Raw genomic sequence first — 576,716 nt, 5'->3', positions numbered from 1 at the left:
TCCATTTTGGCTTATTGTACAACTGCAATATTGTAGCTGATTGTCAAACCTCTGGTTTTATTATGAGATAACATTTTGGTCACATAGTCTGATATGCTGCTGTCATGAAAAACAAATAAAAATGAGCTTTTTTGGAGCCGACCTTTATAAAGCACCCAAGAGGGCATTTTAGCAAACCTGTCCACCTAGAGATGGAAAAAAACCTACCATAAAGGCATCCATGAGGGCACTTTTGCTGTCCTTTAAAGGGGACATGTTATGCAAAAATCACCTTTTCAGGCTTTTCTAACAAAAATATGTACCCCTGGCATGTCCACAATCCCCTCAAGTACCAAAAAAATTTGACAGGAAACATCAATAAATGCAGCTTTGAGGAAATTGTTTGTATCTGAGGGATATAAAATAGATGTTACAGACTAAATAATGACATTTTAGCTCAATCACCACTCACTTCTTACCACTTCCATTGTACGTATTTAGCCTCATTTGTCTTTACCTCAATCTATAGAAAAGTATCATAGTGGTATCAATAATGACTCGGATCAATAAGGAGTGTTGATAACAGGATCAGTTTCATACTCATAACACTTTACTTTAGGCTCATTCACCTGACAAATCTAGATAGACATCTTATTTTCAGATTTTTCAATAAATTCCAGACTTGTCAGTGGCTTTTAAATACATACGAGGATTTAATTTTTACAAGAAGTTAATTAAAAAAGAAATTAAGATTTGAGATTTTGCATGTTGTGCTTTGGCAGACACCTTGTTTATATCTGTCAGATTTATTAAAAAGAAAACTAAAATTGAAGAGAGAACACTCTTTAACCGTTCAACCTTGGCATGCTTTTTTAAATTGATTTTTATGGTCCTGGTCTTGGTCTCGGTCTTGACTCAGTCTCAGTTCCCAAAAGTCTTGGTCTTGTCTTGGTCTCAGTGCACTCTGGTCTCGGGCAAGTCTTGGTCTCGGATAGTGTGGTCTTGAGTACAACACTAGAACAGACCTTTCTGAACAGGATTCAAACCAGGAGAACCATCTTGCTGTGGGGAGACAGTGCTAACCACCATATAGCTCACTAAAAACCCAAATAAGTACGTTTATACATGAAGACAGTAGTCTGGGAGTTTAGTTACTCTTTCATTGTTCTTCTTCTGTCTGAAGTAGAGGTGTGTTTTACTGTCAGAGCCAAGTCTAGGTGAATAAAATCCCATGAAGACAAATCCTGAAGTGTCTGTGATCTGACATCAGTGTCAGATGAGGATAGAAAAAAGATTTGGACAATGTGAAAGGATTTCATTTTCAGGTAAGGTTCAAATGGCAATATTAATTCAGACACTGTATCTCCAACTGTTTTCAGTTTAATCTGACAATCTTTGACAAAATTTAAAACAAGACCTTTTATTACTTTAACTGAGCTTTTCTGTCAGTCTTATATGCACAACACTTGGGGACCTTTTCTTCACCTCAAAACTTACAGCATGACTTTTAAGGAAAGCGTTCTGAAGCGAACTACAGACAAACTGTTCAGAAACCCCGTCAGCAGGTCTGTATTTGATGAGAACTTATTCTTATACACTGAACTTCGAATGAACATTGTTTTACTATATTTGTAACAGAACTGAGGATCTAACAGGAGAAGTTAGTGTTGAAACTTGAACGCACCCTGACAGTGCTGACAGCTCATTTCAAGTCTTCTTCCTCAGCACTCAATCTCTGCAGCTCTTGGCCTGAATCCAGCATCAATCCCCCGTCCCGGCTCAGGCTCCCACATTGAGGTCTTGCACTCTAGCACATCTCCACTCCTCACATCGAAGTTTCTGATCAGTCGTCCTCTTTACTCACAGAAACTCTGCACTCTCACAGGTTTCTCCTCCAGTCCCCAATTTCATCTTGAGACCTCACCCTAACCTCTGGCCCTCCACTGAAAGCACTCTGCAGGGACTCATCCCTGTAGTCCGCACCGCTAACGCTCTGTTTTTATTTTCCCCTCTCTGAAGCACAACACAATCTTTTCCATTGACCCTTGTCATGGCGGGTCAAACACAGAGAAGATGGTACATGGAGTGCTTTTTATTTGTCCCTGAACTATGAAACTGTGTTTTTTGTTCTTTTAAGTTTAACAAAAGCTGATGTTATAACCCATTTTTGTCAGTACACAACCAATCTCTCCAGAATCTGAAGAGCCCAGATGCTTTTACTTTGTAAATTACACGTTACTCAGTTTTCCATCTATGCACTCGTCCCAATTTAAGAGTGCACTCAGCCAAGTTCAGATTTGTAGAGTGAGGAGGCATGTGGTTGAGGATCAGGAGTGAAGGACAGTGTGGTTGCCAGGCAGACTTTAAAGGTTTTAATGTTGATTACAGAGCTGTCCAATCAGAGTGGTCTTATTTTAAACTGAGGCATCTGCAGACTACCCATCCATCCATTCGTCCCTAATCTATAGGGAGAAAAAAAAAAGTGAAGCGCTTTGAATACTTTCTGGATGCACAGAATGATTTTAAAATGCTTTGAGATTCTTATATTCACAAACCACCCAAGAAAACCCAAAGAGATGCTCTCCTTATCTCTGGCGGTGAGATCATGAGTCAGCACAGAATGCTGCAGCTCAGGTGTTTATGTAAACTTGCCACACCTGTGCCTCATCAGAGACAATCAGCTCACACACACCTGGTGCTGAACTGACCAGCTCAGGCCCTGTCAACATGAAGGTGGGTATTTTCAGAAAAGGAGGTTTCTCTTTGCATTTAGACCTTCTGTACACATGCAAAATGGCGTTTCAGGTCACTGAAAAAAACTTTTTTGAAAACTCCTTTCAGAATGGAGATTTTTGGAAACTGTTTTCTGCGTTTCCGTGTCTACGAGAAACAGAGAATTCAGCCTGAAACATCACAGTGTGTGCCGGTTTCTTCTCTGTTTGACTGAGAAAGCACTAGTGTGCGATGTTTGTTTCTTTTCCATGGCAACGTCAGACATAGCTGATTTTGCTAGCTGGACTTGCCACAGAACCTTCTCCCTGCTTACACAAACACTTCATCAGAAGTTTGGATCAGACCTGGTCAGATTAACGAGACAGAGGACAGACAACTGTTTGCATGATTTTCAGCAGTGCGTTTCACGTCTCTGTGTGGACATAGATGTTCCTACAACGCTGAGTGCGGATTAGATTTTTTTTTAATACGGATGAGGAAAAATGTTTGGTTTCAAAAAGGTGGACAAGGTCTCCCAATCAGCAAGTGACCAGTCTGAATTCCCTCACAGGAAAAAGAGGGGATGCCAAAAAATAGAAGCAGGGAAAGAATATTTAGAGATAAGAAAATGCAGATATAGAAAAGAGGGGAATGCAGACAAAGAAGGAGATGGAGAGTCAGAGAAGAGGTAGCTGCAGTAAGGGTGAAGAATAAAGAAGAAAATGTAGAAAGAGAAGAAAAAAGAGAAAATGCAGAGGTAAACTCACAGAGATAGAAGGGGAATGCAGAAAGAGGGCGATGGAGAATAAGAGAAGGGGGAGGTAGAGGAAGAGGAAATAAAGAAGAGGAAGGTGCAGAAAAAGGAAGAGGGTGATTCAGAAAATAGGACAAGGGAAGTGAAGGAAAGTAGGAGGGAGATAGAGTCTAATAGAAGAGGGAGGATCAAGAGGAAAGTTGAATAAAGACAGGAAGATGTACAAAAGAAGAGAGGGAGATTTATAGAGGGGGAAAATAAGCAGAACAACAATGAATAAGATCAATTATGGCCATCCTGGCAAAAAAGCTAAATCTAACTTATTTTTCATGGATATGGCTTTAATGCCAGTCACGATGGAAACAATATATCATTAATGAACTGTAATATTTGATAGAAGACTGAACATTTCAATGTTAGCATTAGAAACTAGCTCGATAATGAAATGGAGAAGTCTGATAGTTGCAGTGGAGCATCTCTTACATTTGTTTTAACATTTCTTATATTGATCACGGTGCTAAAGCTGATGTTGATGATGGTAAAACAGACAAGCAAAAAAAATAGTACGCTGATGAAGCCAGTCAAGCTTACATTTCAGTGTTACCATCATATTCATCTCTCTATTCTTTCAAAACAGGATCAGAAAGAGTTGCTGACACATGATCCCTCCAGTAGTGGTGGGACAGGTTAACTGACGGTGGTCCAGAGTTGACTGGACATGAGAAAACGATACCGGCTGGGCTTTGTGGACTGTTAGCAGGTTCAATGTCGGGGCAGGCTGAATCTTTTAGTTTACTGTGATGGACGGGTGTGTCAGGAGGCCTCAGGGAGGACTGAGTCTGTTTTTATAGATTTAACTCCACTGAAGAAAGACAGTGGAGACAGATCTGGGCTAGACAGATGGACAGAGAGTTTAGCTATGGTGGGTTTAGTAAGAAAACAAGTATTACGCTGTTTTAGTGGACTTTAGTCAGCCTTTATTCATCAACTTTTGTCTTTCCTTCTGTTTAGTGATTCAGAAGATGAACTAATGAATGAATAACCTGTGTTTAGAATGAAACAAAAATGAAATTCAATCTGAGCAACCTAAACTGAACCTGCTCTCATGGTTACTGTGTGCTTAACTGCACATATTAAACAGCAGTTTTGCAATTCAGAGAATCCTAAGGGAAATAAGGCCTGTCAAGGATGATATTAAATCCACACTGGAGAAAGACCACGGCGTTGGTTAAACATTGGGGATTCCAGTTTAACAGAGATCTGGACCCTGGAAGAGACCTGGAGCTACAGTGCGAAAGGGAGCATAGCAAAGGTTTTGCTAACATATCAAATCCAAACACAGAGGATCAAAGATGGAGGCCAAGCAAACAGAATCTGATCTCTGAACAATTCATTCTCAATTTTGATTCAGTGTTTACCTCTCAAATACAGCCAGGGGCCGGGTGGCCATCAGGAGGTTCGGGACCACTCCTGAACGGCAGACCCATTCCAGGCTAACCCGGCTGGTAGAACGTAAAGACTGGTATGGTCATCATGCGAGCCGGTCTGGCCCAGCGCAGACAGCGGTGGGGAGATAAAAGCGGCTCCTCCTTACTTGGACTGATCCCTGTTTTTGTTGAATCTGATTGGTTCAAGATAGCTCATCGTGGCACAAGATGAAAGTGTTTGCAGGTGAAGTTGTGAAACTTCAATGTGTGAAATGGACCGACATTTACCACAGCGGGGAAGCTCAGTCTCTCTGTGACCACGGTGCAGGCTGTTTCTAAAGAGAGCAGGAGAGACAGACAGGTAGATCCACTGTGTACAAACCAAGAGAAACCACACAGTTGTTCATCTCCTATACCTTACTCCTTAGATTCTATGTATACATAGTGCAACATTAATTTAGACATAAGCACACTTACACCCATTCAAAGTAGAAGAAAGTCTCACTTTCTCACATATACAGACCTACACAATTGACAGTTTGATCTGAATTTTTTTTTTTAAATGAGACAAATTATGACTAACTGTGACCACATGCTGTCTCTCGAGTTGCACATGTGTCATAGGAACAAACCTCTCAGCTGGTTTCTACATCAGATCTTTTGCTGTACTATGATGTTGATAATCCCATCCTACCTCTCCTCCTCAGACCTCTTTCATTCTCCAGTGCTCTTATGTTTTCCTCTTTCCAACCCTTCTCTCTCAACACCCACACATCCCTGACTTAAAGCTGTGATATGGTTATTCCTGCAGATATTTTACGTTGCATTAAATATTGCACAATTCATATTGTTCGTTCTGTAAGGGTTATAGGATTTTCAATACCCACCACAATTCACTTTAATGAAAGCACAGGCCTTTGCTTTAGACTCAGCCTCCCACTTCTTCTTACCATCGTAGTGAGAATAATGAAAACCCTGTAATTACAACATAATACAATCCTACTCATAGATTATTATGTAAAAGCGTATAGCGCATTCTCTTGCACGACTCGTTTTATATTTATATGATCATTGTGTAATGGACAAAACAGCGGGTTATTCATGTGAATTCAACGCTATTGTCCTTGCTGATATGAATTGCAAAGCTGTCCAACTCCAGCTTTTCAGCATTCATCTCATTCGGTTCTGTTCCTGTAGAAAATCTCAGCTCAAACCCACTAGACATGAATCACAGCTACAGAACAGCAGAGATATAGACACGTTTGTTTCTGGTTTGTACACAGCTCTAAAAGGACAATAAGGATACTGCTGTTGGGCCAGATAGTGGTAAAGTCAATAAAAGCGTGCTTGGAATATTTGTGAGACAACCTTTAAAGCTTCAGGGATTTTGGGGGACAGACTTGGTTTGACAGGAGACGCATTTTTATTGGGTTTATGTCTTAATTTCAGCCTGTAGCCAGGGGGTTAGGAGGGTTCAAAAGAAGCCCTCTTATAGCCAAAGGGCCAATATTAAAGTGATTTTCTAAATAGATAAAGATAGCCCCTTTGGAAATATTGATGCAAAATGTTTCTAAACCAAACACTTGTTGAGGCACCACTTCTGTGAATCTCTTTTCGTTATGATAAACTAAGAACTCACAAATGAGACACAGCATACAGAACAGAAGCACATAGAGGCTATGCACTCAGGGTTGAAATTATGGGGGGGGGGTCATGGGAGCAAACGTCAAGTCTCCTCTGAGATGTTTTGCGGGAGCAAAAAAAAATCTCCTCTTTAGGATTATATTTAGTGAGCTGTGCAGTAAGGTTCCTGAAATTACAAATTGTATAAACACTACACTGTGTCTTCAGAAGGGAAATACATGCTAAAACCATTAAAATAGTATCAAATTACAACTCTGTTTACTCTGTTTAAGGTTAGGGCAAGGGTTAAGGTAAAGGTTATGATACCAAAAGTTAAGTGTCAAAATCCTGACCAGCAAAACATGATTATAAAACATTAAATAAAGCCGAGAAAACAGTCTGCTTACAGGAAAGAAGCTTGTCCCCCATGAAAACATTCTAACACAGCAGGTGCAGGGTATGTAGCTCTGTTAGCAATGTAGCAAAATGGCTAAAGCTACGTAAGCTAAATATCCTTGTTATCTCATCAACTTTAGCTACATTTGCTAAAGCTCACATTGCTAAAGATCATGTTGCTAAAGCTAATGGAGTTACATAAATTATTATCGTAGCTGCGTAGCTACAGTAGCTTAAACTGCACTCACAAAGCAGCTATGCAAGATACATAGATATGTTATCTATGTGACTATTAGCTTTAGCTATGTATGCTAAAGATCATGTTACTAAAGCTAATGGAGTTACATAAATTATTACTGTTGCTACGTAGCTACAGTAGCTTAAACTGCACTCACAAAGCAGCTATGCAAGATACATAGATATGTTATCTACATGACTTTTAGCTTTAGCTGTGTGTGCTAAAGATCATGTTGCTAAAGCTAATGGAGTTACATAAATTATTACTGTTGCTAAGTAGCTACAGTAGCTTAAACTGCACTCACAAAGCAGCTATGCAAGATACATAGATACGTTATCTACATGACTTTTAGCTTTAGCTGTGTTTGCTAAAGATCATGTTTTGCTAAAGCTAATGGAGTTACATAAATTATTACTGTTGCTATGTAGCTACAGTAGCTTAAACTGCACTCACAAAGCAGCTATGCAAGATACATAGATACATTATCTATGTGACTATTAGCTTTAGCCATGTATGCTAAAGATCATGTTGCTAAAGCTACTGGAGCTAAATAAATTACTATTGTAGCTATGTTGCTAAGGAAGCTAAAACTAAACTCACAAAGCAGCTATGTAAGATATATAGATACGTTTTCTATGTATACGTTTTCTATGTATACTGTTAGCTTTTGCTATGCCAATAATGGTTTGATAAAGCTCATGTTTCTAAATCTAATGGAGCTACATAAACTAGTTGTGTAGCCATGTAGCTAATGTAGCTAAAGCTAAACTTCCAAAGCAGCAATGTAAGATACATGGACTATCTATGTGACTGTTAGCTTTTGTTATGTTTGCTAAAACTCATGTTGCCAAAGGTAACTTAGCTACATTTACTTATGCAGTAGCTCCAATATTTAGTTTCATAAATAGCATAGCTATTAGCTTTAGCTAAAGCTATCCAATCTCCTCTGTTTTATTTATCAAATGTTTGTTAGTCAGTCATGTTTGTAATGTGGTCATTTCATGAATGTAACTGCCAGACTTTGTTTATAAATAAAGTTGAATTAAAAAAACTAACTAACTGGGAAATATGTTTACAGCACTTCTGTTCTGAGATATACGTGTGTCTCACATGAACATTCTGTGAGAGTGGCAGTCAGAGATGTACAGTTTGCAGCCAGACCCCTCTCAATAAGCCGGAGCTAAGTAAAAGAAACAGTTTTTTTTTAATAGCATTTGCGGTCTGTGGGTAGTTCTTAGCAATTGTATACCAGAGGGATATAACCCTCAGAACCTCTTGTTTCCTAAAATGTTTCTTGGTTAGCTAAGAATTTATTGTATCTGTTATCTATTATATACATTGTATCTTAGAGTAATGACTGTGTGTTGATGTGAGTGGCAAACGGTCTACAGGAGTCTCCAAGGTCTTGTCAGCGCCATGACTCCTCTGACACCTATCCTCTTTGCCAAGCTTAAATCATTCAACTCTGGACTCAGCAGGGAGATGGAGGATGAGGAATAAGAATCCCAGAATGGAAGAAATCTACATAATGAAGTCTAAGCAGTCATTCTGAAGCAGAAGGACACCTTTGACCCCCTCTCTCCCTCGTGGGTTTCAGAGGAAAAGAGCCAAAGATGAGAAGACCAGTCAGCAGCTGTCAAGGTGAAAGAGAGACACTTCAAACTTGGTCCTTTTCCAACCCTTAGAGCTTCCAAGTTCTTTTTCTTTTCAAACCACTGCACTAGTTTAAAAGTAGAAGAAGAGTTTCACGGCTGAAATAATCAGTATGGTGTTGATGTATAACACACACATTTGGCGAAAGTCACCTTATTATAAATATGTTAAAAATTGGGAGAAACATTAGTCTTCACTGCAACGACTGCCTTCAGTGTTTCACCCTCACATCTGCTATATTCAGAAAAAAATCAGGGCACCCACTACAAAAAAGCACCCACTCTAACAAACACTGATGTAAAAGCACAACAACGTTATCAAGGTTTGGGTGCGCCTCTCTATCAGCAGAATCCAGGGAATAGTTTCCAGCACCAAGTGACTCCTCCAGCCTCTATCTCCTCATTTTGTTTCATTAGTCACACACTGTACAGTTCACTCCTATGGGGCTGTTAGATAAGGCTGCATGTGACTGATGATTTATTTTCATTAAAGTAGATGAGTTAAAAAGCTATTTGGCTGCAGTGTGTGGACTTAAATTCTGTTGATTAGTAAGGTCAAATAAGTCAAAATGGATGGCCAGAGTGTGAGCATGTTTATGAGTTATTATATTCTACTTTTTATAATTAGCTTTCATAAAACTACCATGTGTTAATGTTTTTTTTTTACAAATGAAGTAAAAAAGGCTTCCAGCCCTCTTCGCATGGCAACTTTAGTTCAGCAGAGAGAGCACAAGTATTCACATGTATTTTTATTCTAAGAAGTCTTCATTAACCTATTCAAGCCTCACCTCTGATGGCACTGTTAATGGGACAAGCTTTACAAACAGAGATGTGCCCTTGTTCCATTTGCATTCAAGTAAATGAAGGAATATTCAAAAAATAGGCACAAAATTGATCTCCTCATACAGTGATGTGAAAATGTTTGTCACACTTAGATGTTTCAGATCATCAAATAAATTTTAATATTAGACAAAGATAACCCAAGTATATACAAAATGTAGTATTTGTCCCCTCTGTGATTAACCATATCTTTCGTAAACCTGAGTTCAATTTCACCAGCCACACCCAGGACTACTGCCAGACCTGTTGAATCAAGAAATCCATTTAATAGAACCTGTCTGACAAAATGAAGTAGGCTAAGATCTCCAAAACCAACACATCATAAAGACATTCAAGAACAGATGAAAAACAAAGTCACTGACATCTATCAGTCTGGAAGAGTTGCAAAGCCATTTCCAAGGCTTTGGGACTCTAGTGAACCAGAGTGAGAGCCATTTTCCACAAAAGGAGAAAACTTGGAACAGTGGTGAACCTTCCCAGGAGTGGCCGGCCTACCAATATAACTCCAAGAGTGCATCCATCACTCATCCAACAAGGTAACAAAAGAATCCAGAAAATCTAAAGACCTGTAGGCCTCATTTGACTTAGTTAAGGTCAGTGTTCAGGATTCAACAATAAGAAATAGACTGGACAAAAACAACATCCATAGGAGAATTTACCACGTTTTTTGGAAAGATGATTTCAATTTTACTAGCCACACTCAGGCCTGATTTCTACCAGACCTACAGTGTACATTTTAGGACATCCTCATGTCTCAGAGTGAGGTGTAAGGGGTTATATGAAAAAGCACCAGGTACAAGGAAAAAAAAGGCGTCAGGAAAAAGGCGTCAGGTCTCAGGAAAAGAGGCATCAAGAAAAAAGGTGCCAGGTCTCAGGAAAAAAAGGCATCTCAGGAAAATAAGCATCAGGAAAAAAAGGCATCAGGAAGAAAGGTGTCAAGTCTCAGGACAAAAGGTGTCAGGAGAAAAGGTGTCAGGTCTCAGGAAAGTAGACATCAGGAAAAAGGAATCAGGAAAAAAGGTGTCAAGAAACAAAGGCCTCAGTTCTCATGAAGGTCGAAATCCCTGTTTTTATAGTTTGAGTGTGGGGGAAAAAATCTTTTGATTTGTGTTTTGATTGCATGTACTCCAAAGTGTGCTGTGTGGCAGCTCTGATTATTTCCCTGGTATCTTGGCATCTTAGAGGACCTGGGGATTTGTTTTGGTGATGTTTTCCTGAGACCTGAGGCTTTTTTTCCTTAGACCTGACATCTTTTTTTCTGGCACCTTTTTTTTTCTTGAGACCTGACTCTTTTTTTTTTTTTTTCCAGACGCCTCTTTTCCTGAGGCCTGATGCTTTTTCATATGACACCTGACACCTCACTCCGAGACCTGAAGATGTCCTGAGATGACTGTAGAGACCCTTTGAATCAAGAAATCCCTTAAATTGAACCTGTCTGACAAAGTGAAGTGGGGAAAAAGATCTCAAAAAGGAAGCGCACCATGCCACGACTTCAAGAAATTCAAGAAAATATGAGAAACAAAGTCACTGACATCTTTCAGTCTGGGAAGAGTTACAAAGCCATTTCTGAGGTTTTGGGACTCCAGGGAACCACAGTGAGAGCCATTGTCCACAAGAAAACTTGGAACAATGGTGAACCTTCCCAGGAGTGGCCGGCCTACCAGTATTACTCCAAGAGTGCATCCATCACTCATCCAGGAGTCAACAAAAGAATCCAGAATATCTAAAAACCTGCAGGCCTCAGTCAGTGTTCATGATTCAACAATAAGAAAGACATGGGTAAAAAATGTCATCCAGGGGCGAGTTCGAGATAAAAACCACTGCTGACCAAAAAGAACACAAAGGTTCATCTCACGTTTCACAACAAAACATCTTGATGATCCTCAGGACTTTTCAGAAAAAATTCTGTTGACTGATGAGACAAAAGCTGAACTTTTTAGGTGTGCATCCCATCACATCTGGAGTAAAACTAACACAGAATTTAATAGAAAGAAGATCATACCAAGGGTCAAACATGTTGTGGCCTAGCTGCCTTAGGACTTGGACCACTTGTTGTAATTGATGGGATGCCTGGCCATCATTTTGTGACCTCAAGCTCAACTGTTGCAGAGCTTTTCTGATTAAACATTTTTGGATTGAACACTTGCCAGATGGATGAAGCTGAAATGTTCCTTGTCATTGATATGTAAAACTGTTTATTCGGCATGTCAAGTTACACGCCTGTTGCCTGGATCAAAAACACTGATCTGATCAATGGAACCAGCAATGTCATGTTTCTTTGATTTGTGCTCTTGGGTGAAATAAACGAAACATCTTTACACCATTCTTTTAATTTGGGCCTTTTCAGCATAGACAAGCCTGTCAAACAGCATATCAAGCCAAATTTAGCAGGAAAGGAAAACACTGACAGAGGTTCTGCCAAGTACCAACTTCGCCTCAGGACTGAAGAGGGTCAGGACTTGAAGGTGAAGTGGATCGTTTCTGTTCTTTGTCATGCAATTCTGTGCCTCTTATAGTAAATCTCAGTGTGGAGATAATTTTATACTTGAAATAACAGGCTTCTGCATCCTTGCCACATGATTTGTTTTCCTCACATCTAGGGACAGATTATTAAAAAACACAATCTTCTGTGACAACAAGTCAAATGTGCTTTAAAGGTTTAATTATGTATTTGGCTTTCATCAAGTATATGCTCTTATAGGGTTAGCAAACATCTATTGTCAAGCTTTGGGCCTGAAGGTTGGCCTGAGACAAGTCTACAGCTAATAGAGAGAAATAATGATCACCTTAACTTCACCATGAACCCTGACAAGAGACTCTTCAGTGACACAGCTAAGTTTGTATAAGTCAGCTACAGACAAGTTTGAAAATTCAGTCTGACTATGACATGATGCTGAACACAGTGTTTCTGAGTGGAGAGTATCTGTGAGCATCTGGGACCAGAAAGTGAGACGGAAAAATGATGTAAGCTTTTAGCCAGGGGCTCAGTGGTGTCAGACAAACATTCAGCGCTAAAATGTTTCTTTGTTCCAGATTCCAGTTGGTAAACGATAAACCAAAGGACCAAAGAGACTGCCTGCTGAGGACAGGACAAACTGTCTGATGGCTAAGTTATGAATTCATGTGTGAACAGAGTCAATATTAATATTTGATAATGACAACAAGTGTGAGATCAGTGTCGTCATTTATAATACATGAGCACAGAAACATGACAGAAAGTTGACAGTATTTCAAAGTTAGAAAAAGGGAACACACCAACTAAGCACAAGGCCGTCCAGCTTTCTGGGGCCAAACCAAACTGGGGACACATAGAAGCTGGAAAAAGCATGGTCCATTGTAAAGTTAATTTGTGATAACTATATATATGTACATATATGTATAACCTGTATAATGACTACTCTTATCAAAGAAAAATGTAAACCCATTGCCTTAAAACAGAATTAAAATGGGTTTGAAATGTGCAAAAATTGGAGACAAAAATGATCAAAAGGGGCTAAAATGTGGCTAAATTGGCCAAAAGTAGCACAAATGGGTAAAAAGAGACAACAACTGATGAAAGCTGTCAAAAAATAGCACCAATAATGGTTGGATAAAGGGCTTCCTGGGGGTTAAAAAAATGACACAGATAAATGAAGTAACTGTTAGCCAGGATGCTAGCACCAATGCTACTGATCCAACACACGTGTTGATAATATCAAAAAATCACGACTGGAGAGGGCCCACTCTCTGAGATTGTCAGGGGCACGGCCAACTCTGGGGGCAAGCCTGGCAGTGCTGATAAAACAAACAGAAATGTTGTAATGTATTGTAAAATACCTGCGTAGGAAATAATAAAGTCATTGCAGTGAAAAAATAGTATTAAGGCCATTCAGTTAATTTCTACTTCTGATTTATTTTATGAATAAAAATGCTGGTTCAGAAATTCTGTTGAAAACAATGCATTAGCTCCTTTTGATACCTGTAAGACTTGTAATTTGTGATTAGAGAGAATCCTGCTATTTGGACCAATCTGGCCCCCTAGCATTGAGACTAAAATTAATTTAGCCCTCTTTTTAACTTCAGTCGCTCATCCCTGGTCTGGAAACGCCAAACCCCTTTGTGTTTTACCAAATCAAGCTCTCCATCGAGGCAGCAGAACCCAGAGGAACACCGAAGAGTGCAAACTCAGGTCAAACCCCCGAGACTACAACCGCAAATAACAAATCTAAACCGCAGCGAGGGTACAAACCACAGAGGGAGATGTCAGAGGCGGAGGAAACAAGCTCCTTTATTTAGTACGAGCATTCAGCTGAACCATGGCTGAACAACAAGCCCAAAGCAAAAACAACTTTCCTTTCAAGTTCAAGGTAGAAGCCAGAAGATCTCCCATGGCAGTCTATTCAGTCAAAGTCAGCTCAGCAGCTGATTATTATTGTGAGTCAAATGCAGCACAAACATGAATCAGTGAGGATTCTGAGATGCAACGAGGCTGAGTGATCAGTAGTAAATGAGAGACACTGCAAACAAAAACAGTCATGGATGAACTCTTGAAGCTCGGAGCTCATGAAAAGCTCAACAGTGTGAACAAAAAGGATTACAAGTTTCACAGCTTCATATTAGTAGTTTAAACAAGTGAAAAACACTTGTTTTAATTAAGTTAGGGAATTTTAAAAAACTGATAAGTTGCCCATAGTGTTGGGAAAGTGCTCAGATTACGGTCTTTCTCTGGTAGACACACTGAGACCATATGTGAGAAAAGCAGCCTTTAACATGGGGCCTTTTTGATTTGTTGAAATGTGTCACTGTCTCCGCGAGTTCAAAGCCTTGGAAACTATTAATCCATCACCAGCTTGGCTCCCCGGCCCCCTCTGCTCTGACCTTGGGCCATAAGCAGCATTACTGATGTGTTACAGACGCAGAGACTGAATAATTACACGGAGGAGTTGAGGGAATTTGATGCACAGCACAACAGCCAGGATGTTGCCAGCTTGGAGGAGGATAAATACCGGATGTCATTTGAATCTAGATACGCCTACAAATCTGATTGTGTGTGGGGAGAAATCACAGCGTGGGTGGTGGATATCATGAGTCTGCAGCAAAGAAATATAGAAGGTTAAGAATCTATACAAATCACACAAAAAGACAAACACTGACTGAGTGGGTTTTGTGGGCTGTAAAACTGATTTGTTGAAGGATTCTATAAAATATAAAACTGGTTTATCTGAGGCCATCTGAACTGAGACTGACCTAAAGACTTTGAAATTGTTTTTATGTTTGATACCTTATATGAACTTTAATTCAATACATTGATTTCAACCCTTCAAAGGAAAAAAAAACACAGCTACTACATACTATAATTGCATAGCATGCTTTTTGGATAAATCCACCCATTGCATTGGTTGACTAAGGGTTGTTGCTGTTGCAGTGCAACACTGTGTCCTCACAGCATGTCAGTGTCAGAACTGAGTGATACACACACGCTGTCCACACTGCATTCATCAAAAACAAATGCTCTATCCTGCAAATATCAAGCTCCCCTTTTAAGCACATACAAACACTGTATTGCCAAAAGTATTCAGTCACCCATTCAAATAATTGAAATCAGGTGTTCCACTCACTTCCATGGCCACAGGTGTATAAAATCAAGCACCTAGGCATGCAGACTATTTCTACAAACATTTGTGACAGAATGGGTCGCTCTCAGAAGCTCAGTGAATTCCAGCGTGGTACTGTGATAGGATGCCACCTGTGCAACAAGTCCAGTCGTAAAATTTCCTCGTTCCTAAATATTCCACAGTCAACTGTCAGTGGTATTATAACAAAGTGGAAGCCATTGGGAATGACAGCAACACAGCTCCGAAGTGGTAGGCCACGTAAAATGATGCAGTAGGGTCAGCAGATGCTGAAGTGCATAGTGCACAGAGGTCGCCGACTTTCTGCAGAGTTAATGGCTACAGACCTCCAAACTCCTTGTGGCCTTCAGATTAAAAATTCCCATAAACACTCCTAAGCCTTGTGGAAAGCCTTCCCAGAAGAGTTAAAGTTGTTATAGCTGCAAAGGGTGGACCGACATATGAAACCCTTTGGATTAAGAATGGAATGTCACTTAAGTTCATATGCGAGTCAAGACAGGTGAGCGAATACTTTTGGCAATATAGTGTATATCTCAGAATCAAAATTCACACTAAAACTTTGAAATAAAACTGGATAAAACTTTTGTTAAGAGTTAAGGTAAGAGTTAGAAAACCAAAAGTTAAAAACCTGACCTGGAAAACCGATTTACAAAATGTTTAGTAAAGCTGAGTGAACAGTCTGCTTGTGGGGAAAAAATCATCCTCCAAGAGTAGCTTATGTAGCACCATTAAGTGCAAAGGCTATGTAGATTATGCTTACATAGCTTAGATAAAATCACAAAGCAGCTATGTTAGCTACTTATCTAGGTAATCTATTTAGCTAGGTTAGCTTTAGCTATGTTTGCTAAAACACCTGTTACTAATGCTAACCTAGCTAAATATAATGTAGCCACATAGCCATGTAGCTAGTGTAGCTACATAGCTAATATGGCTAACGATAAGCTCACAAAGCAGCTATGTAAGCTACTTATCTACGTAATCTATATAGCAAGGTTAGCTTTAGCTATGTTTGCCAAAACTCCTGTTGCTAAAACTAACTTAGCTAGATATAATGTAGCTACATATCTATGTAGCTAGTGTAACTACATAGCTAATATGGCTAAAGATAAGCTCACAAAGCAGCTATGTAAGCTACATGGATATGTTACCTACGTAGCAACTTTAGCTTTAGCTACATTTGCTAAAGATCATATTTCTAAAGCTCACTTAGCTACATTGGCTCATGTACAGTAGTACATTAATTGTATACCCAGAGTAGCTATATTAGCTTTAGCTAAAGCAGACCATGCTTAAGCATGCCACAGTTTGGAGAACTACATCTAAAACAGGTCAATGTATGATTTAATCCTAGGTTAGACCTCTGTTCTTTTTCTGTTTTATTAATGAAATGCTGCTTGGTCTGTTATGTTTGAAATGTGGTTATATCATGAATGTAACTGCCAGACTTTGTTTATGAATATAAATCAAGTAGAATTTTATTTTTTTGAAATGGAAATATGTTGCACTGATTGACACTTCCTCTCTGAGATATTAGATGATGAACGTTCTGTAAGAGTGGCCATCAGAGATGTATGACCCCTCTCGAAAATTGTAAGTGTTGTGCTTGATAGTGATGAGCCTTTTACAATGTTGAGCCCAATAGTTTTGTCTCAGTGTTGACACAAGTCAGAGCATCACATTACAAACATAGAATTAGTCATTAAAGAGAGGGGAAAGCCGCCACCCGAGCCATGCAGCGCTGTGCTGTTTCACAAGGAGGAAGAGAAGAAAGAGACAACAAGTGGCTGGAGCAGCTTGTTTCTCTCTAAACTTCACAAACTCACTGTTTGTACACAGAAGTCATCAACCATTCGTAACTATGTTCAAAGTCACGTTCAGTTATTATGATCAGCCCTGGCAGTTCAACTCATAATTAAGTGATAACACTGATAATGTTAAACATGACTATTTTGTGGGGGGTTTCTTTACATAAATACAGTAAGCCTCACAATAAAACTTTGATAGTAACACTGAGGCTTGTTTGCGGGTGATGGCCAACACAATCAGATTCTGCAGGAATAGAGAAGCGTCACAGTTGTTGTGGATGTGCACTACTTCAGCTAGATTTGTAATCAAAGGCAGAGTCTTCTGTTGCTTGTGGTGATTGATTCGTCCCTCATTGTTTTCATTAGCAGCACAACAGGTGTTTTGTTTGTCTGTGTGCACAAGGAAACACTGAAGTGTGGAGTTTCCGCATACATATTGATGTGACCTTCTTCTCCGTGTACAGAGTGAAGGAGCGGTATTTACTGCAGCAGCAGTTCAATCTGTCTGATGGTGAAATTAAACAGTATTGTTCAGCTCCACCTGGATCAGCCTGTTTCTCCAGCTGTGACTTATGTCTGAACAAATGAGCCAACCAAACTCCCCCATACTTCTAGATTAATTCATACTTATCCTCTGACATATGCTCCTATGATGCTGGAGCTTCACAAAGATCAGAGGAGACGGGAATAAAGAAAAGTTGACATTAATATGGAGAAATTCAAGATTAGGCTTTAAAAGCACATGAAAGCAACCAACTGACTTTGATTTTTTCCCCTGTATTAAGTCTTATCAAAACCAACGTTAACAAACTTTAATTTAATTTGGATGAAATTCTGCTGAGAGAATCTAATACTTCTATTAAAAAGTTTGAAAATTAGACCATTTTTGACCCAATTTGACCCAAATCTGACTTCAAAGTACCTCTGTGATTACATCTGCTGATTTTTAGCCGACTGAGTTTTTGAGATTTTACCGGCAATCATCAAAGTGATCCTGTATTTCTGATGGTGAAAACTGTACGATACCAACCCAGAACCACAGTAAACCTCCTCATCTTTAATCTCTGAGTCAAATGTAATTTATGCTGACCTCTTTCTTGAAACGTATCAAAAGAAAGCAGTTTTATCAAGGATTGTACATTAAACACTGATCTCAAAGCAGAATGGAAATGTTGCTTGATTTTACAGCCGTGGCGATTTTAGAATTAAAACTTTGCTGCTGGATGCTCAGTTCCTAAAGAGAGTGTGACATGTAGACATGCTTGCAAGTGTTCAGTACTCCCTCCAAAACACTGATTTGGGAAGAGCTGTGGAAATCAGAGCCACTCAGATTCAAGTCTTTGGTCCTGTTAGTATATGATGTCCTCCCAGGACCTCCTAATCTGTTCACCTGGGGGCTGGTGGACTCGCCTTCCTGTTAACTCTTCCAGAAGAGGGGAACGTTGGAGCACAATTGGAGCTGCTTTCCTAAGGCCTTGGCAAAGGGGTGTAAAAGGTGTCCAGGTTCTGCAAGCAGTGGCAGATACCATCCATACTGCCATCAGTTCCAGCAAGTGGCAACATCCAACATCTTTGTTTGTTTGTATACCGCCAAATTCAAAACTGAAGTTATCTCAAGACACTTGATAAAGAGGGCAGGTCTAGACCATATTCTCTGTTGTGGCCTATTATAATACACCAGTGTTATTCATTATTATGATAAAGACTATACCCTATTGTAATAAAGACCAGTTTTAATCACCATGAGCACAGCTCTAGCAGTATTTAACCCTGTTACAGTGGAGACATCTTTTTAGTTCGTGCTGGATAGAAGCCTTATCCCTGATCAAAGGCCCAAAGCGGTTTTCTCTCAACAGTAAGAGACTGGCAGTTCCTGGTTGATGAGGAAAGCAGCTGTAGTTCTCCGGACACCAGGAACATCCTGAAAGCTGCTGAAAAACCAGCTCTGGATTAAAAGAGTTGACAAATAGCATAGTTAGCTACCTTGAAACAAGCCAGGGGCCTGATCACCCTGGGACGGGTCACCTTGAAGAGAGTGTCTGATGATAAGACCCAATGACCTCGGACCCATCACAAACAACACTTCAAGGTTGCACTACAAGGTGTATCAGGTGGAACCATTATTTTTGCTATTTATTAAGGAGAGATAGGGAGAGTTCCTCTGCATCCTGATTTGGAATATCAATAAAAATCGTGTTTCTTTCTTGTTTTAAAACATATCTAAATTTCTTAGTCCATTGTCACAAGTTCACTCAGGTCTGAGCTTCCTAACCATATAAAACCAGATTTTACCTTATGAAAGCTAACTATCATTAGCCTACTCTTCCTAGAGCAAAACCACCCTAGTGATGGGAGCCACCAAGCGATAGTTCTGGTTTTTGAGAGGGGTCTGGCTGCATCTGGCTCTCATCTGAGACGCCTTATAACTCAGAATGGTGCCAGAATGGTGCCAGTACAATGTATTTCTAGTTCAAGAAGACTTTTTATTCAACTTTATTCAAAAACATAGACTGGCAGCTATATTTATGCTTTAACCACATTATAAACATTTCAGACTTAAATATATTTATTAAAAAAAAGAGAAAAAGGTTGGAGAGCTAATCCAGGATTATATTATGTGCAGACTGTTTCGGATACATGAACGGTGGCTGGCTTTAGCCTCATTAGATTTAGCCAAAGCTAACATAGCTATGCTAGCTATGTAATCAAAAAAACGACATACATTAATTTAGCTAAGTTAGCTTTAGCAAGTGAGCTTTAGGAAATGTAGCTATGTAGGTAACATATCTACATAGCTACTTTATGATCTTAGCTTTAGCTACATTAGCTAGCGATATGTAGCTTCACTTTTTTCAGAGTTAGCTTAAGCAACATGAGCTTTAGACAAGTAGCTAAAGTTCATATAGCTACATAGATTATGTGGCTGTTTTGTTAGCTTAACTTTAGCTACAGTATGTTAGCAATGTTATTTTTGAAGCTAACAGAGCTACATAAGCTATGCTTCCTGCGTTAGAGTGTGTTCATGAAGGACAAGCTTTTATCCTGTAAGCAGACTGTTCACTCTGCTTTGTTGAATGGTTTGTAAACAGGTTTTGCCGGTTTTAACTTTTATTCCTTACCTTTACCCTAATAATAACTTTAATGCAATTTTATTTTGAAAGCTTTATCATGTATTTCCTTTCTGAGATAAAAAGTGTCTCAGATGAATGGTCTGTGAGAAGGGCCATCAGAGATGAACAGTCTGTGGCAGGACTGTCTTCAGTTTTTTGGTTGGTTGGGTTGTTTTTTTTTTTTTTTTATTGACACAGCTTTTCTGCTTGTGCATCTGATTTTAGCCCATAATTTCTTGCAAAACCCCTCTACAGAGAGCGTGGTGTAGTGAAGCAAAATGTGGCTAAATGAACTAAGGTACTGATGCACAAGACTATCCACAAGTACCGTCAGTCTAAATGGTTCTGAATGTTTTATGTCACCTTCGGGTCTTAAAGAGAAATCAACAACCAGCCTTATTTTTCACCTTTGAGGCTGAGAGTTATGATAACTTTCTACAAACCCTCAGTCTTTTCTCTGCATTGATCCACCCAATAGAGTTGTCCTTGAAAACCACTGATCTATGCTGGTTCAGGCAAAACGATCAGGTGTAGATATAAAAACAAAAAATCTATAACGGCAAGGCCAACAACTACAAAGAAAGATGTTTAGTACATGGAATCAGCTCCGTATCTACTCTTTACCATCTGTCTCAGTGTTTCAGACTTTAGTTACTCTCAAGGGTTTGCTGTGCCTCATAAAAACTGTCCTTTGTTTATCTATTTCTCTGTTATGGCCTCACCCAGCATGAGAGGGGGGCTCACGCAGAGAACAAAAAAGAAAACAGAGCCTGGACTTTAATATTTCTGCTTGATACATGACTTTGCTTTGGATAGTTGGAGTGCAAAAGCCTCAGACTGTGTTGAACTTTTCTCCTAATGAGTCATCCTCTATGTGGGTTACATTCAAGGTGCACCTGTTTGTGATCCAGACTTTGATTTAATACACCTAAAGCCAATTACCAGCAGGTCAATTTTTTAAAACACAATAGAACCATAAGTTATAATAACACACAAATACTTGTACCACAAGTTGTACACAAGAGCTGTGTCCCAATTCAGGGGTCACATAGGACCTAACCTGCATAGATCACTCAGATCAAACAAAAATTAGCTGGTCTGGTATAAGAAGGATCCCATTTGAATCTTCAACTGTCCCCATCCTTATCCCGTTTGGTGCCAAGTGTTATTCCAGTCAACTAGCAACCTTAACAGCTGCAAAAGAATTAGCTTACATAGGTAATGAGTTAAAACCATTACATTTGAAAATGTAATCATTAGCCGATTGATATTACTATCGCATTGTAATGGCATCCTTTGTGCCCTGGAGAGTACCTGGGAAAAGTACAGTGGATTTGACCACCAAGAGCCTTCAGCTGTTATGATGACACAATAGTCTTCAAATGCACCTGTGAGTGATGAAGCCCCTGAGTTGAGACAAAGCTAGGGAAAGGGACTCATTTCTTAAGTGATGAGTATTTACAGAAAGTGTGTCTTATGAATTTCTGCCTTCAAGAATGTAACATTTGAAGTTGCCAGTTACTTTGAAATTGGTTTAAGTTTTGATCTCTGGATACATAATTTTACCCCATATGATGCATTCACTAAACAGTGTGCCAGTGTTTTCATTTCCTGGAGAAATTTCTCATAATAAGGGGGGTAAGCTGTTAAGTGTCAAAATATGTCATTTCAGGCAAATAAATGTTAAAGTGTATTATATAAATGTGTTTGAATGTCGTTCTGCCACAATCAGCTGCAAGGGATATTATTGGAAAGTGGAAGCATTTAGGAATAACAGCAACTCAGCTATGAAGCTAAAGACCACGCCAAACCACAGAGCAGGGTCAATGGCTGTTAAGGCACCAACACTCTGCTGATTCCATAGATGAAGAGTTCTTAACTCTGGCATTAATGTAAGCACAAAAACTGTGCAGCAGGAGCTTCATGGAACTGGTTTCCATGGCCAAGCAGCCGCATGTGGGCATCACACCCCCAAGTCCAATGCTAAGCATTGGCTTGAGTTGTGTAAAGCACACTGACACTGGACTGTGAAGCAGTAGAAAAGTGTTGTGTGGAGAGAATCATGCTTCTCTATTTGGCAGTCAGATTGACGAGTCTGGGATTGGCAGATGCCAGGAGAACATTACCTTCCTGACTGCATTGTGCCAAGCGTGGAGTTTGGTGGAGGAGGGATAATGATATGGGCTGTTTTTCAGGGTTTGGTTTAGGCCTCTTATCTCCAGTGAAGGTCAATCTTAAAGCTTCAGCATACCAAGACATTTTGGACAATGCTTTGCTTCCAACTTTGTGGTTGCAAAGCATTGTCCATGACTGTGCCCCAGTGCACAAAGCAAGGACTATAGAGACATTTGATCAGTCGAGTTTTGAGGGACTGGACTTTCCCAAAGAGCCCTGACCTCAACCCCACCTAGCACCTCTGGGATAAACTGAAGATAACGAGCCAGGCCTTCTCGTCCAATATCAGTGCCTGACCTCATAAATGCTCTACAGAATGAATGACCACAAATTACCCCAAAAAAAATTCTTAAATCTTGTGGAAAGCTTTCCGTGAAGCGTGGAGGCTGTCAAAGATGCTAAAAGGCGGGCCAACTCAGTATTAAAGTACATGTATTTGAATACAATGTTATTACAGTCTCTGGTGCTGGTGTAATGGTCCGTGGTTGAACCCTTTTGCCAATAAAGTGTGATTCAAAAAATTTTAGTTGCAGTAGTATGTTTCATCCTGAAACCAGCCCAAAAATGTTGTCCCACCTGCAGATGCTGTATTGCATATGTTAGTATATCCTGTAATACCAAAACAACCATGAGGAATAATTCATAAATGCATTTCCATCTGAAAGCATCTTGAAACAGCTGGTTTAGGATCAGCATGGTGGTTGCACGTGTGTTTTCGCTGATTCAGATTGAACGTTGCCTCCTTGTGTCTGTAAATAACTTGTAAACAACCTCCAGCAGCTATCTCACACATGTACTGATTGTTACACCTTCCACCCATCAAGCTGCAGGATGCCGAGGTGAGGCTGACCTCCCTTTGACATCATGTGAGATGAACCAAAGCAGCGAACAGTCGAAACAATGATCTCCAACTGTTTGCATGCAGCATATCAATAAAACATGAGGTGTTACAGCCTCTGTGTCCGCCCAGATTGATTTATTTATGGAGCTTCTTTTGCATAATGCTGCTGAAGATGTAATCAGTGGAGCAGCAAAGCCCAGTGATCTATGTGTGTGCTCTTATCTGATCACTGAAGAGGTGAACCTTGGATGGTACTGTGGGACAAGGTGTCGCTATGTGTCCTTAATTAATAGTCTACAGTGAGTAGAGTCAAAGACCAGCCATTTCTCCCACCCTCAGCCCTGTGAAAGCCTTCTTCCTCACACTCATCTACCATGGAGGGTGATAAGAGGCTTTGGTGATGTTGAAAAATGTTCAAGAGAACTTAATTTATCATCAAACCTTGAAGCCCCAAGGTGGCTTTGCTGCAATAATTGATCTGTATCTGGAGAAAGATGAAATCCTCCTGTGGGGGCATGAAGGGAAGAGACTATAAAGGGGCTGAGGAGGAGGGTAATCTTCAAACCCCCCTTCTCCTCTCATATCCAGACTCCTTCAGTACATGAATATTGATATATATCCAAATTATGAAGACGTCAAAAAATAGCAGAGTCATAGACAACCAAACATAACCTCTTGATGATACCCTCAGTCTGGCACTTCTGAAAATAAACACCCTGGCACAATGAGTGGTGAGGGGTCCTGCAAAAGTCACTCTACTAAAGGATGGAGTTTGAAATCTTTTCAAGTAAGTGGGTGTTTTCACAGTAAGAGTCTGTCACAGAAAAGTCTATCTTTAAATCTCAGTTTATCAAGCCAGTAAAGTCCCTTATTTAAGTCTATTAATACTTCAACTTGATGTTACTAAAAAGGCACAATCATCCTTGCTTGTTGCTTTTGGCACCAACAGTATTTGGATGTGGAGGTGGCTAAGTCACAGATGTTAAAGACGTAGACGTGTTCATTCCTTACATCGCCCACAACATGATTCTTTTTTAAAATAGTCATTTTGGGGCTTTCATTGCTGATTTAGCAGTGGAGAGATGGGGAACAGGCCTTTGCACATCCCTGGAGGATTGCCAATAGGAGGCCAGTGCACTAGGACCAAGGTTGACATAGTCTAGTGCTGAACCAGTATATGCTCCCATACCTGACCTGACCTGATAGAAGGTGTAAAATATCGGTAACACTTTATTTTAGTGGAGCCTAATTACATAGTAACTATCCAGTCATTTTAGAGTTATTATCTAGCAATTTTGTAATCTTCAATTTCGCAAGAATACGGTTGTAATTATTTCTAACTTGGGGAATGTTACAAGGAATACCTCAGATATCTGGTAATGTGGAGGACGTATTTACCTTGTGATTACCTCCGCCAAGGAAGTTATGTGATCGGGTGGGTTTGTTAGTTTGTTAGTTTGTTCATTTGTTTGCTAACAACATAACTCAAAAAGTTGTGGACGGATTTTCATGAAATTTTCAGAAAATGTCAGAAATGGCATTTGTTAGAAATGATTAGATTTTGGGAGTGATCCGGATCACCGTCTGGATCCAGGAATTTTTTAAAAGGATTCTTTACTATTGGGAGATAGGGCTAATGGCGGAGGTCTGCGCTGTTACCACTTCACACCAGGAGATGGCGGACATGAGTAACTTCAATCCCAGCAGCATTTTGGGTGTGTTTCTATTCAAGGTTTTGGAGTTTATAGAGTTTGAAAGACACACGCCTGGTGAGGAGACGAGTTGGAGCGTAACAGAGAGAAAGACAGTGAATTGTAGCAAGAATACTCACAATGCTGGGAGGAATAGAGGAATATTCACCCTCTGCCATGACTTCCAGTAGTCTGGTGAGACCATGGGTGAGACTGTCAGTGCATCTGTTGGCACCAGCAGGCAATGCTTCTGTCATAATAGTCCACCTGTAGTGAAGCCAATGCTTTGCCTCACTGTGTTTCCACCCCACCGGGGAGTGAGTAATCAGCTAATGCCGTGGTGGGGGACACATGGGGACAGATCCAGGAATTTTTTAAAGGATTCTTCATTATTGGGAGATAGGGCTAGTGGCAGAAGTCTGCGCTGTCTGAGTTCTTTGCTAGTTATGTATTAGTTTTCTCTCATAATTTATGGAAATTCTCTGGTAAGTTAGTGGTATTTTACCCTATCCCTCATCCTTCTAACCCTTACCCTAACCCTCGTACTATTGTGGCAGTTCTCTGGCAATTAGGTGGTGTTTTTTAAAGTAATTTCTTAGAAATAAGATGATAATTTCACTGTATAAGTTACTTGTAAATAAGTAAGTTACTTTTACTGGGTGATTCACAAAGTTGGCCATGCCCCCCTTGAAAATTGTAAAAAATCAACCCCTGCACCACTTTTATCCTAGGATTTTGAAATTTGGTATGCATATTTATCATGCAAGGACCTACAATAAAAGCAATTTAGACCCATATTGTAAAATTAATGGGAAATCTGCCATTTTGAATTTTTGTACAGATATTGGTCACAGTAGTCATCTCCAGGGGTCATTCTAGCATCATCTCCACTGAGGAATTCATTAAATCAGCTCCATCTTTGGAGTAAAATAAGAAGAGCTCTGAGGATTAAAAGTCAGCAAAATGTTGTACCAAAGGGTGCAGCTTTGGTGAGTTATCAAATTTAGATGTCTCATCATGTCATAAAAGTAGCTGGTCTTTTACAAAAATAAATCCATTCTTTACAAGGTTGGCCAAATCCAGCTGAAATAAACCAAGGCAATTCCCAAGATGTTTACCTTACACATAATTGAAAGTCAAAAGTCTATGTGTAATAATTCTAGGCAGGTCCTCAGATTTTGTCCTTGCTCAAATGTAAAGGTGAAAAGTCTTTATTTAAAAAGTCGAGGCCATGAAAATATTTCATTCTCTATGTAACAGGGGTCCGAGGTCATGATGGGGGGCATGGCAAGTCAAGGCTAAGCGACACAAGCTGATGACTTCAGCATTGCATAACAGGAGCAGTTCAATGATATCACCTCAGCTTTAACAATGTCACTGAGAGCCTTGGCCACACTCTTTCCTACCTGTGTGAAACAAAAAAGCAAATCAAAGCTGGAAATTGAAAATGAACTGAGACAGTCTCACAGCTGCACTCAAGACTCAAGAGATCTGTGGCACCAAATAAGTCCACAGTATAGTCACCGAAATTACTGCAGGACTTAAAAATCTTAAAGATGTTCATTAAGTTTTTATTTTCAGGAAATGTTCATCTTCAGAGACTCAGAATTTTGAAACAAAAAAGGAAAGGTTTTATGCTGTGGTAAATTCTAAAGAAAAAAACAAAGGAATTTATGTGGAAAAGTTGAGAATGTTGGTGTGTTTGTTGTACAAACAACTATGACTAATTATGATGATTATACACATTACTACAAAATAACTCTGTTACTACTCTAAAATGACTTGGTGATTACTAACTGGAGCCCTCTAAAATAAAGTGTTACCAAAATATTTTCCAGCAAAGTAACTGGTGGGTGATGAATATCTTGGGAAAAAAGAGAATTCTGAATCTTGGGTTTGTTGTTTTCTGCACTGTGTTCACACAATGTATGTTTACATTATGCATTTCTGCAGTTAGAAAAAGTTTCTTCAGCTACCTTTGGATAGGCTTGCAAACTTGTTAGCACTGTGCACCAAAGAAGGTTCAATAGTAACTATGTGAAAGCAGGCATGCTGCCACCTACTGTAGCAGAGTCAGATGCACATCTATCATGGGGTCTTGTGATGCTTATGTACTCAGACAAGATCCAATCTTCCTTAAAAGGGCAATTGGACTTGCTAGAGGTTCTTGAAGACCTTTCGCCTCTCTTCTGAAAGGCTTCTTCAGTTCTAATGTGACTCAAAGGTCAAAGGTAGTCTTGAGCCTGGAGGGACAGTTCAGGGCCTGTGCCCTTTTCTGTCCATGGTAGGGTTGAGATTCTGGCTGAAGAATGTGACTAATGTGACTGGGGCCAAAGTTGGAATTTAAGCCCTTGTTGGTCATCCAGCTGTAAAAGGGGCGGGTGGTCACCTGAGAGTCATTCACAGCTGGGTCACCTGAGAGTCGTTAGCAGGGTCGTTGACCTGGTTTCACCTGGGGTAGACCTAGTTTCCCCTGGGGCAGTGTCCTCCTGGGTTTCTTCAGGTTTGCCATGCTTGCATGATGTTGGTGCCTGTGATCCAGCACCAAAGCGTTGTTTCAATTGTTTTTGAAGGAATCCAAAGCTGAATTGTAGATGGGGGATAAGAAGTGTCTGAGTCCACCGCCTCTGTTCAAGGATGGTTTCTCCAGTTTAACAAAGATGGCCTCCTTGACACCTCTTTCAAACCAACGGTCTTCCCTGGCCAGTATCCTAACATTGCTTTCCTCAAAGGAGTGTCCTGTATCCTTCAGATGTAAGTGAATAGCTGAGTCCTGGCCAGAAGAGTTGACTCTCCTGTGCTGGGCCATGTGAAGAAACTTAGACAAGAGTGTTTAGCCCTGTTAAACACCCCAGCTGACTTAACTGTGCATGTAAACATACTGACTGAAAGGATGAAACATCCTTTAGTTTGTTCATGCTTCACACAGAGGCTCTCATGAACATTTCATACTTTTTTTTCAGCTGAACCCTCCCTCTCCAACTGTCAGCTTTGTCATGATGAGGAGGAAGAGAGATGGTCCCGCCCCCTCAGAGACATTATACATAGTGGCAGGATGGAGTTTAATTCAAGGAGAACCAATGGAAGGAGCCACTGAAAAGCTTTGTTTTTGTCTGACACCTACTCACATCTGCTCGGAGATTTGAATATTTTACCTTTAAAATGTCAATATGGTCTTGCCTTTTATCAGTATTAGTCTCCGGCCTTACAGTTGGAACTGGAGTCAACTAATGTTACTGAAGAATTGGTTTTAAAAGGTGTTGTAGTTTTTGGGCCACTTTTCAGGCCACATTTGTATGCCAGACACAATCAGTTATGATGGATTCAAACTGACAACAGAGGGCTGTGACATCGTTTATAATCAGGTGGGTGGCTGTGCTGCGTCTACTTATAACTCTGCAGTCTCATCAGATCACTAATCAGAGAGAAGGCCGCTGGTAATTATCCATCCCACCTCCAGAATGCAGCAGGAAACCGCATTCCTTTCCTCCTGCCTCCCTTCATACAGAGGATGTTTGGCCCGCCTGAAGAAGCATTAATCAGCGCTCTTCATTCAGGTGAAAACTCATTTGTACATAACACTTGACACCAACCTTGAGTGAGCAGTGACTTAAATTTAATTATCATTCCGGTGAGCCAGAGAATGCTTCAGCCCACATGTTACATCAGAGACAAGCAAGACGCCCTAATGGTATTTAGCTAATTTTGAATCACGTAAGCATGTAGTGATTCTGATACAAAATGATTATTCAGAGATGACAGCAGATTTTCAGAGAAGCTCTGAGGGAATTTAAAATAATCTGCATGTAAATTGAAAGGCTGAAGTTGGTGAAGCCGAACCCCCAGGATCGTCCTGTTAGAGTGATCAAATGGAAATGAACTTTGAGCGTTTAAATGGCTGCATATGGGGAATGAAAGAGAGCAGTGACATGCATTGAATACTCAGAGGTCCCCTTCTCAAACTTCAAAGTAGTAATCCTAAAGCCTCTCTTCATTTCAAGTAGACAGGGATTAATTTGTAGATGGATTATCAGATGGAAAGTCCCAGGGAGTCCAACAGCAGCAGCCTCAGAGTCCCCCTGCTATTAACTTTCAGCCCACTTTCTATATTCCTGTGCCTCTTAAGTAGCTTCTTCTCCTTACAAAACCTCAGAAATAGTCATTAAAAGAAAACAATTTTCCTCTATATATCCCTTATCATTCCAACAGGTCACTCTCTATTTTCTATATCAGACAGACATCTAGAAGTAATAAAAATGGAAACCTTCCTTTGACTCTCTTAAACTCGCTCTTTAGGTTCTCAGAATTTTATTCTGGGTTCAAGATACATGACAGCGTTCCAAATGATAAAACAGTTATGAACCACGAAGCAGATCATCTCTGCTGATATCTGTGTTGCAACATTATTTGATAATGTAAGCTACACTATGTGTCCAAAAGTATTTGGCCAAACTGACACAGGACTGTGGAGCAGTGGAAATGTATCCTGTGGAGAGATGAACCCCGCTTCACAAAAACACTCCATGCCTTCTAAAAGCCTTCCAAGATAAGTGGAAGATGTTACAGCGGCAAATGTGGGGCCTAAAGTTCATGGACTTGATTACAAGGTCATTACAGTCCCCGTTGGTGTGATGGTCATGCTGCTGAACACTTTCATCCATATGTTGTATTTTGTTGTATGGTAGCATAAAGATAGAGGAATTTCAATTTCTGATGGCTTTGTTTGGAAGGTAAAAGCCTGAAGTGTATCACTTTTAAGCTGTTGTTAGTTGACGACCGTACCATTTTTGGTTGTTCTTTATGTATTCATACAGTTTAGGCAGATAAGACCCTTGATTATATTGGTGACAATAGCTGGACGCTCACTGATTTTGCCCATTGCCAGATAAGTATAAGAACCAGGTGAAACAGCCGGTCACATTTGCTGCGAGTTAATCCTCCACACTCTGCATGATAACCGTGCTGATTTTCGTCCTGATTGTCCCCATCCAACCAAAGTTGGCAAAGAGGTTGATTATCAGATGGTGGCAAAGACTGTCAACTTCTATGTAGTGAACAGCAGCAGGAAGCCTTTCTTGCCTGCTAGGAAGTGGTATCATGATTGTGATGTCTTATGAAAGCCTTAAATACCCCAGGAAGTGGCACTGTATTTGGTAACGCTGAGTAACCCCTTTTATTTGGCATGAGGTTGGTTTGGTAGTCTTTCTGGTGTTAACCAAAGTCCAGTACTCAAATATCTGGGGGTGGGGGGCAGATGGCCTAGTGGTTAGGTCGTACCCCATGTACACAGGTGTCCCGGTTTCAGATGCAGCCTGTGGGTCCCTTCCTTTATGCCTCTTCCCCATCACTCATCCCTGGTTCTGACTCTATCCACCGTCCTGCTCTCTATAATGAAGGCATAAAAAGCCCCAAAATATGTCTTTTAAAAACCTTTGGGCATATTGAGGGTAATATTTGCAGTATTTACTTAATATTTATAAGTATAATTATACAAGAAGAAGAAAAAGGAAAAATGTAAACTTGATGTTTGCCTAAAAAAAAAGAAAAAAGAAAAGAAAAAAAAGATCCTCCAATCTCATAGATGTTTTAGTTCCAGTCATTTTGTCAGCCACTTTTATCTGAACCCTGCAGACAGAAGTGTGTTAATACCCATCAATAACGTCATGTAGTGCAAAAAAGAAGCATCCCCTGCAAAGTTTAGAGGGAACAACAATCTGTGATGTAAATTTATGTTAATTTGATTTGCTCTAGAGAGGCAAAGTGTTGCTGCATTTCAGCTTCATTTAACAGGGAAACAAAAGACCTCAGCTGCCTCTAAACATGTTTTCCACCACATTTTCTGCTGCAATAATTATTCTATTTTTCCTTATAACTGGATTTGACCTACAAGGAATCCATGAAAGTTGACTTTAAAGCCATCAGGGTGGTAATGGGTGAACTAAACATTAACTTAGACATGATGAAAAAAGAAATTACAGTTACTTATTTCAGTAGATGTGCTTTTGCATCATCCTTATTTAAAAAAATTGTACGAAGAAGATCACTCAAGGAGGGTAACTGACAAGTAAGGACGTTTTATTATAGACATCAAAGTCAGCTCCAGCAGTCAGAAAGACTTTCACTTGCAGAGTGATGAAGATGAAAGCAGCACATCATCACAATCTAATCATTGACTAAGACTGCACAAACATGGAGAGATAAAGAGGGAGCAGTTTAGTGTCTGTTGTGTCTTTTTGAAGGAGGAGTTGCTAATAACAATTGATTTCTTTAGGTGGACTCATGAGGGAGTTTACTACCTTGAACCTTTTTAACCTCCGCATAAAACACTCAGCAGACTTCCGACTCCCCATTTCTCCAATAAAGTCTTCTATGAATCCTTGCTAGGTATAACAACCATGCAGATTAGCAAATATCACTGTAGAAACTTGTAGATTTTTTTTTTTTTTTTTTGGGGGGGGGGGGGGGGGGCCTGGCCCTAAAATTTCAGTTGCCCTCATCAAAAACTGTAACAAGGGTTTATTTTACTATTTCAGTTAATTTGCATATATGTCATTGTTTTTTTTACTTTATTTGTCGGGCAGCTTGCTCTTAGTAGACTCATTGACTCTGAATGGTCTGCTTGCCCACCAATCAGAGCCTCCTCTCATAAAATGTGAACCTACACCTTATCCCTGATCAAGTGTAGCCACTTTGGTATTATTGATAATGATGAAGTCTGCACATAAACATATCAAATTTTTCAATGCATAATGTGTATGCTCATATAAAGGTACAACTCCTTCCTCATGGCTGTTTGTTTAATTCTCATCAATCTGCAGAGTATGATGACTGGATGATCGATAGCATGATAAAACCAGGCTGATGAGGCAGGCTGTGGGAGCATTGATGTGCTCCAGCTGCTGTCCATGGTGCTGATCAGAGGCTGGCTTGAATGACACAGCTGCTGTCCATGGTGCTGATCAGAGGCTGGCTTGAATGACACAGCTGCTGTCCATGGTGCTGATCAGAGGCTGGCTTGAATGACACAGCTGCTGTCCATGGTGCTGATAAGAGGCTGGCTTGGAAGTGCTCCAGCTGCTGTCCATGGTACTGATCAGAAGCTTTAGTGAAATGATGATTTAACAATGATGCATAATGTAAAAAAATGGTACAAAACTCATATTATAATTACTGGCCGATAATGTTATAAAATGCTGTTGTTACCTGATGAGTCTGTTGTTACATTATTATGTTAATTATTGAGTGAGTCCATTATTTATGGATTAACATGGTAATGCTTCACAATAGAATGCAGTCTGTACTAAAAGCACTCTTTGAATAGTTTTTACTTTAATTCAAGGCTCAAAATGACCAGCCTTTAGTTAACTATGCTGCTATAGGCTTAAAACTTTCCTGTTTAATAAAGCTTCTAGATAGGACTGGCTGAGGTCTGGACTGGCCCTAAGTCAGTTATGCTGCTAAAGGCTTAAAACTTTGACTAGTCCAGACCTGGACCAGCCCTAACTATAGTATTATATATAGCCTTTCACAAAATGTTGTATTGTTAGTATCAGTTCACGTGTGCATGAGTGAACACACAGATAGAGGCAGACAGGCCCAGGAGGGTGGGGGGTAGTTTATGCATGAACATTTAAGCCTAAAATTAACACACTATTAGGAGAAAAATATTTGCCTGCTTCATAATGTAACAACAGACACAAAATGTGACAGCAAGCATTTTTGTTACATTATCGACCAGTTGTTACATTATTAATATTTATTACCATTTTTTTGTTATAATATGTGTTGTTACATTATCAGCTCTTACAAGGCTGGTTTGGACAACACAGCTACTGTCTGTGGCGCTGATCAGAGGCTGGTTCGGACAATGGATCATTGACATTGATTGTGAGTTGTAGAATTGTCTTTAATTGTCCTTTGTGTCTGCACATGTTTTGGGTAAGGGCAGAACACTTAAACAAGATATTTGCTCTAGGTCCAGAGCAAACTTGCTTACAATGTGACTTTGAGCAAGTTAAATCCCTTTAAGCACAACTCACACCACAGGAAACTCTGTCGAGATACTCCAGACAAAAACAGGGACTTTATTTACTGTTGCTGGAAGGAGGAAATCAAGCTTGTTTATTGTGTATTGTGTCAGCCCTAAAACAAAAATCACAGGTTGGGTTTAAAACAGATCAGTATTGTTTGAGCCACATTTATGACACTCATGTTTGCAGACATCTTCTCCACTAAGCAGCGTTGCTCTGGTGATTTTGCACAACATTACCTGTCAATCAAACTGTCTCATGGGCTGCAGCATCTTTTTCCTTCACGTTCCTCAGCCTGGCTTTGTTGTGCTCCATTCATTATCATGCACAGTGCCAATCTTGGCTCCTGTTAACTACTCGGGAAATATTAGATGCATCACTTTATTTGCACCACAGGGATTTCAGAGAAAGAGCTACCAGGCAGCAGGTGTTTAGAAGTGCAAATGCAAATGCTTCCATCAAGTGTATAATTATCGTATGGGGTTATTCTGAGCTAAGGAGTATCAAAGAGACATTTGTTTATGAGAAATTGTTGTACAATATTACATAAATGCTAAAAAAAATGTCTCATGCATGGAGCAATATGAGGGAAACAAGGAACCAAAACCTCAACTCAGCAATAATGAGGTGAAATCGTTGATCATGAAACCATACCGAGGCAGAAAAATAAACATTTTCAGTTGTTAGCCTAAAAAAGACCAAAGTACTGCAGAGACAGTGAAGTATAAATATCCAGTACTGATATTTGACTGTTTCATATTCATTTGATCATTTCTCCTCAATGTTAGTTTCTTCACCATTGTTTCCGTTACCCCTCTGATTATCTTTTAGTCAACCTGTCAAGCAAACACAGAGTAATGCCTCAGTAAAAACACATAAAACATCTGCAGGAAGTGACAGTCAAGGTTTTAAAGTCTACTCTGCTTTAAGCTTCACCTTTGAAAGCTGCTTTGAAAGTGTGGGTGACAGCTGCCCACAGCAGGCGGCACAGGAGGAATTAAAGTTTTTAAAATATCTGGGCCTCATTGCACAGCTTTTGTTTTTCTCACACAGCAGGTTATAAAAAGACCTTATGACTAGGGCTGTAGTCACACTGCAGGTAAAAATGACCTAAATCTGGCTGGTGTACTCAGATCTGTCTTTTTTATGAGTGTGGACAGCACAGGTTATGTAGAATCAGTCTTTTCAGGTCAGATTTGGGCCACTTTCTTATGTAGATCTGAATCAGATTCAGGTTGGGTGTTTTGCGATCCAACACCAGTGTGAACAGCCGGATCTGAATGCAGATGACTTTGACATTTCTATCACAGGTCTGCCCTGGTGGTACTTCAGGGAGAGGGGAGCTAACAAGACAATCAGTCCTGGACAGCAGAGAAAATTTGGTCCTTGCATTTTTGGCTCAAACCAAATGAACCCCACAAACCTTTACTAAGCTGGGATGTGTATACTATAATGGTGTGTATTCGCTTTCACTGACTCCTTTGTGGTCATAGGTGAGGATGAGATGAAGAGTGGGGATGGACTCATGTAGGAGTGATTGGGTGAACCAACTGTCATTATAAAGAAACAAACAATGACCCTCAGCCCCTGCTCTGTGGACAATAATCAGAAAATTGAAGATAAATACTACTGACCCCAAAGTGTCTTGCCTCCAGGAAAATGACTGGTACAGCAGATTGAAAACTAGACACCAGCAGACCATCATATTATACAAACTCAGACTAAACTGTGATGTTTAAATGATATAAAGAAATAAATTGTTTTCTTGCTCGTGTTGAGTCTATTTTTACAGCTGCAGCTCAGACATGGACAGAACTGAAAAAATATAAAAACTGAAAAAGGCTATTCTTTATTTAAGATCTTATACATCCAAAAAGGAGACCACTTCTGTGAATTGATTAGTTTCTGTTGTAGTTCTGGGCTTGTTCAGGTAGACATAGACTGGGCTGATTTCACACATGACATGTGTCCTTATCCAATCACGTGACGTCTTTCAAACTGGCAGTCTATAGCTGAAGAGACAGGAAATATAGGGAGAGAGTGGAAGCAACATGCACCCAACAGCACTGAAACCAGGAATCAATCCTGCAACCAGTGCCTCTACATGCTCTGTATATGAGCGCCTGCTCTGCCAACTGAGCAAAACTGGCAACCAGGTGTGGTAAATCTGGTTCCTCTTTCTGCTCTGACACTGCCAGCTCTGCCTAGCATCAGTACTGCACTCTTCATTTCATCTCCCTAGTATCAACCTTTAAGCAGTGACCAAAAGTTTAAAATTCTGTCATCACTCCTCAAATTCCGCACGTTAAATAAATCTGTGAGGAGTGATGAGGTCAGAGCCTAGCACAGAACTATTTTCTACTGCTTCTTTGTCTGCTGTTCTTAAATTTAGTCTTAAAATAAACCGTTTTGACCATTTTAGTCACATTTTAGTAATTTCTACTCTGTATAGTTCTGGTGGACAGTAACTCAAGAACATTTTAGTCCAGTTTTAGTCATAAAATGTGATTAGATTTCAGTCTTCACTTTTAGTCAAACATTTATTCTGGTGCCAAATCATACTAATGTGTTCTCTTTCCAACCTGGGATCCCTCATTTCTACAGCGACAGAAGAAGAGCTACAGAGGCATTTTGTTTTGATGGATTTAGCCACTGTGAGAAAATATCATGGATTTTGGATGTCACGAAAACTAAATTGCATTTTGGTCTTGTTGTAGTTTCCCTGGCAAAAAAATAAACCTTTTTTTCTTTGACAGAGTTTTAGTATCAAAGATCTAATTTTGTTTTGTCTTAGTCTCATCTTTCTCATGGAGAAAAGACTGTTCACTAACATTTTTATTCTCACTTTCAGTGGACAAAATAAACATTGTTCTGTTGCAGCAGAAAAACACAATTCAAACTATGATGAAGTTGTCTAAATGAAATTTCTGCTTTCTCCATGTGCTTCCCTCCTTTTCTCTAATAACCATGAGATCTGATTAGTCAAATTATGAATTTCATACAGGTTGATTTAAGAAACAAATAAATATAAAGGTAGTCATTTTATAGTAATTATAGAGTAATTTCTCAAGAACAGGGTGGTAGTTACATATAAATAAGTTAGTATTTAACTAAGTAATAACTTAATATATTAGAAAGTATTGACCCTGTAATGTATAGATCAAGTAATTCCTTGTTATAATTGTGGCAATTCTCTGGTAAAAATGTGGTACGTTTCCCTAACTCTTTAACCCTAACCTTTACTATATTGTGGCAATTCTCTGGTAATTATGTGATATTTTACCCTACTCTTTAACAGTAACCCTTGTAATATTGTGGCAATTTTCTGGTTATTAGGCAGTGCTCGACCAAGTTATTTCTCTGAAATAATTTTGGTAATTTTGGCAAATTCCAGGTATTTCTTTTTTGGTCCAATTGATAAAAACAAGTCCTTCTTGAATACTTGTAGATTTTTAGGGTTAAGGTTGGTGTAAGGTGGTTAAGGTTAAGGTAAATTTGGTCAGGAAGTACCTACTTTGATTTTAAAGAGCCAAAGTAAAAAAAAAAAAAAACGCCTTGGGATTATCAAGCACTTTCCAGAGAAAATTATCTTCTTATTTCTAAGAAATTACTTGTTAAAAACCACCTAATTATCAGAGTACTGCCAAAATATTAAAAGGGTTAGGGTGAGGGGATAAATAATACCTTAATAATGTTATATTTCTGAGTCTTTACTTGGTAATATGCCAGCTTATTAGCTGGAATATAATATAAGGCAATTGCCACTTTCTTTTTTTTAGAAATAACAAGATAGCTTCCATTTATCACTATAAAATTACTAGGTTATTAGGGCCTACTAAAACCCAAAAAACATGAACCTTAACACATCAGCATTTGATCCATCAGGATAGACAAGTGACTGATTTGAAAAAAAAAAAAGAAAAAAAAAATATATACACACATATAAATTGTCTTCATTATAATAAAGATTTAATACTAAATTTCTTTCAAAGAGTCTTTGTTGCTTGAACTCCACTAGGCGATCGAAGGGTGTCTGCTCTGGGCAGTGAGATTTATTCCACAGTAGAGTCCAGATGGTGGTGGAGCTACTGGCTGATGTCGTCTGAGGCTGGTGATGTCATCTGAGGCTGAGACGAAAGCTGATCAACTGAGACGACCAGGGGAGTTCACCAAATGATGTCTGAAGTGATCATTTGAGGATCAAGGAGTTAAGGGTTACCTCCAATTTCCACATACAGCCAACGCAACGCGAACTGCCGGTGAATCGTACTGCGGAGCACATCGCTTCCTCTCTAGTCTATCAGAGCATTTCCACAGCCGGCACCCCAGACCGGCAGCGGCGCGTGCCTGGACCGACACGTTGCTCTGCTTCGTTCGAGATATGCTGCAGGTCTATTTCCATTGCCGGCTGCTGCCAAACCGTGTCAATACCCCTCGATCAGAAAGCTCCAGAAGAGGAAGTCACAAGCGTAGAATATCCGGTTCTTTTCAAAATACGACACAATGCACAGATTCCCAATCACAAATCATCACTATATCAACATTACATCTCATCCTGCAGCGAGAGCAAAGGGTCACCGAGAGGTCAGTAGGTCACAGAGCTACAACGGCGCCATTGATGAGGAAAAGTTGACTTTTGGGGATATTTAGCCAAAGAATTTTGCATAAAACCACAGATCCTTTAAGTAAACATTAATCTAAGTTCTACTCCACGTAGAACTGCATGACATGAACCATGGCGACTAGACATGTCAGTACACAACTTTTGTTGTTTATGAAAAGAAAACAACTCAATGCTGTTCTTTGTTCTTCTTTTAACAATGAAATGTCATCAAGTTCTGATAAAACTGGTGCTTTAGCAGCATCTACGCTAACGTCTTCCACCATAATTGCACTGGCCTCTTGTTGCTGCTTGCTTACGTCACGACTCCGCCGCGCCCAAAAGTATTGCCCCTCATCGCTGATTGGTCCTGTCACTTTCAAAAACGGTTCAGACAGGACCTTTGCAAGATGGATTCGCCAGTGAGAAACAAGGAAACGGGTGTATCCATTTGCTTTGCAAGGTTAGATAGCAGCAATATAATGGGCTAATGGTGAGGGAGTGGAGAAGTGCTCTTGAATAGGTGTGATCATATGATGCTGATGACTACATACAAATGAATAAACATGCAAGGGGGGCAGCATGAAACAATGCAGGAATGAATCATTGGACCAATATGCAGAGTACAGCCTTCCTGACTGAACTTCAGTTAACCCCTGAGGACCTTGTTAGCTGTAAAGGTTGCAGATTGTTTTAGATGATCATTTCTGCCCATTATGATACAATATCCCTTCATTTTGTAATGCATGTGGCGTCTTGTTGTTCTTTTGTGCAGGTTGGACCAGGACTGTGTCCAGTCCTGGAGTCTGATACAGTTTCAGAGTAAAGTGTAAACAGCCAAGAAAAAACATAAGGAAAGCAAAAATCAGAGCTGAGTATCAAGGTATGAGCCCAGTCTTACCTCAGAAAAAGTGTAGCAGTAAAGATTTTAGGTTGTCTTTATTTTAGTGTAAATATGTACAGCAGTGTTAAACTGATGTTCAGAAAGAAGGGAAGGGTTTTGATGATTCTGGGAAAGTTTTTTAGCTGATGGGTAGAAATCAAACCTCCGTTTGGTTCAGTCTTCGCATAACTCAGAACACATTTCAAGGCTCTGACATCTCCACACTCACAGGTTGGCATCCTTGTAGAAAAAGTGTGTTTTTTAATAAATTAACATGAGGTCCAAAAGTGTAGTTTAACTGCAACAAACATGTGTTTGATCATCACATCTATTTCCTTTTAATAAATTATTTTAAATATTTCAACATGGCAGGTCAACATCATTGTAAGCGCACAAATAACCATTTACACTTTTCTCATATTTACATCCTCAAAATGGCAGCAGAAAGAAGGTAAAATCATAAATTGTTCAGTTTTGGACGTCACATCTTGTCGACCCACGGGTTTAAGCAGCTGAGGGGCTCGGAGTGTCTCTCAAAGCACTGAGCTCCTGTTAAATCACCTCAGTCTGTCCTGTCAGCTCGGTGGGAGATCAGTGTGTCCTGCTAAATGAAATACTCCTTCTGGTTTTCACAGGGAGCGCTATGAGAGTCCGCCTGGCTGCTGAAGGGTAACTCGTGGATGTCTTCAGGCTGTGATGCTTTTACATCCTGGTTCCGATACGTCTCCTTCCTGCTGCAGACAAATCTGGCGAGTATTGCCAATGCAGACACGCTGATGAAGATTACCACAGCGATCACTCCTAAACACAGAAATATATCGTCACTTGTGCTTAAAAGACACAAATTGACATAAGTAATCAGACAAGATTTTCTACAAAGTTACGTAGTGTTAACAGAAAAGTCTCTTTTCTCCTGCCTTGGACAGACAACTTACTGTGGAGGAATTTTGGCCCACTCTACTATGAAGAATTATTTAAAGGGGACATATTTTACCCTTTTATTACAAGGTTATATTGTTCTCAGAGGTCAACAAAAGATGCCTGTGAAGTCTGTTGCTGAAAAAAACTTTAGTATTGTATTTTTGCATGTCTAAAAACCCCTCTGTTTCAGCCCTGCTCAGAACGAGCCGTTTCTGTGTCTGTGGCTTTAATTGTTAATGAGCTGTCTGACTCCGCCCCTGACCACAATCCTCTCAGGAAATGGATGTGGCTCTCCTGATGTTACAGACACTTTCATCCAAAGTTTAGGACCTGACTGGGATTTGAACCATCAACCTCCCAGACCATAGTCAGCAGGGTAACCCACTAAGATATCCAGCATCTCAGCTGGTATCGGGGGGGGGGGGTCTGGTACTTGAGGGGATTGTGGACAGGCCAGAGGCACATATTTTTGTTAGAAAAGCCTGAAAAAATGATTTCTGCATAATATGTCCCCTTTAAGCCACTCAGAGGTGGACTTGCTGGTGTGTTTCAGATCACTGGCCTGCTTCATAACCCAGGTGCGCTTGAGCTTGAGGTCATGAACTGATGGCCGTACATTCCCCTTTATAATTTTCTGGAAGTGTGCAGGATTCATGGTTCCATCAATTACAACAAGTTTTCCAGGTCCTAAAGCAGCAAACCACCACCATGTTTGAAATGCTGTGTCAGTTTTACTCAAGGTGTAACTGGATGCACACCTTCCAAAAAGATTAAAACAAAAAAGTCTTGCAATGTTTCACTGTTATATATGGAAATTTAACATTCTAAAGTAAATAACAGGGAAAAAATGAATATGTTTTTATATGCAAATTTTTGAGCTGCACCTGTAGACCAATGGCAGCTGTAGACCGTAACCTATCCCAGTCAAAGAAAGACTCTTCAGTGTTGTGGCATTATCCAAAATAGAGCACAACATATCTAAAATTATGAACCAAGACCCAAAAATGATCATCAAAAGTTGAGGAAAAAAAAAACCTGCTACAAAATAAAATGATTTAAATTATAAAGGATTACAAATTTGTTTTGCAAATCTCTCAGAGCAGAAGATCATATATTTCGCGTGCTGCTTTGACCTCAAACTTTGCAGTGTAACAGTTATTATACAAGAAAAGTGTGTTGCATCTTGTAGGTATGTAGGAGACAAATACTGCCTGAATCTGTATTAAAGTGGGTTTTAAAATAGAAATGCAAGTCTTTAATCCTTTTGTCAGTGACATTTTCATGCATTTTGAGATTTCCCACCAAAAAATCTCATCATTAAGAGACAAATCTTTCTCGTCTCCTCGCTGCCTCCTCAGTCTCCTAGATCAAAATGATTTGTTCCTCACTTGCATCCTGCTTGGAAACAACTCTTGCTTCTTCTGCGTGAAATGTCAAGCTATTTGCATTTGCACTATTGATAACATCCCACTGTTTGGATGCTTTAATGACTTATTTCTGCTGGAATGGCTCTCATTACCTCCAATTAGAGCTGAGTCACTCCTGATGGCGTTGACTAAAGGTTGACCTGGATCCACTGAACCGGGCTGATCTGAACAAAGTGAGACAGAGAAGAGGAAAAAGTTTCACAAACAAAATAAGAGTCACAGATACACTGTGAAGATGAGAGGAGGGGAGAAAAGAAGACAACGTGACATAGAGAAGAAAGGAGGTAAGGTAAAGAAGATGAGGGAAGGCAGAGTCAATGTGAATCCATCAGTCAGAGTAGACAGAGCTTGTTAAAAGCTTCAGCACAGACTTCACTAAAGTTGTCTGACTAATCTCATCTGCCTGTATCATCACTTTCTCTGCTCACTGAGGAAGATGGTTAATGAGCCCATAAAAATGTATAATGAACTGCCCTGAGAATAATATTAAAGAAAAACCAGTGTGCCCTGTTGTTCATAAGTAATATGCTCTGATTAAAGCCTTCAGACTGATCAGAACCTAAAGCAGGTTATTAAAAGAGAAAAAAAGAAAATGAAATAAGATCAAGTATTACAATTCTGGTCATTAACATAACAGAAATCTTCAGTCTGTCAGAGATCTTTATAGGGTTGGGTAGGGATGCAGGAAATCATGTTTGCTGGTAGCAAATGTGCTGACATTTTTAAACTCATTTTAGTCCATACATTTATGTACACAGCTTTTGCTATTGTAGAAAAAACATCAAGTGTCCCTTGTGCAAAGAAAGGTGCTGAGCTGAATAAGGAGTCTGGAAGTAGACAGTCTGGTAGTTATTTTACGCTCGAGGCTTCATTCAAAATGTTCAGGGCTCACAGTGGGCACCTTTGAGTGCGTGGTACCCACCTATACCTCGTTAATGATCAAATGTATATTTATTTAAGGCTGTTACATCATTGATACTGCCAATATTTATGGCAGGTACACAGTGTGGACAAAAGGACTTGGCCAAACCTGTTTTATCATAGCATCTAGCCATGCAGTCACCTTATGCATTTGTGATACAGAACGTGTCGTTCTGAAGAGCTCACTGACATCAAGCATGGTATGGATGCCACTTTTGCAGTAAGTTGGTTTGTGAAATTTCATCCCAGCTGGATATTCCACTGTCAACTTTATGTGATATTAGAAAATGGAAGTGTTTAGAAACAACAGCAACTCATCCACAAAGTGGAAGTCCACGTAAAATCACAGAGCTGGGTCAACGACTGCTAAGGTAATCCTTGATAAAGACTCACCTATTTGCACTGGCTTTTAATACAAGTTGAGCTTGACATTTTGATATGTATTCTTTTTAATATTACTATTTCATTAGGTTTTTGTGAGTCATTTGTTGCGCTTTTATTTTTTTGTCAAAGCCTGTAATGCACTTTGGTCAACTAAGGTTGTTTTCAAATGTGCTATATAAATAAACTTTGATTGATTTGACTAAGGTGCATGGTTGGGTGAAGTTGCCAACACTCTGCTGATTCCATACTGGCATTATGTAAGCACAAACACTGTGTGGCAGGAGCTTCATGGAGTGGGTTTCCAAGGCTGAGCAGCTGCATGCAAGCCTCACATGAAGTCCAGTGCTAAGTGTTGGATGGAGTGGAGTCCGACACTGGACCGTGGAACAATGTCAGAAACTTGTTCTGTGGAGTGAAGAATCACACTTCTCTGTTTGCCAGTCAGATGGCAAAGTCTGGGTTTGGTGGATGACAGGAGAACATTATCTGCCTGACTGCTTGATCCTAACTGTGCAGTTTGGTGGAGGAGGGATAACTGTATGAGTGTCAGGATGAAGGGTTCAAGGTTCTTTATCAGTACCCAAAAGGGTAAATTTGTTGTGCAGACAGGAGTTCAGCACCCAAGAGACAAAAACAACAGTGGTTCGCAATTCAAGACACCATCCATAAAATACATTACAAACTCACATTAAAATGCAAAAACAAACATTAATGATTAAAACCAAGTTAAGATAACCACTTTTCATTGTTATCCTAACCACTGAAATCGCAAACAATCGTTCAGGACAGGAAGTATAATAAAAAAACAACAACAAATGTTAGTAAGTGATAACCCTAAAGCTCCCATTCTAAACATAACAGAAGAGCTAAACCACTGCTGACAATAAACTACAAAAACCTGGGAGACTGAGAAAACTCAAAAATGAAATGCAAAGGCCACCAGGCTGGTGTGACAATGGAAACCAAACATGGCTTGTTAAAATACTCAGCACGGACAATCAATAATCTTCAGGTGACAGGTAAAGATAAATGGCTGAAAGTCTGAAAGAAATGTTTTTGCAAACTCTTTTCCTCAAACATGGAAATGAAAACCCAGAGAGATGCTCTCAGTGTCTCTGAAGGTGAGATAATGAGTCAGCATAGAGGGCTGCAGCCCAGGTGTTTATATCAGCTTGCCACACCTGGCCCTAATCAGGTGCAATCAGCTGACACACACCTGGCCCTGCACTGATGAGCTCACACAGCTAGTGACCAGGCTGACTTCTCTCACAATGAGGCTGTTTCTTAGGGTTTGGGCTAGGCCCCTTATCTCCAGTAAAGGCCAATCTTAATGCTTCAGCGTCCTAAGACAGTTTAGACAATGTTATGATTCCAACTTTGTGACAACAGTTTGGAGATGGCCCTTTTCTATTCTAACATGACTGTGTCCAAGTACACAAAGTAGGGACTACAATGACATGGTTTGATGAGTTTGGTGTGGAAGAGCTTGACTGGCCTGTACTGAGCCCTGACCTCAACCCCATGGAGCACCTCTGGGATGAACTGGAACGGAGATTGCTAGTCAGGCCTTTTTGTGTAACACAAAGTACCTCACAAATTCTCTACAGAATGAATGGGCCCCATGTGGGCTTCAAATATGGGGTTGTCTGCAGGTTCCATGGTGGCCCCACCTGTGACTGCCTATGTTGAATGCGACGTGTAGGTGGTACAGGATGCAGCAAATTTTCAAGGTGCATCTTATAACAGATCAGGTAAACATTAGGGATTTAAAAAGAAATGATTTTCCCACCTAAAATGTTCAATCAAATAGCCTTGGCATCAAACAATAAATATCTCATTTAAAGCTGATGTGAGTATTTCTTATTTTGTGCTGACTTTGGTGCAACTTATAGACTAAAATCTCCTTTGAAACAGGGGTAATCCAGATACTGTAAGTCTTGAAAAGTCTATACCTACATAGGGTTAATCCTACCCAACTTTAAACTTACAACCTGGGACAAAAAGGCTGGATGAACTGATCCTGGAGAGCAAAAACACAGTTTCCAAATACAGATCAGTCTTATCCAAACTAAGCAACCAGGCTTAGGATACACATTTGAAGATGTTCCCTACAGATTACTATATTGGGAAATAAGGGCTGTTTGCTCCTTGTACCTGTTAGGGAGTGTGTGGTTTCTGCTGTGTATGGATTATCTGCAGTGGAGGAAGCACAGCTCGATGAGACCAGTGGTTCGGTGACAATAACACGGCTGTCAGGGTGCAGCAGAGCAGCTTTTAGAGGAGTGATGGAGTTAAAGCGAACACCTGACAGACAGCCTGTGAACCCGAGAGAGGCCAGCCCTGCCAGCTCTGAATCCAGCTCATCAGAATCTGAACAAAGAGACACAGAGAGAAGAGACACTGAGTGAGAAGACAGATTTGTTATCAGCAAGTTCCAATTACAGACTTGAAACACAGCCACCACAAACATTATCTTGATGAGACTGCGGTTACGAAGATAAGTGGGATCTATCTATGGCTTCATCATGTTAATACCCTCTTTGATGTTACAAAAAACCTCCTGGGAGAGATTTTTACTAACTCATGTGTCCAATAGAACTGATAGTAGATGATTTTACACTGCCATTAACGTCAAAGTTGTAGACGTGAAAGGCTTCAGAGGAATTATTCCTTCAATATTTGAGCGTGCTAACTGCAGAGGCAGCTGAAACTCTCGGAAAAGGTTAGAGAAAAACATTTTATGTTCACATAAGCGGGAGAGAAATGGTTTTTCTGGGATAGGATGTACAACCCGAATTCCAAAAAAGATGGGGCACTGTGTCAAATGTAAATATAAACACAAAGCAGTGATTTGCATATCTCAAAAACTCAGATTTTATTTTATTATTGGGCCTTCTTTGCTGGATGTTTTTCCTTTAATCATGTCTCAGATGTTTTCGATTAGTGAAAGGTCTGGACTGCAGGTAGGCCAGCTAAGCACTAAGACTCTATGACTGTGAAGCCATGCTGTTGTGATAGATGTGGTATGTGGTTTGTTTTGCTGAAACACAAGACCTTCCATGAAACAGACATCTGGGTGTGAGCATATGTTATTTCAAAACGTCTATATACTTTTCAGCATTGATAGTGCCTTTTCAGACGTGTAAGCTGCCCACGCCATGGGCACTAATGCAACCCCATAACATCAGAGATGCAGGCTTTTGAACTGTGTGTGAAAACAAGCTGGGTGGTCCCTCTTCTCTTATAGTCTGGACGATGCAGCATCTGTGGTTTCCAAAAAGAATTCCAAATTTGGATTCATCTGACCACAGAACAGTTTTCCATTTTGCCTCAGTCCATTTTAAATGAACTTTGACCCTGAGAAGATGTTAGCAGTTCTGGATCATGTTAACATATGTATTTTTTTTGTATGATACAGTTCCAATTTATATTTGTGGGTGGCACGGATAACTTTGGCCCAGGTGAAGAAGTTAAAGTATCTCTGGGTCTTGGCCAAGCGTGAGGACAGAATGGACTGTGAGATTGAAACTTGGATTGGTGCAGCATTGTTTAGAGTCGTGATGAACCTTCACCTATGGTCATGAACTCTGTGCAATGACCTAAAGAATAAGATTGATGAGTTTCCTCAGAAGGGTGTCTGGGCTCAGCCTTAGAGACAGGGGGAGGAGCTCTGACATCAGAGAGATCTCGCAGTAGAGCCACTGCTCTTTCAAAAGGAGCCACATTAGGTGATTTAGGTATCTGATCAGAATGAGCCTCCTGGTTGCCTCCCTGTGGAGGTCTTCCAGGCATGTCCAACTGGAAGGAGACCCCAAGATAGACCCAGGACTTGTTGGAGGGATTATATATCTCGTCTACCCTGAACATTCCTCAGAGACACAGAGGATGAGCTGGAAAATGTTGCCGGGGTTAGGGATGTCTCAGTGGACTTTCTTAGCCTGCTATCACCTCGAACCAGCCCTGGATAAGAAAACTGATAAATAGATGGATGGATGGATGGATGGATGGATGGATGGATGGACGATGGTCGGATGGATGGATGGTTGGCAAACTGTGTGGAAAGACAATAATTTCTGGATGTGTTCTTGAGACCATGCAGTCACTTAAGTGCCATATGAGGACCAAAAAGCATGAAAGTCACATATTGGCCTTGTCCCTTGCCAACAAAGATTTCTCCAAATTCTCTGAATTTTTTGACAATATTATGTACTAGGGGTGTAAATCACCAGTTTAATCCTGATATGATACAATATCGATATTTTGGACAATGATACGATATTTTCTGATATCACAAAATCAACCGCAATACGATTTCGATTTGATTCAACATGGGGCCGAGGATTGATATCAGGCAAATTTATGCAAAAATTTTGTATAGTTACAGAAAAAAAGCATTTCTGCAATTAGATTATAGACAGGTCTCTGTATTTAATAAAAATATCTCTGTAACAAAAACAACAGAGACCTGATTACCTTTAAATTAGGAACACAACTATGAACATTTGTGTTTAAACATGTTGATTTAAAACAGCAAACATTTTCAGTGCCAAACGTTTTTTCACATCCTCAAATCACTCTAAAGCACAAATATGGACTTTTTCTGCAACCCTTTATAATAATGATCAAAGTATTTGGCCTGTGTTCCCATTTTAGATTTTATTTTCTTAAACTTAAACATGTGGACTTCAACAGATATTTCTGCTCTATATCAGCCCTTCATACTTTACACAGGGGCCTATTAATGTGGCAGATAGTTCATTTTTGTAGTTCATTCACCTTATGAGATTTAAATAAGGTTAAGTATGGGGCATATGATGCTATAGTGATGGATTTTTATTATTTTTTATTTATTGCTACCTTAATTTTAATAAATTGAGAGTTTAGACTGGAGGAAAATTTTATTATAAAAGACGCTCTTGTCATGAGCAGCCTCATAACAAGAGTGAAGGGGTGGGGAGTACGAAGGGAGCAGCTGCCCTGCTTGAACCACATTAAGTTTGGACAGCTTATATTTTCATTATAAATTTGACGTGAGATGGTGAAATAAAATCAGTGTATCAAAGGAGACATGCAGCAGCGGACTTTTCCCTCTCTGTATATCTGCGGTCTGCTGCAGACAGCACTTGCACTACCTCATCCATCACGAGTGATATTTTATCTGTGAACTTATACGGCGGTTATAGATGTAGACAGATAAAGATGTAGACGTAGTCGACAAACTGGGGGAGACCCGTCCTGCTGCAGTGTCTGTCTGAAATATGTCCACACAGTGGAGAGAGGAGAGGATATCCTGTTTCTCTCAGCCACAAAACTTCTGCTAGTTATGTAGCTTACTGCTTGTTAAGGACGCCGCTTGGGGCGGAAACTGTCAACAGACGTGGGGGGTGGGGGGTGTTCAGAATAAAAGCTGTTTTGACTTTTCATTGATCTGATTGGATCATCAATCAACCAATCAATATATCGATATACATTGATGAACCGTTACACCTCTATTATGTACTGTAAATGGTGGGATATTCAAAGTCTTCCCAATTTCATGTTGAGGAACCTTTTTCTTTAATTGATCCACAATTTTTAGACACAGTTTTTCACAGACTGGTAAGCCTTTGCCTATTTCAACTTCTGAGACACTTTGCATCTGTAAAATGCTCCTTTTATACCCATTCATGTTACTGACTTGATGCCAATTATCATTTACAAAATGCTCCATCTCATTATTGCCACTTATTTTTCCAGCCTGTTGCTGCCCCATCCCTACTTTCTAAAATGTGTTGCTGCCATCAAATCAAAAATGAGCTAATGCTTTTTCATGAAATGTTAAAATGTCCAAGCTTCTTCTAACATGCTATTTCTGCCCTATTGTGAATAAAAGGGTATTAGATATTTGCAAATTGTTGCATTCTGTTATTATTTTCACTTCACACAGCACCCCTACTTTTTTTGGACTTAAGGTTGTAAATTTTGGCATCCTCAAACACATTAAATTCTGTGCCAGTGCTGTTTTGTCATGCTACAGTACATAAAAGGTCGCACTATTTCTGCTGCTGCTCTTGGTTGGCACTGGCCATAAATCATTTGCTGCAGAATCATCCAATATAAAAAGTATTTACATGATTCTGTACAAGGAGAATTACCTCTGAGTGAAACCTTACAAAGAGATTTTCACTGCTGTGAATGTCTGCGCCAACAGATCAGAACCTCCTCTTTCTTAGTGGGAGTACAAAACCAAAAACTATGTTAAAACAAAAATGCCAGAGGCTGTCAGTGGGTGCTTGTTTTTTCAGATGCTGCTGTGACAGAAAATCTTGTCTGGGTAAGAGATTTAGAAGTTTGAATGCTCATCAGGTGCCAAAACTCCTGTTAAAATGTAATTCTACTATGAGGAAGGATCTCCTAACACAGAGAAGTAAAAAGCTGGGAAACTTTTTATTAATTGGCATTGCTGAGATAAGGAGAGGTCATGGGTCATCTCACCACTAGGACATTTTCTGCCGTTACTATGAGTATCGTCAGAAAGGCCAAACTGGTTTTAGGATCTGTTTCCAGTGTAAAAGAGTTGAAAGTGTGACCTGATGTTTGTGCAAGGAAATGCAATAACACTTTCTTCAAAAGAGTAAAATTCAGTCTTCATATGATTATTATCCTCTGTCTGGCTACATCAGACACCATATCTAAATGGTAACACTTTGAATGAGAACAAAGAATCGTCTTGACCTCCTTTAGAAACGCACCTTTTCATAACTATTAATAACAGCAGTCGCTAAATAAAATCTTCAGAGGCTATAAATGTCTGTGCGAACTGCAATTATTCCTGCAGGACGTTTCGATCACACAGGACATCACAATCTGTCATCTAAATTAGGGGAATGACAATTTTTAAAACAAATAAATGGGTCAGTGAGAAGTGATGTGGCTGGAGAGAGCTGTTTGTCATCTTTATTTATTTGATCTCACTTTGATTTAGTTTTAAATTAAATGTGATCCTCTGAGCGGGGAGAATAATTTAAATTTGATTTATAAATGCAAAAATACATGTATTAAACAGTCAGCAGGATAAATGATTGAGAAGGTGGACAAACATTAAACAGCTAAAGAATAGGAACTATTCTATTAGTCTGAAGTAGGTTGTAGATGTGGTGAGTAAGCTGCCAGGTAGGGTAGGGAGTGCTGGCACAATCCCGCATAGTGCCAGGGCCATGGGAATATAATCCTTTGGAAAAAAACGAGAAATTCCATATCTTTAGGAAGGAGAAAGGGATGAATGTGGTGAGTAAGTGTAGCCTAGGGTTCTGTCCAGGCGGGTAGTAGGGTTGACACGCGACCCTGGTAATGCTTTGGATGCCTCACAGCCAGTCTCTGGGTGTATCATCGGGTGTGAAACGGCCCAGACAAAGAGATGCCATTGAGCTTGACCTTGGCTGCCAAGTGACACACGTATGTGTCCACATGTGTTGCTGCCATCCCACCCTCTCCCCAGCCTCAGGTTATTGCATGGATGGATGGATGGATGGATGGATGGATGGATTGATGGATGGATGGATGGATGGATGGATGGATGGATGGATGGATGGATGGATGGATGGATGGATGGATGGATGGATTGATGGATGGATGGATGGATGGATGGATGGATGGATGGATGGATTGATGGATGGATGGATGGATGGATGGATGGATGGATGGATGGATGGATTGATGGATGGATGGATGGATTGATGGATGGATGGATGGATGGATGGATGGATGGATGGATTGATGGATGGATGGATCGATGGATGGATTGATGGATGGATGGATAGATGGATGAACACACATTCTGAATTTGATGCATGCAACACATTGCTAGCATGCTGGTACAGGAAGAAGCGCAGGCTGGTAAAGTTGTGAAATGTTCAAAGAACACCTGGAACATTATGCATTATTGGTGACAGGTTAAAGTGCCATGATTAAAGAAGCACTCCTGAATGGCCCAGGGGTTCACAAACAACAATGGTATGAGGTTATTCACTTTCTGAATGACTACATGGGCAATAGTTAAACAGTCTATGAATAATGCTGATACATTCTCCAAAGATTTAAAGTTTTTACCATCTACAGTTCCTAATATCACCAAAAGATTCATAAAGTCTGGAGAAATCTCTGCACTTAAGGGGCAAGGCTAGATACCATAAACGTCCATAGGTGGGAAGTAACAAGTACAAATACTTTGTTACTGTAGTAAAGTCGGTTTTCAGGTATCTGTACTTCACTTGAGTGACTTTTTACATCTGAACACAAATATCTGTACTTTCTATACCTTACATTGTGAAAAAAGGCTTGTTGCTTGTTTAAACCTAAATGGATGATGGCATGATGTAAAAGATGTAGCTACACAGAGAAGGAAAGTCAGCTGTAAAGGGAAGGAAGAGAAGGAAATGCAGCAGTGACATGGAGGAAGAAAGTGAACCAGGGGACATTGAGGATGACGATGGAACAGATTCAGAAAAGCAAGACATTCTCCACCTGTGGTTTTTGACAGTATCAAAGCTGTTAGATGATCCAGGTCATGCAGAACCTCAGGTCAGTTCAGTCTTGATTATTCTGTTTGAAAATTGCCTGGCAGTGAACTAGACCGTGTCTAAAAATGTTTTAGTCTGTACCGGTGCTGCGAGGGTTGTTAACAAAAGAGGAAAACTATATTTGTGTGCAAAGAACTTCTCATTTTACAGAAATATCAAAATCATCGATCACTGTGACCTTTGATCTCTCAGGGAGCGTTGCATTAAAAACTGGCATCATCCCGTGGTGGATATTACAATGTGAACTCAGGAACACTCCAAAAAATTAATGTCAGTTAACACGTTACATCACTGCATCTGCATATTTAAAGTTAGACTAAAGTGAAATATCAGAAACATTCAGAAGCATTGTTGACTTCTCTGGGCCCAAGCTTATCTGACACGGACTGACTCAAAGTAGAAAAGTGTGCTTTGGTTTAACAAGTCCATGTTGTTTGAAAATAATGGCCCCAAAGCCAAAGATGAAAAAGACTGTCCAGACTGTTGTCAATGTAAAGCTCAAAAGGCAGCATCTGTGATGCTATGGGGATGTATTAGTGCTTCTAGCATGGGTACCTTACACATCTGTGTAGGCACGATTAATGCTGAGAGGTACATACAGGTTTTAGGGCAACATTTGTTCATTCTGGTGAGGTCTTTTTCAGGGATGTCCCTGTTTATTTCAGTGCCCCAATGTTTTTAGGTTGTTGTGAGAAGAAAAGGTGATATAACACAGTGGTAAAAATGCTTTTGTCCCAACTTTTTGGAAAGTGTTACAGGCATCAAATTCGTTAATGTGTATATATTTCCTATAAAAACTTTAAATTATCACTTGGATTGGTAAATATCTTGTCTTTGTGCTGCATTCATCTGAACATGGATTTAAAAAAGATTTATTACAGACTAATGAAAATAGTGTGCTAAGGTAGTAGCTGCCCCATTGTTTAAAGGATATATCAATTACCAGTATTAATAATAAAACACTGTGCCTTTACTGCAGATGGTGCTTGCTGTCAAACCACCTCTGGCAGCACCTGCCCTGTAGCCACAAACTGACGATTACTGTCCACCTCCACTGAGCTGCTGCTCTTTACCTCCACCTCTCTGTGTCCTACCATCACACTCTCACTCTCGCTTCATTATCACTTTCTCCTTCTCTCTCTCTGTGGGCATGTCAGTCCCTCCAGTCCTTCCTGGTCCATTAGTTAGGCTGATGGATGACAGCGCTGGCAGGGAGTGACAGTATATCAACTATCTTACTGCCACTCTGATACTGATATGACTGCAAGAGCCCCGAGGATCAGTAGAGAGAAGGCTGGGTCACATAATAACACGGCCTGGGTCAACAACACACATAAAATCCAAGCTGCTCGAAGTAAGAAATAGCCCTAGCATCAATTTGTTCTTGTTTGTTACTACAGCTCACCATGGATCACTATGGGCTGTTTAAATGTGCTTTTCTTTTAGATACTCATTTAAAGGCACAAAATGTAGATTGTTTTAACTGAAATTTTTCTACATTGATTTAAAAATGACTAGCCATCTATTATCTATATTTCATTTGAGTACTTTTATTATGCTAAATTTTGCTAACAGTTTTCAAAGCCAGAGAAATCCTTCAGTTTGATGATTTCATGTTGACAGAGAGAAACAGTGTATTGTTGCTGGATGAGACTTATGTGGGAAGTGAGAACTGCAAGCTGCCTCCTGTTGCTGCATCTCATTCATGTTTCTGCTGTTTACTTTTGATGGATCATGATCATTCTCTGCCACTGGCTGCATATTTTGTCTTCAGAAATTCCCCCATAAGTAACTCCATCCCTCCACCCCTGACTCCTAAAATTTTGAGGCATAGCAAACCTAGAATACTAGTAGCTAGTAGAACAACTCTGAAGACAGCTTTTAACAGCTTTTCTCCATGGCTTTCTAACCATGAGTTCTCAATTCAGTCCAAAAAGTAAGCAATAGAGGTGGATGAAAGTTGGCAGAGCTCAGCACTGTGTGCATTTTTATGCTTCCTCTTTTATTATTCTTTAGACATACTGTGTGTTTAAAACCAATCAGTGGAACTGCTCCGATTGACGAGAGAGGGAGTGATTTGCTAAGCAGTATGATTTGCCCGGGGATTACAGCGCAGCTGATCTATGTTTACATTGGGCATCATCATCTGCACAGAGTCCTATTTTACCATTTTTATAGACGCAACAACATTCCTGATATAAACTGAAAAAGGCAATGCCCACGGCTAATCCTTGTAGTAAACCTTTCTAACCATTCTTGGAAAAAAATGGAGCTGCTTTGGTTTAAGTTTAGTACTGGTTTGAAGCTGAAAAGTGCATTATCAAAGTTTTTTTTTATTAAAAACAGTGTTGTGTTTTTCCTGCGCTGTACAGGACCTAGAACTGATCACTGAGGGGCACCTTTGTGAAAGGATATTTCTTGACTTGAAACACTTAAAGCTTTCAGCATGGTTAAGCATTTGAATTTGAAACCGCACATATGGTATAGAGGTACTAGACTGAAAGTTTGTGCGCTGATAAACTAAAACATCTTAGTTTTTGGGTTTTGTTAAAGTTAAGTACAAGTTTAAGGCTAATTAGTCTATTTTCAATAGTACAGAAAGGAAGTTTCGGGTTTCCACAAAAAGCGGTTAAAAACTATAGAAAGATGTCATCAGCATAGAGATGTAATCTTCAGCCTGTCTTGAAGAAACAATTTTATTTATGTGAATTGGAAAGAAGACAGGTCCTAGGACTTAATTCTTGTAGGACATCTTTTGGATTGCCCAGTAACAAAAACCATTGGCTGGGCTTTGTTGGAAATAAGTACAAGTTAAGAAATTATTGTTTGATTCTTAAGAGTACACAAACAATAGATTAGGTTTTCTACACAAACTTCTATGGGGCCAGCAACACAATAAAAATAATATCATCTGCATAAAGATAAATATTTTTCAGTCTTTACTGTGGAAAAGTTGTTGCTGGTATAAATGGACCCAGCACTGATCCTTGGGATAGACTTTTTATTAGACCATGCACAAGCACTGGAATTACAAAATAAAAACCAGGCAAGGCTGCTAAAACTAATACCTTACTCTAGAAAAGGAAGGACTCAGACTTATTGGTTTATTTCAGCCTAACGACTGAGTCAAGGGGAGCGGGCTGCAACTTTAGCAAGACTCACATGATTTTACTCCGACTTTGGAATTTTGTTTGCGACTCTGAAATCAGAGGAAAAGTCGTAAGGTGTAAGGCTGCCTTAAGGCTAATCATTGCATGCTTGGGTGTCATTCAGATTCATCAAAACAATTAAGAATAGCATCATCAGCATATGTATAGATTTTAAAGACAAAATACTGATATAAAAGAAATGGGGTCCAGAACTGATCATTATGGGACATTTTTTTCCTGAAAAAACACTGATTCAGTATGTCTCTATGAACACTGAAGTTTTCAGTTAGGTTATTTTAAACCACGCACAAACACTGCCATTCTTTTAGAAATATACATCTTTGATACTTAAGGTAAAAGAAAAAAAAAAGGCTGCTGATACATATTTGAGACTTTGTAGGTAACTTCATGTTTGGAGTTAACTACATGTTAGGGAAAATATAAATTTACCAGTTAAAAATATAAAAGTAAATATGTCCAGAAGCACCCTGCAAATTTACACATGCGAGTATAAATGTAACAACAGGGAATTGCATTAACAGGGATAAAATACATGTAACTGCCTGCTATCAGATCTCTATTAAAGCCTTTCATTACACTGTCTCCTCACCATATCAAGCAGGTCTAGGTGTTTTTTGTTCCAAGTTATGATGCTAGCCTCTGTAAGCACCAGGATCAAATCCAAAATCCAAATAAGAGGGATAAATAAAAAAACTAACATATGAATTAAAAAGGACAATACAAATGAACCATACTTACAACAGTGACAAATGTAACAGCAGCAAAGTTCTGTGTTAGAGTCTTGATATTTTAGAGAAAATACTGTAAGCTACTTATATGCAAGGGACACATGCATATTTGCAACACAGAGAAGCTGTAGTGGACATTTTTTCTATTTTTAGATGTCAACAAAGGTACAGCTTTGGTATAAAGTTCCTCATCTTTCATAGAAGCCTATTGAGGATAGATTAGTCCTGTAGAGGACAACTGGAGTGATGTGAAAATGAAATGTTCTGATCTGCACTGTCTGACTTCCTGGTTTAGTTTGACCCCACCCACAGCGGCTCAGACTTATTGGTTGTTATGCTGAATCGCAGGGTGCTGACTCCAATCTTCTAAGTAATTTGTTCTTTTCAATCTCTCCTCATTACCATACAAAGTGAAAGACCTTTTCTAAAGTTATTACCATTACAGCTGTCTGAAGGCCCGCTCTGCGAGACAGACATAAAGAATGTATTACTCACGGCTTCTATAAAGCAGATAAAAGTTCACAATGGTACACTGTATTTCCTGAACTATTGCATTTGTGAAAAAAACACAACCATTTACACAATACTTTACCCAGCCATATGGCTCCAAAATGCCACATAACAGCAACTTAAGAGGGTGGCGCCACCTTTTATTTTGCACCCCCACAATAAGTGATGTGTTTGTGACTGTTTGAACATGAACGCCAATTTGTCTGTCTTTTAAAAGCTCCACACCTGTTCAAACTGCAGCTTTCCCTCCAGACCACCCAACCTGATGAATAGAAAACAGCAGAAAGCTCCAGAGCAGTGTTTTTTCACACGGGGCCAAACATCTCAGTGCTGTTATTCAAATGAGAGTGTCTAAGTGCTGAGAAGAGCCCCACTTACCCTGCACTCTGCCCAGAAAGAACGTTTTGATGCTGTTGAATTCACCGTCAGACGTCAAGTTGAAGTCCTCTCTGGTATTCTGGTCAATCTATAAGATAACACGTGTCACATCTCCAAAGTGAAAAGCTTAACAGGAAGGAGGTAGCGGCTGATAACAGAGACAAACTGTTGAAGACTAAGCAGCAAATGTCTGCAGAGATGCAAGATAGTAAGCTCAGAGAGGTTCAACCTGTTTGTTCTGCACTTTTAAAAGGATTCAACCCCCAAAATGGAAACCAGTACACTTTTGCGATGCTGTGTTGCAGCAGAGAAATGTAAGTGGAGCAGGTTTTGAGGTGCTGAATGCTTCACAGAGAGACACCTTTTGTAATGAAACAAAGAGGGCGTGATATATTGCTTGCAAACACAGAGATTTAGGCTATAGAGAATCATTTATCAATATGACGTTTGCTAATGTTAATTATCCTGAGACTAAACTTGAGCCACAGAAACAGAAATAGCTCAAAAAGAGGAGGAAATACTGCATTGATGAGGTTTTATTCTACTTATTTTTGGTGGTTGAGGCTGTTCTAAAACATTTCAGTTCCCCTTAGACAAGATACCCACTGGCACGCCTGAGGGGATTGATCGGTTTGTTTTTTCCCTTTTGTTATTATCTACTAATTTGGAGATTATTGCTTGCTGATGATCTCTGTCAAATCAATTATTAAAACTGCTGGCTGCTGTGTTTTGTGGCTCTGAAGGTCATACTCGTGTGCTGCGGTCTGTGATTTAACAGGGCGTATTAGGATGTTTTTGACAGTTAACGAACAAAGCAGATAAATTTGAAATAGCTTTTTAACAAGCTCAGGGCATTTTTACTTTCATTTCCATTTCAGAGAACAAACTATTCTTTGTGTTGTTACTCAGATTTAAAACACACCTTTTCACAGTCTAAAGTTTCATGTCTATGAGTCTTATAAAAGATCAGATCATATTATGATACCACTGCATGGAACATAAGCTGGATATTTATAACCCTGTATGTATGCATGTCTTGTTGACAGTGCACAAATGACCTAGAAAGTACCAAAATAAGCTCAGCCAGCAGCATTAATTAGTAATATGACATGAGCCTCATAATGTCACAGCAGTCTGTCTGCACCTTTCTCTTATTCTTCGGTGTTTGCAGTGATACAGTGCCTATAAAAAGTATACCTTGGATGTTTTACCTTTTTTTTTTGATTTTATAAATAAGTCATGATCAATATGATTTGGCTTTTTTGACAAAACAACTCTTTAATGTCAAAGTGAAAACATTTCTATAACATAATGTCAATAAAATAAAAATTTGTAATGTAAAATAAGTGACTGCTTAAATATTCACCCCCTTATGTCAGTATTTAGTAGATGCATCTTTGGCTGCAATCACCGCACTGAGTCTGTGTGGATAGGTGTCAATCATGCTTGCACATCTGGAGACTGAAATTTTAGTCTTTGCAAAACTACTTGAGCGCTGTCAGATCACATGGGGATCAGGTGTGAACAGCCCTTTTCAAGTCCAGCCAACAATTTTCTAATGGATTGAGGTCTGAGCTTTGACTCAGCCACTCCAGAACATTCCTCTCGTTGTCTTCAAACCATTTCTGTGTAGCTTTCTCTGTATGCTTCAGTTTATTGTCTAGGGTATAAATCTTATCCCAAGCTTTAGTTATCTTATAGACCGAGTATGATTGTCCAACAAGATTCATTTTACCCTCTATCTTTCAAGCCCTCCAGGCCAAGAAGCATCCCCACAGTATGATGCTGCCACCACCATGCTACCTGAACTCTGGGGGGATGTTCAGTGCATTGTATGTTTTTTTTTTTGTTTCCATCCCCTGACTTATACTTGTCAATAACATTTTCTATTTGTTCTATTTGTCTGACATTAATTTGTAGAAATCTGTCTTCACTTTGACATTGAAAAGGCTTTTTGTATTTTTTGTCAGAAAAGCCAGATTATATAGACCATGATTGTTCTATAAAATCAATACAAGGCTGAAACATCCAAGGGGTAAATAATTTTTATAGGCGCTGCATGGCCTTAGCCTCAGCTTTGGTTTGTTGTTCTTGTCTCTGTTTACAGCCTTTGGCCCAAGAACTTATTCCCAATTTGCAACTTATTTACATTTTCCTCAGGGTCTCAAACAGGTTTCATTAACATTTTTGTATTGTGTTTGAACCCCTTCCTCTCTGCGGTTATCCCTGCTTTCATGTGGGGGGAGAAGGGATGGCCTCTCCCACTCATTGACGTTGTTTCATGGCAGTGCTCTTGCAAGAGTACAACTTAAGGAAACCTAAAAGACAATCCAAACAAAAAAGATATTTTGCGCCAAAATAAATAGATGACAACCTTAAGTCAGATCTCACATAGGTGTGTGTTCTCTGCCTGTCAGTTCATCCAGTGCTGATATGTAAGGTTACAAAAACACCGCAGACACTGACTGTGTATGCAGCTGTTTAAATAATTACAAGTGATGTCACAACATGTGCAACCTCTGACTCTGACCTCTCTACCTGTCTCTTTAACTTTTTTTTTCCCCTTTGAATGATTAATAAGTCTGTTTTACTGACATGTATTGATCAGTTAGGCCCATGGATCTTTTCCCTTTCCTGTAGAAAATCAATCCTTATATCATATAGGCCAATGCTGAATCTTGAGGTGGCTCAGTTTTTGCAATGAACTTGCACAACATGTCAATAAAAACAATAATAATAACAGTAATATGACTACTGTTTAATCTATTTTGTCTTAATATCAAAACTAACTGTGTGTGACAAGATGGATAATTTTTCATGTGTTTACCTGAACAGAGACGGTATCTACCAGTCTCTTGACAGTCACTGTGTGCAGATGTCCATCTGCCATGTTGGAGCCTCTGCTCCTGAGCACCTCCACATCTCTGCTGCTCTGCAACCTGTACCTCAGTTCCAGCTCATCTGTGCAAACACAAAAAGATATTATAGCCACAATCTGTGACTAAAACAGACACACCTACGTTTCTTTTCTTTTCTTTTTCTTTCTTTTCATTTGTTGTCTTTCCTTTTCTCTTCTGCAGATGTGTCTTAACTAATGAAACCTTTTTTTATGTTAATGCTCCTAAAGCCAATGCCTTTTACTCCACTCCCATGAAATAACAGTGTTGTCTGAATATCCGATAAATGTTGTCTTTGTGTTCACGTTTTATCAAGTGAAAGAGTCATCATGATCTAAACATTTATATCACTAAAAACCTCAGATATAGAGACGAACAGAAGTACTTGAGATAAAGACTTAGGTACGAAAACTGTGAGCTATGCCCACGAGAGCTACTGTTGATTGAGGATAGTGGCTCAAAGACGTCTGCAGCCTGCATCACTCTGCATCCAGAGTCCCCTGACTTACTGAACACTGGTGTTTCATGGACCTACCTCAACTTTCTGAAAATAAATTGGAGACAACAACCCTGACTAGAGGACCTTAATGGAAATATCAACCAAATAAGTTTATGACTGTCACTTTATTCTTCAAATGGCTGATAATTAGACAAGCTACAGGCAGTATAATATGTTTGTCTGATGAAAACAATGTGTCAGCTTTAAATGGAAAATGGAGCTTTAAAAACTAGTTTTAGTTTTTGCTTGTTGTTGTTGCTTCTGGACTCATTTTGGCACACTCAGGACAAAAGGGAAGAGGACAAATCTCTAACGCTGAGACGGCTGAGCATGAAGCCAAAGACTGCACTGCAAAATAATGCCAAACACATAGGCTTTCTGGGTAACAAATAAAATACTTAATTTTTTTTTTTAACATAGACTACAGTTAAGACAACATTGTTTTTTGTCCTGTTTTTACCTAAAACTTGCTAAATTATGCAGATAAACTATACCCATCTGTAACACTGAACAGCCTAGCTTCGCCAAGCTAGGTTTGGGGTAATGCTAACTGAAATCTCGCCAAGTACCTTTAACCAGTGTTTTTAGCTGTTCTAGATTTAAGACCAACCAACACCTCCTTGGTGACAAATAGCGACCCGATTTTCTTAAAGGTGCATTGTGTAGAATTTAGAATTTTAGCTGCATCTAGTGTTCAGATTTTAGAATGAGCCAATCTGTTACCAAAACATCACATCACTAAGTGACGAGAGCCTGTGAAGACCAAAAAGGATCATGAGCCAGACATCACTTACAGCAGTGACGAGGTGAGGGTTTATCCATTCATTTTTGCAACCATTATTTTTATAGATTATACGTCAGTCTTCTTCTCCACCTGCCTTCCAGGTAGCTTTCAGGACCGGCAGGCAGGTTCGTATTTAAAAATCGCGTTTTGTTCTTTCTGTCCCCAAAACGTTGCCGTAAACAACACGGCGGTTCGTTATGTCAGCCTCCATGAGGGCAACCTGCAGTAATGTAAATTTAAAAAGCTTTTTTCTAATTTTGTAAAAAGAAAACAAAAGTTTAAAGGGGATGATTGTGCATTTATTTTAACATACTTCACATAAACATATAAACATTATATCCCATTTACACCGTTTCTGTTTGGCAAAATGCAGCCAAATTCTACACACTGTACCTTTAAATTTGCAATCAAATTTGGACTTGAGATAGAACAAAAATACGATGGCACAAACTAATTTCGGTTTCAGGCGTACAACTGCAACCCCCTGAAAATGGCTTTGTGACCCACTTTTGGGTCCCGACCCACCAGTTGAGAACCAAGGCCTTAAACAAACAACTTCAAAAATACCAAAATATCCCTTTAAGTGAGTGTATTCTCACTATCAGCTGCACCACGTCCACCACTATCAGCAGTAGCCTGGCACAATGTAAATGATACACAGGAACATGGTTTCTGTTTAACATGGTCTATTACTTGAGCTATAAAACACATCTTATAGAGGCTATTTAGAAAAAACCCCATAAAGAAACCAGATAAAATACCTATTCATACACAATTGTTATTGTGACCCACAGTTAAGGCTTTCCCCTTGAAAATGAACAAAGTTCAATATAATTTTTACAACATAGCTGATACAAAAATAACCAAAGATCAAATAAATGTCTTTGATTATTAATGAGGCATGTGTTCTATTTTAACCAAACATTTCCACAGTTCTTACTCCAAGAAGAGATCTATTCATCCATTCAAAGAAAGATAAACTCCAGATAGCTGCTGGTTCAAGTAACTAACTGCTGGATTAAGAATCTACAAACCGTTTTACGCAGCAAGTATTAATATCGTATCTCCCTGAATAACACTTCATGGTTTAAATTAATTTCTGACAGTGTTTTTCTCAATTATATCTCATGCTGAGATAATGTGAAAGCTCTTCCATGTCTGCAGACTGTTCAGATGAGCAGTAATGATAGGAATAAGCAATTGTAATGATCAAAACTTAAAACACTCTCTCTAATTTTTCTAATGATGTGTCACAATACTTCTTTCTGTCAGAGACACACTAATAAGGGGCAGTTTCTCTATCATAAGACCACAACTTTATAATTAAAGCAGTCTCACAGAGGGCATGAAGGTGTTTCAGGCTGTCAGGAGTCATAAAGTCTCTGAAAGCAGCAGCGAAAGAAGAAAAACCTGAGAAAAGAGTTTTTAGAAGGCATCAAAAATGAACCTGTCTCAGGGATTAAATTAGATACTTCAGGAAGAGAGCAGACACCTGATGACAGCTTGATCAACTATTCAACACCTGCCATCGCTCTGCTTTCTCTCAGTTAAAAAAGCTGAAAGCCATTTCAAACAACTGAATTTGTTAAAGTTTTATTCATAACAGAGATATAAAAAGAGCATGCGCTCAGAGGGTTTAAGGTTACCCAGATATCTATTCATGAAAGGCTCCAGCAGCCTTTTTTTACCCACCATAATGAAGTTACAGCGACGGATAATTGTAAATCCGATTACATGCAGGAATTCTGGCATTGCTCTCCTGCCAACTGAAGCTATGCAAAGCTCTACAGTGAAGCCAGTGATGAAAACTGAAGACAATAAATAATCACAATGGAAAGGAGAAGAGGAGAAAAGAACCCACACTGAAAACAGAATGATCATTTAATCGTAGCTGCACCGACTGTTTTCTTTAAATCTGACACTGTGAACATCAATCAGGATAAAAGACTCAATCCACTGTGGGAAAATATGAGGAGAAGAAGAGACAAAAGAAAGCCAGAACACAAACAAAGATGAAAACGTCATTTTCAGTGCCCTCACCGTGTTTGTTGATGAGCAGAGCCAGGTACTCCTGGTACAAAGAGTTGATATACAGCAACAGAGCAGGACTCTGACTGGTTCTGAAGCTCAGCGAGATATTTTCTCCTCTTAGAGTCATGTCAGAGTAGATGAAGGAAGGCACAGCACTGCTGTTCCTGCTCAGTTCAAAGGGCTCCTGGAGGTTGTAGGCGATGGAAGTAGTTGACTTAAAGCTGGCTGAAACCTCTGAAAGGCACAAAGACACAACATTGAGGCAGATCTTCCCCAAAGTGGCTCCGACTCTGACTTATTTGCTGCTGACCTTTGTCCCTGACTAATCAATCAATCATATAATCTTTGTTTTATAGAACTCATTTATTACAAATGTTATCTCAAAGGGGTATACTTAGGTTGTGCATAATGTATGTAGGCTTTACACCTGAAAGCAGTCTGCACAGGCTCAAGTGGCTCCTTTCTTTCATGTCAAACCCAAATCTGTCACCATGGTTTCTATCCACTGTCCAAATATGGGAAATGCCAAAAAATAAATCTTAAACCAAAAAAACACAAAAAACTTAGATTATGACTTAAAACAAAAACAGGTGCCTTTAACCATAGTCAGGTTAAAGGCACCAAAAGGCAAACTTAGTTGGCATGTGTTTATTTAATCCAAGCTGGATATTGATTTTCGGTTGCACAGTGGGACTAATCTTGGACAGGGTGAGTTGAAGGTGACGTTGCCATGTTCTTTTAGAAGTATCAGCGAGGCAGGATGAGATCTGAGCTGAGACAGTCGTGTCATCTGGTGGAAAGGATAGGAAAAGCTGTGTATCGTCTGCATAGCAGTGATAAGAAAAGCCATGTGACAGATGACTGCACCAAGTGAGGTGGTGTATACTGAGAAAGGGATGGGACCATGCACTGACCCTTGAGGCACCCCTTTTGATAAGCCGTGCGGTTTGGACACTCCTCTCCTCCATGATACTCCTCCATGTAAAAGATTGGAAAAATTTTCCCAATCTACTGAGTCCTACTGCAAGCAATCCCAGTAGCCTGAGGTGCAAACAAAGAGGGTCACATCTAAAAGCTTTTCTCCATCATTATTCAATAAATGGAAAAGATGGTTTATGGTTTAGAAAATACATCTAACATAGCACAGTTTTTATTAATTAGAGTCCCCAGTCCAAAGAAAGAAGTCAGCAAAACAGGTGGGTGGAACAGTCTCTATGTTAAAGCTAACCAACAGCTGACGCTGAGTGGGTAGATAAAAGAATAGTTTTCCCCCCTGCTCTGGGCAAGAAAGTTTGAACATTTATTTTCAAGTTAACGGGTGGTTGAACTGTTGAACTTTTACTTTAACAACACAGCAAGGCATATTTTTTCTGTCAACAAGCCCTTAATGCATACTGGGCAGACAGAAGTCCTTAAATGTAATCCTAACACTCGGCCTTCAGGAAAGCATGGACTCATTATGACCCACTCAGGACCAATGTGAAGAGGACAGGCTGAACAAACAGGAAATAACACAGACAGTCAGGGTCAGTCTATCTGCAGAGTGAAGGATCCGCCTTAGAAAAATGTCTGATCTCTGCTCTCTCCTCCTCATTAAAGTAGCAGAGCCTCAGAGGTCAAAATCATCCTGTAGGTAAAAAAAAATCCAACTTGTTGCCAGATAACAAATAGACAGACTCTCTGAATTTCAATTTGATCCTTTTGTGTGGATTTTATTTGTGTTGTTTGTTTAAAAGAGGTGAAAGTAAAAGTGCCTCATTGTTATCTGCCACTTACTCATTTTGTGAGCACCAGGATTATGTTAGAAATAAAAGGACAAACATCCTACATGATCTCTGTGTCAATCAGTAACTGAATAAGATAAATATAAGTGTGTAAAGGAGGCAGGTGTTGGCAAACAGTATTCTTTGATTCTAAAATGTTAGCTAAACAACAGAACTGTCAGCTAGATCAAATCATATAAATCAGAAATATCAATCACAAAGACACTTTGTGAACTGAAACCTTGACAAACTGTTCCACTGCAGTAAATTTGACAAATATATCATTATCACTGGGGCTGTCATTTTAAACTGCAGACAGATCTTTGTCTGGAAAGCTTCTGAATACGACCCACAGACTGAGCTGGAAGGATAAAATGCAATGAAAACTGGTCTGCTCTGCTCATAATAAGGTCACAAAACTCATGTTTTCCTGTTACATTTGAAAAAACATATACCCTGTCTGATGAGATGCTATTACAACTGTTAAAATCAAACATATTCATTTCAATTCAATTCAAACCTTTATTTATTCTTGAAAGGACATTGAGGTATCCCTCATTTCCAATGTCGTCGAGATTACAAGCACATTAAAACAAGCAAGAAAAATACTTCGATGGCTGGCATGTTGTCTGGTAATGGGACTGATGCTAATATGCTGTGTAGAAATGAGTGAAAAACCTAAGCAGGAATTTTGCCCTCCAAAAACATCTGAGGCCAAAATTTCCACAGAAAATGTGAATTTTTATCATGAATGAACTGATAAATACATGTTTAACATGAATATAAATGCTACTAACAGCTGGTTAGGTGTTTCTGAAAAACAGATGAATCATAAAGTAATTCCAGATGAAAATGTTTCAGTTGTTTTTGGAGTTGTTTAATAGCTGTAGAGAGTTTAAAAAACAGGATACCTGAAATACCACAATGTTTGTTTCCTCTGCACATCGTCTGAATTTGATCAAGATTCTAGAGGCCAAACGGGAAGATGTGCCACATCAGGCAAGGCCAACTAGTTTTACAAGTTCTGATCTCAACTGAGGAATTTGTAAAAATACCATTTTCAGTGGCATGTATAAAAATGGAAGTTATAAGAATATTACACAGTGCATATTTGAAATACAGTTTTAGCATAAATGTTATCTACCAATCTTACATTGCTCATTATTATTAATGCTATTCTTTCATTAATCCATGAATGATGAGGTCTGGACCACTTCCATATGGTACATTTCACTTCTTCATTTGGATAAAAACCTAGAATGAATTTAATGCTAAATTAGCCTATCAATGCTTACACAAGAGGAAATGAGACTTCTATAGAAAAGAATGTTTTGTCTAGAGGAAGACTCAGGTTTAGTCATCTGGTTTGTCCATTTGTCTATCAAATAAGACTGAATCTGTATCGAGGCTGGAGGATATTAAAATGAGCAATGGATCTAAAATTTTGCATATCCATAGTAATGACCTATTAATATGATAAAAGTTTCTGATTTTAGTAGATAGAAAGTTTGAATGTTTGTACCTTGATGACAGAAAGGTCCGGCGTAAGCAGACTGACTGCAGTCACAGAAGAAACCGTTTTCTCTCTCCACACAGCGGCCGTGGTTCTGGCACAGTGAGCCGTAGCTGCTGCAGTGACCCGGGCACCCAGGACGGACCCCAGGGGTGATCTTTGCCCTCTCCTCCAAGTCCAGAGTGACACCGTTTAACTGCAGAGAGCGGATGCATCCTAGGAAGCCTTTCTGTCTTGAAGCGGTGCCTCCTACCAGAAAAAAAGAAAAAGAAACATGTTTATACACTCCTACTACCTTCTGGTTTCTTCACAAGGTTTAACAGCAAGCTGCAAGCAGCCAAGCAGTCCAATCAGAGCTATTCCTCAACAGTCATCATATGTTCATCGTGCATCTTGTCTTTCGCTTTTGAACATATAATTTTCTTGTGAGACTTGACATAAATGCAACATATATTCTATCAAACCAGTACTACAGTTCTGTAACTAGTGTGCAAGTCTTAGGACTGTGCAGGGAGTTTTAGAAGAGTCACTTTATCACTACAACTACTACTACTCCAGGAAGAAGCCAAAATCTGTTTAAACAAAGGACTGCACATATTTAAACATACTGCTTGAACCTGATGTGTCTTCGAAGACACTGAGACAAGGCATTACTCTTCGCCAATAAATGGGTGGCTTTTACGATGCTGGGCAGAGAAGTTCCTCACCAGGACCACTGCTTTTTCAAACCCATAAGCCAGTGCCCCCAGTATGTTCTTCTTAAAGGGTCCATGCAAATCTCTGGAGGAACACAACCATTACTGTTGTAAGTAATTTATAGGTACCAACTTCAAAAATACCAAAACATCCCTAATATATGATATATATGATTTATGGTATATTTTTTCAACTACTGAAGCCAAAGTGGACAATAATTTGTGCAATAATCCAACCAAGTAACTGAACTGTGCAATATCTTTAAAGTTTAATAATGTGCAATATTTCAAACATGCAATGCCCTTAATAAAATATTCTGATACCCACTTATTTAGGATAAGTGGGACCTGATAAGTTTCAAAGCCTCGTCTTTGAACAGGAATTGGTATTTACCAAAAATTATGACTGAATATCTCCCAAAGGTCCTATTTCTGCAGAGAATACAGCACTGGATTGGCTCTGGAGTGTCAGTATTAGCTATGTGTTAGCCAGTCTTACAGTTGCTGGGGTTTTCAGTCAGTCAGTCAGAAATGGTGTCATTGAAAGAGAGATGGTGGAGGCAGTTTGATGATGGACTTGTAGGGCATCAACAAAATTTCCACTAAAAGTTCTGAGTTTCTTGGAAACTTTCCTTGCAAAATTCAATACAATTCCCTACAAATTTCAAATAAACTACTTAAAACGTTCTTAAACATATTTCTAAGTATCCAGTAGTTTCCCCCAAATTTCTTCAAATGTTCCTAAAATATTTCAGTGAAGCTTAATGGTAAAGCCTAAACAGTTCAATAGAAAATGACCAAGTCCTGAAAACTTCAAGGCAATTCAACAAAACTCTGAAGCAAATCCCCCCTAAAACTTCTTAGCAGACTCCGCAAATTCATACAGTCCCCCAATTTCCATGTAATTGAGGGAAATTTCCCTAAACAACCAAACAGATTTCCCCAATTTTCCATGAAGTTTGTTTTTGAAAGATTTCAAATGATACCACCCCCCAAATTTACAAATAACTTTCTCAAATTTCCACAAAAATATCCAAAATTTCAAATCAGGTTCCCAAATGTAAAACTACATTTCCCAAATTTCCATGAAAATTCCTGAAGATTTCCAAAAAATTCCCCCAAACATCCAAATAAATGAACAAACTCCCATGAAAATGCCAAAAATGTCAGAAGCCAATTTCCTCCCAGAATGTCAAATAAAACTCCACAATATATAAACATATCACCAAAATTTCCATGAAGATACTTGAAAATTTACAAAAAACTTCCCTAGAGTATCCAAAAAAATTCCCCAAAATATCCATGAAAATCCCTTAGAAGTCAAGAGAAATTCTCCCAACATTTCAAGCAAATTACGTAAACTCCAATAGGCTTTCTGGACAATTACCTAAAAAGATCTAACCGCAGAATTTATTCCTGTGTTATAAGAGAGCAAGCACCCGTGCATGCATGGGTTCTCTCCAGGTACTCCGGCTTCCTCCCACCACTAAAAACATGCTCGTTAGGTTGTTTGATCACTATAAATTGTCCGTATGTGTGAATGTGAGCGTGCCTGGTTGTCTGCCTCTATATGTCAGCCCTGCGATTGACTGGCGACCAGTCCAGGGTGTACCCCGCCACTCTCCCAATGACAGCTGGGATAGGCTCCAGCCCCCATGTGACCATGAAAGGGAGAAGCGGTATAGAAAGTGGATGGATGGATGATTCACACCTGACATGCATCAAATCAGATCACATAACTCACATCCTCCTAATTCAGTCATCTATTTAAGCTGCAAGATTTCTCTCTCTTCTCTTCCTCTGCTTGCTATTGGCCTGCTGCCCTGGATCAGCACTGTGCTCTCGCTTCAACCTCCACCCCAGCATTAACCTGTTGGCTCCAACTGGGGGGTTTACGATGTTATCTCATCACATCTTAATTCTAACCTCGCAAAGCAGACTGATTCACCCGTTTCCATGTTTCTAACAGGCAAATCCATCTTGCAAAGCTCCCATCTGAACAGTTTGGGTCCAGTTAGAAAGTGACAGGACCAATCAGCGTCGAGGGGTGGTACTTTCAGGCATGGCAGAGTCATGACGTAGGCAAGCAGTGACAAGAGGCCAGTGCAAGTTTTATCAGAACATGACAACATTTCTTTGTTAAAAGAAGAACAAAGAACAGGAGTGCGTTGTTTTCTTTTCATAAACAACAAAAGTCGTGTAATGACATGTCTGTGTCTGCCATGGTTCGTGTTATGCAGTTCTCTATGGAGTTTAATCCTCCGTTTTGGCAAACCACTACGTCGCATTTTTTGTGTTGCTCTGAATGGCCCGTAAAGATGTGACAGACATTATGATAATCCTATTACCCTCCAAGTTTTTTTTCAAAGGCTCTGCCCTTTCCCAAACGTTGGCTATGGAAGGTTTTCCAAATGGATGTGTGAAACATCCATCTGGCGTGCCAGGTTATCTCAATTCTACACATACGATAAGTTGTCAAGGAGTGATGAAGTTGGAGCTTGATGCCAAACTATGCTATGCTATGCTACCTAAATAAATGCTTGAAAAATTGCAAACGTGAAATGACTGACTGAAATGCAGTACACAGAGTTTTTTGACCTTTTCAATTTTTGCTTCTTTTTCCTCTTTCCATCTGTTCTATTATTGCCTCACTATTTATTTCCTATAATTCTGCACACAAATTCACTCAAAGAATCACTGCAAAGGTAAAAGTCACATTTTATCATTGTCTATTATTATTATTAAAAATTTAAACTGTACTTGCATAATAAAACATTTGGAGTGCAAATCCCGAGAGACAGAGGCAGCCCACACCTGAAATGTTAAAAATGACCTTAAATAAACTCAAACATTGTGAGGAATAAAAAATTGAAAATGTGAGTATTCATTCCAATGAACACATTTAACTATTAACAAGGAGATAATGACTGAATGATAATAATCTACTCTAATTGCAGCAGTGAAAGCTGTTCTGAATGGAGAGGTGAAAGAGCAAATTGGTTGGAATTAATGTAAGCTGTAAAAAGGATAAATATAAATTCCCTCAAGCTCCTAAAATAGAAGTTTTCCCTCCTGATAAAATAGAAAGCAGCCATGTTTGACAGAAACAGCTACAGTTAGTGAGAACTTCACTCTAAAGCTGATCATTTTCTGTCTTCTCTGCAGTAAATTAGGATTTACAGCTACATGTTGTACCAGCAGCCCAAGACAGCAGGTCAGTCAGATACTGTCACCTATGATATATCAGTGCCCTGGCTGCTGATTGGCTTTGTTTGGCTCTGATACACAAACTGGAGTCTGATATTCATCCATCCTTTTTATTAACAGGCTAAAAGAGCAACCTCTACTTCCTTTCCCCTGACAACAATCCTCGTAACTACTGCAGGAATCTCACTGTTTACAGAGCTGAAACTCAGTGAAATTAAATTCTTCCAAGCTTTCAACATCTTATTTCACATCTACATGTCACAGCTGATGTCTGCCACACTCTGGAGCTGGCAGACTGTTCCTCTCACAGTTTGAGTCAGGAGAAGTCTCAAATGTTCAGCCGACAGCCTCTCAGACCGCTACATCACAAACCTCTGTGAGGCTCTCGTCTCAGTCTGCAGCATCAGTTATAAACCTCAGACAACACATTAAAGGAGCACAGACTGTGAAATTTAATTAGAGAATCTCGAAACGACTCAATCAGGAAAAGTTTGATTCAACTAAATGACATGCACACACAAAAAACTCTGCTAAATGTTGGTTTAGGCAGCCAGAATTCGAGGAAGAAGCAGGTTTTGACTAAAAAAAGGATCATATCTTGAGCGCACTTTTAAAAGGAGAAAACTTTTAGACTGAGGAACACCGTTAGTATTCTATTTCAATTAATGCCATTCTTTAAACAAGCAGAACAACGTCACAATGAAATCCTCTTCTGGAAGACACAGCTGACAGCCTGTGTACAAGTGATGATCCTCCAGAGACCATCAGGCGTTGGGGGGCGTGGTCAGCCTGATAGACCTGGGAAGAACAGCATATAAAAACACATCACAGAGGTCTGGTGACGCTTCTGAGGAAGACTGTAGATGACTGTCGAGACATGTCAAGGTAAAAAACCATCAACTACAATTAATTGTCTGAAAAATGAAACACAAGATAAATATTTAAAATAAGAAGGAATGTAGCAAGGTTCAAAATAAGAAATTCATGTTTTTACAATGTAGTGAAGTACAAGTAAAATGCCCCCCCCCAAAAAACAAAACAAAAACAAAAACAAAAAAACAACAACAACAACAACAAAAGAACAGATATTCAACTAGAAAAGCACTCAGATGGTGGATCCAGATAGGATGAATATTCCTCTATTCCTCCCAGCATTGTGAGTATTCTCGCAACAGTTCGCTGTCTCTCTCATTGTTACGCTCTGACTCGTCTCCTCAACTGGGTGTGCGTCTTTCAAACTCTATAAACTCCAAAATTTTGAATAGAAACACACCACAAACATGCTGCTGGGATTGAAGTTACTCATGTCCGCAATCTCCTGGTGTAAAGTGGTAAAAGCGCAGACCTCTGCCATTAGCCCTATCTCCCAATAGTAAAGAATCCTTTAAAAAAAAACCTGGATCCAGATGGTTTTTCATGAAAATCCATCCATGACTTTTTGAGTTCTGTTGCTAACAAACTAACAAACAAACAAACAAACCCACCTGATCACATAACCTCCTTGGCAGAGGTAAAAATGTACTGAAGAACTAAGCTCAGGTCGGTTACTGCCCACTAAGAATTCAATCAGAAATGATGTTTTCTTGCTTTCTACAGCATCTTTCTGCATCTCCCTCGTCTTCTTTTGCATCTACCTCTTCTCTCTCTCTGCATCTCACTCTCCTTATGCTTGTATCACCCTATTTTTCTCTCTCTTTGCGTTTCCCTCTTCACCATTTCTGCACCCCTTCTCTCTCTGCATCTTCTTCCTTTCTGTATCTGCCTCTATATCGTTCTGTATCTTGTTCTTCTTTCTGAATCTCCCTCTTCATTTCTTCATCTCAATCTTCTTTCTTTTTGCATCTTCCATTTCATACATATTATTTCTTCTTTCTGATTCTCCATCTTCTTTTTTTCAGCATTCCCCTTTCTTTAGTCTGTATCTCTCTGTTACTGGTATATTCCTCTTCTTCCTTCTTTTTGCACCCCCCTTTTCACTATTTCTCCCTTCTTTTCTCTCTGCATTTTCTTCTTCTCTCTTCCTGAACCTTCTTTTTTTGTTTTTCTGCATCTTCCTTCTTTTTCTTTGTGTATCTTGTTCGTCTTCCTGAATCTCCCTACTCTTTCTGTCTGCAAACTCCCTTTCATTCTTTCTTTCTTCCCATCTTCCTTTTTGTTTTTCTGCATTCCCCTTTCTCTCTTCCTGTATTTCCCTTTTTTCTCCTTCTGCATCTCCCTCTTCTTTCTTTCTGCATTTCCTCTATTATTGTATATGTTTCTTTCATTTTTGCTTCCCCGTTTTCTCTCTTTCTGCAGCTCCCTCTTCTTATTTACGATCCAAACACAGCTTTTTCTCTGCCTCTTTGCCTCTGTTACTTTGGTAAGTGTCGCTTGGTGCTGAGCTCTTGCTGGGTTAATGTTTGTCTTTACAAATAATATAAGAATGTCTGCTGTCTCTAGAATCTGTGAGGTGTCGAGATCATGTTGGCTATGAATTGGTGCTATTATAAGTCACAGAGAGACATCAGTACTAATGTCAGTCTGTTTCATAGCCTTATAAAAACTGATCAAATGAGCTTTAAAAAATATAGAATGAATAGTAACACAGAAAGGACATTATTTATCAAATATTTTATATCTTAGCATGTGTTTTCCCAAAAACTAAGAGGCAGACTTTAGTCAGGACAGGCATTATAACGCCACCAGCTGATTAATCTGAATTATTTTACGTACAGCTTGTGTTAATACGTGAGTTACAGTGTGTGCTCAAAATTTTCCTTCCACTGGCAGTAAATGAAGCTGAACAAGAATAACTCTGTGTCACATTAATTCACCCAAGGGGAAATTATGTTTTATTAATTCAGACCTTTGAATATCCTCCTTTATTCAGTTATACAAGGCACTTTTATACTTTACAAATGGGACACGTTACTCATAGCAGTATATGTGTCTTTGCAGTCCACTGAGTTATGCTTCATGGAGGAGAGGCTGCTAACATTACGGATTAACAATAAAAACCCCAAAATGAAAGAGTGAGGGGACCAAAATGCATTCTGCTATGCTGTAAATCAAATCTTTGTCCAAGGCAAACAGCCTCTCCCACAGCAGTCCATTTCATTATCCAATCACATTTCCATTCAAATATATATGAATCCCTCTGCATCTCCAGTAAACACTGAGCAAACCCCTGCAGCAAATACACAGAGACTGAGTCCTGGTCATTTCTTTGAGGCTGCTCAGAGGGGATTATGAGTTTAACACAGCCGCCCAGTCAAAGCTCACCTCCATTTCTCTGCATCTCCCCAATCTCAACGTTTATTTGCTGCTTGATTTTCTCTGCAAAAATATTTGTTTACAAATGAATATATGCTCTCAATATTTGCAGAAAGATAAAGCCTCAAAATAGAAGATTGGATTTGATTAGCCCTTAACACAGTTTTGCTGATAAGACGGGAGCTTTAACAGAGAGTCTCATGAAGTCTGTAGAAGAGATAAAGATGAAAATATGAATTGATGAACTTTAAAGATTAAAAAGTTTTTAAAAAGTTGTTTATAAAGTTTTTAAAATGGCCAAAAATGTCTTCTTTTACTATCAAATGGCCAGCTTAGATTTGAGGCAGTTTAAAGGTTATCTTGACTTTGAAGAAGCAGGTTGCATTCAATCTTATTCTGAATGGCAACAAATCCCACAAGGAAAACCTGAATGAACAACAAACTCCTCCAAAAAGCATGAGCTAAAGAGGGAAAGCTGTAAAAAGCTCAGTCATTTGTTGATACTATAGATTATATCGTGCCAGTCCAGCTTTCACTGCCCTGCTATAACAATATTTTAAAGATTTATTTAACTATTTATTGGAAGATCTATTCATTAATTTATTGCCTGTATTCCAAGGGGACAGGACAGTGGATAACCTTGGTGGATTCAGAGGCTGGTTTTCAAGGCTCAGGCTCCAAATGTCTTTTCAAAAGTTTTGAATATTTCTGGTCTGTTAAAAATATAAGACAGGATGATAGAAGTGTTGTGAACTGCAAGTCTATTTTCAAGTGACCCTTCAGTAAACCCCCCTGCCCCCTTAGGTTAATGTTGCTATATCTGTCAAGCCTTTACACCCGCCATATTGAATATGGAGCTTCCCGCTGTACAGGTCAGGTGAGGTATGAGAGCACATGCCAGTTCAGTACTTCACCACATCAACCCTGGGCCTGTACTGCACTGGCCTCCTGATGGCCATAGTCCAATCCTGTATAAGGCCCATGCCAAAACTCTTCAGGTATCCTCCCAGGTGCTCCCCTCCACGATGCACGCAGTCGCCCCCAAGCGTCTGGACCAGCCCACCTAGGCGTCTGGTATGAGGTGAGCTGGATCAGGCCCCGAAAAACGCAGTTCAGGCAACACCTCTGGCCATCAGTCAATAATCAGGCCTCACAAGAGTATAGTAAAACCAGAAGGACTCTGACTTTCTTCCGCATGCTCATACCGGGAATGCCACAGCATTTTGCTCAGGGAACCCGTCGCCTAATGTGCGAGTCCAAGTCTGCGGTTGATCTCAGCTTCGCAGCCACTGGATCGATGGATTATGCTGCAAAGGTAGGTGAACAGTTCCACAACTTCTACGCCCTAACTAGTCACAGACGCAGATTTGTCAGATTTGTCTGCGTCTGTGAATGCATCTGTGGACATGGTCTCACAGCCATGCCCAGTCTCAGAATGCTGTAGCAGTCATGGCAACCATCCTCTGATAGCTGCTTTATATCTCTGGATACAGATGGGAATTTCTTCATGCTTCCATTTTGAGTTAAACGACTTTCTTTTCCCTGGAGCATTTATGTCTGCAATGTAGACAGCTTTTTTTCCTCCATATTATACCAGAGTAGCGCTGTTTATCTAAAGGCTGGAATTATATATAGGTTACGGAGGCTTCACCTTTGCTAGACTTCAGAGGTATGAGTCTGAAAAAGACAGCAACTGGATGTGATTTTCTCACAATAAAGGGGAATGACGTATTCTGAAACAGCATGATAATGCAGATTCATTAAAGTCAAGCTGTGTCAGATCTCTTAAAGAGGAGATGAAGACTTTAAAATGCCATGTTGTTATATGTGCCATGTGAGGCTGTCTTTTCAACTTAGGACACTGTGTGCTGAAACACCGGGCTACATTGGCCTTCAGAGTAAAATGAGTGGTGTAAGGGAAAAAAATTTGTGACTGTAGACACTGATGCTAATGCTACCAAAGTCAGTGTATAAACAGATGCGACACTGTCATACTTTTTTCTGCAGCAGCGACAGTAGATCAGACTGAAGGACCTTGGTTTGAGAACTGAAGGGTCCCCTGTTCGTGTCCCAGTAAGTGGTAAATGGACCTTAGCTTGTGTAATACCTTATCTAGTTTTGAATACCCAATTCATGTTTATCACCAAAGGTCACATTCACCCATTCACACACTGATGCAGAGCCTGCTATGTTGAGTGACCATCAATGTTTACCAATCCCATCCATACACGATCACACCACTGGGGCAATGACAGCACACTCAGACATATATCTGCAGGAGCTGAAGACTGAACACTCGACCTTACAGTTGAGAGCCAACCGACTCCACCACTGAGTCACAGCTATCCCAAAGTCACCCAAAAAGGTCCAACTAGTGCATGGAAATTGGTCTGGATGCCAGTTCACACCCTGAGTACTTCCAAAATGCAGAAACTAAAACCCTAATTGCTTACGGTACTCTCCGTGTGATGCCCAAAATCTCCTCATCAGTGCATGACCACACTATCCTGTTTTTGCATACGTGTATTTTAAGTTTATGTATATGATTTGGGACAGGAGATGGAAACTAGCAAAAGCTATAATCTCTTTATGTGAAACATCAGTTACTTTTAGCTTGTTTGTAACAAGCAGAAGTTGCACTATGTAATTTGCATTGTCCCTATCAAATAAACTTAATTAAAAAAAACAAATAAATGAGTAAACTTCTCTAAATAACAGATCACAAACTTGAGCTTCCTGTGGGGATTAATAAAGTTTGAAATTAGGTTAAATCAAAATTCTAAAAGGGGGTGCAATGCTGCATGTCTAAATCAAAGCTTCACATTATTTGGATAAGTTGGTAAAACTTCAGCTCCAAATGAGCATTTCTGAAAAACAAAACAAAACAAAACAAAAAAACATGTCTGTTTCGGTAAAACATTTAGTCTCAGACTCTAGCCGTCTTTGCTATCACCACTAACTAGTTTCAGAGCTCCTCAGGCGCTTAGGTTATAAAAGACTCTGAGGACAAGGTTCCCCATAATAAGATACATTCAGCTTCAACAGCTGCTCATGTGGGACCTCATGTGGTACAGAGCACAGATTTTATCCCTGAGTGTTGTCTTATATGAACTTAAAGGCAAAGAGGGCAGAACTTGCAGAATTCCCTGTTTATGAAAGTCCACTGAGGTTTAATTTCTCTGAATGGCTGTCTACTTCAGGATGAGACTAAAAGACTCTAATCTTCTACTTTCCTTTGCTGCTTATAAACGTGTTTTTCTCTGTGGGTCTGTGCATGTCTGGACACTGTTGTTAGGTGGGTGTATGTTTTCAAGAGACTGAGAAGAAAAGAGGAGAAGTGACATCAATTACAGGGATTACAGAAGAGAAAATACTTAGGCTTAAGAGCCTCAACATGTAAAACAAGGAGATGCTCACATTTTCCCTTGTAACTCTAAAAGGTGGATGCAATCTATGAATAGAAACATAAATTAGATTTATTCTTTTAAATGTAGGGCTGCAGACAGGTTAGGGATGTCTTTAGAGAGTTCCAGTAACAGCTCTAGGTCCTTATTAAAACATGCAAACCCAGAGATGTCATCATTTTATAGCTAAATGGGTTTCCACTGCAAAAACTTCCATTTTACTTTTATCAGTACTCTAAGTTTTCCCCACCTCCAAGCAAAAAAAAAACTCTTGTGCATTTTTTAAATTTGCAGCCTTTCTTGTCAGATTTTTAAGTGCAAATTAAAATGTAGGGTGTAGGATACGACAAGATAAAGATTTTGATTTGCACATCAAAATGTTACAGAAATAGAAAACTACGCCATATAAAACTAGCTGGCAGTAAGAACTGATATTTGCTTTTCAAGCTTATGCTCCTGTCTTCAGCTTAAGTCTCTGAGAAAAAAACTGTTTTTGCCAGCATCACCTGCAGCAGCCAACATCTGTGACTGGCTTGTAACCCGATGTGGCTGACAGCTGCATTAAAACCAACAACTCAAACCTTAGCCAGCGACTTTAGCTGCTATTCATAATGTTTTCATCAGCTGTCTAGAGTTACATGAAAATACCTGTTCCTGTGACCACATCACCCCTGTCCTCCAAAACCTCCATTGACTCCCTGTCCCCTACCGCATCCAATTCAAAATTCTCCTCCTCACCCATAAAGCCCTGAACCAACAGGCCCCTCCTTATCTTACTGACCTCCTACACCTTCACACCCCCTACCGTAATCTCCGCTCTTCAAACCTCAATCTCCTCTCCCCACCCATAAGAACCAAGCACCAAACCTGGGGGGACAGAGCCTGCTCCATAGCTGCCCCCTCCCTCTGGAACTCCCTCCCCAAACATATCCAAGACTGTACCGACTCTTCCACATTCAAATCCCTGCTCAAAACTCACCTTTTTAAACTGGCTTTTAATGTTTGACTCTTTTGTCTTGTCTTTTGCTGTCTGATTATCTGCTTGCTGTCTGCGTGTTGTCTGTTTAGCTGTTATAGTGTCTTTTGATTTCTTTGGCATATAATGTGTTTTTTAACTTTGTACAGTGTCTTTGAGTTCTTGAAAAGCGCTTTATAGATAAAATGTATTATTATTATCATTATTATTATTATTATTATTGTACAACCCCCAATTCCAGAATATTTGGGACGCTATATATAATGTGAATAAAAACAGCCTTGCACACAAAAATTTCTCCAGATTCTCTAAGTCTTTTGATATTAAGTTCTGTAGATGGTGGGATATTTAAAGTCTTCACAATTTTTCATTGAGGAACATTTTCACAAAATTGTTCTGCAGTTTTTCACATTTTGGTGAACACTGATCATCTTTACTACTGAAGGAGACTCTGCCTTACTGCAATGCTCCTTTTATGCCCAGTTATGTGACTGACCTGTTGGCAGTTGATCTAATTAATTGCAAAATGCTTCTCCAGTTGTATTACATTACTACCACTTACTTTTCCAGCCTTTTGTTTCCCTGTCTCTATTTTTTTGACACGTGCTGGCATCATGACTTTATATTTGTCATGAAAAGGTTGAATGTCTGAGTTTAAACATCTGATATGTTGTTCATGTTTTATTGTGAACAAAACACGGGTTTCTGAGAATTGCAAATCATTGCTTTTTTAATTCACATTTTACACAGTGTACCAACTTTTTTGGAATTGTGGTTGTTGTGGAGACATTCTTCCTCTTGCCCAGTAATTGCATCCTGAGATTTTCATAATTGAAAACAGTGCAGGCTGGGTGTCGTCCTGCTCCACAGACAGTAAAGGCCGTATATAAGAACGTCAAGAGAGCTAGTGCTTCTTCCGTTAGCAGCTACAGTTATGAGGCAGGACTGAAAAATGAGTCATCAGTGGGTGCATGGTAGGAAACGATAGTAGTAGGTCTGTCATGCTCAAACTTGCTGCTGCTGAAAATAAATCAATTCAGAATTGCAAAAGTAAATATCTGCAATTCTGAAGTGAACTGATTGTTTCCAGCACCTCTACCAGAAACCATCAGCCACTAATTCTACCTGCACAATATAAAGACAGGATCCACTGTTTCTATCTCAGTCTAGTGCTAGGATCTGCATCCACATCCACATGCAGTTGATGGTTTAGCGCTGCCAACTATGACTCATACTCCAATATCTGACAAACATCATCAGTCAACGTCTGCAGCTGCACTTTCTGCAACTCCTCAGCATCCTCCAACATCAATCAATAATCTTTATTGGGAGTTGAAGCTTCTTCCTCTATCTTTGGCTTCAGCTGACAATCTGCAGCTTGCTCTAACTTTGTACCCAAACAGAAACCATGACCCTCAGTCTCCACCAACATGAAGGACAGCTGCCTTCAACTCAGTCCTATGCAAACTAGCTGGCTTTACCTGCTATATCTGCCAATGACCTAAAGTAACTGCCTCCATCAGCAAGCACTGCTAGAAACCATCAGCCTGTACTTCCCAATATGAAAGACAGCTGCTTCTAATGTCTGCAAGCATTCGCCAGCAACCTGCAGCAGCCTCCATCTGCAGACTGTGGCTGACAGTAGCATCCTATTTCTCTCTGAAGTGCCTGCCAAACATCAGTTTCTTCCTCTGATTGTGTAACATAAAAGGAAGGCTGCTTTCCAGAGTCTTTAATAAAGCTACATTCATCTCCATCTTCAGTTTATGATTTACAGCTGCAGCCCTTTCTTTAACTCTGATCTCTGTCGAACACCAGCAGCCACTGCCTCCATCTACATCTTCTCTCACACGTGTGGAGACAGCTGCTGCCTCCTGATGCCACCCCTGCCAAAACCATCCCCCTTTTTATTTCTGGAATATTAAAGAAGTTCCCTCCCATTCCTTGAATTGAATCCTCCAACAGCAACCTTAACCTTCTGAGACCTGAGCTTTAGTTTGGAATGCATTTTAAGTTTCTCCTGCTTATTTGGGATTAGTCAGACCAGATAAGTTTACAAGTTCAGCCTTGACTTTGAACAGGAAGTAGTTCTGCCTAAAATGATGTTGACACATTTTCTCTTCCAAAATCCACAAAAATTCGCTTAAATGTCAGAGAAATTTTCTACTGTTTCTGTGAGAATTCTTACACAGAGTTTTAACATAACACACGAAAAAGTACCCCAAAATGTAAGTTTTTGTGTTCAGACATGTTCAGACACCACAAACTCATCAAATCTTTTCATTTTCTAAGAGCTTGATTTTCATTTTCTTTGAGCTTGATTTATCAAGACAAATCTGAATGTATTACCAAGATCAAAAACAATCCAAAGCTTTGAAATCTTTTTTTTTTATTCTTTTCTTGAAGAAAATTGATTGAAAATTGATTTTTTCACTTGTTGATAATTTTTAGAAATTCACTGACAAACATTGTCACGCTCTTACCTATGAATAACTGGCTGTTGAGCTGTAAATGAATGTGTCCATCAGCGGGCGCCTCCTGCGTGGCTGCTGGGCACTGGTCGACTCTCAGCGATGCCTCCTTCACGTTTCTCTCGGCTCGTACGCTGTGCCATCGGTTGTCATTCAGAGGGACGCTCGTCTCCACTCGTACCTCCAGCGGCCCGTTTCCAACGTCAAAAGAGAAGACGACCTCTGTGGAGGCTGAAGCAGATTTGTGATCAGAAAAGTTTGGTGGAGAAAACATCAGGACAAAAGACATGGATGTACACACGGCTTTAGAGGAAAGATTTGATGACTTGTTGACTGTCAGTCAAGCAGAGTGAGTTTGTCTTGTTTCCACTCAGCTCTAACCTGCTGATTAGCAAACTCTCCCTGACACTCAGAGATAATTGTGTCCTCTGATGAGCGAGGCACTGCTAATCCCTAATGTTCCGAATCCATCTTTGCACAGACGGAAACTTGAAACAATCCTATATTACACTGTTCATGGTTATGTTGATGCTCTTAAAGCTGCAGTACAGAAACTAAGTTTACCTTCACTTTATATTTCATACTGAAACTTCAAGTGACATTTATGATATGCATACAACCAATGATGCAGTTCACTATTATGGCCAACTTTGTTATCAATTTTTAGACTTAAAAAAAAAAAAAAAAAAACATTCCAAAACATCTGAAAAAAAAAAGCCGTTTAGAGCTCCTATGAGAAACTCTTGGTTTGGGTTTATTCAGGGCTGCATAAGTTCACCTTGAATGAGCCCTTTTGTCTCTCTCAGCTACTTTATGCAGCCCCACCACATGACTAGCCCCTGCCAGCCCCACGCCTTTTAAATCTGAATGCCTTCTGGCTTTTAACGTAGGAACCATTGCTTGTAGACATTCCCCCCTAATTTCGCCGAGCTGAACACGCCAGTTTTGGTCCCATGTCTTTACAACCTTACATAAGATATGGGCAACTTTAAAAGCCGCCCAAGATATAGTAGGAGTAGGACTTAGTTCCATCCTGCTAGCACTTACACTTCAAGAGTTATTCAAGAAAAAGCGGGTGAGACCAGTCTCATGGTTCTTGTATACAAATTAGGATCAAGTTGCTGAGAGTAATTTGCCATAATCACCCTTTAACCCCAACCCAACCCAGCCCTAACCCCGGCCCAAAGTTCCTTATCCTAGGTGGAGACATATTCTGTCAGATGCTGCTACAATCTGTGGACTAAAGCCATTTCTGACAAGAGGTCATGTGACAAAAGGGCCTGTATGCAAATGAGGGTTAAGCTGATGAGAGTCATCTGCCATAATAACCCCTTGGACCTACCCCATACAGACCTAAACCGATCCCCAACCCTAACCCCAGCTGGGACTGGCTGGGGGTTGGCAGCCCCAGCTAATGAGTGAGACCCTAAGCAGACTTTGGTATGAGGCCCCACTAGACTGCATGAAGCCCTCTACACCAAATAAGTGATTCTGACTGAACCAACAAATAACCCCAAACAAACTCACAGAAGCTTGAAGAAAAACCAAAATCTCAAGAAATCTCCATGTGTAATTTGCCCATTTTTGATTTGCTTCCCTCTGAAAAAATGTCTAGTGTTTTTAGTTATTTTAAGCGCCTCTTTAACCACAAGTCTCACTAAAATTTCAGTTTCTTTCTCGGGGGAGACCTGACCAAACAGCTCACCATTACACAGGTACAAAACTTAGTCTTCTTGTTGGATCTCTCCCTGAGTTTGGCCCCAGACTGTGCCATCTTTCACTGATCTCATTAGTCTGTTGTGCTGCTCCATCATCATACACTGGCAGGAGGGTGAATTGGCTTCCTCCTTCTGTCCATCTGTTAACAGGATGGACATACAGCTGTACCACGTCTGAGATGATTCAGGGATCAGCACAGGGCAGAAAAGATTACATGTGTGATTATTTGAGTGGGTAATTAGGCTTTAATTTGCAAATTTTGCTCGTTTGTATTTTGCAACTCTGAAAATGTTAGCATCTACAGCTCAGATGGAATCGGATGAAATTAAGTACAGATATCTTCAGTGTCTTTCCCGACAGGCTAATCATTACATCAACAATTCGTGCCAGTAAACAGTTTTGTTTCCTGCTAATACCATATGAAAGATATCCAATAAGCCTGACTGTGGCTATTAAGCTATAATAATGAGAAACATGTTAAACTGTACATTAGAGTTTTCAACGGAAAAGAAAAATCACTTACAATATAATTAGTTAAAGACCCTGCTGAGCTTAGTTATGTTTAGTCTCTAAAAACTCACTTTAGCATCAAGATTGAAAGGAGAACAAGGCAAAGAAATACATAAAAAGCTTTGAATTTATCTCTAAATGGTGTTTCTGTTTCCAACTTGAACAGCGTTCTTAATAGACTCATTTAAAGCAAAGCAAAACTGCTTATACAGTAGTTATATTATTAAAACCGGTGTCCCCTTATCTTTATAGTAATAAACTGATTTGAGAACAAGCAACATGACTACTGTTAGCAAGTTTATGTTTGCTCAGCTCAATAACTACACATACAGTGCTGGGAGAAAGTATTTGCCCCCTCCCTGATTCTTTTTTTTCTGCATATTTGTCACACTTACATGTTTAAGATCATCACTAGACAAAGATAACTCGAGTAAATACAAAACGCAGTTTTTAAATGATGATTTCATGTATTAAGAGAAAAAACATAGAAACCTATCTGGTCCTGTGCAAAAAAGTAATCCCCCTCAACCTAATAACTACTTGTGCCACCCTTGGCAGCAACGACTGCAAGCAACTGTTTGTGACAATAAGTCTTTCAAGTCATTGTGGAGCAATTCTGGCAATCTCTCCTTTGCAAAATTGTTTTTATTTAGCTAAAAACCTTCATTTTGTTTTTTAAAGCCATTCAGAGGTGGAATTGCTGGTGTATTTTGGCTCATTATCCTGCTACATAACACAAGTATGCTTAAGCTTGAGGTAATGAACTAATGGCCAGACATTTCCCTTAAGGATTTTCTGATGGATATCATAATTCATGGTTCCATCAATTACGACAAGTTGTCCAGGTCCTAAAGGAGCAAAGAAGCCCCAGACCATCACACTACAACCACCGTGTTTGACTGTTGTTATGATGCTCTTTTTATGAAATGCTGTGATAGTTTTATTTCAGATGTAATGGGACGCACACCTTCCAAAAGTCCAACTTATGTTTCATCAGTCCATAGAATATTTCCCCAAAAGTCTTGGGGATCATCAAGATGTTTTTGGAAAATGTGAGACGAGCCTTTGTGTTCTGAGTCTTTGTGAGGCCTGCAGATCTTTAGATGTTGTTCTAGGCTCTCTAGTGACCTTCTGGATCAGCTGTCGATCAGTGTACATTTTTTTGACTAAAACTATGACTTAAAGTATTTGTCCACTACCCTTTTTCCCTGAGAAAGACTAGACTAAGACTATGGATCTTTGATGACTAAAACTGACTAAAATTAATTTCATTTCTCGTCAAGATGACTTAACCTTTTAAAGGGATACTTCAACATTTTGGCAATTTTGCCCACTGCCATAATTCTCATAGTCTTAGTAATAGATTTGTTTCCTTTAGTTGTCGGTGCAAGCTGTTTCTAGATCTGGGGGGACTGATATACCAGTTGCATAGCTAACGCTATGGAAGCAGATGGAATTTTTTGCTTTCCCTCATCAAACTCATCAAATACACAATCCAACAACTCCAAAACGCTCTTGTGGACCAGTTGTGACCTGCACATTCACCACGCTATGAAATAATAACGTATAATCATGTAATATTACGACACATGAAGCAAATACTCAGAACTATTTCTTGAGTAAACCACTGGGCGGAGTGACACAGTGCAGCAGCCTTGCCTGGAGTGTAGTCCTGGCTTTGCATTTAACTTTAAAACGTCTCCGTCTTGTAATGTTCGATGATTATTTCATAGCTTGGTGAATGTACAGGTCACGACCTGTCCACGAGGATGGACCTGTCCGTTTGCTTCCATAGCGTTAGCTGTGTAGCTGGTATATCAGTTCCCCCAGATCTAGAAACAGCTTGCACTGACAACTAAAGGAAACGAACCTATTACCTATTATAGGTAATATAAATTTGGATTTTTTAAAATTTCAGTAGAAAGTTAAATGAACTTTTCAGTTCCAGAATTTTTTTGGCTATTATTTGTGTTCTGAGGCTTTAAGGTTAAACTAGAATAAAATGTAACATAGTTTTCATCAGACATTCAAAATCCATGATATTTTTCCATTTTTATGGACTTAAACTAGACTAAAACCTTTTGGAGTTTTCGTTGACTAAAACTAGACTGAAACTAAAAAGGGTAGAAATGACTAAAATGTGACTAAAACTAAAATTCAAAAGAAAAAGACTAAAATTAAAATTTGCTGTCAAAACAAACACTGTTGTTCCCAGTCCTGGGAAGGTTCACTACTGTTCCAAGTTTTCTCCATTTGTAGATAATGGCTCTAACTGTGGTTCACTGGAGCCCCAAAGCCTTAGAAATGGCTTCGTCACTCTTTCCAGACTGATAGATGCTATGGAATTTGAATTTCTTCAGATTGTAGCATAATGTGTTGCTTTTTCAGATCGTTTAGCCTACTTCACCCTGTCAGACGAGTTCTTTTAAGGGATTTCTTGATTCAACAGGTCTGGCAGTAATCAGACCTGGTTGTGGCCAGATAAATTTATCTCAGCTGTCCAAAAAATGTGGTTAATCCCAGTTAATTCATGACTGAAGAAGAGGGGCAATTACTTTTTCAGGTAGGAGCAGGTAGGTTTGGATAGCTTGTTTGACGATGTTAAACATTTAGGTGTGACAAATGTACAAAAAAAGAAAAACAAAAGAGAAAGAAATGAGGGACGGGGCAAATACTTTTTCACATTACTGTAAGCAAGTGTGTCCTTTAAACTTTAAACTTGGATGCTGCTGGATTTTAGTTCCTTCTTCACTTTGTCTTTTCATCAGATAGATTGAGAACAGTCAACTTTAAAGGCAGCAGGAATTTAAAGACATAATAATGCATTCCAAGTCATCTGATACCCAAATTTAATGCAAAACTGTCTTTTTCAGCCTATTTGTTTGTCCCTTGGTGATCCCTGAGGGTACCCCCACAGCTAATCTACGTCAGCATACTAAAGATAGTAGCCTTCACAGTGATCACACTGCTATGTAAGGTTAAAGTACTTAACCTATCATAAAGGGAGGTGAGCTGAAGGCCACAGAGACTCCTCACATCCATCATAACAACTGCCAGCGTGCCCACGCTAGGGTAGAAGTTAGCAGAGCGGTGACATCTGTGCTAGCACACATCATCATCTCTCCTGGGCAAGACTGACAGAGGAGGGAGAGCTGTGCCGCTGTGGGACTGTGGAACTATTTGATAGAAAAACCCAGAGGCATAACTTCATTAAGAGACTGCTCTCTGGCCCGGCTCCAGTCATGTTAACAGCAGTAATAATGATACACAGTCATCTCAACACCAGCTGTCATAATAACAGCAGTAATAGTGCTGCAGCGAGATAAGAGGCGCGCTCTGCTGTAACAATGATGGGGTTTCCCCAGGGAGGAGGGCTGCCATTTGTCCTCTGGGTTTGTGTGAACGTCAGTGTTTGGTTGTTTGTGAGAGATTAAGAGAAAGAAAGACAGGAGTGGTATTAAACAGAGATTACATTTCAGCTCAGAGATCATCTCTCAAACAATGTGGCCAGTACTGAAACATGTATCATACTTCATGCTGAAGGTTTCTCCTCCAGAAAACAAACAATTAAGCCTCACTTTACAGAAGTGCAGACCTATCCAAAACTAACATTAGATACACTATTATTAATTAAAAAAAATAAAGGTATCTTAACATGCAGGACTCCTGTTTAAATAAAACTCAGAACATTAAGACATGCAACAAGTTTAAGAAAAAAAAACGAACATACCACCCTTTAAATATGAATGTTTAAGGCTTACATTTGAATTATATTGTTTAATAATGGCTCAGTGCAATACTGTGCTGCAAAATACTGATGTTTGTGCAGTGTTGTGATGCACAGTGCCACAATAAACAAATGGCACTTTGATCAAATTGTTGTCATTACTCTTAATAGGACAAAATTAAATGTCATTTGAAAAGCACAGTAAAATGGTTCATGCATGCCACAAATGGCTCTGGTAAAAAATCAGGAAAGCACCTGGTTCGGTGCTGATGAGTTTGTAGTTTTAGAAAACATCCAGCAAACACATTTGGACCCAATCCAGCTCAAAGCTGACACAATATGGCCCAGATCTGGCTCAAAGCCAGAACAGGCTGTGCCAGTTTTGAGCTGGATCTTGGCCAAATATCTGTGCTATCAGAGATATAGCAAAGACATCTGGCCCAGATCTGTCGCAAAGCTGGCACTGTTCAATCCAGATCTCACTCAAAGCTGGCACTGTTCAATCCAGATCTCACTCAAAGCTGGCACTGTTCAATCCAGATCTTACTCAAAGCTGGCACTGTTCAATCCAGATCTCACTCAAAGCTGGCACTGTTCAATCCAGATCTTACTCAAAGCTGGCACTGTTTAGTCCAGATCTGCTCAAAACTGGCACAGGCTGTGCCGGTTTTGAGCTGGACTGGGCCAAATGTTGTTACTATCCGAGAAATAGCAAAGACATCTGGCCCAGATCTGTTGCAAAACTGGCACTGTTTGGTCTGGATTTGACTCAAAGCTGTGCCAGTTTTGCACCAGATTTCAGACAGAATTTAACCTGGTTTCCATTTATCTGGACCTACTCTGGTCCAAAACTGTTACAGAGCCATCACATGACTCCACACCAGACCAGGACTATAGTGCAAAAAGACACTAGGGCAGACCTCTTTTCCCAATTTGGACCCAAAATTGGAGTACAACTGGTCCATGTCTTGTCTAGTCCAATTTTGCTACCTGGGTCCTCTGTCCTCCGTCAGAGCCCTAATGCCCATGGCCTGTTTAATTCAATGGTCAGTAAATACATGGTATTGTCCGTTTATCATCAGATTGAAATGTTCACTTCAGCATTTGTGTCTGTGACAGACAGACAGAGAGCAGAAACATCAGTTAATAAACGCTGCAGGCGGTCTGACATACGCTCATAAATGACACAAGGCTGGAATAAAAGATCTTGTTAATGGTTATAAATGAATACAAACAATTGTCTCAGGATATTTTCTATATGATGCCAAAGAGTTATGGTGCCATGATCATGTAAACTGTATGATTAAAGGCAGGTTCACGCTGACGTTTCTGAGTCAGCTCTTATTTTAGTACAACAGAATGTAGATACAAGAACTTAATAATGCTTCATAAAGCTTGTGTTCATTTTTAAGATCATTCAGACTGTGGATTAAGCTGATTTTTAGGTGTTCTTTTTTTTTTATTTGCACGACCAATTGACTGGTCGGTGTATGGGTCAACCATGATTTTTTTTGGTTGACTAAAGCCCTTATATAAACATACAAAGTGACACGTCTCTGAACAAAAATAGCAGCCACCGAATTCTTCTTTAATGAATAAAGATATATTTACTTTTCCATGAAGACTTTGATACTCCACATTGCTGGACAGATTTTCAATTTAGCACCCTTAGAGGAGATTTTTCTTGCCTCATTGGAAGTACATCCTGCGCGTCTCTGCCATTAGTGTTCCCAAATCATGCATGGCGTCCACACTAGAAATGCTGCTGGAAAAATCTTGTTTGCATAAATATCTCATTTACACAGAACCAACAGGAGCATAAAAGCCTCTAGTGTCAACCCAAGAATAATCAACAGGATTTCATGGAACAGGGGACTTCATCAGCCTGTCTCTGCTTCTACCAGTTACTCTGAACAATGTTTAAGTAATGAAGCAGAACTTTGCTGAGTTTTTACTCACAGCTGAGCTCAATCCGGATGAAGTCCTTGATGCCCAGGTTTTCCAGGAAGACCCCGGAGGAGGAGGTTGTTTTAAACAGGAAAGTGATGTCTGCATTCAGCTCCCCGTGGAAGGTGGGAAAGTGGAGATAAGACGTCTCTTTGTCAAAAAAAGCTGCGTTCCAGAAGTTCTCTAAGAGACAAACAAACACTTCTTAATGCTTTGCGTCTTTTATTTCTTTTGTTTTCTGACATACAGAGATATAAACCCTTTTTAAATATCACTCTGGAACAAAACTTATGAAAAAAAATCTCATTACGATGGCTGCATAATGAAAATTATGTAGTAAACAAATGAGCCAACTGTTCAGCTAATTAGCTAAGAACCATGACAGAACTCCAGCTATGCTATCTCATTTATGTTGATTTATCTCTCAGGCCATTTATTTATCTGCTCATTAAACTGAAGGCTGAAATTAGGAGCAATTAAAGCAGGTAAAATATATTGCCCTTATGTTCATTTATTATACAGAGTATCTTTTCATTAGAAGCAGTTATTAAAGAGCACAAAAGCTGTCATATTTTAGCTACTGGTCTGCTAATTAGCTAATTATCCGAAGACTATTTATCCATTAACAAATTAAAAAGCAGAGAGAGAATGAATAGAGGAAATCCTTTACATCAGTTTCATTTGTTACTGAGTGATAAACAACACTGCATTAAAAACAGACTCATAATGTAAAATAATTTAGAAATGTCCATATGGAGGCGTGGGAATGGTGTCAGACAGAGATAAGGCTTACTTACTGTCTCCATGACATAGCAGAGGGCCAACTCTGTAGGAAGCCTCAGACCCCGGACGCTGGACATCACCAAGAACCAGAGACTTGACCGGGAGGGTCTCCTTATGGGTGAGGAGTCCGGAGTCATGAGTCCTGAAGAGAGGGAGGGAAAGGATGGAGAAGAAAGAAGAGGAAGAAGAGGTAAGAGAGGAAAAAGACAAAAGAAAGAAAACTTGTTGTCAACAGGTGTCAGAGAAGGAAAGACAAAAACAGATGATGGAAAAAGGGAGAAGAATGATGGTAGCCATAAGTTTGTTGAGGAAATGAATATAAGAAGAAGAAAGGAAACAAGATGGAACTGTAGAAGGAATCATGAGATGAACAAGGAAGTATAGTGAAGGTTTCCATCCATCTATTTTCTACACTGCTTATCCCATTCGGGGTTGCAGGGGGCTGGAGCCTATCCCAGCTGTCACTGGGCGAGAGGCGGTGTAACCTGGACTTGTCACCTGCCAGTAGCAGGGCTGACATACAGAGACAGACAACCAGCTCAAGGAAGCCGCAGCACCCGGAGAGAACCCACGCATGCATGGGGAGAGAAACGCCATTCAGAAAGGCCCTGACCAGGAAGTGAACTACCTTCTAACTGTGAGGCAACAGCGCTAACCCCTGTGCCACCGTGCAGCCCTTAGTGATAGCTTAAGGACTGAAAAAGGTGGAGAGGTAAAGGGAGACAAGGGATATGAGTGGGAGGGATAAAAGAGGAATAATCAGCATAGGAAAAGGTATAGGAGGACATCAGGAAGAGGAGGTGAAGTGAGTGGAAAATGGAAATAAGAATGACAAATGAGTAATAAAAGAAACAGGGAACAGAGGGTGGGGGAGAACAATATTGAAGAAAAAAAGATCAGGAAGTGTATGTGAAGTTGAAGAAGATAAAAGTTCAGGAGAAGGAGAAGGATGGGAGGAAGACTGAGAGACAAATATGAAGACGGGGGGGAGGATAGGCAGATGAAATGAGGAGTATGAAAAGTAAAAAGAAGCACAAAAATGGGATTGAATTAGGAGATAAGAGAAGTTAAGGAGAATGAGAAGACAAAAGAGGAGGAGGATAAGGATTAAAAGATGAAAAGAAGAAAGTGGAGGAAGTACAAGGAGAGTAAGAGTTACTATGGTGATTCATTAAGAACTAAAGAGGAGGATATTGAAAAGAGGATTCAGAGGATGAGCATAAGAAGCAGTGGTGCACCCAGGATGTTTGAGGGGTAAGGGGTGAAAATAAGAAAAGAAAAGCTGCTGGGGCCATAAGCACACAAAAAGTTATCGTACATTTAAAGCTTGACCGTTAGATACCCTGTAAAATTCTTTCATTATGTGATTATACTACAAAAGACAATGAATTATGAACAGTCAGTAATTTAATTAATAGAGATACACAAGTCAGGTCGTTAGTGAGAATGTACTTCATACCAAGGAACTTAGGGTAGGAGGGTCATCAGAGAGTGGAAGTTTTCTTTAAGCCAGACATTTTGGGGAGCTTGGTCCAGGTAGGGAAGGGCACTTCCCACATTTAATGCATTGGAAGATCACACTTAGGAGCACTTGAACATGTTTTGTCAACTAGAAAATAATCCTCAAGGGTAGTTTACCATGTTTTGTCCACTGGGAGGGAATCCTGGATGTTTTATTGACCCAAAGAACACCCTTGAAGGCACCATGACTAGTATTGTCCTCTGTAAGGGCACCCAAGAAGATGCATTACCATGTATTGACTGACTGAAAGACATTCATGGTGTCTTGCCATACTTTGCCCACTGAAGGGGACCTTGGGGATCAGTTTACCATGATTTGTTCACTGGAAAGGCACCATACCATGCTCTGAAGCCTGAAAGGACACCCTTAAGGCAGTTTACAACATTTTCTCCACTGCAAGGGCACCCCAGAGGCTTTACTAGAAGGGCACCTTAGAACACCCTCTACAATGTCTTCTCAACTGGAAGGGCCTCCTTAAAGGCACATTTGCAATGCTTTGTCTACCAGAAAGGAACCCTATAAGTCATTTTGCCATTTTGTTGACCAGAAAGGCACACTAGAAGGCACTTTACCATGTTTTGTCCACTAGAGGGGCACCATAGAAGGTACCTTACAATGTTTCATCCAATGGAAGGGCAGCCAGGGCACTTAATTATGTCTTGCCGTTTAAGGGAGCACCAGGGAGCCTAGTCATTCTCTGTCCACTTGAAGGGCACCCCAGAAAGCACCTTAATATGTTTCTTCAACTGCAAGCCACCCTGAATAGTAAATTACCATGTTTTGTGCAACTGAAAGAAATCTCACCTTACCATGTTGCTTCATTGAAAGGGCACCCAGGAGGCACTTTCTCATGTTTATCCAATAGTGGGTTACCCTAATAGGCACTTTACTATGTTGTAGAAGGCACCACTTTATTACATTTGTGGACTGGAAGGATACCCTAGCAGAACTTTTGCTGCCTCTTTTTCCCACATAACAGCAGTCAAGCTATTGTGTGGTAACCTTGCAAAGCAGATGGACACCCCCATTTCCGTGTTTCTCACTGGCGAATCCATCTTGCAAAGCTCCCATCTGAACCGTTTGGGCCTGGTTAGAAAGTGACAGGACCAATCAGCGTCGGGGAGCAGTGCTTTCGGGCGCGGCGGAGTCGTGATGTAAACAAGCAGCAGCAAGAGGCCGGTGCAATTATGGCGGAAGACATTAGCATGGATGCTGCTAAAGAGCCAATTTTATCAGAACTTGACAACTTTTCTTCGTTAAAAGAAGAACAAAGAACAGCACTGAGTTGTTTTCTTTTCAAAAACGACAAAAGTTGTGTACTGACATGTCTACAGTCGCCATGGTTTGCGTTATGTAGTTCTATATGGAGTTTACTCTTTCGGTAGGGTTGCAGCTTCATAACGGCTACGTTAAGTGTTTTGTTGCTCTGATGGGCCAGTAAAGATGTGACAGACAGAACATTCATCTAATCACCCTCTGAGTTCTTTTTTTCAAAGGTTCTGCCCTTTCCCAAACACTGTCTATGAGTGGTACACCAGATGGATGTGTGAAACACATCCATCTGGTGTACCAGGTTAATTATGTGGAGGCTTTTTCCAAATGGACACTCAATGACATATTCATCCAGACATCCAACCCACATGGTCTGCTCTGTGGTGTTTTAACTCCAACAATAATCTTGGATTGGTGCACACACAAGCAGAAATGATGAATGTGATTAAATATCTACAGCAAGAGAAGTTATATAAAAATAGAAAAGGAATTAAAGAGATTTAGGCAGTGAGATAAGAAATAAGACCCTTTGGTGATGTAGACTGAAGATGGATTGGTCACAATATGGGAAAATGGGTAGAACTTGTCTCAGGATTGAGGAAGGCAACCCAATACTGCTGGGACAAAAGGAGTTAAAAGAAAGGATTGGATATGACATGAGGAGGGATGTATGAATTTCTAGGGATTAGTCCCAGATGTCTCATGGTTCTCTGTTCAGTATGAAAAGATGTGACATTAAACTCTGCATCATATTAATGTCTTCATAAAAGTAGTAAGACACATCTCAGTGAGACTACATTAAAGTATCAACAGAGAGCAGTTGTCTTTTCAAAAGAAACCTTAAACCCTCAGAGAGATGTCTGCATTTCTAAAGCTGCTTTAAGGCTCCTCTTTAGTTCCCTTTAGTTTGTTTGGTGCCCCCCACTGGATCAGAGGAAGATTTTATAGTCGTCTTCTAATGGAAACCAATATCCTGCTTTCTACATGCAGTCATATGTATGGTAATAGTCAGGGAAAGGGTTTAACCAAGCAGGCGCCACATGTGCAGAAGCTACAGACCTTGTCACCTCAATCACTGCTACTCCCAGTCCTGACAGAATTTGGTCCAAGTCATCCCTGTGGACTGTATGCATAGCCTTCATTTAACACAACATACTCAATGAACTGCCCCCTAGTGGTCAAGAACAGCTTCCCGCTGCAGTAGAGAAGTTAGTGGTCTGGGTTGCTACCGCTGTGTTTGAACCAGTTTTATTTCTAGTTTATTGAAGGAAAGAAAGTGTCTCAAGTGAACAGCTTCCAATCAAAATAGACAATGTTGGCTAATAAGTACTCAAATATGCATGAACACTGAAGAATTTTTTGCCATTAATTTCCAAAAAAAGCAGCATTGTTGCTTTCAACACACCAAAATGCATAAAACCTCATGTCCATACTACTGTAGATTTAATCCTGAGAGCTGTGTAAGAGGGATTCTTCACTGCAGCAGACAAACCTATATGTTAGTATGTCACCAGATCTGAGTTCTTGCTGGTACTTTTCTTTTATAGCATTTTTTTTCTACCAGTTACATTTGAAATACAGTAAAACCCAACTACTACCAAAAATATTCAGACAGTCTGGCTGCAGACCTTTAAATTCTGGCGGGCACTGTCACAGACCGTTCATCTGACATGCCGTATATCTCAGAATGGAAATACACTCACACTTTCAATACATAAAATCAAATTAAACTTCCGTTTAGGGTTAGTGTCAGGGTTGAGGTAATGGTTGGGACACTAAAAGTTAAAGTTCAAATCTGACCTGCAAAACCTGATTTAAAAAACTGTTAATAAACAGTCTGCTTACAGGAAGCTCATTCTCCATGAAAACATTCAAACACAGCTCGTGTGTCTTATGTAGCTGTAAGCTATATAAGCTGCATTTAGCTGTAGCAGCTATGTAAGTATGTCATCTACATAACTCTGTTAGCTTGAGCTACATTTGCTTAAGCTTCTGTCACTAAAGCTGACTTGGCTACATTTGCTTATGTAATAACATTAATTATGCAGCTAGGGTAGCTATGTTAGCTTTAGCTAAAGCTAACCAAGCTAAAGCAAGCCATCGTTTGTGTAACCAGTTCTAAAATGGTTCTATGCATAACTAAATCCCACATTAGACCTCTGACCTTTTCTCTGTTTTATTTCTGAACTTTTTCTGCAATGTTTGCAATAAGGTTAGTTCATGAATGTAACTGCCAGACATGGATTATGGAGGGCATGGTTTAAAGCACTTTGCTTCTTTCTGAGATATATGGCATCTAAGATAAACGGTCTGTGAGAGGCCCTGTCAGAGATGAACAGTCTGAAGCCAGACCCCTCACAATAATAGCCTACTGCCAAAATCACTACTACTACTGAAGTTTTACAGATATTCTGGTAGATATCATGGTTCATTCATATTTCTGTGTTCTCCAGGGCTTTAATGCATTCGAAACCAAAGAACAACTACATAAAAAACAGTACCATTGATCGTTGTCAGCGTCACAGTTGCAGTAGTGGTTTGAATCCACACAGTTGTCCTGCAGACCACATGCACACTGTCTGGTGCCTGGCAGAGCACCGCCCCAGTACGTCTGGATCTGGCCTGGACCAGGGCCTCCTACCCACCAGCTGAACGGAGAACCCTCTGAAACACAAATACACACAATTAAATCCTTGTTTGCACGGCATGGATTAATTATGCTGCAAAGCAGAGGTGAATTTTCCATGAATCAACACAATGTTGAAACATTAATCCTCATAACAAACAACTGAATGGAGAAGCTCTACACAGAGAATTTGACAGCTGACTAGAAAATATTTCTCACTCATCTACATCTTCACCAAAACACATTTAGTATATATTTTGTTTTTCTGTTTAAGTCAGCATGCATATTAAATGAGACAGGGGAAGATCTTTTTGTCTCGCTCGATCCCCCTGCTATTTGCCTTTTCTGTCTTCCTGTCTAACAAACCCGCTCCCAAAGGATTTCAAAACAAGACAGCACTTTCCAGTTGCTGCTTTTTATTAAACACTTACAGCTCTACTTTTAGCATGCATCATTTCCTCTCTGTTTCCCCATAAGAGATGGTCAAAAATGAGCGCTGACTCTCCCTGATGAAGCGGCCATAAGAGGGCCTTAAAGTACACAGAGATTCAAATGCGAAGGTTTAGATTTCTGGAGAAAATCTAAAGGTGAAAATACATTTGTTAAAGTCTATCATGAGACTAGCAATTGAAATTATTTTTGGAGAGCTGAAAACAGCCAAGAATTAAAGCAGCTGATAATTTGTTTTTGAAATCAAGTTGTGTTAAAAATCAGAGCGTCTGTTGAGAATTGAAAAGGAGAGAATGCACAACAGATGTGTAATTTATGTTTTAATTAGTTACTTCACTGACTAAATCTCCAACTCATCTCTTTTTTCAAACACAGATCCCTCAGATGAATTAAAGTCTACTTTGTAAAGTGTGCCACTCAACCACAATACTCTCTCCTATTTCAAATGATGAAAATGTATCATCTCTCTACTCCATCCACTAAAATCCAATCAATGTCTATTCTGCAATCATTTGGTGGTAGAATGATTATAACTGAGTGTAAAACCTTCACAACTGGCCTATTGGGCCAAAATAAAAGCTTAAGAATCTGAGAACATTTTTGAACATGACTTGCTGGGTAGATGTCATGTAATACAGAAACATGGAAGACTGAATTAGGCTTGGTTAATCCCCATTTACAGACTCCATAGACATGAGGAATCACTAGATCCTCTCTTTTTTTAAATACAGACCCCAGACTCTACATAGACATCAGTTTACAGAGGTCTTGATTTTCACTATGTAAAGTATCATATTTGTAGTCCAAGTTGCATCAACCAATCATGTACCAGCAGGCTTTGGTGCAGATAAAGCCAGCACTAAACAGGCAGAACTTTGTCAATGCTAATGACAAACCAGCTCCCATCCACAGTTCCCTCTCTTGATTGATTCATCTTGGTAAACAGATATCTGCATCCAAGTACAACACACAGTCCATTATAGATGAAACAATTCATCTAGAGCCATAAATCTGTTTGACACTGTTTATGACGCCAATCAGCAGTTATCATTAATGACTCCATAAAAAATGTGAATTAAATCTATTCCACCATTAAGGCTGGGTATGGTTTGGGTTTTTTTCCGATACTGGTGCTAAATTGATACTTGTAAAACAGCAGTGATACTTTTAGATGGAAAAAAATTAAAATACTTTTTTATTGCAAAGGCATTTGCAATCATAAATTCCACTTTAAACTAACTAATACAATTAATTAATACAATATTACCCAACTCCATTAAATTGTCCTTTTTTCTTACAACTCCACCCTTTACAATTTTGAATTACAGAATTTTTAAGAGTCTGTCAGATATTAGTTTAAACAGAACTTGCAAATATTACTTGAACATTTTGACTACCTTTTTGTTAATACAACTTTGTTCTCAGTGACTCTCAGTGTTTTCCAGACAGTCTACTGTGAAAACTGAGACTAATTGAATAAGCAGTGCTAGTCCAGGGTTAGAAGAACTGAAGGCCGTTACATCATAGATGTAAACGCCACACAGAAAAGGAAATCTTGCCTTGTCATTTAAAGTCATTTAATGATAATTGCTTGGTTCATAGAGCTAAAAAGAATTCACCTCAATTCCCAGAGGCATAAAGTGTCTACTAGAGACTATAACATGAAAAGATCAATAGATTACGAGATTGGGTTTGGTTAATGCTAATTTATTTTTGCACTCAAATGATAATAATAATAAACACAGGCTATCCTTAAAAGGAAAATGAAGGTAACTTTACTTCATACTATTTTAAAGTAAGACAAAAAAATTTTAACATGTAAAATGATGTTACTGCTATTCCCACAGAGTTCCCTCCTTTCCGACTTTCAACACTTGGTAACTTTAGCAGCAGGCTGTGGTTCCTTTAGCTAAACAGAAGCCCCTAGCCCATCTTAGCACTGTCTGATTCAACGAATGAGACTAAAAGATGTCAAAGGATGGTAACAGATGGCATGAAGAAAAGTTAAAGGGACTGACTGAGCAAGAGGCCACTAGTGAATACTGAACAGTTTTATACATGTTAGTGGGAGCTTTGTAAAGCATGGGCTTTAAGTACCTATGCCTACCCGGCTATGCTGACGCTGGATGGGAGAGTAATATGCATACTCTTGTGGTGTTTTACTTTGTTTAGTCGTTTTATTTTTGTGGAACTTCCGGTTTCCGGAGGCTGTGACTGGCTGCTAACCTTACTGTGTTCTCCCTGAGGCTTCCTCCCCTTCCCTGTGCTGTGGAGAGTTCACACCTGCAGCATATCACTCATCAGGAGCGCTACTTAAGACCTGCTGCGGCTCTCTACAGCGCCTGAGTCTCGTCTTACCTACCTCACGGTAATCGTCAGCTCCAGGCTCCTTCTCTCACGAGATTCCTCCAGAGAAGTTCACCAGTGTTTCTACCATTGAGATTTTTGAGTATTTTCTAGTGTTTGTCATCCTCTTGTTCACCTCTAACGTGCCTCTCCATTTCCTTCCAGTGCCTCCTGCCCAGATCACCGCAGCCAGCTCCAGCACTCTCTCTCCTTCTCGGACTCTTGGATTCACCCCTCCTGTTTCCACTTACCTGTACAATAAACCTGTTCAAAACTGCTATCCGTCTCCGCATCCTGGGTTCAGCCATTACCAACACATAACAGAAGACTCAGGCCAGAAAATGGACTCAGCGGACTCGGACACCCTCAAAACAGCAATCACTCATCAAGGACAGCGACTTGGCCAGCACGAATCTATTCTCAAAGGTATCATGCAATCTCTACAGACTCTCAATACACAGGTCTCCAACATCTCAGAACAGCTACTCTCAGCCACTCAGCCTCACCACCCCTCTCCAGAGCCTCCACCTGTTAACAATCAGCCACCCTCAGTAGATCCTTCACCTCCTCCTCCCATCCCCCACTTTAGGGAGCCTCAAGTCCCTCACCCTGAGTTCTTTTCAGGGGAGATAGGTAACGCCAGAGGTTTTTTGTTACGTTGTTCTTTAGTGTTCGACCAGCAACCCTCGAGTTACCCCACTGACAGAGCTAAAATAGCCTTTGTTATGAATCTGTTACGCGGGAAAGCCTCCCGCTGGGCCACTGCTGTGTGGCATAGTGAGTCCCCAGTGTTAGCCTCTTATTCGGTATTTTCTAGTGAATTGTGTCGCATCTTTGATCATCCTCTTCAGGGTCAAGAGTCAGCAAAACGCTTATTTTCCCTCTCCCAGGGTTCTCAGTCTGTGGCAGACTTTTCCATTGATTTCCGCATTGTTGCTTCTGAGAGCGGGTGGGGGGAGGCCGAACTTAAGGGTGTGTTTTTGAAAAGTCTGTCAGAGGAACTTAAGGATGAATTAGCTTCTCGGGATGAGCCCGATTCCCTTGAGGGCCTTATCTCTTTAGCTATTCGTATAGACAATCGTTTGAGGGAGAGGCGGAGGGAGCGGAGTCAGTATAGGTCGTTCAGGTCCCGTACCATAGCTCCCCCTTCTGGTCAACCCACTCCTTCTTCCCCTGTTAGACCTAGACCTTCCAGTGAGTCCTCCTCTACCCCTGTTGACGAGCCCATGCAGTTAGGTCGTGCTAGGTTAACCCCCAGTGAACGCCAAAGACGCCTTAGTCTCAGATTATGCATTTATTGTGGTCAGGCGGGCCACTTCCTGGTAAATTGTCCCCAGACCTCCTCCTCTAGCCCTCCCCTGCGCGTAGTTGTTCCCTCCAGTGTCCTCTGGGGGCGCGATTCCGTCCCCATAAAAGCACTCATTGATTCCGGAGCAGATGATAATTTCATTCAAGACGACCTTGTCCAACAGCTCCAAATTCCCCTCGAATCTTTATCTGCTCCCAAGAACGTCACCGCTTTAGATGGCAGACTCATTGCTAAAGTCACTCACCGGACGGTGCCCATAACCCTTATTATTTCTGGCAATCACCGTGAAAACCTCCAACTTTTCGTTATCCCGTCTCCTCATGCTCCCCTTGTTTTAGGTCTCCCTTGGCTCCGGTTACACAGCCCACAGATCAATTGGAAAACCGCCACTATTACCAACTGGAGCGTCCATTGCCACTCCCACTGTCTCCGTTCAGCCATTCCCTCAGTCAGTCGCCCCCCGGTCGCTCCCAATCCTCCCGATCTGTCTAATGTTCCCCCTGAGTACCATGACCTAGCACAGGTATTTAGCAAGGAGCTAGCTGTCTCTCTTCCTCCTCATCGCCCGTACGATTGTGCTATTGATTTACTCCCCGGTGCACCCCTGCCTAGCAGTCGGCTCTATAACCTCTCAGCCCCTGAGAAGTCTGCCATGGAGACTTACATTCATGACTCGCTAGCTTCAGGTCTCATACGCCTCCTCGTCTCCACTAGGGGCTGGGTTCTTTTGTAAAAAGAAGGACTCCTCCGTCCTTGCATTGATTTCAGAGGCCTGAATGACATCACTGTTAAAAATAAATACTCTCTGCCCTTGATTGACCCTCTTTGAACCCCTCTGTTCCGCTCAGGTTTTTCGAAGCTAGATCTTAGGAACGCTTATCATCTCATCAGGATCAGGGAGGGGATGAGTGGAAGACCGCCTTTAAGACCCCATCGGCCACTTTGAATACCTGGTCATGCCTTTCGGTCTCACTAATGCTCCAGCCGTCTTTCAGGCCCTTATCAATGATGTGCTCAGGGACATGTTAAACCGTTTAGTGTTCGTCTATCTAGATGATATATTGATCTTTTCCGTTCGCTCCAGGAGCACCAGCAACATGTTAGGTTAGTTCTCCAGAGACTCCTAGAAAACAAGTTATATGTCAAACCCGAGAAGTGTGAGTTTCACACCCCATCTGTGAGTTTTCTAGGGTTTATTATCGCCCAAGGCCAGCTCCAGCCAGACCCAGCCAAGATCAGGGCAGTGACAGAATGGCCCATCCTAGCAACCGCAAAGAGCTCCAGCGATTTCTAGGTTTTGCCAACTTTTATAGAAGGTTCATTAGGGACTATAGTAGAGTGGCTGCTCCTCACTAGGCTCACCTCTCCCAGCTCCCCTATCGGTGGTCCCCTGAAGCTGCTGAGGCTTTCTCCCGCCTTAAGACTCTGTTTACCTCGGCCCCTGTCCTGAAACACCCTGACTCTTCCCTCCAGTTTGTGGTCGAGGTGGATGCCTCTGAGACCGGAGCTGGGGCGGTACTGTCCCAAAGAGACCCTAAGACCCAGAAGCTCCACCCGTGTGCCTTCTTCTCTCGCCGGCTGTCCCCGTCTGAGAAGAATTACGACGTTGGAAATAGAGAGTTGCTGGCTGTGGTGTGGGCGTTACAGGAGTGGAGGCACTGGCTGGAGGGCACGCAGCACCCCTTCATCATTTGGACGGACCATAAGAACCTCGCCTACCTACGTACAGCACGCCGGTTGAACTCTCGGCAGGCCCGGTGGGCGCTCTTCCTCAGCCGTTTCAACTTCACCCTCTCATACCGACCAGGCTCTCGCAACACTAAGCCTGATGCCCTCTCTCGTGTTGACTCGTCATCCCAAGAGGATACGGAGCCTGACCTGATTCTTCCCCCGTCCTGTGTAGTAGGAGCTGCTACATGGGACATAGTACAGACTGTTAAGGACGCCCAGACTATCCAGCCAGATCCCGGTACCGGACCCCCAGATCGTCTCTTCGTTCCAGACTCAGTTCGCTCTCCAGTGCTCCAGTGGGCTCATTCGTCCAAGCTTACTTGTCACCCAGGTTTTCAGAGGACCCTAAGTTTCCTCCAGCAAAGTTTCTGGTGGCCTGGAATGACCAAAGACACCCGGGAGTTCGTGGCGGCTTGTCCCATCTGTGCCCGAGGGAAATCCTCCCACCAGCCTCCTGCTGGGTTGCTGCGCCCCCTGTCTACCCCTGGTCGTCCCTGGTCACACATCGCCGTGGATTTCATCACCGGTCTACCGCCCTCTGCTGGAAACACGGTCATCCTCACTGTGGTGGATCGGTTTTCCAAGGGAGTCCATTATATCCCTCTCCCCAAGCTCCCTTCTGCCCTAGAGACTGCTCAACTCCTTGTTCTCCATGTTTTCAGGCTTCACGGCATCCCCAGTGACATTGTGTCGGACCGCGGTCCACAGTTTGTTTCTCGTGTTTGGAGGGAATTCTGCAACGAATTGGGAGCCACGGTCAGCCTGTCCTCCGGTTATCACCCGCAGAGTAACGGTCAGACTGAGAGAGCCAATCAGAGTTTAGAAGCTGCTCTTCGTTGTGTTGCTGCCCATCACCCCACCGCCTGGAGCTCTCACCTTCCTTGGGTCGAATATGCACACAACTCGCTCACCTGTTCAGCTACCGGCATGTCTCCATTCATGTGTTCCCTGGGTTATCAGCCCCCCCTGTTTCCAGAGCAACAAGCCTCCGCATCGGTACCCTCTGTGCAGCAACACCTTCAGCGGATCAGAGAGGTGCTGCGCTCTCGCGCACGGAGGAGCGCAATCGCAGATCGGCTGACGCACATCGCACTCCTGCCCCTGAATATCGTCCTGGCCAGAAGGTTTGGCTCTCCTCCAAGGACCTTCCTCTCGCAACGGAATCCAGAAAACTTACCCCCCGCTTCATTGGACCATTCGAGATCACCAAAATCATCAACCCCTCTGCTGTGCAGCTCAAACTCCCCGAGTCTATGAAGATCCACCCCACGTTCCACGTATCTCTGTTGAAACCTGTATCTACCAGTGACCTGAGCCCTCCGACCGTCGCCCCTCCACCCCCCCGGATCATCGATGACCATCCTGCCTTTACTGTCTCCAGAATCCTGGATGTGCGACCCCGAGGCCGGGGATACCAGTTCCTCGTTGACTGGGAGGGGTATGGTCCGGAGGAACGATCCTGGATCTCCAGGAGATTGATTTTGGATAATAATTTGTTACGAGACTTCTACAGGGAGCACCCGGACAAGCCTGGCAGGACGCTAGGAGGCGTCCGTTGAGAGGGGGGTACTGTGGTGTTTTACTTTGTTTAGTCGTTTTATTTTTGTGGAACTTCCGGTTTCCGGAGGCTGTGACTGGCTGCTAACCTTACTGTGTTCTCCCTGAGGCTTCCTCCCCTTCCCTGTGCTGTGGAGAGTTCACACCTGCAGCATATCACTCATCAGGAGCGCTACTTAAGACCTGCTGCGGCTCTCTACAGCGCCTGAGTCTCGTCTTACCTACCTCACGGTAATCGTCAGCTCCAGGCTCCTTCTCTCACGAGATTCCTCCAGAGAAGTTCACCAGTGTTTCTACCATTGAGATTTTTGAGTATTTTCTAGTGTTTGTCATCCTCTTGTTCACCTCTAACGTGCCTCTCCATTTCCTTCCAGTGCCTCCTGCCCAGATCACCGCAGCCAGCTCCAGCACTCTCTCTCCTTCTCGGACTCTTGGATTCACCCCTCCTGTTTCCACTTACCTGTACAATAAACCTGTTCAAAACTGCTATCCGTCTCCGCATCCTGGGTTCAGCCATTACCAACACATAACAACTCTGCATCCAAACAGTTTGCTAACAACTTGCTGTAGGTCCTAGCAGAGTCATATTTGCACAAAATACAGCACTATTACTGCATCCTGTCAGTTGACATGGTTCTTTGGCCTCTTCACACACTCTTTCAACAAATGTACATTAACAGCTCTATGTGTGCTTTATGGCAGTAAAGTCAAACTCACATACGTCCACAATATTGCTTTAAAGCCCATTAAAACTCAGGAGTTAGAAGAAGGCGTCCCAGTTTGGGAAACAGGAGTTTTACCAGAGCCCCATTAGATAAAACAGAGGACATCAAAAGCTGTCATCCCACCTGGTGTGTTGAGTAGGCGGGACTTCCTACAGTGGTAGGACAGCTCCTGCTCGCAGTGCTCTGATTGGCTGATGATGGCTGCTAACTGTTCCTCCTCAGCAATGTAGTCAAAGTGTGCTGAATGTTGGATTCTCTCAGGGGATGAATGCACTCTGGTCAGTTCTGTGTTATTGTGCTGGATCACCATCCATGCTGTGTCCTCTGGTGCAGAAGGTAAGACATAAAAGTTAATGAAAGCATTAGATCCTTTTTCCCAAAAAGTCTGAACAAAAATATATTCAGGAGTTAATCAGTAATCATCTTATTTACCAATGACTATGTGAATCTTTCATGGTTCCTGTGGATCCTAGTTCTGATTTTTTTAAATGATTTTTATTCAAAGTTTTGTAGACCATCACAGCACTCATGGAAGAATTAACAGCAGTGTATTATATACTGTATGTGCACATACAAAAGCTGAAAACAGAAGAGAGATGGAGAGGAAGACGGGAAAAGCAAGATGAAAAATACATGGAATGGTTGGCAGGGTCGTAAAAGAATTATGATGCACCTTGCAAGACATGTGATAGAAACTTTAATACTTGGAACAACGGGAATCAAAGCTGCTGAGTCTGATCATCTGAAAAGCACTGATGATACCTGATGCAAATCTAAAAAGGTCAAAAGTCTTGAATCCAGATCCAAAATGTGCACACAAACATGGGTTTAGCACGTGTTTGTTACCTGTCATGTTACAGTAGATGAGCTGGGGTTTGATCGGTCCGCTGCCGTCCACATCTATGTAGTAGTGCCCTGATATGTTGCCTTTGTGTTTGTACGCCTCACATGACTGTTCATACATAGCTGTGGAAAAAAAGGAGAGTAAGGATTATCTCCGATTTAAAAACATCAAAAATCACATGATCCAATGAGCAGGTCAGAAACATTAACATGTGAAATGAAAGGTAGGTCATTTCATTTTTTGACAGGTCCAAGTAGATCACAGAACCTACAAAAAGTATTCACCTCCTTGAATATTTTACTCTTTTAATGATTAAATAAATCAAACATGGTCAACATAATTTGGCTGGAAAAAAAAAATAAACCTTTAATGTCAAAGTGAAAACAGATTTCAGATTAACAGCAGTGTTGATTTTGGCAGCGATTTTTAATTTTAGTCTTTAGATGAAATATCTTTTAGTCTTAGTCACATTTTAGTCATTTCTACCCATTTAGTTTTAGTCTAGTTTTAGTTGACCAAAACTCAAGAACATTTTAGTCTAGTTTTAGTCCATAAAAAGTCCTCACATATTAGTCTTAACTTTTAGTCCAAGCATTTGTTTTCTTGCCTTAATTTGGTACCAAATCATGGTTGTTTGCTTTATGCACCCTGCTAAACTTGGAATCCCTGCTTTCTACAGCTGAGAGGCAGAATAGCTATAGATACATTGTTTTTTGACAGATTTACCCACAGTGGAGAAATATTATCGATTTTGAATGTCCGATGAAAACTCCACAACATTTTAATCTAGTTTTAGTCATCTTGACTAAAACTAAACTTAGTTGTTGTCAGTTTTAGTCATCACAGATCTATTTTTGTTAGTCTTAGTCTAATTTTAGTCAGGAAAAAAAAGGCTGTCGCAAACATTTTTAGTCATAGTTTTAGTCGACAAAATTAACACTGCTTCAAAGTAATGCCAATTAAATAAAAATATATAAAGTAAAAAAAAATGACTGCAAAAATATTCACCCCCCTTAAAGTGACTGACCTAATCCAACAGAGGTCCAAACAATTGGTGCTAGCAGTCTCACAATTAGTGAGTGCAGTGAATGGGTCTCAAGTGATGGTAGCCTAATATAAAAACACCTGTATCTGGAAGGTCAAGTCACTGGTTAATTAGTATTCCTGGCTACCATTACACCATTGAGACAAAAGAACACTCCAAGAAAATCAGAGAAAAAGGTTATTGAAAAGAATAAGGGTCTGAACATCCCCCCGGAGTTCAGTTAAATCCATCATCAAAAAAATTAAGGAATATGACACATGTGTTAATCTGCCTAGATCAGGCTGTCCTCACAATCTGGGTGACTGTGCAAGTATGAGACTAGTGAGAGAGGCCATAAGGACACTTATGACTACTCTGTAGGAGTTACAAGTTCCTGCAGCTGAGGTGGGACTGAATCTGCATACAACAACTGTTGCCTGGTTCCTGACCAGTCAAAGCTTTATGGGAGGGTGACAAAAAGAAAGCTGCTGTTGAAGAAAACTCAGATTAAATCTTTGCTAGAGTTTGCCAAAAGGCATATGGGAGACTCCATGGTCAAGTGGAACAAAATTCTTTGGTCCGATGAGACCTATGTTTGGCAGACACCAAACACTGGACATCACCAAAAACACACCATCCCCACTATGAAGCAAGATGGTGGCAGCATCATGCTGTGGGGATGCTTCTCTGCAGAGGCCCTGGAAGGCTTGTTAAGGTAGAGGGTGAAATGAATGCAACAAAATATAGGAAAACCCTGGAGGACAATCTTATTCAGTCTGCAAGAGAACTATGGCTTGGCAGAAGATTTATTTTCCAGCAAGACAATGACCTAAAGCATACAGTGAAAGCTACACAGAAATGGTTTAAAGACAACAAGGAGAATGTTCTGGGTTGACCAAGTCAAAGCCCAGATCTCAATTCATTTGAGAATTTGTGGCAGGACTTGACAAGGGCTGTTCACACCTAATCCCCATGCAACCTGACAGAGCTTGAGCAGTTTTGCAAAGAAGAATGGAGTAAATTTGCTGCTTCACTGATTGTACTGTGCTACTACTGACAACGCTTCACCACAACCTCTCCAGCCACCTCCTGTCTAGCCCAAAGCCCTTGCTGCATCTTCATATTCTCTTCTAGCAGTTGAATGTCATTGCATCTGATGTGTTTTTGTTGTAATTCATTTATGGGAGTTTCTAGCAGTGTGCCTTCTGAAAGTCAAAGCATGCTGCTTAACTAACTAAGGGAGCGTCTTATGAGCACGCCAACTTCCACGCCAAGCAAAACTGTTTATCCATTCTGATGTTCAAATCTCTGACGAGAGCATTCTTGATTGAAACACTTTCTCGTCTCAGTTCACGACAACTGCAGTTGGATAGCTTTCAAGATGAGAAGAAGTAATGGACAGAGGAATCTGGGGTTTTTGAGAAAAGTTTCCAAATGAAGTCCTAAAAGACACGTTTGGCTTTCTATGCGGCTTTCTAGATTGTTGGATTTGTTTCAGTCAAACATAAGTCAAAGGATTTTACATTTTATGCCAAACATTATACTGTTAAATTTGGTGGAAAATGTGTTTTCTTTGAGGGGGCTCCCAAAAATCTTGGCAGCATTTAAGAGTCTTCTTGGAGAAGTTCTGCTTAACCAGGGTGGGATTGGCTTGGGGAGATTGACAGTGGAGATGAGATTAACAACCAAAAAAGTGCATGAATCTACTAAACATGGTTATGCAACAATAAAACCCACGACTACTGAAATGTAAAAAGTTATCTACAACCCTTAGGCTACATATATAAGCCAACACTACACAGTGGAGTCAATCTATGAACTGAGGAGGAAGGTTTCCCACCCCCTGTACTTATGTTTCTCTTCTCCCCTCATGTCAGTCAAAACTTTCCGAAGATGTTCCCATGATACAGCTCAAGAAAGATTCTGACCCAAATATAACAATCATCCACAGAGAAGAGTGTGTGTTTATGTGTGTGTGGAGCTAAGTTTGCCTTGATCCAGCCTGCAGCTGATCACCACCAGCAGAGCGTAGAAAGATTCAATCAATGCTTGGCAGTGTAATCAAAGGCTGAATCTCTTTAAACCCTAATTTGACTCACCTAAAATACTGCAGGCAGTCCCTGAGTTTAAAATCCATTTATGTAGAGAGAACAGTGTGCCTGAGGACTCACTCTCTGCCTCTGACACGCTTTCTGCCTCCATCTCTTCTGCTGTTTGCTCCCATCATTGCTTTCTTTATCTGTCTTCTCCATGGCTTCTCCCAGTCCTCGCTGCTTCCTCTTTTGGTTCTTCATCTTTACATCTCTCTACACTTCCCCGCTTTTCATTTTTATAATTTTTTCCCCTTATAATGCAGAGCAGGAAGCTCAAACAAGAGAGGAAACAGGGCAGGGAGCTGAGCAAGTAGTCTTAGATTTATTTTAGTTCAAATTTTCTGGCATATTTAGCTTAACTTCTAGCAGATGTGAGCAAAGTATAGGACAAAAAAAAAAGCATTTCATTCAAATTCTGAGCCATGAAAAGTATTAGATAGATAGATAGATAGATAGATAGATAGATAGATAGATACATAGATAGATATTGTCATTGCATTGTAAAAACAAAACAAAATAATGTTTGGCAGTTTTCTCTGTAGCAGCAAACACAGTTGTCCAAGTGGTGGTTAGAATGCTCAGTATAACAGGTTTGTGTGGGGCCGCTCTTAGCCCAGCCTGCAGCCTGGCTTGTTTGCCCTGCATCCGCCTTCTCACACAGTGACGTCTCTGCCTCCTCCCCACCCGTCTGTAGGTGTCATGCTGCTCTTCATTCTCCTCCTTTCAGTGTCCGAGCGCCCCATTCTCCGGATAATCTCCGTCGGGAAAGATGTAAACTCCGTGGGCATGCTGTCAGTTGTGCTGTAAGTGTAGAGCTTTGTTTTGCTGCTAGTGATGGAGCGCTGAGCCGCTGCGTTTGTAGGCGCTGCTCCATGCTACCTCAATAGGTCACATTCAGTGGTCTGTTCATCAGGCGTGGCAGTTACTGGCAGTTGTTAGCTTTTAAGCTAGCCAGGAGTTGAAGTTGAGATTGAGGTCTTCGTTTTTATCTTTTTCCGGGTTTTTCTTGATGGAAATGTCCTGTTCTTTCTCACAGAGGTGTCCTGGACCATTCATCTTCGTTGTTTTCATAGGTTTCAACTTATGTTGTCAACTTCAAAAAAAACACATTTAAGTCCAAGATATAAGTCAAGAGTGCATCTTTCTTGCTGCCAACTGCTCTGGTTACCTGGCAATATTATCCTCCTTCCTGTTTGTGTTTTTTTTTTTTTTGCATTTTTGTCACTTAAATGTTATAGATCATCAAACAATTTTTAACAGTGGACAAAGAAAACCTGAGAAAATACTAAATGCAGTTTTAAAATTATGATGATGCAATCAAAACCTACCTGGTTCTATGTGAAAAAGTAATTCCCCCCAAACCCTGTTTGCAATAACTGGCAGTGAATCGTTGACGTCGCTGTGGAGGAATTTTGGCCCACTCGTCTTTGCAGAATTGTTTTAATTTAGCCACACTGTAGGCTTTTGCAGCATGAATGACCTCTTCCCTCCACTGAGCCTCAATCGGATTTAAGTCCAGACTTTGACTAGGACACTCCAAAACCTTTGTTTTGTGTTTTTAAGCCATTCAGAGGTGGACATGCTGGTATGTTTCAGATCGTCCTGCTGCCTAACCCAAGTGGGCTTGAGCTTGAGGTCATGAACTGATGGCTGGACATTCTCCTTCAGAATTCATGGTTCCATCAATCATGGCAAGTCTTCTAGGTCTTGTTGGCATGACAATCGTTTTATTAAATGCTGTGTTAGTTTTAAACCAGATGTTATAGGAAGCACATTTTCCAAAGTCCAACTTTTGTCTCATCACTCCACAGAATATTTTCACATAGGTCTTAGAGATTATCCAGATGTTTCTGGCAAACATGAGAGCCTCTGCGTTCTTTTTGGTCAGCAGTGGTCTTGAAACTCTCCCATGGATGGCACTTTTGTCCAGTCTCGTTCTTATGGTTGCCATGAACATTGACCCTAACTGAGGCACAGGAGGCCTGCTGGTCTTTAGATGTTGTTCTGGGTCTTTTTGTGACCTCCTGGATTAGTCTTTGATGCCTTCTTGGAGTAATTTTGGTAGGCCAGCCCCTTCTTGGAAGGTCCACCACTGTTATGAGTTTTCTCCATTTGAAGGTAATGGCTCTCACTGTGGTTCTCTGAAGTCCTAAAGCCTCAGAAATGACTTTTTTTATCTTTCTTGTCTGAAAGATGTCAGTGACTTTATTTCTCATCTGTTCTTGGATTTCTTTAGATCGATCAGCTATCATGTGTTGTTTTTTTTAGATTAATCACTGTGTTTAATCATAGTAACTTTATGATTTAACAATGTTGGCAGTTACTTTTTCACATAGGGCCAGGTGTGGATGACTTTTAGCCCTTGATAAATGAAACTGTCACTTAAAACTGCATTCAGTATTTACACAAGTTATATTGTCTAAAAATGTAATTTTTTTTGATCATCTTAAGCATTTAACTGTAAAAAATGTACAAAAAATTTAAAAAAAAATCTAGAACTGGGCTAATACTTTTTCACTGCACTACAACATTGTCTCATTGACATCCCTCATAGAGGTGTTATGAGGCCAAACTTGGTGATCACCAAGTGGAAAAAACTCACACAGCTTTCTGGTTGCTTCAGACGACTGCAAAGAGATGAAGTTCATGCATATGAATATAAACCTTCTTGCTGAAAGACATCTGCTCATCATCTAGCTAGCAGATTCAAAATGATGTAAACAATACAAACAAAGCTGGAAAATAAAGCCCAGTAATAATGGAAGATGCTGAAGAGAAGCCTAGCTTCCTGGCAAACAGCTGCAACAAACCCAGCTACCACTCATACCGTTTTACACCTAATTCTACATAACACCTTATCTCAATATAATCAACAACAAAGGTAGTTTATGTATACCAACGCTTGTTCAGTTTTTACCAGAACAATAAAGACCAAATCTGATAACAAACAGGTCCATTATTGCTGTAAAAAAATGATTTAGCTTTATTCTTCATCAGTATTTCTTGTTGTTGCGTAAATAAAACTCATCTTAGGAGAATGGTGACAGCTAAGACTGGAGAAATGTGCTGCGAAAATAATCAATAAGAAAATAGGATAGTCCTTGAAAAGTAAATACAATGTTGTATAGAAAAGAAAATCCAATATTTATTAAATGTTATGGATACTTAAGTGTTGATGTGCTTCTGTAGTCAACACAATGATAGCTGTTAAACCTCTTTTCTCTTGCATTTTGCCAGTACATCTGCCTGGAATTGAATAATACTTTAGCGCAGGGGTGTCTGTACTTTTGACACTGAGGGCAACATACAGAAAAATACAAGGATAAGTGGGCCCCTTTGATATACCTCACTTTTAGCATATAACAGTTAGTAAAAGCAGTCCAGTGTAGATTATGATGTGCTTTGTAATTTGATATGCTTCAAAACAGCCTGAACCACATCTTTCATCAAACGTCTGACAGGGCAAATAACCAATCATCTTTAAGGATGTTCAGCCGTTCAGAGTTCAGGGGGGTCATGGTTGGCCCACTGGATCTTCCCCTATTCAGGATGAGAACAATGATCTGTGCAGCAGAGAGAGGAAACGCTGACGGCTCATCTCCACATTCAGACACAAAAAAGAGAAAACTGTAGAGAGCTGCCAAACTTTATAGGAGCGTTGGTGCTAAAAGATGATTAGAGCGATATGCTTTGTAAATTGGACTTTGAGGCAGAGCAGATAGTGGAGGAAATTACAGTGATTACAATCACTGCCAAAATCCCTTTGTCTTTTTTTTATCAGGATATTATGAAATCGAGAAATGGTCATTATATGGGCTGTCAGTATGTTTGCTATTTACGTATGTTTCAATCTCATTCTTGTTATGGAAAAGAACATCAACAAATTCTTCTCTTTTAAATGGTTGTTTACAGAATCAACACAAAAACAAAGAATTACAACACAGTTAAGCTCAAGCTTCTTGATTTATACTGCCTATAATAAACTTTTATTCGTAGAATCTGATGCAGGACTTTTGGACCACAGGCTGCAGTTGGCACTTGTGTCAAAGCTTAAACACTCCTGCTCTAATGTGTCAGTTTAAAGTGAAAATAAATCTGTATTTAGGTTTGTTGTATGATAGGTCACTGTGTTATGAACCCCTTGTTCAATCAGTCAAATAAAACATCTCTAAGTTTATAGAATTAAGCTTCAAAACCCTGAAAAATGAGGCAGTAAAATGTGCTCCAGGATGGTGTGGGCGTGTCTGGTGAATGAGCTGAAGCCACGTCCACTCAGGACAAATAGGATCCTCTCAAATTTAAAAAATGTTACAGTCTGAATAGACACAAATTTTGGATTTCACTTGACAGGGTCTTTAAAAAGAAGGGTCAACAGGCAGCACAACGTATGTGTGATAGTGAAGGAATGGCTCGAAGAGTTCATACTTACCAAATAAGTCAAACAGTGTCGACTAATATATTCTAAGTTTCATTCATTTGTCTGTTTTGGTGGATGTGTGTGTATTTATATCATGTGATCTATTATTATTGGATTTTTTTATTGATGTAACTCATGATAAAGCAGTGTAAAATACCAAAAGGATTCCCTAGATATTCCCTGGAGGTTCTTTCTAATAAACTTCTTAAAATATTTTGTATGAATCTTTTCAGGAGGCCATATATAACCTAGAAGGAATGCAGAACTGCTTGTTTAGACAGCAAATCAGTGTGTGTTTCTTTTTAACTATCTTTCAGCTGCCTCTTTCTATGCTAACCTCTCCTAATGAGCCACCTGGAAACATCAAACTAAAACCTAAATATTCAGTGAGCAGAGAGGTTCACTTCGTTTGCTCTGAAGTTTGTGGTTGATGTTTGCTGTTTGAAGTTTCAAGTGGGTGAAATTTGTAGCTTTCATCTCAATCAGAATCAAAGATTGCTTTGTTCTTTGTTCAGTTAACTCTCTGTGGATAAAGTGACATAATGTTTTTGCATCATTATTACCAACCAGGGTGCCTTTAGGTACAGCATGTCCAATCCGTCTGAAACTTATCCAGAAATCATGCAGCTTATGCATGTGTTGAAGTAAAAGCAAGCATTTTTCTTTAAAGGATTATGTAGGACTTTAAAAACTTTTGCCTCACTATCATGTGTCCTCTGCAACACTAACCTGGCACGCCAAATGGATTTGTTTCACACATCCATCTGGTAAACCACTCATAGACAGCATTTGGGAAAGGGCAGAGCCTTTGAAAAAAAAAAAAGTCGTAGGGTGATTGGATGATGGCCAATCAGAGCAACAAAACACGTGACGTAGCCACTACCGAGCTGTGTCCCTACCGAAGGAGTAAACTCCATAGAGAACTACATAACGCCAACCATGGTTAATGTAGACATGTCAGTATATGACTTTTGTCATTTTTGAAAAGAAAACAACTCACTGCTGTTCATTGTTACCTCCGCCAAGGAGTTAATGTGATTGGGTGGGTTTGTTCATTTGATAGTTTGTTAGCAACATAACTCAAAAGGTTATGGACGGATTTTCATGAAATTTTCATGAAATGTCAGAAATGGCATAAGGAAGAACTGATTAGATTTTGGGACTGATCCGGATCACCATCTGGATCCATGAATTTTTTAAAGGATTCTTTACTATTGGGAGATAAGGCTAATGGCAGAGGTCTGCGCTGTTACCACTTTACACCAGGAGATGGCAGACATGAGCAACTTTAATTCCAGCAGCATTTTTTTGGTGTGTTTCTATTCAACGTTTTGGAGTTTATAGAGTTTGAAAGATGAACGCCCGGTCGAGGAGACGAGTCAGAGCGTAACAGAGAGAAAGACAGCGAATTGTAGCGAGAATACTCACAATGCTGGGAGGAATAGAGGAATATTCACCCTCTGCCATGACTTCCAGTCGTCCGGTGAGACCAGGGGTGTTTCTGCCATGACAGTCCACACGTAGCGAAGCCAGTGCTTTGCCTCACCGTGTCTTCACCCCACCGGGGAGGAAGTAATTGGTGAATTAGATTTTGGGAGAGATCCAGATCACCGTCTGGATCCAGGAATGTTTTTAAAGGATTCTTCACACTTGGGAGATAGGGCTAATGGCAGAGGTCTGCACTCTCTGAGTGCTGTTCTAGTTCTTCTTTTAACAAAGAAATGTCGTCAAGTTCAAGATAAAACTGGCGCTTTTATCAGCACCCACGCTAATATCTTCCACTATAATCACACCGGCCTCTTGTTGCTGCTTGATTACGTCACAACTCCGCCGCGCCCGAAAGCACTGCCCCTCATCATGATTGGTCCTGTCACTTCCCCAAACGGTTAAGACGGGAGCTTTGCAAGATGGATTTGCCAGTGAGAAACACGAAAATGGTTGTATCCATCTGCTTTGCAAGGTAAATGCAACATTATGAATGAAACGCTTTCAACATTTTTTCTGCATTTACACGGCAGCATGACCCATGTGGAGGTCTGTGAGTGCAATGAATGTGTCTAAAGTGATTGTACTATAAAGACACCTGTATCTGGAAGGTCCAGTCACTGATTAATCAGTTTTCCTGGCTACCATAACACCTTGGTGACAAAAGAACACTCCAAGCAGCTCAGAAGGTTGTTGAAAAGTATAACTCAGGGAATGGATACAAAACAAATCCAAGACACTTGACTAGGGAGGCACACGGTTAGACAGTAAAATTCGTTTATCAAATTAGGCAGCGCAAGATTACTGAGTTGGTTAAACTAATTACCTATCATTTTTTATAAACACAGGCTTGAAATCCCAGTCTTTAATACTCTTTTAAACTGTAATGATCCACCTGCCACTAGAGGCCACTGTAGCTTCAGTTAATGGCTGCTGCCTTCCTGTCTTAGCTCTCCCATGGCACTTCACGTAACGTAAATATGAGAAGCTCAGACGAAAATTAAATGAGCATTTAGCTGAATAGGGAAATAGATGCTTAGACTAGACTCCCCTAGAATAGACTAGAATAGACTCCCCCAGAGTTCAGTTACACCATCAAGGAATAGAAAGAATATGGCATATGAGTAAATCTGCCTAGATCAGGTTGCCTCACAAACTGTGACCATGAATATTGCTTGTTAGAAGTCATTTCTCCTAACACTGGCAGATACTGATCCAATTTCTGAAGTGTTTTTCTGTCTGTGAAAAAGTAAAAGCTAATTCAGGCAGACAGCTTTAGCTGTACTGATTTTATTATAGGCATGCTTCATTATCCAATCAGCTATAGCAACCCCCCAATTGGCGGTCTATTCAAGCTCTCCCCCCATGCCCTGCTATTGTCAGCTCAGCCTTGATATTTAGTATATCACTCCTCAGGTTCTCCATATAAAATTCTTCATGAGGGGTGATGAGGTTGGAGTTAAGACACCAAACAAACCATGTTGAAAGAATATGAGTTTTCTGACTGAAATACGGCTGAATAGAGAACTGTTTGACTTCAGCTAAAGCCACTGGGATTTTCTTTAAAAGCTGTCATATCACTTTCTCACACCCATGCACATAAACACATACAGAATTAAAAAAAAAATGCACACAAATAAAAAATGAAATCAAAAGAGTAATCGAGCCATACGCAGGGATCAGAAAGCTCAAAATAAAACTCCTGCAGACTTGAAAATTAAATGAAAGTCTAAATTACTCAGCATAATAAAGTACCACCAATCTGTTTAGTCTATTCCCGATTGAACACGGTTAATTAAAGTCCTGAAACAATGAATAGGGAAATAACACAACAGGAGATTAAGTGTTAGGGGGCATTGGGTCTCACTGTTATTAACGCTGATCTAATGAGAGCGTGTCTAGAATAATCCTGATCCCCTTACTATAAGGCTTCATTCACAGTTTGTTTTTCAAAATATTTGATCAGAAGATGAATGATAAGTTTTTGAGCTCAGAGACAAAAGGAAGATAGGAAAAGCTTTGGTTCTTTGTAACTCAATTACGTAGTTTTCTATGGATATTTTATATGTACAATCACATAAATCAACTATATTCTTTTACTCATTTCAAAGAGGGGGAAATGAGTCATTTATGCATAAACCTTTCAGTCATACTAACAGCACTGCAACATCTCATTAAACTAAACATAACAGCTGCAGAACTGCCTTAACCTTACAAGCAAAAATAAACTACTTTATCCACACAACTTATTTATTTCTACCAACAACCTATAACACAATGTCAGTTTAAAATAGCAGGTCCTCTCAATGAGCTATTTAACTGGAGATGAGAAAATAAACATTGTTTTCTTAAGATTTGTTAAAAGGCAGACTTGTATTATATATAAGGTTAGGCTAGGTTTAGGCTTAAATGAAAAGTATGTAAACTTAACACCTATGTTATTTAGAGTCACCAATTAACCAAACAAACGTGTCTTTGGTGGTGGGAGGCGTCAAGATTAGACTAAGACTAGCCAAAAATACTCTAATGACTAGGAGGAAGCCGGAGTACCCGGAGAGAACCCATGCATGCAAAGAAAGAGAACATGCAAACTCCGTTTAGAAAAGCCCTAATCAGGAAGCGAACCAGGAAACCTCCTGCTGTGAGGCAACAGTGTTATACACAGTAAGGGAGAAGCTTGTGAACATGGGGTGCATGGGACGCATTGTGGCTATGCCCCATGTACCCGGCAGCCCTGTTTCCAACTATCCACAGCCCTCTATAAATGAAATCCCCCAAAATATACAAACCTTCCAGAGACAAAAAAAGAGCTTGTGATCATGTTCAGCATACACTGACTACTGAGCTACATTTACCCATGAGGTGGTAGAGATTAAAACAGAGCTAGATGTGAGAAAATGTTGGGCTTTAACTCACAAGGCAGCCAGATAGAGAACTTTAAGTTTAGCTTAATTCTCAATTAGAGCAAAGTCATTTCATGCACAGAGATTAATATTTTCTAAATTTTTACATACCAGTGCTCTGTAACAGCTTCTTTTACCCCAAAGTGGTAAAAAAAAAAAAAAAAAAAAGAACTAAATGGGACCTATCAGTAAAAATGTAATTTGGCAACAACACTATGTTACTCCCAAAGAGTTCTTAAAGTTCTGACCACGTTTCAACACTTTAATAATCTACTTTCATCATGATGTTTTATAGACCTGCGGCGCCCTGTCGCTGGTTGCTTACAGCTGTGGCAGGTGGCTCCTCTGTAGCCGCTGTTAGAGCAGTTACAGTGGAAGGTGCTCCATGACTGAGTGCATCTCCCTCCATGTTCACAGTGACTGGGGGAGCACCTGGGAGACAGACACAGAGAGAACAATTCATTGTCAGTCAAAAGTTTTGTTAAAGTTTCTCAAGTATGCTGGAATGAAAGAAGCCTCGGCACACCTGACTGCTCTGATGAGGATCAGGTGTGTAGGAGGGAATAAAAGCAGTCGTATAAAAAAAACGTCCTAATCCATTTGAAGATGCTTCCTCCAGTCTTTAGAGGCATGTTGGAGAAGGAGCTGGTTGGAAACGGCTTCCATTGTTCTCTCAGACTGAATCAGCCAGAGACAAAACTTTTTAAGTGATAAACCATCTCTTAAGGAAGAAAGTCACGATTTATAAAGCACTGTTGGGGTTTTTCTGAGACATGAAGGGAACACTTTTTGCAAGACTTTGAAACACCTCCCTATCCATTATTTCCCATCTGCTGAGTTGCTGCTAAAATGTACACAGAGTGCAGATTTCAGATCAAACTGCTACCTGATGTGGAAGGAGGAAAGTATAATCCAGACCTAGGTTTTTCATAATTTCTGCTAGAATTTTCTTTTGCAGTGCACCAACTTTACAACAATGACTGGCTGCTGTTATTACTCACTTTGTTCTGTTTGATCTCATTTGTGGTCATTCCCAATAATACCAGCTCTTTCTTTGAATAAGTAAAAGCATAAACCCATTCTTTTTCTGTTATCGAGGTTGGAGGAGGTCTTTCATTTTTAAGGCCTTTACTTTAAAGAAGTCAGCTGAAACAAAGTTAAATGCACCCTTTGTTTGACTGAATGTAGTCAAACTTCTATACATTTGCAGTGTGTGGGCAAATGAACACACCAACAATAAACAATTAAATTAGACATGAGTACTTGTAAAAAACAATGAGCCGTACTACATGCTTTTATTATGTAAGACTAGGAACAAGTACAAGATTTTCTTTAGTGGGATTTTTATATATTTCAATGGAACTCCTGCCTGCTTCACTGAAAGTACAATGGCTAGAGTGTTTTCTGTGGTACAAATATCATAAGCAAGGGCTGACCATGAGGCCTGGTACCTTTGACCTCCAAAATCTAAATCCTTGACTACAAGTGAACACAATAAAAGATGTCTTCAGCCAGGTGTACACTGTGCAATTTTCCTGCGATTCAGCCATGAATTCGGAGTCGCTTGACTACTCTCAGTTGAATCAAGCGACGTTTGTCATGCTGTGTCCAGGGGCATACGACAGCCGACCACAGCCCGTCGTATGACCGTACGACCTGCTCCCAACTGGTGGTGAGGATTTCTGGCATGTTTGATATTTTGGTCGTACGACTCCAGACACTTCACAGTGAGAGCAGAAACGCAAACAGAATAAACAACTTGTTTTCCTTCGTTAACTGTAACCTGTTGTCACAACAGCTAGAATGACTTTCTGATGCCCCTCCACCCCTGGTATGATAAAGGAAATAAACGAGCAGGAAATAATCCTATCTGCGGACCTGCAGCTGACACAGACACGGTGCTTTTTGTGTGTGTGAGACAGAGAGAGGTAGCAGGAGAGGGAGAGAGAGAGAGCGAGAGAGAGAGAGAAAGCAGAAGAGATAGAGGGGGGAGAGAGAGAGTATGACTGGAAACACTTCACCCTCAGACCCTGAGACTTTTTAAAAAGGAAACTCTGTGGGTTTCCATCACAGTCCATCCTGTGAGCACTCAGGTTGTGCACGACCATTGGATTGTACAGTGTGAGCACACCACATGCGCAATGGTCATGCGTTGTAAACGATTCAGTCACACAGTATGAGATGACATTCTGCCATGACTGTCGTACAGTCGCCTTGAAATTGCACAGTGTACAACCGGCTTAAAAGTGCAAAGTTTGAGGAAAAATAACTCCAAAGCATTTTTGAGATGTTGTGTTCCCACGACAAAGATGCCCATGAGCCAAATGGACTTGCAAACTGCATATTTTTAACAATTTTTAAGGAAATCCCTTAAACAAAAGTGAGATGTGTGCACAAGCAAGGACAATTAGCCTCATCAGCTATCACCAGTGCAGAGAATAATAACAATAAACGGTTATTTAAAAAATATATTAATTCATTAAAAATGAAGACAAAGCTGAGGAATATAAATAAAAAAATCAACAACATACTTTAGAAAATATACATTCTAAATGGGGAGTTTGGCTTTCATTGGTTGTTATATTCCAGGCAGTCTGACCTAGATTTGTAAATATCAAACATGTTCGTAGGATGCTGTTGTCCATGCATTTTAGCTAATGTGAGTGTTGCAGGTTCATAAAAATTACATTTCAATCCTACAGCTTTACCTTAACCCTGACACATTAGTCCTCTGTCACAGGGTCTGAACTTCCAATGATCCTCACAGTTAAAGGTAAACCCAGAATGCTTAGACACGCTTCAACCAAATCTTCCTCTAGCACAGCTGTAGGAGGTATACAGATGATTAAGGAATGGGGAAGTGTGACTGGTGTAGGATGGAGAAGGAAAAGAAGCAGAAGGTAGGCGGGATGAGGTGAGACAGAGGGCGCAGGGTGAAGACAGCAGCTCACAGCTGGAGGCAGTGACTGGATATCAACTGTGTTTGGACAGAAAACATGAGGAATTGAGGTCAGCAGACTGTAGATTGAGACTCACATGGAGGCTGATGTGTTCAAAGTGGAGGAATGAGGCTGGCTGGAATCATGACAGTATGTACTATAGTTTTTGGATAAACAATTTCAAACAGGCAGAATGAAACAGATAAAAAAGAGTGGAACTATTGTTTCCTGTTTCATGGTTTCCAGTCTCATTTTTCAAAAAGCCCTGCTCAGCTCCAGAGTATTTTTACAAAACTGATTGTCAAGATGCTTGTTTTTCAAAGCCAAGTCTTTACACAGGAGTTACTTTTGGATTATGCCAAAGTCAGACTACGACTCTAAAAAAACTGCTTCAAGTGGTGACAAGCAGTTGAATTAAATTTAATTTGACAAACTACAAACCAAGTTAACTTCACTTTCTGGGTATTATTTAGCCCAGTCACTCCTCTATCCAACATCATCACATTATGTGATGATTAGTGGGTTTACTTTAATGGTGAAGTCACGCCACATATGTATGACTCTGTACTCACCTGATCTGACACAGTTACCATGGTAACGGACAAAAACACGATGTAGTCTGACCTCGTCACATGAAAACAAACCTTCTGTGAGCTGCTTTAGAAAATGACTGTTCACGTAATCATCCTTAAATGTGATTAAATTGAAAAAGGATGATGGCTAGAGCGTTTTATTTGTGATGAAAAGCTTAGGTTTCAGTCTTTCAAAGAAACCTTTTGTTCATGCTCATGCCTCTCAGAAATGTTTGGGATCAATACATTTGCAACTCAAAGCCAGAAGATGTTGTTATTTCATGATAAAAAAACTGAAAGTAAGACTTTTGACAGTGTGAGCTACAGAAATGAAGAAACAGAGCATCAAAGAAAAGACTAATGATTTGTACTGTAGGCATGTTGTTGGTATTTCAGCCTGCCAAAGGGAAGATGTCAGACCAGGTGTTTAAAGCAAACTTCTGAAAGCTTCAGACATGTACATTCAGCACTACCTCCGGCTTTCCTTTTTTTAAACAAAAAAATTCTATAATTGTTTATGTCATTAAAGCTTTAATGTTGAGAGTTTTCCACTGAAATGTCTCTTTCATATCAAGAGTGATTTCTCCTATGTTCTTTTTAAAATTAAAGCCTGACATAATCTCAAATATTTCCAACAGTTTTCAAAACCAGAGAAAATCTTAATGTTTCTAACTGTAACAGGACGTGCCTTCTTACCTAGGCTGTCAGGACAGGGCCGCCGTGGCGGACATGTCTTGTTAATCGTTGCCATGGAAACCCTGGATCTATACCCTGTAGAGGGAATGCTACTGGAAGCTTCCTTTCTGTTGCTGTATCTCGCTTATGTTTTGTCATTTGTGGGTACAATGGCCCAGGATTGCAGCATTACCCTCTCTAGTGATGCTGCAGCCCAAATTGACCTTTCCAGGTCAAGTAGAGACCCGGCCAACCCCTGCAGCTTATTCCCTGTTTTGACCTGAAAACCCTGTTCATTAAAAAAAAAAGTGATTTAATTGAACAATACGTAGTTTGGTCTAGTGTTATTAAGAACTGTCAGGGATGGTTAGTTCAGACTGTGACGTCTTAACCATGAGACAAAAAAGAGGAAAACAAAATGTGCAAAACGGAAAGCAATCCAGAAAACAGCCCAATATCTATTGGTTTACAAAAGTAAAATAAATGCATTTTAAAATTAAAATAGTGCTTTTTAGAGCAATGTCTCATATTTATAATTTATGAAGAGTGCTGTAACACTGTTTTGAATTTTAAAAAAGCAAGTGCAGTGATTCCTCGTGCAAAATTCTGACTTTTGTTTGTCAGTGAAGTATCCCAAACTAGTTCATGTACCAGTCTGAGCAGAGCTTAAATACACATTTGCAGTCGGTGTCCTCTACTTCTACTGGTCAGTGTATAGTCTTGAAAATGTTTTAGCAATGGAAATATCTTTAACCCTCTCTGCTTTTACATCCTGAGGTTTTTTTAAAAACAGTGCTGAGATGAGGAGAGGAAGAAAAGGGCAGCAGATCTCACTGCTCTGCCACTCTTGCAGCAGAAGCCGAGAGCAGACTTTTCTTCTTCATGTGTTTTAATATGCGGGCTACTTCCTCTTCTTCGTTGGTGGTTTAGTAGCGATTAGACACTAAACTTACCAAGATTGGCGTATAAATACCCTCACATTTGTTTTGTTTTTTTCTATTTTATTTTTCAATGGTTCAGATGTATTCGTAGTGGGACTATGTGCACCAAACTGTGATGGTTTGGGATGAATACAAAAACTGTTACACCCCTGCTGAGAAGCATAGTGTGCATGCAAGCACATCCACGCAACTCTAGCAAGCCTGAGTAGCTTTTCCTGTTATTATTGTTATGACTTCACACATGACAGCTGCATATTTATAATGTGTTTATAGTTTTCAATTTGAAAACTGCATTTCAGTTGTTGAAAAAAATCAAAAATCAATAATTAATCAACAAATGTTATACTAAGGAAAGTTTATTATCTCTCCCATCATTCAGGGTGGGCCTGTTAGACCAGTGAGTGGGCCCAGGTCTGCCAGACCCATCCTTAACATCACGTCTGCTCAGGAGTCTGGCTGTTTTTTTCTCGGTGCTAAAAATTAGCAAACCAGTATTAATTTCATAAATTAAAACTATGACTACAAATGTCAGTGGAAAATCTTTTGCCTTTTGAAAGATGAAACTAAGACTAGCTAGGAATAGATCTTTGATGACAGAAACGTTCAGTCACAGAGACGACAATGAGACTAATTGTTATTCAAAATCCTTGATATTTCTCTGCGGTGGATAAATCTGTCAAAACACAACATATTTGTAGCTTTTCTGCCTCGCAGCTGTATAAAGTAGGGATGTTAGATTTTTCATGATGCAAAGAACACACTAATATGACTCTGGACCAGATTCAGGCAAAGAGAATACATTTATGGAATCAAGGTGCTGACTAAAACTTAATCTCAAATTACCGTCTAGAACTGTATTATTTTATAGCATCTCATCAACTAAAACTAGACCCAAACAATAAAAGGTAGAAATGTTGAAAATGTGCCAAAAAAAAAAGGAGCATTTAATGCGTAAGACTAAAACTAAGATGAACAATAGCTGTCAGAATTAATACTGTAGCCGACCAGTTAATATCCAGTAAGTATTTTAGTGTACCTCTGCAAAGAAACCATATCTCACTTGTTTGGTTTCAGCTTCACTTTATTTAAAAATTCAATAAAACTGTGAATATAAGCAGTTATAATTATTCATAAAAACATTTGTGAAATGGGACTCCCCAGAAGCTATGTGGAGCTTGTAGATATGGGCCCAGACATCATTATACACTCACAGATTTGTCTAATCCTGTTTAATTGTTGATTGAAAAGGCTATTATTACAGTTCTGCAGCTCCATACTGACTAAAACAGTTCGAAAATGTATTTATATTATACATTTTCATTGGTTAGTAAAGATATTTAAGTTTTTCCCAAAATAATTCTATTTACCACATAGAACTTTTTCTCCCCTATAGCAGGGGAAGTTGGAAACCCTCGTTAACTGCTATATCTTCAGACAAACAGACAAATATGTGTGCATGGAGCCATTCAGATTGGGTTTCCAACACTTTGTCCCTCCTCCCACTGCATTCTGCAGAAGTTTGGGAAATTTAACTTTTCTTGGCATGAGCCATCTGCAGCCACAGTGGGCTACTCTTTCCAGCAGTGTTGGCAGACTTTCTTGTCATTGTCTCCACATTTTGTTTACCGTCGGCAGCGAGCTGCCACATGAAGGAACATGAAGAAAGAAACTACAGAGAGACTTAGAAACATGAGCCTGTGTTGAACAGTGAAGTATAGCCTGTTATACTGCATCTACAATTGGTCTTTAGAGGACTAAAACTTGTAAGTTTTTGCAAACTCTCTGCCCTATATAAATCTTTAGAGGACTCCTAGCTTGACTCAGAATTTGGAGTGCATCCTGACAGTGTACGGGGCCACCGCTCAGATCACAGGAATCCTAGTTTAACTGAGCAAAGAGACTTTGAAGCTTATCTAAAAGTTCCCAGCTCGGTGTGAAAGTGTCCCATAACGAAGCTTGGATCACAGGACGTGCATCCAATCTCCCTGGTTTCTACCAGCGCCTCAGGCTAAAGCAACACGGTGCAGCGTCTCCCCTGATCTGCACATCCATTACTGGAGAGGCAGCAGCGATGTCCTACAAAGACTTCAAATATCTGCAGACTGCAGAGGGAGGGAAGGTGAGTAATTTTATCCTGTTAGTCCACTCTGCACCTGCTCCTGGATTATCTGCCTTTACACACACACAGGATGGAGTTTGGGAATAGCACAGCAGTGCTGAGTGTGGTCAAGCAAACAGCAGACATGTCATTAAGTTGCAGGCTCACTGAGATACACAGACAGACAGTAAGAAAACAACACCGGACCACCTGATGACCTGTGCTCTATTTATTTGTGGATGTGTGTTTTGACATGATGTATTATTAAGTTGTCAGAAGCAAAGAGGTCAGAATAACATCTGTCTGACAGCTTAATCTATCCCCCTTCAAAACATGAACTCTCACACACTCCTGCAGTGTGGGGAGAGAAAAGAGGGAAAGGTAAGTTCAGGGAATTCACAGCCTTGGAAAGCAGGCGCATCCAATAGATGTTCATATGCTTGAAATAAAATGCAGCTAAAATCCCCCTACCTTCAAATTTCTCATGCCAGGTTTTTGGGTTGTGCCTGATCATTTTTGTAAAGTTAAAATTCAACATCACTGAAAATTCTGTTATAAGAAGTTTCTCAGGGGTGCTACCCATGCAGGCTCCAGAGTTTATAACCCCAATTCCAAAGAAGTTGGGGTGCTGTGTAAAATAAAGCCATAATTTATTCACATCAGAAATAAACAACATAGCAGATGTTGAAATAGAGACAATAAAAAAAATAAAAGCTCATTTTGAATTTTTTTGGAAGCAACACTTCTTTAAAAAGTAGTGACAGGGTAAGAAAAGTTTGAAAAAGTAAGTGGTACTTATGAAAAACAGAACGGAACATTTTTCAACTTATTACCCTATTTTCCGGACTATAAGTTGCTCAGGAGTATAAGTCGCATCAGACCAAATATGCATCATGAAGAGGAAAAAAACATATATAATTCGCACTGGACTATAAGCCGCATTTATTTAGAAACTGACACACCATTGTCTGTGCTCTGATAGAGAGGCGGCTGTGTTGCATGAAGCGGTAACACCAAGAAGGCCCGTCTGCAAAGTCATTTATATTCATCTCCTTGGCAACTACCAGGGTGTGGAGACGTAACTACACCGTTGACAAGCTTCTCCCGGCATCACATTGTTCAAGCACCCATCTGTAAAATACGGTAAGTTAATTGGCAACAGATCAGCAACTAACTGGGTATAAAAGGAGCATTTTAAAGAGGCAGAGTCTCTCAGAAGTAAAGATGGGCAGAGGTTTGATAACTGACCAACTGTCAGTGACATCATGTTTCCTGATGAGGGAATTCACAATAAAAGCACTCAAGCAAAGTAACAACCATGGACTTCAATTGCAAAGAACTTGTCAGAAATAGCGTATTTATTGTTAATTCAAATAAGCTTTAGCGGTGCCAGTGACTTTACACAGTTACCGTGTTTACAGCTGCATCTCCAACCTTATTGAAAGCCACAGTCTGCTTCTTAAATCTTAAAAAAAGTGAGCCATGAGTTCAAACACAACTGTAAACAGTTGTTTAAGTGTATGAATCACTGTGGTGCTGTAGGGCCCGAGAGCAGTGGTTCCAAATGGTTTTTAATTTGATGCCCGTAGTTGTATAAAAGAATGACCCCCCCCCCCCAGTTACAAGAAAAAAGTATGTGAACCCTTTGGGATTTCTTGGATTTTTGCATAAATTGGTCATAAAATGTGTTCTGATCTTTATCTAAGTCACAACAATAGACAAACACAGTCTGCTTAAACTAATGCCGCACAAAAAAAGGTATGTTTTCATGTTTTTATTGAACAAAACATGTAAACATTCACAGTGCAGGGTGGAAAAAGTATGTGAACCCCTAGGCTAATGACTTCCTCTTCTTGACCTAAGATCAAGGATTGTTGACTCTCATGAAGCTGGAAAGGATTACAAAAGTATCTCTAAAAGCCTTGATGTTCACGTGTCCACGGTAAGACAGACTGTCTACAAATGGAGAAGGTTCAGCACTGTTGCTACTCTCCCTAGGCGTGGTTGTCCTTTAAAGATGACTGCAAGAGCACAGCGCAGAACACTCAGTGAGGTGAAGAAGAATCCTTGAGTGTCAGCTAAAGACTTAAAGAAATCTCTGGCACATGCTAACATTTGTGTTGACAAATTTACAATAAGTAAAACATTAAACAAGAATGGAGTTCATAGGAGGACACCACGGAGGAAGCCACTGCTGTCCAAAAAAAACATTGCTGCACATTTGAAGTTTGCAAAAGAGCACCTGGATGTTCCACAGCACTACTGGCAAAATATTCTGTGGACAGATGAAACCAAAATTGAGTTGTTTGGAAGGAACACACAACGCCATGTATGGAGAAAAAAAGGCACAGCACACCAACATCAAAACCTCATCCCAACTGTGAAATATGGTGGAGGGGCCATCATGGTTTGGGGCTGCTTTGCTGCCTCAACCCGATTGAGATGCTGTGGCATGACCTCAAGAGAGGGATTCACACCAGACATCCTGAGAATATTGCTGAACTGAAACAGTTTTGGAATGAGGAATGGTCCAAAATTCCTTCTGACGGTTGTGCAGGTCTGATCTGCAACTACAGGAAGCATTTGGTTGAGGTTATTGCTGCCAAAGGAGGGTCAACCAGTTATTAGCCTAGGGGTTCACATACTTTTTCCACCCTGCACTGTGAATGTTTACATGGTTTGTTCAATAAAAACATGAAAACATATCATTTTTGTGCAGTATTAGACGACGATCAGAACACATTTTATGACCAATTTATGCAGAAATCCAAGAAATCCCAAAGGGTTCACATACTTTTTCTTGCAACTGTATTTTGGTCAATAACTATCATACATATTGATTCTTTTAATTGTTTAAATCCAAGTGAAATCCAAGTGAAATAAGACAAAAACTAAAGACTATTGGGTCCCAGACCCCAAGGCCGTAGAGGTTCTGAAGTGTTGAGGAATGGACGTTTTTCATTTATAAAAAGTTTCATGTCATCTGTTTCATCATCCTCTCATTATCAAAGAGACCCTCCTTGTAAGGATCCACACTAGGACAGTAAAGTAATCTTAACTTTTTTTGCCTGGTATCTTTCAAAAGCTTTGTTTGAAACACACAGAAACATATTTCCACCAAAATACCTTTCCCTCTGTCTGCCTCAAGTTTGAATTCTAGTGGAATTTAGACCAATGAAACACTGTAAATCTACTGAGCTACTACTATAAAAAAGAAGTAGAATGCCTATTTTATATCTGCTTTGATGCTTTACATAAGTCAGTACTGTTTATGAAGAGCCTGCCTGAACTTATTATGGCTTTCTGTGAAAACAGTGTTCTTAAGCCCTAACAAAAATGAACCACAATGCCACAATTTCATATAAATATGACTTATCGGCAATCTACTCAGATTCAAGCTTTAACTGTGTTCGCAAGGATGTGACGACTCACTCACTGCTAACTTTTGTCCAAACCCATGCTTCTGAATCAGCAGATGCATTTTACTTTTATTATCAACACATTACTATTTCTGTAGCACGCTGTAAGTCTTTTCTTCAATTACAGACCCACGGGCAGCATTTATACGTATTAAAATGGACTAAAACAAAGTCAAACTTGTCACAGATGATCTTGTTTGCTTAGGTAGCCATAAATATTCATTTAAGTCTATTTCATAATCAGCAAAAACCTTCTCAGAGGGGATATCAATTACAGGGAACATTTGGGAAACCCCAATATTCATGATCTTACAGTTCTGGTCTATTTAGGTATTCTTAGAGTCCAATCAATTTATAACACTTCAGGAAAGGCTTGAGTCCCCTTTATGGCTTTAATAATCACTTTAAGTGAATGAGAAGATGAAAACATTTGCCTCTTAGCCTTCCTTAATCCACTTAACAGCACCAGCGGTAAATCTAACTGTGCCTCCTCAGAACTGCAGTGTGGTGCAACCAGGGTGTGAAGTAGCTAAAATCAGGAGTTCTCTGCATTAATAAACAGTTGTGGCCGCTCTTTTCTCAATCCCTGATTTATCTCATGCCTATGGGAGGGATTTTTCAAAATGATCTTCTTCATTCTGTGTTATAAACAAGTGATTTAGCCACCCTAGAGAGATGGTTCAGATTTGGAAACTTACATAACAGTGTGTGGAGTGTGGATTATGATATTATCCTCCCCTCCAACTATTCCTTGAGTGTAAAGCCCCTGTGAGCGGCCTGTCAAACAGTATTTTCTGACATCTTTATTCCTCTTTGCACTCTGTTAATAATATGTTAGGGGACACCCAGCACATGAAATATTCTCCAGTCAACTTTTTTTGACCCTTCAACTTTAGGAGGGACTTTAGTATTGATGTCTATCTTTGCATCAGTCTGAGCACAGAAAGGAACAGTTTGGAACAACTGATTAGAATGCAGAACGAATCATATTCTAAATCTGGAACATTAAAATATTTAAAATGGAAACAAATGTGCCGACAGATGCAGTGAACGCCGAACGAAGAGAGCCCAGTCAGCACACAGCAGCACTCTCCAAGGTCCTGATCCTGCAGTCAGCAGTAAAGGAGCTGTCCAGGGTACCAGAGCCTGTCCTGACCCAGAGCCTTGGGACGCTCAAGCCGGTGTGACATGTCTAATATTGATTTCATCTGTCTGGCAGGTTGAATTTGCTCTGTGCTTGCTTTATCCTGCTCGCTGAGTCCTTAAAATGCCTCTTTGTTTACTCCCTTGTCTTTCAGAGTCACTCAAACACCTCAGTGAAAGAATAAGTTTGCCAAGTTCCTTATTGTTTTTCTATCCCTGTCCTTAACCCAGGGGTGTCAAACTTTTTTTTTCAGTGAGTGCCACATGCAGACAAAATATCAGGATGACTGGGCAACTTAATATACCCCACCTTAAGGGTAATAAAGTTAGTGAAACCAATCCAGTGTGGGTGAACATATGCTTTGCAAGTAAATGTTCTAAAAGAAGAAACTGCCTGCTTTACAGTTATTCATCCTTATGGTTTTCCTATTTAATCATATTGCATTGCATAAATCTTATCATATGAATGCATTGTATCCATCGGATCACATCATATCGTACTGTACCTCACTGTATCAGTGTTAATTTCGTCGACTAAAACTATGACTAAAAATGTTTGTCGACAGTCTTTTTTCCATGACAAAAACTAGACTAAGACTAATAAAAATAGATCTGTGATGACTAAAACTGAAGTAAGTAAACTAAAGTAAGTTTATTTTTCGTCAAGATGACTAAAACTAGATTAAAATGTAATGCAGTTTTTTGTCTGACACTCAAAACCTGTGATATTTCTCTACTGGTGGTTAATCTGTCAAAAAAAATAATGCAGCTGTAGCTCTTCTGTCTCTCAGCTTTAAAAAGCAGGGACAACAGATTTTGCAGAGTGCATAGAACACACTACCATGATTTGGTACCAGATTTAGGCAAGAAAATAAATGCTTAGACTAAAAGTTAAGACTAAAATTGAGGACTTTTATTGACTGAAACTAGACTAAAATGTTCTTGAGTTTTGGTCGACTAAAACTAGACTAAAACTACAAAGGGTAGAAAAGACTAAAATGTGACTAAAACTAAAAGACATTTCATCTAAAGACTAAAACTAAGACTAAAATTTAAAAAAGCTGCCAAAATCAACGTTGCACTGTATCATACGATATACCACACTGAACCATATCAACTCAACTCCTAAGGACCCACCAATATTTTTGATGACAAATTGCGACCCAAATTCCAAAAATTGTCAACAATTTAATTAAATAAAAATGTTGCACTTAAAATTTTAGATGGTATTTATGACAGGAAGAAGAGACAGGACAAAACCCATGCTTTACACCCCCCTTTACCCATGATAACGTAAATTTTAGCCAATTTTCCAGAGATCTTGAGAAATTACTTCAATGGCATGGTAAAAGCAGCTCTTTTATTGCACGAACAGGGGATAATATGTTGAAATTTCAATTAAAAAAATTAAATTTACAAATTATCACAATAAAACAGAGCAAAATAAACAGTACTGTTGCATGTTCTTCATAGACTTTTGCCACCATTTATTTTTTCCAGACACACATTCGTGACCCACTGAAAACTGCTCTGCTACCCACTTTTGGTTTGGTTTAGTTCAGTTTAGTTTGGTTTGGTTTGGTTTGGTTTAGTTTAGTTTAGTTTAGTTTAGTTTAGTTTAGTTTAGTTCGGTTTGGTTCGCTTTGGTTTGGTGTGGTTTGGTTTGGTTTGGTTTGGTTCTCTTTGCTTTGCTATGCTTTGGTTTGCTTTGGTTTGGTTTAGTTTAGTTTAGTTTAGTTTAGTTTAGTTTAGTTTAGTTCGCTTTGGTTTAGTTTAGTTTAGTTTGGTTTGGTTTGGTTTGGTTTGGTTTGGTTTGGTTCGCTTCGGTTTGGTTCGCTTCGGTTCAGTTCAGTTCAGTTTAGTTTAGTTTAGTTTAGTTTAGTTTAGTTCGGTTTGGTTCGCTTTGGTTTAGTTTGGTTTGGTTTGGTTTGGTTTGGTTCGGTTCTCTTTGCTTTGTTATGCTTTGGTTTGCTTTGGTTTGCTTTGGTTTGGTTTAGTTTAGTTTAGTTTAGTTTAGTTTAGTTTAGTTTAGTTTGCTTTGGTTTAGTTTAGTTTAGTTTAGTTTAGTTTGGTTTGATTTGGTTTGGTTTGGTTTGGTTTGGTTTGGTTTGGTTCGGTTCTCTTTGCTTTGCTATGCTCTGGTTTGCTTTGGTTTGCTTTGGTTTAGTTTAGTTTAGTTTAGTTTAGTTTAGTTCGCTTTGGTTTAGTTTAGTTTAGTTTAGTTTGGTTTGGTTTGGTTTGGTTTGGTTCGGTTCGGTTCGGTTCTCTTTGCTTTGGTTTGCTTTGGTTTGGTTTGGTTTGGTTTAGTTTAGTTTAGTTTAGTTTAGTTTAGTTTAGTTTAGTTTAGTTTAGTTTAGTTTAGTTTAGTTTAGTTTAGTTTAGTTTAGTTCGGTTCGGTTCGGTTCGGTTCGGTTCGGTTTGGTTTAGTTTAGTTTAGTTTAGTTTAGATAGATTCCCATTAGCTTTTGCATTGCAGCAGCTATTCTTCCAGGGATCCACTCAATCCCAATGTGAAAACACATACTAACAGATAAACATAGAACATACAAACATAGATAAAGAGACAACTTCCTAACACAGTACTATAAGAAAGCACCAACACATCACCACATCCTAACTACAACATAAAACAAACATGTCTACGGAGGTCTGTGCTTATATAATCTACTCTATTATTGGAGTTTGTCTGCTATGGTTAGAGTAACTTATGGACAATAACAATTCAATGACAAAGAGCGATGTGTATGACAGGCTTTGGATCTGCAATCAGTACTTTTAGGATGAATTAGTTGTTTGTTTGTGTCTGTGTAATAGAAGTTAAAGATAATTAAAAACAGACATCACTGAGTTTTTAAATGTTTCTCTTTTGTCATTATTTTTCTATTGTCTATTGTTTGTGAGTCACAAAGCAGTCAAGGACTAAGTCTGACTCCTACTTCCTATCAGGTTCTTTGTTCATCAGTGACTTAAAGAGACAGAACTAATTAAATAAAACTTTTCATCATTGCCTCTTGCACAATTAAAGGAGAAAACAGATCAATGTCAACAAATTTATAATTTGAATTTTAAAACATGTCAAAACAAGAAGAAAGGAAACAAATAAATCATCATCTGAGTGTTTCTTCTCATCAGTGTTTTCTTACGTAGATGACTGTGGAGATCTTTTTAACCAAAGTGAGTGGATTGGCCACACAAAATTAAAAACTCTGGTTTACATTATCAAACAAGTTAAAAAGCAGTTGAAAAAAAAGGGTGAAATGTAGACTCACCTGTCGATGATGCCACACATATCTATCTGTAAGTGGCTGTAGTTTCCCAGCAGTCTTTGCTGAACCTTGATCAGGTCAACAGGTTGGTTATCCAAAGCCAAGAGACGCATGCAGCCCTGAAACACTCTGAAATAGTTCACACACTCCTCATTACTCTCCTCAGCTGGGCAGCCTATGAAGGAAAACACATGATGGTTCATTATTGGTTGGGCAACACGTTTAGGTTTTCATCAATAACCATGGAGTGGAGGTGCACAGATTTGATCCTGGTACTGTGCATCTGTCCAAAACTGACTCAAATAGCTAAGCTGGGTATCTGAGACAATGAGCCACCCATGAGGCTGATCAGTACCACCCGATTCTTTGCTATTCTGTGTTAATGACAAGCATGTGATTGTGCCATGTCACTGTTTTCAGTAGCTGCGTGTTTCTCTGTTCAAGTTTAAGGTATGTCATGCTTGTTTCATGCTTGCAACTCAGAAAACTTCCCAGTCATGGACTGAATGTGACCATGGTTCAGTTTTCTATTATGTTTTTTTTTTCTTTTTTGAGAAAAGTCTGAAAGAACATTTAAGAAAATTTATCACAGAATTCATGGATGGTAAAGCTTTAAACTTCACTACAGATACCTGGAGCTCTGGCATTACCACACTTATCCCTGTTCCACTAAGCCAGTTCCAGTACTGGTGTGGGGCACGAGCTGGAGCTGGTTCATAATTGGTTTAATCTAAGAACCATCATAGAAAGAGGCTGGAGCATGCACAGGAGTCAAATCATTGTGTCACTGTAAACATCAGCAAGAGCCTCCAACAACAGCAGCACTCCCTCCAGCTTTCTCTGTGCTTAGTCCAAGGCCCACATTGCCAGGAGATGGCTCATCTCCTCTTTGGATCACTCCTGCTTTCCTTTTACATCCATGTTTTTTTTTTTTTGCACCACTGCCTTGCTGTCTCATTTAAAGCTCTTTTGATTCTAAATAGTGCTCGTCCTGGTTTTTGCACATTGCAATCCTGCCACTGGCCATGGATGTACACACAGCCCCCCAACTGGTTTATGTCAGGGCATGATGGCCCCAACATGAACCAGTTCTTCTCTCTTGGACCAACAAGGAGTTGACTAAGAGCAAGTTATTTAGCAATAAATGCAATAAAAAGGGTCTGCAGGTAGATGAAGCTTTGAACCGGCCCTGGAACTGGCCTGGTAACAAAGGGGTGAGTGTGGTGCTTAAGGCTGAAAACTCACAGGATCAAATGCCAATAGGTTTATTTCAACTGCCATCAAGGAAATGGGCATTTTTTTGATAGCATTACATTTAGAGAGACAATACCTGCAACATGAAAAAGCCATGAATACCGAGAGAAAGCACAGCTTTGGCTGCTCTGCACATGTATGCAGTTTAAAGTCAATGAGGGCTCACTGTGACAGCAGAGGGTGAGTGATGCTATCGAAAGTGATACACAAACTGTGGGGCAGGCAGTAAGACTAATTTATTCAGCTGATTTGTGTTAATTTGAAGGGACCCTAGAGAGTTAAGAAAACCAAATGCTGCCTTAGACATTATTGATGCAGTCTCATCATCAGAGTAAAGATTATACACTGAAAAATTGGATTCTTTTGCAGAACTACTCTGTAACACCAAACAGTAAAAGGTTATTAAAAATTTAAACCCAAAACAGCTTTTTCAGCTCAGTTTTTTGAGTTGGTGTACCCCACCTCTCGCCCAATGACAGCTGGGGTAGGCTCCAGCCCTCCCACGACCCCGAACAGGATAAGCAGTGTAGAAAATGGATGGCTAAAGCTATGGATAGAAGTCTTTATTAGTTTTAGGTGAACTGGACTCGATCTCTCTGAGTACGTTTTTGTTACTGTACTGAAATTATTTGACAATCGTCTCTTAATCTGCAGAGTTTTCCCAGAATGCCATTGGGCATTACACACTTTTGCACCATGAGTGAGGTTATCCACTCAGTTAGAGAAGTCCCAAATGTGGGGGAACAACTTCAACATAGCAAGGATGAATTACTGAAATCTGTGAAAGACCACTTTCTGGGTCAAAGCGCTCCTTTGAGTCTTTGTTACTTGGAGTCAGTCAAACTAGTTTACTTGGCATGCAGGATTGTTAGAAATTAAAATATTTCAAGACATAAGGGAAAATTGCAGTGGCTGAGAAACATGTAAATTACATATTTTAACTTGAATCATACTCAAAAAATGTATTTCCACTACTTAAAAATTTATTTAATCAAACAACAAATATTTTCAACTTGTTTGCTTTTACAGTGTAGGATGACTTGGAATAACTGTGTGGATTTCTTCATCTTTTGTTCCTGCAAGCCAGTTCCTGTATAGCTTCTGTTAATTCAATTTTACTGGCTTATGGAGGTAGAAACATCATGGTTCCATGGTTTATGCATGCCGACTATTACATGTGTAATAGTTAGAATAATTAGTATGATTTATTTAGTTGAAACACTTTTTGTGGTTCCTTCAGCAGGTAGAGGAAAGTTTATAGTGTCCTAGTTTTTTCTATCACTTCAGAAAATCCTTTTTTAAATAAGGTCTGAACCTGTGATAGACCTCAGAGCTCATAGTCTCACATGAACAGCTGTTAAAAAGGATAATAATTAGTTTATAAATTTGAAGTGTCAGATCAGGCTGTAAAAAACGCTGAATATTTTCCCACTCAGGTGCAAGTTGTGAACAGTTGCTATAAAAATCACACTGTGCCAGACTGAAACGGTCAACAGATACTGTGATTTCACTCATAACAAAGAAAATTAGAAAACAAACTGTAAACTGCGGACCGTTCCTTTGCCTTTTATTTTGTAAGAAGTCACTAGTTAGCTCTGTGTATTTATTCCCTATGGTGGTTGGGGATGTTTGTTTCCCTCTGCAACATTGCATTTCTGAATTTGTTTTCATTTATTAAAGCATTGGTTATTTGGAAAAATATGACAAATAAGTGCAAATTAAAATTCAGAATTTAAATACATTTTGAAAACAAGCTATGCTGTGTCACTCAGCATGCATACAGTTCAACTATTGGATGGACTAAAGTTGTAATGGAAAAAAAAAGTTTTTTATTTTACAGATCCATGAGAAAAATGCTGCAAACAGGTACTAGCATAATGAAAATATTATCCCATAATCGAGCAATGTTACTGCACCCTGACTATTTTTCTCTTGTGTAAATGAAGCCCAACCAAATAAACATGAAAGGGAAGGCATGAATCCAACATATTCATAGGAATGCAAAACAATAAAAAAATATATGCTTGTTTATAATAGATTGGTCTTGCTGGTCTGTTTTTTGATTATTTAAGTGCATATGGCATTTACCTTCATTTTAAATCTCAGAATAGAAGGGTCATCATGACAACTTTGGGTAATAGGGCTACTGTAGAGTATGGTGGTCAACATATAATGCATAAAATAATTATTTTTGACCTCCAAATTTGAATTTGTTCACCCTTAAGTAAGAGAGTTGGTCTGTGCAAAACTTGACCAAAACAATCCCTCAACACATTCTTCCAATCTTGTGCTTGCATATTCTGCCAAAGTGGTCATACACACTGATTTAAATATGGCTCTCCGTTTAGCATTTTCCTGTCTATTTTGGCTGAGAGATGTGCAGCTTTGATTTGTTAACATGCACACTGAAATTAAAATCAAGCCTTCATTCAGATGTTACGCAACCACCACGCACCCGGTATAATAATAAACTTGCCATAGAAAAATCATGCTCATGAACTCTTTGTTTCATCCATCAGTAATTCATGCCTGAAGCTGATCCTGGATGGTGACATTCTGCTGCCTAAACAACGCTACTGCTCCAGCCTGTGCACAGCTCTAATTACAGTCATCCTGTCAGGCGCACAGTTCAACACCTCCCAGCAGCAGAGGGGGAAGGAAGATGAGTCACTGTTTGTGTCACATCAAATTTTTAGGAGTTCAAAAGAAGATTTTGTTGGAGCTTTTTTTTTCAATTTTTGAAGTGACAATGATGCATGAGGAAAGTTTTAAAAACAGTCAGTTATAACCCTGGAGTTTCATCTGTAACAGCCATTTCTCTTTGATGCTTAAAAATAGCTCTAAATCACATTTGGAGTCAAATTTAAAGCGTTATTCATCTTAAAGAGGCCCTTTCAGGTTAACTACCATGCGGCTACAGCTAATTAGGAATTCAAACAGTGGAATTTAAAGTATGTGTATACAACAGCATATGCCTTTGTTTGACTGCCTGGATGGTGATCATTCACGAGTGCTGCAGAGTGAGGGGAGGGGAACATGAAGGGCAGGAGACCTTGAGAAGGTGATTGCAGGGGGAGGAATGTATTGAATGAGGAAGAGCAAAAGAGAAAAGGGGTAAGAGGAAAAAAAAAGATCACTTGAAGGAAAGAGGAGGAGGGAGAGACTGAGCAGCTTTACGACTTCATCCCTCAGTGGGTGGCACTAAACCTCCAAAGGAGTTGTGGAGATGATAATTATTACCTGAGTACCTCCATGAATTTTAAACAGTCTTTAATGTCCATATCAGCAAAATACTGGAGCTACAAAATTTAAATATTTGCCAAGAGAAGGCTTTCAGGTGAAGATGCAGAGTGTTTGGCAGCAGTCCTCAGCACCAGTTAGAGTTTCTTTTCTCGACTTCACATGAAAAACAGACAGAAGCAGTACGCAGGATTCACATATGTTTTTGTCTCCTTACCACCGAAGAAGAGCTGACTGTCTTCATTTAGAGGAAGTGGGATGCTGGTGTGAGCGGTGGCTCCTTCGTCTCTGTCCACTGTGATGCTCAGCTGATCGTGTCTGGAGTTCATCTCTACAGAGTGCCACTGACCGTCATTCAGACCTGAACCTGCACCCACAAAGACACAAACACAGCAGCAATCAGTTAAAGTAACTTAACCTTTATGTAGTTCAGGGGTCAAATTTCACCAGTTTTCCAAAGATTGGATCATACATATGCATTTCTTTGATCTAATTGCCTAAAAATAATGTGGATGGCTACCACACCCTTTGAAAATACCCTGCATGATCAAAACTTGTAATGATTTGGGGGTGTTTTATATAAATGCAGGGCATATGTTATCTTGGTGGGTGAAATATGAACAAAGAGTTGTATGATCGTAACTATGGCCAAATTTATTCATGATAATTTGCTGCCATTTGTCAAAAATACATGGTTTGGTTGTGAGCATCTTTCATTAATTAATGATCCTGATCATTATTGACGTCACTGAAATTAATGCACCTTGTCCAAACATGATCTATTATTGACTTTATATTCTTTGCTGCTTAGTTTCTAATCTTGATGTTGTCTAACTTATAATCCTCTAGGTTATTAACACCTTTATGGTGGTGTTTTTGAAATTCCTATTGTATATACACTATATGGACTAAAGAATTCTGCCACCTGACTATTACACCAACAGGAACTGTAATGACTTTGTATTCAAATACATGTTCTTACTATGGATTTTGCCACCTGTTGCAGCTATAACAGCCTCCACTCTTCTTGGAGGGATTTCCACAAGATTTTGTGTTTCTGTGAGAATTTATGCCCATTCATTCTGTAGAGCATTTGTGAGGTCAGGCACTGATGTTGGACCAGAAGGCCTGGCTCACAATCTTGAATCTAGTTCATCCCAAAAGTGCTTGATGGAAATTGTGGTCAGTGCTATGTCTTTATAGTCCCTACCATTATCCCTTCTCCACCAAACTTTACAGGCACGTAACATTCACCCAGCATCCAGCAAACCTAGATTCATCCATCTGAATGCCAAACAGAGAAGCATGATTCATCACTCCTCAGAACATGTTTCCACTGCTCCACAGTCCAGTGTCAGTGTGCACATTACACCACTCCATCCGATGCTTTGCATTGGACTTGGTGATGTAAGGCTTGCATGCAGCTGTGAGGCCGTGAAACCATTTCCATAAAGCTCCAGCTGCATAGCTTTTGTGCTTACATTGATGCCAGTGGAAGCTACAGAATCAACAGAACTTTGGCAACTTTTATGCACCATACACCTTAGCAGTCATCAACCCTACTCTGTGATTTTTCCTCCACTATGTGGCTCAGTTGCTGTTATTCCTAGACACTTAAACTTTCTAATAATATCACTTATAGTTGTAAAATCCGGAAAGGATGAAATTTCACCAACAGTCTTATTGCAAAGGTGGCATCCATCACAGTACCACGCTTTACGTCACTGAGCTGCCCAGAACGACCCATTTTGTATCACAAATGTTTGTAACGCAAATGGAGAGAGCATCGCTAGGCGCTTAATTTTATACACCTGTGGGAACGGGTCTGATTGAAACACCTGAATTCAATAAGTAACAGGTGTGGCCAAATACTTTTGTCCATATTGAGTATATACTGTTAAAGTTCATAAATTATTCAAGTATAAAGAAGTGCCTTGAAAATTGTTTCGCCAAATCAACATTTTGCTTATTCCAAGGTATCCTAATTACTGCTGATAAATTCTTACTGGAGCTTTCAACTACATCTCAAGGTATTCTAATAAATCTGTTTCAACTTCTCTATGGCCACTAGCTATCTCTTTTCTGCTGTTCTACTTCGGCTCTATTTTTTTAACCCCAGAGGTTGCTACTTGGTTATTATATTTGTCCTTGCGAAGTAAGAAAAGTAAAAAATGTACAATATAAAATACTGAACTGACCTGCGCTGAGCTCCAGCTGTGCCCGTCCAGTTCTGCTGACCTGTAGGCGGAGCCTGGCTTCGCTGAGGTACATCCACACCATGCCCTCCTGGAGCGGGAGCACAAAGGTCAACAGAAGCCCCGCCTTGTTCCACGTCCTGAACTGCAGTGCCACAGAAATAACCCCTGACGACCACGACCACAGTCCAGGCAGCTGCAAGAAGCTCTGGGAGTAGGGGAACGTCACAGCGACCGAAACGGGCTCGGAGCAGGAAAAGGTCACGTTGCCCTGAGTGAGACAGAGAGAGAGAGAGAGGGAGAGAGAAATGATTATGAAAGAGATAATAAAAGATGAATATTCATGGTGTGCGGAGGCTGACTCAGTTTGACTCGATGTCACAGAGGTCCCATCAGCAGCTCTCTGAAAAAGGACACCTACCATATTACCATACTGATAAACGCTGAGAGGCTTAAATAAGACAGACAACCTGAGGCATCAGGGTCACACAGCATTAACACCTATTATTCATTATTTGTCTCACTAATCATCAGCATGGCAGCAATACATTCTGAACGATGCAGGACACTTAAATGTTACCATGCAGATCTACTATGAATAATAGATAAAGATTGTTTCCAGAAAGGTGGATCCAAAGTTTTAAAGTCTGACTGAAAGTTCTGTACCGCATCAAAAAACCCAAATAACCTTTGGAGTTAAACAAGGTGCTTAGCATAATGGGTACATATGATACGGTTAGCATTTTGTAATGTATTCAAGGTTATCTCCTACACAGCACAAAGTGAGGCACAAATTGTACACTCCTATTATCATGCAAAATAAAAATCACATCACATAAAGTTTTCTGTGATGGCAATCATGCATAACAGAGTGTTCCTTTCGGCCTCCTTCTTTTTTTCACGTCCACTCATTTCCATTCTCCACCTTCTTTCCTCCACCTCTTATTCATTTATTTATCAAAGTCTGCACTTCTACTATTTAGTATTTTTTCCTGCTTTGGGCTATGTGACTCCAAAATGTGTGTGATGACACTCATGATGGTAATGAAGGAGATTATGGTGATGCTAGTGGCGATGGTGATGATGATAAAGATGGTGATGACGGGCATTAAAGCAAAGATAATGGTGAAAATAATGATAATAGTGATAATAATCACAAGAGTGACCGTTAGCATAATAGTGACATTAATGCAGAGAAGAGCAGAGGAGATAAAAGTGAGGAAGAGCACAGAAAGTGCCGTTAAAATTCCTCTTTATCTCGCAGCCTCAACCTTGAATAATCTCTTAGATGATGTTAGAATTTTGACCACCTTTGAATTTAAGCTAAAAAATTACCTCTTTCCCACTGCCTACCCACTAGTGACATTTTAAACTCTACTTAAAGCTTTTCTTTCTGCTTTGCAACTCCTCCAATTAATTATTTTAATGGTTTTAGATATTTCACTCCTGTACTTCTGTGGTTCCTGGATAAACAAAATAATTAATTACAAAAATTAAAGGCTTGATTTATCCTTGCTGACATTAGGAAATGGACGACACAGAATGAACTGCACTTGATGGTATAAAGTCAGAAAGTCTGTGTGATTAACATTAGGGCAGATATTCATCTGTATTTACAACTGCCCCGACTATGAGTCACATTGCTGGAATCAGTTTGAGTACTCAGATTACTTTTTTGCAAAACAAAAAGTGATGGTTTGCAGAGATGAGCTACAGCACCTCCAAGTCTTAGGCCATAGTTCTGGTGGATTGCTTCCTTTAAAAGTCACACACTGAGGTTAAAGTCAGATCTGTTGTCTTCTCTTCATACTCAAAATAACTACAAACAGCCCAAAGTAGTTCTCCCCACTAAAAGCATCACCAGCAAACACAACAAGCAGCTCAATATTAAAAAATATTCTGTGTCAGCTGGAGATCTGCAGGTGATCCTGCTGTTTTCATGTTAACGATGCCCAAGTTTACAAAGGAAATATGCCCCAAAGTAGACTGTTTTTCTAGTGGTAACGCCCTCACTGTTGGGGTGTGTGCTAAAATATTAAACATGCCAGAAATCAGCAGTGGTTGGTCATCCTGTCTCCAACTGCACAACAAAGAACACAATCAGGCTGAAAGTCGGCCTGACTTCCAAACTTGTGTCTACTTCACCTGAAAATCACACAGTGTACACCTGGCTTTACTTTGTATGCCTCTTCTGTTAGTGATGTTATCAGATTGCGATTAAGTTTCAGATTACGGGCCCTAACTATGACCTGGCCTGCCTACAGATTCCACTGGACCCCTGACAAACCCAGAACATGGGCCCTCCCCAGTTGTGATTTACTGATAGTATTATAGTGTGTGTGTTGGAGCAGTAGTATTGGTGCTAATCTTGGTGTCACTTTTCATCCATTTTGTACACTGTTTTTTTAATTGCCTGTTTTTGCTGCTTTTAATCAATTTTGCCACTTTCTGCCTAGTTTTTTGCCACTTTTAACCTATTTCTGCTTCTTTATCCAGTTTTGGCACTATGCACATTTTGCAAACTTTTATTCCACCACCTCTTCTGCCCAATTTTGCCATTCTAAATCCATTTTTGCCACTTGTAAACACTGATTACCACCTTTTCTGTCCTTATTTTTGACCAATTTGTGCCACTTTCTGCCCTGTTTTGCCCCTGCTGACCCGATTTCACCTCTTTAAATCCTATTTCAACATCTTCTCTCCCCTTTTCTGCCTTGTTAAATCAGTTTTTGCAACTTGTAATCCCTTTTCACAACTCGCCTTCCCTGTTTTTTGACATTTTTTACCCATTTTGCCATTTTCTACCTTTTTTTTTGGCCTCTGTTAACCTATTTACTATCTTTAATGTGTTTTTGGCACTATTCACCCATTTTAGCCACTTTGTACTCCTATTTTTCCACCTTCTCTCCCCTTTTTAACATTTTAAATCCTATTTTGCCACTTACAACCACTGCTTACCACCTTTTCTGTCCTTCATTGACATTTTTAACCAATTTGTACCCCTTGCTGCCTGTTGTCCCTTGTTGACCCATTCTCACCTCTTAAGATCCTTTTTTACCATCGTCACTACCCTGATTTGCAACTTAAGATCCATTTTTGCCATTTGTTACCCCTATTTACCACCTTGTCTGCCCTTTGTTGTCACTATCCATCTATTTTTTGCCTCTGTTATCCCATTTGAACTATGTTTAAAAAAAAAACGATTTTACATTTTGAGGAAGGCCTTATACTATGGCATGAATAAATGAGAAAATGATTTCTTGCCTTGAAACGAGAGTGGTTATTATTCAGGTTAAAGAAAATAAAATATGGTCATAACAGCTTAATTTTATAATTGACGATGATTTTGCTGATCTCCATGGACCCCCAGTTTAGATGGGCCCCAGAAAGCTCTCCCCTTTGTCCCCCCCTTAATCGCAGCCCTGACTATGACTACAAAATTCAAATGGTACAGTGAGAATTTTCCCTTTCTGATGCTTAGCTTGAATGTCAGAATATCTTTTTGACCACACCTTGCTGCTCCCTGTGATTGGGTGATTAGATATTTGCGCAGGTATACCCAATGGAGTGAATTCTGAGTTTACGTTATGATAATGCAAATGGTTTCCTTGGGAAAACTGAAGGTATTTTGCAGGTTTGCTGTGATGCTTGCAGTTGTATGTGACCATTTTGTTGAACAACATGCGATCAGTCATTGCACATTTGATTAATACAGATAATAACATGCTCACAATCAGTAACTCACCATCTTAGAGACCTGGTGGTTGTTCTTTTTAGCCAACTCTATCAGGTTGAGGTCGTTGTAAAGAAGATTTTCCAGACAGCCATAGAAGTTTCTGTTTGACAGGATGGGTTTCTGCAGACCGTGACCCTGGACTGCTCCAAGACTGAGCTGCACGACAAAAAACACATATATGAAAAGAAAGTAGTGACCCCCGTAAGGCTTCCCAGGTCACAATAAAAGTTTCTTTTTTTGTCATTCACAGCAGCTCTGGTGATCTTGTGCCTTTAAGGCATTACAGGCTATATTTCTTAGCTTTCTACAGGCCATGAGAGCTGGGAGGCTGGAGCCTGGTGTAAGGTTTATTTGGTGAGTAGAAAGCTCATTAAAGCCAGTAATGAGAACAGTGTTTGGGAACCTATCAGTAAGTTACAAATGGGAAACTTCAGCCCAGTAAACAAACTGTTAGCAGCTGGAGGACTCAGCAATGTTACAGGAGGTTTGATAAGTGACCAGTCAGGCGGTTCATGTTTGACACTAACAATGTCCTTTAATAAAAAGGAGGAGGACTTTTAAAAGCCGGTCTTTCTCTGTTCTCTTCATGCTGTGGGTTTTCTCTCACCTGGTGGATGTCCCAGCTGCTGAGCTCTGCTGGGATGTGAACCTGCCGAGTGGTTTTATCCACGGTGAGGTTGAGGTGAGCATTGAGCCGCTCCAGCTTTACATAATGCCAGTGCTGGTCATCGAGGAGACTTCCAAGTGCGACGAGGAGCTGACCGCTGGAGGAGGAACTCACACCTGAAGCCAAAAGAGAGAATAAATCAAATAAATAATTGGGACATCTAATGTTTGTCTGCGTAGTTTATACTTTTTTCAGTTTCAAATCAAACTTTGATAACAGCGGCCTAGTAAGGTCTACTTTCTCAGTGATGAACTTCTAGTTGGCATCAACTTTTTTTAATGCAAAGTGAGCCTGCTGATTAAACAATCATTAACTATTAATGTGTAGAAAACACTTCAACAAAGAAACCAGGATGTCAACTGTAAGTATGAAGCCAGCAGGATGTTGGCATGGAGACTGTATGGAGGAGGAAACAGCTGGTCTGACTCTCTCCAAAGTTCAGAAATACACCAAACAACACCTCTAAGGTTGCTAATGAGCATGCTGTGGCAATTTTTTGTTCTGTGCACAAACAGGAAGGTGGAAACAACTATTCAGCAACAAAGAGCACAAACTACAGCTCCTTCATAAAAACTTTTTAACTTGGGATGACTTCCACTGGCATTAATGTAAACACAAAAACTGTGTGGTGGGAGCAGCTGCATGCAAGCCTCACATCACAGATTCAAGTGCCAAGTGTTACAGAAAGTGGTGGAAAGCACAATGACACTGGACTGTGGAGCAGTGGAAACATGTAGTGTGGAGTCAGGCCCACACCTCCCTAAACGCAGTGTGTAGTCCCTCATCATATGTGAGGGGCCTCAATTTGAGTGCTTTTTATCACTCTCTCTGCACATCAGGTTGGTGCTTATATGATGAATATGATCAAGGTAATGAACGTAAATTGTTGGCCAGACTTTAACTTCAACTGGGCATCACACATTTAGTAAATCAAGATTTGGAGAACGGTGCAAAATGTGAGCAATTAATAAGTGCACAGCATCAGCTTGCTCTACCTCTTTCTTTCTCTCCTGCTTGCTGACACACATTCACTTCCTGCAAAAAAACTCTCATCAAGTTTCCCCTGTATTTCAAGTCACTGTTGTGCATCCTCTCCTCTTAAACGTCAACTATTGCCATTGTTTGGTTTGTGAATTTTTAGAACTCCTTAAAGTTTCCATGCACAAACCAGCTGTTAAAGAACCAGATTGCTAGTGAAAATAAATAATGACAACTTATTTTTGAAGGTGATTTAATAAAATAATGTGAGGAAGAGAAAGAAGCAAAACAGATTTCCAATGCCAAAACAGAGGCATCAAAAGTGCACCTTGTAATAAAAAAAAAAAACATTTCTCCTTGTGTTTTTTTTTTTTTGCTACAATATATCACCTGCAATTTCAAGCTCCACATCCAAAGACATAATGTTGATAACATTGTGCCCTAAAATATCTTTATCATATTACTTTTTTCATATTACTTTTCAAGCAGTGACATATTTGGTTACAGCTTGAGTAAGAGGAAAAAGAAAGGACCGATCAATACAAAAAGTCCAAAGGCAAACAATTACTGAGCACTTAACTTTCATTCATAAAAGTCTCTGTGTCTTTCTTACTCTCTGTCGCTCTGAATTTCCTTCATTCTCTGTCCCTGAATGTCTGCGAGGACGCTGTGAGGTAATAATTACTCCATCTATCCTTTCTGAGCAGACTAATATTGAACGTTCCTGTCGACCAGCTGTGGAGTCTCGCTGAATATTTTACTTCCCACTCTTCAGGAGTCTACTGTTGCAGACGGCTCCCTGGGGCAATATCACCTTATCATTCTCTGTCTGCTCCTCCATTACGGCTCTCAGCTCCAGCTCTAAATCTGTTTATGAAGGACGACAATGACAGGTCTTATCTGGAGACAGACAGTTATAATTGTTTCAGCGCTTCGGCGTCATTCAGTGCTACGATTAAAAAAAAACAGCCTCATCTTAAGAAATTTATAATTTACTTCCCTGGAACCAATTCTCAGCTTTAGTCATGGTTGGGGACTGAATTTATCATAATTAAACAAACTGAAGAGAGAAGGAACAGCAGAGAAATATTTATGGCTAAAATGTGGCTGCTGTGTCAGGTCTATTTCTGTCGATTCAATTTAATGAGGTTTTATTTGCATCCTTATGGTCAGTTAATAGAAAATAGTGTACATAAAACTATGGTCATTAATTTAATTTAAATTCTAACTACTGTAACTTAAAAAGATCCATTAATAGAAATATATAGAGCACTCTTTATCATGACCCCCAAGGAGGGGGTAGGGGGGATCTCCAGCCCCCTCTTTGAGTCCATGAGTGCTTTGAAGTAGATCTGTAGTTTTGTCCTACAATGAAAATAAACATTTGTGCAGGATTTGATATAAAAATGTCAAACTTTCAGTGTTGATAGCAGTCAACAGTTCAAACTTTGCCCACCAAGACATACCAGCTCCTGCTGATGGTGTTCTGATGATTAAACTCTGTAAATGCATAGCTCAATAAAAAGTTCAGCAAACGATACCTTACAAATCATAGAACAAAAATCAACACTGTAAATAAAGTCAAAAGATGTTTATGCTCTTCTTCTTCTGCTTCTACATAAGTTTAAATTACCGACTGGCTCTACTGAGAGTGAACAACGATTGCAGCTGCAAGTCGTCACGTTTTATCCCACTGGTTGGACTGGAATGAATGAGACAGACAGAACATTTGTCCACTCACCCTTCATGATTTTTTTGAAAGGTTTTGCCCTTTCCAATTAAAATCTGTGCACTGTTGCCTAGACGGATGTGACAAATATCGACAAAGAAAATGGCCCTTTATGCCTGGTTTGTCTTCCGTGTAATAGGTCTACCTAATGGTTCCCTCAGACTGTTAAAAAGCTAAGACATAAATGCCATAGACAAATAAAATGTCATATATTCATTCTGTTTTCAGTGACTCTCTTGATGTTAACTGATAATGCGGTAGAGACAATACCTTTATTGTCGTAGAAGTATGTAAGAAGTTAGTTGGGGTGACTGTGGCTCAGTAGGTAGAGTCGGTTGTCTCGTAATCAGATCCCCAGCTCCAGCAATCATATGTCGGTGTGTCCTTGGGCAAGACACTTAACCTCAATTTGCTCCCACTGCTGCTGCAGTGGCATCTAAATGGGTATGGATGCATATGAATGAGATTAGCTAATACTGATGGCTACTTCTCCATAGCAACCTCTGCTATCAGAGAATGAATGTGTGACTGAAGGGGTGTGAATGGGTAGGTACCTGCCAGATTACCAGTCCAGCCTTGACCACACCTGTTAATTATTGAATTTTGGTGTTTCAATCAGATCCATTGCCACAGTTGTTTAAAATCAAACACCTAGCCACGCAGTCTCCCGTTGCAAACATTTGTGATACCAAATGAGTCGTTCTGAAGTGCTCAGTGACTTCAAGCGTGGTACGGTTCATGAAATTTGATCCCTGCTGGATATTCCACAGTCAACTGTAAGTGATATCATCAGAAAGTGGAAGAGTCGAGGAAAAACAGCAGCTTAGCGATGGAGTGGAAGACCACACAAAATCATTGAGCAGGGTCAAAGTCACCATGAGCCTGACTGCCCCCTATCTCCAGTGAAGGCCAATCTTATTACTTTAACACCATACACACTCTGGACAATGCTATGCTTCCAACTTTGTGGCAACAGTTTGGGGAAGCCGTTTTCTATTCTAACATGACTGTGTCTCAGTGCACAAACCAAGGACTACAAAGACATGGTCTGATGAGTTAACTATAGAAGAAATTGACTGGCCCTCACAGAGCCCTGACCTCAGCCACATCACCTTTGGGATGAACTGGAACAGAGATTGAGAGCCAGGCTTACTGTCCAACCTCATAAATGCTCCACAGAATCAATGGGCACAAATTCCCACAGAAACCCTCCAAAATCTTGTGGAATGCCTTCCAAGAAGAGTGGAGACTGTTACAGCTGCAACTCCCTATTAAAGTACATACAGTGCTTAACAAATTTATTAGACCACCACTCAAAGTAAAGTTTATGCCACAGATGCCCTAAATTAACAGCATTGGTAATTACCAAAATCATTTTTTATGTTTCTGCAATGGTTAATACACCAGTATGTAGAAGCTCTTTAACCCAAATGATATTTTTAATGCTAAAATATAATTATTATTGTTATCCATGAATTTTCAAATTTACTGATTTACAAAAAAACAGAAAAAACAGTAAAGCACATTATTATTTCTTGATTAAATTATAGTTATTTATTTGCATTCTGAACAGAAAAATGAGTTTTAGTGGTTGAATGTTATGCTTGATTCATGTCTTACTTCTCAGAGAAGCCCAGCGAGCCGGCTCAAATTTGGGTACAAAAAAGTGAATTCAGTTTGAAATTCCTCATTCCTGTTCAAAATGGTAAAATGTGGAGAGCTCACTGAAAACGAAAGAGTCCGCATTAAAGCAATTCATGACACAGCTGTGGCAAAAATCTTACTTTGGGTGGTGGTCTAATAAATTTGTTAAGCACAGTAAATTTGAATGCAATGCCATTAGAGTCTCTTTTGCTGACTGAATACTGTTGTACATATAATGAAAATCACATGCAAAGGAAACAGTTGCAGAGCTGCATCCTTTCAGATTCCCGTCCCTCGGAACGGGTTTCAAAACTTTGCTTTCCAGGCTCAAAAATACTGTTGACATGAAAACAGTCAAAATGCAGTAAAAGATTTTTTTTTCTGAAATTGTGGCCAAGTACAGTAAACAGGGTCTAAAAATGCATTTTTCTCTTTTTCTCTCAGTGCTTTGTCGAAGGAAGGCAGAGGGGCCAATCGTTTATATTTCCCTCTTGACTTTGTGTGCATCTCATCATCTTTTAATTTTGAGATACAAACTGTATTTCTGCTTCAGGGATGGTGATGAGCAACTTGTTATACAGCAGAGCAGAGTGTTACATTAAGAGTCCCAGGAGTATCTTTGCAGATTCAGGCTGCTGACTGAAACTCTTCTGAGGCTGTTTACAACACAAACTCCTGGAGGCTTGAGTGTAAATCACTGAGGAAAAATTCAACATTAATCATCACAGTTTATTGTCTTGTATTGTCTTTTCTCACACCCTATTCAGAGCAATCCGGTTCTTTCTCACATCGCTCCGCAGAAACATGCTTGTTTCTCGGCACGCTGCTGTTAAAATCTGCACTATTATATGTTTAAGCTCTAACAGCATGTCCTTACTATGAAGTCTTCAGAGAAATGACAGGCTTTAACTTAACATGCAGCGTTGCCCTGCATGCCTCTCTGCAGCCATCCTGATTTAGTCAGCGATACTTAACACCATTCGTCCAGGACGCACTGGAGCGGCACACACTCGCCCTCTGTGTGTTTACTGCTGTGTATTACAGCCTCCCGTGGACGGTTCAGAATTGAGCTGAATTATGAAGCAGTGAGCTACATTATAGCGAGCTGACATTTTGATAAATGTAAAGCAGAGAGGAAATGAGATGGTTTCGGATAGCTGGCATAAATCTTAATGAGCCAGCCAATTTATTTCAACTGCTTGGACAGCCACGGGCGGATAGCATGGTTGTCTGAATGTTTATCTGTTTGTTTGCCAGTCTGTCTGTCTTTCTGTTTTCATTCATCATTAATTTATGCTAATGGCTGTAACAGTGTGTCTAACAAAAATACATCTGCTCTGGCTTGTTCTTGTGTGTTTTATAAGCCGTACATATCCCCGATGCCCAGTGTTAGCCATCATTAACTCTCCTGTGTCTCAGCCAGCTTGTATCCTCCTCCTGATGCGACATGTATCAGCACTAAAGAGACGACGGGGATCCAAAACGGGAGCGATAAGTATGAAGAGCCTCAGAGAACGGCTCTCAGTCTGCAGCTGTGAAGATAGTTGATCTAAATCTCCAGCTTTTTATTTCTGAGTCTGAACTTTTCTTTTCTTCTCTTGAGCCAACAGCTGACTGTGGAGGAGCATGCCTTGGCTCAGGGTGGATGCTCCAAGCTATTGATCTAAATTACACTGTCTGCCGACTGCAAGCTCCTGGGAGCATCAGGGGGAGGGAGAGGGGAGGGGGAAGTGTGAAAGACAGACAGAAAAAGATGAGGGAAAAAACAAAGAACATGCGACTGAAAAAGGCAGATAATCACCTCTGGAAAAAGATCTAGCAGGGGCAGAAGTGGGGCGACGAGAACGCCGCAATAAATAACAATAGAGTAGAGGAAGGAGACGTAGAGAAGAAAATCAACCAGGCAGGAGAAGAAAGGGTAAGAGGGCAGCCAAACAGAGCAAGCCAGAGAGAGAAACATGCAGTGACAGTGCTGTGATTGAGCCAGAAGATGTTTTTATTTGTGCTGTATTGGCTGTTTTACTGCATTATCACATCTCAATCTTATCTCTGCATCCATCCAAAAATAGTGTTTATTTTTTTTCCCCTACTACCCAGAAAGCTTTGTGCAGTTTGTTGATAATCAGCTCAGCGGGTCTCGCTGTGAGATGTGACAGGCGTCACTCAGGAAGCTGATGTCAGACTGATGGCTCTCGCAGATAACACAGCTCCACCGCTGACAAATAGACAATACCAGCAGGGAATTAATGTTCTTCACCCCCGTGGAAAACACAGGAGAATGAGCATTATTCTGTTTTTATTGTTGGACTGCAGAGACAGGGAGACAAGGGTGAGCAAGGCTATTGTGGAGGCAGAAAGGACATCAAAACTGAATGCATCTAGTCAGTGATTCCATCCTGATGTATTCTGACCAACTTTACATTTTTTCTCCTGCCATCTCTTATGTCAGCAACATCCCAAAAAGTACTAACCCTGCAAAGCTTATGGACTGGCCAGATTCCATGTCTGTCATCAGGCAGATTTATCCTGCAAAGATCCAATCTTAAACGTTTGTTCCAGATTAAGAAAGGACGGAACAACCAGCACCATCTGAGGAGAATGAGGGTGTAGCTATGGGATTGGTTTAGTTGCACTGCAAGCCAGTAAACAATGGCAGCTGCCAGTGAAGCAAACCCTGGATGTCGCTATGGTGGCAATTTTATCATAACTGGGTATTTCTTGCACAGAACTGTACTGAGAGCTCTTCTTAGAGGAAAAGATATTTTCGCTCTTTTCCAGACCGTCCTCCGCATGAGTTTAGGGTAGCTACAGGCGAGGTTTTGTTGTACTGCAAGCTGGTGAGCAATGGCTGCCAATGATGAGTTTGGATGTAGTGGAAAACATTTGTTTATTAAAAGAAAAACAAAGAACCAAACTGAAAACTTTTGTCCGCATAGCATGGGGCACAAAGGATGTAACTTCAATCAGGCATGCTGCAGCCATTCACAAGGAGGCTATGGTCCGGTTAACATGTTGCATTACACCGTTTCCTTAAAAACTGCACGCAAGGATCCTCTTGCTATTAGTGTAATATTAATTACGTTTATTTTGAATGCACACAGACAGATGTCTGGTGCTTTGTATTGGCCTTACACACCTTTGATCCAAAAAGTTTTGTCTCTGTGTTGACACAAGTCAGAGCATAATACATTTTGAACATTGATATGGGCATTTCTAATGGGTAACTACAGCATTTGGAAAAATGTATTCAGGCGCCTTACCATTACCACAACAGGGACTGTAATGGCAATGTATTAAATTGCATGCATAAATATGAGACTAGCCACTTGTTGCAACCAGCCCCCCACTCTTCTTTAAATGCTTTCCACAAGAAACAGCTCCATACCATTATCTCTACACCAACAAACTTCCCATTTGGCTCAATGCAGTCATGCAGGTAACATTATCCAAGCATCCACCAAACCCAGACTTGCCCATCTGTCTTTAAGAACTTCAGAACTGAGATGTGTAGTTTTGTCTTATTGCAAAGATGGCATCCTATCACAGTACCACTCTTGAAGTCTGAGCTCTTCAGAACGACCCATTTAGTATGACAAATGTTTGCAAATGGAGACTGCATGGCTAGGTGCTTGATTTTATACACCTGTATTAGCAGGTCTGATTGAAACACCTGAATCCAAAAATTGACAGTTGTGGCCAAACACTTTTGTCCATACAGGGTATCTCCAGTTTGCAAAACCACATATCAAGGGCTATTGAGCAAGGAAAGTAAAAAAAAAAATCAAGGAAATATCAGCATCAGACACCCCTGGTGCATTGTCATCTACCTCTTTCCTTGTTCCTCACCTATCTCAACCCAGGCAACAGAGAGGAAATATCATAATGATAATATCAAATAATATAATACTGCGCTGCATAGCTTACATGCTGTCATAAATTACAATAGGTATCAACATAATGGGGCTGATTTTGCTGTTGTCACTCACTCACTTGTGTTAGTAATGTGTTCAGATAGCAAGTGACCACACTTTAGATACTAAGACCCATGTTATGCATTAACAATGTGGGTTTTTTAAAATCTTGTCCAGCTGTTATTTAAACAACATCATTTCCTTGGCTCCCTAACTGGGGCTTAGTACCCATAAATGCTGTGAATCTAGCAGTGAAAATGATCAGGAACAAAAAAGCCATGAGCTAAGAGGCTGGTGGTGCATCTTTAACAGCTTTTCCCTCTCATGTTGTCATAAAGGTACCTTTAAAGGGCACAGCAACTTACTATTTACAGAAATAAATTTTGTGGGGTACTAGCTGGACCAAATGAAAACTAAATTAAAGACAAGTTAACAGAGATTCCCTTATTTTTTTAAAGTTGTTTTAATTGTTTGAAAGGTATAACAAGCAATTTGGGAGCCCAAAGACCATCTCTTATTACTGAGCTGAGCGATAAAGGGTTGGATATATCGTCACATCCCTACTTATCCACTCCATCCTTGTTCCTGCCCTCCTAATAAAGGCATAAAAGACAAAAAAGAACCTCTTGAGAAAACCTCAAGGCTTCAAAATTCCTCTTTAATCACCAATTCTTGTGTTCAACTTTTTGGGTCTTTTCCTGGAAACTAGTTACGCATTCCAAAGATGTGATCATTAATCATTTAGAAAATGACTGATGAAGGTGGGGAAGGAATGGTTGGAGAGCAGAGACAGATGGCATGTTTAATGAGAGCTTTGCCATATGGTTGGAATATGACGGCCTGGCAGCCCGACAACACCTAAAGCTTAACCTCATTTTCTACAGCATCAACAAGAACCCACATTTCCTCCCTGCAGCTGCCACCGTGCTCCACTCTGCAGGTGCAGGCCATGGATCATGCAACGCTGTGCTAGCCCGCTGTGCTCTGCAGAGTTCATCCTTAACTTGTGTCCCTAACATCCATCATTGATTAAAACAGACTGAGACTACAAGAGATGAGGTCAAGCTGGAGGATGAAGACTGGAAATAAGAGAAGTACAGTGATGGAGAGAAGAAGATGAAACTTAAGAGTCCTCCATTACCACAGATCAACAAGATGCGTTTTCATATACTGACCTGTAATAACTGTATGAGTGCAATGTTTAACCACAACAATCCCCCAAGTTTCTTCAGTCTGTATGGTTTTGTCATAAATTGCTGGAGACATATGGATGAACAAATAAACTCTGTATTGAGCTAATCAGAAGAAGCAGGAATACGAAGGAATCCCCAGAGTTTTCTCAAAATTGGATCAGTGGTTTCTTAGAAATCACATCTGACAAACACGCAAACAAACCGGCAGATGGACAGAGACCAACTTTAAGCTTCCTAGTTTTCAATGAAGGAACAAAAACATGCAAGACATTAAATTCCTAATATGGAGACAGGACGGCTGCCTCTCTGGAGGCTGAGAGCGTAATAACAGAGCGTTATAAGCGTCAGACAGACGGATTCTCAGTGTGGTGAAAAATACATGAACAGATAGATATAGCTGGAGGCTTGGCAGAAAAATATCAAAGTCTAATTTTCAAAAGTTTAAGCCACTTTTCTACACAGACTTTCCCTCCTCCTCAGGATGCTTAAGTTTTTAGCTGTTTTTTGTCGAGCTAAAAACTTAAGTTAGCTCAGCGTTTCTCTTTAAAATACTCCATGGTTGTACACCAGGTCAGGTTTTAAATCTGTAAGGACCTGAGTCCTGAGTTGGCGCCGGCAACTTTAGTTTTTGAGCATTCACTACCGGCGTTTATTGGTTACAAAAGTGAACTTTTTGCTTTTCTTCGTAGCATCTGTAATATATTTTTTAAATGACAGCAGCTGTATTCCTGGAAACTTTTACCTTGTGAAGACAAGTTGGATCTGTTTCTCTGAAGTCTCAACCATTCACAATTTTCACTGGCGACTGAGAAAGAAGTGACATTGAGGAACGCAGTGCTGTTCTAAAAGTTCAACTGTTTCTGAGTTTTTCAACTCACATTGCTGAGAGCTGAAAAGACGAGGACTACCAACACAAAAAAGACTGTGAACAGGCTCTTATTCTCCATCTTATCTAAACCCCTATATATACAGTCATGTGCTTAACCCTTTGGGCACCACAGGTTTTTCAAGAAAATATTCAATTTTGATATCAAGATTTCAAAAGGCAGAAGCTTGAAAGTGGTTAGAGATAAAGGCAGACTGTAAATGAGAAAAATCTTCAGTATGACCCAAAGTTTGTGATGGACGTAAATTCATTCACCTCACTTTGAGTCTTACTTCAGCCTATATTTTTGTCCCAAAAAGTCTAAAACTCATGTACAGTACACTTGAGATTACATAGTGTTTTTTAGTTGTCTGGCAATTCAAGCACAAGTCACATCTACTTCTTCACTCTGCATTCACACACTAATGATGAAGGTTGCTACAGAGAGGACATTGGTATTAGCTAATCCTATTTATACACGTCCCTACATATTCACACGGCACATACACAGCAGGGGGCAAATTGGGACACACTGATGTAGAAGACTGACTCTACCTACAGAGCTGCAGTTGCCCCAAGCGGAACACCCCTCAGTCACCTCTTCAATGCGTTTATGCATTTCTATGTGTACAGGAAAGGCAGAAAAAGGGAGCTGTTGTACTAATGCACCAGATGTTGTTTTCATTCTAATGAAGCATTTCCAAGTAGTGTGCCTGAGTGGCAGTGGTGCAAGAGAAAATCTTGACTTTCATCTTTCAAACTCTAGATCTACAAAATCTAGATTTTTCCTAGGCCTACTAGCTTGCTAACTGTCTTTGCCTTGGTATCATCACAACATATGCTAACTGATGCTAACAGGGCTGACTGTTACATGACTTTTGAATAATGTGGTAGTGATAGTTTCTTAGAACAACAGTGCACAGTATGAAAGTGATGAAGCACTGTTCGAGGAAGGACATTCATCAATGAGTACTCAAGTGCTCATACCTGTTATACTACTTTTATTCCCTTCCTGTAAACTCTTTAATGTTGGATCATTGAATAAAAACCAAGCAGCTGACAATTTCCTTTGCCATCAGAGGCACTATGACCAAAAATAGACACTGGAAAAGGTGCTCAACACATGCACAGATAGAGATTTACAGTCCTTGCAGAAAAATCTTTGTCACAAGCTTTAAATTTACATTTTTCTATTGCTATTGTAAAGCTTATGTCAGCAGTGCTCTAATGGAGCATCAGCTGATGCATTTTGGATATATTTCAAGTCTGTTTGGGCTTTAAATAAGAAAATGTCTTAGGATTTACATGATGAAAGTTTGATGAAACTGAAATAAATTTGACACCAGTATCCTGTGAAATACTGATGACCTGCCAAATGCAAAATACTGAAGTTGTGTAACATGCACACTCTGAAATAGTTATGATTAAACACTCAAATATAAAACTCATTATTAATGTAAAGGCATTTTTTATGCTCCATTAAAACATGTTTGCATCCAACTAATTTGATTTCTGAGTGTGGTATTTTATGTTATTATGGATATATGCCATATATAATGAATAACATGATAAATATTGATTGAGTATTGACCTTGTTGGTGGTAGAGCAGCAGCCGTCCTTTCTCCAGCACCAGAGTGAGGCTGTGATCTCTCTGTCCCTCTGCATGCAGCAGTGTCCCAGAATTCCTCAGCGTCTTAAACTTCAGAGAGATGACCTCCATCTCCGTCCAGCTCGGCCTCACACTCAGCCTGTAGAGCAGGCTGCTGCTGCCATCAAAGTTAGCCACGTCAGAGGCTGCAAAACAACACAGAGGAGGAGAAACAGATTCATTTTACAAACTGAGGAAATAAAATAATCGGTGCAAAGAATTTAGCTATTCAAATTGAAAAAATGTTAACACTTCAGTGTTAAATTATACCTTAAAGGCTAAAGCACTAAGGTTCAAAAAGAGACAATATCAGTACAAAAATCTGCACAAGCAGTTTCACCCCAGGGATGCTTTTGTGATTCCGAGCTCCAGGAAAAGACTGATATGAGGCCGTTAGCTGAAAACAGTCACAGCAAGGGAGAAAATATTTCAAAGCATGTTTTTCAGGCAACAAAGCCACACAACAGGACATACATGGATCTTTAAAAATGCGTAACAGTAACTGATACACCAGGAACTTACAAGAAACAAACATATACACTATCTGGACTAAAGTATTCTGCTGCCTGACCATTAAATCAAAAGGGACTGTGACAGTTATAATAATCATTATAACTTTATTCATATACAGTAGCACCTGTAAAAGCAGAGGTTGAGGATGTACTTCTAATTCTAAAAAAGGTCTTTGACCTTCCTGGCTGAGTTGCTGCTGTTTTTAAACGCTTCCACTTACACTATGGAATATCCAGCAGGGATGACATTTCCCAAACAGTCTTATTGCAAAGGTGGCATTCATCACAGCACCACTGTTGAAGTCACGACTCTTCAAGCCTTTTTAGAGCAGGCAGGCAATAGCCAACATTTACCCAATGGCAAACAGCTCACATTTCTACCATACCTCCATGAATGAAAAGTATCACTCCATCTCATCTGATCCATCTATAAGTTTACATCAAGGTTTCATCAATCAATCATGCTGTGAATCCAAAGTGGATTTGATCGCTGTTGAAATGCTCTAAAATATCAAACATGCATTATCATCTAACTGCATAAAATCTAGTGATGAAAATGAGCCTGAGCAGAAAAATATTGAATCAATTTACATTAACCCTCATTCAAACAAGTCAAGTGTGTACTCACTATATCGACATCCATATATCTCCAGTCTGAGTCCAATCCTCCCAGTGGGGTTCCAGTCCAGAGGAATCAGGCGCAGGTATCGAGCTATCACAGGCTGTTCAAGTTTATACTGAACCACAGAGTCGGCATTACTGTTACCTGGAAAAGCCTGAAACAGAACAAAATTTCTAATCAGAAGTTGCCACAAAAATCCAAGTTTTAATGTTTACCTCAGCAGGGAAGATCAGTCTAATCACTTGGGGTAATGAGTTTCTCAAAAAAGAACAAGAGTTGTCTCTTTTTTTTTCTACACTGATGTTCATAAAGCAGCTTCCAGCAAATAAAATGATCTGCAGCTGAAGTTTTGCAGTCATCAAAAAAAAAAAAAAAAAAAAAAAAAAAAAAAAAAATAAACAGTGCCTATAAAAGTGCTTACCCCCTTGGGTGTTTTACCCTTTTATTGAACATGGTCAGTAATATTATTATTTATTTGTTTATTTTTTACAAAAAATAAATACATTAAAAACCCACTTTAATGTCAAAGTGAAAACAGATTTCTACATAGTTATCTGAAAAAAAATTAAAATATGTAAAATAAAATACTTGATTGTATAAACATTCACTCCCTTTAAAGTGACTGACCTAATTTAACAGAGGTGTAGCCACCTGGTGCTAGTAGTCTCATAGTTAGTGAAATGGGGATCACCTAAATGCAGTGAATGTGTCCCAATTGACTGTAATATAAAGACACCTGTGTCTGAAGGTCCAGTCTCTAGTTAATCAGTATTCCTGGCTACCATTGCACCATAAAGACAAAAGAACACTCCAAGAAATAGTGGTTAAAAAGTATAAGTCAGGGGGTGGATACAAATATATTCCAGGGCACTGAATATCCCAGAGTTCAGTTAAATTCATCATCAAGAAATAAAAGGGATATGGCACATGTGTAAATCTGCCTAGATCAGGTCGTCCTCATAAACTGAGTGATTGTGCAAGAAGGAGTGGCAGAGGCCACCAAGACACCTATGACTACTGTGAAGGAGTTACAAGTTTCAGCAGCTGAGATGGGAGAGACCGTGCATACATGTGTTGCCTGGTTTCTTCACCAGTCAAAACTTTCTGAGAGAGTGGCAAAGAGAAAGCCACTGTTGAAGAAAACTCAGATTTAATCTTTGCTAGAGTTTGTGAAAGCCGTATGGGAGACTCCATGGTCAAGTGGAAGAAAGTTCTTTGGTCTGATGAGACCTGTCCAGACTTTTACTAAGCTACCTGCTATAGCTTAACAAACTCCCCTCTGGAAGGGTTATCAGAACAGGTACGGCGGATACAACTCAGATCTCTCCTTTTACGTTTATTGCACACACATACAACAAACGCCCGCGCATTTGCTTGATGGTTACAAAAGTAGTTAGACCTTAGTTAGGTTGTAAACCTGCAATGTAAACACAAACAAAAACCAGAATTAACCAAGGTAAGTTTACAATTGCTCATGTGGCATTAATCCCTGTTTGAGACACTAGCAATACTAGCATATAGTCACTCACCGACGAGGCGTACCAGTCCTGATGAACAATAAAGTGAAAATGAAACCTAAGGATTAAATTTACTTTTGTAGCAAACCCTGTCCACTTCACACACAGTTGGGAGATCGGGAAACTCTAATCAAAACAAACCTCAAAGCAAATGAGAAATAATATAATGACCTTCGTTACAGTAATCTGGTTTGATAAACATATATAAAATAAAATACACCTACCACTTAAGGTAATGTAAACAGAACAACTTTAACTGCTGGAAAGTTATACAAGACCAAAAAGGGCTTTTCGGCCATCAGACGAGATGTTATATTTGGTGGACATCACCACAAACACAATATCCCCACTGTGACGCATGGTGGTGGCAGCATCATGCTGTGGGGATGCTTCTCGGCAGTCGACCCTGGAAGGCTTTTAAATCCTGGAGGACAACGTTATTCATTTAGAAAGATAACTACGGCTGGGGAGAAGATCTATTTTCCAGCAAGACAAAAACCTGAAGCATACAGCAAAAACTGCACAGAAATGATTTAAAGACAACAAGGTGAATGTTCTGGAGTGGCCGAGTCAAAGCCAAGACCTCAATCAAAAAGAGAACTTGTGGCTGGACTTAAAAAGGGCTGTTTTCGGCAGATCCCTGTGCAACCTGACAGAGCTTGAGCAGTTTTACAAAGAAGAGTGGAGTAAAAAAGCAGTGTCGGTCTGATTGAGACCTATCAACACAGACTCAGAGCTGTGATTGCAGCCAAAGGTGCATCATTTAAATACTGACTTGAAGGGGTGAATTATGCTGCCACTTGTTTTACATTACATATTTTTATTTAATTTTTATTACTTTGTAGTAATCAGTCTTCATTTTGACATTAAAGAGGGTTTTTTTGTGAAAAAAAAAAAACAAAAAAACAAATCATATTGACTATGAGAGATTTATAGAATCAATAAAAGTGTAAAACATCCAAGGGCGTGGCACTTTCTTAGGAAGAGTAAATTCATGCACAAGTACCAACTCTTTTCATTGTCAAGAATTTGTATATCTCACGAAAGCAAATTAACACCAGGCTAAATTCAGTTGTAACTAACTTTTCTTCTTTAACTCATATAAACTAGCCTGACACGTCAGATGGATGTGTTTCATACATCCATCTGGGAAAGCTTCAACAGGAAATGTTTGAGAAAAGGCAGAGGCTTTGAAAAATCCTCAGAGTATGATTGGGTGAACGTTCTGTCTGTCACATCTCTACGGGCCAATCAGAGCAACGGAGCACATGACGTAGCTGCTAGCAAGCTGCGCATGCGCAGCTACTGAGGAATAACACGAAACACGGTGACTATAGACATGTAAGTACTCGACTTTTGTTGTTTTTGAAAAGAAAACAACTCACTGCTGTTCTTTGTTCCTATTTTAATGAAGAAATGTCATCAAGTTCTGATAAAACTGGCGCTTTAGCAGCATCCACGCTAATGTCTTCCTCCATAACTGCACCAGCTCTTGCTGCTGCTTGTTTGCGTCACGATTCCACCGCACCTGAAAGTACTGCCCCTTGTAGCTGATTGGTCCTGTCACTTTCTAACTGGGCCCAAACGGTTCAGATGGGAGCTTTGCAAGATGGATTTGCCAGTGAAAAAACAAGGAAATGGGCGTATCCATCTGCTTTGCAAGGTTACATATAAACTAGATTAAAAAAAATGTCAAGAATAATATATAGAGACTGGATACTTCCTGCTGCACTCCTTACTAATACTGGCCTTCTTTTCCTCTCCTTGTCGTATCTGTCTTTCTCTCTCCTTGACTGAGGTCTTGTCAGAGACGGCTCACATTTCAAAACATGCATGCAGAGGTAAATGAGATGCCTTCCTCTCCTCAGCCTCCTCAGCAGGAAACAGAGCCGTTTGTCGGGCTCAACGCTCCACTGCCCAGCCTGCTCAGCCCTTCAAAGCACTGAAGACGGTGCTGAGATCACAATTATGCTGCACCAGGGAAGCCAATTTCACTCACACAGCCTCATCAGTACTCACTCAGCGGACAGATACGCACTTAGAATGACATACACTCTCAAGAAACTGGGACAGACGTCAGCAAAGCATGCAGCCTGACTTATAAACCACAAATGTAGCTTTTTTTTCCTCATAAAGATGCATGTGATGCTCTGTGCGCTCTTTGTGTATCAAGCACATGACTCCCACTGGCAGCTGATTGGGAAAATAGAGGCCATTAGTCTCTTTAAGAGAGGCTTGGTACGGAGACAGAATAGGTCCCAGAGTTATTGATCACCGGACAGAGAGAGGCAGAGATGTTATTAGCAGCTAGGATCAATGGTCTCGGTGAGCTCAAAGTTCGAAATGCACCAGACCAGAGGGGTTAGATGGAGTTTTTCTCTTCACTCCACCTGCATCTTTTTCTTTAAGAGTTACTCTCACCAACAAAACATGATTTTGAACAGTGTAAGAAGGTGTACTTCAGATTTGTGAGCAGGGATTGATTTGATCAAGAATGAAGAAGTCCAGTGGGAAAGGATGAAGGGGGTTGGTTGCAGTTGTGATTTTGCTGTATGTGCATAGAACTGTGGGGTTTAGACTCAGGTTTTGGCATGTCTTAATGAGCTTTGCAGCTTCCCCCCTGTGGCTACTGTGTTAAGAGAGAAGGAGAGCTAAGAGGAGGAGAATAGGGGCGTGAGAACACATACAAACAGAAGGCAAGTGGTGGAAACATGGGCTGTAAATAATGGAGAGGGCTCTGGCTGTGAGAAAACCATCAGCCCAGAATCGAGGTACAACATGTAGGCCAACATGGCAATGTCAGCTTAAAAAATTGTAGCTAAAGCTAATGTAGCTACGTAAGCATCATAAGCAGTGGGTGGGTATTAATGTGTTACATGTACTCCGTTACATTTACTTGAGTAGTTTTTTTTAAAAATCCTACTTCTGAAAGTAGTATTTTAGCAGAGTACTTTTAACTCCAACTCTGTTACATTTTTGATGAAAAAACGATACTTCTACTCCGTTAGATATACACTGGTCGCTACTTTTACTTGTCTATATTTTATTTTCGTTAAGTATTTTTTTACACTCAGTTGAGCTCTCACAGCAGCGTGAGGATAAATCTTCAGCACCACAGAGTAAACAGAGGAGTGACCCTCCCCCTTTACTATCAACACTTGGAGATAATGGCTGAAGATGTAATACCTGCGTCTCCTTCAGAGGAGCATGTTCATCCCTGGTCCAGCCACGTAATGCACTGCCTACTGTGTCTACCTAAAACGGTGGAAATCTCTAGCTTCAAAAGTAGCGCGTCAAATCTAAGAAAGCACCTCATGGTAAGTAAGCTAAACAAGCTAACAACCGCACTGCTAGTTAGCTAAACGTAGAAGTTCAAATCTCTGTTTTAACTTGCAGACTGCAAGACACAGTTGTGTCAGTGATTAATGATGTAATGTGTCCAACCAGCTGTGCAATTCACACAAATATAATTTTACACGCCATTTAACGTAACGTCGTTGGTGATACTGTTGTCGTGCTGGTGGCGTATCTCTTATATCAGTGATTATACCTAACGTGGTTGTGACGTGGGGCTAGTGGGCCAAAGTTGTCTTTGGTTTTAATAAGTTTCAGTTGGCCAAATTTGTAGAGTAACCAGGATAAAAAATCATAAGTTGGAGCTAAAAAGTAAAAATTAAATAAAAAAGGCCAAAAAGTCAGAAATGAGGCCAGTTCAAAAGATTAATTTCATAAATATAAGCCACAAATCATTAACACATGATAAAATAAATACAGTGTGATTTAAAAGGAAGAACTGCAAGGTACAAATTTATGTATGTGAGATTAAAATCATCATGTAGAAATAAGATACCAGTTATAAGAGAAAGAGTTTTCTCATTATATTGAATTTTTCATCCTATAATTGTGATTTACAAACATATCTCGACTGTTGCTTTATGTATTAAGTTTTTTATTTCTTTTACTTTTGGCAGGTTTTTTATGACAATGTACAGTTTACAGCACTACCCCTGAATAATATGTTATAATGCAATATGTTTTAATAAATGGCGCAAAATGAAGTTACTCGCTACTTGAGTAGTATTGTATTAAGGTACTGTTTTACTCTTACTCAAGGACTTATTCTTATGAGTACTTTTACTTCTACTTCAGTAATTATTATTGTTAATAACAGTACTTGTACTTGAGTACTGTAACTGTGTACTCTACCCACCACTGAACATAAGTAATAAAGGTACACTGGCCTTTGCAACATTAGCTTTAGCAATGTAAGCTAATGTAGCCCTGTTAGCTTTAGCTATATAAGCTGTATTACTGTGACAAGCTTATTTTCTGTAAGCAGACTGTTTAGTCATCTATAAAATGTTTTGTAATTAGGTTTTGCAGGCCAGAAATCTTATCAAACTAAACATAATCCTGACCAAAAGTTATAATCATTTTTATTTTGAAAGGTGGACTCATAGGGGGCACAGCGGGGACTATCGACCCCTTGGCATCCTTTGAAATAGACACAGCAATTATTTTGACCAATATCATATATAATATAATATATAAAACGACATTTTTTTCATTGCTTTTTTGTCATTTCTAAATGCTTATATCTGGTTACTAACCTCCTTCCACGGCTAGACTGAGACATAAATTCTGCTCTAGTATTTTAGCCTTTAGCATCTGCGTAAAACTGAGCCAAATATGACCTAGCAACAGCCCCTGATGCACCAGCTGCTCCACTAGAGTACAATGACTGCTCTGGGGAGTAATTTAGTTTTTGATCATTAAACTAAAAGTTTTTCTGAGCATACTTTTTTTTTTTGCTTTACTTTTATTTGTCTTACACACTTTACATTTTATGTCTTTTCAACTGTCTTACATTTAGTACACTTAACTTCCAGTTTGGGAAATAGTCTTATTTAGAAAGACAAATGTACTGTCCTTGCTATGAGTATCTGATGTTTAAAGCTAGACAGTCGAAATCCTCTGAGAACGGCAAGGCGTAACTTTTCTTGTCATTTGTTGAAGAACTACTTTTGATGACATGTATTCTTATCTGTGTCTTGTAGAATAGCAATAAAGCATGCATCAAGCAGTGCATTCAGAATAATAAATACAGAAAATAAGGCACAATAAAAAACAAACAAACAACAAAAAAAAACATATCAATTCAAAATGCTTTGTCATGCCACTAGCTTACAGCTCTGCTAGGTAAAACTCTGCTAACCACAAATATACAGCCAAAAATATGAAGCACAAACTTAAACATGACCCTCTGCCTCTATCTCGATCATAAAGCACAGAAAATAACAAACTCACGGAAAAATAGTGTCCCAGGCAACAATGTAAAAGATAATCCTGCAGGTGAATCAACTGCTGTCTGCACTCCAAGCCTCTCACATGACAGTTAACTAGCACATGGTCACTGGTCTCTTTTCAACCAGGAGAGGGCAGTGTAAAAACTAAACCTAATTCAGACTGCATACAAAGACTTCACAGACAGGGGGCAGTGTAATGGTTAAACTTAACTGACATTACAAAGGACAGAACAAGAAAAGAACTTCCAATTCATCGCCAGGTTAGTTGCAACTACGGTGAAACAGCAAGAAACAAAACAACAAAAACCGTTCAATCTCATTCACATAAAGTTACAGTTGACAATATAATACTGACATAACACGATGTGATATATATAACCATGATAACCAGATGAGAATTAAACAGGATACATTTAAAAATAATTAAGAGTTTTCAAGTTTCATACTGATTAATTGCACAGCTCTACTTTTGGATGACTTTTTGGTAGATAACCATGATAAACTGCCCTCTTGGGTACCACAGAAAGTTTGACAAATTGACCTGTTTATTGCCCTCTAAATGAACAAAATTTAACAAAGGTCTTCCTTTGGTGCCTTGAAATGAGCAAAGTTTGAAAACGTTATTGCCCTATAGGCTACATGTACAAAATCTAACAGAGTGCTCTCTTTGGTTCCCTCTAAATTTTCAAAACTTGATAAAAGCCCTTCTTTGGTGACCTGTAATAGACAAAATTGACCAATTTGAGAAAGTAAGTAAGGGTAAGTCTGACAAATTGTTCTATAGGATTTCTTTAAAACTAATACAATTCAGCAAAAACTTTTCATTAAGAATTTCTAGACTTTTAAAATACAGTGATGTAGTAGTTTTTATCACATAATAAGAAATGTTAAATCTTAACCACAGTTTCTTTATATGCCACTGTAAATGTATTACAACCATTGTGCACTGGTGCCTCTGCATACAGCGGGTGCCCTTTTTTATGATTTTCGCCCCTACGCCTCAAACATCTGGAGTCCACCACTGGTTTTGCATGTTTTTCCATCCGGACATTGATGATGTCCAACAGCAGTGCAGAGCACAGGCGTCTGAGTGGGGTCTGAATTCTTGGAGCTAATAACGTGTATGGAGATCAGAATTGGTATATAGAACAATGACCTTTGACCTCCAGAGTTCAATAAGTTTAATCTCAATGCAAGAGAAGGATGGATAATCAAACCTCATGAGCACTCTCACAGTCATTCAAATATAAACATCAGATTTAGTCTAAGGCTGTTTTGATACCAAACCTGTTTAGTTCAAGTGATACAAAATCAAGAACGTTTGCTGATGTTTCTTTTACGCTGGTGTCAAAGCAAACAATCAAAGTCTGGTGCAGACCAAGCAACTGGACTGAGACTGCTTGAAAAAGTGGGTCTCAGACCACTTTATTACACTAGTGTGGTTCATTTGTAGAGGGAACATAGATCAACTTTGATCTGACCTAACTGCAGGAAGCATTGCCCTTATTGGATTAAGCCAGCCATCAAAGCCAGATGGATCTGAGATATAAACTACAGACAGACCTGAAGGAGATTTAGAGGGAACTGCACAAGATATTTTTCTTCCACTCATCAGGCTTCTGTCTGTTTAAGAAAAATGACAAAGATGATAAACATCCAGGTTTTACCACATGATAACTTTACCTGTGTTACATCTAGGTATGCTATGAATGGTGAATTTTTGATTTATTTTGGGAGAAATAACACGATCCAAGATCAGTTAACACTTAAACTCCCTTTGCTGTGCCCCTGAATATGACAAATACATGCTTGTATTAATTCATTTTATCTATATTATCTATTCAAAATGTATTTGTGTCTCAGAAATAGCACTTTTCTATGTGTTTATGTCAGGTTGAAGTGACAAAGTTGCATACCTGCATACTTTGTGAATGTCTTTAAAAACCACATGAAATTTCTACCAATAAAGAGCATTTTCACTGCACATCAAACATTTTGGTCTGCTTGTAACTGCCCCCATGTGAACAAAGAACAAACTGTAAGTAATTATGTAACAGTGTAACAAACTGGTCCATGAATCAAACCAGATCAAGTGAACTGCAGGTGTGAAAAAGACCAAAGTCATTTAAATAATACAGCTTTATTAAGTGGGATATTGCTAAAGTGTAATCCTACTCAGTCTAAGAGGGATCCTGACAGACGACTGTATACCATCAAGTCTCAAACAAACAGAGGAACGTACATTTTATAAATAAATTATTAATAGATGTTTACTTAGATGTTAAAACTTTAAATGCCTCAGAGTATAGATTTAGTATGTCCAGCTAATGGGGATGTGAATGAGGTCTGAAAAAGAGCCCAGTGTAGTGTACTGTAACTGGACTCCCAGTAGGTGACAGAAGCTTGTTCAGAGGTCAGACAGCATGGATCATATTTACACACCAATGGATTCAGTTTCAGTGTGTTGAAGTTCAGGATGTTAAAGTTTTCTATTTGTTCAAGTTCAGTCGTGAACATTGTGTTACAAGGTTTTTGTCTAGACTGTCTAATCAATAGATGAATAACTTTCTGCAACAGTTGCCAAAAAGTAGATTATTTCTTTGGCTCCAATCACTCAGGATTGACTAATGTACTGTTAAAACCAGCTTCATTTTAAAAATCATTGAAATAATGACTCTATGAATATGCACAACAGTTTTTATGCTCCTTTTTGGAAACATTTGGCTGAAAACTTGGTGAGTAAAATGTCACAAATGTAGATTCTTTACTAATGAGACATGGAGATTTATGCACATAAATCAACTTGTGCTAACTTTTATGGCCTGCTGACAACTACTTAAGGATGGGAACTGGTAAGATTTTATTTATATCAAAGCTGTTATCAGTTCTTCTTATCGGTTCAATTCTTTATCGATTCCCTTATCCATTCCTTCCTGTGAATTTTCTCTGTGGAAAAATAAGACTATATTGGTTTTTACTGTCAACTCCAGTGTTCTCTTTCTCTCTGAACACTGAAAAAGATGTATGCCAGCTTCAGTCAGGGACAAGCTCACTTCAGTTACTGCTATAATACCCAGGTCTGATAACCAAAAATGTTCAACATTTAAACCCTCTTCTTTTGTTGTAAATCTCTCATTTAAAACAAACTGCTCTCTGGATCCTCAATCTCTGAACTTGAATTAGATTACAATACTACTGACAAAACAACTCATATTCTGTACTAAAGAAGTACAGATATTTGTGTGAGAAAATACTGTGGTAAAAGAAGATGTAATGATTGAACTGTTTTACTTAGGTAAAAGTATAAAGTACGGGCTCTGAAATGTACTTGAGTAAAAAATAAAAGAGAATTTTCACCATCAGTGATACACAGTAGAAGCCTTCAGCTTCTGTGCAGCGTCTGCTTAAAGCTAACTCCCTGCAGAGCACTTTAGAAACAAAGGACTCCTTTCTTTGGGTCATCTCAGACCATTCATTCATAATTCTTATCCTCTGATTGCACCTGTTTTAAATTATTTTGTTTTTGACTGACTTTATGTCTTTCTTACTTTTATATGTTGTGGAAAATGTTTGAAATACTTTACATATTTATTATTTATCATGCATTTTATTATTTATCTGCTCAGTATGTGGGTCGCCCTCAATGATGTTTTAGTCTAAATAAAGATTATTATTATTATTATTATTATTATTATTATTATTATTATTATTAAAGCCCCTTTTGGTTATTCTGAAAATTATTTTTAAAAATATATATATATTTTTAATAGCTTTGATTTCTCTGTACCAAGAAGTCCTCAAATTAAATTTAACCGTCTGTTTGTCTCACCTATAAACAGAGGTGGATTCAGTTATATGAGTTTAGGCAGCTTTTATAAAAAGTTATATTTTACACTAAACTTACATGCACAGGAGGAGAACTTACGTTGCATGAATAGAAACAGCAGAGATGGAGGATGTGAAGGAGAAGCTCTTATATGAGTTGATATCTCTCATAGTCCTAGATTTCTTTAAGCATTTACATAGAGTAGAAACGAACATGAAGAATGGATCCAGAAAAAAGAAAACAGCACAATTTGCAAGTAGGACAAATGCAGAAAAATTTCAGAATAACAGCATAACAGCATCATGTTAAAATGGCGGTAGTCTCACCACAGAAACAAACTGATGGGGCTTTTACTTTGAAAAACAAATCAGAAGACGACCATACCTGCCATGTCAGCCTGAAATTGGCAAAGTTGTGCAGAGACTGGACTGCAGTGCAGACAGCTTAACGCATGTCTTCGGGTTATAAACAGATGTTCATCGTCTTCCGACTGAGCTACGCTCACGCTTTCGTTCTTCTGTTCATATTGAAACAAGTGACAAGCCTGTTCTGCCAATGTAAGAAGTAGAAAGTACAGATATTTGTGTTCAAATGTAGGGAGTAAAAGTAAAAAGTCATCAGAAAATCAATTATTCAAGTGAAGAACAGACACCTGAAAATCTACTTAAGTACAGTCACAGTATTTACATTTTGTTAGTTCCCATCTCTCACTCATTTTCTTTAAAAGACAAAATATTAAAATAAAAATAAATGTAGTGTCTGGATCCTAGACCTCTTGACGTATAATCATAGATCGTAATTTAAATTGAAATTTTGTACAAATTAACAGTTCTCATATAAACAGATGCATGCCTTACATGAAATCACTGTGCAGACGTTGCACGTCCTGCTGTTTGCATAATTTTTTGGCTACGTTCACACTGCAGTTAAAAGCAACCTGAACCAGATTTTTTCGCTCACATGTGAGTCGTATCTGATTTTTATTTTCTGACAATGTGAACAGCACAAGTCACATTGAATCTGAACTTTTTAGATTCAGGCCACTTTGGTATGTGGTTCCAAATCAGATGTGGATCTGATCTTTTGGAAGCTGACTGCAGTGTGAACAGGCAAACAAAAAATCAGATCTGAGAAAAGATCGGATGAGCATTAAGGCCTGCAGTGTGAACATGGAAATGGAGCCACACTTTTGAACCGCTTTCATGTTTACTTCCTGGGCTTATCCATTCTTGTTGGTGCTGACTGCCTCTCACGTGCCGTGTTTTTCAAGACACGTGGAAGTAAGGCATCAATAACAGAATCATTGAGATTATATGTAAATGATGTTGATGGATTTAATCAAGTAGTGAAAGCTACTGATTTAGAAAACAACAATGCTAGCTTTGTGGTAGCATTCAGTATAATCCAGCAACCTGAAAAATGTAGTAAAATGACTAATGCTGCTATTTCTTGTGCCGTTGCTGCCCTACTCTGAGTATAAAGTAGCATCAAGTGGACCTGCTCAGGAGAAGCTGCTCAAAAATGTACTTCATTACATAAACAAGTTTATTTATTACGAGCACACCTAAGTTGAGAAGATGGTGAGAAGCTATGACTGAGGCTGACAGCTGTTTCTTCAATCAAATCCCCTCCTTAACCCTCTCTCTAAGCTGGCCTGACTAATATATGGAGCTTTAAAAACACTCCGAGAGCTGATCTGGGTTTATCACCTCTCATGCTGAGTGTCAGATCAACAAGTTTTTAAGCCGCGAGAAGTCCCTGCTTCCTCTTTAAAGTGATGACTCCCTGGCTTCACAGAGTTTGTATCCTTCACTGAGAGAAAATCGCATCCTGTCAAATCGAAATCAAAAAGCTACTGTAACAAGGCGGGCATACTGTCTCCCATAAAGAGGACGCCTGACTGCCTCTGAATCACATCTATTGTTGTTCAATCATCAGGCCTGCACGTCTTCCTGTCAGCGTGACACACGGTAGTTTTCTCCGTGGCGATCAGTCACTCTGCTGTCGAGTATTCTCTGTCTTTACTGACATGTGGATGAGGACGTACTTTTAAAAACATGCTTTGAAAATCTGGAAAATAAGGAATTTTAGACAGAGAGAGAAAACTGGAGACGTGCCAAAGCAGAGGAAAAGGCATCATATCTGAATACTTCACAGTTCACAGTAGGCCATTTCATACATGAGCTGCACTTAAGAATATGTATTTATCCACCACATGCATGTTTTAGTCAAATTTCTCTCTCATTTGCATTTTAGACCCTGCACGGACACTCTTGTTGAGTCTAGCTCCCAATGCCGGAGAGGGCGTGCACTCCATCAGCCTGTTGATGGACACGTGTGCCAAAGCAAGAATCAAAGCGGCGGCTTCTTGAGCACCAAGCAGCTCTTTCTAACAACAGCCCCGGCCCTCTGTCAGCAGAGGTTTAACTGTTTGACAGCAGCTCCGTGCAGCTGACAGAGCCCTGCCCAGGTTCCTTTCATTGTTCCATCCATTATTAATAAAGAGTGAAAGGCTCCTGGTGAGCCAGCACGGCGCTGCAGGCAGTACCAGTCCCCACAGAAATGTAAATTATGTCTGTGACAGTGAGGCCAAATGTGTTTTAACTTCAATCAGCCCGCGCTTTGAGCTTGGCTCCCTCCCAAGCTGTTTGCAGAGCGGTTACAATAAATGCTGATTTAAATGTGTATTTCTTATTCAAATGCTGCGTTACTGAAGGCCATTTCAGAGAGCCAACAGAGGAGAAGTTTTTAGACTTAACTTGGTGGTTTTTGGAGGCTTAAAACTGTTAAAACTGCATGAAAGAATCTTTTGAAGAAGAAATCTCGTGGTCTTGTTTATCATTTGGCATTTTTGATTATCATTTTGCAACACAGTTACTTTGTCATCACAGAAACATTTCAGAATCAGACAACCTTGGAGCATTGAAAGATACTCAAAGAGCAAAATTAATGAAATGACAGCAGAAAAATTAAAAACATCTGCAGCATGGTCACTGCGATCCCCTCACAGCAACACTCACTAGGTTGAATCTCCCATCAGAAGGCTCATTGAGCTTGTATGTTCTCACCATACATATATCACCAGTGGGTGGTAATACGGTAATACTGGGTCATGGGGTCATTTTAAAAGCCACAGTGTTGCATCAATTACCATCATAAAGATGTTGCTGTGTAATGAGTGCATATTTCTAAGAAATAATTAATTTTGATGATTATGATTAAACCCCAGAATTCAGTATCTCAGAAAATTTGAATGTTGTGGAAAAAGTTCAGTCCTGGAGACACAAGGTGTCACACTCTGAGCTCATTAAGTCAAAACACCTACAAAGGTTTCCTGAGCCTTGGCCTCTCAGTCTTGATCAGTAGACTACATCAGTGGTTCTCAACATGGGGGTCAGGACCCCCTTAGGGGTCACAAGACACTGAGAGGGGGTTGCCAGATGCCTTAAAAAACTGAAGAATATGTTTTAAATGATTTTAAATTGTATATTTTATAGGTATGAAATTAGTTAAATGTTACATAAAAGCATGTGGTCAGAACTGAACCACATGTTCTTTAAAACAAGTACTAAGAGTCACAGAAAGCTTGACTTGGCAGAAAAGATGTTTATCCCGACCGGCTTTGGCGTAAATTTCCTTTACAGAGGAGCTCTGCTATTTACAACTACAGCAGCGATAGCCTGTCAGCTCAGGAACAGTGCATGTGTACGTCTTGCCACCCTGATTGGCCCGTCATGAATGTGACAGACAGAAAACTCCTCCAATCACATTCTGAAATCTTTTTGAAAAGTCCTGACCTTCCTTAAATGCTTTCTATTGGAGCTTTCCCAGATGAATGTGAAATAAACCCATGCAGTAGATATATGAAACAATCTATTTGGCATGTCAGGTTAGCACATGTACACTTATAGTCTGAATTCTAAGCACTGTTTTTATTATGAGAGCCCAGGTCTTTGCTAACTTAATCACCAATGAATCTTCTTAAACTGTTTCACTGATCTTTGATACATAATTGCACACGCCCAGGACCAACACCATACTATCACAACTGTATGTGATAAGTAGATCAATCTAATTGGTAGTTGTTTTTTACCAGCAAAATTTCCCAACTTTCCTGGGGGATCCCAGAAGACAAAATTTAGTTGTTATCTCTTGTTATCCCAAGAGGATGAGATATATAAGTCAAGATCTCAAGAAAAAGAGCAAAACATGCTATTTATTGTAGCAAAACAGAGTAAATGAAATAAATTCAGGATTTCTATACATCACAGACTCTGCCACCACCTACTATCCATGCACACATTCACGACCCTCTGAAAAAAGCTCTGCAGTCCACTCTAAGATCACAACCCATCATTTTAGAATCAGTGCCAGAGAATATATGCAGTTTTCCACATCTTTGTAGACCAATTTTATGCACAAAAGAGTGTATGTAATTTTTCCATTTATTTTCAATCTAGCCCCCCATGCTGTCTTTCTGTGTTCTTTGAGTTTTGCATCTTAGTTTCTTCTCTCTTCAGAAGACAGGGAGGAAATGATAGCTTTGGTTCAACAGGCACCTTTCCAGACCAAATTTAGCCAATCATACATCCCGCCACAGCCCAAAGGCTTATTTTCTTTTCATATTTTCAGCGAGGAGCTGCTGTGGTTGTTGATTGGGTTTTAAAAGCAGCCCTCTCTTCCTGATAATGTGTACCGCTCTTCCTCGTTTATCTAGATGCCTTTTACCGGCACATCAACAGGTTGAATTTCATCTGTGTTGCAAAAGTTTGCAATTTAATTTTCTTGAAACAAGCTGACCTCTAACTGCAACATCGTCCAATTCCCAACAGTTTAATATTTAATTGGATTTCATTTTAAATTGTTGTGCAGTTTTCTAATATCCCTGCACATTAATTTATGCAACCCTGTCTCCTAGAAATTATGCTGATACACAATTAATATGTTTTCCAAATTAGGTCCAGCAGAATATAATTGCTACGTGAATTATTTTCACTGGCTATGCTTCTTCTCATGAACAAGTGCTGCATTTACACACAGTAGTCACAGTGTGGTGGTTGGGTGGATGCTGGACGCTGGATTTGGAAGAAAACCATTTTAGTTTTAATTCATTGTCACTGCATTTGATGCTATGTTTGTGTTTCTCATCATTCATAGTATAAATAAGCAACAGTCTGAGTATTAATGAAGCAAAAAGTTATGTTAATATATTCAACACTGTGAAGTAATGACTTCTTAAAGTAAGAGTAAAGTCGAAGTCACTCTGGGTTTGTTGTTCTCAGCTCTTTCTTCACACGGTCAGGATATGCTTCCTTCATCTGTTTACCCCTCAGCAGCTCTCTACTTCAGAACTTAATTCACCCTTGAAACAAAAGTTCACTGAATCAAACATGAACCTTTTCATGGCTGATGTTCTGACATCTTTCCTTGGAAAGCTGAATGTTAGTTATATAAGCTCATTAGCCAATTAGCGAGCTTTCTTGCTCAGGCTCAGGGGTGAGAGACTTGGCAATGACTCACCATCTTCTGTCACTTAGGATTTATCAGTTTATTAGCAGGTTCAGGCTGAGACTGATGGGGGATGACAGAGTAATAGTGCTGTTTATAACCTGACTTCACCCTCAAGTTACTGTTGTGAGAAACCTCAGAAATACAACATCTAATAAAACGGCCTCATTTTGAAACTTAGCTGCTTCAAATTAGCTGTGGTTTTCCTATTCTTTGACAATTTCAGGATTCAGTGGTACAGGAGAGTTACCCCTAAGCTGTCTTCCTGCCGGTGCTGCCTCCAGTTGTGTCCTGTGTCGCTGAACATCAGCAGGTACGCCGTCAGCCAATCAGAGCTGCCGTAGCGTCCCTGCGTTGCCACAGCTGTGATCTTGGTCCGCCTTCCCAGATCCACCTCCAACCACTGGTATCTGTCTGAGATGAGAGGAGACCAACCACCAGCTCCTGCACAAAGAAAGAGACAAAGAGTGTGTTTAAACCTCCGGAGCTTATGGTATGAATGCATCTTTAGTTTCTCCCACTTATTTTGGAGAAGTAGGACACAAAGTAGTTTAAAGCTCAGCCTCGTCTTTGAACACAAACTAGTTTCCACCAAAAAGATGTCCACAGATGTGGAGAAAATACAGCAATGGTTTTGGGTGTGCATGGCCAGTTGGTCAGTTGTTGGGAGTCTTCAGTCAGTCAGGAATGTGTCAGTCATTTGGAGATTTAAAATGTCCAGTGTGTGTGATTTTTAGTCCTAAATATGTGTATTTATGCATGTGGTCTACGTCTGTGGATCCCAAAGTAAACCTCTGTTGGTTTCCCTGACCTCTGGATTAATTTTGGAAGATCAGAATTTTAGTTTTGTCTAGTTTTAGTTTTCGTCCAGGCCTGACAGAAATAGGTACAAGTGCTCCATGTGATTTGGCAAGGTAAAAACATAACAAAAAACAATGATGGCTCATTTGTACACTGTATTGAAAATATTTGAAGTGTTTAATTTCTCACACAGAAAACCTCTGAGTTTGGCACTATTTTGCAGTGCCATCTTTAGCTATCTGTTACATGCTTTTCCGCCTCAGTGTATCTGATTACCTGTAAAAGTCTGCAGGCTTCATCAGAGAAAATAGCTTCCCCAAGGGTGTCCTGTATAAAGGGGCAATACTGGAGTGCAGTCACTGGAGACTAATGCCAATACTATTGCCAAGTACCATACACAGCAGAACTTTAAAAACACCAAAATATCTTTCTGAGAAGTCTGTTTTGCACTCCTAAATCTCCCTAAAGGAACAGTGAAGCATCTAACAACATTAATCTTCTCTTCCTTCCTCTCTGGGTTTTCTCTGACAGCACTCTGTAGAAGTATAATCTGGATTTTTTTTCCAAATCAGGTGCAATCAAAATTATCCAACCCCCCACTGCAAATCAAACAAAAGGCCATATAACGTATAACCACTTCTCCAGTTTCAAAATTATCCAACCCCCCATTGCAAATCAAACAAAACTAATGCTTCAAGTGGTCTCCCCAAACTTATAACGACTTCTCCAGTCTCAAAATTATTAAACCCCTAAATCCCTCACAACAGCTCAAGCACACCTGATACAACTAGTCAGCCGCTTCATTTGTTGCACAAGGTTTGCTAGAACACATGAAATACCTGAACTGCGAGGGGTTTGTTGAGAGTCACGTTTGACTGCAGGTTAGAAATATGGCGAAGTCAAAAGAATGGTCCAGAACATTAACAGGGTTTCCGCTACATGCAGTTGATCGTGGCGCACCACCACGCCAAAATAAAAGGGGGGTGTATAGGCAAAGTCCTCCCTGCTGAACTAGAAATGCTCATTCACGCCTTCATTTCATCACCGTTTGATTATTGTAATTCACTCTTCACCTCCCTCAATACAACCACACTAAATCGCCTCCAGTCAGTCCAAAACGCTGCAGCCAGAGTACTGACAAGGTCACACAAATTCTCCCACATCACTCTTGTACTTAAATCCCTTCACTGGCTCCCTGTTACATTCAGAATCAAGTTCAAGATCCTCACACTCACTTACAGATCCCTGCATGGCCAAGCCCCAGATTATCTATCAGAAGTCATCCACCCCTACCAGACATCCCGCCCCCTTAGAGCAAACCCACAAGAATATCTCTATGTCCCACGCACCCATCTAAAGACTCAGGGTGATAGAGCTTTTGAAGCCATTGGCCCTAAAATGTGGAATGAGCTTTGCACTCGGCAAGCTCTGTTAATGATTTTAAAAGTCAGTTAAAGACTCACCTATTTAGACAGGCTTTTGGTTGACTGATTTTTCTTTAACGTAATGTGAACAGTTTTACTGTGTTCTATAACTGCTGTGAATATTGGGTCATGTGGGGATCTAAAAATCATCACTTTTATTCGCTGTATTTGTTTTTTGTCTGTGTAAAGCACTTTGTGACTGCTGTCTGAAAAGTGCTATATAAATAAACTTTACTTACTACTACTTACTTACTCCCCTACAGTTTAAAAAAATCCTGGAGGAAACCCTGATTAAGAGAAGAGATCATTACCCTTTGCAAACAAGGAACAAGATACAAAAAGCTTCTGAATATTCCTTGAGACACAACTAGAAGCAGAGTTCATAAGTCCAAAGTTACAGGAGCAGTGGTTACACTACCGGGACGAGGCAGAAAAAAAAGCTATCAGTGGCCGCAACCAGATATCTGAGAAGACAAAGTGACTGTCAAAGACCTCCAGCAAAACTTGGTGGCAACAGGGACATAGGTTTCAGTGAGTACATTAAGAGGCGTACGGAATGTAGATGATTTTCATGCCAGCAATCCAAGATGTACACCCCAAAGGCACAAGAAAAGTAGGCTCCAGTATGCTCAAAATCATATAAATAAGCCAGAGAGGTTTTGGGGAAAAAACCTGGAACTTTTTGGCACAATGGATCAGCGGTATGTCTGGAGGAAGGAGAATGAATCATACACCAGGAAAGAACACTGTGCCCACAGTAAAGCATGGCGGTGGCTCAGTGATGCTCTGGGGCTGCTTTGCATCATCTGGCACTGGAAACCTGCAGCGTGTGGAAGGCAAGATGGGTTTATTGAAGTATCAGGAAATCCTAGGAGGAAACCTCATACCTTCTGTGAGGAAACTGAAGCTTGGGTGTCATTGGACCTTCAAACAGGACAATGATCCCAAGCATACCTCAGATTTCACCAAGACTTGGTTGCAGAAGAAGTCCTGGAAGATTCTACAATGGCAATCAAAGTCACCTAACTTGAACCCCATAGAAAATCTATGGTGGGATTTGAAGGAGATGCTTGCAGCATACAGACCCAAGAATATTGCTGAACTGGAGGCCATTGCACATGAGGAATGGGCAAGGTTGCTCAGGAGCACTGCCAGAAACTGGTGACTGGCAATGCATCATGCAGTAGGTCATACAAGCAAATGGGTGCTCTACTAAGGATGCTTGCCATGTAGAGGTTGAATAATTTTGGGACTGGAGAAGTCAGTATAATTTGCATTTTCAGTTGAGTTTTGAGAAACCACTAGTGTAGTTGAGTTGAGCTATTTAAATTTCTTTTCCTTGATTTTTTCATTGCAAACAGCTGAAACTCTGTAGATTTTCACAATAAACCTGATTCACAATAGGGTTTGAATGAGTTTGATAGCAACTTTAGGTGTCCACCAAGATCGCCAACTTCTCTGTAGTAAATAGCAGTCAGAAGCCTTTCTTTCCCGGTGATTCCATCACTGTGTGGCGCCACGTGAAAGCTTTGAATAGGGGTCTCCAGGCTCTGATAGTGTGATTTCAGGGCCTCAGGCTGAAAAGTTTGGGAGCCCCTGTCATAACGGATGTTTTATGGTGCGTATGTGAGATTGAGAGACAGAAGCTGGGAGAGATGACAGAAAAGAGGGCGCGGGCTGAGAGACAAATTGTAGAAGTGAAATGTGATTCATTACATTTTAATCTAGCTGAAATGAAAGTCTTAAACTGTGAATTTATAGTCGGGAGTTGGCGCAGCGTGCTCAGATTTTTAAAGCTGGACGATAATAAATCTGGCAGCATATGAATGCAAACTACTCATCCATATATTTAATGTGATGTCCAGTGATGAGAGGTGAGGAATTTGTAGATGACAGGAATGCCAAAGAGAAGGGTTAGGATGATGGGAATGAGCTAATGCTGCATTTCATGAACCAGCACATTTAGAGGAAACGTTGAAATGCTGCAAAACTTCATATTAAACAACTTTAATCCACTTCTAGGTTTAAGCCTACTTACAGATTAATAACCTTATATGTCAGACACTTCCTCTGCTCTCATGATGATAAATAATAAATCCTCATAATTAAAGACATTAAATTGGATTTATTTGGGTCACAAACACTTGAAGGAAATGGATTTGACTGTGAAGCACCAGGGTGGTATTTAAAGCAGTTTGATGACTCTCCACAGCGAAGTGTCAGGATGTGTTCTGACATTTAATGTATCAGCGCTGCTTTTTATGGCACATTCAGGGTGAGCGAGAAATGCTGAGCAGCATCCTTTCCATTTACATTTCCACACAGGTTTGTGCTAAATCACTGAGCTCAAGTGTTTTTGTTTTCAAAAGTGATTTGCAAAGGTGACATCCCTCCTGTGTTTCTTAGGGAAACCTGCTCCCTTTGTGTCTGGGTGACAGCTGCTGTAGCAGCTGGAGCTGACAACCAGGAGAGTATGAGATTAACTCACCCTGTGTTCACATTAGGGTCTAAAAAAGTAATCCCATCACAAGAGTACAACACAGGTTTAATGTCACTGCAACGGCAAACAAATATGCCAAAGCAAACACGACTAGACTCGCATGTTTTATGATCATACTGTAGAACAGTGGGAACTTTTACATGCAGTTAGAAAGTTTTATTTTTGTGATTCTGATTCAATCTGTATCTACCCAAAACACACCCAGATAATGTGGTTGATGGTCACTTTACTGATGTCAGTATAAAAACCTCCGTCAGACCCAAACTGGACTGAGCATTCCGCACATGTACCACAGCTCCCATGGTTGGTTTTAACTCAGAAGTCCATCCACCTTTATATGTACTGCTTGTCCCATCCTGGGGTGGCAGTGGGCTGGAGCCTATCCCAGCTGCAACTGGACTGGTCACCAATAAATCACACAGTTAAAAGAGACAAACAACCAGGCACACTCAACACCCAGGAGCAATTTAGAGTCACAAGGCAACCTAACAAGCATGTTTTTTGGCCTGATGGAGAAGCTGAAGGACCAATGGGGAGAATATGCAAACTTCCACAGAAAAACCCAAGATTGGAACTAGGAACCTTCTTGTTGTAAGGCATCAGCACAAACCACTGCACCACCATGCAGCCTGACCCACAAACAAACAGCAAAAAATGCGTAGGATAGCAGGGGTCACAATGTCGCCCTCCTTCACATACAGTGATAAGCTGGAGGGTGAGTGTGTATGTTAAAATCTAATAAGTTCTAAAGTTCTCCATGTTTTTGCTATTGGACTTAAAACTGCTTGCAAGCTTGTTTGGCAAGTCAAATGAAAAATGTACATCTGCAACTTGCAGAAACGGGGCTATTTGCCCCTTCAAGGTTTCAACTTAAATGCAGTTTTAAGTTGCAGGGAATGTTGATTTCATCTGTTATGGGGAAAAGCCATCTATAAATAACTGCCCCTATGTAAAGAAAAAAAAAGCAACCTCCCGTGTTAAATTGTGAATTAACTGTGAGGAACTACATTTTTTGGAGTTCAACCACACCCAGGCCTGATTATTCCAAGGCTGACACAAGAAATCAGTTAAATAGAAGCTATCTGACAAAGTGAAACAAAACATTAATACCATGTAGTCTGGCGAGAGTTACAAAGCCATTTGTAAAGCTTTGTGACTCCAGAGAACCATGATGAGAGCCATTATCCACAAATGGAGAAAACTTGGAACCGTGGTGAACCTTCCCAGGAGTGGATGGCATACCAAAATCCTGCATAGACAACTCATCCAGGTCACAAAAGAACCCAGAACGACATCTAAAGACCTGCAGGCCTCACTTGAGTCAGTTAAAGTCAGTGATCATGACTCAACAATAAGAAAGAGACTGAGAAATAATGGTATCGATGGAAGAGTACCAAGACCAAAACCACTGCTGACACAAAAAGAACACAAAGGCTTACCTCACATTTGACGAAAAAACATCCTGATCATCCCCAAGACTTATGGAAAAATGTTTTGTGGACTGGTGAGGAAAAAGTTGAGCTAACAAACACAGCATTTCATCAAAAGAACATCACAGCAACAGTCAAATATGGTGGTGTTAGCGTGACGGTCTGGGACTGCTTTGCTGCTTCAGGACTTGGGTGACTTAATTGATAGAAAATGAAGGTTTTGGAGTGGCTTAGTCAAAGCTGGTAATAAAAACCCTCCAATGTGTCTGAATTAAAACATTCTGCTAAGAAGAGTGGGCCACAAAAACAGATCAGGATTTGTACAAGCAAATTCTTATGCCCAATGAAAAACCATTTCTAATCAGCAGTTGGATGTGCTTGATACCTACATTAGATCAATACAATACAGCACTCAAAAATCTGCTACTTAAATCCATCTATGCCACAGTATTTGCCAGTGTGCTGCTACTGGTGACATTTGTGCATTTCTACTCTCAACATCTCTTGTCCCATCAAGAACCCATTGTATCTTTGCAGCACTGGCTTATTTCATCCTCTGAGCCAACAGTGGATGTGGACTCCATTAACAGCACGGAATACAAACATGTGTCACCCAGTTGAGTCATTGCCATGGTAGCCTCTTCTTCATTCTTCTCTTTGGGAGATTTACAAACCAACTACAGCCAAAGCATACCAAAACCTACTGTATCAGACTGTACGCAGATTCAAGTGTGCTTGAGGACAGAACGATGCAACTAACATGAAAGAAGACGTTCAAGGGAGAGGAGAAGAGGGGAGATATCATGCTCAAAATCAATACAGCACAAGTGTGTCTCACTTGAAAGCGCCCTGCATCACAACAACCCACCTTCAACAAAGACAGTTTCTGTTTATGCAAGTCACAACGGCAGAGAAGATTTTGGATTTTAAATATTTGATAAGATCCATCTGTAAGTGTTTTTAAACTTTAAACTGTTTCTTTTCATTTGATCTCACCTGAGATGTTTGTTCTTAGAAATAAACCTTCAAGAAGTCACAGTTTGGAGTTTAGATAACTCTGAGTTAAGAAACAGTTGTTAAACTTTTGTTACATGAAAGAGGGAAATTACCCGTAATCTAAATGTAATTATGAAAATGGCAATGTCAGGAGAGACATCAGCAGAAAAGCACATGAACAGTAAAAGAAGTGTCTCTACATTTTTCTAAGTGAAAATTAAGTCAGATAGAATCATGCATTTTGAAAAAAAAACATGGTCAAATACGCGTTCTTGTGTCCAGTTAATATAAGCTCAAATGAATCCTCTGGCATCGTCATCATTTTAAAAAGAGAAATAAATGTGCGTGGTATTTCAAAGTGATGGCTCAGCAAAAAGCTGGCGAGTAATAAAGGCCTCAGTTAAAAAAAAAGACGAGGTCTCGGCTCTGAATTAACCTCTCTGAGGAGTCTGCTTCCAAAATAGGAAACTAATCAGAATCCTATATGACTTTTATCATTCTGGACTGGGACGGACCAGACTCTGCATTCATGGGATGTGTTTTTATTCTGAACGTCTCACTTGTTGCAGAAAGTCGGCGGGTCAGAAGAGGTGAGGAGGAGAGTTAGAGACAGCGGAGGACGGGGAGACAGAGTGCGAGTTTAAACAGTATCTAACTTTCCAGAGAGGCAGCGGCCGAATCCACCCAACTTCAATTTTATTTCTACTTTGGATGCTGCTGGCAGAGCCTATTCAAAGCATGGTGTGAGTGAGTTAGTGAGGGAGAGAAAGAGAGAGAGCCAGCTATGACAGAACAGATTATTAAGAAACATTGGAGGTGATGGAAAAGGCCGCTACAAGATAACAACACTTTGAATACTGAGAGGGGTTTCTGTCTGTGTGAGTGTTAAGAAAAAGTGCTGAGTCAGAAAAAGCAAATCCATGGCGCCTGAGAGCAGATGGAGGGATTTCTCTCCCATAGAGTGAGTGCAGCTACTCTCACGCATGATAAGACCGCTAGCAGAAAGAGCTCCCCAGACTGTGTTGCCAAGGTGATGTCATGCTGACACAAGGCCAATACAAATCAATATGGCAACTTTTCAGACACAAAGACTGAAGAGGCTCGTCATTTATGTCATAAGGCTACTTTACACTTAAATAGAGAGATATCAACACAAGACAGTCACGACATTCCTGTAGGCTGTAACTGTGGAAGTGGGCTGTGATGTCAGCCAGCTGAAAAATAGTGAAGTATCTCAAAAGATGTTTTAAAGAGTGAATATTATAAAGTACTGTACAAATCTGTCATTTTACTCTCATTTCTATTGCAGTCTGTATAGAGGGCATGCACTGATGTCACATTCATTTCACATGCATGCTCAACAGGGCCGAGTGGCAAAACATTCTGAAACACGGCTATTCGCTAAGTGTGGAATGGACAAAGATTAGTAAAACAGACCTATCCACCTACATTAGGAATATCTGGACTCAACAGTAATCCATACTTTTTTACCAGAGCAGCCCGGATATAAGCCGTATAAGTGCCTCCTTAGGGCCCTGTCACAACCAGGGTTCTCAAGAGTGAGGAATGGATGTTCACGAGCAGCACACCAGCAAACTATAACAAGATCAGACAAGTTGTAAGTCAGGGGATGAAAGTACTGGGAGTAAATGCTGTGAAGGGACAGTGGCCCCTCTTAGATTTAAGGTTTAAAGTTGATGTTTTGTACAGGGGAATTTGTAGGAAGCTGTTTTGGTACATTGCTGTGAAAAAGTATTTGCCCTCTTGCTGATTCCTGATTTTTTGTGCATATTGATCACACTTGTATGTTTCTGATTATCAAACCAATTTCAATATCTCACAAAGACAACCCAAGTAAATGATCATTTTATTCATTAAGGGGAAAAAAATCCAAACCTATCTGGCCCTGTGTGAAAAAGTAATTGCCCCCTAAACCTAAAAACTGGTTGTGCCACCCTTGGCAGCAATGGCTGAAATCAAGTGTTTGTGTTAACTGCTGATGCGTTTTAGGTCACCAAAAAGAAGTCAGGTGAGGTAATCCATTCAACTCACCTGCAGAGTCAGGTGTGTGTCTGATTATGACCAGGTGTGGGGAGCTTATATATATATACTCTTGTGCTCTTTGCTGACTCATTGTTTCACCACCAGAGATAAGGAGGGCACCTCTCTGTGTTTCTCTTGTTGTTTATGAATTAGTGTCTGCTTGGGCTTTTCCAGAACTCCTCTGTGTGAACATTTGAAGAATTACCAGAAGACCCTCTGAGATAATTGTTTGCCAGTGCTGTGTGTTTTTACACAGCCATTATCCTTATCAAATTAGCCTGTTGGCTTTTGTATTTGATTTCAAGAGTTTTCTCAAATCTCCCATTAATGTTTAGTTTGTTTTCAGCTGCAGAGCAACAGTGGTTTTGTTTCTGAGATGACATTTACAACAGGAACTTTTGGGTTGTTTCATATTGACTTTATCTTTTGACTTTTCCGCTCTCCCTTGTAATCATTTGTGATTTTAGCTTAACTTTAAAGTGGGGGTATTATGCCTTTTTTCAAGGCTTTACACCATCTCTCTGATACACACGTAGTAGCTTTACATGGTTTACAGCTCAAAAAACTCCTCATGTTTCTCACACTGGCGTCCTGAAAAGCCCTTATTTTAACCTCCGTCTGAAACGCTTCGTTTTCGCTGCTGTCTCTTTAACTCCCCCCGCTCCACGGACTTGCTTTCCTCCGATTGGCCGATTTTCCGGAGGCTGGCTGGCGACAGGACTCAATGTTTTGTGTCCGCCCCCTCCGATGTGGCTATATTGCTAGGCTAGTACTAAATAAATCCAGCAGCAGCGCAGGACGTTTCTGTTTGGTAAGTGTTTAACTACTGTGTTGCTAAATGCTAAATGCTAAAAGGCCTTGTGGGGGCGGTCTGTTCTGCTTTGCCGGCAGCATGGGCAGACCACAAACCGGTCAGGAGATCCTATTATGATGACCTCATCAGTTCGCTCCATCGAAATCTCGTCTCGGGAGAACACTGGAAGAATCTCAGAGAGATTTTCAACGAATCGTTTTCATCAGTTTACCTGCTAATTCCAAGATTACTGCTGCATATGTTTATCTTGTGGTTTGAAAATTTGCATACGTGAAGTATGGACATCCAACATTGTGACTTGATATTTATGTTTTAAAAACCGGAAAAGTATAATACCCCCTCTTTAAGGCCTTTGCACAATGAGTCCATTTTATTCATCAGAATGTTTTGCACTTAAAAAAAAGAAAATCAAACTCATGTTGTTCTAATCATCTCTGCACACTGATGTGGAAATTTTCATCCATCATTATTTTTTTTATTTTTTATTTTTTTTTGGAACAGGTTCAATTTTATGCTTATTTTCATATCAGTCCAAGTCATTTCAATGGGTGATCGCCCAACCCCTCTCCTCTTTCTCTCTCTCTCTCTCTCTCGCACTGAAACGTCACTTTAAACACCGTTGTTTGCTGGTGTATTAATCAGATATCAACCGTGGAAATACAAGATAAAGATATAAGTTTGTTCTCACAGCCACCTTACAAAGGCTGAATTAAGAATTGCTCTACATCTCTCCAACCTCGCACAGCTGGGACACTTGAGCAGGTGCTGTATGAAGCTCTCTGTCAGGATGGATGGATCCAGAGTGACTGTAAAGGAGCAACAGATCCACAAGCTCATCTTCCCTACTTACTTTTGTCACAGGACGAAACAATTTGCCACAATCTACAAATTTTTGCAGTAAATAGTTGCTGCGTAAATTGTTATCGTGTGCCTTTGATTCATATAGACTACATATCTTGTATCATGCTATCTGTGTATTACTGGGGTTTTTTTTGTCTGTCTGGAACGCTGTTCGCTGTTGCTGTCTTGGCCAGGGCACTCTTGAAAAAGAGATTTTTAATCTAAATGAGGTTTTCTCCTGCTTAAATAAAGGTTAAATAAACTAAAAAATATATAAAGAGCAACAGACTCAGTGTGCAAGGTTCGAGTGGGTGACGTTTTTTTTTAGATAACGGAACCAGAAACAACTATCCGAAACTAAAGGACTCGTGTGCAAAGGCCATAAAGGGGACATAATATGCAAAAACCACTTTTTCAGGCTTTTTTAACAAAAATATGTGCCCCTGGCCTGTCCACAATGCAAAAATCCAGTACTGGAGCGTTTTTTTTTTTCAGCAACAGACTTCACAGGCATGTTTTGGGGACCTCTGAGACCAATATAAACTTGTCTTAAAAGAGTAAAATATGTCCCCTTTAAGAAGCTTGCCCTTGGTCTGCAATAGTGTCCCTCTTATCCTGCCCTGAGGGATACAGCTTTACTTTATATTCGTGGATGGTGTGGTGAACTGTGTTGGCAATGATTTCTGGAGTGATTTCCAGTACAGCCATGCCTCAAAATGAGCAAATATTTCTAATGAAATGGTAAAATGTCTCTGTTTCAACATCAGTATTGTTGTGTATGTTTTATATGGGATAACGTGGGATTATGAGATCTGAAAACCATTGCATTGTGTTTTAATTTGCATTTCATACAGTACCCTAACTTTTCTGGAAGTGGGGTTGTATTTAACTATATGGTTGATGTACTGAAATTAAAGGGCTCTGTTTTTTTTCTTCAAGGTAAAAAAGGCAGGAGCAAAAAGAGATTCTATTCATCACCTCCACCATCACGAGTGCTTGTGGTATACTGGGTTCATCTTATGGCATTATTAACAGAAGTTTACCCCTCCAAACATTCATGTAAACATATTTCCTCAGCTTAGGATCTTTACTGCCTGTGGTGAATATCGTTTAGATGTAATTATTAAAGACGTCACTTTTCAGCTGACATAAAGTGGTTTACTGCTCCCCACCGATTCCTGTCACCAGACTGAGCTTTCTGCCACTCAGTGGCTAAAACTGCAGTGACTCATGTTGACTTTGATGTCAAATGCATACCGTTCATAACAGAATTTAAAAATGGCTTAAAAATCTTAATTATGGATTAATTTGTCTCAGCTTTTTGTACACATGAGGATTTAGTCTGTCAGATTTAGGAGTAAATTAAATATCTGGAGATCTGGATTATCTTGAGCTCAACACAAGTTAACATTCTGTTGTCTGGATGATGATGCTCTGACATAAACAGTCAGGGGCACACTATGCCATTGATGAATAAGAAAAGAAAGTTTAAACTAAAACATAAATAAGAGCTTTAAGAGCATATTATTTGGTAGAAAAGCTCTCTTTTGTTGTTTCTGAATGTCATATTGTCATCTTGACTGTTAAGAAATCATTTTTCATGTCATTGCGACTTTTACAGTGGCATTTTTTCTCTGTATTTTGCCTCATTTATCAACCACAAAAGTTGTGATGTCGACAAGAACTACAAAATAAGAACCCAAATCTTGATAAATAACCAGCTCGACCTGATTGGTTACTAAATTCATTTTAAATCAGATTTATGATAATAAATAGATGCTTAGGTCATCTTATTTCCTTATTTCCCTTCTGTATGTTTCTCCTCCAGCAGCTGTGTCAGAGCCGTGCTGTCTGCTCGTTAGGACAGCAGCTAAAGGCCACAGCTAATAAGTACCTCCATAACAGACAAGAGCACTGACAGCACAACAGGAGAGAGCTGACACACTGACCTTTACTCATTACAGCCAAACCCGAGGGAAAAGAACGGAGAAGAAAGAAAGATTGACAGAAAGAGGGAGCGAGAGGCAGGTGAACTGACATCTACAGGGTGGCAGAGGAGAAATTAGGAAGTGAGGAGGAAGAGGACAAACAAAGAGAGGAAGGCAGATGGAGAGGAAAGTGGAAAGAGCCTAAATGATGGAGGGAGAATTGTACACACTGAAATCAGTGGAGAAAAAGTTTCCAAGTCCATCATGTTTCCTGGCAAAAAAACGAAAGTTTCTGTCATGTCTGTCACTCCTGATCGAGTAGGCCAAATCTTCCTCTGCTTCAAATTGTCTGTAATGACACCAAAGCTCTCCTGACTGAGGACTGTAAATGGGGTTAAAACAGGTCAGGCACATTTCATCGCTGCTCTGCTGGACATTCAAATTAGCACATTACCAAAATGACTTAGTCAATAACAAGAGCCCAACTTCAGCCACATCAGAAGCCCAATCGACCGAACACCTCTGAGGGCAGGAGTGGTCAGGGCCCCACAAAGTGGGCTGGAGGGTCATCAATAACTGTGTGAGATTAATTATCCTGCTCATACTTAGTGTAAACCATCTAATTAGAGGAGAGACTCTTCTCCTAACCATGAGGAGCTGTTTACTGTCAGACCACATTAATGAACAAGATCATTAGCTTAATGTAAACACTTCAGTGTCGTAACATGTAAAACAGTTCACTCTACAGGCCTTATAAAAAACTTCCATAATCACATTTGAGACCTTCATAGACCTGAACTGAGAAAAATGGATGCAGTTTTCTCCACAGCAAATGATCAGAAATGAGAGATAAGGTTTCTAAGTACGTGCACCGTAAGACTGAACAGTAGAGGGCTGTTTCAAATATGAGTTGTGTTAACTTAAAAATCCAATACAGCTACTTCAGCTGCTACATAGCTAACACAGGTACAGTTAAACTCACAAAGTGGCTAAGTAGGCTACGTAGCTACATAATTACAAAAGACTTGATAAAGCTGAGTCTATGGTCTGCTTACAGGAAATAAAGATTGTCCTTCAAAAAAAACATTCAATTGTAGCTTACGTAGCTCATGTAGCTCATATAGCTCCATAGGCTGTGTAAGTTACGTAGCTACAGCTAGGCTCAAATAGCAGCAAAGCAAGCTATTTAGCTACATAATTAGAAAACATTTAATGAAGCTGAGTAAACTGCTTACGGGAAATAAAGGGTGTAACATTTATAGCTCATGTAGCTTACACAGCTTCATTAGCTGTGTAAGCTACATAGGTAGCATAGCTGTGTAGCTTACATAGCTACAGCTTAGCTCAAAAAGAAGCTTAGTAAGCTACATATCTACGTAGCTTAAGCTATGTAGCTCTGCTATCTTTGCTATATAGATAATTTTGTTACATAGCTACAGCTAAGCTCAAAAAAGCAGCTATGTAAGCTACATAGCTACAAAGCTATGTTGCTACACTAGCTTGAGTTATGTTTACTAAAGCTAACTTAGCTACTTGGCTTATGTGGTAACATTTACTCAGCCAGAGTAGCTATGTTAGCTTTAGCTAACAAAGCTAGCGAGCCACCCCTCATGTAGCTACTTCTATAATGGGTCTATATATATTTTAATTCTGGGTTAAACCTTTGACAGCGGCTGCCTGTCTAGCTTCTGTTATGTAGTTTACTTCTCAGGGGTGGCCCACAGCTACTCCATCATATTAATCCATATAAGTTCATACTATCTTCACAAACTTTTTCCTTGTGTTTTCTTATATTACATACAAGTAGAGTTTCTTGTTACTTTGACATGTTTTGACTGCCAACTTCCTGTATTCTTCCTTAGAAGAGTCACATGTTGTTGCTCTGGCATGTCTCATCAGATGATGGTTTGCAGGTTTGTCTTGATTTACAGGACCCTGCTGTCTGCTAGTGTCTTGAGGACAGCTTCCCAGGTGTGGGGCAACATATCAGCCCCTTTTCCCTGGTTCATAGTGCTCTGGGCCCACTCGAAAAAAAAAGATAGCTGAACAGGAAACTTAAAGTTAGCCATATCAGAACGCTACAAAAGGAAAAATCCAGAGAGCAACAAGTACCACTGATGGATCAGGGAAGCTATCGTGATTCAGAAACAGGCCCATAGGACTAAGACAGGGATAAGGGAGGACTGCATGAATTTAGCAGTCAAAACATGTCAAAGGAACAAAAAACTCTACTCATCTGTCAATACAAAGCACAGGAAGGACAGCTACATCATATGTTTTGCTGTTCTGATTGGCGTGTAATTGATGTAATGGACAAAAAAGTTTGCCAATCACCTAAATATTATTTTTATGGTTCCGTCCTTCCCAAACAGCATCTATGGGTTCTTAACTTGATGGATGTGAAATAAATCACTTGCCATATGTGATACATTCTGTCTAGAGCATCAGATTAGTAATTTGGACCCCAAATGTGCAGATTGGAGCTGGCTGGTTGATGCCACAACCCTTCTGCTGCCCAGAGCGTGCATACCAACAAAATGTGAAAGATGCCATTGGCTCGTACAGTTCTGAGCAGAATAGATCGTTTAGTCAATTTTAAGCAGACTCAATTTTCTGAAAATTTTAGTGACTGCATTGTTAGTCTTCATTGTCTTCTCTCTCTTCCCCTCCTTTACTCTGCTAATCTGATGAAGAATGTGGCATTTGTTTGGAGCTATCAATCATCCCACTACATCCACTAATACTTTACAACAAAACTACTGAGAAGGATGAGCTCTTGGCAATATATCAGCATATCTATTTACTGTCTTTTTTCTCATGGTTGTCACACCTAAATGTTTCAGATCATCAAAGAAGTTTCAACAGTTGGCAAAGATGAACAGAATGCATATGAAATGCAGTTTTTAAGTGATGATATATTTTTAATGGCCTGCTTTGTCTACACTACTTTTTGATTCTGTAAATTTTGGACTTTCCCCTTTTGGGACTAATAAAGGAATATCTCATCTTAACTTAAGTCATCCAAACCTACCTGGCCGTGTGTGAAAAAACAATTTCTCTAACTGTGTTTAACCACACTTTTTGGAAAGCCTAATTCAATTTCAGTCATCATACCCAGGCCTGATTACTACCAGACCCACTGTATCAACAAACTCCTTAAATAGAACCTGTCTGATAAAGTGAAGTAGGCTAAAAGATCTCAAAAAAGCAGATCATCATGCAACTATCTAAAGAAATTTAAGAACATATGAGAAACAAAGTCACTGACATCTATCAGTCTGGAAAGGGTTTAAAAGTCATTTCTAATTCTTTGGGACTCCAGCTAACCACAGTGAGAGCCATTATCCACAAATAGAGAAAACTTGGAACAGCAGTGGACCTTCCTAGGAGTGGCCAGCCTACCAAAATTACTCCAAGTGTGCATGGATGGCTCACCCAGGAGGTCACTAAAGAACCCATAACAACATTTAAAGACCTGCAGGCCTCACTTGAGGTCAGTGTTCATGATCCAACAGTAAGAAAGAGACTAAGCAAAAACAGCATCCATGGGAGAGTTCCAAGGCCAAAACCACTGCTGACAAAAAAAAAAACAACAACACAAAATCTCGTCTCGCATTTGACAAAAAACATCTTGATGATCCCCAAGACTTTTTGGCGAACATTCTGTGGACCGAGAGACAAAAGTCAAACCTTTTGGAAGATGTGTGTCCTGTTACATCTGGAGTAAAACTAAAACAGTATTTCTCAGACTTGGTGGTGGTAGTGGGCAGTGTGACGGGCTTGGGCTGCTTTGTTGTGTCAGGATCTGGACAACTTGCTGTAATTGATGGAACCATGAATTCTGCTCTCTACCGGAAAATCCTGAAGGAGAATGTCTTGACCATCACTTTGTGGTGAGCTCAACGTTCAAGTTCATTTGACTACTCTTAAGGAGGTACAAGCTTCAGCAGCTGAGATGGGAGAGACTCTGCATACAGCAACTTCTGACCAGGTTCCTCACCAGTCAAAGCTTTATGAGAGAAAGCCACTGTTGATGAAAACTGGTTAAATCTCCACTACAGCACCAAAAGGTGTGCAGGGGACTCCATGGTCAAGTGGAAGAAAGTTCTTTAGTCTGATGAGACCAAAATGGTGCTTTTTCGCACTACGCATCACCACAAACACACCATCCCCACTGTGAAACACAGTGGTGGCAGCATCACACTGTGGGGATGCTTTTAAAGGTAGACGGTAAAATTAATGCAGCAAAATACAGGAAGGACAATCTTAGGACAATCTTATTCAGTCTGCAAGAGAACTATGGCTTGGGAGAAGATTTATTTTCCAGCGAGACAAAGACCAGAAGCTTCAGAGAAATGATTTAAAGATAACAAGGTGAATGTTCCGTAGAGGCCGAGTCAAAGCCCAGACCTCAATCCAAAAGAAAATTTGTGGCTGGACTTGAAAAGGGCTGTTCATGCCTGATCCCCATGCAACCTGGCAGAGCTTGAGCAGTTTAGCTAAAAGAAGGATGGAGGAAAAACTGCAGTGTCCAGATGTGTAAGCTTATGGAGACCTATCCACACAGACTTAGTCCTGTGATTGCAGCCAAAGGTGCATCTATTAAAACTAACTTAAAGGAGGAATGGGGGGGGGGGGGGCAGTGTATAGACACTGTAAATGCAATGATTTAGTGATTAAGCCTTAAAAAAAAACAAATTGAAAGCCTCCCTTTTTGATTCAGCAGCATTACATTCTGCACTTGCAACACCCTTAATCACAGCCTGGAAGCACCATGACATTCTGCACAGAGTAAAAATTGCTTTCTTAGAAAAATCCTTCTTTAATACATTTTGTTCTTGCAAAATTAGCCGACTGTGGGCCAAATCTTCCCACATAGCAGATCAATACAGACTTTTTATTACAGGGCAATCTGTTATGATAGTACAGGAAAACAGCTGAAAATCAGCAAAAGCTATGGCCTGTAGCTAAAGCTATGGTCTGTAGCAGACACTGACTGTCTGGAGTGGAAAAAAAACCTCTTTAGGGAAAATTTACAACCATCCGTCAGTTAAACCTTACTGGATCCTCAAAGTTACGCTATTGTCCATTACATTCTCTTTTACACAGGAAACAAAATAAACTGAGGGTTTTCAAATGTTCTACTACAAAAGTCTTATTTTCAACATAATTTTTCCTTTGGGAAACATGCAATTAAAAATGGACTGATAGAATAAAAGCAGAAGAAGAGTTAGTCATCTGACCACTTTTTCATTCTGTGTCTCTAAAAATTCCTCATTTAGAGGCAAAGATGCACAGCCTTGATATTAATCCTGATTTAAAAAAAAGAAACTATGCCAAATTAAATGTTGCTTGTTTTGAAATATGGGACCAATTTCATAGTTAAAGGTCTCTCTAACAACACGCTTTGGAGTGTGACCTTCTTGTTTTCTGAGGATGTGTATTTGCTACTGGATGGGAGATTGTGCAGCAAAATCAATACAAATTTGATTAGTACATGGTTGCTCACAGAAGCAGACTTTTAAATAAACCTAGAGAAATTGCAGCATCGAGTGCAGAATGTTTAATTATTGAAATGAATTCATCCATAGTCCAATAAAAACATTTTCCACTAAAAGGTCAATACTGTGATAAACAACTGCATTTGCATGATGGGACTTTAGTGTCCAGGTTCATATTTCCTTCCAAACATTCCCCAATAAATACTAGTGCATTCACCCACATAATTAAATATGTGTCGTTGCTGCAAGTCAAACATGGATTTTGGGTTAGCTTGAACGCATCAAAGGGAATGTTATTTTGGATGCCTCCTCCCGGCTCTGTGTACGGAAGCAGGCCAAGGACATGTAGCATCAAGGCTGGATTATGACTTTTTATGATGACAGGGCTGGGAGATAACAGAAACTCAACAAGTTCAGCTCCCACAGCAGGGAGATCCATCAATGTCCATCAGAAGCCACAAGTGTTTGAAAGCTGGCCTTGATTTTCAGAGGATAAGACCACAAGCTGAGAGGCTAACCTCATCTGGATTCACATAGGAAGCTGCTCCAGCTAGGAAACCTCCATATGCCACCAGGATATGTTTAAATGTGGGAGAATATTTCAGTGGAACAGATCAACATGTCTCTAAATAAATTATGTAAAAGAGAAAAAATAACCTCTCGTCTTATCCAGATGTACTGCACGTGTATAAATCTATATTTGGCCAGCCTCTCCTATGATGTGCACTGATATACAGTCATTTTAAAGGCTGCAGAAGGACTGTGCAATCCTCCTATATAGAGGAGGATTAGAGGGGAAAAAGAAAAAAAATATGTGGAAGTAATTTTTGCAGTAAGCATCACTACAGTGACTTCCTGTCAAAGTATATCAATTTGAATGAGATGGAAACTTGGACACTATTCCAAGTAATCACCATTATATTGTTTTTGCTTTTTGTTTTTGCTTAAAGTGACCAAATTCACATGGTGGATACGAATAAATCATTTTGGTGTTTTTTCACAGTTATGAAGGGTTTGTTGGCAGAGCTCAACCAGCAGATAGTTCGCTTAGCTGACATTACTAGCCAATTCACATCAGAAGATTACAGACCATCTGGACAGCTTCTTCAAATCTTTTAATATTTTAGTAGCAAAGAACAAGTCGTCTTAAGGCCTTAACAACTTTTCCTCCGATTTCAAAGTTGGCAACAAAATTCCAGTCGGAGTAAAATCTCGACTCGATCTGAGCAGTTTTAAAGGCGGTCTTTCCTCAGTGTTGGTGTTACAGTAATATCAAACACGTCTGATAATGTCATTCAAAACATGAACAGATCAATAGTAGATCATTCTAGAGCTGCTGAATGTCCACTGAGAACTCAAGAGATTGAAGAAATTCTCTGCTCAGAGCTGCAGTCAGGTCGCTGTGTGCCTTGTCTGTGTGCCTTGTCTGTCAGTTCATTCCAGGCTGACATGAGAGGTACAGTAAACCTCCACTGGGATTTTCAAAGTAAAAGCCCAGTCTGTTTCTGTGGTGAGACAACTCGTATTTTCATGCAGGGCTTTTATTCTTAAGTGTTTCCAGGATAGTAGTTGCAGTAACATGCAAAGTTGCTTCTGTGTTTAACTTTCCTTTTGTTTCTACTGAACGTAAAAGATTTTAAAACATTGGATTATAAGAGATATTAACTCAAACGCGATCTCCATCTCCTTCTACATCTTGTTCTCTCCCCCAAAATTGCTGTTGTAAATTCCCAAAAGAATTGTATTATAGTCTTGTAGTTAGTGATCCACTGTCTTCGCAAAATCTTTGTCTGAGACCAAATATTCAGTGACTTGCTGACAAATTGTCTTTAGATGTGAGAGGGTCTCAGTCTTTTTACAGTCTTTGAAGAGTTTTAGCAAAGTCCTCTGGTGTAAGGCCGTCTTTAGTCGTAATTTCCACATACACGTCTCAGTACGATGGTTTTGCTCTGACAGAAGGTGAAGTTCATGCAGGAATAGTACGAAAGAAGTCGATTGTTGTGCCTTTCTGGGGTTGATTTTATTTCAACATGATTCAATGACTTTATTGCTTCCACCGTGGCTGAGTACAATATAAAGTTAAAATGTCAATGTTTTCTACAAAGGATGTGTTGCTCCATGTAAAATTCTGTGGTTTTCCACCACAGAAATTAGCTTTTCCTTGTCAGCGTTCCCATGGTAGCTCTGTGACCCACTGACGTCCCATTGACCTTTTGCTTGTGCTGCAAGATGAGACTTAATGTTGATGATTTCTGATCAGGAGTCTGTGCGCTATGTTGTATTTTAAAGTTGACTGGATATTTGCAGATTTTTCCAGCTGTTTGGATCTATCGGCTCTGTGTGGATTGACGCGGTTTGGCTGCTGCTGAAAATAGACCTAGCGCTTTGAAGCATAACAAGCAGTGTTGTAGTGCTCGAGTCCAGGACTTGAGTCGTGATTTGGAGGACTCGTGACTCGACTCGGACTCGAGCACTGATGACTAATCTGTGTTAACATCGGCAAGATAACGCTGGTTGTTGAGCTAAACAAGGTGACATGGTAAAATTATGATGTGTTTAATGACAACTCAGACTTTGGAGTATCGAAGGGGGGACAAAGTTAAGACCTTTTTATGATGTGTTCAAATGTCCCACAGAGAAAATTGGAATTTTAGTTTTTAGTGAGAAATCAGAAAAATCCAGTCATTTTAAAAGAGGAATATTTGGTATAAGATATATTTAAAGCATGAGTTCAGTTAAAAAAAACATGTCTCATTTTTCCACCCTAAATACACAAATAATCCTGTTAATATAACTAATATTACAGATGAAGAGTCTAACAGCTCCTCTAGCCCTTTAGAATAGAAAGTTGAAGAAATTCCTACATTAATGAAACACATCAAGGTAACCCACCTGGAAAGCTGGAATGGCTTGAAAATAATTGATAATTTAATTTGATTTGGCTCTAGGTTTTAGGAACTTGGGACTCTTCTACGACTCCAACACAGGTAATGGGGACTCGACTTGGACTGGGACTCAGGTAAAGAGGACTCGACTTGGATTTTTCTTTGGTGACTCGGACTTGAACACTAGGGACTCGGGACTCGACTTGGACTTGAGGTTTGGTGACTCGACTACAACACTGGTAACAAGGTTGCATTGCTGGGACATGCAGGAGCCAGACCAGTGCATGGACAGTGAAACTGCTCCCTTTTAACTAGAGAGGGAGCGATTCGCTCTGCGGTGCATTTCGCTGGCGGATCACAATGCAGCTGTTGTTTGTGGCAGTTGGAGGGTACAGTGGCAAACTAACAGAAAAGTCTTAACGTGCACATTCAAGCTAAGGTGGGGAGATGCTGAGCTGAAAGGAATAACACAGAGTGAACAGAAAAACATCTCACACATTGCAGGGCTCCAGAAGTCCAAACGATTTATTGCGAGACATTTTTCGGTTCACTCAGTAGCAAGCTAAGCCTTAGCAAGGGGAGTTTTCCTGATAGAAATCACTGTCAGCTCAATGAGTCAGTGAGATATTCATCATTACATTTTTATTACTTTCAGCCTGCATACAAAACACATTACTCATGATGTTACTAAAGCCAAAGTAAACAGCATCCTCTGTTTAAATTGGTTATACATTTTCTGTATTTTCATTGTGCCCTTTTTTAAATTGTATCACTTAGTATTCCTTCCTGGCTGAATGCCATCGTAAGAACTTGTCTATTATAAGTAGACACCCTTAAAGCATACTGTGCTCTTTTCATCCATTTTACTTTAAATAGGACTGTAATTTGGAAAATTATGATCATGCCAGATAGGTTAGTTGTACTGCATCTTGATTTGAAACTAAAGGTGACATTCACTTCTTCTTTACAGTCTTTGAATACCACACACAAACCTAGCGATGGATTTCTGACTCTCCTGAACAGTTAAATCCACTTTTCTCCAGCTGCAGAGTTATCAGTGAGTTATGGAGGCAAGTCCATGGAGAAGCCTGTTAAGCTTGTATAACTGCACACCCACAACCAGAAGACTGAGAATCAACTTCATCCTTTGTGTCTTTTAATAAGACAGTAACAAAACACACCATCCACTGTTTGTGAGCTCTCTGTTCAAATTATAATCTCCAGCCTGTTTGTGTCGCCTGGGAAATAGAGGCTGATACGATGCTTGTCAGGGCAACAAGGAGCAGATGTGTGCAGCAAATAAAAATAAAGACTGAATACACTGATGCAATGTTTTTCCACTCAGTGCTGGTGAAAGAGAGATGAAACAGTAAAGGGGACAAGGAGAGGTAAGGATGCAGACAATAACAGGAAGAAAAGTTGGCCAAAATCAGAGTGTGCCTCTCTCTTTGTTGGTTTGCCCATCCTTGATCCTCAGCTGACCCTAAAATTGTTCCTCCTCTGCCATAATGAAGGATCTTCCAATTCCCTAGAAGCACCTGAAGGAGATGAGGATAGAGGAGGCTTCTGGTACACATTCTCTGCACAGTTAAATCAAACAGAGCTGATCTGTGTTAAATAAAACAAAACAGTAGTGATGGTGGTGATACTGATGCACATTTAGACTTTTTACAGGCTAATTTAAAATCAAAGATCATAAACAAACAGAGCTCCATGGAGCATTATTGTGCTGATTACAAGAATACAAATGAAATTCACTGCCTCAGTTATCAAATTTATTAGCATTGATCAGAACATGGAGAGGTTTCAGAGGAAGATTAAATGTTTAAAGAGAAAAAAACGAGGTATTTCCCCTGATAGATGCACACTACTATCACGACGTTCGACCATCTTTACATTTCAGGGTCACTTATGACTGATGTTTGCCATAGTTGGGGTAAGTTCCTGCAATCTCAGCTGTTTAAAGTGGTTATGAAACTCATACAGAGTTTCAAGTTGTACATTATACCCATTTTATGTAAATATATATAAAATATATATTAAATTAGTTAAATGTGAAATTAAATATGGTCAATTAGAGGGATTTATTGTGAAATCAAAGTCATATTTGAAAAATCTAAGTAGGTCAGTAAGTCAGCACACAGTCCTGCCCCCAGATTTGGCTGGGCCCCTGACAAACGAGTGGTCCCTCCCCAGTTGTGATTAACTGGTGATATCAGTGCATATGTGTTTTATCAGTAACATTGATGTTAGCATTCTGGTTAACAGCTACTTCATTTGGAGGTGAAAAGTGTGTCAAACTATTTATTAATTTTCCAACTAACATTTGCCACTTTTCGTCAATTTTTGCACAGTTTGCACCCATCTTTGCCTCATTGTATCCACCTTACATCAATTTTGCCACATATAAACCTGTTTTCATTGCCCCCCCCCTCCCAATTTGCCAATGTTAACACATTTTTGTCACTTTTAAACCCTTTCTACCACTTTCTCTGACCATTTTTGCCACTTCTAAACAAATTATTGCCTCTTTCTGCTAATTGTTGCCTCAGTTAACCATTTTTTGCCAGTTTTAACCAATTTTTCCAACTTTTAAATCCAATTTCACCACCTTTTAAACCCATTTCTACCACTTTTATCCAATCTTTGCCATTTACCCATTTCTGCTACTTTCAAAATCCTATTTAACCACTTTTTAAGCCATTTTATACCCATTTTAATTCTGTTTTTAAGAAAAGGGCTTTACATGTTTTAAGATGGCTATATACTATGTCACAAATGATTTAAAAAATCATTGTTTCAAGGAGTGGTTAATATTCAGGAAAAAAATAAAGGTATGGATATCACAGCTTAACTTTACAATGGACCATGATTTTGCTGACCTCCATGGGTCCCCGGTTTGGCTGGGCCAAAGAAAGCTCTGCCCTTTCTCCCCCTTATGGATGGCCCTGTCTGCACATGACTATTCTTGAATGTGTATGGCTGTGTTTAACCACGTTCAGGTACAGTGGAGGTCTCCGGTCTCTGGCACCTCTTTTTTGGGGGTTGCAGGTCAGGTACCAGTTAAAGACATAACATGTTGATCAATGCAACAATACAACAATGTCAACATGGCTCTTTCACTGTCTGTTGTAGTCACATGTCTGCTCGAGGTCTGTACCTCAGTAGCTAGCTAGCCATGGCATACTGATCAGGAAATCTCTGCTCCTCACTGGGGATGTGGGCATTAGACTGCTGGTGGCTATGCTGTAACCAGCTAGCTACAGCATACTCGCCGAGACTTCTCCACTTTTCACTGGGGTATAAAATGAATCATTATTCTCTGGATTTCAAGGGCCACAGCAATTTCTGCCCACCTCTTTTCCTTCTCCACTCTATCCTGGTACAATGGGGAGGACATGTCTAAGAGGCTGTCTTGCTTTCTAAACAACTCTAGCAGTTTCTCCTCTTTTCTGGTCGTCTGCTCAAAAGCTGTAGCGGTAAAATCTCCACCAAGTTCATGATGGAAAAAATATTTCTGAAATAAAGTGCAGTTCCCTGAACATTTGTACTTGAGGGTTTGACAGGTGAATCAGCTGCAGCTCATTATCAACGTCTGACATCCATCAAACTGACGCTGTGAAATCAAGATGGTGTCTCTTCCTCACTTTTTTCATTTCCTCACCAGAAGGAGTAAAGAAACACCCGGAGACAGTCAAGCCGGTGAGAAAGACATTATCACAGGGTCAAGAGTTTTTAATGGTTCTATGTGAGCGTCAGGGGATTTGTAAGGGTTTAAAGCTGATTTTAGCTGGAAGCCGTATAATTGCAGAGGATTTAGGTAAAGCTTAACATGTTATTCTGATGACAGAGGAGAAAATTAGCGACTAAAAATATGAAAATTGACTCAGCAGCAGAGCAAACAGCCTTTTTTAGCATTCTCCAAGAGGAGCAGAAATACTTCATCGTAGGAAACAAGTCCTACGAGAAGCTGGTTTTCACATAACAGGGCACTAGATCATGTGTGTGAGGTAATGTAAGGTAAAGTAATGACTCCAGTCTTTGGGGTCTCAGCCAACATCAGCAGAGTTAAATTAGGGCAGGTCCCTGGAGACGATGGCTATAGAGAATTGCAACTAAATGGGGTGGGCAGGTGCAGGATGTAGTGAAAGGATCGCTAAGTAATGAGAGTCAGACTAACAGCAAGTTTATAAGGAACACAAATCAATGAAGGTTGCACTTGGTGGAGTGAGTATTTACAAGTCCTTCATGCATCAGGGCTAATGGTGGAACCATGCAAAAGCAACAAGTAACAACAAAGTAGAAAACAGCAGGAGAGTTTCTGCCACATATATACAATACATAGTGTCATATTAAAGTATGACAGTGCCTTCTATCCACCACCCTTTTTAGTTGTGAAATGGATAAATGCGTTAAATGAAAAGCAAGAAAAAGCCCTGTGCAAAGTGAATGTGGCAGACAGAAAATCCGAACATTTTCAAGTCTGACAAAAAAAGATCTATTCACTGCTGATCCCTCAGTAGTTTCAATTCAACAGAGCAAAATGGGAGAACATTTACAACAGTATTTCTAGTGAAAATCAGAAAAGCTACATGAACTCTTTTACTCACCACTTCTTTCAATTAAGAAGCTAAGATTGAAACTTCTTTTACATCATATTTATTATACTGCAGAAAGCACAAGTCAACATGGTTTATAGTGATGAATCTATCCCTTAGATCTGCCCTTCCCCTGGCTTTGATTTACTCTCACCACTTTAATCCTGTCATTTTCAGCCTCAGCCAGTGGCAAAGAGGCTCTTAAAAACCAGGGTGCACTTCCTGTTTGAACCACTGTGGATGAAAAACACAATTAGTGACACGCTGGTGAAGCTACGGGGAAGTTGCATCCCTCAGGAGTTGGTAGAGACCAAAAACAGAGCTAAAAGGCAGGAAATGTTAGGCTTACATTCATCAGGAGCCAAGAATCAAGACTCCAAGCTAATAGCACCAGACTGTATATAAATAAGCCAGTGGTGGTAATATAATGAGTGTTTCCTATCAGTTTATCTTATTTTGTTCATAACTTGCCTTTATTGTCTTCAAATGGCCAAAGACTCTTTTTTTAATATACTGAAAGCGAAATTCTTAACTTAAGGTAACTAAAGCTAACTTGTTGGGAAAGAAGAGATGGTGATAGGGATAATTTTGCATTTAAAACATATCGTTTCATTTTGTACTGTCTTGAATTTAGGATAACTGACTTTCTGTTTGGAAACTAAGGGTAAACCGATTATCCTGAACCGAGGCTGATATTTGGCATTTGGCCAATTAAGTACCAGCATTTCATTTTACAGATAAAGTAAATTAATTAAAAAGTGCATCACTTTGGCTCCACTGCAAGATAAGTCTTCCCATCTGGTTTTTTTACACCCCACAGTCTAGCCAAATGTCCTGATTACAACACAGTCTGTCTAGATGCCATACACATACAAGCCAATCAGCAATTTCACCTGGGTTCCACTGACACAACAGTGATGGCATTACTTCCCGTTTTTCTGCTGTAACCATGTTGCTCTGAGCCGTTTCCCATGTTAATAGAGCTAGGGCTAAATCGTTTATTTGTCTTTATTTTCAGTACCCACTTCTAAATAGAGCACACCCACTTCTAAAGAGTATACAAATTAAGATAATTCTGCACACACTACTACATCACTGGTTAGGGTAAAAATGAAAACTAAAGCTCTACTGCTGTCACTAGTAGGACTTCACAACTTTTGTTTGGAACATTTGTGATCAGAGGATAGCAGCTCACACATGCCTGCAGCCTGCATCACACCCCATCCGGAGTTCCATGTCTTACTGAATGTTGCTTTTTAGTGGGAACTTCTTCAACTTTCTGTAGACAAATTGGAAAAACTGATCCCAACAAGAACAGCTCCAAGGAAGAAGAAGTTGAAAAATGAGCAGAAATAACTAGTTTAAGTTTAGTTTTTTGTTGTTGTCTCTGACAAAACACGGAGACCCAAACAGCGGACCAGGAGCAAGCGATGCACTGAGGCGAAAAAAAACGCAAAGCCAAATGTTGCACTGCAAAATAATGTAAACACAGAGGTTTTCAGGGTAAACAATGAAACACAAAAAAATGTCAGTAGATTGTACATTTGTGCCAACATTGTTTCTTGGCCTATTTTTACATAAAACTTATTCACCTATGTGGAGAAACTGTGCTCTTCTGTTACAATATGTAACCTAGCTTCCTTGCAGGTATGACCAGTGAGCAGTGGTGTGCACGGGAGGGGGGCAGGGGGGCAGTTTTGGGAGGCAAAACGCTTGTAAAAGTCCCCTCTTGGGAGGCAAAACGCGCGCTAAAGTGCCCTCTTGGGGGGCAAAACGCGCACTAAAGTGCCCTCTTGGGAGGCAAAACGCACGCTAAAGTGCCCTCTTGGGAGGCAAAACGCTTGTGAAAGTGCCCTCTTGGGCAGCAAAGCACGCACTAAAGTGCCCTCTTGGGGGGCAAAACGCGCGCTAAAGTGCCCTCTTGGGGGGCAAAACGCAAACTAAAGTGCCCTCTTGGGGGGCAAAACGCGAACTAAAGTGCCCTCTTGGGGGGCAAAACGCACGCTAAAGTGCCCTCTTGGGAGGCAAAACGCACGCTAAAGTGCCCTCTTGGGAGGCAAAACGCTTGTAAAAGTGCCCTCTTGGGCAGCAAAGCACGCACTAAAGTGCCCTCTTGGGAGGCAAAACGCTTGTAAAAATGTCCTCTTGGGCGGCAAAAAAACGTGCAAAATTCCCCCCCAGAGTTAAAACGCGTGCTAAAGTGCCCTCCTGGTTGGCATAACACACTTAACTGCCCTTTTGGGTGGAAAAAACACACTAAACTCCAGAAGACCATTGGAACCAAAAAATACTATGAAACATTACTGTTGCAATGACTTCTATGTTTGAGCCTTTCTTGATCTAGATTGAGCCAGAACTATATCTCACAGAACCAGTTTGGATTATCTGGTGCTAATATGGTGCTGAAATGCAGTAGAATACAGGAAATGGCATCTACTTAATTGAAAATGTAGATATTTGTGTTAATGAGTAGTTGAATAGCTTTACCAAATAAACTGGTTGAAAAGTGCACAGAGATAAAAGTTATAAATTTCACATATTTGAGGTGTTCGTGATGCAAGTAGACTAGAGGAAATACAGTAGAAAGCAAAGCACATTGTCATGAAATCTGGCCATATTTGCCCCCTACTTTTAGAATTATGTGTAGAGTAACTATCACAGACTTAAGAGGGTTTGAGCAGAGGTGCCACAGAATTTACAATCAGGTGTTTAAGAGAAGCTTTAAAGGGGCATCAGGAGAGGCAGAGGTGGCACATAAACATCACACAGATCAATACCTCATTCTTTGGTCCCCTCTACATATAATTTCAACCCTCAGTCCCCTGTTAATGTTTCAATCACCATTTTAAATCCAAATGAGCAATTTCCAGAAAATGATTACTAGGGGATTGATGAAGTGTTTCAAGCCTATTTCAGCCTAATTACAGTGCTTCTAATGTGCAATTAGCAGTATGGCCCAGTGAAAAACAAAGACCTTTGAGATGTTAAATACTGCCGTTAACATTTGCCAGTAAATGTTAAATGCTGTCATTAACATTTGGCTATAAGATGGAATGAAGTTAACTCAGTGTTTTCTTGGCAGCTCACATGAGGCTGAGTTAAACCTACATTTACAGCACAGGCAGAGTACAAAGGCAGCATGGGACTGACAGGTGAAGATTGTGCAAGGATGGTGAAAGTAGAGGTGTGGATGTTGCACAGCTAGAAAGAGTCAAGGTGGGAGTAGAAGAAGGGACCAGGGTTAAAATGTCAAGGTTTAGGAAAGATGAAAACACTCTGTCAGTATGAGCAGTCTCTCCTCTCAATAACCAATGAGATCAAGCAGATTGGGAGGCAGTGTTGATTCTGTTGACTAAAGCGATGACCAAAAATGTTCATTGGCTATTTTTTTTTTTGTTAACGAGGAAGACTGGGCTAAGACTAGCCAAAAAAATTTTTGGTGGTAAAAACTCTGATTAAAGTAAGTGAAGTTGTTGTCAAGGAGACTTAAACATTAGTGCTGATCTGTTGAACATTCAAAATCCATGATATTTCTAAACTGTGCATAAAATCAGTCTAAGTAATTATAGTATAGTATTGACAGTGCATTAATCTGAGTGTTTAACATTTATATTAACTGCTCAGCTGATTTTAACGAAAAGTAATAACTAAAATGTGAGGACTTTGCATGTACTAAAACTGGACTTAAGTGTTTTTGAGTTTTTGTTGACTCAAATTGAATAATTTCAAAAATAACCAAAATGTGACTAAAATTAAGAAGCAACTTCATAGAAAGATTAGGACTAGATAAACAATGGCTTCCATCATTAACACTGCCAAGAAGCATCACCAACTGGATTTCTCACAAACACCAACACAACCAGTTGGCCAGGATTTCGGCCATTGTCTTTCTAGTCTCTAGTTGGTTTTTTTTCTGTTTGTTTGGTTGTTTTTTTTTAAGGTTTATTTTTGGGCATTTTTGTGCCTGTGTTTGATAGAGGAGGTCAGTTGATAGAGTCGGGAAAAGGGACAAGAGCAGGGGAAAGACATGCGGTAAAGGGCCTCAGGCCGGGTTCAAACCCGGCCCTGTGCGTACATTGGGCGCGCCTTAACCACTCAGCTACCTGCGCCCCTAGTCTTTAGTTTTTTACTGTTGTAACCAGGACAGCCAGCTAAAGATGTTAATCATCCTCCAGGTGTGTGGTCTCAAGCTCTGCCTAAATGGTCTGGTGTGTGTGTTTGAAAGGGATCTGGCTGTAGACCACAGTTCTCAGATGTCCCTTTTGCAGACCACTAATGTAAGCTAGATCACCCCCATATCGGTGGAAGTGACGCAATATGCTGCAGTTTATTTCCCCTTTTACCTCGATGTCCTATTTGCTGTGATGTAGGTATGCTAGATACATAGTTAACATTTAACCTGGCTCGTCAGATGGATCTGGGACAAGAGTGGTTTTCAAGACATCCATCTGGAAAACCACTCATAGACAGCGATTGGGAAAGGGCAGAGCCTTTGACAAAACTTGGAGGGTGATTGGATGAACGTTCTGTCTGTCACATCTTTACGGGCCAATCAGAGCAACAAAATGCATGACGTGGTTGCTAGCAAGCTGCACTCCTACCGAAGGAGTAAACTCCGTAGAGAACAGCATAACACACACAATGGCGACTGTAGACATGTCAGTACATGACTTTTGTTGTTTTTGAAGAGAACAACTCACTGCTGTTTTTTCTTCTTCTTTCAACAAAGAATTGTCTCTTTCTGATTAAAGTGACACTTAAGCAGCATCACGCTAATGTCTTGCGCCATATCTGCACTGACCTCTTGTTGCTGCTTGCTTACGTCATGACTCTGCCGGGCCAAAAAGAACTGCTTCTCATCACTGATTGGTCATGTCACTTTCTAACCGGGCCCAAACGGTTCAGACGGCATCTTTTTAAGATGGATTTGCCAGTGAGAAACACGAAAATGGGCGTATCCATCTGCTTTGCAAGGTTAGTTAAGATTACCATGTAAGCCAATGTAGCTACGTTAGCTTCAAAGGTCTCTAACTAATTAACTATGTAGCTAGCATAGCTATGTTAGCTTTAGCTACATAAGCTATGTAAGTTACGTTAGCGTGTTTTTATGGAGGGCAAGCTTTTTCTAAGTTAGCAGACTTCCCATGTGGTTACAATTAACACTCTGTTCTTAGATTTTGCAGGTCAGGTTTTTTTTTTAACTTTTGGTGTCCTAACCCTAACCAGAAGTTCAACCCAGTTTTATTTTGGTTGTTTTTGTGGTCTGCAGAGCAGACGTCTGAGAAAGGGTCTCTGCAGCTAGACTGTCTTGGTGTGTTCAGAGGGGTAGAATGTTAACAGGATTAGGTTAAAACCTTGCATATGGAAAGCTTTTAGTGTTGTTTTATTCTGTATTTCATACAAAAACATGGTCCAGTTCTAGTAAAACTAACACTATGCTAAAGCTACATCTGAGGTAATCACCTCTGCAGGCAGAAATTACAGATGGCTTTGAGTACAACTAAACTCTGCTCATAGCGCAACTCTGTACGGCCCTGAAAGTAGAGTCACTCAGTCAGTCAGGCACATACAGACGCATGTGTAATGTGGTCAGGCAAAAATCTGTTGAAACTTTCTTTTTGTGAAAAAAGATGTGCCTCAAGGGTGTACCATGGAGCTCCTTTTTAAGCTGTTATCTGTTGTTACTTTTATATGCATGTGTTAGATTGGATTCTTTATCCAGACAAAGACTCAAAAACTGGTTTATTCAAATTACAAGTCTATTTTAGGTCTACCTCTATTCTACCTTCAGATCTTCATTAGTCAGAACAGTGCAGGAACTTATAATCTTTGGTCCCATGATCTTTTACTTACTGTCTGTTCAAAAGCTCAGTGATAAACTGGGGGAAAGGCTTTAAATTTGCTGCTTGGGAAAATGATATTAAAAAGCGTAAACTTAATGAGCTGGTCTCTTTGGATGCTTTTAAGTGGAAGTTAAATGATTTTGAGGCAGTCACATCTAGCAGTAGATGTTTTCCTGATACACTTTTAACTTTGCTCAATTCAGATAAATATTTCTTATTTGTAATGGCACACTTATGGATCCATAAATCCTAACAAGCACTGTATGTCCAATTACGCGTAGCAGTGATGTTAAGACAAAAAAAAAAATATTCACTTGGATAATTGCTCACCAGAGGCAACATCACATCTTTAAGTGTTGTGACAAATAATGAACCCATGTGTGTAAACAGGCTTTCTAAAATGAATTAAAAATACTGCTAGTGCTCATCTCACTCTCATTTAGGGTGGAAACAGCAGCTGCCTCTGACCACGCTCCCAGGCCCTCGTCTCACCTCCACTGCAGAAACCCTGCTGCTGCTTGAGCCCAAGCACACTTAGAAAATACAGTAGAGAACACTGATGAACTCGGTAAATGCTCTTGTGTTGGTTGAGAAGAAGCTGTGAAACCCTCTTGAATGCTCCTCGGCTTGAGAAAACATCACAAGTGCCCTGCTCACTTGGAGAATGTGCAAGAAAACTCGATGAAGTGCTCTTAACTGTGACTTTGTGTTGAAGAAAATTGCTTAAGTGCATGAATTGATTTCCTTAGAATGAAAAAAATGTCACGCATGCCACTCTAGAGTTACTTTCCAGTGAAGAAAGTTTATATCGGCTGCTCTACATGCTGGAGAATTAGCCAGCGATGGCACTCTTTGTTATCTTAGCAGCATATTTTCATCATAGAGGTTTTACTATTACATCTTCCAGCATTTGGCACACTTTCACTTTAAGAGAACAACACAATCTGGTGCTGTATTCCACATAGAGAGTTCCTCAGACAGACAGTCCACCTTTGATAAAGGGCACTTGTTGCTGATCCATTAACATACTGTGTCCTTTAGAGCTTTAAAACCAGGTTGTCATTGAACAGGAGATTTTCTTTTAGCATGAATGACCTCATTATTTAGTATTTTAAGGAGTGGCACAGTTAAGGCACCAGAAATAGGGGAGGTGACCGTTATAATGACAGCCATTGAGTGCATGGTACCACACTCTATAAAAGAAATGCCTCTTCTGCCTTGGTATTAGTTCTGGAGACAAATATTGATGTAAAGTAGAGGCCATTAAATGAAGCTATTTCTTGGCTTAAGATTCATGACATTCAAAATTCAGCAAAGCCTATGTAAATAAACTCACCAAGCACTTTATTAGGTACACTTGTTCATCTCTTCATTAGCACATACACTATATTGCCAAAAGTATTCACTCATCCATCCAAATAATTGAAATCAGGTGTTCCAATCACTTCCATGGCCACAGGTGTATAAAATCAAGCACCTAGGCATGCTGACTGTTTCTACAAACATTAGTGAAAGAATGGGTCTCTCTCAGGAGCTCAGTGAATTCCAGCGTGGTACTGTGATAGGATGCCAACTGTGCAACAAGTCCAGTCGTGAAATTTCACTGCTCCTAAATAGTCCACAGTCAACTGTCAGTGGTATTTTAACAAAGTGGAAGCAACTGGGAACAACAGCAACTCAGCCACCAAGTGGTAGGCCACGTAAAATGACAGAGCGGGGTCAGCAGATGTTGAGACACATAGTGCACAGAGGTGGCCAACTTTCCTCAGAGTCAATGGCTACAGACCTCCAACCTTCATGTGGCCTTCAGATTAGCTCAAGAACAGTACGTAGAGAGCTTCATGGAATGGGTTTCCATGGCTGAGCAGCTGCATCCAAGTGCAATGCAAAGTGTCGGATGCAGCAGTGTAAAGCACGCCACCACTGGACTCTAGAGCAGTGGAGACATGTTCTCTGGAGTGACAAATTGCGCTTCTCCATCTGGCAATCTGATGGACGGGTCTGGGTTTGGCGGTTGCCAGGAGAACAGTGCTTGTCTGACTGCATTGTGCCAAGTGTAAAGTTAGGTGGAGGGGGGATTATGGTGTGGGGTTGTTTTTCAGGAGCTGGGCTTGGCCCCTTAGTTCCAGTGAAAGGAACTCTAAATGCTTCAGCATACCAACAGCATAGCAAGGACCATAAAGACATGAATGAGAGAGTTTGGTGTGGATGAACTTGACTGGCCTGCACAGAGTTCTGACCTCAACCCGAATGAATTAGAGCGGAGACTGAGAGCCAGGCCTTTTCATCCAACATCAATGTGTGACCTCACAAGTGCGCTTCTGGAAGAATGGTAAAAAATTCCCATAAACACACTCCTAAACCTTGTGGAAAGCCTTCCCAGAAGAGTTGAAGCTGTTATAGCTGCAAAGGGTGGACCGACGACATGGATTAAGAATGGGATGTCACTTAAGTTCATATGCGAGTTAAGGCAGGTGAGCAAATACTTTTGGCAATTAAGTATATATCTAACTAACCAACCAATTACAACCAATACATCTGGGCATGCAGGCATGGTCAAGATGATGTGCTCGATTTTAAACTGAGCATCAGAATGGGAAAGAAGGATGATTTAAGCGACTTTGAATGTGCCATGGTAGTTGGCAGTCTGGTAGATCTTTACGGTGTTTATGCCAAATTTTAACCATTTGATTCAAATTGTAGCAGAAATAAAGACTCATTAGACCAGGCAACATTTTCCAACCATCTTTTTTCCAATTCTGGACAGCAAGTCTGAGTTTTAGCATCAGTTTTCTTTTCTTAGTGACAGGAGTGGGTACCTCAATCTTGCAGGGTGGTTATTTGAGTTATTCTGCCTCTCTGGCTTGATCCAGTCAGGTCATTCTCCTCTAACGTCTTTGTCAAACAAAGCATTTTGGCCCAAAGAACTGCCGCTCACTGGATATTTTCTCTTTCTGGTTGTGCATCACAACCCCCGTAGATCAGCAGTTTCTGAAATACTCAGGCCAGCCCTTCTATATCACCTTTCTTCCCCATATTTTTAATTTTAAATATATTTAACCAGGAAAAAGTCTCATTGAGATTAAGAATCTCATTTACAAGAGTGTCCTAGCCAAGACAGGCAGCAGCACAGTTGACAAAGACATCGACATGCTCGGTTTCATCTTCCGCAGATAATCTTGACCATGTCTGTATCATGTAGAAAAGACGATCTTATTGGAGGTTTTTCCTTCACAACGCACATTGCTCATACAGTGGAATTAAGGGGCTGGAAAGGGGGGGGGTGCAGATTCAACCTTGACACATGTCAACACTCAAGTGTCACTCAGCAGCCAAGCTCAAGCTCAACAACTCTGTTCACTTTTTCACCCCTGGTGATGCGTCCAGACACTGCCAGCGCTTTTCAGACCCTTGGGACATCCACAGTATGACCAGGGGCTCATGGTAACCTTACCAGCCACCCAGATGGTCCCCTAGGCCAGGGGCTCATGTACATTTCAGCCTACAACCCTCAAAATAAAGGTAGAGAGATAGGGGACCCCCACTGTATATGAAGGTGGCTGTAGCATACTTAAACTACCATGCACATGTAAGAACAGATGTGCAGACTTACATTTTAAGGATTTTTTATACAATACTTAGATTTCAGCATAAACCTCACCAAATGACAATGTTTTAATTTATACATTTAAGTAATTAAATGCATATATTTTTATAAAATTACAATGCTATTTAAAACAAAATATTTTTTGTTCTTTTAAAGGCATCTGGCGACCCCCTCTCACTGTCTCATGACCTCCACGTTGACTGTCCTAGGCTGTAATTACTCCCCACATCCATCCCTTACTCTGCTCTGAAGGAGGGGACTTTTTAAAATTTTCAACAGAGTATTTTCCAATGCCCCAGGTTAATGCATGGACATCCAGAGCTCAGCCTGGATTGTGTCAATCCTCCTTCCTATCCGATGGCGCCATCTGATGACTTTTTTTGCCACAGCTATGTCTTATGTCCACCTTTTGTGGTCTAAACATGTCTTAAAGTTCAGGACAGTACTGTATATTCCCTAATGAAATGGCTGATGAGTGTATATTATGGAGCAGAGACTCATGAGTTTTTTTCTCACCTCTGAATTAACACTGACAGAATTGCGCTCCCTTCACTATGATTGGCTGAAGGGTCACACTTGTGTCATACATTTTTTAGTGTTGACCCCTTCCTGTCTTACAGTTGACCCTGCCACAATGTGTGAGGAAGAGAGAAAGGGGAGATGAAAGAGTGAGAGCAGTTGATTTGGTTTTAAAAAATCTGCTTTAAAGATCAATTAGTAAGCCTTAAAATGAATAAATGACGAATACAATCTCCATCTCTATGCTCAGGTTCTTCAGAGAAGAAATCTGATTGTGAGTCATTCTGTTAGAAGATGCGTGATTGCTGAAAATCACTTGGGTTAACTCAGTCAACCTTGTTTTTTACCCACAATCTGCTTTTACATTCAAGTGAGATCTTACAGGAATAAATGCTCAATTTTGTATCGTCTTCTGCTTTTGTATTCTATCTGTTCAGGCAGTGTAGTTTTCATGCTCATTCTCTCCCTTGTTGTCATAAATAATCATCGTTGCCTCAGAGCCATGTCCTCCCTGGCCTCTAAAACAGAGCCGTCTGGCGGAGTAACACTGCCAAACTCAGTGTCGAGGCCCGTATCTCTGGCCTCCCCCCAAATTCATGACATGCTAATAGTCCACTTTGCACATTGTGGGAGTAATGAGATTAACTAGCAGTGGTGCCCGGCCATAGGAGGGCACGACATTGGAACTGAAGGCAGCACAGTGATAGGATTAAACCACAGTGTGTGAACAGCATGAGCTGCTGCCAGCCACTAACTGGCAGGAGCAAAGAGCAAGAAGGCATGGGGGAGTTCTGTAACCTCTACACACCAGCTGGCCTCTGATAGATTTTCTGGGTTGTTAGTGATGGACAGGAGTCTTTAGACAGCTTGTTTCTTCGGTGTTTCTTTTTCTGCCGCTGATCTGCCATGCGTGAGAGTCGATGTTGGTGAATACCAGGAGAGCAAAAGTCACCGGTGCAGATTCCATGAAATTCACGAGCGGAGAAAAATAAGACTAAACAGAGAATGCTATTTCTGTAGCTCCTGCAGACAGCACGTCGAAATATTTGATCGTTCCTCAGAAATATGGAGCTCTGTCTGTCAGGAAACCCCAAATGCTCACACTATACCTTATAATGACACAGTGGGACGGATGCATCAAAAAAGGGTGCTTATGTCAGGGTCTAATACAGTCTACTTTTACAAGGAGGCTGCTAGTTATTATTTGACATTCATTTCTATCAAAGAGCTCAAGACAATGCAGCTTTTATCTGTTGCATTTTAAATCGGCTGATTTCAATACAGTAAAGAGAAAAAAATAAAATAAATATAGATTTATCTCTGCTAACTTTCAAAACACTTTAAAGGTGACATGACCTTACAATCAGTCCACAGGTGTTTTGAGGACTTACGTTTGTGTCCCAAGGGGGATCATGTTAGGGGACTATGGGAATATAAGTTTCCGGGGTCACTGCGGTAAGCCATCAGATCCCCATATAACCAAAGTGAGAGCTGAGTCCGCATTTGCAACGTAAAGTTGGACATGATCCAGGTGCATGTTGGCCCTCTGCCCCTTATCTGCAACTCTGTTTGTGATTTTCATGGACAGAATCTGGAGGCATGGCTTGGGGGAAGAGGGTTTCCAGTTCGAGGACTTCAGAATTCCACCTCTGCTTTTCACAGATGATGTGGTTCTGTTGGCTTCCTTAGCTAGGGGCCTCCAGCAGGCTTTGGGGTGGTTTGCAGCTAAGTGTGAAGCAGTTGGGATGAGGGTCAACACCACCAAGGCCATGGTCCTCTGCTAGAAAAGGGTGGATTGCTCCCTCTGAGTGAGTCTCTGCCTCAGGTGAAGGAGTTTAAGTGTCTCAGGGTCTTGTTCATGAGGGGGCGTGAGATTGACAGGTGGATTGGTGTAACATCAGCATTACTGCAGGCATTGCGCCAGACTGTTGTGGTGAAGAGGGAGCTGAGCCAAAAGGCAAAGCTTTCAGTCTCCCTTCCAACCCTCACTTATGAACTCTGGGTTATGACCGAAAGAATAAAATCGCAGATACAAGCAGCAGAAATGAGGTTTCACTTTTCACTCTATGGTGTCTGGGCTCAGCCTTAGAGATAGGGTGAGGAGCTCAGACGTCTGGATGGAGCTCAAAGTCAGGATAATCCTCTTTTGCATCGAAAGGAGCCAGTTGAGGTGGTTTGGTATCTAATTAGGAAGCCTCCTGGGTGCCTCCCTTTGGAGGTCTTCCAGGCATGTTCAGCTGGGAGGAGACCTTGGGGAAGACCCATCATGCTCTAGGGGGAGTTAAATATCCTCTCTGGTCTGGGAACGCCTCTGGATCCCCCAGAAGCAGTTGGTGCAGAAGCAGTGATGGATGGATGGATGGATGGATGGATAACCCTTTCCACCTATGAAACCAGCTCTAAACAGTCTTTTTTTTTTTTTTTTTCATTTTGAGAATATTGAGTTTTATTTTTGTACTCTTCATGATAAGTTCCCTTTATTAGTGGGGATGCTGAGCATCCACACTATTGATATTTATGTATAAAATTTTTGGGCTTAAGCAATCTTATTATTCATCAAGAACTTGCTGGTGAAAAAAGGTGATCATATTCTTAGAGCCTTCACTGTTGATGGCACAGTGGGAGCCCAGATCTTTGAAGTAAAATGGACAAAAGTGTTATTTCATGTCCGTTCAGAACTGGCTATAAGATCAGAGAAGTGGTGCTGTGTGTTGTAAGAAGTTGTTGGATACTGTTCCACTTATTTTAACTCTGGTAGATGGCACATGATGTAAGCTGGGGAGTTTAACTCTTCCCTGAAGTTCTTCACTTTCATTTAGCAGACTCTGCATATTGAATATGACAGGACAAGCTTCATATTGAGGCTCCCTGCTGTTCTGTTGCAGTGGACTGCTCCTGTGCCCAGGTGCAAGGCCACCCCTAAGAGGGGATAAAGGAGAGAGCTTCCTGTGGCCCAGTCAAACCAGGGCCAGTGGAGGTCAGCAAAATCAAGGTCCATTGTAAAGAAAAGCTGTGAAAATCATACTTTACTTTCTACTATAACTATTTTTATCAAAGCAACAAACAGAATTGTTTTTTACTTATAGCAAAGGATACAGCCTTCCTCAAAAAGTACATCCCTTTTTTAAAAACTGAATTAAATGGATTAAAAGAGGCAAAAAAATGTGTTTCATTTGGCATACATGGGTAAATAGAGGCAAACATAGGCAAGAAGTGGAAAAACTGGTCATGAATTTGGTTGAAAAGTGTCAAAATGGATAAATGAGGCAAAAATAAACAGAAAGGTGATGAAATAGGATTAAGAAGGGGAAAAAACGAGGTCAAAAGAGCCAAATTTAAAAAATAGGTGGAAAGTTGCAAAAATTGGGTTTAGAAGAAAAAAATTGCAAAAAAGGTGGTAAAACAGAATTAAAAGCAACTAAAGTGGTTCAAAAGAAGCAAAAAAAAAAATAAAAAAATAAAAAAATAGTCAGAAACTGGCGGAACTGGTAAAAATGGCTAACAAGTAGCCAAAATGATTATAACACAGCAATAAAGGCAGCTAATTGATGATAAAGGTACAAAACTAGGCATGAAAAGTGGTGAAAATGGGTTTATAGTTCTTAAGATTGGTTAACAGTCTTAGGATAGCGGCAAAAATGGGTTCAAATTGGCCAAAAATGGCATATAAAGTGTAGAAAAGGGGTTACAAGTGACAAAATGCTGATACAAAGTGGCAAAATGGGTAGAAATAGGACTAAAAAGTGGTGAAAATATGGATTAACTGAGGAAAAAATAGCCACAAAGTGGCAAAAACATTTTTTAATGGCATAAATGGGTACAGAGGCAAAATAAGAAGATGGGTTTAGAGTGGCGAAATTGGGCAGAAAGGGTAGTGGAATTGGATGGAGCTAAAATGGGCAGTTAATGTGGTTAAATAGGATTAAAGTGACAAAAATGGGTCTAATGAGGCAAAATGGCTTAGCACTTGGTGGGCAGTGGCAAAATGGATTAAAATTGGCAAAAACTGGCACAAAAAGTGGTTAAAAGGGGTTACAAGTGGCAAAATATCGATTTAAAGTGGCAAAATGGTCAGTAAAGCAGGTTAAATAGGATTAAAAAGTGGCAAAAATGGATCTAAAAAAACAGCAAACACTGGCAGAAAATGTGTGTAAAATTGATGAAAAGTGGCACCAAGACTGGAATCCCTGCTGCTGAATCAACACATACAGTGATGATATCAGTCAATCAGAACTGCTTAGGGCCCAACCTCTGTCAGTGCCCCGGCAAAGTCTGTGGGCAGGCCTGCCTAGCTGAGCTAACATCATAAATATATTTGTACTTTCCAGTGACTAACATGGAATATTTATGGAATATTTCCTCCTGAGTGATGTTCTGCCATTAAAAATTATTCCTCGTCTTGTGTTTTGCTTCTCTGGCTGAAACTGTTTGCTACATTCCTCAACAATCCCCCCATAATCACCACTGGTTTCACTGTGTGTGATCTGTCTCTGTTAGCTTTGAGATAATGTGCAGATAAGTTTACCAGATGAGCAGAGTATGGACAGAAAGCTTTGTCCATATCTGTATGCGTTTTGAATGTAAAGCATAAATGAGCCTGTAGAATCCTAAGTTTATCTCAATGTGAGGGGATCCGCTGAACGTCTGGACAATACAAGCATGTTAGCATGTCAGACGCAGACATTCATTAAAGACACTTAGAGCTAGATAATAGTCGCAGTATGACTGATGGGTCAGGACAGAAAGCAAAGCAACAAGCTCTAACAGGCTGCTGGTGAAAATTTTACTAAGATTAAAGGAAAAACATTTTGAAAGATATGAGATATTAATTGTAATTCTGATGTGAATGGATTTTTTTCCACACCTCTAGTTGCTTAGGGCCTTTAAATAAAATGAAATACCTATAAAACTGAGAGATTTTACACTTTTACAGATGGTGAAATGATGGAAAATCTCTGTGAAATATATAACCAGAAGCCAGCCTTTTCCTCTGGAATTAAATTTTGCAAAAACAGTAGATTTAATTATTCCAGCAGCTGTTAAACTTTACATACTTTTAAACGTCATAATACGGCATTAAAAAACAACCATGTTTTTGTCATTGCTTTTAAAATAACCAGTGTTGTTGTGGATGATTTGTTTAATTCAGTAGCCTGATTGCTCTAGTATTATAGTCTATGTTTGCTCTGTTTTTGAGTGACAGAAGAGAAGGGAATTTAAAGACGAGGAGTCAAAGGGGGTGTGGGTTAGAGTTATGTTGTTGTCATGACCAGAGCATCTGTGCTCAGAGAAAGAGCGATCAGCAGCTGTAAGAAACACCAGGATGATTGTTCATCTAAGCTGTGAGCAAAAATAAACACCCCAGCCTCCTCCAGACTCAAACAGCACTCCTGTGTCTTGCTGGTTGCTGAAGAGTTGAAGTGACAGAGGTTAGCCTGAAGTTCAGCTCCAGTGCAGAAAAATAGGCTTACTGACTCTGGAGCAAGGAGAACACTTTTATCTGAAGAGTCAAGGGTTAAATGCTCCCAAAGGTTAGAAGCTATTAAGCTGTGTTATATTGACCTATCATTTCCCAGTTACAAACTCAATACTAGTGCATAACTTGCCGCTACCATCTAAGTCTAACACCACTTTTTGTGCATTAACATCTAGGAGTAGGGGGTCCTGATTTTGGTTGGGATTGAGAGGCAGATGGAGAGGTTAAGTTTTTCCAAAGCATTATGGTCCTTTTGATCTCGAGCAAGGATTTAAAAAAATCCAGTGTTCAGTAGAGTTGTCGCTTCTGTTCATATAAATGCTGTGAATGTCTGCAGACAACATATCAGGAACTTAAATGGTTGTGCCATTTGGTGGGGACAATTTCTCCACTACCCCACCCTCTGTTTCAAGGGGCAAGTGGGGACTTGAATGTGAGTGGTAGGGGTAAAAAGTTTTAAATGGGACTAAGCCCCTGTGTAGTATACAAGGATGTGAGACACCTCACTCCTCTGATCTTAGCTTGAGAAAATGGATTAATGTCTGCAAACAGCATTAAAAACACGGTGAAGTCACAAACAAATCACTAATTAGTGTCTGCAATGACATTTTATCAGGTTTTGTCAACCACTTTGACAAATAATTGCACCTTTATCATTTTACCCACCACACGTTTCCAACTATTACATAGCTGTGCTGTTACGGCAATGGGAAACGGTGAGTCTTCATGTGCTAACCCATTTCAAAAAAGTCGGGACATTGTGAATAAAAACACAATGCAGTGATGTGCAGTTCTTTTTTCAATCTAAGATTAATTGAAACAGCACAAAGGCATATCCTTAATGTTGAAACTGATTAGTGTAACTGGTTTTCAGGAATTACACGCAAATTCTGGATTTGATAGCTGCAACACACTCCAATAAAGTTGGGACAAGAGCATGTTTTTCTCTGTGTTACATCACCTTTTCTTCACATCACCTCTGTGAAACACCAGGGGACTAAAGACACTAATTGTTGAAGTATTGATAGTGGATTTCTTTCCCAATCTTGCTTGGTGCGCATCTTAACTTATTAAAAAGGGCAGCTTTTCCTGTCATGTTTTGTGATTCATAATGCACCAAAAAAAAAAAAATCAATCAATCAATCGTAGACAGATCTGGACTGCAGGCCAGCCTGTACCCTCATTATTTTACTGTGAAGCCATGTTGTTGTAACCTGTGCAGTACATTTGACATTGCCTTACTGAAATAAGTATGCACCTCCCTGGAAAAGATGTTTCTGGATGGAGGCATAGGCTGCTTCAAAGCCTGCATGTAGCCGTTAGCACTGATGGTGCCTTTACTGATGTGTAAGTTACCCATGCCATGGGCACTAATACTCCCTACACCATAATAGATGCTGTTTTTAATAACAATCTGGACTATCCTCTTCCTCTTTGGCTCAGAGGATATGAAACGTTGACTCTATAGACCAAAGCACTTTTTCCTACTTTAGGTCAGTCCATCTCAGGTAAGCCCAGGCCCGTAGAAGTCATTGCTTGATGATTTATTGGTTTTGCAGCGCATGGTAGAGTCTTAAATTATATTTGTACACTCAACGACTTAATGTGTTAACTGGCAATTGTTTTTTGAGGCCCGCATTGCAAAATCCATCAAAGAATTGTGCTAGTTTAAAATTCAGTGCTGCCTTTATCATCGAAGATCCCGGGCATTCACTTTAAGTCTTCAGCCTTGCCTCTCATGTGCAGAGATTTCTCTAGATTCACTGAATCTTGTGAAGATTCAGTGAGAATTCTCTTAATTCCTGCAACTGCATGATGAGAAACTTTGTTCAAATACTGTTGGACTATTTGCCCACACAGTCTTTCACAAAGTGGAGAACCTTGCATCATCATTAATAGTGCATGACTGAGTCATCCAGGAGGGCTCCTTTTATACCCAATCATGGCACTATCACCTGTTGCAGGCATCAATCTCAGTAAGTGTGTATATTTTCAAAAGACAATTTTTAAAAATCTGGCCTTTTTTGCCTTGTTCCATTGAATATCAGTTGAAAATGTTTTTCTAATCCCTGCACACAACATCTTTTTTTTCACTATCTGGGTTTCTAATTAGATGAGGCATAAATACATGTTCAAATATGACATGGTGATATCTATCTTGCTCTATTCTGTTCCGTGTGATGTTAATAAGCTCAAAAAGAAACATTTCTACCATTGCCTGTATTTGAGATGTGAATAAAACCCTTTGCTCGAGGCAGCGGGTGGACCTGGTCCAACTGTATGATTGGCTTTTGTTTCAAGCGTGCATACAGAGCCAAGAAATTAGGACAACAATTTCTCTCTCATATTAACTTCCTGTAGTCTGCTGAAAGGTGTTTACAGGGAAAAATGGAAGTGAAACTTTCTCAGAAAACAACTTTCTGCTTTGCTTATCTTCAATTTGTCTCCAAGTTGGTCAAATTATTCTTAAAGTGGGAGAAAAAGAGAAAGAAATCCCAAAGCCCCTGATGTTTCTGAGCTCTGGTACCACGGCGAGGCACTGAGCTCTTTAAACGGAGAAATCTGCAAACTGTTTTCCACCAAAGACTCCACTATGAGCCATGATAGCCCGTCACAAAGCCCCACATCAGCATCCAGCAGAGAGCACCCTCTTGAATTTTTATTATAGTGGGTGAAACACAACTTGGATTTATACCCCTGTTGAGAGGAGGTGGCCCTGTGGAGACTTTTGATGTACTAGTCTAATATAATCGCAATGCATTCTAATATACAATACAGATAGGCAGCAGTAACCGCTGCCATTTCATCCATCCATCTATCTTTATCTCTCTCTCCGTCTCTCCCAAGTCACCACAGAGGTTTCTCCCAGCCTGTGTGGATCCATCTGAGGTTTATCTTTTAGTTTTTTTGCTCCACGTCCTGTAGAGAAGCAAAGACTTTCTCCTGCATTAAGGGGGGGAAATGCAGCAGTGCAGCCCACAGAGCAGAACAGAAAGCACCTCAGTAAAAAGATGGAGATGCAGCAGAGGGACATTGCCTTTCTCCATCTGTTCCTACCATTTCCAGAGAGCCGGTGCCAACAAATGACCGGAAAGTTTAAAGCTGCATGAGGCAAAACTTTCCAGGGATAACCAGCACCCCACACCCGCCTCTGTTCATGCTTTGAAACAGCTGTGAGAAAATGAATCAGGTCACAGCTGCAAGAGAGGAAAGAGAGGAGTGCAACCGTGAAGTTGGAGCTGAGGGCGCTCTCATCAATGAAATACTTCCAGAAAGTGTGAAATCAGGAACAAACCTTAAAACATTGGCTTTTCACATAAGAATTTCTCTGCAATACTGTGACGATAAGGCAAATGACACAAATGATGAAATACAAAACACACTGAGGCATTTCAAATTCCATTTTTACTGCTATGTTCACAACAAAAGCCACCCTGAGCATACCTGGTGTTTAACTTGGAAGCAATCTCCAAACCTGCTGGAAATCATCGTCTATCTCTGTCTGACAGCAGCTTTATATTTCTGGGAAAGGAGGTGAATTTTTCCTTAGTTCTTGTAAAGCTAGCTGTTAGTGATTAACAACTGTCAGGCAAGATTTCCTTTTCCATATGGCATCTATGTCTAATCCTTGGAGTAGCACCGTTCATCTGAGGAGTCTCTGTTCCAAAGCAGATTATAGGTAAAATACTCCGCCTTATTTGTCCACACTTCAGCTTGGTAAGACCAAAAGAGACACAAATTCTAATGTGATTTCTTGCTAATAAAGCTTAGCTTCAAGTTTAAGCAGGGAGGCTGTTCTATATCACAACATCCTTTCACTGATTAAGAGTCTCCTACTCATGTCCCTCTCTGTCTCCCACTGCCTCTGTTTTCCTCTGCTGGTAGATTCCCTTAAAAAAAACTAAGAATATTTTTTAAATTACACTGTTGCCACTTTACACCAATTTTAACCCATTTTCATCAATTTTCCCATCAATTTTAACACACTTTTGCCATTTAACACATTTTTTGTCAGTTTAAACTCTTTTCACCACTTTTTTTCTGCCTGTTTTTGCCACTTTTAAACCAATTCCTGCCACTTAAGATTAATGTTCCCTCTGTTGACCCATAATTGCCACTATTAACCCATTTTTACCACTTTTTTACACCTAATTTTCCCCATCTTACCCACATTTCACTATCAGATATGCCAACTTTTGCAAGTTAAACCAATATCTGTAAATATCTGCCTATTTTCTCTTTCTTGGTTAACACTTTGTTGTCAGTTTATATCAATTTTTCAATTCAATTCAATATTTTCACCAAATTTCCACACATTTTAGCCAATTTAAAGCCATTTCAGCCTCTTTTGAATCCCTTTAACTACTATTTAGGTCAATTTTTTCCACTTTAACCCATTTTTGCTTCTTTTAAAATCCAATTTCACCACTTTTCCACTTTTTTGGCCATTTTAAGCAATTTTAGCAATTTTTAACCCATTTCAATTCTTTTTTTTCCAACAAAAGGGATTCACATTTTTAAGAAGGCTGTTTACTACACAAATGATTTAAAAGATTTTTATTTCTTTTTTTTTTTTTAAAGATTTATTTTTGGCCTTTTTGCCTTTATTTGATAGTATAGGACAGGGGATAGAGTCGGAAACAGGGGAGAGAGCGGGGAGAGACATGCAGGAAATAGTGCCACGGGCCGGATTCGAACCCGGTTCGCCTGTGTATATGGCATGCGCCTTAACCACTCGACTACCGGCGCGCCAGATTTTTATTTCTTTGATAAGAGTGGTAATTTTATCAGGTTAGAAATATGGATCATGATTTTGCTGATGTCAATGGGCCCCCAGTTTGGCTGGGCACCAAAAAGCGCTCCCATTTACCCCCCTTATGTGTGACCATGTCTGCAGATGACTATCTTGAAAGTGCATGGCCGTGTTGATCCACCTTCAGTTACAGTGGGGGTCCTCAGTCTGTGGTACCTTTTTGAAAGGTTGAGAACCCCTGCCTTAGAGGGCATGAAGAAATCACCATGGAAACTATTTGCCAAAGATACACTATATGGACAAAAAGTATTCGACCATCAGACCATTACACCAACAGGGACAATAATGACTTTGTATTCAAATACATGTACTTTAATACAGAGTTGGTCCCCTGTTTGCAGCTCTAACAACCTCCACTCTTCTAGGAAAGCTTTCCACAAGATTTTGGAGTGTTTCTGTGGGAATTTATGCCCATTATGAGGTCAAGCACTGATGTTGGATGAGACAGCCTGGCTCACAATCTCTGTTCCAGTTCATCCCAAAGATGCTTGATGGGGTTGAGGTCAGGGCTCTGTCAAGTTCCTGTCAAGTTCTTCCACATTGAATTCATCAAACCATGTCTTATAGTCCTTGCTTTGTGCACTGGGGCACAGTCATTCATTCCACAGTGCTGGAATAGAAAAGGGCCTTCGACAAACTGTTGTCACAAAGTTGGAAGCATAGCATTGTCCAAAATGTCTCAGTAAGATTGTCCTTCACTGGAGATAAGGGGCCTAGTGCAAACCCTGAAAAACAGCCCCTTACCGCTATCCCTCCAACTGATTGCAAAACAGAAATGCGTGGTTCGTCACTCTACAGAACACGTTTCCACTGCTCCACAGTCCAGTATTGATGTTTCATACCTCTGCATCTGGCACTTTGCTCTGGACTTGGTGATGTGGGGCTTGCATGCAGTCACTCAGCCATGGAAGACCATTCTATAAAGCTCCCTCCACAAATTGTTTGTGCTTACATTAATGCTGCTGGAAGTTCAGAACTCTTCAGCTATGAAATCAGGAGAGCGCTGGCAGCTTTTACTCACCATACACCTTAGCAGTCGTCGACCCTGCTCTGTGATATTACGTGCTCTTGTTGCTGTTGTTCCTAAACACTTCCACTTTCTTATGATAAACAGTATCTTACAGTGATTCATTGCAATGTTAGAAAACAAGGAAGGTTTACTTCTGCCAATAAATGGTATTTCAGTCAGACAGCTAAGGATCTAAATGAATTGAAAGTTTTTTTGCAGCAACAGGAAATGGTTTAAGCCTTGTATCACGACTCTGACCTCATCGCTCCTCACAGACTTATTTCACGTGTAGAAATGTAAGGAGTGATGAGATACAGACTAGAGTGTATGAAACACTGACACACTCTGGTCTGTGGTCATGCACTATAGTCTGGATCAGCTCAGTTATCTGGACAATGGACAAAATCACAAATCATTTCTTACCTTCTCTTCTGTTGACCTTGGCATACACTGGCCCATGGCTACTGGTCAGCTGGGAGGAACTCCTGAACGATGATGTAGGCAGATTGGTCACCAGTGGACTGTCACACACCTCTTTTGCCCAATAAAGCAGAGAAAAAAAATGTTAGCAATGTTAAAGAATAATGAAATATGTTCAATATTTAAAGTAGATTGTCTTATAAGAATTTCAGTGAAGCAGACTGAAGGAAGTTTGGAAGTTTACTTCTGACTGAAAGGTTAAACTTGAAGCTCTCTTGAGTACCCAGGACAGATAATTGTGGGCCAGGGTAGATAATGGGTCGCACAGAGGAACACGGATCAGACGACGTGGTGTCAGAGGGAGAGGAAAGTCAATAGAGACCTTTTCATGCCTCATACGCTTTCATGTTTTAAAATGTCAGGGATAAGAACTCAGGCTCTAAGTTTGGCCTAAATTGACTCTGAATTAGTGACCTCTGAGCAGTCACTACCTGCATAACAATTTCTCTGTAGCATCAGAAAGGATGCTTCCTCAGGTTGTTGACTGATATAATGCATGTTCATGGAACAAATGATACATCCTTATGTTATAACCAGGGGCTTTTTTTAGAATCAGAGCCTCAGGGATGCTCAGCTCCTACAAAGACAGTGTGACACCCACCAAAACATCAGTGTCCCTGAAGTAATTTTTTTCCTACAGGATTAACAACGATAAAACTAAGAAGCATGAGTTTTACAGAACTAATTTTAATAAAATATGCTGTTTGGGCTCATTGAATTCTACATCACCATCATTATCATATAAAAGCCATCACCACTAGGACTTTCACCTATGTTTACCTGCCTGATCACATCCTCTTCTCCTCCTCTGACAAATCTGAAACAGTCATTTAGAAAGTGAAAACACTTTAAAAATAAATAAATAAATACATGAAAACTTTACCTCTAATGAAAGTCCAGTCTTACATTACTGCAGACCTTTGATAAAAAATATTTTAATCCTTATTTTCTGCCGGCTTTATATCTCAAAACATCTCACACAGATCTGTTTTAGATTTTACTCTACTACACCAATCTGATAACATTAGGCTATTTTCTCCCCACATTCAGGCTGAGAGTACAAAATATCAAAACAAGAGAAAAATATTCAAATTCAGATGGGATTGTTCAGCGAGAAAGAGACTGTTCAGAAATTCAGCTTTATCTTTATCCACTGTTTACTGAAGTGAATAACAAATCAAAGTATCAATAGGCCACAATTTAATACAGTAAAATGCAACTCTTCTGTAATGAACCATTCAGCATAACAGAAACTTTTACTCATCATTTGAACATACGCTGTTACAAATATTTTCATTTTATTATGTCTTAAGTTTTTACATTTTTATTGTAGTTTTAGGCTTAGTCTTTTGATTACATGTTTAGCTTTAGTCTAGTTTTAGTCCAAAAAAAGTCCCACATTTTAGTCTTTATTTTTAGTCCAAGCGGTTATTCTCTTGCCAAAATCTGGTACCAAACCATGGAAGAGTGTTCTCTGCACTCTGCCGAACCTGGTGTCCCTGCTTTCTACAGCTGAGAGGCAGAATAGATACAGTTACATTGTATTTAAACAGATTTACCCACAGTGGAGAAATATGATGGATTTTGAATGTCCGACAAAAATTAAATTATGTTTTAGTTCAGTTTTAGTCATCTTGATGAAAACTAAACTTACTTCTGGCAGTTTTAGTCATCAAAGATCTATTCTGGCTTTTCTTAGTCTAGTTTTTGTCATGGAAAAAAAGCTGTCAACAAAAATTTTTAGTCATAGTTTTAGTCGACAAAATTAACACTGCTCTGGGGTGTCCACCAGTAGACAAAACAAAGTCCTATCAAAGTTGGACCTTTCAGAGTTTTTCAGTGTTATAAAGTGTTATAAAGTGATCTCAGGGAATGTTCTCTATTGGACAAAATTGGTAGCGTGCCTTCCAGTGGGCCAAAGTTGATAAGTGTCCGCCAGGATTCTCTCTCAAAGGTTGAAACATGGTAAACCGCCCTTACCTACCCCGACCAAGCTCCTTGAAAACTGTTTATGCCCTCTAATAACTGCTCCAGTAGAGTGGCTGTCCTCTATACTGAAGCTGATAATACCCAGCTCAGGATCAGGTGTGGGGAAGACAGGCTCTCGGATCATTTGCTGCTATTCATTGAGAGGGACATCCCTGCTGACCCATACAAGATCAGTGATACCTTCAAACACATGGTCAAAAGAAGAATTGTACTCTGATTACAGCACCCTGACTACCCCTGCCCTGACGAAGCTGGACAAAGCTCAATCATGTGACCGGAGATGTAAACAGCAGACTACGGCTCCTGCTGTCACAATCCCTTCAAGTCAGTAGGAACCCCACACTGCTGGTCCCATATTTGATCACGGTGCTTGTCTCTAGTTTCATCTCACAGCCACAAAGCTCTTCATTTACACTCCTTTATCATTTGAGCCCACGACTAATCAAGCTGCTACAACTGAGGCCACAAGTGGGATGCCATCAGTACAATCTAATCCTATTCACATTCACACACGGAAAGTGTGTTTGAGTACACAGGCAACCGAGAGGAGAGACAACAATATTAATATTTTGTAGGTTTGTTGGAGACAGCATTATCAACAGAGATGACAGCACTGAGGTTGTGCCTACACCAGAACTTATATACAAATGTAGATGACGTCATGCAACAGAAAAGAAAATGGTCAAACCTTATGATGCATACAAGGTAATGGTTGAAAAAGAAAACCCTGCTCTTTATTTATTAGTTTTTTTTTTTTTTTGAAAACACACACAAGAAAGGAAAACAAATACCTGTTGGTGTTTCGTTCACCTGATCCAACAAGGTAAAAGTTAAAGGTCACTTATTATTTAAAATACACTTTTTCAGGCTTTTCAAACAAAAGTAGGTGCCCCTGGCCTGTCCACAATCCCTTCAAGAATCAGAAAAATCTATTCCCCCACCCCCTCTGTCTCCACCTTTCTGAAAATGTGTGCTGAAACAAGCAGTTCTCAGATTTTCCCCTCATGATGTCATGTGGGGAGTTAGCCTCTCCCTGTCCGGTTGGCCCTCCCCGCTTGAAAGAACGTTCTGCTTCCTCTCCTGATGATCTGGCAAGCCACATCCATTAAGCCACATCCGTTTCCTGAGAGGGGCGTGGTCAGGGGCGGAGTCAGACAGCTCATTAACTTTTAAAGCCACAAACAGAACTTCTTGAAAGAAATTTATTTTTGTTCCTACAATCTAAGGAGCCTTAGAGATGCCGGCTGAACTCACTCAGCTCCTTCATCTGATCAGAGCTTACTCGCCGGGCATCGAACCTCTGACCTTTAGGTTGAGAGGTGACCAGCTCTACCTGCTCAGCCACTGTCACTCTGACCTGCAATTTCCATATAGGACAACTGCTGCGCACACCAAAGCACCGCAGGTTTGGTCCGAACGAAGGCGAGCAACTTCGCCCACTGGAAGTGCGTGTAGAGCGCTGCGCTGCGGCCCTGATCAGCAGGAAGAGATCACCGGAGAACGGTGAGTTCACGCAGGAATAGTATGGCAGCAGCGGACTATTTGACCTTTGGGGCTTAATTTATCCTTTCCAGTGTAAGTCCATGATATTACTGCTTCCACCATTGAGTGAGTACATTAGGAGGTTAAAAGGTTAATGTTTGCTTAAAGGATCTGTGGTTTTATGTAAAATTCTTCGGCTAAATGTCCACAAAAGTTAACTTTTCCTGGTCAATGGTGCTGTTGTAGCTCTGTGACCCACTGACCTTTCTGTGACCCTTTGTTCTCGCTGCAGGATGAGACGTAATGATGATGTACGATCAGCAGTCTGTACATTGTGTTGTTTTTTTTTACAGAACCAGATATTCTATGCTTGTGACTTCCTCTTCTGGAGTTTTCTGATCGACGGGTATTGATGCGGTTTGGCAGTGGCCGGCGCTGAAAAGAGACTTACAGCAAATCTCCAACGATGTGGAGTGAAGTGTCGGTCCAGGTACTGCCGGTCTGGAGCGCCGACTGTGGAAATGCTCTGATAGACTGGAGAGGGAGCGATGTGCTCCGCAGTATGATTTGCCGGCGCATTCGCTGTATGTGGAAATTGGAGGTAAATGTGCACTTCATGAACAGTTTTGTCTGCGTAAATATGCTGACTACACTGTTTCACTGTCTTGCAGTATTATTAGCATATATTTAATTGAAAATCACCAATATTCTTCTGCAGGCTGATTTGTACAAACCTTGACTCTGACTTGAGAATCAAGGCTTCGCTCAGACTTTCACATTTGAATGTTAATAAAAACAGAGATTATGTCTGAATGCATCAGCGTTAAGCCATTTCCACTCTGTTGTTTTGTATTTCTTTGTCTCTGTGACTTTTTTTCTTTCATCCAAACACACAGAGGACACAGAAAATAAACTGAACACTGTTTTTGTCTTTGCTAAGGGCCACTACTCTTCTAGTTTACATGAGAAAATACAGAGTACACAGAGAGGAAGCTAAATTGAACATAATTACTGTCGTTTGGTAGCTGACAAAAGCGCTTATGAAACAGGAGCTGTAACTTAAATCGTCATTTATCCGCGGAGAAGCTGTTCCCTGGAATACCTTCAACTCATATCAAGTGTTCATTGTTTTCATGATTACTGCATAACCGTAATCTAAAATCTCTCTTTTTTTAATGGATGTTGTTTTCCACCACTGAGAAGAAAGCCAGAGCAAATTACTCACAATTCATTCAGAGACGCCCGGTCCTGTCTGCTCACTCTGACAACAAGACTTCAGCTGAGATTACTTTGTCAACATTATTGAACTTCATTTCCAACACAGAGGGATTTTTATTATCTAAGACTGTAAACCACAAGCTGCTGACACATTTGAATAGCCTGTCAGATCCTCCTAAGTCTACATAACCTAAGCCCTCGCCTCTCTGCGCGGAAAGTTTGTCTGGGAATTTCTGTTCAGGCTTAAGTCATGTACTAATCTTTGGCGGGAATACCGAGGAAACTAGTGGCTTTTCATGTGGGAACTCTTGTTTGAGCTGGCATGTTTTGATATCTGCAGTCAAATCTTTTTCCCCCACTCGTAGCATGTTTGTGAGTTGGAATTAAAATATTTCTCATTTGTTGCACTAAATGTTCTAAAAGACCTCGGTTCAAAGTCAGAGGTGGGCAAAGGTAATAAAAAAATCAATGTCTGTTGACACTAACTTTTAGTGCAATTAATGGTCTGATAGGGGTAAAAATCACAACAACTAGTGTTAACATCCCTAAAGAGTTTCTCAGGACTTAGAGCAGGGTTTCTCAAACTTTTCGGACCACAACCCCCAAAATAGAGGTGCAAGAGACCTGGGACCCCCACTGTACCTGAAGGTGGTGGTGGGGGGCTTTCTGGAGCCCAGCCAAACAGGGGGCCCATGGAGGTCAGCAAAATCAACGTCCACTGTAAAGTTAAGCTGTGATAGCCATATTTGTATTTTCTTACAATAACCATTCTTATCAAAGCAACAAATATCTTTTTTTTCCAATTCATCTGTGCCGTAGTATAAAGCCATCTTAAAAATGTAAAGCCATTTTTTTAAAAGAACAGAATTAAAATGGGCAAAAAATGGTTAAAACTGTGAAAGAGGTTGTGAAAGAGGATTTTGAAAGCAGCAGAAATGGGTGAAAGGTGGTAAAATTGGATAAGAGTGGCAAAATGTAGACAAAAAGTGGCATTAAAGTGGCAAGAATGGGTGGAAAAGGTGATGAAATTGGATTTAAAAGTGGAGAAATTTGGTTAAGACTGGCAAAAATTGGTTAACTGAGGCAGAAAAACAGGCAGAAAGTTGCAGACATCGGTGAAACTGGCAAAAATGGGCATTACAAACAGTGAAATGTGGTTGGAATGGGCGAAATGGGCATAGAAAGTCATTAAAACTGGTTAATAGTGGCAATAATGAGTAGTAATAGTGCTCAGTGATTTTTTTTCTCTCTCCCCTTTTGGAGTCACTTCAACAAAAGATTGTAAAACTCAAATTTATTCAAAATTTATGACCAGTAATCCTGTTGTGAGCACCAAGGACAGCTGAGCAGACAGAAACATCAAACGGAGCAATAGCCATTCAGGAAGCAAGCTGACCGAAGGAGGAAGCGAAAATACAGCCATGGCAATGATAGTAAATATGAAGCATAAAGTCAATGGATGTCAGGCTTTAGTCTTACTATTAGGGTTAAAATGGCTTTTAGGCACTTTCTAGTCATTTTCACTCTGGAAAGTTTTAAAGTAATTTAATTTGAAAGGTCCTTTCATTCTAGTCTCTCTAATTTGATTAACCATAGTAATATAAATGTAAAACACATATCTATGCACTATCAATAGTTTAATCACTTTAAATATAGTGAGTAATACTTTCTAAATGTTCAGAGGTGAATTATAGATTTTTATACTTCTAATATTTCCGTCACATTGAATTGCTCTAAATACCTTACCTTCTGTCATTGACTATATTCTCAAAATTAAATGGGCTGAAAAGTAGAACTTGATTTGTTAAGTGTAGAAAACTGATGTTTTCCAGTTGTATGTTAGCAACTGTGCATTAGCAAAGTCATTTCTCTTGTATTTTCCTCAGCCTGTTTCACTTTGACAATGGCATTTTTAACCTCTAATTTTTGCATTAGTAATACTTGAAACTGTGGCGTCATGCTCTAAGAAAAGGCAGCTAGCGACTTGTTTACTTATTTAATCATTTTTTAAATTTGTTCATTTAAGAAAACCTCATCAAGAATCAGAAACCCAACACTGTCCTGGTGCTAAGCTAGCTAGCAATCCTCTGTTTTCGGCAGTTTTATCTATTGCTAGCAGCAAGGAGCTAAAAGCTAATTTTACCGCCATGAGTCCACCTCAGCTCACCTTTTTCAACATATAAGCTGATAGTCACAACTGCTCTGTCACCTGCACTAGCCTCACTAGCTAGCGTTTGGTTCTATAATATTTTTGTCTTGAGGGAGTCTTTTCTGACCTGACCGAGCCGAAATCTCTAGGACTTTGCCCAACAGCCCTAATCTTTCTAACTTGGAGTTTTGCTCAGATTAGCAAAAAAAACGTGGATCTGGGTCGCAGCTTTAGCTTTTGAGTCAAAAGCCCCAAAATGAATATTATTTTCCATTCAAAACAACAACAATGCTTCTAAAATCTTGAACTAATTGCCACTGGCCTTGATGATACAGCTAGTTTTAGCTAGTTTTGATAGCTCACTCATGCTAACTGTCGTGTTATCAACAGAAAACTGCCGTTTGAACCATTTCTGAAACTCAAATGTTTATTTCTTTCAACACATTTCACTCCAAACTCTTTAAGTGATGAAAATGATGTGTTATACTCCACAAGCATTTGGTAGGATCCAATGTTGCTAAGCTGTTTTTTTAATGAATACAATTTTCCATGACAATCTCACAAAGTTTCAAAACTGTGTGAAACTTAAGATTTTTGTTCTTGTAATGGGCTATCTGGATGTATTGATGAACCAAATGTTAATTCTTATCAGCTTGTTTTTCTTTGACTTAAATTGTTTGAAGACAACAACCAGTTCAGAGGTTGATTGATTGTAATACCACTTTAAATTCTGCATGTCTTTATTTCCATTCAGCTAGGCCTTAATCTGGCAGGAGAAAGAAGTAGATAATAGCAGAGCACTGACTGCAAAAATACAGTGAATTAGTGTGGAGAGGCGAAAAGAGTGCTGTAAAAACCTGGGTGGATAATCTGTCATGAGAGCACGGCCTTGGCCAGGGAAAGCTGGATAGAAGAAGCAGAGGTGTTTGAACAGGCGAGGCTGATTTTCCTCGGAGGAGTTATGACATTTAAAAAGTGACAGAAAAAAAAAGCACAAATACTGAAAGCTTAGAGAAAAATGAAGTTGAAAGGCTCCTGAACTGCCAACCACTGACCAGGGCTTTCTCAGACACGGATACATGCACTACAAGGCATTTCAAAAAACAGAGCTACAAAGAAAGCTCAGTATCTTTGTACTGTGTCTTGACACCAAGCCAGACCTACAGCACTGGGAAGTAATTCTGCTGCAACCATCAGCAGTGTATGTAATATTTTGCCTTGTGCTTTTTAAAAGTTACTTAAATTCAACTTTTTAAAAGCTGTTTATAACAGATCTCTGTGTGTGTGAATAGGATAGACTTCTCCAAATGGTTATATAAACATGGTTTTCTAGTTTTTAAAAGATTATTTCTTGGCCTTTATGCCTTTATGAATGGGATATCTATAGAGAGACAGGAAATTTGGGATTGGAGGTGGCATGCACCAAATGGTCACTGAGAACTAGAGCTTTTATGGGCATCTGCTCTACCCACTGAGCCAAACTGGCAACCCCAGATTGCTTCTTTAAACCAATGTACTGTCATAACCCATACAAATCTTCATTAATTATAAAGAAAGGCAGAGAAAAACAGCAGGAACTACTGTTAAAGAGCCTGAACCAGCACATTTTTGACATTATTTTGAAATATCTTTATTTTCTGGTGGTTTTCCAACCCTTGCAGATTTATTCTCTTACTTGTAGACCTTGAAGGAAAAATTCCAGTTGCTCTGTTTGGGTAATAGATGAGCTGTTTGTATTTATTTACTCGGATTAACCACAGTTCCTGAAAAGCTGAGCTCAGTTTCACTAACCACACCCAGGCCTGATTACATCCAGACCTGTTCAATCAAGGAATCCCTTTAATAGACGCAACGGAGTTATTCAGCGGCACAATGATCCCAAACACACAATCAAGTCCACCTCTGATTGGCTTAAAAAAATCATAAAAATTTTTTAAAAATGTTAAAAAGGCTGGACTGAAATCTTATTGAGATGATGTGGCATGAACTTAAACAGGCTGTTTATACTCAAAACATCTCTACTGTGGCTTAATTTAAAAAAATGACTCAGGACCACTTTGTCAAGACTCACACATGGTTCATGGTTATAAATATTTCTTTATTAGCACTTATTAATTAGCACTTATGCTGTCATTTATTTTTGGTGGTGTGTCTGTTCTAGGATCCCCCTGCTCATCCACAAGCCTAAATGAAAAGCAACAACCAGGAATAGCACAGCTTTTCATTTGCAGATAAGGATAGCCTGAGGCAGGGAGAGAAGCAACAAAAGCCCCAGAGAAAAGCAGACATCAGTGACAACAAAATGACACTGATTAAGTCAGAAGCAGAACAAAGGAGGAGCTGGGGTGGAGGAGGGTTGCAAGAGCAGCTTGCAGAGAGAGCAGCAGAGCATAGCCAGGCAATAGCAGTGTGAGAGATTAGCCAATGGTGTGCTAAGAGCAAATCAGGCGAACGTCGCCTGATGAGGGCTACGTGAGATCAGCTGATCTTAGGCCTTGTCCACACGGAGACGAAAACGGTATATTGCTGTTTAGTTTTGGAAAAGTTTTCTGTAAAGACGGGGTTGTTTCAGGAACCACTGAAACGACTGAAAACGCTGTAGTACATATGCCAAGCCTGTAAGTGGTGCTGTAACGCTGCCACGGAAATGCACCAAAGTAGAAGAAGAACATCACAGAAAACTAACACAAACGTTCTTTTAGTTGCCCTTCTGGTTGTTCTCCGCGTTGGATCTAAGAATATATGGTTTATGCATTTCGCAGTGGTGGTAAAGGAGCATCAGATTTTGCTGTAAAAGCCTTAACAAGCTGAGTAGCTTCTGCAGCATGAACACAACCCTGTAGTCAGCCATTATTGTTTTGGCTGGACCCGCGCAGGTGCCTTAAGAGAGCTACGCTCTGTGTGACATAATCGTTTCAAGAAAGATGCGGATGGGCGTCCATACGGAGACGAAACAGTAGTTGTCTACGGATTTATGCACTCTGGGACCCAGTTTCAAAAAAGTATCGTTTACAGTCATCCGAAACGCCGTTTACATGTGGATGAAACACCGATCCAACAAAAAACTTTTGTGTATACTCCTGAATTCGTTTCAGCCCGTTAATTATGGCAGCTCTTGACTTCGTGGCCTTCATCAAAATTCCTCCACAGGAACAAGAAAGGCTCATTACCAGTTATTGCAAATGCTTGTTTGCTTACTTACATCTATGTAGTAGGTTTAGGGGGGGATTGCTTTTTCAGGTAGGTCTGGATGGCTTTTTCTCTTGATAAACAAAATTATCCTTTAAAAATGCATTTTGTATTTATTTTTTTTAGGTTGTTGATCTGAAACATTTATGTGTGACAAATAGGCAAAAAAAAAAAGAAATTACTTCGTTTTTACATTTTGTAAATGTCCTTATTTGTCTTGTTTTCATTTAATATTGTCACATTTTGTTTGATTTTTAGAACTTTTTGCCCAGGTAGCACAATGGGTCTGCTCTGACCAAGCAGTGATGTTCTGCAGGGTCCCAGACAGATAAACTGATGAACTAAACGTATTAATCTTACACAAATGACAAACCCAGGGATGCAGATGTTTGTTTTTCTCTTAAGCTTATGGCAAACAGATGCTTGTGGAAGTGACAAGAAAAGCAGACGAATGTTAATCCTTCTGCAGTGCATCTTCTGGTTTACTTTCATAGTGAAAAACTGACTGCCCAGAGGGATGGCATGAGACAAAAGATGCTGAATGCTGATGAGACCCATCCATCACTTCAGCAAACACAAAAAGCTAAAAGAGTTAAGGGCTGTACAGGTGTCCCAGACAGTCTCAGTCGACGAGAGGATCAGTGATTTTCTCGCTGTCTCTCTCAGAGTAACAACCAGCTCCATGTGAAAAACTGTGAGTGTTCCTCGTCTGCTCGTCTGTCTCTCTACAAACTTTTCACCTTTTAAGAGAGAGTTGCCCGTAGATTGTGGAGGTTTAACTGCTATATTACTCTTTTAGAGTAGAAACAGTGCTGAAAAGTCTTGGGAACAAGAGATAAAAAAAATCAAAGCAATCATAGAGCATTTTCATTTTAGATATTATTGTTTTGTTCCATGCCTGAGAACGACTGCTCCCCCTCTCCCCTGTCTGCTTTCACAATAGTAGCATTATTCCTTTCCAGAAATCACTTGCATAATTGTAAAGTCTAACAGAGCAGTCATTCCCAACCTCGGGATCTGGACCCCCATGCTGATCATGGCACTGGAACGTTGTAGAGAAAAAATAAAATTATCCTGTAAAAATAATTTCACATATTTTTGAGCGGGGCTTGTTTGTCGCATACATCTGTACTGGTGATACATTTAGTCTCATAGGGCTGTTAGGAGACTGTTTTACATTGGCAGTGGCAGGCTGCATGATGGCTCAGCACAGGCTCTCATGGCGGCCAGTGGTGCCACATGCTGCCTGTTTGAAGGATGCCACTGCTGTCAGCTCTGTTTCTCTATATTACCAAAGGAAGACCATAAAGTAAATCTTATTAACATTTCTTGGCTTCATAAATCTCATAAGAATCAATTCAAAAAGGGTAAAGCGTTATGCTACAGTATGTTAGAAGGTTACTTTCAATAAACTATGCATATTAATACTTTACACTTAACAGGAAGTATGCCATACATTGATTTACATGAGTGGTCTCGAGGGTCTCGCATTTAAAAATGACCTCACATTAAAAAGTAGACCTTAATTTCCATCTAAAAACACCTACTCCCAGAGAGACGAGGGAGAAGAGAAATAGAGCTCTCACTGCAATAAATTATCTCCTGTGACCTGTTATTACTAATTATTAAAATTATGCAGCCAATTAAAGCCTCCATGAACTTGTTTGGTGTGTTTTTGTCATGTCTGGGATGATTATTTGGGTTCTGAAGTCTGCTGGGTTTGGGCTTTTCCTAAGCAATGTTGCAGTCTACATAAAAAATGGTTATTAGAGAGCAAAGCAGTTAAGGTCAGGACTTAAAGAAGACAGATACAGATACATAGTTGGTTTGCAAATCCACCAAGTAAAGAAAGTAGAAGAAGCAGGAAAAGTTACAGGAATAGTTGTCCTTTGGTGTTTGAGGTAGCACTTGATGTCACAGTAGGTGGGAATATTACAAGGCAAGATGCTAATTCATAGAAGTGATCTGGGCAGGACTGATATTTATCATGTAAAATTAAAAGAAGATGGGACATTTTATGTTTGAGGTGTTACTGGTCTCTTACAGTGGCACTGCATGAAAACAATGACACTAACATTTAAATGTCCAAAGGGGCAGACCTTCATCATACATGTGAAATTTGAAACAAATAAGATGTTTCGTATGAGAGTAACGGCAACTTCCTGCCAAATGGTGAGATACTGAAACGCTCACCGTTGCCAATGAGGCGTCAATAAATTAAACCTGTAAGTGTTGTGGAAATGTTGCTGTCATGCAATCATATTTTTAAAAACACAGAATAATGTTTACAAGAGTTACCACATGTTAAAGTCATTTGGCGCTATTAAAAAAGTCTTATTTTGAAATTAGTATGAATCTGGTGGACTTCCTGTTGGGGTTTGAGCAAGGGTCCAAGAGGCTTTTTTGTAGGTATACAGATGATCCATAAGCTGACCAAAAATCATAAGGCAAGGTTGAATGGTTTGCAGGGGCTGACTGGTTTAAGTTTTTGTTTGTTTGGAGGAAAGAAATAATCATTTTTAGATTGAGAAATTTTTAACCGGCAGAAGGGGGCGCTGTGACAAAGTAATGATATTGATGTATGTATTCAGGCTCAATGTGTGATCATCCCTGTGTTTGTTGGTGACTGACATAAGCAGTATAGAGTTAAAAGGTATTTTGGTGTACGTACACTGCAAAAATGGTATAAAAAAAAAGTCCAAATTTGGGCCTCAATCACTTCCCAACCCTAAGGTGAAAATTCAAAGTTTGCACAGGTTTTTATCTCCAGCTTGTCTAGAACATAAAAACAAAAGTCTGGAGCCAATCAGATAAAATCCCTTGGATGTGTTTGTTAAAATGTGAAGCCCGTCCATTGCCAAAATGTGAAAATTTCTCCTTTAGTTGTTCATAGTGTGATTCCTGTACATTTTAGAGGATGGGCACAATAGGCTCTTTTGTTCATCTCATCATGATACACATGTGTACCAGTTTTCATGCCTGTAGGTTTTATCCAGTCCCCTGACTGATTTCTGGCCCCCCCATGGGGACCCTGTGTGATGGACTTAAATGGGGAACAATTTTCTGTAAGGTTTGGTGAGTTTTTGATCAAGTTAAGGCCACGAAAGTAGTTATTTATTTGCCGAAATAATAATAAGAATGCCTATATGTAGTTTGAGGATCCTTGCTCTGAGGTTGGTGCCCAGGCCCTGACAAGAAATAGAGAACCCAATCAATTCTTTTTTGTATCGACCCAATTCAAAACCACCTCAAGACACTTTACAAAGATGGCAGGTCTAGACTGTACACTTTGTTATATTGTTTTTTAGTATAGACCAAACATTAATTTACCATGAGCAGCATTAAGCTGGTAAAAACTTTCCTTTAACGGGCAGAGATGTCGAGCTGCCAAAGCTGTGTTGAGTTTTAAAGGGGTAGAGAGAAAAGCGGAGAAAGGGAAGAGAAGGATGCAAAAAGAAAGACGGAGAGGAGAAAGAGAGAGAGAAAGATGAAGGAACAGTGAAGATAAAAATGTAGAAAAAGAAAAGGGTGTGGTGCAGAAAGATGAAAGATGGAGATACAGAAAAGCAGTTGCAGAAAGAGAGAATTAGATTCAAAAATATTCCTGGAAAAATCCCTGAGCGCCACGTGCTTAAGAAAGCATACCTTATATCCTTAAAGGGATACTTCAACATTTTGGCAAATCTGCCCATTGCCATAATCCCTATAGTCTTAGTAATAGGTTTGTTACATTAAGTTACATTAAGTTAGCCTGGTGAATGTGCAGGTCACAGCTTGTCCACGAGAGCGTTTTGGAGTTGTTGGATTGTGTATTTGATGAGTTTGATGAGGCAAAGCCGGAATTACCATAAGACTCTATTGTGTTGGCAGAGCAGCTCCCATCTCAGACCCGCCAATCTAAAAACAGCTTGCACCGACAACTTAATGTAACAAACCTATTACTAAGACTATAGGGAATATGGCAATGGGCGGATTTGACAAAATGTTGAAGTATCCCTTTAAACGATGGCCCTGTCTGTTTAAAAAGAGCAAACTGTCAGATTTTTTCCAACCGGTCACTTTTGACTGACTTCCTGTAAAATTGGCTATTGTGTTGAGTCATTCATAATAATCATTACACTGTGGCTGTGTTATAGTCTGCCTGTTTAAGCTCTTCAGCTTAGACTGTGAATCTTGTGCCCTGTTCAGCTCCACACTGGTGCCCGACAGTCTGACAGCTTAACCGAGCCGCTCCGCTGCCGTGCTGACGGCGAACAATGAGAGAATATTTGTTCCTCATTTCCAGTCCATCATCGGTCTGTGACAGCAGGCAGGCTGCTAATTCTGCTGACACTCACCATCCAAGACCTCCCTGGTTCAAAAATGACATTACATTTATATTATACTTGTAGATAAACTTTCCTCTGCTACATAATTATCGACTTTTCTCTGTGAAATGGTATGAAAACAATGCTGTAATTCCTTCAGCTCTAAAGACATTAATACACGACTCTACAGGAGGCAGAAGTAATCAGCAGAATTAAATGATCAGAAGAAGAAACGGCACAGCAACAAAGCAGCAATTAAAAACATTTATCTGGAGTCTGCAAGGTTTTACCCTCATCGCATTAGCACACATGCTGAGTGCTGAGACAAGCAGTAAGAAAAAAAAGAATGCAAACACAATAGTAATGAGTGGGATGAGTCAAAATGATTCACAATAAAGTATATCAGTCTTATGCAGATTGGGAAGAATTGCTGCAAGTTACATCACTTCTACTAATAGTCCTGGGAGGGGGTGGAAGATGAGTGGAGTATGTGATGAGCATTTCATTAATGGATCATATTTGCATTTTAAAATAGGGAGGAGAAATTGAATGGCAGACGCTTTCATTGTGAGGACATTAAGTCCCTAAAAGAAAAAAGCTCCACAATTTGTCGTGCTTTTCCTTCCAACTTTTTGCCTCAGGCACTTTGTGTTTTCTTTCCCTTTGGGTGTGCAGAAATTTTTTTTGATAATCAGACACAATAAAGCTCTCTTTGCTGAGTAAAATTAAAATGTATTCACACTTTAAACCTCAAACTATTACAAACTTTGTAAGTAAAATGCAATGAACTGAACAAAAGATAATTATTTACCAACTAGACGCATATTCTTATTCATTGTCAGGATGATTTGTCTGTACTTTCCACAGCTGTAACAACTCAATTGAGAATGGAAAAATTCTCATAATGTTTTTAATGATCTGGCCAAATTATGGTTAATTCAAATTTAGGTAAGGCAAAATAAAATTTGTCACTTTCAGGAAAATATTCCTCAAAGTAAAGTTGCAAAGACTTTGAATATCTCACCATCTAGAGCTGTGGGGCCTCAGGATTCATCATTAACTTCTGAATGAAAACTTGCTATTCAAATTTCTGAAATTTTTCGACCAGTTAGAATTATTAAATCACAAAATAGTACAATTTTGACCTCATACAGTAGGAAACATGAAAAATCAAAAAGAAAGAAAAAAAACGGACTAAACAAGCATGTTTCATAAGTTTCATACAATTTTTTGTGCATTTTTCCTGCAGGAATACCTTCAGGACCTACTGTAAAGGGCTCCACAACCCACTTTTTGCCCCCGATACTCCAGTTAAAAACCACTGATTTAGAGTACATAATATCATCAAAAGATTCAGAGAATCTGGAGAAATCTCTGCAGGTCAGTATGTTTGTGATCTGCAGGCCATCATGCACCACAGCATTACAAACAGGAAAGCTCTGTACTGGAAATAACAGCATGGCCTCAGGAATACTCTTGGGAATCATTATCTGTCAACACAATTTGTTGTCCCACCTACTTATGCAAGTTAAAGCTGTATCATGCAAAGAAGAAGCCATATGTGAACACAACCCAGAAATGCTGCAGTCTTCCCCGAGCAAAGCTCATTTCTGATGGAGTGAGGCAAAGTGGAAAACTGTTCTGTGGTCATATGAATCCAAATATGGTCAGCTTACACATCTGGAAAGGCATTATCAACTCTGATAAGTATGTGGAGGTTTTAGAGCAACATATGCTCCCAATCAGACAATGTCTCTGTCAGGGAATATTTCAGTAAGACAATGCTAAACCACATGTGACATCCATCACAACACCATGGCTTCACAGTAGAAGAGTCTGGGTGCTGAACTGGCCTGTCTGCAGTCCAGACCTTTCACCAATAAAAAACATTTGGCAGATCATAAAACAAAAAAATCCAGCAAAGAAGACCCAGGACTGCTGAACAGCTCGACTCCTACATCAGCTATGAATGGGACAACATTCCTCTCCCAAAACTCAAACAACTGGTCTCCTAAACTCTCAGACATTTACAGACTGTTGTTAAAGAAGAAGGGATGCTGCACAATAGTAAACTTGGGCTTGTCCCTACTTTTTTTTAGATGTGTTGTTGCCATTAAATCCCAAATGATCTAGTATTTCTCCTGAAGTGGTCGGATTTGTGAAGAAAAATACGGGTTTCTGAGTTTTTCAAATCATCACATTCTGTTTAAATTTACATTTTACACAGCGCCCTAGTTTTTTGGAATCAGGGCTGTAGGAAAAATGTGTCCCTCTGGTGTTCCTCAGTGGGGGATCTAACTCAGAGGGATGGTTACTAAAAAGCTTTTGTTTCATCAGGGCGACAGACACATAGAAACAGACATGATTCAGTTATTGATGTTTTAATGTTCCGTTCTTTGCCCAGATCTTCCCATTTTTAAACTTCATGTCTCTATAAGTGACTCTGAGTCCATCTCTATTAACAGCAGACAAGAGTCGTAAATACCTGAGCCGCTAGAGTGCTTAAAAGTTCTCTATACAGGTTACTTTGGGGTCTCTGCTTCAGTAGCAGATGCTGTAATTTCAAATTTTTTAATGTTTTCTTAAGCAAACAAACATGGATGTAATTCTCTCTGTTTAAAGTGTTTTATTTTTTCTTCACTCTCCTGGTTTATATTCATGGTGTTGGCTGATTTGTGATAAAGGCCAGAGTTTCCATGAACATTATTCTACCTCAGGAAAACCACTCACTTCGCCAAGGCTTCTTGAAAAGCCCTAAACTCTTAAATTATAGCCCTCTCTAATGAAAAAACTTTTATAAAATTGACATTTCAGGGTTTCTTTCAAACCTTGATGTCATTGTTATGCTTTTGCCTGTGTCTCTTATCAAAATAAGATACCTGGTCATGAACTAAATGTGCTTTCATAACCTGTATGATTGCCTGCACGGTTGCCCAGAGACAAAATACAATCAACAGAAAATGGGGTGATGACCAGAACTACAGAAATAAGCGAATAAAATTGATGGTTTCTGGTTTAGGGTTAGCAGAGGGTCAGTGTCATAAAATAGAAGTTATCCAGAGAGAAAGATGGAGGTCAGAGTAGAATCAGAGTCCTGATTGTTATAATTATTAGTTATTTCAAGAGCCTCTTCCAAGACCTGCTCCCACTGCAGCACTTCAAAACTGAACACAGTATATTTGAAAGGTTCCATTCATTTGGAAAAGGGGCAAGGTCAGCGAAGCAGCAGGTTATGTTAATATGAATCCTATTTACTACTGATGATACATTAAATCTCTATGTAATCAGAAATAACAAAAGGAATAAGGAGGTTTTTCAGACATCTGGTGCTGTACTGTATGTGAGAAAAGCTGAGTTCTTCTACAACAACAAATTCATCAGTATTATTACCCTAACACATTAGGTTTATTTTAATCAATATTAATTACTGGTCTATGTCTTCAGTGTCTTATTTTGACAGCTTCATTTCCATATTTTTACCACAGGACATTTGCTTCAGATGTTCCTACATCTGAAAGCAGCTTTGCAGGACAAGTTTAGCTCCACACATTTTTATTATGTTTTCTGACCATGTTTAAATATCCATGTGTGTTGGATTTACTGCAGACTCAACAATTGTGTATACACTTCAAATCAGCAGGCTAAATCTTGTGTGTTATGTGATTAAATGTGAATCATCAAAATCCATGTGACTAGTACAATTTCAATATTGAGGGTCAATATTTATTCTGGATAAACTAACTAGTGCAGAAACCCTTTAGTAGATCTATTTACATATAAGATCAGTGAAGGGTCTAAACCACTGGTCATCAACTGGTGGCCCAGGGGCCATATCAGGCCCCCAAAAGCTTCCTGTCCGGCCCAAAAAGATCATTAAATTCAGGAAAGGAGAGAAAGAAGATGTTGTGGTTTTAAGGGTATCCTTTTCCTTAAAATGCCTGCAGCTGTTAAATTCATCCCACAAACAATTAACATTTAAATAGTTTTAGAATGACTTAACACTTGAGCTGTTTTTGCAGAAATTTACTGTCAAAATTAGTTGACATTTAAAAAATGGTTAAGGTTGGCATAAGTGTTGCAAAAATTGGCAGAAAAAGTTGTGAAAAGAGGTTAAAATGTATCCAAAAAAAAGGTAGAAGAGGAAAAAAGGGGCCAAAGGTATCAAATATTGGTTACAAATGACAAAAAATAGTGCAAGAAAGTAATGACAGGGTTAAAAAGTGGCAAAAATAGAAGAAAAGTGGCAAAAGTTGATAATAGAGTGGAACAAAGGGGATAAAACATCTTTCAATCTTTCAAAAATTGGGTTAAAGAGGCAAAAAGGGGCAAAAAGTATCAACAATGGGTTAAAATTTGGAAAATTTGGTTTTAAAGTTGAAAAAATTGTTGAAAAATGTAATGAAAAGGGGTTAAAAATAACAAAACTAGAAGAAACTTGGTAAAGATGGATAAAAGAGTGGCACAGAGAGGATAAAACATGCAGGAAAAGTGGTTCAACAGGGGTTAAAATCATGCAAAAATTTAACCTTGCAAAGCAGATGGATACGCCCTTTTCCTTGTTTTTCACTGGTGAATCCATCTTGTTAAGCTCCCATCTGAACCGTTTAGGCCTGGTTAGGAAGTGACAGGACCAATCAGCGACGAGGGGCAGTAGTTTCAGGCGCAGCAGAGTTGTGGTGCAAGAAAGCAGCAGCAAGAGGTCGGTGTGATTGGCTGAAGAGCTTAGCATGGATGCTGCTAAAGCACCAGTTTTATCAGAACTTGACAACATTTCTTCATTAAAAGAAGAACAAAGAACAGCAGTGAGTTGTTTCTTTTCGAAAACGACAAAAGTTGAGTACCGACATGTCTATAGGCGCAAGCGCAGCTCAATAGCGGCTACGTCATGTAGTGTTTTGTTGCTCTTACTGGCCCGTAGAGATGTGACAGACAGAACGTTCATCCAATCACACTCCAAGTTTTTTTCAAAGCCCCTGCCTTTTCTCAAACATTTCATATTGAAGCGTTCCCAGATGGATGTGTTTCACACATCCATCTGACATGTCAGGTTAGCAAAAATTGGGTGAAAGAGCCAAAAAAATATCATAAAAGTGTTAAAACTGTCAAGAATGGGTTAATATTGGTGCTACATGACAACTGGGGAGGGCCCATTCTCTTGGATTTTCAGGGGTCCAGCCAATTCTGTTGTCAGGTCTGTCTCCTTGTGGCCAGCTGTGTTATAGATAAAAGGGATAGATCTCACTGGTAATGACTAAAGATGTCCCGTGGTTTGAAAGAAAATAGAAATAATACTTCAATAATATTTCAATCAGACCAAGATGTTAATTTTATTCTTGTGTATTTGAAAGTCCGGCCCCCAGAGTTTCTGTTGAGACTAAATCTGGCCCTTGTGCAGATGTACTTGATGATCCCTGGTCTAAACTCATGGAAGAAATGGATAGATGGATGGATGGATACACAAATGTTGGATGGATGGAAGAATGGAGGAATGGATGGAAGGATGTATAGTCAGATAGATGGATGAATTTTGGATGGATGGATAGTTAGATGGATGGGAGAGCTCTGAGCTCCTCACCCTATTTAAGTCTGAACCCAGCTTCCTACTTACAGAATTACAAATTAGCTGCTTGTATTTGCAATTTTATTTACTGGGTCACAACCTAAAGCTCATGATCATAGTTGAACCTTGTAACGTAGATTGAAACATTGGATGGCTCCCTCCATGTGAGGAGTGGGTCTCTGTATCAAGTAAGATTAGTATCTTGGGGTCTTGTTAATGAGCGGGAGCATTTGGAGCGTGACCTTGACAGATGAATTTGTGCATCAGCAGTAATGCAGGTGTTGTGCCAGAGTGAAGCTGAGCTAAAAGGCAAAACTTTGATTTACCGGTACATTCCAACCATTACCTATGGTTACCTATGGTGACACTATGTTAGTTAATATGCCATTTTTTCAGTTCTACCAGGTTATCTGCTTCTTTCTGTATAAGAAACAATGAGACTGAAACTAAGCATATAAGGTTGGAGCTGTGGCTTGTAAGTATTGAATGCCAGTTAATTTTATTGCAATTATTGCAGGAAAGAAAAGACGAGAGAAACCAGAGGAGAAAGAAATTATGGCCTCTGAAATTGGCTTGGGCAGGGGACGGGGGAAATTTTTCCAACACATTACATATCTTGTAAATGCAGGACCAGTCACAAGGCTTGTGGTCTGGGTTGTCTCGATATGATGTCACATTTTTCAGAAGGTGCACATCAGTCTATGTATGGAGCCTCCTTCACTGGTTAAGGGCAAAAGCATATAGTAAAGATTCAATGCAGAGGTATCAGGCTTAACAGTTTATTTAGCAAGAAACCTGAGCTAGAGGTAGAGGTAGGAGAACTCAAACAGAAACTATCATACATTTTCCTATGGATTTAGTTCTGCTCACAGATTTTGACTATAGTCATAGAAAACTGGCTATACCTGTAAATAAATATATCACTTAGTCTCCTTTGCAGCAGGAGAGCTTTTTGAAGACTCATAGCTGTGTTGAAAAAAACATGATTATCCAAACTCCCCCTCTAAGATTGCGTTACTGAGCAGAAGTTTATGACTGAGCACCCTGGAGCTGCAGCCGTGTGAAGGTGAGGTGAGAAGAGTCAGGAGAAAGAGTCTGACATCACGCACACACACAAGGAAAAAAAAGAAAACCCAGTGATGGGTGAAATGAGAGAAGGAGTTGGGAGTGTCACTGCACGGCTTAAAGATGGAGGGCGACCACAATGAATGTCCGAACAGAGCACTGAACCAAACCCCTCCACTTCATCTTCTTTTTTATTCAGTCTTCATTTCTTTTTCTACCTACTCCTGCTGCTCTGGTTTATCTTTTTCTATTTTCTCCCCCATAATCACCCAGATGATAACAAATACCCTGATTTGCATCCTCTGTCTCTATTATGTAAATGTATATGTATGGCTTTGAAACAGCTTTGTCCACATTGTTAACACCTGTTTCCTTAATAGTGAACATATTACGGGCCATCTGTTCTTTACAACTTCTCTGAAGGATCACAGTGATGCCCTTCAATCAAAGGAGGAGAAAGAGGGTCCACTAATACTAATACTAATACTAATTTTGAATGTTAAGCATCTTTTCACAACCAACCAACGGTAAATATAGTTTGGCTTACAAAAAACAGAATTCTATAAAGAAGTTTAATCAGATAAAAACATGTGAGGTAAATAAGTGAGTGCATAAATATTCTCCCCCTTTTAAGTGACTGACCTAATTCAACAGAGGTCCAGCCAATTAGTGCTAGTAGACTCACAATTAATAAGATGTGGATCACCTGAGTGCACTGAATGTGTCTCAAGTGATCGTAGTATAAAAACACCTGTGTCTGGAAGGTGCAGTCACTGGTTAATCAGTAAGAACACGCCTAAGCATCTCAGAGAAAAGGTTATTTAAAAGTATATATTAGGAGAGGGATACTAAAAAAATCCAAGACACTGAACATCCCCAGAGTTCAGCTAAATCCATCATCAAAAAATGGAAGGAATACGGCACATGTGTATATCTGCCTAGATCAGACTGTCACAAAAACTGAGGCCACCAAGACACCTATGATTTCTGAGTAGGAGTAATAAGCTTCAGCAGCTGAGATGGGAGAGACTCTGTATACAACTGTTGCCCTGGTTCTTCACCAGTCAAAGCTTTATGGAAGGGTGGCAAAGAGAAAGCCACCGTTGAAGAAAACTTAAATCCCAACTAGAGGAGAACAGAGAGAGAGAGAAAACAAACTAACAACAACAACAAAAAAAAACATAGGTAAGACTTATTGAGTGACTGACAGAGATTGAGTGAGTAAGTTGCCTTAAAAGTAAGTGTATATATAAGTATATATATATATTTTTTTTTTTTTTTTTTTTTTTTTTTTCTGTTGGTGTGAAAGTTGTGTGTATAGCTATATAGGTGATAGATAGGTAAGTTAACGACAAAAGAAGGGCAATGGACCTGACAATTGCAAAGGACGTGATTAATTACAAACTCCACGAGACATTTCAAGTCATGGTTGATTATTTCACCAAATGGGCTGAGGCCTACCCACTAAAAAGTAAAACAGGAAGAGGTCACCAGCTGTATCCTTGATTTCTTTAACAAATTTGGTGCACCTAAGAGACTGCTAACAGACCAGGGCTCGGAGTTCCCAAACAAAGTACAGTCATGAAGATCGAGTGGCTTTGAATGTATTGCATCTACCACGGCGACTTTTTCTTTTTACCCAACAATGATTTCTAGGTAAACTTCAAACTATGCGAGCAACTGGGAATAAAAAGAAGCATGTGCGCCCCATACCACCCACAAACAAATGGTCTTGTGGAAAAAATGAATTCGACAATACGAAGGTAAATTTTGGATAATTTGATATGCACTGTCCTGAGATCTGAAAATGTATGTCTATCTGGAAAACACATAGCTCTTCTGTCTAATACTTGATTTTTGCTTGTACATTTTAAGGTCCCTCAACAAAATGGTGGCCGACCACCCAAAGATGTTCGGCATCTGAACGTAAAAACAACTAACAACTAAATACAGCCCTTACTTTTTGATGTTTGGGCGAGAACACTATCCTTCCTAAATACCAACTGAATATGAAGTTAGTTATGACTCATGTATTTTTACAATTAACTAGTTATAATGTTTTTATGTCTGTACCACACACTCTGACTGTGATTCTTTGTTTGTTTTTTTCCCCAGATAACAGAGGACAAGGTACACAATCTCATACAAAATGAAGACATAATAGAAAACCTCAAACTTGAACAACAAATATGCAGATGTACAATACAACCTAAAGAAATGCCAGGAGAAGACCAGGAGGTGGAAACTTGAAAGGGGCCACACTGACAACTTAAGTCGGGGACCTCGTGCTGAGGAAAAACATCCAAAAAGAACAAAGGAAAGGGGGGAAACTTGGGAGGGGCATGCTGGTGCCATTCAAAATTGTCCAGTTAGAGGGGAAAAGTGTGTCCCTCTTGGGTGAAAATGGTAAAATGTTACCTGAAATCAGCATTGATCACTTAATTCATTATGTCCAGCCAGAAGAGAGGATCCCAAGAAAGCTACAAAAACTGGATCCCTCTCCTCTGGCTGCCCTCTCTCCTCTGGCTGGCCCCAATATGGACACCTCCCCCCCGTGGCATCGCCCTCTGCATTGGCCAGTGGAGGAAGAGAACGTTCCAAAGATACAGAAAATTGTGAGTGAAGTTTCACACTTGTTGTATATTGCATTGATAGAAAGGATTTAATTGTTTCTCTCTCTTTTGGCAGTGATCAGAGCGGTATGGTCAGGGCTCCACCAAAAGGTGCTTTGGGCAAAATTGGGGCCTTACAAAATTAGGTCGGACAGTTGAAAAAGTCTTGCCCCGATCAGGAACTCAACAGTGAGGTGCTTTTTTAAATTAAATTCATCTGTTTTTGTAACTCAAGATTTCTGTTAACTTGGAACTGCTGGTCTTTTTTGCACATAGACAGTTGAGGCATTTTTTCACTTGTGGGTAGGAGTACAAATACATTAATTCTAGAGTATGCCTTCTGATAAAGTGATGTGTAGAAATTTAAAGGTATGTTTAATAAAATGTAGCCTGCTTTTTGCCTTTTAGCTAAATCTGGGTGACCATGAGGTGGCAGCTGGAGCCATATGCAACAACAGGCCTGGAGGCTAGCTGTAAGTATGAATTTCAGATGAATATTAATGCAACAAGATGCATTTTGCAAATGAAAGTTAGGCTAAAAATGTACTTGCAATACCATAGATTTTATACTTGAAAGAAGGATCATGCATCTACGTCAATCCATTTGGGGCCAGTCCAGAGGACATAGACCACTGCAGAGAAGTAACAAGGTAAGTGAAGTATCTGCTTTATGAGTTGTGACACATTGGCACGTTGGATCACACTGAGAGGGTGCTAAGAAAATGTGATTATATTCCATAATTAAGTGTCCCATGTAAATTACTTTTGATGCATGCCTTAATGTTATCCTGTTTACATAATAGCCAAACTGAAACTTAAATCTTATATGTTTAGAGCACTCGTACGCAGTGCACCACAATTGCACATCCTATTCAGAGGGATGCAACATCATGTGGCATCTTTGTATGCAAGGTAACAATGTCGATCTCTCTGTTGCCAGTCATGATTGGAAAAGTATCTTCTAATATGTCCCTTTGTTTACTTCACAGTTGGCAGAGTGAATTCTGGGCCACAGCACGATACAGCACGCTGTACACAAGGAGGCAGTGGCAGCAATGTGTCTGAAGATTGCAGTATCTATGCTGAAAAACACAGGTATTTAGTTACAGGTAAAAATACAATCTTTTCGATGTCTTGCGTTAGGCTGCAGCTATGTTTGGTGTTTACAGATGACCTATCCCAGTTCTGTCGGGCCTGTGGTAGTGAAAGTTCTGGGGCTAGTATTGATAATTAAGAAAATAATTTAATCTTTGCCTGGTGCAGGGTTTAAAGTCTGGGATTTGCTGTGGGTGTGTAGCCTTATATCACTGAGTGAACTCTTACAATCCCAACGTTTAAGAACTGATGGTTTAATTGATCGATCTTGTGTTATGTTTCCCCCACAAGAAATTTTTGTAACATAGGTCGCTAAAGGGGAAACTAACAAAAAAAACCTGCATGAACAAAGGAAAATGGATCTTCGGTTTCTAAAAGGTGGCAGGGGATTACTTCTCCACACTGCCACCCACTAAGTCTATAAAAATGATAGAAGAACTGAAAATTTGCCCCCAAAAAAGGTCGTGGGAGTCACTGGAGTAAAGCTAATTGAAATAAAATATTTTGGATTTTCTCCCCCACACACAAGCAAAAAGGCACTCAAATTATTTTTTCCTTAAACTGATGGTGTTGACCCTCACACACTCACAACCCACTGAACTGAGCAGCAACCTGCTCCCTATAGCTCCCTTGCCCTGCTGATTACCAACAGCTCTCAGCTGGGAGCAGCCACCTCAGGTGCACCAAGTTTCCCTAAATGAGCAGGGTGAATTTTCGCTGGGTTTTTGTGGGGAAGATCAAGTACAAATCTAACTATTCATAACACTTGCATGTCTTTTTCACATTCTAGAGACACTGGTGAAACTCAAATAACAGACAGGATAAGAGATAAGATTACCACCTTGCACCTGTCATGGTCTCTTAATATGTGACCTAATACATGTTATGTTTTGTTTGAGGTGCAGCGGCTGACAAGATCCAGGGACCACTAGGGCCCAGTGTGTTTCCTGGGACTATAAAAGGCTGCCTTCCGCCGCAGCCGCAGCCTCGTTCTCTCAGACTCCATCCTCCAGCCGGCCACATAGCAGCCACCACACTTTTCTTTTGTGCGCTCTACACACACTTCAGCACTTTACATTTCACCACAAACATTTTCATCCTGATTCTTGTTCGCACACACACACCGACAGCGCACAGTTTATGAATACTGACAACAGAAATATAATTGCTATTATTGTTTTAAAAAATAAACGCCCCAAAGAAAGGGCTTAAACATTGCTGTTTATGTCCTCCCCTTCTTTTGTTGCTGTCTTATGAGCCAGGCCATAACACACCTGACACACATTGATGTTGTTAAAAATAACTTTTGCATTGCTTTGTTGTTTGTATATACATGGGTAATGTGTGCTTGGAAAAACATGTTAAAAACACAAATTAATTTAAATATCTTGTTTTTCAGATTGAGGGCACAGGCTGCAGGTGGTGGTACCTCACCACTTGTGTCAATAACCCTTCCTCTGTGGAGTTTGCATTGTAACCTTCAATAATGTAGATGTGTAAAGAACACTTTTGCATACTCACAGTCTCAAAGATGCTGCAGCAACCTTCTCAAATGTGTATTTTTCTTTTTCTGCCCCACCAAACACCCAATGTTATTTAGATGTGGGTTTTTTTCAGGCTAAATCTAGTGGGTCCGTCATAGCCTTCATTTAGTCAAAAGACAGTTGTATAAAATTGGGCTATGTTTTGTCCGTCCAATTCGGTCCAGATTTAGCCCAATAGTAGTCAGTTAAAATATGATCATATTACAGTGACTTCTTTAAAGAGACATCTTTTCAATGACCTGATAATGAAGGCTTTTCACCTTTCACTTTTCAATTAAATCTAGATGTTGTTTAAATGTACATAGAGATGTTTTTAAATGTCTTTACAACTACTTTTTTCTGGGTGGGGCACGTTAAATTTGATATATTTATGATGTGTAATGTTTACCTTGTATATTTAGTCCTACCTTCACATAAACACCATACACATTATGTGTGTGAGTTAATATAACCTGCTCTTAGTCCTTCCACAAGCACAGGTTTACACATATAAATAGTATTGTTAGGGTTAAAATTATTGCTAATTTGGTTATTGTATTGGAACTATTGTTTGCACATTTATTCTCTTACTTTGTCTTCCTCCTGTTTAAAATAAAAGTTTCTTATCCATCCTTTAACATTATAATATTTTGTGGAGTGTGCATTTAAGCTACAATCGGACAATAAACTCCATGACCAATCAGTGGGTTGTCTTGTTTAAGTTCTTGATCATTGAACCTCTCCCATTTAAAACACAACACATTCAGGTATATTCATCATTCAGTAGGCTACCTTTACTAGCCTTTATCATGGCCTTGGGACCTTAAAATCATGCTGGATGTAGACATGATGAATCACAAGTACACCAAAGTATCCCACAGTTTTAATTTGTAGACTGTATGTAGCATATATAAACATACAACAGACCTGGTACAAATGATGAGAACAAAGCCAACGTTTTAATAGTTTACTGAAGTTAGCATTGCTTAAGGCGGGTTGGCACAGCTATGCCGTCCCTTCTCATGACTATCATCACCATATAGGTATTCCCATAGGCTACTATTGCTTTCCCATCTTGTACACGACAAATGAAGTGATGACATATCCATCAAACGTGAATAGGCTACACAGTGGCTGATATTACGTGATGGTATACATACAATGGTTGAAGATGAGCGAGTATGCTCGCGACTGCATCACAATTGACAGAGAGAACAAATGAAAGTAAAAGCTTTCACTAAAGCAGCATTTTCTCCAAGACAGCAAAACTGGGTGGAAATAATGGACTTACTAGAACATTCGTTTTCAAACACGACGTTCTGTTGTTTGAGTTATTTTGCACAGGCATTTGTCCAGCCACCTAAACATTTCTTTAATGGCAATTTTCACTTAACTTACACTTGGACTCCGTTAACTCTCTTCTTCAAGCGGCGACGTCCGAAAAAGACACAAATATTTCCGTAAAATCATTAAACACGCAAAAAGACTGTGTATTTCACATCATTTTATTTGTAAACAAAGGTCCTCTGAGGCCGCGCTACTTCAACATCTGTCTCACGCTCAACGGTTAATTCAACACCAGTTAATCTGTGACACTGGCCCTTGATGGCTTGTAAAGGTAGAGGGTAAAATGAAAGCAGAAGTGTCAGCACTCAAAATGTCCTTTCTGGTAGTTTATTCAAGGCAGAGTGCTGACACTTCTCCTTTCTTAGTAAGTCTTTTTTCTCGGGCACCTTAAAAAAGTTTTTTTGTTTGGAGGGTGTTCCTTCTAGTGCTTTTTCTGTAAAATGAAAGCAGAAAAATGTAAGAAAATCCTGGAGGACAATCATATTAAGTCTGCATGAGAACTATGGCTTGAGCGAAGGTATATTTTCCAGAAAGACAATGACCCAAAGTATACGGTGAAAGCTACACAGAAATGGTTCAAAGATGACAAGGTGAATGTTCTGGAGTGGCTGAGTCAAAGCCCAGACCTCAATCCAAAAGGAGAATTTATGCCTCCAAAAAGGGTGTCTACACACAACCTGACAGAGGGAGTTTTGCAAAGAAGAATGGAGTAAGATCGCAGCGTCCAGATCTATATACACAGACTCAGAGCTGTGATAAGAACATAAAGTACTTCTACTAAATACTGACTTGAAGGCACTGAATATTTATACAGTCACTTATTACCTCCGCCAAGGAGGTTATGTGATCGGGTGGGGTTGTTCGTTTGTTTGTTCGTTTGTTAGCAACATAACTCAAAAAGTCATGGACGGATTTTCAGGAAATTTTCAGGAAATGTCAGAAATGGCATAAGGAAGAGCTGATTAGATTAGATCACCGTCTCGATCCAGGAAGTTTTTAAAGGATTCTGTACTATTGGGAGATAGGGCTGCGCTGTTACCACTTTACACCAGGAGATGGCGGACATGAGTAACTTATCCAAAGTTTTGGAGTTTATAGAGTTTGAAAGATGCAAGCCCAGTCGAGGAGACGAGTGGGAGCATAACAGAGAGCGAATTGTAAGAAAGACAGCGGATTGTAGCGACAATACTCACAATGCTGGGAGGAATAGAGGAATATTCACCCTCTGCCATGACTTTCACGCTTAGCAAAGCCAATGCTTTGCCTCACCGTGTCTCCACCCCACCGGGGAGGGAGTAATTGGCGAATTAGATTTTGGGAGTGATCCAGATCACCGTCTGGATCCAGGAATGTTTTTAAAGGATTCTTCACTATTGGAAGATGGGGCTAATGGCAGAGGTCTGTGCTCTCTGAGTGCTTTTCTAGTTTTATATTGCATATTTTTATTTAATTGGCATCACTTTGTAGAAATCTGATTGCACTTTGATATTAAAGAGGGTTGTATTGTCAAAAAAGCTAAATTTATCAAATAAATTAATGATAAATCATCCAAGGGGATGAATATTTATAGTTTTCAGATTAATAATACAGCAGTTGTCTAAGGATAAACTACAGAACATACACAATCCGTTGAGTATTGATGTGCAAGTTTATCACATAGCTCTTCTTCCTCCATTGAATTGATTAGCATTTTAAAGATTTTTTTTCGAAATTTTCATACTATTTGATTTTGAAAGAATGTATTAAACAGGCAGAACTGAAAGCAATCATGCAGTGCATGAGAATTTACCATGACCACACATGTAGGAGCAGCCTATGTAACTGTCAAGCAGCCAGCACACTGTCAGCTTAAACAGCATCCTAACAGCCCTCTATAAGAGACCTGTGACACAAATTAATTCCCTAGTAAAGATGATTTAATGTTAAGGCCAACCCCAGTCATCAGACTGTGCTTTTTATTTTGTATTTCATTTTATTTTTGCCCACAAACATCTGGCAGCCCCCAGAAAGTATCTCACTACCCCCAACCCAGTTGTTGAGAATCACACAATCTTGGCCATATGATGACTAGCCACATGCATAAGCATCATAGGTGTAATCCTATACCAATCAAAGTAAAACACCTGATGTTATGGTAAAGTCTGCTAAATCAGGGTGTTAACTTCTTAGAATTACAGCAGGTCCAATCTGTCAAAAATGCCTGTTCAGGAACACCTAAATTAAATTGAGCGCTGTGTTTGAACCATTTGGAGTACAAGCACAAACAAGGTGTCTTTAGAAAGGTAACACTCTGAAATTTCTCCTTGAACTTCCAGAGTCACTGTGGATGCTACTACTACTGAGTAATACAGCAAAACATTTTTCCTTACTGAATTCGTAATGTGAAACAGAGGTCTCTACATGACTGTAGCAGAGATGTATAAGCTGGAAAACTCAGCTGGACCAAACTATGAAGCCTTGGGCAGTTCAGGCTCAAAGTTGATAAGAATAGAAGAGAAAATGAGGATTTTTCAGCAGGCGTTTTAAAACTGAAGACTTAAAACAGGTCAGGGTTGGCAGACATTTTTCCATATATCATTGCTAATTGCCTGAAAGATTATTACAGCAAATAAAGTGAACTATTGAGAACAAAAAGTGAAAAACTAAAAGTATACAAAACCAGTCCATGGATCTTTGTGGATGTATTCCTGTTTTTGGACCGAAAAAATGACCAGATTTAGATTGTGGGGACTCTTTCTGATGCAGTAGAACTGTTTTTGATTTAATATTATGATCAGGGGAGTACAGGGGAGCTTCTTGTGGTGAGCTATGCCAAATTTATTGTTTATTTGTTTGTTTGCAGCCCAGCGATTGCATTTAGAGTTTAAGAGTATCTGCAAAAGTTTCTTTATTGTAAAGGAAAACCGACTTTCTGGGCGCTTTCAGTGACATTGGTGTGAGAAATCTGTGTGTGATAATCTAACCCTAGTATGAGCAGATAAATCTGGAGTTTTGGTCGTGTTATTGACGTTTCAGTCACACAGCGAATGCTGACGTTAGACCACCACTGTTAAAGATTTTAATGTATTCAGTCCAAGTAGAGGGAGGAAACAAACGTGTCCCAACTGTCTAATTTACCTGGGGATGATAATTTATCATCACGGGGAGGATATCAGAAGCCGAAAGGGGGAAAACCCCACAACCCCTCTCAGCAATACACACCCTGGGCATTCTTAGGAACAGTGATTTTGTAAATAAATGAACAGTTAAAAATAAAGCTCAGCCCACTGGTGGTCCCTTGTTTTTTTTTTGTTTTTTTTTTAGATATTTTAAATGCTTCTGGAAGCTGCCGTTCTGATGTTGTATTTCATTCGTGTTTTTAACTGCTTGCTTGTGATGCTCCACAGTCATTCTAAAAGGACACCGCTGTTACGTCATACTATTGTGCCCCCAATGGATACTACCAAATCCAGTAAGAAGGCACTGCTCATCTACATCCACCTCTGTTGTTTACTTGTTATTTTGAATTGACGAACAAAAACTGCACTCCATAAAACCAAAAAGTAAACATCCATTTCATGGATGACTTTCACATAGCTGTTAAAGCTGATAAAAGTGGACGGAAATGCTCCCAGTGATCCCAAATGGGTTTGCAAGTTGGCGGCAAAGTTTTGGTGTCCTATGGTTTAACTGAATCCTTTAATTGAAAACTTTAATTTGACCTGTAGCACTGACTATGAGTCCACAAGGCGTCTGATGAGTAACATAATAAGAAAGCATACTGATGTACCAAGGTAAAAGTGAGAGTAATCATTTGAAGTCAACAAATTTTTTGTCCTGCTGACCTCAGACTGCTGAGATTTGTTACAGCAATATTTCTTTGAGAATAAAGCAGAGTGACTGTGTCAGAGACAAAATGTTTTTATAAATCCTTTTTTGGTTCATATTCTTCCTGACCTTTCAGTATTTTAGAATCAATCTAACAGTAATGTCAATTTCACAGCTATTGAGAAACCTAAACTCATATTGTGTCTTTATCAGTTAGTTGATTTCAGATGAAATGGGTTCTTTTTGAACTTGGATTTATTTCTACCAACATGAAGAAAAATAAAAACTTAGAAAAGTGGAAAAGGTAAAACTGGCAACAAAAAGTAAAAAGGCAGCTGAACAAAATCCCAAACTATTAAAGCTAACAAAACACCACATAAACAGATCTGGTTGTGACATTATGTTCCAGCAGTTTTATCATGTTTGATATAACTACTCACTTTTTAGTAGTCTTTATCTTTTGTATGCATTCTATAAGCTCTATAAGTACTGTTAGCTCAGCCGTTTCAAGGCCGGGTCAGACCATACAAATTCTGCATATCGCAGCTCATTGTCAAACGCCCGGCCTGAATGTGAGCATCTGAAACAACAAACGCTTTTGTTGTGTGACATAACCAACACACACATCCAAGACTTCCCTCGACCACCATTCAACAAGACTAGCACACCAGAATTTTTCTTGCATCATCGTCTATTTTGGACGCCCTGACCTGACGTCAATGATGTGAATCCTGACACCAATGGGAGAGCAGTTGCTTCTGGTCTTTCAAACATAGTTTACCAGAGTGACATTATACTAGGCTAACCTCACACGCTAACCTCCCATAGACAGTGTTTGGGAAAGGGCAGAGGCTTTGAAAAAAAAAAACTTGGAGGGTGATTGGATGTACGTTCTGTGTGTCACATCTTTACAGGCCAATCAGAGCAACAAAACACGTGACGTGCGTAACACAAACTATGGTGACTATAGACGTGTCAGTACATGACTTTTGTCGTTTCTGAAAAGAAAACAACTCACTGCTGTTCTTTGCCTTTCTTTTAACAAAGAAATATCGTCAAGTTATGATAAAAATGGCGCTTTAGCAGCATCCACGCTAATCTCTTCAGCCGTAACTGCACTGGCCTCTTGTTGCTGCTTGCTTACATCACGACTCTGCCGTGCCCAAATGTACTGCCTCTCACTCCTGATTGGTCCTGTCACTTTCTTACAGGGCCCAGTCTGTCCAGATGGAAGCTTTGCAAGATGGATTTGCCAGTGAGAAACACAGGAACGGGCAAATCCACCTGCTTTGCAAGGTTAATACAAGCCCCCTTCCACAGTGTACCTGTATGTATTTGCAAGGTCAACTGGGCTAATTTTCTTGGCGTCATCACATAAACCTGGAGTTCTATTTGAAGGAGAGCCAGTCCACATTCTCCTCCTGATATGTCGGGACAAGACCACAACTGTTTCTTGTTTTTTTCTTTTTTATTCTCTTGAGGGCAAAACACCACTAGAATCACACAGAGTGCTTCTGCTGTAGCTATGATTCACCCTCTATGACCTTTGCCCACAATGACCTGTGAACTCCGTGGTGAAGTCAGCATACGATGAGCGGTCAGGATCCCACTTGTATTGTGGCCAAGCTGTCGGCCAAGAAGTGTCAAGGTTTTAGTTGCACAGTCTGACGTGGTGCTCTCGTTAATAACTGTAGTCTGAGCTGGCCATAGGTCTGTCTTGACACTGTCTACCACTTCAACTGTTTCCCCCTAAAATTTAATCCTGTGCTGTTATCTCTTCAACCTTAAATCCTAGCTTTTATGTAGCATGGTCAGAAAGAAACAAAATCTTCACTAAAACCCCACTGTTCCCTACTGCTTTTAAGGTACTTGCAAATTTCATGTCTGTGCTACTGTCATATAATACTCTGTAAATCAAAACATTTAAATATTATATTCTTGACTCAACAATCACTGCCACTTTTCTTATTTCAAATTTTTTCACATGAAACTTAAGACAGTACAGTATAAGTTATTATTTTAATGTCAATTCAGGAACAGGACCACGGCCCTCTCTTACAAATTCCATCCTCTGTGTATGTCTTTTTTTCAAGTACCTTGACCCAACTTTCATCCCAGCCTACCTGGGCCTTTAAAACATATTCTAAATAAACTGTGTGGTCTTGTTATCAAGCCTGCAAAAGAAGTTTGGCTGGGCCCCTAACAAACAGAGAACGGGCCCTTCCCAGTTGTGATTTATTGATATTATCATTGTATTTGTGTTGGATCAGCGGCATTGGTAGTGTGACACCCACAAATGTGTTGTCATAATTGTAGAATTTATGTTAATTTATGTGTAATGGTCAAATTTTAGCTCATTTTTGTGATTCATATGACTTAGATGTAGTTACCAGTTTGCACCACTGGAGGGAGTGCCCCCAAAAATGAGCGCTAGTTGTCGGAGAAATGCCCGTTTTCTGACGAGTAATGTCTCATGCCCTCGTTTTTCCTGCCTTAAACAGGTAAGTACGGTGGTTAATGATTCCAAAAACATTTCTAATGGGCTTCTAAAACTTTTCTGACTTTGTACTGACAAAGTTTAATGTCAAAGGATGTGTTTTGTCCATGGTAACTTAGAGGCTGAGGGTCAATTTTTTGTTTTACTTTAGCTCCTGAATATAATTATTTTGCTGTAGTGTTAAGATGTCCGAACAGTTAATATAGAATATTGTGTTATCGTAGCAATTAGTGCGTTTCAGAGAAATAAGCCAAGCTAATTTAGCGAACAAGTTGCAGTTATATTTTGAGAATCAAGAAGGGCCCAAATGTAACCTTATTGTAAATGTTTTGTTGTTAACATTTTGTTTATGAGTTAAGGTAAGCACAGAAAGAACCAGGCCAACAACAGTGTGAATATACTGTTTTGACACCGTTTTAGCTGATGAGCAGCGGTTAAAGGTTGTAATTCAAGTTACAAAGACCAAATCTTGTGCTCAAATTTTACAGTACTGAAGACGTATTCATAGAAGACTCTTATGTTGTATTTTTGAAGGCAAGAGACACATGTTGATGCCAAAAATACATTGTTGAAGAGACTGTGACCAGAGAATGGCATTTTATTTGACATAATATTTTGTTTTATTAAGAAACGGAGAATTGCCTGCTTGACATGACTTATATTTTATGTCCTTGTTTTTCCTGTCTTTAAATAGGACACACACATCAACATTATATATGTTTCACGCTATCATTTGGTTCTGATGCTGAAGTTATTTATTTCTGCCACTTTTAACCTTTTTAACCACTTTTTCTGCCAATTTTTGGCCACTTTTATTTGCTATTTTTCATCAGTTTTGCACACTTTTTCACCATTTTTTGCAACATTTTATTAACCCCTTTTCATCATTTTTTCCCATTTTAAACCAATTTTATTTCTATTTTAAGAAAAGCATTTACATTATGAAGAAGACTAAAAAGTATTGCACAAATTAAAAAGAAAAATGAGACATGTAGTCTTCCATCTCTTTAACACAGGATTTAAAGACCCTGTAAAGTCAAAAATGGTTCTGTATTTAGGTTTGTTGCTGGTCACTGTTATGAAATCATATTTCAGTCGACTAAAATGTCTCCAAATTTATGAAATCAAGCTTCAAAATCATGAAAAATGAGGCAGGAAAATCTGGTGTGGGCATGTCTGTTGAATAAGCTGAAGCCACGCCCACTCAGGAAAAATACGATCCTCTCAGATTTAAAAAAAATGTTATAATCTGAATGTTGACCTCATGATCAGAGTGCAGCTTCCTGGCTCTGTGCCAGAAAGCGAAAAAGTCTGAGTCTGTTTTCTGGCTCAAATCTCTGTTATAATGCTTTAAATGATCCATAGACCACTGTGGCTGATAGATTTGGCAGATTTACCACACAATGAACAAAAAACAGCATTTAACTGACTGTTTTCTTACAATAAAGGCAGTGACATCAGCTAACAACAGACTGTAGGGTGATGAACTGCTCTGTGATTTTACATTGTAGTGTTGGGGGGGGGGGGGGTATCCCTACTGTGGACTCATGGCATCATGAGCCCACATTCTGGCCCCGCCCACATGAAACCAAGCCTGGAAAGAGGTGAAAAACTTTCTAACAGTCCAAATCCAGAATTCAGTCACATGTAGATCTCAGTGTTTTCACATGTTTACAGCAACCATATTCCAACATTTCTAGTGTGTTAAGACAAAAACTTTGGATTTCACTTTACAGGGTCTTTAATTACTGTCATTCAGTTATCAACAAAACTGAAGGAGAGATGTTCTCATTTTATTGTATTACTGAACCTTAAAGTGAATAAAAATCAATGATGAAAGCTTTTTCCAAAGTCAGATGTAAGTTTAGATTTAATATCTGTGTTATATTATTTAGAATAGGCATCAAAATGACACTTTAACTTATCCCCACAAAAGTCCATTTTCACCTGGGGGACCAATTAAGTTAATGATTTTAGTTGTAACACTTCAAGTGAAAGAGCAGACTAGCTATTTCTATGACTAATACCTCCAACTGTGAGTGCAAGTGTGAAAACTGCTACAGTCAAGTTTTTATGGATTGGGGATCAGCTGTCACTGAATTTTTGAGTCGATAAAGCTCTGACAGATTGACACAAAGAAGTGATGAGTCCATATTTGTAAGCTGATGCCCACAGTTTCCACTTTCCTGCAGCAGTGAAGAGTGACAGTGAGTAGTGACCTCAGCACAATGTGGCTGATTCTTGGACCGATAACAACTCATCTGATATAATGACAGGGCCGTGTGATGAATGAGTCTGTTTTTAGGGAGGCAGACACTCACTGGGGAGCTGGCCTTCGCCAAACACAAAATCCCACAGGTCACAAAGGCAGATGGATGGACTGCAGTTCTCTGTCACTTTTATCGCTAAACTACTCGTCCCTGGATTAATAAATCTGGAGTCATGAGTGGCAGCTTCAGGCACACACAGCCAACCTCTGCTGCTGTAACCTTGACTTAATCAGAGCCTCTTTATGACTGCTCTTCTGCTGAGCACATTTTCATAAACGACAGTAAAGAAAAAGAGAAAGAGCCATTTATCCTCCACTTGTTTGCTCTTTCCTCATGGTGGTTTAAGACTCTGGCGCCTCGTGGAGCATAAAGGGCGGCGAGGTTTGCAGAGAAAATGTCTCACACATTCACACCAAATTGATTTTATTCAGAGGTTTATGTTCTCTTGGTGCAAACCAGCAGCTCATTGAAAAGTAATAAATTGTGATGAGACTTGGCTGTTCGCATATGAAGCTGGGGAGCTATAGGCCCAAATTTAAATCAACTCCTCTCCCACTATATTTTCCACCAACTAATTTTCTGTCTGGCTGTGGACTGAAGGAGATGAATTTTCAGCAGACTGAGGGAATAACAGCACCTTAATGTTCCCGCTCAGCCTCAGCTAGTTAAATAATCAAACACATCCACCCATACACAGTCTCAGCCAGCGCAGAGATGAAAACACTCCTGAAGTTACCCCTGCTGCTTCTACTGGTGCAATAATCAAAAAACAAGACAAAATTCTGTTTCCTATTTGGAGAAATATGCGGAAAACAAACTTGTAACCTTTGTGGAGTGGCAGCAAGAGTGGCGAAGGTGGAAGAAAGTAAGGAGTGGACGGCGATGGGCACAGCAAGGTAAAGATTAAAGGAGGGAGACAGTGATAAACCTTTTTTTTCTGAGTTTCTGCCTAATAGATAATGACATAATAGCGTTAAAGCAGCATTATATAAGAATTAGGTTTGGTGCTTTTCAACATTAAATCCTAATGAGCACAGTCGCCCTCTGTTGGACATTAAAAATGATGCAGTTTAAGGATTCAATGCCACTTTTAACAACAAGAGGTTAATTAAACCCGCAACAGTTGGTAACTTAGCCATGCAGCCTCCATTCGCAAACATTTGTGATTCTAAATGGGTTGTTCTGAAACATTACAGTTATTCCATTTCCGGTGTCCGGTGAAGTAAGCCGTGTAATGACAAGTACGCCCACCTGGGGGCTCCATTGGCAGGGAGGTAGATTGACACAACCCAGGTCATGCTCTGGATGTCTTTGTACATTTCGAAGGGCATGGGAAAATAATCTGATGAAAACAAAACAAAAACCACAGCTTTAGGGCGGAGTTACGGGTAGACGTGGTGCCTAAACATGGTTAGGGCAGGTAGGAGGGTTGCCACACCCCCCTGGTTGTCGTGTGTATGTTCTAAGCACCTGAAAACTGTTGGTGGCTGCTGGGTGTATTACCAGGGGTGCAAAGGCCCGGACAAAAGAAATGCTGTTAGGCTCGACCTTGGCTGCTGAGCGACACACGTACATGTCAAATGTGTCAACACTGACTCTGGCCGCCCTCCCTCCTCTCTTCAGCCCGGGGTTGTGGAACATCAGGACCTGTGAAGAACCGTTAGCGCTCTACATGCTTAAAACATCTGCACAGTACTGTAGGTCACTGTAAGAAAACTACAAGCAAAATGACTGCCAAGTCTGGTCAATGTGTTGTGCTTCTGTCCATTTTCCACAAAAAATAAAAAAAAAACATAACCAAATGAACTTAAAAATTGCATGTGCATATTTATAACTACAAATTGGTATATTATGGTGGTTCCTACTCCTATCCACTTCCTACTTACTTTCCTTCCCACCAAGTACCAGTCACATGATCAAATAGTGGAATGACCCCCATCCTGCGGGAATCCCATGGCAATCCTGTGGTCTGTTAGAATACTGAAAAAGACAACTCCTACTGTGGGGCAGTTTAAACTTGTTCTATGGCGTGACTAATAGCGCTTCTCTATTAGGCAGTAAGATGGGTTTGGTGGATGTTGGGAGATGATTGTGCACTTATTTTAACATACTTCACATAAATATATACACATTATATCACATTTACACCGTTTCTGTTCGGTGAAATGCAGCCAAATTCTTCACACTGTACCTTTAACTGGCCTGTACAGAGCCCTGACCTTGACCCCATCGAGCACCTTTGGAAAGAACTGGAACAGAGATTGCACGCCAGGCCTTCTCGTCCAACATCAGTGCCTGACCTCATTAATGCTCTACAGAACGAATGGGAACAAATTCCAACAGAAATTTTCCAAATTTTGTGGGAAGCCTTCCAAGAAGAGTGGAGGCTGTTAGAGCTGCAAAAGGGGAACCAGCTCCATTTTGAAGCATATGTATTTGAATACAATGTCATTATAGTCCCTGCTGGTAGAATAGTTAGGCGTGTGAATACTTTTGTCCAAATAATGTAGTATGAATTATTTTTTCAAATACTTGAAAGTAGTGATAATGCCCACATTTAACCTTATGCAGCCACACACATTAGAAACTGACACAATTGTTATTTTTCACAAGTAAATGCATCAAATTTGACAGTTGTGACACTGCTGGTAGAGATTTCATCAAATAAAATACCTCAAAACTTTTAAAAGGGCAATGCAACTTTTGGAAGAATGCTGCTGTGATATCAGTCAATTTAGGTCACAGAAGACTCCCAATAGTCCATGAAATCCACGAGGGACTGCCTTAAGTACAAATAGGAATGTGTTAAAGTCTTAAACCTAATGTTTGATCAGAGAGGTCAGAGCAGGGTTTGAGCTACTGTGGGGTTAGGATACTTTAGTGAGGATCTTGAGGACAAGAAGATTGCTCTAAGAAGTAGAAGACAAGCAGAGAGAAAAGCTAGATAGGTTGGATACTATGATGCTTTTTAAGATGAAGGCACACATTTTCAGTTTTTCCTAGAAGGCAGTCATCACGTTGCACTTCTTTGTAGTCGTTAAAGTGGTAAAAATAGTTGTGAGAAATGAAAGAGCTCCTGAGAGAAGATTTCACTCTCTCTGCTGGATATATCTAGCCAATTCCGCCTGAAGTGTATGTAAATGTTTGATTTTCAGTTTCTAAAATGGCTGAAGGACAGTCAGACATCTGGTCTTAGAAGCTGCTCAGAAATGAACTTCTGCTCCACCACTATGGCAGCTTGTAAACCTGCACAAGTGAGTAAGAGTGAGCATTAGGGGCATGGGTTTATTAACGGACGAACAGAGAAAGAGAGACGATAGCTGAAGATGATGAATGTGATGATGGCAGAAAGCTCCTGTCATCCATGTCAGAATAACAGGATGAATGATGGGAGATTTCTCTACTGAGCTGAAACCTTTTCATTGCTTGGGAAGCATAATGTGGACAGAAGACAGGTCATTAACAAGATGATGTACGGCTCGCTGTAGAGAAAATATATGAAGCACAGCTCAGTCATACAGAGACGGGCGGATTATGTGATTTGTCTTTTGGTCTTGAGCTCCATCAAACTGTTTGGTCTGAGACTACAGTGGGCTTAATAAGGCTGCCAAAATGGTCCGTACTTTGATACTTGCACATAAGCTATCGGAGAACGATAGTATCAGCAAATGCAGAGGCTTTAAAAAAAATCTCAAGCAAACTCCTTAACTGGCTGTGTCAGAAACTACACATTACAACATAGTGCTGAGTGTGAGAGCACTAAATGAGGCTGTTCACTGAGTGTGATGAGGTTTTTGGTGAGCTGGGAAATGATCTGTCAATTTTTCAAAATATAAGTGAAATGTAAGCGTAAATCAGTCTGGGTTCAGAATGCTGAACATCCATTCATAACCCAGGAAGTACAGGAAGTCATTTGCACTATGTGCTGAAGTCAGATCTTACAACATGGCGTCCTGCCATCAATCCTCCCAAGGCTGGCATGTAAGGTCCAATACAGCTCTAGTGTGGTTTTCAAAGAAATAACGGCTAGATTATTTCTGTGGCGGGACTACTTTTGTTTTCAAACAACAATGGTGTTCTGAAACTGTTTCTGTGCCAGTCTTTTGTTAGAGTAAATGTTGCTTGTCTACTTGGCAACTCTGCATAACTTTCCTTTCAATTATACTCTGCAAAAAATGTAAAAACATCAGATAATGAGCAATGTTAACTCATGCAATCCCACCTTGTTCTCTGTCTCCCTCGCTGACATTTTTCTTTTCATATACAGTCATGTATATAAGTTTCAGGCATGGATTCATCACTGGGCCTGATGTACTACAGCCCCGGACTGGAGAGAGGGGGGAGGGTGGCCAGAGTCAAGCACGACATATGTTGACACCCACATGTGTTGCTAAAGCCAAGGTCAAGCTTGACGGCATCTCTTTTGTCTTGGCCGTTTCACCTGTGGTAATACGCCCTGAGACTGCCGGCGGTTTCCAGGCCCTTGGGACATCCACAGTACGAACCAGGGACTCATGGCAACCCTACTTCCTGCCTAGATGTTACCTGAGACTGTGCTTACTCGCCATTGTATTGTTTTCAACAGATTCTTTTCCTATGCCCTGGTAATATGCAAGGACATCCAGAGCACAACCAGGGTTGGGTCAGTCCTCCTTCCAGCTGAATGGTACCCACAGGCAGCTTACCCACCTATGCCTTAATGCAGCCTCAATCTTTGGCATAAAACATGCCTCTAAGCTCTGCATGAATTAATGGATGGATCGAGGGATGAATTTAGCACAAGTAAGGACATTTGTGTTTGGTAGATTATTTTTTTTTGTGTTAAAAGTGCTTCTTGGCAAAACTGAATGGATGATGGATAGATGGATTCAAATAAAAATTTCCCAAAAAAATCAGGTGCAATCAGTAGGTGGCAGCATGTTTCTGTAATGTTTTGTGACCAGCAACCAAAGAGGGAAAGCATTAGCTTTAAAATGTGGCATTTACGTAACCTTGCAAAGCAGATGGATATGCCGGTTCTGTGTTTCTCACTGGCGAATCCATCTTGCAAACAGTACTTTCGGGCGCGGCAGAGTCGCGTAAGCAAGCAGCAACAAGAGGCCGGTGCAGTTATGGCAGAAGACAGTGTGGATGCTGCTAAAACGCCAGTTTTATCAGAACTTGACGACATTTCTTCATTAAAAGAAGAACAAAGACCAGCAGTGAGTTGTTTTCTTTTCAAAAACAACAAAAGTTGTGTACTGCCATGTCTACCTCGGTAGCGGTGACAACATCATGTGTTTTGTTGCACTAATTGGTCCATAAAGATGTGACAGACAGAGCATTCATCCAATCACCCTTAGAGTTTTGTTTTCAAAGGCACTGCCCTTTCCCTAATGCTTTCTATCAGTGGTTTTCCAGATGGTGTGTCAGGTTAGCAATTATGTACTTCCCCTCCTTTTTCTGACCTCATTTAGAGCCACAGCGTTGTTCTTTGACACATCGTGGACATAAAACAAGCGAGTTATGATTAAAGCACACCTTTTAAAAGTTGTTTAAGAAGCTGAAAGACAAATGACTGCAGCGCTACAATCAACACACATAAGCCGATCCAATGCAAAACACAGTGTGTGCTAAAGCCCCTGACAAGCTGACAGAGACACTTTGCAGAGTGAGCACACTCGCTGTATGTTGCTGTTATTACAGCCATTACACCTGAAGATCAAAGAGCATGCTTTACTTGTTTACTGTGCTTAATTACTACAGTACAAGTGGGTCACCAAGCTGCTCCTAATGCCAGAGCAAAACATGCAGAACCTGACTCTGACTGAGCTTTTGTCTGTCACACATCACTGTACTACACCAGCAGTGTAAGCACACAACACATGCATCTAAAGCAGTGATGATGGGATTTCAAAAATTTATTCTGAAGAAGAAACTGCAAGTGTGGCTCATGAGGTAGAGTCTGTTGTTTTGGAATTGGAGAGTTCTGATCCCCAGCTGCCACAGTCGATTACATGTAAGCAATTCTGATTTGCTCCCACTGCGTGTGTCAATGTGTATGGATGCATAGATAATACTGATGCTCAATTCTCTCTGAATGGGTTGGTTTGATCTGAGTAATAAAAGTGCTCTTAGTCCATTTAAGTAAATCTGAGCTACATTTACTTACATTCTCAGCCTATTCATCTCAGTTTTATTCACTTCACATACTTTAGATGTATTTACAGGTTTAAGTTAGATTTACTTGACTCACACAGATGGAAATTTGGACACATCAAACTGACAAAAGTGGCCAGATTACTGAGTGTATGCAGCTCTGACTTAATGATGAACTGGTCAGATGTTGGGCCTCATGGGTTGAATGTTGTGTACTTGAGTCAACTTGTACTCCAGAATAAACTGAGTAAATATTGGAGGTACAAGGTTAAAGACTATCTGCGATTACTCTCAACCCACCTCTGTACTTTCATTGTCAGGCAATCACACACGTCACCAAGGACTAGAACCACCTGGTGGTTGTTCTAGTTTTTCATTTGGTCTTCTTGATTGTGGGGGTAGAAAATGTCATTATAAAGTGAGTCATGCTTCCTTATAGGATTAAATAGAAACAGGAGACTGGATTAAACCTTTGACTGTGAATGCAGGGTATACTTTTCTCATTTAATGTACTTGTGATCTGTTATTTCATATGTTGGTTTATGCTGCCCTCCTGACCACTTGTTCATTTAACACCACCGTGATATGCCCTGACCTAATAAAGGCATTTAAACTACATCTTTATGAGTGATCCATGTTTATCTGCCTACAGGGATGTGACGAATGAGGCTGATCTTATTAATAGCATCCATCCAAGTGAGTGCAGAGTTATTATAGGAGGGAGGAAGGGTCATCTGATTTCACAGAAGCACTGCTTTAAAGGAGCAGCAACTGGATCTATTCATTAAAACCTCCTGAGAGGGAAATAACAGCTCATCTGCACCCAGGGACTCGACAGCAGCAGGGGATCAGATCTATCTGCTTCTCACACTTGTTGCACTTTGAATTCTCTCCCAAACTTTTTTCACAGACTTTCAAGATCATCCCTTTTTTACCAAAAGATCCCACTTTGAGAGATCTTTTCTGAAGCATCATCTTAGTGTTAGACATGTACAGCAGCATCAGCAGCTTCCTCCTGTGCAGCTGCCTCATCTCCACGGACGGACCACATCCTCCCTCCCTCTCTCTCTCTCTCTCTCTCTCTCTCTCTCTCTCTCTCTCTCTCATAGGGAAACATCAAACAGGAAAAAAGCTAAAATAAGAAACCCCAACTTGTGGGATTTTGCTGTCTCCTAAATCATGACAGCCATAAATCCCCTGAGGAGTCTGTACTCCCTTTCAAAAACAAAGCCCCCCGCGGTGGTCGGATCAGACCCAGCCAACTGTTTAATTCACAGAGTTCTCAGAATAAGCGCCTTGAGGAGCAGGACTTCCTTTAATTACTAACAGGGAAAACCAGGTTGCAGCAAAGTTCAAAACCAACATGCAGCTGCTGACTTTACTTCCCCTTTGTATAGTGATTCACAATGATGGCATGATTTACTTCTACGAGAAAAGCTGAAACTAGAATAATAAGCAAGTTAATTTTCATTTTCCAATCACTAAACCCTCCCCAATGTGAGGATGTGATTTTTTTTTCTCAGCTTTACATCACAAAAAATGTAATATTTTGATCAGCGAGAGAGAGGGGAAACTGAAATGCATCATTTTAGACTTGAGGAAATAAAAACCAGCACTGTTTGACATTCTAATTGATAAAATAGAAGTTGTTTACTGAGGAAAATATTTGGGGGACAAACAACAGACAAAAAAATAGATCACAAGTTACAGCAATGATTGGTTTGGCTTTAAGTGAGATCCACTAGTGCATACTAGGAAGGATGTCAGTGCCACCAACATGGGTAATACAGGCATCATTTATTGTAGGGCTGGGAAATTAATCAGGTTTCATTATCATGATCTCAACAGCAATCAAAATAATAGGTATAGCTATTAAAATGACTGATTTATTTTTGGTCCTGCTCTATTGTGAGCTCAGTGTGAGCTGGCATGTTGTCTTAATAAATAATGAAGCCGTTTTTCCACAGTCATGGTCTCTTTCTTTTGACTCTTGCTAGCAGTTTTTCTACACAGGAACATCTGGGGAGTAATTTTTCCAGAGTTAAAAATATTTTACTCAATAATAGTAAAATTAATCATTTTTGAGTTTATTTATTACCAGCCACTGTAAGAGTTGGAGTAAAAACAGATGAATTTCTGCTAGTAAAACTTTAAACACACCCACTCAGGTTTGAATTCAGCTGCCATCGCGGATGGACGGTCACGGCTGCAGCTCGTAAGGCGTCCCAGCTGCACCTAATCTTTAGCAATCAAGATCTCACCTGATGATGACTTTCAGACACCTGTGTACTGCAGCTTCTCGTCAGGTGACCTGGCTCCTCTTCAACCTTTGAATCTAGTGATTTTTCACTGAGTTTTTTTTTTTTTTTTGCCTTGTCTTACTCCATTTTGTCCTCTTTTGTGCAGTGCCACCAGCCAGTTCTCTCACCATCATTTGAAATGTTGCACTTGTCAAATAAACTCCTCTAACCTTACTATCTTGTCTCTGCACTGCTTTCGGGTCCTTGTCATATGTTCATCACAGTTGTTTCTTTAATATTAAGTCTAATACCTATGTACAGAAAAAACAGGTATTTTGTTGTTCCACTATTTATAGGTGAAGCAGTGATAATTTCATCGATTAAAACTATGACTAAAACTATTCGTTGACAGGCTTTTTTTCCATGACAAAAACAAGACTAAGACTAACAAAAATAGATCTGTGATGACTAAAACTGACAAAAACTGAGTTTAGTTTTCATCAAGATGACTAAAACTAGACTAAAATGTAATTTAGTTTTTGTCTGACATTCAAAATCTGTGATATTTCTCCACTGTGGGTAAATCTGTGAAAAAATAATACATCCATACCGCTTCTTCCTCTCAGCTGTAGAAAGCAGGGACCCCAGGTTAGACAGGGTGCAGAGAACACACTCCCATGATTTGGGACCAGATTTAGGCAAGAAAAAAAATGCTTGGACTAAAAGTAAAGACAAAAATATGAGATCTTTTAATGGACTAAAACTCAACTAAAATGTTTTGAGTTTTCGTCGACTAAAACTAGACTTAAACTAGAAAGGATAGAAATGACTAAATGCATTTCATTTAAAGACTAAAACTAATACTAAAAATAAAAACAGCTGCCAAAATTAAAACTGAGGTGGAGAGGCAGCAGAATTATCTATTTAGAGTCAAATATACATCTATGTAAAGAAGAACATTCATCTATTTAGAGTCAGATACAGCACTTTCATTGACTAAAACAGAAACCTTTCTGCTCCATTACTGTGATGGAGCGGAGACAGACTGAACACATATCTGGTGAAATGTAGGGGTCAGTTACTGTAGGAAGGGATTCAGCTGCTGTTTTATTCTTTTTTTTTTTTTTAATTTGAAGTGAATGCATTGCTCAACTTTTAAGCTAATCATTTCCAAAACCTTCGAAAAAACATATGAACTTCAATCAGTAGCTAGCAGTGAACTAAAGACGCCCTTTATTAGAAACTTACAGCAGTTTTGAGTGAATACCCAACCTGTGAACCATGTGGTTTCATCCTCATAAGCACAGCCTCGTTATATTTAATAGTACACCTCATGATTGTGAACATGATTTTTCCCCTAATCAAGTGGCCCTGAGTCACCAAATTGGCTTTATAACTGATTACCTTGTTGATTAAGTCTGTTTTCCCTGCAGCCATTACTTTGTTTTGTAGTTCAAAATACAGACAGAAAAATAGAGAAGCAAAGACGAGACAATACCAAGGCAGACTGTGCACCCGCTGCAGCCAACAGGAGGTGGAAACAGAGCTGCACTTTCTAACCACCAGTCCTTTAAACAAGGACACCAGAGTCAAGTTTTTTTCCCACCTTTCACCATGAACCAAAAATAATTCATCAGGATACACAACAAACAGAAGTTTCAATATCTGCTGGGTAAAGTTTAGGACTGTGTTATGAACGCCTAAATCAAATTTCAGTCAAATAAAACATCTCTAAGTTTATGAAATTAAGCTTCAAAATCATGAAAAATGAGGCAGTGAAATCTGCTCCAGGATGGTGTGGGCGTCTGTTGAATGAGGTGAAGCCACGCCCACTCAGTAGAAAGAAATACAATCCTCTCAGATTTAACAAATATTACAATCTGAATGTTTGTTGACTTTATGATCAGAGTGCAGCTGCCTGGCTCTGCGGCTCTGTATTTTTTTAATCATAATTTTTAAGTTAAACTCAGATTTTTGATACCTAAACCAATTGTGTTACTTCTTTGGCTATTGTAATTTATTTGTACACTGCTTTGGCAATGCAATCAGACATTCCATGTTGATAAAGCTTGCTGAATTGAATTGCATTTCAAAATAAAAGATCTTTACTGTAATTCTACCTGCCTCAAAGAGCTCATTTACTACTCACTGAAAAGTGCCAGTTCAGCACTTTTTGCATTAAATGTCTGATTTCTGTGCTCCACTCTAGACCTTTCTCAACCAGTAAGATGAAACAAATACTCGACTGGAATGAGGCAGAAATGAGAGGGTAGGTGCTAACAGGCATGCATGAGTGATCTGACAGAGAGAGGACGATGAGCCAAAGAAGCAGAAGATAAAGAAAGGTTGAGGGTGTAATATTAGGTACTTAGGGGGTTAAAAGATGACCTAGAGAAGAAAAGTTAGAAATTATACAGGTATTTAATAAATTAGGGTGATCAGCACTGATGCATGATTATCAGTGCTACCAAAAAAAGGACAATGAACAGCATTGTGGGGGGATTACAGAGAGCTTTATAAAGCTTTATACACAGCTTTTCTCTGTGTACAAAACAAATATCTTTGTAGATCAAAATTAAAGATCTTAACTGTGCTTTTTCCCACCTCAGAGAGCTTTAAGATGACCAAACAAGGTGATGGGACAGGACAAGAGACAACTGCTACACAGCTGTGAGGAAGGCGAGTCGGAGATGGTCCACACACAGAAAAGCGGCCAGGTTTAGAAATGCATTAAGCATGATCAGCTGGTGAGAGAGCGCCAGTGCTCTGCTGAAATGAGGCAAGAGTGAAGGAAATACTGACATGCAAACAAGAGAGTGATTAAAAGGATGATGACCTAAAGAAGCAGAAGACATAAGGTCTAATGTTCTAGGTACTGAAGGGGTTAAAAGATGTTGAATATTAGACAGGTATCTAATTAATTAGAGTAATCAGCACTGATGCTTGATAATCAGTGTGCTGTTAGTGCTACCAAGAAGGATCATGAGTAGCATTACAACTGATGAACTTGTTGATTAAACCTTGCTTTTCTCTGCATGCAAACAAAGATCTTAAATTTAGAGAGCTTTAAAGGGCCTCGGTTTTCAACAAACAAGGTGACGGGACAGGACAAGAGACAGCTGCTGCACAGCTGTGAGGAAGGCGGGCTGGGGATGGTCCACACTTGAAAGAGTGGCCACTTTCAGTGATGCATTTATTGCAAATCAGCTGGTGAGAGAGCGCCAGGGCTCAGCTGAAAAGAGGCAAGAAAGAGGGGGGAAGGACTGACATGCATGCAAGAGAGTAATTAGACAGCAGATGGATGAAAATGTAAAGAATTCTAAGACTTACAGAGGGTTAGGGTCTAAGAGACTGCTGGAATTTAAGATGCATGACTGAAGAGGGAAGCCTACAGGCATCATTGGAGTATTCAGCAAAGAAAATAGAGCATTTTAAGCACATGTTACAAATACAAGACAATTTATTAGCTGGAAAACATCAAGAAAAGAACTAAAAATGATTGGTGTTTGGCTTTTATTTCTAATTAATCAGCAAAATGATCAAAAGTTCTTCTAGTTTGGTAGATGTGCAATCTCTAAGTTTCATTTTAATTAGTACTTTTCATGTTGGATTGATTGCACACATCTTTGACTTTGGGAACTCATTATTTGTTTTTGCTTTTTTTTTTTGTCACATTTTAATGGCATTGTTTCTTCATATTTTTGGTGACAAAATCAACAGTGATAAACTATGCTTTGGTTTTGTTGTTCTTAAATTTATCTGCAAAGAAACTGAAGCACTTTTTCCACTATTATTGGCATCTAATAGATCCAAGGTACACATTTTGCTTGAAAAAAAGCAGCAAATAATCTCTTTTCTTTTAATTGACCTTATTTTGTCCATTGAAAGACTTTGATTTCCCTTAACACTCAGTAAAACAGACTAAAAGTTAAGTTTTTTTGGAAATAACTGATCCTTAATGTTGGACAACTGTACGCAGTTAACTAGTTTTGCAGAGTAAAGCAGCATAAATACTTTCTTGTTTGAATTTTCTGTCTAAATCAGCTGATCTCTCATCACTCAAAGAGCTCAAAGTCTCAGCAACAGTCACAAGCAGCCAAACAGCTTCACTATGTCTCCATTGTTAGCCCACACCCTTACACCAAGTGATGTCTTAGAGTAATAATAAACCATAGGGGTCCTTTCTAACAAAGCAACAAAAACTCCCCCTCAGCTTTCCAAGAATTCAGCGCACGAGCCTCTCACCTTGTGCACCTGTCCCACAGGAGCCGAGCAGCAGCGCGCCGATCAGCGCTCTAATCCCCGCGGATCTTTTACTCCCTAAAGGCATGATGAAGCGACAGGATGCTGCGGAGTATAATCCAGCCTGTCCGAGGGAAAAACAAGTCCGCCCTCCTTCCTCTACTCCTCCTGATCGCTGCTCTCCTCTCCTCTTGCTCTCCTCCTCCTCCTCCTCCAGCTCCGCTCCGGTGCGCTGCGCTGCGCTGCAGTGTGTGCTCCTGCTGCCTCGGTGTAGAGGGGCAGTCCGGCTCCTGATGAGGAGGATGCTCTCACACTGCCTGCACTCCGACAACTGATGAAGGGAGAAGAGGAGGAAGGGATTTTACGAGACTGCTGCGGGTTCGAGTGGAGAGGAACGCCTCCCTCACCAATCGAGGGGGAGCTCAGAGTTCTTGGAGAGTCACAGAGAACGAGAGAGAGAGAGAGGGAGCATGTGGCTGCTGTTTGAATGTCTAACTCTTGAGTGATGTGGCGCTCACTAAAATCAATACAAGTCCCACATTTCTTTCATTTGACCCAAACTGCAGAGGAGAAACTCTGGGGCACATTTAGGAACAAAGGGGGCCTGGGCATGTTGATTCAGGAGCCCCCCTCCACAGGTAAAAATAAAAGAAATGCTACACCCACAAGTGAAAAAATATTGTCAAGGGTTTTTTAGGTTTGTTGTGTCTCTTTGTGGTTGTCTTCAGAGTCATCACAGTCTATTGCATATCGATTGAGATTCTTTTTGTCTCTGCCTTTGCTTTGTGTTGCTATTATCCCATTTAGTCAGTGCATTAACACTGATTTATATCCTTACATCAATGCTTAGTGAAAACAGGTGTGCGGAGGTGGTCTTGGATGCCTAATCATGATTGGTTGTGCAGGCTCAACATGTACTGGCACCACTTTCCTCCTTGTAATCTAAAGAATGGCTTTTTCATGTTGGTTTAGCTTATGTTGGAGTCATGGGAATTTCAGCTCTTTTTCGTGATCAGATTTTTTGACTCAGCTCAATAATAAGAGCCAGTCTTTTGGCCCTCACATGAAATTCAGTTGGCACCATTTGTCCTTTTAATTTCTTTAAAGCAACAACAAAAAGGGGCAGGAAAAAAAAGAGCTTTGAGCTGGCTGCCATCACCAATAAAACGAGTCAGCTCAAAGGACTGGTTTGTCCGTAAACATTACATCACAAGTCGCTTGTAACTTAACATCTTGAAATGAGTCGCCATTCAATCACAACAGTACCCCACAAGATTTAACAGAAATGGCAAAACTGGGGAGAAAAGCTGTTAAAAAGGCACCACAAGCTCTTTAAACGGTCGACGACTGCTCAGCACCACCAGCAAGTGTCCTGAGGACTTTGCCCCATCGCCTTCATGTGACGTGCAGCTTATCTAACAGCTGCAGTGTCAAAGTACTACCCCTACACAGATCTCTCATTTGTAGGTGTTTTTGTGTGATGTAGCTCAAGGGCGCGAGGTGCAAATCCCATGACCTGGGGCTCTGGAGACAAGGGGCGCCAAACTCTTCATCTGCAATAGCAAGTGTGTAACCTGCAATCCTTGCAGGGGCTGTAGATGCTCTTGTGGGGGCTCTTGAGGAGGCTGAAATGTGCAGGCACAAATGCTCGTCTCCAGGGCCAAAACAAAGATCCAGACACTTGGGGATGGCTTGGATGCTGCCATCGAATCTGTGAATGGTAAGAGAGTGGAGGTTGTGGAGTAGTCCACGCACCATGGCAGCGTAATCCATCGATCTGCTGACTGCGAAGCAGAGATCAACCACAGACTTGGATTGCATATGGGGCAATTGGTTTGCTGGGTAAGACAGTTTGGGTTGCGGTATTTGGGCATGAGGACAAAAGTCCAAATCTTTCAGTCCTTTCTCCTCCCGGTCTTGCTACACTCTTGCGAGGCCTGGACGCTGACTGATGGCCAGAGGTGTAATAGGCGTCTGGACTCCTCCTATGACTTCTCTTTGGCGCATTTTTGGGTATCACCAGCAAGACCGTGTGTCCAATACTGATGTGCTCTGGAGAGCGTGGGTCGGCGGGGTCGGCTGTACTTCTATGAGCAACAGGCGTGCTTTCCTGCATCTGATCCACGTTATACTGGGTGCCCATGACCTTGTGGACTAGTCCTGACATCAGTGTTGTGGGGGGTCAGCTGGGAGAATACTAGAGATACACAGGCAATTACTGTAAGTTACAGAGGATCTCAGATGATTAGGTGTAATGCAAAAGTAATGTAACTCTACTTTTTTAGAAGTGACTACTGATGTGTAATGGATTACTTTTTTGAGTTACTACCCCAACACTGCTATGACAATTCTGGTCCCATACTTTCCCTGCCTCTTGTTCTTTCATGCTTCTGTGTCGTACGCCCCTTCACCTCCCTATCACTGCCCTTGTTCACAGAATCATTAGCCATCACCTCCTCACACATTCGGTCCATGCAAGTCTTCAGTCACCACCAGCAGTTTCTGGACTCTGTGGGGGAGTTATTCTGCTGCTGTTGCTCAGATCAGTCATTCCTTGATCTTTAAATCTCCCCATAGAGTCAAGGGCCAGAGAACTTCACACACAAACTTCTTTTTCTGTCTTTTGTGTAGTGCTGTCTATTTTTTATGTCTCTTTGTGGTTATTTTGTGCCTCTAAGTAGTATTTTTGTATCTCTTAATTGTGATATTATGTTTCAAAATAGTTTTTTCTCTCAGAATGAAGTCTCATTCTTGATTTTTCATCTATTTTTGTAGTTTATTTTTGCCTTTTGTCATATGCACACAGTAGCCTCCACTTTACATAACACACTCCAATGAACCCCTAAAAACAGACAGGATGCTAAGCTGGATGCTGTTATAGTTTTGTCTGTTTATGGTTAGTTTTGGGAAGCTTTGTAAGTTAATTCTTAAGCCCATCTATGTGTTTGTAGCTGCTTTATGTGTCGTTGTTGTCATTTATGTCCCATTTAACTTGTCTTATGTTGTTTTGGCTATTTTTCTACTCCTCTGCCTTAGTTCCTGCCCCTTTTGGTCATTATTTGTCTCTTTGTGGTTATTTTCTGCTGTTAAAGCTGTTTTCACACACACAGTCCTGCAAATGTCTAGAAAATGATAGGACAGCCTGCCCCTAAAATCTTCCTGAGGTGCTTTTTCACACATTCTCCACAGTTCAAATTGAGTGAGACCGCACTACATCATAGAAAATGATGCTGCTGAAATCAAAGAAACTACAGTCTGGCACTAGCTTTGTTCACATATGCACTCCTGAAAATTTGAAGAAATTTTAGGTGGACTGAGCCCCAAATCTTCCTGAGTTGGTTGTTCACACATGCACCCCTTAGTGGGAGACAGCTTTGTTGGACAGGAGGGGTTAGGTGGGTCACAGGAGGCCTGACAGGTGGAAAGAATGATACAATAGTGGTGCAGAAGAGAGCTCCACAAAATGATGAAGTGGCAATATTTGCCTTGTGTGGTTCATCATCTTCAACAATGAATGTGCAGAGAACATACTGAAAAACAGCAAACAAAGTTGTTTTATTGCATATGTGGCAATCACAACAGTCATTTATTATATGGTCGGGCTGCGCGCAAGTTGCAGGATATAAACCCCTCCTTTTAGCTGACTGTGAAGTTTCCTGACTATTTCCTACTGCATTCACACATTAGCTCACCTCGAATTCATGTGGACAGTTTACAAGGGGGCTGATGGGAAAAATTCTGAGGAAAGTCTGGGTTAAAAATCTGACTATTATTCCATTTTCCTGGACAGTCTGGCTGCAGACTGCAGATCTCAGACGACCCCCTTGCAGACCACTACAGACACTGCATCTGTCAAAACAGAAGTACATGCTAAAACAAACTTCTGGTTAGGCTTAGGTTTAAGGTTAGGGTAGATGGTTGTGAAGTGAAAACTCAAAACCCGAACCTGCACAACCTGATTATAAATAATAAAGCTGAGTGAACAGTCAGCTTACAGGAAAAAAATAGCTCATCCTCTAATGTGTCCTCCCCTTATGTAGCTAAGAAAAGCAAGTCAAGCTACAGTAGCTACATAGATAATGTAGCTACTGCAGCTTAAGCCTTTATCTACTGACCCGGTGCCGGCGCTATGTTTTATATGTCCAGAGTATTATTACCGTAACTCTGTCAAAGTTTGTCCGATCAGAAAAATTCCAAAGGCGTTGGAAAGCTGAGAATTGTGGGCATGCGCACATATATGGTTCATTACGGTGCTCACAACCATATGACGTGCGCATTCATAGAAAAACACCAGAAGTATCGCGAGACGGCTACATGGATTCTCAACACTGTAACTCCTCGAAAGTTTGCTCAATCTAAAAAATTCCAACGCTGACAGAGAGCGGAGAATCTGCGCTTTCCGGCGTGTGAGAGTGAAGGAAGAGAGTAAAAGGAGACAGAGCGAGAGTGGTGTTTAGATAGTGGCATTTGTGGGTGTCTGTCATGTGCAATAACAATATGTTATTCAGAATGTTGAGAATGCATTTTTCCACCTTTATTTGCACTCATTTTCACCTATGTATATAGTTATCTTTTGCACTGTGGTTTGCACACCCAGAGTCCTAGACTCAAAAATGACTGGTGATTGTTCTAAACATGTATAGGTTCATATTTCAAATGTCAAATCAAAACTTCATGAGCAATAACAAAATTTCTTCTCATAAAAGCCATGAAAAACAAATCCATTTTGGGTTTTTCTTCTTTTAAACTCATGACAATTCCATATAATGTGTAATAATCATTAACCAGATGTTGAAAAGTCTAGTTCAAGTACTCCTACAAAAGCTCTCAGACTTAGGGCATTTCCTGACTATTTTACAGCCATAATAACAAAATATGTCCAAATCGCCATTTTTAGACTCAGTAGGTAAAGGGTTAATTTGCTTTATATTTAGCTATGTTATCTTCGAAGCTAACATAGCTATTTTTATGTTTCACTTTGTCAGTTTGTCTCTCTGTAGCTGTTTGTCATCATCAAGTGTCTCTTTGCAGGCATTTCCATTCCTTTTGGAGTCTTTCTAGCCTTTTCATCGTCAATTTATGTGTTTTTAGATATTCTGAATCTCATTAGGATGTGTTGTCTCTTACAGAGAGGTTTTGCTGCTGATGCCCTAAGATCCTTGACTCCCTGCCCCTGTGTCTCTGACCGGGGGGCCCTTAGGTAATCCATCCTGAAGGAAATGCAACGCATATTAACTTTTATGTTGCTTTTCAAACCAGCATGATTCTGGGACACTAAATATGCAGTACATCTCCCTGTGAGGCAGACTGGACAACAGTTTGCCTCTAAACTTGTTGCTAAATCCCACTACTTGCTGTAAAGTCCAATTTCAGGTGAACACAGAGAAACTTTCCTCCTGCAGCAGACAAATATGAAAACAGCCTTCTGGTGTCAAAGCGTACACATACATCACTCTGCACAGTGAAGGTCAGGCATCGCAGCGAAGTGACAATAGGCACATTTTTGAGTGGACGGGGACTTTAAATTTATCACCGCATCACTGCTTGAGGACACTACAAAGTGCTGCAATGACTTCCTGAGTGCCTCCTCTTTCATGGCTTTATTTAGCAGGACGCTGCCTGCCGGGGCCCTAATGTTACACTTCAATGGTTCCTTTTCACACAAGAGGGGCATACAGACAGCCCAGGTGCCCCTCTGGTACTCATCATTAGGCGTCATATTTTTCAGTGTTTATGACTCTTCTTTTATATCTGTTTGGAAAGCTAATGCACATTCCTCCTATGAAAAACCTACATTTACATTTCAAATCCTCACCTCAAGATGTGATTAATCCACAGTGGTGCAGTGCAAAGGTGATGATTGCACAGGACTGTGCTCCTGAGGAATATTAATGAAGAAATATGGTGAGATTTAAAACCTTTTCAACTCCCTTTACAAAACAAACAGGTGTCTCTGACATCTATTATGATAAATACTATTCTGGTTTTTGTGTGAACCAAATGGAATACAGTGAAAAAAACAACGCTTTATCCTGTAAGATCTGATGGTGTGCAAATGTTTGAGGATACAGATATTTCTCAGATGATACTGCATGCATAAAATTTATGTAACAAATCCCTTAAAATGACAGATTCCTACATAACACTGATTACAGATCTGGCAAATGTCATCACTGGATTATTGGGCACCAATACACAGAAATACAAAGATAATTGAGGGATTTACTGATCTGGAATATTGACTTGGAGCCTGATATGCTCTGGAGTATGGCATATTTGTGGGAAAGGAGAGCATGTTTACCTTTTTGTCAGAAGTGTCAATAAAACATAATTTTTACCCTGATATGTGTACAATTCAAGGAAGTCTCCTTTTACCACATTCCAAATCATTATGCAAATTGGATTTTAGTGTCATAAACATTCAATTTTTGTTACTTTTTTATTTTTGTTACTCATGGATGGTATTGTGTCTGAGGGCTCTTTGGATCACTGAAATCAATCTCCAACACCTGTGATAATTAGTTTGCCAGGTGAGCCTAATTAAAGGAAAACTACTTAAGAAGGACGTTACACATTATTAAGCAGGCCACAGGTTTCAGGCAATATGGGAAAGAAAAAGGATCTCTCTAAACCAAAAAGCATCAAATAGTGCAATGCCTTGGACAAGGTATGAAAACATTAGATATTTCAGAAAAACTTAAGTGTGATCATCGTACTGTGAAGAAATTTGTGGCTGATTCAGAGCACAGACAAGTTCTTGCAGATAAAAGCGTAATGAAGAAGGTTTCTGCCAGACAAATTTACTGGAATAAGAGAGCAGATGCTAAAATGTCATTACAAAGCAGCAAACAGGTATTTGAAGCTGCTGAGCCTCTTGAGTCCCATCAACCTCAAGGTGTAAGATCCTCCAGAGGCTTGCAGTCATGTATAAACCTTCTATTTGGCCGCCCGATCTAATGCCCACAAACAGAAACGGTTGCAGTGGGCTCAGAAATACATGACTCATTTTCAAACAGTCTTGTTGACTGATGAGTGCCATGCAACCCTGGATGGTCCAGATAGAGGAGTAGTGGATGGTTGGTGGATGGCCACCATGTCCCAACAAGGCTGCGACATCAGTGTGAAGTGGCGTAGTCATGGTTTGGGCTGGATTCATGAGGAAAGAGCTGGTAGGCCCATTTAGGGTCCTTGAAGATGTGAAAATGACCATGGCAAAGTATATAGAGTGTCTGACTGACCACTTTCTTCCATGGTACAAAAAGAAGAACAGTGCCTTCTGTAGCAAAATTTTCTTCATGCATGACAATGCTCCATCTCATGCTGCAAAGAATCCCTCTGTGTCATTGGCTGCTATGGGCATAAAAAGAAAAGAAACTCATGGTGTGGCCCCCATCCTTCCCTGATCTCAACCCTGTTGAGAACCTTTGGAGCATCCTCAAGCTTAAGATCTATGAGGGTGGGAGGCAGTTCACATCAAAACAGCAGCTCTGGGAGGATATTCTGACATCCTGCAAAGACATTCAAGCAGAAACTCTCCAAAAACTCACAAGTTCAACGGATGCAAGAATAGTGACGGTGATATCAAAGAAGGGCTCCTATGTTAACATGTGACTTGGCCTGTTAAGATGTTTTTAATTGAAAGTGTTTTTGATTTCAGTAAATATGACCTCCTAATGCTGCAAATTCAACAAATGACCATTTTCAGTTCTTTACAACCAATAAAATATTTTGAAACTCTGTTGTGCATAGTGATCATTGGGAGGTTTGTTCAATAAAATCTGAAATCTACTCTAGCGGTTGATGACTTGAAAATTATAACTCACTGAGTGTCAGTCAGTCAGTGTACTGCCAGGTGTGTGTCAATCAGGGAAGGGCCAGGTGTGTTTCAATCAGTGCACAGCCAGGTGTGTGTGGCTGATTGCAACTGATTAGGACCAGGTGTAGCAAACTTACATATACTCCTGGGCAGCAGCACTCTGTTCAAACTCATTACCTCTCCTTCAGAGATACCGAGAGCATTTCAGTGCCTGTGTGTTTTACATGAAAGAGTTTGCATAACCAAATCCAAAACTTTCAATACCATTGAAAGGCCATTGTGTGTCAGTGCTGAGGGATATAACTCAGTCATTTTTTTGGTTTCCTTTTTCTAACTGGTCAAGAGGCCTTTGCATTTTATTTTAGCGTTATCTCAGTCACCCAAGTTGTTTCAGTTTGTTGTCAGCTGCTTGGTAGCAGTGGTTTAGTTTCTTCATTATATTTAGAACTGGAGCGATTGGGTTATCCCTAACAACACATAGTTTTGGCTTTCTTTCCCCTCTCCCTATTGATGTGAAATTACACACCTTGAAACATCACTATTTCTGACTTTGCATCCTTTATGTGTTTGCATCATGGTTGCTGGTTATACAGTTGTTTATGCAGGATCTTTCTAATTTGAAATGCGTGCCTGCTGCACACAGTTTTGTCTTTTCTGTTTTTTAAATTATTTGCAGTTTTTTGTCATTGCATACAATTCTGGATGTTGCAGCTCCGTAGTTGTACTTGTTGGCCACTGTACTGCTTTAACTGTTCTAACCTTTTAGAAAACTAAAAGTGAAGAGAGAGCAAAAAGCTGATTGAAGTGCAGGAAAAGAGAAGGCTGGATTTGACCCAGAGACCTCACACCTGCAAAGAAACACACAGACAACTTTTGACAACTTTCACCTCTGAGCTCCTCTCTCACTGCAGAGTCTGCATATTGATTTAGACCTGGGATTAATGAATATTTCAGTCTGACACACCTCATCAGTCATGTTGATGTCAATTAGGATGTTTGGCAGAAAGTGCAGAAACACTTTCATATTTATGCATGTATTTTTTTGATGTATTGTCAGAGAGCGTGTACCTGAATGCTAAAATGTGACGCATATCTTTGAATCAAATCTACATTCATTTCCCCGGGTCACATAAAGGCCAGTACAAAGACATTTTTAACTTCAAATGAGCACCTACAAATGTCATTTATTCACAAGTACCTCCGGAAACACAAAGCCAGAAATACACCCCGACCTTTACACCAGGAAGTTGCCACCGCGGGGCTGCAGTGGTTCCCTGTGAAGGTCGTCAGCGGGGGCAGCAGCAGTTTAGCCTCACAAGTGTTCACCCACTCCACCTTTTGATCCCTCCTCTCCTCTGCATGCTGTTTCTTATCAAGGTCATGTGTTTCAGGCTTCCAGCACCGTGTCTCTCTGATGAGGAGGGTCTTAAGAAGAGGGGACAATACAGACGAAATTGATTTTTTCACCTCAAGGGCGAAATCTTCAATCAGACACCAGAGGGAGGGAGAGGAACCTTCGGAAAAAGAAAGAATAACAATCCACTTAGTGCTAATCAATGTTGCTGATGTGGAAAATGAGGCTGTGAAGGCTGCCTTTTATACTAATGCACAGTCCTTACACATGTGAGTGTACACTAACACCACAGAGGATGTGATTACAAGCAGCTGACACTGAATACTTCTCAGAAATAATCAAAGAATCAGAGAGGAATTCACGTATTTCTATTTCCAAAAAGATGCAGCAATGATATTCTGTATCATGGAACAAAACCCTCTACGATGGAATCGTACATTTTTCCTTCAGGTAAAACAATTCTCTGTCTTTAGTCTACTCGTATAGTCTTTTAATTGTACTTTTATTTGCTTTACCTTGCATTATAACTACACTATATTCATAAGAGTTCTGTATTGACCAATTTTCTTCATTTTACTGTCATTTCTAGCTTGAACGTCTTAAACCCTCCTGGGACAAGTAATGCAAATTAGCATTTTGCGATATGTATCTGGAACTTGTGCATGTAAAACCGAAACATTTGACAATCCACAAAAATGTTTTATCAAAACTGATTATGTAAAAGTTTTTAGGTAGTGGAAAATCATTTTTTGAGTGTAAACCAAGCTAGAATATATCATTAACATGTTTCTAATGCACTGCGATTTTCCCTTACAACTCTTACATGCCGTTAGCCTCGTAGCAGAAGTGTCAGTCATTTTTTGTCAGTATTGTGATATATGCCTAACTCTGCTCTCCTGAAGATGCTGATTCATTGGGTGCTTCTCAAAACAAAGTTTTGTCCATCCTCGCCTCCTCTCTCCTCGACTGACTCCGAAATCATTCTCCTTCAGCCATGAAGAAGGATCTTCCAATTCCTCAAATGCACCTGGAAGAGGCGAGGATCGAGGAAGGAAAAGAGGTGAGGATCGAGGAAGGAAGCAGCTCCAGGAGGAGTGTTGAGCAAGGAAGCATTGGTGTATCCTCCACGGAAATCTTTTTACCAAAGGTGCAACGTGGTTGGTTTGGAGGCGCAGCATCTGCCAGAAAAGCTGCACCTTGGCACGGTTCATGACTGTTTATATTCTTGCAACACTTATTTTCTTGAAATAAAACCCTTAAAGACCCTGTAAAGTGAAACCCAAAGTTTTTGTCTTAACACACTAGATATGTTGGAATATGGTTGCTATAAACATGTGAAAACACTGAGATCTACATGTGACTGAGTTCTGGATTTGGACTGTTAAAAAGTTTTTCACCTCTTTCCTGGTTAGGTTTAAGTTTGACGGGGCCAAGTTGTGAAGTCATGATGTCATGAGCCCACAGAAGGAATGACTCCGCCCCTCTAAGGCTACAATATAAAATCACAGAGCAGTCCATCTCAGTCCAGGCTGTTAGCTGATGTCACTGCCTTTATTAAAAGTTAACAGTCAGTTAAATGCTGTTCTTTAAATTCATTGTGAGTTAAATTTGCCAAATCTATCAGCCACAGTGGTCTATGGATCATTTAAAACATCATAACAGAGATTTGAGCCAGAAAACTGACTTTGCCTCTTCTTCTAACGTCAACAAAAGGTCAAGAGGCACGCTAATGGTGTGAGTGCTTTCTTCAATTCAGATTGTAGCATTTTTGTTCATTTGAGAGGGTATTATTTCTCTTGAGTGGGTGTGGCTTCAGCTCTACAAAAGACACGCCCACACCATCCTGGAGCAGATTTTTTCATGATTTTGAAGCTTAATTTCATAAACTTTGAGATGTTTTATTTGACCTGGGGGTTCATAACACAGTGACCTGTCACAAAACAAGCTTAAATGCAGCTTTATTTTCACTTTACAGGGTCTTTAAACAAAGATAGTTTAAATAATCAATATGTTTCTGTTTTAACTTTATACAGGATGACATAATCTTACAGAATTTCGGCCTCACTAAGGCAGAAGTTTGATTTTTTCAGTTAAATGAGAACAATAAAAAAAACTCACAGCTCTGTGGTGGATTATTGATCAGATTACAGATTATGTGAAAGAGAGCCTCAGTTATCAGCTAATAAAAATGGATCTGTAAGATAGATAGATGAGGGTATCAACAATGATTAAATGACTGTTTATAAACCAAAGTAATTCCACTGATAATCAGATATGTAATATAAAGAATGCTTTTCTTAGTAAATTGTATTGCTATTTTTTTCACCATTTTTATTGTGAGTCATCAAAGGTTTTTGAAATTATTTTAACTACAGGTTTGCTGATGTTTGGGCTATGAGGGTGAATCAGCTGATCAGCCCATCATCAGTACCTGACATTGCTCAGACTGACGCTGTGAAGTGAAGGATTTCTCATTCACTAAGTTGTGCCCTCGCTCCTCCTGTCTCTTCCTTGCATCTCTTTCAGTTCCTCGCTGGGTGGAGCTGAGACGTGAGGAAACGACGCAAACGGAGGAAGGAAGGATACCAAAATGTGAAATGATAAAGACCTACTGTGTCTTACTGCCTATGCTCTCGGGCAATCAGAGTACTTGTTACAGTTGTTATGACAGGGCTGTCCAAACTATGGCCTGGGGGCCAAATATGGCCCACAGTACATGTTTAAATGGCCCACAAACAAGAGTTTGTTCATGATTCTATCTTGCTTCATATTTTCAGCAAAAGGCAGTGAAACTATGCAAATTTTGTAAACAAACATTTTGACAAGAATTTATTTGTTATTGTTTTTTGGTTTGTTTGTTTTTCAGCACCACAGTCCATAATACTTTTCTCCTAAGTCATCTTTTAATTTTTATCTACTAAGTCCCTTTTGTAGTCCTGGTTGAGGCTTTTCTTTTTCAAGAAACTTATTCACACATCTGGTAGAACTTATTACAGTATATCTTTAAAAAAAATCCTACGTGTTTGTTAAAATGTTTGTTTTTTTCTTCTTTCCAGAAACCTTAAAATATGACTTTGGCAATTATGCTATGAGGCTAACAATATTATTATTCTGAACAATCATGCCACCCAGGTAAGCAAATTTGTCTACGAGTAACAAACATTGAAGGACCCCCTTTTGACCCCAAAAGTGCTTTTACACAGAGTTCAATAGATTATCCTTGCTACTGTGAAGGTGTCTCACTGAGGTGGTAGCTTCACCCACGGTGAAAAAGCATTTAATGCCCAAAGGTGATGTGGGAAAACTATGCAGATTAAAGAATTATCGTCAACTCAAGTTGCATTGATTGCATACTGTTATTCATAACTAAAAATGTGTTCTTTCAACTCAGCTATTTTTGATTTTGGTTCAAGTCTGGCCAGTGGCTCTTTCACCTCATGTCACTCCCCACTCTCTCATCCCTGTTTCTGGCTCTATCCACTGTCCTAGCTCTCTTTTAAAGACCAAAAAAAGCCCCAAAATAAGCCTTTAAAAATAATGAAATAAAACAATGAAAATACAGAATCTGACAGTTCATTCAGTTTCTGTTATCTTATTATAATAATACTCACCTCTACCCTGTAGACCACCCACAACTCTTGAGTTGAACTTTTGCAAAGGTCTAAAGTTGTGTTTTTTACAAGCATAGGAGCTGCTGGAGGAATGTCAAGCTCAGTAGAAGCTGCTCTGTTGCTGGCTGCAAAGACTGTCAGTATATCGCATGCCAGCCTCAGACAACCTCAGATGAAGTTGTCAGACTTTATTTTTAGATGTCCCATCCACAGATGGATAAACTTGTTTGCAACACTAAAAGCAAATTTCCTCTGGATCAGATTTGGGACAAATGAACAGCAAAGTTTTAGCCTTCAGTCAGAAGTGTATGGAGGTGGAAGAAGGAATTAAAGGAGAGCCATGTTTGAAAAAATACAAATTGAAGTCTCTAACAGGATTATACCGACTATTATCCTCCAATACTGCAAGTATGGCAAAACACATATTGTTATGATTTGGCCCTCATATGTTTTGCCATGCCACATTTGCCAATTACATGCCACAGGTGGTCCAAAGGTAGATACTTTTATCAGGACAGGGTGCTGCTAAAGTCTCCTTGAAGCAGGCCCACCCACAGAAATTGCTGGGCCCCTGCTTGGGTCTGATTTAACAGCAATGCATAAGGGATGCATAATACAATCGGCATAGGTAGATTTGAACATTTGTGCTGCTTCATAAAACTGATATACTGTATGAACGAGTGAGTTTGTGGAGATTTAAGCAGGCCCAACAGACCTATGTCAGCTAAAGTCTTATTCATTTGAATTCCTTAAACTGTGAAGTGTTTCTCAAGTACGGGCATTGGTTCATTAGTTGAGCAGAAAACTTCAAAATTGTGTTTTGGGTTGAATGTTCAGGTCTGAATAACTTTTAAATCCATATAATGGTATTAGCTGACATTAATTTTGTAAATATAGTCATACCAGATATCAGCAAAAATCCAAAATCATGCATCCAAACAATGCATAAATTAGTGACATTAGTGCCTCCTGGCTTGAATTTGCTTTCAAAGCCAGGCTGAGATCAGTTTTGAAACTGATTAAAAATGTTTGCTGACAGGTCATTACTGGGGTCAAATACTTCTCCTTTCTTGTCCTGTTTTTCCAGTGTCCCAACTTTTATTTCGTTCCTGGCAGGGCTCTGTAAAGTAAATTCTTTTGAAGAAATAAAGGAAGAAATGTGCATCTTTGTTATTTTAATAAGTGATTTTAAGCTTTTTCAGACTTTTTTTTTTGCCAACTTCATGCGCCCCCTGACATGCCTAGGCCCCAGAAAGCTTTCCCCTTTATCCCCCCCTTATGGGCAACCTTGACCTGTAGAAAAATTCCCCCTGGTTTTAGAGGTATAGTAAACCATATGTGGTCATGATTTGTCCCTGTGCGGTTTACATTGCTGTGTTTCAGCCAAAAGTGCTAAGTAAATGTCATATGTAGCCCAAAAGCTGAACTCATCAGGGAAGTGTTATATGCTGACATCTTAATCAACTTTGGGCAGTAAAATGCAAGAGAAACCAAAGATGAGTCAGTACCAACTAACTGTAGCAAATCTACTGATGTGGAAAACATTAAGTATTTTAAAGTACCAGTATGTTTTGTTTTTCTCTGGATGGTGAGTACGAGCTCTGTCAGCAATAATAGCAGCGGGCCTGCTTACAAACTTGTTCGTGTGGTCAGGTTAGCTTGTAAGGAAGACACACTTTGAGTTACTGAGACTCAAATGCTTTAATAACCTCAGTGTCTGGAAAGTGCAGTTACTTAATCAACACATAAATGCTGTCAGTTTGCTTAAAGAAATACTTGTTAATTTATTTCATGTTACGTGACATGTGATCACAACGTGTGAACAACAGAGGACTGCAGTACGTGTTCTTTACACATCAAGAGCCACAAATCTGTTGCACCTTTATTCATAGAGGAATGAGGATGTGGTTTGTGTTGGGCCTGAGTCCATCTTACCTTGATGAGAAACAGATTAGTGCCTGGTCCAAACCTGTTAAGAAGACATTTTAAGTGCATTCTGTGGCTGAGCTGAAGTTCTAGTCGTTTTCTTTCAAAGTTTTTTATGTACTGCTTGCGTCCTGTTTGTTGCATTACTATGTGGAATAACCTGGTATAACCTGCTCTGGAAAGACTGAAATTGGATAAAAGAAACTGATGCTGTGTTGGCAAAGACCAGGTTAAAAAATGGTCAAGCCCCTCCAACTTTCTCCATTTGCCGTGTTCAGAGCAAAAGCAAGGAAAATGAATGCCTTGGGTTTCTTGTGCACGTTTAAAAATGGGATCAGTTGTGTTTACTTCAACTGTTTGAATAAATCCTGCAGAAATTCACCCTGGTGGTCACCTAGAGATGCACTCAGCTCTGTTTAAAGTGAAAACTGTTTAGTTATTTAAGGCTGACTTGGACCAAGTTAAATGCTGGCTAGGTCAGGTTTGGGACAGGCTCTAATAAATGAAGAAGTATGAGACTACCAGACTTAAAGTGAATAAGTGTAACCATCTAAATGATCCATGCCCCCTTTATGGTGTTCTTCAGTGCAGAAACATGAGCAGTTTGCCTTTTCAAGCATTTCAAGAATCAATAAAAGTAGGGAAAGTAGAGATATTGACAAATGATGTACATTTGCATGATCATACAGGTGGAAAGAGTTATTTTTGCAGCAAATCCATTCCGTGAGACCCCATTTCCCTGCTCAACTGTACTGAACAAATGAAAACTAACAAGACCTCAGTGTAGCAGGACGGCTCCTGGTTCATTTCCCCTCAGTTACAGCATACTGCCAACACTGATGAAGCTGCAGCATGATCATATTCAACAAAGCATGCAGAGTAAGGGATGCATGTTAGCTGCAGAAATGAGAAGAGGCAGGATCATATGCTGCAAAGGAGAGACAATATCATTAGGTGTGTGCCCATCCAGCTGTTTCAGGTCTTTTTTCTCACAGCAGCTGGAAGGAAACAAAAATGAAAATATGTCACTGAAAAAGTGTTAGAATTCACTTATGTAGTAAAAGTGGATGGTGGAAAGAAGACTCAATGCCACATATGCATGGAGTATGTAACCCTGACAGGGCACAAAGAGAAGCAGCACACAAAAATATGAGACGTAGTGCGAGAAAGAAGGGAAAAAAGGCCATTTTTGTATCCAGTTTTCTACATACTTTGAAGCCACTTGTGTTTTTCTAGTGCTCTTTTTCTGCATAGGCTTCACTGAAATACATGTGCTAAAATTACTCCAAATTTACATAGCAGAAGCTGATAGAAACAAGAATTTATTTGCATTTTCGTTAGCAGTTTTAAAATATTCTCTACATTAAGATGGAGAGCTGGCTTATGACTCTGAAGTGATAACGAAGACGGAGCTCAGCAGGGAGAGACGGCAGGTAATAACCCAGAGTGAAGACTGTGTATGGCATTAACACAGAAACACATACAGCAACTGTGTAACCACTTCAGTGGCCCTCTATAAAACAGCAAAATGAGCAATCATAGCACCATGTCAAGGCAAATACGATACAATATGAAAGAATACGATACGATATAAAAGTATAAGATACGAAAGACTAATACAAAAGACTACGATACGATGTGAAAGAATACAATACGAAAGACTGACACGAAAGAATACGATCTAATATGAAAGATACGATACAAAAGAACAGGATACGCAAGATTGTGATATGAACGAATACGATATGAAAGACTATGATCCAAAAGAATACGATCTGATATGAAGGAATTCGATCAGATATGAAAGAATACGATCGGATATAAAAGAACAAGATACAAAAGAATATGATCTGATAGAATACAATCCAATATGAAAGAATACAATACGAAAGATTACGATACGAAAGAATACATACAATATGAAAGAACACGATATGAAAGAATACTATCTGATAGAGTACAATACGATATGAAAGAATATGTTTTGATAGAATACGATAAGAAAGAATACAAACCGTAAGAAAGAATACAGTACGATAAAGAACACGATATAAAGTATGTTGTTATTGCATGTAATATAATTCACTTTGAAACAGGTGCAGGAGTTAGTGCTGTTGCCTCACGGCAAGAAAGTTTCTGGCTCATTTCCCAGTCAGGGCTTTTCTGTGCGGAGTTTGGATGTTCTCTCTGTGCGTGTGTGGATTCTCTCCAGGTACTCCGGCTTCCTCCCACCACCAAAGACACGCACGTTAGGTTAATCAGTGACTCTAAATTGGCCGATGGTGTCAGCTTGTCTGGTTGTTTGTCTCTATATGTCAGCCCTGTGATTGACTGGTAGTCAGTCCAGGGTGTGTCCTGCTACTTACCCAATGACAGCTGAGATAGGCTCCAAACCTACATAACCTCAAACAAATGCTACTGTTTAAGTGAGTATTACTACACAACTGAACATAATATACAGTATTTCATATGTAGTACATTGCTGCACACATTCAGCTGTCTCAACAAAAGAATCCATGAGTCAGAAAAAAATATTTAAAGTCCTCATCATGACAGAAGCATTGAGAACTGCAAACAACATACATTGTGCATTAAGCGTATTGCACAGAATCCATTTATACCATACCATGCATATTAAAGATAAAGACACCAAAACAATACTACAAAACCACACTGCTCTAAAAGATTTATAATAGCGCATGATAAACATCTCTCAAAGAGAATGACTGTTTTTATACTGCCAGTCTTAAATCTCTTTATCTATAAATCTTTCATTGCACCTTTTACATCTCTGACTAAAAAGCTGCATTCCTCAGTCTTTAATTAATCTCATAAATAAACATTAAACCTTAAAATAGAGAAAAAGCTTCAGAGAGTGAAAGCTCGGCAGTTGTAACATTTCCTCTTTCTCTGTCTTTATCCCTTTCACCTTCGCCGTCTTTCTCCCACACATTTGATCTCCTTCTTTGGAGGCAAAGCAGCTTTTGAAAATGCAAAGAGCAACTCTCCCTCTCTCAATAGGACATTGTGTCATAGATGGAAACATAATTCCACCATCACCGTCCTCTCCTCCTGTGAAAAGCAAAAATTGAAAATTGGATTGATGCTATTTGTCCTCTTGATTATTTGTTGCCATATCTGAGAGTTGTGATGAAATTGCCCAACAATCACACAGAATGTGAAACCGTTTTGAAGAGGAGATGTGGGGAAAGTAATTTCTGGCACATTGTGAAATCGTCTCATCTCAGCCTGCTTGTTCTCTCTCAGATGTCTAAGACATATTACCGTGAAAACATTCCCCATTCTGCTATGAATACAAATACGCTTTTATTACCTTTATATTTGTGATGCCAAGCTTCATCATTGTGGTAATTTTCTACATGGATTCTATTATAAATGTGCTTCTTTGTTAAAAGGAAACATTGAAGGGAAACTGTTAGAAGACCAGAGTCGAAAAGAATGAACTCAAGCAGAGTTACAAGAAAAATTACTCTGTTATTTGAAAGGTTAGTTCACCGTCCGTATTCTCAGCTGCTTCCTATTTTTGCAGGTAGAGCGCAGGAATTTAGTCCTTCAGACAGAGGGAAGAAGGCAGCAGCATGAGCTAAAAGAGCAGAGACATTGGTGCTGGGTTCATATCACATCTGTCTCCCTGGATTAACTCATTCTGGGCAGGTTTCTCCTCAGCAGGTTGGAGTTTACATCAAGTTAACAATCTCTGTGGCAGGGCTGGTTTTGAATGAGTCAAGGGGAAGGGAAGGGAAAGTGCAGCCTGGGTCTGTTATTTTCTTCAGAAAATAAGCTTTATGAGGAGAATTCCCCTCACACTATCCTTTTTGCACTCCTTGCCAAGGTTTGTACAGTCAAAAAGGCAAAAATGCATGCAGACACCCCAAACAGTATGTGCCTCATACCACAAAATGCATCATCAAAATAGAGGTTCTCAGGTGCCCTAATCAGTCAGCACACACTTTTATGAGAATGTCATGACATTCAACAACCAACAATCAAAGATGAAAGTAAAGATTAAAATAAGCATTTGTGTGCAGCAAAAGGTCCAGCCAGTGTGTCTACATGGGCCCCATGATTATGTGGTCTGCAAATATGGGTTCCGTGGTGGCCCCACCTGTGACTGCCACACTTCAAGTGTGATCAACCTGAGGTCTAGATGGAGCCGTCCTTGACAGTTAAATGCGCCCCATAAAGGCCCTTTACTACAGATCCTGCTTTAAGTCCTCGTTGACAGTCACATGCGAGGCCACTATAGACAAACCCACTTGGGACTCACATTTGCAGCCTGCATGTCAACCATGGGGCCCACATGGACATGCTGGCTGAGTCTTTCCAAATTAAACCTCATAAAGAAAAACATTCATATTGAATCAGCTATTTTCTGAGACTGAAGTGCTTCCTCCTGCTCATTTTCACTGCAAACTCCTCAGTTGTGTTTCCAAAACCCTTGTTTTTTTTCCATACACATTTATAGGATCGCTCAGTCTCTTACCGTTTATATTTTGTTTTTTCACAAAGTTAGTTTAAAGAACAGTGGTGCAGAGCTGTCACTATTAGGGAATGCTGTTTTTAGGTTTCCTCTCCTCAGTTGTTTCAGCAGCTATCGATTTGTTCAACTCATTGCACAAATTACCCCAAAACTGCTTATTTTCTGACAGGTAGTTCTTTTCTTAATAGCTTCCAGTAATTTGACAGGGTAGCAAACTCTCCAGAAATCTGCACACAATGCCAAAGCAACCCAATAAGGATTATTTATCTCCAATGTCGTGCACTAACCAAAGACATAAACAGAAAGACTTCTGCGTTTTAAATGAAAAAAACTGTCTCTCATTTTCCATCATGCTTAGGGGATATGAATACAATTACATTTTTCTGTTTCATCTTCCAAATGGTAATTATTTTCTTTGTTAGTATGTGTGATGTGTAGTCTAGAATATAATGATAATGTTGGCTTCTGTTGTTAAACACACAGCATGTAAATTCTGCTGCCAGGGGCTCTCAAACTAAGCAATTACAAAATACGATGATTAGAGTGCAGCGCTGCTCAGAGGGCCAAGCATAATTAGGGAGAATAGCTGTTAAAAGTGGTCTTTGTGGTTTTTGCTACTAGTTACTCACTTTGCATTGCTCACTCACTGCTCATAGTGCAAACCAGGATGGGAACTTTACACAGCTTTTCTCCCTCACTATAAAAAAAATTAGGAGTATGTGTGTATATATATATATACACACACACACTATATGGACAAAAGTATTTGGTCACACCTGGTTATTATTGAATTCAGGTGTTTCTATCAGGCGAGTGCCACAAGTGTATAAAATCAATGCTGTCTATTTGGAAAAGTTTGTGATACAGAATGGGTCGTTCTGAAGCGCTCAGTGATTTTAGGCTATTGCAATATGACTGTTTGTGAAATCTTATCCCCGCTGGATATTCCACAGTTAACTGTAAGTGATATAAAAAGCGGGAATGTTTAGGAACAACAGCAACTCAGCCACAAAGCAGGAGACATAACCTCACAGAGCTGGGTCAACAACTGTTAAGGTGCATGGTGTGTAAAAGTCACCAAAGCTCTGCTGATTCCAAAGCTAAAGAGTTCTGAAGTGGAATTAATATAAGCACAAAAACTGTGCAGCTGGAGCTTCATGGTATGGCGTTCCATGGCCTCACATCACCAAGTCCAGTGCCAAGCATCAGATGGATGGTGTAAAGCACACAAAACTGGATAGACTGGATTAGTGGAAATGTGTTCAGTGGAATGAACACATTAATGGGGCTGGTATGGGACTGTTTTTTAGGGTTTGGGCTAGGCCCCTTGTCTCAAGTGAAGGCCAATCTTAAAGCTTTAGCATACCAAGACATTTTGGACAATGCTTTGCTTCCAACTTTGTGATAACAGGGGAAGGCCCATTTTATTCCATGACTGTGCCCCAGTGCACAAAAAAAGGTCTATAGAGACAAGAACTTGACTGGTCCACACAGAGCCATGACCTCAACCCCATCAAGCACAATTGGGATGAACTGGAACAGAGATTGAGAGCCAGACCCTCTCGTCCAACGTCAGTGCCTGACATCATAAAGCCTCTACAGAATAAATGGGCACAAATTCACACAGAAACACTTTAAAACCTTGTGGAAAGCCTTCCAGGAAGAGTGGAGGCTGTTATAGATACAAAAGGGGACAACTGCATATTACAGTACATATGTTTGAATAAAATTTCTTTACAGTCCCTGTTGGTGTAATGACTAGGTGGCCAAATACTTTTGTCTGTATAGTGTATACGACATATGAAAAGTGTTTTTTATCTAAATTAGAGATATAGTTTTCTCAAGACACTTTGCAAAGAGGGCAGGTGGGCTTTCTTTGGTATATGATTATAAAGACCAGTACTAATCACCCTGAGCCTATTCTCAGCAACATTTAGCAACTTCACAGAAACAAGAATAACCTTTCCTTTAACAAGCAGGAACCTCAAGCAGAAACACACTCATGTTGAATGGCCTGTCTGCCAAAGCCAGGCTGGTGTTGAAAACAGGGAGAGAGGCAGGGGTATAGGGGACAGCAGGAAGAGAGACAAGGGAAATGGAGAAAATATAGAGGTGGGTGAAGGGAGAGAAAAAGGGGAGGTGAAGACAAAAGAAGGGTGAAAACGGAACAAGGAAATGAGGAAAAAGACAGGAGGGATGTGCAGAAAATGAGAAAATAAGCAGATCAGCAGGTTACGTCACTGATTAGATACCTTGTCAGTGAAGCTCCTTCTGCAGCCTCTTGAAACATTACTTTTACTTCCTTCTTGCAATGTAATAATGATTGATACTCTGATCATTTTCTGTATCTTTTGACACATGCTTTAGAGAAATACCATATTATTTCACTGACGAATAGTATCAGTGGTACAGATGCCTTCAATCAAATTGCAGTCAAATTTTTTCACCATAAGAGGAAGAGGACTGTTTAAATGGCAAAAATATTGCCATTGCTTTTTTGCAATTTAGGCAGATCCCTTGTACTAGAAATTATCCATAATGAGAATACAGGGTTTTGATTTGCTACCATACTTTTACCAAGTTTCAAAATTGCTTCTTTTTTACTTTCATTGCATCAGAATTTAAAGTTCTGGTTTCATGACAACCCATAACTCCCACTGCATTTATTGGATGTGAAATACATTTCTGTGTTTAGGAGGCGTTTTTTGACTTCTGCCTCTGCTGAAAGGTCAGGAGGGCCACTAAGGAGAAGTCTTGTAACTGGCAAAGTTTCAGGGACTATATTTTATAATAAATGATAAATAAAAATGTATTTTAATATAACTTTCTGACTACTTTATGATGCCAAGGCACAGAGGTTCGAAGTTTTCTGTGGGTCACAGTGCAGCCTCAGTCCATATATGCCTGCAGATAAGCTCACAGAGCAGCAGAGTTCTTTCAGGTCTGTGCCCAGCTCAAACCTCTGAGTCAAAGCCTGCAGTTTCTCATCCCCTTTAAGGTCTAAATCCATGAGGGGGGGTCGGGGTCCTGGGAGTGAGGGGGAGATAGAGAGTGTGCGGTGGTCATGATGAGAGGTGCAGCATCAGCAGCAGTGCAGGCTTTACTGGACTTCTGTTGAGGGAGCTCATTTAGGCGAGGCAAGGCAATTTCATTTATAGAAGTGCAGTCATACAAAGAGAAACTCAAAGTGCTTTAAACAGTCATGCAAAGACAACAACGTCTGCATCAAGCAATGAAACATTTGTATTTAAAGGTTTTTTATTATATAACAGATGACAGTGTTATCAACTTCCAGGCTTAATATATGACACAAATAAAACTCAGTCATGTCAAATGAAGGAGATGCTGAGGGGTCCCAATGTGTTGAGTCCATCATGGGGTCCACTGAAGGGAAGAAAAAGAAACTCCACCTACTGCCTGGCAGTAAAATGCTTCGGAGCGGCATCCATCTGTTGCATGGTGAAAGTACAGTGTTGGGTCAAGAAGGAGGGTAGAGGCGTATTCTTTTGGGATTTGTGGAAATGTTAAAGCAAGGGTTGACCTTTGACCTTCAAAATCCAATCAGTTTGGACATTTGAGCAAAGTTCTGTCCACATATTGCATTTATAAAAATGGCCTGAACAGAAACTGGAAAACATACTGCCTCCAGCCACAGCAGTTTCCAAAGTGGAGGTATAAAAACATTAACCTCAATAGGATAGAAAACTTTCGACCAGTCTAAATCTAAACTTTTGTTCAATATAATTTTTCAAAATTTTACAGCAACTTTTTCCCACATATTCTGATTTTGCTTTAAACAGACTTTAAAATACAAAGAGTTAGGTTAACCCTAATCCTAAGACCCAACACCTACTGATTTTACCACCTTTGAATTGTTAAAAGTGATCAATAACCTATTTAGGCATAACTCTTCTCAGTACAGTAGGTCACATTCTTACACCCAAAATGCTTGAAATGTGACTAAAGTCAACTTTTCAGTTGTACTTATTTGTTTTTGTAAAGCTTTAAACCTTGCAGGTGATGTCCAAATAACCTGTTATTGAACCCTGAACGCTTATGTTTCATAGGATCTTGAACCCCTGGCTTTAAACCTTGGAGTTGTTAAAGAGAAAACTAGTCAGTCTACTGTCTTAATCCATGGTCACAAGGTGAGAGTGGTGAGTGGAGGTAACCTGACACGCCAGATGGATTTGTTTCATCCATCTGGAAACCTTCAATACTAAGTGTTTGGGAAAGGGCAGAGGCTTTGAAAAAAATCCGGAGTGTGATTGGATGAACATTCTGTCTGTCACATCTTTACGGGCCAATCAGAGCAACAAAACACGTGACGTAGCCACGACCGAGGTGCGTGTGCGCAGCTACAGAGGAATAACACGAACCATGGCGACTATAGACATGTCAGTACATGACTTCTGTCGTTTTTTGAAAAGCACCTCACTGCTGTTCTTTGTTCTTCTTTTAACAAAGAAATGTTGTCAAGTTCTGATAAAACTGGCATTTTAGCAGCACCCATGCTAATGCCTTCCGCCATAATTGCACCAGCCTCTTGTTGCTGCCTGCATCCGTCACGACACCACCGTGCCTGAAACTACTGCCCCTTGTCGCTGATTGGTCCTGTCACTTTCTAACCAGGCCCAAACAGTTTAGACAGGAGCTTTGCAAGATGGATTCACCAGTGAAAAACAAGGAAACGGGCATATCCATCTGCTTTGCAAGGTTAGAGTGGAGGTCTTTCTTTGGAGGTTTTCAGAGCAGGACTTATTGGCAAAAGAGCTTTTGGTAGACTTAGGGGTTGTGACTCTGGAATTTTGTTTTAATACCACAAAAATAGAAGTCCTTGAGCCCAATATTAGTTAATGTCTTGTTTCAATTGTCAAAAGTTGCAGTCAAACTCCTGAACTCAGTCTAAATTGCACTGTAACAGTCGGCAATGCATCTGTACCAAAACCTTTCCAATCTTTTTGTGCAGTTTGGACCGTGTTAGACTTTTATGACTATGTTGAGGGTGTTTCACCTTTATTAGGAAAGGACAACTGAGGAGAGGCAGGAAGTATGGGGGGAGAGAGAGTAGGGGAATGGATCTTGCGACTAGTGCATCAAGGACTCTGTATGTATATGGACGCCTGCTCTACCCACTGTGCTAAACTGGTGCCCATACAGTTGGAATTTTGATGGATCATTCATCTCCTCCTATCTCATGAAAAAGATTTATGTGTCATTTTGTTATACCTTTCATTCTGCCAGTTAAAAAGTATTTAAATTTTTTTCAATCTTTTATGACTTCCTGTGATCTCACATATGCACAAAAGTAGGGGTGAGCTGGGTTGTCAGTGACTGGTTTTTGTTTTTTGAAAATAACTGTCAAGTTAACGGCCTTCCCAACTATTGTTGTGCATAAGAAAAAATAAATGCTCATGAAATCTTGCAAGATGGGACTTTTTCAAAAATATTCCAATATTTTAAGCCAGTGGATTTTAGATTTTCGTGAGCTATAAACTATAATCAGGTCAGGTATTAAAGCACTGGTCCGGCATCTGGCCTCCTAATGGCTATCTGGTACCTTCCCAGCTGCCCTCTCCATGATGCCCAACCCCGCCCCCCGCAGTCAGCAGATAACTCTGCCAAGGTAGGGGAACTGCTCTAACGTTCACTCTCTCATGATTCATAGACACAGATTTGATGGCAGCATCCAAAACATCCCCAAATGCCTGGATCTTTCTTTTAGCCCAGGAGACATTCATCCCCAGTGCTCAGCCTCCTCACTCAGGAAGTCAAGAATCCCACAAGGATATCTACAGTCTTCACAAAGATCTCAGTATCATCAGCAAAGTCCAGATCAGTGATCTGCCAAATGACACTCCACTGTTTGCTGTCCCTTACCTGTCCCATTATCCAGTCCATACAGGTGCTAAAGAGTATAGGAGATAAGATGCACCCCTGCCTCACCCCAGAATCAACTGAGAAGAAGTGGAGCCACCACACTTCACAGCTCCAGCATCCTCTAACGGGTATTTCTTATGACAGAGTCACACACCCTCTGGAAGTCGCCATTGGCTGCAAGCAACCCTCTATTGAATTTCCAAAAGTGGTCATTGAGGACCCAGAGTACCAGGATGCAGGCTCACGTTGATCTTTTTGGAGTAACACCGGAAAGTTCAGGCCTCTGGTGTTATATTTTTTATTTTTAATGATTTTTTATTTTTTTATTTTTAATGATTGCATAAGCCGTAATCATCCAGATTAAAACAATAAATGTCCTGAATTTTTTTCATTTTCTGTGTAATGAATCCAGAATCTGTGTAGGTTTAACTTTTTTGCTGAATTTTTAGGGAGGAAAAGTTGCTGACACCTGGTAAGCCAACACAACAGAAAAAATAAATGGAAATGTTTTTGTAACGGACAAATCTTGGTCCAACATTCTCCTACAAACTCCTGAGGGAAACATCTGGCTCTTTACCAATTTAATTCTCCACCATGTTCAGTAGCTGGTCAATAACTTTGTCCATCTGCAATTTGATGCTGGAAATGTGGTGTTTTTGCTTCTGGGGGAAAAACAGTAAGCATGTGCCAAAAGCAATAAGAGTGAGAGTGATGGAAGTAAGATGCCTAAAGGTCCAATAAAGCTTAGGAAAAGGAAAGAGGAAGATGGTTGTTATTTGGGAGAAAAAACACTGTCTTCAAGACAGAAATAGTCGATCAACTTGTTGATGTGAGAATGCTTATCACTGTCCAATGAGTTGTCTTTAATACATTGTCTCTCTTGTAAAACTTGTTCACTTCGTGTCTTGTGTTTCTAGGTAAAGCTTGAATGTAGTCTTCATGTCTGTGGGGGACAGATTAAAGTTACAGCTCCAGAAAGCATCTATTCTCAGTATTCCTCCCTCTCACCTGCTGTTAGTCTTCGTTAGCATACAGTGCAAATGAATTTCTGCAGAGTTCATGAGAATAATTGCTTCATTTGTCCTGACATCCACTTCACTTTGGTATTTAAATCTTTTTTCACATTAATTTCACAGTAAAGACATGCATGCTCACATCATACTGGCTCATAAACAGACTCAAACTTTTCTTTGAAGGCTGAAGCAGAAACCAGTCAAAGCTAACTTTGCATTTCAGAACAGTAAATCTAGATTTGTCATCTCCCCGACCAGGCATCTAACCTTTCATTTGTTCATGTGTAGTTGAGATTTTTCCTTACAGAGTTTCGCTTTCTTCATCCTGCCTGTTAATGTCTTACATAAGACAGATGGGTAGAGAGAGGTTCTTTTCTGAGAATTACGTAACAAGAGAATGCTTTTAAAGGGATCCTGAGTGCATTTTAGCATGTTAGCCCGAGCAAGTGATTCACAATTGGGGAGAATTTGCACCCAAGGGGTGTACTTGTACCATTACTAGGAAAATCAGTGAGATCTTAGAACTGCCTGACTAATTCTGAGACACAGGCAATTTAATTTGATTGAATATGTACATAGAAAAACAGACTTGAGTGGCTTTGGTAAGATTTATTTTTGTGGCTTTAATGCCTATGTTGCAGGAACAAGATGGTCGAAAGAGTTGACAACTAGTGAGAGAGCAGGTATGGAGAATGACATGCAGAAATGGAGCCACAGACTGGATTTGAACCTGGGCCACCCACGAGGACAGAAGTCTCTGCACGGGGATCGAACCCTCCCAGGAGCTAAGTTTGACCGTTTTTTTTTACAAATAAATGCTGATCTCTTCCAGGAACTTTCTGTTTTGGTAGGGTGTTCCCTTGTTCTTGTTGTTTAGTTGTTTCTTTCGTATTCACGGTGATATTTACTCATACACCCAAATGGTGCAGCTCGGACACATCCTCAGTGATGAACCCAGGGTCATAGGGTGTTTTGGGTCTCAGATCATCATACACCCTCACCTGGACGACCCAGCCGGGGGTGATCAATCTCCAATTTGTGTCCGAGTAGCACTACACCATGGATCTGCCCTCTTGATCCACAGCCACCTAGAGGCTTTTTCTGCTGCCTCGCTGATGGTTCTGGTGGCTTTTTTCTCCTGCAACCCTCTGATCCCAAGGAGCTTGAGTACTTGGTGCAGAGATTGCCCCGGGAAACCCCTGCAGCCCACCTCAAACGGCTCGCACCAGGCCCTCCAGCCATTCTCCCTGCAGGTCTCCACCAGCTCCAGGTATCTGGCCTTCTTGCGCTCATAGGCCTCGCTCATCCATGATATAGCTTTCGTTTTCACTTTACCGTCAATTTTTTTATTGTTTTTTCTGTATAGATGAGAAAAGATAAGAAGAGTCAGTCTATAAATGTGTTTGAGTTCCAACCCAATCATTAACCCTGATGAATGTACAAACTGCTTTCTGGTGATTAGGCAAAGCAGAGGGAACGAAGATAAGTGTGATGTTGATCATTTGCATCTGAGCCATCGTGTATAGCCATTTAAAAAAAAATTCTGCCCCTCCTAAACTCTTTGTAAAGAAAGTTTCCCAGTCAAGTTCATTCAGTTTGACATCATTTGACTAAAATCTGACAAATTTAACCATGTCTGAATTCATGATTGATATTAATAATGGTATTTTACTCAGTTAATTCTCTTTTTCTATACTGATGAAAGAATCATGTCATTATTTTTCAGAATATGTGGTCTCCAGATGAAATCTGCTCTGTGACTAGGCTGTGTGACACACCTAACATGAAACATTAATGTTACACCACCACGCATTAGTCCTTAATGCATGGTGCGTCTATGGTAGAGCAGTGTGGAGAAAAGATCATCCATTCTAATCAATTACATAAAACATAGATGAACACAAAATATATAAAAATAATGATACTGTAACAGAGCCGGCTCTTAGAACTGGCCCATTCAAGAGCAACTCATACTGTCCACCCAGTACTCCACAGCAATCCATGTAATGTGTCGACTCAATGCAGAACACTTGTGGGTTTTTCTTGGAGCTAACCTGTTGTTTAAAGAGCTCAACAGCATGGTTCAGGAAGTAAAAATCACATGCATTCTCTCCATAGCAGATTTGATTATTAGCCAAAACTTCAGACTATTAAAGTCAGACCTACATGTTACCTGAGTGTGAAACACTGATGTAAGCTACTGTAAAAGACAAAAGACTGTGAGATATCCCCCAGTTTTTGAGAAAAACCTGTTTTTTCATGATCTCAGATGAGAATGGGACAGCATTCCTCTTACAAAACTCCAGGAACTGGTCTCCTCACTTTCCAGATGTTTACAGACTGTTGTTAAAAGAGGGGGTGTTACACATATGGTAAACATGGCCCTGTCCGTATATTTTTGAGATGTGTTGCTGCCATCAAATTCAAACTGAGCTGGTATGAAATGGTAAAATGTCTCAGTTTCAACATCTAATGTGTTGTTTGTGTTCAGTTGTGAAAAAAATATGGGTTTATGAGATCTGAAAATCATTACATTCAGCTTTTATTTGTATTTTATAATAATAATAATAATAATAATAATAATAATAATAATAATACATTTTTTATAAAGCTCTTTTCATAAAAACTCAAATACACTGTACAGAGCAGAAAAAAGAAAAAATCACATAAACAGTACCAAAAAACCCCAACAAAGTCAACACAAGCAAAAACAAAAAGACAAAGCAAGCTCAGAATCATAGATTAAAAGCTTTTCTAAAGAGGTGTGTTTTGAAGAGTGATTTAAAAGTAGGAAGGTCCGTGCAGTTTTGAATTTGAGTTAGGAGTGGGTTCCAAAGGGAAGGGGCTGCTCTGGAGAAGGCTCTGTCCCCCATTTGGTGATTTTTAAATTGAATTGGGTAAAAATTCTAATTTTACACAGAGTCCCAACTTTTTTGGGAATTGTGGATGTGCAGTGCTTAACAAATTTATTAGACCACCTGTCATAAAAACGAGAAAACAAAATTATTTTAGAAATTTTTCAAAAACTTCTTTGAAACTAAAAATGTTATTATTTATTTGGCAAATAACAAACTGAAACAACTAAATAGTCCTTTTTCACACATAATAACCAAAAAAATTAATATTTTGTATGGCCTCCTCTGGCCTTGATAACAGCTTACATTCTTGCTGCCATTGTTTTTATGGACTTTTCCACAGTCTCTTTTGTTATTGAGTTCCAAATAGTTTCTAGCTGTTCCCACAGACTTGCTTCAGATGAAACTTTTGTGCCAACAATCTTTAAATCTACTAAATCCCAAATTTGTTCAACAGGATTCAAATCCGGACTTTGACTTGGCCAGTCCATCAGTTCCGGTACTCCAGATTCCTTTTTCTTGGTCAAATAGTCTCTGCACAGCTTTGAAGTGTGCTTGGGGTCATTGTCTTGTTGGTATGAACCCATGACCAATCAGATTCAGTCCAGAAGGGATTCCATGATGCACTAAGATGTTGTGGTAGATGTTCTTGTTCATGATACCTTTGATTTTCACTAATTTGCTCACGCCGTATCCACAAATGGAACCCCATACCATGTTTCACTGTGGGTGCACTGCATCTGGCATCACAACGTTCTCCAGCTTTTCTGCGGACATAAACACAGCGATGCTGACCCAAAATTTCAAACTTGGACTTGTCCATCCAGAGTACCTTCTTCCAGTCATCAACAGTCCAGTGTTTGTGCTCCCTGGTAAATCTGAGGCATTTCTGGATGTTTGCAGGCCTCAATAATGGCTTCTTAGCAGCTATTCTTCCCTTTAAGCCTTGTTCTGTCAGTCGTCTGCTTATAGTCATTCTGGAGACTTTCTCAGACTCTGATCTAGAAGCATCCAACTCTGCCTGCAGATCAGCAGTAGTCTTCCTTCTGTTTCTACTACTTCAAATCTTGAGGTGTCTGACATCTGCTTCAATTAACTTTCGTTTCCTGCCTCTTCCTTGGCTCATTTTGTAAGTGCCAGTCTTGGCAATTGACTCCAAAGCATACTTGACCACACTGTGAGAACACTTTCTGTCTTTCCCTATTTGTCTCAGAGACCATCCAGCATCATGAAGTGCTTTAATGCAGACTCTTTCATTTTCAGTGAGCTCTCCACGTTTTACCATTTTGAACAGGAATGAGGAATTTCAAACTGAATTCACCTTTTTATACCCAAATTTGAGCCGGCTCACTGGGCTTCTCTGAGAAGTCAGAAATTAATCAAGCATAACATTCAACCACTAAAACTCATTTTTCTGTTCAGGAATGCAAGTTAATAACTACAACTTGACATATTAATCAAGAAATATTAATGTTCTTTACTATTTTTTCAGGTTTTTTTGTAAATCAGTACATTTGAAAATTCATGGAGAACAATAATAGTTATATTTTAGCATTGAAAATATCATTTGGGTTAAAGAGCTTTTACATATTGGTGTATTAACCATTGCAGAAACATAAAAAATGATTTTGGTAATTACCAATGCTGTTAATTTAGGGCAGCTGTGGTATAAACCTTACTGTGGGTGTTGGTCTAATAAATTTGTTAAGCACTGTATATTTTAAACCAAAAGTACTTTTTCTGATAACTTTCATTTCTTTAAGCTGCTTTACATACAAAGGAAATATATAATGCTTGTTGTATTGCAAGTCTTCTAAATGTACATTTTATTCAAAAAAAAAAAAGTTTTTATTTATTTTTAACATCCTTCCTGACTACCTAGGCTACAGGGACATATGCATTAGACAACCAGCTCTCCACAAAGGAGACTTTTCCTGCAGCTATTTTCTTATCTCCACTTTAAGTGTGTGCACGGGTTTTTTCCAGCTCATTTACCACACATTAACACCCGGTAAATCCTGGATATATATATTTATATGAAATGGAGAACAGAGTAATCACACAGCAATTCATGAGCACAGTTTAAGTTGGGGACTTTCAGCAGTCTGATTATTGATAAGAAATGGAGGTTATTTTACCCCAGTGTCCTTTATGGTCCAGTTCAGCTGATAGAGGATGATGAAATTTGGTATCGGGGCTTTTAATGGTGGCTGTATCATCATAATTGGACTTGCTCAGGAGAAAATTGTAGGACTGTGTGTGTTGGACCAGGTGTGAATTTATACTGCATATGTGCCCAGCGAAGCATCTGTGTTTAAAGTTATATTTAAACCAAATAATCAATATTTAAAGCTCTTCTACTGTGCTCATATTCTACTCCAGTGAATCATTGGTGATAAGGAAAGAAATTAAGGTTTAACATGCAGTGTGTCCTTCCCAGCTCCCACTCCAGATATGATGCTTTAATTTCCCTCTAAATGCAATGAATCATTTTGCTTTGCAGCTGTTTCCTCAGCCTCTCTACAATCTCCTGTCCCCATATTTTTACCCAAATGCTCTTATTTAGTTTGCAAACCAAATGGAGCCAGCCAAGTGATCAATGCACTCCTCCTCTAACTTTTTACTCCCAACATCTGCTGCTGCTTGATTCGCCGGGCTTTTGGCAGGTCATTTGGTTGGAAAAATATTCAATGTCTCCATCGCCTCAAGCTCCTGGAAAAACCTCAGCACCCCTTAGTTGTATTATTCATCCACTTTCCAAACGGACTTACTCCTCTTCAGGGCCACACAGAGCTCCGGGCCTATCCCAGCATGCACTGGTTGGAAGGAGGAGATAGGCTGCCTTTGCTCCAAATAGCTCACTTTTTCTCTTTTACTATAGGAGGAAGTGAAGCTGTGCTCTCAAATTACTGCACTTTTCACACAGTCAGAGCTAGTAAAAAATTTTATTTTCATTTTGCATAAATCTACAAACCACTTTCAGGATTATTTGATGATTGTGTAGGTTTAAAGTGTGGAAAAATGCGTATAACAGTGTCCTGTTAATCATATGGAAGCCTCCTCTGTGATGACCTTGAAAGAGCCTGCAGTGTCATCAGGTGGCTTAGGGCACGGGGACTGTTATCGTTGTCAGAGCAATGGTTTCTGGTAGACGTCCAGGTGAGTAAGGAGTGCCTTCAGGTTGGCAGAGGTTCCTGGATACCTGGATAAACTGGTGAGAGGAAAGGGATATCATATTTCTAATCAGTTCTAAGGGAATAGGGAGGCCACTGAAGAGTCTGCAGGATGGATGTGTTGTGTTCAGTATCCCATGCCCTCATTAAGTTACTGGTAATGCTGTTTTGAACATATCACAGCTTTTGGAGGCTCTTACAGTGACCCAGGACACAAAGGCCTGAACGAGTTCTCCTACATGAGAGAGAGATGGATGATGTTTTGAAGAAGGTAGAGGCAATTCTTGCTTAGATGTTTTATGGTCCTTAAATGCCAAATGAGGGTCAAATTTATCACCAACACCAGGTTCCATTTCGTCAGACAAAGTAGGATTAAGTATTCTTCCAGAGGGGAATGCATGACAAAGACTTGGTAATTTGCCCTCTTGCGTGCTTATCTATTTAACAGAATGTAATAATATACCCTCTAGTGTGCCCTTCAACAAAACAGCATGATAATTTACCCTCTGATCTGCTGTTCTGCTGTACAAAACATGACAATGTGCGCTCCAGGGTGCCTTTCAATTATAATGTGCCAGATAGGGTTTTCTTCAACTGCACCTGACATCATAATATGTCTGATAGGGAGCCCTTCCACTGCTCCAAGCATGACAATGTGCCTTATAGAGTGCTCTTTAACTGCACCAAACATGATAAAGTGCCTGAGAGGGTGCCTTTTAACTGCACCAAGCATAAAGTGCCTGATAGGGTGCCCTCCAACTGCACCAGACATCATAATTCGCCTGATAGGGTGCCCTTCAACTGCACCAGACATTATAATTCACCTGATAGGGTTCCCCTCAACTGCACCAGACATCATAATTCGCCTGATAGGGTGCCCTTCAACTGCACCAGACATTATAATTCACCTGATAGGGTTCCCCTCAACTGCACCAGACATCATAATTCGCCTGATAGGGTGCCCTTCCACTGACCCAAACATCAAAATGTGCCTGATAGGCTGCCTTTCTACTGGAAAAAAAACTTGCTCATGTGCCCTCTAGACTGCCTTTCCACTGAACAAAACATGATAATGTGCCCTCTTTTGTGCCATCCTAGTGGAGAAAATGTGATTATGTGCTCTAAAGTGTATCCTGCTTCTGCACAAAACATAATAGTGGGACCTCTAAAAACATGACAAGGTACCCTTCCACTTAAAAAAATTCGATAATATGACCTCTAGGGTTCCATTCCACTGACAAAACATGTGACCTCTGGGTTGCCCTTTCAGAGAACACATGATAAAGTGGTCTTTCCTACCCTGACCAATTTTCTCAACATATTATGCAAAATTGCCAGTGATAACTGCTTCAGTGGAGCAGCCTTTTTTTTTTTAATGCAGCTGATCGAGACCCAACCAAGGAACAGATGTGAGAAGTGAGATGTGGGAAGACACACTCTTTGAACCTATGCTTTATCCATTAAAATGTTTTATTATTGTTGTTGTTGTTGTTATGATTATCTTTGCCATTCAGACCACGTTTCACCTGATTATGACCACATTTTAACTCTTTAAACTCCCAGTTAATGCTTACTGGGAGACATACGTATTTATAGAAATGCATTTATCAGGGAGATTAAAAACCATCCTTCTCTGAGCTTACCAGTGCCTTTAATATCTGCTCACTTGTTGTGATGTTTCCTCAACTAAGCACACACACATTGTTGGTGAGAATAGCTGAAAAAATGTGCAAGCTGGCAAGATGGAGCAGATGTTACAGAGCATCTGGCATATTTTTGAGGCATAAATACTTCTCTGAAATATTTTATAGTGTGAAAGTATTTGAATGCAGGCACTTTTTACACTCAGGTCTCAGTCCAACACAGCCTAACAGGTATTATTTAACATTATTGGACCACAGATGTTCAGCAATCCAAGTGTAAACCAGCAAAAGACTTTTGCCAAATATTCCAGCCGCTGAAGGATTTGTCACTATCCTGAGAGCTTCCTCACGTCTCTGCCCAGTCACCCCTCTAATGAAAACAAACACAGCCTCAAGGTGTTACTTATGAGACTGGATTTATAAAGCAAGGTCAGACGAGAGAAGTGAAAACAAGAGTGCAGAGCAGTGATATCAGTATTCATGTTTCCTCCGGCTCATCCTTGAAACATTCTTACACTGCAGGTTTACAAACAACACCTCTCCTAAAGCCAATTGTTCATCTTCATTCGAGGAAAACACCAACTTCTCCAAGACAGTTATTTATTATTTTATTAGGACCACTTCTTCCAGAATGGCACTCTTGGTTTGAAATCAGGCAGCACTGCTCCTGAAGCTGCTTGATGGAATCTTTTTGGGGTTTATTTAAGTTTAGATCAGTTTTATATTTAAGTAGTGATGAAGATATATCAGCAGATATTAGCTTCAAAGGCCAATTAATAGTAAAGGAAAATTTCAACATTTCTGCCGATATTTAAAACTGATAGTGGGTGTGAATATCAGCATATATCGACTTTTGCCAGATTACTAAGAAGTTTGTAAAGTTTTAAGATGAGACAACAGACCAACACCAGTTGAGGTCCATCTGGAAAACCTTCAATACTAAGCATTTGGAAAAGGGCAGAGGTTTTGAAAAAAAACTCAAAGTGTGATTGGATGAATGTTCTGTCTGCCACATCTTTACGAGCCAATCAGAGCAACAAAAGATGTGATGTAGCCGCAACCGTGGTGCATGTGTGCAGCTGCAGAGGAATAACGCAAACCATGGTGACTGTAGACATGTCAGTACACAACTTCTGTTGTTTTTGAAAAGAAAACAGGTCACTTTGTTCTTCTTTTAATAAAGAAATGTCATCAAGTTCTAATAAAACTGATGCTTTAGCAGCATCCACGCTAAGCTCTTCCACCATAATAGCACCGACCTCTTGTTGCTGCTTGCTACGTCACAACTCTGCTGCATCTGAAAGTACTGCCCCTTGTCCTGATTGGTCCTGTCACTTTCTAACCGGATCCAAACGGTTCAGACGGGAGCTTTGCAAGATGGATTTGCCAGTGAGAAACAAGGAAACTGGCGTATCCACATTCATGCAAAATTTAACAAAAATCCCTTTAAAACTTTTTGAGATATCTGGTAACAAGCAACGGATGAACATTAGACCGATGACTTTGATGTTTGACCTCCAATTTTGAGTCAGTTCATCCTTAAGCCAGAGTGGGCATTCGTGCAAAGTTTGAAGAAAATCCCTCAATGAAATCTTGAGATACCACATTCACAATCAAGGTAGGAACATAAGCTAAGAAACCTCAACATCTGACCTAGGACCTTACAAATTCAGTGTATTCCTGGGCCTGAGTGGACATTTATGCAATGTTCAGAGACACTCCTCAAAACATTGTTGAGATATCACATTTACACGCAAGCGATGAACCTTGACCTTTGACTGATGACCTTCAAGTTCTGATCAGGTTATCTTTGAGTCAGGGTGGACATCTGTGAAAAATTGGAACAAAATCAGTCCCTGAGGTATTGTGTTTACAAGCAAGGGATTAGCATGAGCCCCACTGAAATGGCCTTTGACATGATCTCAAAAATATGAATGCAATGTCAGTCCATCCATGAGTGAGAGTGGACATTTGTGCTGTTTGAGGGCAATCCTTCAGAGCAGGGGTCATCAACTGCATTTGAACAGGGCAAGCTTTTTCCTATAAAGGCACTTTGGGGGCCAATCTCTTAAAAAAACTAAGAAATTTTAAAAATGGTCTCATTAACATATTTTAGTTTAAATATTACATTCTGTCAAATGTATGTTATTAGGCTCTAACAGTGAGATCAAACCTATCACAGTCAGCCACAAGGGGGCGATATAAATATTTTAGCTGAATATTCCTGAAGCCAAAAGCTGACATAGAAAATGGCAGTTTTATCAGGAATGGACTGATACATTTTGTTAACATGCATCATATTTGACAGTATTGGCTGACAGGTGGTTTTCTGAAAAAACAGGATGAAACAAAAAGTCATCTCAATGAAACTCTTTCAATCTCAGTTGTTTTTGGAGTTGCTTTAATAACTATTTGGAGCTTATCTAAAAAATACTACAACATATCTTTTCCTCTGCACATGTTCTAAACTTGGTGATACTCTGGGGCTCTGGGGGCCCGATGTGGCCTCTGGGCTGCCAGCTGAGGATCACTGCTTTAGAGCACTCTTGAGTTAGTGTAAAGAGTTGAAATCAGTTGACTGTAGAAATGAATTTGGAACAAGTTAAACTAGGAGACTAAAACTGATTAAAAAGAAGACACCCCTCTTTTTGTTGTTGTTGTTGTTGTTGTTGTTGTTCTTCTTCTTCTTCTTCTTCTTCTTGTAAATTCCAAAGGATTGCAGTTATCTCAGGATTTGTACATGGTGTCACACTTTTTGTCCAGGAGATGGTGCTATTGTGCTACTGTGGCTAGTTTAGAGAGACTGGTTAACAGGATCTGCACATGCGCAGCCTAGTCAATAAACAAGCTGCCGTGAGAAAGACGTTAACTCTCGTCCTCTATCATTCCACAGGTAATATAAAAGTTATCTTTCATGTTTTAGCTGGTTCTTTGTGGCATAAACATACTGTATAAGTCCGTTGTTGTGATGTTTGAACAGGAGCTACAGTTACAGTTTTGTAAGCATTGTTTTGTAGCTTTTTGTCAAGATGTGTAGCAGCGTGCTAAGTTTCCTTTGAGTTTCAGTGAGACGTTTAGTAAGTGTAGGTAACTCGGGTGAATGTGTAGCAGATGTTCTTTAAACCAAAAGGAATGTATATTTTCTCAACTGCTAAGAGTAGTAGTCAGTAGCAGAGAGTAAGTAATGTTCACTGCAGGTATTTATCATTCAGTGTTCCATTTATTGTTTACCGCTCAGTAACGGCGCCATTTTGTTAAACTATGCAAGTGACTGTGCGCATGCGGCGTAGTTTCAAGTTGAGTTCAATAGCTTTGATGACGTTGTGTGTAATTTCTGACCGTTTGAGCAGCAGTAGGAATAACAGAGCTCCAAGCATAAACTGAATGTGTTTTGACATATGATAGTGAGCATTTGAGATAAATGCGATATATTGTAGTGACATTTGTTTTGCTTTAAATGAGCATGTCATTGTTTGTTTATTGTCTTTATGATTTTCTCTGAATTAACAAAACGTCATGCTGATGTTGAAGTTAGAGCAAAGCTCAGTCAATAAACAAGCTGCCATGAGAAAGACGTTAACTCTCATCCTCTATCATTCTACAGTGTTGTTCTACCTGTGTAGTGTTGCTGCCGCGCCAGATTTCCGCTAGGTCTGGCTGGTAACATTATCCCATTCCCATGCGAGGAAAGAATAAGAGCCCCAACTTGACTTTTGACCTCCAACATCTCGTCAATTCATCCTTGAGTCAAAGTGGAGATTTGTACAGAGTTTACATAAAATTCCTCAAAGCTTTACTGAGATATTATGTTCACAAGCAAGGATGAACATGAGGCTCAGTGAAGGATATCAGCTAGTCTCATCTTACGAACAGGCATATGAGAACCGTTACAATCCTGTCTATGGACTGACAAATCATTTTCATAAAATGCAGATCTTTTAACTTTTACAACACTTCAACTTGAAAACAGTCATATTCATCTTATCTTTATTTATTTACTTTATCTATTCTTATATTTGTTTTGTTTACCTTCTTGCTTGTTTTGTCTGTGCCACCAGAATTTCTCCTCTGAGGATCAATAAAATATTGTCTTGTTTTGTCTTATATTTTTTCAAAAATCAACTCTTTTTCATCCCTATCAGTAAGAGTGTAAGGCCTCGTGCTGTGTATGATTCGCCAGAGAGGAAAGACAGTGGTAGGTCTAGAAATACTCAGACAAGAGCTGTCAGAAATAAGCCTAAGAGACGCTTTAGTGAGGATAAATAAAGTACCCTCAAAGATGGAGCCTTACAGGTGTTGACATCAACCTGTGGATGACACTGACCCAGCGGGGCTCTGCTCATTTGTTGGCAGCAGCAACAGCAGGCCGGGACACCACCAGCTGACCTCAGGGGACAATAACGGGGACTACAACCCGCTGAGACGGGACTACATGCTGGGAAACATCCCACCAACAGCTTCCAGTCTTATATCATTCTCTGCATGAGGGAGCAGAAGATTTTACAGTAAACAAGACTTTCAACGTGGAATTAATAAGCAGGTTCCATTTTAATGTAGAAGCCAGTTTGTTGACTCACTTTCATTGATATTTTATAATTTATTTTTAAATCTGTATGTACAACTTCAAATTCCTCTGAAATAGAGCTGGATTCAGTTTTACAACAGAGGAAAAAATCTGTTACGTCCCAGGCGTGCTAAGAGCTACCAGCCTCTGAAGTATTTGCCAGAGGCAGTAAAACGATTCAAGTGAGCAGGTTTCCAGTTGTTTACTAGGACACATGAAGCTAGCCGTATAGTTTGGGGGATCTTGATGTTAATGATGAAATCCAAAAGGAAGCAAAGCAGTGAGGCTATAAAAAGAAAAGCAGAAATGTGCCAGAATGTAACCTGCCCTCATAGCATCAACTTGTGGGCCAAATGTGGCATTGATCCAGCACCTTTGGCTGAAATTTGGCATGGCAAAATGTATGTGGGCCAAATGGTAACCACATATGCTCTGCCATACCTTCAAACTTGGATGGAGTTTCTCTACTGGGAAACTTGCATAGTTGAAGCACTTGGGCCAAATATGAGTTTTGACATTTGGGCCACATGTGGTTAATAATGGCATTCGTGACATGGCAGAACATATGAGGGCCAAGTCAGAACCATGTGTGTTTCACCGTACCTTCAAAACTGGACGACAGCAACAGTTCAAGACAGGGGTGTCAAACTCAAGGCCCAGGGCCAAATCCGGCTCACAAGATCCATTCATCCATCCATCCATTTTCTATTCCACTTATCCCGTTCGGGGTCATAGGAGGGCTGGAGCCTATCCCAGCTGTCATTGGGCAAGGGGCGGGGTACATCCAGGACTGGTCTCCAGTCAATCACAGGGCTGACATATAGAGATAACCAGGCACGCTCACATTCACACCTACGGTCAATTTTGAGTCACCAGTTAACCTAATGTGCATGATTTTAGTGGTGGTAGGCACCGGGGTACCTGGAGAGAACCCACGCATACATAGGGAGAATGTGCAAACTCCACACAGAAAAGGCCTGACTGGGAAGCGAACTTGGGACCTTCTTGCTGTGAGACAACAGCGCTAATCCCTGTGCCGACGTGCATTCCCCTGCCCCTTGAGATCATACCATATTTTTATTATAACTGGCCCACCAGTATGAAGTCTGCAGATTTCCTCCAGCATAGAAATGTAAACTTGTCCTTAATGATTCAAAAGTCCTTGTTAAGTCATAAAAGATGGAAAATAAAGGGTTAAAAATAATAACAAAAAGTCCGGAATGGGGAAAAGAAATTAATTTGTGTTTTCACTGCATTTTTTCAGTTTTGTGTCTCACAATTCTGACTTAAACTTTTTATTTGGACTTTTTATTTCATATTTTGACCTTTAAGACTCATAATTATGAGTTTTTATCTCATATTGACCTTTTATGTTCACAATTTTAAATTGTAAGTCATATTTTGACATTTTAAACTCAAAATTGAATTTTATCTCGTTTTGACCTTTAAAACCCATGATTTTTAATTTTGTCACATTCATTCAGACCTTTTCAACTTCTAACCTTGAGCTTTAATCCCATTTTTTCATCTCTTAGACTCAGTCTAAATTTCAACTCATATTTTCACCCTTACAGTTAAAAGTCATGATTTTGAATTTTGTCTCATATTTTGACCTTGAAACCTGATGATTCTGACTTTCTATTTTACAGGTTTGTCCATAAAAACATGTTTACATTTAATTTTGTGTTTTGAACTAATAAGTGTAACTTTTTATCTCAGATTTTGAGCCCTTAAAAATCTAAAAATTCTCATGTTTGACAACTTTTGATCAGTTGTGCCCCACTTCACACAGCAGGAACCCTTTTCATAATTTTTGCCCTTGCTCCTCAAACATCATGAGTCTGCCACTGGCCACATTTGAAATAGTTTGCTTTTAAGCAAACTATTTCAAATTGAAAAATGTAAGGATTTGTTCATAAAATCACTTTTGCTGCTAATCATTGACACCATCCAGGCTGTAAAAATCAATACAAAAAATTCCTTTGCATATAGTATGTTGAAAATAATTCATTTTTCTGTTTTTTTTGTTTGTTTGTTTGTTTGTTTTTCATCAAAACATGGTGGGATCATGACAAAAAACTGGCAGTCTAAGGGTTAAATTTTTTTAAATTAATACATATTTGATATCAATAATTTGGTCAGTTTTTGGTAAAAAAAAATATCTTAATGAAAGTAGATAGAAATATTTATATATATATATATATATAGATAGATAGATATAGATATAGATATAGATAGCCACCATATGAAAAGTGCATTTTTGCACAGCTTGAATGTGACTAATATTAAAACAATCTCTTAGGGTTGAAACAGAGATCTGGCTGTCTATAAAAATGAATGTGTTATGTAAAATATAGGCTTGTTTCATCACCCTTACAAAGGAGTGCATATGCATAGAGCTGCAGCCATCCCTTTTATTCCTCTAGGCTGTTTTAAAGAGCATAGTTCAAGTTTTTGCCAAAGATCTCTACAGTGATCTAACTGTCCTAGAGTGAAATGGTTTGTTCAAAAGGGAAAAAGGCAGAGAAAGAGAGAAAGGGCTCATAAAGGAGCCTTAACTTGCTTTTTTGAGCTTCTTGATGCTGTCAGTTTTCAAAGACAGTCTTCGGCACTGCTGGGGTAATGAAAGTGGATCGGTGAGAGGTGGGAAATGGACTGTAATAAATTGAAACAGACTGAAAAAATTGTCTGTAATTATTACTGTGTTCAATTAGCCTTAACATGATTGCTGAAGGGACCAGGTACTTAGTGGTTCAGACCAGAGCAGCTCAGGCGTGACACTTTTTCTGCACATAGATTGCAATTAAGTGCAGCACCTTTAAAGACACATTAGTATCAAAAGAAAAACACTGGTGGGGAAGAAGTTTTCATCAGCAGCCAGCCTGTCAGAGGAAAACTTGGACTTGTAGTTAATGAATGCACACACTTTAGAGGTATAAGAATATTCAAATTTTCTCAGCAGTAGGAGTTTCTCTCAGCTGGCATTGATCTTTAGTGAGTGAGCAAGAGGAACACATGTATTGCAGCACAGAGGATGAGGTGAAACTCTCCAGAAAGCTGCAGGGTATTGAGAGTGTTGTGGAGCGTGATATTAGGGCCAGAGCTTCCCACCAAGAGGTCTACGAGCTGTAACGACCTGCGAGCATCTCCAGGCCAGCAGCCATGACAGACAGGCTCTCTCAGCTGGAACGAGACGGAGGAAAGGATGGAGGGGAGTGTGCTGCTGCTGTCTGAACAGATAACTCTTTTTAATATGAGTTATTCTCATGAAGCTCTCCCCATTTGGGAATTGCACTCATTTAGTATCCCATGTGTATTCAGGGGAATAAACAGGCTAAATAAGTGGGTATAAGCTTACCTGTAGATAGTATGAGCATAGAAATGAAGGACTGCTTTGTTGTGATTAAACAAACTTTGACAGAGGCATTGCATCTGAAAGTCATTTTTTCAGGCCTGTGTTGGGTCTTTTGATGTTAGCATGACTGCTGAGGTGCTAACTTTTTCCAGATTTGCTCCATAAAATCATAACTAATATTGTTAACCATACAGAGGTTAACAACTACAACATTTATGGAGACAGGCTGGAGATGAGTCAGCCTTAGCTGATCAAACAATAAGAGCAACAGACTTTCATTGTGTTTGTTAAAGCTGCAGAAGCTGTGGGTCTATGAATCACTATAATGAAACTTAAAACAACATTTTTAGATCCTCTTAAGCCTGATTTATGCCTCCACATTAGAACTACAGCATGTCTGTGTAGCCCTCAACCTTACGCAGTAACTACCTTGTACCTCCTCAGACCTGTAACTATATGTCAAAACAACGCAGACCGCAAGCCCTGTGATTGGTCCACTTATTGGCATTGGTGGCTAACAGTCTGTGAGTAAAACATATAAGCAGGCCTGTCTGCAGAATTGGCTAGGCCCCTGAAAAACCCAGAGAATCTCCTGTGATTTATTGATGATATCAGTGCATGTGTGTTGGGTCAGTAGCATTATTCTTAGCATTCTGGCAACCATTATTAGGGCCCGAGCATCGAATGGTGGGAGGACCTAATTGTTTTCGCTAGGATTATCTTACTTATTATTTGCTGTCATTGCATGGACTTTTGAGGCCCTTAACATTTCTGAACTCATGGGAAATTTTGCATGTACATCCAGTCTTGCGAAAATTTTGATATTTTTTGGGTTTCTTGTGCGATCATTCAGAATCACAAAAACAGCACCCCCTGAAAGTTTTCAAAGTTAAGGCCCCCTCCTTTGACTTTGACTCCTTTGACCTCCTTTGATTGTAGATTCATGAAATCTTGTGTGCAGGTGCAGCTTGGGGAGATCTACAAAAAAGCCTCTCGGGTCTACACTCTATCTCCAACAGGAAATCCGCCATTTTTAATAAATATGCAAAAAAGGGGGCTGTTTTTGGCCTTTTCCAGGGGTCATATCTGGATTAACTCCTCCAAAGGGATTTCATCCGATCGACTTGTACTTTGGCACAGAGGTAGATTAGACATGGATGATGAAAAGTTTTTCGGGGTTTTCTCAGTCGAAAGGTGTGGCCATGGGGAGCCCTCAAATTTGCATATGTCTCTGGTAAACAGGAAGTAGTTTATAACTCAGCCGTGCATTGTCTGATTGGACTCATATTGCTCAGGAATATCGACAGTCATGGTCTGCACCCATTTATATGATCAGACTTTTTACAGATCAAAGTGCCACCTAGTGGTGACAGGAAATGTCAAGGTTTATGGTGCAAGCTACAGTTTAAAAACTATGCAAGATATCCACTTCAAATTTGTGTCAGGAAGGACTAAAGAAGTGGATTTAGCTTTGTGAAGAATAAAAAAGGCTTTTCATCAGAGGGCATGAACTTGGATATCCACTTCAAATTTGTGTCAGGAAGGACTAAAGAAGTGGATTTAGCTTTGTGAAGAATAAAAAAGGCTTTTCATCAGAGGGCATGAACTTGGCGGGGCGAGAAAGTCAAGAGTCACCATTTTGTCTCACCAAAAATTTTAAACAGTGATAACTCTAGTATACATTGTCATATCTGAGACAGAATTCATGTGCTTGATAGCAGTCCAGGCCAGAACACATCCATACTTGAAATTTTGAAAAATTGTACAGTGCCACCCTCGGGCAACAGAAAGTCACTACTCCTGAATTTCACGTTGCAGTACCTACATGGTTGGAAAAATCACTCTGAAATTCACTCAGGCTGTTCACAAGGAGTTGGCCTTACACATATATAGTGGTCAAATGTCTACATTAAAAGGCGTGGCTATGGCGATTTTCTGTTTTCCATGAAACAGGAAGTAGATTTTTCAAACGGTTATAAGACATGTAGAGCAATGAAACTTTACAAAAAAAAACTCATCAGCATGCTGAAGGGTTTTTGAAATGTTCTGGGGGCACCCTTGAGCCAATAGGCCATGCCCACCTATTGGCTCAAGGGTGCCCCCAGAACATTTAAAAAATTCCGCCCCCCCGAGCAGGTTTAACCTAGGATTTTGAACATGTGTGGGCAGATGCGTCATGTCAGGAAGAAAAAAAAATCCTCTTGGACCCATATCGTAAGTCAAACAGGAAGTCAGCCATTTTTAATTTTTTTTGGTAAAACAAGCCATATTTTAGGGGTCGTATTTGAATGAACTCATCTGAGGGCGTTCATGCAAACTACTTTATCTTTGGTGTAGAGCAAGAAGAGATGTCTTAGGTCCAAAGTTATTCAGGATTTTCTCATTTGTCGAAAGGTGTGGCCATGGCGGCCCCTTAAATTGAAATGCTTCATCATGTGATAAAAGTGACTGATGCTCAATAAAAAATTTCCATTTATTACAAGATTGGCCAAATTCTGCTGAAATTAGCCCAGGGACATCCCTCAAGGTTGGTATAACTCAAATTTGAAGGTCAAGAGTCCTTACCTAAAATGGTGTGGTGGTGACAATTTTTCATTCACCATGTAACAGGAAGTAGAATTATCTAGTGCGTACAAAACTTGTAAAGCAGTGAAACTTGGCAGAAAAACACCCAGTAGCAAAATGAGATGATTGATCGGATGATTGTCGGTGGACATGGCTTTTTGGCTCAGTAACGCCCCCTACAGTAATTTGAAAATTCAGCCCCTGCAGCAGGATTATCTGAGGATTTTGAAAATTCTTGAGCTTATACATCATTTTAAGTTCTACAAAAAAGCCTTTCAGACCCATGCTGTAAAACAAATAGGAAGTCTGCCATTTTTATTTTTGTGGTCAAAAAGCAGCACATTTAGCATAATTATCACTACAGCCATTTTTACACAAACACTATCCTCTGAGAACAGAATCCTTTTTTTTTTTTTTTTTTTTTTTTAAAGGTTTGGTGTTCAAATGTCAATCAGATCCACTAATGTGCCTGAAACTGCTGTAGTATGCATGCCAGGCCAGTAGTTGGCAGTGTTACTGACAATGAAACATGCATGCACACCTTTCCTTCCTCCTGGTGGTGTCAACAGACAAACATGGCTGACACACAAATGTTTGTGTGGACAGATGAAGTCGGGTTGCTTCCTAGTTACAGTTGATGACAAAATTATTAGATATTTAAAAAATGGGAACATAAAAACGTTGGCAGGAAGTGAGCAGCACAAACAAACAGCACATTTTTGTGTGGTCTGTGCAGCACCAGGCCAAGATCAAGTCTCTGACAGACTACATGCAGAACATGGAGCAAAAGGGAGACAGCAGGAGGAGAGCCAGGACGCTCTGACAGAGGAGCTCGCTAAGCTGCAGGCTCCCGGTTCGCACATTTATATTAACCATTAAAACATCTTAGCTCAAGTAAAAACAGGTTAACTTGATGGAATTTTCCTCTTTGTTTTTCATCAGAGAAAAGACACAAGATGTCAGGAGAGGAGAAGGAGAAGGAGGACATCGGCAGACACGATGGGGACAGGGACAGCTGGAGAACCACAGAGAGGCTCACCATAAACAGCTGAGCCCACTGAGAGACCAGATCGAAGACGAGCAGAGGATGCTGGACGAGCTCACAGAGTAAGTCTGACTGTTTTATATCCAACTACATTTTTAAAGACGTTAAAGAGCACAGACATAAGAAGAAACACATGGCGTGAGATATTTGAATCAAAGTCTGCAGTAACATAAGTATACTAATTATTTAGACCAGTGTAACTGAAAACTGATCAACCAAAGAGCCAAACTGTTGAAAAATACCTTTGCAATAGCCACATTTAAAGTGCTTAAAAGTGACAAAAATGGATTAAAAGAGACAAAAATGGTCAAAAAGCAGGAAAATAATGGTATGAAGGTTCAAAATTGGAATAAAATGGCAAAAACTAGGTGAAAAGTGTCAAAAAGGAGTTACAGATAATAAAAATGGTCAGAAAGTAGCAAAAAATGTGGTTAAAATAGTTCAAGTAAGTAAATTGGTCAAAAAGCTGCAAAAATTTGGTAAAAATAGTGAAAAGTGACTAAAATGGGCAAAACGATGCAAAACTGAATGAAAAGTGACTAACACTGCTAATAGCAACAAAAAAATTGGTGAAGAGGCGAAAAATAGGCATCAAACGGCAAAAACTATGTGAACAGTAGCAACAATGGGTGAGAAGCAACATTAAAAAGGAGTTACAGATGATAAAAACGGTCAGAAAGTGGCAAAAATGTGGTAAAATAATGAAAGGGACAAAATGGGCCAAAACAATTTTGTGAAAAGTGACTTAATTTGTAAAAAGCGACAAAAGTGTAGTAAAAAAAGATGAAAATTGAGTTAAATAGTCAAAAAGTGGCAAAAATGTGGTAAATTATTGGTGAAAAGTGACTAAATGGTCAAAATGCTGCAAAGAGTGACAAAAACATAAAAAGTGTCATTTAATGTCAAAAAGCAGCTTAAATTGGGTGAAAAGTGGCCAAAAAATTGCCAAAAAGGGGAAAGAACTGCAAATAGCAAGAAGCAGGATGAAAGTGGCAAAAACTACAAAACTGGCAAGAAGAAGTGGCACAAATGGGCTAAAAGAGGCAAAAATGGATTAAAAGTGACAAAAAAAGGAAAAAAGGTAGAAGAATTAGAAATATGGGGAAATGAAAAAATTAAGAGAAAAAATAAAGTTTGACAATTAAAGCCTTCTGTATAAAGAGTGGAAACAAACTGATTCATTTGACTTGATATGGATCATTCCTGAGGTGAAAGTTTTTTAAGGTTTTCTGGGGAAAAATATTTGAAATGAAGACATAAAAGAGCCATAAACCATCACAATGAAGCCACACGTTGAGTTTTACTAATTTAGACTAATAACTGTTAGTCTAATAACTAATAACTGTGACAAGACTTGAACTGGATCAGGAATTTAGTCTAAAACTGTCTAAACCAGGTCTAAAATTTTGATTTCAAGTCCACAGAGATGAATGAAGCAGTAGAAAAATCAACAAACCTATTCATGTTTGATGTTTTTTAGATCTAGGATATTTCCACAGATTTTATTGGTTCTCATTGAACCACTTTATGCTGGTTTAAATGATCCTAAAGTTTGTTTTTTATTGTTTTTTCAAACCAAAGTAGTGACAGTCATTACAACTGTCTGCTGTGTGTGATCCTCATGAGGAAGGATGTAAAATCCTCGTAGCACTCCTCTTTACTGAGCCAGGAACTTTAGCTGCATACGACTGTAGTCTGGCTTTACACTGGCTCTAAAAGTCTACACACATCTGTTACATTGTTGTCATGTGAAGGATCCCTACCTGGGGTCCGGGCACCCCCGGGGGGCTCCTATAATGGACTTTTATTTTTAGAGTCATGATTGAAAATGTAAGAGGAAGTATTAGAGCCCTCTTAAAGGTCAAACAAAATTAAGAGGATCTGTACACGTCTTGAAAAAAGGTGACATTTAAAAGTACATTTTTTAGATGATAAAGTCGTATTTTTTCAAGAACCTGAACTCAGAATTTTCTAGTTCAGAGGTCCTAAATTATTACATCATGCACTTTAAAAGTTCAAGTTTGTAATGTCAGAATTGAACATTCTAAATTAGTGAATTTACAAGGATCCAAAATGAAAACAGTGAACAGAAATGTCTCTTCAGAGTCTGGGGAATAATGATAATGTGATTATTCTTAGATCATTTCCTCAATGATCAATCCTACTAAGAAAAATCTCCTGATTAGACGATCAACTGTAGGACTTATGGAAGGAAAACCGCTTTTTCTCTTGTCATTTTCTGTTTCCATGGCTCTTTTGGATTTTATAATGACAAAAAAATTCTACCTTTTAGTTGACATAAATGTCCAGTTTTCTTTTACTGGTAAATTTATGACTTGTTAAATTAAAAATGTTTGAGGTTTTACTTAAAAATTGACTGAACCTTCTCATTTTGGTATTCTTATGGTAGCTCTAAATGCTGTTGTAATGATGAATAGTTCATATGCAGATATTTATGAAGAACTCGTTTATGCAGGCCTGTTATGCTGGGATTTAGTCAATAAAACAATTAAAAATGATGTTTAATTTTTCAGAGATTGTCCTGGGGGCTTTAGAGTGTTTAGAGTAAAGGGACCCCAAAGAAAAAAGGTTGGGACCCACTGATGTAAAGCTCTATCATTTCAGAAATGTTCTGCCTTGTACCATTTTTGAAGCCAAATAACTGTTTGGAGAAATTTCCAGAAACCAGATGAAAAAAATGAATATATTTTAATGTGGTTTGTTGACATTTCTCCAGACAGTTACTCTGCCATTAAAAAGCGTCCAATCAGAGCTTAGCAAGCATCTCCTCTCAGTCTGAACCAGGGTCTGCTGCTGGAGCAGGAGAGGCTGATGTCAGACTATGACAAACAGAAGACTGAAGAGCAGGAGAAGGACGCCAAGCTGTGAAACTCATGTGAGTAAAGGACTCATTCGTACGTTTATTTATGTGGAATGTGAGTTCATGTGGTTTTTGTTTGCAGGCTGCTGAATGAGCAGAGGGAGCAGGCCAGAGAGGACCTGAGGGACCTGGAGGGTCAGGGTACCAAAGTATCCTTTATTTTGAAAGGGCATTTGAACGTACGGAAATCAAGAAAACGGACAACTTCACTCGTTTTTCCATTTTTTGTCCAGAATGGAAAAACGAGTGAAGTTGTCCGTTTTCTTGATTTCCGTACGTTCAAATGCCCTTTCAAAATAAATGATACTTTGGTACCCTGACCCTGGAGGACTGCATGGTAAGTATTTCCTGTTTCTACAGCAGAGGAGATGAAGTCAGTGATCAGCCATGCATGCAAATAAAGACTCCATCCTGTAAAACTCCAGCTGTGTCTGCGTTTTTGTTGCATAACCCCCTACTTAGATCTCTGACGGCTCCCCAGGGGGGCGCCGCACCACGTCCCCCCTCCTCCATCAGGCATGCCTTGATCCAGGTACCGGCCACAGTGGGGTTTGAACCCCAGCATCCCCTGCAGAACTGGTCTAGTCCAGTCCTCTGTGCCACCGCCGCCATACCTTTCACGCTACCATCTCTTCTCCTGGCGCATTTATCCTCTTTGTTCAGCATGTGGCTTTAAAATTCACTGAGACCAAGATGGGAGTTGAACCTGGAACCTCCAGACTCTGAGTCAGTCCACTATCTCTTTAGGCTACAGAGCCAGACATGCAGCAGAGCCTCAGAGGGAGTTTTAATTCTTTATTTGGATTCAAATCTTGAAAACCTAAAGACATCGGTTAGATTTGAAAGGCCAACTTCTGTCCAGGGCTCCTGAAGTCTAGATTTGGACTCAGACTTTTAAAATAGATAAACCCATTGTAAGATTTGAACCTGTGAACTCCTGATCCACAGTCAGTCAGTGTTTCCACTAATCCACTGTGGCACACACCTGTTCATGTTTCTCAGAGGATCTGATCTCTGCTTTTGGGGACTGGACTTAAAAATGCACCAAGAAAAAAACCCACAACCTTCCAACTCTATGACAGTCCTCTTTACTCCTGCGTCAGCAATTTACACCATCAGCTTCAAAAATCCACAGAAGACTTGAACCAATAACCTCATGTTTCCAGGGCAGTTACCTGTCCAACTGAGCTAACACACAGGCTAAAGCTAGCTGCACTTTCTCTGAGACTTCACATCTGGAGTAGAACATCTCTACAATCCACAATCTTTGCTGCTGGAGACCATTTTCATACTAGAGTTGCACATCTCCATTAGTGATTATCTTTGCTGCTGAGGACCATTTTCATACTTGAGTTGCACAACTCCATGAGTGATGATCTTTGCTGCTTAAGACCATTTTCATTCTTGAGTTGCACATCTCCATGAGTGATGATCTTTGCTGCTGGAGACCATTTTCATACTAGAGTTGCACATCTCCATGAGTGATGATCTTTGCTGCTGAAGGCCATTTTCATACTTGAGTTGCACATCTCCATGAGTGATAATCTTTGCTGCTGGAGACCGTTTTCATACTTAACAGGAGATATAAATAGATATTAAAGCATTGATGAAAATGATGAAACAAACTCGTACACATCTTGAGCTCTCTCTTTGTTCCTCTGGTCGATCTTCATCACCAATGATTGGAACATTCAGTTGATGCTTTTCGCCACTCTGTCATTTTTCTCCTGTGGAGTAAGCATGCACACGAGGGAGAGGGAGTGAGGCTGCAAGCATGCAGGAGAGAGAGATAGAGAAACAGTGGCTGAGCCGAGCAGAGCAGAAAGGGGAGCTGTGAAAATGACAATACAGTGATTTGTTCATAATTTGGAGCTGCATTCTAAATTTTCAGGGTGCCTGCCTCCTTCCCCTTAGTTTTACTGCCAAAATAATGGCAAGTTCTGGAAATTAATGATGGTATCACCCTCTGTTTCTGTGACAGTGTGAGTGTTGCAAAGCTTACATGACCCATGGGTGCAGTGCGCCTTGTTGCTGGCATGCAACGGTTGCTACGTATCCGCTCTCGCATAACACCTCGACATGCAACGGGTTGTGAGGGCCCGTTATTGCTGCTTGCAGCTTTAATTTCATTTTGGACCAGAAAAATGTGTCAAACTATCATTGGATTCTGGTGATGGAATTATTCATTCTTTTTAACAACTTTTAACCACCTTTCCTTCTTATTTTGCCACTTCTATTTACCCCTACTAACCAATTGTGCCGCTTTCAACCTTTTGTTCCACTTTTTCCCATTTTTAACGCACTTTGATGCTTTTTCGCTCATTTTTGCCTCTTTTCAATCAGAATCAGAATCTGTTTTTTATTGCTTAGTACAATTTAACACACAAAGAATAAGGCTTGATGTTTGGTGTAGTAACACAGAGAAGGAATAAGAAGATTAAAAGGCTATGAAAAATAAAATAAAACATAAAAAATCAATCCTCTGTGGACAAGAGTATACATTTTGACTCCTTTTCTATTTCACCTTGAACTTTTTACCTTGCTTTGTTTTTCTTCTATTTTGAGCACAACCTTGTGTATTTTTTTGACATACTGTATTACAGATTGGACCTAAAATTAAACACAAAAAAAATAAATCTGAGTAGGAAAAAGTTTGATTTTTTTTTTAATGTGAAAACCACAAACATGTTTGATGAACCACTTTTATAACTAAGAATGCAAATTTAAATTTAAATTTTCAAAAACTTATGTACAAATTAAGCAAACAACAGATTGCATGGTATAAGTAATTAATTATAATTTATCATAAGTCAGGTTTTACTTTCAACACAGTTTAAACACTGGTAACGTTGGTAACTGGTAATGTTGAATACGAGAGTTGTTGAGGCTTGCTGCCATGTCATCTTGAACTGGTCATGTGATTTGGCAAGCCAGCATGTTTGTGGACTCCAGAGGGTTAAGGGGTTAGACTGTGAATAGATTGTTACAGAAAGAAATCCAATCCAAACACCACAAAGAGTCTGTACAAAGGCGCAAAAAAGAGAAACTATACAGATGTGCAGGTTTACTGTAGTGAATGGCTTACAGTCGATATTACTTCACTTTGTTCCATCAAAGTTGTCTAATTTTTTTCCTACTATATTTTCTGGTTTTCTGTCGTTTGTGCACACCATGGCTTGGGTGTCAAGTTTTACATTACTTTCCTAATAATTTAGGTAACTGTGCCCATTTACATTGTTAACATTACCAAACTAGAAAAGCACTCAGAGAGCGCAGACCTCCGCCATCAGCCCTATCTCCCAATAGTAAAGAATCCTTCAAAAAATTCCTGGACCCAGATGGTGATCCGGATCACTCCCAAAATCTAATCAGGACTTCCTAATGCCATTTCTGACATTTCCCAAAAATTTCATCAAAATCCATCCACAACTTTTTGAGTTATGTTGCTAAAAAACGAACTAACAAACTAACAAACCTACCCAATCACATAACCTCCTTGGCGGAGGTAAAAAGGTAAGTCTGTTATAAGAACAGGGGTTTTACTTTTTGGAAAAAGCTTTATTATACCACAGGATAAATACATAAAATTCATTTTTGTTGCTTTATTAATAAGGGTAAAAATCAAACATGGTTATTTAACAGAAATCTGAGAAATGCAAATAAAAGGAAGTTCTTCTCAAACTGTCATCACAACACTCCCACCTTTACGTCAGTTGAACAACATTACACTAATGATCTACTGTAATATCACCTCAAAATTTACATTAAAAGTCAGAAACATAAAGAAAAAAATATTTTCTTCTGTCAAGAATTAGGTATGTTTCAAAATAAAATATTAAATAGTATTACATTTATTGGAGTTTGAATGTAATTTTAGCAGAATTTCCCTTTTTATTCTCTCAAAAATTATACAAAAAATCTTAAAATTTAAAGGGTGAGAGCCATGGACATAAAGAGTGTGAATCTATAAAAGTTTATTATTGCCTATGAGGATTGTTTGTGCATTAAATTAAACATGACCCCATGAAAAAATGAGTATAAATGCAATCTGAACAGGTTTTTCCTATAATTATCTCAAAAAGTATGCAGTAAAATCATTTCAATATTTACTAAGGCCATGGTCATCAAGAATAAGAGTTAAAACAAAGCTTTCTTTCACCCTTTGTAAATTGCTTGAAATGTGTTCTTATAAATCACTTTTCTTCAAGAAGTCCCAATCATTTTTTTGCAGGTTTCCATTTAATTATCACAAATAAAAGAAAATGAGTCAGCCAAAAAGTATAGTAAAATCATCTTAACATTTACATGCTTAAAGACATGGACATGAAAAATCAGAATCTAATGAAAGCTTCTTGTCACTTGTTGGAATTCTTTTCAAAATAAGAGCTAGAAATTTCCAGATTAAATACAATTTAAGCCGTTTTACACCAAACCATCAAGTTCTTCTCATCAGCCATTGACAGCATCTGATGATAGGCCTGTCAAGTTCTCACAAAGCATATTACTGTTTACATAAAATTACAGGTTTGCAACTCCAAATTCATGCTTAAATTTTCATGTCATTGATTTCAGACCAAAGTAAACGATGGCAGATGCTCTGTTCAATCTCACAGCCATGCTTTGAGTGGAAGTGTAACAGGGCATTTGTCTATTTAAAGGTCATTTGTTTCAAATTTTCATGACAACCAAATAATGGCTACTTCCCTGAGTCCAAAGCAGAGACAGTGTTTGATAAATCGTAATTCTTCTCTTTCTTCTCCCTGATGTGGATTTTATAGCGCTAGCTTGAAGTCCTGTCATCCTTTTCTCTGACGCTGAACTCGTGTTTTCATATTCCCTATATCATCCTGTCACGCTATACGTGTTGACACATGAAACAGATTAAATGAAACCGTGTATGATGAAATACGGTACAACTGCTTCTGTATGAAGTGACAAAGGGCCTTTTAAACCATCTCAGCGAGCTCCCACCTGTCAAATCCTCTTCAGCCATTTCTCTTCAGCCTTATCACACAGCACCCCTCCGTCTGAATCCAGACCGGCGCTAATGTCAACATTAAGGCTGAGTGTAAAGTGTTCCACTGGATAAAGCACCTCGTTTCAAACAAATACTTCCCCTATGGTTCAAAATGTCAGGCATGGCTTTGTTAATGTAGTGTAGCGTCTTTATGGGCACAGTGCAGCTCTTCATTTCATATCTTTTTCTAACTGTAGCTCTCAGAGAAGGAATGACTACCTCCTTACATGTGTTACCAGGATGTTATTCTGGTCAAATGAGGAACCAGCTCCCTCTTTTAGTTTTCTCATTACTTTTTTAACATCCTAACTTTTTTAAAGGTCCTGGCTTGACAATGCAGAGTACATAATTACCAGCTTAGCAATTTATCTTAATTGTTTTTAACCATCTTAAGGAGGGATGGTTCACAGTTTGGAACGGGCTACATTTTTACCGAAGCAAAACGAACTGAAATGTACATTTTTGCTGCTCCTATAAATGGTGAGCTTGGAGGTTGAAATAAATGTGGCTGATACTGCTTAAAAGTAAGGTAGACAATGTTTTTACTGGCCTACACAGACCTCTCCTTAGCTCTGGGTCCGAAAGCTTTTTCCTTTTTCCCAGATATAGTCCGCCTTGTCAGAATATTAATGGCCATGTAATTAACACCAATGTGATGCTCTTTGCTGTTTTTAATGGGTCTATTGGTTTTTAATTTGTAAATCTGTGACCTAAAGCTGATCAAAATCATTGTATTTGCAAAACACACCTAATAAGATGGATGGCATGACAGCTCCTCAAAAGTGAAGCTGAAAGAAACTACTAACTACTGACTGATTGCAGCATAGGTCATAAGCTCCACCCCCTCCATGTTAACCCTCTGAGACAACAGTCATATTCAACAAGAAGTGACAGGTTGTAAAAAGTTAAATAACTTTTGAACCATAAATCCTGGCCTCTTACTTTTTCTCCTCATGAAGCGAGCCAATGTGCCATTCTAATGACAATACCCACGACTTCATGGCCATTATAGATTTTCTAGTGAGCCTGGACTTGGGTGACTTTCTGGGGTATCTAAAGAATAAATCCACACCAGTGAAACTGATATCAAGCATTCATTTATGTTTTAATCAATTTTTAATCATTTTTGCTGCTAGCGGCTAAAGCTGACAGTTGTACTGTTTCCAAGAATGCAAATTGCACATCTGACTGGGCAGATGATGGAGGAGACAGCCTGAATAGCTCACAATTGAGAGAGCGAGAGACAGAGAGCCTGTGACATGGCCCTCTGTGTGTAAACAGGAACTGTTCTGAGAAATCGAACCAATACTTAGAAGTGCAAAGACCTTATTAGTAAATATGTGAATATTTGGAGATTTTTTTGTCACAGAAGGATTTTTTTTTACACGTTTTGGTCCGCAAGATATGGGAGAACAAGTCTGTGCAAAAAGTCTTAGTCACTATTCTTTACTGTGTCACACATAAAAAGACTGAGTTTTAATTTCTGTTTAGTTTTTTCTTTTGTCTTTATAGTCCCTTAACTGTTTTTAAAATTCAAGTGACATTACTGCAGCCCACATATTGTTAAAGTCCAGGTTGTCCTGAAGAAAAGGAGCTTGACTATGCACCACAGGGTTGATGTTTTACAAGCTTTTAAAGACAATAAGTCCAGGGGAGACAAAATGGTTAAAAAATAGTGTAGGGCTTGAAGGGTTGATGGATGGTTCAGGTGGCAAACTATAAAGATAGTAAATTCCCATTGAACACACAGTACACAGTAAAAAGGAGAATTGTGAAAAAACTTGCACAAATAGGCAACAAGCAAATTAATTAAGTTTGTTTAACTCAAGTTAAGATGTTGCAACTCAGGTTATCTTCCTGCAACATGTTAACTTGAGTTAACTTTTTACAGGGTCTGTAAATTCGTCTACCATGAGGCTCTAAATCAAAACAACAAAAGATGTGCCGGTCAGTTCCAAACGTCCCTGCTGCTTATTTCTTATTTTGAAATGAGGTCTCTGTTCAATAGAAAGCTGCACTTTGTATAATGTCTTTACTAGTTAGTAAATCACTGTTTTGTTTTCATTGATGAATTTTGCATGATGAGGGAGTTACCACAGGCCCAGTGTGAGCTACTAAGACCTGCCCTTTTGCTCCTTGGAAGCACACAAGATAAATGAATGTGCAACTTTTTAAAAAATCAAATTACAAACCAGAAAAATGCATTCAAAAAACAGACTTGGCAGATGTGTCCTGGGCTTCTATAAAGTACAAGGATCAAAGAGAAAGTTATTCTAGCCCTGGTTGTCTTATGATGGCTAATATTAAGTGGTATAACTCATTATCCTTTCATTAGGGTACATCTATCTTGTGTTGATTTGCAATCCATCCATCCTTCCATACCTCTGGTTCCGCTTGTATAGGGCTGGGTCGTGGTGGGACCAGGCTCAGCAAGTCAGACTTCTCTCTCCAAAACGACATTTTCCTGTTATCCAGGAGGTTTCTGAGGTGTTCTCCAACCAGTTGGACATGCCTCGTAGACCCTCACAGGGAGGTGGTCAGGAGGCCTGAAATTTAATTTATAAATCAAATGCATGCAGCTGTAAACCAGAAGTATCTAAAGTAAAACTAGAAAAGCACTTGGAGAGCACAGACCTCCACCATTAGCCCTATCTCCCAATAGTGAAGAATCCTTTAAAAACTTCCTGGATCCAGATGGTGATCCGGATCACTGCTAAAATCTAATTTGCCGATTACATCCTCCCTGGTGGGGTGAAAATACAGTGAGACAGAGCATTAGCTTTGCTATGTGTGGACTATCATGCGGGAAGCATTGCCAACAGACGCACTGACAGTCTCACCCATGGTCTCACCAAACGACTGAAAGTCATGGCAGAGTGTGAATATTCCCCTATTCCGCCCAGCATTGTGAGTATTCCGGCTACAATTCGCTGTCTTTCTCTCTGTTACGCTCCAACTCGTCTTCTTGACCGGGCGTGCGTCTTTCAAACTCTATAAACTCCAAAACTTTGAATAGAAACACACCCAAAATTGCTGCTGGGATTGAAGTTACTCATGTCCACCATCTCCTGGTGTAAAATCGTAACAACAGTAGAAAAGCACTCGGAGAGTGCAGACCTCCACCGTTAGCCCTATCTCCCAATAGTACAGAATTTTTTAAAAAATTCCTGAATCCAAATGGTAATCTGATCACTCCTAAAATCTAATCAGTTCTTCCTTCTGCCATTTCTGCCATTTCCTGAAAATTTCATCAAAATCTGTCCATAACTTTTTAAGTTATGTTGCTAACGAACAAACTATCAAACCCACCTAATCACATAACCTCCTTGGCGGAGGTAACTAGGCACTAACCTCATCATCATGATTCAAAACTGCCTCTTGATTTCAGTGAACTTTAATATGTCTTTATTTCTTATAATCCATATATTCCCCATAGACTGTAGAAAGAATTGGGCCAACCCTGTGTGACTGCTTACAATAGGCGGACTCAAACAGCTCTTGAAGCCAATCCGTGGCGGCTTCCATATTGAAATTGCGGTCTCAACCAAACTTTGGATCAACCTAACGGTCCGCCCACTAAGCGTGACTTCCTGTTAGCTAGCTAGTTAGCATTCTGGTTGGCAGAGATGTAGCTTCTGCCTGTCGAGCTATCTGTCAATCAAATAAGATGTACCAATCACTGAGGTTTTTCCTAAATATGATTTAAACAATTGTGGTACAAAAAAATTCACCCCCCGTACAGTGAGAGCACATGAAGACATTAGCCAATGAGACACGTTTGGTTTTTTGAACCAGGCTGTAAACCAGTTTATTTCTAGTGTAAAAACCGGCTGTTTAACAGGTGTCCAGACGGGACTTCCAGTGTTCCTGCAACCAGCCTCAAGTGGACACTCGCTGTATTGCAATTTTTTGCACTTCCTCATTGGCTTCATTTTTCAGGGCCGGAGGCTCCCTCTTGATATTCCCCTAATTTTTTTCCCCAGCTGAGAAAAGGTTTCAATTAAAATAGCTAATTGTAGCAGTTTTCACATGCTCTTGCAAAGGGCTTTCAGGTGTCATTCCTTACTGCTGATTCGTGTTCTTAGAGTTTGAAATCAATTTAGTATTCTCTAAACTGATATTTACTTTAGTTTTATTTTTGACTTTTGTTCAAAAACGTCAACATGATATTCTTACCTCCTTTACTCTGAACTTAACACTAAAATAAAGGCAGGTGACACCCAAAAATGTGAACTATGACTTAATGCAAACCATGTTTTATAAAGAAGATAGTATTATTAAAGCCTTCTAAAGCATTGAATGTATAATTTTCACACTTTAAGTCTCCCTGAATGTCCTAACTGACCACTACGGTATCCCAGAGGGGTTGAGGTATGATTTATTTCATGCCAGATAAAGTATCCACATTATCAGGAATCAATTGTTACAGCCAGAAGTAAAATTTGAACACCTTATACCATCTTAAACCACAGCAGCATGATGTTACAACAGCCCCCGCTCCTCTTTGAAATCTGTCCACAAGATTTTAGCACCCGTCTGCAGGCGTTTGCCCTCATTCAGCTGACTCTAGATTTTCTTCAGTTCATTCTGAGGTCTAAGCAGGCCAGCCAAGTTCATCCAAACCAAACTCAGAAAACATGCCTGTCTTTTATTTGCACTGAGGAATTTCAACAGAAAGATAATCTTCCACAGCTGTTGCAACAAGCAAAGAAGCGCCTTTTTATAATTAGACTCCCCTAAATGAGGCAACTCCTTGATTAAAAAAGAGATATATCAGAAAGATGAGTGTAATTGACTGTCAAAGTCAAGGAGCACAGAGTGTGTTATCAGTGATGAAGTACCTTTCATTGTAAATGAGTTGCCAAGTTGGGGAGTATTTCAACAGTAAAAGAGCTGGCTTTGAGAGCTGTTCTTCATTGTAATGATGGATTATTATCTCAGTGCATCATATCGAACCAGTCAATGACAGGTCGCCTTAGCTATGAGTTTCCCTGTGACGTGAAGGTGACAGTTTTCAAGGTTTTCTCTCCATATTTCCAATCAGCGCTCCATTAGCATAACACCTCCTTAATTCTGGCTCTGGCCTTGGCTCCGTCTTATTCCCGCTTGACCCCACTTGAACTTGACTTTTGCACCAGACTATGATAACGGCTAATGTTGTAAATCTGCAAGTACCATTTAATTCAGGGGCACAATTGGAGCTTTGATGAGCTTCACCTCTTTTGCAGCAGAAGCATGGAAAAGAATAAATCACTAAGCTTACGCTAAATGGCAAATACAAATCATTTGGGCTTCTAAAGCTTTTATGGATGAACTGGTTTTTTATGGTATTGAGAACAGAATGAAATCCTTTTACAATCCTTTCAGAAGTCCAGGTCACAGCTCCTCAGGCTTTAAGACCGACCTGCAGAGTTATAAAAGATCCAGGAACAGAAGTGATGTGTCAGACAGAGATGCCCCACTGAATAGGATTATTCTGCCTGCTTTCACCTTTAAATCTTTGCATCTTTCTTATCCTCTGCCATCGATGTTCCCGACCTTTTTCCTCTGATGTACCTCCAAGCACTATTAGATAAGTTATGTAATTTTCGTTTATGTTCAGACATTTGTTTCAACCTGCAATCCACTCTTATAAGCTTCATCTCAGCAACCTTTTTTGACATCTCTGCTACGTGCTCATTGGTCTTCACTGACTTCCATTTATGGAGAATAGAAATGAATGACTGTTTCATGAAGAAACTCATTGGAAATCTCAATCCTGTCTTTTCTGAAAATTCTAACAATTTTCATCTGGATTTTTTTTTTTTCTCACATCTTGACCAAGTTTCAGTTTGAAGTTTATGTCCCTAGTCCATCACTACAATTACATGCAGTTAGGAAATATCTAGTTATTGTGTTGATCTGCAAAATTTCTCAGCAGATGGATTGGCCAGATTGCATGTCTGTCATCCGGTGGCTGCGTCTTGCAACGCTTCAAGCTGAAACACTTGTTCCTGGTCAGAGAATGGCCGGACCAATCAGCGTCATTTCAGGAGAAAGTGGCAGGAGCTGTGGGCGTGGTGTGGTTGTACTGCAAGGCTGTAAACATCGAGTTTCTCCCACAAGACAGTGGCTGCAGACCACCTCTCCCAGCCTGCTCTGCCAACCGCTGCTGTCAGACACCACCACTGTCAGGACGGGAATACACCCAAAAACATTAAAAATAAAGTTGAATTAAATTTATGGTTAGGATTAGGGTGAAGGTTAGGGTGAGGATAGCAAAAGTTAAAAGTAAAAAAGCCTGAACTAAAAAAGCCTTATAAGAAAATGTTTAATAAAGATGACCACTCTGCTTACAGAAAAAAGCCCATCCTCCATGAAAACACTTAACACAGCTAACACAGCTAAAGCTATACAAAACGAAATGATCCGCCGCACACTGAGATAGACTTTACTTTTTATTGAGAGCAAACCATGTAGCTAAAGCTATATTGCTAAGGCTAACATAGCTATACGTTATCTATGTACGTAACTACATTGATATCCATACATATACCTATCTATGGCGTACCCATGTTAGCTTTAGCAACGTTTGCTGAGGCTAACATTGCTAAAGCTAAGAGAGTGGCTTGGCTGCAGACTGCAGATCTCAGACACCCCGTCTTGCAGGCCACTACTGTGAGATGCCTCCTCTGTAACAATGGAAGCAGCATAATTTGCTGGTACATTTTAAGGTTTTATTTTTTCCAACTTCATTCATGAACAAAGTCTGGCAGTTAGATCCATGAAATAACAACACTTTGGAAACATTACAGACTAAGCAGCATTTCATAGATAAAACAGAAAGGTTAGTGGTCTAATCTGGGATCAAATTGTGTATAGACCCGTTTTAGAAGTAGCTACAGGAACAGTGGCTTGCATTAGCTTCATTAGCTTTGGCTAAAATTAACATAGCTTCACTAGCTACATCGTTAACATTAGTACATAGGGCGTAAGCTGATGTAACTACACTCACTTTAGGTAAGGCTAACACAGCTGCCGTTCACGTAACTACTTCCAATGTACCATAATCTATAGCTTATGAAGCTTTGTTTGCTTTAGCTTCAGCAGTTATGTAGCTAAATTACCTACATAGCTTGTGTAGCTAAAGTAGCTTTGTCAACTTTAGATTTAGCTTTGTAGCCAACGTAGCTTTGTTATACCTTTAAAATTAGCTTTGTTAGTTACGTAGCTAGCTTATCTACATTGCTAGTGTAGCTTCATAGCTAGTGTTGCCCAGATAGATGTTTCCCATGTAATTGATATATGAAGCAGTCCATATGATGTGTCAGGTTAGGTGGTCCAACTAAAACTGGAGTTCTAAGCAGCATGTAAACATGTTATTCCAGCTGAAATCACGCAAGATTGAATCTGTCGAAGTTGAACTAACACACCTACATAATGCATTTACACACCTCAATCAGACCCAGTGCATGCTCTGCAGCCTTCCTGCTGGGCTTTAAACCCAGAGTTAAAAAAAAAAAAAACCTCTCTACCATGGAGGAACCTGCATTGTTATCTTGAAAAACTGAGAAAAGTCTAGATTTTAGAGAAAACAAATGGATATGCTTTGCGGCATTTACAGCAATAATTTACCACGGGATAATAGAGTGAATAAAAATGTACAGGTGCATGGTTCCCTAGAGTTTCAGTAGAAGGTAACTTTATTCTTGTTCAGCTTCTAATTGATGCTTCTAATTGCCAGAAGCTCCAGTAAGCTCAGAATGTAGGTGTAGTCTCCCCTCTCTGATCTCAGTGAGAGGTTTGAGCACACATGGAGAGAGAACGACTGCTGGCTCACTGTCACATCCCCTTTCCCCTAATCATTCCCCAGAACTCCCCCTCCTCTTCTGCCATCTTGTGTTCATTTTCATAATCTCCTTGAGAAGATGTGATTAAGAATAAAGTGTAGTAGCTGATGGCAGGAATTAGTGGAGGGGATATAATGCAAAAATATGTCTGAGGCTGAGCCAATTCAGCTGCTTTGGTATTCCGCTCAGCTCCTCGCTTCACTACGACAGCTCGCTTTGAGATAAGAGAGCAGCTGACTGCTCAGAAACTGCCAAGATACCGTGTTCTTTATTACAAGAGGAACGAAGACTGTCTGGAACGCTGCCTCGACCAACTGCTCAGCAAAATCATCACCAGTATAATCATGCTTCCTTATGAGGAACAGGCAAATTACTGAGCCTCAGAGAGAGGAAGAGGTCGTTCACACAGTGAACTTTACAAGCTCCCAAAGCTTTTTATTGATGCAATCTTTGACATACAAAATCACTGAATTATTCCTGAATGTTAAGGTGGATATCAATAGACCTATATCAATTTATATGATCTAGTGATATCCAAAATATTTCACAATTTTCTCCAGATTACCATGCTTTAGAGACTAAACAATTAATATTAGGCATTTATTCCACAAGTGAGAATGCTGGTGTGAATTAACTTTACACCAAGGAGCTTAGTTGGTGTAGGGGTAGTGGCAAGAATCAGAGTAGAAATTTTCATGTGTTTAAAAATGCTGACTCTGAATGGATAGAGCCTGTCTTCACAATATCTGTTTCTTAGCTGGGTCTCAGTTTGGAGAATGACCGCTCCACTGAAGCAGTTCTGACTGGCAATGTGGCACACACAGTAATGTGGGAGGACTGTTCAGGGAAGAGAAGGGCACCTTACCATGTGATTTATCGCATTTTATCTACTGGGAGGGCACACTAGAGGGCGTTTCACAATGTTTTGTCCACTGGAAGAGCACCCTATGGTTTTCAATAGGAAGCCTTTGAGAAAAGGCAGAGGCTTTGAAAAATCCTCGGAGTATGACTGGGTGAACGTTCTGTCTGTCACATCTCTACGGGCCAATCAGAGCAACAAAGCATGTGACGTAGCTGCTAGCAAGCTGCGCATGCGCAGCTACTGAGGAATAACGTGAAACATGCTGGCTATAGACATGTCAGTACTCAAATTTTGTTGTTTTTGAAAAGAAAATAACTCACTGCTGTTCTTTGTTCTTTTAACGAAGAAATGTCATCAAATTCTGATAAAACTGCTGTTTTAGCAGCATCCACACTAATCTCTTCCTCCATAACTGCACCAGATCTTGCTGCTGCTTGTTTACGTCACGACTCTGCTGCGCCTGAAAGTACTGCCCCTCGTCGCTGATTGGTCCTGTCACTTTCTAACCAGGCCCAAACGGTTCAGATGGGAGCTTTGCAAGATGTATTCGCTCATGGAAAAACAAGGAAACAGGCATATCCATCTGCTTTGCAAGGTTAGGCATGCCTAAGATCAAGCTGAAAAAATCAAGGCACATCTTATTCAAATGAATGTAAAATAGCCTCATAAGCATGTGTAACAGAAGCCTCCTTTGCTGTGTAATCTGTACAAACGTATGGCTGAACAAATTCCCATGGTACTTTTGCATGAAGGCACACCATCTGGGAACCTGATAGCATTCGACATGGTTTTGTCTAATGAAAGAGCATCCTAGAGGGCATTTTATCATGTTTTATTATGTTTTATCTACCGGGAGGGCACCATTGAGGACACTTCACCAGATTTTGTCAATTGAAAGGGCGCCTGACAGAGTGCTCTGCCGTTGAATCTGTGCCTGTGAATGGTGAGAGCGTGAAAGTTGTAGAGAAGTTCACCTCAATCCATCAACCCACTGACTGCAAGGCTGAGATCAGCCACAGACTTGAACTTGCACATGATGTTCCCGGTATCTGAGCATGCAGACAAAAGTCAGTCTTTCGATCCTTGGCCCTTCTGGTTTTGCTACAGTACATTCTTGTGAGCCTGAGGTGCCGGATGGACTCCTTTCTGACAACTTCTCTTTGCTGCATTTTTATGTATCATTGGCAAGACTATGCGTCTAATGCAGACGTGCTCAGGAGAGCAGGGATGGGAAGGGTCAGCTGGGAGGATACCTGAAGAGATGGGACATGAGTCTGGTGCAGACCTGAAGGATGGCCATCAGAAGGCCAGAAAAGTACAGGACCAAGGTTGACCCGTTAAAGTGCTGAACTGGCATATGCTCCCATACCTGACCTGACCAAGAGAGTACTTCACAGTAATGTCTGCTGAAAGACTACCACAGAGGGCACTTTCTCATGTGTATCCAATGGGGAGACAAAGACCTACTTTTAGTCCAGTTATGATGCAGTATGCATATTACATTATTTTAGCAGTATGCAAGTATGTGATATCAGACACAACATTCTAAACTGAATGATCTTGGCCAATTTAGATTGTCAGAAGTTTTTTTTTATTTTAATTATATTGCCAATTATTGTTACACTCCTACTGGTCAGCCATAATAAGCCTCTAAAGTCTTGTGGTGTTAGTCTTTACACTTTATTGAGCTTAGCAGAAGGAGAGTTTACAATGTCATTTTACAGACACTTTCATCTAGAACGACTCACATCTCAGACAAGCGTTGATGGTGTTAAGGACCCTGCCTAGTGGTCCACACTGGATAGTGATTGTGTGAGTTTTGAACCCCAATCACTTGAACTGTGGCCAGCGAGGCAGACCACTGAGCTATTCATCCGCTTTTTCTTTTTTCTTTTTTTTTCTTTTTTTTTTTCCTTTAACATTTTTCTGTTCTGATGAGAAAGTTAATTTTGGTTCTCTCTTCAAACTGTTTTAAGACCTGTATCAGTTCTGGAGACACAAAACTACATGACAGTTAAGCAGCTGGCCACAGCAAACGTAAGTTTGTGACAAACCTGGTAAGCAAACAATAGCATTTAGCATTTATAAAGCCTAAAATATCCCTGAGTAGATCAGAAACCAGTAACACATCAAATATTTCATGCAGTTATGAAATTATTCATGTTTATAAGTGTCGAAAAAGATTTAAAAAAAATACATGTATAAAGTATAAGATAAATGGTAAAATGTAGGCAGGAAATACTTCCAACTATGGAAAGGCTAACAGCTGAGACCCAACATGAGAAAGAGCAAGTTGGCTACCTGGTTGATGCTAGCTAGTGAGCTACACAGCATCCGCCTGTCAATCAAATGAAATGCAGCAATCAATATGCAGTAAGGTTTTTAATAAATAGAATCAAAACGATTAAGGTACAAAAAAATTCACCCTAGTACAGTGTGTGCTCATGAAGACTAGCTGTTGAGACCCGTTTTATTCTTTGGACCAGGCTGTAAACATGTTTATTTCTGGTGTGAAAAACGACATTTGAACATATGTTGTGTAAGCGACTTTTGGGGTTTCTGCAGCAGACCTCAAGTGGACACTTGTGGTACTGCAATTTTTCACACTTCCACATTAGCTTCATTTCTCTTTACTAGAGGTTGCCACTCAGTAGAAACTAGGGCTGTCAATATTTATCTACAGTCCTATTCGAATTTCATTAATTTTTTTTTTTACAGATTTCAAATTATATTTGAATATTTATGCACATTTTTTAATACGTATGTAAAACCTTTTGTTGCTTTAATCACTGTGTAGTTACACGTCTGTCCACTAGAGGACCCTCTAATATTACATTACATATTGCAATGAAGAAATAATGAGCTAAAAGCAAAAGTAGTTAATGTTAATTTTTATGTACTTTTTTAGTGCAAACACAGTCACCTGCACAATTTAGAGGCCTTTAACGGGTATTTTTGCCACTGATGGTCAATTTTTAAACAAATGGGTTAGAAATTAAATGTCAAACAAGAGTAAATCAAATTGCGCCGCTTATGGCATTGATGACATCATGTTTATAATGACCAAAACATTAAAAAAAAGTTGGTACTATCTTGTTCCATGTTTTAACCTAAAAACACAAGGCGATCCATGTCTTCTGAATCAAGATCAGAGCATTTTTTGTTCACTGTCCTCTATTTCCACCACGACAGCGGGTTATTATCGGTGGGCATCGCGGTTTTACTCTCATACATCAGCATCTCTTAATGTAGCGAAGCCTCACTTGCCAAATCACCACCAGCGTGTGTGCACCACCTTGGCGTTAAACATCCCCAATGGCAGCCATTTACACCTCTGTGTTTTGGTGTGAAAACTTTATTATTCATGTCATGTGTCATGTGACAAAACATTTGGTTCTTGCACCTACATATAGGTGAAATAGAGGCCAAGGAGAGACAGGAGAGTCTCTTTTAAAAAAAATATTTTAAAAGAACACGTTTGAATAGTAACTTCTGCTTTCGAATATAAATTAGTTTTTTAAATATTCAAATTTTATTTAAACCACTAAATTCATTCCAACAGCCTTAGTTGAAACATAAATAGATGTAGCATCACTCTAATTTTTTCTACTATCCACAGCCTGGTGTCTTTCATTCATGACGACCCCAGAAAGTTTCTCAGCAATTCTCCTTCAGATAACAATACTGACCTTTTAAAACTGCTTTTAATGTTTCATACATACAGCATATAAAAGTCTAACTTAATCATATTGCTCTGACTGCTGAATAGGTCGAAAGCAATAGATCAAAAGATAACACATCAGTGTTGTGGCTTGTTTTAGATCGCCCCTAGGTCGATCCTCAGGTTCTTATTTTGTGTTATTTATTGAACATGGTGAATAAAAGATAAAAAATAAATGTATAAATGTATGTAGTTGAATCCCATGATATGCTTAGACAAATGATAACAGCACAAAAATCCCTGGAAAAATGAAAAAGTCAAGTATTCAAAAAAAAAAACTTTATTTAAAAAAGTATAGACAATTTGAACACAACGACTGATAAAGATGACAAACCAACAACTTCATTCTTCATTCTATTGGAGCACAATTTAACAACTTAATGTAACATGAAGACCAAAAAGTAAATGTCTTGAAATCTAATGCATCACCTGCTCAGTCACTGTGTGCTCACAGAGCTTTTATACTATGGGGAGATTTACAGCGTGTCCATTTGCAAGATAATGAAACCATCACCTCATAGCACAGTTACTGGAGGGTCTGGCATGTGCTATGATCTAGACTGACTGCAGGTCTGATACTTTGGGGGAACCATCTGTTGATGTTTTGTCACTGTAGGAGAATTAATCTGATTGAGGCTGATGGTGGGCTCTGTGTAGTCCAGACTTCTGTGGAGGGGTCTTTCTAAAAACTGTTGCGCGCCTCTGTGGGTCGATGCTGCTGAGCCAGCTTCCCGTAGCCACCTCTGGCCGGGTCGTAGTCCTGTCTGTACTCATCTCTCACCTACACAGGAAATAAAAACACAGCCATAGAATACAGGTAATACACAGCTGACATTGTTTTAGAGGAGGATTTCTATCCTGAAGTTAAAACCTGCAGGGCATTTTACAAACAGATAGTCTGTGTTCTTTCCACAATAAAACAAATCTCAGCCAAATATTTATGTTTCATTATTCACACTCTCCCATAAGGCTCCTTTTGTACCACTACAACAAAATTGGACATTATTATGCATATTGTTTTAGTTAACAGCATAATATACACTTTCATTTTTCAAAATGCCACATTGTAGTAATGCTGTCTCTTCAAAGGTCATGGTTAATCATGCATAATTTATTTTTGAAGTTATATCACTTTCTAAATATCATAATGGTGTATTAAAATGTCATGATATAAAGTATTGATCTTTCTCAGAGCAGTCTCAGTATGTTATTTTTAAATGCCATACTACATTGTGTTTTACACTGTTTCCTAAAATGTTGTGATGCAGAAAATCCAAGACTTTTCTTGTGAAGAACAGACTTAACCAAAAGGTAGGAGACTCCAAATAAATATCTGAAGTTATAAGTCCGCTCAGGTGAACACAATTTAATAACACTCCTCCCAACTTTGCCTATAGAGAGCATGCACATGGCGTAACAGAAGGTAAGAACCTCTGCAGTTCCAGCCAATGAGCAGCAAAGAGTATACACTGGCGACAGGAATCAGTAGGAAGTCAGCAGTGAGCAGCTTCATTTCAGCCGTAAAGTGTCATCTTCTAAGGTAATTACTTCTTAAAGATGTTCACTGAGGCTAGTACAGATCCTCAGCTGATATATTATGTTTATAGAGGGTAAACACTGATGTCACTTTAAGCACATGACATGGCTGCTTTGTCAGGCTGGGTGAGAAAACAGTCTGAAACACTGCTAGGTGCTTTATGGGAAACAAATAAAAATAGGGAAAAACAGACTATCCGCTTAAATTGGGGATATTGGGACTCAGCAGAGATCTATACTGTTACTTAAAGACGCAGTGGACCGTTAACATTGATATGTAGTCATAAATTGAGTTTTCAGAGATTATTCTGACCTGATTTTAAATACACAAAGCAGAGTCTCAGAGCACATATCAGCCTAGTTCATCAGTGATGGATGTGAAACTTTACTAATGCCAAAGTTTTGTTATTACAAAGCCTAAGATCAGTTATTTCTCAGTTGTTTTCTCACTAAAAACTATGTAGTTGTCAAACTAAACTGTTTACAAAAATTTGGGGGTGTAACCTGTATCAAAACGGGATCCCACGAAGTAGCTGTCAACTTTCAAAGGGTCAAATACGTTCACAGAAGTAACTTCAGCATTTAACCAAATAGATTTCACATTAATTTAAGAGAACTGCTTTATTTCATCCGTGATCCGTGAAAATCAGCCGAGTTAATCAGACATCACAGGACTATTTGTACATCTATAAAACGTGATCCGTTGTCATCAAATGCCTCTCACCATAGGTATTATTACACCGTATGGATGATCTGCTGAAATTTAAGTTCTTCATTTTCTTTAAAGGTAAGAGGAAGGAGAACTGAGTGGGATTTAGCTTTTGCTCGTCACTGACTGAATATTTGTTGTAGTTACTGTAACAGCCCAGCTTCATCATGTGTCTTTATTAATGTCTCATTGTGGCTCCAAACATTTCTATAAACACATATCATCAGCTGGGCATCTTTACTGCCACAGTCAACATCATCAAGATGTAGATATCAAAAAGATGGCCCTATTCAGCTGAAATAAAGTCATTTACTCCCTACAGATTCCTGTCACAAGACTCTTTCTTCTACTCAGTGGCTGGGATGGCAGAGACTCGTGCTGCTGTGGTGCCATATGCATATACTCTGTAGAAACGTTTAGAGCTGCACTGTTAATAAAGCCACAAAACAAAAGCTATGCAGTTACAGTAGCTAGTAATACTGTAGAAGTCAATAGTACAGCCTACATTAATTCAGTTAGTGATGAATATTAGTTCAGTGAGAGATTAAAATAATCTAAACCCCACTTCATTCCTTTTCTTCTTCTTTATACCAATTTGTTTCGGGGAAAATCAAGGCCTTAATCACTCTCAAAGTAAAAGAACATCCCTTATTATCCCCCCAACCCCTCCCCTGCCTGACAAGTAAACCTTCTTGCAGTAACAGGTGTGAACAAACAACCTGGGGAATTTTCTAGAAAAATTGGCAGGGTATTTGTAAAAAACAGCATTAGAATGTACCTGATATGCATATTTAGACTAAATCTGCTGACTGGTTTGTTAACTTAAATAAAATTTTAAAATAAGCATTAGTGTATCACTGAGGGGAATAATGCATTAAGCCTATTACATATTGAAGCAAGATTTCAAGCCAAATACAAAAAAACAATAAAATAATGATTATGAGAGACGTGAGAAAGTTTCAGAGTTAAGTGATAGAGAATCCTTGTAACCATGGTTACTAAATGGATCTACCAAGATGTGCATGGAATAAGAGAATAGAAACAACATGAGAGATTATTCCAAGCAGCATGGATGGATAGAATTGGCTAAGTCCTTATTATGTGTCCATAATGTTTATCTTGTTTTTTTTGATTGGGTAGCAGTGGATGTGGACATGCCCTGATGATATCACAGCTGGCCACACAAATCACAGAAGGCACACAGGAACAAGTCCATCATCAAAATCTGTTTAGACTTTTCCTTCACAAATGCAAACATTATAACAAGTATCAGAAACCTCACCTGTCCTCCAGACTTGCCACGGCCATACTGCCGCCCCTCCTTGAAGCCAGCGTCCCAGTCCGTCCTGATGATGCGGTCGTCCAGCCGTGTGCCATTAATGAAGCGCATGGCGTGCTCTGCACCTGCACGTGTGTAATATCTGGTACAGCAAGAGTTAAAGTTCATTGCAGGCTCCTGAACTTCCACAACATGTACAGTTGATTCCATGGAGGTAAAGACAAAAGCTGTGACAACACCTGGTTATCATAGTGTGTTGGCTCTGTTTATTTGTTAATAAAAGAACTACCTACAGTAAGTCATGGTAAAATAAAAGCTGTCCTGAAATAAAGGGTCATCGTTCAAAGGATACTCTACAAAGCAGAATCCACAGGCCGTCTTCTTGACTTTATCCAGACCGATGATGATGCGCTTAACATCCCCACTTTTGGAAAACAGCTCGTATACCTTTTTATCAGTGTTAAACAAGAGAAAAATGTGAAAATCTTGTAAGAAATCACTAAACATCTCTCTTAAGAGTTGGGGTGCATATCTATTTAGGGTTGTAATGCTAACATATTCAATAAATGAAGGATTATACAAATTATAATTACAGTTTAGTCCACAAATCTAATTTCAGACAGAGGCTGAACACAAGTGCCACTTTCAGATACACATGAAAACTCACAAACAGCTGGAGAATCAATGTTATAGAGCACAAAATAAAAAATCCCTTTACATAAAAATATTTTTAAAAATAAAAAAAAAACACTTGCAAGTTAAATTTTCTAGAAACATGTCTAATGATGAAAATGTAACCAATTCAAAGAGGGTACTCAGGCAAAAACAATCATGTTCACTGAAATGACTGCAGTGTGTCTCACCTGCTCCTCAGTGGTGTAAAAGGACAGATTCCCAACATACAAAGTGTTACTCTGCTTCAGCAGCTTCTCCTGGTCATAGCGATTCCCCTGAAAACACAAGGAAATCAAAAATGATGAGTGAGCACCACCCTCAGGAAAACTCTCTATTCTCTATTAACTTACAAAGGCAGGTAATACAGAAAAAAATGTGGAGATTTAGGCTGGACCAACAGCCCTACATCAGATGAAGTCTTTTTCTTTATTCATCATCAGTCTATACACTTTACTGTGTTTTAAAGGCTAAAATTTGTTAGTCATCCTATAACTTTAAGCTGTGTGTTTTAAGGACTGGAGATGTAGGTCTGAACTACATTTGAATATAGGTATCAGTATCAGTTAAAACTATTTTGTAAATATCGGCATGTCAGATATTGGCAAAAGCCATTAGTGTGCACCTTTGCTAGAAATTGATGATTTACAACCAAGATGTCACGATCATTCACTCATGTTGGGGCGTCAGCTCTGTGTGGTCACTAATGTTGGTTGCAACAGCACAACACTTTTGAGTTATCTGATCATTTAATACCAGTATGTGTATTGATGGAGTTCGTATTAATAATCCCAAGTACTGGAATGACTAAGTCCTTGTGGATGTGTCATTTTGCGGGTAAGAATAATAGACGAATAAAAAAGGAATTTATATCTGGTTCTGCTTGAGGTTTTGCACTGATGTTGCTCAATTATTCTAATCTAATCACAAATGCAAAGTCCGGCTGTGCAATTACATAATTGCATAAAAGGCTGCAACATTTTTTTGTATTAAGTAGTGGTGGAAATGTTTACAAATTTGCCTGCAGAAAGGCCTTTAAGTTTAGTTAACAGTTCTACTAATGTGCTTTGAAGAAGTGCCTTTAAAAGGGTAAGACTTTTAATTTTAGGAAAATGTTACTTATTTTGAAAGCAGTACTTTAAAAACTTCCAGTTTCAATTTTTTTCTAGTCATTATTTGTATGTTTTGGGTTCAGAAATACGCCTTTCAAAACAATCAGTTTTCTCTGCATTTCCCTGTTAACAAGGCACTGACTCCTGATATCATGGATGTATTATCATAGTCGTAATTGCAATTGTACATCACAATAATGTCCTGTGTACTTAAAATCTCACATTATTATCAAATCGTAAAGAAGTTGTTTCCAAGGCATGTCCTTGCCTTAGTAACTTTGATAACTGTTGCCAGTTGTTGTTCTGATTTATGTTGGGGCTTTGTAAATCAAATAACGAGATTAAAATTGGGAAGACCTGCACATTCTATCTAGTATCACGGGATATAATTTATTATGTATTAGAGCTATAAAAACAAAGATTAATTGTCACAAATAAACTGGGTTAACTGTAGAAAGAGCGGCTGGTGTCACTGTTTTGCTTAGATCCCTCAAGGTATAAATTAGCTGGGTAAACCCGGTACAATCGGGTACTTCTCTGTAATACATTCACGTTTGAGTCAATTCAGTGAAACTGTAAATCTTATGAGATATAAATCTTATATTAGAGACAAAATAAGGATTAATGGCCACTCGGTGCCCAGTGAGTAAACCGTGTCCTCACTGTTGTTGCTAACGGCTCTAGCCACTCTACAACAATAACCGCTGCGTTAACATTTGACGAATTGGTATTCACATTAAAGAATCACTTCCATTAACATTTAAAAACTCCCACACTTACCTTAAAATGTTGGTCTCTGTATTGACTGATATCAATATAAGAATCACTATTCAAAGCGTTTAATTTTACAGACATTGTTGGAGACTGATGGATACACCGCCTGCTGCTATTCAACTACTAGCATTGCGGAAAAACAATGACGTTGTTTCCGGTTTTGAGTCCAGCAGGTAAAGAACTCCGGTCTTCTACCTACAAAGACATCAACAGAGTGGCGCCCCCTGCTGGTCAGCAGAGTGTATTGCTGTAGCATGATGCATAAAAAATGATGTGGTGCCACATGATTGGTCGCTTTGTTTTTTGTTTTTTTTTAAGGTCACTGGCCAACAAGTCATGTTTGGAGCCTTGCCATGTAATCCTATTAGACTTTTTTATTTTTGGATATGTGACTTTTTGACGTGGTTACTGACAGTTAATGGACTCATGGACTTGGTCTTATGTTTAATGCATGGTAACATAATGTTTGTAATGTAAAAATGAGTATTATCAAAAAAAAAATGTTGTAAATATCCACTAATCTGACAAAGTTCAAACTGTATTCTTTCAAATTTCCACTCCCTAATGGCCTAGAAGGCCGTTATTCACATGTTCTTTTGTCCAACAAAACCACATCACACAGCAAACTTTCTTATATGGAGAACATTTTATTATTTTTATTCAAACATTTAAAGTAAACAAACAATGTGTCCTCATCTTCCTGACTTCTAACTTAATAAAGGTTCAAAAAGAAGTACAGTTATGAATGAACTGGCTTTTAAATCACAGAAAATTAACCACTAAAATGAGATGATATGGCAAGAAAATTACTTTATAATCAGCCCACGGCCAAATCCTGGTCTTATCTGATCTCTGTCAGCTCTTCTTATGTTCAACAAAAACATCCCGTCAGGTCTTATCCAATATGACACCATCAGTCCAGTAAATCAGAGCATAGTAGCCAGTTTAAAAGCCAGTAAAGGACAACAGTAGATCTGCCATGGGGCCCCTCCCATATTTGCCTTGTAGTCTTCATCTGAGGTCAAATATCTCCGGTTTGTGCTGTTGTAGCTCCTGGAACCTGTAAGACAAATACAGAACAATTTACATTTACTTTAAACATAACCAGGTGGTAGTGATAAGAACACTTTAGCAAAGCAAATCCCTCTATTAGGGGGGAAACTGGACATCAGTGGCTCAACGCAGCATGGTTTTCCCAGAAAAAGTAGCTCTGTTTTAAGGTTCAGAGTTCAGGAAAATAATGAAGTGAGGTTTTTTTTTTTTAATTTAAAGGAGCCTATATAGCTGTTGTGCAATATTCATGTGATTGACCATCAGTGAAACCTCTTTACATACTTGAAAACTGATACTGAAACTGTTTTTTTTTTCTTTTTCACTTTCTGTAGCTTGCAGCTGTTCTGTGCACCATTGCTGTTCTTTGTTGAGTTAAATCCTGTTTCTCTCTTTGAACTAAATCTGCTGCCAAAAAAAGCAGCAAATAAAAAGCTTATTTATGCACATCATTTTGTGACTGCTCTATCTCTCCTGGCATATGACCAACAAATGCCAAACACTTTAATGGTCATAGCTCTTCTGTTAAAACTACATCAGCTCCTTCTTTTAAGGAATAGTATCAAACATGTTTTTGTTGGTTTCTTTCTTTCATTTTCTTTCCTGTTTAGGTCGGTTTCAAAAGGGGGTCAAATCTGATCTGATTATGATGAATATGCTTTAGTTACAGTATGGACAGATACATTTTTTGTTTTACTGCATTTTATAACAAAGAAATTTAGTCTTGCAACACTCTACTGAGCAGCATTATAGTGTGTAAATTAAGGCTGCATAATAAATTGCTAATGTATTGCTGTCACAATATGAGCTTTTGTGATAAACACTTGCTAATGTCTTAATTATTTCTTAATTATGCAAACAAGCAATGCTTTCTTACTCGGTATGCACGAATTGCTCACGCTCTCACACACATTTTTATGCAGACAAATGAAACTCAAGCTGTGAGCTACCCCCAGTTATTGTTGCAAATTAAGTGGTGAAAGGTATGCTTGATTGATTTTTTAATAACGGGGAAACATGTTGCAAAGAGCTATGGCTATGGCTTAACCTAATATGGATTCTTCAACATTATTATTTACATCTAACTTCAGATGATTTAAACTATATCATGCATATTATTGCTCCTGGCATTTTTTTTTTCATATTGTAGAGGCCTAAGAAAAAAAGCCCAGAATAATTTGAAAGTTAAAGCTATGTTCAGATACCACATCTGTTAAGCAGCATTTTCTGTTATTTTAATGAACTATGGTACCAAAAAGTGCCAAAGCAAAGAGATGCATTTATCTTATTAAGCAGATGTTAGGTCAAATAAGTATTCCATCAACAAAATTCAAGCCAACTCCTGCACAGTGTCTAAGTTGCAAAAAATGTAGGCATTTCCTGCGATCAAAACATTGCTAACATGAATGCAACTTATACTGTGAGTTGGCTTTTGCTTGCAACTTTTTGTGTCTGAAACAAGACAGATCACAATATTGAACTTATTGTCATGGTATCAAACCAGTGTTGATTTTGTTGACTATAAATCTGACTTATGTCAGACTTTTTTTTCATGAGGAAGACTAGACTGGCTAATAACAGACTAGACTGGCTAATAACAGATCTTTGATGACAAAAATGCTGATGTCGAGGGCACTAAAACAAGACTACTATTTAATGTAGCTTTGCCAGACATCAAAACCCATGATATGAGAGAGCACAAGCTGTTAGGGAGGGTTAATCTGTAGCTCTTCTGCCTTTCAGTTGTGAAAAGGACAGATACCAGGTTTTGCAGGATGCATAGATGGAACAGGTATAGGTTGCACCAGATCCAAGAGAATAGAATAAAAACAGTTTTGACTAAAATGCCAGGAGTTTTTATAGACTACTGGACTTAAATGATATTTAGATTTTGTTGACTAAAACTAGACTGTAAATGGTGAAAATGCGACTAATTCTAGAGGGCATTTTTAATCCAAAGACTACATTAAATTAGCTGTCAAAATTAACACTGAATCGAACCATATATCGATATCGTTTGGTTTGTACTGGTATTGAAGCATTGGATTTTGGAATCATGGCAGCCCAATCCTAAACCCCTGCCTGCCTGTCTGTCTGTCTGTCCGTCTGTCTGTCTGTAGCAACTTACGTTTGTAAAACAACCTCCTTTGGCATCTTTCCTTCATCAAAGCTCGGATCTCTTCTCGATACTGAGCAGCTCCACCTCAAAGATGAGAGTCGCCCCTCCGGGGATCTTCGGCGGAGCTCCCCTGTCTCCGTAGCCCAGCTCGGCGGGGATAACCAGCTTCCTCTTCTCGCCCTCGCACATCCCCAGCAGGCCCTGATCCCAGCCTTTGATCACCTGCCCGGTGCCCAGCGTGAAGGTGAAGGGCCTGTCCCGGGGGATGCTGCTGTCAAACTCGGTGCCGTCCTCCAGCTTGCCCGTGTAGTGCATGTTCAGCACGTCTCCTTTGCGGGACTTAATGGGGCAGTTGTCCACTCGCTTCTTGATGCCGATCTGCAGCTTCTTCTTTTCGGCTCCGCTGACCAGCGCCGGGCTCAGAGACAGCACCGTCACAGCGAAGAACAGCAACACCCGCATGGCTGCAGCACACCCGAAGATCCGGACTAATGAATGGTCGGAGCTGAATGGAACCGAGCTAAAAGCTGGTGAGCAAATCTGGGGATGAATAAGAGAAATGAACCGTGTGAGTCTGGGATTGAAAGCGGAAGTGAGTGTGCTTCTCCGGATGGAGTTTACCGGCCTGTGTAACATGAAAAATGTCCCCCAAAATACTGAAGTTAGTTTCATATTCGTAAGAATCGCTAATGACCCTAGTTAAATGGCAGAAATTGGAGGCTAATTTCACCCTATTTTTCTGGGGTTTTTTACCCTACAAAAATTAATGTAGAGAAAGTCATCACCCTAAGAGTTTCAAAACCTTTTAAACTTTTATTTACTTTGTATATTATCGATTCTTTTTTCCCCTCAAAGATAGGCTGTCGATTATATACGGCCGTGCTATTCAAGTGTAGGCCCTGGGGCCAGGACAAGCTCCTAAAGTCAATTTTTGTGGTCCTCCAAATAAAACATCCATGCTTAAAAATGATTACTCAAGAATATTTAAATATGACAATGCAAGGTCATTACATTTGTATGAACATCAGTCATATTTATGTCCTATTTTGTTTGTTTCTGCCTCACACAATTTCAGTTATTGTACATACTTCTCCTCTTATTCCTGCCTTTCTTAAAATACTTTTCCCCATTATAGAGAAGTGTATTTCCACCACTTGATCGAGAAAAAAAATGTCAGGCAATTCTAAAAGAAGAAGAAAGAATAAAAAATCTTAAATTAAAATTAAGAGACACAAAGTTAGAATTATGAGGTAAAGAGTCAAGATTATGATTAAAAAGTCAACTATGAGATTAAAAGTCATAAGTATGCGACTTAAATGAATCATTTTCATCATAGTAAGCCATAATTATCATTATTATTATGATTAATTCAAAATCAAATCCTTACGAAACAAAGGTGAAATTGTGAGAAGTCATAGTTATGATATAAAAGTCGAAATTATGAAACAGTCATAATTATGTACACTTTGTCATGATTCCAACTTTTTATTTCATAATTGCAACTTATCATCTCATAATTATGACTGTCATAATTTTGACTCCGTATCTCATTATGCCTTACCGTATCATAACTGAGATGTTTTTACTGAGCTACAGATTTTTTTCTCCTTGAACGTCGAATGAGAAACCAACTTCAGCCTCCCTTCAGTCTGTTATTATGTCATCCACTGTAACTTAACGGTGACCTGGCTCAGCTGAAGTAAGTCAACTACTTCATTCACAGTTTTTTAATTTAAACCAAAGATTCAGCATTTATAACAGGCTTGATTTGTTTAGTACTTTTAGCTAGCTAACGGTGAACGCTGTTTTTATTCCAGGGCTGAAACACGAACGTTGAAGGAGCTGCTAAACTAGCTGGCTGGCTAAGCTAACGTACCTCTGAGGAGACGGATCCCTGGGAAAACGCTTCAAAATGATCCTCCGGTTTTTATTTAACCTCATCAACAACCCTCATATCATTGAGAAGTTGGCAGAGTCTCGTCCGATTCGCAGGGCGGCTCAGATCACAGCCTACGCCATTACCAAAGCTCAGATAGCCGGGAAGGACGCCTCGGAGCGGGCCCTGCGGTCCCAGACCCTGCGGCAGGTCCGGGAGGAGGCTAGCAAAGTCCCCGGTGACCTGGGGGAGATGGGCAGCCGGTTCAGGAAAGTCAGAGAGACATTTGTGAACGAGGTGAAGGAGGGATGGAAAGAAGGGTCAAGACAAATCAAGAAATAATGGGAATGGAGGAGCATAAGAGAAACTGTGAGACCATGATTGGACGAACATCCTCACCTGACTGCCTGTTGAACACCATGGACTGAAGAGGTGTCAGATTATAAACGACAGACAATGATTCATGCTGCTGATTTCTATTATACTGCGAAGAGGCCCTACAATCAGTGACCTGGAGATTCACTAAAGACATCCACTGACTTTACTTTTCTTAGCAAACAGTGAAAGTGCTCATCTCATATCCCAGGAACAGCTATGGAATAAGTGGGAGCAGTCTTGGAAAAACCTACACAGAACTCCTTCACATTCACAATTCAAAGTATTTCCAAGAAATGCCTTAAATGGATAGCATGTCGCACATAAAACAATGATACAAAGCCACATACAAATGATTCCTGACTACTGTTTTGGGGGTAAATCCTGACCTGATCCTGATGTAAAGCTACCATGGATCAGCACATGAAGCTGTCTTGGGAAATATATGTATTATTTAAAAGTGTACATTTGTAGAGGTATATGTGTATAGACAACAAATTCCCCACGGTTGTCCTGCTAACAAATAAAGATTGTAATTTATAAAATACAACTTTTACCGTCAGTGCCTGTTAGATTTGAGGGGCATATGAAAGAAAACATGGAAACTAAACTCTTCAAGGTCAAATATTCAAAGTATATCATAAGAGAAAGTTTGAGCTTCCTGATATTATTGGCAAGATAAGACCAGGCCGCCCATAAGGGGGGAAAAAGGGGAGAGCTTTCTGGGACTCAGCCCATGGAAGTGAGGAAAATCACGGTCTATTGGAAAGTTGAGCAGTAATAACCATTTTTTATTTTTTGACTTGAATAATAACCAATCTCATTAAAGCAACAATGCTTTTTAAAAATTAGAGCTTTTTAAAGATGTAAACCCCTTTTCTTAAAATAGGACTACCTTTTTATTGGTAATGTTAACAGTGTGGATGGGAACACTGAACCAAATGATGTGCACAAATGTCAGGATGCCAGAGAGTAAAGTAGGAGGAGCTGAAATCACTATAAGAGACAAATAATTGAGAAGAGAGGCAAAACAGAATTGTGAAAATTGACACCCAAAAGGGTTAAAAGTGGATAAAATGTACAGAAAAAGTGGAAACAAAGTGGAAAAAGAGTTTGAAAAAAGCAAAAATAGAATCAAATTGGCAAAAATGGGTTTAAAAAGGCTGTGAAAAGCAGTTAAAAAGTGGTATAATGCATTAAAAGTAACAAAATGGGTAAAATTGGTGAAAGAAGGACACAAAATAAACAAATGGGATTAAAGTGTGTCTGTGTTGGGGGAGGGATGATGAAAGGCGGTTAAAAAGTTTATTTAAACAAAAAATTGGTAAAAAGTGGCAGGTTGCAAAACTGATAAAAATGGTTTGGGAAAAATGATGGAAAAATTGTCAAAATGTCGAAAAAATGGGTAAAAACTGACAAAACGTGTTCCAAGGAAACTAAAGGGGATAATATTTGCAAAAAACGGGTTAAAGAAAGGCCAACAAAGGTTAAAAACAACAAATGTGGGGAAAATGGTGAAAGCTGTTAAATCTTCAATAATTGAATCAAAGAAGCAAAAACAGTGGCAACAATAGGGTTGATAGGAAAATGGGTCAAAGTGGCTAAATTTGGTTAAAAGATACAGATGTGGAAAAATGGGAGGAAAGTGACCTAAATAATTTAAACATCAGAACTAGCAAGAGCTTGACACACTTTTCAGCTCCAAAATGAGGATGAATGCTATTACCAAGGATCCACACACACGCATTATTATAGTCAATAAATCACAGCTGGGACCCATTCTCTGGTTTTTCAGGGGCTCAGATAATTCTGTAGGCAGGCCTGTTGGTAGACGTAAAAATTTCTGCCAATATTTCCAGAAGGTAGTTAGCTGAAGTTTCTTTTTTTTTCCTTCCTCATTCCTTACATTTTTTAAGTGTGCTCCAAGGACTGAAGTTTTAGTTCTAAACTAAAGATAGTCTGACTTTTTTTTTAACGCCATAGGAGAATGTTTTTGTGTTTTTTCTATTACTTTGTCTCAGAGAACAGCCTCTTGTTTAATCAGTAGAATTAAATTTACTTTGAAAGCCTAATCCAGGTGAAAAAAGGAGGCACATTTTAAAGAGCTAACTGTATGTCAGCAGGCTGTCATAGTGATTTTGTAGGCAGATGAAGCCTGCTTACTGCCATCGTTAAAAAGACTTTTCACATTTAAGGTACACTTGAGCAGAGTTTTTCATATTTGAGGAAGAATCTATCGTTTGTTTTCAAAATCACTTTTTTTCTTCTTTATGTCTGTTTCTGAAACAAATAGGCTAGCAAAATAGTATAAACAGATTAATCTATGAAAAGAATTACCTGTTGGTGTTCTTTATAATAAAAGAAAACTTGTTTGTACATTTCATTTCATATCAGTTAAAATGTGTTTGGAGATGTCGCCACATATGAAATCAGTAAAAATCCAATCCTATCATGCGTCCTTAAAAAAAAGATTTTTTTTGTCTTAACTATTCAAAAGACAATAACTTTTTATGAAATCACGTGAGATCAAACACCTCTTTTGCAAGAATGTAAGGATGCACTATTTTGGATTTTTCTCAATATCCAGTATGCTGAAATTTCCAAATTTTTTAACCAATGCAATATCAACACCAATCCTAGGACAGATAAATAGATGTAGTTCAAACCTAATACTAGAACATTAGTACTTAGGTACTGTCACTTTTCTTCTCAACTTTTGCTGCTTCAGGTAGTAAGTATCATTATACAGCAGAAGAAGGGCAGATTTTACAATCACCAGTGGCAAAATTGACTGGGCCAAAGCAGCAGAGCTACACAGACTACACCAAAGTAAGATAATGTTTGGTGTGCAATGGGTTAAGTAAAGTCCTTGAAAAATTATTTCAACCCAGTGGTCTGACAAAAAAATCCCATTATGTAAATTATTTCACCATTCATCACTGTATCCATACATGGCTGATTGAAGTTTTTTAGTTTTTTATTGCTGGGATAAATTTCCAAGCAGAGGGGTGTTGCAGGTAGTTCACCTGAGCTGACACAGTGCAGTGCTGACATAAGCCTAAAGATTAGTGCCGCACAGTGTAAAGTTCCGGTAAGTAATAAAGAGTTGGGTTAACATCAGGGACTCACTGTAAGAAAAGAAGCATCAGATTTGTGCGGTCAAAAGTGAAGGTCCTTGCTCACGACACTTAAGTTGTAACACATAGTTCATTTGCCTTCATACCTCCAGCTGAACAACAACAGAGATATGAGAGTTTAAGTAAAGATTAGAAGATATGTTACAGCTACCCTTGACATTTGATCTTTGCAGTGGAGTTTAACAGCTCTAGGATGATTTGCCTTCCTTAAGAGACATTTTTAGTAATTGTCTACACTGGGAATGGTAAACTGAATTTCATGGTTGTCTATGCATAAAAATTACATAACAGGAGATCTGGTTTTCATTGCAGCCCTAAGAGGTCATGCATTCAGTAATTTTACTGTACGACAGTTTTCACATGAAATGAGCAGGTTTCATTTCTTCAAGGTCCTCTGCTCATTTTTCTAGTGAAACAGCCTTGTTGTCTTATGGATGTCATCTAATGGCTTCTGTTTAGCCCCGAGAAACTTTGAAAAAAACTTCTTCGTCAGTAGAACTTTACCCATAGTACACTTAATGTGATGCAGATGCACACAGAAGCTAAACAGATCACATATTTTGCAGTAATAAAGCTTTATTTCATTGAAAAAGCACAGAAAACAGCTCAAGTCGACAGCTTTATGTAGCAATACTTGTGCAGACGCACTGGCCTGGCAACTAAACATTAGTTACATGATAAATCATTTCATAAAGAAATAAATCTCTATCAGGAGGAAAGAGAAGGCATTGTTTCTGACAGCATGAGTCAGTACATATACACTGATATGGCATCTGAACTTCATATAAAAATAAATCTCTCAACATAGGAAAATACACACCCAAATCAACATTTTCAACAGCAAAGCAGCAGGAAGTGCAGTAGTTTGAGTTAGAAAGAGACATTTGTGGAGTGAGTTTGGGTTAGAGTTGGGTTCATTTACACCTGGGGTAAATTATGTATAGACATGTTTTAGATGTAAATACGCGAATGGTTTATTGCTTAGCTTAAGTTAAAGCTAGCATAGCTATGCTAGCTACGTAGTTAACATTACTATGTAAGCCAATGAAGCTTAGTTAGCTTTAGCAACACGAGCTTTAGCAAACAAAGCAAAAGCTCACGTTGCAATGTAGATAACATATCTACGTAGCTTATGTAGTTAACGTTAGCGTTGTAGAATTGTTAGTATAGATGGCCATGAGCTTTGTGGGCTTAAGCTTTTGTTTTGTAGCTATGTGGCTCCATTGGCTACTCAGCTTACACAGCTAATGGAGCTAGATTTCACAAAGCAGACCCATCCTACTCTGCCTCTTGTTGGCTTACCCTGATATTCTTCACCAACCAACAAAGGCAATAACTAATAGCCATGTAGAGGCAGCATAAGGCAGGCCATGCCATTTCCATCCTAGGAAAAGGATGCAGCATGACTACTGAATGAACCAGGTATACTCTATGTAGAGTAAAATATAAGTGGGTATATTCCCTATTCCTATGTATACCCTGCACTATACCTATATCTATACCACTGCCTTCAACATATTTGAACTGCTAGGGTAGTGACTGCCATTTTAATTTGGTGAATTGAATCCAGATATCTTTCATTATTGGAACAAACTCTGACTTAAATCTTCTCGACAAACAAAAACTCATTCATTCTCTGTCACAAACCACAGGATGCTTTCTTTATGTTCTCCCCAAACTGATGGCCAATGTAACTCACTCCATACATGTGTATGCAGGTACTGAAACTGAAATATTAAAAAGAGGCTAGTGGCAGATAAAATATAAATGTATTAATGTAGGTATTTGCTTTTCTGTTTTTTAGGTAGTTGGGGAGAATACATGAAGCAGACAGCCTATGGACAAACACTCAGTCACTATCTTCGCAACATCCTCAGCACAGCTCTGTGTGGAGGTAACACTAGTGCATATTCACTGATATGGCATAAGCTTACAGTAGAAACATAACCCAAATAAAAGGAGGGCTGTGTTTTTAGTAGTATTCACAGAGCTAGAAGCAGCGGGGAAGAACAGCTCCTGACTTTTAAACATAGAGCCTGATGTGGGGTCAGTAAGAATAAATTCATTCTCCAAGTTAAGGGGACTGACAAAATAGTGGTTTATTTGCAAGAAACAGGATTTTAAGGTTGACCTAACAAGTTGATTTTAATAACACTTCAATAAGTTGTCAACGGACTTTCATTACAAAACTCTATAATTTGAAGCTCCAAGAAAAGTCAGGCCGTCTGTTCTTTGTAAAGCTACTTTGTAAGGAAAAGATGATGCACTGCACACTAAAGCAATGTAACAGGTGGCAGCATACTCACTGATATGGCAGCTCACCTTCAGTAAACAGAGTGGCAGCATCACCTTCTTCTCTTATCACTTCTGATTCAATCCCAAAGAATAAACATTTTGCCTCATTTGCATCAACGCCAGCACCAATTAAATCCAAAGGCAGTTCCAACAACATGGCATCTTCCCGGACACAGAAATAACTCTCAATAAGTGAGGATGAGCCAATTTTAAAGATAGTCAGATGAAAGAAAGTGGGAAGAGCTTGTAAAGAAGGGATACAGGAAAAGTAAGTGAAAGATTGGGAAAAGGAGGGATGAAGAGGGTAGCAGGAGAGCTTGGATGCTGGTGCAGTTTTCTGCTTTTACATCCAGAGGTTGGTCAGCATGATGCTGAAGAGCGCCATCAGCAGCAGCAATGTAGAGGACATCACTGTAAGAAGCAGAGGATATGACAAATATTGAAGTGATTCTATTTAATAAAACAACTTTGACAAGTTTTATGATAAAGTGGGAGTTTAGGGTGATAGAAATTGGTGGAAACTGTCTATCAGCTTTTTCTTATTTATTGCTCAACTTTCATGTCTGAGTTATTAATTTGTCAAAAAGTCTTCAATCTTCTTGTAGTAATCATTTTTGTCAGAAAGAGTGGAATGATATTTTACAAACGTCTGCTGCTACATGGTTCAACCATTGTTCAGTTATAGTGTCTGTAATCAAGCTCTGACAAGTTTTGAAGAAAGATGGAGGTAAAGACGCACATCACCTCAGCACAACATTTCAACATTTTTTGTCAGACTGCTCAATTGAGAGCTGTATTTAGCCGTCTAAAAAGGAGGTATAGTTGCACTAATTGTACTTGAGAGACTGTCAACTTAAACATAAATCTCCTCTTTATGGTACTTTAGGCAATTAAAACCAGGAAACTTCTTACCAGAGCCCTAATGTTAAAAATCTGTTTTACATGTTGGAAAGTGAGATTATTGGCTCTGTTGCAAGGAGCTAGACTGCTACCACCCTTTGTGTCGTTAGGGCAAATTATACTGAACCTAGGAAAGAGTGTAGTTAAAGGGACATTTCAGTATTTTTGAAGCTGAGTCATATGAGGTACCCAGCAGTATAAGTGGTATTAGCCTCCAGTGATTTCAGTGAGCATTGCTCCTTTAAGAAGTTCTCGCTGGTTGTACCAGCCGGAAGCTAGCTATACAGCACAACAGATTGGTATAGTTTCTCCTTGGAATTAAGCGAGTTTTTGTTAAAAATGGTCCACAAAACAATGTTGGCCTCATGTTAGCAGAAGCCCAATACATATGCACCATCAAAAATTTGAAGCATTTTTAGTTTAAATCCAAAAAGTCTCTATGTTTCTGTCACTATTTTGCAATGCAAGAGCACGTAACCAGTAGCCAAAGCCTGCATCGGAAAAATAGTGACAAAAACACAGAGGCTTTCTGGGTAAAAAAAAAAAAAAAAAAAAATCATTAATTATAGGTTAAGTTGAAAAAATTAAAATAAAAAAAAAATCAGTGGTGTGTACGTTTGAGCCAACATTGTATTGTGGCCCATTTTTTCCAAAAGCTCACTACAATCTGCAGAAAAATGGTACCCATCTGTTACACTGTATAGCCTAGCTTTCTGGCTGGTACAACCAGCGAGAACTTCTTAAAGGAGCAATGCTCACTGAAATCACTGGAGGCTAATGCCACTTCTACTGCTATGTACCTCATATGACTCAGCTTCAAATATACCGGAAAATCCCTTTAAAGCAGAAAGACTAGAGTCCAGGAGAAATTATCAAATGATCATATTGGTCTTTTAATTCAAAGAACGTCTGTCACTTACATTTAAACATTGCTCAGTTTGATTACTTCTGGATTTTAAGGCAAGATGTTACCTGCACTTGATGAATTACACTCCAACTCAACCAGAGAGTCCATGTAGCCCTGTCCCAGCCACTCCTGGTAGGTCTTCCTCTCACCAACTCCCACGAGGAAAACCGTGGAGTCCTTAAAGATGAGATCGGCGCCCTGGTAGACCGTGGAGTCAAACATCCTGAAACCAGAACCTGTATCACTGCCAAAATGTGCCTGCAGGGAAACAAAGATGAAGAGAAACTAAACGGCAAAACTGATCAAATAGTAAGTGCATCCTCAGAAGTGTTGTACTTGTCTGCTATTCAACTCACTGTTGGTTCTCTCAGATGGTTCATTATGTTTTTTATTTGTTGATATACCTCAAAAGTGTAATCAAAAACCAAGCACAGACAAAAAAATATTATTTTTAAATTTGTTTTTTGTTCTATTTGTTATTCATTTCTTTCAGTTAATTATCTAACAATGTCACTGTAAAGCTTTTAAGGGGCCTCCTATCAATGTAAATGTCAGAGTGTCTTTGATTGCATCACAGAGAAATGGGAAACACTTGCTCATAATATGAAATTGACCTAAAATTTGATATAGAAATGTTTTTCTAGTAGAAGGCATTTTCAATTCTTATATCCTCTTTTTTACCTACAGACAGCATAGGGATGTGAACACTTCTACAGAGTTAACTTTTTGTGAAAGGACCAAAATGACAAGCTTGAAATGTTTAACTGATGCTGAGAACTCCAACAAAAGAGCATATTTAGGTTTTTGTGAAGCAAATTAATGATTTTTTTCCAAAATGTACATCTGATCTGTTTCTCAAAATACAAGCAGGAGAGAGAACTGCATGCACTGAAGGAAAAGCGCAAAAGGAGCATATGTATTTGCATATGAAGCAGAGCACAAGCTGATGGCTAAATGACTTACTGACCTTTTTAAGGCTTACTGAAATCTTTAGAGCTATTTAATAGGCTACATCTGTAGCTCTTATTCTAAAATGTAGAAGTAAAAATACTCCCGCCATACTGTGAAGTGTAACTGACACTAACAAGTTTTTTTCTTTTTCATGTACAGACTAAGACAAAGCCTAAATGTTAAGAGGCCACTAAAGTCCACACTGCTGCCTTACCTGTGCATGGTCCAGGAGTCCATAGACAGCGTGGATGTTGGTGTCAGGCCGAACCATCACAGCATGGGAGGGAACTCTGGCTAGGTGACAGTGTCTGTACTGCGTCACCTCGGCTTTAGAGCCATGGGAACACAGCAGCTGGAAATCTGTAGACAGGAGATCTATTGCCCATGACTCAACAGAGTTACCTGAAGAAACACATACAATCAAGGACATCTCTGATTACTCCAAGGTAGTTTAAGAGAGAATAATTTGTCCATTTAATGTTTTTGTAGTACCATCAGTGTTTTGGAAGACAGTAGAGTGTTTGATAAAAGCCACATCTCCATCTCCCACTGCCAGACACCTGAGAGGACAGAGATAGACAAGTTGAAATATAGCTTTTCTATATCACTTTTAATATTTTCTTAATTAAGCCTGGGCTTAAGGCTGCTCTGCTATTTCAATGTTAATGTTCTGTAGCTGAAATCAGTTTGTTTATGGGTTTTGTTGCTTTAGGATGAATTCAACTTATATTCTTTCATGCTTGTTTGCCCAACTCAACATTTCATTCAGCCAGTGCTTTCATTCACGCATCAGACTGGCTTGTTAGTGACCCAGAGGGAACAGAAGCTGATGGAGAATTTTCAGCTGTCCACTGGAAAAACTGATGTACCAAAGCAAGACTTCTCAGATGCTTGAAGTAATAAAATTATCCAACATCGTATACAACTGAAGTAAGTGTTAATCAAGTTTTTTTGATAGTTTCTCATACCTGAAGGCACCGTTGTATCCGTCGTACAGATCTTTCCCCTTCTCGCACTTGTTCTGTCCTGAACTGTCTCCCACACACAGACCACAAAGGTTTTTGGGGAAACCAGGTTGGTTGGCACCAGGTACGCAGCTCTGTTTGAAGAATCCTCCCACCGCTAAGCATCACAGAGAATACAATAAATACTGATGAATATTGAGCATCTATGCCAAATACCTTGGAGTGCATAAGTTCCAATTTTGTGGCTGATATTGAATTTAATTTCCAAAAAGCTAAAAGTATGTACCTGTAAACAGTTTAGATGCTAATTAAATAGAAGAATGATAAATGAATGACTCAAAGCTTTATTGCCCCTATATTGGTCTTGAAAAGAGAGCATAAAACATAAATGTCAAAACATATCAACATCTACACAGGACAGCACATAATAACATAACTAAAATTAATAATTTAGGCACTGCATCATTACACCAAGCTAATGTAAAATACAATGCAGGGTGCTAAATTAATGCTGAATTAACAGAGCCTGTTTAGCAGATATTGTGCCATGGTACAAAATATGTAATACTCTTTTTGTCCTCATTCTGTACCCGAACCCTGAGGTCAAGAGTTCATGCTGTGGATCGCTATGACCTTGTCAACGACATACCTGTTTGTCAGCCAGGTTAGATATGCTGCAAAATTGTCTCCCAGTTATTTTGGTTGCTATTTTACAACTTTATCCATCCATCCATTTTGTATACTGCTTATTCTGTTTTGGGGGTTGCGGGAGGCTGAAGTCTATCCCAGCTGTCATTGGGCAAGAGGCAGGGTACATCCTGGACTAGTCACCAGTCAATCAAGATAATCCATCTTGTAAATTTAAGATAAAGCCTGTGTTTTCTTTAAACATTGTTTAATACATTGCAAACATGGCTTTTCTCAGTTTGACTCAATTGACTTTTAGGAATTAATTTTACAAGCTCAATCCTGGATTAATATATTTTTTGGTTTTTTGGTTTAATAATTTTTTTGACAACTTTATCAGTTTGTCTGTTTTCTGACCTCAGCCTACACCATACAACAGTACACAAGTACATACACAAACACCCCCACATCCCTCTGACCTTGTGGTATCTGACATTGCTTGGGGGCGATCAGGCCTCTCTCTATCAGCATCGCCGCAGGAACGTTCCAGCCAGCTGTGCGACCGTACCCAGTGTGACAGGAGCGGCTGTCACGCAGGTCATCGAGGTTACTGATGTCATTGTTACTCTTTTTCACCACCGCAACTGCATAATACATGGCACCGTCACGGTCATCTAGAGACAATAAAAACAAACATACATCAACGTCTCTGACCAGGGAGATGGGACTTTATCTTTGTGTTAGTCTCTGTTCATCGGAAAATAACTGCTTTCTCAAGAGTCATCTTGAGGCTGGCTACTAAAGCTCCATTAACACCAATGTTTAAATTCTAATTTTGATGGCAGAAATAAAAAAATATTTACCACCTGACTCAAAAAGATGGGTTTGCACCGCACAGGGGTAGAGAGTTATGAATGGCAACATCATTGAGCTCATATTTTCTACAGTCTAAGGATTGTACCTGTGTAGCTTTCACCAGTAGCGGGGACCAGTCCGTAATCTTTGCCAGCTGTGTAGATGTAACCTCCATCGAGAGTGATGGCATCAGCCTTGTTGTTCTACACAAATGTGAAAAGCAAAGACCAGAGATTGAAGTAGCTGGCACAGTTTATATTTCTTATATATGTACAGTGCTTAACAAATTTATTAGACCACCACCCAAAGTAAGGTTTATGCCACAGCTGCCCTAAATTAACAGCATTGCTAATTACAAAAATCATTTTTTATGTTTCTGCAATGGTTATTACACCAATATGTAGAAGCTCTTTAACCCAAATGATATTTTTAATGCTAAAATATAATTATTATTGTTATCCATAAATTTTCAAATTTACTGATTTACAAAAAACCTGAAAAAATAGTAAAGCACAGCACATAAATATTTCTTGATTAATATGTTAAATTATAGTTATTTACTTGCATTCCTGAAAAGAAAAATGAGTTTTAGTGGTTGAACGTTATGCTTGATTAATTTCTGACTTCTCAGAGAAGCCCAGTATGCCAGCTCAAATTTGGGTATAAAAAGGTGAATTCAGTTTGAAATTCCTCATTCCTGTTCAAAATGGTAAAACGTGGCGAGCTCACTCAAAAATGAAAGAGTCCACATTAAAGTGCTTCATAATACATCTGTGGCATAAACCTTACTTTGGGTGGTGGTCTAATAAATTTGTTAAGCACTGTAAATATAAGAAATGGTACAGCAGAACTGCTAAAGGGGATTTTCCAGTACAATGTCTTAGTTATTAAGTTTCTAGTCCAATCCCAGAACACGACTAACTTTGTATTTCAAGTTCAAACCACCTGGTATATATCACATTTAGTGCCACATTAAATTTGATATCTAATCCCAGCTAAAGGTTTTATTTCAACATGTAAAGATGAGCAGCCCTCCAGGGGCTCAGCGTACAATCTTAACCCATTAAAGCCTGAAAACACAGATTATAGCCAGAAAATTCTGGCTATGTTTATTTCACTTTCTACTGAAATCCAAAAAAATCTAAATTTCCATAAAATTTAACATATCAATTTTTTGTGTCTCATTTGATACATTAAGTGTTTTTGATAACAGATAATCCATTTGGGGGCATTTTTATCATTAATCAGATTGTATTCAGAATTTTTTTTTGGAATTTATTGATCATATTGATTGAATTGAGGTATCATAAAAGTATGTATCAAAAATGATGCAATAGGCTTTAAGGGGTTAAGACTTGTTTCTTGTCTGGTGGAACAAAAGCACTCTACTAAACTTAAACTATACCTTGATTTTCTCCATGCAGTCCGTCACAGAGTCCCCGAAAATGCACTTGACCTCTGGAGTCAGACCTTTACTTTGAAAAGCTGCACCCATGTCAGCGCACTTCTGCTGCTCAGCGCTTGACAAAACACACCACCGCAGGACGTCTGAGGTATTCACAGTAAAACGAATGGGTCATAAAAAAGAAAGATCAGAAAATTCAACCAATCCATTTAACCATGAGAAAATAGTTTTCCAACTAATTTAGGTCTTTTTCATTGTGTGACAATAAAGTTAATGAAGCTGAATATTTGCTCTGTTAGGTTAGATAAAAGTTTCACCTTCACTTTTACAGTCCATGGCTTTCATAGCACTATAATAGTAGCGACCCATCCACTTCTCGGGGTCCTCTGACTCAACGTTCTGAAACAGAACTGATGAATCAGAGAAAAGGAGATTTTCTCCTCCAAATTCCTGAGACACAAACATTTTGAAGTTTGATTTTTCCTGCGGAGAGAAAATTAAAGTGGATTAAATGCCAGTGTAAATGTCTTGTCTTGCTTCACAACGTTTTAAGATACTTTTATACCCAAAATAAATGTCAACTATTTGATGACTGAGGTACTGTATAGCATATAACATTACACTGTAATTTTAAACACATTAGAAATTTCTAATTTGTCTCTGTTGTTGCAGTGGTTTGTTTGTGTTTCCTGTGGAGGATGCTATTTGGCTGTTGTACAGTGATAGTCAATGTGTATTCATAATAATCCCATAGCTTTATGCTAAATTATGAACCAAAATCCTACAGCTAGTTAGTCTAGATAGGAACAAATGCTAAAAGGCAGGACTGCATCTTAAACTACGTTTTATAAAAGGTTATTTTTTTTCCTTTAACCTAAACAAAAAACAGCAAGTGAACTGACACGTGCCTGATATTTCTTTGATAAGTGCTATAATATGTCAACGTAAGTTTGCCAGGCAACAAACAGAAATGACTGATTTTTAATGGGGCATGTTTGCTTTTCATGAAACAAAAAAACAAGCTAGCTGTTTCCTTGTTTATTATTCTTTCAATCAAGCTAACATAAGCTAAGCTGCTAATGGTGCTAGCATTACACATTCACATTAATGAACTCTTGTGAATTCACCAATAATAAAAAATATTAATATATTAAAATTATATTAAGTTGAAGTTATAAAAGTGTAGCTAAGTGGAAGAATTAGGACATACCAGGCCCTCGGTTAGCAAGTTAAACACCACAGAGGGGGTGATGTGGTTGCCCACTACGACCCCACGAAATGGGATGCGGACCAGATGGCAGGTTCTCCACTGAGACACAGAAGCTCTGGTACCATCACGGCACAGCAGCTCATAGTCCGCCGAATTCAGGGATTGAGCCCAAGATGGACCCTTACCTGGTGAAAAATCACCTGTTTAGCAAACAGACATGCTAACAAATGACAAAATATAGCTACATGGCTGTTTCTGCTGTTATTACCATCAGTGTTCTCCTCAACAACCGTGTGTTTGATAAAAGCTACATCTCCGACACCGTCAGCCAGACACCTTTAGATACAAAAACAACATAACACAGAGGAAAGTTTAAGAAACAAGCTCTTGCTGAATTAAGGAAAGACTTAAGGTGGGGGACAAGTTACCTTACTTTGAAACCATCTGGTGCAACACCTGTAATGTTAGTAGATATAGTAAACACCTTCATTGTAAGCTAGAATCTCTGTTAGCTAGACTACATTTGAATTCACAGCAAGTGCACATTAAACATTGATAGTGAACATAGTTACTAACATATTGAATCTGCTTACACAGAAAACTGATAACATCAATTTTGCCATTGTGTTGATGCAGACATTGTAGTGTATAACTTAGGCTATATATGAAAAGTGGATATGTGCAGAAGTTCAGCTTTCTGCACATGGATTTGGATAAAATTACATTGTTAACTGTTCTTATGTCTAAGAAGGGATTTTTGGAATGTCATGAATCACATCTGAATATCTAAGAAGGAGCCACAGCATACCTGTTCTATTTGACACCAAGAAAGATCTTGATAACCCTATTAAACCTATTTACCCCCTTGGATGTTTTACCCTTTTCAATCATGGTCAATATATTTCAATATCTGAGGTTCTGTGGATCCCAAACACTGCACATCACCACAAACACACCATCTCCACTGTGTGTGTTGGGGGGGGGGTGAATGTGGCAAAATAAAGGAAAATCCTGGAAGACAGTGTTTTATTCAGTATTCAAGAGAATACGGCTTGGGAGATGACTGCTTTCCCAGCAAGACAATGACCCAAAGCATACGGTGAAAGCAACACAAAAAATGTTTTAAAGACAACAAGGTGAATGTTTTGGAGTGGCTGAGTCAAAGCCCAGACCTAATAGAAAATTGGACCGAGACTCAGTGCTGTGATTGCAGCCAAAGGTGCATCTACTAAATACTGACTTGAAGGGGTTAAATATTTATGCAGTCATTATCTAATTGACATTGAAAATCTGTATTCACTCTGACATGTCAAAAAACACAAATTATATTGACGAGTGATTGATTTATAAAATCAGTTAAAGGGTAAAACATCCAAGGGGGTAAATACTTTTAATAGGCGCTAAAACATCCCTTATAAAGCTACGAGTTAGCACGTGTAGTTTCTGTTTTATAAGACAGGCTTGTGTTACCTGAAAGCTCCTTCATAGCTGTAGTACATCTCCTTTTCAGACATCTCACATTTGTGCGCTCCTGTACCGTCTCCTTTGCACAGCTCACACAAAGATGCAGGGTCACCAGCCTCATTTGCTCCAGGGATACAACTCGCGTTGAAGAAATTTGCAACACCTGAACAAAGAAATTCGAACATTTCTTCAGCTCTCTGTGAAGACTTTGCATGTATATGTGTGTATGGTGAATTTTTTTCCTACCCTGTGGGATGTTGCAGCCCATCACTGACATGTAGCCCTGATCTATGAAGTATCCTAAAGGCATTTTCCAGCCAGCTGTTCGGCCTTTCCCGGTGTGACAGCTCCTCTTTCCTTTCAGGTTGTTGATGTTAATTTGAGAATTTGCTTTCTTAACAACTGCAACCGCATAGTAGGAGGCACCAGTACCTGAGGATGGAAGAGTTAACACACATGAAAACGATTAACTTTGAACGCAGCATAGTGCACTCAGACTACGTTTGATCATTAATCATCAGAGATTAAAAATAAGAGCTAGCCAACTGAATGAAAATGGTTGAGGTCTGATCAAAACTGCTGCTGTGGCTACATCTGAGCTAACTGCTCCACTGGCAGCCATTGTACATATCAACTCACACCACAACCCCCCCATAAATGAAGCCAAGCGTTAGTTTATGCAGGACATGGTAGTCATATGCCCAAGTGTGGTCAGTTCTCTGCACATATTTAAACATGATTTTCTTCTTACTAATCCCTGCTTGCATTAGCCCTGATGCACCATGCTGCTGCTGGCAAAGCTTTGCCGCCTCCACCCCAGCCTCAGAATATCCTTTTTGCAATAAAATGGTTAAAGGTATGACAAGAGTGTTCCTGACTGAACTTTAGAAAATTCATGCCTAAGCAGGTCAGCAGAAAAGCGAAAACATCTTCTCATCATGGAAAGCTTTCATTGCCTTTCTTAACTCTTTATGAAATGAACAAATGTGGTCCAGTTCTGATAAAACTGCCACTGTAGGCCAATAATAGCTACATCCAAGCTAACGGCAGCAGCTATTGCTATTGACTCACAGTACAGACACAAATGTTGTGGATCAGAGCTTTGCAAGCTGGATCTGCCTGATGACAGCCTGGCAAATCCATCTGGTTTGCAAGGTTAACACATTAGCTGGTGTATATTTTTCTACAGGTTTTATGAATTAAAAATGAAGTAAATTTGAGCTTTAGAGGTAGTTTTCTTCAGCATCAATTATTTTTTGTCCTGTTGCCAATCTTGGTGCTAAGCTAAGCAGAGCTAACAGCGGGCTAGCTCACCGTCATGGTCTCTTTTCTTGCCCTAGCACAGGAAGAATTTATTCAAACTCACGATCAACTTTTGTTTCACTGGCAGCCATCTTGAATGAAGCTGTCTTCCCCTGGTCATAGATGTTGGAGCTGGACATGGACAAGGCGTCTACTTCTTTTTCCTGCAGAGTTAAAGCAAACATGAATTAGGCCTATTGATTTAATAGGGGTCAAGAACTTAGACTGATTCCTCAGTTTTAAAATGACTAAATGTTTAAACATTAAAAATGGTTAATAAAATTTCACTCTGTTGTAAAACTCAGTGAATTTTAATGGCCTTGTGATCGCCTTAACTAAGGTTATTCTGATTTTTTTAGAAGAGAAGATTTCTTCCTCCCTAAATGAGAGTTTGAAATTCAAAGATAATCTGTTTTCAGAAAGATTGCCAGTACACTGAATGCCTTCTTCAAACCTACACTAGGAATGTTAAATTCCCTCATAAATGACCGTGTTTCCTCCCAGTACTTCTAAGAACCAGCACATTCTGTCCTAAGATCATACATCTTCCTGAGGTCATAAACTGAGCGTGCTCAGTGCTCCCTGATAACTGCATCACTTATTAACATGATCACTGCAGCTGTCCAAAGACTTTCTTCCTGGTTATCTCATCTCTGATTATGTGTTTTCCTTTATGAGCTTTTAATGAGCCCTCTGTCCTGATAAATACAAATCAAAGATGACCAAAGTCAAAAATATTTCATAAGATACTTAATGGCTACCCAGTAAATCATGTAGAAACTGTTATAACCATAAGTTAGTGAAACTGGGGACAGATTTCTACCTGTAGTTTCTGAACGCAGGCCTCCACGGTCCCTCCTTTGACACAGCTGACGGATGGGCGGATGGAGACTTCACTGAAGGCCTGTGACATGGCCTGACATTTCCTCTGCTCTGCATCAGAGATGGTGCACCATTTGATGGTGCTCTGGCCAAACACTGAGAAAAAAAGACACTTGTTATACAGACTTTGTTCAGTTAGTTCATGGGGTTATTTATTTTGACTTTATTCTGGCAAACCAGGGGTGTCCTATATTTATTAAATACTGGATTATTTTACCTTTTGAGACAGCTGAAAATAATCCAAATTCAACAAACTAAACAATTTAAATGTATTAAGCCTAAGTGTTCACAATTTAACCAGTTGTAGTCAGTCAAAAGCAGATTTTCTATGCTTTAAAAGCTATTAGGAGAAAAAGCCTTATAATGTATTATAAATGGAGACGTCTGAAATCCCTGCTTTCTTTCAGGGTCATCTTACACAAGAAATAAATTGAGGTTGAGTGGAAATGTACTTTGGTCAACATGTTCAGATTGTTTCTGAGTCACACTGTTGTTTAAACACTTAAAAACATTTGCTGTGTTTCAACATTAAGGACAAATAAAGCTTTAACAGCTGTGCAGTGTAGCTGTAAAATAGATTATTACACTCAGAGTGTCCATGACCAAAAATGGCAGCAAAAATGGCAATAAACATGATGATTTTTTCCCACTTCTTATGCCTTAGTTTTTAAATCAAGATCAACCCTGATCATAAATATCAAATGTGGATTTATTCATTAAAAAATATATATATATATTTACTACCTTCAAACTGGATTTCATGGAAGGGGATTATAACAGCCTTAATGTGTTAATAATAAGCAACTAATTTGATTTTTATGCTTTTTTAAAATTTTGAGATTCTGATTGTTTTAATAGTGTGCCTACAGGAAACCAGAAATACAGCACGCAATTTTCCCTCACGCCAATTATGAGAAAATGACTGACATTTTGTAACAAACAGGAAAACCTGCAAATTTGAGGCAGTGACTCCAGAATGAAAGTCTAAAATCATAAAATGCATGTTTTTACCTTGATGGCAGGGGAGGTTAAAATTGTGGTTTTAATGGGTTTCAGTGGGACATTTTTGGTCACGAACACCCTGAGTGTGTACAAAAAAATGTACTGAGCTCATTACTGACCCCTTCTAATATTAAGATTTCAAAATTCTATTGAAAAAAACTTGTTGTTGGTATTAACGGAGTTAAAATAATCCAGAAAAGAAAACAAATAAATGAGCCTAAAAAGACAAAATGCCTCATACACCCTTTAATGATTTGGTTAAATTTGGATTTGGATGCAAAAACTTCTTATTAGCTGAGGGGAAATGATTGGTTGAACTGGGTCATGGGATCTGATGAGAGTGAAGAGTGGACTCCAAATTCAGGGTTGAGAAAAAGCTCAGAGATCAGCCTCTAAAGTGATTTCTCAGAGAATATTTCTCCATACAAGGAAATAAAGACTAAATATTGGATGTGTCAACAGTTCCTGTTTTCTCCTCAGGCTGTTTTATTCAAGAAAATCGAGGTCAAATGGAAAAGTTCTTTAGTCAACATGTTCAGGACAATTGTGAGTCACACTGTTGTTTAAACTATTTCTTATTTCTGTGTTCAATAGGGACTGATTAAATATGAATAGAGCTTCAACAGCCCTTTGACAGTACATAATTAAAACATGAATGATGTTCGTAATCATTAACTAGTAACAGGAAGTTAAAAGGCAAACATTGTTCTTGTTTGTTTTTGCTGAAGGGAAATTATCAGTTTCTCTGTTGTCCTTAAACCTTCACTGTTGTGTTGCATTTATCTTTACCTTTAAGGCAATTGTTTTTGCAGTTCTTTGTAGATAGAGATCATGAATTTTTATGGAAAAAGAGACAAAAATACACCTCTGGATACATTTATATATTGTTGTATTCAGTTTGATTTTGGCTCACTCATACATTTTACATGTTGAATTTACAGCACTTGTGAATCCCACACAGTCTGGAAGTACCAGGCCTGGTCTCAGTCTCTGTCTGTGTTTGTATTTCAATTACTTTACATTTTGGCAAAGCTGATAAAAGGCTGATATCCACATAACCCAGCTGTCCATAGCTTGATTTGTGTGTTAACTATGCATTGTTTGTTTGTTTTATTAAAGTTAAAACAACATTGTTTCTTTAAATCCTGTTAAATTTAATCAGAGTTTGTCTTTGTTTTCATCAGAGAAGCAGATTTTAGGTCCTATATTTAATAGAGTTGGCCAAAGTGAAGAAATATCTCTGGTCATATCAGCAGAACCTGGGTTTCATCATAGAAAAACATAAAAAAAATCATTCTGCATCACTGAATCTGATCCATGTCAATACAGAAACATCCAAAAGTCACCATCTAGTACAGAAAACATCCACTTCCTCATTATCTAAGGTAGATATGCTGTTATTAAGACGCTTCATCTAATGACTAGCCAAAAAATAAACATTCTCTGAGTTGGTTGTGACTGCTTTAACATAGCTAAGAGTTTATAAAAATGTCTTACCAGTATGCAGTAAAAGCAGCAGAGCTGCCGCTGTCCTCCACATGGCCATTACCTCACTCTCCCTCTGTTTGCTGGAATAACCTTCTTATTCCTCTCCTCCGATTTATAACACAACTCCTGAGTCAAAGTCCAACCTCTATCTCCAAGACTGGGCTTAAAGTCCTCACCAGAGGATGTATAAGTATTTATGACTCAGTCATCTACAGCGAGGTCAGTCAGGACCTACTTTGACTAGTCAAAGCCCAGTGCAGAGTTTAGGAAACATATCTGCCTGGTTCAGCTACCTGGTGTGACACGTCTCTGCTGCTGCTGCTGCCTGGCTGTAGGCCAGAGGCCGGACAGAGGCGTCTTTTAGAGGCACAGAGCCCCACCTCTGTATCCCACTCCTCGACTCGGGTGGTGCTTTTCCACTGAAAAAAACGAAAGGATTAGGCTGGTATAGAGAGGCTGGAGGATCACTGACGCACTTCAGTGAGGAAAAACTCAGACAAGGAGGATGTTTACCTGCTCTGGACACTAACTCTGACTTTATACCTGATTTTACACATGTACAGAACATGTAGTTTCTTCATTATGTCAGTTATTTCCCACAAAAGTGTTCTGTCTAAGGGGACACAAACAGCAAAGAACATTTTTCGATAGATTCTGTTCTATAGAAAAAGCAATGAAGTTGTGGCAAATATGTGAGTCAGAGTTCAGATTAAATTATTTCATACATGACACGCCAAAAAAGGGGTTTTAGTTCAATCATCATGTGAAGACAACAAAAGAAAAAACAACAATATTTTGTGTGTGTATATATATATATATATATATATATATATATATATATATATGTATTTATAGGCCCATGCCCCATCTCTCCAGGTATCCTCTCTGTTGTCCCTGCTATAACGCACATGCCTGCCCCTGACGTCTGGTCCAGCCCACTGGGCCCTCAGCACCCAGTAAGCAATGAGCTGGAGCCCAGGTCCAGAAAGTATGCCAGGGGCCTGTAGAAGCACAACTGCTGTCCCTGGTAGCAGAGCCTTCCCATCTTCACTCTCCTGAGCACATCAGCATTAGACACATCTTGCCTACAATACCCAAAAATGCACCAAAGAGAAGTTTACACAAAGGAGTCCAGCTGGCAACCCTGGCCACCAGTCAGTGTCCAGGCCTCACAACAGTATAGTTAGACCGGGAGGACCAAGGATAAAGACTCTGACTTTGGTCCCCATGCTCAGATACTGGGAGCCACACTGCCTCACCCAGCAAACCCAGAAGAATTTACTTCTGGCGCGCTGGAAGTCAAGTGGTTAGGGCGCACGCCATGAACATAGGTGACCCGGGTTCGAATCCGGCCCATGGCTCTATTTCCTGCATGTCTCTCCCCTGTTTCCAACTCTATCCACTGTCCTATCAAATAAAGACCAAAAATAAATCTTTTTTAAAAAAAAAGAAATATTTTCTTCTAACTTTGCACAAATTTCCACTCTGACTTAAAGATATACTGACTATATGACAGAGGTCAAAGGTCAAGTTTACTGGGGCCATATTCAATCTTTGCTTGTTAATGCTATACCTCAAGAATACTCAGAGAGATTTTCTTCAGACTTTGTACTCAGGTCCACTCTGACTCAAGGATAAACTGGACGTATTATTGGAGGTCAGGGGTGAAACATCAAGGTCATCAGGCTCATGTCCAACCCTTGCTTATAAATGCAAAAGCTCAAGAGCACTTAGAGAGATTGTCTTCAAACGTTTCACACATGTCCACTCTGACTCAGAGATGGGCCGATTAGAGTTAAGAGTTCATAGGTCATAGGTAGACATTTGGCTTATGTTCCTTTCTCTTGGTTCTGAATGCAAAAGCTAAAGAATGGGATTTTCTTCAAACTCTGTACTGAAGTCCTCTTTGACAAGAATAAATCAAATACATTTTGAAAGAACAGAGTCAAAAACCACCCTAGCCCTTCTCTGTGACCCTCACTATACCTTTACTGCCAACAGTTGTAGCCTATACTTCATGGCGACACACAGCCTGCAGGTGGAGGTTCTAGTTTAAGCTGCACTGGCATCTTTGAGGTCCTGTTAATGTGATAGGACCTCAGACTATTTGTGTAACTGCTCTTTTATCTCTTCAGGAACAACACATGAGAACACAGAGAACGACCTGAGACTCACAGATAAAGGTTTGAGAGGGGAGACAAGTGTGGCTGAAACCCAAGTCAAGAACTCAAACTTGACCACTGGGGCTAAATAGTATGTACTTACAAAACACGTCAAAACTGGAACTGTTACAGAGTTACTTCTCTCACCTAAACTGTTAATTTACCAGATTTGAAGCAGCAGCTCCTCTCCGTCTAGAGAAACTAATGCTTTTCCTCGCCCTATATGGGCTACATTCCCACGTTGACAAGGCTCTTTATCAGAGAGGAATACATTGTCACAATGTCATTTAATAAAAGGATACCACTTCCTCATTCTTCCTCAGGTATTAGAGAAAAAAGGACGTCAACATGAAAGCAGGTAGAGGCTAAAAACACGCCAGGAAACTTTAGCTGACCTGCTTGGACAATACAGGAAAGAACAAACACAATGACTAAAGATAAGGGATGTGAACACCTTGATGTGTCATTGTGTGTCTATGTGGCTGATACTGTGTTGAAGTAGACACTGTTACAGGTCAGAAGTATAAGCTATTTACTGTGAGTCCCAGAGCTATCAGGTCTGAAAAATAATTCAAAGACAATATGACACACCTGGTAAAGTTACCTGAGTGAACATTCTGGTTGCATTTCAGTTCAGTTCTATTTGTATTTGTATTATTTTGTTTACTTACCCTTGTCAGTCTGTCTGCTCTGTTTGTTTCCCGCCTTCTTTGTCTTCCCCACCCCCCCATTACTCACACCTGAGTCTGGTTATCCCCTGATTGCCTGTGTATTTAACCCCAGAGTGTCCTTCATCATGTGCCAGTTTGTAGTGACTCCCTAGAGTTCCTTTTTCTCATGTTTTTCTTTTGTGTTTGCTCTCTTAGGTTTCAGTCCTGTCTGTTTCTTGACCCAGTCTTTTGCCTTGGGTTTTGTTTATGGGACAATACTATGGACTCTAAAATGGACACAGTCTCAGTGGTGTCACCCACTGGATTCAGGACACATCATGCTGTTCCAGGTGTAAAGCAGAGCTGGTGCCTGGAATGTCATACTATAAAATCTTAAACAGAAATTAAAGCAAATGCAAGATATTTGATTTTATGTTGCAGCCTGATGCTACAGTCCAAAAAAATCCTTTTTATCCTCATTAATCTACACTCAGTACCAGTGGTGTGCACGGGGGGGTGTTTAAGTACCCTCCTCATTGGCAAAACACACTAAACTGCCCCCTTGGGTGAAAAAAAAACACTTAAATGCCCTCTTGGCCGGTTAAAACATGATAAACTGCCCTCTTGGGTGGTAAAAACACATGCTTAAGTGCCCTCCAGGGTGGCAAAACCCACTAAACTGCCCTCTTGGGTGAAGAAAACACACTAAACTCCAGAAGACCATTAGGACCAAGAAATACTATGAAACATTACTGTTGCAATGACTTTTATGTTGGGCCCTTTTTGATCTATATTGAGCAAGAACTATCTCACAGAACCAGTTTGGATTATCTGGTGCTAATATGCTAACTTGAGTAGTCTGTCTAGTCAGCCTGTTTTAAGTCTATATAATGTGCCATTTGTATAACATATAAACATGTCTAAAGTGCCCTTGAAAACACACCAAACTTAGTGCCTTCTTCAGTGGCGAGAACGCTCTGTATGTGCCCTTTTTTTTCTTTTCGCCCCTGCCCTTGAAAAAGTCTGTGCACACCACTGCTCAGTACCCCATCATGACAAAGTGAAAACATTTTTGAAAAACGTCAAATTTATTAGAAATAAAAAACTGAAATATCACATTTTTTCAGACCCTTGCAAAAACAAATTTAGCTCAGGTTCCTCCTATTTCTCTGGATCTGCTAAAATGTTTTTACACCTTAACCAGAGTCCCTCTGTGGTAAATTAAATTGATTGGTCATGATTTGGAAAGGCACACACCTTTCTACAGAAGGCCTCACAGCTGACAATGCACATCAGAGCAAAAACCAAGCCATGAGACTTAAGGAACTGCCTGCAGAGTTCAGAGACAGGACTGTTGTCAGACACAGAACTACAAAAAAATGTCTGTAAATTACTGAAGGTTCCCAATAGTACAGTGGCGTAGTGCATTCACTTGAAAATAAAAAAAAAATACTCCTGTTTTCATGAGATAACTATCTCGTAAAAACAGGAATTCATTTATTTTTGACTTTCCTGTTTTTACGAGATTACTACCTCCTCTGTTACCATCAAGCATAAAGAGAAGAGGCCAAGCGAACAGTTAGCTGACACAATTTGGCGTGACACGTAACTGTTACCTTAAACACATTAAAAAGCCTACCTTACCTGTATTGACCCCGCACCTCTAATTACTGGCTGATAAATGCATGCAGGAGAGCATCAGGGGGAATCCTGTTTTTACAAGATAGTATCTCGTAAAAACAGGAATTCAAAAATAAATAAATTCCTGTTTTTATGAGATAGTATCTCGTAAAAATAGGAATTAAAAAAATAACCACAAAAATCCTGCTTTTATGAGATAGTTATGTTGTAAAAACAGCAGGATGTTTTTTATTTTCAAGTGAATGCAATACGCCACCATACAATAGCACAGTGGCCTCCATAATTCTCAAATGGAAGAAGTTTGGCACAACCTTCAATCAAGACTGGATTCCAATCAAGTTGTAGAGACATCCCAGCAAAGATCCAGGGAAATGGACATAACCTGAGTGTTTTTATTCATACATAAGGAGGGTCCCCCTAGGGTCTCTGCCATCTTGAATTTTTGCATCTTCTTGTTTTCTACAATACCACGTAAGCGCACATGTTTTTTTTACTCCATTCACACCAGAAGTGAGTGTTGCAGTCTGGAATCTGACTGTTTGATTTTACTATTATTCCCAATTTTACGCACTGTACCTTTAAACTTTTTTACCTTTTGCTCTTCAAGAACAAAGGAGAAGAAAAAAATCTGCTTTCACGTTAATCTTAATGAAAGTTAAAATATGTATATACAGTGTATGAACACTGGCTCAGCTACGGTTTGTTTTTAAGTTACAAAACAAAGACAACAGGAAAGAGAGCATACATGTGGCATTTGATTTGTTTTATTTTTGATTTTAGATTTAATCTAAGGTAACAATAGGTTGTTGCCATTTCTGCTGACTGTAAACATTCACCACATGTAAGCAGGAACACAGGATGCATAATCATGATAAAATATTTCTGCAGACATCTGGTGAAAAACAGGAAGGAAGGCTGGTCATAAAATCAGTGATTGCGCTGGTTGTTCCTCTATCTAGACTGGTAAGAAAGCACTGGTGATAAAACCAATAAAGCCTTCAAGTAGTGCATAAAGAAGCAAACAGGCAACATTCAGTCGATACTCCTGGTGCTTGAACTTGTGAATGAACTCAAACAAAAAATGAGAATCAGTGCAGCTTTAAAACATGTATTGTGCGATCAAAGACGATTAATTTCTATTTAAATTCATAATTATCATGAGTTCATTATTGCTGTAAATGTTGCTGCAGAAGCAGTTATCTCTGGAGTCAGACTGTGGTGGTGCAGCTGCAACATTACCAAGAAGGCTAAATGTGACAGAGTGAGGCCGACACGGTGGAGGTGACAGCCGGGCTGACGTGTCAGGGAGCTGCTATTTACAGGAGCAGTCATCACCTCACATCAGCTGACCTGAGATCTGCTGTCACATCTGGATTACTCTAAACTTATTCAACTTGAATGCTCTGTTCCTTACGTTAACGCTAAAAGTGCACTATAGTTGTCCTGCACGTGCCTCATGATGGAAAAACCTCTGTCCTCACACCAGCTGAGCTCAAGAGCTAATGTCACGTACAGCGTGCTCTGTATGTCAAAAGCACCTGTAAAACATCTTTATAGGATCTTTAGAGATAACATTTATGTCATGTACTTTTATTTTTTGCTTGTCTCACATCCTGAGTTTGGTTTATGACCAGTCTGAATCAAGTCTAATTTATATCTGAGGTCACTCCATAGTTTATGACAGGAGATTGATGTCTGATCACCAGATTATGTTTAGGTGAGGAACAAACTGGATGACCTTTAGCTGAGTGATAACTTTGGACCTGGTACACTTGAATGATGTAAGACAGAAGCTGATGGTAAATTACCTGCAGTAAGATGATCATCTTCAGTCATCCCGGCAGTTAGCCATGACCACATCTTTAAATATGTTTAGTTTAATTGAAGTTGTATAACTTTACTCTCTGAAATTAAGCCTGAATTCCCTAGTATACAATAAAAGATGTAGCTAACATTATTGATTGTTGCTAAGTGTACATATTTTTTTAGCTGAAATGTTCAAAGTCAGTTGAAATCCTGATTGGTTGCTGACATTATAGCTCAGAGAGCTTCTGAGATGTGGCTATTTGGCCACCATCTTGGAAAGGGTAGCTTCAGCTCATTATGAACATACAGTGCATTCAGAAAGTATTCAGACCCGTTGTCCAAAAACTCTGGTGCCTCCAATTTCTCTTGATCGTTGCTGAGATGTTTCTACACCTTGATGGGAGTCTAGCTATTTTAAATAAAACTGATTGGATGCGATTTGAAAAGGCACACACCTCTCTGGAAAAGAGCATTGCAACGTCACTGTGTGTTTTGTGCCTTAAACAATTAAGAAGCCGTAATGTAAGGCATGCTTTGATATTCTCAAATGACGAAAAAGTTTCGCTAAAACAAGAGAGGACTAAATAAGGAAAGTGTTGGAGCTGTATTCTGTCTGCCTGTTAACAGCTTTTTCACACACTAACTTATTAACCACATGAGGTATGTGATGTCAGTTTATGACATCTCCAGTCACAAGATGGGACTGGTTGTCCAGTTTGATTGAGAGAGTCTGAACAGACACTTATGGACATGTAACTTTTGTTTATCTCAGGTTGTTGTGATTCAAGTATTTTCTTTTTAAATGCCCTACATCATATGTTTATGGCAGTGGCCATTGGGCCATTGGGCAGGGAACAAAAAGTTCAGCTGCACTGAAGGTTCTCAAGAGCACAGTGGTGTCCATAATTCTCAAATAGAAGAAGTTTGGCATGACCAGGACTCTTCCAAGAGCTGGCCAACCTGAGCAATCAAGGGAGAAGGGCCTTAGGCCCCGTCCACACGGAGATGAATTCAGGAGTATACGCAAAAGTTTTTTGTCATATCGGCGTTTCATCCACACGGAAACAGCGTTTTGTGAGGCCATAAACGCTATTTTTTGGTCTCAGAGTGAACAAATCTGTAAACACTTACCATTTCGTCTCCGTGTGGACAGCCAGCCGCATCTTTCTTGAACTGATTACGCCACACATAGCGTAATGCCGCGTGTGCTGTCAAACCAAAACAACAATGGTGGATTACAGGGTCGTAGTGCTGCAGAAGCTACTGAGCTTATTATGGCTTTGACAGCAAAATCTGATGCTCCTTTACCACCGCTGAGAACAGTATACACCAAATGTGGTGTACCACCACAGAGAACAACCAGAAGGGCAACCAGGAGAAAGTTTGTGGCAGTTTGCTGTAATCTTCTTCTCTCTTTTGGTGCATTTCCGTAGCGGTGTTACAGCACCACTTACAGGCTTGGCATATATACTACAATGTTTTCAGTCATTTTCAGTGGTTCCGTGCTTGCGCATTTCCTGAAACGGTCCGTGTTTACGGAAAAATTTTTCAAAACTAAATGGAAATGTATCGTTTTCGTCTCCGTGTGGCCAAGGCCTTAGAAAGAGATGGGACCAAGAACCTGATAGTTACTCTGAGTTTCAGAGATCCTGTGTTGAGATGGGACAAAGAAAAGGGAGTAAAATTAAATGTATAAATGTATGGACTTGTAGGGCTTCTGTACAAAGTAAACCTCATGACTTTTTCGACCAGTGCCTTTAAAAAAGTCCTCTAGAATTGTAATAAGTCTAAAACTCTAGTTTCAGGCAGTGTATCTCAAAATAAGACTTTCCCATGGTATTTATTTTATTTTAGGTCAAAGATTTTTAATTCCTTGTAACTCTCAAGTCATGATAATCATTTACAACATGGTAGAATTTGAGGTAAAATAAAGAAGTATTCACTTGGTCTTTTATATCAAACACTGATAATTTCTGCAACTTAAAAGAAGAAACATCGAAACAAGGTATTTCAGTAAATCTCAATAAAGACTTTTATTTATTTTTTTACCAAAATAGGCAGTTAGAGCAGGGATAAATATTATAATATGTTAGATATAGATCCATCTCTGTTATAGATTCTTTGCATCGGTGCTTTACTCTAACAGACAGTGGCATGGTCCCCTGGCTAAAACACACAGCCAGAGTCATACAGAGCTCAGTTCTGTCAATTTACAACAACACCGGTTTACTTGATTCATAGAGGATTATACATGGAGAGAAATAATGTAGCTGCACATTCTGTGAGAGAATATCGAAGCTTTCAAACACATGTAGTCAAAATGATTGAGTATTTGGATCTAGGAGCTACACTTTTGACAGAACCGTTTCTCCGTACGTCTCTGGTCTCCAGTCAGCTTGGAGGAGTCGCCTTGGGGTGGTTGAGGGTGGAGATGAGAGAAGTGGGTGGCTGACAAGGTCCATAGAGGGGCTGTGTTACCAAAAGCATCTTGATATTACAAATGTTACGCTGGACAACAGAGATTATCGTCATGTTTCAGGTTAGCTCCATTTGTGACCTCTGCTTCTGAAGGCTCAAGGTTGGCTCAGTAAAGGTGCAGCAGGGCAAAACAGTTCTAACTAGTTCTAAAGCTCAAAGAAGTAAGAAGAGAAGCAGATTCAGATGATAAGTCTTCATTTGTAGCTTCAAAGAACAAGACAAGCTGTTATTTTCGTCAGTTTTCACCCTGCAGATGTGCCATTTTCAAAGGTATTTTCATGATCTCATGGATAATGCAGTCTTTTAAGACTAAATTAATGTTTTATATTACTTTTCTTCACACTGTTGATTTTTTTTGTAAACACAAAGAGGTTACATTCAGTGTTAATCATCTAGTAAATCAGAGTATCATCTGCATAATGTATAACCTACATCAAGCTGTGACTTTGCTCTCTGTGGGTGTCCTTTTAGCTCATGCATGATACGAATGAATAAGGTGTATACTTAATCGCCTGAAGAAAAGAAAAACTTGTTTTAAAAGCTGGTTGTAACCTCAGGCTCATCAATGCTGTGAATGTGCAGATAATTAATTTAATTTTGTGACACCTTTTCAAGTGTTTGGAGCAAGTCAACTTCCCACCAGTCTCTGCTATGTTTAGCAGATGAGTACCACAGTACAGAGATGCAAAATGAGGGACTTGTATCTTGAAAGATCCAGGATTTAAAGACTACAAAGGTTGTGGACTTCCAGTTGCAGTTTCTTTAATGCAGGAGACAGTGCATTAAACTTTGACGGAATCATTCAAAATTCAAAAGCACTGGCCATAACGGTCACAGGAAAATATTCAGGACAATAAAGTGTATCGTATCGTATCGTATCATATTGCATCACATCGTATCGTAACAGCACAGCCATCCAAGAATGTTAGATTTGGACATTGCTGAAACATTTGAGCTCCCCCCTGCAAACACCTGGGCAATCATGAAAATACCTTAGAAGATAAAAGTTGTCATGGCTTTGCTTTGACTGTCCATCATGTATGTGTGCCCATAGCACTGAGTAAAGTATGGAGCACTAAAGTCACAAATGGAGTTAATTTAGGGTGTTATTCATGCACACTCGAGGCTCAAACTTATAAAATCAGCATTTAAAAAACTGCAGAGCTAATGGAGTTCATTAGCTTGTTAGCCCTGACAGCAGCGTTAGCCGGAGGTGTTCATCTGATGTCTTTAACTACGCAACAAAAGCATGACATACAGCAAAAACATTACTGCACCAAATTCCTTCTTTTCCAAAAAAATGTAAACCTCTTCAGAGCTTGCAAACCAGCATTGCATTCTTTTAAATCACATATTCAGTCACCACAAACACCAGTCGTGTCAGTCTCGCCATGCTAAGATGCATTTTAGAAACAGCCCTCTTTAGTGCAACTACAGTGAGACGGGAAGCTACGAAGATGACGATGATGATTATGATCATGATGATAGTGTTGATGAAGAAGATGATACACTGATTAATGCTGGAGTGATCGACTCATGTCACACTGTGGATGAGGAGAACAAGAGGAGGAAAGAGATGGAGGCAAGAGATAGAGAGGAGGAGGAGGAGGAGGAGGAGGAGGTGGCAGAGAAGCCCTGCTTTGTGAAATACAGACTCAGGCTATTTAAATCTTTACAGGATCTTGGCCTGTTTTTATCAAACAGTTGGACTAAAATGGACTAAAACACTTTAAGACATTGTACAAATCAGTATTCTAAAAGCTAAAAATATACATGCATCCATTAGGAAAATCAGAGCCGATATCAGTGTTTTAAAATTCAGTTTAGCTAAAAGGTGATTCTGATGGTAATGGTTTCCATTACTTTTTCATATTTCTTCATATCAGTTTTTTAAATGAGCTGTGAAATTCAATGCATTTTAATCACTTGTAGTTACTGCTCTTGAAATGTCACTAGAACATGTCTTACAAACTGATCTCACCGATCTTTTACTGTGTGAGATTGTGTGAGATACCTGATATTTTCTTTCACATTTAACCATGGGAAAATCCCTTTATCCAATAGGTGACTTCTTTTACCCGATAAAACCCCTCTCCTCTCAAACAGTAGCTACGTGTCGAGGTTTCTCAGCATTAAATTGATGTAACACTTCAGACACATCAGCCAATACACTGATATTCAACTGATATATCAGAGCATCCCAAGCTGAAAATACATATTACACTCAGATTGAACTTAATCAAATTTCTATTTGATTTAAATTGATTCCAAGTATTTTCCTGTATTTAGTAGCATGCATACAACAAGAATAAGAGCCTGTGTCCACAGCTACTGTTTTTTTTTTTGTCCTGGCAGTGCACAGTTTCAACAGAAAGCCACTGTAGTCCAGCTGTAAAAATCAGCTGCTTTTGGTCGCTGGGTTTACAGTTGAGAAAGTTGAACTTTCAGAATAGTGCTATGCCCAGCAATGCCACTTCTTCCTCACTGACCAATCATAATCAGTGAGGGGCTGGAGTCATGATCACTGCTTGGTGGACAGCTTGCCTTTTTGAGGGTATAATATCTTGCTAGGACAGTATTTCTATGCACACTGAGTTATTCAAAAACAACTTTAAGGACAACTGACCTGACACAGCTTGACCTGACAAAGCCGGCCAGAAGAAGAGCAAAAACAACTCTTCTGCTAAGAAAAGTTCTCAATATTGATCTTTCCTCTTCTATCAAATAAATGTTCAGCTCTGATGAACTGCCAATATAGCTACATCCATGCTAATGTCTTCACCAGCAACCATTGCTTACTGGCTTGCAATGAAACTAACCCACGCCTTTAGTTACCACCTCTTTGCCCTCAAATGATGCTGATTGGACTGAGAATGAGCATTTCGGGTTGAGGCTTGTCAGAATGGCTCTGCTTGATGACACACACATGGAATCTGACCAATCCTAAAGGATAATGCCAGGGAAAGCAGGGGTCTACTTTTGTAACCTACCAATAATAAGCATGGGTGAAAAAATGGTCTGAAACTGAGGTTGTGGATGTTGCCAGCGCAAAAATGTGCCATTCATTTGATACAGGCCCTCAAGCAGCTTTTATTTATACCTATAATATGAATTTTATTGCTTTTATTACCTTTTTTCTATGGTCTAGCTCATCTGTTTACAGCAATATTCACTTTCTAGTCTATTCTATTGTTTGTGAGTTTGTAAGCAGTATAAATTTATTATCTTATTCTTCAACCTTGTCCTTTCCTTTAATCACATTTCACTTTTTCCAGAGGAAGAGGAAGGTGTTGGAGCGGCGATCTGAACAGGTCACAGGAATGGATCAGCTCTGTTTCTTCACTGGCTGCCACGGCAACAGTTTTCGAGTGTCAGGATCATCTCTGTAGTCTTTGTGATTTCCAGTTCCAGTGCTACTGTATTCTGTCATGACAGCTGGTGCTCTGTGCACCTGTGGAATATTAATCTCATCAGATGAATTTAAACTCAATGAGATATCTTGTGGCACGAGATCTCATCACACCCCTACCGTTCAGTGATTGATACAGTTTATTTTTAAGTTTGTGATAAGCAGTTTTTTCACTTCTGTTTTTCTTTAGTAAATCCAAGTTTGATAAATACAGGCCGAGAGGTCTATTTGGACTATAAAACCTTTAAAAGCTTTTTTTTTTTATTTGTTTACCTTAGAAAGTCCAGAGTGTCAATCTTCATTTCTTAATCTACTCACATTTTTGCTTGTCATGGGAAATAACAAGCATTTAGGACTATTTTCTTGCTACACGTCTAAACATAAACTTTAACAAAGTTTTATTTTGGCCCTTCATTCCAAAATGCTGGGGCTTATTGTTAAGTTTTCACCTCCTATGTAAAGGTCTTCTGGCAGTCTAAAGAGAAGAAGAGAAAGGAGCGATGGGATGTGAAAGAGAGACAGAAAAGAGAAAAAGAAAGGGAAAATCTCGAAACAGGAGCGATGTCATGAAGAGAGACGGACAGACGGGGAAGGAGATCAAGATTTTGTCCCAAAAACATGCTCTTAAAGCTACAGCGTGCAAAAGTCTGCCTCTTGGTGACAATATAATCATTACAAACCCATACATGAATGCATTACCCTTCGTTAATATGAAAACAACAACGACAACAACAATAAGAAGAACAATAATGAAATCAAATCAGATAATGGTACATGTCGCCTTGATTTAAACCACCTCCTTAAACATTAAGGAACTGAGCTGTAGGAAGATCCACCAATAGGCTGCTGGACAGACTTTAGCTCCTCCCACTTCAGGAAGTCGCAGTCCCAGATAGTCCCAGCCTCATCAGACTTTATGTGCTTGTGTAAATGTGTGTGTAAATGTGTGTTTACTGTTGTGATTTGTGTGTAAAGACAGACAGAGAGAGGAAGCAGGCTGATAATAGAAAATTCAAGAAGTAGGAAGTGTTTAAAGAGTGATGTGTGTGCATGATCATGTCATGTTTATTCAGAGTCGCTCCTTCGTGGGCACCCAGATGTAAGGACCAGACTGCTCCTCGATAATCTGCTTCACCTGTGAGTACACCTCCTCTAGAGACGCGCCATGGACTACAGCTGCAAACAGAAGAACAGAGAAAGAAAGAGACAGAAAGAGATTACATTTTAACCAAGAATTTCAGAAAGGAAGTGTTCAGCTTAGCTTACTGAAAAAACTTGGAACTGGCAAAAAGAAAACAAAAGTTGTCAAAAATCCCCTAAAATAGCAGTATCCCTCTTCCAATCAAACTTCAATGAACTTAAAAAGACAGGTGGACTGGTAGAAAACCCGAATTATTGTTGGAAATCAGTTCAGGTACCTGTGGCAAAGTGGCATCAGTACATGTAGTATGAGCTGTTTACTAACCAGTGAAGAACTCTGTGAACTCCTGCTCAAGTTTGACAGCTCTGTCGAAGGTCTTCCTTGCTTGCTCCTCAGTGAAACGCTTATTCATCTCTCTGAAGGGACAGAAAAAAAAGTTTAATGTCAAAGCAGTACAAGAATTTTACATGAATTTCACAAGAACTCAACCCTCAGCAAGTGTTTGGACCTCACAAGCGTAACAGTGCTTTGTGCTACTGAAAAGTAAAGCTTTAGTTAATGCCAAAATAGAAGAAGAGTCCCAAAAATTCAACATCTACAGACTCATAAAGACTGAAAAGTCTTGTGTCTGAGTTGCTAGGAGTGCTCTTTTGTCTTCATGGTGCAATGGTAGCCAGGAACACTGATTAACCAGTGACTGGACCGTCCAGACACAGCTCCCTTTATACTACAATCACTTGAGACACATTCACTACACTCAGGTGATCTCCATTTCCCTAACTGTAAGATTACTAGCACCAGTTGGCTAGATCAGAGTTGAATTAGGTTGTCACTTAGGGGATGAATATTTATGCAGTCACTTTACCTTACATGTTTTTGTTTAATTGACATTTCATTGCAGAAATCTGTTATTACTTTGACATTATCAAGTGTTATTTTTTGTATTTTTCTTCGTAAAAAAAAACAACAACAACAAATTCCTCAAACATGATTGATCTATAAAATCAATAAAAGTGTAAAACATCGAAGGGAGTGAGTACTTTTTATAGGACTGTATGAGTTGCATTGGTGTCAGTGTCAACAGTACTCACAGGATATTGTCTATGTTGCGTGGTCTAATGAAGATAGCGATGGGATGGAGGCCAGCAATCTGGAGACGCTTTATGGCATTCCCTGATACGTCCAGTATGCAGTGTTTGCCCTGGGACACAGACAGACATTTATTTGGTTGTTTCCTTTTTCCTCAGCTTTTTAAATCCCCTATTCCCTCTCGCTCTCTTTAACCTCACCTTATCAGCAACTTCTCTCACAGACTGTATGCTGGTTCCATACAGGTGGTTGTTGTATTGTCCCGCCTCGATGAACTTGTGTTCCTGGATCTCCCGCTCCATCAGCTCTCTGGAGGACATGAAGTGATAATCTCTGCCATCCACTTCGTAGTCTCGTCGCGGCCGAGTTGTATCTGTGATCACATATTTAACACAGAATATTATTGTATTTATTGTGCATATTTATTGAAAATCCAGAAATATGTTTTAATATCATTGCCATTGTATCACACTGCATCAGCTGTAAAAGACCCATGTATAAATATGTGTCTGAAACTTGATCAAACATTAAATATTCTAGTATTTGCTTCATTCTAAGAGGGGAACTTGTTGTCTTTACTCTGAAAGGAATGTGATAGAGTCAGAAACTGGGTGCAGGGTCATGGCATAAAAAAATAAAATAAAATAAAATAAAAAAAACTTAAAAGAACAAATAAAATGAATGGTATTTTTGTCATTACTTTTAGCCAACAATGTATTGAACTGATTGGATTCTCCATATCATATAAATGTTAAACACTCATCAAAACTAGGGCTGAACGATTTGGGAAAATAATCTAATTGCGATTTTAATCCAATATTGTGGTTGCGATTTAATAAGCGATTAATTCTTAAGTTCCTCATGTCATGCATTTTACAACAAAAACAAGCGATAATGCATTCTTTACTATATAACAACACAATGTTCAATTAAACTAGGCAGAACTATTTTTAAAAGATATCGAAATGTGATGATTTTTTACAATCATTTTGCCAATTTGATATGAACTGTTGTATCAAGGGAATGATATTTTTTATATAATTCTCGTATTTAATACAAAAAAAAATAAAGAAATGAAGAAAATTTGATTTTTTTTGTAGACTATTCTAAAAATATGGCACTAGAATAATTGCATGGTATGTTATGCATAACATCCCTGCTGCAAAAAAAAACAAAAAAAAAAACACTATCAATACTTTACTAATTTAAAACAAACTATGCTCTCTCACCGTATCTCTGCTTGTATTTTGACAGCTGATATGTACAGTGGAGATAATATTGTTGATTTTGAATGTCTGTCTCCTTGACAAAAACAAAACTCACTTTCCTTAAAGTTTCATTGATCAAAGATCTATTTTATCTTCCTGTCTTCCTCATGTAAAAATACTGCCAACAAACATTTTTAGTATTGTTTTAGTTGACAGCATGAACACTGATTTTATTCCAAAGCTGGAACACTCACGTGGGACACAGGATCCAAACTTGTCGGGGAACTCGGAGATGAGGTCATCGTTGACCCGATCTTTCATTGGTCCAAGCACGATGACTGGACGTGTGTAATTGACTGAAATATGAGAAACAGAACTGAGTTACCAATCACACAATTGCTGACAAAAAAAATAAAATAAAAAATACACATCACAATCAAATGTCTCATTGTACTTTAATCTCCTCATGGCCCCCTCTTCTCTTTTTCTGAATTTCCCTCCATCCCTTTACAATCAAAGCACAGCTTCAGCAGATGGCTGTTCAACATGAGTCCGGGTCTGCTCAAGGTTTCCAGAGAAGTTCTTCCTTTCACTAAACCATGCTAAAGGTTGATAAATGCTGGGCTCATGGTGGATTAATGCTAGGTCTGTTGTTATTAACAGTACAACAGAGAGAGTAGGGTCTAGGCCGACCCTCTTTGTACACTGCCTTAATATAACATTGGTTATGAATTGGCACTTCACAAATTAAGATAAATAAACGTATAACGTAAGTTGTCTGTGGTGGTGAACAAACAGAGAATAATGACCTTACTTTGCATCTCAGCTCAGCTATATGGAGCTTTTTCTAGCATCTTTAGCCCACTGTTTTGGTTGTACTGCCCTCTATCTCTTGTTTTGATTCACTGTTGCAGAGTCTTCTCTAAACCTGAAGATCAGGGGTTCAACAAAATGCTCTTGCAGACAAAAGTGTCTTTGGGTCTGACACTTAACCCCTGTTTTGCTCTCACAGCTGCAGCGGAGCCATATGAATGTGCATGGATTTGAATGGGATTTGCAAACACTGATGGACACTACACAGCAGCCTCAAGCATCAGTGGGTGAATAGGTGTGAATTGGTAAGTGTGATTTGCAGGTAAAAAGCAATTTGAGTTGTCAGACAACAAGAAAAGTGCTAACCTAGCTTGAATCCACATACCAGTCCATTTGCAGCTCTAATGAAGCTCTAACAAATTTAAAGTCTGCTTCCTGCTTGAAAACAAAGTTAAACTAAGCTAAAAAGTAAGTGGATGCAGAGCTGGAGACTACTGTAGGTGAGTTAAAGATAAGCTTGCATGCCTTTAATCATGAATGTGCCGGTTGTATCATGGAAACTAAAAGTAAATGTGCTTACACAGCTGAAAGGTTTGATTTAGGAGACAAATGTGTGAGCATGAGCAAATAACATGAAAACATAAATACAATATCCTGGTTAAAGGCAAATACAAGCAGCATGCAAAGTGGAATACTGACCTTCCTGTTGCATGACAGGTTGGTAGGTAAGGAAGGTCTCCTCCTGGCCAGCTGATTGGACAAACAGAAAAGATTGATAGTTTAGAGGAACACTGCATGGGAGTATTACAACAAAACACACCCTCAACCTTTTCTACTTTTGGACTAGACTTCTTCAACACCCCTGAAAGGCAGGCTGAGAAGTAGAGAAAGGTCACTCTGAAACACACACACACACACACACACACAGAAATACTCACATGCACATAAAAATACAATAATCACAACATACAACACACATACACAGAGAAACAAACACAAACCACAGCATTATAGAGTAGCTGTGGTTTGAAATAAATACAAAGTGAACAAAACGAGCAGAGAGGATGAGAGAGAGAGAGAGCGAGAGAGAGAGCGAGAGAGAGAGGAGGGTCTAGACTTACAGGAACTACTTTCACTATCGCTGGTGCCAGAGGTTACCAGCTCTGGAAGGACAAGACAGGTCAGAGTCAGCAACACAAAGACACACAAACAAACACAGATATAGACAAACACGCACACCTTCAGTCTTTCTATGTCACTGACACACTCTTAAACAAACGACAAAAAACATCAGCTGTACAATGATATGAAGTAGGGATGGGAAATTATTTTTCAAATATTCAAACAGGTATTACTGTATGACTGGAATGTTATCTCCATTTTAAACTATTTTTACTTTTTTTTTTTATCAGCACCTAGTCGTAATACGGTTCTACCACTAGACGGTGGCTGTAGTGCATATGAGCTGTTAGCTGCCTGACATTAAAGGTGACGTATAACAGCCCTTTTCCATCTTTTGACCCTGTTAATGGAAATTCCTAGTCTATCTCGTAGAATCTATATTTTTGTGTTTTTTAAGAATAACCAGTGACTTTAAAACAGTACTCTTCTTAAAATGCACATTGCTTCTCTGTATATATCTATGTCCAGGAGTGAAAAAAATCTAAAGTCCTCACATCACACACTACACTATAAAGACAAAAAAAGTAATTTCAAACATTATTCAACTGTAACATTACACAGTTACAGTTATTATCTGAAGTTTCCAGAAAGGAAATTGTGTGATTGATGATGCAGGTAGTTTAAATGTGAGTCAGCCGTTGCTCGCACTTATTCGTGACCAAAGGAGAGCTGTACTTGAGACTGAACATGATTGGCCAGAAGCATGATAGTTAATTATCTGTGCTTTGAACCTAAATTGTAACATCTAAGCACATCTTTGATGGCACACAGTATATGGCAGACTTTTATGTATTTGATCCATTTTGATTATATTAAGGCTAACAGTGATGTAGCCCAGGAGGCTAACGGCCAACCTCAACTTCATCTCTTGCCTTTTGGTTGTGTTAGTCTATATTAGGGGTTCCACAACTTTTTAGCCTGTGACCCCCAACATAACGGCACTGGAGATCGGGGACCCCCAACTTCCCTTGAGGGGGATAAAGTGCACGATGCTGCACAAAGCATCATGTATAGAACTTTTGTTTTAGGTAGTTTTTATAACTTTTACTTGATATTTAAGCACAAATATCACTTAATAACTACATTTACATCTTAAATTGAACTCTTTTTAAGAACTGTTTTAAAATAACAAAAAATATATGATTATAATCATATTAAATTTCTCTTTTTTTTTTTTGAAAGCATCCCGTGACTGGCATTGATTTACCTAATAAGTCATGTGTATATATATATATATATATATATATATATATATATATATATATCAAGTTTGTACCATCAGCTTTAAACTTTACTGTAGTTAAAATTAACTGGCTAGCATCAACAAATGTAGGTTTTGTGGTTGACGTTAGATGGAGGAGTAAACTGTCAAGTTAACCAACAAACAAAACCAAAAAGATTGTTATGGCAACACTGTTAGTAAGAAAGCAGGCCAAAGTTGGCAGGTACTTGTTACTGAGCTATGCTTCATAGGCCTGGAATCAGGAGCTATATTAACACCGGCTGATAAAGTTATCAGTCTGATGATGAAATCTGTTTACTATGTCTGTTATAAGCAGAATAAAACTTGCTCCAGTTATGTTATTTGCCTTCCAATAGTGCCATTAGACAACATATTAGATTTATGAACATTATGGTAATCTCTTAACAAGAGATGAAATTCCCTTGTCTCAGCAGCAATACTGGGTTATATATCTATTTTCTTTTATTATATTTCTGCCCATTCTGTTTTGCTTCTCAGTGTCATGTACAGTAAGTCCATCTGGACTGGGCAGCTCTTTTGGTTCAAATTAAAAAGTCAACTATGACTCCTAAACTTAAAAGCTATTTAATCTTAGAGGACTTGATCGATTACCTGCAGTGTTCCACTCAGGAATTTATTTTGCAGGTAAACTGTACTTAAATGCCTGTTTGGCAATAATAACCTCATCAGATGCTAATTTTTGTGTCTTTGGATGGACTGAGTTCTGGTGGGCGCTTGTTCTTTTCTCTGCTTGGCAGACTCCTTTTCTATATTAACATTAGTACTGGTTGTTCATCTGACAATGCAAGGGAGAAAGAGCTGAGGCAACCAGGAGTGTATGTGAGTGTTAAGGATTTCAATAACTTATTCTTCAATTGGTAACCTTTTTTTAACTGAAACATTGCTGTTTATACTAAAGTAAAAGGTCAAAATTGCACTTTTATGTGCACTTCTGAGACAATCTTAAGTTTCTTCTTTCACCATCAAAACAGGCCTGAACTCAACCAGCTTTTGTGAAATGATGACCTAACTAAGAAGTAATACAGGCATGAGGCATGAAGTAGGCATGAGGAAAGTGAAGCTAATGAAGAGTCAGTCCAGTTTGCTGGAAAGCTGAAGTTACATAAACTGACCACCAGGTGTCATTGATGGAGAGAATACTTACCTTTATCATCCTGATCCTGCAGAGACAGGGAGAGAGAAAGAAAGAGCACGCTTTTAGAGATGACCAACACAGTATCTTGAATTCAATCAGCAGGTTCCTCTTTGAAAGCTCATGGGTTTTTGTTCCTCACACTATCACAAAGTTTCAGTGAGTGAAGCCTAATTTGCAGTCACTCTCAGAGACTGGTGAGCCAGGGTAACAGCATGTGTGTGAATGTGTGTGATCATTTTTAATTATCAGCTCCTCACCGTGCCGAGGTGCTGATCACAGACTTGCTGATTCACAGAGTGTGAGGAAAACAGAGAGCGTGCTGACGAGACAGTGATATCAGTGGCTCGTGTCAGACTCATGTGTCAGCTCTCTCCATCGCTCTTTGTGAAGTGTAAGTAAAAATTCACTTCTTCATCTTTTCTGGCAACTCTTCAACTTTATAAAATCACAAATCAAAGCAAAAAGCTATTTTTGTGTTTTTAATGACACTCATGTTAGTAGTGAACCAGCCAACACTTTTCTAACTAACAGGTTGTGTTTCTGTCAGTGATGTTGGATGTTTTTGGTAAAGTCATCATGGTATTCGACAATGATTTAACTGCAAACTGTTTTGCCATTGTCATATGGACTATGTTTGAACAAAAGAGCCTCTTCCTGCATTGTTCCCACTCTTCTCTACTTTGAATTTATAGCTGTGTATCTTTACTATTGTTCAAAGCCTGAGGACAAATGATATCAAAGAGCATGTTTGCACCCTTTATTTCATACTAATGTTTATTCACATGCTATGACCATTATGAAAAGGGTCAGGTTGTTTAAAAACCGAAGGAGCTCTTAAAAAAAAGGCTGCATCTTGCAACTGACTTTTTATTTTTAGCCTACGAGCCTGTTTTTACCTGGGTTTTTTTTAGCTATGCATCTGGTTTGTGGTGACATGACAGTAGACCTCAGCTTGCTTCGTTACCCTGGGTATGGATGATGTTCAGACATGTTTGATATTTTGGCTGCACACGCTCAAACACTGAGAGCGGATTCACAGGAAGATTCCCAAACATCAGGGCATTTTTCCTGTGCAAACTTTCATACAGCATCTGAAATAACTATGACCACTGTGGGGAGGTCTCTCTGATGCAGCATCCACATCGAAAATAAAAGAACAAGCAGGAAACATTTGCATCTGTCCAGCTGGCTGAAATGATGAGCCGTTTGCAGATGAGTTGGTTTTAAGAGATGCCTATTTTACGTGAATCCTGAGAGCCAAAGTCTATGGGTTGGCTTCATTAAAATGAATAATAACCCCCACCCCCCGATAATTTGCACCCTGGTTATAAACAAACATATAAACGGATACGTAATACTGAGACATCGAAGTTGTTCGATTTTTCTGAGGTTTAAAGTTTCTTAAATGTCTAAGAGAAGTGAAGCTCACTGCAAAGCTATTACAACAAGTTTCATATCGTTTTCACATTTTATGTTGTTAGAGGAGTCCAGAGAATTGTTTTCAAACAATGAATTAGGTTTAATATGAGAGAGCAGTAGGGGCCCCTTGGCTGTTTTTAAAGTGGTTCAATGCTTTAATGATTTTGCATATGAAAACTTTTTTATCTTAGGATTTTTGACACCCAAGGGAATAAGAACGCTGCAAAATTAAGGTTATATTTTAAGCAACAAATATATTTTACAGAGTCACTAGTTTTGAGTCAAGTGTTTGTTATCAAAGCAATGGCTTCTGCTTTGAATACAACTCTGAAGTGCTGCTATTTTGACATTTGAAATGACACTTATCACAATAAAATGTTAAGATTTATAAACTAGGGTTTTACTCACCGATCTGTCCTGAGACCTCGACACTTTGACCGTCTTTAATCTTGATCTCTCCTTCTTCTCTGCCCTGTGAGATTATACAACATGAAGAGAACATTTCAGGAATGCTGAGAGAGGACAGACATCAGCACAAAGAAAATAGCAAGAATAAAAGTAAAAATTCATCCAAAATGTAGAAAAGTGAATCTTGTAAACATCATCAGGGATGTTCTTATTCACTGTTCTATAACAAAACACAACAAACATCCCATTCTTACTAAAAGAACACTGAATCTTTGGAGGAACCCTGTGTATTTAGCTCAAAACAGGTTTAAAGTGATAGTCTGGGCAGTCTATTTGACCTTAAAAGATACTAAGCTCTGCTCATGGAGTATAACTTTAAAAATTAGGAACTTTGCTGGTTTAACTTAGAAGATCTCTGAATCCATCAGCGTATGTCAGGCCATGAGCCCTGTGAACTCCTTCAGTCAGGATTCAGATCACACCACAGCTCCAGGACCGCCCTCATTAAAATCCCTAACGACCTTCTCTCCCCTGCAGATTCTGGACACATCAGCCTACTCATACTCCTTGACCTTTACGCAGCCTTTGCCACAATCTCCCACACCATCCTCCTCACCTCCTATCCCTCCACCTTGGCAACACTGAAACAGTTCTCTCTCACGGTTTCATTCCTACTTTTCAAACAGAAAACAGGCAGCAACTCCTTCTCCTCCACAGTCACAGTAAACCACGGTGCACCTCAAGGATAAGTGCTAGGACTCCTTCTCTTCTTAATCTAAAATGCTCCTCCTGTTGTTGGATCCTCTTTAAACAAGGTCTCATTTCCACATGACACACAGTTCTATTTAAGCACCAAACTATCCACTCAGCCTCCACACAAACTTTGTGTTAACTGTCTTCATTGAGTGAAAGCCTGAGTTGAGGATTGCCATTAACTTTGTCCAAATAACCCTAAAGTGTGTGGTGCTCCCTGTGTTAGCACCTCCCTGAGCCATCAAACATGTTTGATATTTACAATTCAAGGTAGCTACAGCTACAGCCCAGCTGGGACAAGTAAGAGGGAAGAGTTGTCAGTTCACCCAGCATAGAAGGACTGCACAGCACATACTGTTTGCTGCAGGTCTAAAAAATATACTGTATCTGCAAAGGCTGTGCACTTGCATACTGCCCTATATGAGCAAATTAGTAAACTGAATCATGTGGTTTAGTTCACATGTTCACATTTTTGTTTTGTATATCTTATTCAAATTTTCACTTGCAAAGTTAGTGATTGGGGTCAAATTATTGGGATGAATAAAAATGCATTCATAACTACTTTTTACACTTTTCTGCTACTATCTTAAACAACAGAACTAAATAATAATGCACAAAAATTGACTACAGTACAAAATTACATACAAAGAAAACAATTAGCTGTGTCATAGAAACAAGTCCCCTGAATCAATGTAGTCTTTCTGCCATGTGAATTATTTGAAAATCCTGCAAGACTTTCAAACATCTGGTGAGTGGCCAGCTTTAGTTTCCTCTCATTTCAGCACTGAAAGGGAGTTTGCAGTTTTGACTCTAACTATTTTTGTTCTCATTTCACATTACAATTTAATCCCTTTCTATTTAGGTGGTTAGATTTCACATACTAAAGGTCTCTTGACAACCAGACTAAAAAACGTTTTTAATTGTCTTAAACCAAAAAGTTATGTAGCTGTAAAAGATATCTAGGTTAATAAAAATAAGAGCTTGAATAAAATTGTTAAATAAGGTAATTTTCTCATTTATAGAGACTTTGCTACATGCATTCAGTTTCGATTGTTTTATTCAATCTACACACTGGAAAATCTTGGGACTAAATTTTCCAGAGTTAAAAATATTTTCTTAAAAATAGTCAAATTAACCCTTTTCTTTTGCAAAAACAGAGTAAAACTTTAACCACACCACTTCTTAAGTAACAATTCAGCCACAATCACATGACTCTCGTATTGGAAAGAGCTGGTGGGGAAACAACAGAGGTGACTAACTTTTAACAATCTGATTTGAAATAAAATGTCAGTTTAATTTGTATTGCACACAGAAGTGTTCAAGTTAGTGTTGAGTTTACATTAAGACAGAGTTTAAAGGCTTACTGTTTAACTTATTTCAGAGCATTGTTGTCATGGTTGATCTCCTGTGTTCTTCTGCTTATGTGTTTTTATGCTACAGAGGTGTCTCTCACCCTCTCTCTCTCTCTGTAGCCTGGTTGGTGAGGGCAGGAGCACTGGTCAGTCACACTGCAACCTGTTAGGTGTCACAGCTGCAGCTAATCCTTGGCAATCAAGATCTCCTTTAAATCACCTTGTGCTGAACCTTCAGATGCCAGAGTATACTACAGCCTCCAGTGTAGTAACCTGGATACTCTCTAACCTTTGAATCTAGTGATTTTTCAGTGAGTTTTTGGCCTTATGGAACACATTTTTGTCCTCCTCTTTTGCAGTGCCTCTGTCTCTCTGCTAGTGCTTCTGTAATCACCAGCCAGTACACTCACCATCGTTTGTATTGTTGTTGTTGGGAAATAAACTCCTTTAATAAGTAGCCAAAAACACCATGTTTGTTGTTCCTCTCTTTAAAGACAATATAGATATAAAAGCTTTGCTGTAATAAGACTTGTTTTTTACAATCAACCTTAAGTTAGGCTTGGAATGATTGATGATAATTATCATATTTATGCAAGACAGGCATTTAATATTTGGATTAGAAACCTGTTATGATGATGGCAAGCTGATTATTTTCTTAAAGAGCCCAATTAAAGGTCCATTAGAAGCTGCCATTCTAAATTAAAAGCTGAATAGCATTACCTCCTTTTCTTTTGTACAGGATAGTCGAGTTTTTCCTCTTATTAAAGAGGTAAAAGTGAAAGCACCAGAAGCACTTTTTGGCTACATTTAGAAAATTTTCCTGCTCTTATTATGGCTGCCGCTTAGTTCCAGGTCATTTCACTCAGTTAGAAACCCTCCTAAGCTGCCTTTTCCTCCACAGAGGGTCTGATCGCTGCTCCTAGTTTTGTCAGCTAAGTTTAAATTTAGATTTGTCAGCACTTCCTGCAGCGGGTTTTGCTCCCTGCTGGTGATCATTTTAACAATACATTTTAAATAAGAAGAATCTCCAGCGTCTCGGTTTAGGGATTTGTTCGTCAATTGAGGACTCATTTAATAATTTAGGCTGACAAGCCAAATGTGTTTTTATACAAAGTCGTCCATAATGGAGCTTTTAGTCTCCTGATATCTGCACACAGCCAAATATATATATATATATATATATATATATATATATATATATATATATATATATAGATATATAGATATATATACAGTATATTACTGAGAACAGAGCTGAAATGATCAGAATAAATGAAGTGAAAATGTGAGTCTGACAGCTATTCTTTGGTGTTAATCCCTGAAAAGCTTTAATACCAAAACAATACCTTCGCACATAAATGTTTGCACCCCTGCATTAACAAATACTTTTCATTTTTTACTTTAAAGCTAAGTTTCTACAGCCACCTCCTCTTTCTTCTCTCTACTCTTTTCTTTTAAAGACATGGCAAGAATACTTGAAAAGATAAGGAGAGTAAGGTGAAGAGGAGAGGAGAGGTGGTAGGAAGACTAAAAAGAAGAGAGGATGGAAGAGGAGGGAGAAGGGCAAGGAGGGGAGAGGAAGAGCAGAAGATGAAAAGGTGAGACTAAGAGGAGATGGGGGAAAACAGAAGATCTTGAGTGCAGAAAAGGGGGAGAAAAAAGAGAAGAAAGAAGAGGAGAGCAGAGATAATTGAAGAAAGTAAGGGGATAGGAGAGTAGAAAGGGCATAAGAGGAACCAAGATGAAGAGGAAGTAGACAAACAAGTAAGAAGGGGGGAAATGTAGGCTTAAGAAAAGAAGGGTAGGAGAAAATAATTGAGAAGATGAACAAAGGAGGTCCACACAGGTCAAAGAAGACTTAATCGGCTATTGTATATGGAATAATTGCTACCTGGTTTTAAATAAACACTGATTTAACGCAATCCTAGTTCATCCACTAACACCTTTTATAACCTCCTCTTTGAATAAGCTCACTCCTCCGATCTTTTTTCCTTTTCTTCAGTACCTCATCATTATAAACCATAAAAGGCAATCTGTACTACACTTTAACTACACCACAGCTTCATTATAACCTCTAATACAGCAGCTACTATAACTCCAGATTCTCTCACCAAGCCTTTTTCTAACACCTCAGGCTATTAATACCCCACCATCTACACCCCTAATCCCTCTTTCACTCTTATTCTAACAATCCCTCACTTTCCATCCCTCCACTCCATCACTTTCCACACCCCTCCCTTCCTCCCTCTCTATCTCCTCGTCACCTCTGTCAGTGTCACACACGGTAACTAGACTTGTTCTAAAAATGGTCTCCTCTTCCTTTCACTTTAGAAGCCAATCAACATCTGTCTATCACCTGCTCCTCTGAGGAGGACCATGGAGGACAAAAGGAAGAGTTACTGCTCTGTGGTTAGACCAGACCCTTTACTTCAGCAGTATTAGTCTGTGAAATATAACTTGTGAGGAAGATTTCTGACCTCCTGCGACTGGGGATGACTCCGACTTCAGGGCAGTTTGGCGGGGGGCTGAGGTGACGAGCAGGCCACCACTCTTCTTCTCCTGCACTGCTCACATGGAGGATATCTCCGAAATGGAAAGGAAGGATCTGACTGGGCGCGCTCAGATCTGACGTGCTTCCATCGTAGTCAAATAATGCTCTGGAGAGAGACAGAAAGTTTATTTGAATAAATAAATGGAGGAATTCAGTCTGTTGACCAGAAAAACAGAGATTAGTCATTATTCTAGTCATTCTTACCCAGTGTTTTATAAAAAAAAGCACACTTTTTACATATTTTGGCTATTTCGCAAGTTATCCACACCTTGTTAACCTAAATAATGCAAACTTTTTATACAGCAATTTTTATTCTGCACAGTTTTTTGTTTTGTTTTGTTTTGTTTTTCAAGATATATTTTTGGGGCTTTTTATACCTTTATTCACAGAGGAGGACAGAAGATAGAGTCACAAACAGGGATGAGGGAGTGGGAGAGGAGCTGCAGGCTGGACCCAAAAATGGGCTGACTGCAGCCCCTGAACTCTTTCCCATTTTAATGGGGACTAGGGCTTTCAAATGATACATTTCTACAATCATGAGGAATCACAGAAATATTGATATTTATCCACAATAAATCATACTATTTAATCATGTTTGACTAAATTCTAAATCATTTTGCATTCAAAGCACAAATTTTAAGCTTTTAATGACAATTTGGAGTATTTCTTACCACTGTTATGATTTGATAACCAGTATAAAACTGCTAATATTGCTGCTAAACCTGATATGAAACCATGTCTTTTAAGTAGGAGGCAGCTTCTAAGTGCTTTTTCTGTCAGAAATAGTGTTAAAATGGTTAAACATGAAGTAGTGCATAGGAGTGCATGCACAAAATGACCCACTGATGTCCAAAGACCGCGCATTAATGTGACAGCATTTACACTATTGAAAAACTCAATTTTTGGTGCTTCTTCTGTGCAACCCAGTCACTGTTAACAATCAAGCTTACAGTGCCTTATTTCCTGTTTGATAAAGTCCTGTTTTAATTTTCTAGAGAAAATAAGGAACTTCTGGGAGACATTTGCTTAATGACAACAAAAAAAGAACCTGCTACAGACAGAAAGGGACATTAAAACAGAGAAAGGGAACTGACTCAAAGTAAATGTTTGATATTAAAAGTTGAAGATGGCTTTTAAATTGTCTACTGAGCTGTGCAAGTGAAATGAAACATTATAGAGCATTGGGTGCAGGAAGATGCTGTGGTGAGAAGTTTCCAGCTGTTGCCCCACAAAGGTAGCTTAATTATGATGCATCCAAAATGACAAGTAGCTCATGTTTATGCATTTGCAATAATTGAAGGCATTATTTTGCAACTGCAATCTCACTGTGGTTAACAATGAAAGCCTACATACTGACATAAGGTCGATATATTTTTATTCTATTGTATATTTGTATTCGTTGACTGTAATAAAGGAGTGTTGTCTGAAAGAATAAGCCAATGCCAGCACTCATAACCTGCATTCTTTTTATAGTCAGCAGGGTACCAGCTCATTGGCTACGGAGGGATACCTAAATATACCTAAGTCCAAGAAAAGGTTCCTCTTTTTCTACTTGATTATGGGCCTCTAGATCTTTTCAACCATGCACCAGAAGATTTCTATAAAATTTCAGGACAGAATCTCACTGAATTCTTCCTGAGCTATACATGCATGCCCCTCATAATGGCAGCTTATCACTGTCAGATGGAAGGGGATCTCAGGAAGCATGACACCACATAAAAAAGTGACCACGGAAATCAAGATGATCGATGATACTGGCACCATACTGATGTATTTTGACCTTAACATCACTGCCGTACTGGATGCATTCACTGCATTAACTAACAAGTGGGAAAGATGATACTGGAAAGCCCAAAACAGATTCATTATGTGCATAAAGATAAGGGTGATCATGCACCAACCACACTATCACCTATCATGATGGACTTCTTCCTTCTGGCAAGATGGCGGCGTGTGTACATGCAGTGGCTCAGCTCTCCTTTAAGCCCTTATATTTATTGATAGACTTATTTTTATATTGGGCGTTATTTCAAGCCTGGTACTTGAGAGCACCTTAATTTCATTCTATATTCTTGTACAAAGACATAAAGAAATCTTAATCTTACCTGCTTACTGTGAACATTTATTAACATTTCCAGCTGCATTCACACATTGGTTTATCCTTCACAAGGAATCTTACCAGGTGTTTGGCAGAAAAAAGTCCAGAAAAGTTGGGGTAAAAAAAACTCAGCTGTTTGCCTTCACACATGCAGCGCACTCTAAAAAATGTACATTTTCAGGGTTTCACCTTTAGTTATCATTTTTCCTAATGAATTTGTTATCTTACTTTTTGTGTTCAATAAAATAATGCTCGTTCTTTAAACTATACTCTATTGAAAGTAATATTTGAAAAGTCCCTGCTACACCAACATCCCAGCCTGGATGGACTAGAAATGCCTTTCTATCTTTGTTAATGAACAATAAGACAAACTAGAGGCTTCAAAGTGGCTGTCTTAGGCCAATGGGTGACTTCAGGTCAGCTGCATCAACTTCTTTTATATAGTCTGTGTTTCTATGTTTTATTCATGATTCTTGACTTCTGCAGAACTTGTTTTTGCTGCACTCCTTTTTACCCCGGCATGCTTATTTTGACCTTTTCTGTACCAAAATATTGAGAACTATTCTTGTAACAACACAACCTACTTTGGAAAATATAGATTCTGTATAAAATAGCTAGCATAAAAAGACGAAACATTTTCAGGATGTCTTTCACCTCTGTCTCAACTATTGACAAAAACTTGACATCTTTAGTTTACACTTTAAAACCAAAATAATCTGATAAAAATATCAAGACAACTACAGGGTTAGTGAGAGAGATGATGTACAATAACACCCAAAGCAGCTGAGGACAGCTTTCCAGCACTATTTATTTATGACCTTGTCTGTATTTACATGCCTCTGTGTCTTTGTGCACTGTAAACATCTGTGTACATGCCAGTCTGTTTGTGTGCTGCTGTGTGAGTTCAGTGTGTCCCAACGGTGATCTGTCTCTATGACCACAGACCTGTCCGCAGGGAGAAAGACCCAGGAAAGTAGGCCAGCAGTATGCGAGTCTGTGACAGTGTGTTAGAGAGCACCCGTGTGTGCGCAAAGGAACTAGAGCTGAAATAACCGACATCCCCTAAAGTCCCCGCTGCCTTCATCAATAAAACAGAACATAGACAGAGAAGGAAGCAGGAGAGAGAAGGAGAAATCAGACAGAGACGTAGAGACACAGAGACTGTGACAAAAACACCAGCTCATGTTTTATTAATGTCACTTTAAAGATGATACAGAAAGGCTTCCACACATAAGACTAAGTAAACAGTCTCATGCTATGGTGGGACGGACTGAACTGTCTGAGAGAAACGTGACCTTAGAGTCAGAGGGTCAGCTGTTCAAAGGGTTAGCTCTAATGTCAGCTCAACTCTCAATGGAGCTCCTGAAGTCCAAGATAGCTAGTGGGCACAATATTAGAATACAACATAACATCTGTCGATTTTCATTTCATTAGGTAAACTTGGTTGAACTTGTACTGTCATATAAAAAGAGCATTAAAGGGTTCATTCACTACAGGTATCACTATAACAATGTCCTAAAGGTTTACATGAAAAATGATGTATTTTTGCACTGATTTCAGGTAAAAAAAAAAAAAAAAGTGGTCTTGTGTCGTTCACCTTGACAAAACCAGCCAGAGTTGGTCGGTGTTTCTGGGCCCTCACTGATAAATGTTTCAATGCCATCCTTGTATCATATCCAAACATAATCTAATTAATCACAGAAAGAAATTCAATATATTTCATTTTCATACGGCTGGTGATGAGGTTGCAACCATCCATGCACCTGGATCTCCTCACTATGACTCTGTCTCCTTGTAGCAGAAAAATCCAAGATGAGGGACATCCAGTCTATGACTTTCATCTCCCTCTTGACCTTTCCCCCGAGACTCTCTACGGGGTTCAGGTCAGGCCAGTTGGCTGGACAATCAAATACAGTAATACCATGGTCAGCAAACCAGTTTCTGGTAGTTTTGGCTTCACTGTGGGCAGGTCCCAAGTCCTACTGGGAAAGGAAATCAGTATCTCCATAAAGCTTTTCAGCAGATGGAAGCATGGAGATCTCTAAAATCTCCTGGTAGGCAGCTGACAGCATTGACTCTGACCAACACCAGCAGATGACATGGCACCCCAAACCATCACTGACTGTGGAAATTGAAAACACTGGACTTCAAGCATCTCGGATTCTGTGCCTCTCAGATCTTCCTCCAGACTCTGGAATCTTGATTTCCAAATGAGATCCAAAATTTGTTTCATCTGAAAACAGGGCTTTGGACCACAAAGCAACGGTCCAGCTTGTTTTCTCCTTAGTCCTCGTGAGAGGTACATAACTTTGTCTGGGGTTCAGAAGTGGCTTGACACTAAGAAAACAACACTTGTAGCCCATTTCCGGGACCTGTCTGTATGTAGTGGCTCTTGATCCACTGACTCCAGCCTCAGTCCACTCCTTGTGAGGTTCTCTTAAGTTCTTAAATCTGCCTAGTTTGACAATCCTCTGGGGGCTGAGATCATCCCTGTTGCTTGTGCTCCATTTCTTATCACATGTTCTCTTCCAGTTACTCTCTGTTCAATTAAAAAAAAGGACTCTATGAGGTGTATCTTGCAGTAAGCCACCATTCTTGTTTCAAGGATGAATTTCACATAAAGCTGGTAACATTTTCCCTCCTGGTTCACATAACACGTGATCCAAGACTGCTTTGGGAGTAGCTTGAGGTTTGGCCACAGTATCACAGGGGTCAAGGGGGTGGGCAGATGGAGTTACCCACTACGCTTGGATGGCAGAACCCACAGCTGATGGCAGAGAGAAACTGTGGTCCATCACAAGTAAAAACCAAGGATTTCACACACAGTAGTAGCTATCTTTTAATCAATCAATTTCTTATTAACTCTCATTAGACTATAAATGACAAGGTTCAGTCCTGGAAGCTGTGTTGAAAGGCTTCACTGATACTAATTCTTCTTTACTTACAATTGTTCTGTATTAATTTCATTACAAGTGATATGTATGGTTAAGAACATGTAAATATATGTTTTTTTTTTTTTTTTGCTATGAGCGTGATATACAAGACAGCAGAGGTGGTACAGTAGGCTCTCTGTGTCAGCAGATGCACAACCTGGTGAAATATTTAAAGGTATTCCATCTTATAAGAAATTTAAATGTTCTAAAAAAGTAAAGACAAAAGAGAAAAACAGGAGGTATAAACTGTACCAGGATGATCTGTGTATATGAACGGTGTGGTGATATTTACGTTAGTGGGTCAGAGAGTGCGTTTGAGAAAAAACACGAGCACTCATTAAATCAGATCCATACATCCCAACTGACTTTACAGCAACCGTGTTACTCTGATGAATAGTGTGTGCTATTATTAAAGCCACATGTAAATGTACCTCTGAATCAATTACTCGTTCTCAGTATAACACTGCAGAATTCCTGGGTGGCAACTTCTGAAATTTAATTAAACGAATGAAAGAACACAGTAATTACTGCAGTGTAATCCCTTTGTACTTTCCATATCAAAGTGTTAGATAAACCTGTGGAAATATGTAATAATAAGCCAGCAGCAAAATGTACAGTAACTCAACTTCACTGAAGATTTTTGTTCAGCCAATGGTAATCAATCTGTGTACCAGTGTCAGTGATGTTTGTCTTGTGTTGTATCGATATAATTCTAACATTTAGCACATCTGATGGCTGATTTAGAAAAGAGATTTATGTAAGGACAGAAGAAGTAACGTGCTGAACGAACTTAAATGAAATGAAAATAACGCTGACATTGGTATCTTGCATCAGCTTTATTGTCTTTTAAGCAATTCAGCAATCAGACTTGATTTTTACAATCAGGGCTTCTCAAATCTTAATATTTGTGTAATGGATAGTTAACCTTGAGAATCATAAACTGATATGATTCTAGTAAAAGTCAGAGGATTTTAAAACCTGCTTGATACCAAGGCAACAAATAAAAGAAGTCCTGGTCATCTAATATTGTGCTTTTTTTTAATGATCAAAAGTTGCAGACAAACTCCTACAAACTGTCCGAATTGTGCTTTGAAGTGGTGAAATCTGCATTATTTTCATGATGAGTGGTGTAAAAACGTTCAGAAACTACATGGTCTTCAGTCATATTTCAACCAGGGCAATCTCTGTTCCAGTTCATCCTAGAGGTGCTCGACAGGGTTGAGGTCAGGGCTCTGCATGGGCCAGTCAAGTTCTTTCACACCAAACTCATCTATTATGTCTTTATAGTCCTTGCTTTGTGCACTGGGGCACAGTCATGTTGGAACAGAGAAGGTTCTTCCCCAAACTGTTGCCACAAAGTTGGAAGCATAGCATTCTTCAAAGTCTCTTGGTATGCTGAAGCATTAAGACTGACCTTCACTGGAGATAAGGGGCCTTGCCCAAACCCTGAAAAACAGACATACCATTATCTGTCCTCCACCAAACTTCATCAACTTCACCAATTCATTCACCACTCCACAGAACATGTTTCCACTGCTCCGCAGTCCTGTGTTGATGTGCTTACACCACTCCATCCGATGCTTGGCATTGGACTTTGTGATGTGAGGCTTACATGCAGCTGCTCAGCCACGAAAACTCATGCCATGAAGCTCCCGCTGTACAGTTCTTGTGCTGACATTAATGCCAGGGTAAGTTCAGGATTTTTCAGCTATGGAATCAGCAGAGTGTTGGCAACTTTCACACACAATGTGCTTTAGCAGTCATTGACCCCGCTCTGTGATGTTTTCTGGTCTTCTGCTTTGTAGCTGAGCTGCTGTTGTTCCTAAACACTTCCACTCTCTAAAAACATAACTTCATGAATCTCATTGCAAAGCTGGGAACAATCACAGTACCACCCTCGAAGTCACTGAGCTCTTTAGAATGATCCAGTTTGCATTTTAAATGTTAGCAAATGAAGACTGCATGGCTAGGTGCTTGATTTTCTACACCTGTAGCAAATAAGCATTAGGCCTTGACCTTTTGATATGGGGTCCAGAGACTTAAAGCAGAAAGATCTAGGTCTAAAAATAGCCTTTCTTTTTTTCATAAATAATTTCATCAAGTGTCAGATTGTAGAAAAAATATAAGATAATAAATAAGAGCTTCGACATCTCAAAGCATAAACACATCTCACAATTTTTATCAGGCAGGTTTCAATGACGTATGATCTCTGTTGCTATCAAAACCACATGTAACACAACTTTAAATCAATCAGCAGCTCCCAGTATTACAGCTGTTCTGATTCCTTAGTGGGAACCTGTGAAATCTCATTACCTGCGTGAAGGAACACATGCAAATCACTGCAGAGTGGAACAGAAATACACTGAACTTTCCCCAGTGAGTGCTCAGGAAATTTTGAGCCTTAAATTCAATAATGGTGTTATTTTTGCACAGCCAGCAGCCTAGTGTGCACGCTGCACTGCAGCTTGGCTTTTTACTGTCCTCTATAGAATTACTGCACACATGCACTTTATTCCAGAGGTGAATATGACTGCATGAGAGAGAGCTTCTAATACAAACAGTAAGTATCACACACAGGAGTTAGTTGGAAACTTTTCTTTAGTTTATGCTGTTTGTTAATTTGCTGTAGCAATCCTGTAAATGATTACTGTTTCAGAGAAAGAGCTACACCAAAATTACAGCAAATAGCACCCAAGCAATTTAAAACCTTTCTACCGGATAACAAGAAGCAAATGTCCTCTAGCTTTTTGCTTACTTTAATGAAATGCTTTGAAAATGGATATCTGCACCAGGGATCAGCACAGTGAGATTGTATCATTTTACATTGCCCAGGGAGGCATGAGTGGAAGTATTTATGCAGCTCTAAGAGACTAAAATATGTACCACTGTTCTGTTAGAAATCTACTGACCAAATCCCCGTAGACTATGAGTTCATTTAATATTGCACATTTGTATATCTTAGAAGGAACACCTGAAAGTTGCACATTTATTTCACCGTTCACATACACAACAGGTTTCAGGGTCATGATGATCTGTGTGCTGATTTTCACTATCAAAGTCATTCTTTTTTTAAAACAAATGAAAGTTTTGAAACCTGAAAGGCGCATCTGTGCATTTATATCTGAGAATTTCTGGGAGAGTATTCAGACCTCTGAGCAGGTTATGTAAGCTAAGGGATCAATCTGTAAGAAACTACTAATCTACAGAGCAATCAAATTTCTTAACTGCAAACCTCATTATACTTTTTTGTATGAGATACTGCAATAAAATATTTTATTAAAGCTTTACAGTTATCTTCCTAGAAAGAAGACTATTCAAAGCACTGAACCCTTTTTCTTTTGTATGTTAAACAAATTAAGACCGTTTTGCTTTAATTGTTCTTTTTTATAAATTTTTACAATATCATCAGGGCTGTAGCTGAAATATTACACCTTAAACTGTCATATATGAGAAAATAATGCAAGAGAAGAAAAAGATGTTAATCTGTTAATATTTTTTGTAAGATTGATTTTTAAAAAATTTAAGTCAGTCATTTCATTCATTCTCACTCTGCCAAAAATCTGTGTTTGTTTTTTTTACAACTGTATCTTTTCGATGTTTTTGCTCTTAAGTGCAATTCTTTATTGTCTGTTGCTTGCTTTTTATTTATGTCTTCATGTGCAAGCTGCTCTGAACTAATGCCCCGAGAGGGATTAATAAAGTAGTTGAGAGAGAAGAGAGTGAGCAGTTATATGAATTCGATTAATATTTTAAGGTTCTTGTTTTCATCCCTGCCTAGGTGGATTTTTGTGCAGTTTCTATGCAATTATGAAGCCAAACTGCAGGTCTGAGTTGAGCTTTACTGCATGTTTGAAAGGGATTATTAATGGTGTAAATGAGTTGAAGGGGGAAGAAAAGATGATGCCACACCTTTCAAACATAGAATAGTGGTACATGTGTCACCTTGCTTCAGTGACAATTCCTCACAGCAGATGTTGGCCTCTGTCTTCTTCTTCACACACAAGCATTCAGGAAAACAACCAACCATACCCACACACACTCACTGTATCTGCCCATACGAATATGCAGAGCAGCAAAAAGCCCCAATACTTCATGCATCAGCAGCCACATCTCGGCCAATCAGCTGCCAGTATGAGCCCTACTCTTTCAATATCTGATTCTGATTGGTCAATTATGGGCGGTAGCTAGATACTGTTCCTTCCTGCATGACAGTGATTTATCATGAGGCTTGTTGGAGAGTTACTGCATTATCCTATATAACCTTGAAGAGATTGTAGCCTGATTTTGTGGAGACATGAAGAAGCCTCATAAAAATTCAACACATGAAGTGATTAAGTTGTCATGGCAGGGTGTCACGAGTCTAATGTAATACAAGCTTATTTCTTTACTAAATCTAGACTGACGCAAACCTGTACAGGACAGTCTGCTACATGAAAAATTCATTCAGGGCTGCTGGTGGGGCTCAGAATATACTCACACTAAACTAAACAATTAGATGCAAACATATTTAACTAAGATAGTGAGCTATGAATTATTATAACTGCTTAATATGGTCATGTTAGCACTGGCCCTGTAAGCATGTCAGCATGACGATATGAGTATTTAACCCATAAATCCCTTGCCCCTGGTAATATGCAAGGGCATCCAGAGCACAACCAGGGTTTTTCAGTCCCCCTTACCAATCAATGGCGCCCTTAGGTGGGCTTATTCGCCATTTATTTTTTATGCTCTTAATGTTGTTATTGGTGAAAGAGAGTGATGGAAGCATTATGTCTTGAGGTTTTCCGTCCATTCATGCAACTGTCCAGGCTTTTCTTGTGAAATACCTCAAGATATATCAAGAATGCCTCAAGGGATTGTCTTCACACTTAGCACAAATGATGACTATAACTCAAAAAGGTTTTAGTGATTTAAGTCAAAGGTCAAGGATATTGGGCCTCATGTTCCTCTTTGCTTGTACACACAACATCTGAGCATTATTTTGAGGGGTTTGCTTCAAACTTTGCACAAATATCTACTGTGACTTAAAGATGAACTGGCTACATTTTGGAGGACATACATGAAAGGTTAAGGTCATTAGGCCCCAAGCTTTTTTCTAATATTCCTGTGTTTCTGCAGATATTCTGAGGATGGTTACGTTACTCTAAGGGCCTAGGTCAAGCTGTAACATCTGGAGTATGGTCAGGAGTCTCTCCTGTCTTTCTGGGCTTTTAATCTGAACTCACTAGCTTGAGTTAGATAAGATGTTGTTTGTTCATACATTTAAGGTTTTTTCGTCAGAGTTTTTGTGTCTGTGAACCTTTCACATTCACAGTCCGACTCAAGAACATCTTAACACTTGGTGTCAATCAGCGGAGTCTGTGTAATCATATTTTGAGTCATGCTCAAGTTGAGGTTGCCCTAAAAGCACAAGAGGGTGAACTCCTTTGGGCTTTAAAAATATTTATGGCTTCAAGCTCAAAATATGTTGGTATTATGGTTTCTCCTTGGCCAAGACTTAGTAAGCAGCTCAACGAAAGCCATTTGAGTCTCCTGCGTCTTCCTCTCATCTCAGTTTTTGGAACATAACTTTTTTAGCCATCTCTTGCTTGTGAATGTGATATCTCAATCAAAGATTTTCATCAGATTTTGCACAAATGCCAACTATGACTCACTACTTGTAGACTTAAAGGTGATTATATTTTGGAGGTCTAAGGTCTTTTTTATATGCATCAATCTGACCCCCATGTTTAACTAATTCTACAATCCAAAGTCCAGAGGAAATGCCTCTGTTTTTTTACATTGAGTATGTATTGTATATCTTCAATTTAAAAAAGACTTCAAATGTGCATCGGTAAGATTTCTGTAGTTGACGTTGCACATGGGTCATTGTGCAAAATCTATAATATGTATATTTATATATGAGTACTGTATTTGGTTTTTGATTGCTTGTAATTGGTTATGATGATCTTCCTTATTTGGTATTAAATCTGCATCTGTAAGCTCATTATTGTAGCACCATTTAACTCAAACACAGCTTGAAGGTTTTTCAGCATTTAATAGAAATCTGTCTAAATTTATCCTTAAACATAAATTACTTTTTTATGATTTGAGCAAATTATGTGTGAAGACATTCTTTTAAGAATTTTTTTGCCAAAACAAAATTAAAAAGTGGGTATGAAAATTAAGCCGTAACAAAAATACTCCAGCCTCAGGGTCAGTACTTAAGAGTGTATAATAGAGGATAGCAGCCAGCTGCACTGTCATATTTCCTCATATTTTTTTATTCAATCCATCCACTCATTCAGGGTTTTATACTGTTTTGTGTGCCCATTGATTTTGGCTTTAACTGAAAGGCATGTTCAAAAGAGCTGCTTTAAATCCATTAAATTGATGTACTTGTTGGCTTGCAGCTCCTGGAGGACTGAAAGTGACTGTTTGTCCCAAACACGCTGTACAAAGTGTGACCCCGCCCCGCTCTGAGTGTGAGTCAGTGTGTCAGAGCGTGTGCGTGTAGTTCAAGGTGACTCTGTCCGGGCCGCTTCTGCTGCCCGTTTCTTCCAGGCCACTTGCACTCAGTTCAGGTCAGATGTTTCTCTCATGCACACAGCTTGTCAGCTGTAGTTTCATCTGAGCTTTCTTCTGCTATCAGTATTTCTTTGTTACTTACTTATTTCTTATCTGCAGTACTCTACAGTTAAATATTTTATAGAAATATACAGATATTGGGGCTTAACATTGACTTATAATGCTGTTAACATCTCATTTTTATTGTTATAAATGCAGTTGCTAAAATTAAGTAAAGATAATGCTCAGAGATGGCCACAATCATGATCCTTATGTTTATTTGCTGGCATCTGATATGAGAAAATGTGGGAGTAGATCAAAACATGTAAAATTGTCTATAAATGCAATTACTTCAATTTGAACATGAAAAGTCTTGATTTTGAGTGTGACTGAGTGTAGAGGAAATAACTGTTAATGATGAAAAGAAAACATCTTTAAGAGTATACATTAAGTCAATCTTTAATCTGACTTATTCACTGTAGTTACTTTGTCATTTAATTTCTATTTGACCTGGAAAACCTTGATGAGATTAAAAGTCTCATTTCACAGAGCATCCTAGCCAGGACAGGCCACCATCCAGACGAACAATGAATAGCCATACACAGAAAACAATGCAAGAAACAAAATTAAAATGCATTAAGAGACACAAAAGTGATAAATCTTAACACAAAATATATTTTTAAAACTGCCCACAGACATAAATAAATCAGACAAAACATCTGCAGTGAGACGTGTCTGCCTTCAAGTCATTTAACATCCTCTTAAATCATCCAACGAGATCAGATCATTAAGTTTCGGGTCCTGCTGCAATTCGTTCCAAGAAAAGGAAACAACAAATCTAAAAGTCTTTTCCCCAGTTTAGTTCTGACCTTTGGAACAGACAGTAATAAAAGATCCTTGGGTAAAATATGTATCAATAAATGCATGTCTATGTAAGAGGCTGACTTTCTGAGCTCTGCCAAGGCAAGCTGAGAAAGGCAGTGAACCCCCAAATGATCAGGTGCTTTCTACATAGAGCCCTTCACTCTGACATTTGTGTTTCAGTTCCTGTCCATAGGATTTTAGGTTTGTCTGTGGTTCATTGGTTTATTCCTATGTTTATACATAGTAGATCATTGAGAAGCAACCCTGATTTACAATGGCAATGAGTCATTGCATGTATGTCCATGTATTTCAGCCTATGTGGGTGTATCATGCTCAAAAAAAAGTGTGTACATTTTTTTCCCCCTGGAGGGATTTAAGAAAAGGATATCTCCTCTTTTTTCTTCTTCTTCCTCCGTCTTCTAGAAGAATACAGAGAATGCCTCTCATTTATAACTTTGCACATCCTTGTTTCCTCTCTCCTCAACTGACCCTGACATGATTCTCCTGCCATCATGACAAAGGATGTTCCAATTTCTTAACCTGGAGGAGACGAGGATGAAGGAAAGTGGAGACTTCTGGAGGAGATCGCTGTTTCCCCACCTTTTAATTAAAGATGCAAAGTGATTGGTTGGGAAGTACGGCATCTGTTAAAAAGCTACACCTCTGCCCAGTTCATGACTTTGTTCTCGTTTTATTCTCACAGCGCTGATCTACTTAAAACTTCGATACTTAAACACACAATGATGGAATCAGTTGATACATTTTGTAACTTTAAACAGGTTAATCTAATCTCAAATTATTGGGTATCAATACAAGGTTGGCAGTTTATTGTTTTCATCTAATATAACAAAAGTATCCCTATGAACTCAAAGAGCTCTGTGGTGGATTATTGTACAAATCAGAGTTTTATTTTTATGTAAAACCATCTAGAAATGTTTTGTAATAATTTTCAAATAAGAGGTTCCTTAAATGTTTGTACAGTGGGGTTTGAGAAAACTGACACTGTCAAATGAGGGATTTCTTAGTTGGTAAAGTATCCTCCTGTGTCCTTATGTCTCTTCCTAAAAGTATGAGGATGCTTGTCTAGGTTTGTCACGGTGCTTGAGGAGACATAATGAATGATCTGAGACCATCAAAGATTAATGTGAGCTTTAATGGGAGACAGCAGGATAACGATAAAGGTGACAGCCTATGTTCCTCACTTTGCTGCTTCAGCCAGACTCTTATAGCATGAACAAGATGTGATGGCATAACATGAAACTTAAAAGGCATCTGGACTTTGGTCTCTGTCTATTTTATCATGGCATACTAAGGAAGCATCTACATTGAAGGATTGCCATGTCGGACGTCTCCAAGAGCAGCTTTCTTTAGTGGGGGCCCTGGAGACTGATCATGTCCAACTGGGAACCTGTCATCTGACTCTGGAGACATGTCTGTTTAGGAACAGCTTCCTGTGAAACTCAGTACTCCTCAATTAATGCATGATGGGATGCATTAAGGATTTAATCTGTAGATACATATAAGATATAAAAATAAGTATTCTATGACTTTCTCAAATATCTCTTTCAATTCCTCTCTGGGAGGAGCAGAGATGTGAGAAAATGCAAGTGAGGGATGCAAAGACACCCTAAAATAAATTGAGAGGCCTTTGGTAAATGATCCTCCTCTGCCCTCCTTTTCCCACAGACAGACCCACGTCTCTTGTTCAAACTTGGAAGACACGAGGAAACTATGTGAGTAAGGGGGACAAAAATCTTTTCAAATCAGTCAACAAAGATATTTCTTTGTCTGTGCCACAGTTCTGACCCTGGTCACCCCTGAAAAGAATCTATTACTCCACTAACAAAGAATCAAAATAAGCCCATGGTAATATTGCAAAACTGTAATGAAAATGGAAGAAACCTGCACAACTTCTGTATATTTGGTTCATGTAATATTCCCCGTATCTACTTCCATATTTCAACCACAGGCATAATAGGATTTTTTAAAAACTCGACAAAGTTTTCACGAGAAATAAAACTTTTTTCTCACAAGTCTAAGGTATGAATCTCAGAATTCTTTAATAGAAATGTTATCCAATTGATCAGCTCAATCATATGCCATCACACGTTCTTGTTAAAGGGATGCTTCAACATTTTGGCAAATTTGCCCATTGCCATAATTCCTATAGTCTTAGTAATAGGTTCGTTACCTTCAGTTGTCGGTGCAAGCTATTTTTAGATCGCCGCTGCTGAGTTCGGACCTGCTGTGCCAACTCAATTTAAACGGACGGTATTCCGGCTTCCCCTCATCAAACTCATCAAATACACAATCCAACAACTCCAAACGCTCTCGTGGACACGTTGTGACCTGCACATTCACCACGCTATGAAATAATAACGTATAATTATGTAACATTACAACACATGAAGCAAATACTCCAAACTATTTCTTGAGTAAACCACTGGGCGGAGTGACACAGTGCAGCAGCCATGTCTGGAGTGAAGTTCTGGCTTTGCATTTAGCTTTAAAACATCTCCATCTCGTAATGTTCCATGATTATTTCATAGCGTGGTGAATGTGCAGGTCACAACGTGTCCACGAGAGCGTCTGGAGTTGTTGGATTGTGTATTTGATGAGTTTGATGAGGGAAAGCCGGAATACTGTCTGCTTAAATTGAGTTGGCACAGCAGGTCCGAACTCGGCAGCGGCGATCTAAAAGTAGCTTGCACCGACAATTGAAGGTAACGAACCTATTACTAAGACTATAGGAATTATGGCAATGGGTGAATTTGCCAAAATGTTGAAGCATCCCTTTAACTTTCACTTCACTGTATCTCCATGATATATTTTTCTCCCTTAACCCTGACCTGTAGATTTCTTCCTGATCGTGACCATTAGACTAGTTCTCTGCTTCCTCGTGTTTCATTTTATTGACTTCCCAAAAGCTTTAAAGTGACTGATTTGTACCTGAGTGACCCAGCCTTGAATCAATATTTGAAATGCTGCGATTCATGTGAGAAAATGGATGACGTTGATTCTAAGCTCTGCAGAAGAAACTAAGAATGGTTGGGCTGATTCAGAGAAACTCTGAACATCCAGGACAGCCAAGGACAGAGGAAGACACGCAAAGAGTAATGGAGATAGTCGACAGCGCTGGACGTGTTTGTGTTGGGTAGTTTTCACAAGAGGATCTAATTGTGATTCCCGATGTGATAACCTTTCTTTCAGCGTCTCACACTCAGAAGAATCAGAGTGGACAGCTGAGATAAGCCCCTATAATAGTTGTGTCATGCTGAAGGACACTGGACAATCAGTCACCTCTGTGTGTCCGCTATACGTTACCTGACGTAGAGTGTGCGTTTCTGCGTGGTGCGGAGAGATGTGGAGCTGGAGCTGACACTGCTGGTCATCATCTGTTCCCTCAGGTCATGGATCTTGGCCTCGAATCGACTGTACTCTACACACAAATACAGAAAAAGAGGAGAAACACCTTTAAACCCAGGAGATTTCAGGTGACAGGTTTGAAAAAGTAATGCAAAACTATTGAAATATCTATAAAGAATCTATTTTAAGCTGCTTTTAGAAGCTACCTGTTACTCTGCATTAGGAGCAGCTGACTGGCAGTGATTTCTTACGCTTCAATCATCTGTGCTCAGTGGTTCAGAAGCATTACAGATCAAAAACGAGGAGCGGCGGCATGAACAAACACAGCTTTTATGGGTGTGGAGGTTTTTTCCTCTCTATGTTAACCACATCTCTTAAAAATGAATGGAGTACAACAAGTACAATGTGTGTTTTAGGCTGAAAACTGCAAGAAGTTTACTCTGCATCTACAAGAGGAGGGATTTTCATGTTGTTTGACTTTTCTGCTCATTACAGGCACATACACAAGCTAATGGACATGCAGACAGTGGCATCGAGCTGTCGCTACAGCCATGATCAAATAGTCTGTTTGATCCAAATATTAACTCCTGTTACATCAGAGCTGCTCCATGTCAATATCATCATAAACACACATTTACAAGGTCATCCAAGCACACACGTACGCGCACACGCATGGCCAGTATGAATCCTCAGCACTGACTCATCCATGTCACTTGAGCTTCTAAAAATCTGTGTGTACAGATTTCTTCAGGCGGAGTGAGTTGTTATTCATAGATACCAACATTAGAATGTATTTATTATGATAAATTCCTCCTCAGTGTCCATGGGAAAACATTTTTCTGCTGCTATTTTTCACATTATGTGTTGTTTTTCCCTTGTGTTGACTTTTTTCTTCTTCTCTATGCACATCTGCAGGCGCCCAATGGGAAAAAGTACAGTGATTTTAATTAAAATGAATGGAGCTTGCAAGCTTTGTATAAGAATGACGTCCACGTTCTTAGTCTCAATTGTTTTTCCAACCAGCAGGAACATAAATCAATGAGCACAATAACGAGCAGATCTGAGATGTGTGAGAGAGAGATTCAGAGGGCTAAGAGCTGGAGTAAAACCCTGTTAGACACATGTGACTGCAGCTGCCTGCATGCTGGGTTGTAGGTGGGAAATGTGCACTGAACACAGGCGCCACATTATACATGCACACTGGGCTCACACTGTGACGTTCAGAGGGCTCAGCAGTGGTATGACATGGCCTCTCTGGAGTGCCGTTTTCATTGAGTTATGAGTCAGTTAGCATATATGTTCATTTCATTTGATGAGATAAACCTACTGGGAACACCTCAAGCTGGAATTTAGAGGGAAAGTGTCCAATCAGGAATCAGAAAACAGAAGCACAGCAGCTTGAATGCTTTATCACCACTACCACCGTCATCATCATAGTTTTTCTTTTGATGTTTTCTTGCTGCCTGTTTTCAATTTTTTATACTCTTGTTTTATAGTTGTAGTGCCCAGATAATGTGTGGTAGGTATAATAGTCTTTTCTTATTAATGGAGTGTGAATGAGTTCAGACAAAACAACTCAATTAACTTGATTTCACAACTGACATGCATCATAATCAAATCCCATGACACATCCTCCTAATTCTCTGCTCTGCAATTGTCAGCTCTGCCTTGAATCAGTACTGCACAGGGGTTTATGAGGTTATCTCCTCAACCTGAAATTCTGCATGCAAGATAAATCTGTGAGTAATGATGAAGTCAGAGCCTGATGCCAAACATGTTATGCCTTGATAATAAATGAATGAGAAAATACAAATGTGAATTGACTGACTGACTGAGTTATCATAGTCATTTTCATCATCATTATCATCATCAACCTTTATCTATACTTGATAAATTCATGACGCACAAACCTTGACCCACGTCACTTACAGAGGCATTAAAAGAACCAGAACATGTAACAAAAAACACTAAAATCAACAAATGTGCACATGTTAGCAGCAGTCTGCAGTGATTTTTCTTTGTTTATTTCTTGAAAGTTTTTCCCATCCAATTTTTTTTAATGTTTACCCAGAACTTCAACATAGTCCATATCTGCTGTGGAATAACCTTGCAAAGTAGATGGATTTGCTAGACTCAATGTCTGTCTTCAGGCAAATCCATTTGCAAAGCTCCAATCTTCGACAACTGTGCCAAAATGAAAACCATTCGGACCAATCAGCGTCATTTGAGTGGAACAAGGCAGGGTCTAGTTGTACTGTGAGCCAACAGCATATGCTGCCACCGGTTTAGCAATTAGCTGGGATGTAGCTATAGTGTAGTGTCACTTTTATTACAAATAGACCACTTTTTTTTTATGAAATATAGATCAAAAAATAGAACTGAAGTTTTATGACAGAAAAGATGTTTTCACTCCTCTACCTGCTTCAGTATGAGTTTGTGATCACTACTGGGGGGAGTTGTAGAGTGAGTCCGTATGAACATTAGCTGCTGGTGGAGTGATTAGCTCGGATGTAGCCACAGCAGAAACCTTGACCACAATTCTTTATTGAAACAAGTGAAAAGAGCCGCACCAAAAGCCTCTCTTAGCACCTCCTGATAGGCTTTGGCTTGAAAATTTTTTGAAAAGTCCTGCCCTTCTCAAACACTTTGTATGGGAGCTTTCCCAGATGAATGTGAAATATATCCATGCAACGGATATATTAAACAGTCAATCTGTTGTGTAAGGTTACTGTGTTGCAGTCTCCCTGGCACTGAATTTTATCTATCAAACATTTTTGATATGTATGAAAGGAGGCTGGACTGCTTTTGATAGAACACCAACAACAACCAATGAGAGTGAGCAGACAGGGTAGTGCACCTACTGGGTGTTCAACACTTTCTCAACTCATAAACGTTAACACAACTATACATTTATATCAGCCAGGATTTTACTTAAACTATTTTCCTTATTTCTTTTATTTTTGCTACAACAGTAGCATACGCTAGGACAGCCAGCTGAGGATTTCAAATGTCCTCCATGTTTGTCTTTCTTCTGAAGTTACATTTGATCATGCAAGTTTCTGTGAGATCTCATGTAGGGAATCTTCACCGTGAAACCATTACAGCAGGTGTGTGGTCTCATAGTCTGGCTTAGTCATATAGTGTGTGCATTCAGAGGATAAAATCATTTGAAACTGTCCTCATGAGTGTCGGTATCATGCTCACATACCATTTTGATGCAGTCAGATGAAGCCAAACCTATTCATCAGCTATTGTAAGATGACAGTGGTATAAAGTTCTTTTTGAATCAGTTCTGGATTCAAGAAGAACATAGTAGTGAACCATCACAGTTCAACTATGCACTGATGGCTTTGCTATAAAGACATCTGTGGGTTAGATTAGTGGCATGCCACAGTACAAACCCTCATATGAGGGTGCACTAAAAGCTTTAGGCTTGAGAGGAGGAGGCTGGGGTTGTGGAGGCAAAGCTTTGCCTGCAGCAGCTCAGTGTGAGCAGCACTAATGTCTTTAAGTGATCAGTGAAGAATAATTTGTATTTAAATGGAGCAACTTGTTGTGAAAATGAGCTGTGATTGGTTAGTGCATGATTAGAAACAAAGATTCAATCAGCAGGCAGGGGCGTAGGACCTCCGTGTCCTGCATGAACAAACACAAAGCTTCATTTCTTTATCAAGATTCATAATGTTGATACAATTGGAACAATGTTATCCCACATTGGATATTATTCTCATTTGTGCAAGCCTAACATGAGAGCATGTTTTCTTCATCAGACCTATTCAAATTCAAATTTTGGAAGTTTTCCACAAATACAACAATGAAAACCAGAACAGCACTTGAAGTGTAATTGCCAGGAACAACTGTACCCTCATCTCACATGAATGACAAGTAGTTAATTGCGAGAGGAAGCCAATCAATGCAAAGTGCAGCCTTTCATTCATACACTTACCACAGCGTCCCTGTGCTTTAGTATCCTCCTGTATAAACCGTCTGACCCATTTTTTTAGTGTCCATAAAAATGTCAGCATGCTTCTTTAATTATAAATGTACATTATTTATGGAAATGCACAAAGTGGTTAGAGCAAAAGACATGATGTGTTTTTAATGTGAGTCTGTTGCTTTAAGGATGATCGTCCCCCAGCAGAACAAGACACAATCTCTTTACCAGCAGATTGCTGTCTTTAAAAGACGTTAAATTGTGGTGTTTTTGATTCGCAGTGACAGCAGAAATGTGTGTAATAAATCCACACTGACTGCCCTCTAGTTTTCCTAACACCACGCAGCTTTGCAGAAAACCTCTGAACTAACACTGGGATGACAACGCCGCTGGCTATAAGCCTGAAAAAGCCCCTCTGAAGGCTGTCCCTGTTCATGTTTGTGTGGTAATGAGTGTGTATCTGAACCATTATTGTGCGGACAAGAGAATCTAATTAACCCTGAGTAATTCAATCATTCTGGAGGTACACACGGTCATGCACTCACTCACACACAAATGCACGCATACACAGAAACAAAACCTTCAGAATCTCCCGGGTCTTCCTCATTTGTCTTCGTTTTACATTTATCATTTCCTTGTTTATCTTCCTACACACACGTTCAGCATCTGAAAAGTGTCATAAAGCAGCCTACAGCAGCCAGATCTCTGCTCTGATTTCCCCCAAAGCGATCATTAATCTGACAATGATGCTCACAGATACAAACTGCTAAACTGTACCACAACGCCTGGAAGCAGCGGCAACAGAGAGCGTTGTGAATCACTGAAATGCAAACTGTAACATGATCTCTCACGCTTTTTTATCAATACATTGACTACTGGAAAAAAGCGTTAAAGGGTCAACATTAAGGATGTCAAAATGTTCAGTACTTAGTAAGGATAGACCAATGGAACATTTTTCTAGATCAAGTATCAGTACAAGTCTTTACATTTGGGTCTTCACCAATACCAGGTACAAATATGAATAGTAGTTATCTCAAGACACTTTACAAGGAGGGAAGGTCTACACCGTACTCTGACACTATTATAATAAACAACAGCATTTATCACCATGAGCACAGCACTGGCAGTATTTAACCCTGTAACAGAGGCAACAAAAACCTGCCCTTAAGGGTCAGGGATGTTGAGCAGAACCAGACTCAAGTTTACAGCCGTCTGCCAAAGCTGGAGTTGGAAAGGGCCAGTAGGAGGGGCAGGGGATGAGCAGGAAGAGGAGAGTGACAAGAGAAACAACAAAACACCGAATGAAAGACAAATTAATGGGAGCAGTGTTAATTTTAGCAGCTGGTTTTTAGTTTTAGTCTAGTTTTAGTTGACAAATAATTCTTACATTTAAGTCTTTACCTTTAGTCACATCATATTTTCTCTCATAAAGATCTGCCAAATTTCAAAAAAGTAAATAAACACTCATTATGTACAATCAATAGCTTCCATGTAGTAATCTGAAATAAACTGATGGAAATACAAACATACATTGGATAACGAACTTTTGGGATGGGGATCATTGATTTTTATCCATAATAGTACTCTTATTAATCACCTTGATTATCAAACTCCTTATTGATAATATAAGTAATATTAATAGGAATATTGGTGCATTTGGGGTGGAAAAATGAGTCAATATGTTTTTAACTGAACTGAATGTCTATTTTATACTACTAAATAAGCAAACATTTCTCCTTCAAAGGACAACATTTATGCAGATTTCTTGCTAAAAACTAAAATTCCATTTTCTCCATGTGACTTTGAAGTCATAATAAGTTAACTTCGCCCTTGAATTGCCAGAAGTCTGTCTCTAAACACATCATAATGTAAGGTACGCCGCCTCCTTTGGCTCCCTAATTAGCATTTGTCTCACCAATTTTTAACACTGATTTCACCTTGGATTAATATTTATACAAACAGGACCCAGTAAAAAATTTTGGAGTTTCTTTATCATTGCAACTCTGACCAAGACTGAAGAGGATTACTGTACAGCAGCAACAGAAGCTAATAGGAGTCTATGCTATTAAACAGCTGATGGAGTTTTTCAACGATTCAAAGGTAAGCTGGCTAAATTTTAGTTGAATTTCTTCTTAAAACTACCACCAGAATACAGAGAAGAGCAACAGGTTTAATCTATCAGCTCCTCTCTGTCATGCTGCTTCACACACAGTGTGGTAAGAATTTGTGTTTAGACCTATTTTGTTGGGAATTAAAAAATATAAACACTTAAAATGATAGTGACATATGACAACAAACCAACACAAAGTTTCTTCTCAAATATACATTGGGGGTGATCTACAGAAAAAATGCAGGGAACCACAGTAGTCACAGTATTACATCACTGTGGCTGCAGGGAGACACTGCAGTGGCTCAGCCAAAGTGTGCTCAAAGGGACAATAAAGAGTGCAAGAAAGCTGGAAGAAAGCAGCTCTGTTGCAGCTGGGCCATATTGAAGACAGATGTGTAGAATAAAAACCTTTGAGTAGAGACATTTTCATAAAAAAAGGTTGTGAAATTCTGATACGGTAAAAGAGTTTTTGGTAACACTAACAGCCAGGATTAAGTTAAATACCACCTAATTACCAGAGAAATGCCAAAATATTACGAGGACTTACTTGATAATTAAAACGTTACTACTAGGTAAATACTTCTTATTTCTTACTTTAATATTACCATAATTCCTTGGTAAAATGATTAACTAATTAGCATATTATTCTTGAGAAATTCCAAGATAATTACATGTATAACTATACAATTACAAGGTAATTATGGCCCACTAAAATAAAGTGTAACCAAGTTTGCTTGCATGAAAGAGTTTTTCTGTTGATTTTGGTGAATAAATACAAAATAATGCCCAAAATTGGGTGTCAAGGACTTCTGTTTTTCTTAATGTGATATTGAAATAAATATCGAAATAGCTTAATTTGTATTGAGGTATTGTGAAAACTGAGGTCAAGTACTGTACTTGGTATACTCAACACTAAAAGATTAAAGGAAAATCTGGCAAGAAAGAAATACACAAAACTGTTTCTATTGTCTCCACAAATGAGGCTGACATTCATGTTTGAATGAAAATGTAATTTATTTCTTCACCCTTGAATATTCATCAGGCATTTTCAGTCTTTTAGCCATGATAAATTCATCACTTAGGGGTTGCTTCACTTGCTAAAGAGAGAAAACACTCAGCAAAATCGAAGGCTGAAGCTACAGCATGAACATATAGATCATCAGAAGCAGCAGCAGCAGCAGCAGCATGTAACTGTCTCTGTCAACACATCGCCTCCATGCAGCATTAGGGGATTAAAAGCAAAAAAGAGAGAGAGTGAGGGGAGCATGCAGGGATGAAACAAGACAGAAGAAAAGAGGCAGGGAGAGGAAACAGATTAATGAGTGTGATTGAGTTGACTCACATCAGATTCAATGAAGACTAAAGGAAGAAGAAAAACAAGACATACAGTGGAGTACAGAGATGTTGTTCCTCTTTCTAGTTCCACAGAAGAAAGCCTGTCTTGCAGCTTAGATATTAGTGTTATTGAGTCCTAAAGAGGAAGACAAAGCCAGCGCTGGCAAGGCTGCATCTCTGATCATCTCCTGCTGGAAGACTAAAGCAAAGTGCTGATGTTTAAAGTCAGAGCTGCAATCTTGATTATCTTTTTTAAAGTCTTAAATCAAGAGAAGCAGTAGAAGCATCAAGGCTAGAGAACAAAAGTAAGACTGTTGATACCACACACACACCAATGTTTCCACATCACTGGTTATTTCTTGCACTGTGAGAGTCATCAGAGCAAAGACGGCACAGGAGCCAACATGTTAATGCTGCATCAGTGGTCATCAGAGGGCTAATAGTGTCTCAGAGAAACACATTCAGCATCATTTAGCACCATTTCCCCTCTGAAAAACACACTCAAAGTTGCTTAAAACTTCACAGATTCAGATTTTATCCACAGACAAAGATGCTGCAAGAGATAAGAGAATAAATATGTCAAAGTCTGCCTTATCAAATCTCAGCTGTACTCACATGCTGCTGGCAGATGTCCGCTTGTTATGATGATGAAGCTTGATTTTAGATGTGCGTGCAAGAGTCAGGTTTTTGCAGCTTTCAGTAAGTAAAAAAAAAAAAAAAAGGAGAGAGAGCAGATGTGTGTAATGATGGAGCTTTAACACCGGAGCCAGAGCAGAGATGTAAATGTGTGTGGAGAGGAGTGTGTGTAGGTATGCAGTGGTGTGTTTAAAATCAGTCCAGCGCTGCTCAGCTGCCACGGAAACAACAGATGCTAACTCTCTCTCTTTCTCTCTCTACTACACTCGCCTCTTTCTTTTCCTCTTGCTCGCTGGTGCGTCCACGCTCTTTTGCTCCTCCCCCTCTTTGACAGCAGCTTGCTGTAGGGCGGAGATACACACACACTCAGCAACAGACATGAACGCTGTTTCCTCAGGTCACTCATGCAGGAAGCAGAGTCCATGCCAGGCTCTCCTGCCCCACTTTGGCCGAGGGAATGGGTCTGAATGCCACACACAGACAGACAGGCAGGATAAAGCTTGACCAAGCATTTTGAATATTGATTTTAGCAAAGCTTAACTTAACAGCTCACTTCATATTTATTGAACGGGTTTCCAATTTGTTTAAAATGAAAGCACAACCAAAATAAGACAGCAGCATCTGCCTTCTTAAGTAAAAGGAATTTAAGTCTTTCTGCTCTGCATGATTTATGTTTGCCTGTGTCTCCATCTGTCTCCTCTTTCCATCTCCTCTTTCAGCCCCTCCATATTTTAAGACCCCTTATCTTTCCTTTATCCCTGTCTGTTATTCGGCTCTGTCTTTTCCAGGGTTTAATTTATTGAACATATTGAAGAAAAACTGCAACTTAGAACATTTTAATCATGTCAAAGCTGGAAGATGGTAGTGATGTTCCTAAGCGTTTAATTCCCCATATGATTGAACACAAAATATAATTGTATTTAGTTGACAAATAAATACATTCTGTAGACCAAATTTACACTGCAACAGTACCGGTTTGAAAATAGAAAGTTTCACCAATTATAAAAGTTTAGAGAACAACTTTATAAGCCGACGCATTTTCACTTATGGCCTTCATCAGGGTCATCTAGAAACACATTTCAAACATATTCTACCAATTTGAACACACACTTTGCTACAACAATGCAAATATGGCTCTCGTTTCATAATTTTTTTTGTCTATTTTGGCCAAGAACCACATGCGGTGCACACAAGAAAATAGGCAAGCCCTCTATTCTCTTGATCATTAGTTCTCAACTGGTCTAACTTCAGGACCCACCAGTGTCAAGTATAAATATTTAAACGTAAGCATTATCACAGGAAAACACAGTAAAATAAAACATATTGATGCATTTCCACTAAGGATTTCAGTAAATCAGACTTTTCTGACACCATTTTTTTTTTTTCAGATACTTGTTCGTGACCCACTGAAAACAGCTCAGCAACCACTTTAGGGTCCCAACCCACCAGCTGAGAAACACTGCTCTACATTCTTCATGCAGACTTAAAGCCTATCCAGACTGCACACGTGAGACACATGTCTTGGCTATGATATGGCTTGATTTTTATTTTGTTTGCATGTTAACAAATCAGGGCTTTCAGACTGCCTGAGCTGCATCTCACATGCAGAGAATCCAGAGAATAGATGAGTCACCTAGATTCTCCGCACAACATGCGCAGTTCTTGTCCAAAACAGACAGGAAAATGATAGAGAGCCATATTTATCTTGCTGTAGCAAATATGTACATCCAGTTTGGTGGAATATGTTTGAAACCTCTTCCTTGATGGCCCTGATGAAGGCCACAGGCTAAAATGCCAAGGGTTGACTGATAATGGCTTTTCAGGGCTATTTCAGGGCATACTGTCAGAATCAATATGCATTTGTGATGACAAATAAAATATACTTACTATGGCAAAAGCAAAACTGCAGGTTAAAAAAAATAAAGAAAAATAATCAAGCAAGCCAATAATCAGTAATAATCAGGCCAGTAAATGATCTAGCCCTATAAAATGCATCTATTTAACAAAGTTGTTCTCTAAACTTCTACAACTGGTGAAGCTTTCTGTTTCCAAGCTGGTAGTGTATGTCACAGAAAAAAAAAACTAACGTGTAAGTACAATTGCCAGTTGTGCTTTCCAAAGTAAAACCCCAGTCAAGCATTTCTTTGGAGAAACTACCTTCCTTTGTGCAGAATGATTTATTCTGAATACTTCCTGGCACAGTTCCACTACACTGTGAATCAAGTCACATGTAGGGAGGTACTACTTATGAAGAATAACAGGCTTTGGCAGCAGGGAGATGCATCCAACACACAGAACACTGGCACCTGGTATTAAAGCTGCGATGGTGTATGCTGGAGTAGACACACACGGCAGCTGCATGCAGCAAAACATGCTGCCAGCCAGAAAGAGCTGTAACAATGTGAAGTTGGTTTGCAGAATGTAGCTAATGTTAGCAGTATTAGCTTGCCAGCCCTCGATCCTTTTTGCAAGTTAACGTCCACATTTCTGAGCTGAATATCCTCCCTCTATGCTTTGGTGATATGTGAATACACCCTGACACAGCCTCTGGACAACTTTATCCCAATTTTATAGATCAAAATATTGCTAAACTGCACTGTTCTTTTGAGACGCAATTAGTGCTAAACCAGTAAAGGGTTGTTTATATCGGGTTGAAAAGTATTGTGGCAGCAATAGCCATTGAATACAACTTCGGGGATACGAAGGGCAGGCAGCTGTGTTAACGTCTATATGGAGTGTTTGACCAAGACTGTGGGCCTGAGCTGATAAAAACATTGATAATTTGTTTGACCGAACTCTTAATTCTGGCACAGATGAAAAAAGGAGCCCAATTCAATTGTTAAGTCTATTTGCATGCATCCCCAGAAGATGATGCTCTAATCTTCCATTATCATAACAAACTTACACACACTTCTGACTCTGACTCTAAAAATACAGCAAAATAACCAGATATGACGTTTCCCTGATCACCAGTTAGATGCTTCACCCATCGCCTTTCATCAGATTAAGGGGGAGACAGAGCCAGTGAGATGGAGGGAGAAAACAAGACATAATGGAGAGACAGAAACGAGAGGAGAGACGAGAAGGATGAAGAGGAGGACGAGAGGAAGAGGCGGGGGAGGGGTGATGACAGAGACTAATGGCTTTTGGGGCTCATATTCCCTCCATCCTTGCTTCCTTCATTTACCTCTCCTCTCTCCTCTCCTCCTCTGTCCTCTCCCAGGAGGAGCATTGTTCAGCAGCTGGCAGAGACCTTCACTGCATTGTGCAGCTTCAGTGATATTCAAAATCAAACCACTGGAGACAGGCAGATCTCATCTGTTTAGCTGTGTGCATTGCACCAATAGTTTTCTTTTAAATAAACTCAAACTCTAAATGTAATCTGAATGAATTCAAGAGGGTAATTCACACTCTTCTTTTTAATCACTTTCCAGTGCTAACAAGGATTCTAAGTCCTATTCTGTGCCGTTAAGGCTTGAACTTTGTACCTTTTGTAGTTAATGTTTTATTTCAAGGTTCCCTTTGGAGGTTTTGACCACCTAAGGGCAGTTTTTCTGTTACTTACTCCCAGTTTTGTGTCATTAATTATGTTATACCCAATGTTTGTGGAACCTGTCAGTGGCGATTAACTGAGGAGAAGAAGAAGACTGCAAAGTGTTAAACCTGGACATTAAAAGTCCTTCCACTCATATAACCACATAATCATTTGCATAATATCTAAAAAAAAATCAACATAGTTTCAGTGATGTTACCCAATGGTTTTTGAAGAGGCATCAATGATGGCAGTTACCATATTGGAAATACTGACTCCAATTAACTTTCAGCTGAGCTTGAAACCGATGAAGATGTTTAGCTGAGGTCACATTCTTGCTGCCTGGCATACAGCTAAAGCGCCCACCTATCAATCAATTCAACCTTTACCCTCATTATGCAAAATTATTCATAACTCTTTGCCTAATATAATCAAAATGTATTTTTAATAATAATGTTCCTCCCCCATACAGTGTGTACTAAAAAAGAAATGTGATATAGAGACCAAAATCATTTGTAGTAACACAACACAAATGTTCATTTGTGCTGTGTAAGTGGCATTTAATATGGGCTATAATGGGGGTCCACTGATTTTAGCAACTGGACATTCAAAGAACTGCAGTTTTTTGCTCTGTCTTAACAGTCTTATTGGTTGTTTGTTTTTTTTACACCAGAGGTCAGCTCCTGATCTGTTGTTCCTACCCTCCATCATGACCCACTGGAGTCTTTCTTTAGTCACTCCTCATACCAACACCTCAGTTCTGACATGAGTTCTGACAGTGACATTCACCTTATGAAGCTAACACGCTTTGGTTAGGCATGCAATTCACAGCTGACTTCACAAAATGAAAAAGCCAGCCTATAAAAAGCTATCTAGCTACGGGAGCTTGTTTTGCATCGCAGATCAAACTTACCCACTCACACACTGAAAGCAAGGTTGTTATTGAGATCAGTACTAGCATTTCTCATTCAGACCCATGTATTTAACGCCACTGATGCAAAAGTGGGAGCAAATTAAGTGTAAAGTGTCTGCCCATGGAGTCATCAGCATTTGATTGTTTGAACTGGGGATTGAATCTACAACCTTTCAGTTGCAATACAACAGACTTTAACTGCCTAGCCATAGTCACTGTAGTTATAAATTCAGAAAACTGACAAAATTCCTGCACACAAAAATCATAAACATCCAAGGATTTAAAAGAGCTGTAAGCACAAATTAAACAGCTACAGACTCATAATGAAGCTCAGCGTAAGCCAAAGCAGGAAGACTGTTTCTTAATCATTCATTAGGTACCATCCAATCATATCCCTGCATCCCCACCTTATTTTATTTACTCTCTCTTCCCAATGTAGGAATCAGTGCATTATGAGTGTTTACTCTCTTAAGAACTCAGCTTAACAGATTCTGCCACAACTTTGTTTAACCAATCATCATGCACCTGTCGTCCTTTCTTCCAGTCAGCCTGTTGTTTCAGTGTAGACACTACAGCCCACCTCCACCCCAGCCACCTCCATTTCAGTTCATCAGCATCTAGTCTAGATCCTAACAGGTCTTGTGCACAACTCATCCTGCATACCTCCTCCAAGCCACCTAATCATTCAATGCAAATGTTCAGATGCATTAACACTACTAAGAAATTGTTTGTGCAGTCACAGAGTACAATCAGTGAGCCACTGCCATTTATTTTGTTTTAATCACGCATCTGCAAAGTCACTTAAAGTTTATTTTTATTCATGTCCATAAATATACTTTGTGGCCAAGCAAACTCTTCCCCAAGTAGCATCAATGTCTCTGAAGAGACTGAGACATTCTTAAAATTAGAAAGCATGTGGATTAGTGGAATGTTTAACAGAGTGTCGCAAGTTAATCCAACACCAGCTAAATTGTGACACCAGTTGTATACATCAGACAAAATAAATGATAAAAAAGGTTGATGGGTTAAAACTTCTGGCAGTATTTTGTTAGTTCTGAGACTTATGATAACAACATGTGGTTGTGTATTTTATCATAAATAAAAGCAGAATCTATATTTTAATGATTTTATAAGTATTGTAAATGACCTCTCGCAGCTCACTTAGGGAAGCAATGCCCTAGGGTGTATGCTATTCCTGCAGTTGGCCTCATAACCCCTTTAAGTACATAAAGTCATCACAATGGAGTCAATTTTCCAAAAACATTGCACATTTCTCTTTTGTAAAATAAGTAATTGTTCACTTGTATTTCAGTCTCTCCTGAGTTAAATACATTTAAACCTAAACAATTGTCCAGTGTCACAGTATTGGACAAGTCAGCCTAAATGCAAAAAGTAATATAAAATGTCTCTTACATGTAGGGTCACCCAAAAGGGGGGAAAAGAAGGAAGCTTTCAGTCACATGAGGGGGTGCCTATGGAGGTCAGAATAAACTAGGGATGTTCCTCTGCAAATAATTTCACATCTAACTTAATCCAAATTATCATTGTGTTTATCCCACTAGTCCAACTACACACTGATCTTTATCTGTTTAAAGCACATAAAAATTACTTCATATTAATAAGATTTAGTATGTAAATAATGCAACCGTTGCTATACATGCTGTGCTACTTTAAAGGGGTATGCAGGCCTGCCCATAAAAGTGGTTGGACTCCTGAAAAACCCAGTGAATGGGCCCCACCCAGTTGTGATTAACCGTTGATAGAATTGGTGCTGTTGTCCTGGATAACAGTTACTTCATTTTAGAGATGAAAAATGTGTCAAGCTATCATAACTGTACGTCCTGATGTTCAAAATACTTATCCTTTCCACTTGTTAACTACTTTTAATCACTGCTTCAGCCCACTTTTTCCACTTAAAACCGATTTTGCCTCTTTAACCAATTTTGCCACTTTTAAACTGCTTTTCAACACCAATTTTTTCCCCCTTTTTGCCTTACTTACCCTATATTTGCAGCTGTAATCCAATTTTCGCCGATTTTTTAAACCATTTTGCCACTTGTAACCCATTTTAGCCACTCTGTAACCACCTTTCACCATTTTTTTCACCATGTTTTGCTATTTTCAAACCACTTTGCCAATTTCCACCTTTTAATTTTTTGTAATTTCTTTTTTAATTTTAAAGATATTTCATTTCCCTCCACTTTATTCTCTGGCAACCTGACGTTTGTGCGGATGGTGGCTTAGCTGTGAAATCTGACAATAATTTCCAAATTGTTTAGTCAATGTGTACATGCACAATGCAAAAAAAAAGTTATTTTGTTTTCAGAAAAGGGGTTTAGATGTTTTTAAAAAGGCTTTATTGTACTACAACATAAATAAATACAATTTTTGTTTCTTTGATTTGAGTGGTAATTGTTCAGGTTAAAAATAAAATATGGTTATCATAGCATAACTTTACAGTAGACCACAATTTTCCTGACCCCAGTGGGCCCCCATGTGGCTAGGCCCCTGAAAGCTCTCCCTTTTATCCTCTCATGGGCAGTCTTGGGGGTAAGCACTGACTTGTAGTTTAAGATGGGGCTCTGGCTACCTCAGTGAAACACAGACATGGTTGTATTTAAGGTAAACACAGTCTCAGATGGTATGCACATGGTAAAATATATAAAGCATTGAATTTGCAGTTGTTTTATAAGAAAGGAATACTTTAACACACGTGTCAGGAAGCATAAAGTGTTTTAGGTGGAAGCCCCTGACTTTGTTTACTAGAAGGCACAAAAGGCTCTTACATATTTGGGACTTTAATTTTGTATTAAATTTACCGGTCTGAATCATTTACCATGTTGCGGCAGCAAAAATCTTATATCTCCAAGGGGAAAGATGAAGTTTAATCATCTACATTTCCAAAACATTCTGAGGGCTACACTTTCTTTTCCATTATTAAGTACTTTTGAATTCTAGACTACGGGAGAATAAATGCATTAAAAGTAGCATGAAACTTATTAAAATCCTCCAGTGAAATATACACACATTCACTCCATGCTTTGCCAGTTGACTTAAAAGAATCCCTTCCTTTGTAAGTGGTGTAATAGGGAAAAAGAATCGATTGAGGCTGAGGGTCTAAAAATAGCAGCGCTGGAAGAGGCTCATCTATAATTGATAGGATTCAGTACAGTAATCTATAGAAGTATTGATTAAGTGATAAGATTGCAGAAGAAGGGAGAGGGTGAAGAAAGAGAGCAGGAAAAAGAAAATGAAAAAAGGAAAGCTTTGTATTTGTTCCACTTTAAATGTCCAAAGTGAAAAATGTGTTTCATCCAGGGCTGCTCATAAAAATCTGAACATGACAGTCGCAAATCAGTCACCTTCCTGTTACGAGAAACGTTGTAATTCCCTCAGATCACACTCAGTAGGCGGTGAGCGACCAGTACAACTGATACGAGTAACACCAGAGAAGGAGCTGACAGGCAGAGGGAAGCAAGGATGAAGGGGAAAAAAAGAACAGAGCATATAGCGGAGAAGGGAGAGAAGAGGGTGTATCCTAATGTATGTATTCAGCAGATTATATTCCTACAACTTTGTGTGAGAAAGACCCGAGAAGGAGTTTCCTTTAATCTTCTACTTAACAACTGGTGCATGACACACACAGACACACGAATGCTAAGTGTAATAAGCAGGCTAAGAGAAGTGAAGATAATCCTCTCTGCATCACCTCAGTATTACTGCTGACAGACGCCACCTCTGTGTGTGTACAGTACGAGTGTGACAGTGTGTGTCCGTGACAGTTGTGTGTAATCTGAGTGACTAATACTGCTGTCAACCTGCAGGCATGAGCTGTCTGACATGAGGAAACTTATGGCACGGGAGGAGATCCTGCTAAAGGTCAATACAGATGCCTTCTGGGCTGTTTGTTTTAAACCAAAACACTGGTTTTTATACAAGCTCAGAGGCTTTTTGACAACCTGTTGGATAAGAACTGAATCTTTATAGTTGTTTTTCTTGTAAGGTAGTCTGTAGATAGACTGAACAATAGTCTTTATGACTTGTTTGTTCACTCATTTAATGTATGATGTTGAAAAATTAATGTTTTATTTTTGGGTCTGATGGGTAACTTCGCAGAGTGGATGAATGTATGGATTTGATACTGAACAGATAAATATACTGACTGTGGCTAGACAGGTTGATGGATGGATGGATGTTTGACCGAACTGATGGACGATATTGGATGAATGGATGAACATACTGACTATGGATGGATGGATGGATTTATACATGATGGGTGGGTGGAGAGGGGGGTGGGCAGATGAATTAATAAATGGAGGGATGGATGGACCAATAGATAGCTACATGGATAGAATAATGTAATATAAAAGGGAACTTCCATGAATTCTTGGTTCATTACAAATTAAGGGAAATATTCAAGGCGTTTTGCTTTAATCTTGATGAATACAGCTTACAGCTCATGAAAATAAAAAATTCAGTTTATCAAAATATTAGAATAAGACCAATCATTGAAAGGATTGATGGCACACAAATGTAGACCTTCTGAAAAGTATGCTCATTTATGCTCTTGGGCTTTTTTTGCACAATTGCATTATTACTGTGAAACTGCTGGGGTGTTATGACTTGAATTTCCTTGGGGATCAATAAAGTATCTATCTCTGTGTAAGCCCAGGTTAATTCAACTGGGCATTTGCCTCTTGTGTATTGCTGGCTCTGTTGTCCCTCATCTTTCAGTTCACAATAATCTATTAACTCTTTCTGAAGCTCAGGTTTAAGGTGAGTTGGCTGGCCAGTCAAGCACAGTAATAAAATGGTTATCAAATCAGTTACTACTATTAGTTCTGGCTCCACTGCAGGCAGGTGCCAAGTCCTGCTGAAAAAAGGAAAACATCTTCATAAAGCTTGTCAGCAGATGGAAGCATGACAGGCTCTAAAATATCCCAGTAGATGGCCGCATTGATTCTTAAAACACAGCTGACCTACATGAGCAGATGACATGGCACCCCAAACCAACACTGGCTGTGGTCACTTCACAATTGACTTTGAAAAGCTTGGATTCTGTAGCTCTAAATGTTTCCAAATGCCATGCAAAATGTACTTTCATCTTAAAAGAAGGCTTTGTACCAATGAGCAATGGCCCATTGCTGGCTTTCATTAAACAAGTACCTCAGCAGTGCTGACTGCCTCCATGACACACCACATCAATGCAGCTCCAACCAGTGCATAAATGAAAATACTTTTGAGAGGGTCAGCAAAGTCTACTTTTTTTTCTTTTACAACTGTACCTGGAGATTCTATGTATGAGAATACAAATGTCTTGAGTAGTAGAATTGTGAAGAGAAAAGGGCAGGTTTTAGTCCTTGATGACATTGATTCCACTACACAGTCTTTGGTTGTATTGATCATATTTTTCGATTGCTGCTACATGTTTATTTAAACTGTAGATAGGACCATAAAACAGTTTTAAGATAAACACAAAAGAGTAACTATATAGAAAACCTCTGCTAAACCAGACATGTTTCCAGTAGGTGAAAACATGTCTGACAAAGACAATTTCTAGTACGAAAGAGACACAATGAACTAAGTGTCAGTTTGCACATAACTGATGATTGCAGATGATTGGTTGGACCGAAAACTTCTCACAAATAGAAATTTTGGGACAAAAAAGAAACAGCCTCTCATGATTAAATGCATAGATTTATGGCACTGATACATTTTGGAGCATCAGCTCTGATATAAACATAATTTTGCGTATTATAGCCTGGAACATGATGGGGGACTTCGGCTAAAGCAGCATGACTTTTCACAGGAAACCACACTCCATCTGCTGTACTCCAGATAAACACAACACCCTATCTGCTGCATCAGCTTAAACCAACCGAGTTGCTACCAGCACTATAGCGCACACACAGACACACAAATATGCACACACCATCAGAAGTTCAGTCCTGTGCCGAGCTTTGCCCTGTTTGTTTGGCTTCACTCAATACCGTATTTAATATAAATAACAGGAGGAGACCTGCACACATATAAACACTGGGTGAGAGACAAAGTTTTCCTCTCCTGGTGGAGGTCATTATGAGTTTCTCTCTTATTGGCAGCAACCATGTGTGTGAAACAGAGGGAGCACTGCTGGTCAGCGCATGCTATCACCACGGGAATGGGACAAACATAGACCTCAGATGGATGCTTCATACAGCCACACACGGTCATGGATGGTACTGACCAAGGCCCAGCGTGGACAGACGGCTTGATGCAGTGTTCATTCAACAGTGACTAATGAGAGTCACGACATAGACGCACAAACTCAAACAGACGTTAAAGATTTAAATTAACCTGTCAGGCTTTAGGGTTAGCATGCGAGCAAATCACTAACTGCTGAAACTGACCGACAGAGTCCTTAATTTTAGCAGGTAAAAAAATGATTACAATAAGTCTCCAGCACCATCTGCTTTAGCTGGATCACCTCTGATACCCACTGTGTGTTGTCACAAGAATCCAAATATCACACCAAACAACGCCAAAACAGAGTTAACCAAGCCAGACCGACAGACCATGGGACCAATTTGGCACTTGGATTAGCTGAATATCAACAGGATTTTTGGTTTGTGTCTGTTGTTTACATTTGATCTGAAAAGCAACAGATATTTTGGTTTATAAGACAAAAAATAGGCTTGAAAATTGCTACTTTCAGTGGTATTTGTAACTGTTTCTAATTACAATGGCTGTCCAGCAGTCATAGCTTAAGCAATTAGAAATCTAGTTTTTGTCTATTCAGCATAAAAGTTGTCTCTGCTAGTCAGGAAAATGATTTAAATAAATAGAGGAATTTCTGTTTTTCTGAATCCATGGTAGATTCCCCTTGTTTATTATACACTCTATGCCTGCGACAACTTCGGTAGCCGGCAATATGTTTTCCAATTGTCCATCAATCCAGGCCCATGAACATGATATCTGAAGAATGCTCCAAAGGACTTGGGGATGAACTGATTAGACTTTTAACTTCAAGAAGGTCAAGAACAATGTGTCTCATGTTCATCCCTTAATTGTGCACAAAATATCTCAAGGGTGCCTTGACAGATTTTCTTTTGATTTTTTACTTCTGAATTTCAAAGCCAACCCTTAATGATATAATACATTTGTACAAAGTAAGGAACCTCAAAAAGGCCTGTTTGATCCTGTCTGATCACAGCCACGCTTTGTTTTCTGAGCTGCTACTATCCAGCTGCAGATTCAGCTTACCAGCATGCGTGACTAAAAGGCTAAAAAATCTCATTCATCCCTGCTGCTTTTTAAATGAGTTATTCTTTGACTGTAATATTTTTGATGATGTTTATTTACTGTTACATTTATCTTTATTGTCCACTGTCTCATTGAGCTTTTCTTTATTGTGTCTTTCTGCTGTACATATGATCGGTCTGGATGTATGTTTGACTGCTGATTAGAAAGCAAATTGCCCTTCACAGGGATAATAAAGTGAACCATGACCTTTTCAACTCTGACTTATGAATGTATTTAATTTTGGAGTTCAAGGGTCAAGGATTAAGAGTATTGGGCTGCTTATTTACCTCTTATTAATTGTGCGTGCTATATCTCAAGAATGCCTTCATTTATTTTCTTCAAATTTGTAAATATGCCACTCTGACTCAAAGATGAGCTGATTTCATTGTGGAGATTGTAAAAGGTCCAGGTCATTGGACCTGGTGTTCATCCCTTACTTGTGCATGCAATATCTTATGAATTTGTTTATGGATTTACTTAGGATTTTGAACAAATATCCACTCTGACTTAAGGATGAACTAATTACATTTTGGAGGTACAAGGTCTGAGGTCAAGGTTATTGGGACTCATGCCCATGCCTTGCTTGTGCATGCAATATCTCAGCACTTGAAGGATTTTTTTACACTTCAAACAAATGTCTACAATAGTTGAGGTATGAACTGATAAGGCTTTGGACATCATTGGTCAAAGGTCAAAGTCATCATGCATTATGCTCATCCCTTGCTTTATCTCAAAAATGCTTTGTAGGATTTTCTTCAAATTTTGTATGTTTGTCTCTATAGAAAGCTGAGCTTCACTTGTATACCCGTGCAAATCCAAACCAAAAGCCCTCCAACATGTGCTATTACAATAAACCACTGTAAAAATCCAGTGAGAAAGCTATCATTGTTTACCTGATGTGTGCAAATATTATTTTAATCGCCTCAGAGCAGACAGAGCCTAGAGGACTCCTGAGACCATTGGGAACCAATAATGTAGGTGGAGAACAGCCGATCACATACTTGTCATTCTATATTTCTACCATTCAATACAATTTAGACAACAACCTGAGATATGTCAAATGAGCCAAAGACTTAAAACAAAACCCTAAAGCATCATTTTGCTTTTAGCATCCTTACACAAACAGGTCTTTTTCTGTCCCTTAGTTTGCTGAATGATTCACCAATCAAATTTTCAGAGGGAAAAGGATCACTGCTGAAGTCAGTTGCATTGTATCAAACAGCATATCAGAATCAGAGATGTCAGTTTGTACTGTTTAGAAGCTGGTGTACTCCTTACTCTTTAAAACCCACCAACATAACACTTTTTGCCCTTGGCATGTAAGCTGCAACACAAGTTTACTTTCTTCTTTCACTAGTTCTCCTGCCAGAACTCCGCCTGCAAGCTGCTGTCAATAAAATATAGACCCAGCATGCCAGCTGAGAAGAGAAGAGGCATTTGTAACATTTTCCCACTTCCTAAATAAAAAATAACCCTTTCAAAACATGAAAAAAACATTCTTTTTGATTGCAAATAGAGATACCAGGATTTGATTCAGCTTGGCTGCCTTTGAAGCTCCATTATTGTGAGTGTGACCTTTGTTAGTGTGTATGGTGCTGTCCATGGTGCTGATCCCACTCAACACTCACAGCAGACACAGGCAAACTCATGTGAGTTACAGTGAAGGGCTTCTTGATAATTCTTCAAAAGGAAAAAACAAGTAGGACTCATCCCCAAACTAACAAGATATATCATCATCATTTATGCATTTACCAGCATCATTCTGTTTTCTGCAGACTGCTCATTTATGAGGATCCCTGCTGAAAGACACCACCAGTGAACTCAAGTTTATGAAGTCAACTTCTTTAAAATTTATGTTAACTTTTTATCAAAACAAGATGTTTTGAGTCATTGCAGTTTGATCCTTAAAAGTGTTGGACTGAAGTTTCAAGTTCTTTTTTTATAAATAACTTCGGGTTTGTTTCCAAAATAGTATTTGATTAAACTTACAAACCCCAACTTCTGCTGATTATCTTTTTGCACCATTTTCACAAAACTACATGCTTAAATCAACAAAATGTATTCTTTGAGACCCTTATCTCAATACTATCTCTTTTGACATTAAAGGTCACAGTCTATTTTATCACATGTGATAACTAGCGTGGCTGCATTGATTTACAGTGTTCAGCACTGTCTCAACTCACAGCAAGAAGGTTTCTGGTTCAAACAGAACTTTTCTGTGTGAAGTGTGCATGTTCATCCTGTGCAAACATGGGTTCTTTCTGGGTTCTCCCAGCTTCCTCCAACAGACCAAGGACATGCTCATTAGGTTAACTGGTGACTCTAAATGATCCTAAGGTGTGAATGCGAGTCGGCCTGGTTGTTTGTCTCTGATGTCAGCCCTGTGACTGACTGGTGACCATTAAAGGGTGTATCTTGCTTCTCGCTCAATGAAAGCTGGGACCAGCTCCAGAACTACAACCATAGCTGGTGTTACCATCAGGAAAAAGTAGGCCTAATGCACCAAGGGGCCTCATGGCATAGGCAATGGTGCACATCAAAATTATAAAGAGTGTTTGGAGGATGAGTAAGGTACCTGGAGTGTATGGGTTATATACCTAAGCTGCTTCCATAGACTCCCTGACATTTCCGACTGTAGCTGCTGATGAAATTACTTATGTTCTGACACATCCTTCAGTATCCTTCTGTATATGTGCCTCTTGATTGATTAACAGCCATTACTCTAGCTTTGACTTCTCCTCGGTTTTTCATATGCTCCAGCACTGACATGATGTAAAGCTGGTGATGACACACAAACTTAACATAAAGTGCATTTTAATCAGCGACCTGTTGACTCAGTGAAGAAAATGACCTCATAAATCATCTGCAGACCTTTTCAACAGTGCTAATATTTATCTTCTTCACCTTAAGACCTTTCTGAAATATTTTTCCTGCCAAATGATCTCTGCTCATGAGGTGTCTGACCTCTATCTTCTTGTCTCCACAGGTCTTTAGCACAACACCTTGTCCTGACATTAATAGTGAAAAAAATCCCGGGTAACAATAGGTCAGCAAACATGCTGGTGTTTTGGAATGATGCTTGACCTTTCAAACAACGGGTTCCTCCTGTTACGTAATTCATTTTAATTCATACATGTGGTTTATTTGGGTTATCTGCAGGATTTCAGATTTTAGATGATCCTACAAACAAAATTTATTGATTTATTATGTCTGCCAACAAACCTTTAATTGATTTAACATATTGTGGGGGGGGAGGGGGGGGGGGTTATGCCGTATGGCTTTAAACAGGATTGATTCTACAAACTTTTACAGACCTGTTCTGGGTGTTCTGGTCCTTTCAATTACAACAGCTTCCTGGACCACCTCTCTGACTAAATAATACATGACTAACACCAGAAAAAGAGACCCACAAATACTCCTTCTTTTTGTTAGACAGAATTGGACCTGAAGATGCTGTGTACCTGACTGTGTCTGTCTATGTGTTGTTTGTGTGTGTTATTCTCAGGTCCCCTCCATGACAGCATCCCATTAGCCGAGCCGACCAGCAGTTATAACCTGGTTACCTAGGTTACGGGCTTCTCAGTCACTCCCAGAAGATCCAGGATGGCGCTTGTTAGGGAACCTTGCTCTGTCTCTTGGTGTGTTGTGTATTTGTCTGGATGTGTGGGTTGCAAACACTGTGAATTTGCATAGCCTCAGTACACAAACAGTACAGGTGTAAAAAAAGAGCTTGATTCAACACGTTAATGTTAAGAAGCTGTTATGAAGGCTTGACATAACATGGCAGAGTAAAAATATGAGGTGCACCTCCTATGTTAGAATATTAACTTAACATGTACAAATGACATATGACATAGTCTCTATGTTTTAATGAGGAGGAGCAATACCAGATTCAACTGTTTTTTATTGTCCATATGAAATCTGTGAACTAGTGTCCAGGATTGATTAAAACAGCTTGATATTACTATATCATACTCTGATATCCTTGCCAAAATGGGTGAATAATGCATTTACTGATGGGACTCTATTGTGTCACATTTTTTGTCTTTTCATTTTTTTCTTTTCCTTACTATACATTTTTTGTGGCTGCATTATCCATGTAATGTATATGCTCTCTATCATCTCCAATCCTGTTTTTCTAATTGATTGTCTGTACTTCATTTATTTTAAAGTCTGTCTGTCTGTCTATCCGTGTATCTCATTTGTACAGTTTTTTCCCTCCAACTGCTTGGTAGAAACTGTGTAGCTGCATACCAGCTAAAGGCAAACCAATAATATTTTCGATTTTGTCCACAATTTTGTTTGGCAAAGCATTGTGAGCTAATTAATAATGAGACATCAGAGGACAGCATTTACTTTGTTGAAATGTCTCCTTATGTTGACTTTTTTAGAAGAAAGGATTGATAACAACATCAGCATAAACTCTAATTTTAGGATTCTGCATTGTAACAGCTGGGTCTAAAACTGTATCTCTCTGTTTGTTCACTGTCAGATTCTTAGCATGATAAAAATCTGTAAAAGATATTTCATCTGTTATTTCTGTTATTTAGCTACAAAGTTATAGATTATAGGTCATAAGCTGACCTGTAGAATGACAGTAGAATCAACAAATTTAAAGGTAGATGTGCAGTAGGTAGAGCACCTGCTCTCCGCATTGAAAGGAATCAGATCATTGTGATGTAGCCTTCTGATCAGAAGGCCTCCTGGTCACCTCCCTGTGGAGGTCTTTCAGGCACCTCTACTTGGTAGTAGACTTAAGGGCAGACCCAGAACTTGCTGAAAGGATTATGTATTCCACCTGACCTGGGAATGCCTCAGAGTCCCCCAGAAGGAGCAGGAAAATGTCAATGGGGTGAGGGATGTCTGGTTTGATTTTCTTAGTCTGCTCCGACTGTGACCCAGCCAAGGTCAAAGCTGGTCATGCAATGCATTATGGTGCATGTGGGTGATTAGCGTATGACACCTCTATGAGAGACATTCAGCTGAAGCTATGACTCAGCTTTTCCTGTCATTAAAGCATGCATCTAGAATTCAGGGTTGGAATTTCCATATAAAAGATGAACAATACAGTTTTAATACATTTTCTTTCACCAGGCACAAGGACTTTAATATCCTTACATGGTTAAAAGTTTTAAGACTGGTTTACAGCAGACAACACGAAGCTTTACTGATGGAAGTGTTCTAAAGTGTGCTGTTGTACCAACACAGAACAGTCATTTTATTATGTTTCATTGAATTATGATGAGAATATAACCATCGAAGCTCAGCAAAAACAAGATGTTGAGAGGGTTTAATTAAAATAATCTCTCATGTTTTGTAGCGATTCCAATCAGATTTCCTCTGTTTTAATCTGAACCATGCACAGATGTTAGAGAGCTGTTTTGGCTGCAGTACTCACCCTCAGGTCTGTACTGTGCTACTATAGTAACGTTGGTTCCTGCATTCTTCAGAGCTGCAGCTGCCTGCTCATGTGTTGCACTGGACAGGTCAACACCGTTTACCTACACACAAAAGCACAGACACAAACACGGAGAATTAGAGTCCCATGCATGGATCAATAGTAATAAATGTATGGATTACTCTACATCTTCGTAGATCAATATCTCAAGGGTGACCAGTCACGTGTAAGTATGCATGTGTCAAAGTGAAATCTTGCTTAATGCATAAAACCCCTCCATGTCACTATTTGCATCATAATACTGTCAGTGTCATTCTGCTGAGATTATCAGTCTCTCCACAGTATGACGACTTAATCCTGTTTGAATTCTGTCTGAAGGATGTGAACATCATATTTTGCTCCAGCAGAACACAAAATACAGCTTTAAAACAGCTATCAGCTGTTACAGGATTGATGCATGCCTCAGTGACTGGAAATGTGCAAAGAAAATGATACCTGTTTAAAGTGCCAAGAAGACTCCCCTGAGCAGCCACTATAACCCAGTTATAGCAATAATAATGGTACAGTTGAGTTCTTGATGATACTGATGGTGAAAGTGCTTGTATTGTATTTCTACACATGCTGTTTATAGAAGGTCTGAGTTCTTACCGACAGAATGCGGTCTCCCTTTCGTAGCTCCCCGCAGAGATCAGCTGGACCTCCAGCAAGAATGAAGGAGATGAAGATTCCCTCTCCATCCTCCCCTCCAACAATATTAAAACCAAGACCTGTGGATCCCCGCTGGAGCACCACCCGCCTGGGTTCCCTAAAGGAAACACAAAGGACAAACACAAGCTCTGTGTCAGGGTGTAAGCTCAAGGCATCTATATTTGCCAATATCCGATATGCCAATATTTCCAAACTCATTAAAGCGTATATCAATGTACAATACAAATTATTATGCATATACTGTTTTTGTTTAATTTTTCCTAAACAGTCTACATAATCATATAATCGGTCAATAGGATTGTCATTCTTCAACAACTACATTGTAATTTGGATTCAATTTGACAAAATTACCAATGATCATGATGGCATTTCTTTCAAAATAACTTTAAATGTAGTGTTCCATATTATCATTCAAAACAAAGTTTCAAAACACTCAATAGTTTGTAAAGGATTGAAAACAGAAATCTGTTGTAATTTTTTGCATTAGGAGGTAATTTTTCTCAAATCAAAGCTATTATAATCAAAAACATCTTTACAGATCAAGTTCCATATTAATTTAGAAGCCCTTCTTAAACATCACCTTATCAACTCTCTCATTCATTGAACTTGTTAGTCAATATAAAGTTTCTGCCTTTGAGGATGCCAGAATTGCCTCCCAGAGCTGCTGTTTTGAGGTAAACTGTGGTTCACCCTCATAGAGCTTCCTTTTAAGGATGCTCCACAGGTTCTTAGTAGGGTTGAGGTCAGGTGGCATGATAGTGGCCACACCATGATTTTTTTCTCCCTTTATGGCGATAGCAGCCAAGGCCTCAGTAGTATTTTTGTCAGCATGGGATGGTGCATTGTCTTGCATAAAAATGATTTTACTTCTACAGGCACGGTTCTTCTTTCTATACCATCAAAGGAAATGGGCAGCTAGGAGCTCCACATTAAGATTGTCAGTGATGTAAAATGACAGGAGAAGCAGCACAATTGAAAAAGTTAATTGAAAAACTAAAAATAAATGTTTGTTAAATTGGAATCGTATTTGCATAATGATTTGGAACAAAGTATATAAACATTTTTTTTTTTTACTACAAAGAACACAAAGCGCCCGATGCGCAAAGAGAGCCTGAGTCAAGCAGAGCTAAGAGAGGAGCAGGGAAGTAGACAGTCAGGTAGTTTTATTTTGGGGGTTTTATTCTAAATCTTAAGGGCTCATGATGGGTCTCCTTGAGTGTGTAGCCCCCTAGGTAACCACCTGTATCTGATGATACACTTGAATATTTTATCCATATTTAAGGCTGATGCATGATAGACACTGCTGACATTCACACAGCTGTTATATAAGTTTTAAATACTGTTTCTGTTGCCTCTTTGCTGCTTAAATGTAAAACAAGAAAGTTAACAAATATTTTTTATTACTGCTTGACCCCAGGCAAAAATAATTTACAATAATTCATGTTTTGTACATACAGCTATAAAGCTACTGTCTTTTACAGCCCTGTAATATACTTTTACAGTCCCATGGTTTCTGGATGTGTCTGAGCTGACCTTGCCATAATAAACGGTACATCACACAGGAAGAAGGGGTTGTTAAAAATTAGGGTAATTCACCACAGTGACCAGCAGATGTCAGTGTTGCACTGTTACTGTTTCCTTAAACCACCAGTTAGTTCTGAACACTCACTTCTGACTCAACCTATACCTTCTAATCTTCAGTATATAAGCACAACCTTGATGCATTTACGTTCAAGAGAATGTGCAAAAATTCAACTCATAACAATACTAATACACATTACGAACAGCAGTAACAGCAGTCTTATCTCACTATGTAGACAGAACAAGTAAAATCTTCTCATCTTCATGATAAAATGTGGACAAAAGAAATACTGTCTACAAAGGAAAAACACTCAAGGTATAAATACCAAACCAATCGATCATCTGCACAGTGATATTCACTCAGCCTCTCCAACAATGAAAAGGTTCAGTGCAAGGATTCATCATTCTAAACCAGCTTATAAATATACAGGCATAATAGATCCATTTTATTTCATCTATCTATTCAAACACTTGATCATTTTCTGTAAATTTTCAAGCTGTAGATAGCAGAGCACACACTCTATGTAACTAGTAAGAAACAGATAACTACATAAGTCATAAAACATGCCTTAGGTTATTTGATTTAATAATAAAAGCATGCTTACACACTTGATTTCCCTTTTATTACAATTTTACAGTAGTGTAATTCAATTAAACACAGTTTTCTTCATCAGTGTCGTACAAATCTTGCTCTATCTATAGATTACATTCATTAATATGGATAAGTGGCCCAGTTTGAATGTCACTGCATCATTATATAAACATGGTTACTTAAGGTTCATGCAGTTTGGTACAATAAAGTGATGGTGGAAAAATTGGATTCGTTTGGACAGATATTAGTACAGTAACATTCAAATTAAGACACTGTCCCCTTGGGGAAATTTGTCTTGGACTCCAAGTGCTGCATAAATACAGCTGCTGCCCAAGTCTGTGCATGAGGGGGGCAAAGGGGAGAGCTTTCTGAGGCCTAGTTACACAGAGGGCCCATGAAGGCCAGCTAAAACATGGTCCATGCAAAGTTAGCTATGACAACCATATTTCATTTTCAACTGTAATATCTGCAACTCTTACAAAAGTAACAAAAATACACAAAGTGTTTTGTATTAAAATGTAGCCTGTTTCAAAATTTAAACCCCTTTTCATTATATTAACAGTATGGATGGTTCCATTAAATAAAACCATTTGGTTTGTCATGCAATATTTATGACCTGTTCAAAAGTCGGGATGTAAAATATAAAAGGATGACAAAATAGGGGAACTCTCTAAGAGAAATACAAACCCACCAATAACTTGTTCAGATACTTTTCAGCTCCAAAAAGGGGGCTAATTCTAGCCAGGGTGCTAATGCTACTGATCTAACAAGTGTCTATTGATCAGTAAATCTTATCTCAGGAGGGCCCTGGCTGATAAAAAAAAGATTATCTTCTGATCAACACCAAACATCAGCATTAACAAAAAGAAAAGAAAAAAAAGAAAAAAAAGTACACAGCAGACAGAGTCTTCTTGCAAATGGAAGGTTATGGGTTTGATCCCCAGTTCCCACAGTCGCATGCCTATGTGTTTTTGGGTGAGACACTTGACCCCAAATTGCTCCCATTGCAGCGTCAGTGGTGTGTGAGTGTTCATGAATACATATGAATGGAATTAGATACACTGAAGGCCACTCAGCCTTCACCATCAGTGTGTGAATATGGAGTTGATCTGTTTGACTGGGCCAGTTTTACCTGTAGTGCAAAAAGCTCTTTGAGTAGTCAGGCAACTAGAAAATTACTATACATCTCAAGTCGACAAACAAAAAAATTCCATTGGTGCTGCTCTGCCTACAATCCAGACTAATGTGATACTGCAGAGTGCCATAAGGGTGATGGGAAGGACCAAAAACTCCTCCCTCTGGTTAATAAACCCACAGTGATCATTTTCTTGTCTGAATACTTGGAACCATGGCACATTAAAAGTCGCTTAACTCATTTTCTTCCCCATTCGGACGCTTGGCTTGTACTTCAGCAAATCATGTCTCCATTCCTGAACAGACTGTATTTTGCCATGTGATTGGCTGAAGAGATATTTGCATAAATGACCAGATGATCAGGTTTACCGAATGAAGTGACTGTTGGGTGAGTAGTCTGTTCCCAGGCAGGGACAGAGAGTATTTTCTGACCTGCCTCACATCCTCTGCTCTGAGTATGAGTATGACCATCTGGCAGATGTTACAGATTCCCCTGATAAAAACTGAACTGTTCTAAAAAGTGTTAGTTCCTACCTCAGATAAAATATGAAATTATGGTTCCTGTGTGCAACAGAGTCATAGTGTTCTTATATTTTATCAGAATATGACATCTTTTATGTGGATGTTATATAATATGACTAATGTGCAGCATGCTGCTTGCCCTATATTACATATAGATTGTTTGAATGTATGCTACCCTATTGTGTTCTAAATTAAGTTCAGTTAGTGCATTCTTTATTCTGCAGCACGACATCATAAATGATCAGCTCTTTCACATGAAATATCTGATTACAGGAAAAGCAGATGTTTTAAAAATTGTGCATGCTCAGTATATGTTTAAAAACTGTAATCCTGTATCTGCATGAGAAACTAATCACAGACAAAGAGATGGCCGAACAGAGGAGAAGAGAAGTCAGAGAATAAAGCAAGCAGACGTCAAAATGACCACTCTGCAGTCAGTCTGAGGCTTATCAGATTTATTATAATCAAATGGCAATGATTGGCCCTGAGGACTATGACGAAATGAGTCATATTCTGGTAACCACGGTGACGCCAGCTGAGTGACGAGGGCTGTGATAGGATGTAATCCGTCCATTAAAATGGATTAAAGACAGTAGAGCAGCACTGTGTGGGTATTCATATGTGACCTGAGTTTACATGCCAGACAAAAGTCGCTCTGCCATCTGCCTTTTCCTGCCAAATGCACACAGGGGGACAGGGACAGAGGTCACGCTGTGTATGTCAGGTTCTCTGTGACTGTCAGAGACTCTCCTTGTTTCTGAAGCTGACACCATAGAGCTCTTTGAGGGCCAGTTTTAAGACCTCAGAGGAGGACAAGGACGGCACAAAAGTAAAGAGCTAGGAAGAAAAGGCTGACAATTTGTACTGTAAAGAGCCTCAGTAACTACATGTTGTTTTCTTCCTCTAGAAGCAATTTCAATCTGTATTATTAAAGTAGGAGGTTTTCTTTAAAATCAGGATCATCTCAAATACAGTCACTATTCAGTAGAGAGGATGAAATAAAAAAGAAGTCAGGTAACTTTTAGAGGGTTGTAATTACAAAATTCTTCAAAAATTCCAAATAGTCAGGACACTGGTCTTACTTTTCATTTATTTATATTTCATTTTTATGATGATTACTATTGTCTCATATCTTAAAGTAAATTTAAAAACTATTCAAACTGCATTGCTATTATCACCTTTATATATATTTTATACATCTTTCTCATTACTGCCATTAGTTTTTCTAATGCTAATGCTTCATCTAATTAACATCATTCTTTCTTCTTTAATCAGTACTAGAACAGTTTCATTGACTCTAAGAGCAATACTGCTTCACTGCTATGTGATTTAATAATTGCTCTCTTTTTCATTACTATTCTAATATCTAAAGCTATTACAGCACTGTTCCATTTTCTGTTTTATATCACATCTGTTTTCTATCAATCATAGCTGTTCCTGCTATTTTTCCTCATTTTGTTACCATTATCAATAAAGTTATATTATTTTCCACAAACGGGGAGATAGGTTTATGGCCACAACTGCCATAACTCTGTCTTTCATTTGTTGTTTTGTTTTCCTTGTCCCTCTCCTCTTCCCACTTTTCTCCACCACTACCCCTACTTTCCAACCCCAGCACAGCTTCAGCAGAGCGCTGTCAACAGGAACGTGGTCTGCTAGTCCTGCCTTTTTAATTAAAAGAAGGTTTTTGTTGTCACTGTAACATGGTTAAGTTCTACTAGTGCTGTGCTCGTGGTAATTAACGGTGGTTAATGGTCTTTATTATCATAGGGTATAGTCTTTATTATATAATTTATTTAATGATTAACTCTGGACTATCATAATAGGCCACAACAGAGGGTACAGTCTAGACCTGCCCTCTGTGTAAAGTGTCTTGAGATAACTTCGGTTATGAATTGGTACCATACAAACAAAGATTGATGATTGCTTGATTGATGGATTAATTGACTGACTGATTGATTGATTATCTCTTAATATCTTTAAGCATGCAGGGAGTGTTAATTTTTGCAGCTATTTTACATTGATCTTATTTATTTAAGGAATGGAAACGTACGGCCAAAAAACAATGGGAAATAATACAGGTCCAACCAGTCAAAATGGTTTAATTTTTCCAGCTCTATGAATTAAAGGCCTTTAACTTTTTCAAACCATCTTGACTGCCATTTTTGTCATTGTTTTTGGTCATAGGTTTTGCATTCCTTTAATTAAGTTTTCTTTTCCATGAGCACTGGTTGTTTGGGGACACCAGAAGCACTCTAGTTGCATTTCTTAGTCTTTGTCTTTAGATTAAAGTGATATTTAGTTTTAGTCACATTTTAGACATTTGAATCTTTATACTTTTAGTCTAGTTTAGTTGACAAAAAACACAAAAACATTTGAGTCTAGTTTAAGTCTGTTAAAAGTCCTAACATCTTAACTCAGCCATATTCTACAATTAAAACAAATGTAAAACACTCAAATATCAAGGAGTTTAAATGTCCAACAGTCCAGCACTAACATTTTAATCTCACCTTAGTCTCCTTGACAAAAAAATAAACTTAATTTTCCTAATAGTTTATCATCAGAGATCTATTTTTAGCTCGTCTTACTCTAGTCAGGGAAAGAAGGGAATCAACAAACATTTTTATCATGATTTTAGTCAATGAAATTAACACTGTATGTTTGTTGTTATTGTGTGACATCTTACCTGGGGATGTCATCATCTCCAGCCATGGCCCTGGGCAGCGGTGAATATCTGGGCGTGGTCAGCGGAGCAGGGCTTACTGATTGGCTGCCGCCCATGTAGGGATTTATATGGTTATCTTGATGTGGGGAGTACGCTGGAGGGAACACAGAAACATTCATTATTACACAACTTTTCTGTTATAAATAAAACATCATTTCATTGATGATGTCAGAACTGTATTTAACCATGTTCTCTTTTCATGATTTCTAATTTAAGACATTGTCATCTAACAAAATGGACAGTTTTCATAAGAGAGTGGGCATTTCTAAGAGTCAATCCTGGCAGTACACTGTTTATAATTAGAGATATTCTGAGAGGTGGTGATGTGATATATGTTGTCTGGTAATGTGTTGACACGTTGTTTGATAATATGCTCATTTGGAGGGATTTCAAGTGGCTGTAATCCAGTGGAGCAAATTTATCCAGTCTGATTATCAGCCTTTTATATAACACTTTGAAAACTGTCATGCTGATGAATCATTACATATTTTTAAACAAATTACAAAATGTTTCCAACCAATTTAAACTGGTCAAAAATAAAATCCTCACTCTTCTTTACTGGCCTTTTCAAAGCCCTTCAGTTCATCCTTTGTCTATAGAACTCTATTAGCTCTACTCTCTTCAAGCCACCTTCATAAAAGCTCACTGTCTTCAGATCAGCCAGTTTTCTGTTAAGTTACACCATTAAGTCTTTTTAAGACCACTGTCATACAAATGCAAACATAACTAGCATTTCCTTCCCAAAATTAGATGAACAGATTTACAAGTAAAACCCCTGCACTAATAAATGTTATGAAGGGGAATTTAAGTTTTCTGTATCGTTGTACTTCTATGAAGATTTCTTTCAAGAAATCACCAATTTACACTCGACCTTTCTGTTCTTTACCATTAACCATTTGGCCCCAAAATGCCACAGCTTCTTAGAGTATGTCACAGAGGACAAAACTTTCCAGCAAATCATGTCTGATGTTTAACTTCAAGTGAGATTCTGCAGTCCTTTCACATATAATTATCTATCAGTATATTTGTTGCCTTATGAGAAAGTCTGTTGCTGTAGGTGTACTTACAGTTTGTGACATCAGGCGGAGGGAAGTTGTCGTTGATAAAAAGGGAGGTGTGTTTGGCCACACGTAGGTAAACAACATCAGGAGTGGACTTAAGAGCAGCCACTGCCTCCTCATGGGTGACCTCCTCTAGACAGGAGGCGTTTACCTGCAGACACATGAGGACATTCACTGTTCTACCATATAAAGATGTGTAATCACAGACATTTACATAATGTTAAACACAGCAAAGACTTACAGTATTACACTGCTGAAAACCTGCTATCACTGTTTAGTTTCTGTTCTCGGACTATAAATAAAAACGTTTCAAAAGTTGTTGTGTTGTTTTGTTTTGGAGTGAAGGTGAGGAGTTGCTGAACAGAATTGTATTGTGAAAAGTTTTGGACTTATAAGCCAAAGATTCAGCCTGAACTTTTCCAGATGGTTTGATTTCTAACTGTATTTCAGTCAGAGGACTCAGGTTTGTAATAGTTAAAAACATTTACTGAAGCAGCAGCAGAATAGAGTTTGTGTTTGGTGTAGGCTCTGACCTAATCACTCCTCACAGTTTTATTTGACATAAAAATTAGAGAAGTGCTTGAAAGCAATATGCAACGAATAGTTTGTAATGGCAGAGCAGAGGGACATGCAGATTAAATGGAAACACAATTAAGAGGATGTCTGTCAGGTGATTGGAAAACGATGCACATCAGGTGTGAAATCTGTACAGCTCATGGAGTAGTTTGAAGGAGTCTCCCCATTTAGTAAGATTTTTTTATAACCATTGGTTTATTTTATTCTATTGTACTTTGTACCACAATTGAAGATTACAGCTTTTCTACAAAATGCCTGCAGATTGTTTTCTATGTGTGATGAAAATAAGCTTCAGTATCTGTTTACACACAAAGTGTTTTCAGCTCACTCAGTTTGTATTTCAAGCCTCTCAACAGCACAAGAGGACACTTTATATTTGATTATGAAGACAATAGCAGCAGCTGCTTAATATGCGAGAAAGTCTGAATATCAAATACATTTGACACAAGATTTGATTTGACATTATTTGACATGTAATGTGATGTATCTGTTTATGCTTTTATCTCAGAATAAGGATTGAGTTTTTTTACCGAGTACATTTTCACATAAAAAAATTTGACTAGGTGTTTGGTGTAAAACAACACAGAAGAAGTATACATTTTTAAGGGGCTTAACAAATTTTAAGAGGCTAATAAAATATTGGGGGCTAGAAACTTAAAAAGATTATTTTAGTAAAATAAACAAGCAAAAGAAAAAACATAAAATACAACATCCATACATGTTGTACACCTTTTACCCAATTCAGGGTTGTGAGGGGCTTAAGCCTATCCCAGCTATCAGGCTAACGGCGGGGTACACCCTGGTCTCCATGATTTACTAGTCAATCACAGGGCTGACATATAGAGACAAACAACCAAGCACGCTCACACTCACACCCACAGCCAATTTTGAGTTACCAATTAACCTAACAAGCATGTCTTTAGTCTGTGGGAGGAAGCTTGAGTACCCACACATGCAAGGTTAGAACATGCAAACTCCACACAAAAAGGCCTTGGCTGACAAGTGAAGCAGGAACCTACTTGCTGTGAGGCAACAGCCCTAACCTCTGCATGGCCCTGCAGCCTAAAATACAGTATGAACATTACAAAAGTATACACAAAGGTCCAGAAAAGGAGAAACTGTGGTGATGTGCAGGTATATTGGTGATTTGATTATATATCACACACAGTGAAGTTATAAACGGAAGAGAGAAGTCTGGTGTGCTAATGTAACATATTTTTGTCTTCTGGTTCAATGACAGCCTGGATTTTTCAATGTCATATATTAAGAGAGGGCCAGACACCTCTTGTAGCTCATGGCACTCTGAAATAATAATAAATAACCTGAACTGAACTGTGTGTATGTTTTTTGATGGAAAAAAAAATCCATAAATGCTCTAATGCACTACACACTGAAAACTAACAAAACAAACACCCATTCCTATTAACTGTATATTATGAATCCCCTTTCTATGAGCTAAGCTATTAGTAAACAACATGTATTTTTTTCTACAACCACAAATGTCACTCACCTCATACTTTCATATGAACTTTGAATCAAAAGATTGATTTGTTTCTTTAGGGATCTTTCACAATTCAGGTATCATTAATCTTAGGGCTGTGCATGTTTGCCAGTCTCAGGATTTGATTCATGTACTATGATCCTGCTTGGCAAAAAGGCATTATCATACCCTAACCCTTTAACCTGGAACATGCTGTTCAACCTGATCCACAGAGGGGGATTTTAAACTTATTTTTGGAGCCCTGAAGAAAGTATCTTGGGATTGATCCTGTTTTTTCTGTTTAAACTGCTTCAACTCAGCACTCTCAGTTAATGCTGTATGTCCTGGATAGATAGATCTATTTGCCTGTAACTATTTGTTGTTTTCTGGTCTATCCAAACATGTCTTTTTTGATAATAACACCTGTGCCTCAATAAGATTCCCTACAGTAAGGGTTAAATAAAATAATTATGTCCTATCATTGCATCAGAGCAAAATTGTTCATGCCAAGATAACAACCTGTCATGGAAACAATACAGTTTTATATTTAAATTTGAAATTGTAAAGTGTATCATTCAGGAATATGGGAGCTGGTTGGAACACAAACTTTCTTCAACAGTACATACTGAAACTAACATGTTTGTATTTCTCAAAACAAGGCTTGTTTTGGCGTGTAAGCTAGGAAAATAAACATCTGCAGGCAACAATTTTAGACAGACATGATGTCAAAATGAAGGCTGCCTCTGATACATTCCATATATGAGACAGCGTGTACCAGAGTGCACTTTGATTTATAACTCTGGCTTCTGACACTGAACACATCACTGTGTGCTTTATGGATTTATAGGCCGACCATCACTAAATCTATGTGGACAGCTTCATTTGTACATTCCTGTGTACAAGGCCATGTTGGAAAACTTCCATCATATATATGTAATCCTCTGACCTCAAGCAGTTTTTCATTTAGATTCCACCAGGTGGCTTCCTAACCACGCTTCAAGGGTTTGCAGTGAGCTGAGTAACGCATTTTTATATCATATAAAAATGTAACTGGTGTTCTGTCCAAGCCAGATTAAGAGACAGAGTAGAACAAAAGGTTCTCTTACTGCCACAAGTTTGTCCCCTATCTGTAGCCGTCCATCTTTGTGTGCAGCCCCTCCCTCGATGATCTTCGTCACATAGATGCCGTTGTCACCTGGGACGTGTTGGTTTCCAACTCCACCTGCTATACTAAATCCCAAACCTGAAAGAAAACAGCAGCAGCTCATATTTTGCATGCAACTTCTTGGGCTTTCTAACAATGCTTATCATGTCAGAAATTTCTATTTGCTGCTGTCTCACTACTTTTGTGTCTACCTCCTTCTCCTCATTTCGATAAACAATTTTGTCTAAAAAGTTTGATACAATTACAGGGTGGTAAGTAATATAATAATGTATTTTGCTTTAATTTTTTCAAACTGCTCAGTCAGTATTCACTCTTCTTTGCTCAAACATGTTATACAGAATTTGCAGCAGAAACATGCTGGATTCTGTGCAGACAGCTTCTGTTCCTGCCCCCTCATACTGTGTCACTATTGCAAATTGATGTCTGTTTCCTCTGTTTTTCCTATAATATATCATTCAGCCCAGGCTGCAGCAATTTGTCAGCTCTTTTATACAACATCCACACTTAAAGTCAGCACTTTTATCTCAAAGTAGTGATTCAGTGTGCTGGAATGAAGCCAGAAACAACAAAAATAAGTCTTTAACCTCCTGAGACCTGAGCTTTTGTTTGGAATGCATTTCAGTTTCCTGCATTTATTTGGAATAAGTAGGACCTGATAAGTGAAATCATCAGCTTTTTCTTTAAACATAATTTCTTAGAATTTTTCCTTTCAAAATCAACACAAATTCCTTAAGATACCAATGAAGTTACCTAAAATTTTGGAGGAAATTCTTAACCCTTTAAAACCAATTGTGTTATATCTGTTAGCAATTTTGCTAGACCTTTATCTAATCAACATCATCAATGATTTCCTTAAAAACCTTTTGTATAAAATCTGCAGTTAGTTGCCAAAAAACTTCACATATCAAATACAATACAACATTTAAAAAAAATATGGTAAATGTTATTGCAATTTTTTTGTATTTTGTTAGAGGATTAAATAAACATCTAAGTTTAAAAAATATATATATATTCTTGTTATCATTTGAGGTATAAGGCTTTAAAGGGCTGAACATATTTTTAAAATATCCATAAAAAGTACCTCAAAATTCCCAAATGTTCCCTAATGTTTCAGTGAAATTTCAGTAAGCCTATCATTAAAGCTGAAGATGCCAATTTAAAAATCCATTTAAATTCCTAAAATCGTCACGCAAAGTCCCCATGTTTCAAAGCATTCCCCCTTAAATTACCAAGCAAATTCCAAAAACAGACAAAAATATCACCTAAAGTTCCATGAAAATGACGGAAACATCCAAACAAATTCTCTAAAATTTCTAAAAAAATTCTTAAAAATTTTAAAGATCAACGAACACCACCGAATTCCCAATCAAATTCCCAGAAATGTATTATTGTTTAAATCTATTTAACCAGGAAAGCCTCATTGTGGTTAAGAACCTCATTTACAAAAGTGTCCTGGCAATGACAATTTTGGAAATAAAATTCCCATATTTTATTGAAAAGCCCTGAAAATTTCCAAACAAATTTCCCCAAATCATCCAAACAACTATTCCAAATTCCCATAAAAATACCAAAAAATGTCAAGTTAATTTCCCCAAAACCTCAAATGGACCTTCCCCCTCCCCCTCTTACAAGCAAAAGCTTGTAGAAAAGCCAAAATATAAGCTTAAAGCTCTCTGGAGGTGTTGTGGGACTAACTGAAAGAAACACCACCTGACAACTCTGGCTAAGTGGTAGCTTCCTTCTGTTCATCAGTCTGCATGGTTGACCTGTGGGGCTAACTCTTAAGGGCTAAACTGGGTTTAGGGATCTCCACACTGAACGCTTATCCTTTTAGTAAGGCACAAGTATTTTGTGTTCACTTCAAACGCTTGCTCACCTTTGGGCCCTTTGACTAGCTTGATATCCATGATTCTCTCAGTGAGGCTCCTCCTTCGTCGTATACACAGTCGGACCAGACCTCCTGCCTCCTTCAGTGCCTCCACAGCTCCACTGTGTGTCACCTGACTGACGTCCGTCTCATTGACACGGACTATACAGTCGTTCACCCTGCACAGAGCAGAAATAAACAATAAAGACTGAATGAAAAGGGAAGAATTAAGACTGCAACTCAGAAAATTACAGAATAACAAATGATCTGATTAACACAAACGTGTTCAAATAAAATGTGATCAGACATTGCAAAATAATTGAAATGATTGAGTTAAAAATGATTCACAACAAAAATGAGTGGTGATTAAAAAGGGAGAAATAGATGCCCCATCAACATTCAACTTTTCAAACTTACTGAATTTGTTGATGTTTATGGTTAAAATTCTGTAACCCACCTTAATCATTTTTTCAGAAAGCCTATTTAATTTTTAATTGAGTTTTCTTTCTAACAACTGGTGTATTGAACATGTAATGAAATGAAATAAAGTCATTTTAATTTTATAAATTAGCATTAACAGGTGATATTGTGTATTTGTCTTTCATTAACAGGTGCAGGTGCTCGTGACTCATCTAATAAATGCCTTTATGCACTCACACACGAATGAAATAGAACGACTGTGTGGAGATTTGGTTTCTTATTTCCATCTTAAAGCGCCTGTTGTGTGTAGTTACCTGAGTCGTCCATTCTGGGCTGCAGCCCCTCCAGGTATAATCTTAGTGATGAAGATAGAAGGATCTTCTCCGATGTGAGGATTATCAGTCCCTCCCGCAATGCTGAACCCCAGACCTGAGTTACCCTACAAACACACAAAGAAAAAGAAAGAGAGATTAATTTGGATTAATACTTTAGCGTTGTTTGTCTTTAAGTGGACAGAGAAGGACATCAGGGTGAGAGGGTGAGGAATGACATGTGCTGCAAGTCAGGCTCGAACATCGGCCATTATCTTGGAGAACAATAGTTTCTAGGGGTGTAGCAGTAAACAATCTGGTATGGTTTTGGGATTTTAAGTAATGATTTGGTACATTTTAGGTGCATTAAAGGTGGAGTATGTAATATTTAGCCTAGCTGCATTTAGTAGGACAAACTTGGTAGAAATGAAACATAATATTGAAATTTGTGTGAAGGTATTTTATCACCTGAATATATAAAATTGTTTTAGTTTCTATAAACCTAGAGTAAGTCTTTTATTCATACATAGATAGGGTCCCCTCTTTGGACTCCACCATCTTGGATTTATGCATTTTGTATGTTTCTACAGCACCACAGAAGGGATTAAATAACATACACATTTTTTTAAATACTACTGGTTGCAACGCTTACCACCAGAGAAGTAAGCATTGCAGTCTAGTTTGACTGTTAGATGTTGCTAATATTTCCAATTTCACACCCTGCACCTTTCATGTAGAAAAAGCAATACATAATATTCCTTTTTTTTTAAATAGGGAACTGCAAAACTTCTTTTTACAGATTGCCTAAAGGGCAGCATGGAGAGTTAAGTCTCAAAGACCTACTTAGGTTTCATTTCTCATAATCACAAAAATAAAATCTACAAAAATTAATGGAATTGAAATAACATAATATATCTGCAACCCCTACGACACAAAAGTTTTTTTAAATATATTACAAAAAATATGAGGGATGGGGGTGTTCATTTTTATTTCTAATAAGACCCTTATCAATACTTTTTAATGATCTGACGTTTAATTGGAACCACCTTTGATACTTTCTATTAACTGGTAGAAGGATGAGACGATAGTGCATTTTAAAGCGACGCTGAGTAAAGCTTTTGTTACCAAGTTAAAAAGGTTGTAATTCAATCTGTTGTATTTAATTTATATTGCTGGACAAAAATCACCTTCAAACATTTTCTTTCAATATTGTAAGTTTCTTGCCAAAACAGAATTTTCTTTTTCTTGATGTTACATTTGACATTTTAGTTTACATTCACCTAACCGTCATCTTGCTGGGCTGACCTTGAACACATCATAACCAGAAGTGAGCTTAAGGCTGGCCACACACAAGACAATTTTAAAATCTTAAACCATTTTAAAAATGTAATGACCACAGACAATAGGGATGATTTCAAATGATTTTTCATCTTATGAAGCGCAAACACTAGACGACTCAGGCAGACCATCAGACCACTGGACCCACAGACAAGCTGACCTGCCGACCTCACAGTGAAGATCACTTAAACAGCAGAAATTCACCAAATCTTGCATAATCATGCGCGACTTCAGAATGAAAATAAACAAATGACAATAAATATCTTGCTGTCCCTCTACAACTGGCATGCATCACAGATGCAGCAAAAATCATACACCAGGGAAAAGATCAGAGTGAAATCCTGGCTGGAATGAAGGTAAAATTGCGTTTACGATTGTGAGCGGTGGAAATACATAACAACCGACTGGTGATGCTACCTGGTCTGCTTGCTCTCACTGGTTGTTGGTACTCTGTCTGTGACATTATGACCTAGAATCGTGCATACAAACATTTTTGGTACGTACAATTTCAGGTCCTCCACTCAGGATAAAAAATAAGGCTTAAAATCATGTAGTGTACGGCCAGCCTAAGACAGCTCATTAATGTCTATGCGGCCAATTTCAACACAAATTTCAACATAGGGATACGATCTTTAACCATGGGACTTGCTGCAAAGTTTGGAAGTTTTTCTGGTCCAGCTTCTCAGAAGTCTACTCCTCATCTGATCCCTCATCAACACCACCACCACTGTAAAGACTCCATAGGGGGATTTCCTATTCCACTGTTTGCCTCACTCCCCCTTCAAGTACATGAAGTCATCACAATGGAGTGGAATCACCAAAAGCACTGAATATTTCTTACATTAAAATTTGTAAAAATAAATTATTGTTAAACACATATTAAGTCTCTAATGATTGAAATAATATATGCTTGCTTTTAAAAAGTCTGTTTCTTGTAAATGCTCTGCCACTAAATCACAAACTCTTAAACAGATAAATGGATGATTTAAATATATTTCCACATAAAAGAGTGATACCTTGAGAGGTATCTTTACGAAGAGCATGCAACTTATTTGGCATTACATTGCCAAATTAAACACATCAAAGCTCCTCTGTAAGTTGAGCTCACTTTCTAATGACAACCACTGCTCTGTGTGTGTTTCTCTGACTCTGCCATGCTTTGTCGCTGGGTTTAAAAGTACAAGTGTAATGTCTGTGCCTGTGTTTGCGTGTATGTCCATCGTGTCTTTAAAGCAGATCCCGTCATGCAGACAGAACCAGGTCACAGGAGAATAGAGAAAGAGAGACAGAGAGAGAGAGCCTCAGGGTGAGAGAAAAGGGAATATAATGAGGAAGGGGAGGGGTAGAAACAGGAAAAAGAAAGTGGGCAAGGATGGACGAGAAACAGAGAGGACTGGGAAACAGGGTCAGCAGGGTTGGACCGAGGTGGGGCTGAGAGAGGGCAGAGTAGAAAACCTAAATTTAAAAATACAAGTGAGAACTATAGAAGCTGACAACATCTTAGCTATGCATGTTCTTCTTCCAGGATTTATTTCAGACTTAGAAAAAAAAGAGGGTAATTAAGTTGCAAAGCAATATAAATACCATGATATGAAAGCTTAAGAGGTCAGTAGAGCTAAATAAAATGAGTGCACTTACTATAAATGATTTTTTTTTTTATGCCAGTATATTTTTTATGATTATATAAACAATAGTTTGACTGATTATCAGCCTGGCCAATTATTGATGCTGATATATGACATTTGGCTGATTATAGGTATCGCCTATAATTCTACTGATAATCAATTAAATTATTGCATCACAAAGTGTGCTACTTAGGCTCCACTGCAAGGTGTGTCTTCCCCTCTGGCTTTATTTTCCCTCTCTAGTCTCACCAAATCCCCTGCAAACAACACATCTGATTGGCTAGATGTAATATGAGTACCTGCCAATCCAAACCTGGGCGTCTTTTACACAGTGAGCGTATGGAATTACCTCCTGTTTTCCAGTTTCTACTGTGTTGCTCTGTGCCATTTTTCATGCCGATGAGGTAGGGCTAAAATGTTTGTCTCCCTACATTTTTTTGATCATGCAATTTCACTGCTGCCACAGTGAGTACATTTCCCATCCATCTTCCTCCGCCTATCCGGGGCCAGGTTGCAGGGTAGTAGAGTAAGTCAACCCAGACATCCCACTCCCCAGCGACACTTTCCAACTCCTGCTTGGGGATCCTGAGGCGTTCCCAGACCAGATAGGATATATAATCCCTCCAGCACATTCTGGGTTGGACATGCCTGGAAAACCTCCAGAGAGAGGCGTCCAGAAGGCATCCTGATCAGATGCCCGAACTACCTCAACTCGCTCCTTTCGATGAGTTCCCTCCGGATGTCTGAACTCCTCACCCTGTCTCTAAAGGTGAGTCCCACCACCCTTTGGAGAAAGCTCATTTGGGCTGCTTGTATCCGTGATCTCGTTATTGGTCATTACCCAGATTTCATGACCATAGGTGAGCGTTGGAAGGAAAATTGACCAGTAAATCGAAAGCTTTGCCTTCCTGCTCAGCTCCCTCTTCACCACAATTGTCAGGAACAACACACGGTCTGTATTGTTGATGCTGCCCTAATCTGCCTGTCAATCTCACTCTCCCTTTTGCCTTTAGTTGTGAACAAGACCCCAAAATACTTGAACTCCTTCACCTGAGGCAGAGGCTCACTCCCCATCTGGAGGGAGCAATCCACCATTTCTGGCAGAAAATTTGTAAATCATAATAAATGCAAATCAGTTCAAAATATGGGTTATTGGTCGCAATGAATTACAAATAATCGGTATCGGCCCTGGAAAGCCAGTATTGGTCGACCCTTAACATAAACCCGGTTTGTCAGCCTGAAATGGCAGTGGAACATTAAGGAATAAAAAAAAAAAAAAAAAATCTGTTTTAAGCCTCCACAACATCTGTGTATCCTTGCACTCTGAGGGTAAAGGTATATGTATTTGCACCAAACAGTTTCAGAGGAAGACTTTGGGTATGATGCAGATGCCATTCTAAAAACTGCACAACAAAAGAACCTCAAATCTGAGTTCCCACATGGGCCAGAAAGTAGGATACCACCACAAGCTTAAAGCCTCATGGAAACCACAACTAACCAGCAGCAAGGGCTTAAAATTCCCCCTCTATCATTTAGATCTCCTGTTTGGAAACACTTAAGTTTCCAAAGGAAATACCACAATCAACACGAGGAGTAGGCGAGACGAAAGGAGTGTACAGACAGCAGACAGTGAAGATCAGGATTCACTGAAAATATGTCTAACTTTTTAAAGCATTAGAAATGACATCTTTTATTTTTCATTTTCTACAAATGTAAAAAACAAACTATAGCAGGTTTTTGAGTCTGAACTGTCAGTGCTATGCTTCAGAAAACATGTAAAGGCAGTTCCCAATAAAGAATAATAAATGGATGTATATTTTTTGTTTATGCAGTGCTTAACAAATGTAATAGACCACCTGTCATATTTGTCTCAGAGACCATCCAGCATCATGAAGTGCTTTGATGCAGACTCTTTCATTTTCAGTGAGCTCTCGCATTTTACCATTTTGAACAGGAATGAGGAATTTCAAACTGAATTCAACTTTTTATACCCAAATTTGAGCTGGCTCACTGGGCTTCTCTGAGAAGTCAGAAATGAATCAAGCATAACATTCAACCACTGAAACTAATTTTTCTGTTCAGGAATGCAAGTAAATAACTATAATTTGACATATTAATCAAGAAATAATAATGTGCTTTACTATTTTTTCAGTTTTGTACATATTGGTGTATTAGGCTAACCATTGCAGAAACATAAAAAATTATTTTGGTAATTACCAACACTGTTAATTTAGGGCAGCTGTGGCATAAACCTGACTTTGGGTGGTGGTCTAATAAATTTGTTAAGCACTGTACATATTTGTTTAATATTCAGTATATTTTGAATGTGAGATAAAGGTATCTCCTGTCTTGAAAATCCACCAGTGTGCCATGAATTGCTTTTGTGAAGGAAGGCTGCTGTTTGATTTTTTGATTGAACTCTTTTTTTCATGAAATGACTTCATCACTCGATGAAATGAGCAAATCAAACCCTGAGTTTTCAAAGAGCACTTGGATGTTACATTACAAAAATGCAGCTTTCTTTTTCTGTACTGAAGAAGTACTAAAGTGGGACTTCACAACCAAGAAACAAGCTGATTTTAATCTGTACCCTTCTTTGCACCATTTTCACTGAGCAACTTCTCATTAATGACTTAAAATTATGCTAGTACAACATTCTTGATTTACTGATTTAGAGTACAGAAAAGTTAAAATTTAGCTAAGCTTTATGACAAATTGATGAGTCTTTTAAAAAAAAAAAAAAAAAATTAAAGGTTATATCACAGGTAAATATAAATTATTTATAGCTATTCTGTGTATATTGCATATTGCGATTCCATCATTCTAGGAGAGTGATCACCGTCAGTTACTTTTCCAGAGGACTTGTTCTTTTTTCATTCCAGTTAAACGGCTTCTTTTTTATTTTTGTCATCCAATTTCAGGAACTCACACCATGTCCAAAGACAGAACAATCCAGTCTGTATTTATCCACTGCAAATGGAATGATAGAGCTTAAAAGTTGACATAAATAGAAAACAGAAAAGCATGTTTTCAAACACAGTTATAAGCCTATCAAGCCCTGAAATGTGTTGCATTTCAGTGTGTCAGAAGGCTGATAAACACAATAAGAGTTCCAAAACTAAAAGCTATTCTTGCAATTTAATTTATTTCTTTTTAATTTCTTTATTTATTTTTTAAATCTAGCTGGCTTGAATATGTTACAAGTTACCCTTTTTCTGGCTCTCTGATTGGTGCGCTGACCCACAGACATGAGCCCTCTCTCACAGCAACCATTGCTGGGTTATTTCTGGTTAGATAAACTTTCAGTGAGCTGCAACGAAATTGTAACCCTGATTCGGTTACTTCTGCAAGGTTAAAGGTGTGCTTGGGGTGTCTGCAAGCGACAACTCAAGATTTCAACATAATGATCTGGAGTATTTTCATCCCTCTGGTTTCACCAAAATTTATTTATGTAAAACGCCATCTTAGGATTTGAGTCTGTAGACAACCACACCGCCAAATCAACCCATTGTCAATCACAAAGAATACTTATTATGCATGACGATAGGACAACACATTTTTAAAACTAACACTGTGTAATGTTCTGGCAATGTTATGTAGAGAAAACATTATTTAGGAGCAAACTTAATGTCATTATATAGCAAGTAATTAGCATAAAGTTATGTTAGATAAAAACATTAACATGAATGTTGGTGGATAACAGTGTATCTCGTGTATCTCCTCTATCCAAACAAGCCCTTTGTCGATGTGAAGGAGAAAAGTTAAAGTCAGCTTACAATACTAACATCAGAAATTAGCAATGGATAGTGAAATGATCTTACATTTTTTCTCAAGATTTTGAGTTATTCTCATTCAGTATGTTCTACTGTCTCCGTCTCCCTATTACTTCACTAAGGCTAAGTATCTTGAGGGTAATTTGAGTGTTTCAAATTGGAAGACACCTGCTGACAAGAGAGTTTTGTCTAACCCGGTAACAGCAACCGAGGAGGGCATGGCTTGACAAAGCACCATTAAGCTTAACCTGACTCACCAGATAGACTGTTTCATATAGCCATTGCGAAAGATATCTTTCATCTTCATCTTGGAAACCTCCTATAGGAGGTTTGGGAAGGGAAGGAACTTTCAAAAAAATCACTGGAAGGTAAAAATTCTGTCTGTCACATTCATTGCAGGCCATCAAAGTGGCAAATCATAATGAGGTAGTAGGCATGTGCTGCTCTGGTAGTTGACAGGCAAATGCTGCCGTTGTTTCAGAAAGAAATGTAGCCTTGTTCTGATAAAACTTCCTCTATACTAAAGCTACATGGGAGCTAATCGCTACACTTTCAGCAGCTATTGTATGTACTGACTTCCAGTAACTAAATCCTACCTGCATCTATCGCAAACTCATGCCGAAAGAGGTCAGGAGAAGAGTCAAAAAAAAAAAAAAAACATCTTTCCTATTATAAAAAGCCTTCAGTTCTGTTCTTTAATCTTAAAAAAAAAAAAGAAATGTGGTCCAGGTCTGATAAGAAATGTTGCTATTCTATAGCTACAACTGAGCTTATTGCTCGAATGGCAGCAGCCATTGCTATGGCTTTCCAGTGCAACTTAACCCTGCCTGTAGCTACCACCTCGTTCTCCTTAAATGACGCTGATTGGTCAGATCTGTTTTCAGACCTGGCACGATCATTTCAGATTGGAGCTGAGCAAGCTGCATCTGCCTGATGACTGACATTGGGGCTAGAAGGTCCATCTGCTTGGCAAGGCTACAATAAGCTGGCTCAAATGTAAACTTAAGACCCATCCTAGTACTAGCTCAGTTATTATGTACAATGATTTACAATTGACAGCTACTCAAAGTAATTCTGCCTCTGATATGACAAATGGCGTGGTTCATGGCGTGATAATGGATGATGTTTAGGGTTGGATGAGGGTCAGGCTGAACAGATGGAGATACTATGAAGGAGTGGTGTGCATTTACAGTGAGAGAGGTGTGTTTTCATGAGGGTTTTCAAAGCTCTTACCCGCTCCAGCGTGATTTCCTCATACTCATAGTCTGCTTCTGTTCCATTGGCCTGTCAGAGAGGAACAGGAAGAGAAGTGCTATTAGCGTTGAAATGATTTCCTTTTAATGGACACTTGAATACTGTTTGAGTAATTCATAATTCATTCAGTGTGTTTTTGTGTTGCTTCAAGCTTTAAGTTTTCCAACACAGAGAGTGAGCTGTTGATCATATCATTAATTTAGGCAGCAGGTAAAATAAACAGCAACATATTTCCATGCAACAGAAAAGCAACTTTAGATATTTGTTTCATAAATGACGCATGAATCCAAGAGATTAACTGGGTAATGCGTATTAAGTGATGATGTATCTCTGATGTCATATTTAAGAACATCCCTGATGAATTACCCCAGAGCCAATCATGCTGCTGGACATCTATAAAGCATATTAATAAACCTTTTATTTCCTGAGTGAACAGCACAGATATAAATCTGATCTATTCTATATTTTGAGTTCTCGGTTCATACCAGGAGACAAGCAGCCTGTTGCAGCCATGGTCACTGCACATGCACGCAGACACAAACACACAAACACACAAACAAACGCTGTGGTCGAGTGGCATCCCAGTGGCCCATGTAATCCCTTTGGCTGTAATCTGTGTCTCTGTGCAGTCAGATTAGTTTAGATTTTTGAGTTTCTGTGGTTTCAAACAGAGGGCACAGGATTCCATCAGCCATGGTGTTCTTCAGTGTTTGTCTGCCCATATCCCACCACTCACTCTTATACTGTTTACTTACCCTCAATATCATATTTACTTTATAATATGGAAAATTTAGGACAATAATCTACTGTCTTTTTGTAGATGAAGGTTTCAGTTTTTTGTAGAATTTCTTCAGTTCATCAATTGTAAAAAATAAAAACAAAAAGAAGTTAGTACCAAAGAAAAAACTCTTCTGTATGAGTTTGATTCCTGTTAGGAGGGGAACTTAAACTTAGACAGTTGCTATAATTTTTTAATCACATGCATGATATTTTCCTTTTTTTCTGTATAAATGAGTCAAATTTCCTTGAGAGAAGATCACAGTCAAATTTATTTCAGTAGTTTATAAAGTCACATCTGCGTGAGTTAAATCTTTGTTTCTGTCTCTTTGTGTGAGTTTTCCAGGCAGTTCAGCGGGGAGTATTTCCACAGTAATTACATAATAAACTTATCTAACAACAACAGACACTGATTCTCCGTGGCAGCTGGCTACCAGTGAAATGACATCTGGATCCATCTAATTCTGGACCGAGATTTGTGTCCAAATCCAGGATGCTCTGATCACTATTGTGCTCTTTTATTTTGGGGAAAATATTGACATAACTGAACATCTGAAAACTAGACACTTGAAAAAAAGTGCTGCAAGTGTTTATGGTGATTATTTGTATAACCACATTTGTTAAAAGGAAAGAATTTGTCTCAAAATGAGTGGAGAATTTGACTTTAAAGGTCAGTATACATGTACAAACTTTACTACAGAATGACACTGTACAAGAGCACTATGACCATCCCACCCTTTTCCATTCTGTACACTGAATTTTTGTGTATCTCCTCTTTTGATAGTTTTCACCAGCAGTATGTTCTATAAAAATGCTCTGGTAAGAACTCTCTTTTGAAATGTTTCACTTGATAGTCTGTAATCATAGCAGGTGAGCTACGTGAGTGAAGGCTTATTGTCAAGCATATAATAAGGTCAAGCATAACAACTATCATCTTTGAGTGCAGGATGATATCAGCCGCAAGAAGCTGATGAAAAACGACAGCATACAATGCTTCATTTTTAATATTAGATGTGGCACCTCAATCAGGGCATTTATGGTCTCAGTGCAGCCCTCCACTGATCTGAGCTTATGGCAGAGTGGCTAGATGGAAGCTTCTCCTCAGTGCAAAACACATGAAAGACTGCTTGGAGTTTGCGACAAAAAGCCATGCGAGCTTTCATGTGTTTGCACTGAGTAGGGGATTCTGTCTAGCCACTCTACAATAAAGCTTGTATCGATAGAGGGCTGCAGTGATGTGTGTCCCATCTCTACACAGGATCTCTGGAGCTCAGTCAGAGTGACCATTGGGTTCTTGGTCACCTCTCTCACTGGGGCCCTTGTCCACTGATTGCTCTGTTTGCTGAGCGACCAGCTCTTGGAAGAGTCCTGCTCGTGCCAAACTTTTTCCACTTGAGAATTATGGAGGCCTCTGAGCTCTTAGGAAACTGCAGCACTTTTTTGGTAGCTTTCCCCAGATCTTTGCCTTGTAACGATCATGTCTCTGAACTCTGCAGGAAGTTCCTTTGACCTCATGGCTTGGGTTTTGTGCTGATACACATTGTCAGCTATGAGGTCCTCTATAGAGGGGTGTGTGCCTTTATAGATCATGTCCAATAAATTGTATTTACCACAGGTAGACTCCAGACGGGGTGCGGAAACATCTCAGCAATGATCAAGAGATATGAGAGGAACCTGAGGTAAATTCAAGTGTAGTTGCAAAGGGTCTAAATTCTTATGTCAATATGATAGTTCAGTTTTTATCATTCATAAATTTACAAAAGACAGAAAATTAGTTTAAATGACTTTAGCATCAGGATGCAACATAACAGCAATGAAAAAAGTGAAGGGGGTCTATATACTTTCTGAATCTACTGTAGATTGATTCAGATGGAGAATAAGGAGATCAGAGTCAGAGGTGAAGACACACTTCACAGCAGAGCCAAAGTAGCACACTTTTAATTTAATCATTTATTCGGTAAAATGATGCTGGTATAGACATGACAATGCCACACATCGGCCCCTAATAATCAACCTGGCTAATAACTGGTTGGCCATTAGTACAAAAACTTAAAACTCAAATTACATAACTAAAAGTTCAAGGTAAAACAAACAAAAGAAAAAAATAAAAAATAGCTAAAGTCAAAATCCAAGCAGGTTACTGAGGTGTCATTTTAATGTGGTGTAGATTTAGAGGCAGATAGCTTCAATGTGTGCCTAAAAATGTAATAACACCTCAGAAATATGTAAAGGCCAAAAGACCTGTGATTGGTGCAGGTTAAGCCAAGATTGGTGATGTCATCTCTTTGCAAGCAATACTGAAAGATTTGAAGATTTCTTTTGGCAAAGCTGTTTCAGAATCAGAAATACGTTATTTATCCCCAGGGATTATATGACTGCACAAATTGCTGACTGGTTTAGATTCAGATCACAAAGCTAAAAATAAGTTAAAAGGAAAAATGTCAACAGCGACATATTATCAACATGCTGTGTATGCAGCAGTAAATATGTTCATGTAAACGTACACCCTCCTATAGTTTTATGACAGTTTTAAAAGAATGAACTGTTTGTATTTCCACACAGAGGAGGCCTAAACATTGTGACCTCTGACAGAGCTGTCGTGGATTATTAAAATCACACAGAAATATTCTCCACATTAAAACAGTTGTTCAAAAGTTAGACTGTAAACCAAGACAATTTAACAGTCTCTTTCCTGCTTTTTGATCATTAAAGACAGAAATATTGGTTCATGGAATATTTGGCTTATTGTGCTGATGAAGCAAAAGGAATGTAAAAAGTGTTTGAATAATAATACAACAACATTCCTTTTTTGATATTAATGCACTGAATTTAGTGGTGTTTTAATAAAAGAAGAAGCTTTTAAGCAGAGGTGTCCATACTTTTTTCACTGCAGGCCAAATAAAGACAAATGTCAGAACGACTGGGCCATTTTGATATGCCTCATCTATACAGTATATTTAGGTTAGTTAAAACTAGACCAGTGGTGGTTAAGATATTCTTCAAAGTGCTTTAAGAATAAACCAGCCTACATCATAGCTTTCCATTAATGCCTGAGAAAGCAAATAGCCATCCCATGTTGAGGTTTTGAGTTGGCCAATCAGATTCCAAGGGTGTTGTTTTTAGTCCCAGCTACCACTTGCAAAGGATGACAAAGATGTCTGGGAAGCAGAGAGGGGAGATGCTGACAGCCAGTCCAAAACAAGAGAAAACTCCACATAACCGCCAAAGTTTATAGGAAAGTTGGTGCTTGAAAATATATGCTTGGTATGCTTTGTAAATCAAACCTTGGGACAGATCAGATATTAGAGTAAATGCTATTTGCTGCTGTATTACTGTTGTTTTATTTGTTAGGGCCTTATCGATGGAGTGACTGTTATTTTTCCTATCGATGTGTTGACTGTTCATGTTGTATTCTCAATTAAGACATGAAAAAAGCAAGTCAAGGAATTTAGCAGTACTACCTAGTATTGAAACTCAAGTACAAGCTTCATTTTCTAATATGGGCCAAATTATAATTTAATTTGACCATTTGCTGAGAGTATTTTGCAGATAGTGTCACAAAGCAGCAGAGATCCCCCCTTGGGGGGCAAGTAGTGATTTCTGCATAGAGAAATGCCAACAAAAAGCCATGTTTCGAGCTGTTTACAGTGATGCCAAGCATTCAAAGTGTGGAAATAAAAAACATTCCTAATTCTTAATCTACTTTTGTGTCCTGAAAGTAAAAACTCACAGAGCAGGCAGGAATTTAAAAAGCCTGGATGAACGGTGTCACACAAAGTTCGCGTATGGTCCATTTCTACAAAGGGGTCCTGTTTGGTTCAGTACAGTTTTGTGATAGTTCAGCACATTAAACTCTGATCTCGTTCGTGTTTTCTCAGCTGATGTCCATCTAGCCTCTCTTGTTGTGACAGGGAATCCGTCTCTTTTAAGAGATCCAGATCATTTGGCACAGCTCAGTAAAGCTGGGTGTTTGGTTCCTAAACAGCTCTTTATTTGGTCACAGTTTGGCTTTGTAAATGTGGATTAGATGACAGAAAATGATGGAGGAAAGAAAACTAACACTCAAAGAGGAGATAGCCGCGAAGGCTAACATAAAAGAGCCATTTCGTAGCACAGGCTCATTCGTGAACAGCATATCATCAGTCGGTCTCATACCCCTCAAGGTTTATTCGGTTGATGGTACCCAGTGTTTCAATCAAAAGCATGATTGTGACAAAATAAAAAATGTTTTATTTGGTAAAGGGGCTCAGCTAACCTCTTAGCTGAGTACAACACCCCTCCTTGTTTACCTTCATCTGGCTACAGTCTAGACTAGACCTCAGGACTGAGCTATATGTGATATTGATCGCCCCCACACCAGGTGAATCTGTTAAACTATGTTAAACTACACAAATTCCTTTTTTAAAAGTGTAGGTATCATACTCAATGTAAGTAGAATTTTTTTGGTGATAATTGCAGCGCACAGGTCCCTTTAGAGCTTTAAAGTACTAACTTTCCTCAGTTCCTATTTATTCCTAACAGCTGTCCCCCACTTCCTGACCTCCAACAAACATCAGAATCATGTGAATGCAAAGAAACGTTAAAAAATGGACCCCTGAGTTTTGGCCATAGGTTGGACACCCCTGTTATAAAGTGTAGGCTATTTACATAATACACTAGTAAGGCCTGCTTTCAAACAGAAGAAATTTAAGAGTCAAACGAAATACGAGAAAAAAAAAATCTTTACATATCAACCTACTTCTCTTCATAGATGAAACAGATAAATTGTTAGTAAATGTAAGTTTTTAGATTCAGTGTTCAAAAATAGAAAGTCTCGAGGTTCAGCCCCCTGGCAGTCATCCTTTTTCTTCAATCTTGACCTTATAAAGAAGTATTTCTACGCCTGACCTATACTGACAACATGAAGCTGCTCCAGACACCAAAGGTCAAAAATCAAGGATCAAGACCAATGACATTTATCTTGAATCTATGTGATTTATCCTTATCTGCCCTTTTACTAGAAACTCTTACATTAGGACTTCAAAGAAAGCCAGAAACGGCTGCTGGGATGTCATGGTACCTGCAGTTTGTGAGGGAAAAAAACTTTGTGTCAGCAGTAGTACTCACATATGGGGGGGTGTCGACGCTGTCGGTGTTGACCACCACTGGAGGGGGGTTGGCCTGCAAATACAGAGAAAGGCAAAGTTATTAAACATGTTAAGATGATAAAACCAAAGTATTTCAACAACAATGAGTACAAGCATAAATGGACGCGGAGATCTGTGACAGTGACTTACTCGTCTCATGTTTTGGTACAGCATGTTGAGTACATCTGCTACAGATTACCACCACGGAGCGACTGCATACACCGCATGACATACTGCACAGCCCTTATAATGGACAATACTACTGTCCTACACTGCAAGCACAGCACTGTAACCTAACTGATTGTTTTAAAAAGCTGTGAAAAAGTACAATTTGCAATTCAGTATTGCACCAGAACAGCATGTACTTTACATCTTAGATTGTGCTCTTATTTCAACCGCATTATGGCCCAGATAAGCCCAGCACAGCACAGCTAGGGCTAAAGCAGCAGCAGATGATCAACATTATCTTCTCTTCTGCTTCCTAAGCTTGCACACCAAATGAAAAACTGGATACTAAACAGCCACAATGTGGGCTTTTCTCCTTGTATGTGCAAAAGGAGCACCCATTGTATCATTCCACAGTTTTGAATCTACTTGTACTCTAGTCTGCTTTCATTTTCTACCCCAGAAAGTATTAGAGCAAGCTCTCTAGTCCAGCGTCTGCAGCTCTGGTCTTCTCCAAACCAGCACAGAGAAAGTCCGTGTGAGATAATCTGGTGCTCCAGATCTTGTTACGCAGCCCAAAAATAAAAAGTTCACAAACGGACAAGCTAACCAAGCGTCAAACAAGTTAGCTCAGCAAATGGACAGTCCAGTCAGACTTCACTACACGGCATCGATGTGCAACAGAGCAGCAATACAACTATCCCTCTACACTAATCTCTACTTCCCTCATCCCTTTTCCACCCTCACTTACACACACATGCATATTGTCTCTCTCTCTTTCTCTCTCTCTTCACCACATGTCCAACTGTCTGTCAGTCAAGCTGACAGGATGTTTGATCCCACATGGGAACAGAAAGGGAGAGAGAAGGGATCAGAGGGATTATAGGTATGGGGGGAGGAGTCACATCCGTCCTCTCAACAACAGCATGAGGACCAAACAGATGCACACTAACTCAGAGGCATGAGTTACAAAGAAAACAAATAAACAAAGGGAGAAAGGAAATGTGGGTGGAGGGATAAAGAGGCGACAGTAAGGGCTCGTGCTGTCAGCTGCAGTTGCTAGAACCAGTGCATGTTTGCAGGTGCAATTTTCAATCATTTTTAAGCCATATGCTTCGTAATGATAAAAATGTTTTCTCTTTCAAATTATGAACACTAACAAAGCTTTAAAAAGAACAGATCTTTTGTCACATCTTTAATGCAAAATGAAAAAGCACTGAGCAGGAGTTTTCTCACAATTTTCCTAGATAAAACAAGAAAGTTTGTTTTTTTACTAATATTGAACTGAAGTTAAAAATTATGGGATTGTGACAATCCAATATTGTGTCAATGTGAATAAAAGGGATAAAGAAGGTTGAGGTTAAACACATTTACCATAGTATTCTCTATCAGAGGCAAATACCACTTTTTTTCAGGCCTGATTACTGCCAGACCTCAAGAAATCACTTCAATAGAACCTGTCAGACAAAGTGAAGTATGCTAAAAGATCTCCAAAAGCAAAATCAGCATGCCACAATCTCAAGAAATTGAAGAACAAATGAGAAACAAAGCCACTGACATCTATCAGTCTGGAAAGGGTTACAGAGCCATTTCTAAGGCTTTGGGGCTTCACTAAACCACGTTGAGAGCCATTATTCACAAATGGGTAGAATTTGGAAAAGTGATGAACTGTTCAGAGAGAGGCGGGCCTACTAAAATTACTCCAAAAGTGCATCTATGACTCATCCAGGAGGTCACAAAACAACCCAGAAAAGCATCTAAAGACCTGCAGGCCTCACTTGACTCAGTTAAGGTCAGTGTTCATGACTCAACAATAAAAAAGAGACTGGGCAAAAATGTCATCCATGGGAGAGTTCCAAGACCACTGCTGACCAAAAAGAACACAAAAGCTCTTCTCACATTTGCCAAAAACATCCTGATGATCTCCAAGACTTTTAGAATAGTATCCTGTGAACTGATGAGACAAAAGTTGAACTTTCTGGATGGTGTGCGTCCCGTTACATCTAGAATAAATCTAACACAGCATTTCATAAAAACAACACCATATCAACAGTCAGACAAGGTACCTGAATGACATGCCGTCATTGAACACTGTTCTCAACCAGAAAATCATGAAGGAGAATGTCCGGCCATCAGTTTGTGGCCTCAAGCTCGAGATCCCTGGGTTATGTAGCAGAACAATGATCAAAAACACACCAACGACCCAGCTCTGGATGGCTTACAAAAATGAAGGTTTTGGAGTCACAGTGTGGACTTAAATCTGATTAAGATGCTGCGGCATGACCTTAGACAGGCTGTTCATGCTCGAAAATTCTTCAATGTGGCTGAACTAAAACAATCCGGCAAAGACGAGCGGGACTAAATTCCTCCACAGCGATGTGAAAGACTCACTGCCAGTTATTGCAGATGCTTGCTTGCAGTCATTGCTGCAGAGGGTGGAAAAACCAGTTATTAGGTTTAGGGGAAATTACTTTCTCATAGGACAAGGCAGGGTTGGATGGCTTTTTTCCCTTAATAAATGAAATCATTGTTTCAAAACTGCATTTTGGATTTACTCGCATTATCTTTGTCCAATATTAGAAGTAGTTTAATGATCTGAAACATTTAATTGTGACAAAGACACAAAAAGAATAAGAAATCAGAAAGGGGGAGAAAAACATTTTCAGAGCACTGTATACTTGGTACTGAAGGTAACAATACTGACTGTACATACCACATTGCATTAATGGTTCTGTTTGTAACTATTTTTCCCTCGTGTATAGAAGCATACAGTATCTTAAGCTTAAAATTTCAGCAAGGGTGAAGGATATAAAGCATTTTTTTTAAATGCCTAAACTAAAAACAAGTTTGTTCCCATTGAAGGCTACAGTACATTTATGCTAGCGACCTTGCTCCAACTAGCTTAACTGCCGCTTGTGTGAACTCTACCTGACTCTTTTAGGATAATAAAAACAGCACTGCACACCGCTCCTGTGTGTGTCATTGTCCATGTGCTCGTATGTTTGTGTCATTCACAGAGGGATAAACTCACTGCGTTAGTCAGCTGGTGATTCCATCAACACGCCATGTCAGACTGTACGCTTATGTAACATCAATATGAGTGTGTCAGTCTCAGTGGATGTGTGTGTGTGTGTTACATGAAAAAGGCCAAAAGAACAAACGTGCAAAGATAAACAAACAAGCCTCTTACCCACAAATACACAACATCCAGATCCAGACTGTTTTTGCTGCTCCATTCAAGTGATTGCTAGTTATTACATAATTGCTGTTACAGCAGCTTTGTTACCATGGCATTATGTCCTGCTTCAGCACAGCACAGCACAGCTTAGAAAGAGATCCAGACTATCTCTGGTTTGTCTCATCAAACAAAGAGACGGGCAAAGGCTTTCATCAAATTTCTCATTTCTCTACACAGGATTTAGATATGCTTGAATAAGGGTGTGTGTGTGTGTGTGGGTGTGTGTGTGTGTGTGTATGTGTGTGTGTGTGCTGGCTACAGGAGAGGAGTTTTCATCAGCAGGTTGTTCTCAATCAGCAGATGGACAGGATAAATGAACAGAACTAAAGCATACCATGATAGCACAGAGCAACAGTTAGTGAAATGATCAGTCTGCCTAGCAAAGTCCTGCACTTTCACATATCAGGCCTGTCTCTTTACCCATGTTTTGTCACAGCCCCTAAAGGTAACCTTTAGTCTGAATCACATTCAAAAATAAATGTTAAAATATCCACTGAGGGAATTTTTGAGCAACAGCTGCTCTTAAAGAAAACTAAATATTTTTAAAATATGACACTGATTAATTATATATACAGTATAATCAAATATACCCTAAATAAAGTCAACTCCTCTTTGGCTTGTTGTTATCAGCTTTGTGTTTACACTGACGAGACAGCACTTCATTCAGCTTGTTTATGTTTCTCCCTGAGGATTAAACAGGTATCATACACATTTTTTTTCATCTGAACCTGTCCCTCTCAGACTGTCAGTCCTACAACAACAAGAGGAGAGGGGTGTTTAGAGGCCTAATGTCAGAATGACATCGCAAGCAACAAATGAAGGAAAACCACCGGACTTTACAAACCAAAAAAAAAAACTTTCTATGACTTGGTAACAGATTATTGCTTTTAGATGTTAATCTGAACTGCACTTTGGGATAAATAAAGCTGTCTAAATCTAATCAGCCGATAACTCTTTTGCTGCTCTCTGTCTCACAAGCCTGAAAGTTAATCAGGATGGAAGGAGCAGGGAAAGTGTAGAGGTAGAAAGGAAAGGGGAACTGAGTTGTGCCAGAAAAGCACATTTGTTCTGGTCTGAATATTTGCCCTAAAAGTCACACACTAAGCCTAATGTAGTAACAATACAAACTATACAACGTGTCAATCCAAAGTGGGCTGATTGGATGAGTTCTGTAAAATTACTTTTACAATGTGAAAATATCTATTTCTTATATTTTTCTCTTCTTCAGTGGCCAAATCTAAGTCTAATCTAGAATTTAACACATAAAATACAATAGTGAAAGATCCATGTTCACAGTTTCTCTGCTCCTTATTTCACTATCCACTCTGACTTCCTAATGTGCAATAAAACTCCATTTGACTAATGAGTTAATAAGATGAAGCGTGACTCTAATCGAATCAGGACAGCCATGGTAATCAGGCTAATAGGACTATCACTACATGCTAACTCTGATCACTGAGCCTGCAGCAGATGTACAGCACAATCATCACCAAATGCTAAAAACGACAGCTGGCATGCGGTATATTTTCTTTTACTCATTGTTTGGGTGCAGTGCTTTATGCTTGTTTGATGGAGCAAGTTGAAACCACTTTAAAACTTATCTTTACTGCATTATCAATCATCTGTGTTCAAAAACATTACATTTTTTTCTTTTTATTTGTGTTCCAAAGTAAAAAATATTTAGACTCAGTGATTTTAACTGTCAAACAGCATAAAGTATAACATTTTAGAAAGATTCAAAGGCACTTGATTTTGATTAGTTCTCACAAACAGATGTAAGACTAGAAAAGCACTCAGAGTGCAGACCTCCGCCATTAGCCCTAACTCCCAATAGTGAAGAATCCTTTAAAAAATTCCTGGATCCATCCCCATGTGCCCCCCACCACAGCATTTGCCAATTACTTCCTCCCCAGTGGGGTGAAAACACAGTGAGGCAAAACATGGGTGGACTGTCATGGCGGAAACATTGCCTGCCGGTGCCAACAGATGTACTGACAGTCTCACCCATGGTCTCAGTGGATGACTGGAAGTCATGGCAGAGGGTGAATATTCCTCTATTCCTCCCAGCATTGTGAGTATTTTTGCTACAATTCGCTGTCTATCTCTCTGTTACACCCCAACTCGTCTCCTCGACCGGGCGTGTGTCTTTCAAACTCTATAAACACTTAAACTTTGAATAGAAACACACCAAAAATGCTGCTGGGATTGAAGTTACTCATGTCCGCCATCTCCTGGTGTAAAGTGGTAGCAGCACAGACCTCCGCCATTGGCCCTATCTCCCAATAGTAAAAAATCCTTTAAAAAATTCTTGGATCCAGACGGTGATCCGGTTCACTCCCAAAATCTAATCAGTTCTTCCTTACGCCATTTCTGACATTTCCTGAAAATTTTCATCAAAATCCGTCCACAACTTTTTAAGTTATATCTAACAAACAAACAAACAAACAAACCCACCTGATCACATAACCTCCTCGGCAGAGGTAAAAATGTGGCAGTCTGGTTATAAAAGGTGGCCTCAAATGCAGTGAACTTTTATTTTTTCTTTAAGATCAGCATTGAGTGATTCGATAAGGTCATGTGCATATAGACAAACAGCAAGGCTCTTCTTCTGAATGCATTTTAATCATCTTACAATTCATCAGATGTCTCAGTTACCAGTTTGTCAACTTCTTCGACACATTATGAGTTAAGATCTCAAAGAGGGATATCGACTGTTGATCATAATGACAGAATTTGCAAAGGCAATTGAGGCATCAAAAAGACATCAAATTAATTGAAAGCATGACAAGACATTATTATCAAAATGAGGAAAAACTACATGCTAATATGCTGAATGTTTAACTTTTGACATTTAACCTAATAATGTACAAGGAACTTTGCTACAGGGGGGTCCTGACAGAGATTTATGCAAGATAGGATCATCCTTTGCAAGGCCACATTGGAATCCCATGCATTTAGGCAGTGTTTCCCAACCCAAAGGTCTATGCATTCTTTTCTTATCAAAAGACCTCTTCATAAACAACTTAATAACTGATTTATCATGGTTTTAATCACTATTTGCAAATCTAACATGGCAGCCTCAGAATAGACAAAGCCTCATACCCCCCTGAGATCTTTGGCCCACATTGGGAACCAAGGCTTTAAGGCACTACCACATCAACTTGGCAATCAACACAGAGGCCTTGCAATGCATGTCCACCCTCTGGTCCAAGTATGGTCACTTTTGCCCCCTAAAAAAAAGCTCAGCCATGCCAAGATATGGCTTCAAAATGGTTTGTTTTTTCTGCTTCTTCTTTTCTAGTGTCTATGCTGTACATGCAAAATGCCGAACCCTCAGCTGACCACAATTCTTGATTAAGCCTTGATTATAAACTGGTGGGTAGAGACCCAAAAGTGGGTCACAAAACCATTTTGAGTGGGTCGCACATATGTGCCTGGAAAAAGGAATGCGGCAAAAAAATTCTAGGATATGCTTCTATTTTGAAAGGCATGTCTCCATTTCTCTATTACATCACATCTTTTGTTTCATCTGAAACATGCATGAAGGACTTCATAGGTTTATGTTAACAATGTATGTCTGTTGAACAATGAAGCTTGATAAAAAAAAATAGTGTTGAAGGATTTTGTTATGTTTTGTGTTGCAACCTGTGGCATGTCTCTTAGTATCAGAGGTAATACATAAGTGACCAGTCAATGGTAGAGATCCATCAACAGTCCACCAATCAATCTTACCTGAATATGAGCCTGTATTGGTGAAAAATGGTGCAGAAAGGGGTTTTCCATTGAGTGACCAGCCCAGATATGTGTGTCATTGGGCCATGGTTTGCTGGCAGCCTTGCCCTTGGCTTTGCTCTTGGTGGGACTCTTACTGACACTGTCCCGCAGGTTGGGAAACTTCCCTCTTGAGCCCCTGGCCAGGTTGGTTGGCAGCGTGTTCCACCCATATCCACCTAGCGCTGCACATAGAGGGAGTTGTGGGGAGTGAAAAGGGTGTATAGACAGTGACTGGGAGGCGTGAGGGAGAGGAGGGGGGAAGTGTTGGTGGTGATGGTACTGCTCAAACAACGAGTGGTGGCTGGGTGAATGAACGTGCACGTGCTGCTGCGGTTGTTGGTGTTGGTGGTGGTAGAGCTGATGTGTAGACTGCGAAGATAACATGTGACTCGGTGAGGCCGGTTGATGGTACTGCTGCTGGTTTTGACAAATATGCGGCAGCTGGTGGTGACTTGGTGAGTGGTGAAGCTGGTGATGGCTTGGTGAGTGCAGAATGCGAGTTGGGGATGGTGGGGAAAGCTGAAAAGTCGGCGATGGCGGGGCTAGCTGGCGAGTTGGAGATGGCGGTGCAATGTGGTAGTAGCTTGGAGAAGGAGAAGGAAGTAGGCTTTTTGGTGAACGGCAGCCATGTCTTGGTGAATGGGGGTGATGATTTGGTGAATGCAGCGGTGAAAGCTGCAGCTGGTGGTTCGGCTTCTGGATTTGCAGCAGATTTTGGTTATGCTTTGAATGAGAGTGGCTCTTCCCTGATTTGCCTTTGCCTTTGCCTGATTTGCCCTTAGTTGAGCCACTGCTGGGCTTCTTTGGGCTACAGCAAAACTCATGGCTGTGGAAATAAGTGGTCATAGCTACAGAGATAAAGACAAAGTCCCAGAGAGATCCACTTAATCCTTGTCTTTCTCACCTGATCATCTTTTAAAGTGAAATGTCAAAAGAGAGTAGCTCCTTAGAATGTCCAAACAATGTAGGTCACGCCTCTCCAGAACAACCGAGCCGTCATTAAAGTTAGTATTCCTGCCTTTTCCTTTTGCCTCCTTTATATCAGTGTTTCTCAGTGTTTTAGGATCACTGAATATCATCCCTCTTTAGTAGGCATAGTTTCCAGTTCTTCCACAATAGACTGGAGCATCTGCCAGTCCTTAAAAGCAAAGCATCCCCCTTAAGTGCAAAATTAAACTCCTCTTCTCAGCTTCCCACCCTTAGGGGTTTGCTGACCCTTTTATCGTCCCTTGGGGTTACAGGGTAGGATAAAAGGTCTGGTTCCAAGAAGAGGGGCAAGAAGGACTTAAACAAGTTGGGTATGCTTTCAGTTCAGATGTAATGAGCCAGTTTGTGATCTCCAATGAAAGATTTCTTTCCAGTCATCAGTCACTCAGCACAACTCATATGACACACCTTTGTTGCAAACTCCGGCTCTGAATCCGACATGCTGGTAGACGATTCTGCTTGATTCAAATATCCCAAAAGAAGAGTAGAAACGCCAAAACGATAGTTCAGTCAGGTTACACTCCTGTTTCAATTTCACTTTTTTGACACCATCAAGAATTATAGTTCCAGAGAGTCCATTATTTTTCCTCCTTCCTCAGCCTCGTCTTGTTTTAATCCCTCTAATTTCATGATTTGATATAGGGCTACATCTTCTTTCTCAGCCTCCCTCATCTTTTTAAGCCACCTCCCTCTCTAACTGTCTATCTCTTTCTCTCTCTTCAACTCTCCCCCCTCTCTCTCTCTTTTCCTGGACTAGCCAATTACGGACTTCCCTGGACTCCTGCACATGACAGCAGCCAGGCATGACTAATCGATACGCAACAAGGGACAGTGATACAGCGCTCAGAGCTCAGTCGGTGCACAGTAAATGGAGAGCTGTGATTGGTGGAGGGCGGTCCCTTCCATCAACCTTTGTCTTGTTTCTTTTAAGCATCACATGCCAGGCTGGGTCAGCTGGAATACGTGTGTGCCTGAGTGTGTGTCTATATGCATTGGCCTACTTCCTTGTGAGAGTTTGTCTCAGTGCTTGTGTGCTAAGTCTCTGCTCAGGGTAGAATCACAACACACACTCACACACAGTCCAAGACTCCAGGTGTAGCGTGGGTCACATGATGATTAGGTAAAAATACGAAGTCAGTTCAGTCAGGTCTGTTCAGCAACAGAGCTATGACGCAGTAAACATTGACCTGACAGTAAACAATGCAAACGTCCCTTCTTCTCTCAGTCAAGAATTGTACCACTCATTGCTATGGAAATTCAATACTTTTGAGGAGCTGAACAGATAATATGTTTACTTTCTGCAAAAAAAAAAAAAAAAAAAAATTGATGAGTTCAGAAATTTCAACATTTGGCATACGGGTGCAGTTTAATTGGACTTTCCCTGTAGTCTTTAGGGGGCTGTCATGCAATTCTTGAGTGGCAGTGTCCTGCTTAAAGCCTGGACTAGTGTGGAAGCTGCTTTAGGCATGCTACACATGGATCATATGAGTGATCAAATATGCAACACATCACACCAAAGCCACTCACAGCATTGTTGAGGATTCAGTATTAATTGTTTGCTGTGATCATAGCAGGAATCGCTTGTCGAGTGGTGTCAGAGGATTTTGAAAGGCAGCGCCATGACAGCAGTAAACTTTTATCCTGAGAAAGGATTTAAATAAACTCATTGGACTCTTAACTGAAGCTGCAACAAGTTCATATTCTGTGTTTTAAAAAGAAAATACAAAGGAACAGTCCACATATATGCATCTCAACCCACATTATGAAACATGATGCTGCTATATGTGTACAGCACCAAAGTTCAAAATTGATTTCACAATAGAGAAAATAAAATGCATCATAATGAACTGCATTGAACTGTATTGGATTTCTTTTTACTGCATTGTGTTTTATCGTAACACAATGTAAATGATAAACTTTGACAGGACTTTTCTAAACTCTTCTCATCCACTCAAAGTTCTTTCAAACTGGCGAGATTTGAATATTTGGTTAACAATCTACTATCATCATTTAATGTTGCCTCAATACATTATGGTCATTGGGATTTTGAACAAACATTTCAGAAAAATCACTCACTGCAGAAATGTCCATTGTAGCTGCAGACGTCTACTGATGGTGTATCAGAAACTTGGAGGATCATCCCTTTCTGTTTGGAAAGATTTCATCACTACCACTTTTAACTCTGTTTAAAGGGGCAAAGGGGGAACTCAGAAATGTGGGGGTGGGTTGACACAGAAACTGAACTGAGCCTTTGACACTGGCAGGGGCTATCCAATCTTAAGGCAGTAACAGGAGGTAAGGATTTAATAGCCAACATCCCAGTTGAGATATGACTAACTTTATCGCTTATCCACAGTCGCTGTTCAGTATTGGAGTCAAAGACCAATCTCACCAGCTGGACAATAAACTGTATTCTGATGCATCATATATCATTAAATTGTATAATATCATATTGGACTGTTTTGTATTGAAGTGTATCAAATTGTATCATATCGAATTGTATTATATTACATCATAGCGTGTTGTATCATATTGTATTGTATCATTACCTCCGCCAAGGAGGTTATGTGATCAGGTGGGTTTGTTCGTTTGTTTGTTTGTTAGCAACATAACTCTAAAAGTCATGGACGGATTTTCATGAAATTTTCAGGAAATGTCAGAAATGGCATAAGGAAGAACTGACACATGTCACATCTCCACGGGCCAATCAGAGCAACAAAACACATGACATAGCCGCTATGGAGCTGTGCATGTGCAGCTACTGAGGAATAACGGGAAACATGGCAACTATAGACATGTAAGTACTCAACTTTTGTCATTTTTGACAAGAAAACAATTCACTGCTGTTCTTTGCTCTTCTTTTAACCATAAATGTTGTCAAGTTCTGATAAAACTGGCACTTTAGCAGCATTCACGCTAAGCTCTTCAGCCAATCGCACCGACCTCTTGCTGCTGCCTGTTTTCAGGCGCGGCGAAGTAAACAGGCAGCAGCACCGACCTCTTGCTGCTGCCTGTTTACTTCGCCGCGCCTGAAAGCACTTCCCCTCCTCGCTGATTGGTCCAGTCACTTTCTAACCGGGCCCAAACGGTTCAGATGGGAGCTTTGCAAGATGGATTCGCCAGTGAGAAACAAGGAAACGGGCAAATCCATCTGCTTTGCAAGGTTAAGTTGTTAGCTGACCGTCTAGCTTTGAACATCAGCTACTCATAGCAAGGACAGTACAATTGTAGTGCATCATATTGCATTAAAATGTATCATATCTTATTGTATTGTTTCATATTGTATGGTATCCTATCCAATTGTATGCTATCATATTGTATTGTTTTGTATGGTATCATATCTTATAGTATCACATCTTCCCATACTGAATGGTATTGTATTGCATGGCACTGTATGGTGTCATATCATATATTGTATCCTATTACATTGTACTGAATCAAATCACATGGGATCCTAATGTTTTGGTATTGCAAATAATCACATTGTATTGTATCATATTGAATCATATTGCATCACATAGTATTATAATGTACGGTATCATATTGTTATATATTGTATCATATCATATCTTTTCATATTGCACTCACTGTATCAGTTAGCACTGAATAGTATAATACTGCATCATATGTTATGGTATCATCATGTATGATCTTATATGGTCTGGTAGGTAATGATCTGGTAGAGTATTGTCTCGTATCATAACATCTGAATGTCAAAGAATCCTAAACTGAAGAAAAATACACAGATCATTTCTTGCAAAGGCCAGAAGAGATCATTTCAATGTAAATTTGCAAGCACTTGTTGGCAAGCCTGTGTGTTTAGCTGGAATTTTTTAGAGGCCTTTAGTAGAGCAATCAAAAAATAGTGTCTTTGAAGAAAAAAAAACTGCAGGGAATCCTTGCACTGTATTGTATTTTCAGTACTGTATCTCTTGTTGAGGAAAATGAAAACACTGATTTTTTAGTTCTGTGACTTTGTTGTTACTCTCAGTTACACTTCTTAGAAGGTCATGAGAATTTCCATTGAGCATCCAATGTTTCTTCCATGGGTTATATAGTCTGAAGAGAATTTTACCATATATAGTCAAAGAAAGATGACAAATCCCCAGATCCTTTTTTAACAGTGATGTGCAGAATGACTAAAGAACAGCTACTATCTTGGATATTAATTTAATCATAGCTTCTGGCTTCCAGCATCTGGTATTTAAGGAAGAACAGGAGCTACCACTGCTTTATACACAGAGCTGGACAGGTCCAAGCATATGTCAGCTAATATATGCCACCACTCGCCTCAAAGCAGACTGATAAGAGATGGAGAGAGGCAGATAGACAGATGAGGCACATTAAAAGGCAGCACCCATGTGGAGAGCACAAAGAGATGTAGAGAGGGTGAGGGTGGTGGAGAGGGAGACCGTTAGAGCGTTTCTCTTAGTGTTCCCTGTGTAAAGTGCTGCTAGCGCTGCAGGCTAAGCGCTCAGTCAGGGGAGGATGAGCAAGGAGAATAGGCTGTTAGCATCACAGTGTTAGATGAAGCCTGCATTAATACAGCGCTTGAGGGAGGGGGAGAGAGGGGGTGGACTCTGAAGAGGAAGATGAAACATAAAGCAAAGATAAGGGATTGAGAGAGGGGTCTTAGGATGACCTGAAGGTTAGGCTGGGGGCTATAGTTTTACTTTAGTTTGTTTAGTAGAGGAGTCTTACATGAAATTACCATTATTGTCCATAAACTAACATCTAGAACATGGTGCAATTATTACATCCTCACTAAAAGAGAGACAGACTCGACTCATTTCCCTCAAATATTGTTATTCATGAAACATCTGAGTCAGCAAGCCCACACCATGTCAAACTCTGCTAGTTTACCACCCACACTCCCTTTAGACACGGCCCTGAGACGAATTATTAAGAAACACATAAAAAAAACCACATCAAATTAGTCTGTCAAGCATCACAGAATCAACTTGGGTGAAACGGTTTGCTTAATTGAATCCTCGCTTTTTGTCTGGGGTGAGACTGACCCGGTGATGAAGTTTAGGAATTAAGGAAAAACACTGAGCTCATTTGTTAAGCATCAAACCTTTTCTCCTCCACATAATTACTGAAATGGATATCAATTAATCCATTACACACTCTCATTAATCTTTACAAGTCAGTCCGTCTGAATGCTTGATAAATAGCAAACTTAATCAAGTAAGAAAGCCATCTATATCTATTCTGCAAGGCAAAGCAACAACCTTAGTCTCTCCTTACATCAGATCATCTCTAGTCTTCTGCATTTTCACTCATAAACTGATCACTTCCTGTGTTGAGAGGGATCAATGAGGATCAAGTGTTCAAATGGGAAAGTAAACCTGCAGCAGGAAATGACATATGGGTCCTGGGCCCGAGGGAATGTGAGAAAGTCTTGCATTGAACATTCAAGGAATGGTTTCTCCTTCAACCCAAGAGTTCAGCAAAAAGAGACAGTGATACTGATTGTTACCAGCAGGGGGCCTCAGACTCCACAGCAACGAAGGGAGACTGAAGCACAAAGAATCAGATATTCGTCAGTCCTGCTGTGCTCTTTCATCATTACTGAGATATTTGTTTCAGCTGTCTGATGTTATCAGCTGTGATTGACAACATGCATGACATCATTCAGAGAAACCACAGCTTCTTCTTTCTTAGGAGTCTGGCAGACAAAATACAAGCACGCAGAGACAGCGGAGAATGAGGGAGGTTATAAATAGTCAAAATTTTGAATTTATAAGAAAAATACATAAAACAGAATGCAATTATTTTATAGCTACTATTGCTGATGTTTGTTGGTTACCAACTTTGCTTCATTTCATCACTGATGCCATGGTGCTTTAACTAATTAAAAGGAAGTATTCTGGAAACAACCATACCTTCATGGTTGTACACTTATGTAAGAGTGAAATTGGATGTAACTGCATAGCCTTCGTTATCAAACAGCGCACCAGAAGTCCCTCGCCACATTGCACAGGAAGTTAGCATTAATTTATACTGTCTGCTGTGATCATAGCAGGGATCGGTTTCAGGGTGTTTGGAAGTTATGTTGTGTGAGACACAGAACAATTGCACAACCAAAGTTTTACACAAAGAAAGGGCTGAAATAAAGTCATTTGGCTTTTAACTTACACTGCACAAGTTTGTATATTCTTAATGAATGCAGGACAAATAAGCACATGTTTGCAATTCAGAGCCCACTAATCTGTGGAGGAAACACTTCTTTTTAGAGGCAAAGCCACAGAAAACAGCACCTTTGTGGCTTATCGCTTCTTTTTGTATGTTACTTATGACTTTGAACCAGGGTGACCATGTGAAGCAACCTGTGAATTTGCCTGGTCCTTGTTTCAGAAAACATGTATTGACTTAATTTAAAAAGTAGAACCAAAGATCGAAAGACTCTGGCTTTCATTTACATGCTCAGGTACTGGGGAATGCCACACTGTCTTTATTTCTCTGCGAATCCATAGCCCCAAGTCCAAGCCTGTGGTTGATCTCAGCCTCGCATTCAGCAGATTGATGGATGCACACCTATATCTTCTAAGGCAATAATCAGTCGGGCATTTTCACGTGATTCATTAAACGATATATCATAAGGGGTGCAGATGGCCTTGGTATGGAAGCTTAGCTTCTGAGCTGCCATCACAGTTTTGAATCTGACCTGTAGCTCCATTCCCACGTGTCAATCTCCACTCTCTCTCACTGATTTCCAGCTTATCTACTGTCCTGTCCTCTCAAAAACGGCAGAAAGCCAAAGGAATCATAAAATAAGACATAATGGGACCTTCAAACTTGGAACATTTTCTTTAAATGCTATTATCCATGAAACATTTGAGTCAGCACACTTTGTCAAGCTCTGCTTGCTTTTTTAACCGTTTGACACTGACCTTTCAAGAAAGACATTCAGTAACACATAAGATCAATCTGTCAAGCATCACCTCATCAACTGTGAGAGATGCCTTCATTCACTGAATTCTGGGTTTATGTTCTGGATCAGACTGACCTGATCGTGAAGTTTATGAATAATAGAACAGTTAAAGGATGCTGTTATCAATAGTGCCAAATTTAACCCACATAGTCAGTCCTGCATGAAGGTCTGTTATTCTCGTCATAAACCAATGCCATTTTACCACAGACTCCACAATAAAATAATAAGTGGTTGACTACAATCCGATTTAAAAGCCTGATTTTGAACCCAAGCTACAGAAAAAGTCTTTTCAGTTTTAATAAAAGAGGAAAGGATTAGAAGAATTCATTGTCAACATGAATGATGCTTCAGTCATCTCACAGGATATGTGACAAATCATACAATGTTTCATGTTGTCGAGAGCAAATTTTCCTTTTGTAGCACATTAGAAAGCCAGAATCAGCTGTTACCAAGAGCATTCATATGAGAAAGTAGGGCTCTGCTACTCTCCCAGCCGGCTGAGTAGGATGCTAACATCTATTGGAATGACCCATATTTTCATTTCGGACTTGGCAAGTAGTGGTGAAGTGGCTGGGATGGCTATATCGAACAAACAGACTTTAAACATAGAACTGAGGTTTAAGTCCTGTGTGAGTAAGTTGGCTTAGTTGTGTAGGTGCTCAGTCTTCCAGGTCATGGTTTTTAAAAGCTTGATCAAAATGAGGCAAATGAACTCAGTTAAAGTTTTTGAAGAGGATTTTGCCTTGTTTCCAAAAGGCTTCTAAGAACTGAAGAGGCCTCTTAGAGAAGAAGCAGTCTTCATGAAGTTCTCAAATGTTGCTGTAAGGGGATCTGAGAGTTAGCAGTGAGGTCAAAAGGGGTACAAAGTGAATCCCACATCGACATCCTCCCCACACTCTGATTGGCTATTGACCTCAGGAAGTGATTCCTCTTGTGCCTGTGGTAAAGACTACTTCCTCAGGTCACAACAGAGTTTAATAGAAACCGAAGGGCTCATTTCCTGACTACAGTAGTCTCTCTTTTCTCCATCTGTCAGTGTCTCAGCCTCTGTCTTTATCTTGAAACCTTAGCTCATACTTAGTTAGTTCAGCTGGCGGTGCCTCTGTCCCACTGTGAAGTCAAAGAATCACAGTGAAGTAATTTGGCTGTAATGACATTCTCCGTTAGGGCTATGGCTTTAGTCTCAGTGTAAATTAGTTTGCCACTTTCTCCATCGAGGTGTCTTATGCCAGCCTTGAGATTTTCTCCTCCATGACTTAATTAGAAAATCAGTTTTCAGAATCTCATGTTGCCGCCCTCTACTTATCGCTGACAGAGATCACGGAGCTGCAGCATAACTTATTAAAAACTATGCAGACTAACTTTCAATACTGTAGGACTCCAATACAAAGAAGTTGTTCATTTATTCCTCCTCCAGTTCTGTAATTTATTATATCAACACAATAGATTGCCCACAAGGTACAACACAAAAGAGAAACTGCAATAATGACAATGACAAAAAGTAGCAACTAACTATTATTTCCCTATTATATACTGGAGATGTTGCTTTGCATAAAAATGAGAAAAAAATGACCATTTTAAGCACAAAGTGGCACATTTAAATTTCTTTTATACTCTAAATAGTTGTTCAAACCCAAAGATTAAATGTGGTATATGTTAAATAAAGAAAATCAAAGACACAAATGTCAGGCCCCTATACAGAGGCTATGATCCTCAATACACTGTCCAGCCAGCATGTCCATGTGGGCCCCATATGCGTTATATACGGGCTGAAATATGGGTCCCCTGTTGGTTTGTCTGTGGGTTGGTCAACACTGATTCATCACAAGGACCAACTGACTAGGCTATTGTTGTTGTTGTTGTATGTTATGTTGATTTGCCAAGTGTTGCTTTGGTAGTAGTGCTAACACAGCTAGCATTTGTTCCTCTTTGCAGATTAACATTCATATGCATGTGCTAGAACAAGTGAGATTGCAGAACATACAGTACACGTGGCTACATACCTTACAAGTTTAAAATTTGAATAAAAGACACGAGGTAAGATTTACTTAAGTCAAAGTAAAGAACTGATCTATAAATCTACTCAAGTATAAGTAAGAAAGTATCTCATTTAAAGTTTCTTTTAAGTACTGGGGAGCAACTGAAGAGCTGTGCATTAGAATAGGATCTTTACTGATTAGAAAGAACAAAAAGAGAACAGATCTCCAACAAATTGTTCAGGTAAAGTCACACCTCTTTAATAAATTAAAATAAAGAGCAAAATTGACATTGTTAATTAAACTAATATATAGTAATATGTAACACATTATCAGTGTCTGTAGTGGTCCACAATACATTATGTCAGAGCTGCAGTAAAGGGTTCTATGCATGAAACGCTTCCACATTTGGCATTGGGTGGCTCCCAAACTTCCGGTCAGGAAATTGAACACAAAAGAAAATGACGTATGATGGTAGATTTGTTGCAGTTTACTCACTGTTTGCATGAGTTACCCAAGCTGACTGTCAATGAAGAGTTAAATTTAGCTGAAGATGCACATTGTAGCACACAGCAATAATGTCCAGAAGCGCTAGTAACCCAATTTTGAAACATCATTTTAGCATGTTTGGATGATAAAGAGTAAACACAAACAACAATCGAAACAAATCAAGTGACGAATAAATGCAGTATATGACGGTTTAGATTCCTTTTTGGATTAGCACATATTGCTAGCTGGAAGTTGTAAAGCTGCCTTATTTTCCACCAGAAATACATCACACCCTGCTGTACATAAAGCCTATTATTGAAAATCTGTAGTAAGATGGGTCTTCTCTGATAAGAACAAAGCAGAGTCAACCTCATAGCAAGGCAATGCAGACTGATAAGGAATGTGTCTACCACGTGTCCTTAAGGAGCACCTCAAGTCACAGACAGGGACTGTAACTCAGAGGATAACTTCATGCATGGTGCATGGTGGGTTAGCATAATTTAGTCAACTAAACATGCACATCCCAAAGTTAAAAGTTCTGCTCCTAAGGAATGTGTGTTTCAGCCTTCAATGATAAGAGATTCTTTAAGCAAGAACATCTACAAAAACATTTCCTTAACATGACTGTAGATGCATGTAATAACAGTTGGTTGGAGCATGGGTTGTGTAGATGAGCCTTTCTTTAGGCAGGTTCAATCCTCTGTTTAACACTGAGGGAGTAGCATTAAGGGAGGATGCATTTAACTTTAATTTCAATCATGATACGTTGTTACCAGCCCTTGAGTAGGCTCAGCTATGACAGGCGTGCTTTCTTTGTGTAACAATAGCTTTTCCAGTTGTGTTGATAGGATGCTACGAAAAATTAGACAATGTTGATCATTGTTTCAGTACTGCAATAACAAAAATAGAAGTCCTGGGCAAACAATAATGAATAAATTCTCGTGCTTAATTATCCAAAATTGCTGGCCAACTCCTGCACACTGTTGAAATGCACAAAAAAGACAATATTTATTGTTATTTATACAATGTTGTGGATTTTGCTTGTAACTTCATCCCCCTTCAACACACTTGTCATATGAAAAATGAAGTTCTTCCATATGTATGGTACTTGTCAATACTTTTGACCATTAAAACAACAGATTTTATTGTTTTTAAGGCACATAGTGTGTAGTATGAAAAATTTGACAACCTTAGTAGCAGTATGAGCATGGAAAGTGTTTGATTCACATCATCACCATTCAAACGCACTTAGGAAGTTTCCATGTGGTCGCCCTAAAAAGGTCGGGCTATCAGTAGTGTCAAATGTTTCCATATTAAAGAGGGATGGATGGAGCTGTCATTATGGTGTGTTCAGCCTCATTAGTTCATGGTCATATTAAGAGATTGCTCGTGGTCAGCTAAGCTGCACTGATTATATCAGCAGAGACACAGAACAGGCTGCAAGTAGGAGACTTATGGAGAGATACAGAGAGAGAGAGAGAGAGAGGGAGAGAGAGAGAGAGAGTCTGTGTGGAGACGTCTGTGTGAGTGTGTGTGGGAGAGAGCGATATACAAGCTCCATCCCACACACAGAAGGTGATGCAACACCTCACACACACTCATGCAGCTCAAATCTAACGCACTACTCACTGCTCGACACAAAGAGTGTGTGTTAGTAAGTGTGTTAGTGAGTGTGTGTTTGACACTGACTGAGAGAGTATATTAAGATTTGAAGTTCACACTCACTCATCTACTTCTTTTCGTTCCCCTTACTCCCTCTCACTCTCTCTCTCTCTCTCTCTCTCTGTGTCTCTCTCACTCATCCACATGCCACACTTCGTTTCATGATCAGCATACAGCATCACCATGACAACAGCTGATGCCGCCCGCAGCGTTGGCCCACACTCAGAGGAGCTCTTTGGTTACCATGGGCGATGGTGGTCGAGAATGTAAACAATTGATGACATCACCTCAAAACTGTGATGATCTGTTGAACTCCTTGTACTTAAAACTTTTGGGATTTTTTAAAACATTTAAAAACAAAAGAAGACAGTTGATTAAAAACTATAGTGTGGCATGGCTTATGTGTATGTTGGCATGTCGTATAATCAACTACATCACCTAAGGGGTCTCTGAGGTTTAAAACAAGTTCGAACACGTTCATGTTTCATAGTCATTGTTTTAAATATTGAAGTTGTACCAGCATTTATTCCCCTCTGACTTCAAAGAAGCAGAGCTATGGATGACAGGAATGAGCAGCAATTCTGTAAACATTTGGGATGTTTAAACAAAACTAACCTTGCAAAGCCGATAGACTGGCCAGACTTCATCTCTGTCATCAGGCAAATCCATCTTGCAAAGCTCCAGTTTGAAACAATTGTGTAAGGTCTGAAAACAGACCAACCAATCACTGTTGTTTGAGAAGAACAAGGTAGGAGCTATGAGTGGGGTTTAGTTGCATGGAATGCTGAGAGCAATGGCTGCCGCCTGTGTAGCATTTAGCTCAGATGTAGGTATAGTATAGCAGCAGTTTTATCAGAACTGGGCCACATTTCTTTTGTTTTTTTAAAGAAGAGCAAAGAGCCACACTGAAAGAAATGCTTTCATTCCTGATAAAAATGCAGTTATAGCTGTATCCATGCTAGCTTGTTCACTGGCAGCCATTCTCTGCAGGCTTGCTTTAGCTTTAACTCAACCACGAATGTAGCTACCACCCTTTTCTCCTAAAATGATGCTGAGTAGCTCAGTCAGTCTCTGATCAGGAAGACGCATTTCATCTTGAAGCTTTGGAACACAGACATGGATTTCGGCCGGTCCATCTGCTTTGAACCTACAGTTATTTTTAAAAGTTTTCATTTCTTTGTTTTGTTCCTTGTCCAGAATTTCAGAAAATGTTTCCCAAAAACAACATAAGGCTGCACATGCTCCCTCCCTTCCACTGAACCACTGTGGACATGATGTATAGTTACTTAACCTGCGGGAGGTTGAATTTCACAGTCATGGTGTGAAGATTCCCAATAATACGACTCTAACTTTGTTTTTTAGACACTGCCCACTCACTGACAGATGATCTATAGAGAACGTGTGGCAGAAGCTGTGAGCTGTTTCATGCCTAAAGACTATATTTAGTATATCAATTTGGAAAATTGCAGCATTTATTCAGGTTGGTTCAAGGCTGTAAAATCAACACTTCTTGCAGTAACCTAAGAGTACAACTTTGACATTTTAAGGTCATATTAAGCATCAAAACTTCATCAAGTGTCAAAGTGGCATTTTAAGAAATACAAGAAATATTTTGTATTTATGGTCTTGTAAATTAAACATATTTTCACTGAACATTGTGCGCATGCGTTTAATATTCAAATAATTTTGATTTAATTGACATCCAATACATTACTGTGCTTGAGGTCTTATACTGATTTTTAATCTCTTTGCCTTTAGAATAAACAACATTCCCATTTGATGACAAAGACAGAAGTGCTTCTGTAAAAGCCTGAGTTTTGTCTTATTTTACCAATATCTTTCATTGCTGAAGAATAGGGAGGAAATAATGAGTATGTCTGACAGACATAACAATTGTAATATGATTCATGAGTGGTGGGCGTGATCATTTTTGGGTTTAGATGTTTATTTTCACTGAGAAATTATCATAATCATTATGATGTGACATTTTTTTGTGTTAAATACCAACCAAACATGTGTTTCTGCATATTGTGAGGAAGATTTTCATGACAGTACTGCACTGCTTCATTATTAGATGAAATTAGACTATAATAGATTATAATGGATGAATGGATGGATGGATGGATGGATGGATGGATGGATGGATGGATGGATGGATGGGTGGATGAATCGATGGATGGATGGATGGATGGATGGATGGATGGATGGATGGATGGATGGATGGATAGATGGATGGATGGGTGGGTGGGTGGATGGATGGATGATGGGTGGGTGGATGGATGGATGGATGGATGGATGGATAGATGGATGGTGGATGGGTGGGAGGATGGATGGATGATGGGTCGATGGATGGATGGATGGGTGGGTGGGTGGGAGGATGGATGGATGGATGGGTGGGTGGATGGATGGATGGATGGTGGATGGATGGATAGGTGGGAGGATGGATGGATGATGGATGGATGGATGGATGATGGATGGATGATGGATGGATGGATGGATGGATGGATGGATGGATGGATTGATGGATGGATGGGAGGGTGGATGATGGGTGGATGGATGATGGGAGGATGGATGGGTGGGTGGTGGATGGATGGATGGACTCAATTGATCCCCAAATGTGAAAATGTGATGTTACAGCTGCCAGTTATCAAGTCAGTAAAGCAGAAGAAGAATGGATGCTCACTAAATAAACACCAACAAATATTGAAAAGGATAAAATAAACTAAGTCAAAACTAAAACATAAATACAAATGTATACACACTAGGGTCATAAAGTTTGCTTTAAATTGGAATGTATTTCTTGACCACAGCTGTAGATGTCCAGTCAAGTTAAACTGTTATGTGCAAATAAGGCATTTTAAAGTGAACAGTGTGTGGAGATATCAGCAAAATTATGAACCAATTAAAAATTCCAATTAAATAATGTTTAACATAAATCAGTCATACATTTTACTCGAACCTTAACATTAAAGCATTTGCAGTTTGTTTAGTGTAGTCAGCTGTAAATTCTTCTGTTATTTCTACATTCAGGGAGGGTGACTGTTGAGCCTATAAAGCCAAAAGACTCTTAAACAAACTTCAAAATATACATACTTAAGCGTGAAATCACACTTGAAGAAAATTCCCCTGAAATTAACTTTAACTGATAATCTCATCGTTAGAACATCAGATCTAAAGACACACGACTGACAGAAAAAAAACAGAGAAGCCTACACATGGACAGCAGTATCCCATGAGGCACTGGGAGAGTGGAAAGTTTCCTTGGGCAGAAGAGGGATAATGAGCCACTCTATACAGGAGCAGATTGTGTGTAGTGTTGAACTCTATATTGAACAGCAGCACTTTGCAGTTTGCTCCCACACATTTTCCATTTTAAAATGACCTGATATATAGAAATGACATCTCCATACCTTGTTCTCGCTAAAACTGCATATTTTTTACTCAGTGTTTTACATGTTTTTTTTTCTTCTGATAACAAAAAAGTAGCTGTTGGAAGCCTCTCAATGCTTTTGTTATCTTTAATACTACTTTCAGTACTTGTCCTCACCTTTCTGATCCAGAAAGGTGACAAAAATCAGCAAGTAAAACCAATCTCACTCACTTATCACTCATTGATTATTACTATTTAATATATAACTTAGTTACACATAAGTCAGTTAGCTTTGATATGTGCCTTTCATGCCGATGGTTTCATTATGTATCTAATACAAAGTGAAGGATATGGTCTAATTGCCCACTTTGAGTTAATAGGCAGGTATCAGATTTCTCTCTCAGTCCTAATCAATCACTAATTCTCTAAGACTTATTCTTTCTCCACACCCTTATCTATATGCTTCCATTTCCTGTGACCACTAAACACCTCTTTAGGGCTTTTAGAGCTCTTTCTAAAGGACCAGGATGACTTTCATACCTCTGCTCTACCACTCATCAATTATACAGAGACAGGATGGGGGGCGAGGGGGGGATGACGAGAGAGGGCTCCTGTTTGTTTCCACAACAAAAACAATGAAATGAAAACAAAGACAAGGGGAAAGAGTTGGGTAGAGCATTACGGCGGCTAACTCAGGTGAAAATATAGTACAGTATGAGATATTAAACTCATAAATAAGATATGACACTTTGCCACGCAGCTCTGAGTTCCTGAGGCAACAGCAATTCTGCATCTAACTCAGCAGGGAGGAGGGGGAAAATCACTTTGGGTCATTTTCTGGTCTCTAACGGGAGAAAATCAAACTAAGACGAGCTAAAGTCAACACTGGAGCCACTGGAGCACACAGATAGCTGATGGTTAATAGCTCAGGGCATCAATACTGTTATTGACAGAAAAGGAGGATACTTTGCAATGGAACACTTTCCAGGGAAGATAATGTAGCATGTCTGCGATCCAACATGCACCAGACCTCTATATCTCATTTTTTTCATAGATTCTCTCAGAAGGGACAAATATTATACACAGTAATTTTAGTGCTTGAGTACTTATATTAGCTTATGAACCGGCATCAAAGTGCTCACTAACGAATGCTTTTGTACTGTAAAAATATGTCAGATATAAACCTGCTGTTTGCTCACTATGTTTTCTGTGCTGAGCTGCTCATTAGTTCTTTGAATTAGAGTTCAGAGTGAAATAGTAAGTCATGGTGATCTAACCACGGATTATAAGTTGCACTAAAACTATCTGACTGTAGAGAAAACAACAGCTCCATTATATGACTATTCAAGCTGTACACTGCTATTGCTCATAACACTGCACTTTTGTTTTCACCCTTCAAAATAAAAGCCCCCTGGATACCATTCTCTTTATGAAGTAGCCATGGTAGCCACTACAGTTGCTTTAACTAACTATTAGTGGAGCCAGCAGGTGAATCAAACTCATGCTGAAGTCAGTCAGGAGAACAGCAAATAATCTTTTCCACCAATAAAAGCTTTCCATGTGGTTCTTCATCCTTCTCGTAATAAAGAAATGTGGCCTAGTTCTGATAAAAAAAAACGCCACTATACTATAGCTACACAGTGCTACACAGACGGCAGCCATTGCTATCAGCTTGCAGTACAGCTAAACCCCACCTGACATGGAATCTGACCAGTCCATCGTCTTTGCAAGATTACTCATACTTCTCTTTCATCTTTGTTGATGTTGTTACAAAGGTTACAAAAAATAACCTTACATGAAAGAAACTGGATTTGAGCAATGTTACACACGTAATTTAAAAGAAGTCAACGAGGGGTTGCCAAGTTAGCCCAACTGGCAGAGATGGTATCCCCTGTGCGAAGGCTACAGTTGTTATTGCACTGGTCACAGGTTCATTTCCCTATCCTGCTCCTATCTGGTGCATGTCAACCCACTATTCCCTGGCTCCCTTCATCTGTCCGGTCAAACAAAGGCCAAAAAGCTTCCTACAAATACTCAAGCTTTTGGTGCCTTGGATAAATTTGTTTGTTTTACTGTTTTCTATCCACAAATTCAGGAAGATTCAAATCATTTTTATTTCTACAATACATTTCATACAATTTAACTGAATGTGATAAAGATGTCCTGACTCTCAAGTCCTTTCCCCACATACAGAAAACTCTTGAAAACTTACAAAAAAAAAAAAAAAATCAGGTTGAACTGCAAGAGTAAAAACCTCTGGTTGACTTTATGTTTAATTTTTCTAACCAGCCACCTAAGTAAATTTTCCCCATGAAGTCAGGGTAAGCTTGGGTGAGAATGCAGTAGAAAAAATGTAGGAAAATATGCCTCCAATGAGCTTGTAGGGGGGATGAAGTTTATATTGGCATGACTGCAGTAATCTTTGTGAGCCTAATGCTCTAATCAACAATATATCATTATATCATATGTATCATTACAATATGGGACTATGTAGCCCAGGTGCCATCTTACTACATCTTTTTAACAGCATGGTCACCTTGGCAGCCCCTCCATCCAAAAGGGGAAATAAAAAAACCCAGAATATCTTTAAGGGTAGCTTGTCTAAAATCTTTGACAGTTATGCATTGTCAAAAAAACTTTCCAATGATTTTCAGTCATTATTAAAATGGCCATAATCTCAGAACACATCAACAGTCATTTACTATCATCATCTGATAGATAAGATATGAGGAATGGATGCCAATTTCTCAGTCAAGTGAGGCCAGTGTTTAGCATTAAATGACTTCCAGACAAAACGTCATGTCAGTGCAGACATAGACATCCTAGAGCAGCAGGTTTCAAATTTGTGCCAGGAAAAACCAATGTGGCCAAAAGTCTATGATGTACGCAGACATCCATCCATAAATTTGATTTTAATAAGTTTTCCTGTGACAATTTTGGTCTTTTCTCAAGCTGTCAACTTACTTCTCTCATTTATTCATGATAAAAAATTTGGTATTCACAAGATAATTAAAAAATTCTCAAGAAATTACAAAAAAATCCATGCTATCTTGTGCTGATAACCACTGTCCAAGAGTATCATCAGTTTTTCTGTTGTAAATTTACAACGAGTTAATCAGGCTTCTCTCAGGCTTGCAAAAGCTGTTTAAACCTGAATAAGTAATAAAGTCCTGTGATTTACTGGCACTTAATGCTGGAACAACATCATGATACAGATTTTGGAAAAAGTAGAAAGTAACAATTTGTCAATTTAGTCAAGTGAGGTAGGGAACAATGCTGACTAAATGGAGGTGAAGGATAAATCAATCATTTTCCTGCATTTCAGGCTGTCAGAAAAACTAAACGGTTGGCTTTCACAACACAGCGTCAAGCAGATTTATGGCTCAAGTTGAAATGTTTGATTTATAATGCAATGTTAGATTCAATCTTAAACAGATATCTGATAATAGAGATGAATACATCTTTGTTAGAATACCCCCAGTGGAAGCCAGAATGATCCCATTGGCAGTAGCTGCCCACATTGTCCTGCATACATCAAAGCTTACTGCTACCTGATTGGTCAGCACAGTCTAGCCCACATATGTGACCTGAACACTTCCCACACTAACAATCCAGACCTCTGTTTACAGACTCCTATGTCTGTGAATAGAGATAACAACTACCAAGAGAGTCCTCAAGATTATAAATGTAAACAATGTTCCTAAAAGTTGTCCCAGGACCTTTACAGTCAAAATACTGATGTTCAAACCCAAATACACAAAGTTTAAAATGCATGATGGTGTTCCTTTTTCATTTATCTAACTTAAGCAGCCAAAACAGTAGATCCAACCCCCAATAAACAGTTAAAAACAGCCCCTCTCTCTCTCTCTCAGCCCAGGATCTAAATCTGTGTGAGTTTGGCTGTGTGTTTGCTTAGTATAAAGGCCTATCAGTCATGCAGTAAGTGCCTTAGACAGGAAAATGGCAACACCTTGGGAAATCACTTGCCAATATGATTACTGCAAGGGGGGTGGGCTAACTTTTTCCGTGGGCCGTGCTGTAAATCTGCAGACTGCCGTATAAGTGCTGCAGTGTTGGACATGGAGAGTGGTCCCCCGTCCACTCAGGAGTTTCAGATCAATAATGCAGGTTTGGATCCATTGAAGGCATTACCTAATTTGTCATAAGTAGTTTGAAAAAGTATTTAAAGCTGTTTTCAATTTGAATTCTTTAATAGTTTCAACATTTGGCAGATGGAGTAAGTGTGATGAAAACAGGTTTAGAAAAATTAATCCTGACTAAGAGGTCTGAGGAAACTCCAGCTTCACTAAGAGCATTTAAATAATAGACAATCATAAATGTGTGGATTAATAGACGCCTTAATGTCAATGCTTTAAATCAACGTAAGAACTATATTTGAATATCATATCTACTTTAAAAGTCATCTTATTTATTAAATCATCTTTAAGCATCCTTTGTTGCTTTACATGGATCTAATAATACTCCACTGTAGAAGGCCTGATCTCAAACTACAAATTTTATCCATTTCAATAACAATAACAAAGGTCAGAAAAACATAAATATTAAGCTAAATGGCTATGGATAACCACAAAAATACTTCAGAAAGGCCAATACTGTCATTTTTAATCAACTGAAGTGCAATTTCCTGTTACATCCATAGGATTTAACAGAGTTCTTCAGACTTGGGTTTGTGCTCCAGTAAATGAATATGTTTTAACGTTAAATATATGACTGGACTTTTAGGTCCTTCACGTCAAATAGTTTGCAGTGAACTCTGGGTAGACCTACTACAACAAAGTCCACAAGTATGCAGACAAATAGCGATGGGCCAATGCGCAGTAGCCAAACTGGACATTGTGGAACATCATGCAGCTACAGCAGCTGAGAAGGGCAAACGCCCACAACAGCAAAGTGAAAAAGACCAGCTGGGAAAACAGATTCCAGTTTATAAACCAAACCAAAAGTCCGAACCAAATTCAAACATGGAAATGTGAGAACAGCACCCAGAGACTGACTCCTAAAGAGTGCAAGTCTGTTCTTTGCCTTCTTGGTATTAAAAGCCAAAGACCATCCTCTCTCTCTTTTATCTGTCTCTCAGTCACGCTGTTCCTGTCAGGAAGTCCTCTTAGTTTTGAAGGGCATTTTTGGTTTGGGTCATTTTGAATTTTAAATAATTCTAGATTTGCAGAGTGTTTGCTGTTCATGCTATTGTTTTTATTCTTGCAGCACATTTGGACAATTTCAAAGCGTTTCCATGCCTTGGTTTGTTCAGACGTTTGGTTGCATTTCTAAACTGGAGTCAGTCTGGCACTTGCGCCTCATCTCCTTTAACTGGAAATCACTGGGCTGTTGCAGTGCATTCGTCCTTCTTGGCCATCACTCCCACTCTCTCCTATTTTTTGGGCAGTTTCATAAAAAGTTAAGTTGGAAGGTTTAATTTGTGTGTGAGCAAGAAATCATGATCCTTTTTTAATGTTTCTACAAGTGAATAAATATTTTTTAAAAGTTAATGAAATACAATATTAAGTCTTGACTGATTTCACTGCACTTGCACTCCGCAATTATTTACTTTGTAGAGAACAAAAATGTCATTTTCAGTGTTTTAAAATTTTTCATGTGAAGTTTTAAGAAGCCAGTTTCTCAGAGTGGGTGAACCTCCAAGCTGTGCTCTCTATTTCAGACAAAGGGTACAAATGCAATCACAAAAGCAACTTCAATAGCACACCAGTCTGTGTAACAAATTGTTCCTGCAGCTTTGTTGACTCTGACTTCTGGAATCCAGTATCAGCAGATGGAGCCGAGGTGGGACTCTATAATGGCCAGAGCTAAAAGCACAGTTTTTTAAAGGAATGAGATTTCAGGCAGCCTCTCTGTATAGGAGCAAGCTGCCAGGCATGGCATCCTAAATATAAATAACTGAAATTAATATCAAGCACCATAAACATCTTCCAAGGCCAGATGGTGTTCATTTCAACTGCTCATGAAAAATATTAACACAGACTATATTATAAAACGCACCAACATGAGAGGGATTCAAGTGCCTCTGCATAAAAATTTAGCTGGACTGAAGAATTTGTACACAACAAAAGAATTTGATTGAAATGTGCTTGCAGAATGGCTGTCTTACCAGAGGCTTAAGACCACATCATAAAAGCTTACTGCACACAGAGACCCCAAGATCATTATAAGGGGGAAAGAAAGTAGCAATCCTGCTCTACAAGATCCTTAGCAGTTTTTCAAGATGGCTTTCTTTGCAAGCTGAGTGTGATGACTCAACTTTTCTAACATGGTGGCTGATTATATTTATGGACCTGGCAGGAATAAAGTATTGATTATATTAACATTTTAAGCCTATACATCAGTCCTTGGATATATATAAACATTTTTATTTTATTTCAGTAGCCCACTAGGCTACTGATAGATGTGGGTCTAAATCAAACTGTTTCATGATCATCACACTATCTCAGATTTAGTGCCAATTATTGCCATACTGCAGGAAAAAAGCCATTATCATGATCATGCAAAGGGCAACTCTTTGGATTTACTCCTGACCCTAAGAGTTAATGGTACCCCCCTTTGGGACCCTCCAGTGAAGGTTTTAAGTTATAACCCAGCATTTTTCATGTACTGATAGCAGCACTGCAGCCCTAAATGAGTATCTGGTTTATAATTCGGCCCTATTTAACTTTAATATTTTGCTCATAATTTTCTGCATGCACACTACATCATTTATTTTTTCATAAAGAGCAAAAGGCGGCTTACTATGTACTTTTACAACACATGAACTTTTGTTTAGATTTGTTTGCTGCAGATTATGAGCTGGGAGTTTATTAGAAGGTATGTCTGATGTATCAGTCAGTGCATGCTCCTGTTCAGCTACCATTCTTACAGTATTTATAATTCTGCAAGAACATTGCTTTAGTGTCCAGGTGGCTGAAGCTAAAGCAAATCTAGGGGAACTACATTTGGACAACAGTTCCAGCATATCTGCTATATGCATCTGGACATATACAGACCCAGCTGGTTTTTAACAGGTAACGTGTTGTATAATATAACACTTCAAGATCCTCCTGCCATACATTCAAATGATATCTGATTGGGATTGTAAAAATGAGGGCTGCTACAGATACCATCAATTAAAAAAAACAAAAACAATTCGGCGAATTGTCAATACCAGCACTGAAACCAATGTTTTTTCATTACTCCTTTTGGTGTAAGACTTCCACTTTGCCAATTTTTTTTCTTGTGTTTGACCATGAAAACAAACCTGATTTAGTCCAACAGGTGACTTCTTCTGCCCAGTGAAAAATCTCCCATGTTTTGCTCAGATGGCAACATTGAATTGATACAACACAACAAATAAACACTGGCTACTAGGGGTGTGAAATTTTGGATTTTTGCCAATATTTGATATATGCCGATTTTTTAAATTGCATTTTAACTGTTGCCAGTATAAATACTGATGTAGTTTAGACATAATTTCAGTCCTTAAAACACACTGAAAGGTGTGAGGAATGATGATGAATGACAAACAAGACTTCAGCTGACATAGGTTTGTTAGTCCAGCCCAAAACTTCACTAAATTTGTATATCTGATGATACCCGCAGTCAAGTTTAAAAGTTAATATCTGCTGAAACCAATATCATAATGATAATATCATGCAAACCTACTGGGTATTGATATCTGGACATACCACATTGTTTGACAGTGTTTGTCTGCAGAGCTGATATGAAGTGATACTGATGTTTAAGTAATGCTAGATTTAGTTTTCTTTTCTAGTGAGACTTTTTTTAAAAGCAACTTGCCACTGACAGTTTATCAAATCTGAGGCTGACCACACACAACATGACTTTAAGCCTGACTTCAGGTCAGATTCACCCTTCTTTTATTGAGGGGAGGAATATCAAACATGTTTGATATTCAAGATGTCAGACTGTCTCTGGCATAACAACCACTGAGAGCAAGTGGACTGAGTAGTACCACCAACTACATGTTACGCACTTTTACAACTCACAGACATAAAAACATCTATACCTTAATCCACTGGTTCCCAAACTTCTTTCTGCTGGGACCCCTGTTGGCAAATTAAAACACTTTCAAGCCTCTATACTATCCCACACTAATTACATCCACACTATTTTTTATACTAAAATAAATACTGACAAACTTACTGCATGTAGGTAGAATGTGATAAAGGATGGAGTGGGGCTAACTCTTTTAAACCTGTTGTCATACATGGCTGGTCATATTCTCTTGTCTTTCTTTAGTTGAGATGTCTGTCATAGAGCCATATTTAACACCACATATACATGAGAGTCATCTAAAAAGATTTGCAATGCTTTTTCCAGCCCTGCATAATGAAGAACATGTTTTTATTTAGCCTTGTTGAGCCCCCAATCATTGCTTTGAGGCCCCACATTGGGAATCTCTGCCTCACTTCCAGCCAGAAGTTCACCCTCGTTCTTTTTCATGGACTTTGAATTCTGCTGCAACTATGCTGCATGCCAGGACAGCCAGCTAAGAATACTGATCATCCTCCATATTTGTTTTTCTTCTTAAGTCACATTTGAATATGCAAGTTTCTGTGAGATCTCTAGTGTTTGGAGTCTTTACTGTGAAACGGTTACTACAGAGTCCAAATGTGTGGTGTCACAGTCTAGCCGAGTCCTGTAGTGTGTGTTCAGAGTAGAGCTGTCAAAAGGTTAAAATTTTAATTGAGATCAATCCCAGAATTTCTGTAGATAATCCTGATTAATTACACCTTTTATTTCACATTTAAAAATTCCACTAATTTGTATTTCAAATTTCTTTGTCATTGATTCTTCTACTGCCTTGAACTAGGGGTAATTTACTCCCTGTTTAGATACAGACCTACTTTTATTGGTAGATTAAAGATATTTTGACATGAACTTAACCACAGGAAAAGAAACTTGCTATGGATTAAAAATGACATAATTGGACATTAAAAGTGGACATTTGAGAACCAAGGCTGTAGCATGTTTTTGCTGCAATGAGTATTTTCCATGTTAAAAGGCCAGCACTAAAAACATCTGAAACACTACCTTATTTCTCACGATTATTGTAAAAACTCTTCTCTTATTACCAAAGAACCTTATTTTAGGTAATTCTATTTTCATTTAATCAAATTTAATGATGTCTTAATAAGCCGTGCACCTTAAAATTTGGTAAGAACAGACCGAAGTTGATGTCAGTGGGCCTCATATACCAGGATTTTTCTCACATTTGTTGAGTGTCACGTGGAAGCATAGAGTAGCATAGGAAAACACCCATTTTATGCTCATGTAAGGGAATGAGACTGCGGGGGAGTGTGCAAACACAGAAGGCACACAGCAGCTTTCATCAGAAATGACATGCTTTGTGCTGTAATGAGAAGAGGAAGCATTCCAACTGAGGTAAAAGTTAAATCAGGGATGGGGGGGTTGGATTTTTCAGAGAGAATGATTTCATTGAAAGGTAGATTTATTTTAAAAATTGACACTTTAAAATGACAGTACATCACTTACACACATACCTGCTAATGCATGCATACCTTAAGATAGGTTATTATTGGGTTAAATAAGTGTCTAATGTTAAGAGTCCTACCAATGCACTAAATTTTTATTTACTATCTAACATTTTGCAGCTTAGATCACTGCCAGTTCAAATCAATACTTAACCATATTTCAGTAATGTAAATATTTTTTATAAAACTTAAATTGATAAGAAAAAAAAAAGCAGTAAAATATAATTAGAAATTTAATTCTATTTAGTAATTCTAAATCTAACACATTTGAGTGCTGATGAGCACTCAAATGTGTTTTGTTTGGGACACAGGTGGCAGAATGGATAGGGCGCATGCCCCATGTACGCGGGCGGCCCGGGTTCGAGTCTGGCCTGGGGCCCTTTACCACGTGTCTCTCTCTGCTCTCTTCCCTGTTTCCGACTCTATCCACTGTCCTCTCCTCTATCAAATAAAGGCACAAAATGCCCAAAAATAAGCCTTAAAAAAAAAATGTGTTTTGCTTTAAGCCATGAACAAATCAAATATCAGAAAACTTTGGTGAATGTCAGAATCCTTATAAAACTGTGTATTTAAGAACAAAATCTTCTTAAGAACAGTTAGTGAAACGAGGCCCATTCTGAGGATCTCTTCAAGCACTCTTGATAAGGTGTTACCCTTTGGGAGACTGACATCAGCTGTGGTGTAGCTTACCTAGGCTCAGTGTGTAGCTATGTTGCTCTTTATCGCTGCACTATACATCTATCTCAAGCAAGTCAAACATTTCAGATTATATTCAAAGGAGATGCAAAGTAAGATTTTCTGCAGGACATCTGTGGCTCATTGTGCACAAATGCAACAAAGGATCCCTCTTTCTTATCAGGTCAGCCACACGCCGTCTCTCTCTCCACAGTAATGTTGAGCTTTCAGTGTAGACTTAAAGCATCTAGTACCACTGGACTGGCACGGTGCAAAAGCAATCATCAGTTAAATGATGGCTTCGCCATGGCAACACACCAGCTCTCTGAGTCTCATACACTATGCCAGGGCTCATTTCCATGACAACGTTATCAAAAATCTCCACCACAAACAGAGAGCTGCTTCAACTTCAATTTAAAAGCTGCCTTCTGCTCCTGAATGCCTCCCTGTTTCACCATTTTGGCCAAGAAACTGAAAGGAGAGAATGTTTGCTAATGTAATGACCGGCCTCATATACACACTCACACAAGAAGACACACAAAGACACACAAAACAAAAGCCCAGGTTGAGTTACAAGCCTCCCACCCCTACCACCCCTCAAGCATAAAGCCCTCTGTAGGCACACAGACACCATGTGACTGGTGTTACCTGGCCAGCGGTGATACAGTCAGTGAAGGCACTCCTCCTGGAGAAGAACGTAAGGAGCTGCTGCCAGCGAGAGGAGGAGGTGGAGGGGGCAGAGGAGGCCGGAGAGGATGTGGAAGGGGAAGAGGTGTGGGGAGGTGCCAGCTCCTCTGAGGAGCCCCGCTTGGGTCCCAATTTCTGTTTGACTCCTAGACCCGCCCCTTGACCCCCGGACGCCCCGCCTACCCTGGCGCTGCGGGGGTACAGGGTGTTGTTTCCGAAAATATAGTTCATCGTCTCAGCTGTCTGCTCCTTTTCCTTCAGACAGAGTTCATGTTGTAGCGCTCCTTCTCTGCTTCATCTCCGTCACTCCTCTCTCTCTCTCTCTCTTTCTTTCTCCTCCTAAGGTGTTGTCGTCAAATAAACAGTCTTCTTCTTCTCCTAGCTATTTTTACTAATTTGATCCCCTTTTCTTTTACTATTCTCTCTTTCTTTTCTCTTCAGCTCCCTTAGGAGTGAGGAGAGAGCAGCTGGCAGATGGGGAGATGAGGAGGAGGAGCTGGAGGAGGAGTTAGAGGAGGAGGTAGAAAGTGCAGGACAGGTAGACGGAGTCCTCTCAGAGTTGGAGCATCAGTTTGTCTGTCAGGGTCGCTGTACATCCATCTACTCTTTAATCCATGTGTCCGTTTGTTTTTGCTCTCTGTCAATGTTTCCATCATCCCATCTTCTCTCTAGCCTGGAGAAATGTCCAGCATCCTCATCTCTTGTCGTCCAGAATCTCCTCTGATCAGAAGAGGGAGAGTGGAGGGAAGCGTGGGCCAAGCAGGATGTAAGGATTGATTATTTAAGGGAGTTCACTCTTTCTCTCTTCTTCCTCTCTCTTCCTCCCTCCCTCCTGTCCAAGGAGAGATGACCAGTCAATCTCCCCTCTGTCACTGCGAGCGCTCCCATTAAATATGGAAGGGGGAATGGAAGGAAGGAGGGAGGTAGAAGGATGCGAGCGAGAAGGAGGAGGAGAGCATCTGAAGTAGGTGGATGGTTGGAAGAATCATTCTGCAACTCTTCTGTTTCTCTCCTCCCCTCCCTCCTACATCTGTGATGTCGCTCCAAGTCTCCCTCTCTCCTCTCGTCTCCCTCCCAGCTCACTACAGTACATTATTCAGTCTCTCTTTCTCTCCCTCTCTTCTTTTTTTTTCCCAGCCCACCCCACCCACACCCACCTCCTCTCTCCCCCTCTCTCTTTTTGTCTTTCAGCAAATTGTCTTCTCCAGTCTTTTAATGGAGCTGCAACCCGACGCCTCTCCCTCTCTCTAACTGTCAGATATCATTACTGCTACAAGCCACACCCCCTTACGTTCAAGACAGCCAATGACATGACAGGGACCATTCTTACTCCAGACACACACACATGCAGTAGGGCTGGGTGACATGGACCAAAAATTACATATCAATATGTTTTTTTTTAGCTGAACAGGAATAGAGGATAAATACTTGGATCTATTGTTCAGTAAAGAAAAACCTAAAGGTCTCACAATAGCAAAGTTACAAACTTTAAAATTATTCTACTAAAAACTAAAACATACAGAAAACTGTTTGATACCACTGAAAAAATATGTCCTAGAAACCCAGTGTTCAGAATTTTTCATTTGTAATAACAAATAATTGCAGAGATATAATTTCCATAGGGTTGTCTGAATGTACCATTCTCTGAAATTCCATGTGTTTGAAAATGATCAAATCTACATTGTTTTAATCATCAGTGGTTAAAAAAGTACAGTCACTAAACGATCTCTAATCATATTTTTAACTGTAGAAAGACTATCTAAATTGCATAAATACATTAGCAACTTTTGGAAAAATTGATGAATTGATACCAAAGCAACATAAATAGAGGTCCACGACACCAATTCCAGGATTTCTATTTCCAGTAAACACATTGATTAATGGTTTAAAAAAGAAGCTTGATATTTGGCAGTCATATTTTCAACAAAAAAAAAGAGCACTGTGAAATTGCAAATATGTTGGCAACTTTTAAAAACTGCTGATTTGATATGACGGCAACAAACGCAGATGTCCCAGACACCCAGTCTTGGTATTTCTATATTTTTTTAAACATCTGAAGCTTGCTGATCAAAAAAAAAACAAAAAAACAAAACAAAAAAAAACCCACAAACAAATAATATTTGCAGTCATATTTAACCAAAACTGGAGAGCACTGTGAAATTGAACAAACATGCTGTGAGTTAGAACTACTGCAACAGAAGTTGAAGTCCAAGACACCATGTCCTAAATTTCTATTTTGATTACAACTAATAAATGCTGATTAGAAAAAAGGAAACTTTATTTTTAGTGGTCATATTTTTAAAGGAAAAATAGAGAACACTGTGAAAATTGCAGACAAACTCCCACACACTGTCTCAGTTTTGTTGTACTGAGGTTGTCAAATATTTCCACCCTCTTAAACAAATGTATTTCAAAACAATTAAATCTCCATTATTTTGGGGATTTTTGCATCAAAAAGTACTGAAACTTGATGATCTTCAATCATATTTTCATAACATACGAGTTTGAGAATGTCTATTGCACAAATCGGTTGGCAACATTTGAAAAAGTGGATGATTTGACTCCAAATTAACAAAGACTAAAGTCCCATGCCACTTATTATCTTATCTTTATTATTATCAAAAATTGCAGATGAACTCCTACAAACTGTTTAAATTGCACATAAGCATTGCCAACATTTCTATAAACTATACTCTCATATTATCTGTTTCAAAGTGTTAAATCTTCAATATGGATCTGTGGTTCCAAAATACAGAAGCTCCATATTCTTTAGTCACATCTTTTAACTAAACATGAAAGCAGTGTAGTAATTGTAAAGAAAAGTAAGTGTTTGGATACAACAACAAAAATAGAAATCCTCAATTTCCAGTATTGGGCAACTTTTCTGTTCTTAATGATCAAAAATTGCAGACAAACTACTACACACTGCCTCCATTGTCAGAGTCATTGGCAACATGTCCATACAATGAAGGTAAAAATCATCCACTCTTTAATACCATGTGTTTCAGAATAATAAAATCTCCATTATTTTAAAGATCCAGGCTGTCAAAAGGTACAGAAAATAAATGATCTTCAGTCCTGTAAAACCAAATAAGAGAGACCTGTTGGCGACATTTGGAAAAGTTGGATGGTTTGATGCCACACCGATAGAAAATAGAAAATAGAAGGCTGAGACAATCCAATAATGGGCTTAAACATGGGTCATCATTTTTTGACCAAATGAAAGACAGCAATGATAAAATGCAATAAAGTGTGTGGTGTAATACCACAACAACAAAAATTGAATTCATCACTGCCCAATGTTGTGCAATTTGTCTGTCAATTTGCAATGTTGTCAAACACACTGCCTAAGTTTTACAAAAACAACAACATTGGCAACATTTGGATTAACTGTATTTCAAAATGTTTTAAAACAATCATTTTTTGTTTCAAATGATCAGTGGTGTCAAAAAGTACAGAAATGTGGCAGTCTTCAGTCATATTGCTGACAAAACAAGCCAATGTTCAGACTGCACACATTAATTGGCATCAAATTGAAAATGGGTGTTATACTGTCACAATACAGAAAGAAGTCCTAGACACACATTATTAAGCACTTTTTTTAATTGAGGAAAAAGCCCTACACTCAGTCGAGATTGTATAAATTTTTTTTTTTTTTTTAACTGAGGTTGACAAAGTTTTCTGTGCTCTTAGATGTCATATCTTATGAAAAGGATCAAATCTCCAATGATCAGTGGCATCACAAATAACAGAAACTTAATGTAACTAAATTTCTATCAAAAGAGAGTGAGAAAGCACTGGCTGAACTGCACAAATATATTGGCATAATTCAGAAAAGTGGCTTAAAGTGGGGAGAGGTGGCAGTATACGTGAGTTTGCCTTAAATAAAGATAATTAAAAACAGTATTTTACCCAAAACTGAGTGTTCAGAACTTCCATTTTGTTGCTGCAGCAACAATAAATCAGTATCATTTAATTTTAAACAAAATGTTCCTAAAAATAGCAAAAGAATTCCCTGTTTAGCAATTTAACTTCTATAAATTGAAATAAATTATATTTTTGTGCCCTATTTCTCATTTGAAAATATATGTATGTATTGTAATATTTTGCCCAGCCCTAGCATGCTCTCACACATCCTCAAACATGATGCCTGTTGCAGGTTATGGAGGTTGATAACAGATGACTGCCACAGAAGAAGAAATCGAATGCAAACGGTGGCGAGACAGACAACAAGATGGTTGTGTGTATAAGTGTGTAGGTGTATTAAAGTGTGTGTATGAGAGTTGTGTGGGAGAGACACAGAGAGGCAAGAGTGAAATAAGAGAAAGACGTTCACCCAGTTTCACCGAGTAACAACAATACACTGTGAGGCACGCTACCAACAGGTCTGCTTCTATAGGTGTGACAGAGAGCATGCATGAATCAGCTGCAGGCTCTGTTGTTTAGATATGTGTGTAAGCATGAATGTTTGTGTATATTTTTGTGTGTGCAGAGAGATCTTCTCCTGAGGCTGATTCCAGACACTGCAGCACCAAATGCTCCCACACACTCTCTCTCATGCTCAAACACAAATACACACATTAGCAGACATACACACTGAGAGCACAACTCCAGAATGGAAAACAACAGGCTGTTGCTGGGCACCGACTGAGATGAAAGAAAAGACAGGAGAGAGGAAAGAAGGGAGAGAGTAGAGCGCTAGGCTAGCAAGTGTCCTCACAGCTTCCCTAAAGCATGCTTAAAGGCCTCCAGGCTTTCACATGTCCTGAATTATCCAGCCATGCTTGTGTCTCGCTCCTTCAGGCAGATGCTCTGCAGCCCATTACAACAAATCAAACCACGTGTTTTTTTTTTCTGCAGCGTCTGAGGCATACAGTTAGCCTCCATCCTCTGATAGCATCCCTGAGGATTAGCCACAGGTGGAGCAGGACCCTTGTCACAGCTTCTTCCTGTGTTTCCTTGGGAACCGTATCTATAGCAACAGCATTCTGAGTCCTGAAATACACCTGGCACTGGCTGAGTAATGTTTGATGTCTTATATATCACTGGACTTTCGATGGTTTTTCAGGTAACTTATCATTAAAAATGCTGAGTCATGTGTGGCAGTGAGAGGGTGAAAGTGAATTCCAGAAGACTATTAGCTCTAATATGGCTTGAATCACACGGTTTTGAGGGTACCAGATAAAAATCTATAGCAACACACCTAGAAGATAGAAGAGTGCCAGTAAGTTGGTGCAAAGTTATGATCACCCTTGTCAACACTAAGAGAAAGTCACTGAGAATCAGAAAAGGTCATGTGACTGAAGAAAGTAGTTTTGTGACTGATAACAAGGCAATTTAAATCTGCCAAGTATATCAAATAATACATTTTTTTTTACAACAATTTGCATATTTTAGAAAATGTTTTAGAACATCTTCAGTTTTGTAATTTGATGTATTTAACCTTGCAAAGCAGATGGAGTGACCAAATGCCATTTCTGTCTTCAGGTCCATCAATTTTGTAAAGTTCCAATTTGAAACTACGGTGCCTGGTCTGAGAACAGACCTGACCAATCAGTGTCTTTGAGGAGAACGAGGTGGATGCTACAGGTGGGGTTTAGTTGCGCTGGAAGCAGATAGTGTTGGCTGTCGCTGCCATAGCGTCTCTCAGATGTCCCTCAGGTATAGCAGCAGTTTTATCAGAACTGAACCACATCTATTAAATAAAGAGCAACAAACAGCACTGCAAGCTTTTCATGACAGATAAGATACTCTCACTCTCCTCCTGACCTGCTTGGGCATGAGTTTGCAAAAGTTAAGGCGGGATGAAGTTGAGCTGTAAGTCAATATATATAATGGCTGCCACTGGCGTAGCGATTAGCTCAGATGTATCTATAGTATGGCAGAAGTTTTATCAAAACTGGGCCACGTTCCTTTATCAAAATATAAGCAAAGAGTGACGAGTTAAGCGTCTCTTAGCAGAGTAGATGTTTCTGCACTTCTCCCGGCTAGCCTCAGCATGAGTTTATCCATCAACAAGCTCCACCATTTATAAACTATGACAGTGCCAGCCTGTCAAGCTCAGATTACCACTGGAGCTGGGCATGTCTACTGCTTTATTCTGTCTTGTCACTCTGATTGGCCCATAATCAATGTAACAGACACAACGAGATTTATTTTTTTAAAAGTCCTGCCCTTCCCAGCCATGTTGTATGGGAGGTTTCCCACATGGATGTGAAATATATCCATGCAGTGGATTTATCATTCAGTCTACCTGGTGTATCAGGTTAGTAAGAATTAGGAATAAGTAATAAGAAGTACCCTTTAGCTTGCAGATGAAAAATTGGTTACAAGACATTTCACTCATAACAGATTTTCTATTGCTCTTAATGTGTCCAAAAGCCTTGTTGCTGGTTTGATAATGAAAGTTAAAATACAGTATCACCCACGTTGGCAATTTTTTAAATTTTGACTTAATACATACTTTTATTTGGCTTTTAACTCAACAAGAGAGTTCATACCAATATAAATCAGCTATACATATCAACTGTATGTATGTTAGTGAGGTTTTATGGCAGGATCAACACACATACATCAGCTTAAGTATCTTTGTTTATCCCCATTATTTGAATTTAAAAGTCTGTTTAAGGATTGAACTTTTAAGTCTGAACTATATATATATATAAATAAATATGTATATATATACACACCCACCCATTTGGACATTCTAGCATTTTGGATATCTCAAGAATCCAGTGATATGCATCCTTTTATCTTTATCTATTTGTTTTTATTTTTACTCTGATCTTACAAACTTCTCTGTTTTTATGTATTCTACAATACTTTAATTTATGCACTTTGTCATTGTGCAGCACTTTAGGAAATGTAAATGGTTTTTATTTTAAAAGTGCTATCAAATGACTAGGATTGTACTGGTATGTTTATATGTATTACTTTATGGTATGTGTGTACTGATGTTTCCTCAGTGCTATTTTGTAACTTTGTTCTTTGGTCTGCAAAAGGAAAAGGGGATGAAAATTATTTATCCGTGGTACATCAAATTGAAAAATTTAATATTTGTCATATCATTAGGCCATATTTGTATTAATCTCTCCTTGTACTGTGAAGTAATCTCACATTATATCCCTGGTAAATACAGAATCTTAACTCAACAACACCATCAATATTAATGCAAACTGAGCTCCTGCTCTCAACTAGCAAGGAGAAAAAAAAACATTCCTCATGTTGCTGTTGGCACAGAAGTACAGAAAGAAGCTATCATCATACCTAGCATGAACTACAACTCATTAGCATCTGCCAGTTATCGTCTACAGTCTGTGTGTCTGCAGCGAGCCACCATAACAAAAGAATGATACATGGACATGTCGGCTGACACAGCAACAATCCACACGCCGACCACATCACAACCATGAGCCTCTCTCTTTCCTTTCTTTTAACTAACTCTCTCTCTCTCTCTCTCTCTCTCTCTCCCTCTCTCCAGTCAAATGTCAGCCAGTGAATGCCAGCATTATTAATATTTCAGGACCAATTAAATAAAAGCACACATCATGCATGTTTAATGTTCAGCTGCTGAGAAAGCCAACTTTGCCCTCACATCCTCTACAGGTAGGCCAGGCTAAGGACAGATAGCTCAGCATACAAATACAACATTTCCTTTTTTAAACCAATGTTTGCTCCTTCTCCCTCCCTGGTTGTTGTCCCATCATGAACTGAACCACAACATATCATATAGTAGGCCCCTGCACATAAAGCTCTTGACCAGGGGTGTCCAAACTATGCCCCTAGGGCCAAATGTGGCCCATGGACCATTTCTGATTGGCCCATAGCAAATTCTAAAAATAAAATTGAATGTGACCCACATTACAGCATGAAGCTCATGCTTAACTGTATTTTACTTCTTAGTTTCTGCACAAGATAGTGCAACCATGCTAATTCTGTAAACAAACATTTTGACAAAGATAATTTATTGCTGTGCTCTGACCAAATTGAGACAACACTGTAAATGGATTAACATACTGGCAACCAAAACAAAAACAACATCTTGATTTATAGGACTCTGATTGATTACCGCAGTAAATAGCAATACCAATTTTATTCCAGGGGCAGAGCCAATGGTTGACTGGCCTCCCAAAAATCTTTAAAATGATTGGCTATTTGGCTTGTCAGCCATTAATGAACCATTTGAGCATATTCAATCACAAGGCATGTCTTAACCTTAATTAGATTGGTTTTACTAAATGTAATATTCTCAAGGTGGGATGTATAAAAGTAGCCCCACCATCCTTATAGATTTCTGTGTGTGGCCCTTAGTGGTAAAAGTTTGGACACCTCTGCTCTAGAAACTCTGGTCCTGCCAGAACAATGATCCAATAACAACAACCATTATGTATGCTAGGCCGTAAAACAGAAGTAAGACTTTAAAGTTGCTGAATTTATCCAACTCTATACCCACAAGCATGATTTATTAGTTTGGAAAGGCTAAAACACATAAATGAACACTTTCTGTCAGCCTACCAAACCATGAACTTTTGTTGCTCTGTCACTCTGCATTAGCACAGCTTCAACTTTAACATGGCTTTCAATAAAACTATAATAAACATCAGATTTGTGTCCCATAAAGAGAAACTAAAGGAGATAGAAGTGCTGTAAACAAGACGCCATACAGATCTATACTGCGGTCCATTCCAGTGGTACCTAACCATTTTGGCTCCCCCCCAGCTCGTCCATTAGATCCCTTCAGATTCTGATAAGGCTCATTTTAAAGAGCCACGTCAGGCTCCACTGGTAAACACTGTGCATATGGAGGAGTAGACATAAAGCACTGCAGAGGATGTAAAGCACAAGGAGTATTTCGATGAGCCAGGACAAATATTAATCCTCTCAGATCGTGTTTGTGGGTGGGATGGCTCTTTTCCTAAACCATGCAGCACAGACAGTTCTCTACACTTTGATATTAAAAACTATGATCGATAATTTAATGGTAAAAAAGGAACAAACAGCCTGTGTGAAAGGAGCAGACAAAGTTATAGAATGTAGCTGTGGAAAAGAGTGGAGTACTTAGCAGCTAAAAAGAGACATTTGTTGTTCAAAACAGTGCTGAAGAGCATGATTATGTACAATAACAAATTAAAAACCAACAGGCCAGTTTGGCTGGTCCAAAGAAGACAGAATGTTACATCTGAGAAATGACAGCTTGGTTAAGAAAAGAACATACAAAATGTCTACATTGCTTCAGGTGTAGCCTCTTGCATTCAATCCAAAAGATGAGACATGTTTTAAAAATATTTAACTGTTGGCATAACCTCCCTTTATGGCCCAGTATAACACACGTTTGCAGAGGGCTACATATTTCACTATCATTAATAAACAGTTAGGATCTATTTTTGTAGCCTTGTACTAAATGACATCTCTGACAGAGTAAATATTAGTTATCGGCTAACTAGCTGTGAAACATTAGAGCCAGCAAGGTGGAACAGCAACATGTGCCTGCCAGAATGGATGTTTTTAAAAGCATTTTTATCATGACACAGTTTCAATCATCAGTGTTTGTTTCAACATTTTAACATTAGATTTTGATCTACTTTTTCTGAGTGTGTCTGAAATTGTGAATCATTTTTATTGTTATTTGTTGTTTAATCTCTGGGAAACTCCCCTCTGCACAACTGCACAAAAAATTTACATTTTTAGGTACTAATAAAGACACAATGAACCTTAAACCTCATCTGAAACAAAACTTAAGTTCTGCACAATCATCCAACTGGAAAAACACATTTAAAAATATATGGAAGGCATTATGATTCCTCACTATCAGTGGAGGCATTTGGTAAATTAAAGAAACAAAGCTGGTAACATCAATTTCAGCAAGAACAGCTTTCAGTGCGGTTCTTTACTCTTCTCATTATAAAGAAATGTTCCGTTTCTGATTAAACTGCTATAGCTCTATACCATTTGCCATTGTTAACAGGCATGCAATCACTTTATTATTATTTCTATTTATTATTTAATTTCATTTAACCAGGAAAACCTCATTGAGATCAATAATCTCATTTACAAGAGTGTCCTGGCCAAGAAAGGCAGCAGCATAATGAACAGAGTTACAGACATGAAATATAAAAATGTTATAAACACAGATCAAACAAATCCCAAATCACAGAGCACAAAGTCATTGGTCAAAAGCATCATCCTCCAATGCCTTCAATCTACTTTTAAAAAGATTTAAAGAGACCAGTTCCCCAAGACAATGAATCTCCTGCAGTAGATTTCAGGCTGCAGGAGCAGCGTACCAGAAACAGAGAGCAAAAATAAGTCTTGTGACTGAGTCATAGAGCAAAGACTGTAACTTCCAGAACTTTTCACATGATTAAGATCACACAAGTATGATGGAAGCAGATTTAGTATGGCCTAATAAATAAGGATAAGCCAATGATTTAGTCTACACTTTGATAAAGAAGGCCAACCAACTCGATCATACAGAGTACAATGATGAGTTAAGGAATTAAGGTTGGTTATAAACCTCAGCCCCCTGTGGTACACAGTATCCAAAGATTTAAGGCATTGAGAAGATGCATGCAGGTTTAAAACATCACCATAATCAATTAAAGGCATAAAAGAGGCAGAAACAAGTCTTTTCTTTGCAGTAAATGAAAAACAGGACTTATCTCTGAAATAAAATCCAAGCCGCAACTTTAACTTCTTAACAAGTTGGTCAATGTGTAGCTTAAAATTCAAAGAATCATCAATCAAGAATCAAAGATTAAACTTTAATTAAACTATGATTATAGCAATTAGGGATGCACAATATTATCAGATTGGCATGTACAGCTGAAGCATCAGTATAAATCATATACTGGCCTTAAATATCAGCAAAATGCACCAGTCTATCATTAAAACAACAACTAGACTGCCTACCTCTCCACTCCCGTTTCAGCTCTGCTTGACTCAGCCTCTCTTTGCACAGAAGTCACTTGGAGGTTTTTGCACTTAAAAAAGGTGTGTTTATATCCGTTTGGTATCGGCTTAAATGAGTTTGGAAATAACAGCATGATTTCGGATATTGGCAAAAATCCAATATCATGCATCTCAAGTAGCTACCGCCTCATTCTCCTCAAATGACACTGACTGGTCCGGTTAATCTCTCACAAGCATATCAGCTTGAATTTTTGCAACACTGACCTGCCTGCTGACAGACATGAAATCTGGCCAATCCATTTGCTTTGCTAGTTGAACAAAGGAATACTGACCGCAGGACATTTTTACAGTGCTGTTACAGCACTGTAATATTTAAACAGCTGTAGTCACAGTGATATCTACCACTGTTTTGTTACTAGCTTGAGTTTGCCATTTTCACCATTGTTTCTTGTATTTTAAAAGCCAGGTGAGACAATGTGGAAGCTTATAAAGGTCAGTTCAGCTGAGGCCTTTAAAATTAACAGCACCATTCAGTTAGAACAGCACTGCACTTAATCGTGTAAAACCTGAAGCCTTACTACTGTTTGCACAGGGGTATTAAAAATTTACTCCTATTGTCTTGAATACAAACCATAATGGACTCTTACACATGGCTTTAAGCTTGTTTATTTCTAGATTTTAACATGGGACCGAATGGGGATTAACCTTTTTTAATCCCTTAAGTGGCCATTTTTGGATCTACAGTTTTGGCACTTTAGTGTTGCCTCCATTTTTCACTCCCATAGGCCTCTGCTGGATGAAAACACAGCACTGTCTATTTTAGGATTGCCAGTCCACAAGGGTCATGCTGTTGTTTTATTAAAGATGAAAAAACTTGGGGATAATGCACTGCTGGGTCAGGTCCTTATAAGCAAGGTGGTCATAATAATCCAGGTGCCACTTTTCCATGAACAATAACATTTCTAGAAATTGTCTTAGAAAGAGTTTGTTGTATGCACATATGCACCTTGGAGTCTTCCTGACTCTTGATTTCTATTACTGTATCAGCAGGAGGGGAATAGATTCACTGGGGAGGAGTGATTTTGCTGACTGACAGCTTGATTAAAATCCAGCAACAAATCTGCCCCCTCTCTCTGTGTCTGTCTGCCTGTAATTCTCTCTTTATCCCATCTCATGCTGCTCCCTGGCCCTCTCAGTCTTTGCTTCCTTCCTAATTATCTGCATTAGCTTAATGACTAAGAGGCACTATAGGGTCTCTGAGTGGACTCTATGTGTGTCTTGTTGTTTGTGTGCTATAGAGAAAAATGCAAGTCACTTTTTACTGTCTCTCCTCATCCAGTCACTGCAGCAAATATAAATTTTGTCTGAGGAGTCATTTAAGCAAAGTCAATTACACTGCTGCAGCGTTGGCTGCTTTTTCTCTTTGCTTTACTTTGAACTCTTCAATATTATATTCATATTAGTCAGTGCTGTTAACAATAAACCAGCTATGTGTTTAGTGAATCACTTTACCACCTATATTTAGTCATTAAGTCATCATGCTTTCTATTTATCACTTGGATTAATTCAGTTTGGATGGATCTTGATGTGTTTTTTCTTCTGCATCTACTGCCTCCTGCTGTTTACAAACTGTAATTACTTGCAAACTAATACTACCAGGGGACATGAAAGATGTCTCTTCCTGTTCTTTCTCCCCTTTCTGAATAATGAAAATTATCTATACAGGGAAAAAATGGGAAAAGGCTACATCCTGGGACCCAAAATATATTTCTATGGTGTTTTTTAATCTTGTTTAATTCAAGAGTAAGAACCGATTTATATGCAAGTAAAACACTAATGATATTGCAAACATCTCATCCAAAAACAAACACAAAAGACCACAGCATTGAATAATTAATGGATCCCAGAGAAATGTCCCAACCAAAACAGGAAGTTCAAAGAGTAAAATAAGCTGTGTTTTGTTCTGGCATGACAAGATAAGAGCCCAAAGCTCTGGGGAAGTAAATTTATGTAAAATTATTTAAAGAAGAAGCTGCATAACAGGTCTGCTACATGTAGCATTTTTAGCGCTGAAGAATAGTGATAGATAAACTAAATAAAGGGCATATTACTCAAGCTGTTGCTTTAGTAAAGTAAACCAGAAAGCCTCTCTAAGTGGATTTTTAACAGACTGGCGTACAAACATGGGTACTTTTTCAAAAAATGTTAAAACCTTTTGGTACTCAAAGGTATCATGTCCTTTTAGCATTTTACTAATGTTAGCGCTACACCACTAAGTGCTCAGGTAAAGTGTCTGGAGTTCTTCAACAGAAAGTATTGGAACAGCCCAGTTGGTAGAGCAGGCATTCAAAAAACTGAGGCTGTCGTCTTCAATGCACTGGTAATGAAATCGATTCCCAGTCTTAGTTGGTGCATGTCTTTCCCTACTCTCTCTTCCCAGATTTCCTGTCTCCCTTCATCTGTCCTATATATAAAGGGCAAAAAAAAATGCACCAAAAAAGCTTTAAAAAGAGAAAGTACTGGAAGAAGTCTGAGTGACCTTGGATACTGAATGGGATGTTTGGAGCCAATCTGTGGTAGCCACTATATTGAAAACACTGTCACATACTCATCTTTTTGGTCTAATCAGAAACATCAAAGATGTGGCGCTGAGCAGGCCTTAAGCCCCCCAGCAAACAGCCACTACATGCCAGCCTGCAGTCATATCAACCATGCCCCTCATCATCCATAACTTGTATCTTTAGAATCAAAATGGATGACCTCCAAATCATTTCTGTGATCTTAAGCAAAGTATGCCACCACAGGTTTGTGTTTGAAAGAAAAGGGGGTCTGTAGCACCTGAATATGCATTTTAATATGTTATCTATTATTAGTTGTTGTGATATCACGATAAAATACCATTATTGTAAAGGCAAAGAAAAATACAGTGATATGATATTTCGGCCTAGGTGTAACCTTTAAAGAGAAGAACTGAAATGGTGATTGGATGAACATTTTGCCTGTCACATTCAGAACAGCTCAAACAAAGCAGCACTACAGTAAGTGAGCTTAAAAGGCATCCATGTCATGATAGCTGTCAGTGGAGCCAGCTCCAACTTTTGCCATAGCCAGTCAAGAGAAGAGTAAAAACATCTTTTTCATCAAGAAAAGCTTTCAGTGCAGCTCTTTGCTCTTTTTTTTTAATAAAGAAATACTGTCCAAGTCTTATAAAACTTCAGCTTTAACTGCATACACACTAATCTCTCCACTGGCTGCCATTGTTGACAGTTTTGCAGCTGCTTCAACTAAACCCTGCTTGATCTACAGTCTCTTTCTCTTCAAATGATGCTGCTTGGTCCAGTCACTTTCTGGAACAAACGTTTCAAATTGAAACTTTGTGAGATGGAGCTGCCAGATGACAGACATAGAATCTGGCTAATCTGTCAGCTTTACATGGTTAGCCTTTTTCAGCCCCAAGAACAGTGACCATAAAGTCAAAAGTAAAATAAACATGGAGCATATTATGCATTGTTTGAAACTTGATGGTAGTATAGCTTCTGAAAATTAAAGCATGAAGCTTTTGTAGGTGGATCTTGGACAGACTTCCCTCCAAATGTGCATAGCATAGCTATAAATATTAACTGGAGTTATTTTTCCCTTCTGCCACTAAAACCTTTGCTACTTTAGCTCATTTTTGCTCAGAGGAAACCCATCACATTAACAATTTACTGGTGTTAAAATGCCACATGGCAGACCTTGACAGTTTTCCATTTGGTTTTTGTGTCTGTGTATTTCTGCCCCCACAGGTTAAAGAATCTTGGGCAATCTGCAGAGCTCTCACAAAACACACAAACAAATGAATCAAGTTTAAAAAAAGCAACAGCATGCTCACACCAGACCCCACAGACAAAACAATGAATCAAACCAACATCCCTACGCAAAGAATTAAAAGCATGCAACGGGCTCGGAAGCAGGGTTACCTGGTAGTAGGCGTGGCTTTGCGGATAAAGAGAGGAGAAAGGCGGGACAGGGACTTCTCCCTCTGGGTGATGCCACGCCTCATCATCATAGGGAAGGTCAGGAGATTCTACCTACGATGTACAGACAGAGCTCAGCAGCGAACAACAAACAAACACACATGCTGTGGCACACTTTGTACTGAAAGTGTACTGCAGCGCTGGCAGGTTTACATAGTCTCACGAACACAGGTAAAATGTAATCACTACTTTCAGATAATATTCAATAACCAAAAAGACAAAAAGCAGAGTGGTGATTTAAAGCAGAGGCTCTCAACTGATGGACTCAAAAGTGCGTCACAGACAATTTGGTGGGCTGTGAATGTGTATGAGTCAAAAATAAGTCTGTGAGACACTTTTTAAACATGTCTGATTCATCCTGTCTCTTTGTTCTATCAAATATGTTGCACTATCTCAGGGCCAATATCTGACATTTGTGCAGTGATTTTTCATTAAAGAGCTGTTGGTGGGTCCTGAGGCTAGACTTGGGGAGAACCCCTGATTTAATCGTTGCCCTTCATTCTACCTAAAGACACGAGTCTCTGACATCACTGACCATTGATTTATGTCACTCAAAAATGAAGACAACTAGCCATTATAGAACACAACACCTCAAGGCATTTATTTGAATATACAAACAAACATTCAGTTCCATTGTAAATCTTAATTTCATTTATGCTAAACTCTACATACAATGGGCAAAATTTTGCAAGTCCTAGTCCAAGTTAGAGTCCAAGTCTCTTATTCTAATACACTTACAGTTGATATGAAAATGTTAAACATATATAAAAACAAACTAAAAATAAATAAACATAAAGTGGATGTACATACAGCATTTATGTATATTACAGTGAATTAATTATGTTAGCGCTGGAAAAAGCCATTTCTCTATATGAATTTTTTTAATCATTAAGTTTTATCATTCAGTTTTTGTTTTTTTAATGTCTCATTTAATATGTACATGTAGAATCTAGTTTATTTTGGACTCTAAGAAGTTACGGTATCTTATTTTTATTTGTTTGAATGCCATTGTTGTTTGGTCTTTATTCACTGGCATTTCTTTAAACTTTCAGTCCATTTTCTATTATTCCGAGTTTTTTTTGCGACATCAGAGGCTGATGGAACCAGTAACCTGGAGGGCAAAAAAGGATGCAGACTACTCAACATATGGAAAAGATACTCTCAGATGCCACCAACAAGTTTCAAATGTTTTTATCTTTATTTTAAAATTAAATATAGGTGTTGTTAACTTGAGGAGAAGACAAGCCAGGGTTCTACTTCTACAGAACTTATCCAAGAAAGAAAACTCAGTGAAGAGGAGATTGTGGATTAATCCAACGATGCTCTGCTGTCCCTTAAGGGAACACAAGACTGGACATTGCCTGATCCTGCTATAAAAATATTGTTGTAACTTGATCAAAACATGACGGCTTTTTAACAAAAATGACTGTCCCAGGACACTAAGTGAAGTGACAGCTGACAGTGATACTGGTAATGCTGACTCGCCTGTAACTGTTAGCTATTAGTATTCACCGATGCTTGGATGATGAAGAATTTCTTGCTTTTCACCTGACAAATGGATCCATTATTGACCCTGCCACTTAAAAAAAATTAAGCTTTCATTCTGGTAATTAATGAAAGATAAGAGTTAGCATGACTACAACTCAGATCCCACTGTGTAAAATGGCAGTAAAAACAGAATGTAATGATGTGCAAAGCTCATACACCCATATTTTATTCAAAATAGAACATAAACAATAAATCAGATGCTTAAACAGAGAAATGTGACAATTTCATGTAAAACATTCACTCATTTTGAATTTGATGGCAGAAACACATCTCAGAAAGTAGGGACAGGGTCATGTTCACCATTGTGTAGCATCCCCTCTTTTTTAAACAACAGGCTGGGAGGTGAGGAGACCAGTTTTTAGAGTTTTAGGAGAAGAATGTTGTCTCATTCTTGTCTTATGTAAGAATACATGCAGTTTTCTTCTTGACTGGTGAATCTCTGCCTATCTTTAGTTCTGAGATACTCTGCCAAAATGCTCCTCCTGTTTTTCATTGGTACCTCTTACTTTTCCAGCCTCTTGTAGCCCTGTCCCTACTTTTTTAAATGTGTTGCTGCCATTACATTCAAAGTGTGTCAAAGTGTTGTCATAAAATAGTAAAACATCAGCTCCAATATCATACATACTGTTTATGTTCTATTGTGAATAAAACATTGTTTTATGAGATTGGCCAATCATTGCATTCTGTTTATATTAAAGCACCCCAACTTTTTTGGAGTTGTAGGTGTACTTTTCCATGATTAATTTTGCAGGATGTGGCTCATCTCCTGCTTGAACATTATTAGCATGTGGTTAAATAAACTACTATTGACAATTAAGGCCTCCAAATTAATTATTCCTTTAAATGTAACATAGTAAAGAAGCTTAGTGCTAGTTTACAGTGAATTTAACTCAACTGGCAAATAGTGCATGCCTTTTTGTTGTCTTTATGGAACTTAGCACATTCCTACAGCCTGAAAAGACTAAAATAGTCAAAGTGTTGAAAAAATACACAATTTAAAATCAAATGTGAAATCACACAAGCCTTTATCTACGCATGGATTATTTAAATATTTATACAGTGTTTTGAGAAGAAACACAAAAGTGCACTTAGGACAAAAATCCAGGGAGCAAGAAATGTAAGTGTGTGTGTGTGTGAGAGAGAGAGAGAGAGAGAGGGAGAGAGAGACAGGGGGAGGAAGAGAAGGGAACATGTACATGGGGAGACCAAGGTGGCAGGTCCATCTGTCATATTGAAGCAAGCCAGATCCAGCACCTGTGGTCACACAAACACACATGCACATGCACCATTTGGGGAGGAGGAGTTCTCAAAATATCCCGAACACCCAAACACAGCAGCAGCAACACACAGAGGATCCCCAGCACAGACTTTATATCATCAGACAGGTGATGAGCACATTATCTGTTAGTGATGATGATGGTGTTAAACGTGCCAGGATGTGGATGACCATGAAGCACAGGCAGACAAACATCAATGCTAAGTTATGATGAGGATGTGATGACGGCATCAAACAAGAATTAAAGCATTAATCTCAAAAGAGATACCGCTAATCAATCAATCAATAAAACAGATGTTCTGTGAGCATGAAATTTATGGAAAAGCTGATAAACAGCATTGACCACAAGGTGGAGCTGCACACCAGCATTTCTCTCATCACAGTGACAAACTGAAAAAGCTCCAGTCATGTCAGAGGCTTTTCTAGCAGACTGGACCTTTAGTGAGTGAGTGACAGCTGAGTCATCGCAGAGACAAAACGAATGAAAGCGTATACAGACTTGGAACTGACACACCACTTTTACACACACAAATACACACTGCTAAGCTCAAACTGCCTGCAGGATGCTGAGGGCTGCCGTAACTTACCCAACAAAACACTACAGTTATGAGTGGACTGAATACACGACTATACCGTTGAAATAATACATAAACTGATAGTCATTCATGCCACGATGTAGAAATGATGACATACCAGTGAGGAATAATGCAAAGCAGGATGGGTAAGTGACAAAAAAGGAGATGTTTTAAATTTTTACAATCTAAAATCCATTATTTTAATCTTCTATTTATGTGTGTCAGCTGCTTGAAATCGCTATAAATCTTCTTGTGTCGTTAAAGAACTGCAGTTTATTAGGAAATGACAGAATCTGCAAGGAAAAAGTGGGCCTTTTGATCCCTTTTTTCACTACTATGTAATTTATTGAGGTTGTAAGTCATTTTATGGTTCTAATTTGCATATTCTCTTGCAATTCTAATGAACTCCAGTATATAAAAGGCCATAATTATGTTACATCAAACACCGATAAAACCTACAATTCAGAGAGCAGTGATATAAAAATGAGCATCAAAGTTAACATGGACATTATGGGGTGTAATGATGCATGTGTTCTGATTGTGTGCACATGCAGAAAGGAAACAAGTGTGTGAGTATTTGGGGAAGTGTGTGGTCAGAGTTGCATGCACAGTGATGTAAGCCGTAATCTGCAGACTGATACAGCCCAATCAACCAAAATAAAAAGATCCTAGGCTACGCAGTGCAAGCATGAGTGTGTGAGAGAGAGATAGAGAAGGAGAAGGCAAGACAGACAAAGAGAGAGAGCCAGACGGATGCAGACTGAGTGCAGAACAGAGATAGTAATGGGCCTCATTACTAAAAAATGGGACAAGCGTTCGGCTGAATCCCTGCATGCGCACGGTTCTGCAAAAGTATTCTCCTGATACAAAGAGCGGCTCTGTGCATGAAAGCAAATTCAGGACGGTATCTTTGACTTCTAAGTACTTTCTAAAAAGACCTGTCTAATTCTGGAGCCGTTTCAAAACAGGTCCCACTACTTCTGACAGCGCTTTCACTAAAAATGGAGGTGTCACTGCCTCTCCTTGAGAAACACTGTGCACAGTCAGCCTCAACAATAGATGCTTGAATTTGTCTGGAGACAAAACTCTGAATAAAGCCATTCACATTTAACCAAAATGTATCTCTTCATTTGGTGAGAAATTATTATTTCTGTTGCTGATATGGCAACATTGGGCATTACATTATTACCAGTTACGCAGTTAAAAATATAGGTAAGGTACTTGGCTCAAAAGCCATTTTAAAAGCCCATCATGTTCTAAAATGGCCTGCATTTTTCTTAAATTGTAACCAATAAAATCTGCAATTGAAACATTAAAATAGAAAATGCATTTTACGGATGTGCACTATCATTCTGATCAATATTTAAACCTATTTAACAAGCATTAAAACGGGACATGTGTGGCAAATTACAAACATCCATACTGAATGTTTCAGTATAATTTGTGGCATGTTTTATTTGTTTTCCAACAAATTTCCAGTCTTTTAATTACATACTCTGGCCAAAAACACATCAAACCTGCCTTTGGTTGCTTGGGATCTGTTCAGATAGCAATCAAGACAGAGACTATTTGTAGACAACTCTTTGTGGGCTTTGAGGTTGTTTGAGGCACCTTGCATTAATAACCCTCCAGGGTGATTTGATAAGAAGTGAATAGCCTTAATGCTAGGTGTGAACCAATGCATCCTGAGGATGACCTGGGATCCACCAGCTCAGGCCACACACAGAGGTAGTCTGGCAGGCATTTATCCACATTGACCCCATTTATAACTTGCAACATCAGCTTTGGGTATTTGGTTGGACCTCAGAGTATACTGGAGACAGTTTGATGTCCAGTGCCTCAAATTGCAGGTAGTCTCGGATGCCTTCATCCAGTGGGCTTCATGTGCTGGCATACATTAAAAAACTGCCCGGCCATCTGCTGTCATCTGCAGTACTCTGCCAGTCAGCAAAAACTGTGGCTCATATTCATCCAGCCTGATCTGATCTCAGATCTGGATTAATGCCTCAGCCCATGAATAACAGTTTCAGCTCTCAAACAACTCTGAATTTGGGACAATTTTTGTGCTGGGGATGCATGATAAAATCAGCATAACAGCATCGGCAGAAATTAGCTTAATAGGTGAAATATCGGTATTGTCAGCAGAGTTGGAAAAAGTACACTGTCAAACGCAAAATCAATTTTACTCAGAAACACTGAGTTGAATTAACTCAGTTTTTTGTAACCTGTTCGAAATACTCATTATAAATAAGTTACTTGTACTTCTTGGCGTTAACAGCTAAAGGGCTCAATTTACTTTAGTTTAGTTAATTTAAACAAATTAAGTTGTGTTTACTTAAAAATCCAAAACGGCTATTTCAACTCTATTTTTGTGAGCTGATAGAAGTCATTTTAGTTTAAAGTGAACAGTTCTCAAACAATTTAAGTATTTTTTTGTTATCACTCAAATTATTTGAGTTATGAAAAATCTGCAGTTTTCCCAGAATGCCTATGGGCACTAAACCTTTATGCACTCTGTTTGCTGCTGCTGTCTTTGCCAGGATACTCTTGAAAAAGTGATTTTCAATCTCAAAGAGGTTTTCTCCTGGTTAAATAAAGGTTGAATAAAATAAATAAAATGCACCACGAGTGAAGTTGCTGTCTTAATTACATAGGGGCAGATGTTAATGTTATTAATGTCAATGAATGTTAGATGGCACATTGACGTTAATGAAATGTCAACTACTGATTCAGTGGGTCACCAGTAGCCATTGTTGCAAATGGTGGCACAAGTTAGTCCACCTTAGGTGAAATGATAACTTAAAAAAACTTTTACAGAGAGTACTATTTGACATTTTAAGGTAATCAGTTGACTATGATATTTCGAGTGCTATCAACTTATCTGTGTTTACAGCGCACTAAAAACATTAATAGTATTATATACACTTTGAGTGTGGAATATTATACTATTGCACAGTCAAAGTAGATGATTTAGTCTATTTCCTGCAAACTTCAATTAACATTTGAATCTCAGGTTTGAGCAATTAAAATAATTTATTTTAAACTAGTAGTGAATACTTAAATAGTTTATGTAGAACAAGTACTGCACACTAAAAAGAAACATTTTTTTAACTCACAAAAGTCAAGTGTAGTTTACTTGTTATTTTTGAGGCAACAATTTTCCATGTTTTTTAAAGTAAGCTCAACTAATTTTGTTTTACAGTGTAGGAGACAACTGTTCTCAAGTAAAAGTGTAGTTACTTTGGTTGTCCAAGAAATCCAGTCAGGTAAAAGTAAAAACTTAAAGTTTGCTTAAAGTGATGAGTATTACTGAGGCGTTGTATGTTAAATTATGATTTTATTACCTATAACAACATGAGAGCAAAGATCTACAACCAGGTTGTTCCGGTAAAGTCAAATCTTTACAATAAAGTCAGCTGTACAACAGCTGTTTTGGGATTTGATCAGAATTTATCCTTTCGTTCTTTTGACCATCATGTGAAATCAGGACCAAAAAACGGGACAATTTCATTCTGTTTAGAAAGATAGAACCTCCTCATCTTGATTTTTTAACTCAAAAATTGATGCATTTTAAATTTAATAAAGTACAATCCTGATCGTTAGATTACATATATACATATATATATATATATACACACATTTCTGCATTTATTTTATGTCAACAGTATAAATCGTATACAGGCCTTAAATATTGGCAAACTGTACTACTGTACCATTTGCAATGTCATTTAGCTCATGCGTTTGTCCAAAGAGATGTACATCTGAGAGTACCATCAGGTAGTGTTGGTTGCCATACACTCAAGGGGTCTCCAATGTGAGCCTGGAATATTTTTAATGTGGATCCAAATGTAAAGAAATAGAGCCCAGAGAAGTTCAATTAGGAAGCCTGTATCTACTCATTCATTAGTCACCACTCATTTATATCCCTTCTTCTCTTCTTCCATTCTCCCCCTCTTCCCACTCTGGTGATCAGCCAATTATGACCGTTCACTCTCTTAAGTACTCAGCTAATCATATACTGCCATGACCTCTGTGACCAATCATCATGTGCCTTTTAAATCTAGCATTCTCTCTTTCACAGTGAGCCTGTCGTTTTAGTGTGAACGCTGCAACCCTCCTCCACCCCAGCCACCTCCACTCAGTTCATCGGCTTATAGTCCAGATCCTAACAGGTCCTCTGCTCATCTTATCCTGCATACCTCAGTCTCCTCCTCCAAGCCATTTCATTGGCTCCTGGTCCAGCTTCCCAAAAGCCTACCCTTCACCTCATCCTACTTCCTTCATCAACAACACCAAACTCCATAGGGGGGTATCCTATTCCTGCTGTTTGCCTCACTATCAAAGACATTGCACATTTCTCTTTCATTACAATTTGTAAAATAAATTATTTATAAACTTGTAATAAGTCTCTCCTGACTGAACTACCAGATTGTGTACTTCTCTACTCCTCTCTTAACTCTGCTTGATCTAGCCTCTCTTTACACAAGAGACACTTGGTGTTTTTTTTAATTAAAAAGGTGTGCATATAACACATACTGGCTAAAATGAGTTTGGATATGTATCAACATAGTGGATATCTGCAAAAATCCAATACCCTGCATCCTTACTTTTGTCTTTTTATGTCTTCTAAGCAAAAGCAACAACAACTGCACAACTGTCCCTCAAACAGGAGCTGGCTCTTGTTGTTCCTGTAAAAAGGCCGGCTCTTATAATCAGCTCAACACATGCTACGACACATCACTTATTGCCTATAACTTGTCATCTGGAGCTGAACTGTCATTTCATTCTAACTAGTACCCTACAGCATTTATTTCCTAATAAAATATCACTGTTCTCTTTAAAGAATGTTTGTGACAAAATGAGGGCAGCACAAGCTAATTTGTATTGTCATCAGCCTCACCGCACATATGGAAAGATACCTGCATCAGGGACATGATGTATGGGCTGTTGTTGGTATAAGAGGCAGGCAAAAGAACTCAATTTGCAAGGTTGTCACTGAAGATGTCTTGTTAATGCATAGCCTGGACTGGACACATGCACTAAGTGCAGTCAACTTTGTATCTGAATGCCCAAACGGATATTAAAACAATGTTAATGCAAGGTATCAACTCACCGGTTTGTTGGTCAAGGCTCATGTGTCATAAGAAGCCCATTCAACCGGAAGAACAACACTGCTTTCGTCTGTGTGAAAACAGCAACTCCTTCAGTCTTTTCAGACAGTAGTAATCTAAGGGGGCTTATTTGAATGTGGGGCGGGCTGGTGAGTTCTGATCTCAAGCAATCAATGAAGATGCATTGTTCATGCAGTGTGTACGCCCATACTAAAGTGCTGTCAACTTGCTATCAGATCTCCTAGGACAGATGTTAATGCAAGGTGTAAACAGTCACTTTGTAGAATATGTGGAGGCAGTAGACAGTAGTTCTTAGTTTATGGCAGCACATAATGATAAGAGATACAGCGAAAGTGTTGGCTGTCATCACCAGTGGTCAATATTTTAGGGCTTCCAGTGTCAGTGATAACCCCAATAACCAAGACGACGCTTCTATCCAGTTGTCCAGTAAACAAGCAACTTGAGATGCATGAATGACATCTGCGTCGAGACATAACATCTGCAACCAGATTACTATGCATAAATATTCAGATTGTGTTAACACAGACTTATGAAAAGTATGATTGTTGGGCAAGATTGCATGAGTTCAGCCACTGTTCCTTCCCTGATGTATGATTGTCGTGTAAACCACCTAATTCACTGATGCTGTCTTTGAATGAAAGTGTCAAAAACTTGTTGAATCTCATTTCTAGCTTCTTCCTCGCCTCAGCAATTTTTAGAATAAAGTCGAAGCTTGAGCAGCAGCACAATTTATGCGATGGCTTCATTTTTAATTTAAAGCATCTTTTGCTGCACTATTGTGTAAAGGGAAGTCAAAGTGATCAACTGACAACATATAAGCTGACAGGGTATAAAACAGCTATCAGACTGGATTTGAATCATGCATCATTAGTTTATGTCGGCCTCATCAACTGTGGCATGAAGCACGAAAAAGGATTTTTTTAACCCAAGACTGCAGTCTCTCTCTGGTCTAAACCAAAGAGCTTTTGTTGCCATTACATAACCACATGGAGGATGTTAACTCTCTGGTGTGAAAGTAATGTGTCTTGCACTTTACCACCAAACATATTCTAAGTTCTACTTACATTTCCCTCTAAATATGACAATCATAACACAGTAGTGGTATCCAAACAGGACTAGGACTGTAAAATAATCTCACTCCAAGATTGATTTACAGATATAACAACTCAAAAACATGTCACAATGTGTTACATGCTTCTGCTTCTGGTTATAGGCTGTTTACAATATTAATAATTTGTAAACATGACAGGAAAACTTGGCTGTCTTTTCAATTATGATCAGCACTGTAACTATAGTTCAATAATGCATGAAAATGCTTTAAAAATGTATGAGATCAAACAAGATTCAACAAGCTTTGGGGTTGAACTATAAAAACCACAAAAAGGTTTCATAGAACAGCGGTAATATCAGGCCTAAATACACAGTGTTTTTCACCAGAGTGACTTTGACTTATGAATGACAGACACACAGTGAGCCCTGAGCCATGTGTGTGTGTGTGTGGGCGTTTTCACATTAGGTACATTTGTTTCTGACTGTGCCAGGGTATGGTTGCCCCCCACCCCCTGCCCTCCTCCCCTCTCCCCTGCTGGCCTGATTTCACATTACTAATATCAAAGCGTGCCTGAGCACACTTGCATTTGTGCATAGTCCAATACATTGCGTAGCAGTATGCACTAGGGGTGTGACGGTATTCATATTCGCCCTGAATCATCTCTGTTTGGGGGTCACAGTTTGGTGCACACTGTCACACTGATGAACACATGTGAATGGAGAAAAAGGCAAACATACATGGCAGTATTTACTTGCCACGTCAGACTGCAGTAGCACTTGCAACTGTTTGCCAATGGCTATTAAACAACAAAGAAGAGGACGAAGCAGGCACAACAAATAACACAAAAAGAAAAAGTTAGCTTCAGAAGCAAGAGCATCAGATCGACAAGAGCCATAGGCATGTAATCCCTCTCCTCAAATTCTTGGGGATGTTTATAAAAAGCCTCTGAATGTGAAAGTAGAAAGCTACTACATTTCAAGATGATGCAGAAGTAGAGAACGCTGGCTAGAAATGTGTATTAAAGTGCTCTGCTCAGGCTCCATTACAACCTTCCATGTTTACATGAGCTAGTCAAGGGTCTTCACTGACAAACATGAGAGTAACCACTGCACCAGCTGGTTCTCAACCACTATTTGACGATGCATTTATCAAACTTTAAAACTCTTGAAAAAAGGGTTTTGGATGAAAATAAATTAGTGAAAACTACAACTACATAAAAAATACTTATAATATTGAATTCCAAAAATATATATATTCATATAACTGGCCAAACTGTAACAACAAGCACTAAAACATTTACCACATGAAAATAGTCGTACAGTGTCATGTAGCATACAACTAATGATTAGCTTTTTTTCATGATTGTTGGAAGTCCAAATTATGATTGAAATTGAAACTAGATTAATTGCCTGGCACTCATCACAGGTACTTCTAAATAACACGAGATGAAACAGCAAACTGCAGATGCACTACTGTCAATTTAAAGCCACAAATGAGAAAAACCTAGACTTATAAGTCTGGGACTTCTTGTTGCTTTTTTCACTTTTTGTTTCTTTTCCACAATGAACCATACCACCAAACTGTGACCCTAAAATTGAGGATCAAACTGAACTATGACCTCTGTGAACCATTTCACCTCTACTATGCATGTAGCAAGTTTGACAATCTGCCAAGAAGAAGAAGGGGCAAGCATGGCAACCACTCAGGTTGATATTTGTTTATGACACGTGTGCACAACAGAGCCTGTCTTCCAGGCTACGAAGGAAGGTTTAATCATTTTAAGACGCTAACAACAGCCCACTTCCTTCTTCCACATCTACCCTGACAGGATTTGAGGAGACACTTACAAAAACCTTTACAACTCTACTCCTTGACAAGTACCCTGTACTTAAGTGAGTCCATGCTTGTGACAACCTCTTCAAGTGGACTAGGGTCTGGTGCCTGAGAACTGTATGCTTGTGTTCACATTGACCAAATGGAGTCAGACCTTGGGGTCAAGAGTACTCAGATCTGGCCCTGTGTCCCTAATGTGAAAGCCCCCTTAAACAATGACGGACAGATGGACAGTGTTAGTGAGCAGATGTGATGTGGAACAGATAGACATGTTAGTAAACAGCTGGAATTGTGTTTTGTGTAAATTCACAGGGGCAGTGTGTTACCTGAGCGGGCGTGATGTGTGTGTGCGTGACGTATCCGTGAACATGTTGAATCTGAGACAGCTGCCGCTCCGCCACCTGAACCAGCTCGGCTCCCCGCAGGTCACCGCGACGGCCCAGAGATCCATCCCTCCCAAGCGATCGGTCCCGGTCCCTGTCCCTCTCCATTGTCCCAACGTAACCCCCTCCCTCTCTCCTCCACGTCCCTCCGTCCCTCCCCAAAGTTCCTCCGTCCCTCCCTAGGGTCCCTCCGTCCCTCCCTAGGGTCCCTCCATCCCTCCCCAGGGTCCCTCCGTCCCTCAGTTCTCTGGCTACTCCCATTTGGTGCTGAAGGCAATGGTGTTGGTGGAGTCTCGGGGCACCTGGTGACGCCCCTTCCTCTTCTTGACACCGATACTTCTACAGTTTGGAAGAAGGAAGGGGAAGAGGAAGAGGAGAAGAATGGAAGCCGGATGGTAAACAAGAAGGGGAAATGTCAGGGAAAAAGAGGACGGACATGGTTGGGAAGGCAACGGGAAAAAACACAAAGAAGAGAGAAGCTTAGTACAGAGGAAGAAAAGATTTAGTCAGGCTGGAAAAGAAGAAGGGATTAGTGCATATCTGCAAAAAGGAAAAAAACTATGAGGTCGTGCATGTGTAATGAGATGTTCACAGCTTGCATGGAGGTTGTTTCCTGAGCCTTATGCATCATACATAATGTACACTTAAAAAATACAAACACACAATAGGCTTTAAACAGAAGTTTTTTGGGCAAAATGAGCAGCAAAACTGAATCAGGACAGTGAGAGTGAGACAAGCCTTCCTGGGGGATTCTCCTCTTCATCTCTGTGCCTTCATCATTTTTCCTCTTCCACATCTCTGACTCGCTCTACACTAAGTCTCAGCGTTTTCCTCTCCCTGGTTGCGTTTCCCATTCCCACGCGCTCTCCCTCCCCTCTCTTCATCCTTTAGAAAACATTATCTAATGTTTTTTCTGCCTAACTGGACAGAGTACAGTGGTGAGAGTCAGTCAAGCTAAGAAAAAGGAGGGACAAAAGGTCCCTAAGCTTGTTTTGAATAAGTCATTGTTGCTTTATGGTGTGCAAGGATGACTCTGAATGTAACACTAAAATACAGGGGGACACGCACTCCTTCCAGGAAGCAAAATAACACGGTGAATCCAAGTAAAATCCTTTGTGTCTCATTCATTTACCCTTTAAAATGTATTCCAATTATCTGATAAAGAGCAGCAGACCAATTCCAGGATTTTTAAAGCTTCCAGACAAATGAGATGATCATTCTCTGATGGTATCAACAAGGAGATAACAGTGTAATTTCAGCTAAGACACAAAGCTAATAAAGTACATATAGTCCCATCTCAGCCAACCAAAGTAAAGTCTAGGCCCAAAGGCAAAGTAAAGCACGCACCGGACATGACGGCTTGACTTAAATCCAAGGTTAAAGGGACATTTAACACCTAATGAGAGTGAGAGTGTGCGTTGTGTGAAAAGCCCATTTAAAGGATTTGCAGCACTCGCGTGAAAAAGTAAATAGGCCACTAACTGCATGCCAGCTTCATTTTACAAAGGCTAAACACTAACACGGAGACTTACTCGAGTTAAAAGGCTTTTACATCATAACATCAGAGGCTGTACAGGAGAAAGAGAAGCAGCCACAGTGACGCTCTCCATCTGCTGGTGCAGCCATGTTAAAAACTCCAGTTTAGCAGCTCTGATGGTTTCTTTGTTTTAACAAGAGGTAACTATAAGGAGGGACATCTCGTAGTCAAAGTTGAAATGCAAAACACTACAGTTCACCAACAAGGTGGATCAAATACTTCAAGACTTAACACTTAGTTCATTCAAACGTGATGCCCTTAAAGGAGAAAAAAAGAAGAAGAGCAGTAAGACTGTCCAGTGAAAAATGGACAAATTATAAGGAAAAATGTCACTTTTAGTCCACATTCCCATTGATGTATTTGAGCTTTGTGGGCCATGGAAAGGCTGCAGGTCCCGTTAGAGATGCAGCGTTTCTGAACCAGAGTAAAAGTCCACTATCACACAGAAAGAGCCTGCAGCCACAGAGAAGAGTTGGATGTACTCTCTCTACTGAGAGCCAAACAGTCAAGCCATTAAATGATATTTGACCTATTAGCATGTCATCTCTGTAAATAGCCCACAGAAGATGACTGTCCTCTAATCACAGCCACACTAACACTCATAAAAGGTGTAGTGTTTAATAAAGGTTGAAGGGGTCAGAAGGGGCCTCAGGTTAGGGTTAGAGGTTCAGAAAAGGGTTAGATGCACGGTAATGGTGACAGTTTTGGAAAGCTCCCAGGGAATGGATAAAAAGTCAATACTATGACCTATTTAACCACTTATATTTAACTAAAAAAAAGTGCCCGTGTGATTTTTCATTCTGCTCCTCTCTGGGTCTCTGATTCAGTAACTACACAGCCTGCAGACTTAATTAAAGCTCCTCTCAAGAGAGGAATTTAGACATTTTGTTCTCAGGCACTGACTGTTTAAAACCCCCTTTATTGGTATTTCTCCCTTTCGTGGATATCTATGTGAAAAATGTAATGAGGTTGGTCCAAAATGTGTGCTTTAGAACAAATGCAACAGTGGGTATTGTGTGTTGGAGTGAAATTACTATCTCTCTCTGAAACCAATGAAAGCCATTCTAAGATTTACTTCCAGTCTGCCCACCTTCTTGTTATTCACTATCTCCTTTTTATTCCCCCTTGACATCCTTTTTGGTCTCTTAACTTCTGCAATTTTACTGTTATTGGAATACATAGCCAAGGCTGGGTTCAAATAGATTCAAACAGACAGAAAACAAAGAACCAGATGTCATTTAAGTAGATAAAAGTAATTTGGCAAAGCCAGATGGCGCCAGCAGAAAATAACAGCGGCCATTAAAGTTCAAATTTTCCTTAAGGGGTGGGAAACATGTCAGTATGGCAACACTGGGCTATAACAACACCAGAATTTTAAACTTTGATACAAATGACTGATGCACTTTATCCTTTTCATGTCGGCAATCCAAGCAAAATAGTCTGTCTAAAATTGTGACTTTTCTTTGTTAGTTTATTGAATTCTTGTTTTATGTGTTTGATGACTGGGTGTGTTTGCGTATAACTGTTGAATGTGCTGCTGTCTTGGCCAGGACACTCCTGCAAAAGAGATTTTTAATCTCAATGAGGTTTTTTTCCTGGTTAAATAAAGGTTAAATAAAATAAAATAAAATAAATAAACAACATTGATACTGATTGAACAGAAGTCATAGGCACCAAATATTAAAATAAACAGCGGGTGGAAACTAGAATCGCATCTAATATTTTGAAAGGTGGCATCAACTCATTTGATAGATTTTTGCACCACTACTTATTGACTCTTTTTCCTGGGCACTACGTCAAGAGAAAATATACTCAAAGCAATATTTTGGCTTTATTTTTGTTTAGTTTAGCAACATTATTAAAATATATAAATAAAGGTACATAAAAGTTAATTATCAATATGGTAAGAGTCTCTTCAGCTGCTTAGTGCAAGAATGGGCACTAAAAAGAGGTGAAAAGAAAAGGAAAAACAGATGTGAGAAAGAGAGAAGAGATACTGTGTAGGAAAAGAAGAAGTAAATTCTGTGTGGGGCAGGAAATTTGGACTGCTTTTAAAAGAGTCTTTTAAAAGGGAGATGTGTAACAGACCTTCTCTAAAAAAATACCTGCACCTTACCAACATTGTCCCACAATAAGCCAGGTCTGCTTTATAAATCTTAAAGGTGCTCTTTATAATATCAGAGAAGTGTAGATGTTTGTTGCCAGCTGAGTGCTGCAGTGTAAGAGGTAAAAGCAGAGAGGAGAGATACAGGTGGTCTGACAGTTTAGACTGACTGTTCTAACTGTGAGTTAAGTGTTCATGACTCTAGACAGGGGAAATAGGAATTGTTTGCTGAGAGCATTAGCAGGACGAATGTCACACTTAAGCTGAATGTGAAACAATAAACATCCCAAGGCCTTTGCACACCCAACATGTTTTTGTGGGCGAATAATTCACAAAAATATATTTTTATTCAAGCAGGTAGTGAATCAAACCATCTTTCAATCAATTAATAACCTAAGTCGATTTATACAGAGGACAGGTCTAGACTGTACCTTCTATTGTGGCCTATTAAAATAAACCAGTGGTTACATTAATAATATAATATAGACTATACCCATTATAAAAAAGACCAGCGTTAATCACCATGAGTCAGTGCAAGCTTTCACAACAGTAACATCATTTTGCTGTGTGAAGATAATGCAAATATTTCATGCAACTGTCGTCAATTTTTCAAAGTTTCACACCCTAAGAGCACAAATCTGACCAAAACACTGGAGAGTTTTAAGGCAGACAAAGGCAAAAACCTGCTCCTCTCCAACACTGAATGATATTTGTTTGTTTTTGTTTTTAATCCTAAAATGGAGAGCTGGAGACGGGCAACAGGTGGCCGACACACGTTCTTATGAACTTAAATGTACTGGGCACACACCTCAAGCCTAAAACTAATGATATTTTGCTCCAATGATACATTTAACAACAAACCTCAGACATACAGCTAATCACTGCTCCAGGTCAATCAGCTCCCTGTATTTGCTCCTCTGGCCAGTCTGTAACAAACAGGTGAGTCAACTTCCCTTTGCAGCAAACCTCAAGTGTGTCCTTAGCATATTAAGATTATTTAGTTTCTAGAATGAATGTAAAGTCGGTCCCTCATCCCAGTCAACTTGGCTGAAGAGTTGGAGCAAAGCAGTGGAGAACAGTGAAAAAAAAGGCCCTGAGCTTCTGGCTGTTCGTACCGTTGCTGTCACGCACAGGCCGAAGGAAAGGGAGGCAGAAACCTCTTTCATTTCTTCTGTTCTGTACCTCAGTTCATCAGAGAATTAAAACACAGTGCAAACTTTCACAACATGAATGTTTTTTAGAATTTGAACAATCGATTCAGAAAATCGTGTTGCACTTGATGTGCATAGAAAGGTCGTCAAAATCCGCTTGATAAGCAAAGGCCTTAAGACTTTAACTAGGCTCACGTGTCTGCCGGTTGCTCGCTGCTGGAAGGGTTAAATTATGGGGTTGCAGCAGAGTCTCCCTTTGCTTTCTGATCATGGTCAGGACTCTGCTAGAGTTAGTTGGAAACTTTTTTCAATGGTCTTAAAGGATAAAATGCTCTCAGAGTTTAGAAACTTTGGGATACAACTGTGTTTTATGGCCACCACCATAATGCATTTTGCTACAGTCTGGATGCAGATCCCAGCTAAGATAGTAAAGATAAGAGACGGCTCACACCAGACTGATCTTTGCTCCAGAAAACATTTTCAAGTGTGTGTACAGCATTCAAATTCATGTTTAGCGTTTAGCAATAATTTGGTTCCATATTTACAGCCATTGTTTTACGAATAACTTTAACAAATAGCAAGCCTGTCAGCATTAGCATATAAATTGCAATTAAATTAAGGTCCATCATTAGTGTCTTAAAAAAAAACACATTAATTTTGATGCAATTAAGGTCCATCCATCTCCATCTTATTTCGCTTAAATAAAGTCCATAATTTAATGGATTTTTAAACCACATGCTTTATTGTACCTTTCAGGACACTGTGTTTAAGCAACTGCAATACTGCACTGCAGCCACAGTTATGTTAAATAAATACATAAGTGCTTCTTCATGTCTCACCTAAGGTTCAAAAACTCAAAGACAGCTCAGAGGAGGAAATTAAAAGTCATCTGCACCTTGTGTTATCAAGCATTTACCTTTTGACCTTTATTTCTTTTCAAAATTTGGCAAACTATGAGATTAAAGTTATAAATAATACCCTTTCTAGGTAAAATGTTTACCACAGCATGAATTTATATCTCTTTTTCATTTTGTCAGCCTGCAAATCCTTCAGACTTTTTCCTTATTTTTAAAATTTCTTCCTGCAGATATTGCCATCTGTCCATTTGAAAACAGAATAGTAGAGCAAACAGAAGTTGACTGCTTTTATTGAAATACAAGAATGAGATTTGTGATGCGGGTGGAAATTTAACAGGCAGTATTTCCATATTAATAATTCATTGTGCCAGTAAAAATATTTGAAGCTATTGTTCTTGGTAAACCAATTACATAATGTTGCTTTAAAATCAATATATTGACTGTAAGCCTCTCTGAATAAGCCCCATGAAACATTAAAGCAGCCCCACTGGATTTGACCACAGCAGCTGACTTTCATCCCGGTCAGCAACAAGATGCTAAATCTGTCGTCAAATTTGTGTTTTGGGGCAGAGAGTGGGCGGCTGCTTCGCACAGGAGAGCACTTCTGCTTAGAACGATATCAGCTAATTTCTGTGAATTCAAATTGATGTGTCCATGTGTGGATGTGAGTGTGCACGCTCTCCTCCCTCTGCTTCCCCTGCTGCATACTTTCACCTCATCTACACTGATTGGGAGTAAACACTGACAATAATGAACTGATCTGAACCCCGCTCATGACCTTCAGCACATTTCCATTTCCCTATTGGCCTGGCACTCTGATCTTTTCATTCACTGATCCCTCTCTGTTAATTAGTCACAAACGCCTTGAAACAATCTTGGAAGCTGCAGTGGAACAGCCCAGCACTAAGACCCTGAAGAGATCCTGGCTCACACTGTTGTCACAACACTGCTGCTACTGCCCTCTGCACTCACAGCCACAGTCAGCTAAAATCCTATATTAGGCTTCTGATTCTCACATGGCACAAGAACAACCCCGAATCAAGAGATGCATGAATGAACAGAGACACCAAATATGTCTGTTTCTACATCAAAGTCTGTATGTGGCAGTGCTCCTGCTAGAGCGTTCCCTAATCAGGACTGTGCCTCCAGATAGCCTTCTGAAAATACACAGCAACGCACAAACGCACGCTCGCGCACACTGTTGCTGTCATGTGTTAGTGTGTCAGCCAGTCTTGCGTAGCCAGAGAAACGTGACTGGATTGGGAGCAGATTCAGCATCCTCCTTCGTACATGTCTGTGTGTTGGTTTGTATCTCTTAGTGTGTGTGTCAGAGCAGAGCCAGGCGTTAGTCACGCTTGGTGAGATCTGAAAGAGCAGGGGATCCTCCGCCGTAAGGGACTTCTCACAACCACACACGTGCCTCGCTCTCTCTCTGTCTCTCTCTGTATCTTTTCATTCTCTCACATCACGCACTCTCTGGCATCAAGTACAAAAGTAGTCATCGCCAAAGACACAATCCGAGACAACAGCTGATGACCACATTTGGTAAGCCACAATGACAACGTGACATTAACGTGCTTTAATAACATGGAGTCAGCCAGTGTCTGGTTGAGGCGACACATTTTCCAGAGTACCTTGCTGTAGCTTTCAGTAAAGTCAGAAACACTCAGATGTTGTCTACAGTATGTGTTTTATTCTGCATTTCCTCTCACACCAACACTCTGAACATGATTTCTTAACTACATTACTGAAATATTCAAATTGTCCTCTCTGAACCCTGCTAATGCTACAAAGCACTTCATACCATGGTCTGCATGAATACTTGATTCTGATTGGCCGCAAGCTGTTAATTAATTCCTGACCACTGAATTTGTTTGGATAAACAGTCTGTTTGTGTTTTAAATTAAGTCAACTGTTTACCAATCTCAGAACCCTCTGGTAATCAGCATCCACCGCCATCTGACAGAACATGCCTCTGGACACGGATGATAATTTCTTCATTTACAGTGGCCAAGCATAGCATTGAGCAACTTCCGGCAAGAATACCTTTTCCATCAAACTATCCATCCATCCATCCATCTAGCCAGTCAACCAGCCAATTAAAAATACATTTATACATCTGTCCATTTGTCAATCTGTGCATCCATCCAATTTGTCTGTCTATTAATCTGTCAGTTTATCTATAAATCTAGCCATCCATCCATTGACAAATCCATCTATACATCTATCCATCCATCCATCCATCCATTAAAAAATCAGTTTATACAATTGAGCATCTGTCTGTCCATCCAGTTGTCCCACTGTCCAGTTGTCTATCCATTCATCATCCCTCCATTCATCCATCTGCTTGTACATCCATCCACCCACCAATTGGTCCATCTATTCATTCGTCCATCCATTCGTTTATCAGTTCACCTATTGATCAAGCAATCCATTCATTAAAAATCCATCTATACATAATCCATCAGTTCCTTAATTCCTTCATTCATACATACATCTATTGATTAATCAATCTATACATTCATCCCAACTGTCCCTCCATCCATCCATCTACACTTCTGTCCATCCATCCATCCATCCATCAAAGAGAAAAATCCTTGTATCTAACCTGTTAGAAAGTCAAACTGTGTATTTTTGTGGCTATTGACCCTATCAAGCTCATTCTTTCTGCCAATTTTATTGAAATAAATTACTTTAACTTGTGGAAGACTGAAAAATAGAACAGTGACCAAAGGCGGCACTCAGGTAGGTTGGTAAAATGACGGTTAAACCAACTGTCATGGGTTAAGTTCATGCCAATTGTCCTGAATGGCCTTTTTGGGCATCTAATTAGGATAACTCCTGGCCTCCTTCCTATGGAGGTCTTCCAGGTATGTCCAACTGGAAGGGGGCCTCAGGGCAGACCCAGAACTTGCTGGAAAGATTATGTAAACCATCTGGCCAGGGAACACCTTTGAAAACAAAGTAAGTGTGCATTATTTATCTCTGGTTGGAATGATAATTACACAGAAATATTACAGACCTACAGCAGCTTGATTTTTCTTTAAGCATGTCATTTGTTTATCACATTTGAGTTCAACAAATGCTACTTAAATTGATAGATTTTAATGACTGAAGGAGGTACAGAAGTCTTCAAACTTCCCCAGAGGAAAACGCCATGAAGTAGAGTCTTACTGAGACTGTGTGATCAATGAAGTGTCATTGGTTAAAAAAAAAAATAAAAAAGAAAAAGCAGAAAAAGGGGAACACAATCATCTATTTTGAATGTGTTCAAATGTCTGACCTAGTTAAGGTGTGTTTGATTTATCTTCCCAGGCACTTAACCGCCTCAGTGACAGACATATGCTGGCAGGGTAAAGAAAATGTACTTCAGTCCCTATGCATACATAATGAATGCATATTTAAAATAGTAGGCATGCCTCTCATCTTCTTTCTGTGGTTTAACTCTTTACTGAACCAGACTTTATACTGTGTGTTTTCTCTGTCAGCATCTGCAGCTTATCTGCAGGTTTCAGTGCTGTAAAGATGTGATCTATTCTGGTGACTGTTCATAAATTCAAGTAAACACTAGTTTGATATTCAGCATATTACCTAAATATAAACATAGAATCCAAAACACAGCGGAAGTTAAACGCAGCACTTGTATGAATAATCTTGCCATCTTGAGTCGACTACAAGGCATTTGCATGATTGCTTTGTTTCTAAGTTAAGAACTGCAGTCCAGAGACTCGCACTTGATTGATGCACTTTAAAAATATGTCACTACCTTTAGGTGATGGATACATTTTCCTGTGCTGTTTTTTTTTTAAGAACTTGAACTTACTCTGGTTCTTATTGCCCCCTCCCTCTCCCAAGTAAGTGCTCCATGTCCACCCTTCACTGTCAGTAAGTCAGGACAGTTGGCTGTGCACGATGCAGCAAAAATACAAACACTTTATTACACACTGTACGTGACACATAAGTTTTTCCAGGAACACTGCCTGCTGAAACAGCACAAGTAGGAAATTGGAGACATTCTCAAGAGAGATCGTGGATGTGCAGTGAAGTACTTTACCCCCAAAACTGGCCAATTAGTTTGAAAGATTGATAAAAAAATATATATATAAGGCTACAAATGTAATGTTCAGCAACTTCAACAAACTTAATAAGCTCAGCATTAGTCTAAGCAGGAAGACTGTCTCATACTCATGGAATTGGCTGTTTATGAGCATTTACTCTTACATCTCTTACATCTACTCTTGTTCTCTCACTGCTGTCAGATTGCCATGTCAGCATCAAACAGTGCAACCCTCCTCCACCTGTCACCTCCAAGCAATCTTAACTTATAACCAAGTCCAGCTCTACTGATGTACACCCCTCATTACATACATAGTAACCTTGTCCTTTCATACAATAAGAAACTAATCTGTGTCACAGCCAAAATACTTAACTGATACAAGAAATTGTCTGTGTTAGAAGCTTGTTAACATAGTGGTTCAAATATAGAAAACTGACAGTCAGCACTTAAGAGTCTTGATTTCAAGGTATTGGCAGTGCACAGACCTTGACAAATGCAATTGTTACTTTAACTGCAATTACTTAAAGGGGCAAAACAAAAGTAACCTGTAAAGCAGATGAGTTTGTCAGATTCAATGTCTATCATCAAGACAGTCCATCTGGCAAAGCTCCAATCTACAATGTCCGTGCTGAACCTTAAATGTTTCAGACCAATCAGTGTCGTTTAAGGAGATGAAGCAGTAGCTACAGGCGGGGTTAAATTGTACTGTGAGCCAACAGCAATGGCTGCCCCCAATGCAGCGATTGGCTCAGATGTAGCAATGTTAGAACAACAGTTTCATTAGAACTGAACCACATTTCTTTATGAAATAAAGAGCAAAGAACAGCACTGAAAGCCTTTCATGATGGAAAAGATGTTTCTTTCTTCTCCTGATCTGCTTCTGCATGACTTTGCGATAGTTAAAGGTTGGGTTACGTTGTACTGTAAGCCAATGTATACAAAGGCTGCCACCAGGGTAGGGATTAGCTTTGATGTAACTGTTGAAAGGTGGCAGTTTAATCAAACCTCAACCACATTTATTTATTAAAATAATAGCGAAGATCCACACTGAAAGCTTTTCCTAACAGAGGAGTTGTTTTTGCGTATCTCCTGATAGGCTTGGGCAGGAATTTTAGCCACCGACAATCTCTGCCATTCAAACACTACGGCAGCACTAACCTGTAAACCTCAGGTTAATACTAGAGCTGCACATGTCTACTTCCTCATTTTCTCTTGTCGCTCTGATTGGCCAGTCAGGCCAGGGAGGTTTCCCAGTTGAATGTAAAAAACAGTCTATGTGGCATGTAAGGTTAGAACAAAAGATATGCAAGCATAAGGGGATAATTGCTTCATGCCAAAAGGATGTCCACTTCTCCTACAGGAGACAGTATGTTCCCTTTCAGCTACTTATTATTGAACTTCCTTCCAGGTAACATTTTTTTTACCAGTTAGTGAGCAGTAAACTGGTTGTGTATTGACCAGTGAAAACATGGAAACCTTTACAGCTTAGCACATTTCGTATAAACTTTAAATTGTACTTGAAGTAAAAATCACAGATGTTATGGAGGATGCACAGAATGCATGTCTGGTTTGGGTCCGATTAATGTATGTACATACTATATATGAAAAATTTGTCGTCAACAACATTACCTTGGTGTGTTAGTATAATTTTGAGAAATTCATTTCGATACAATTTCAGTCTAACATGTGTACATGAATTTTTAAAGTCCAGTTTTAGTCAAAGTGACACAATAAATCTGTTTCTTCAAACTGGGTGTACGTCTTGTACTGAATATTTCTTGTAACTGCCTCATGATAAACACTGATCAGCAGCATCTGGGACAAAGATGAAGCTGTTCCTCTGTTTTGATGTATTCCCTTCCATGAGCACTGGTGGTTTGCAGGATACCAGCAGTGCTCCTGTTTTCTCTCTTCTTTGTTACTACTTCAGTTAAAAATAGGGCGTCAACAACAATAACATCCATTTTGCATTGCATTATCTCTTTTTATGGGTGCTTTTTCGGTAAAGCATGATGACATTTGTTGGTCAGTGTTTTTCGATGTCCAAGATGGCAAGCTTACATTACTTCTCATGTCAAAGAAAAAAGAAATAAAGCTATGCATGTTACTCCCTCACATGTGAAAACACAGTTTCAATCTGGAACTGGAGAATCTGTACTGTTTTTGCTGTCACTTGATTTATAAAGTTGTTCATTACCACAGGTCTGGTATGATTATTCCAAAGAGACACCAACAAAATGATGAAGCTAAAAGTGAATTAGGTGTACACACAGGTGCATGTCAGCAAATACTTCCTCGACCCGAGCCATTTTTGAACTATGGAAATATAAATAATACAGTTGGAGCACGGTCCCTTTCAACACGCAAGCTGATGGAAGTCTGCAAATGGAAGATGGCAGCTGACCAACACGACCATCTCCCAAAAATTTTATCTGCACACTAAAAGCCCTGAGCAAGTTCTTCTTATCCCGGGGACACACTCACTCTTTTCCCTCTCCACTTTTACTTGTAGAGGACAAAAGCAGGGCTCCTAATGTCTCACACACTCATGCTGACTCTCTCTCTCTCTATATATATATATATATCGCTCCAGCCTAGCAGTTGTCTCTCGGCCTGCCTCTATCTAACAGGCTGTCATGGTGAAGTGATCTAATAGGACAGAAGTGAAGTCCACACAGTTCATTATGGCCTAACTGCTGAACTGGACATCAGCATAGCCATGCGTGCACACACAGTCCAGTGGTCCCACTGGATCCCTTTAGAACACTTTGCTGGAAATGGATTAAGAGGAAGAAGAGGGAAAGAGGGAAAATGACTGCTCTACTCTTTGACTGAAACTCTTTTTATCCAAACAGTGACGTTAGATTAGTTCTATGATTGCTCAGTTAATTAAAACATTTGAATTATTAAACAAACTGCACTGACAGAGAGACATTTTCTGCATATATTAATGACATTTGTTTTTTCTGTATGCCTCATCATATTTCCCATCTCACTGCACTGTTTGGTTAAGTTTATAGACCCCTTCATGGAGCCATATTTCCCTAAGCGCTGTGTTTAATGGCCATTCAAAGCTGCAGCGCAGTGTAACAACAGTTCCTTCACATCACAAGCAGTTTCTTAAGCATTTCAGATGGAACTTAAATATTTCATGTGTTGATTTTCCACTCAACAGTTTCTGAGTACTTTGCAAGATGATGATTCCCAATTTTAGCTTAAGCTCATTCACTTAGCATGGCTTGACGTTACATAACAAGTGAGCACGCTCGTAAGGGATACGGGTCATTATTTAATAATGTGGCAGGGATGCAAAAGCTCATCTTTGAGAAGAGATAAGTGGGAATTTAAGGTTTCCCTGGCTGCTAAAAATGGATCAAACAGGGGGGAAGGAACTGATTCTTTATTAACATAGACTTGTAGATTTATTTTGGCTTCTTTTATCTTTGCTTTTTCACTCCAAGGCTGTGATTGTTTGTGCTTATCTCAGCATAAATCACGCACGATACGGGACACTCTCCCACGGGTTCACTTAAGAACTACTTTCTATACAATTCAAAGACCTAAACCATCATGCCCCTTGCCCTGAAGAAAAGCAAAGCAAGAATGGGATGTGCTACTACGTCCACTGTCCCTAGTGGGCTGCCATTCATTGAGCTAGACTTGGGTGAGACAGCATAAACAATTGCACATGGAAATACTTTGCCTAAATTTCAACCCTGAGTGTTTAATTCAAAAAATGTAATCCCTGAAACTATTTCTTTCACTGAATACCCATTTGTTTACATGTTTTGCCAATATTACCCAGAACTGAAAAGCAGGAGTGTGATGTTTTACTCCATGAAAAAGTAAGCAAAGCAGTTAACCAATGCTCACACCTATTATGGTATTACTACTGCCAGCACGACTTTCACATATCCATGGCATGGGATATATTTCACATCCATCTGCTCAGGGTAAAACTCACTGGAGGGACCATACAGGATGTTAAAGGGATACTTCAACATTTTGGCAAATTTTCCCATTGCCAAAATCTCTATAGTCTTACTAAAAGGTTCGTTACCTTTAGTTGTCGGTTTAGTTGCTATTTTTAGATCGGCGGTGCTGAGTTAGAAGCAGCTCTGCCAACGCAATGGAGTCTTATGGTATTCCAGCTTTACCTCATCAAACTCATCAAATACACAATCCAACAACTCCAAAACCCTCTTGTGGACAAGTTGTGACTTGCACATCCACCATGCTATGAAACAACAAAATATATATGATGTAGTAGGCATGCAACCACCTGCTGAATGAACTACAAGCTCAAAAGCCAATCTGTATCTTGCTTATTGTCAGTGGAGCTAGGAGGTAAATTAAACTTATTAGGAACCAGTCAGGAAAAGAGCAAAAACATCTATCCATCAAGAAAAGCTTTTGGTGCAGTTCCCTCCACTTTTTCTCAGAGAAAGGTTTTCCAGTTCTGATGCATTTGCAGATAAAGCTACATCCACGCAAATCTCTTCACTGGTCATCATTGTTTACCATCTTGCAGTACAGGTAAACCACACCTGTGATTATTGTCATATTCGCCTAAAATATCACTGATTGGTCCGCTCATTCTCCAATCAGGCTTGAAGTTTTGCAAGATCACTCTCCCTGATGACAGACCAGCCAATCAATCTGCTTTGCAACATTAGCGCAAGGAAATACTGATAGCACTGAAGATTGTGTTGTCCTATGCATGTCTGTGTAGTAACTTGTGTCTCACTTATCTTTATGATGATTCAAAAATGCAAGCATTGTAAGAGCAGGAGTTGTGACTGTTTTGGCTGACTACAAACTTGACTAAAACCTTTAAAAGAGAAAGTGAAAAATGTGTTTAACTAAACTAAAACTTGTTTAAATTTGAAGACTAAGACTCAATTTGAAATAGGTGCTGAAATTAACACTGCTGTCATCCACTATGTTGGAACTTTGAAGATAAATCTTTATTTTATTTTATTTGTTCCACTGTTCACCATGATATAGAATGAGTTACATTTTTGTTCTATTTCATGTCTAGAAAGCAGCAGGTAGCAGAGAATTCTTTTAATTACTTTTTTTACTTTACTTTAAATGAGTCTAATAATTACAGTCAGGCAAGCTCATGCAACAGGTTCAAATCTCAAATTTGAAAGACTAGAATAAATCAGGGGCACTAAACCATAATTAAATTGACACCTGTACAAAGCTTTTCCTTTTATTATTACTCGAGTAACATCTATTTCTAATTTACATTGGATATTTATTTACCAAAAAAGATTTTTTGGTGGTGAATTGAAATGACTGAGCTCATGACTGAGATGTTAGTTACTAACTTACTGCAGTTCAGACTCTGAATTCAGAAAGCAGAGCACAAAGCGGCTTTCCTCTCTCCTGGTCTATATCGCTCTGAAACACGCACACAAAAAGCCAGGACTTCTGTCTCCTGCCGGCTACTAACTCTCACCTTAGTTTACCTCAACCCAGAGTCCCCTAACAAGCTTAGTCATTACCTCTTTGCTTCTCTCTCTCTCAGCAGATTTTGCCCCAGTCAGTGTCTCTCTCTCACTGTCCGTTACTTTACCTCTCCCCCCAGCATGCCTCTTTCTCTCTCTCTCTCTCTCTCTCTCTCTCATGAACACACAAACTCATGAAAGCCCTCCACCTACCTTGCATCCAAACATCAAAGATATGGTGTTGTTGGTGCATGCTACTTTGCAGTGGCACAACATGTGGCTAACGTTAGCTAGCGGGTCCCGCGCTGGGGGGGCATCCTAGTCTTCACACACACATTTCACACTCGCACACATCAACACCAACACACGCGCAAACACATGCACGTGCATGTGTTCCATCAGCCACGCTCCATTCTGTCCCACAGTAAAAACCCCACTCTGATGGCCCTCCACAGCCCCCCAATGCCCCCCCACCTCCACCCCCACCCCCACCCACCCCCCCCACCGCCGGGCTACGGTCCTCAGCTGTGACAGGCCGGCGTCCTCTCTCTCTCACTCTTCATCGCTCTCATGTTCATCGTCTTCTTCGTCTGGGTAATCCTCATAGCTGGTCAGGACGCATGGTCAGCGTGGTATCAGTGTATGTGGCACATTTGCTCAGTGTGGTGGTGTTTGTATTGTCAGCATGTGTGGGTCAGTCTGTGAGAGAGTGAGTGGATGAATGATTGTAGATGTGAGTGTGGGTCAGTCTGGATGTAGTCCCTCTTGTCTTTTCCTGTGCAGCAGCAGTCCCAGTCCTCTACCTCCTCTCTCTCTCTCTCTCTTTCTCTGAGTCTGTGCCTCTCTCAGTCCTATAGCTCCTCTTCTCTCTCTGTGTCTCTCTCTCTCTCTCTCTCTCTCCTGGCTTGCTTGCTCTCCCTCTCTTCGCTCCACTGCCTCCCTTGGCCCGCCTCTCTCAACAGCGAGATCAATGAGAGTCAGAAAGAAAGGAAGAGACAGAGAAGGAGAGACCTGCTCACAGAGGTGCAGGAGGATAAAAAAATGTGTCCTCTCTCTCTCTATCTCTTTTTTTTTCTTTACCTGCAGCAGTGATGCTCTCTCTGCTTGTATAGTCCTACACCAGTAAACACACAAAGATAAAAAGCAAAGAGGAGGGGGGTAGGGGTTACATTATTATACGGGCTGGTGAAGATTGAATCGACCAAATAAAACATTGGTGGAAAGAGACAGAGGTAGAGAGGCATAAAGAATGAATGAGTAAGGCCAGGGATAATGTTGTTACATCACACAGAGTCACCAGCCATGATCTCCCAAAAACACACACTAACACACACATTACTAGAGCGACTTGTTCAATTGACTTTTGAACACAGCGTCGTTTTTGTGCTGGCAGCGGGATGGCGTCCTGGTGCTGGGCCATTTACAGATTTAATCTCAAACATTTTCAGGTCAATAAATAAACTAAACATTCGGTCACTCTTTGTGTAATTGATTAGACTAAAGGGTGATACAGGCTATAGGTCACTCATGAAAGCCCTTTGGTTATGGATGTGGTTATTTTTCTTTATTCTGTGTTTTTATGAGTGACTAGAAGGCGCTGCAGTGAAAATCACAAATGGCATCTGCTGATAAGTCTGCATGATTAATAGTAAATGATCCCGAGCTTGATTCGCACATAGTTGAATCTAGAATACTGTGGAAAAGTTCATTTATTTCATTTGTTCAATTCAAAAAGTGAAAATCATGTATTATACAGATGCATTACAAAGAATGATAAAGGCTTTTTTCTTCTAATTTGTCCTACAGCTAATGAAAATCCAAAATTCAGTACCTCATAACATTAGAATGCTACATAAGCCCTATAAAAAAGGTTTTTAATACAGAAATGTCCTTCTGATAAGTATGTTCATTTATATGAACTCAATATCAGTTCAACAACACAGCAATCCTCAGATCCCCCCAAGTCACTATCTCAGTCTCAGTCGCTCTATTTTTTGTTCGTTTGACTGTATTTGTCAGCAGTGTGTTGTGCAGAGACGCTCAAATATTCTCACTTGCCTGCTGAAATGTTTCACTTGATATTCTGTGATCACAGCAGGAGAGCAGCATGTGTGAAGTTTATTGTGGAGTAAAGGACTGTAATGGCAGAAAGCAGCCACAGAAAGTGTGTTACAACAGTAGCATAAGGAGCAGAACCTTAGACATGAATGACTCCTAAAATAGCAGACTTGTGTGGGAATCCCTCTCAAGAATGAATGGCAGTTATTTGAGGAATAAAAGTGAGAAGAAGTAGAAAAAAAATACTTCCACCTGTAGCTCCAGGGCACATTAAAACAATAAAACACAGTTCATACCGGCCTTGCATGCGCACACAAACACTTTCTAACAGATGCATGGAGAACCATTAATTCATTAATCAGGTCACATACTAGCCTACAGGTGTTTTCACAGTGTTTTTCGACGACAGCACCATAATGAAGCTTCACTGTCTGTATGCCTTGAGACATTCATACTGATACTCTGACGCCGTGATGTTATGTGTCCCCGCCTGTCAGTTCACAGTGGCTTTGTGGGACAGTGCTGGTGGCTCTGCTGATCCTGTTTCACCTCTGTAACTACCTCTGAAGACAGCACAGAGAGGAATCAACTCACCACTCTTTCTCCAGCTTTAAGAAGGAAGTTGAAATGTTAGAGGGATATGAACATCACAGCACTGTGAATTTACAACAACCCAATGACCTCTCTTATTTTCTTCCTTGTTTAAGGCGCTCTATTGTCAGTCACCCTTATTTCAGCTGCCTTACAATGGGTCAGCAGTGTGGCATAAGTATACAAGCCGGGAGAAGGTTGACAGTTTACATAGAATTGGAGCCACAGTTTTCACAGGAAAGACAAACAGCAAAAGCCACAACACAGAGGAAAATAAGGTGGTGATGGTAAGAGTGATGCTGTACTGATACTGAATAAAGGGCCATATTCCAGCATGTCAAATCTTTCCTGTATCAAACTAGATAATGATGTAAAAGGAATCATAATTTACAAGCACTGCTTTGGCATCATTACGACACCTCAAGGTAATACCCAGTGGTGTAGTGGTATCTGCAGAGGTGGGTATACTACAATTTTTTTGACCCATCCAGCAAAAGGTCAACAGTCTGTTCTGTTGATCAACAGTGCTCTTGCATATTATATTGCACCAAAAAAAGACCTTTTGTATTTTTACAATAACTTCAGCTAGTAAGGGTTATTAAGCAATTATGAGGGAAGCAAGCTCATAGAAAGTAGCACTGCTAGGTCCAATTGTGGAGTTATCCACAATTGGACCACAAAGTATGACCCACCCCGCTCTGCCTCTGATTGGCTAATCCTGATATTATCACCCAAACAACTAAAAAGGGCACATTTAAGTTAGAGTATATATTCCAGGTACAGTCCCATGCATAGGTTTTAGGCATATAGGGTGCTAAGGATTAACCATGGAGCCCGAGATGAAACGACCTTGGGCCAGAGACGGGGAAAGGAAGGCAAGAATCAAGCTCAACAAATGTCGAAAGATGTGTTGCTTGGCAGCTACGGTCAAGCTTGACAGCATCCTTTTTGTCCAGGCCTTCTCACCCCTGGTAATCTGCCCAGAGACTGCTGGCAGTTTTCTGGCACTTGGGACATCCACAGCATAATCAGGGGCTCATGGCAACTGCTACCCACCCAGAGAGTACCCTAGGCTGTGTTTACTCACCACATTGCTCCCTTACTCTGCCCTAAAGGTGTGGACTTTACTTTTTCAACAGATTATTTTCCCATGTCCCTGGTAATATGCAAGGACATCCAGCTCACTACCAGGGTTGAGTCCATCCTCCTTCCCGGTGGTGCCCTCAGGCGGGCTTACTCATCACTTCTATGCCTTATATCAGCCTCGATTTTTGGCCAAAACATGTCTAAAAGTTCTGTACAGTACTGCATATATCCATATCATGTATATACCCTGCACTACACCACTGGTAATACCACAAATCTAGACATCCACCTCAAATATCATCACAAAATCTGGTATGAGTCACCAATGAAAGGAAAAAAACACATCACAAACTCCCCACTGCCAGACTACCCAAGCATTGTACAGTGTTTTTTTGTTGTTGTTGTTATTGTTGCTGTTGTTGATGAAATAATCTTTTTGTGACAGAATCCTGATCTCAATTCTCAGAGAGGAAAATCATGATTCACATCTTAGCAAGACTTGTGCAGTCCTTTCTGTTGTTCCAGCAGCAGTGGTAATAGAAAGGGTCGGTGCAACTCCCAAAATAGAAATCAAATTTTACGCTTAGTCAAAGAGAAACAGTAAAATCTGTCAGACAGGATGCTGTTTGGATCTCTTTGAGAGTGAAGTTCAAAATCACACCTGCAATTATGACTTATCACCAAAGGGTTGTGACCTGAATTCATGACCAAGAGAGCCAGAGGCATTGTTCAAAAACTGAAATGTTCCTGTCAAACCTACACCAGACAAATACATGAAAACATAACACAGACATACATGGCACCTGGCTTGAGTATCATGCCATCTCTACATGAACAGATTTGCCTGTTTTACCAAACTGTGGGGCTAAAAAGGGCTTCAGGGATAGTTGAAGCTTTCTTAAGTTGGGGTTGTTTGAGGTCTTTATCAATAATAAATGTAGTACAGTAGATATCAGTCAGGAAGGCCCCTGTTTGGAGAAGCACACCAGAGAACAAACATAGAAGTTAAGCTATACTGCAGTACACAGCATCACAAGAAACCTGTTCTCTTTCTATACAAGGTTCTACAAATGTTTATCGAAAAAAACAGTCTCAGTATGTTTTTTATATTTGGATAAATATGTATGATTCACATTGAAGTAAACTAATCAAGGATAGTGGTAGTATAACTTATTAAAGTCTCAAGTGTGAAATAGCTTTACCTTATACTCCTTTATTCCCTTTGTATATAAAAAAAATATCTACTGGGGGGCTACTGGCACACTGACTTATGTGCATGTGGATGTAAGCACAGAACTGAAATGAATAGGTAAGTAACTAGAAGATAAAAGTTAGTAATTTTGCAACTAATAAGGTTATTTGTCAACAGATAAGTAACATGAATGGGAATAAAAGGAGCATTTTAGAGAGGCAGAGTCTCTCAGGAGTAAATATTGGTAGAGGTTCACCAATCTGGGAAAACTGCATCAACAATTGTGGTACAATTTCAGAAAAATGTTCCTCTACATACAATTATGAAGACTTTGAATATCCCACCATCTCCAGTACATAATGTCATCAAAAGATTCAGATAATCTGGAGAAATCTCTGTGCACAAGAGACAAGGCCAAAGGTCAACACTGGATGCTCATGATCTTCGGACCCTGAGGCTGCACTGCATTACAACAGGCATGGTTTTGTACTGGAAATCACTGCATGGACTCAGGGACACTTCTACAAATAATTGTCTGTCAACACAGTTTACTGTGCCATCCACAAATACAAGTTAAAGCTGCATCATGCAAAAAAGAGGCCATATATGAGCACGATCCAGTGATGCAGTCATCTTCTCAAGCTCATTAAAAATGGACTGAGGAAAATGGAAAGCTGTTCTGTGGTCACATCAATCAAAATTTGGAATCCACAAATGTGATGTCCTGTGGACTAAGGAGGAGGAGCCTGCATCTCTGATGGTATGGAGTTACATTAGTGCCTATGGCATCTGCAGCTTACACATCTGGAAATGCATCAATACTGACAAGTATATAGGGGTTTTAGATTAATATATACCAGATAACATCTCTTTCAGGGAAGGCCTTGCATAATTCATCTAGACAATATGAAACAACATACCACATCCATCACAACACCATGGCTTTGCAGTAGAAGTGTCTAGGTCCTGACCTAGTCCAGACCTTTCACCAACAGAGAATATTCTGGGCATCATAAACTGAAAAATCTGACAAAGAAGAGCCAGGACTGTTCCTATCCTATATCAGACAAAAAGGGGATGACATTCCTCTCCCATATCTCCAGAAATTGGTCCCCTCACTTCCAAGAGGTTTACAGACTGTTAAAAGAAGAGGGGGGCTACACAATGGTAAACATGGACCTGTCCCTACTTTTTTGAGATGTGTTGTTGCTATCAAATTCAAGTAAGCTGATATTTGTCATTAAATGGTAAAATTTCAGATATGTTCAGCATGTTTTATGGTGAATGAAAGCTAAAATATGGGTTTATGAGATTTGTACATCATTTCATTCTTTTAATTTACATTTTAACCAGCATCCAATCATTTTTGGAAATAGGGTTATAGATCTTTTAGGTCAATATCTGACATTATTATGAAATCATACACCTAAAGTGAGACATAACGCATCATAGCATGGAGGCTGTTAAGCATAAAAATTAGTAATCTGCAGGTATGTGTCCTTACTGGCTGGTGTCGCAGTATGTTGAGGGGAAAGTTGAGCCAAGGTCAATTTTTTGCTGTCCAAGCCTTCATCTTTCTTTTTTTTACCTGAGCCCTGAGTGTTGACACCCCTGCTGGTTCCCCAGACTGGTCTAATTAAAATGGATGAGAGGACTGCAGTATTTTAGGCAGTCCGAACATGGCCCTAGGTGAAAGTTACTGGCAGGACATAGACGCAGGGTATTAGTAGTGATTTCTGTGTGTACATGAATGTAACTAAACAGCAGCCAATGAGCATTTAACCAGCTGACCTAATAAATACTGATAAGCCTATTTTACAGCTGGCTGCTTTTAAACTACTTACACTATAACCCATTTAGACCTTACTCTTATTCTTCCTGTCATATGTTTCTATTTATTATCTTTGTTTTGGAAGTTTAAAGTCTGATGGAAATAAGTGGTGCATTATGGGTAGTTATTTATAAAGTCTGCTTTTCTAAGTTGTAAATGTGTCAGCATAATACACATTCTCTTTTCAAATCTTACAATATGCCTTTAAACAGACTGAGATAAAAGGCTTATCAGACTGCCCCTTTTTCCATAACTCCATTATGTTTTAATATAAAATGCGTGCTGATAGGCTTTTAAAACGTTTTAAGGGGCTGAATTGAACACATAAATGATTTCAAAGAAAAAAAATGTCCCACATTTACATGTCACAGTCTGTCTCCTCCTGCAGTGGCTTCACAAAATTCTTACTTAGACAAGGTTTTCAATCATGAATAATTCTTATCAAACCATGTTTGACAACTAAGAAGCCTAATTCAGTACCTTGCTGAAAAAAAAATGTATGTCCTAAACACCACCTAAAAATCCTTCAACAAAAGTTTTAAGGTTAAAACCTTTAGTCGATGGCACTGTTTCTGTGAAGAGCAACACACATCCATTAGTTCGAGATCTAATAAAAATTGTACCACTAATTATCAGTATGAAGCTTATCATTCTTATTTTTAACTTGGGTGTCAACACGAAAAACATCTGTTGACTCCTTTAATTTCAGTTTAATTTAGTGCCTGTTAAAGTCATTTTCTAAGCAAGAGTTTCTGTACTTTAAAAAGCTTACTGAAGAACCAAAATGCTGCAGGTGCTTTTATTGTGAAATGCTGCTTGACCTACATGAGGTTACATAATTCCTGAACTCCGCTAGGACAGAAAGAAGACTGGCAATTGAGTTTCTATTATGTGTACATATGAGGCAATCAGCTGTTCTTTATGACTGTAGCTGCTTGGATTAAATCTTTTCCTGAATTTGGATCCTGGGGAGCCTTTCTAATGCAGCGCTATTGTTTTTGTTGGACTGTCATATTCAAGAGAACACAGCAGAGCTTTAAACGGCTCTGTGTTTTTTTCGCTGGTCTAATGGATACAAAGATTGTGGCTGTTGATTGGATGATGAACTGGTTTACATGGTCTGAACCATAAGTATTATCATTTATTTTATTTATATCTATAACACAGCAGTTACAAACACACATCAACCAATCTGGTGTCACTGAGCTCAGTCATTGATCAAAACATCTACGACCTGGATCCTCTTCCTTTAATGCCTTCAATCTACTTTTAAAAAGATTCAAAGAGACCAGCTTCCCAAGATATAGCGTCATCTGAAGTAGGTTCCAGGCTGCAGGAGCAGAATCCATTTAAAGATGCACACATGGCAGAAGTACATCTGTGACTGAGTCCCAGAGTGAGTGAAATCACACAAGTATCATGGAAGAAGATTGAGTATAGCCCCATAAATAAGGACATGCTAACCATTGAGACAACGTTTTGATGATGAGCGCCACCCAACTTGATCATAACTCTAGCAAAGAGAAAACACACTGATGACCAAGAATCAGATGTAAGACTTCAACTCAGTTTACAGAATTATCAGACTGACTGTTCTGAACTGAAGTTCACAGCTCTGTCAACAAAACAAACAAACAAAACAAACAAAAACCAACAGCTAACAGAATTACACAAGAAAAACACAACAGTTGTTTAAAATTCTTTAGGATATTTTACTTTACAAGACTCCCAGGGACCCCAACATTATGCATTTGAGCCTGATTCCTCATGAAATACAATAAAATCTGTAAAGTTGTATGTTGTATGTATGTATTTATTGTAGCCTGTTTTTAATCGTCTTCCTGTGTGATGATTTCTACTGTGTTCAGCAACGTGCAGTTTCTGTGCAGCTGTGTGACTCCCCAGTCCCCCACTGGCCTTAACTCACATTGCTCCAAGCTCAAAGTCTGAACAGTTACCTCTTTTACATACATCATCAAGTTGTGTTACCTCACATGTGTGCCTTTTAAATTTATTTTACAAGTCAGCACATTGGAGAACATAACTGCAACTGTACTGAGTTTGTGGCTTATTTTGACTCTTTTTGATCAGATATGGCCCTCATGGCCATGCATGAGCAATAGTAACCTGCTGAAGATTACATCCTCCATCTGTGCCTTAGCCAAGGATGTATACCATGCTTGAGCATGGTATGAAAGCACTCACACTGGACAAACAAACTGAACTCTGTGGGTCAAACTTGGGCATGGCAAGAATTCCTCTGTGGGAGTGTGCCCTTACACAACAGCATACCAGTGTTTTCTTTAAATGAAGGATTATGACCTAATAAGAGGGAAAGCTGTTAAAAAGTGGCACTACAATCTTGGTCCACATTACTATGTATTCCAGCATGTTTTGAGCTGCAAAGTGGCTGCAAATAAAGAATGAAGTTGAAGTTTCAAAAATGTCAGGTTGCAGTGATGGTGTCAGCTGAACTTACAGCATATGTCTCATTACTTCATACCAGTATGTTGGCCACTTTAAGATTAAAAAGGTATTAAAAGAGCATCTTGATCAACAAAAATGACAGTAATTCAAAAGGATTTCTCTCTCTTCAAAATCTTGTTATATGCTTGTAAAAAGGCTATTTCAGGGAAATGATTGAAAAGTGTCTCCCAAGCCAAACACAGCGGTTGGGCATAAAAGATAAATGCATTCAATAGAAAATGACTTATTGTTGAAGAGTTGAAGCACAAGCAAATAAAAAAGCAGGGAAAATGGACTAAAAAGTGCAGAAAGGATCTCAGCTGGATAGAAAAGACTGGATAGAAGGATCCAGACAGAGGGTGCCCACCTGTTACATTAAGTCTGCATTTTAGTTTGCATCATGTTCTGTTTACATTGGAAAATAAATAAAGACTAAATTATGTTGCCAGTTAATAAATGGAATTGCTGACCAACTTGACATGGTATGGATAATCAAAGTCAAGATTTGGCATTGTCTCTCATGTAATTGCTCCCATTTTAACATGAGATTTAAAGCTGGAAAGGAAAGCAGGGGAGGGATTTAGGGGAGGATAAAGGGCAGAGGAAGTCAAACAAGTCAAAGCTCACTCTACAGCCGAGCCTCTTGATGCTGACGGCTGGGCCATCTGGAGCGTCACGCACACACCCACACACACACAGTAGTCTCTCTGTGGTCTTCTCTGTCATCTCACCTCGACTGGAAAACAAACAACGCAGCATGAGGGAGAAGACGACAGAGCGGGGGAAATGATGTGCGACCAAGCTGTGGATGAGGTAAGGGAAACGGGCAAACAGGGGGTGACGATAAGGTCACAGATAGGGAATAGGTCATGGGACAGACTTTCCAGAGAGAGATCCAAAGTAATGTCATACTGAGGCTGATTAAGTTATCAATCCATGAGCCAAGAGTAGAGTTTCAATTAAGACGACAAATGACGAGCAATTTCTAAAAGTTCATTTTTTTTTCTCTTCTTACCTACTCAGAGGGATAAAAGATGCATTGATAAAAAGGTGGAGCAGCAAATTAAGCCTTGATGCTGATGCAGGTAGACAAGTCATATAAATAATGCAATGGTCTGAAAGTTATTCTAAGAGGAGCAGGGAAAATCGTTAAAACAAACTTTGAATGAACTTGGGAATAATTCTTGTGTATTTTGAATCAAAATTCGATGTAAAAGTTCACTTTATTGTATGTTTTTTAAGACAAAAAATATGAAAATTTCACAAATGAAAGTGTTTTTCCAATCAGTCCTTAAACTTTTATAATAAAACAGGTTAATGGCCTGTGAAAACGACACATACAGTAAGATCAGCCATTAAAGAGTAGAAATGACATGTTTTATGAACCAATACAGGAACAATGTGGTCAACATTGTAAATGCAGTCATAATGAAGATGTTGATTCATCAGCTCATTGAAACGGTGGTTCCCTCAGTAGTAGGCACCACAATGACTTGAAGGTAAAACTATCATCGTTTTTTTTTATTATTGCCACTTAAATAATGTGCAACACAGCCTCCTGTATCTAGCCTGGGACTGTAGCTGCAGCATTCAGAACACTCATGTTGACATTCACCTGCTATAAGAACAACAAAAATATTTCATTTGTTTTTTCATGTAAACACCATATCCTAATTTCAGAAAAAAAAATGGCTAAGCCTGTCTCCCTATTTTGAGAGACGATACCTTGTTACCTGGTGGACTCTGAAAGAAAATAGGACACTCTGGCAAGCAGAGTATATGCCTTAACCTGTTTTTTTACAGATGCCTAATACCTGCATCAACGCTGCCTCAGCCATGTGACGAATCAGCAAAATAAGCATAGAGAGAATCTTGCTTCTGGAGCCACAATGACACTGAGTTCTGTCTTTTGGTTATTTAAGCGGAACTTTAAATAGGAGACAGAATTGATATGCAGACTGTGTATCTTCACTTAATGCTCCCTTGTCCTGTGCTGTAGCAGCGACACACCTCAGTGATTAGGTGCCTCACATTTTCTGTCTTTCTTTTCTCCCCAGTAGCTGTAAAATTAAACGACACGATATACCTGCAAAGAAGTACTGGCATTTACAAACCCAATTCCAAAAAAAATGGGGATGTGGTGTAAAATGTAAATAAAAAACAGAACGCAGTGAATAGGAAATCTCATAAACTCATATCTTATTCAATATAGAACATAAACATGAAAATAATAACTCATTTTGAATTTGATGATAGCAACATATCTCAAAAAAGTAGGGACAGGGCAACAAACGCCTAGAAAAGTTAGTGGTACCAATGATAAACAGCTGGAGGAGCATGTTGCAACTTTTTAGGTTAACAGGCAAATATCAACATGACTGGGTAAAAACTGAGTATTTAAGAGAGGGAGAGTTTCTCTGAAGTAAAGACGGGCAGTGGTTCAACAATCTGTGAAAAACTGCATTTAAAAATGAGGAATAATTTCAGAAAAATGTTCCTCAATGTAAAAATTAGGGGTGCACAATAACTATCTGGCCGATAATTATCGGGCCATAACAGGAAATTATCACGTCATTCCGAAAAGTCTGATATCATGACATGACCCGATAACATGTATATTTTGTCAGCATGACAGTGCTGGCGTGTGTTTTCTTTCTCACGAGACTACACATTCTGAAACAGCAGGTGGCACTGCAGTACACCACCCACTGTTAAGCACCAGAGAAGAAGAGGAAGCAGCCCCTGTGCTAAAATGCTAACAACACGGTGGCGTTATTCAGTATTTACGGGGAGGATAACACTACCGTGTGTGTAGAATTTGCCCTGCAAAGGTCGCAAAGAGTAGAAAGAAGTCCTCGACGGATCTTAGAAGTCACTTAAGAGTCATCATCCTAACAACGATAAAACGAAGCGGCAGCAGCCACTAGCCTCAGCCGCGGGCATGAGGACTGAGTCAACAGCTAATACCAGGTAGAGCACTGATCTTAAGCAGGTATTGAAAACTGCAGAAAGTTTGCCAGAACCATAAGGCGCAATGTTATAATAACAAAATTAGTCTGACAGTCTCCTGATCCATCGCTGCTTTCATAGACGTATACCTGCCTGCTCTGTTTGACGTGGTTTCATTCAGTCTGATCGACGTTAGGAACAGAAGTTTAGCCACAGACCACGGTGGACTTTACATTCTTAACCTATCTCTGATATGACTTATGTCAGTGCATATTTTTAATCTTCATGTAAAACATCATCTCGCTTTAATTCTGGCTTAAGCAGCAAAAACAAAAACAACAACAAAAAAAAAACCATACCCCCCCAACTATCTCCATTTGTTAAGTATAACAGACCGTTATCATTTGGTTTAATGGGGGTTTTATGTCAGTTGTTTGTATATGTTGTACTTGGTACACAAATGTTTAACTAAAAAAGTTAACTATAATAACAGTTATAAAGTCAGAATAGTTCTTTGTTTTTTGAAAAACATGAGTGACATTAGTTAAAATTAGTTATAAATATCTTTGCTCCATATTAACCACTTCTTACCCACAGATATGCATAAACACATCAAATAAACTTCTTTTGTTAAATCAACAATTGAAAAAAATATATCAGTTATTATTGTTATCAGCCATCAGGAGAAGGAATTTATGGTATTGGTTCAAAAAAATACTTATCATGCATCACTAGTAAAAATGCAAGGACTTTGAATATCCCACCAACTATGGTGCATAATATCATCAACTAAGAGATATCTCTGTGCAAGGGGCAAGGCCTAGAGTCAATATCAGGCCCTCAGGCTGCACTGCATTAAAAAATGGCATGATTCTCTATGGAAATCACTGCACGGGCTGAGGAACACGTCCACAAGTCACTGCCTGTCAACACAGTGCCATCCATAAGTCAAAACTGTATCATGCAAAGAAGAAGCCATATGTGAACATGATCCAGAAACTCTGCCATCTTCTCTGGGCCAAAGCTCATTTGAAACGCACTGAGGCAAAATGGAAAACTGTTCTGTAGTCAGATTAATCTAAATTTTAAATTCTGTTTGAAAACCATATCTGACTAAAGGGGAGCGGGGCCATACAGCTTGTCATCGGCGCACAGTTCAAAAGCCTTCATCTCTGATGGTATGGGGTAGAATTAGTGTCTATGGTGCAGGCAGTTTACACACCTGGAAAGGCTCTATCAATGCTGACAAGGTGATAGAGGTTTTAGAGCGGCATATGCTCCCATCTAGAAAACATCTCTTTCAGTAAGATAATGCTAAACACCAAAACACATCCTCACAACAGCATGGTTTCACAGTAAAGGAGTCTGGTTGCTGACCTGGACTGCAGGCAGACATTTTTCCCCAAGGATATGTATAACAAGGTTCTGCCACGTGCAGTTAAAAATGTGATCAACTGTTAACTGTTTCAGAATGCTATTAAGGAGGATTCAAATACTATGGTCTTAAACAGGGTTTGGCCATGTCAAGTAAACTGCGCTCAATTGAGACTGTTTTCTGCATGCTGACCAGTGAGAATTTAAAATTCCATTGGGAAATTAGTAATGTGTATCATTCCTTTTAGCTTTGTGTCTTGTCAACGCAATTGGTTATACATGAGACATGAATCCAAGTACCCCAGTTTAAAACATTGTTTTTTTTTTGTTTTGTTTTTTTTAGCCTATCCACTCATGGTTTGAACTGTGTATTTCCATGACAGAGTCCTACTAAAGCCTGACCATCATTTCATCTTGAGATATTGATATTGATTGATACAGCAACAGCATAATATTATGTGCCCCCATATCTAAATTTCACATTGCATTTCAGCATTGCAGATGAACAGGAGAGCACGGCACAGCAGGAGCTTTACATAAACTCACAGTCAGACATACAAACTATGCTGCACTCTCCCACTGGCTCAGCTGATCCTGTTTTGCCTCTATAATGCCTCTACATTAAAAGAGGGCTAATCACCTCATTCCTCCATTACACCTTGGTGACATTCAGAGCCAAGGCAAAAATCCACTTGGATGTAAATGTCATGCTCTAAATGCCTCACGTGAACCTCCCTTCTGAGCAGTTTCCATCAGTCTTTATTGGCTGACTTCTTTCTGTTTTTTTATATTAACTACAGCCATAAGAGGTTGCCTCATGAATACTGAACAAACAAGATTGGATTGCATGAATGCTTTGTATGTGAATCGTTTAGATTTGAAGTGGCATAAATTGTGATCTGCAAGATGGTTAGAAACAGAAATTCCTCTGAGTTAATTTAATCTGGATAGAATGCTAAATCATCTAAAGCAACTAGATTCTCTTTTGTGTGTTTGAAGGAGTTTACTTGTTTTTTTGGGGGGACATTTTCTGAGCTTTATGTCTGCCTTAAGGTTTTTAGACTGTATATACACAATAAAACGCTTCAAACATTGAGGCAAACAACCCACAGCTTCTATTTCTGTCAAACTCTGACTTTGCTCATGGAGGTTTTTGAAGATAACAGCAAGAGTTGAATGCAGGTTCAAGTGATTTAAAAAGTCAACTTAAACTTGGATCCTGTGATTTAATATTTAAGTTATATTCACATTTTTAAAGAGTCAGGCTTCTTTAAAGTCATGGTGTGTATAATAAGCTAGTTGTCCAGGGACCAGCTATACGAGTCTCCCTGTGTTTGGCAGGGAACAGATGGAGAGCCTGCTGATACATGTGCATAAGCATACACACATTACAATAATACATCTGGGAGAGCCACAGGCCATTTGGCTCATATGGCCCTTAATACATAATGTGAAGTTAAATATAGAATATTATGTCACCTTCAAACATTACACAAAAACTCCTAAAAGACAAAAGGGGACAAACATAACTGGGAGGAAAAATAAAGGAAAAAAGAGGGAAAGATAAGGAAGGAATAATAATGAAGGAAATGAATGAGATGGAAATGAGGAGTAAGAGAAGGGGAGAAAAACAGAGGGAGAGGGGGGGAGACAGAGGATGCAACATCATGAGCCTAGCAGGCATGCACTACATGTTAACATTAGTAGGTCAGCCAGCACAGAAATAACCACCACACTGTGTCTATGTGAGTGTAGTAACCTCGTACACTCACTACTCGCCAATCATGGTGGATTCCCCATACTGCACGGTAACCAATCAAAAAAGACTCCATACATCAACATTTCACATCATGTCACATGACCAGCTTTCACCAGCTGTGTTTTCAGATTCCACATGAGTGAATTTCCTTCCATCTGTATAGATATCTCTCCTTTCCTCTCTCCCCTCTCTCTAAATGCCGTATGAGGACACAGTGACTCCTGCTACAACATCCTCTCATCAGCAGGAAGATGGTTTACATTTAGACTGTTATAAATTCAATTTTATTTTAGAATAATACCAAGGGACAATTTGAAAATGTGAGGGTCATGTCCATGCTTGTAGCATCCAGCATATTGATGTGTTTGTCATTCATAGAGTGCCACTATGTGGCAAAACACAGACACAGCAGCACCCCCAGATGGTCTAAAAATGATTAATATTAAAGTTAAACACTGTGTACATTCTCTGGATATTAGGAATGCATGATATTGCAGATATCTTATAAACCAAAACTCACTTAACTGACACCAATATATACAGGAAGATGTGTATTGTAAAGAACACCGAGTCTCTCCTCTGCAAGAAATGGCCTGTAACTGAAATTCATTCTCCAAATTCAAAAGCATGGCGGTTCACTGAGACATTCATGACAAAGTGTTTGAAATAGAACAAAAAACACATATTCTTTTTAACCAGAAAAAATGTAACTAGCTGAAGTTCAGACTTAAAATTCCACTCACTCAAACAAACTTTAAGGAAGAAGAGTTAAAAGAAAGGGGAGGAAACATTTTCACATCTGCTGATACCAATATCACACAGACATCATGTCAATAATATTGTGCATACCGACTGGCGGGGCTTCAAACTAGACTATTTTCAAATCTTAAATGATTAAAAAAAAAAAGGCAAGCCGATAGATAGAAGTCACAGTCATCAATTATAGTGTAATTTCTTCATTTTCAAATAAAAATGAAAAAAGCAAACTCCTGCACAATGAACGAACACTGGCAACATTTCAGTGCCAAAACAGTGTCAGTGTTTTGTTATTGGAGGTGCACTGATGCAACGATTTAACATAGATATCTGCAGATATTGGCCCTGTTGACAAACATCAGCCAGTGGCAAATAGTGTGGCATGAAAAGTACCTACTGTTTACCTGTAATGCCAACTCATGTTAATGCTTGCATTTAGCACACCTATCTGCTGAATCAACAAAACATTTTTAAATGTGCAGAAGAAGTGGCTTGTTTGGCAAACTGATCTGCTTTTAAGGTCAGATATGAGTGAAAATGTTGGCATAGTGGGAGTGTTAGACAAAAGAAACAATGGAAAAACCTCATCAGTATCTGCCATCTGATTATTTGAAACATCGATATCTGACCTAATGTTGACAATCATTCTCATTTTTAGGGATGCATGATATCATCAGCATGACACTGGTATTGGTTGATTTTAGCTGGAAAAGTTAAATACTGGTATCGTGTACAGCCAGTATGAGATATAAATACCGACTTGATGTACAAATAATTATGGAGCTTAAGGCAGGATCAACAGATCTCCATCAGCTGATGTCTTTTTCTTCATTCTACGTCATTCCTTAAATGTTACAGTGTGTTTGAATGACTGAAGTTTGAGATCCAAATTAAATTTATACATCGGTAACAGCTAAAATGAATTAGTAATTATTGGCATATCTAATATTGGCAATATTGAGCATCCCTACACAAAAGTCCTGCAGAAGTTTGATTTCAACTTTCACTTCTCTCCTACACACGTCTTGTGAAATAGATGTACTCTTGCTTAAAGTTATGTAACTCTCCGTTCTACTAATCACTGCTACAAGAAAGATTCAAAGAATCAAAGTGTACACATTTTAAATCTTATTTGGATAAAGCTAAATGAATAGTTATTTCTACTGAAATCATTGCCAGCTGGCAGCACTACAGTACAAGAGCTACAACAACTACATTCTACCTCCCAGCACACAGGTCAAGTGACCTTGATTTCCTCTCTGTGGTATCCTGTCTGGTAAGGGTCACTGGGTCACAAAGCCAGTTTAAGCTATATCCTTTCCTGAAAACCAATGACAGGTCCAAACTGAACTGTAATGAACTGCTGCCTTGTTGTGTGTGTGATCTGTAGGTTGGCATCTCTGAATAAATGTGTGTATGTGTGAGTGTGTAGCTCCACAGAGATTAGTCATCTGCTTAATGGGATTAGCTGCTGTGGCTCTACTCAGGCATGGCATGAGATGAGCAATTTAATGGTACTGCTGCTAGCCTGTTAGCTTGACAAGGGCATAGGAATGCTAAGTAAACAGACTCTACTGAAGCCACCAAACCAAGTGAGCAAAAAGGAGAAGACCTAAAAGGACATAAATACCCTATTTGTTATAAGATACTTGTGCCCAAAAAAAAAAAAAACCTGAACTCAAGTATGCCCTTCTCAAACTCAAATATAAAATCAGCCTTCATCCAGAAATCACTATCCTTAAACTTAAGACATCTCCTGACTGTTGACATCCTGTGTTCACCCTGTTAGACGGAGGTTCACTGAGGCAAGTTTTGGTCAGTCTTTGCCAGAGTTAACCCTTATAACAGCCAAGTTTGACTGTTTGTGTCTGAGCTGCAGGGTCTGACAGCTCTCTGTGAGCTGAATCTTCACTGCACAAGGCTTGGACTTAATATAGTTCAAGGAACTGCTCCAGTTAGCAGCTTTTTGACAGCTAAAAGAGGTGCACTATGACTTAACACTTTTCCACAAAGTAAAACACTTCATATTCCATTCAGTTGTTAAACCAATAATTTCTATTGGATTGTGTGACTGGACCCATTAGAAAATGTTCAAACTAATGAGCTATGGGAAAATACAAATCATGTCAATTTGGCTTGGCATACTCACTAAGGTACAGTGTACATGGCAGCTTATCAAAAAGCACAGTCAGCCAAAACTGGTGCTGTTGTTTTCATGATGAGTTTTTGAGAAAGGCCCACATTAATGTAAATACATTTTTTTAATTAAAAATACTCAGTATGATCCTACCTGGTTTGGTTAAGTTAGAGGTCAGTGAAAAGGGTCCTCGATTACTAAAACAGACCCATTTTCTGCAGAGTTGAAGCAAAAGTCTTCACACAATGTGCCTTTCTATTTTTAGCTACTTGTACTGATTCTACACTGATTTTCAGTATAACTTGAATTGTTTTTTTTGTTTTTTTTTGTCTTTTACATAAACTTTAGATTAATGTGCTTGTATTGCAAGGCAAATTTCCATGCAAACAGACATGAAGTGTTATTCTTTAAAGATAATTTTAAAAAATGATACATAAATAAAAACAACAATCACTGGCATGTCACAAAGATGATCTCTTTGTCATGGCCCTACTTTTGCATCTCATATACTGGTAGGCACAGAAGGTAACCCTCTTTAATATCTGCTTTCAAGTTACTCCTTTCATGGCTGGTGTCCTTTCAGACATTTTAGTTTAGAGTTTATGTGTAAAAGTCTTCTTGGCTATGTTTAGGCTCTAAAATAGCTTAGCTGAGTTCCTAAAGCATATCATTTTGCAGTGGTTTTTTAAGTGATCCTTCCTCAGGACCCACAACCAACTCCTGAATGAGCAATTGCGACCCAGATTTCAATTTTTTTTTCCAACCAGATTTGTTCAGTGAAACAAAGTGCCATTTGGACCTCAGATAGGACCAAACCTGACAAAACAAAGACTGAAGAATATATCCAAAAGATTCAAGAAAAAGTATCTTAGAAGGTTCCCAAAGGTTTCTGACAAGGTAAAATTCCAAAAAGTTTCCAGGAAGGTTCCCAAATATTTCCTGATGTTTCCAGTAAAAAAAAAAATTATGACATATTCCTGGAAGTCTCTTGGAAAAAACTGCTAAAAGATTCTTTGAAAAGTCCCAATAAGAACTGTTAAAAATTCTAAAGAGTTCCCAGTTCCCTGTGATTTTTAAGATTTGAAGGATAAGTCCCAGAGAGTGCTTCCAAGAGTTTCTGGGAAAATTTAATTCAAGGGGAAATTAAGTTTCTTAAAACAAGGTTGATGGCAAAAATTCCTCAAAAATTTATGGCAGACCCACTGGAAACAACTCCGCAATCCATCTTTTGGCTCCAACCCAAAAGTCAAGACTTTTTGGTTTACATGACGGGACACAAACCATGTAACTATAAACTCATATTGCACCCTAATAGGTGAAGTTGGATTTAAAATTCTGCTCAAAAATAAGCTGATTTGTGGTAGAAGTAATGACTTTGTCACAGCAGCTGTTGTGGTGGTGGTGGAAAAACAGCAGTGAAAGCAAGTGGAGAGAAACAGAAAGAAGCAGGGCAGTTCTTGTTTAAGGGAAAATAAGTCCTGTTGTGCTGCTGGATGTCAGAATAGGAATGTGAAAACAAAATATGACCTCCATTTATAGCAAGTCTTTTTGTCAAAGACACCTTCTGAAACAAAATGGAGACATTTATAGCTGTGTATACTATGACAGCAGTATCACCCCTTTGATAGGGATTAGCATGTTAGTGTAAGATAACTTGTCCTCTGCTCTGCTGTCAAACAATTATTGGTGTCGAGATGGTCCAGAACTTTTTGATATGAACTGACCTCAAGTAACTGTTAGCTAGCTTTCTTCCACCAGTTGGACTCTGCCTACAAAACACATCACTACTGAGTACAAACACAAAATTGGTGGATTACAGAAATAATACACACATATTTAAAGACTCATTTTGGGGCTTGTTGACAGATAGTAGGGGTGTGACAAGATCTCATGCCACGAGATCTCGCAAATCAAAACATCATGAGATGTCTCGTCTAGGTGAAAATCATCTTGTGAGATCAATACTGCCCAGAAATCAGGAGCAGCAGCTCTCGTGAGAGAAAACAATACCTAACTGGAAGTTATAAAAGATCATAAAGATGCGCTGGAGTAGTAAGCTCAGATGTAGCCACAGCGGCAGTTTGATCAGAAAGGGGCCAGATTTCTTTATTCAAACAAGAGCACAGAGCAACTCTGAAAGCTTTTCATGATGAAAAAGATGTTCTCCCTCTTCTCCCAGCCTGCTTTGGCATGAGTTTGCAATTAATACGGGTGGGATTTGCCAGTGTATCCAATTGCTGCTGCTGTGGTAGCTATCTGCTCTGACGTAGCTGTAGTACAGCAGCAGTTTAATCAGAACTGGACTACATTTCTTTATTAATACATGAGATCTTCTGAGATGCCGCTCTGTTAAACTTAGAGAAATGCTTTTCTTTGGTTTATTTCTAAATAAAAAAATAAAGAATGCACTCTAAAAATACTGTTCCCTGAACTCAGGGTAAAAAGGCATTGTAGCCAATCGGTCACTTGATGGGAGCACTAGGCTTGAGCACTAAGGCAGTTATCCTCTCTGTTAAGGCCAACAGCTTTGGCTGTAGGTCAACCCCTCTCAATTACTCAGGTCCTTGAGGTTATTAGCCCAGACTGGACGATTGTTAGCACCCCTATACAACCAACAGAGAATCAGGGACAAGGTGACAGAGATTCAGAGGGATGTGACACACTTTCGTTTTAAGATGCTTTAGGAGGCACCTCTAACAGTGACAAACATGTGCCAACCAGAACTTTGCTAGAGATAGGACGGGTTTACTGTATAATAGCTAAGGAGTGCTAGTGCTGTTGACTATATTAAAGACAAGCTCTTGCAATGTATTTAAATATTTTAATTTAATTACTGGATGGACTATGGGACAAATCCCACAGAGGTACTGCTCAATTTCAAACAAACCAATAATCAATCAATCTAAGCATGACAGAAATACAGAATAGACAATAAATGCACCTAACTGCATAGGACTGAACATACTGCACACTAAATATAACTGTATGCTGTGATTCATCACGGATGATAACCTTGCCTCAGACGCCCCTCCAGCATGCCGTCACACCACTATTACCAATATTCAGAACCAAACAGCAGTAGATGATACGTTACTTTGACTGAGAAGTTCTGATGGTCCATCTTCATGTGTCTCCCTTGACTCGGCCAAGCCTAAGCTCCGAGACAAACAGACCTGCAGACTTAGTCCAGTTCTTCCCAACAGGTGTGGATCTTAGAGAGCAGAGAAGACATGCAGCATGACCCTGAAGATAGCTAATGTGTAGCAGCAGTCCTACTTTCCATTGTTTGTTTGCATGTGCATAGATGTGGGCTGTATGGTCCTACAGCTACTTGGGAAGTTCTCTCCTTTCTCTCTTCTCCTCTCATACCGTCTCGATTGATTAATTTGTCGGCCGTGACCCCTCCTTCAAGTTAGACAACAGTGCCAGCTGGACAGTTGAACAGGTCGAGGGATCGCCTAAATGACGTAGCATCAAACGTTTCTGGCCAAATCCAACAAAGCAACGGAGAAACCCAGGTATGCTGGGAGCTTGTGATTACTCACAGGTTCACAGACTTGATCTCCCTCCTGTCTGCGGTATTTGTGTGACTCCCTCTCCCTCATTTTTCTCTTTTTTCCCTGCCCTTTGTCCATCTTAAAATAGCCCCACCTCTTTAAAGTCCATTAGTAGTTTAAGGTAAGCCTCTTAAGAGAGACTCTTGCTCCTTTGGAGCACAGGAGGCCGTTGACAGTATGACCAACAATTAAACAAGGGTAAAACAAAGGCTGGATCTACTGTTTGATGGATTTTATCAAAGACATTCATGAGTACTGCATTACAACACTTTTATTCTGATATTTATGTCCGCTTTAAACCTAAAAAATGCCCAGAGTTTCCTGTTTGCATCTTTCTGTCAATTATTTTACAGGTATTGCATGTTTGCTTGATTATTAATACAACTAAATACACATCTGTACAAAGCAGCATATGGCCAAGAATGTTAGATATCTCTCCATTAAATGCTCTAGGCTCCTTTAATGGTTTACTCTGTGTGCCCAGAATGCACACTAGTAAAACGGTAAAAGAAGGTCATTGAGGGAGATAGTAAAAATGAATCAAACTTGACGAGGGGGAAAGTACTAAAACACCCTTGAGCAGTTTCCTAGCAGTCTTGAGCTCAGAGAACACCCTTTGTCTTTAATCCATTATCTTAATGAGATAAAGGAGATTAAGAGGATGAATTTGAGATGGAGTCCCTACAGTGTATTTGTATATCTGCCAACAGACAGAAGACTTATCTGAGTGTCTGTGATGTCTCAGTCCATAACACGTTAAATTATTTGAGATTCCTTTAACCAAAACAATAAAACTTCTTTTGCTGTCATCAGGCTTCGTCCACAAACTTTAGAATCATTGTGATTGTTATTTATGCCAGTGAGAGTTTCATTCTCTGCTCCATCTCAAACTCCCAAATCCCTGTTTGCCAGCATGCCAGAAGGTCATGCACCCAAAAGCTAATGAGCATGGTTGTGAACTGGCTGCAAGACAGTACTTCTAGCTGAGGCAGCAGGGTGAACCAGTGGTCAAAGTCTGTGGGAGGTAGTGGAAAGTCCAAGGATTGGTGAGAAAGTACAGCTAAGATTTACCAGTAGCCTCTCTCTCAAACACTTTACATGACTAATTCTGTTAGAAATTCAGATTCTTTATTCTAAACATGCTGGAAGGGGAGTTTAAAGTGTCAAAGACCCAAATTGGCAATAATTCATATTTTGTGTGGATGCACCTCAATGCATGCCAATTGGATTGGTTGTGTAAGAGCAACACATACTGGCACACATTAAAGATCACCTTGACAACTGACATGTTATGCTGTATTTGGCCAGTAAATGAAAAGCACTGCTTAAGTCATATCTCTCATGCCTCACTCTGAGTGATGGGATTCCCAGCTCATTTATATTTTAGCATTATTTGTCCAAGCCCAGTAATAGGAGCCGGTCTTTCGGCTCCCAAACAGCTCTTCATCTGGCACCTTTGTGCCATTTTTTAAGGATTTTTTTGGGCATTTTGCCTTTAGTTGATAGGACGGCTCATGAGAGACTGGAAACATGGCAATATTGAATGGGGGATGATGCACCAAACATGCGAGACCACGAATCCAGACCAGTGCATCACAGACAAAACCTCTGTCGTCAAAATGAGTTGTCACTTCAATCTAACAAGAAGTAGTACTCTGCAAGAATTATTTGCTAAATAGTGTATCACCATGTCCTTTAAAAACATGTTTATGATTATTTATCATCAGCACAGCTTTTCTCCCTTATTTCGGAAGAAAAGCTGTTAAAGAGGTGCCACCAGCCTCTGAGTTTATGGCTTATTCTTATTGCCAGTGGCTTCATTCCCCACAGTGTGCAGGGAGACAAAACCATGGAAAGAAATCCACAGAAATGATATACGGACTGTTGCTTGCAAAAGAGGTAGACAAATGAGTTCTGATTTCAGGTTGTCACTAAAGACTATTGTTAATGCATAGCATGAACACACCAAAGTACAGTCCCTTTGTATCTGAATGCCCAAAATGCATCATTAATACAAAACATAAGCACAGTCTAAAATGCGCTTGACTTATGTCTTTTCTTGAAATTGCACTAACTAATAATTTCTCAAGTCATCCCTCTTCACATGAACATTGGCTGCATATGAAGTAGTGAAAGTTCTAAAACTTAAACATCTAAAGTTGTTCAAAAAGAAACATCAAACATTCAAATCATCTCATAGTTCTCACAAATCAATCTGCATAGATTCTTCATCAGTGATTTGTCCAATACGCAATCTGTGCCCTGAATCTGACTCCATCAGTTTTCAGACAAACCAATGATACCTGGTGGTAAAATAAGGACCTCAAGGGCTGAGGATCAGCCTTTGAAAGCAAAAGGAAAGAGAGCATCTTCCTGCAACTGGAATTTCTTCTTTTTTTTTTTCTTTTTTTTTTTTTACTTTGGGGCATTTTAGGCTTTAGTTTAGAGACAGGAGTAGATAGAGACTAAAACTGGGAGGAGAGAGTGGGGAATAACACAGAGGAAAAGTGCTGTGAGTCCGAGTTAAACACTGGCAATCTGCTTTAAAGACTGCAGCCTCTGAACATGAAGCCTGAACAGCACCTGGTAAAATTTATTTGGAGGAAACAGAGTTAATAAAAAGACCAGAAATCTCTCTGTGACCAATGTGTTAGGCTCTTGATTGAAAAACTGTGGCTGCCTACTAGCTGTTGGTCTTTCCCACAGCTAGTAGAATGTGTTCTTATTAAGGTTTTCAGAACTTTGATATTTTGGTCCATTTTCAAGACAACTGTATGAATTCCCAAGAGGTGTTTTTTCTTCCTACACCATCAGGTTGTTAAAAGAGCTAAACATCTTGGTGCAGGTTCTATGTCAAACCTTAGACTAGTCACAGAGCTGTTCTAAAGAAGCAGCTAAAGGCTCATGGCTCAAGATGCTCAGCCCCTGCTGGGCTACAAGACCATTACAGACAGTTGGAAAAACAGAACCATGGGGGGCAGATTGAAGATACCACAATCCACTGTTGAGCCTTTCTGAGATGTAGAGGGCTACTTAATGGCACCCTGGGGATTGATTGTGTCTGCTTTGGGAACCCCCAACTGTTAATCATCTAGCACTGCTAACAACAAGACGCTGTTTAATCAAAATGAGGTCCTGTGTTTACATTTCCAGCTGTAAAGGAAGCATTCTGACAGAGAATTTTCTATCCAGCAACTGACTATGTTTTTCCACACAGTGCAGATGCTTAATGCCAATCCCAGCTCTACATAAAGACATTTTCAAATGTGAGCATAGATTCTCTTCATAATCTCTTAGGTTTCAATAAATGCTAAAACAATACAACTCAGCTTTTCAAACTTGAAATAGCCTGTCTGTTGTCTCTCTTGCATTGGTCTCGAATAGTGAAAAAAACTTTTAGTTTCACTTGATGCTTTTCTGTTTTAAATCTGCATAAAAGATAGGCACTAAAGTTTTTGTTAAGTGAGGATTAGACAGGGACTTTTTAAGTAGCTGCTTGAAGCTCTTAACAAAACTACATAAAAGTGCTGCTTGTGATATTTTGAGCCCATTTAAAAGTCAAGGAGAATTGTGACTTTATAGCATCATTTAGTACTGGTTTGGTGGAACAAACCAGCCATTTGTTGATAGCCTTGCTGTTGTTGCTAACTGCCAGCTCCAAATGTCTTGTCTTGTCCAGCTATCCAAGTCAGAATTCTGAGCTCAGGGTGCATTTTTTAAAATGTATATTCAGAATTTTCAAGTTCCGAGATTAAATGGAATGCACCATATGTGCCTTTGTTGTACACTGTTCTGGGATGTTACAAAGCCAAAGTCATACTAAGTGCTCAGGCAATCCAACAGCAGTCAATACAGTACTGTCTGTGTGCATTCTATCCTTCCTACAGCACATTTCAGTCCAGCTACTGCAGCCAGACATTTGACATTTCAGTCAGACATTTCAGACAATGAAACGTCCAAGTTTATACAGAAAACTTTAAAGAAAATTCAATTTTGGAAACAAACGCAAAGGAAAACACAAAATTGAGGTGTAGCAAGCAACAAGAATTGAACCTGAAACAATGCCTGCAGAGAAACCTTCAGAGATCCCTGAAGAGTCGTGGTCTGATCATGCAACCGACTTATTTGTTGTGGAGATTAACAACCAAGACATAAACAAAACGAAGAAGAAGAAAAAGAAGAAGAAGAGGTATGAGGAGAAGGAAAACAATGGTCACAGCACCACAATTGGGCCTGCAGGTCTGGAGGACAAGGTGGATAATGAAGACCCCTCAGATATGGGCTTCTGGTCATCAAGGCATTCAGTGATGCTGAACCTTGACCAACCCGTGCCAGCTCAGCAGGGAAAGACACACCTCAGAGACAAGATAGCACCAGTTCTTGCAGAGGAACAAAAGGCCAAGAAGACTCCGACAGAGACTGTCTGTCCCTGTAGTCAATGAAATACATCAGGCCACTGAAGGGACAAAGAATGACCTTAAGATTTCACTTCACGAGATCCAGATGTACAGTGCTTAACAAATCTATTAGACCACCTGTCATATTTGTCTCAGAGACCATCCAGCATCATGAAGTGCTTTAATGCGGACTCTTTCATTTTCATTGAGCTGTTGACGTTTTACCATTATGAGCAGGAATGAGGAATTTCAAAATGAATTCCCCTTTTTATACCCAAATTTGAGCCGGCTCACTGGGCTTCTCTGAAAAGTCAGAAATTTATCAAACATAACATTCAACCACTAAAACTCACTTTTCTCTTCAGGAATGCAAGTACATAACTATAATTTGACATATTAATCAAGAAATAATAATGTGCTTTACCATTTTTTTCAGTTTTTTTGTAAATCAGTAAATTTGAAAATTCACGGATAACAATAATAGTTATATTTTAGCATTGAAAATATCATTTGGGTTAAAGAGCTTCTACATATTGGTGTATTAACCATTGCAGAAACATAAAAAATGATTTTGGTAATTACCAATGCTGTTAATTTAGGGCAGCTGTGGCATAAACCTTACTTTGGGTGGGGGTCTAATAAATTTGTTAAGCACTGTTAATACCTAGAAATAAACGCTATAAAATGTTGACCTCTTGTGTCATATTCATCTTTTGATGTCAAGCCTAAATGTTTTCAGTCTCCAGCAAAAATAAAGGAACTAGCCTCACTCTTCCAATACGTTTGGAGGGGTGTACAGTAGCACAGTGTTTATGTATTTGTGTTTTAGCCTCCTGCATTTAGACCAGTCAATAATCAGTCAACTATCTGCCCACCACTAAGTCACTCAGAAGGCAAGTTTCTTGAAGTGTGTGTCCTATCAACCCAGTTTCTTGTCTCACAGGATGTCATATGTTGTCACACCAACTTCTAGGCATTCCCACTAGAGTTGCTTTACTAGAGCACAGCTGTTTTAAGTAACATGTGAACTTATAGCCTGTTCTTTGGCAAAAAATAGCCCAACAACTGTGCAAAAGGCCACCTGTTATCAATTTGATGTGGCTAAATGTGTGTTGGTGCACTTAGCTGAATTAGCATGAGTACTGATCATGTAGTCAAACTGTTCTATCAAGGATCAGTCGGAGCAGCTCCCAGTTTATAATCAAAAAGATTAAATACTGACATTAGCACATCCAAAGCTACATACCAATTTAATTTTAAAGTTGTGACTTTAATGAATAAATGAATTAATGAAAGATCTTAATAGTTGCATTTATCTGCTCTCTTTCTGTCTCACCTTGGTAGTGAGGATACAGATGCAGTCCATCATCATCAGTCGGAAAACTTTCACGGAAGCATCTTCCAACCGCAACTTTCCCGTGCCACCCCTCAGCTGCTTGTTGCTGTCGACAACATCCTTCAGAAGTGTGTCCGTCTCGGTCTCCTCCTCTTCTTCTTTTCATCCCTCAAGCTCTCTCTCCACCCTTCCTCATGTCCTCTCCACCTGTCATCTCATAAAAGCATCAAGACAGGACTTCTCCGTTAAAATGGAGGCCGACTAGGAGACAAGGAAGCTGTCCCGATGCACCTCCACCCACCCTCTTCTTTTCCAGCTGCTGTCTTGGTTTTATGGCAGCTGGTAGCCACGTTTTGACCTCAAAAAGTGCATCGCTCAGAATAAGTATCAGAGCACACTCTGCACACACAAAAAAACAGGCAAACGTGCAGAGACAGACGCAGAAACGCATACACATGGATGCACAAGGCAAACATTCACACGGATACCACAAAAATACATGTACTACACACATACACCACTCTGTAGTGTTTTATCAGGTCAGTCTGTGTTTGGCAGTAAAGGAGGGTTAGACTGAGTAGCACTGTAGAGCAGTGGATGCTCTATTTTCAAAGTGACGAGCAAAGTTAAAGCTCCATATGCACCCTGAAGCTTCACTCAAAATAATGGGGGCTTTCTAAAAAAAAAAAAAAAAAAAGTTGGATTTAAACATGTGATACTCATACTGTACAAGACTAGCAGTACACAGGGAGGGAGACTCTTCTTCTCTGTTGTGCTCTACTTCTGTCCCATTCCCCTGGCCCGAACTCCCTGTTGCTTCTCTCTTGATGCTCACTGCACCCAACAGATGCTTGTCAGACTACATTCTCTTCAATAACATATAAAATATTTGGATTATAACTTCTTCTGCCTTCAATACTATAAGTCTATTTATAAATGAATGCACTCACACATACTGCACATTGAACAGGAAATGATTATGACAGCGTTTCAATGTGTCATAACTGCAGAAAGAAAGGAATGGGACTCTGCTGTAAACAAACAAACAAACATACCAAAAAGGTAAAAACTAAAAAAATACTTTTAAGTCTAGGAGAACCAAAAAATATCTTAAAAAATTAAAAATAACAAAACAGCTTCTAAATAAGGGAAGGGGACAGGAGAAAACTCCAAAGCAATATACAAGGTTCAGGTAAGACACATGACGGCCTGTCACAGAAAGGAAGGAACACAGAGACTAATGCAGCCTGCAAACAGAATCTGTAATGTCGCCGAATCATGCTGTGACTGTGAAGGCTTGGCTTTCAAGTATGGGAACAAATGGATGTCAAAAGATCGCTGGTTCTCCTCCTTCCTTTGCCTCTCTTGGTCCCATACATGGAAAAACTGAAGTCCATAGACTGTCACATCTGGAAACTGCATCAAACATTCTTGTTTGTGTGTGTGTGTGTTTGTGTGTGTAGATACATGTTTGTATGTGAGGGTGCACTTTTGAGTTTGTATGCATGTATACATATACCTTAAAAAAATAGAATTCTTTGGGGATTTTGCACATAGTTTGTGCTTCACGTTTGTGCAGGAGCATGTTTAAGTGTATGCATTGGTTCATAATTGTCCACTATAAATACTTCTTTCATTTATAATTTGGTGAGACTATGCATTTTGGAGTAATTCATTAGAAAAGCTGAAAAATAATCTTCTTTGGGTCTACAACAGCTAAACAACAGTATAAGCAGTTCATAGTCGACAGGACAAACATTGCACATACAAAACTGTATTAAAAACAATGTTTAATCAATAGTGTCAATATCAGAGGTTTCCCAACATGTGGACAAACATCAGCAGCGTACCAAGGCACAATGTAGAGCACAATGTGCAGAGCAAGGCTGCTGTCAAACAGCAACAGCACAAAATAAACATTCATCTTCCATTTCAGCAAGATAAACAAGACAAAACCAGTTGCATGCATCCAGCTCTAAGTTGTTTAGCTCACTCTACTGAACAACAAAATTCAATCATCTCTGCTTGTCATATTATGTAATAAAATGCAAGCCATGGTTTGAAACAGCTTTTACAAGTCTGTCCAACAGCTTCTGCTCACACAGTACAAACATGTTTGCCTCAAATCAAAACTGTTTCCATGGACCAGGAGTGGCCTATCAGAACTTAAACCACAAATTCAGTTTGGCTCTATATTATCTGATTAAAAACACAGTGTTCAGTCAAAGGCCTGCTATTTTGTCTGCTATAGCAAAAAGAGCAAAAGCAAAATAATCAAGGCCGTGCAAGTCATGGTTATGAGGCCAAAAATAAAATGCAGATAACATGTTTTTATGATACTACAAACTAATCTGTTGTATGGTATCAGAAGTGGGATTTCCATCCATCTATTTCTATGTGCATTTTCAATCTACACATGAAAAAAGCTTACTGGAACTGTTGCAAATCTGAAAAACTCAAAATACCACCAAAAGGTTTTTATGTTTGGAGGAGTTGGAAAAGTTAACCAAAGCTGATTTCTAGTTTGCAGTGGTAACACATTCAGGAAAAAAAAAAACATCATCATATCTCTGGATAAACCCACTAAAGTAAGCAGCCACATGTTTAGAAGACACTGTTCAAAACTCTCAGTTACTTTGCTTAGTTTATCCCTTTACTTTCTTTAAAAAATGCAGTCTTTAGACTGTAAAACCCTTCTCAAACTAGGGGCATGTTTGCAGTGTAACGACTGCCATGTATTTCGCTGGCTTGCGCCATCGCAGCTTTCATACCAGATGCAAGTGTGCTGCATGTTGGCTGCGTCTACCTGCTGTCACAGACCTGTCTTTCTTCATAAGTTTTACCGCAATAACTCTCAACAAGATTATATAAGTGAGCCAGGAAAGTCAGAAGAACAGCAGTCTACTAACTAGGTGAGCATGACTTCTCCCCATAGATCAGACTTTTACTTTGACAAGCAAAAACTTGAAATATAGGCTAAACATATTATAATTTTGCTGTGGACATGCTTATATGCTGATAAAAGGTAAATATGTTTCTCTGTCATTTACCAGACTTTTGACTATTTGCCAAGAGACATACAGAGCTCACAGTAAACACTGTTGAGCCTTCTATTCTCTTGATTCTTGAGACACAGTGCTCATGCAGGTAGTCTGAAAGCCCGAACTTGTTAACATGAACACCACAATGAAAATCAGGCCAGGACACAGCTGAGACATGGCCCCCATGCACCCATATTTGCATATTCTTCTGCTGAATTTCCTTTTATTTTCAAATTTTGCAATACATTTGGATGGAAACCCCACTATTTTCGGTCAGCAATGATAAGCCTCTGTTTTTGTCGGACCAAGGATCACACTTCCTGACAGACCCTCCAGAATACAACCTATGTTTGAAAATGTAACCATGATGACACCATAAAGACAATTAAAAACTAAATGCTATGGCACTGGAACACTACCTAACATCAAAAATAAGGGCCTCATGCAGTACGACCAGATGAACTCAATGTGGGTCTTGTTAATTTCTTCACCAAGAAACAAGCTAATATGCAACCTTAGTTTCTTCCGCCATCACACTGCATTGTAACTTCTTCATTGTCATCCACCAGCTAATAGCCACCACCCTCAGACACAATACATAAACATCATGCTCTGCTTCTTAACCCTGCAGAGGCTTCCTGCAGGATTCCTCCGACTGAAATAAAACAGCTACAAATGTCTTACCTTGTTGGGAGTCAGGGGGCTTGTTGCTGGCCTTGGGCTTGCTGGACCTTGACTTGGACTCATGGACGTGACTTTTGCTGGCCCAGGGCTGGTTGGACTGGGAACAGAGATCAAAGAGAGAGCATGTCTGGAGGTGTACTCTGAAAACTGTCAGGTATTATTCTCCACTACTGCACCTGAATTCCCATAAGCAAGAACATGTATCATATCCATGACCACACTTAGGTAACAGGGATACATTTTTATAGGAAGTAAGGGATATCATTGCTAACACCATTTCCTTGTTATGGTGTCCCCAGAACCTAAATATGTTATATTTTTCATAAAACCCATTTTTTATGAAAACAAATTCACATTTTTCAAAGGTTATATGATCCTAAAAATCCAAGGGCCCACTAGCAGACTTGCATTTTTTTTTTTTTTTACGACTAATTACTTTACAAAATAACTTTTCATAACTACACCACATGTTATACATGACCAGAAAGCTCTGATTCTGACCATGATAACCATTTCAGGATAAAACCACCACAGCAGCCACAATTAATGCATCTGCCAGGCTACCGAGAAACAAACAATAATAAAAGTGGCACAGCTAACAATTATAAGTTCTACTGAACTCTCCTGGTCATAATATTCTATAAAAACAGTCCTGCTCTATCATAAAAAGTCCCTAAAATCTAAATCCAGTAAAATTTTTAGTCCAAAGTCATGATCACATCCATGAATATCCATGGACTGTTTTGTATAATTTCAAATTTGCCATTGTTTGCTGTAACATTTTTTTTCTAGGCATATATAGAAAAATGTCTGCCAACCTCCACCCTTTTTGGTGTCTCCAGATTGAAAACACCTGGTCTTTTCCTCATAAAATAGGTGTTGAGTCCTACATTTCTGTTCTGTTGTTACCATTGTTGTACCTGAACCAGCTAAGGCTTCATGCTTTGGTCCAGTTGAGTTTTCCAGCTAACACCTCCCAGCTACAGTCATCTGCAGGCCTCTGATTCACAATACCGGTTTGAAATTAAAAAGGCTTTCACAATAACACTATTGGTAGAAGAACAATGCAGCAACATGACATCATTAGCCATAGTGCTTTTTATTTCTCCATATACTGTATATTGATCTTTTTTATTTCTCCATATATGTAGAACTCAAGCGTATTTCTTTGAACTACATGCATATAAAATACACCAGAGTTAATCTAATAAAGTCAACATGCCTTAACATGAAGGTCCGTTTTTATATTCAGCCCAATTTTTTTGTCTCACTGAATCAAATTATCCATAAATTAATCTTTCTATAATTGTTTTACTGGGTATTGTTACATCAATGCAGTAGTTTTCTGTCTCACAAAAATTCATGGAGATAATTAAAATGTTATACTTTCAAACTAGTTTGCTAACACACTTTACTAAGAGTTTTAAGGTATGGAAATCTTTTGTACATACCTCAAAAGAGGTCCCTTAGTTAAAGGCCCTGGAGCAACTGTGTTGCTGCGGCTGCTGAAAGTGAATTTCTGGCTCGGGCTGGTTGGACTCGTGCTTGGGGTGCCTTTCCCCGTGCATGGGTCTTTGCTGTTTGCCTGAGTCGTAGAGGCAGTATCTGGCACTTTTTTGATACCCGGGCTTGTGGGAGTAATGCTGGTGCGTTTAGGTTTTTCTGGAGTGGTTGGAGATACAAGGCCTTGGACGGTGCTGGAGACAAGGGCTGAGACAGTCACCAGGTTGAGGTCTGAAGACACAGGACGGCTTTGTGGATTGGCTGAGGTGGTGGAGCTTTCTGAGGAAACATCAGAGATGGTGGCAGTGAGACGAGGTTTAGTACCATTCTGGGATACTCCAGGAGAGGCTTTAACAGAGCCTGAGGGACTGTCTACACCATTTACTCTGACTCCAGGGGGCGTGGCAGCAGAAGGAGAGGTAGGCTTTGGAGTCTCTGATGCTGATGGTTTGGAGGCTCCAGGTTGGACAGGAGGAAGAGGAGCACGGTACTTGACTTTGGCTAGCTGTGGCTGAGGTGACGCGGATGGTGTTAGGGAGGGGGATGGCTTTGTGGTGGATGCTGATGATGGGATTGGAGGGGCAGGGGACTTGATTGACCTGGGTTTAGGGGTCAGGGGCTTTGGCAGGGATGATCCTCCAGAAGCTTGAGGGCTCAGGGGGCCAGGGGATGGCTGAGCTGGGAGTTCCACTGGCAGATTAAAGGATTCAGTAAGTTTCCAGGGACCATCAGTGAGGTCAGCAGAAGACTTGTTGTCTGCATGGATGGTCAACTCGTAGTACTCCTGAATGTCTGGAAAGAGAATAGCAGAGATTAGAGCCATGAAGAGTGACTGAATGGATTAGGGATTAGTTAATAAGGTTGTATAACATTGAACTCAAGAATGAGTGTTTCAATTTGTGACTATATGAATGGAAGAATGTCTTATTGCAAAACAAATAAAACAAATGAAAAACAATGTAATTCATCACATCTGAGCACTTAAGATCACATGAACAGGTTATTTGTTGATGGGAAAATTATAACTACCACTGGGTAGTTATATGCGTCAGTTAGGTATACAACTGCAGAACAAAAAAGATCAGGGGTGGGTCTGTAAAAAAGACCATGGTGATTTTGGACCTTGACCTTGTTCCTACAAAATATAGTCAGTATATTCTTGAGTCACTATGAACATTTGTTTCAAGTTTAAGACAATCCCTCAACACAATTTTAAGATTTGATAACAAGTAAAGGATGAGCATTGGGGACAATGAACATGACATTTGACATATAACCTCAAAAATCCAATCAGTTCATCCTTGAGTTATGGTGGACATCGTGCAAAGTTTGAAGAAAATCCCCCCAAGTGTTCTTGGGATCTGGTGTTCACAAGAAAGACTCTGATGGGCAGACAGCAACCAAAAAACATAACAAGCAAGCATCCATCAGTCTTAAATATTTAAAAGCTGCATATCAATGCTAGTCTTGTGACTTGGGGGGACTCAGTTTGGTTTCAGAGGTGCCTTTAATTTTAAGCAATATGCACTGAAAGGGGTATTTATGATTCACATGCTTCTTGCATCTCAAGGTGCTAACCTGTCTGTAATGTAAAAGATAGCCTGCCACAGGTGGAGATTTCTTGAACATTTCTTGATATAATGCATCATATAGATGTTCTCTTACCACACTAGGCGCCCCAAATATCAGCCGATGTCCCCTTAGGCTCAGTTTTTATCAGCAGACAGCCATGGGGTTGTGAATGTTGTTAAATGTTGTCTTTTGTCCAGCTGCAGCAAATTTGTCTCTGTGGGGCAATAAAGTTTATCTAATACAGCTAATCTTAGATTTATGTTTTTAATATCATGTTCTGTTTAATATCATTTGTTGCAGGCTCATAAATATGATCCAAAATCAGCTGCAAATTTTCTACAATTCTGTGTGCACTGTATGTAGATGTAAGTCAAATTAAACAGAAGAAAGAAAAAACTAGTTGAAACCATCTTATACACTGTTGACACCTAGTGGCAACCCAAGGATACTGCAATCTTACTTTTACTACAATAGTAGCTCCAAGTGTTTCCCACAGAAAAGAGGAACAGTTTCTATCTGAAGTTCAACTTCCCCTTCTCCTCACACAGAAGAGACAATCAGTTTTTACTCCAAACCTCTCTTTCTCAACTGCGTCTCCGGCTGGGTATTGTTTGGGATGTTTTTCCAACACTAGTGCCAAACTGATATCTTTTAAATGATGCTGGTACCTAGAAGGTGCCTGAATTGGTACTTTGAAGAGAAGAAACATGTGTTATAAGTTGGTGAGTGTATTCAAGCTGTCTCTGCATTGAATAGGATTGACAGAAATATCTTACAAAGATGCCAACAGAAAATAGGATAAGAAAAGGAAACAGATGTTGCCTCTTTCAGGTAAGGCTCAAGCAAAACTCAAACAGTGGCACTGAGTCAGCCAGTATGACTGTCTTTGATAGGAAATCATGGGCAGAGCACAGGCATTGCTCCAGGCAGCAAAACAATTAAAGGACTTTCATGCTCTGCTGAAATAAGACAAGTGCACATAAAGGGGCACAAATTCCATAACCTATTTCTGTGCCTTTAATTTGGAGTGGTAAGGTGCTGTCAACCTAGTGTGGCAGAGTACTGAAATGAAGCATCAAAATCTATGCTGTATTTTGGTCTGGTAGGTATTGTTTGTGTTGGGGGACACATCCCATGATGCACTAAGATGTTGTGGTAGACGTTCTTGTTCATGATACTGTCGATTTTCACTAATTTGCCCACGCCTTATCCACAAATGGAACCCCATACCATAATGGAATCTCCACCATGTTTCACTGTGGGTGCAACGCATCTGGCATCAAAACGTTCTCCAGCTTTTCTGCAGACATAAACACGACCATGCTGACCCAAGAGTTCAAACTTGGACTCATCCATCCAGAGTACCTTCTTCCAGTCATCAACAGTCCAGTGTTTGTGCTCCCTGGTAAATCTGAGGCGTTTCTGGATGTTTGCAGGCCTCAATAATGGCTTCTTAGCAGCTATTCTTCCCTTTAAGTCTTGTTCCGTCAGTCATCTGCTTATGGTCATTCTGGAGACTTTCTCAGACTCTGATCTAGAAGCATCCATCTCTGCCTGCAGATCAGCAGTGGTCTTCCTTCTGTCTCTACTACTTAAAATCTTGAGGTGCCTGACATCCTCTTCCTTGTCGCATTTTGTAAGTACCAGTCTCAGCAATTGACTCCAAAGCATACTTGACCACACTGTGAGAACACTTTATGTCTTTCCCTATTTGTCTCAGAGACCATCCAGCATCATTAAGTGCTTTAATGTGGACTCTTTCATTTTCAGTGAGCTCTTGACCTTTTACCATTATGAACAGGAATGAAGAATTTCAAACTGAATTCACCTTTTTATACCCAAATTTGAGCCGGCTGACTGGGCTTCTCTGAGAAGTCAGAAATTAATCAAGCATAACATTCAACCACTAAAACTAATTTTTCCCTTCAGGAATGCAAGTAAATAACTATAATTTGACATATTAATCAAGAAATAATGTGCTTTATTATTTTTCTTCAGTTTTTGTTTTGTAAATCAGTAAATTTGAAAATTCATGGATAACATTATTAATAATATTTTAGCATTAAAAATATCATTTGGGTTAAAGAGCTTCTACATATTGGTGTATTAACCATTGCAGAAATTTTAAAAATGATTTTGGTGATTACCAATGCCGTTAGTCTTCAAGGAAGAAGGATTATTAGTATATGGTAAGAAAGGACAGCTTTGTTTGTCTATAACAGCTGAGAGAGCTTTTAGAAAAGGTCAAAGTCAAAAACAGGATCTAATTCTCTTGTTAGGTGAACCGGACGCACAGACATGTGCACACAAGCACACATACACAAAGTGGCAGGATTGTTATTCTTACAGGCTCAAGGTGTGGGCGTGGCGAAAAACAGGTGAGACTGGGAACTAAGAACCAGTTTGTCATCATGCTCCACCACAGTGTTTTTTTTTCTTCAGTTCACCAAAAGCAGAACTAACCAGTGAGCCACAGGCTCTTAACTCCAGAGAGGAATTTGTTCTTGCTACACATTCTCTGCATTTGTGCATACTTACTACAAAGGGGTCTGTGTTTTCTACCACAGACCACAACACGCCTACATCTTTGTGTACTGACATACATTTTCCGGTGTCACATCTTTAACTAGAGCTACACTCACAGACAGCAAACAGTGCTCCTCTTCTGCTTTTATGATCAGTCTGGCCCTCTGTCTGCTGCATAAAAACCTTTTTATCTACAGCTGGACTTAAGTACAAACAAGATCCTGTTCATTTCAAATACACAAAGTATCTTTTCTAAGTGATGCACTGAACACTTCATTGTCATTGTCCCCACCCTCGCTCCACTGCATTTCCATATGGCAAAGCATGATAAGATAAGGTGTTAAGGTCTAGATTAACACTTGCCATAGCTCCTGTTGGTCCTTAAGTCCATAGGCTCCCTTGTTCCTGAAATGTCACCAAACATGCCACAACTTGTGAACTCAAAGCTTTCAAGTACATTAATCACCACCCCATTCAAAGGCAGGATAAGCCAAATGTCAGAATACCTGTTTGAAAAAATGTGGCATTAAGAAATGCAGACAATTACTGCATTATTAAAAAATACATAAATAAATAAATAGAAACTCAGATCATTTTGGCATAAATCAGATTTTAAAGTGAAAAATCTCTGTTCATGAGGTAGACCTAAAGATTGAGGACAGACAAAAATAGCTGGTTAGGAAAGGTAGAGCCTTTGTGTTTGATTTGTGTGCCTTGAAAACATAGACTTTTCTGCAAAGATGACACAAATTTCAAATACTTTTTGCATCACATGCTTCACGTGTATGTCCAAATAGCAGGCATTTAAAGATCTGTTCAAACACCACAGTTCTAAAGTGGAACTTGCTGATGAGTTATCAATGTTAACTGACTGAATTTGAAATCTGGTCGCTTTTCCCTCTCTGTTCCAGCATTTTAGTTTGGATAACTGCAAAGAAAGTGTTCATCAAAATGTAATCATCATTATCATCATCATTATCCTATAGGACACTTTTGTTAAAGGTACAATACGTATAATTTTACACTGATATGTCCATGGCACCACTTCTATGTAATAGAGTTTTTTTTTTATCTTAGCATTATCTCAAATACAGGCATGGAAAGTATGGAAAGTACATAAATACATTTACTCAAATTACTGTAATTAAGTAGCTTTTTGTGTTCTTTCTTTTTTAGTAGGTTTTTACGTAACTAATTGTACTTTTAATTAAGTACCTTTTAGGGCAAGTATTGTTTCAAAAAAATTTCAAAAAGCAAAGGTACTAAGTAAAAAACATGAACATTCAAAGTCGAAACAAGGAGGTCCAAGCTTTCTGTCAACTACATGAAACTGGCCAGTAGTTTCATTTTGACTACATGAAGGTCAGTAGCACATTGTGAAAGAAAGGTTCCACATTTCTCTCAAAACAGATGTTGCAGTACGTTAAGTCACACCTTAAAATGAATCTTGTGTAAGATCCATATTCTCTTGCTGTTATTGCACAATAAGGAAAATTTGTATTTCACTTTACAAGATCCATTACTCTGTACTCAGTGCTTTAAGTAAATTTTGAATGATCTGCTTTTTACTTTCATTTGAGTAGATTTGTTGACCAATACTTTTACTTCTACTTGAGTAAATTCTAACAAAAGAAACTGTGTATATATATATATATATATATATATATATATATATATATATATATATATATATATATATATATATATATATATGTAGTATAATAGTCTTATATTTTCTTCATCTCTACCTATTGGACATTTTTGTTAAAGGTACAATATGTTGAATTTTTGAACAGAAATGTCTTAACTAATTTAAAACATTACTCCTATGTTAGAGATATGTTTAGCTCAGTACTTAAATCACCTAAATATTTTCTACAAGCTACATAATACCCTAACTTTTCCAGTTTTAACAGATCATGTCTTGTCATAACAGTCACCATGACAGACATGACATCAAAGACCACAACTGGAAGCTGCTGTTCTGTTGCTGTATCTCATTCACGTTTTGTGCTGTGATGAACTTCGTTTAATTGTGGAATGAAAATGTGGCCTAGCACCAGAAGTCTTGCAATACATGCATGGAATCTAAGTTTAGGAGGCTTCAAACTTAATTTTATGGTAGACAGGGAACAGAACAAACAAGCTTAGTCTTACAGGGATAATTCTTAATCTGTATTCATCCTTAGTATAATCAATTAATCAACGGAAAAAAACACTTCTTCTCCTACAGATGCCAGATCCTAACATCAAAGGACGATGGAAAAGCTGGTCAGCTGATAAAGGCTTATGGAGGCTACAAAAGTAAACCTTTTTTTATGAATAGGTGTGTATAAGAATAACGGCTGGCAGGGTGTAAACAAACCAACATATATCCTCACCAAGCAGAGCACTAAACAGCTGACTCTGAAAGACTGTGATGACTCTGTCCAGAGACTGCTTCAGCTGGTGGTCTTCTTCCACAAAGCCCTGCTTGGTCCGGCCCTGGTTCTGCTGTCTCTGGTCAAGCTTGGCCCGGTACTGCTGGAGAAGCTCCAAGGCTCGCCGAGCATCTAAAGACAAAAACAAAACAGGTAAATTACAAAACCAGTCACCCAAAAAATGAATGACCGGAGATGGAAACCAAAATCTCCAGGCACTCTTAAGTAGATCAAGAAGATTAGGTGCTGTCCATTAAAAGCAGCTACTTAATTGAGGATTACCGTGGTTAAAAACTGGTTCTGATCTCACCGGCTCTTCATCCGGCAGAGGTTAACAAAAGACAGATTACAACAAGGTAAGTTTGGACACAGGTGTTGGTTTAATTTACTTTTTCTTCTTCAGTGAAAAAATGTCATATTTCTCTTTCTGTCACAACAGATGGCTTTTTTTTTTATCATTTTACATGAACTCTGAATTGGGAATTTGCACTTCAAGTTAAGGGTAAGACAGGGGCTCATTCAAATTAAATCTTAAAAGAAAATAAGATAGATTTGGTTCAGAAAGATGAATCTATTTGCATGTGTACTCTCACCTAATTGTAATATATTACACTTCAATCGGGGTGGAAGTAAATAGTTACTTTTACCTGTTTTACCGTATCTGAGCAGCTTTTAGTATACTTTTACTTTTTGAGACGTTTTTAAAATCACAAGTTTTACTTTTACTGAAGTATCTTTATTGGGAAAGTGTTGTATTTAGCTACATATGTTGAGAGGGCCCAAGCTTTCAGTCAACTACATGAAAGTGAGAAAAAGGTCTGCCTGCACATTTCCGTCGACAAGAGCTTCCTCAAACAGGTGTTGCCTGTTAACACAAAGTGAACCATTGGGAGCTGAATAGTGGTCCAACCTTTCTCATCTTTCTACAGTTAGTGAAAGGAATGCACAATATCATCAGTATATCGGTATCAGCAGATCATAGCTCAAAAGTTACTGATTAGTACCAGCAGACATGAAAACTCCTTTTACATCAGCAAGAAATATGTCAGAATCATAGCTACCTCAGCTGATGTTTATTTCTCTATTATCCTCTTTCTTTGAACTTTAAAGTGTGTTCTGATTTTTTAAATCTAACTACAACTCGTTTTTTACACTTGAGAATATGTTTTTGTCTTATTTCAAGCATTTTGTCATGACTGTTTCAGTGAACCACCATGAAAACCTGAAGTTTAAATAGGAGAATTTATTTTGATAAAAGGTCAGTTCAAGTAAAGGAGAGACTTGGTTTTAGTTCTGTTACAAAGTTTGTGTAGGGAGGGTGCAGATGGCATCGTAGTGAGGTCATGCCATACTAGCACAGGCAGCCGGGCTTCAAGTCTGGCCTGCAGCTTCTCTCCTGCATGTCTCTCCCCAATCTCTCATGCCTGTTTCCAACTCTATCCACTGTTCTCTCTACATAGAGGCAAAAAGGCCAAAAAATATTTCCTTAAAAAAGAATGTATGTATATATCAGCATAGATATTGACTAAAATGAGTGAGGAAACATTTCATATATATCTGTAGGGATGCAAATTGTTGGCTTGTCATCCAATATGCTACTAGTTTTTAACCCATATTGATACCAACATATACAATGTTCTGCATAAAACTCCACAAACTATACTATTCACCTTAGGAGTTTAAGTAAGGGAGTTTTTGTGCAAATACTCAGCTTTTGTTCTTTCAGGGAAAAAAATATTTCATGCAATTATAATCTTCATTTTAAAATACATTTTTCAATTATTTGTACTTGCTCCTGGTCTAGACGTAGTACTACTGTGTGTAGCCCATCTGAAAGCCACTTGCTAACTGCTGTTTAATAACAAAAGAAGAAGACACCTGTAGTGTCCAGTGACACAACGGGGCTAGCAACTAACTTAACAGTAGACAGTTAACCAACCTGTCCAACAGTTACATATTTTGGAGCTGAAAAGTGTGACAAGTCTAAAGTTGAAATTGTTTAATCCACTTTTTGACCCCTTCTCACCACTTTTTCCACCCATTTGTGCCACCAGTAACCCATTTTACCACTTTTTTGCCATGTTTAACACATTCCTCCCACTTTGAACTCATTCTCAGTACCTATAGCATCTATTAGCCAATTTTAGCCACAGTTTAATCACTTTTAAACTCCTTTTGGCACTTTTTTGCAACTTCCATTCCATATCAACCACTTTAACCACCTTTAACCCATTTTTGTGTCCCCTTCAGCTCCTGTACTTTTACCCTGGCCTGCCCACAGATTTGGCATGGCCCATGAAAACCACAGTGAATGGGCTCTCCCCAGTTGTGTTATATTGATAATATCAGATGCATGTGTGTTAGATCTGTGGCATTGGTGGGGATACCCCAGCTAACAGTTACATATTTTTGGAGGTGAAAAAATATTGTCAAGCTACTATTGGGTTCTGATGTTCAAATTACTTATTCATGCCCCTTTTTAACTACTTTTCAACACAGTTTCATCCTATTTTTTTCCCAATTCTTTCCACTTTTCACCCATTTTGTAACATTTTAACTGCTTTTCAACATTCCCCATATATTTTCTCCCCCTCTTGCCCCTTTAATCCCATTTTGCAGCTTTCATCCTATTTTTGCGTATTTTACCCATTTTTGCCACTTGTAACCACTTTAGTCATTATTTCTGCCAATTTTTGTTTCTTTTAACCGTCTTTGCCAATTTTCACCCTTTCCTCTTTTTCAATTTCTTCTTTAATTCTAAAGGTTATTTAGTTCACTCTAGTTAATTCACTGGCTTCCTGGTGTTTCTGCAGATCATGGGTTAGCTGTAAAATCTGACATCATCCAAATGTTTTAGTTCAATTTTCCCACCCAAAATGGTAACAATAGCGAAATAAATAGGTAAAATTTGTTTCCAAAAAGGGGTTAGATTTTGAAACAGTCTATATTGTACTACAGCATAGATAAATCAAATGCATTTTTTGTTTCTTTGTTAAGAGTGGTTATTATTCAGATAAAGTACAAAATATGATTAGCACAGATTAGCTTCACAATGGACTATGAATTCACTGACTCCCATGGGCCCCCGTTTGGCTGGGGCCCCGAAAGCTCTCCCCCTTGTCCCCTCTTATGGGCAGCCCTGCTCTAGAGTATCAACCTGCTTCAGTACTTTTACAGAACTATGAATGATGACTTCACTTGTACACATTTATTGAGGAGTAATGACTTTATTTTTACCCTTTTCATTCCTGCACTTTAATGTGAATCCTGGGGGTTAGAAAGGTGTTTCATCTCTAACTTTTTTCTAAGGATAGTTTTATGCACATAGGTTAATGTTTAGCCATCAAATGAAAAGTCCTTCTTAATTTTTGAATGAAGAGAATGCTTTAGATGTGAAAACAGTGGCCCTTTGTGGAGATTTCTAAAATTTCACATCATTTATGGCTCTGTTTTATAGCCTATCTGAATTTATTGAAACGATATCCAACAGGCCTATAAAGTTTTATCGCCATTGTTTTATGTAACTAATGTAGAAGGGCAAAAGGGCATTATATTTTATGGTGTGAAAGGACGGCTGCAGACTGCATACCAGGCTCAATGGTGTTGCGAACAGCTGATAAAACCGGAACCATTGACAGGTCAAACCCGGAGTAGTGTCAGCGTCCAAGAGGAATAGCAGTGAAAGATGTGGGCTAATGCCAAACTGCTTTCAAATTAGTCTGATTTAGTTGTTACTAAGCTCACATTTCAAGTTTGGTTGCACATTTACTCGCTTTAATGCGTCGTGAAATTCATATTAAGCAGAGTAAACCTAAATCTTCCGCTATTCATGCGTTAAGTTGCAAATTAGCAAACACCAGCTGAAACATATTTAAAGCGCTGTCTTTAGGATAAAATATAAGCCGAATTTACCATCATGTCTTGCTTATTATCTTAACCCAGTTGGTTATGATATGTAAGTTATTTAGGCTCGATAATAATAAATTTAACGTTAAATCGCGGGAGTTTTAATGGAGATAAGTGCTGAAGCGTTAACATCAATTTACACGTTAAACCGCACCGAGGAGTGCTAGCTAAAACTACGCAACACTTAAAGCGCTTTAAAGTATCCTTGTTCACACGCAAAACAAAATATGACAAAGAAAGAAGCTCCAAAGATGGAGATAACGAGTCCAAAAAAAGTATTTACCTTTCTGTCGCACGGGCATGTCGACATACAGTCCTCTTCCCCCGGGCTTGTGTCTGCGTCGCTGTGACAGTCTGTTATTACAGATGTGAGCGACTGTCGCGGGATAGCCTGCCTCCAAACTGGGACACCAAAGTGACACTACAGCAGTTTACACACAAGCATGTCGTTACAGAAATTTAAAACTCCTCAAAGTGTCAGAAAAAGTCCGATAAACCCGTGAAAAAGCAGCGAAGACGAAAGAAAGTGTCAACCGTTGAAATCCGTTGAATGACAGCCGGCGCGTGGACTTAGAACCCGGAGCTGCAGTCCGTCTTCTAGCCCTCTCGTCTTCTCTTTCACTTTATCTCTCCCTCTGTTTCGCCAAGCTGAACTCCTCCATTTCTTCATTCAGGTGACTTGAGTCGAAACGCTGTCAGACCGGTTCTCAGGCGGTCCTGTGGGATGGAAAACACAGACGCAGACTCACACATACACCTTGAGTTCCGTGGAA

At 39.3% G+C, this 576,716-nt stretch overlaps 6 protein-coding genes across 10 annotated transcripts; 1 reads left to right on the top strand and 5 right to left on the bottom strand.

Moving 5' to 3' along the window:
- Nucleotides 1-38,526: 38,526 nt before the first annotated feature.
- Nucleotides 38,527-265,768, bottom strand: LOC121512245 (contactin-associated protein-like 4). The gene is made up of 24 exons (XM_041791414.1): nucleotides 265,493-265,768; nucleotides 216,703-216,813; nucleotides 169,503-169,696; nucleotides 153,102-153,249; nucleotides 151,904-152,107; nucleotides 139,933-140,108; nucleotides 139,335-139,481; nucleotides 135,593-135,860; nucleotides 133,612-133,761; nucleotides 128,904-129,075; nucleotides 114,173-114,279; nucleotides 101,928-102,047; nucleotides 101,205-101,405; nucleotides 92,839-93,001; nucleotides 87,558-87,685; nucleotides 86,773-86,943; nucleotides 78,870-79,088; nucleotides 64,862-65,101; nucleotides 61,586-61,810; nucleotides 58,193-58,326; nucleotides 55,366-55,453; nucleotides 44,176-44,391; nucleotides 40,809-40,880; nucleotides 38,527-39,169 (listed from the first exon to the last, which is right to left on the bottom strand). Exons 1-24 carry the CDS (start codon nucleotides 265,575-265,577, stop codon nucleotides 38,973-38,975), a joined length of 3,936 nt encoding a protein of 1,311 aa, XP_041647348.1. The 5' UTR covers nucleotides 265,578-265,768; the 3' UTR covers nucleotides 38,527-38,972.
- A 65,596-nt stretch (nucleotides 265,769-331,364) lies between these two features.
- Nucleotides 331,365-337,334, bottom strand: ncbp2 (nuclear cap binding protein subunit 2). Its single transcript, XM_041791978.1, has 5 exons — nucleotides 337,189-337,334; nucleotides 335,488-335,574; nucleotides 334,977-335,071; nucleotides 334,628-334,766; nucleotides 331,365-331,881 (listed from the first exon to the last, which is right to left on the bottom strand). The coding sequence occupies exons 1-5, from the start codon at nucleotides 337,261-337,263 to the stop codon at nucleotides 331,783-331,785; spliced, it is 495 nt and encodes a 164-aa protein (XP_041647912.1). The 5' UTR covers nucleotides 337,264-337,334; the 3' UTR covers nucleotides 331,365-331,782.
- A 481-nt stretch (nucleotides 337,335-337,815) lies between these two features.
- On the bottom strand, nucleotides 337,816-340,957 carry fkbp2 (FKBP prolyl isomerase 2). The gene is made up of 2 exons (XM_041791979.1): nucleotides 340,361-340,957; nucleotides 337,816-338,242 (listed from the first exon to the last, which is right to left on the bottom strand). The coding sequence occupies exon 1, from the start codon at nucleotides 340,811-340,813 to the stop codon at nucleotides 340,397-340,399; it is 417 nt and encodes a 138-aa protein (XP_041647913.1). The 5' UTR covers nucleotides 340,814-340,957; the 3' UTR covers nucleotides 337,816-338,242; nucleotides 340,361-340,396.
- A 963-nt stretch (nucleotides 340,958-341,920) lies between these two features.
- Nucleotides 341,921-343,147, top strand: si:ch211-162e15.3 (protein NCBP2AS2). The gene is made up of 2 exons (XM_041791726.1): nucleotides 341,921-342,050; nucleotides 342,169-343,147. The coding sequence occupies exon 2, from the start codon at nucleotides 342,264-342,266 to the stop codon at nucleotides 342,567-342,569; it is 306 nt and encodes a 101-aa protein (XP_041647660.1). The 5' UTR covers nucleotides 341,921-342,050; nucleotides 342,169-342,263; the 3' UTR covers nucleotides 342,570-343,147.
- Nucleotides 343,148-346,319: 3,172 nt separating this feature from the next.
- meltf (melanotransferrin) lies at nucleotides 346,320-369,466 on the bottom strand. 3 transcript variants are annotated; one of them, XM_041792191.1, is made up of 17 exons: nucleotides 369,383-369,466; nucleotides 362,286-362,411; nucleotides 359,444-359,598; nucleotides 358,685-358,784; nucleotides 357,565-357,750; nucleotides 357,325-357,481; nucleotides 356,123-356,190; nucleotides 355,855-356,039; nucleotides 354,962-355,127; nucleotides 354,645-354,787; nucleotides 353,346-353,442; nucleotides 352,864-353,058; nucleotides 351,761-351,914; nucleotides 351,285-351,352; nucleotides 351,007-351,194; nucleotides 349,907-350,099; nucleotides 346,320-348,445 (listed from the first exon to the last, which is right to left on the bottom strand). In XM_041792191.1, the coding sequence occupies exons 3-17, from the start codon at nucleotides 359,531-359,533 to the stop codon at nucleotides 348,378-348,380; spliced, it is 2,058 nt and encodes a 685-aa protein (XP_041648125.1). In that variant the 5' UTR covers nucleotides 359,534-359,598; nucleotides 362,286-362,411; nucleotides 369,383-369,466; the 3' UTR covers nucleotides 346,320-348,377. The 3 variants fall into 3 exon arrangements, with proteins under 3 accessions (XP_041648125.1, XP_041648126.1, XP_041648124.1); XM_041792192.1 differs by lacking the exon at nucleotides 369,383-369,466 and adding an exon at nucleotides 364,826-364,840; XM_041792190.1 differs by lacking the exons at nucleotides 362,286-362,411; nucleotides 369,383-369,466 and adding an exon at nucleotides 362,002-362,275.
- Nucleotides 369,467-373,281: 3,815 nt separating this feature from the next.
- On the bottom strand, nucleotides 373,282-576,282 carry LOC121512285 (discs large homolog 1-like protein). 3 transcript variants are annotated; one of them, XM_041791461.1, is made up of 24 exons: nucleotides 576,227-576,282; nucleotides 571,999-572,169; nucleotides 565,468-566,311; nucleotides 564,017-564,113; nucleotides 457,415-457,468; nucleotides 451,511-451,561; nucleotides 443,545-443,669; nucleotides 442,820-442,989; nucleotides 440,885-441,021; nucleotides 437,729-437,873; nucleotides 436,623-436,755; nucleotides 430,048-430,204; nucleotides 429,400-429,502; nucleotides 404,219-404,333; nucleotides 388,380-388,559; nucleotides 383,798-383,861; nucleotides 381,980-381,995; nucleotides 379,511-379,552; nucleotides 379,089-379,139; nucleotides 377,831-377,932; nucleotides 376,569-376,741; nucleotides 376,371-376,480; nucleotides 375,604-375,695; nucleotides 373,282-375,314 (listed from the first exon to the last, which is right to left on the bottom strand). In XM_041791461.1, exons 1-24 carry the CDS (start codon nucleotides 576,243-576,245, stop codon nucleotides 375,208-375,210), a joined length of 3,258 nt encoding a protein of 1,085 aa, XP_041647395.1. In that variant the 5' UTR covers nucleotides 576,246-576,282; the 3' UTR covers nucleotides 373,282-375,207. The 3 variants fall into 3 exon arrangements, with proteins under 3 accessions (XP_041647395.1, XP_041647396.1, XP_041647397.1); XM_041791462.1 differs by lacking the exon at nucleotides 379,511-379,552; XM_041791463.1 differs by lacking the exons at nucleotides 564,017-564,113; nucleotides 565,468-566,311; nucleotides 571,999-572,169; nucleotides 576,227-576,282 and adding an exon at nucleotides 490,880-491,263.
- Between the last annotated feature and the right edge of the window lie 434 nt (nucleotides 576,283-576,716).

This window comes from Cheilinus undulatus, linkage group 7 (assembly GCF_018320785.1).
Source record: "Cheilinus undulatus linkage group 7, ASM1832078v1, whole genome shotgun sequence".
Lineage (NCBI taxonomy): Eukaryota > Metazoa > Chordata > Actinopteri > Labriformes > Labridae > Cheilinus > Cheilinus undulatus.
This window is presented reverse-complemented; position numbering and strand designations above follow the sequence as displayed.

Excerpts from the sequence above, each read along its gene's own strand:
- LOC121512245 (XM_041791414.1), bottom strand. The coding sequence starts at position 265,577 with ATGCCTTTAGGGAGTAAAAGATCCGCGGGGATTAGAGCGCTGATCGGC. Across the intron at positions 114,280-128,903 it reads ATGTGTGGCATCATCGACAG|GTGCTCCCCCAGTCACTGTG; the intron begins GTGAGTCTACAT and ends TCTGTCTCCCAG. Across the intron at positions 101,406-101,927 it reads CATCTACTGTAACATGACAG|AGGACACAGCATGGATGGTG; the intron begins GTAACAAACACG and ends CTTCTGCACCAG.
- ncbp2 (XM_041791978.1), bottom strand. The coding sequence starts at position 337,263 with ATGTCTGTAAAATTAAACGCTTTGAATAGTGATTCTTATATTGATATC. Across the intron at positions 335,575-337,188 it reads ACAGAGACCAACATTTTAAG|GGGAATCGCTATGACCAGGA; the intron begins GTAAGTGTGGGA and ends TTGTGTTTTCAG. Across the intron at positions 331,882-334,627 it reads GTGGCAAGTCTGGAGGACAG|GTGAGAGATGAGTACAGACA; the intron begins GTGAGGTTTCTG and ends TTTCCTGTGTAG.
- fkbp2 (XM_041791979.1), bottom strand. The coding sequence starts at position 340,813 with ATGCGGGTGTTGCTGTTCTTCGCTGTGACGGTGCTGTCTCTGAGCCCG.
- si:ch211-162e15.3 (XM_041791726.1), top strand. The coding sequence starts at position 342,264 with ATGATCCTCCGGTTTTTATTTAACCTCATCAACAACCCTCATATCATT.
- meltf (XM_041792190.1), bottom strand. The coding sequence starts at position 362,050 with ATGGCCATGTGGAGGACAGCGGCAGCTCTGCTGCTTTTACTGCATACT. Across the intron at positions 356,191-357,324 it reads AGCTATGAAGGAGCTTTCAG|GTGTCTGGCTGACGGTGTCG; the intron begins GTAACACAAGCC and ends TTGTATCTAAAG. Across the intron at positions 351,353-351,760 it reads GGATACAACGGTGCCTTCAG|GTGTCTGGCAGTGGGAGATG; the intron begins GTATGAGAAACT and ends CTGTCCTCTCAG.
- LOC121512285 (XM_041791461.1), bottom strand. Across the intron at positions 566,312-571,998 it reads GCTGTTTAGTGCTCTGCTTG|ACATTCAGGAGTACTACGAG; the intron begins GTGAGGATATAT and ends TTCTCTTTCCAG. Across the intron at positions 429,503-430,047 it reads AGGGAGACCGCATTCTGTCG|GTAAACGGTGTTGACCTGTC; the intron begins GTAAGAACTCAG and ends TTTTGTGTGTAG.